This window comes from Corvus hawaiiensis, chromosome 3, assembly GCF_020740725.1.
Source record: "Corvus hawaiiensis isolate bCorHaw1 chromosome 3, bCorHaw1.pri.cur, whole genome shotgun sequence".
In the NCBI taxonomy this organism is placed as follows: Eukaryota; Metazoa; Chordata; class Aves; order Passeriformes; family Corvidae; genus Corvus; species Corvus hawaiiensis.
The window spans coordinates 47,922,666-48,491,168 of record NC_063215.1 but is presented as its reverse complement, the minus strand read 5'-3'; the positions used below and the strand labels follow the sequence as shown (position 1 = coordinate 48,491,168).

Genomic DNA, 568,503 nt, shown 5'->3' with positions numbered 1-568,503 from the left:
AAACTCCAGCCCTGCAGCAGTGGTGGTGGTGCCCTGATAATACTCCTCCTTCACATTTGTCCTTGCTCAGGCACCTCCTGTGAAGCCCAAGAGTTACTAGGGGAGGCTGCCAAAGACCACACTCACACTGCAGCCATGTGTGGACAGAGGCAGTAGTGGGAGTAGGATAACAAATCCAGTCTAAGCGATTCTGTTTGGCTCCCAGACTTGGAGCATCACGTGCCCTCTGCAGTTATAAATGCACCCTGAACTGTCCCTCCAAACTCTTGAGCATTCAGCTGTAAAACACTGAAAATCTGCTCTTCTTTAGCACAATCACTTTCTTACATAACTCAAGATAAAGTCCAGGCAGTACCTGGGTGACAAGTGAATGCTGCAGATCAGTTCATTTCATTATGTTACTCTGGTGTGTGGTAGTGCAGACTCAAGCCATCCTTGTGTTTCCCTTTGAAAGCTTATGAACATAGCACACAGGTTTCTCAAAAGTCTCTTCTGTGTACTATCAAAACATAGCTTCTTTCATAGAATCAGAAGATAGTTGAGGCTGGAAGAGGGCCCAGGGGGTCTCTAGTCCAACCCCTGCTCAAGCAGGGTTCATTCTGAGATCAGACTGGGTTACTCACAGCTCTGCCTATTTGGATCTGGAAAACCTCCAAGGGTGGAGGCTGCTAAACCTCTCCTGGCAGACTTTCAGAGGGATAATAACGAGAAATGCTGGCTGTCTGAGGAGATTCCAGGTACGGTTTTCTCTTGCAGCCCCAAAGACACCCCTTTCACTCTCCAGCCTGTAAGAAGTGAGGACTAGCACATCCATTCTCCTAGAACTCTAAGGGGAGCACACAGCATTCCTTTGAAATGTGTTGTTTCTCTTTGCATTGCAGACATAAAGCATGTGACCAGTGCAGGACCGGGAATGCTCTGTGTGAGCTGGCAAAGACCGGTCTGATGTGAATAATGGTCCCCAGTCTTGGGAAACAGGAGAGAGAGATTTCTGTAGTATTACCCATTGGTTTTATATGGTGTATTTTGCTGGAATCACCTGGAGAATGTGGTATCTGGGTTTTAGAGAGTGAGACTTTGAAACTGTAGTTAGAGTATAATTAAGCTGATTGATAGAAAATGTTGGGTTTGGAAGGAGTGGGAGGAATGCTCCTCCCCGAGGAAGACATTTTGGTGATATAACACATTAAAATGTCATTGTAGGTGGCTGGATGATTGCTCACATGTGTGCAAATCAACCAGCATACCTCTTCAGCCCGAGAAGGGCCTCCTGCTAGGAGCACCACTCCCGCTAGGGAATCCGCTCTCCAAAACAACAACGTGCCTTCACTGCCTTTCCCTAACAAATGCACTTAAATGAGGCTGTCTGGACCTCACAGTACCTGCAGTACTGATCCCTGCATGTATAATAAGTAGCCACAAGACCACAAAGACAGCAGCACTAACCCCTATGCATAAATAGTGCACCAGTGCTTTGACTACTCAGTATTGGAGTCTATGTCTCTGCTAGTATTGTCTCTGATTTAAGTGAATGGAGGCAATCTGCCCTTTTCCTCTCCTGCAGGTCTTTAGTAATCCCCCACAACTCAAAAACTAATGTTTTTAATGCCATGTCCAGACTCAGCAACAGTTTGTCTGTATTCATCCTTCTTGCCAAATCTCCCTTGCAGATTTGATTACATAAAGCATCATTCATTTCCTGAACTAAACCTGCTCTGCTATCTGGTGCCATTCTAATACCACCCTGAACAGAAATGTAATTTAGTTGTATATTCAGTGACCTCTCAATACTGCACACATCTCCTTGGTGCCAAAAAATCATCTTCCTGTCTGTGAAATATGCCATGTAAATCCACTGTCTTAAGAGATAGAAAAGTATGAGTTATAAACCCATAAATTAATATAACCATGCATTCTAACTAGATACAAGGTCTTAGACAAAATGCCAGAGGTATTCATCATTGATACTTGTGGGCCAGGATTTTCAATACTCCCTACTGGGCTTGGTGGAGTTACTGGAATAAAATCCATCAAAGCCAGGGTTGGGTTTGGTCATTCCCAATAACTGGGTGTTAGTTCCAGACACACACCAGAGCTGGGGGTTCACCTTTTGGCCGGAAGGTTTTTTCATGTTGTCCTGTTTTGTTGTTCTTTGGGCATGGATGTTACAGAGACTCCTCTGTTTGAGTCAAACCTACTGTCTGTGTCTCTTCTTTCAAATAAATAAACAGATGGGTAAAAAGGAATAGGAACATTATATGACAACATATTGCCCTTGGCTCACCCTGTCTCACATGCTGTTTGCTCACTTGGGCTTTGGAAGGAAGCTGCCTTCTTCAAAACAACAGTGCTCCAAAATCACTGATGGATTTCACTGAGGTCTGCTTGCTATTGCTGCAACTTGGGCACACCAAGGCACAGACATCTCCCTGCTGGAAGTGCCGGGGTTTGTTGCCAGGCAGCAACAGCTCCTCAGATTAACCATGCTCAAAGATATGGTGAAGTTCCCAGCTGGAAGCCTGAGGCCAGGAGCTTTGACGGTCACTGCAGAGGAATCCCACCCATCACCAATGCACTCTTGTGAGGTTCCTCTCTTCTCTGCTGGTCAGCTGCTCAGCTTTTGTAAATTTGGGCCATTTTTGCTTCTCTTCAAATTGAGTTTCAGACCCAAGTTGCACTCAAAAATGTTCCATAGCTCTCCTCTTGGAGCACCACCAACAACAGCACGTTCTCAATAAGCTGAGTAAGGAACTTCTCCCAAGGTGATGGGGGTACTTCCAATGGGACAGAAACTCATCTTGTCCTGCACACCCACTTCAGCAAGATCATGTGCAACACCCAAGGTCACTGTTGGAGGGGTAGAAATGCTCTGTACAAGGGCAGCTATACTATGTTCCCCACAGTGTGCCACTGTTTCTATTTTAGCTGTGGTCTGCTTTCAAACTAATTCATAAAGCTTCTCTGAGCTATAACAGGCTACCTCATATGAAGATATTTACAATGCAGGTTTAAGACTAGGTCCCATTTTCAAAACTAATTTATGAAGGTATATATACTATTTTCTTCTAACAGGCCTTAAACACAGAAAAGATGCCACAAAGTGCTTGTATTCCTAAGCACACATCTCTGAAATGTTCCATCTTTCTGTGACTACCAACCTTGTGAAACTAGAAATTCTCAGAATTCTTTAAGTTGAATATTTGTCATCAGAGAAAGCCTGAGTCTCTGGTTGACAGATCATTTAAAAATATCTGCACACACACACTGAACGGGTTCAGTCTGTGCTCTGCCTAGCTCTCTGGGGCAGGCTCTGTGCAATCAATCCAGAAAGGCACAGGCTGCAAAAAGCAGGCCAAAGCGGAGGGAGAGACAGGAATAAAAATGAAGACAAATTGGGGACCCACCGAGCAAGGCAAAGAAGCACAACTGTGCTGAGCTAACTTATTACACGCTGGAGTTGGCCAATTCTGCACACAGTGCAGCGGCTCTGCTTTGTTCAGTTTGATGCTGAATTCACTGTGACAGAATAAACTCAGATCAGCCCAAACCGTATTTGCAAATCAGCTTTTCTCCTCATAGTCCATCTCTGTGGGCACCCCAACGCTGGCAGCTCCAGCCTCCCCTACCTTCCTCCCCCACAGCTGGGCTGCTTTGCAGAGCAGGCAGAGAGCTGCTCCTCAGGGAGAAGCACCGTCAGGATAAATATTTGAGCAGGGCAGCTAATCCTGCATGTCAGGAGACATGTGAATGTCCGCCGAGGCTTGTTCGGTTCTCAAAGGGTTTCCATTGTTAGTTATAGGAGGAAATAGTAAAGCAGCTTCCCAAACTCCTGGGCTGTTTACACATGTAGTTTGTGTGCCAGCTAAAAAACATTCCTGATGGAAATGAAAATAAGGTCCCAGCCAATGTCCTACCCAAACCTTCCTTGAGGTTAAGGCATGGGAGAGACACAAAAAAAGAGTTGTATTTTTTCCCAAGCCACCAGTTGGGGATTTATTAAAATTTTATTTCATTCCCAATACATACTTTATTAACCTTTAAAAAAAAGAAATCCACATAAATACTGGGCATTCACATTGCTATCTCCAAATTTATTTTGGCACAAAGTCATCCAAAAGACAAACTCATCTCTTTGGTCTACAGGAAAAGTATATGATGCTCTCTACAGACATAAATTGTACACATAAACTGTAGGGCACTGGCTGGATCTGGTGCCCATTTTTCATGTCAAGTGTCTCAGGAAGTGAAACAGCCCCAGAGAGGGGAAGGAAGGCTGCACCTGCTCCTCTCCTTGTTGGTGGCATCACCTCCACTTCTTTCTCCTCATAAGTGAAGAAGGTCACCACCACATCCCTCCTCCTGCATACAAGGAAGCTGCTCCCAGTTTCAGGGCTGAAAGGATTTATCCCTTCATTGGATAGATAAGTTAAAAATAGCCGAAGCTGGGGAACTGGTGGTGGAAATTCCAAAGAGCAAACGCTGGGCGGGCACAGCAGATCTGGCCAAGGTCCAGGGTTCACAAAGATCGTAATAGCCCATGTTCAGGTTCTTGTAAGGGAAGATTTTGGAAAGGGCATAAGAGAGTTCTTGTCCCAGCCCTCAGGCTATGTCTTTCAGGGTCTACAAAGCAATGAAGTATCCAAGAGAAAAAAAATCCAAACATCATTATGACAAGGGTATGGAGAATAGTGTGAAATTTCTTTATTTTTCTACTTAAGAATCTCACCTCAGTATATTTGTATGAAAGTGCAAAACCTACAGGAAACTCAGTTTAAACATTCATGCTTGGTTTATTTTCATTTTCCTTTAGAGCATCAAAAAAAGCATCAAAACCTACAAAACATCCAATCAAAACCCTACATCAACTCAAACTCTCCAGAGGGCTTGCAAGCTTGCCCTGCTTGCAGGAAAATGTGGCTGAGTTGTGTTGGGTTGACCCCCTCAACAATTCAGTTGTACAGTTACTCTTCTTCTTGCATGCCTACAGCAGAATTCCCTGTAAATCATCAGAGGAAAGGCAAACAAACACTTCTGTTGCACAACTGTGTCCATTTATTTTATCCCAATGCTTTGGTCCAAATAACGTGTTCACCATCACCACCAGGATGAAAGAGAAGAGATGGCAGAAAGGAATCAGCAGGTGAGCTCTCCAAACACTCTGATTTGCCATGTGGGTGGAAGGGAAGGACAGACAGAGAACCAGGAAGGGGTTACGGCAGAAGTCTCCTAGTGAATGATTGCACCTGAATCAGGCATCTCCAATCCAGAAAAGCCCACAGGACAGTTCAAACATAAACAAGTGAATAATGTGTCTGGGATCCAAGGCTTTCAGTACTATTTTGCCTAAAGGATTATTTCATTTGCATTTTCTATAAATGAGTCATGACCTATTGATAGCTACAAAACTCTCCATATTTATTCTGCAAAAGTTGTACCTCAGAGATGTCACCTTATGGTTTTTTGCCTCATTAAAATTCTGGCTCCCCACATGGTGGGAGACATGGTGCTGACTCCAAGTGGGACAATGCAGTGGCAAAAAGCAAAACCAGGGAAATCTAAGCGGGAGAGAGAAACAGAAGGTTTAGTGCTGCTGGAGCCAGATTATTCACGAGACTGCTCTGGTCTTCTGCCTAGGAGACCTCAGCTAGGGCTGAGGGGTGCAGGCACTGCACCTAACACCTCTCCCTCCCTCTCCTGCTGACCAGTTGCCAGAGGGAGAATACCCTGGAGTACCTGGGCAAACCAGGCATGGCCCTGCACTGCAAAGCTAATTAGGAAAAAGGAAGAAAACCTTCCCAATGCAATTTAAAGCAAGAAAGATATTAGGGTTTTCTTTTATGTATTCTCAATAATGCATCTCTTCCTCCAGCCCCTGCCTTTTTAAATCTTTCAAGCCACCTTAAATTCACTGGAGAAATGCTCAGTCTTGCATTAGGTACAGCCCTGCCATCTGTCAGATTTTTTTTTAATTAAACGCTTGTTTAATATCAGGGAGAAAAATTACAGCAGTGGCTTGGTTTTTTATTTCAGTCCAATACATGTTTGCTCTCCTAAATGAGTTCAGAAACAAGCAGCAACCCTGGCATTTCCTGGGGAATCCACTTCATCCAAGACCTCATCCAGACATCCCAAGGTTGGGCTCCTGCCTCAAATCCTGTCTCACCAAAACTGTAAACTAGCTTCAGTGACGGCAACATCCTGCTTCTGTGGGCATCTTTATGCATGAAAAGGAAAAGGTTAATTTTAAGGGAAAAAGGTTGGGTTTTTTCTCATAAGACTAACAGGTCATGTATGTTTATCTACATTCCAGAGAGACTTTATGAGGGAAGACTACCAAGGCACCAAAAGACCCTTCAACCAAAAAAAAAAGAAGACACAGTAATGAGAACCTCAAGCCAGACAAATTCTTCTGTTTAACAGAATGAACTATAACACAAAATGTGGAGGGATGTGGCAGTTCTCTGCCTTTTTTTAGGTGAGATTCCCCTAGGTGTCCTCCAACAGGGACAGGTACGCATCAGCTAGGAACCCTTTCTGTTTCTGGAGAACCACAGGTACTTTCATGGTGCAGTTCACTTCTTCAAATGGACACTTCATCTTCAGGCTGAAATGAATTGCTCTGTTTGAGTACCTCTGTACCTTTTTGTCTCTGGTCACCATGCTGGGATCTTGGGCTGACATCTGATGAGACAAGTGTGTGTTTTCTGTCTAGGCATCTCTCTGGCACAACTACTTGAATGAAACGAGTAATTATTCCCGAAGCTTAGGTGACAAGGTACAGTGTAAAACTTGATGCTTAGACATGCTCAGGTGACCTCACAGTCCCTTCCAGCCTTCTCTCTGAGTTTCTGAGGCTGGCACCAGAGCCATAAGCATGGTGCAGCCTGCTATAGGGTTGGCATAGGCAGTCAGGACCAGCCCATGATCCAGATTACTTGGAAAAGTGGTTTTGGTTCTTTGGCAGTGAGAGGGGATGCCCCTTTGGCAGCGCCCAGGGTGAAGTCACAGGAGAAATCAGCCACAGCTACCCAGCGAGCACTGACTCAGCATCTCAGCCCAGCACAGCACCCTCCACCAGCTTCTTCCTTTCAATATGAAGAGGGCTTCAACAAAAAACTTAAGAGAGATTCACCAGAGAACCTCTGAGCATGGAGGATTCATTCATTGTCACTGTTCTGATTCAAGCCTATGAAGATTTTGAATATGCTCACATTACTCATTCACTCTGAACAGAAGAAATGAGCATTCTGGCTTCCATATACTTAAGCTACATTCAACAGAAAAGAAGCCCCAGGTGGTTTTTTTGAGGGACCCAGGTAAGGTTAGATAAACTGGCGACTGGCTCTTTTTTTCTTACGAAACTATGAAAGGTGGGATTTAGAAACTGCTTATTTGAGATGCTGTTGCAACTGTGGAAAATGGCAGATGCTCCTTGAAGTATGCTGTTTGGAAGTAGGATATTTAGAACAGTTGGTGTATTTGTGGTGGGGAGCTTGCATTGTTCCTCCAATAATCTTGTCTGGTTTCACACTGTAACTCTTACTACTGTGTCAAAACAGGCAAATTTGTTCTCTGAAAGCCAGGAGGCAGATAAAGGAAACAGTTACAAATAATGCTGTAGGGTTTCTATACTGAAACAGAAACAGGAAAAAGCTCATATCTAATCTGCACTTAAGAGGTTTTCCCACCCTCCAGAAGATCTTTCCCACAACGGGCTCAGACTCATTCAAAACCTTTCAGGGGACTTAGTCCTGCCCCGACTGCAGATGGATCCTGACAAAAATAATGGAGAACCGAGACAAAAATGCTTCCCTAAGTCATGTATCCAATTCAAGGCAAGGTCGCGGTGTGCTGGGAGACAGCCTGGGGTGAACACGCATGGATGAGCGACACTGCCTGACACCCAGCCTGTTACGACAGCAGCGAGGAGGTGACATTAAGTGAACCGCAGAACACGCGCTCCAGACCTTTGCCGTGGGCAAATGCACTCCCACAGACATAGCCCAGAGCATGCAACTGCAGTGGTACAGAAGGGTAAAGCTCAGCTGTCAATTAAAATCTCGGCAAAGTCTCACTTAGCATCCACGTTACTCATACACATGTATGGGCAGCCTGAACTTTGCCCAGATGGAGAGGAGGCTGGAGGGGAGGACGAAAAGACACACCAGTTCAGGCAGGGTGGTCGCACCATCTAAATTCAGCAGCTCACGTACGGATTGTAACATCCCAGCTCCATGCACAGCCCACATAGTCTTCAGGCATCTTCAAAGCATTGAACCAAGCTCAACCTTTCCTCAGTGATGCTGGACCTCCAGCTGCTCATACTTTCCCAGACACAGTCAGGGCTCAGCATGGGTCTGGCACCTTTTGCAATAGTTAGGGTGGAAACATTGATCCAGTTTTGGGGGGAAGTGAATTTACTAGTACAGGTATGAGCAGTGCTGTGCCTGCAGCCCTCAGGGCCGGAAAATGGTCTCTGCTCTGTTTTATTATAGTGGAAAGACAGCCTCTGGGTCTAAAATGTACCTGGTCATTTTTCCATGTATATTTTGCTAAGAGGATCCAGAGTGCAGTTGCCTATTATGCATTATATCAGGAAATTACTATCATTAAAAACCATTTTATTCAATCAGTTTTAGAGTCATCTGGCAGCTGCCAACTTTTGTCTTCAACTGTACATTGAGAGAGACTGTGTCTACATGACTGTCAGCCCTATGTAGGTCTCTTGAAAATACCAAGTATACCTTCAAAATGTCTAGCTGGGGTCCTGCAAACAGACTTGCCGTGGCAGCATGGAAATCTGGCCCAGCAGGATATCTTTGCTTGCCTTTCCAAAGGTGACAAACCATTCAGAGCATCCAATGGATACTTCTTTAAAACAAACTGGGCTTAAAGAAAACCTAGTTTGTCCCTCTCTCTTAAAACATCAACCTGAGACCTAAAATCAGTAGTCACATGAGAAAAGGGGGAAGACAGTGGAATGAGAAGCCTGATAGGATCAGAGACCTGTGCAAGCCTGTTGTGAAATCAGAGCAAGTCCCCAGCAATGAGAAGACAGCTGCATCGCTGTTGGTGGCTGGAGCACCCCTCAGCACAGCAGTGCCTCCGTTCTCCCTTTGCCTTCTGCAGATGTTCTGTGATTACTGCTATTGAAAATACCTGCCTTTATTCTCCTTCATTCCTTTCTTTCTGACAGGATAAATTACTGCACTCAGAAAGTAAACAGCTTTTGCCATTCTCCTGAATATCAGTGCTGCTATAAAATGTTGAGAAAAAATGCACACAATGCAGAAAATAATACTGAACACCAGTTGTTAGTATTTTCATTGTGCCATAGGAGTGCCTAATATTTAACTGCTATTACAAGCTGAGAGTGCCTTCCCTCCAGGACCGCAGGCCTCAATTCTTCAAAGACTTCAGGATGTGCTTTCACCTGACCTGTGCAGTTGCACACAGAGACTATTTGATGTGCATAAAGGTTTGTGCCTAAGTATTTGTAGGGCTGGACCCTGACCTGATGAGAACAGAAAATTGGAGAAAACTATGAGGAGTAGCAGAGCAGTTCAATCTTGATTGGGCAAAATCAAAGCTGAGGCACTCAGCAGCACCAGAAGCCCTTTACGACTGGTAGCTTCTGTCCCTTTAAGAGAGAAACCCCAGAGCTCTTCTTAAATCCTCAGACTAACTGAGTCTCGTCAAGGCCTGAGGGATACAAATATCACCAGCTCCATCAAGTTGCTCACATTATGTGTCCAGCTGTACAGTGATGAACACAGGGATGTAACAAAGGGAATCCTTCCTGATTTATGCCCTGTCACTTGACCTATAATTTAAAATCTCTGAGATCCCTACATCTTTATAGTCAACCTCACCCAACACAGAGCTTTATTTTGAGCCAGATAGCTCCAGAACTGAGTGCAGACGCTTCCCATTGACCTACAGCATTTCTGTCTGCAGACTGTCCAGTCTGGATTTGAGGAATCCCCTTCTCCTGCATAAACAAGTCCCCAGCTTGCCTGCATCTGAAGTTCAACCACTTGACTGTCTTGATCCTTTTAAATAATGACACTTTGAGTCTTCTCTGAATGTATCCCAGACATTTATTTGTAGGCTATAAGGAGCTCCTACATTCATCTTCTCTTGTGCAGGCTACGGGACTTGTTGCATCTTCTTCTATACTTGCCTTCTCATTTTCTCCGTCAGCCTTTTTACCTTTTTTTTGTACTTTGGCTCACACCCAATCTCTGGTGGAGTGAGCTCCCGCTAGTGTGAGTTCCAGGGAACAACACTGTGCTGGGTGAGGGCTCCCTTTGGCCCAGGCTCCCTCAGCCACCAATTCCCACAAGTGACTCCTTGTTCCCAGCATGGACCATGCACATCAGCAGCACAATAAAATAAGGGGGCAACTAAGCTGCAGCTTTTTTCCAGGTGCTGTATTTTTTCCTCTGAGAAAAGGGTGGGAGGGAAGGAAGGAGGAATAGAAATGTGTCTGGGTCATATTTTCCTCATTTGTGTTTTTATTACCCCGCCTTTTACTTAGGACATGTCAGTAATTTAGAAGCCCTCTAGTGAAGTGCTCTTGTTGACAGTCAGGGTCAGAGCAACGCACATTGGAAAAACCATAACAGAACAAAAGCTTATACAGGTTTTCTACAAACTCAACTGCCGTGCCCGGCCAAGACTAGCTGCTACCCAGCAGCCCAAAGCAAAAGTACCCCGTGGGATGGCCTGAGTGCCTCTGTCCCCATCGTCAACCACTGCCACCCTCAGCACAGGACAGCCTTGGCCAGAGGCAGCGCTTACAAAGGAGCTTCGTGGGTTGGGGTTTCCAGAATTACTGTTGATTAGGTAAGCCAGTCTTTCTTGAAATTGAGGGAGGAGTGACTGAAATGCAGGGTTAGTAAAAGAAAAGAAGGAGAAGCAACGAACCAGCCCAACATGGGTACTTGCATGCCCAGCAGCCACAAGGGAGGTTATTCAGGGGTGTCTCTCCACTGGCCATGGCCACTTGGAGATCAACGCTTTGACTTCCACTGTCTCCTGGTTTTGTCCAGGCTCTTGTAGACAGCTGTCTTGATGAGGCTGGCAGGAGAATAAAAGCCCATGTTCCTGAGGCTGCCTATTTTGTCTAAGTGTGGGTGGCAACACACACTGGTTCACAATCATTGTTCTCTTTTGCAGAGGGGCAGGAGGGGAGTTCAGGCTGAATTTTGTAGTGGGGAAAGACTGAATGTTTCACAGTCCACTTTGTGCCCTGCCAAGGTCTTATACGTGGAAGAAATCCTTATTTCTGCAGAAAGTAGAATATCTGGTGGGAGATAGGAGAGAGTAATTGCACATCCAGCAGCAAGTCCAGCAGATCCTACATTTCTTGACACTTGGGTTATTAATGCCATTTTGGAAATGTCAAACAGAGCACTGTGGAGGAGATTATATCTTGATAATCAGGAAAAAACCCACAGAACATGTGAAAGTGGCTTTGCTGTGATATTCTTGGACGGCTACAGCTCTAAGAGGCAACCACTGAAGATTTCTTTTTATAGCAACAACAGCTCCAGTGTCACCTAATGGGGACTGAGAATTTGGGTCATAAGCTGGAGCTTTTGCAAAGGGACTTTTCCAAATGTGGCTCTGCTCTGTGCACTGCTGCATGCCGAGCATCGGCAGGTAGGAGAGGAAATGGCAGCGCTGGGGTGTCCGGGTAAACGCCGCCCTCCCCACCTTCCCACTCTGAAGCATTGTGTCTCAGTAGCCAAAACCCCCAGAGGGACAATTTTTCCTCTGCACGGCGAGGCATCACACGGGCAGTGTTAACACCACTCGGCCGGGAAGGCTCGCAGCAGGATTTGCAGGCGGAGCACTGCCCGCCTCGCCTAATGAAGAAGGACAGGACGGCTGACACGGACGGCGCCCTCCTGCGCTCCCTGCGGCGGAGGAAGCCTTTTTCTGAACACTTTCTTCTTAGGGAAAAGCTATTTAGCTGCTGCCTGAGCAACTGCTGGTTCACACCGTGAATCACAGAGGGTGAAAATGCTTTTTACAAGGGTCATGGTGGGAGTGTGCCGGCTCACAGGCTATTACTGCCGGGCAATGGGCCGCCCTTTCTCTGCCCACCTCCGGCCAGCCTATCGCTGTGCTTCTCATGCCTCCCGTCAGGAAAAGGCATCGAGCTGCAGCGCCGGAGGAGAGGGGACACAGCGCTGGGACGGGCAGGCGGGGCTGCAGTGTCCATGCGGAGGGTGCCCGTGGCACAAACCAGGGCTTCAGGCAGCTGCCAGTGCGAAGCAGGGAGCCAGGGCAATTTACAGAAGAGAAGTCCACGCTGCCCTTGATTTAGCAGTTTACTTTGTGCTGTCAGAGGGAAGCAGGGAATTGTTATGGTATTTGCCCCAGAGACATTCTTCCAAAAATTGAGTAAGTAAAGAGGAAGGCGTAAGCAAAATTTGTTGTGAGACAAGAAATATTAATAATGAATGGATGTTTTCCAGAATGGAAATAGGTTAGTAAAACATCTAACCAGTGGCAATTTGGGAAAAGATTTAGACAACCATGTGTTAATTTGGCTAAGAATAGAAATACATTTAATTTAAACACAGCTGTAATGTGCCACAGAAGCTACAGAGGAGTGTCTACAGTGACCGGCGCTGTGGTTTCAAAAGAAAAAATTTTGAGAATTAGGAGATCTTTTGTGATACAACACTCCTGGTTATCCCTGCGGGCTTTTGGAGGAGGGTCCTCTGTCATCCCTATTCCCAACAGCAGGACAGAAAAGGTGGCTGCATTTCGGCAATCACATCAAACAGCACAATGTTGCAGAAAAATACACAGTAAAAAAAGCCCAATTTCTTTTATTTGAAAATTTTCACTCCATGACAGTACTGGGCCAAGGTATGACCTCTGATCAAAATGAAGGGGCAGCAGCCGGGTTAGATACCCCAACCCACCTTTTCATCTGGGGTTGCAGGACACCAGCTCTCTGCCACAAAAGAACAACAAAACTCCACAATTTGCCTGGAAAAACTAAAGATTTGGGCCCAGAGCCGTAATTCCTTTGAGCATCAACTGAATATCCATAACTGTCCCCAGCACAAGGAGCGATGCCATGTTAACATGCAGGGAAGAAAGATCACATCCTCCCAAATGTGAACTGATACTCCTAAATTAACACACTCAACAATCATGCCACAAACCTCAAAACTCATAAAGTTGTTTTGAAAAGCACATGATTTTTAAAAATGAACTTTTTTTATTGTTTTTCTGTTTACTCAGTCTCTAGACTTTTGGTCTCTGAGGTCAGCTCTGCAGCCAAAGGGCTGCAAACTTTTTCCAAAACTGAAAGCCAAGTTTGCCAAGGAATTGTTTAGTCACACAAACTGAGACTGTAAGGAAGAAACACCAAAGATCACAAGACTCCTGATAATTTTCTGGACTTGTCATCCCTCATGATTTGTCATGTAAGCCTGTGAAGAACGACAGTTTCAAAATCCTCTGAAATGCTCTCTGGTTCTATGGAAACTCCTGAAGAACTTAATACTGGATTTCCTTTTTAACTTTTTCTTTTATATTTCCTATTTTCTTTTATGGGTTTTTTTCGGGGGGGGAGAGGGGATGCTTTTTGGTGGTGGTTTTTTTGTTTTTGGGAGGGGCTTTTTTGGTGTGGGTTTTTTTTTTACTAGTGTAGTACCTGAAGTACTTAGAGTGTTTATATACTTAATATTTCAAAATCTATGTAAGGGAACATTCAGAAAGGAGCCGTTTTCTGTCCATCCAGCTGGATTCAGCTGAGAAACTTTCACTCCTGTCTTCAGCATATTCCCTAGTTCAGATTTTCTAATAACAGAAGAGAGAAGTAAATACTAAATTGGCTCCTTTTATTGGGCAACTGGACAGACAGAAAATGGAAATAAATATGTAATACAGGGGAAAAAAGTTTGTAAAATAGGTAAAAAGAATTTTGTCAAATTTTCTAATTATTTATCATAATAGACTAGCTTGACAATCTCTCACTAAAAGAACTTAAAAGCTCCACGACACCTGCCCTCCCAACCTCACGTGCCACTTCCTCAAGGTTAAGCAGCTCACATTGCATTGCTGTCTCCACTACTTGCATGTAATTACATTTTCTGTGTAAGTTTGTATGTGTGTTCGTCATCTCACAGCAAGTCATAGGGACATACTCTGGTGGCATACTCTTGTGCCAGCCTTTGGAAATTGTCTGTTTTCTGTGAGATTAAGTTCTTCCCTCCTAATTAAAAGAATTTCTCAAATTTGGCAAAATTAATTGAATATACTATTAGCTAATTTATTTTTAGTTAGACCTAAGGGAAATTCCAATTATAGATGACAAAGTTCTACAGTGCATCTCCATCTTCTCCCTTCCCCTCAAGAAACTATTTCTGATGAGCCAAATCCTCCTAACACTTCCTACCTCCAGTACACCACTACCACTGCAGGCTGACTGGAGAGCTGCATACGACCAGTCTACAAACTAGGGTGACCCCAAGGACCTGAAGTCTGGGTCCTGGAGGTGTCTCTGGGTGATGGCAGCTCCCTCCACCAGCTCACACTTTGTAGAAAACCAGGCAGTACCCACTTTCCATAGCTGCAGTGTCTGCCCGTGCTGGTGCCCATGTGTGAATTTAAAAGAATTCTCTGGTGGCTTAATTGAATATTTGCTTAGGAGAAATGTCTTTGAAGGTAAACATTTCTTTGGAGACTGAAGGGTATTGCAGTTCTTCGGCCTCATGCTTCATTGTTATCCACCTCAATGGCTTTTAGACACCCTGGTATTTCTTAGTTGAAGCTCTCCTCATGGTGCACTGACAGCTTCCCCAACCAGAGCTTTTGTCTTTGTTTCTCCCATTACAAATGAAATGAAGAGGAAATAAAAAAAGAGTTCTGTGTTAGCACTCACCTGAGAGGCATCTGGCATTCAGGTCCAGGGCAGTACACTTAGACTGGCTTTAGCAGAGTCAGGACTACCTCCTTCCCAAATGCAGGATGTTTTATACGAAAGGGCACTGCTTCCCTCCTGAATGTGAGGGATTTTAGACATTCAGGCATACGGAGATAAGGAATATACTTCAACTTGAGAGACTCCTTCTGCCTGAATTTGCCTTGGATTATCAGCAATGCAGCTTCTTCTGCTGTTTGTCCTCTTGTTGGATTCAGTGTGTGCAGAGGGGAGGAAGGGAGGAAGGGAAGAAGGGAGGAAGGGAGGGAAGGAGGGAAGGAGGGAAGGAGGGAAGGAAGGAAGGAAGGAAGGAAGGAATTCGGAAGGAAGGAAAGAATTCGGAAGGAAGGAATTCGGAAGGAATTCGGAAGGAATTCGGAAGGAAGGAAGGAAGGAAGGAAGGAAGGAAGGAAGGAAGGAAGGAAGGAAGGAAGGAAGGAAGGAAGGAAGGAATTCGGAAGGAAGGAAGGAAGGAAGGAAGGAAGGAAGTTTCAGTGTCACGGTTTCCATGCACAGCTTAAGATGAGCTGTTAGCAGTAAAAGGTGTGTTTCCAAAGGAGTCTAACTAACCACACCAGAAACTGAAAATTTCCATGTGCATACATATACACAACACTACTATGGATGTGTTGCACAGTACAGCTAAACTATTAGTAGCTACTATACAGGTGAACAAAGAGGAGAAAGAAGAAAGGGGGAAAAAAAAGGAGAAGAAAACAGTAAAAAGAAGAAATGAGGTTGCTCTCCCAAATGCACATAATAATTACACTGGCTGGTTGCTGCCTGCCCCTCTACAGCCTCAAGGCCAACTTCACTGTCTGTCCAGAGGCAGAAAAGGCCAATGACTATCAGGAGGGTTGTCATTCTGCTGTGTGAAGTTTCTCTGTCCAGACTGAAAATGTCGTATTCAGTAGCCTTCATGAAAACTGGATGCTGCTGCTTTTATCTGGCCATCCTCAGCTCTAGGTTTTCAGACCACATTTGCATTTCCTTCACTGTAGAGCAAACCAGACCCTCCCACCACTTCAGCACCATAGCAAGTGACCTCAGGACTCTACAAACCCCTCAGGGCTTTGGGTGAGAGCTTTGGGACCTGGGTGAGAGCAACCCAGGTCCCCCGAGGGTGGCACCAGCATCCATCTCCGCCTGCAGTTAGTCCTTCGTGCTGAGGCTGTGCAGTGGGAAGCCAGAGCTTGGCCCCAGGGAATGTCACCATCTGCCCTTGACACCCCTACAAGGAGACTGCCTAGGGTAGCTCTTGACACAGTTCCTTCAACAGGCCAGGCTCCTCTCAGAGAGGCAGCAGTGGTGCTGGGTGTCCATCACCTGGCTGCAGGCACCTGTGGTGTCAGCAGCCAAATCACTCACACCAGGCAGAAAGAGGGCTTGAGGGCTGTGCTTCAGTGGAAACAGACCCCAAAAGCACTGTAGGGTGAAGTTTGTTGCCTTTTGAAGGGTCACCTGCAGACCTGGATCAGCATGGGCTGTTGCAGGCACAGCTTTTGCCAACCAGCTCCCCACAGCCAGCTCACCAGCTCCCAGCTGAGCGTACTGCCCCGAGGCCTGGAAAAAAGTTCCCCAAAGACTTAGTGATGGTCTCAGCAGCATTGCACAGCTGCTGAGTGTCTGGCACTGGGGAGACATGGTTTGCAGCTAAATGCTCTGCTGGTGCCTGCAGGGCAGCGGTGACCCACTGGAGCTGCTGCTGAACCATTTCCTCTGACCCTACTGTGGGGTTTTATCTTCATGTACCACTGCAGTGACCAACAGATCCTGCCTGCTGGGACTTGGCTCCTCCACTGGGAAGGCTTAGGGCTGTAATTTGTCAGGCCAGATGCAGCTGTCTGTAGGAGTTTTTTGGGGTTTTTTGCAGGTCTTCAATTGCAAACAAGGCAGGTGCCTGTTCCAAATACACATCTAGGATACCCACCCTTCTTTTGCCCTCAGCGGATAAAAAATATTCTTTGGGTGCAATTTGCCTTCTCAGAAAGAGGGGTCTAAGTAAGTCAGATGACTCATATGCAAGAAGGATCTGCTCCTGTCCTTCAGCTAGAAGGGGCACATAGGGTGCCCAGGGCAGCAGTGGGCACCAGCCGTGTGTGGTCCCATGCAAGGAGCAGAGATGCTCCCCAATACCCCTCCTGGCTTCCAGGGAACCCCATCTTGGAACTGCAGAGAGATCTGCTTTCAACAGTGTGCAGCTTTTCCTCCTGTGAGTACCCTCACAGAGCACAGAGCACAGAGAATCCTGACTGTACAAACAAAAATGTGTATTTTTTTTATAAGCTCAGTGGCTATAGTAATCATCAGAACACACATCACCTTTTTATGTGTATCTCTCTCCTGGCAGTTCTTTATCAAGTACAATGTCTGCCTGGGTGAGATGCTGTCGCTTCTCTACTGCAGAGGGATGCATCTCTCACCATCTGAGCTCTCGTTTTCCCTGCATGCCCAGAAGATCTCGCCTAGCATGGAGAATAGCCAGACATCTGTGCTGTGTGCAGGGTAACAAGTGTCCTCTGTTTTCTCCCATGAGAATGATAAGGCTTTCACTGGATGTACTCAGAAAGAACAAACCTCTTGCTCTGCTATCAGATGTTCCCCCTTATGGAAAATGCAAGCCCCAGGAAATAGTTATGGCTCTACATAATTTCAGACAGGGCCTGGCCCCAGCCAGATTTTTAAAGCCCTGTTAAAAATAGATTTTCACTCCCCAATTTCATTTTCTATCCAATTTTCTCTCAGTGCTGCGCCACGCCCACGCTATTTCCTCCTTAAACTGAAATGCTTCCCACCACTGCTTCCTTTCAACACCCCTTGCCAGGCTTGTCATTTACTGTACATCTGCATTTTGCAAGCCACAGCCAGCAACCAAAAGGACCGAGCCTTTCATGTTTTGCTTAGCACCGGAGGGGGAGAAAGCAACATGTTGAAAGGTGGCACCAGCAGCTGACAAGGCACCCCAAAATGGGATGGGTGTGAGGCTGAAGGAGTGGTGTGGGAATGCTCTGGTGGCTCTACAGTACTTAAGCACAGAAGGCACTGGGGCAGTCTGACACATGAAGGTTATTTAGGGCTAAGAGCCTTCTTAAAGTAAATGTTCTTCTGCAATCACCAAACTGAGAGAACAAGGTTCATAGTCAAGTCGGTACTGCAATTTGGAGAAGAGCCTTGAAATACAGTGTGAGCTAGATAAGTTGCAGAAATAGAGAGCAACCAAACTGAGATTTAAGAAGACAGATGTGAAATGCTATCCTATCTAAGGGAAACATCAGTTGCATGAACACAGAAAGTAGGAATGTTGCTTTTGTGCAGCACAGCCCAGCCTAAGACGAGAGCCATACAGCAGCACTGCATGTGTATTCCAAGCAGGAACATCACTCATGTGTAAAACTAACAGGGGCTTTTCCTGAGGTAGACTGCCACAGGCATTCATCTGTGGGGCACCCTTCTGTCACAACTGAGAAAAAAATGCAATGTTGGAGGACATTCTGAGAGAGGAATGAAAAAAAAAGTTTGAAATAATCTGACAATTGAAGAAGGTGAAACTAAATGTATTCAAAAGAGGTAGTGAGATATTCAAAGAGATCACTGAGATGTAGAAGATTATTTCTACAATTGCACAGACCACATCCTTATCCATTTATTGGGGACAAAATAACAGGCAGAGGACAAACAGGGAAAACAAGGATGAAATTACATGTACTTTTAAGAAACTGTGCAGAATTTCCACACTTGATGGAAATAAGTGAGACATGCTATGTAGTCCAGGCAGGCATGTGGTCCTGGCTGCAGCTACTGTGGGCACACCACAGTTTCGCGCAGCAGCCCTGATGGCTCTTGCAGCTGCAGAGTGCTGCTGCACCACCTTGTGCTAGCCAGGCTCTCTCCTCCTCCCACCCACAGGAGCCTTGCCCCATTGCCCCTCTGATAACACTTCCCACACTTCATTCAGTGTAATTATCTTAATGAACATTTTCAACACAGATATCCTTAGAAGGATTTACTTGCTCAGAACTATATGCACTTTAAAATGTTACTCATCATGCTTATAGAAGCTTTTTTTTTTTCCTTGGTTTGTATCACAGGTAGTCTGTTGAAAATCATGTAAATTTATTTTGTGTGGATATCCAAAGTAATACATCAGTCAGCACAGAGATGTGCAGAGGGACCTTCCCACAATGTGACACTTCATTGTGACCCTCTGTCCTGTGCTGGAGCTGGACACTGTCTCTTGCAGAAATGGTGAGTTGTTGTTTTGAAATACTGAGGAGAAGTTGGCAACCCTTTTCCTAACTTCAAGGCTTCATTTTTTTTCCCAAATGGTGTACTGTGGGTGTTCTGAAAGATTTATTTTGTTCTTCACAGGGAAGGTTATGCTGTGCAGTAGTCTCCTCCCACAGCTCTCTTCTGCAGAGGCTGGGGAGCAGGAAGCCCCTCGGAACCCCCAGTGCTCCACAGCTCCCCAAAGCTGCTGGGCTTGCATGGCAAAAGCAGATGGGTTCATTCACTGGAGCAAGAGGTCTGCGGGGAAGCTTCTTACGGGCTCAGTGAGCAAGGACACAGGAGGAGTAAATTGTTTATGGCTTCAGCTGCCAAATTTCATGTCTGCTTCTCTGTAGTGAGGGTCACACTGCTCTTGTCTTTCATCAGGCACTTTGCTGTTTAGTTTAGCCAGCACCCTCCATATCAGAAACCACTGTGCACATGTACAGGAGTAGGTTATCTCACTTGGAGGCAGGGAACACTGTGGCAAGGCGTGACAGATGCCCATCCGATTTTATGTGTCTGACTATACCAATGCACAAAAGGCCCTTCTTCTGTACCACGATAATGAGAGGACTGCACATACAGCGTGGCGGCAGGAGGTGTCCCAGAATCCCGATAGATTCCCTCCAACATCTGCTCAAGAATAGCTTTTTCTTTTCCTTTTAATATTTTTTTTTCAGTTTGAAAAGAAGAAAACAAGCAAAACCACAGGGTACAGTAAACTGCTCAGAAGGGCAATGATCTGAAGTTGTAGAAATCACCACAGTGCTGTGTTAGGACTCTGGGAATTCAAAATGTTCAACGATAAAAGGACAGCTCACATTCAAAGGTGACACTCAAAGCAATTCAAACGGCATAATAAAGCAGTATGTAATGAGATACATACAGTATGTAATGAGGTACACAGTTCGTATCAAAGGTCCTCTTATTAAAGAGCTGCTGTGGGCTATGCAAAAGGATTTAAAATAGACATTTCTGGTTAAACAAGGTCTCGTTTCTAACATATCTTCCTTTTTGACTGTTCCTGCAGTCAGGGAGGTCATATCATAAGGCTAAATTTGTGACGACATAGCTGTTTCCATGGTAGCAAACTATTGTCATAAACACTGAGCTTTATGATTTCACAGCTGGATTAAGAAAAAGAGAATCAGGCTGGAAAGGGAGGAAGTTTTTTATTCCAATGACACTTAGGGGAATACAGAAGATTGCAGGCAAAGAAAATTGCTTTTTGCGTAAATGTTCTTTTTTAAGTTTACCCCAGTGTGAAAGTCCTTTTTAAGGGATATAATTTGGGTAACGATCCCTCTCCTATTTAAATGCTCACAAGGCTAATGAGCAAGCTTGTCTATTTTTGGAACACTTCAGCAGAAAGGCTGGATGTTTTGCAGCAGGAAACCAACAGTATCGAAATGTGGTTTTTCCACTTTCCTGAAAGCTCCTGACCCCTTCCTCCATGATTTTCTGTAACTTTGCCATCTAGAAAGCAATGTACAGGTGAGATTAGGTTATTTATGATGATGCATAAACCCCACCAGCCAACCTTCACCTCCTCATTACTTGAATTATGGCTTCTTTTTATCGATTATATTGAAACATCCATGACTACTGAATGGAAACACCTGTCAGGATGGACAGATTGAAGTACTATTGTGTTTTTAGGAAGACTTGTTTTCCTGACATGGTCATTAACGTCCTTAAGTTAAATTAGTATTGATAATTATCAATATCCCTTGAACACGAAAATGCAGTCAAAGAGATTTGGTTGTGGGAGGCCAGAAGTGGCCTGAGCTGCCAGACCACCAGAAGGTGTAATATACCAACACACCTTGGGTGACAGGACTCACTCTGCCAGGGGCAAATCCCAGGACAGCTTTGTGGGCATGAAAGTCCATTCCCAAGTCCCCAGCCCCTCTATGGGTGAGGCCTGAAGAGATCCCTGGTGCCCATCACTTGCCATGGGCAAGCTCCTCTCCAAGCACCATCCAGTTCTGCCTCAAGGGGAAATAAGGATGGGGTGGCTGTAGGTCTCTCCAGGGAGAGGGGTAAAAGATTCAGTTCTCTGACAGCCCTCAGTGGTCCCTAGAGGGATATCTGCCAGGAACTGGCTTGCATGAGAGGGCTCCCTTCATGCAGCTACAGCAGAACAGGGCAGCCTCTATCCTCACTGTCTGGGAAGAAGCAGCATCACACAATGAAACACACAGTATTCCTATAGGAATACAAGTGGTGAAACATCCTGTGTTGGCCTCCATCAAAGACAGAGCTCAAAGCTAGAGGAAGATTATTACTGTGTGTCCTAGTGATTCCCCTGGAATTTCTACAGCAGAAACAAATTAAATGTAACTCATCTTATGAATAATTAGCACATTTCATTTCAAGAAATCCCAGCTGACTTTACCTACTAGGCACTAGATTAGTGTGTCCTGCCCTAAAATGCATCTGACATTTAGCTTTCTAACAAAGAAAATTCATGTGCAGGTAATCTACCTTGTCAAAATACAAAATAACAGCACAGGTAGTGCTACATACTGCAGAATTTCTTCCTGAGCCACTCCAAAATGAAAATGTTTTAGAGAATGAAGGCTGGGCAGCCACGGATCCAGCATGCTAATATAGCCTGACTTTATTGACTACTAAAGTCTCAAATGAGTTTTTTTTATTTTTTTTGAAAGAAATCCAAAATAAACAGAAAGGTCACTTTGCAAGGCTGCTTCCTTCCCATGAGATGGAAAACGGCCTTGCTCTGCAAGCTGGAATTGCTAGGTCTGGATACTGAAAGCTGTACACTAGAGGTCACTGCAATAATAAAGGAAAGAGCTATCTAGCAGCTAAGGCACCCTATGTATTATAAGGTGACTCACAATGAAAAGCAACAGCTAACTGAATTATACTGTATCAAGTGTAAAAGATCACTAAATAGCCATCTCAGCTATAGGTGGAAACTGAGAGATATTGAGATTTTTGGAGAAAGGGGATAAAGGCAGATATGAGGACCCTTTCTTTTGAAACACCAGTTCACTTCTATTGGTTTCTTTTGCTTTACTTGGAACTTGATAATTAAGTCAGCCTGTAGGATTTCTGTCACACTTGCCCTTTTCCTTATATTTTTTTTCTCTAATATGGGCACTACGGGGTTGGCTTATCTTGACCAAAAGCCCAATGCTGCCTTTATCTCCAACATTCAAGTTCTGCTAAACTATACTAGTAATAAATGGACACAAGGAATTTTTTAACATGAATCAGAGATGCAAAGCAGTGGGTAATTAGTTGAGGATTACAGATGGGATGCCAATGAAATAGTTTCCTGCAGAGAGATTGTCACTGCTTACTGTGTGCAAGCCGACTTATCCCTAAGCTTCCCAAGTCTCCAAGCATGCTTGCCTTCTTGTATCTGTTTCTGTATACTCTTAATTAGTGTCTGGGTCTGTTTGTTTAATGAGGCATCCCACACTGTGGCAGTGTAGCTTCTCTCTCGCGTGCATCTTGTTGTAAGCAGAGATGATCAGCCTCAATTTTCAGCCTGTATTTCCCAAGTTTGTGTCATAATGTTGTGGTGCTATTTAAGTCTCTTTTTTTTTCAACCGTGCTGAATTATTAATTTCATTCAGGATCAAGCTATGTAACCTGTCCAGAGCCTGTTTGCTGATGATTCATGACATTTCCTGTTTTGTTTCCTTTATAGGAACCATGGTTCCTGATGATTTTGCACATCTTCATGTGGCACATCCTGTGCAGGGAACTTCTTATCACAGTAGACAGCAACATATTTTGTCAGCTGTTTCTCCTTACTCAGTCTCAGTTCCAGCATTTCACGTCCTTCTGGCATTATTTTATCCCATGCACTTAATTTTCACAATTTTTTTCTTCTCTTGCATCAAATGGCATGTTAAGCAGGAACATGACAGTGAAAGGTGTTTTTGTAGTGGGTAGCTGTGATGCAAGATTGGCTCATCTCACAGTCCTGGCCCATGTCCATGCTCACTTCTTGTAAGATCGCTCATGTTTCATCTTGGTCAGGTGTCATACACTAAGAGACAAACTCATCATGGCTACAGAAGCCACCTAAGGTCTAATCAGTTTCTGCACGGATCAGTCCATCTCTAGAAAGCATTCTACCAAAACATTCTTCATGAAACTCAGCTTTATGTATTTCTGTTGTAGCTGTCGTCTTTCTTATCCCTAACTAGTCTTCATTTTTCTTGCTTGTTTTCCATAGCTAAGGAATAGTGGAAGACTTACTTCTCAGTTCCTCTGACAATACTATTCAAATATCTGCAAATTATTTTTTTCCTTCTGAAATCTGATATGTTGTTACACATTTTAGGCTTCACATCTGCAAGTAAAACTTACAGTCAGCTTTGTAAAAATAGTTTCTATTATAGGTTCAGGTCCAACTCAACCTTTGCCTGTCTGTTATTTCTCCTATGCCTTTTTCAGCAGAATCATTTCTCAGGTTTCCTACGTCTACTTGAGAATCCATTTTTACTTTGTATATAACCAGAAACTGTTTCCAACATTCATCCCATTGCTATGAGTCTCTCCCTGCCCAAGAAAAAAACATTCCAAAAAAATTATTAGGGTTTCTTTTGGTCTAGTAATTTTCATTAAAAGTAGCACGTGTTGTATAAAGTACTCAGTGTGCCAGAACAAATTTTGGGACAAAGCAATCTGGACTTATGAGTACTGTTACTGTTTTATGTGAGTATTAAGGCTGCTTTCTACCAAAATGTCTCTTGGTCATGTCCATTACCTTCCTACACTTCTTTGTAATTGAAAACAACCTTGCTGTGAAGCTTTTGAAATGCGGACAGGCTAGGGAAAAAAAAAAAAAAAAAGACCTTTTCTGGGCCCTGAACAGAATAAGCAAACTGTAATATGTTGGTTGTTTGCAGGAATTCCTGTCATAGCGTAATTCCCCCAGTATTGCTCAATAGTTGTAAAGATCTTCTATAAAATACATAAATGTTTCCTGCCCTGCCATGCATCAGCTGTGAAAGGAAGTCCCCACAACAGCCCCGTGAGCAACCCAGCGTTGCCTTCCCTCCAGCACCCTCTGCCACAGTTCCTGAGCCAACTGGTCCTGCTGCAGCCCCCAGCCGCTTCCTCCCCTCTTTGTCATCGACTGCCAGGCACCCTGCTGGCACCCGGCCCTGCAGCATCTCTCCAGGCCTCCCTGCAGTACAAATAAATAATAAGCAAGGGGGTTGCCCCAGAGCTGCTGGCCAGACGGTGTTTCCAGGTCAACGGCTCCCTCTCTTGGAGCCGTGAGCTTGGAAGCACTCATGCCAGTGACACTGCCACTTGAGGCCACGAAAGAACAAGGTCACAAGAAGAAAAGTTTGAAAATTAGCGCTTCAGACTGTTCATTTTTCTCAAATGGGGCTTTCTTTCAAATGCCTTTATAGATTATTGCTCACACTGACCTTTCCAATGTGTCATAAGACATAGTGGAGACTGCTTTAAGGTTGGTGTATTTTGATACTGTTACATGCTATAAATCCAGAAGCTGACTCCATTTCTAGGCTGGACTGCCATACATGCTCTGAATCTACACACACTCTCCATTCTTTCTCCTGGGGCCTACACATGTGTGCACACATGTTTTATTCAGCTTACACCCCTACTGCTGTTCTTTATTTGAAGGTATTTGGGACCCTGAGATCTCCAGCAGATTTTGCGCGTGAGCATGAGCATTGTCTGGAAAGCTTTCTGGCAACATGCACATGACACAGAGGGAGGGCAGAACATTTGTCAGAAGACCACAACAGGAATGAGTCTGAAATTTAGTCATAAAGCAGAAGTAGGCTATGTAGTTGGCACCTTCAATGATTTTTCTAATTCATGCAAATTCATCCTGCAAAGGAGTGGTTTGGAAGACTCTGGTAAGCCTAGGTTATAACCTAACCTACATTAAATTACAGCTCCACATTTTATATAATGCTTTTTTTCAGCATCTGTTTCCCTTTCACAGTTACAGAAATTTTAAGTTTGTGTATAAAGAGAAGAATAAGTGAGTCATAACTTGTTGCTTCATCACTTATGTACCTGGAATGCATGAAGACACATGGTTGCTAATATAAGAAACAATTTTAATGTCAGATGCAAATGTTTCCAAAACGGGGTGGAGGAAGGACAAACGCCCTAGTTAGCTTGAAGATGGGGCTGGGATGAGATCTGGGACACAACTCCCTGCAAGCACAAGGACCTGACCTTAGTGACCTCCCAAGTCCTTTCCAGGCCAGGATTTCCACATCTGCTTTATCCAAGTTCCCCAGCGGGTCAGTCTGATCACAATGCACTTCTCCCCGAGCGAGTTCATGCTCTCACATGGTATTTGTATGGATGAAGCTTTTCATTGTTTTCAAGTGTTGTCAAGGAGTAAGATTGCAACTGTACACGTGAAATTTCATCCTGTCACTTGGCTGAATGCTCCTTGGGGCTGGGATGGAAGCATATGAGGAACTTTTGGATACTAAACAAATCACTACAAATATTTAGCACGTTGTACTGCTGAGTCGTGGAAATTTGTGTGTAGAACTTCATTGCTTGAATGGTTTTGGCTTTATTTTTTTCCTGGGTAGACTTTTGAAAATGCTTAAGTCCTGGCATCAGCTTCCTTATCCCACTCTTCTTGCTGTTTTCCAAGGATGTTTTTGGAAAGTTCTTGGAGGCTAATACCAGACTGCACAGACAGACTCAGAAACCACAGAGCTCAGTCATTTGAGACCTTCTCAAGCTTTTGGGACAGGAAGCTCTGAAACATTTGATTCCCCCATAATCTAGGTTGTTTAGGGGAATAATGCGTCTCCATGCTATAAAAATAGCCATGTGGCCCCAGAGCGCTGCCCCTTTGAGTAGCACGTGCTGAACACCTCTGTACAAGACATCTTTACTGGGAACAGCAAGCATGGCTAGTGTAGAGCCCTTGGAAAGGTCTGAGATGACTAGAGAGGTCCTCTGAACAGTAAGCTTTCTCAGAGGGACTTTTACAAACCATTTTCAAAACTCTTTATGTTCACAGACTGGCAGCTAACATAGGGTTAAGCTGTGGAGGCTCCCGAGCCTCTGTGACTGCAGAGGGAAGGTTCCCCCTGGTTTGAAAAGGATCAGTGGTAGACAGGCTGCTGTTCAGCCAAGCCATGCAGATGCCCCACGTTATAAAGGAAAGATTATGTCTCCTCATAAAGACTTTTGTTTGGCTCTCACCTGCTATTCCTCCTTCCCCATCCCACTTTCTCCTGACCAACATAAAAATGTATTGATTGTAAGCATATTGCCATCCTTCGTGTGTGGAAAACATGTCAAAACAACAGCAAGCTATCTGCAAAGGGTAATATTAACAATGTCTCTGCCTCAGAGGATCCTGGAGAAATTAATTAATTTATTTGCAAGATGTTCTGACTGGACTAAGGATCCTTTAATTAAATTCCACTTACACATTGTCAATGCCTTTATGTGCTCTTAGTAGAAAACAAAGGAAAGCACAAACATGCAAAGGTACTCAATTTAAAATAAGACACATAAGAGACTCTTGTGCTCACAGAGATGATTTTTTTTTTCCTCAGGCTTTCATTGCCCAGATCACTTTCCACAGACATGTGGCATTTCATAAACTGCAGCTCCATGACTACAGGGATGTGGGATTTCTGGAGACAGCACAAGGTGACATGTGCCATCCTATCCTCCATGCCTGTGTAACTCCTCCTTAATGGATGACTACCTACCACCATGCCACCCTGGCAGGACTTTGCTTCATCCCCCAGCTGCAGCCAGACACCCTCGCTGCAGGAAACTTCCACCGTGCCCTGTCTCCCTTTGGCAGACCCTTAGCTCAGAAGGGCTCTGATAATTAATTACTAGAGTATCACCAAGAAGTTTGCAGAGACAAGGGCAGGGGGAGCATATGCCCCATCTCAAGGCTAGGAACAAGCATTACACAAGAAAAGTCTGAGGGCAGGTCCTGGGACTCCCTGTCTGCAGCAGGGGATGTGCTTCTGGGACCACGAGTATACATGTACAACCAGACCACTGGTTAATCAAGTCATTTAAGAGATGCACAAGATAGAAGATACAACATCTTGGTCTCTAATCTAAAGGATTTTTATTTTAGGAGTGCTATTGAGGCAAAGTCTTAAGAAATCTGTTAATAAAAACCATTACCTACAATTATCATCACCACTGACCCGTGTATGAATCTGCATTTCTGTGAAGTCTGGATCAAAACAATTTTTCTTAGCAGAAGAAAGAAATTTTTACTATTGCATTCACACAGAACAGTGCAAGGTTACCTGCACACTTTAAATGGGAAGCACTGCAGAAAAATTCTCTCAGTGGAAGGTGCTAATGGGGTTGATCTTTATAGCATCTGAAGGAGATACACAGTCTGCAATCTAAAACCAAACTAATTTTTCTTCACGTTTCAGGGAAAAAGGTGAAGGAACATACCACAAAGCACAGCTCTCTCATGGCAACTCCAGAGAAGCACAGAGCTTGAACTTCTTTGATTCATTTGTTTCTAAGAAATACAGGTCTGCACAAAAACTATTTCTTAGCAGCTCTATATTGGGCATTACTGTACCCACTGCTGCCATTCAGACTGGACAAGGAGCTAGCAGATGACCATTTTCCAGTTTGATTTGAAAGAAGTCATCTCGGACGGATACTTTTTGTCCTAACAGCCGTGCAAGAAAAATGTATATGTCAGGATAGAGGAACAGAGGGAGTCAGATCATCAGCCCTGGTAAAATTAGAAAGAAGCACAATGAAAACTACTAATGCTACTCACAAGCAATAGGGACTAACATAAAACTGAAGAAACATAAAAAGCTTGATCATCTACAAAGATTATAACAAGTTAATCAGAAATAACAGCAGCAGGGGACTTACTATGCAAAGAACAGACTTCACTTTATTGAATATCATATTTACAATGAACTATTCTGGACAACAAACTGCAATATAAGCATGAGGAATCTGGAAAGTTAGAGAGCAGCCCCATTTTAGTTTTCGGGTTAGTTTTGGTTCAGAAAGAAAGATAACAGAACGGGATACACCTCTCAGTTTGTGTTCACATGAAGGATACCTGCCTACAAGCAAATCTATAGGTCCTGAGGATTGCTCTTACTAGCACAGAATAACATTGAAGGCACTGCCTGAGATACTGCCATCAAGAAAAGAGACAACTAAATCTTCTAATGGCCCTCACATACATTAAGAAAACCCGACACAGAGCTACAGCCAAAAAGCACAGTCTGCAGGAGGTACTTCTTGCAAAAATGACAGTAGTACTTTGACCAAACAAAAGAAAAGATTTAAGCTCAAGGGCTAAAGGGGTCATCTGGTGGTGCTGCTTGACGAGAATATCAGTGATTGCATCCTGTCTTGGTTTCATCCCAGCCAGCAGCCGAGCCCCACTCAGCCGCTCACTCGCTGCCCCACCAGTAGGACCAGGGAGAGAATCAGATGGGTAAAAGCCAGAAAACCCATGGGTTGAGGTGAAAGCAGTTTAACAGGGAAAGCAAAAGCTGTGCACACCAGCAAAGCAAAACAAGGGATTAATTCACTGTTTCCCATAGTCGGGCAGGTGTTCAAGCCATCTCCAGGAGAGCAAGGCCCCGTCACGTTTACCAGTGACATGGGAAGACAAACATCATCACTTCAAATGTTCCACTCTTCTTCCTTATTCCCTCCACTTTATATAACTATTATGTATATAATGAACATGACAGTTGAGGTCACCTGTCCCAGCTGTGTCTCCTCCCAACTGCCCATGCACTCCCAATTTCTTGCCAGTGTGGCTGTACAAAAAGCAGAAAAGGCCTTGGCTCTGTATAAGCCCTACTCAGCAATAACAAAAACATTTCTATATTATCAACCCTGTGTTCAGCACAAATCCAAAACACAGCCCCATACTAGCCACTGTGAAGAAAGTTAACTCTACCCAGCCAAAATCAGCACACATCCCCCATCTTCTGCTTTGTAAAGTATGAAAGAAGTCATGAGGATTTGGGGGTTTGTTTTTATTTAAAAAATAATAATAATAATTCGGGCATTCTCCCTTCAAAACAGCACAAATTTACAACTTCATGGCTGCTCTGCATATGTGTGTGTGCATGCTGGACCATGGGAAGCATAATGTGTTAGGAAAACAGAATATTAAATTTTAATTTAATTTACCCTACCCGGTGTAGAAAAGGGACCTGGCTGGTTCCTCACTGCTTATGCAATCTTTCCCATTGAACACTACCTCACAGGTCATACACCTCCTTTCCAAACATAACACTGCCTCATAATAAAACTTAGGAAAACATATTGAAAGGTCAAAATAACAGTAACAAGTTATAAAACTATTTTACTTATTCAAGGTTCCTATTTCCAGTATCTTCTCTTTAATCTTCCACTTTCAATATTTACATACACTTTTGCAAACTTTATTAGGGTGATATTTTGAGTTCGGGTGGACAGTGTTAAAGTGTTAATCCCTGCATGCATTTAAACACCCCAACCAGACTGTGTAACTAAAGTATTTAATGTCTCTATGGCTCTCTCTCTCTCCACTTTCTTGTGAGCAGTTTTCCTTAAACTAATCCTGAATGCCCTAGCAAAAGCTCACTTTTCTGTTGAGATGTTCTGCCAGCATCAGTAGGTATTTTAGCCTCATCACAGAGAAGCTAAGATGGAGTTGGTCCAGATAATGGAGAGCTCAGTGGAGCAAGTAGTCTCACCCTCCCAACATGAAGTATTCCTTCTGATGGAAACCAGATCATGGAGAGCAAAACAGGAATTACCTGTGTTCAGGCATTGTCCTCACTAGCTTGAGACATTCTCCAGTGTCCTGCCATCAAACACAAGTTAAAACACCTTCTCATGGTCCAGCTTCTGGGAGGTAATCACAGACACTCATGGAAGTTGCATCAAAGGAAGTTTCCAATTTGTTATTCTGAAAAATGTGCCTTTAAGCAATTTTCCCAAAAGCATAAAAGAGGCCAATACATTGCTAGAAATGGGATTTTGGTCTTCTAAAGACAGGTGTAAAACCCACCCCAGACTTCAGTTCTTCAGCATCACTCACTCTTCTGAGACTCAGAGCATGGGCATATGGTTGAGTGTGAATCCCAAAGCTCTGGCTTTAGGATTTGCTGCTGATCTGTGGGGATGCACTTGTTGTGTGCAATATTCACAGAGCACATGCACTTCTCAAACTGCTTATCATCTCTTTCCACACTGTTTATCACCACCTCTCTGTCCCTGGCTACCTCCTGCCATAACAAAGCAAGCAGAGTAGAACATACAGTCACACATCTTTCAGTCCCCTGCAGCAGTTCTGGATGTTGCATTGAGAGAGGTCAGGATTGTCCCAAAGGTCCCTGACTTGTCCCACCTGTCAGGCAAATTCCTCCCAAAAAACAGGTGATAGAACATGGCTGGGGGAAAAATGTAGGTGGAAAATTGCAGCAGAGTCTTTCACTTCCACATGTTTTTGCTACGATAATATTTGAGGGGAGGGGGCAGATTACAACCTCAGACTTGCCCAAAGGCAGAGTAATCCTGCCTTAGTTTAATCCTCAGTGAAGCTTGGAGCAGTGTTACCTTGTGCTGGGGAAGGTTATGAATGGCACATTGACAGCTTGGCTAACAGGCAGGTGTAAAATTAATTTGTGCTAACATGATTGTGTGCTGTCTGTTCCTTCGCATCGGAACAATATTTCTTGTGGTATCACAGGAAATGATGGTGTCTTAATTGAACCCTAAAAGCTCTGAGTCCTTGATGGATCCTGAAGCTTCTGTGACAACAAAATTGGGTAACGATTCCAATATGAATGAAAAATTTCAAAAACTAAAGCTTCTACTACAATTTCTCTGTTCTTATCTGTTTCTCTTACCCCAGTTTTAAAGCTTTCTCTGACTCTGGCGAGGAATGCAAAGCCCTATGGGATTTTTGCTGCAGTCTCCAAACTGGTGTGGCTATTGTAAATTGGGAGTGCTGGTGGATAAGAAGAATTGTTCATTTTCTGAGCACTACACCAGCTACTGCATAACCTATCCTATATTCTACTGCTCTGCCTGAGCTACAAGCAGAGTTACACATATGCTTTGGCTGTGGCTCCTGCATCTTCAGTGAAATAATTAACACTTTCAGTTGTGCATATTCAGGATGCAAATTGAACTTCAGTAACTTCAGCTTACTCTCTTGGACTACAGGCTTAACCACAGTGATGTTAGTACAGGAAACCTTTGCATACAGGACGTTACTTTAATCTGCAGGAGTAAAGGAAGTCACAGTTTCCCCGGCACATCCGCCGTGCTTCATCTGCTCTCATCAGCACTTCAGTACATGGAACACAACGACTTATTTTCGTCAAAGGGGAGCAGTGAGTCCGGGATGAGGCACTCCTGGAGGCATCCACGTTGTCCCATGGCACTGTCAGGCGATGGCAGCCCAAGGCAGAGGAGGATGAAGGCACCGAGGGTCTGCCCGGGCGCCGGAGGCACCGGCACCATGGGGAAGCTCACACGGCTCGACTGGCTGCTCACCGGCAACGCCTCCAGTCACTCCCTCTGCTCAAAACTTCCCCCCTCCCATGTCTTCCTAGCACGAACAAGGTCCTGTCACCTGTGTTTAGGAAGAAGGAAGAAAGACCGGGAAGAGATGGAGCCTCGCAGACTGCTCCCCGGAGACTCCGCCTCGCCTCGGCTTCCGCTGCACGCTTCGGACGTGATGGATGGAGGGGTCGGTGCTTGGAGACCGGATGAATCATATTTTCCATGTTCAGCTGTTATCTGTGTAATTTCTTTATCACAGGGCAAAATGGATTAAAGCCCAGGCGGCTGCAGCACTCTGTGGGCCACATCCTGGTTTCCTCTGCCGTCAGGACACAGTGCCATCCAGCTGCCCCTCCTTGTGCATCCGTGGCGTTCTTCGGGACACTCACTTCTTGGCAGCTTTCTTCTTTCCCTTTGGTGCAGCAGGGCTTGGGGGTGCTGAGAGATGATAACTCCTGCTCAGTCGCTCACCTTTGTGCCCAGTAACACGAATCGGCTTGGAAAGGAGCACAGAGAGCATTAGCAAAGTGCTTTGCTCATCTGCAGCCCTGAAGCACATTTGGCTTCTCCTCACCGTGCCTTTCCTTTAGGAGGTTTTGGTTCCTCCTGCTGCAAGTTGGTGCAGGAGATGGACCATGCAGGCAGGGAGCTGCAGTTGTGCGGTGTTCCCTGCTCAGATACTCCTGCCTGCTTTGGCTGTGGAGGCAAGAAGTGGCTGTACCTGTGAGCTGAACACTAGGCTTCTGCTCCTGAGCATATTGCCAGGAAACACTGCGTGCGTCTGTCAGCCTCACCAGGGCCCAGAATAGCTGTGCTCTCTGCCTGCCCCAGATCCTCACCACCCGTGTGGATTTGCTTTTTTAATTCTGTCATAGCCCTCACATGAGCTGCCCAACTAAAAGCAAATTTCTTAGTCATCTTTCATCTACCAGACATAATGTCACACTGGCCACTGTGTCTTTCCATGTAATGGGGTCCTGGTTTTGATCCTCTAGCTACACCTCCACTAGTAAGCAATGCTGTGTCATGGCTCCTCTCCTGGGGTTTTTCCACACTGTTAAACTATCACTGTGATTATGTTGCACAATTCAGGCCAACACCCCACAGCGTTGTCTCAGATGGTGCCTGGGACCAGTTTAGGGTCAGCAGGTGCAGGTGCCTTCCTTAACAGGCAGAGTGCATGCAATTAGCCTGATCTGGAGGGTGAAACATACTACTGTAGGAACACAGCCCATGCTGTGCCCCAAGGACAACAAACAGTCCATTTTGTGGATGGGGATAAGAACTAGAATCACTTCTTTCTCTGTAGAGTTACCGCCCTCTGACCATCACCAGATGCACACCTCTAAGTGGGCTTCACCTCATCAGCCTTTGGCTGTTAAAATCTAATCATCCACTAGTTTCCCTCTTAGTAAAGGAACAGAAACAGGAACCTCTAATGGGCAACCTAAAATAGATGGGGTGAATCACCAACAGGAGACATCTGTTACTATCCACTAATTAAAGACGGAGCTTAAAGAGAACTAACTCAGACAACTTTCTTCACCCAGCTAAACTTAGGTGACGTGAATCTTCCTTTATGTGGTTTTGCCTCTACCTAGCCTACTGAGTCCTAGGACAAGGCATTGCCATATGCATGTTAAACAAGTGCACTTGTACAAATGTATCAATGCAGAGTTTCCTATGGCTTTTTGAACTGATCGCTCCTGACTTCTGAATAATTATTTCTGCAGAATTAACATTCTGAACATTTGCTTTCCAGAGAAATATATGTCATGCCATACAATCTGTGATGTGCAAGATTCTAAATTCACATAATAAATTAATTTCAGATATATTTTTAACCAATATGTTTGTTCCCTGAGTTATACCACATGGCTGAAGGAAAATACACACTTCTCCTCAGATCCCACAGCTCAAGCAGCAATGTATCAGTAGTAATGACTCTGACCAGCATATGTAAGAATATGTTAGCAGCAGCACCATCATTTTATACCCACCGAAGGTGGCATTTGTGACAGCATGAATAAATGAGAAGCTAAAAAGTGGTTCTGCCTGAGTCCTGTTCTTTTCCTCTCTTCCATTATTGCAGCACGGATGAGGAAGGAGTATCAAAAGAATGCATGTTCGCTTCTCCAAAGTACTGGTATGACAATTCTCTTTGAAACAGGGAATAAAACTCATTTTCCTCTAGTCTCCATGTGCTCACAAGTGTGTGAATAAATATAAGCTGACACAGGATTTGTATTAGGGCAATACTGTGAAGCACCATTTTATTTTGCACCGCCAAGTTTTTGGCACATCTCATGAGGAAAGGAACAGTTCACAAATCCTGCAAGTCTCCCTAAAACACACATCATAAAACCTGTGGTGTTTTCCAAGCCACTGTACATGCTGTTTGTTCCACTTACTCCCTTCCAGGGTTAGTCTTTGCCTTTCAAAACCCTCTGATTTCCCCCCCCCCCTCATTGAACGACATTAGTTACTATGGAAACTGATCTGTGGGTATGGAACTTGGTGACATCCACATGGAAGGGATGCTTCCTGGGAACCTAAATATCGACTGGATGGTTATATGCCAACACTGCATATGGCTTAGATTTTGTAAAAATCCAGAGAAGGTCACTGAGGGAGAAGAGGTATCAGCTGAGGTTATGATGAAAGAAACCCCAAATCCACCCACTGGTATGTTTGGCAGTCCCATGACCTTCCTGGTGACACAGCCCTGTGACTCAGAGGGAGAAGAACCAGAGACAGGCTGTGCTGAACCACAGGACTGTGGATCCCTCCCAGGAACTGCTCCATACTGAGAGAACCACACAAGGTCACAACAGCTTTTGTGGTGAGCTTTAATGATGCTTACCAGAGAACTGTTAGCTAAAGTTAAAAGTGATTAAAGCAAAAAAATGCCATACGCAGCACAGCAAAAACGTTTGTGACCTAGCTGTTTCAGAGAGGTCCTTTCTCATAACACAGAAATTCACCTATTGCGAAAAACCCTCTGTGAAGATACACTTGGCTGGGTGGTACTTTGCTGTGTCACTACAAGGAGAAAAGATTCTTAGAGGGATTAGGTCCCCCAGAAAACAACTGCAACAAGAAGAGGGCCCTGCTCTCAAGTAGGCAGCATCCAGCAGAGAAGTAGGACCAGGCAGTAGTAGGCATCAGCTCCTTTGTGGGTGTCATCCTGCACTTCACTGGAAATGTGCAGCCCCACCCAGCCACATGAGGATGCCTCTTGGTCTCATTGCTCATTAAATGCTGTTTTCTGTTCTGGTTAATAAACTTACTAGATACCACCTCCCTCAGTGTGGGCTGGAGGCCAGGCAGAGAGGCATGTGGGGAGGACAACCACCTTTCCTTCTGGGCAGAGGGAAACTTGTGGGGCAGGCCAGAGGGAAGTGCCACTGCAGGCAACAGGGCAGAAGATTGGGATGAGGGGACTGGCTGCAGCAGATCTCAGCCTAGATTTATGGATTCACAGACCTTGTTTTTGGTAAAAATATTAATCCTTTTCTAGAATGGGGGCACACAGGCTGAATTGGGGCATCATGCTGCAACCAAAAGTGAGTGTTTTGGAGCAGCAGTTCTTCATATAGATGTTTTTTCTAACTGCATTTCCAGAGGAGTAGGAGACATCTCCAAGCATATCCCAGTGTGTATCAGCACTGCCAGGGCAAATGCTGCCAAATGAGTATTGTAGGGGGATAAAATCCTCAGAACGGATGGATCGTTTGACTTGCTTTGGGTTGTGTCAGTTTTTTATTTAATATGAAATGCCAGCAGGATTTCCATTCACCTACAAACCAGGTCAGCTGGCTAAAGTATTGAAAATCCTATTTGTTTACCTGGATGCATAAGGAGCAGGTCAGGGGTGGAGGCTCCCTCCTCACCCTTTGCTCCTTACCCCACAGCCCTGAGTGTGGATCACTCAGGTTGCCCTCCCTTCCCTTGAATAGCTCAAGAGGAAAAAGGCTACAGTAGATTTAGTGATCAATGGCTGAGAATAAAATCTGACCCAATTTCAAGCTCCTCTTGAAAGATTTAAAAAAAAAAAAAGTTCAGTACTTTTTGAAGGTTGGTGCCATTGCAGCAGTAGCAGACCTAGCATGGGCAGTAAGGCAAAAAAGTACAGATTGCATCTTTTAAGTGGAACTATCCTCAAAAACAACCAGTAATTTAACACCTTGGACTGTGCTGTCACATTTTTGTTTAGCATCTACGTGAAAAGTCATCATGTCCCATTTTTAGATGGCCACCTCCCTGTTCACACTGATCTTTATAACAAGCATACCAATGCCTGTCTATATTTAAAGTGGGATCTTTTCAGAACCCTAGAAATTTCAGTGAGACAGAGATTTTAGACTGAATATGGACAAGTGCATAAAGTGACGAGTTTTGCACAGTTTATCTAAACTTTCCGGACCTGTTCACTCTTGCCAGGCTACCCTCTGGCACTGTCCCCATCCTCCACTTCTCCACTCTCTCAGGGCATTAGCAGAATACAGGCTACCCTAGCAAGGGGAGTGGCTCTAACACACTCCCCTGTCATTTCCCAGTGCATCAATTGTAGGGATTTTCCAGAGGGCTTTTTTAGATCCACCTGTTGTTTGTTCAGCCAGCCCCACAGAAACATATAAACCTGTTTTACTTGAAAAGAGAAAGCAAGCAAACCTCTCTGTGCAATTAGATTGAGCTGTCTGTCTGCTTTCAGCCAAGAAAGAGTTGCCAGCCTTGTTGAAGGAACAATTTACCTGACTGACATCTGAAGAGGAACAGAGTGAGTCCCCCAAATGAAACTGTCTCTTCAGCCTTGGGGAAAGATAATCTATTCTATTCCCACGGTTTTGGCTGATCCCCTCTGAGTCTGTGTGAGGCATGATGGCTCTGAACTGCTCCTACTTGAAATAAACTGGCTGGCCCATCCCTAACCAAAACCAGTACTTAAAATGTGACAAGAAGAGCAGCTGTCCAAAAATTAACAACAAACTGATGACCCAGATGTAGAAATTAACTGCCAAAACCTCAGGTTCTAAAATACAGGTATTCAAAATTAACATTAAATAAATATTGCTAGATACCAATAAATAAGCTACAGAAATAGGCTTAATCTACTTCTGGTATTGTAGGAATCTTGTGTGCTACACATACAACCGAAAAAAAAAAAAAGGAGAAGTGAAGCAATAGTAAAAAAAATAGCAAAAATTGCACTTGATGGGAAACCAACTGGCTGAAATCCATTCTGGTCAGAAAGAGAATGACTGCATTTTATAATAAATTGTGCTGAGGAATAATTGCATGTGGAAATGGAAAGAAAATTGAGCAGCAACCTCTCCCTGTCTTTTCTAACAAGAAGATGTCTCAAAACGTAGCGACACTTTTGAGATGGTAAAAAGTAGCTTCAAAGCAATCAGCAAGAGAGCTGACACCCCAGAGCTGCAGAGTTCCAGACAGAGTGGAAAAAACGATGCTGAATCTGATTGCTAACATACTCTGTCCCTATACAAGCGATGCCACAGGAAAAGGCAGTGGAAATTCCAGAGCCAAGACTTGCAATAAGGTCAAAAATGAAAGCCAAGACCGGAAAAATTGATAGAAGGGCAGCACTATCCTCTGTTCACCTGCATCAACCAGCAAGACCTCTCCCTTATTTGCATTCGTTTTTGCATACTGATGTGAGCTCTAGACTTGGAACCAAGGGACTGAATTTTTATTAGGCACAGGCTGTCAAAGCACAGACAGCGGCAGCGTAGCAAGGCTTGAACAGCCTCAGTTTAGCTGAGCAGGACCGTGGCTGCTCTCTGTAAATACACTGTGTGGGATAAGCGCCGGGGGGAGCGGGGGGAGAGCTATTTCTGATGAGAGAGATTTCCCAAGAAGAACAAATGGCTGTAAAGGGAGGGCAAAAGTCCTGCCTGCAGAGGGGACAGGCTCTGCCACAGTGACTGCCCTGCCGGGCATTGCCTGGACTCAGACCAGTCCATCAGGAGCAGCAGGTGGGCTGGCATGTGCCCTGGTGCAGAGGATGGGCACGAGAAGCAATTCAAAGCCCGTGGGCTTGCCAAGGTGTGCTTGGGCAGCTGTGTGCTCACAGGATTCAGGGCAGCATCCCTCTGCATGCCAGGGACACCAAGGCTCCCAGACATTGGCACACACAGGCACCGTGGTCTCCTGTGCCTCTCCAGCAGCATCAATGCCTCAGGTCCGTGTGGGACAGCCACATGTTCAGTAGAACTTTCCTGAAGACCTTGTCTGGAAAGCTCGGATTCAAAACAAGGGACGGGGTGTCTCTATGCTGCCAGCAGCAGTGACTGTGAAATGAATTATTTAAATAAAAATTTAATAAACACTAAAAAATACTCAGGGAAGTACTGCAGTGTAGTTCTTCACTTCTGGTGTTCAGAAACACTCAGCACGCAGCTGGACAAGCTTTCTGCTTGAACCATTAATTATCAGGCTTGAATAATCTCCATGTTTCTCTTTCCAGGACAGAGACAGAGCAGAAGAACAGGGAAAGAAGGAAAGCTCCACCATATAGGATGGAAAAGAAAGTAACAAACTGTGAGAGGGGAGATCCTAATGTGCCTTTAGCCCAGGGCTCTGGAGAGGCAGAATGGTGCAGGATGGGGCCTTGACAGGGAACCACACATCCCTTCTGCTCCACCAGCTTGTCTCTGGGGTGCAGGGGGTGCTGGGCCCAGGTGCAGCTGGCCTGTCACACTCTCAGCCCCACTGCTGGACCCCAACAGGAGGGCAAATTGGCGGCCACAGACCCACAGTTCTCATGGAGAGCAGTCCCTAAGTATCTGTCTGCAGCACTGTTTTTTCTCTCACCAGTGCTAGGTCATTATCATTATATTTAAAAGGCTGCTCTCAGCTTACAGACAGCCCACTTCTTTTTTTCTCATTTCTTTATTTTTTTCCAGAACTTGTAGTAAATAGAAAAATTTAGAAAGGTTTGCTGGGGAGGGGCCTTCTGTTCCAGTAAAAACAGCTGGTTCAGATAAATAAATATTACATTACTCTGTAGTAGCCACACCACAAGCAAGACAGCACTAGGAATCTAACAGCAAAACTATCCAAATTAAAAACTGCATTTCATTCCCCAAGCTAAGAAACAAACACAGAATGTAAAGGAAGATTTTTTTTTTTTAACTCATCTCAAATTTAATAAGTACAGGTATTTCTGGTAGCACTAGTAAAGAAATACATGTTTAAAATATAAATTTTCAATACTGAAAGCAACATTATAGACTGTAGAGTATAAAAGTTTCCCAAAACAAAATTCTTCCTTTTCAAAAGTGAAAGATATCAGAAGAAATCTGATAAACACTGGACTCTTGATGTTCACACAGGCCTAATCTGAAGTATTTGTGCAGAACAGGGAAACAATTCTGTAAGAAATAGTGATCTCTAGGTTGAATCCTTATGTTGGTTTCCATCCAAATTCACTTCATTCTTAGTTGTCAAGATCACATCAGAAAGCAGGTCTGTGGCTTGCAATCATGGCTCAGCAGCAGAAGGATTGCAAGATGTAAAATAAAGCCGTCACCAGACCTATCCCAACTCCCATTGCAGTAATGGAAGTTCACCTTAATGGTTTATTCTTATTCTGATTGCACAGTTATATCACTGTAGGATTTAGAGCCCCCTCAGAAGGGTGATTTGGAGTCCTCCAGTGCTGGAGGTGTTCAAACAAGCAAAGAAATGGTCCTTGCTTGCTGTGGATTTGTATATATTTAGTATCCATCTGCCTTCCTGACAAGACCATGAGTGGAATAATTTGTAAAAAGCATAGTTATATTATACCTGTCTGGAAATTACCTCGCCTAAAAAGTCTGTTTCAGCTGATTGGTTTGAAGGACAGTACACTGCAAAATACTCTTTTTCAACCATGTAATCTAGAGCAAACCCAGAGTTTATCAGCCTCCTTATCTGACTTCCTACATCCAGTATCAAAGCCCTTCACTTCTCTGGTGATGCTTTCAAATAAACATAAGAGGCTTTTCCTAAACGTGGGACTTATCCAGCAGGTCACACTGGGATCTTATTCATAGGATAAATCATGCTGTAAGAGGGATGGCAAAGAGACAAGAGCTAAACAGCTTTCCAGCTGGGGCTATGAGATGGTACAACTTTAGAAGATGCTGCTGGACTGAAGGAAGGCTTGGTGAACACCTGCCCAGTTCACCCAGGACAACACATCTGTGTAAGTGAGGGCTACAACTGGCTGGGAGGAGTTTTGCTGCAACTCACAGCAGAAACCGGCTGTTCCCCTCAAATTTTGGCAATCTCACCCATTCCTTCTCAACATGCTGCTTTTTGAAGCTCTGTGTACCAGAGTTTTGAGGAAAAGCCTCAGGATGACTGAGCGTTTTTCCCTTTTATCTGGAGCAAGCCCTTTGATGAAGTTCAACCAGAATCAGCCTCGGCCAGGGTAATTTGAAAAGCTGACCTAAGCTGTCAGCTTCCTGTGCCTCCTAACCTACCACCCTCCTCTCTCACCCCTCAGGACAGTGATGTTTATTGTCACAGCTGATTTTGATGGCAGTGTGGGGACTTGTTTTCTTTCCTTTTAGTTGATGTGCTGCAGGGGTCCTGCTGGGAGCAACAAACATCCTCATCCATTCACAGGGACCAAAACCCACCCTGAGGTGATATTTTGGGAGTGCAAACAATGAACTCCAAAGGAAAATTGACCAGAAAAACCATTTCCGAGCAGCATTGCTGATTCCAAGTATCTAGAGAGGAGTTTAGCTGTGTTAATATGATCCCAAGAAAACTGCATAGTAAGTCATTCAGAGGGAAGAGTAGCCCCTATATCCCTCACATCTGCCTTGCACTGGAGAGCTTGGCCTTGATGTACCCCCTGCCCCCATCCGATGTCTTCAAACTGATCCAGAGTTCTCAATGACTGTGAGGGGATTTTTAGATCTGCAACCAGCATGAATTCAAGGGCCACCTTGGCTCCATCACCACCAGGCAGAGACATCATGCATGCTCCATGGGACTGGACCATGTGTGGACTCCTCACCCCCGGCAGCCATCTTGCCCATGCAGCAAGGGCTGCACTGAGCTGTCACATCCACCTGTGCTGAGAAATAAAACACTGCTCTGGCACAGATGTGCCCACCCCTGCACCCACATGGCCCAGTCCAGGGCTGGGGCCACTCAGCACTCTCCCAAGGGAGTGTGGGTGCCAAGGAGCACCTCCCCAATTTACCCACCCCCACCACTCAGCCCCAGCATCAGTGAATGCTGCCTTGTTTTCATGGTTTGCAAGTAAAGCCAAAGAACGACTAGAGGTCAATCCTGCCTTCTAGTCACTTCTTCAAAACTTGCACAAAGAGGTATGGAATTACAGCAGTAAATAATTTTAGAAGTATATTCTGTATATTAATTTTGAGATGCTCTTGTTGCTCTCATAGGAGAGTGGCAGTCCTTCATTTTAGCAGGAGGGAGATATTAACATTCCTGAACATGGACTATTGGATCTCTCCCAGTGACTGTTCCTACCATGTAATATAAAATTCCTGTTTTCCTTTCCCCAAGCTTGCAGCAAACAAAAGCATTTGTTTAGTGGGGAGCTTGTCTAGAATGATGCAGTTCTGAATAGACTCCCATGGAGAGGAGAGAGGAAGAAAACATCGCTTATATAGGAGAGGTGGAAGGCTAGAAGGTTTACTCCAGACTTCTACAAGAGGGTATGAATATGAAAAGATGTTCACAGCCCTGTAAGAAGTTTAGCAGCTCCTGTCAGCTCCATCACAGATGGCCTCCTTCTAGCTCACCTCTCGCCTCATGGGCAACCACCCATCTAAATATAAATCCCAGGTAGGGCTGCATGAGGAATACACTGCCCATTTTTTAGCAACACCAAGCCTGTGTCAGTGTATGCAAACCTAGAGAGGGAGTAAAAGGCAGTGGAAGTCATGCCTGTGTGTGACAGAGTGGAATAGCAAGATGAGCAATGCTGGAAAGAGATGTGACTCCACTGAGGTCACACGGGCTTCTGACTGCCCCCAGTCAGCTCCAGCCTCAGACCTGGGAGGATCTGGGCATACTTAAAAATAGGGTGTGGAAACAACCTTATCTTTTTAGCTGCTTTCCTGTTTTACATTTGCTGCCTGCTTTAAGCCACAACCCAGGGGCTGGGTAGGATTAGTGCAGAGCTATTATGCCAACTCATTCCTGACTCCCTAGTGAGAGAATCCCCTCCCTTGCTTTTTGTAGTGCCCAAGTGCTGCCAAGGGATCATCACAGAGCTTAGCACAGAGCTCATGTTGCTGCCTCACTGTGTATTGTACTGTGCTGTTATTCCTCCACTTTTCTCCCTAAGCAACAACTGCAGTAACTTTCCATCCCCAGACTAATCACCAATTAATCCAAACCGGCATTTCCATGAGGTCACACACACCTGTATCTGGCCGTATTTTCTTTGTTTGCCTCATTTAGTGCAGGCAAGAGATGGGAAAGTCTGACCAGTGAGTAAATCTGCCCCAGCCTTTCGTTATCAGCTGGCAGTTGTCAGACAGACTCTGGGCACAGGGGTAAAGTGTCCAGATGTGTCACTGCCAAACTGCCTGGTGCCAGACAAATATCCCTTGTCACACCAGGCTTTTTTTAACTTCTCTCCACAGACCAAAATCCCTGTAGCCAAAATAATGTTGTTTGCCTCAAAACTGTTTCCGTCAGAGGAAAGAAAAGAGGACCTGCTTGGGGACATCTGCTGTACACAGCCACTTCAGGCAGAACAAAGAGAACTGTGAATAGAGGAGCCTGCATCCCGAGACTGGCTGCCAGAGTAACAAGCCATATCTTTCCTGAGATATTTTCACCTTCCTCTCCTTTCAGGAGGCCTCTTTGGTCTCAAGTGTCTGCATAACCATACAGAGAGGGGAGAGGAGAACTTGGATTTTACACTGTTTGGTACTAACCCCTGGAGAGATCCCCAGACATATCCCTCCTCAGCATCAGCTCAAGAGCCTCATCAGATTTACACTGAGTTTTTATGGAGTCTCACTGCCAGTGCCCCAGCTACAGTGGTCTTTTCTGTTTAAGGGTGCCACAGGATTTACATAAGGCTGATAAAGCCTTGCTACCCACACTGTTAATGGGGAAAAACAACTGAAGCCCACCTGAAGTCACCAGAAGAAGGACACAGGCACTGTGAAGCAGAAGCTAGTGGAAAAAAGCAGGATAGGAACCAGTAGCACTGACTAGTTCTGCTTTATTTTTGTGTGCCATCCAGCTATGGCATGAGCCTGGGATGATTCCCCTGAGGAAGGAGGGATCTCCCTGAGGTAGGGTTTCTAAAAGAAGCTTGGTTTCTGCAGCCAGTTACCACACAAAACTTGGCAACTTGCAGCACAAACCCTTTTGAAGGCTTTTTTTCCCCCTCCTTTCCCTGCCCCTACCACAGAATGTATATCATGCCCAGGACCCCAGAGAGCAATCAGGACAGGAAAACAGTTTGACTAGGAAATCTTTCCAATGTCAACATCCTCTATCCTGGGGCCTTGCTTTCCGTGAAAAAAATGGACTTTGTGTACACATTTGCATGGACTGGGCTTAAAGGCAAAGACCCATCCTGTGGGCTTTCAAAAAAAGATGTTAAAAGATATTGTGCAGCCTAAAGAGATTGTGCTCCCTGAGTACTCCAGTGACCCATTTAGCAACATATTTATTTAGACTGAGCAAAACATTGGGCATTTCAATGCAGAGAAGCCCTGGGGCCACAAGGTTCTATACCAGACCTCATATCCATCAACACTGTAAACTGTTGCTCCGCTCCTCAGCAAAAGTTGTGGAGTGATTTAGGGACTCTCAGGCTATGCAGAATCCCAGGATCTGGACTAGAACACCCATGGCTAAACAGATCCCTAGGGCTTTTATGTCATCACCCTTAATTTCTATCAGAGCAGGAAAACCCTGGCTTGATCAGTGCTGTGACTCCTCCACGTAGCCAGCCCAGCTAGGGCAGACATAAGAAACTGAATGAGTGCACTAAGGCTGAAAGTCAGACTGGTGGTGGCTGGTCCTGAAGAGAGACCAAGCAGGATCTACTGAGCTGCACCAGTCAGTTGAACCACTGATTAGGAGTTGCCACAGCATCACTGTCTCTTTTCCATGCCTCATCCCTCCTCAGTCTCAAGGCTGAGGAAAGGTAATCCTTGATGCAAAGCTACCCAAACTATGCTTCCCTTAGGGGCACATCCTCCTGCCAAGAGAATCCGCTAAACAGGGACATTCGTGACTACCATGCTGAAATATTGCCATTTCAACAGAAATACTATTAATTCTGCAAGGCAGGAAGGCAGGAGCATTTTGAGAATGCACAACACCAAGAAGCAGCTTACTTCACAAGACTGACATGAGTATTATTTTGAAGGAAGTCGTATCCATGACTAAAAATAAACTTATGCCATTTTCTTGCTTGAATTTCCTGTAGATCTTTAAAGAATACAGAGACTTAACCAAGTCATTCTCTTTGAAGGAAACATTTACGATCATTAGCAACTTGCCTGCTGGGAGATTCTCAAATCCAGATGCCTTTGTGGTAAATTTGTAAAGAGCGTTTGATACCTATTTATCCCCTCATTTATAAACCACGTGCAACTCATAAAGTCAGCACTACACTAAGAGAGGCACGACTGGTGATTGCTATGTTTGCAACAGACAGTCCTTGGATTAAAATGAGGTTGCATTGTTAAGTGAAAAGTTAACTTCCAGGCACAGTTCTTAATTTAAAAGATCTGAAAAATTACCGTTCTCATTTGGGCATTTTTCCAGGTCAGAGGGTAGTGCCTAAATATTCTCTGGACAAACTATCTCAGACACAGAAGCATCTAAATATTTACCCTACTTCTCTAATGCATGTAAGTGAAGAATTATGTTGTTTTTATTAATCACCCCAGAGTAAGTTCATCATCCCCCATCACAGGTTTTTGTTCCACTGCTGCATCTAGCTTGCTAAAAGCAGAGAACTCGTGTTACACCCTCTGACAATCCCCACACACTTTGACAGTTTTGTATTTGGATGACCCCAGGTGCTTCCATTTTGGATAATTTCTTTAATCCCTTCAGCACTTGTCAGCTCTAGAACTTAAATGTGATATTGATCTAGGGGTTTTGGTAGGGCTTGTTTTTTGGTTGGTTGGTTTGGGCTTGTGGTGTTTTTATGTTTTTGGGTTGTTTTTTTGTTTCGTTTATGTGTTTTCCTACAAGTTAAAATCTCTTTGATGCCTTTTCCTGGTCTTAAAATCAAGACTCAAACACTGTCAGAAGGGAAAAAGGGATTTTACCTTTGTATTTATTTTAAGGATCCTTAGGTGCACTAAGTCCAGGTTGAATGCTCCCCAATGCACACCCACAACAGATCGAGTATAACATTATAGGTCTTACTAATTAGCATATCTATCAAAGATTCCCCAGTGAGAGGCTCGAGTGAACCCCCCTCCCCAAGGAACCCTCCCCTGGATGGTTCTATCTCAGTTTACAGAATGTGTTCTGGAAAGGACCTTGGTGTCTGGGGCATTCTGATCCCTAACTACAAAGTTTCTAAAATGTTTAGTCTCCTAGCTTGACAAACAAGTCAAAGAATGTAGGCTAAAAAACACTAAGAATACAAAAGCTATAAAAAGGTATAAAAGGGGTATAAAAGAAAAGGCAAAAAACCATCACGGCATCATCTTAACTCATTTACATTCCATGATTCCAAGCAGATTTAAAACACAAAGAGACTGTCCACACAGTGCACTGAGTCCCCGCTCCTGTGACTTGCTTTCCAGGCTCTTCTTATTACATCTTCAAACAGCACCTCTGTTCATGGTCATTGTAAGCTTGAGCAACCCTTTGAAGGAAGTGACTTGCACCTCAGCTTGGTGGAAACTTGGGCTTACAAGACTGAAGAAGGTTACATGGGGTCTAATGTACTCCAGTAAGCCATGCAGAAGAACTTTTATTAAAACATGTAAAATAATCTTAATGTTCTATTTGGTGCTTGCTGCTAATGTCTCTGATGGAGAATATCAACCAGTTTGGGACACCATCCTTCAAAAAAGACAGAAATTAAAAAATGAGGGTGTAGAAAAATGACCTCCTGGGAAGGGTTGAGTTGATAGCTCTAGCAGGAAAAAAAAACCCCTAAGGAGACATATTAAGAGCCTCTAAGGACAAGACAGATGCAAAAAGGGAGGAAAGAAATTATTCATATGTTCTTTGGAGATAGGACAAGTGTAACGTGTTTTGATTGCACCACAAGAGACTGAGGGTTGGTGCTAGAGACAGCTTCCTCTAGTGATAAGGACAGTAAACAGTGGAAAAGATTGCCTAGGGAGGTTGTGGAATATCTATCACTCTTGGTTTCTAAAAGCAAATGTGACAGATGTGAGTTGGAATCATTCTGGTATAGCTGGACCTGCTTTGGGCAAGGACTGTGGACAAGTTTATTCCTCAAGGCAGTCTACCAGAGCTATTTTTTTAATACTTGGTGATAATGTGCCTCATAGGCAGAGAGGATTAAATATTGAATACAACAAAAAAAAAAAAACTGTCTCAAGAAAAAAAGGAAGATAAAAAGGCCTTGGACATCACCAAGTTTTGGTTAGTTAGAGGTGTGCTTTAGGCTTCAAAGAGTCCTCTGATCTGCTTTTGTTTTGCATAAAGTTAATATAAAAGATCACTTTATATGCAGCATTAAGAAGACTGTTGACTTCAGAAAGGTCACTTAAGGGGGATAAGTTGGGTGGGTACTGGAGTAATTTCAGATACCTCATCGAGTTTCTTGTATCCGTTCCAGTGGTGGGCCTCATGAGAGGAAGTGCACGTATTGCCTGGCCAAGCAAAGATTTGTGCTATAAAGTTCAGAATCCTGTTGGAAGAGATTCAAAGCCAAAACTGAAAATTTTTTTAAAAAGGAAAAAATAAAGGGGCACACAAAAATTCCAGTTCCAGGAAACTGAACTGAAGTTTAACGACCACATACAGAAAGAAAGAAAATTAAGCTGCCCATAAATGTTTATGATGAAAATATTAGAGATTTGATCACAGTGCATATCATGGAGTCTCATCTATGTACAAAGATTACAGATATTCAGGTGGGGGAGGAGGTTGCTGGGTTGTCCCCCTTCCCATGGAAGAAATAAGAGGAGTATGTGTTTCGCAAAGCCAACAGGACCATCTTTCAGAATTCCAGTTAACTTCCTCTTCTCCTTAAATCATCCAGTGCTTTTATATAAGCCTCCTAAATCTTCTTCACAGTTACTTCAGTAAAATCCAAAACCACATCCATCATCTTAAGGTGCCTTCCCCAATAGCAACTCATTAACAGATCTTCCAAATTCTGACTTCAGTGACACAGTATTTAATGAACTGTTGAGATTCAAAGCAGGATTCAAATGACAGGGAAATTGAGGTCTCAAACAGCAAAGACATAAGATGACATATTTCCAAGAGCTTCACAGCCTTTATTTCTGTGAATATTCTCATCTGTGCTAGTATAAACTGGGAGCAACTCCACCAAATGTGGCAAAAACCCCCAATAATTGCACATCAGTATAGTCCCACTGTGACATCATGATCAGTCCTGAAAGTGCTCTCATGAATTACCATTTAGATATTACCTTTTTTGAAAGCCTTTAGCAATAACTGAGAAGAAAACAACTTCAATAAAAGCACTTCACAGTTCTTCTCACTGCATAATGACATTTGATAAAAAGAAAATCTATATTTTTTTTTTATGAAGCTGATGTGCTTTCCAAATGCATACAGCAAAGTCAAAATACTTAAAACAATAAACCATTTCCAAGATAAATGTTGCTAGTTTCAGGATATTATATGAAAAGTGGCTGAGTAGATCAAAAAAACAGCATTTGAGAGGTTATGGGTACCTTGGAGACAAAGAAGCAAAAGACTGCTTAAAACGACATACAGGCAGTTTTGATAGTGAAGATTTTCAAGCCATGGGAAATGGATTTGTAACAGCAATTAATGCTTCCTTCTCCTTTCCAAAACACTATGATCTCTGACAAATACTGAAGTTCATTCAGAAGCAAAAAAACCTTGGAGAACCCCCACTCTATCCAGATAGAAGCATAAGCTTTACACTCATGTCTGACTAACTGGAATGGTCTGTACTTCTTTAAATAACTTTAAATTTGGAAACTTTTGATCAGGCTTTATTGACCACTGAAGTCTCAAGCAATATGCAACTTAGTAATTTTTTTTTCAGCTGGAAAGCTAGAGAAGATGGAGCTTCCAACAAGTGTTAATTTCTTAGATTTTTTTCCTTGAAACAGAAAATTGGTTTTTTCCATTCAGCACAAAGCAAAAGCATAATCCTCAAACATACCTAATAGACAGCCTAAATCTGCCAAGTTTGCATAACAAAAAAAACCACGGGGGTGGGGGGGTCAGGGAGAGGGGAAGAAAGAGAATGACTTTGGAGCTAAATGACAGCAGTTGGTGAAGATGGATGAAGAAAATGTAATTCTGTGTGTTCATATTGTGTGGATTAATTTATGGAGCTTGAATGGCTTTGAATGCTCTTACTATGGATATATGAGTAGTTTTGATCAAGAAAAACACCCTTGGTGAAGAATAAAGAAATTGCTAAATTTCAATACTCCTAAACTCCATATGAAAAGCCCATGCTGAATAACAAGAAAAATCACAGATTCTTATAAACAAATACAATTAGTCAGTTATGTTAACATGAGTATACATTCAATTTGCAAGTACATATTAAAAGGAAATATGTTAAAAGAAAACATTTTCAGAATATGGCATAATAAACTGAGCAAAATTATAGCACAAATAGGGAATTTCTTTCCTAGGAGAAAGTCATTACAATAGAGGACCCTGGGGCTGCCAGAATGGAGTGCATTGGGCTGAGGGCTCACTACAGAGCCACATTTCTCTCTCGGCCACCAGTGAGGATACTAACACTGACATCCCCTTCTCTTGCAGCAGTCCAACTTGGGTAGCAGTGTGGATAGCTAATTCCATATATGCTTACTCTTGGGGTTTGGTTTTTTCTTTTCTTCATTTGGCCCTGTGAAGTACAGCTCAGGTGGACAGGGCACCTCACTCATACGAATTTTAACACTGAACAGATGATGTTCAAGTTAAAGAAGAGGTGTCTATAAGGCAAAGGACTCCTTGGTCCCTTACTTCTTTTATTTGCTATCCATCATGTATCCTGGGGTCCTCTAAATTTGTGCCTAAGCCTTTTATTACTGTTCTGTCATGTTCCTCACAGCTACTTTTTCCACTCCCTTTGCTCTTATGTGAATGTTCTGATATAAAATGCAAATGTTGTAGGTTTTAGATATGATACAACCTCAAGTGACACTTATCAGATATTTTTGAGCATCTCACCTAGCTTCTGACTGATCACTCTTGAAAACTGTTTCTAGCATTTCATTGGTAACTTCATGCAGCTACTAATTAAAAAGAAAATCCATACTACAACACTTTCACGTCCTTCCTTGCAAATTTGACACTGTTTTGTAATTGTCCTGACACTGATCACTGTCAATAGCTGATCCTTAGACTGGAAAATGCAACACTAAATGTGCAATCTAATGCCAACCACCACATTTGTTGACTGCAGTTCCAAGACAACTTTGCTCTTTGGTGTGCAAGTTGGTGTGACTGCCAGTAAAGCTAGAGGGGTTTGTAATTCTACAAAGGCTCCTCTGTGTCAGCAGTGTGAGCATGGAGTAAGCCCACTGAGCCTGCTGGAGTGAGGGCTACCACAGGAATACTGACTGGCTCTGGAGGCATGAGAGAGCTGGTAGAGGAATGGTAGGTACCTCTTCTTCTCTGCTTCTCCCCTTTTAGTTTTACCTAGGCCAGCCCTCCAGTCTTAGTGTCTGCCTTCCTTTTTCAAGAGGGTCTTGTTTAGCAGCTCTGCTTGCTTTTTACAGGTGGATCTGCTCTAAAGACCATGCAACTACAATGACTGAACTTACCAGATGCCAAAAGTCTTGCTCAGAATTGCACGAGATGAGGCATACAAAGCACCTAGCAGAAATCTTTGCCTTGATTCCCAAAGCATGCATGAAATTAGCAAATTTCTTGGGAAAACACACAGCACAATGGTAAGTCTTCCCTTTCCAGAAGAGCTCATGTGATGCTAACTGGTAGGGCTCTGCCGTGTGCTGCACTGCACAGTGCTAAGTGATAATACCCTTAGTTTCATAGGGTCATTAATGCTGACTAGATCTTAATTGTCTGCACTTAAACAAGATTTGGGACAGGACAAAAGTACTGTGCCAGCAACAGCTCAAAAAAATAGCCCAGATCAGAACAAGGGGGAGAAGCCATAGATTGCTGATTTTCTGGGCATTTAGGATTGTTCACAGCCCATTTCCCAGCTCTACTTTTTCAGTGATAGTATTTAATAATACCTGTTTTTTCAGAGAACACCATCCACAGCACTTTGGGAGAAGACTGTGAGTAAAGTATACACCATACACGTTGTGATATAAAATACGAGTTTTAGCCGACTGATACTGTTTCTTTACAGCCACGAAAGATGCTCATAGTGAAGTCCATTGCTTTTCTTACTGTGCTGATCTCAGAATTCCCTTAAAATTCTCTGGATAATTAGAATGAGTTTTCATAGGGCCGAGAATCTGGCCCATTGGACTCCAATCATCTGTGAAGTGTGAAGCACAAACCTCTGAAAATTAGATTGCTTTGTCAAAAATATCATCTTTAACTTTATATATTCCAAAAGCAAGAGATGTCAAATTTTGCACGCCTCAAAGCAGAACAAAGTAGCAAGCCCCAAAGCATAAAGGGAGACTCCTGGCTTGTGATTTAAGTGCTAAATCTCTAGATTTAAATAACAAAAATATTTTTCAAAGTATGAATCTCTTGGGCACCATCATGTTATGTCACCAAATAATTCATTAAGGAATGTTAGCTCTACCTCTGCTGTTTGAAGTGCCAGAGGTTTCTTTGCCTGAAATGGCTTGTTATTCTCAAGGACAGAGGGAAGAAGAGGGTTCTTTTTGTATTTTTCATTCAGAGCACAGCAGATTAAAAACAAAACAAAACAATCCTAAATAATGAGATAGTGAAGAAACTCATTCTAAAGGATTCTAGAGTGCTGCAATAGTATGTCATCATCCACAGTAGGACAAGGCTCTGTTCCCTCCCTGTGCACAAATTGCTTGATTGCATTCACTGCCACAGTTTGTTTCCGAATACTCAGCATGACATTTCCTGTTTCCGGCCTTAGGCTTACATGGGCTTGATCCAGCCTGCCCTGAAATTAATGGAAAGACTACTATGTACTTCAGTGTCCCCTTTTCCTCTTGCTGGAGCCCGTTGGCTGCTCCAATGATTTCTCTCGCTTTCATTTTGGCTGCCCTTCAAGTCCTTCCATCATGCCTCTTGTTCTGTACACACACAGACAGAAAGAGAGAGAGACAAGATAAAAATCCCTTTGCCACGTGTGGTGGCCAAGGGGCATGGAATGGCTCACGTGGCAGCAGCATAGGGAACAAACTGGGCCTCCTGTCCCAAGCAGCCCTCAACAGGCACCCACCCCAGCCTTCCACAGCTGCTCCCACTTGTTGCAGTGGGGATCCTGCAACACGCATATATCAAACCAGGAGTCCCGTGGAAAGGAAATATATATGGACAGACAGATTCTTGATAGCTGTTTCAGAGATGTTTATTTCTCCAGCCGCATGGCCGGAGCTCTGCCGAGGAACTGTTCCAGTCACGGGACCAAGGGTCCTTCAGCCCGCGCAGGGAACACAAACCAACCAATGGGAACGAGGCTGAGCAGGGACATGGAAACCCCGTGTCTGTGCCCTCAGGGCCCCTCTCCCAGGACTACACGGCAGGGGAGGGACCCCAACACCTCACCCGTTTTATTTTAATAAAAGGAGAATGAAAACAACTGGATAAACATAACAAGAACAGTTTCAAAACAAAACAAGCCACCCTCCTGAGTCTTTAAATGTCCAAACAGATTCTCTGGAACATCTTAGGGCTGACAGAAGGGAGACAGAATTCTCTGAGCATGCTTTGTGGGGAAACTGAGGCAGGAGAGGGTTTAACTTCTTCCCTCCCCCTTTTCATCCCCCACTCGGCATTGGAAAGGGATTTTTGGGGAAACAATTGGCAAAAGCATGGTTTTGTGAGGGAAACCATGGATGAAAAAACGGATTGGGAATACACTGGGGGTAATAGGACATAGGGTAAAAGGGAAAGGTGGGATTAGGAAAGGGAAACTGTAGGGGGGGCTTACAATGGAGATACTGTCTAACATGACTACGATTTTTTGCATATATACTGCCTTTTACAGGAACACCATCAGGCCCAGTGACCTGCGATGCTTGTAACCCTTTTCTCCCTAGTACAATATTAAATTCCACCACTTCTCCATCTCCCAAGCTTGGGATGCATTTTTCAGGGTTATTCTTTTTAATAGCAGTTCTATGCACGAATATGTCTTGCTGGTTGTCACATCTTGTTATAAAACCATAATTTTGCTTAACATTATACCATTTTACTATCCCTAAGGTCTTAGTTGCTATGATCTTTTCCTTTTTCCGAGTGGCTGCTGTTTTCTGTCTCGCTGCGTCTTTGCTCTCTTCTTCGGTCGCTCCCGTGTTGGAATTGTCGGAGCTGCTGGTGCCTGCGCGCTCTTCCCGGGGTCGCGTTCGGGGCTGCGCGGGCCGGGCCGGGCCACGCCGCTCAGTTCTCCGTGCGTCGCCTCCTCTGGTCGCAGCTTCGCTGCCGCTGCCGGGCGCTGCACCCACGTCTCGGCCGGGCCCCCGAGCGAGGACTCCCCCGCGCCCTGCTCCAGCGCGCGTCTCGGCTGGGCGCGGCTCCGTTCCACCGCCACCGCCTCCAGCCGCCGCCCGCGCGCCGCCCCTCTCAGTCGGGCGTTCATGGGGCTCGCTCCACCACGCGCTGCGCGCGGCCGTGCGGGTCCTGCCGGGTCCCGCCGCTCCCCGCTCCGCCACCGACACTGCGGCTCGCGTGGCTCCGCCCGCGCGCGGGAACTGCCTCGCTGCTGCTCTCAGAGCGCTCGGTGCACGTGGCCTGGGCCGCACGGTCCCTGCGCCACGCTTCCCTTCACCAGGACACAGCTGACATTGCTCAACAGTCTCAGTAACTAAATAATATTCACGAAAATATTCTTCCATCGGCATATATTTTGACTCTAGTATTAACTGTGTCCAAACGGTTTTCCAAAAGCCCTTGGTAATAATTAAATCCCAAGAAACATAGAAAAAGTTCTTAAACAACCATGCCAGGAAGTGTTTCAGTTCTTTTTGAGCTTGAATCAAGCTAAAATTTACAAATCGTTGTTCAAGAATCATTTTAAGTTTAAGGTAAATGTCCATATGCGGCTCTGAGAGCCAAGAGTCTTCCCACGGTTCCTCCATAGTTTAGATACGGAATAGCAAAGCAAAACCAAGAAGAGGAATCCAAAGTTTCCAGGGTTTACTCACACAAATCAGTCGCTTAGGGATCGGGGATCGTTCTGCTCTCAAATCTCCACCATTTGTTGCAGTGGGGATGCTGCAACACGCATATATCAAACCAGGAGTCCCGTGGAAAGGAAATATATATACGGACAGACAGATTCTTGATAGCTGTTTCAGAGAGATGTTTATTTCTCCAGCCGCATGGCCGGAGCTCTGCCCAGGAACTGTCCCAGTCACGGGACCAAGGGTCCTTCTGCCCGCGCAGGGAACACAAACCAACCAATGGGAACGAGGCTGAGCAGGGACAGGGAAGCCCCGTGTCTGTGCCCTCAGGGCCCCTCTCCCAGGGCTACACGGCAGGGGAGGGACCCCAACACCCACTCTACTGCAACTGCCAGTACCAGCACAGCCAAGAGTTACACTGCAAGTCTCCTTTATCAAACATTACATGTTGAGTTTTTGAGGTCCCTAGACACAACCCACACCTAATCCTGGTATAATGCCTCCCACTTGGGTGATTTGTCTTGTAACATTTAATTTTGTCTCAGAAAATGAGTGTGAATACTGCTCCTTGTTTACATGTTATCTACTTACACATAATATACTACTTATACATTTTACTTACTTATACATTCTACCTACTTTTACATACAACTTTACTTACACATTTTACAACTGCTACATAATACAGTACAATACATTTTGCAACTGCTGTGCATGAGATCTCACATTGCTTGATTGGTTTCTCTATTTTGTCCATCAGCTCCACACACACTTTTCTAATAATACAATTAGTTTTAATCTAGTTCAGCACAGTCCTTTTTTATCTAGTTCTTGCTGTCTTGGTATTTAGTTTTTCAGCTTCTTCTCCCAATTCAGGACAGCTTACCTTTCAGTCCTTGATGAATTCCTGAGGGTTCTAACAGGTAGGGCTCCTGATCCAGGCAAGCAGCATCAAGATGATAACAGCAACAAAAACCTCTCCAGTAATCAGCAGCCAAGTTAGTCCAAGAAATCTAAACAAGCCAGCAAAGGACAAGAAGCCTATATAAACCTACCCCACCTCTCCCCTCACACCTTCAGACTGGAACTTAAAAACCCTCTTGGGGCTGATGTGCTGCAGCTGAAGGTGGAAAGGCCAGGTGAAGCCGGTGAGGGTAATTTCAGCCTGGTCCCACTCTGAGGGCTCTGGTAAAAATAACTAAAATTGGTTTGGCTGGGGCACATTATCAAGGTTCAAATACTTTACAACAATAGGGTAAAGTACCAAAGGTATACATTCATCTTGAGAGCAAGAATCTTCACCAGGCTGCTGTTGACACTTTTCCGCAGGGAGTGTTACTCTATTCAGGAATGGTTTGGCATATATTTTCTTTTTAGCAGCTTGCTTTAATAGGTCTGTGGCACTTCTAAGCAGTGATTAAGCTTTGGCATCATAACGTGATGGTGACGTAGGACTCCTCTTCCAAGGTAAATCATCTGAGCAGAGTGGACCAAGTCAGGGCTGTTATCTGAAAGCATGAGGCTGAAGGCACCAGGCCTGCTGAAATGATTCCTGCTGTGGTCAGTGCAGTATCTGACAGTCATCTGCTTCCTGTCAGCCTGAAAGACAGGCCACAGTGTGTGCACAGACAGGGAGGGATGGGCAGCCAAGCCAATTTCAGCATCTCAGGTAGGTCACCTCAGTTAGCCAGTAGCAAGAAATATCTGTGGTGTGGATGGGAGTGCACAAGAAAGATTTAACTTTTTCTGAACCACCTTGTGCCAGTTTGGACAAATTTGGAGGAAAATATCCTCTGATACAAGGCAGGTTACAACCAGCCCTCCCCCACCAGGTTCGGGAAAAAATAAATTTTCCTCGAAGGAAAGTGAAAGAGATAAAAATGATTTATTTAACAAACACACAGAAAAAGGATAATAAAGCTAAATGATAAAACCTCTTGCTGTGGAGAGAAACCTTGGAAAATTTCAGAGTCCCTCCTTGGGTAGCTTCTCCCCTCCTCCTTGGAACTGGGACAGGGTGGGCCCTCCTCTGGGGCCTTAATGAAAAAAAATCCTCCCGATGTGTTCTGATGTTGAAACAGTCCAGAAAAGAAGAAGTGAAAAAAAAAAATCAAAGTCCCAGGAAAATAAAGTTCAACTCTCTCTGTCTCCCTCTGGATAAAAGGAGCTGAGAAACTGTCTGAAAAGCAAACGGTGTTTCCTCCCACTCCTCTCTCCACAGCCGAAGCAGAGCAGTCTGCTATCTCTGTGTCCTTCCACACTGCTTTGAAAGTTCTCTCAGGATTTTTTTCCTCTCCCCCCTCTCAGACTCAGTTTAAAAGCACAGAAAGGCACAAAATTAATTTCTGGGCATAGGGCAGCGATAGGGGATACACATCATAAAGTCACCCCAAGACACACCTGTGACTAACTATGTCTACACCAGTGAGTAAGGGAGGATCAGGGACTGATCCCTGGCCCCCAATTTGCAAATGGAACACACTAGATCATGCCTACCAAGCTGCAGGGTAGTTGCTTGAAGAAACCTAAGTTTGAATCATCCAAGAGAAGCCAGGAATGACAATTAAATGGTGTGGACAGTGTGCTACCAATACTCAAGTTCATTCCCATGCTCTCCCTTTTTAGAGCACAGACAAACCAAATGCTATGTACATTTCACCAGGTTTGGGTTGGTTTTGCACACACCCATATGAACTCCAACTGTTTACCAGGTCTTTGATATCCCTGGCCGTGTCTGCCAAACAATGACATCTCCAGGTTCTTGGAGACACACTTTGGTTTCAGAAGGTGCTCTGAGGAAGCATCTGTGATCTGAATGCTGTGAGCTAACAGCTCTTATCTATGATGCTCCATCTTGCATGCCCAGACTGCCTCAAAAATTGAAGTACTCTGTGCATGTGGGTGGGAGTTCTCCTTTGGCATATGCCCAGTTCCACAAAATTATAGATACGAGCACTTGTTTCATATGGTTTGTTGTCAGCTTCCTTTCAGATGCTTCCTTGACAATGGTAAATAATTGGCTTGATTGCTTTCTGTGCCTTTCTCTTATCCATTTTTCTAGCAATTTGAGGATCTTGTATCTTCATTCATCTGCTGTATTTTCATGACCAGAAAATTAGGCCAGCTATGTATATCTAATTCCCTCTTTTTGTTGTGTACCTCAAAATCGTAGCATTGCAGTTTCAGCATCATGGAGAGTCACAAGCAATAACTCTTTTAAAGTGCTCTCTAGAGATTTAGTGTCATTTTCTACTTCAGTTGCTTTACACCCTCAAACTTAATGATGAAACAACTCACATCAAACATGATTGCTAGACATTTCTTCTTCCTTTGGGTGTCTTTTGATTCTGTGGTGGCAATGAACTCTGTCAAAAAGCTACCAGCTGTCTTCTGCTGTAGGAACTGGTACTCCAAAGTACAACCTAGCACTGCATAGTGTTGTTGCCTTTTCAGTCATACTGCCTTATTTTGGGACAGGATAAGAGATTATCTGTTTTCCGGTGGTATGTGATGGTTATATGTGGTAACCATGTCTATGCTTTTTTTTCCTTTATTTCAGAATTCAGCAACTGTCTGATGGTGAGAAAATAGTAAAAATAATGTCTGCTAGTTTAAAAAGCTACTATTAAAGCCATTTAGAAATTATCTTTAGATGCAGCTTTGTTGCTTTTACCTCTTTGGCACATAATCCCAAGGAAGTCTGCAAACGCATGTGAATGACATGGCAGAAAAGCGCATTTTACTGTGATTACAGTCAAATTTTATTCCACCTACTGAACTCTCTCAAACCAGGTTGTGGCCAGAAAAAGGTTGTGAGATGCATGCTGCTCCCAGGAGATTCAGCTAATCCTATTCCTGTTGTTGACAGGGATTACTCACTTCTTCTGCAGATAGGATCCTAAATGCCATTGCCAACCTTCCTTATCTAGATGAGGTCCATAATCTTGCAGAGGAGCCATTTGACTTACCTGAGTGCTTTCAACATTACCACTGTTTGCCATGAAGCACTAGGAATCATCCTGCTTCTCCAAAGCAAGAAGTCCTCATCCAGGAAGGTATTTAGTCGTGAATTCCAGCTGTCTGCAAATGTGCAAGCTTTTCTGGCTACGGTGCTTGCCGAACTTTTTCTCATTCAGACACATCACGGGGAAAGTGGAAGCACACTTATATACATACTTCAGGGACACCCGAAAGGCACTTTCGGGAAAAGGGAGCCCAGTTACCAGCCAAATCTTTTTAGACCTCAAATGAAATAAACATTGAAGTGCAGTGAAGCATGGGCATCTGAAAAGAAACATCCTGTTGTTCCTGGTAGGAAAGGTGTGTAAGAGAAGGGTGCAGCAAAACACTCACGCACAGAGTCATCGTGATCTGTGTAACAAAAGATGCTTATCCCACCTAAGTTGGTACAGTCGTTCACACGGTGACACCCATGACAGTCCTGCTGACCTCACCTTCAAGGACTCAGAATAATGACGGCAGCTTGGATTTTATACCATCCTACCACCATTACTGTACTTTAGCTGACTGAGTTTTTCTCTCAAACAAGGCTGAAATCTTATCGCTTCACGTATTTCCTACCACCCTATTGCTTCTTTTGCATTTGATTTCCTGAGGGTTTTTTTTAGTTTGCATCATGGGGTTTGATTTCAGGATAGGTTTTTTGATGCCATCTTGTATGCATATCATGAGGTTTTCTGAGCTTTACAGCATAATTTCTGTTTCCATGCCTTTGCACTACATTAATACTATGTGTCTGCAAAATCTGACTCTTGGTCTCGCCTCCTGCCTGCTTGACAATTCTATTTAGCATTATTTCTTTTATCAGTACATTTAATCTCAATGACTTCTCTTTCCATGAACACTGCATACAAAGTCTTTGTGCAGGGAGACCTTTATTAGTCCTCAGAATATTCATTTTTCCCTTTTAATTTTGTTTGTCTAGATTTTACCTCTGCGCATTTGGGTTTTGCATTCATAGGGGTACCTTTCTGTGTTTTCTCTTTTCTATTAGTGGATTAAGAGTTTTGGGTCTGGTTCATCCTAAATCATGCATTTACGTGGGAAACCGCTCCTTACCCTTGCATACAGCTCCAGCTTTTGGAGGCTTGTTGAGGAAACGTCTCATATTTAGGTACTTTAAGATTTGATAATCACAAGAGTTTTGAACAGTTCAGCAAGATGGTCATCTGTTCCAGACTGAGCAGATACTCTTTTGGGGTAGAAACAGTCTTAGAAAGTTTTTGGTTCTTCACTTGGGTACTCACCAGCTTAGTGCTGATGCATCTGTTCAGCATGTGGCTGCGCATCTCAGAGAGCAGTGTGGCCGCATTTATTTTGTTCCTCCTTCTGCCTGGCTTCACAACATCCTGTATCTGTTTTCCAGTGCAGCTAGGGAATGTCCAGATGATGAGCACAGTCATCTGCATACAGGCAGCTACAGCACGGTGCCATGATTATTGGTTTTTCTTTAGCTGAAGGATCCAGAATTCATCCCTAATGACAGATGCAATTCCAATTGCCAAGCAATAAAGGCTCCCAGTTAGAAAATAAGCCGACGAGGGCACAAGTTCACTTTGACATTGTCAACAAAATAGTCAGTTCAAAATACTACAAGAGGTGAGAATGATGCAAAAGGAGGGCAGTGGCACTCAAACCTGAAGCTCCACAACAGCATTCCGTGGTGCTGCCAATGTGCTGACAGCAAGGTGAAGGCTGCTTTGTGGGAGGTTCGCAGTGAATCACATCCATTTGCAGGTGCCAGCAGACACAGTGTGGGTAAAGAGCACAGCGAGCACGCTGCTGGCTTGGATGTGTTTTCCTTGGAGATAACACCAGCGGAAGAGGCTCTGATTAATAAGCTGAAAGCAAATGCAAATCTTATTAATGCTTACTTGGAATCCAGTCCACAAGTCAGCATCTCATTAGAAAGAGGGTTACTATCAGCAAAACACTGCATCAAGGCTGTTGGTGTGTGATAGGGACAAACAGATGGGGCACTAGAGAGAACACAGCCTCCACGAGCATGAGTAGAAAGGGGCAGATTCGGGAAAGAAGGCATTTAAGACAATCTATGAGAAGCTCGGCCCCTACTCCAAATTGTGGGAACACCCACCAGTGCTCCACTGCCAGCAGATAGCTGGAAACTCACTGCTAAGATGTGCACTTTGTACCTTCCTAGTAATTGTCCGAGGCAGACAAGGACAGCCCACGGCCTCTGAGTGGTAACGGCAGCCTCCAGGAGGAGGAGTGCAGGAAACCAAAGGACTCTCCCAACCCTCTAATGAGCTCATTAGCATATGTCTTTGCTAACGATACACATGGAACCAGTCTACTTCCGGCTGACAGATCTCTGGGTTATTTTACCATTACGGAAAAAAAAAAAAATTATCAAGCAAACTGGGAAATCACATCCAAAAATAGATTAAAAGAACATGAGAAGTGGAAGGTCAAGAGTTCAACAGTTGGGTAGTGCCAGAACTGGGACAGTTTACATAACCTTGCTGTAGCCTCTCTGAGTGGATGCAGCAGTTAGTCACAGGAACATGAATCGGTTTTTTTGAGAGGATCCTGACTCATTTGGTGATGTAATGGCCAAAAGAATTAGCGAGAAAAATAGCAATATTCCTCTCCTCGCATTCAGGAGGTGGCACTGTGCAAAAATTCAGTCCCACAATGGAAAGAGTATTACTAATTTTCTTCCTGCTTCTGCAGTACAGCCTGCCCAGAATATTTATAATTCTTCACAAATAGTAATTGATCTTCAGGCTGCACAAGTAAGAAGACATTTTCATCCCATTTTGTATGTTGGGGATGGAAGCACTACAGTCAAAGTATTCCCTCGGATAATCTGGGTATCCTCATGGGGTCAGTTATTTCTTAGCACCTGCTGACATTTTAGACCTGAAGATTGCTATGTTAGTTCTGTTACATTGTGTGTCTTGGAGACAAACAGTGACAGACAAGGAACTGTTTACTTCTATTTTTTTGGAATTTGGAGGTAGTTCTTTGAAAAGTGTATACTTCTGGGAATCACAAAGCCCTATGTGGGCCTATTTCTTGGAAATATATCTGCAGTTTATCAGTGCATGTACTATGGTGTTGGTCCCTACAAGTAAAAAAAGAAAGTGATATTTAGGAATAAACTTGGGCTTTATTCAACTGTAGGAAGCCAGCCTTCCCAGCATTCCTCTGATGCTCAGCAGAGGGCTAATGCTGACAGCAGAAGGAGGACAATGCTGACAGAAGAAGGAGCACATCTTTAAGTATATTATCTGTTCTTCCTCTCTACAAAATTATGTGATGTAATACACACACTGCCTCCTGTATCTTTGAAAATATACTGTCCCAAGAAGAGAATTGCTATTCCTTGGCTGGATTATAAAAGCAACAAATTACCGTTGTCCATAGTGTTCTTATCCCACGGGCTCCTCACTGTCATTTAAAAAATATTTTTACTGAAAGTCAATACCTTTTACCAACTTTCACAGAGAATTTAAAATGTTTATTTGAGTACATAAAATAAGAGTAAGAAAATTTTTTTCTGACGAGTAGGATGTAGCTTCTAATTAATCTGAAAATTATGAAAAATGGCTTGAATATTTTTATGCTGTTTCTGGATTTCCTAAGGTTGTTCCATGTCTGTTTTTTCCCCCGTGTCCATGTGAAGCCACAGAGAGTGCAAATACATCTGGAGCTTATAAACACAGAAATTTAACTTTTAGAAAATGTGTGATGCCATTTAAAGATGCTGTTCTTACAGTTTAACACCTGCTTTGCTGGTTTTGGAAAACTTCTGTGTAGTCTCTGAGGAAATACCTCTTCCAATTTTTGTTTTAGGGATATTCTAAGACAGTAAGAAAAGTAGGCTTGTATGAACATAAATGTTTGAGATTAGGCCCTCTACAGCAATAAGGAAGGCCTCTTCTGTTTATTCCTTAAAGATAGAAGGTGATAATGTTACTTCTGTCTACTTACTCCCACCAATGATCTACCTAGTAAACAAAAGGCAAAGTGCTCTATTCCTATCCCTGCCAATATTCTTCCTTCAGCTTCTGTATATTAGAGTGACTATTGCTGACGAGCAGGATGAAGAGCTCAGTTCAAACCTTCCCTACTGCTTCCAGGCTGCTGTTCACACCTCGAAGATGTTGTCCCCAGGGAGGCAGACCTGCCACCTCAGCATTCCCTGGCAGTAATCACCTGTGAGTCAGCAAGACCCATTTAGCACTCCCCAGTTGAAGCACCTCCTGAAAATATAGTGGGATGTTTTAGGCAAATACTGTCAGCCTCCTAAAATACTGTAGGCAAGTTCAGATCCCTTTTTTCCCCCCCCACTACTCTGTAATTATTTATAATATGCTATACATGACAGGCTGGTAAAATACACCCAGCCAAAACCAAAACGAATTGAAGTGTTGCCAAGTTAGCAATGTAAAAAGGGAGGAAGTGTAAGACAGAAGATAAAATGGTGAAGCAGATTAGTGACCTATCAGTCTGTGACTAGTGTACTGGTTTGAGTGAAGAATTTGAGCATGACATTTGTTTATCCTTATGAAAGGTAATTGCAATCATAACATCTCTTATTAAAAAAAAAAAAAAAGACACCGTAAAATTTAATACTTTGGGGATCTTTTAAAATGCAAGTTCCTTAGCATCTAACTTTTACAAATTATGGCTCAGAAGAACCCAGAAAATAATTCTGATGGTTATTTCTAAGAGTCAGCCTAGTTTTACCAAGAGTGGCTTGACACAACCAAAGAAATTGAGCTGATGTCCTGGCCCGTTCTACAAAAGAGCTGCTTTTACACCTCCTTGCTATTACAGCTGTGAGCATGTTTAGCTTCTCAAAATATCACATTTTATTGAAAACTGTGGATATTATTTATTTAGCATACATTCATGACAGCTGTCACTGATTTCTTGTCCACTGACAAGTCCAAAAGACACTTCTGTGTCATTTTGTGACTGCTACCCTGTATTCCCAGATGCTAAATTATTAATACTAATAAATCCTAATCAGGCTCTGTAATTTTCATATTGTTGTGAGAAGCCATGTACCTCTATAGGAAGACAGGATCAGGGAATAGGAAGGAGAGGAGAAAATCTTGACAACACATCGTTTAGCACATGTGACTGCAGAGTTAAGGTTTTCACAGTATTTCCATGAAAATGGATGATGGAGAAGCAGCATTTCAACGGACATTATTTCAAGATTTTAATGAATAAGTGTTTTAAAGTGAGGTTGGAGAAAGGAGAAAGTAGTATGGCATGAGGAGGAAGGTCACACAGACGAAGGTGAGAGAAACAGTGTCATGGACTTAAGGTCAAGCTATTTAGAAAAGTTGAGAGAATAAGAGGAGAGTATAAAGAACTACTCCTGTGTTATGCAGGTAAATTTAATTATTTCTTCTGTTTAACTGGGAGAATGTCTGTCAGATTTTCTGGGTGATTCCTGAAGGCAAATATCAATACAGTCAAACCATGGTGGTGAGTACTAAAGAACAAGACTTGTGTGAGGAGGAGCTGCTGTAGGGACGTGGGATTGACTCATGCAGAGGGAACACTCCAGCACCTCCCACCTCTGCCACGGGGGCTGCAGGAATTCACAGCAGCTCTGTGATCCTAAGGCAAGTACAGGTACCCTAAAGGGGAAACCCAAGATTCTCCCTATGCTTCCCATGCAACTACCAGCATTTGATTCCTGACTCCACACCTTACTCCTCTTCAGCTATACTAGCTCAGAGTCAGATTTTCTATGACATGCTGCCGAGCCAGTTTATCTGCCCAAGCTTAGAGCAGTGCTGTGGCTGCTGTGTGATAGTTTTTTGGTCTGCTTTCATTGATTAATTGGTTATTTTTTGGTTTGGCTCAAAAAAGAGTGTCAAGTAGTTTTTTGTCTGGGTGTTTGTTTGTTTGTTTGTTGGGTTTTTTTGTGCCATCCAGAGCAAGAGCACTCAAATTTTGGACAAAGATTCTTTATTCCCACTTTTTTGATTATAAAATTACATGCATTTCTTTCCTGTATCTTTTGCAGAAAGAATATCTGGTTGTTTGATTAATTTCCAAGATGCTTAAGGTCCCCAAGAAACCTCTACTGACTTGTGGGGAGGTGAGATTATATATAAGCCCATAAAAAAAGCAAACAAGGCATGCAAAGATGTCCCTTTCCATAGAGCCACGTGCTGGTTTTCTGCTGAGGAGCCTGGAGTACTAAGACACCATTTGCAGTCCTGACAGTCTCCAAGTTGGAAGTCCATAAATCTGCTCTGCCTGCTGCTGGCCCAATGGCTGCAGCCTGAGCTCCTCAAAGTCTACAGGATCAGGATCCCAGTCAGTGTTTCTGGAAAGGCATAATCAGACCTCTCCACAGAGCTGCAGTTTTCACCCAACAGGAGGAAAATCAAAAGTTGTTTTTTCAATTGATCTGTAAATTTCCACTCTTGTGTTGATTATACCTTTTACATGGTAAAATAAATTATTTTAAAAATCAATCTGCATAGAAGGATTAGGATAGGAACTAAAAATGAGCTACCTAGGAGCCTGAAAAACTTGTTTCTTTGTACATCTACAATCAGGTTTAAAATGAGAAGTGACACAAGTGACATTTTATTTTGGAATTCCCCATCTTCTCCAAATTCTTTATGCGAACTTGTGGAAAAAATTGTGTTTGGTCCTGAAATGTAATGATCAAGAGTCACCTACACACAACCTACACAGTCACCCAGACAGAGAAGTGAAACCCTTTTTTGTTCTGAACACGCAGCTGTAGACATCTTGATAAGAAACAAGTTTATATTTGAACTTGTAAAACTGTAATTTCATCAGGAAATCAAATTGTCAAGATGACATAATTCTCTGGTTAAATAGCAGCATACAAAAATGAAATCCAGGGAGAAGTGGGAGAGAAATGTAAACCTCATTTATTGAAAACTTGTGTTATAGTTCTCTTTGCTATTTCAACATATTTAATTAAGTTTCTCGCCCTCTGCATTTGTACTTTGTATGTGTCTCCTGTTCTTGTTGAAGCCTGAACTGCAGTTTCTTCAGTCCTAAGGCAAAAGAGCTTTCCAAGTCTAGGAGACAAGTGACAGTGAGATGTGCCAATCTGTCAGTATGGGAGCACCCAAGGTCACAGACGGGGCGGAGCTGGGGAGAGGACCTGAAGCTGGAGCATGTGGTGCTTTCAACGGGCGTTGGACGTGGATGCAACACCTTGAGAAATGCTGGGAGGATTTATGGCGTTGCTGAGAACCTGAAGGGAACAAAGCGTACAGAGAACTTTTCCAATCACTTGCCTGTGGAGCAGGCTGACCCGTGACTGGAGGACAGTGCAGTCTGCACATCTTTGAACACACTGCAATGCCGAATCCCCAGCAAAGGTGATCAGCTGTGCTGTGGGGACAGCAGGTACACCTCCGAAAGACAAACATCGTGGGGCTGGCGCTCCTCCCAGCACGGCTGGTTGAATACTCCGCGATTAAATGTGGAAAATGGAATAAAACCGTAACTCTGGAAAACCTCCGCGTATTTCATTACCGCCGTTGCCTTATCACCCACTATTGCCAATTTCAAGAATTACGGATAAAAAAATCATAATAGTAAAACAAGCCGTCGTCTTTCACAAAGAAAGCATAATCTGCTTAAGATTGTTCTCCCATTCATCGGGGATGTTGAGACCTTCAGCTCACTCCTCCCACCTCCCGAGGCGCCCCAGCGGGGCGCGGAGCACAGCGAACCGCTCCGGCGCTGGCAGCTGCCGGCCGCGACCCCCGGCACGGAGCGGCCACCCCTCCTCTTCTTCCTTCTCCCTCCTCTTCGCCCCCGGTTCCCTTCCCGGCCAGGCCGGGTCCGCCTCCATCACGGCCCCGCCGAGCGCTCGGAGCGGCGGCCGCTGCCCGGGGGCGTCGGTGGGCGCTGCCCACCCGCGGCCGCGCGCCCCGCCTCCCCCGCCGCCCGCCAATCAGAGTGGCGGCGGCTGCGGGCCGCGCTCCGCCATTGGTCGTCGCCGCTGTCAGTCAGGGCCGCCCCCGCGGAGGGGCGAGGCGGGCGGGGGGGCGCTGCCGGCTCCGGGCGGGGGAGCGGGGCCGGGCGGCGGCGGCGCTGCGGTTGCGCCATCTGTCAGGAGCCGGGTGGGAGGGAGCGCCCGAGCCGCGCTCGCCCGGGTGAAGCGGAGCGGAGGCGAGGCGACAGCGGCAGCGGCAGCGGCAGCAGCACCAGCAGCAGCGCGGAGAGCCCGTGCGAGCTCATCCCTGCCCAGGCTGCGGCTGTGCCGCCGCACGGAGTCGCCGCCTCCGCGCCCGGCCGCGGCTCGGCGCAGCGCGTCTTCCCCGGGGAGAGGCAGCGGCGCCCGGAGCGGCGCCCCTCGCTGCGGGCGGGCGGGCGGGCGGGGGCAGCCAGCGGAGGAGCGGAGCGAGGAGGATGCGAGTGCGGCGGCGCCGCCCCGGCCCCGCGCTGCGCTGAGCTAAGCCGAGCCGAGCCGAACCAACCCAGGTAACGGAGGGGCCGGAGCCCTCCCGGGAGAGCGGGGGCGGGGGGATGCACGGATGGATGGATGGATGCTGCGGCGGGTCTGTTTCCTTTGTGCGCCCGAGCGGTGATGGGGTGCGGGGGCTCCCGGCGAGGGGAGGCGGCCGCGCTGCTGCGGGTCTCCCCCACGCACGCACACGCGGACCCCGCGCCCGCCTCCCCCGCCGGGAGCCGCGGCCGCAGCGCGGGGAGGGCCGGGGGCAGCGCCGATGACCGGCTGTACGGGGCCCCTGCGTGCCCGGGGGTCGCCCGTGTCGGTGTCCCCCGCCCCCGTGGACACCGGCCAGAGAGAGAGGAGGGGGCGCAGCACAGGGACTTATTTGTTGTCGCCGAACTGCGAAAAAGGGGAGGGGGGGGAAATAAATAAAAAGACCTTCTCTCCCTCTGAAATAAATCGTATAGGATTTGCGCGTCTGTGACAAAGGCCTCTTTCAGGGAAGAAAGAAGGGACGCACAAAATGCCCAAGGGTGGTAGGATGTGAAAAGAGGCTTGTTTCTTGTCTCTCCCCTAGAGCCTCTCTGTTCCTTCCCAGATGAGGCCGCTGATCTGGTGCCAGTTCCTTTTCAGCTACATTTTAGATTAGGGAGCGATACCAAACGCCACACCATAGGTGCCAGCGTTTTGCTGCGTCTGCAGAGCCCCAGCGTACGTGTCGCCCGACCTCCTTAATAATGCTCAGTTTGGCCTCTGCTTCCTCGGGGTCTCGCCTGATTTCTGCTCTGTGTGGATTCTGCGTGTGCGTGAGCTCTGGGAGAGGGCTGGCGGGAGAAGGGGGTCACTTTGGGGAAACAAGACCATGATACCTTAGTCCCTTCAGCGGTGACGGGGAGGGCAGGACTGAGTAGGTGCTGGAGGAGAAGGTTTGGGCTGAGTGGAAAGCAACCGTCTGCAGTTGCTCGTCAATCACTCTGATATGCTCTGATTCTTAAAATGCTAAATAACGAGTGACCAGAGCGGACCGGGCTTTTGAAATGCCTGCACAAGACTGGCAACGCCTTTGAGACCTTGTCATTTTCCTCCTTGTATACAACCTCCTTAACTCCCACATCCTTCCTTACACCATCCCTGCAGCTGTAACACTTTCCAGGATCTCCTTCCCACACCCTTTTTTTTTTTTTTTTTTTTTTTTTTTTTTTTTTTTTTTTTGTCTTGATGTCTTTCTAACTAGCATTCTGGAAGCTGAGAACAGTTGCAGGTGAAGATCTGTTTGTTTATATGCTGGTGGAGGAAGTGTTTTCATTAGGGTGCACTCGTCTGGTCTCCCATGAGGAGGAACAGTAAGCTAAAGGGACACTGTCAACTTGAAATCCAGAGAATGTGCATGATGAATGGAGAGCTGTGTCCAATATTACACCCACCGTTGAGCTCCCTGCTGGAGATCTGTGGTTTTTATAAGCCTGTCTTCTGACTGTGTGGGTTTGTCATGCAGTGAAGGAGTAAAAACACACTTCAAACAAAGTTCTGTTAAGTGAACAAAGGAGTGCAGAAGAAAAATACCAGAGTGGGAAGGGAGGGAAGGCAGCATCTCCAGCTTCTCAGTTACAGCCATTGTAGCCACTGCTTGACCCAGTGGGAAACTGGAGGGGCGGTAGTTCATTTTTACGGTTGCACATTTATTTAGTATCAGTAAAGCGGAAAGGTTGTTACCAGTGATACAGGAGTTTTCAGCACCTTGACCTGTGTGCTCAGAAAAACTGGTAGCACTTGATGGATGTCAGGAGGTCAGTGTCTTTTCACAATATAAGAACAATTTAAAAAATTGTATCTCTTGTGAAAAAGACATTAGGTTTCTTCTTAAGCCCTTTTTACCCCATAGAGCTGTAATTTTGATGAAAGAGAGAAAGAAAGATTGCCTAAATAATGCTTTAGAGATTTGTATTTTGTTGATAGTAGGGCTGCAGATTTGTTGAAATGTTCAGATGCTTCTTAGAGGGTGTCTGTAAGCATCCTTCTTCTCTACCTCCAACAAATTACTGCCTCATCTGTGTGGCTTGTCTTTGGCAAAAGAAACAATTTTCAATATGAAGTTGTCTGATGGTAGGCCACTGGCTGTGGTGTTTTGTGGTTTATGCTTCAGGCATGTTGTTTCAGAAATTCTGCGTTGCCTGCTGGTGAAAGACATAGTGGCATGAAATACCTGTTACGTATAAAACCTGAACAGCCTTCACTGGAAATTATTTTGATGTTGAGTTAAATACATGTCTTCAGTGAGGGACAAACAACTTTGGTATATATGCGTAGCAGTCAGTGCAAGCCAGGAGTGAAGAAGGTGGTATAGAGAAGTTGCTTATTAATAATTTTAACAAGTGTCTTTAAAAGTTAGGACCCACTGATAAATTTCTAATTCATATGAGTAAGAAAAAACATTGCTGAGGAACTAGTTATTTTTGACAGACTACGGTAGATTGCACAATACCTTTACGTGAAATACCTAAATGGTGTCATCCGAAATGCATGAGTGGAGTCTGATATGGTGAGGGCCTCTGTGACAACTAGCCCCGTGGCTTAGCTGAATTAAGCTGAATATACTAATCTGGACATGGTATCATCTGCACTGGATTTAGAGTGTAATAGAATTATGGCTAAGGTGAGTGCAAACTGTCTGGCACATTTGTGATGATTTAACACTAATATGGTACATCTACAATATCATATATTTGATTGTGTTAAGGAAAGCTTAGAGCTGTTGGCCACCTTATGACCAATTACTTTTATTTAACCAGCATCTTCACTTTTCTGTCTTGCTGCATTACCGTGCTTTTACTTCAGGGAGAAAGAGAGTTGAGGCATGTGTTTTCCCTTCATCCTTCTCTTTGGGGAGTACATTAATATTTGATTCAAACTTGTTCTGTGAAGTTCTGCTTAATTCAGTTTGGGCACTACTTTGAACATATTATAATGGTGTTTGTGTCATGGACAGCACTTTGTAATTTGTTTTATGGGCAGGTCTGCTGCTGGCAGTGTGTATTGTCAAAGTGACCTTTCTTTCAGAGGGAGAAAACTAATAACTCCTGTCCCTCTCCCACCCCTGCAGCTCCCACAGAAGTGTCTTCACAAGTAGTTTTGACCCATTACTCCAAAAACAGGACTTGAACCAACAAATCTAGTTCACCCGAGCAGTCTTATTGAAATCCAGCAATTAAGGATTCCTGTGGTGACAAAAGGCCTACAGATCTGTATTGTGGAAGTCAGCCATTTACTTGAGGCAGAACCCACAAAAGGGTTTGCGTGCTTTGGTGTGGAGCACCCTGAGTTGTGATCCCTATGGATCTCGCACGCCTGAGCCAGGGTTGCAGCTGCTTGCTGTGCTGTGCTGAATGCATTGTGCGCCTCAGAGCTGCATTCCCAATGGCCGGCGTGGTGGGGGAAATGCTGCCAGGGACACTCAATGCAAAGTGCCACAGAAGGAGGTGAAACTCCAGGGCTGCATCTCCCTGCCTGCCAGCTGTCTTACTTGGTACCATGTTGGCTTGTTTAAAAACCCTAACCTGCATTTGGTAAGGTAGTAATAATTTATACATAAAAAAACCCACAAGAAAACACACCAAAAACCCAACCAACCAAACACACCCCTCCCCCCCCCCCCCAATACCAAAACAAAAAAAACCAAAACAAACCCAACTTGGTGTTTCAGTAGATGACAAACACGCAGGTGTAGAAGAATTGGGATTTCTAGCATTTGCATCCTATAATGGGTTTTGCCCTTAATGCCTGACTTCCAGACAGAGAAATGACAGGTGCAGATGAAACATGAAAGGTTGAAGCTGTTTCGGTACATCCGAGGAGCGTGTGACACTCCCTAAGGAGTGAGCGCATGAGCCCCGTTAGCACTGTGTTCTAGGGCAGTCTCACTTGTTAACTCAAGCAGGGCTTTGGTTTCGGGCAGGTAATCTGCCTCCCGGTTTGAGAGGGGTCAAGTTAAACCTGTCTGTGGGAAGTGTCCTTGAGCCCTGAAACTAGAAACCGGCCTGACCTTACAGGAGTTGCAGCCAAGGAGAAGTACCCTGTTGCTGTGCTTACCACTGGCTGCAGGAAAACAATCACATTTTGTAGAGCTTTTTTGGAACTTTACTTCACTTGGAACAGGAACAAAATTGAACAATATCACTACTTCTACTGGGGGAGGTGAAAAATCTTATTACTTGAAGTCAATCAAAACATGATGCCTCATCTTGCTTCTGACTGTTTTAAATGGTAACTTGCTGTGAAGCAAGGATTTCAGCTCAAAATACTGCCACCTGTTTGGAGCAAAATAGAACCTTTGACACCTTGACTTTTTACTGGAGTATAAAATCAGCAGCAGTTTTGCAGAGCTTTAAGGTGTGGATAGAACTAAATCATCTTGCAGAAAATTACTATCGGATTTTTCCTGACCAGCTCTATTCCTTGTATACCATGAATCTGAATGAATGTTTTTCATCTGAAAAAGCTATCAAAAAAGATAGCCTGGCAGTATCAACTGATTTGAATTAGATGGTCTGAGTTAAACCGTTTTTTCAAGTGGAAAAAAGAGGACAGCAAATTAATTTTAAACTTGCTGCCCTTCCCAAAATGCAGCTCCTTCTTTGTATCAAAAACTTCCCAGTTTGAATGGATCTACTGATGTTGCTTGTGACAAGGTGCTGTGGGGAGAGATTACCCCACATTTTCCAGCCCAGCTTCTCCTGATGCAGAGAAGTCTTGCACCTCTGAAAGCTGCCCCTTCCACTATAATTTTCTAAAGTATCTGTGAGTAGTAAGTCCTTCTTGCTTAAGGCAGAAGCCTAAATTTTTAGAGCAAGTTCATTGATGTTCATCATACTGAGATGTGGTTTAATGTGATGAACTCTGCAAGGCAGCTGCGATGTGAGAACATTTTGATGAGAACAGGGAAGGTCACCCCTCTGTGCTTATTTGGTTGACTCTATTTTGGTGGATTTTTTAGGAGGCAGCAATGACTGGAGGCCTTCTCTAGCCTAGGGGAATTCTTTGTTCCATCCTGCTTTAGGTCCCCTGTGGCTACAAGCAGAAAGGAGGGATGTTGAGAAGTGGCTCTGAGTGATGTGTTCAGTGCTTTCAAGTACAAAGGAGCCCAGTCAGAGCTCCTCAGAGGAGCCAGAAATACTTTTAATAGTATCGAATCCTGTGCTGTGAGAGCAGTTACTCTGCTCTCCCCAAAACAAAGGCACTATCGTCAACCAGCCCTGAACAAAAAGACTCTACCTCACATAGCTCACTTTGCTTCACGGCTCTTGGGGTGGCCTCTGGAAGATCTTCTGCACATCCTCCAAGCTCCCTTGCAGCAGCTCTGGGAGCTCTGAAAGACAGATTGACATCTAAAGCATTGGCTGTGTAAGGACAAATATAACCTGAAATTGAGACCTTACATTTCAGACAAAATGTGCCATCAGTACTGAAGCTTCCAAAAGTGCTTGAAAAATACTGTTTCATTCACCAAAGTGTTGTTGCTCGCAGTGGTGAATTTGGAAAGTGTTTTGAAGCTGGAAGTGATGGTAATGGCACCAGCACAAAGTAAGAAGAAAGTGAGAAGTAGCTGGAGTGGAGGGACATTGAACAGACCAAGGGAAGAGCTGGCTGAAGCAGGCAGAGGAAGCTGCCCTTGTGTGTGTGTGATTGAGGACATTTGCTTTAACAGAATAGAAGTGTTTGGCACCACTTTAACATGAAAATAACTCTTGTTCTAGTGATTTTGGGAGGAGTAAGGAGGAAACCTCAAATGATTGGCTTGGCTTGCATGAAATATCTTCTCTGTTTAAAATTGTCCTTTTCCTCTTGGCTCCAGTTTTCCTCTGTTAACAGATTTGACCAAAATAGTTCTTAAGCCTTTTTGGTGTAGTCCAAGTTGAAAATATTTTTGCCAGATAATCTCAATCATGGCAGGTCTGAGTTTGCTATATGAAGCTATACAGAGAAGTTAAACAGGCTGTGAGAATTAAGATTAATATTAAATGCCCGTCAGGTTTGTGCTTTTTTAAAGAAAAACTTTACCATTCCATGAGAGTTCTCTAATGACCTGTCTGGTGATTCCTAGCATCCTTTTTCTTTACAATTTCTATTATTTTACTTGTTGGGGGTGGGGAGGGGGTGGGGTTAGGTATTTTTGTTTTGCTGATTTTTGACAAATAAACTTTAACATTCATTTGAAGACTTTTTATTGTATGAATAAAGACCTTTCAACCTCCCTTGTTTCTGAGCAACCTGTGTGTGAAAGAGCACTTTGCGTAACGTTGATCTTTGACTTGCAGCTGTACCACTTACAAAAAAGACAGCTCTGAAGGTTTTCCTGGCATGACTTTGGAAGATCATGTATTTCCTATCGTGGCTTCCAATAACGGTGTACAGATAATTCTGTTGGGGCTTTTATTTTTATTTTTTTAACAAGTATGTTGGGTTTTTCCCTCCCCTTTGTGCCTGACCTTTAAACCACAGAACTGCTCTAGGGCTTATAGTTGAAGTTGATGCTCTTGCCCAGAATAATTGAGAAGAATTATTGTTGGTTAGTTCAGAAGTTCTTCAAGCCAGAAGCCACCACAGTGGACGATGAAAGTGCTGGGCACAAAGCTTCATCCCATACCTGGTCATTTCTTGGGACTTAGGAGAGAAGACCAGCTCATAGCCCTGTTTGGAAGATGGTGATGACTGTGTCCTCCAGCCAGCTGCTTTCACCCCAGGGACAGGGGAGGAGAACAAGTGTAAGCAAAAGCAACTTTCACACCCATGAAAGAAAGAGTATTTGTTTGTGCCTGGGACTGTGTTTTTCTTTATGGGCAGCCCCCTCACTAGGCAGCTATGATATGTTTTTTTTAAGAAAAAAGAGCATCTCTAAGACTTGGAACAAAAACCTCTGTTGTCTGAGTGGGCAGTTAGACTGTTTCTTGTCTTAAACTATATGTAAATGCTCAGTGTTTGTTCTTGGTGGTAAGGTTAATGGTGGAGTACGTTCATTATGGTGAAATTAATGACCTCTTGCATGTTTTTAGACCTCCCTGTGAACAGGTCCTCTTGCATGCTGTCACTGTATGCTAATAAAGTTTGAATTACAGAGAGGGAGCCCATATCCAGTAAGATTTTTGTCTAAAGATCAGCAAAAATGCCAGTTCTGTTGCCTGTCTGTCTCCCTGGGAAGTAACTGAAAACTCCCTAAATTTCCTCCTGGTGTTCATCTGTGAGATAGCCAACAGATTATGAAATTTTTGGATGTTATCACTCTGTGCAGCATTTAAATTGGTGATTTCATCAAGAAACACTCTCAGTCCCATTTCCAAATTAATTGAAAATGTTTTGCTCGTTTCTCTCTCTTCAAGAAGGAATAAAACTATTTAAAACTAATCATTTGTATTGCACAGTATCTGAGGTCATTCATAATTTTAACTTACAGTCTTTAGCTGAATATGCAGGCCTTTCTTTCCAAATATTAGATTCTCCGGGTATCTTTGAATGGTCAGTGATTTTTATATTCATAAGACCTCATACTTTGGACTTTTGAAGAGAAACAGCAGTTGGATTTTTATTTTATTTTTTAATATGTCTTCTATTTTATTCAGAAAGGCTGAGGTGAACCACCTCTAAAAGGAGAAAAAAAAGTGTTTAATGCAACCAATTTTATTAGCTGTAATCACTGTTGAAAAACTTTGTAAGCCCATCAGCCTACAACTGGGATAAGATCAGTGTGCAGGAGCTGACAAGCTGAAGAGCCAGATTTAACTCTCAGTATAGCAGGCTGTATGCCCTCTAAAAACCCCACATATAGCATTGGCTTCAATGTCCTTGGAACACCTCTCTAGGAGTTTCCCTTTTGTAGGAAAAGTAGTATGCCCAAAAATTTGACTGAGCAGAGAGCTGCTAAGTGTTATGACCTTGTGGAAGAAACATCCCCTACATTTGAAGGTCGGAAGTGACCTTTTGTGCACTGGGGGAGGTAGAAGACAAGCACTGACCGTCTTTCTTGCTTAGGACAGCATTACTGACATGTCTAAAACCTGCAGAACTCCTTGTCCTAACGCTCGAGTGGGGCTGCCAAAAAGGAACAAATAGGGCTGCAGATAAAAGTGTGCAGGGTAGACTGTGTCCCTTTTCCTCCTCCTCAGTCATCACAGGCCGGGTGGGGAGAGCATCACTTTGCACTGCTTGATGACTTGACATTGACAGCAATTTGCTGCTGGTCCTGTAAAAGGTTAAAAAAACTTCTTTCATTAATAGACTTCTTTTTAAACCACTGACCATCAGTGTGATTCAGTGACTTCTCTAAGGGTGAGGTAACCTCATCTCTGCTCTTGCTTACATTTTCAGCAAATCTTAATTCAAAATCGTGAGGTTACGTTTGGGGTTGGGTTTTTGTTTTCCTCCCCATGCAACAGTTCTGCTTTATGAAGTGTATAAACGTAGGTGTTAAACAAGTCAGCAGAATCCTGCTTTTGTGGTCAGCTCCTCCATGATTTGTGTCTTGCAGAAGATACCTGTCATTCTTTCAGAGCTAGTGTGGCACAGCAGGACTCTCCAGAGAACAATCTGGGCCTGCATGTAGACAGCATTGCTTTGGTTCTATTTCCTTGGATAGAGCAAGTCTCGGACCCAAGATATGCCTACACGGCACTATGGCAGGCAGAGGAGCTCACAGGTGAGATTCAGGAGAGCCCCAGCAGCCTCGAGGAGCATTGTGCTCATGTGCTTGCACTGTTCTCAGGACCACCATGACGTGTTTGTGGTTGCTGTGAGTGTATCTGTGTGGCAGTGTGGGGTGGTGCAGAGGCTGTACTTCACTTCTTGGCGCAAAAAAGAAGAAACAAGAAAGCAATGACCAGAAAGAGTGGATTAACTAGATGAATGTTCATTTTTGTAGCATCAGACTACTCAAACTAGCTTTTTTTAAAAGTTGTTACTAAAGTTAAAAGAAATAATTTTTACTGTTATTGTTACTATTTTCTTTTTTTTTTTTTTTTTTTACATTATCTGCCCCATGGAAGAAGAGTGATTATGTTCCATAGGAGCTTCATCTATAACAGCTACCCATAAACTTAAGGTGGCACGGTGCTATGATGGTATGCAATGTTTATTTTCAATCTGCCTTTTTTAAAAAAAGATGCATTCAAATTGTATCACCATGAGAACTGGAGAGTAATTCTTGATGAGTGAGGTCTTACCAAAGTAAACTGGTACAGAGGGCTTGTGGCTCAAGTTTAATTTTGAAGTTGTAATACATTTCTGTGGATTTCTTAATGCCACTGGACTCTTGTTGACACTCTCTTCCAAAAGTGAAATATCACAGAAATACTAAGAAGATGCAGGTGTGAGCAACTCTGCAAGGGAAATACAATCTGTTTGCCAATCGCGCAGTTACCCCAAACTGCGATAAGAATTTCTTCCATAATCAGCAGTACGTTGCCACTGTGAGGTATAATTTCTGAGAAAATATCTTGAAAATTGCAGTCACACCACTTCATGTAGATTTACTTTATGATTGTTGGTATGGGAGCTTGCTAAACCTTTTTAAATTGTGCAAGTATGTAGCTTTGAATGCTTTCACATCTTACTTTAAGAAAGGGGTGGGGGACAATGGGAAGAAACTCCTAATGTTCTTTAAAGGAAGGATCACCTATGGGTTTTTTACCCAATCATATTGTAAACATTTATTTTCTGTAACTGATCTCTCTCTAGAGCTAACAGATTTCTTTCTAGAAGTACTTTTAAAATATTTCTTCCATTAAACTACTTTTTAATAGTTCTTCTCACATCTCTGAGATGAGCTGTAGGTTTGCAGGAAATAATCTCCCTGAACAGAATAGGGATAACTTCAAAGCCAGGGCCTCATCCAGCCGGGTTTTGAGTATCTCCCAGGACAGACTGAACAAACCCAGCTCTCAATCTCGCCTTCATACGTCAAGTACTGCAGCAGCTTTGTGGACATCCATTGGACTCCCTCCAGTACGTCAGTCTTTCTTTTCCCAGGACTCCCAAACCAGACCGAGTACTCCAGATGTGGTCTCACAAATGCTGCATAGAGAGGAATAATTATTTCGCTCCACCTGTCAGCTAATTAATTGCTTATTTGGTGCCAGATCTTCAGTTGCTGCCAGTTATCTTAATTTCCCCCAAGCTGGAGCTGGTGGAAACTCTCCCTTACAGGGGAGTACTTGAAGGCTCTGTCACCTCAAAAAGAGCTGGAGCAGCGATGGTCCTTTGCTTCAGTTACATGAAGGAGGTGGACCAATCCAATGTTTGCGTACAGAAAACTGCAAAGGTTTTCAATTTCTCTCTAGTGAATTTTTTGCAGCAGCCCCTCACGCTTCATACTGCAATATAACCTGAAGCAGTAAGATTGTATCACGTTTTGGTAAAACAGCAAAGAAATGCATAGTAAACAGCATGTGCGAAGAGATGCATTGTGTGTATCCTGTTTGTTTTCCTGGCAGTACTTTGGCTGTTAGCTAAGTTACCCACTTTAAAGTTAATGTTAGGTAGCAAATGTGGGGATTGAAATAAGAGCCTCATAGGAGCTGAGGGACAAAAACTTGTGCTTAAAATTTTATAACCAGAAGATGTTTTCTTCTCCACTAGATTTCTGAGGCTCTGTCATTGTGAGTGGGCTGTTATGGGTGACTGACGTACTACATGTGATTTGCTGTAGTTTGTGTTTTTTAATGTCTAATCTTCCTACACTATTTGATTATTTTTTTCCAAACACACACAAAGTGAAAATTTCATGATTAGTGGTTTAAGTACTGAAATTAATATTTGCCTGAAAAAACACAGAACAACTGGAGTACAAGATACACCCCCAACCATCAGCAAACCTGTGTACGTGGGGCTTATCCTGCAGTTGTTGCTGCTTCTAAGAGTGTGTGGCTCACATCACACAGCTCAGAGGTCCAGTGTGGGGGATAAGCTGAAGGTGTAAATTTTATATGTGCATGTGCCTGCTTTAATGTGCAATATATTAATGTTTAGTTTAGGAAATTCTGGCTCACAAGTAGCTGTGACAAGGTAAGTGTCTGAGGTGTTGAGTGCATGCTGTCTGCTGCCTGACTGACTGGTGGTCAGGGAGATAGATGGCTGGTCTGAGCGCTTGCCCAGGACCTCCTGGGTATCTATTCCATCAAAGAAAAAGGAAGCCTTAACAGCTCACTGGTGTAAAAGGAAGTGGTAGAGAGGTTTGAGCTGTGGAAGGTGGCCAAGGAGGGGAAATGTCAGGCTGCTTGCCTTTTTTTTTTTTTTTTTTAACCTTTAATATTTGTTCCCACTAGAGAAGTTGTTCAGAGTCTCCCTTCCTACTCTGGCTGTTGCTACCACTGTTTTCCTCCTCTGATTTTTTCTTTGGGTGGTTGTTCTAGGTCTGTGGCACTGGCTGTGGATGCCAGAAACTCTTCTAAGTGGTCCCTCTTTCATTTGTTTTGTTCCCGTAACCCTGCTTACAGCAATCCTGTCTTCATGCTTGCTTACCTCGGTCTTCTCCACTGCTCACCTTCCTTGCCTTGCCTGCAAATACTCTCATCTCCCAACACAAATGAGCTGTTTATCCTTGAGCTAATGGGTGTTCACAATGCTCTGATCATAATGTTGCAGAACTGCTTATACTCACGGTGATTAAAAAATAAAAAGATGGATTACTTTTTTGCCCAGCCCCAGAAAATTAGTTGTATTTTTTCACTCAGTACAGTTATCACTGTAGGTTGGGTTGTTTGCAGCTCAGAGTGAGCAAGAAGGCCCTCCTGGTATGGAAGCAATCTTTGGGTTACACAGCTCATTCAGGTTAGAGGCATGGTTACATAGCAGAATGACTTTGTGCAAGAGATATATCAAAGTGGAGGCTTACTACTAATTTGTTCACTGTTTTGTGTGGACAAATGGGGAGTCTTGCCTGATCACAGTAATTAATGGGCATAGACACACCCTGACCCTTGAGGACAGACCTTCTCCAGGTACTATTGGTGGTGCTGGTGAACAACTCTCACCATGGCCACTCAGGTGAGGTTCACTAGCTCAGGAGGGTGCATGCTTTTATTTATTTGCTTTTATTTCATCAGAAATTAGGGTCACTTTGTCCAGTATTTAAGTTCTCATGGGGGAGAGAGTGAAAGCATTCAGAATTTTTGTTCCAGTTTTGATTTAAGTCATGTGAAAAGCTCACAAGCTTTCTGGTGTTTGGTTGCAGCTTGAGTAAAATAGTTCCAATGGAAAGATGAGGGGAATGTGTTTCAACTTGCACTTATTATTACTTTAAATGAGTTATGCAAGATTTAGGTTATTGTTAACAAGATAGAGAAGTCACAAAAACTCCTTTTCCAAAGAGTGTGATGTGTATTATCTTGGTAGAAACTCTGGGACATGAGGCAACAAACAGCACTGAGTGCAGGAGATCAGTACCTGCTCCAGACAATGCCAGCAGCTTTAGTCTTCTGCATCCTGACCCTGATGACTCATTTGAGTAAAATCTGGATTATGGCAAGACTGGAAGCTAGTGTTACCAATCTCAAATATTTAAATACTTGAGTGGTTTTGGAGGCGAGAAAGAAGGGGTGGGAGTTTTGAGCTAGAGATGTTACATGATCATTTGGCTACCAAGGCCCAAGGTAGTGTGGTGGCAGCTGCTGCTCAAGATCTCAAAGGTGACTATATTTTTCTTATGAAATGAATGTGTGTACTTGTCAACACCTTCTAATTAAATCTAACACATTCAAATTGTGTTGGAGGTCGCTCCACCAGTGTGACTCAGGTATTTTTAATATATATACTTTGATTGCTCTGTCTGGAAGACTAGTTGGTAGAGTTGATTTGTGGCTATCTATGCTGTTTTGAAATTGCTGATGCATAAATGGGCGTAGTAGAGGCTGATCCTAAAAATACTCTCAATTTTCTTATGTTAATGTTGGCAGATGTTTCTAAGCAATACACTGACTTCTTTTTGTTTTTAATCTCTTTGGGAAAAAAAAAGAAATTAAACAAGGGAAGTCCTCTATAAAGGAGTGGTAAGAGCTGGAGCATTGCTCAGTATGAGGCATTTGACACTATTTTCTCTTCTCTGTTTTGCAATAGTTAAAGCATTATCAGTGCTGTCCAAACAGACAAGCCCACTGACTCTCATGCCCTCACCCCTTCCACCACAGCCAAATCTCAAACCTTCCTGAAGATACAGATGCCCTCCAGGATAGCTGACCTTGTCTGTTCAAGCCCACTGGCTGCCTGTGTGCAATATGTGTATGAACCAAAAATGTCAGAAATGGGCCTTTCATGTTATAGAAGTGAGTCAGATTTTTTTCCTCCTTGTGACTTTATTCTCTGACAAGTGTGTGGTGGCTTACCGCTTAAAAAGCAGTGCCTTGGGGTTTCACCCTAAGCATATCACGTATTGAGTGCTGTTTTAAGGTGGCTTCTTATTCCCTCTGGTTCTATGGCGTAGGAATTTCCAATGTCATTTTGACAAGAATTACTTTTTAGCAACTTAAAAGAGCAATTATCACATTTGCTAAAGACGCAAACTAAGGGATACAATGCATTAAAACAAAAGGATAGGGAGGATCTCAAGTAACTTCATCTCTGAATCGTAATTTTGCAGACTACCTTTGCTGATGTGCTTAAATTTGAGTGCATGCCACATGCTTGGACTAGAGGTGTAGTTCATGCCATTCCCTGTCTATATAGATAACTGGTTTTGAACACTTTTTCCTTTGGGTTTTGGTTTTTGGAGGAGTGGGAGAACATGTTAAAGAAGACATCCTACCCCTTTGTGACTCAAAGGGAGAGAGACTTGGAGGATGATTTTTATTAATTAACAGTGGCTGAGCCCTGAAAAAAAGCAGCATAAACCTTCTTGGCAGTAGTTTTGTTGTGTTTTGGGGGCATTTTTTTCCATACCTCATGTTCACAAGAAACTGCTAACCTAATTTTGGTATTCCTTACGAGAGCTCATTTGTGATGAGTTGCCAAAATTCCTCATATAAATTTTAAGTTCCTTGTTGGCACCTGTGGTTTGGGTTCCTTTGCTTCAGTTTTTAATACTGGGGGTTTTTTGGGTTTTTTGGGTTTTTTTGGTTTTGTTTTTGGGTTTTGGGTTTTTTTGCCTGTGTACAAATTTGCATTCTTTAGGAGAAACTTTTATCAAGCAAACTAAGAATAATATGAAGTATAAGAAATTCTTTGGGTTAATATAATGAATATTTGAAGATTTATGCCACTTTTATGGCTTTGTGAAACTGTACCTTTGGTCTCCTGTCCCTGTAGTGTGAGGGACCACACAGTACAGTTGTCTGTGTATTGCAAAATTTAAAAAGTATTAGAGGAGTACAGTGAGGTTTTTAATATAGAAAAGAAATAAATGTTAAAAGCACAGATTTTTGTATATTTTGTTTCTCATAGGCATAAGCTTTAAGCAGTTTGTTCACTTGGCCCTCAAACTCAGAGTCTTTTGATGTCTCAGAGTAAAATTGAAGATGACTGAATGATATTCATGACCGGTGTTTTTTGGAAGAGGCAGGTGTGTAGAGGAGGCACTGTGCTTTTAACCCTCCTGAAGGGACTCCTGAACTCAGTGCTTGTGGGTGTCAAACAACTGGATGCTGCCAAACCAAGTCAGCATGTATGTTCTGCTTGACTAGCCATAGCTCTTCCCCCTTTAGGGTGGCAGGAGACATGAGCAAAAGGGAAGGTGAAAGGGAAGGCTCAATGATGCAACTGACTGGGAAGTAAGGAGGAAAACAGGAGGATGCATTAGTAAGAAACAGAGCTTTGTTGGCCTGGTGAATACAACTTGATATTTAAATTCAGTGACCCTTATTTCTAGGAAGTTCAAAACTGTGGCTGCTTGATAGCCAAAATATGATTTTTTTTTCATTTTTTCAATGCAGAATCTTTATCAGTAGGCTTATTTATCAGGCTTTTATAGAAGAAAAGTAACCCAAGCTGCTTGAACTCGCAATGTTCAGTACAGGACTTGAAAGCCTGATAGCCAGTTTGCCTTCTAGGCATAACCAGCGATCTCCCAGACTTGCTCTACCAGCCAGTCATGGCATTTTAGTGACATGACTTGGCTGCATCTGCATCTCAGTAATGTTCCTCCTCAAGTTTGATGGAAAAATGGTTGACTTCTGTGTAACCAGAAACAATGCCTTACTGTATTTAAATTCACATGGGTAGTACACAGAATGTGTAATTTTCAGTCTTTTTTTCCTAGGACTAGGGATTTTTAATGTCCCAAAAGAGATATTTGTACCCTTTTCATTCTCCAGAAGTCCAGGAACTGTCTGGTTGATCCCTTTAAGGTCTTGATTTCAGTGACAGTTATGGAAACTGCTTGGTATAAGAAAATTTTGGGAATGAATAGAGCAGAAAGGGGAGCAGACAAGACTTCTTGTTCTGTTTGTAGGCTGAGGTTTCTATGCCTGTGCTTTAGTCTAGAAGTTGTGTCTAGGGCCAGCCCTTTCCTCTGGGAGTATCAGGCTCTGACATTTCATATTTGTTCTGCATTTTCAACAGCAGCAAAGGTACCATTCAACATGCTGCTTTTTTTTTTCACCTCTTCTGCTTTTACTGGAATTGAGATAAATTCATCCTCTAGAGAAAAAGAAAGAAGAAAGGAGGGAGGGGAGAGGAAGAAATGTATTGCTGCAATATTGGGTGCTGAGAAACTTGGTATTTCTTGGGACTTCCTGTTAAACATTGAATGGTTTGTCAGTTTTGTTAACCACCTCTTACTATTTTTTTTTCTGTGAGTAAGCATCCTGCATTAGTTCTCAGTGAGTAGAGCTGGAGAAATTGTGCCACCTTGGCTCAAACCAGTATCATCTTTCATTAAACTGATACAGTGAAAAGGATTTATCTGCACATATGTAAGCTCTAATAGATTTATTCAAGGTTTGACAGAGTTTTGGGGTTTTTTTTTTGCTTGGTTTGGGTTTGGTTTGGTTTGGCTTTTTATGTGTTATTGGTCTGGGGCTTGCCCTTCTGCCAGATGCTGCTACTGCATAGGCATGATGAAGTGGCACTCCTCTGTACAGAGCTCTGAGTTGGACCCTTATTAGTTACTCTGGATTACATGGTTTGTGTTGGTTTCACCCTCCTGCAGGCCGCTCACACCTAGGCAGCTTGCTTGGGCTGGGGTGTTGGCCTTGCTCTTGGTGAAAAGGGTAGAGGGGGTGTGGATGCCTGTCCATCTGTCCACACTGCTGTTAGCAGAGTACCTGGGCTGGCAGGTTAGTGTAAAGGCATCCTACAATTGTAGGCTGGCTGAGCTGCAGACACTTAGTGTGGATCTTCACCATGGAGGTGACACCCTGAAACTCCAGAAGGTTTAACTGTGGCTACTCACATCTAGTACAATGCCTTCTTTTTTTCCCAGTGATCTGCCCCTAAATTGCTAAGCAGACATGTCTAGAAGAAAAATATAATGCGCCTAGTAATTTGTTTTTATTGTCTTCTCTGTGTTATGTATTTGAGGCGTCTGCTAATAGATGTCCAGGACAGATCATTTCTCAGCTACTTCAGAGAGTTAGAAGCTTACAGTTGCAGTAGGTCTGTTGCTCTTTGAAAGGGACTTTCTATGGTCCTCATGGAGGAGAGTGGAGTGTTTAGAGATGTGTGGGTCCTAAGGTATTTCCAGTACTTCTATGCTAATAACCTACTGCTTCTCTAAGGGAAATTGCTTTTCTTAAGTACAGAAGAACAGCCTTTAGCTGCCAGCTCTGTTACAAATAATTGCCCAGAGCTTTCCAGCTGCTGTTAGAGCATGTACATCAGCAATGTTCAGTAAGGGGTGCTATATGCCCACCTATAATCTCTACCAAGTATCTCTCAAGACTTTCTGTAGTGTCTGTATCCAGAACTGACATAACACGTATGTATTTACATCAGCATTGACTAAGGCTGTGTCCTAAACCACAAAGCACACAGGCATGTTGAAGTAAGGGTGGGCAGATGCCAGGTGAGGGTTTGTGAATCTTGCTTTTCTGAGAACAGTTTCCAAGAGTGACACAAAACTGTGCATGGTAGAAATTTAGGATATGCAGGTGTCCTTAATCATTCCAGTCCTAATGGCAGAAGTTAGGATACAGTGAACACAGGTCACTACTGACTTCGAGAGAGTTCAAGGGAAGAGCATCTCCAACTGCTCTCTCCACACTTCGGTTATTGGAGAGTTTCTAATATCTAGCTGTCATCAGTATTTGCACAAAGCATCTCTGTTATCTTCGGTGTACTCAGAGAAACAGTGGACTAAAAGGGAACGGGTCCTGGAAGCTTGTCCGTTCCTGCCTGCGTTTCTTGTGCAAGTAAAATGCACTGTCACTTTGTAGAAGCCTTCTTCATCTTTCAAGGCTGCTCATGTACTTCTTTCCCATTTTCTCCTTTTTAATCATCCTGACCAATTCCTCGAGCCTCTCTGCATCTCTTTTCCAGCAGAGAAAAGACTTTAAAGCAAGTTGAGCAAGAAATCATGGATTCTGGAGTCCTCTTTGTCTAATCTGGAGGTAATTGAACTGAAGATTTGAGGGCTTAGGTTCTTCCTTCTGCTGGTAGCAACAACCCATGAAATCCGTTGATAAATGAAGTGGTGTGTACCCCTTGTGCTCCCCCTCGATTATGGTTAGCCCAGCAGTAAAAACAGCATGAAGTTTCCCATTTCTCCCTGAGCTTAAAAGGAGAGACTGTGCATCAGCTTGTTGATTAATCACACACACTCATGTGATGAGAACTTCTCAGGGGATGGGAAATGTTTGCTTTTAACAGTCTTAAAATAGTCTCATTTCAAAGAACATTTCCTTGATTTTTTTTTTCCTGATGTCAGGGATGCTTAAGTGCTTGCAGTATCAGTGTTTGTGTATTACAGTTTGGGTTTTAGTTGCCTGATTCGATCCTGGGCTTTTCAGCTGAGAAGATCCCTGTTTACTTTAGTGCCCCGTGGAGCAGACCAAGACAGTAGCAGGAGAGATTGTCTCCTGCTGAATCACAGCTTCACCTCTTGCAGGAGCTGGGAGGTGCCACGTGAAAGTGGTGGGGAAGTTTGTTGGAAGGAAAAGGCAAGAACCTGCTAGGCATCTGGGAAAGAGACTCCACTTAAGCACACTTTGTTAAGAGAAGTGACTTATTTTGCAGTGTAGCCATCGAATAAACTCTGGGATGACTGGAGAAGTGTCAAGTTAGTACAACTGCAAAGAAAGTCAATGGACTCATTGCTGTGGATGTACTGAATAATCAGTTGGTTCTGTCAAACTGGGCACCTAAATAAAGAACACTTTTGAATTTATCTTCTCTTTGTCATCAAGTACCAATAATACTCCTGGTGTCTTAGGATGCTATAAAAAAAATGTATGCTTTGTGAGGGAAAACTCATGTGCTGAGCAGTGCAGGGACCCGTAAGTGAGCTGGTTGTGTTTCTGGAGCAAGCTGAGAAGAGTGTTGTGTAAAATGAGAGTGAATGTTGAAAAGAAAAAGAAAGTATTAAGCATCCACATTGAATAAGCACCGGCCATTTTACCCACCGAAGGGGAGACTCTGCTCTTACGGGAAGCTTTCCGTGTGACCATGTAATTAAGAGCTGCATCACAGTGAAGTCACGGACAAGCTGGGGGAGGGCAGGCAAATGCAAGTGGCACAACCAGTAACAGCTCTGGGAAATCTGGTGTTTGTGTGCATAACTTCATACATCGCCTTAATATTTTTGTCATGCAGACGTGTGTAATTGGTCTTTTAACACCAGTCCGCAGTGAGATGGGGAGAGCAAAAGCTGAGGCGTGAAGCTTTCTGTTGTTCAGGTATGAAGCAGCACACTCAATAACCAGAGAGGTCTCACTACGAGCTGGTGTTGCAAGTCAGCACATGTGAACCACACTAATTTGCTGTTGCCTGCAGTGCTTGTGGCAAAGATGACAAACCAGCCTTTGTGCGAGCGAGAAACCAGAGAGACACAATGCAGAATGGAAATTTGGTGCTGTTGGGACTGTAGGCGTTCCCAGGCTCCGCATCTCTCCCTTCCTGTGGGTGGGAGGGTGCTGTACACGTGTGGGGGGGGGGGGAATGGTCTGAGCCACAGGCTGACTTTCTGAGCAACCCAGTGGGTTAAGGACAGCGTGGTTTATACTACAAGGAAGCCTGGTACCCTGGAAGAGCTTGCAAATTGGACTTCTGTTTTTTTAATTACTTGGCTCTAGTTTGGGGTGACCAAAGTGGTTTTGTTTCTTCTTTTTTTTTTTTTTTAAACACTAATACTCAGGAGTTCAGTCTGTACCATGCTAACAGCTCTTCAGTTAAAGAATGTGAAGCAGCTCTTTAACGCACATATACGAAATCTTACCATCTTTCACAGGTAATACAAAGCAGAGTCAGAACATAAACAAGCGATCTCGTGTCTGTCAGCACTGTTACTCTTGTTTTATTTTAAACCTAATTATACTTGAAAGGTGTAGGGGAAATTGAGAACTTGACTTTTGGCACTTATCAGCACAATCTTAATTAACCATCAGCACCTCTTTTCATGCATTTCTGCGAAGAGCTCCAGTCCTATGATCTCATTTCCCTCATCTCATTTGACAGTTAATACTCTCAGGTTAATTTCTCTAAACTTTATAACGTAGTTTGTCTTCTTTAAAAATAAGAGGTAAAACACTTCTGAAAGCTGTTTGGGTTCCTTGCATGTCAAAGGACATGCAAGGACACATCATGTCCTTTCCTGACTCTCAGCAAGAGACTTCAAGGATATATATAAATCTCTATAGTGTGGCAGTGGGGTGATAGGATATTATGAAATGCACTTGTGCTGGTGAATGGTCTTATAGGATGAACATAAGACGTTCAAGGATGAAACTGCATACAAATTTTACTTGCTAAATGAGGTGTTTGTAAATGAGCCCTTTGTTAAATGTGAACTGAAATTTTTTGTTGTTTTTACTAACAGAGAGGAAATAGAAGGCATTAAAACAGTCATTCAACAGCTGGCATGTGTCAATCAGAAAAAAAAAATGAGTAGAACCAAAAGGTTATGTTCTTTGCGTTTTTCAAAAATTTCTAGTTTTCAGTTTTATAATGACTTTTACATGACAGGTTTGACAAACTCTCAGAGTTATTGAAAGTTGTTGGGTTTTTCCTCTTTTTTGTCTTGTTTTGTTTTGTTGCTGCTACCTTGGTTTTTAGAAGGAAAAGGGAGAGGATTGTTAGAGGCGGTCACGGGTGAGGAGATCTCGTTTGGTGATTGACTTCTATTTGAAGTAAAGATATTTTTAAAGCCACAAAACAGCATTTGAGTCATATAATCCCTGGTGTGCTCGTATAATCTACTTATGAATTATAATAAAAAAGAAAATCCTGAAAAGCCCATGGTCAGTAGTATTTGGACACGTGATGAAACACTTTAAGGAGTCTAAAGAAAAGATAAAAATGCAATCACATCCTGTGCCCATTAACATTATTGTATGAGTAAAAGCTGGTTCAGTGCCCGTACTGCATGTCCCCAACATGATGTTGATGACATTTTGAGAGAAGTGGGTAAACATTTATACTGCGCTCTGAGGAAAGGTTACCTGAAAGCCTTTTGATGGAACTTGGATTTGCAATTTCAGTTTTGGTTCTTTAAACAGAAAAAAAAACCAAACCCAGACCAACCCCAGGTCAGTTGTGTCTGTGAGAGGTTTTCCTCCTTGGGCTTAATGGAGCAGATCATTAGTTGTATGTATATATATATATATATATATATATATGTTTCAAACAGGTGTTGTACCATTGCTTCTAGACTTAAATATATGAATATTTATTTGAGACTATGTTCATATTCTTCAACATACTAATTGTAAGAGGTTTTGCAAAATGTGATGCTGCTTGTGGTTGTAACTTCAAGAAAAATCCATTTGTGTTTAATGACACAACTTGCCAGAGTGTACACTTACTGAAAGGGACACATCCTGTGACTGGTTTCCTGTGAACTCCAGAGGGCAGAAGTCTTTTCCACTGTCATTTTGTCTGTTGGTGTAAAATAGAGATTATCTGCTGTCTGCCATTTCCTTTTCTCCCTCCATCTCTATTTCTTTCTGGGGAGAGGGGGAAATAAATTCTCTGTCTTGTGCAGATGTTAGCGCTGCAGGGATCCTCTCTCTCTCCAGATGCAGGAAGCATTTCCCAAATGGACTGTACAGTCCTTTGTCTTCTTTTTTTTTTTAATTTTTATTATTTTATTTAAGATTATTAGTGTTTTGTGCTGACAGATTTTACTACAGACCAGTAGTATGTGTTTGTGGAAGAGTAATAATTTTGTGATTCATTTTGGAGGCATTCATCTGTTAAAATAGCATATGAAGGAAAAATTATTCAATAAAAAAAAATTCTGAAATGCAGCTCTAGGCCATTTGCCTCAGAGTCCAGGAAAGGTGATTTAAGCAAGCTTACAGTAGTATATATTGTATTGCTGTGTGACCAAAGCATCTGTGTCACAAAAACACTGTGAAAAGATGCTAGATGCCCATGGTATTGAGGGTTTCACTTCTTCAAGAACTGAAAATTTCTACCATCTATTTATTAAGAGTGCTTTCATTCCACCTCTGGAGTTGGATGAAACCCAGGCGTCAATCTTCTTGTGTCTTGGTACAATGAAGATCTTGCTTGCAAAACTCCCCTGAAGCCTATGAGAAAGAAATGCCATGTCGATATGATTTCCAAACACTTTTAAGGATCAGAAGGATTTATTAAAGGGATTTTAATTTATCTTTAAATGTTTTCCTTGCCCTCTCCCCCTCAGTCCAGTGGCCTGCAATACCACTGTACTGTTTCCACTCCCAGACGGAGCTGCAACCTAGGCTAGTTGGAGAGGTCAGAGAATGAAACAGAGTGAAAACCACATTGACTTGCTTTGTCTTCAGGAAAAAAGTGGTGTCAGTGGAACATTCAGGGGAGACACTGCTTGTGCTGTTTAGTCTTTGAAGAAAAAGTAGTATCTCTACAAAGTGAGGGATCTTGGTGCCAGTCACAAGTCCTGAAATAACCAGTACTTGCGAGTTCTAGTTCCACTTTATTCTTTTGGTGCTTACTGGCAATCAAATTGCATTTTAGTAGTATCTCTCCTGATCTTTAGAGCTCATGGAAAGCTCAAGCAGTAAATGAAAGCCTTCATATATGTTAATAAAGCGGACAATAAAGGGATTGTGAACCCTCCTGTGAACCTGCTGAAGTCAGGAAGTCAGTGGTGACAAAGAACATGCTTTTTCTTGCAAACAAAATAAGGTTTAAATGGATTGGTATTATAGCCTTTGCAAAGAGCAAAGAAATTAAGATCCACTGACAAAGATTTACTAGAAATGGTGTGTTTGCAATATTTGCAATATTTCCTTTTCCGTGCTGCTTTCCTCCCCTCAGTGGAGGCTGTTTGTTTGTATGGAAATAAAACCTGTTTCGCTGTTTGAGGTGGACCAATCTTGTCTGCCAGAGGACAGCTGCAACCAGCCTTTTTTTTTTTTTCTTTTTTTTTTCTTTTTTTTTTTTGAAAGAAACAACTCTAGTGGAGTGCTGCTATTCCAAGGTAAAGGAGAAACAGCAGCGGGGTCCAGGTGGGGCTGGCTTTTTTGTTTGGGTTTTTTTTGATCCTCCAGTGTGTGTTACAGGGAGCTGCTGGGGCAGAGCTGCCTGGAAGGGCTCTAAGGCAGAGCGTGCAGGCAGCAGATCACAAACAAGCGTGGGAGTTTGAGCGGGCATCTCTCGGAACATGGGTGAGGTGAGGAAGAGAATTTGGGTGGGGTTTTGTTGGTCTTTTGATTTTTGGGGTTTTTTTTTTTAATAAAGGTTGAGGAAAGGTTCAAGGGTGGAGGTAGTGAACAGGAACTGCCAGGACAGGAGAGCATCTACAGAAGGCAGAAATGGTAAAGCTAAAGCAAACAACATAGCCTTGGAATGAGCAAAACCCCTGTGTAATAAATAAGAGTGGGTTGAATCCAAGAAGTCAAATGAAGTTTTTTAAAAAAATTAGAGGTGCTTTACATTCATTGGCCAGAAAGCTGCTTGGTTGTGTTATTATAAAATGTAGTAATGTACATTTTGGTATTTCAGAAAGTGCTTTTGCTTGGAATGTGGCAGGCTGGAGCTTTTTTTGTTTAACTTGGGTTATTACTAAAGAGTGGCATAATGGTTTTTGCATTGTCCCAGTCCAAGCATGAGGCTGGTGAGACAGAGATAAAGATGCTGAAATGCAGAAATGCTGAACCAAGCTGAGGGCAGAACAGCAGGCATAGAGGTGGCTGCAGGCAGAAGGAGGATACAAGGCCTTGGAGAAGGATTGAACTCGGGAGAGGGAAGCAAGAGGCAGGTTAAAGCCTTGTTTAATTTGTAAAAGTGTTTGGCAGCTTATTTCTACAATATCTTTGCTTTATCAAGCACATACATTGCACTTGCAAGTTCATTGACAAATACACTTGATAAAGAGAGCTAGGAGAGTTGGCAGCAGAAGTCTCAACTGGTGGGAGAAAAGATGAGAATTTGTATTTGGAAGATGCAAATTGAATGTGGTACTGAGAGGAAAATTTGCTGTACAAGGGATTTTTCTGGTGTCTGCCTGGGAGAGTAAAATCTAAAAACGAAAAGGAAGAAGAAAGAAAGGTGCTTTGTTGAAGTGTGAGCGAAGAGATTTGGACAGTGAACAAATACCAAAGTTCAGACCCACAAGTCAGATGAGACTTGCTCAAGCTGTTACAGTTTTCCAAGACAAGTTATTGAAGAGAATGACAGGCGGGTGAAGTGCTGTCCACTGGAGAGGGATGGGAATCTCTGCATGTGGAGCAGGAGACAGTCGCCCTTCTCCTGCCATCCACAAGACAGCAGCTCTCCAGCGAATGGGAGAGAAGCTGGATTTTCTGGGGTTGTGGTTTGTAGGGGCAGGGAATCTGATTAAACTAACAGGAGACACACTTAGTGTTTCACAAGTTCAGTTTCATAAACCAATGGATGAGCTATTTTTGAAAAATCAGACCCCACTGCAGAAGGCAGGGTCATCTCTCACATCCATCTGAAGTAGAGAGGAGTCTTTGCCTTCCAAGGAAATTTTCTTACCACAGTGATGGTGGAGCTGTAGGGTAAGTCTCCCGTTGTGAGAGGGACAAAGTTACCCAAAGCTATTAAGGTGAAGAGCACGTTAATCTTCCCCGAACCAGAGCTGCGGGCCAGGTGCGGTGGCATTTTACATATCACCCGGGATGGGAAAACACGGCAACCTCCCTGCCTGCTGGTCCATGCGTACACGTGCCAAGATGTCAAAACACTTTAGCATAGTTTTAGCTAGCTTGGAGTGGGGGATGTACTGGTGTAGGGCTCTCATGTTTGTCCTCAATTGCTTCACAGTCTTGTGTTTTCTTGGATTAAGTATGGAGGGAGTAGGGCTTTTTGCATTTTGGTGGGGTTTTTTTGGAAGGCTGTGGTCTGCAGCAGAGGGTAGGGGCAGTGAATAGTGTCAGGGAATGGGAGACAACCAGAGATGGATTTAGCTGTACAAACATCTGTCCTTCTCCAGCAGGAAGGCAGCGTAATGGCAGTAAAACACACTTTCCGTTAATCCCTTTCTCTACGCCTTTATCTCAAGATAAACTGTAAATTCAAAGTATCAAATAAAGGCATTGCATAAAGGGCAGCTATTGCTGCACCCTGGAGCCTGATGTGCAGCACAATAGGAAACTCTTTAGCAAACCTGGAAATCACAGTGAGGAAATAGGACGAGTGTTCAAAAATGCTCTTAGTTAACTTGCATTATCAGTAACTGCACTGAGTTGGTTTCTCATTTAAATTTTCAATCTAGAGGTCCTTCTGACTGGAGTATTTCATCATTATTGCTGCAATTTAGCCTTTGCAATTGGGACACTTCAAAAGTGATGGTCTTTACTATCTGAGAAAAAGCTGCTCCAAGTTCTGGCTTTTAAAGCTTAAAACTTATTCTGATATAAATGAGAAAAGCATAGCTTTGCTATGAATCTTATTTTTTTTTGTTTGAGGAAGTTGGGAGGTTTTTGTATTTATTTAGATACTGATGTTTTAAAATTTGCATACATTTCTTTGAAATTCCACCTTTTGTTGCCACAAATGTCATTTTTGGTTCTAAATGAAGAATGATGAATACTTTTCCAGGAGTCTGGAGCTCAAGGATTAATGTGGTTGAACTAGTTAAATGTTAAATCTATTCAAAGTAAAACTGCACAGAGACTGCAAATGTTCTTCTATGCAAGTAAATCCTTTTTATATTGAGTCTGGTTTGCTAAAGACATAACTGCTCTGCCAGCTTGTTCTGTACAGATAAGTTATGTGTGTTACAGGCACTCTATCTTAGGGTACTATATTTGCTGTTCCTATTAATGCTGAGCTGAGATTGCAGTTAATTCTGCTTTTATAAAATGGGAACCAGCCTTTTCAAATGGAAGTTGCTGTGGCACACAGTAAATTTAATACACAGACTTCATATCTCTGATGGCTAGAAATAAAAGTTTCTCAAGAAAATTACATGGACCATGATAAAAGTTTAAATATTCTCTCATCTCCTGCAAGTAAGTATCTCTTCAGCCTTCATCTGATAATAGTCCTCAACGGGCTTTGCTTGAACTTAGTTACATCTGTGAAATGAAAGTATCAAACATCCCAGCACCATCATTTTGTACAAGTAAGCGCTGCTGAAACTTGTGCTTATCAAATGACTGGGAAGTGTTAAGTCCTTGATTTAGCAGACTGGCTATCCATTCCCTTATATCTAATTTTAAACAGGAAAATTTTGCAAAAGAGTAGTCAGGATGATGTTTTTATTTCACCTGACTTACAGAAACCCGCGGATAAAGCACTGTGGAAGAGCCGCTTTGGAATTCCAAGTTCAAGTACTCACAAGTTGGGGAGTGAAAAGAATTTATGCTGGGACAAGTTTCAATGCCCTGTGTTCTGAGAATAAAAGGTTCCTTTTTTTGCCCAGCTACATTCTTGGAAGTGACTGGGTTGTTTTGGCTGCAGCTCCTCAGAACACTGAGCCTGAACTCAGGGCATACAGCTTCAGCACAAAAGATCCACAGACACAAGGATTTCCTAAGCAATGAAGTACAATGTATTGGGAAGGTACAGGTACCCGCAAAAGTAAATTGCTGCTTTTTTCCATTAAGATTTGAGATTTTAAATTTGCATGTCAGAGTTAAGTTTGATCCATTTCTTCCTTTTCTGCTGGAATCATCACACAGCCGTTTTTGTTTTCTTCCTCTTTATTAAACAAAAGGCAGAGTTGCTACACCTAGGTCATACCTGTGGCACAACAAGTCTAGTAGCTAGTTTTGACTTAACCAGATTATGTTGCTTTGGGAAATGCTTTTAATACCACATGAGACAGAGGGGAGACAATGAATCTTCTCTTACCTCCTTTGTAATTAGACTGTAATAAAATCTTACTCGTGACATTTAATAGCCCTTCTAACACCATTGCCAGCAATGCAGCAAAGCTAGGTGCTGTTCTGCATGTAACAGAGTATGGAGGAATGGACCTACATTCCTGGCCCACTGATTTCTCATAGAACCACAGAACAGTTTGGGTTGGAAGGGTCCTTTAAATGTCACCTAGTCCAACCCCTGCAATGAGTGGGGACATTTTCAACTAGATCAGGTTGCCCAGAGTCCTATCCAGTCTGACTGTGCAGACTACTAATTTACAGTAAAACTTACTCCTTGTATTATGGCTTAATTTCTGTAATGGGCCACCTTCTTGAGTTTGAGTTCCTTAAGGGTCTGCAATATTCAGAGATGCCCAAAAGCAGGAAAGCTGCCCAGATGGTTCTGCAGCTGCCAGATGTTGTCAAGTGCCATGTCTTCACAAACTTTTCTATAGGGGATGTTAACCTGGGCATAAGTGTTTCTTCGGGATTGTTGTGGTCCTGAAGTAATTTTTCCAAAAAAAGCTGCAGGGTATATGTGAAGTTAGTAAAGTCTCTGATGACAAAGATGGGACTGGAGATGTAAGTGTAGTGTTAGTTTTACAGAGTAGGGACTTGAGGGTGATCTTAAAGCTTAAGAGTTTATCTATGACATCAGGAGAAGACAACTCATGTACTTTGAGGCTGTTTCTAATTGCTTCTGCCATGGGATATTGAAAAGAAGAGAATGATTTCTCCCACTCCTGGTTGCAAGATCGCCAAATTGCAGACCACTCATCTATAAATGAAAATATCTGCAATATTCTTTGTTTTCCTGACTAATTCTCAGTATTATGAGAGTTGTAGAATTACTGTGATTGAATCAAATATAAACCCATCCAAGAAGTAAGCAGAGTGTTTCCAAAAATTATCCTGGTTGGGATATAATAAGCTTTAAATCGGTGCTTTTATATATAAAAGCTGTGGCCAAAAACTCAGTAAAACTTTCAAAAACCTTCATTTCCACTTCAAAGAGAAGATTTATTTAGCTTTCAAGTAATCGCAAGGCAAACATGGCTGTGGTCTGAATTTTTCTGGATGTAGTTAAGAAGTATTTTTGGAGGTTTGAGAGTTGTTGATAAAATGACAAACTACTTGCGTTTCATGAGCATTTCCCGCACTTTGGAAACTGCAAATGCTCTAGACCATAGTGGCGATAAGTTATGTATTTAATCCCTAAATAATACATGTTTATGTTAATATATTTAATCATTAGTGTGGTGTATTTGCAGGAGTTATTCTGTCTCCAGCCTAACTACCATTGTTGCTTTCTGTTTGCCACTACTTAAGTGCTCAAGAAGTAACTGTGCTTTGGGGGAGTGGACTGGAAGGTGGTGACAGTCACCTGTCATACTTCTCTCAGCTTTCTTACTGGAAATATAGGCAATTCCTGTAAGAAGTAGTTTTGTCTTCTGAGTGTGCCATGGGGGAAAGAGGACTGTTTGTGGGTTTCCCTTTCAGTGTTTTTTTGCCTGAAATGCCATTTTTTTGCCTGAAATGCCATTGCCTGGCTGCGGCTCTCCAGGACCTGGGTAACAAGGAGTGTGCAGAGGTCTTGGAGCTCACCTCTTTGAGGAGAATTAGGGCGCTGGAGGGGGAAGCAACCTCAGCCTTAATCGAGTGTGTTTGTTATACATGGAATTCAGAAAGGCGCGACAAGAGAGCTGCAGTGGGCTGTGTGATACTTCATTTCCACACCTGTGACTGTTCCCCGACACATCTGTGTGTCTCAGGTTGAGGGCACTTCCTAACCTCCTGCTGGGATGGCTGAGGGGTTAGAGCAGCGATGTACAGGGAGGGAAAGACCTCTCCATCTGAGCCCTCTTTGGCTCTTGTGCAGGGAGTACAGGCGGTTTTAGACTTCCAGGAAGCTACGGCAGCCCCTCCCTCCTACACTGAAGTAATCTGCCTTCCCTTCCTTTTTTTATCTGGTTAGGTTTGCTGCTGCTGTTTTTTAGTTTGGTAGCATTTTCCTTAACATAACTTTGGGAAGCTTCTGAACTGCCACTAATCACAAACGGCTAAAACAGTGGTTGTAAACTTCATCCTGTCAAATATACATCTACTTTCAGGAAAGACACACTTGTTGTTTTAAATTAAATCAGACGTTATCTCTGCCACAATTTTTAAAAAGCATAGGAAGATTTAAAATTCTGGGAGTATATTAAAATGTAGCAAATCTGTAACAAAATGGATAAAGTTAAGCCACATTGCTTTCTTGGCATAAAAGTGCTCTGAGGTAATTCGTCAAATTAGCCCGGTAAAAAAGATAAACATATCACATGGAAAAAGATACACCTTTTAACAGACTTGAATGTGCATGTATTTCTTTGCAAGAGGCATGTGTTGCCTCTTTCACGTTTTTCTTTCTTCCATCCTTCCTTTGTTGTCTCGTGCCTTTAATTATTTCTGAAATCCCAAGAAGCAGCTGCATCTGTACGGTGTCTCGTAGGGTAGAGACACAGTGATGTCTTGGAGCTCTCTGAAGTGCTGCAGAATAACCTCTAAGAAGAAATGAGAGAGTATAGGCTTCAGCAGAGATTCCTTTCATCAGGGTATTCAGTGTTGCAGCCATCACATAAACGGCAAAATCAGGTCAGAACTGCCAGACTTTCCCTTTCTGAAAGAAAATTTTGTGTCAAGCTACCACTTCAAACTTCTGAAACAAGAGACTTTATAAACAAGTATCATTATGGCTTATAATACAGGAAACAGTATTACAATAACTATGTTGCCTCAGGCAGCTTATTTCAGAATTTTTCTTCACTCGGTTTTGTAGTATGTGCGGTGCATAAGTAAAATCTGTGTTCTGACACTTGTGATTGTTAGGGAGATTCTAGTGATGTGCTTGCTAATGCACTCCTCAGTGCTGTAAGGCTTTTGCCTTGGGCTTAGCTCTTTGATTTTCACCCTCTTAAAATGAGGCGAGTGGTTAGGGCTTGGCTCAGCGTGTGCTGAGGTGTGTGGCCAGAGCCACAGAAGAGGTTTCTTCTCATCTTTGTCCTCTGCAGGAGGTTTGAGGAGCTGGAGTGGAGGGGAAAGCCTGCAGTTCTCTGACGTGACAGCCCTGAGTGAAGCTGAGGCAGCCACGTTAAAACAGATGGGGTGAATGAGCCCCTGCTGGTTCTCTTCTGTCAGTAGCCTTAAATCTCATAACTTGCAACACCAGCTGGGCAGAGGAGCCAGCGTTTGTGGAGATATAGTGTAGTGAGCTTGGATTGGCATCTCGGTGCAGAGGGGAAGCTCACCTTGCTATGTGCAAGGTGCAAACTGCTGGTGGAGCTTGGAGTAGCAGGGTGGATTCGGAAATGATACTCCGTAGTTGAGAAGGAGAGCGCTCACGCAGCACTGACAAGTTTGTGAACAAGAGATGTGGCTCTCTAGTGTGGAGCTAGATGTTGGGGAAATTGCTCCCCAGTCCAAGCCCCCAGTTTTCCTGTAAGGCTTTACTCATTATCCTGGTCTCATTAGCCTGCATTTTTTTGAGATTCCTCAGGACTCTCAAGCCCTGGGATACAAAATGAAAAGCTTTACTCCAGCAAGTATTTGCCTCTTTGTCAGAACTGGCTCCTTTTTATCTAATGGTTCACATTAGAACATTGGGCAGCAAGATGGGGAGCTCAGCTTCCAGTATTCCTTCCAGCCAGCACCTCTGTGTCAGCATCAGCTTCTTCCATCCTCCTGTGAATTTCTTCAGACCAAATTTGTGTGGCTCTGATAGAAGGGAAACAGTGTTTTTCCACCAAACTCAAGTATTTGCTGAAGGTCTCTGCTTTCACTGTATCTGTCACTGGCAGCTGTAAGAAAGCCAGAATCATCTTGGCTATGGAAGCAATTTGGCAATTTATTGTGGGTGTTTCAGCAGCACTAATCAGAGCTAGATTTGACCAAACTGAATTTAAATTTTGTTCACTTCTTCACCAGTCAATGGAGGTGTAATAATGTCTTCTGGGGGGTTGATGAGATTTCACTGCACAAGCCAGGTGGGTTTCTCTTAATTGAGTCTGACCTCTAGTAGTTCACTGTTTTGGTTTGCTTTTCTAGTCTTCTCTCTAAGCCTGAGAATGCAACCTTGACCTTCTGCAACCTAAGCTGGGGCTGCTCGCATGTGAAATGCCACAAGTTAAACATGATGATCCTTGTGGGTCCTTTCATACTCAGCATATTCTGTGATTTTGTGCGCTTCAGAGACATTTCCTTTGACAAAATGACTCCTAGATTGCCCCATTTTTGTAGGGCATAAACAATTGTGTTTTTTAAGTACAAAAAAAATGTTGTATATAGCAGGTTTTTAAGTGGATGGATTTGATTTGTTTCTTTTTGGGGGAGAACTGCACTGGAGATTGCCTTTATGTTGTTGACATGTAAATTTTAATTTAACAATATGTTTATTAATGCTTCCAGCTGTTTTTCTATTTTATTCTAGAAACTAGCACTTCAGCCATTTAATTAAAACCTTTGGGATTTTAATTTTTTTTTTACTTTCGGTTTCCCTTTTTAGTTTAAGTATCTTTTGTATGACTCTTAAACCTCATTTTTAAAGTACTTTTAAATGGTTGGTTTGTGATCTGAGTTATAATGAGTCAATACAATTTTCTTTCTAAATTTGACCAGTGAGATGAAGAGCAATTCAAAGTTTTCTGATAAGCATGCGTGGAGCTTTGGATTATTGCTTTCTTTCTGTGTATTCTAATGAGTACAGTTTCATCCTTTCGGTTGCTTCCAGTGGGGAAATTAACTTTGAAGATATTTGCCATCAGTGCATACATGCAAGAAAAAAATTGCTTACAAGAAGTTTTTTAAAGGAAATTTTAGCAAGATCTTTATTTAGTATTGCACCCATTAAATGAGTGTGGGGAGCAGTAGCTACTTAAGAGAAATAAGGCGTTAAGAGCAAACAAGAAGTGTGGAATAAGTTGGGGTGTATACTTGCAGCTTGTGGGTTTCTGAGCAGCAACTGCTGTATAAATTCTCAGCCCTTTGTCTGGAGTAACTCTGGGTTCTCCTGCAGTTATAACACAGGATAAAAGTATGCTTGTGGATAGCTAACACTCAATATACACCTTCTACTAGAAGTTCACAAGCTGCCACAAGTTATTAATATCATTTGGGACCATAACATGGGACTTCTGGCCCAAGGTTCATGAAATTTGGGCTACATAGATTATGTTTCCATCTACAGAGAAGTTTGTATTAAACACTTACCTTGTAATCATGTTAGTGCAATCTGCACTTTAGGACAGGGTTGGTTTGAAGGAGGCCATTGTCTTCCCTCATAGTAAACAATGTTTCCTGTTCAATCTGGGTTAAGATTGTAGTTGTCTTTGTATGTGTGTTCAGTTCCATTCCAAATGGCCATGACATTTGAAGTTCCTAGATAAACCTTCTTCTATAATCATTTACAATATGCAGATTCAGGATTTAATCACTCACTTGAGCTGCCATTGTTGTCTGGTGATGTGTAACTTTGAGACTGAACCTACTTTAAAATAACCCAAAAATAACTAGATGCTTGGCTTGGTTTAGTTTTCACTGTTTCACAGTGTCAGTAATCTAAAATCAAACCCCAATTTTTGAATTGTTTTTTAAATTACTCTTCTCAACATAAACACAAATTTTATTCCTCGGTAATGTGTCAGGCTGACATGTATCTTGGTGAAAGCATAGAAGAGTCCCATCTTTGTTGTGGTAAAGAAGCCAAAAGCTTAACAACACTTAGCTCTGGAGTGATAAAGCAAGGATGGAAGCGAGAATTAACCTCTTCCTTTTTTTTTTTTTTTTTTCTTTCCCCAAAATATTCTGATGCCCTGTCAAATGATTGCTAATGAAAAATAATTTCGCTAGTGTATTTTTAAATTATTTTTCAGTTTCGTAATTTGGTCAAAAATATATCCTTCTGGTGTAATACATGATGCTTTTTCATATGATGAACGTATACTTATATGAACGTATCACAGGAACCAAAAATAAAGGTACTATTAACAACTGCCTCATATGTAATGGCCATAAACTAGAACACAAGAAACTCCACCTCAACCTGAGGAAGAACTTCTTTACACTGAGGGTGGCAGGGCACTGGAACAGGCTGCCCACAGAGGTCATGGAGTCTCCCTCTCTGGAGACATTCAAAACCCTCCTGGACATGTTCCTGTGTCACCTGCGCCAGGTGACCCTGCCTTGGTAAGGGGGGGGAACTAGATAATCTCCAGAGGTCCCTTTCAACTCTTAACTATCCCGTGACTATATCCAGTTCAGAAGCAGTGATACTCCCCTCCTACATGGAGCTTTCTTCGCAGCACTGAGGGCTGTAAACCCTCCTGTGACGATTTGGTGCAGGCAGTACATGGTGCAGCGTGATAAACTGCCAGCCTCAGCTGTAAGCTGAGCCTAGATTGTTTGTCAGCCTATTTTAATAACAAAAATCTGGAGATTGGTAGGGAACTTGCTGAAGTTAATGGAAAGACCCTAATCAGTGGGAATCAAGCGAGTCATTGACAGTGCAGTTCTTTGGCAGAAAGGCCCTTCTGTGGTATTCTTTCAGAGTACTTCTCTAAAGCAGTGTGCCATTGGCTGCACGGAACCATTTTCAGTCCCTTTCATGCGCTAGTTTCTCTTTATCATGACTAGTTAGCAGCTCTTTGTGTTCGCTGGTTGCATGGCTACATGTGCAGTGCTAGTGCTGGCTGTTGAAGAGATTTTGAATGAAGCCTTTGGGTGTGCACCGAGCGCTCAACTGCAGATGGGAAGTGCCTTTCCTGTGGAATTTAGATTAAAATTGCCACATGTAACATATCATTCTGTAGTCAAAAAATGTAGATTAGGCTGTAATTCATGAAACAGATCTTGAAATTTTAGATATATAATCTCAATGGATTATATCTTTCTTCCCCAAGATCAGTGTTGTTTGTTTGTAATAAAGCAACTTCATAAAATCGTACATGAGAGAAAAAAGTAGTGCTCTGACCATTAGATGTGAGCCTAGGGTTGAAATATTACTGCGTATTATTTCCTGTAAATTCTCTATTCATGTATGGGGGTGTAAGTTGTTGTTTTTTTTTTTTTAAGTGCTGATGTATCTGTAGATATCAATCATGCTTAAACTGAATAGGCTTTTCAAATATACCTATCACGCAATGTGGTTTTGTGTTTAATTAAACATATATCTAATCCTACAGTTGTTAATCTGTCAAACTACCCTTGGAAACTATAGCCATCTGATCAAGTAAAAGAGGGCTGGATAAAATCTCATATAAGGTTTTGAGGAAGTGCATGTCTAAGAGACATCTTTAGTCCTAATTTTAAATAGTAGTCTAGTACCATGTAAGCTTTTAGTTATTTAGCATTTAAAGTGTTTCCTCCCATTTTGATGGTGAATTGCTGTATCTGTTTAATTTTTCTTGGATCATTTCCTGTCCACAAAGACTTTATCTTAATACTCAAGCCTTTCTAGTAAACACTCAATAGATAGGAAGTTATAGCTCCATAATAGACCACATCTATGTGGAAATCTGTAAACATCCTTTTACATCCCTTTTTTTGAGATTTATTCATTAATCATTTCTGCTATGCTGCTTGATTCGTGTGGGAGCTTGGCAAGGCAGTGCTTGTCAAATAGGAGCCTTTTCACTTGGTCAATGCACCAAACTAAAGCTGTACAGAGAATGTGTATCAGTTTGAATGTTAAGGTACTTTATGTAGCCTAAAAAGCAAAATTAATAACCCGAGAGGCATCTTTGACAGCCAAAGGAGGAGCATTGCACGAACACAAAAGTTGCCCTGGGAAGATTTTTTTCCCCATTAACACTTTGGAAAAGGTTAGTATCAGGAGGGGGATAAACTGATGACCACAGATTGAGTACTACTAGTAGGCAATCTTAAACAGTAATTTTTGTGCTGAGCTGGTGGTCCTGCCTGTAAGGTGATCAGAGTTTTTGCCTGGTTTACAGCTTGTTCTTTGCACGCTGAAGAATATCAGTGTTAACCAGTTAGGTCTCTGACTCACCAGTTTTCATGCCTGAGGTTCTTTCCCTGTAGGAACCCTGTGCGGCTCCACGTCATGAGCTCCGGGAACTTCAGCACAGCGGGAAGCACGTCTGGGGCTGGGACCCCATGGCTGGCCAGCCTGGCTGCCCGCTGAGCCTGGCACACCTGGTCCTGGTCCAGCAGAAACATGCAGCACCACAAAGAAGCTGCAGGGCTTGTGCTTCCCTTCAGCCACAGCTTCTCTTTGGGTTGCCCCACTATACATCCCAGTGAGGAATTCTGTCAAAAGCATCTGGTCTATTGAACATCTCTTTTTTGCTTATGGATCAAGACAAACAGAAATTATCTCAGTCCAGATCAACTTCTTCTGTACCTTTCAGCATAATTTCTCAAACTTACTTGGTTTAAAATTTGAGATTTATTTCCAAGAAATTCCTCTCTGTGTGCATATATAATACAACATTTCATCATCTGCTTTCCTGTAGTCACTGACTTAATTATAATGGCTCCTAGGAGAGATGCACAAAATATTCTGCCTGAAGTTGTTTGAATTAAGACTTTAAGGCCTGAGACCTGGGCAAGGCTTGATTTCTAATTCCAGAAACTGCACTGCTGATGTTGGTGCTTTTAATTCCTTTTCTGGTTAATTTGGCAAAGTGATGGTGAGGCAGTTTTCACTACGAAACCTCCAAATCATGCCAGTTTTGAGAAGTATCTATTTCCTTTCCCCCATGACTTCTAATCTCACTTAAGAGCCCATAAATTACATCACCTAAGTACCTAAGTTGCATCAGAGGTGGCTGATGTAACTTTTCTGAAGCCCAAAAACATCTCTCTTGAGCCAACCACCTGAGTCCCCTCATCTTGGCTCAGTGAGTGTGACTCTTGCTTCATCTCTCCTTTCTCATGTGAGACAAAGAGCAAAGGGATGTGCTGCCTTCATCCTGACTGAATTAAGGTTGTGAATTCAGCGTGTCTGAGGCCTGGGGAGTACTACTTCCCCTTCACCCGCTGAATTCATCTGATTTTTTAAATTATTATTTTTAATATCTGTGTGTTATCTGGGAATACTGACAAGGACATTGTCTCAGGTCAGGCTTTACTACACTGCTGTAATGCAAACCAAAGGAGGGAGATAACTTCTATATGCAGTAAAAACTAGTTTTACTGGCTCTCTTTGAAGAGCTGTCTCGAATCTCAAATCTGTCTGCTTTCCTCTTCTTACCTTCCTGTTTCTTTCTTGCTCGCACCCTGTACAAAGTATCTATATTTCTGCATGTCTGCTCTGTATTATTGGATGTTTTTGGAAAAAGTGAGTATCCCTTTCACAAAACCTTTTTGACAGCTGGTATAAGGAAGGAAATGGCCCGATTTGTGTATCTGAATTACTGACACAGTCTCCAAATACCTCAGATTGCCAAGTCAGGAAGGTCTTTTCAATGAAGGCAATACTTCAGAGTAAGACCTAATTCTTTCAAACAGATAAACCATGCAGAATCACAGCTGTATACTTCTTTCTGACAGATCTAATGTTATTGATGAATAATGAGCTGTGGTGGGTTGATCCTGTCTGGATGCCAGGTACCCACAAGCTGCTCCATCATTCCTCAGCTGGACAGGGAACAAAGAATTTAAAGAAACATCCATGGGGCAAGATAAGGACAGGGAGAGATCACTTGTGATAGGTAGTATCACAAGCGAAACAGTTAGTTAGGGGAAGTTAGTTTAATGTTACCAATCAAATGAGAGCAGCATTATAAGCAATTAAGTCTAAATCTTAAAATGCCTCCCCCCCACCCCTTCGTTTTTTCCAGGCTTAACTTTACTCCCAATTTCCTCTACCTTCTCTCCCCAGCTGTGCAAGGAGGACAGAGAATGGGGGCTGCAGTCAGTTCATCACACCCTGTTTTTGCCACTCCTTTCTCCTTAGAGGGAGGACTCCTCACACTCTTCACCTGCTCCAGTGTGGGGTCCTCCCCACAGGAGACAGTCCTTCCTCCATGAACTTCTCCAAAGCACATCCTTCCTACGGGCTGCAGTTCTTCATGAACTGCTCCAGTATGGGTCCCTTCCAGTGGGGTGCAGCCCTTCAGGAACAGGATGCTCCAGCATGGGTCTCCCAAAGGGTCACAAGTCCTGCCAGTAAACCTTCCACTGGGTCACAGCCTCCCTTGAGTTTCCACCTGCCCTGGTGCAGGGTCTTCAGGGGCTGCAGGTGGATCTCCACTACACCATCGACCTCCATGGGCTGCAGGGGTAGAGCCTGGCCCACTGTGGTCTGCACCAGGGGCTGCAGGGGATTAAAGTTCTCTGTAATGCTCAGTGTTGCATTGTTTAAGTTGATCAAGAATTAGCATTTTTCTCATGTTTTGTGCCTTCCATAATCCAAAAGAAGTACAGCTGGTCGGGTTTTTTTTTTCCCCAGATAGTGTTCCATTTTTATTCCTGCATGAATTAGCAGCCAAAGAAGATTCTGCAAGTCTCCTGTTTCCTAGCCTCATTTGGAGCTAGCAAAAAGGAAGCAAACATACAGCCGGTCCAGTTTTGCCACTGTTCTTTGCTCTGATATTGACACACTCTAATACATTTTTTCCTTAAAACATGCAGTCATGAATGCCCTTTTCCATTTACTCATCTGCTATTAAGTACAATAAAAGTTTTATAAAGACTCAGAGATTAGTATCTGATAATCAGAGTAAGTTTTTTAAAAAAAAAATCAACACCAAAAAAAACATCAAAAAATTTATTTATGAGAAGATTCCTTGTGTATTTTCCATCTTGAAAATAAATGACTGAAGCTTGTACATGAGTCTCTTAATAATTAGCTAACTTCTCGTGAATGTGTAGTTGATTAGTATCCTGTGGTACTTCCTAAGCAAATGTTGGACACAGAGACATTACAGGAACCAAGCTCTTGTCCCTACCTGAAAATAATAATATGTCATCATATAATTTAGTAAGTGTAATTTAGTATTAGTAATTTAGTATGTTCACTGGTAGTGAACGTGTTTTTTCGTGGGCCTATATTAACTGGTAAGTTGAAGCTGCCACCAGTCTGTTTGGTCCTGTGGAGGCCAACTGGTGTGTTGGGTAATACCACCTCGTGCCTAAAGATGCTCCTTGCTGTGTGGTGGCATTTGCTGTAACTGTCCCATGCTCAAGTGAGAGACTGATTCTGAGGTGTCAGTCTGTCACCCCTTCCGAGCGCTAACCTGTCTCCTTCCCCCACGGTGTTGCTTGTGCAGAATTGCCTCTTGGCTCCCCACTGGCATAACTGTAGCAGTATTTCAGATGTAGACATGTGACTTTCCAGTTGCAGCTTACTTATTTCCTGCAGAAAATGCTAAGGCGGTCTTGTGTTGTAATGTCCACTGTGCAGTCCGCGAGCAATGTTCCGCTGCAATCACTGGTGTTCACTGAAGAAAACGAGAAGCGCATCAGAGCTCGTTTCTTTAGAGCTGCCGTCCCACACATCCTGCACCACTGACTGGTGAGCAAGTCATGGCAGCTGCACGTCATGCTGGACGTGGAAGTGGGTAGAGGTGAAGAGGAAGCACTGGAATAAAAGCTCTGATCTCATGGCACATGGTCAATATGTGAATTAATAATATGTCTGTCTTCTGGAGTGACTGCAGAGCAAGAGATGATGAAAATGAGAGCGGTTTCCTAATTTCCTACTAGAAAATAATTTAATTGCCAAAGAGAATGAGGTGACCGTTTACAGACAGGGCTGTCTGAAGACAGATCTGCAGGTAGGAGTTAATACTGATTTTTCAACTGTAAAAGGAAACTGGTGAATAAATAATAAAGATTATCTGTTTCTGTGGAATGGTTCTCACTAGTAGGCCTGAAGGGAGGTAGCTGCCATTAACCTCCCACGTAGGAGCTTATAACTGCTGGTGCAATAACAGTAGCTATCTTGAGAATCATGTGGCCTTGAGGAAAAAGGGGTAATTGCTTCCTGTCTCTGGCTTTCCTTCTGCACAGTTGTGCTTTTCGCAGTGCCGTTCAAGAATCTCCTGCTCAGGTGTGAAGGAAGAGCATTGTTTGGTGTGAAGTGCCCTGCATCACTTCCTTGTCCCATCCTTGAGATATGTAGGGCAAGGCTTGACAGCTTGGGCGTTGGTAGGGACACATACAGTGTGTGATTAATCTGAGAGCTAATTAGGTTCTTACCCTGACTGTACAAATGTGTGTCTCGTGGGATGTTCAGATAGACGTTTAAGGTTTCATTCTTCTCCAACTACCTCTCCCTGTCCCAGGCTTTCTAAGAAATAAGGATGTGTATGATTTTGATCTCTCAACTGTTTCTGGGGCACCCAAAGGTGGTGTTGTCACAAAGTGACTTGTGCTTTTTGGGACTGTTTGGGGAAACTGCCTGGAAAAATCCAGCCTCATTCAAATGCCAAGTTGTATGCCTGGGATAGCTAATCACTTTTTAAAATGGTAATAATCATTTAGAAAGCCTACTTCTTTTAGTCTTTTGGAACTGTTTTGTATAATGTTCAGCTCCTTATTTGCATAGACCTCGAAGTGCTTTGTAGACTGAGTATACTTTGCTAGCTTGGAGTAGAGTCCCACTTTTTATGTGGGATTTTATTAGGAGATACTAATAATTTTTCCATTTGAGGTTTTGAAGAAGCATTAGACCAGCAATTTTAAATTGTGCAAGTGCTATTTCCCCAGGATATACAGAGTGAATAGTTTTGGGGCTGTTGTATTTTTAATTCTGCACACTGAAGCCTTGAGCTTTTATTATCTCATGTACAGATGAGGAAAGGATGTGTGAAATACTTAATTATTCACCCTTTTCCAGTCTTGCTTTTGAGAGCTGCACCACTAGATTCTTTGGGTACTCAATGGAGTATTTTTCTTTTTGGTACACTATTCTGTTAGGAACAATGAGATGCTTAGGTGCTTCCAGTGGGGTTTTGGTGTCAATACAAATCTGCCATAAAACAGCGCTGCAGTAACGCTTTTGAAACTGGAAGGTCGTTTCTTTCATGAGCTATCTGGCCCAACTTACTGAATTATAGGTAAGAGAGTATTCTGTTGCTGAAGTTGCTAGTGTCCTTGGTGAGGCCTGGGTTATTCTCCCTCTTTCTCCACTATGAACACACTGTTGGGGAAATTGGCAGTAGGCATCTCAGATACCACATGGCTTCTGTGAGGGGAATGGGTTTTGTTCCTCACTGCTTGCTTTTTCTCCTGGAGAAATGTTGGTCCCTAGCAGTTTGTCAAGGTCTTTACACTTGCTGGGAAGGAAACTTACCTTTTTTTTTCTCTCTCAGTGAAAGTTCACTGATAACCTCCAGTTCCTCTGTCTGTGGCACCTAAATTCCCCACCCTAAAATGGGTGGGGGATTGTTTAATGAGTTGCCATCCACACTGGTTGCCGAAGCCTAGTCAAGTACAACCTGACTTAGCTTTGTATGCTCTGCTGAACATGGTGAAGCCAGAGGATGTTCTTTTTGGGTGCATTGTGGAACGTGGGGAGTGACCACAGAAACGAATAAATGCATCCACTGACCCTGCTGCTACACTGCTGTTACCAAGTTATCTTCCTCTCCCAAGTACACAGGACTAATCACAGCTACAGAGAGCTGCAAGGAGATAAGCTTAAATGGAAAGAGAAATCAGATTGGCACAGATGTTTCACAATCTGAGAGTTGTGTGGTCAGCCATGTAAATCAGGTTACAATTAAAGAAAGCTCGTGTTTTACATGCATGCATATATCTAAAGGCTGCTTGCAATTGTGTTTAGCTGTTGGGATGGGTGTTTCTAATGCACACTGCATTTAGAAATATCAGTGCAAAATATTTTAAATCCTACATGCTCAGTGCACACCATGGACTTTCTCTTATTCTATTTAAATAAGAAGCATGTTCTAGTTATTTTGCCACGTTCTTCTTCATGGAAGTAAAAACAAAGTTGAAGGAACAGGTGATTAGCCAAAATGTTGTTGGCTACCTTGTTAAGATTGTAAAGCTGAAGTCAAGGTGATCCTTAAGGATTTTAACTTATATTGAATAGATTTTAAAAGCCAGTTTCCTAAATACCATTTTTGGGATTTTTCCGTTAATCTTTTAACAACAGTCATGACAATCATCTTCACAGTTTGTCACAGCTGAGAAAGCTACTAACCATCTTTCCATGTGAAGGGAGATGAGAGAGAAGAGTGCACAAGTTAAAGGGAAGCCACAAAATTGTTAGACTGCTTTTAACTAGCCTGATGTGAAATTCTCTGTAGCTGTTGCCCAGAAGCCTGGAGAATGGAACAGAAAATGAAACCAGGATCTGCCTCCACAGCAACACAGGCTTCCTCTCAAACCCTCCTGCAGTCTCCTGTCTCTGCAGAGAAATAAGGTGAGAAGCCACTGCTAGCACTGGTCACTTGTGTTTGCACAGGGGACTTGCAGCTGACACAGCCTGCCATCAGCATTTGCCCCTCCAGAAGGATGTAGTCCAGAGGGATTTGCCAGCTGCTTCCTCCTCAGAAATCACTTACTCTTCTGAAGAAGCAAGTAATGGCTTCGTAGCAGGAAGAAAATGGTGGCATAAAGCAGATGATGCTCTAAGTTCATCTTCAGACAATTGCTTGTCACAGCTCTTGTACAAGGCTGTGGAGCTCTGTCTCCCTGTACTGCCTGACCAGAGTCTGGGTGAGGTTCTGCCTTATGGCTGTTCAGATGTGCACACAGATATCCTAAGACACAGCTGTTGGAGTCTTGGCTACGAGGTGTGCAGCAGGGGAGGGGCTCTGTAGAACATCCCCTCCATCTCCCAAAGAAGAGACTTGCTTTGGTGTTTCCAGAACTTGAACCCATGTACAGTTTTATCTTTTGGTTTTCACACCTGCTGCCAGCGGTGCCACCCTGCCCTTCTCCCCACCACGAGGGCATTGTGCAGATTGTAGAGCAGACACTACCAGTGCCAAGCTGCTTGTGTCACTGTGAGGGGGAGGAGCGTTGGCGGGGGATTTTTTTGTGGAGGTAACTTCTTCCCCATACCCACTCCTGACCTTCTTTGCTGTCCTGAAAATTTCCTCCAGTGACTGGGCAGCATCGCCTGGCATTGAGGTACACTGAAATTAAATGTCACCGTCTGTAAAGGACTTCTCTCCACCACTGTAGGCAGAAGGAAGTAAGTTTTTGCTGTGTAGCACTTTCTACACAGTTTAAGATTTCTTCTGAGATTTCTACACAGGGATGAATGATCTGCCTCCCACAGTTTGGGGGGTTTGTAACTAGACAAAGATGATGCTTTGCATGCTTTTTCTGAGCACCCTCCAGCAAAATGAGTCTCTCCCCTCTGAAGGGAGCTGTCAGGTGGGCAGAAGAGGCAGAGACTGGGCTACCTGTCCACAGTCCCTGCTAAAAGCCTTGGGACCTGCCCCGGGGGTGTGCATGGGGCCACAGGTCCTGCTTTCATCTCATCCATCAGCCATGCTCTGAGCAATGGTGCTGATGGGCAAGGGGTATTCCCCAGCTGGGCCTGGACCTGCTAGGGGTGCTCTCTGTCTTCAGAGCTGAAGAGCAGCTCCCTTGCAGGGAGGGAATGAAGGGGGTCATCTGGAGAAGCACCTGGGTTTACTTTTCCAATGTATTCAGGGGTTTGCTTATGTTCAGGCTTTTGGGCTCTTTCTCTTTCAGGTGTTTGCTTTGCCTTAGGATTCAGGCCACTATGGTAGTGTAAAGTTTAAATGAAAGGTTCCAGTTCCTATTTGAGGTTTTTCAAACAAAAAGGTTAAATGGTTTATTTGTCCCTTTTATCTTTCCAAAGTCCTGCATATATTTTCACTAAGGTGCCATACGTTATGTTAGGAGAGAATACTTGTGATTTTGTGAATGCAACATTTGTGGGGGATTCTGCTGCTCCCTGAAAAGGAACTTACATTTTACTGACAGTAGGAAGCAGTCGTACATGCTTTTTGTTTTTTCCCTGTCTGAAGGAGCCTGCTCCTATAGAAATGAGTGGGAGTTTTCCCACTGAAAATTGGAAGGATGAGAAGAACAGTGCAAAGCTTCCACACTAGGAGTTCTTAGTGGTGTTGATCCTTTTGATGTAAAGCATCTCGCTTTGCCCTTGTGAAGATCCTACTCCATAAAATCCTTGTCAATGAGAATGGTGAGTTCTGGATGCAGAATGATGACAAAAAGCACATTTCTTCTCTGTGGCTAAGCCTTTGAAATTGTTGACCCAGAGAAATTATCATTAGAAATTCTACAGGACAGAGGGTGTAAAAACCTGCAAGAGGAGAAAGCCACACATAGCTGATGACTGTTTGCATCATGTAGACACTTAATGGCATGAAGTGGGCTTGGCAGAAGCAAAAAACATCAGGAGCACTGAAGGTTTGGCTGAAAGTGGGCATGGCATTCTGACATTCCAGAGATTTAGTACCTGTGATTTAACTTCCTTAACTCACTCAAGTCTAGAGTTACAGCTTTTGAATGCAACATGGAAGATCAGCTTTCAGGTTTTAAAAAAAAGTATAAAAGCTATCTTTTTTTTTTTTTTTTCTTGCTAGTGTTCCAGTAATGTGTGTTTAATAAAAATTTTGTATCTGCTAGAGGAAAAAACAGAACTTGTCAGAGTTCATTTGTGAAGTCACTTCACTGGCAAAGGGCTAATAAGATAAATTCTGAGTCTGAAGAGGCTAATACGTCAGTTTGCCCAGAAACCTTGGTCTTTTAAATCCAAAGCTTCAAGCAAGGTTTTGCTGCATGTTGTATATAAGTACAGGAGACCTGATAGGAGTGTCTGTGCAAGATGTGTCAGCTGGAGCCTTGCTGTATTCATCTTCACTGCCAAGCAATTCCAATTCCTCTTTGGTCAAACAAACTTTTTATTCATTGAGGTGCAGTTGTTTGCCAGAGCTATTCACAGTCATGTGTCAGAGGGGGTACAATTAATACATTGTAAAAATTATTTTTTTATTTAAATGGTGTATGCTGTGGAGATTTAATAGAGCCCTGCTGGCAGTGCTCTGAGCACCAGTGCAGGGCCAGGGTAAGGATTTGCCAGATCATAGCTGAGCACTTGAAATTCTTCAACCAGCAGGAAGGAAAAAGTGTGCTAGAGAGCTTGTGGGAACTGTATTTTGGTTCAGCAGCGTCCGCTAACATTGTCAAACTGCCTGTCTCAAACCATTAAGGCTGATAAACTGCCAGTAATTATCATTTAGAAAATTAGCAGCTGCCAAAACCATCACACACATCACATGTGTTGGTTGGACTGGTTTTAAATTACTTCAATTAAAAAAAAGAAGAAGAAGAAAGAAAGATTCCCGAGCCTGCATCTGCACCAAGAATAGCGTTGAGTTTTGACATCTGACAGTTGGTGCTGGCAGAAGTTATTTTTGTTGTTCAGAGTAGGCTTGGGGGATACTTTCTTGGAGTGCGTCACTGCTGCTATTTACTGTCCGGGTAACAGGGCAGTTGAGACCTCTGAATATTTGCAGCAAATCTAAATAAATAACTGAAGTATGTAGGATCTCCTTTCCCTTTCCTTCCTTGCCTATGACACTGGACAGAGAGAATTAAAAGTACCGGTCACCAGAAGGAAACCTTTCTTATTTTGCAGTTGATTTCCAGCCACTGCAAAGAAACTGAGTCATCATGGAAGGGCTGAGCAGGGCAGAGCAAAAGCTTAAAAGCAGCTTTGGCTGCACACCATCATCACTTCATCTCCTCACAGTCCTCCCAAACAGCCCATACCTAGAAACCTTGGCTTTCAGAGGCGGAGCAAATTTCATTCATTTCCTCCCAAAGGAAGCTGAGTGCCACCATGACCAAGAGCTAGGGATGATAAGAGCACGACTGTATCACACAGACATGGCTGAAGGAAGATGAGGGTGGTGAGAAGACCATGTAGAAGCTTGCATGATGTTTTTCACGCAGAGGTTTGTGATTTGGTCCGTCATCAATGAATAAGTTGCTGCTAAGTCTCTGAGGCAGTGATCTGTAAGTCTGAAGGACTCCGAGTTGTCAGCGCAAGAAAACATCACTTACATTTTAGTGTGTGTACCTTTCTACTTCTATTGAATGCCAGGGTGTAAAAACTTCATGTGCTCTCTGCTTTTCCCTCCAGGCTGTGGTTCAAGACAGGACTTCTGGGGTGACACAGCCAGCCTCTGAAGTTCCTGCTCACACATGCTCTCCTGTGTCGTTCACCCATCACCGTTTCATAATTTAAACCAAAACATTCTGGAGTGATTGATATTAAACCCCCGTGTCTCAAAGATTCAGTGATCAGTGCAATGCAACCAACAGGAAAATCAGCTGAATGGAGGTAAATGGAGAATTGCAGCAGAACAGCCTCTGCATCTAAGGGATAGGGGCAGCTCAGGGTTTATCTTTGTCAGCACTTCCAGTTTGTTTTGGAAGTACATCTTTACGATAAGTGATGTCATGTATCAGCTTAATCAAACTCTTTGTGAAATACAGAAGGAGAATTTTCTCTTTTTAAACAATATTTCTGGTACTGCGAAGCAAGTACTCAGTACCAAATGGAAATGAAAGGAAAACATACTACATTTCTTTATTTCATCTATGTGAACGCTTTACCGTGTCTAATTCTGTTGATCTAAAATTACAAACAAACTTACCCTGATATAATCTAATTTTCGTTATAGACACCAAATGCTATTATGTTGGGCAACAAATTGGCTTAAGATAATTCTGTCTTTACAAAATAAGATTGTAATCAACAGATTTATAGTTTATTAAAGTCTCATGATATATGTATACCCTATAGCTTTTAGAGCTTTATTTTCAGTTCAGCATTCCCATTAGTCTAATTTAGGATTATTGGTACAATCATTTGATTTAAGATATGCCTTTTTATAAACCAACAGAGTGTCAGTGTGAGATACTGAAAGGAAGCAGTGTGAGGGAACCATCTATGAGACACTTCATTGCAGAGCTGCTGATGGATGAGATTTAGCAACAGAAGTATGCAGTGAGATCCTGTGTTCTGTCTAAAGTTTACAAAGGTGGAGGTCAGTGAGGATATATAGAGTCCCAACTGGGAAAAGTGAGGTTATTTCAGTCTGAAATAATGCTTTTGCCAAAATATAAAAACTTTTTGTAGGTCAAAAAATACTTTTTTCATTATTTTCTTCTTCTCTAAGTCAGTCTAAACTGTAATCTCTGCACACCATGGTATAGCTTATTGGCCAGATAGCACTGATCTTGAGATATAAAAGCCCAAGAACAGAACTTTTACTGATACGGATGTAGAAATCAATTGCATCTTACTTATGTAAGTACTTAAAAGAAATTAGGGATTTGTCTACATGTGCATGTTTTAGTTTCTGATTTATTCATCTACTGGTTTTGTGCTTTGAAACAGCAAATCTGCTCCATTTTGCGCTTTTTTTTCCCAATACTGGTTTTTGTTTTTATAGAATCATAGAATGGTTTGAGTTGGAAGGGACCTCAAATATCATTTAGTTCCAACCACACTATCAAGGGCAGGAACACTTTCCACAAGGCAAGATTGCTCAGAGCCACATCCAACCTGACCTTCAACACTTCATGGGATGTGGTATCCACAACTTCTTTGGGCAACCTGTTCCAGTGCCTCACCACCTCTGAGTAAAGAATTTCTTCTTCATATCTCATTTACACCTACTTACATTTTACAGCCATTCAACCTTGTCCTATCACTACATTCCTTTGTAGAAAGTCCCTCTCCAGCTCTCTTGCAGCCCCTTTTAGGTACTGGAAGGTGCTGTAAGGTCTCCCTGGAGCCTTCTCTTCTCCAGACTGAACAACCCTAGCTCTCTCAGCTTGTCTTCATAGGAGAGGTGCTCCTACCCTGTGATCATCTTCATGGCCTCCTCTGGACTTGCTCAGATATGTCCACATCCTTCCTATGTTGGGGTCCCCAGGGCTGGATGCAGCACTCCAGGTGGGGTCTCACGACAGCAGAGGGGCAGAATCACCTCCCTTAACCTGCTGGTCACGCTGCTTCGATGTAGACAAGGACACAGTTGGCCCTCTGGGCTGCGAGTGCACATTGCTGGGTCATGTTGAGCCTCTCCTCAACCAACACCCCCAGGTCCTTCTCCTCAGGGCTGCTCTCAGTCCATTCTCCACCCAGCCTGTATTTCTGTTTGGGATTTTCCTGACCCAGGTGCAGGACCTTGCACTTGGCCTTGTTGAACTTGACAAGGTTTGCACAGTCCCACCTCTCAAACCTGCCAAGGTCCCTCTGGATGACATCCCTGCCCTCCAGTGTGTCCACTGCACCACACAGCCTGGTGCCAGCAAACTTGCTGAGGCTGCAGTCATGTGCCTGCAGTTTGCTCAGCTTCTTGTCTGAGCAAACTGGCAGAAATAATTAAGCTTGCATAGTAAGCAGACTGTGGATCTGGGTCATTTGTAACAAATAGGTGAGACTTCGTGTAATGATTTTGCTAACTTGATGAGGTGTGTATACAGGAATGTGAGTTTCTAGCTGGCTGGCTGTGTATGATCAGAATTAAAGTATGTACCTTTATTTTAGAAAGTGTATGAAATGTGAGGATATGTACACTTGCTCTGGTTTGGGATCTTCTGAAGGGCTGGCTGGGAGAGACTGGGTTCTCTCCATCCTGGTTTGTCCCTGTGCTCTTTCAAGGAACTTTAATCTTCCTTAAGTATACTTGGATTAATGTTGCCTAAGAGCCTGTAATTAAACATGCGGGGCTTGAGGAACTTGGGAAAGAGCAGTCCTCCTTGATCCTGTGTGTCCATGAGCAGGAACAGGCACAGCTCGGAGCTGTGAGCAGTAGGCCATGGCACAGGCAGCTCTCTCACTGCCACTGGCTGGCTGAGGGGGCTGGGGAAGGGTGCTGGGACTGCGCTGGGCTCAGACCGTGAGTCCCCTTTGTGCCACAGCACAGGAAGACCTTATCTCCAGTATAACTGGAGCCAGCAGGGTGTATGTGGGGGAGCAGCTTCCCTTTCCCCGTGCCCCCCTTCACCAATGCTTTTAGAGTAAAGAGAGAGCTTCTCTGGCTAAAAAGCTGCGTTTCACGAGGACAGGAACCAAGAGACAGTTCATTTCTATGGAGAGTTGCTATAAATAGCTTGCTCTGTTAACATAAATTCTTTCTGTGAGTCCTACAAACAGGGTTTTATTCCAAGCCTACAAAATGCTTTGTATACCCTTGTTACTTTGTACGTGCTGATGCTGGCGCTTTCCCCCACAAAATGAGAGGTAAGCCTGACACTTGCAGGGCAACACTGTTCTGTTGATGGAGTGAAGGAGTCAGCCTTCCTAAGCAGGCCTGCTACAGTGTTAATTTTTTACATCACTGATATCAAAAGGACCACTGGACATTTTTAAGGCAAGTAGGGCAGGACTTGCTGAAGTCCACGCGCATCGGTTTTTAAACCTTCAACTAGGCAGTGTTTTCTACTGCTCTGCTCTCTACTAATGCTTGCAGTAAGTCTGGGTCAGAAGCTGTAGCTATTGTAAGCCTTGAAAGCTTTGCAGGGCTTTTAGGAAGCTTGTAATTGCTCCACTGTGAATCCTAGAGTGAGAAAGAACTCGCCCAGGAGGAAAACGTCTTCTCTTACTGCTCATGCAGTGGAAACTCTATGGACATAAATGGTCCCAGCTGTATCATATGCATCTGTCACTCTGCAGGTTTTTATTTTCTTCCTTTTACACGGTCCTGGTACTGGAAGTCCTCTCTTTGGGAGAAGATTTTCAGTTTCCATTTAAATCCATTTCTGCATTTGACTATCTGATGCTCAGTCCATGTCCCTTCCCCCTCTTCATATGAAATGGAAGCCAATGAGCTGTTGAAATTTTAACAGAGCTGAAAGATGTGACCCAGAGGTGTCTGTCCGGAAAAGGGAAGTGCTTTGGTGTTCAGGCAGTTGATAAAACACATGTGTTTATGAGGAACCATGCTCTCCCTTCCTTTTTGTCCTTTTGTTAAAATGTGTCCATCTGCTTGTGGAGACTGCTGTTTTCACTCCCCATACACGTGTGTGACAAGGTCAAATACAGATCCCTTTCTTGATACCCTTCCATGCATGAGGTGCTTCAAAGTACTTGTAGCTCTGTGCATGGGTGGGTTAGAAGTGGAGCAAGCAGTGGATGGGCACGTGTGTAACGTGGGGAGAGGAAGCAGACCAAATACACTGGTTGTCATCCCGGGTGAAAACTGCAGTGCATGGTGAGCAGGGCAACTTGACATGCCAGGTAGCATTTCTGCACAGTCTGCCCAGCTGCAGTGCCAGTGGCTTTGTGGGACTGTCGTGGTCCCAAATTCTATTGACAATTTGCCATCTGATGTAAAAGTATATGCAAGAGAAAGGCACCTGATGTTTTTATCATGTACGGTTTGGGTTTAAAATATGACTATTGATTAGCTGCTGATGATTGTGTTTACTGTTGAAATCGTCACAACTGGCCTTTGCAGCAGGTCCCAGATGGTGCAAATGGTTTTTGGAGGGGAAATTAATTAGCTGGCTTGCATATTCAAAAGAAAGAGGAAAAAAAAATCTCGTCTCTCTGTGGCTCGAAGGCGTGCATCCCTCTTTTTTCCATAGGATTGTTATGGATATGTACTTCCAGGGATTGTACCGTCAGCCTGTACCATTCATACATTTTGTAGAGTTCATAATCAAGTGTGTTCATGGCTGAAAGTGGCGCACGTGCTGCTCTGAATGATCCTTCTCAGATGTCTCCTGCTTCTGGTAACCCACATTCTGCAGCTGGAGGCTGCGCTCCAGGCATCGCATGAATGGTGCGTCTTGTGTTTCAGTGAGGCGGAGTGAACTTGATTCTAGGTCAAAATCAAATGTGACATTTCCTAAATGCACGAGTCCAGACTAGTTACAGCACTAAAAAGCGGAGCCTGTGAGTGCTTTCTGTGTGTTGTTTCTCAGTGATTTACAGTCTATTTTACTCGAGGTGGAAGGGATGTTGAATGTGGGTTTATTATTCTGGTTACACCTGCAAAACTGAGAGTAGGGAGAAAATAAACCAGTGTCACCTCATCACAAAGGGGTGCAAAAGACCTACCCTTACAGTACCAAAAATCCACTTTTGTTGTTCCATGGTGAGGGTATCCTGTTTACAAACAGTGGCCTAGAGAATACCTGCCAGCACAGCTCCTCAAATCCACAGCCTGCTTCTCCCTGCTCCACTCTTCTTCCTCACAGTCCTCACAGGCACAGCGAGAGAAGGCAGTGACCCAGATGCGCTGCTCTGAAGGTGCCATTTGTTTCCAGCACTCAGCATGCTGGCAGATTTGACACATGGCTACACATGCATCCATCACTGGACCAAAATATGCATCTCCCGTGCTGTTAAGGAGTGTTGTATCAGATGAGCCACTGCTGACAGGGCCAGTAGCTGTTCACACATCCTGTGAGGTGTGTGGCAGTGTGGGTGCATGGGACACCTGCCCTCCGAGTGTGGAAGGATTTGTTGAGCTGCATGATGCAGTCCTGGTGCTAATTTTTTTTTTGACTGCTTAAACTTTCCAGGGGGTTAGCAGGCAAGAATTTTGTCACTAAATGCTTTGTTACCAGTCATGCTACAAAAAAAAAAGGAGGAAGGCCTTTTTCCACTTCTGTTTTTTGTCGGGGAGTACAGGGCTGTGTTCTTTCTCTTCTCCTATTCTGACTACAGCTTTATCTCTGATTCCTTTGCATACAGACAGGGCTGTTATATGTATAGATGCAAATATGTGTTTATACAAATGCGTATTTACACAAATATGTATATGTATAATCATCAGAGTCATAGATATGTAGATATATAAAGTTGTTTAGACTGGAACATAAAACTAGTCCTCTCTCCCCTCACCCAAGCTATAACCTCAATTAATCCTTCTTCACTTCTTTGTGGATACCAAGCCATCAAGTCTCATTCAGCCTGACTAAACAGATATCCATTGATACCTCCCTTCCTCCCTCCACCTGCAGCTCTTCCCATTATCTCACACTGCTGTTGCCATGGACAACATCAGTGTCCCTTAGCCAGGCCAAAATCTGTCCATCTCTCAGTTCCCTCTGTCTTTACTCTGTGATCAGCAGATTCTTCTTGCATACCGTCTCTTAATAAATGCCCTGTGCTATCCACATCACGCAGTTGAAATTCACATCTAAGCACTCATTTGTTGTCTTGAATTACTGCAACATCCTTTTCTCTGGCATCTTCAAATTATAATTCCATCTGTCCAGAATGTCTTTACAAAAGGAATTTGTCCCATTTCCTCATTTTTTAGCAGTATAACCTTCCCTGTGCACTCCTCTACTGATTTCATCATTCAGCACAAGGTGCCTATCTTTATCACCAAAGACCCTCCCTTCCTCTCTACTTCCCATCTGTCAGCCAGCTCTAAGAGGGCATCTTTCTCCTCCAGCCTCCTGTGATGTCTGTCTCTTCCAGTGCACACAAGTTGCTTTCTGACGTGTCGTTACAGATTTTCTGCTGACCTAACCCAGCCGGTTAATATTGGCAGGACTACTTTCTTCTTTTCCTTTAGGTCTCTCCTTTAAAATGTTCTCTTTTTGTCTGGGATGCAGGCAATGTAGAGCAGCTCACCACCCATCTTTGGCTTTCAGAGTGCAGCAGTTGCACAAGTAGTAAGCACTCATTGTAATTTTAAACTTTACTGAGATTAAGGCCCTAACCAGCATCTCCTGTCATTGCAGGCTTTTAAAAATAGGCTCAACATGCACAGTAATAGCAGCGTTGTAACCATGGCAATGCAAGGAAGGCAGGGTTTGCCGGCAGGCATCTTACCAGACCAACTGGCGTGTCTGAGGGCTGGACCAAGGCAACACAGGGGAGAGGTTTCAGGCTCAGGAAGGGACTGTGAGCCCCAAAGCACATCTGTTTTTCCACAGCTGGGTCAGGTGGCCTAATAAAAAGAATAACATAAGTGTAGTTGATCCTGCCTTGAGCAGGGAAGCCACCTGGATGGTCATTTGAGGTCCCTTTTAATCCTGTAGGTCTGTTTTAATAGGAAGAGCTGCCTTTTCCTTGTCTGTGTGCTGTGTGTTCAAGCATATGCCGATCTTCTGGTTGCTGATACCAACAGAAGGTCTCTGAATATCAAGAAACCAGAACATCCTCATTAAGGATCTTCTTGGAGGATAGGAGAGTAATATATCGCTCTTTGAGCAGAGGCTGGCTTTGTGCAGCAATAAAACATGAATATTAAACAGGAAATCAATGACACTTCTGAAACATGTCTGAGACAGAAATCCAGATGCTGTATGGAGATATAGGCCCTTAAGCCTTATGTCTATGCTACTCTTTAATTTTTTTTTTAAAGCTGAATCGGCACAGTCGGTGGTGTAAGAGGGGGGCATAGCAAGAGAAAAACCAGATTTTTTAGCCTAGTTTCCTGAGGAAGTGGGGGTTAGGCTGTTAACTCAGTGTGTTTGCACATCAGTCCTGCTCTTTATAAGTTTGCAGGCTGTCTCCAGCCAGGGAGGGGCCTTCAGGGGCAGCATTTGACTTCCCGGCTCTTTCTCCAGTGCATTCGCTGCTGCAAGGAGATGGGCTGGCTGTGGTGGCAGCAGGAGCAGGGTACTGCAGGCACCCCTGGAGCAGCTGAGCAGTGGCTGCAGCGGGGCTTACACACTAAAAGTGACTGGGTACCAGGCATCTGGGGCTATGGGAGAGCCAGGATGCTGTCTGGGAAGGACTCTCGTTGTAAAGTTAGCATCATGAGTCCAGATGAGTTGGAAATTCAGTTTCATTAGTTCCACTGATCAGGCATTTGCTTAATCTTGAAAAACAAAAGACAAAAAAAAAGTAGGTAGGTTATACTGAATAGTAATGACATTTTAAATCCTTAGAATATTTCAGCAAAATAAATGCTTTTGTGTGGCTTCTGCATTGCAAAGAGGTTTATATTAAAGTAGCACAATCCTGGAATTACATGAGCCTTGTGTTTGTTCTGGTTCACCCTGGAACACTTGCTTTCTGAGGGAAAACCTGATGTCTTTAAGGGCAGTGTGAAAGACTTGAGCTTGAGCTTGAGGCTGAAGCATTACATCAGTGCAAAATCTTTTCATTCATAGTTCTAGTGTGTTGTCCTGAGAATTTAATTTCCTGTTTGCACTATGGGAGAGTCTTTTTTGGAAGCCACTAGAGAGGAGGGTTGGTTGTTTAGGGTGTTTTTTGAAAATAAATTGTCAAAATACAGTAATTTTTTGTGGTGGGTCCTTTTATTTATTTATTTATTTATTTTATTCCCTGGATATAGAACCCAGCAACATGAAGTCTCATCATTAAAGTAAGTAAATAAATAATCAGTGAAGTAATGAGGGACAGCCCTCTTTTTTCCCCCCCCCACTTATCCCCATCCTCAGCCCATTGGTGATTTTTCCTAGGTTTTGCAAAGATACTTCTCAGATTTAAAGCTTATATTCCCTTCCATTTTGTCTTGTGTGACAATGAAGGACCTTATTTATTTTCTTGACTTGTCTCACTATTAAAAAAAATAAACCAGATAGTCAAGATTTTTGTTCTTCTATTTCCAGTACTCTTGTTTATTTTGAAACTTCCAGAAAGAGATAAGAACAGCTTAAGAAAAATGCTCTCCAGAGTAATCCTTTAAAGAGCAGCAAACAAACACTGCAGATTGGTCCTAAAGGCTGTGCTTCCTTTCTGGGGAGGGAAGGGAGGTGGGGAGAGAGGATGTTTTCTTTTTAGCTGTGCTCTAATCATCCGATCTGGGATTTGATAAGATCCACAAGTCTGAAACTGCTGCCTCCTCCTGTCTTCCCCCTTCCTGCCTCTCAGAAGATTAAAGTGAACATGGCAAAAAGGAAGCAGTTTATTTTCAGCTTGTTGTAGTTAATAATTAGTTTACAGTGCAGCATTCCCATTGTTTGTATTCTAATCGTGTTGCTATATTCTTTTCTTACACTGTTTATTTTTCACATCACGGGCCTTCTTTGATACAGAAATAGGTTTACAAATAGTCCCTTCTTGCAATATTTCAGCCTCTTTTCAACGTTTTTGTATTTCACATCAGGAAGTGTGGCACATGAAGTAGGTGGAGTAGTTTCTGCAAAGACTCGCCTTGCCTGCCCCCCCAGCTTGTGGGGTGCAATTGCAGACTGGGCCGTGCTTTCTTTTCACTCCCTGACAATTTGGAATTACACTAGTTAGGAAAACCACAATAGGAAACGATCAAGCCATTAAAGTATTATATATACAAGATAGAAGTATTATTTGGCACACTCAAAATTAGCTAAATCCATGTATTGACTGAACTACAAGAAGTCCTTAGTAAACACCCCGAGTTTGTCCTAAGAGACACTCGTGCTGAATTCTTTTAACCTTTAAAGCCTTGAAGTAAATTTGCCAGGACTTTGAGACTGTGTATTCCCATGTGTGTATTTTCTATGATTTCTTGCACAATGGGAATGGCTGACATTATGGGTACTATAATATTGCAGCACTAGCATATATATTCTATATATATTCTCTATGTATGTGTTCACTGTATGTCAGGGAAATAATGTCCTTAATTGAAACATTGCACACTGATCAAAGCACAAAAATATTTATTGTATAAGTAAGATTCTCTCTTAAGGGGGAAGGGGAAATTTGTTTATAATAACAACTGCTTATAAAAGCAAATTTTTGTATACAAAACAACTACATTTGCATTGCAATGTAATTGCACTTCTAAATGGCCTTTACTGCTTCTCCAGAAGGTTTGTAAATACACTGTTTAGTCAGTTTCTGCTAAAGGTCCTTCCGGGTCAATCCTGTATCTTCAGAAGGAAAGCATTTTCTTCTTTGAGACAAACTGGAAAATCAATTATTAAAACAAAAGCTTCTGAAACCTTACATTATGCATGGGGTTTTTTCCCTTTGCTGTCTTTTTTAACTTTCATAATGACATGAGTGCTTATTTCTGGCCATAGAAGTGTTTCACTAATGCCGCTGGGATGCTGGGCAGGTAAGGATGGGCAGGCTGAGGGAGAGGGATGCAGCACTGGCTCTAGCCACCATGTCCCTGCATTACTGGCTGCCTGTGCCCTCCCTCAGCTCCAGAGATGCCCAGCAGCATTTCTAGGAGCCAGCTGAGAGGGATGAAGAGTTCAGTCTATTTTTAGGACTATGGTTTCCATTCATTTATTTTTTAAAAAATTGTTTGGGGCATAGTACTTCTCATTTTTCTGCAAAGAGAAATGCAAGTACTCTTCCCATAATTAATGAAGTAATTTTTCTACTATTTCAAGAACTAAAGTATGCTGCTACAATCACATGCCCCTCAATGTAGCACTCTCAGTCCAAGTGCTGGCTCCATACTGAGCTTGCTAATAGCTAATAGCTTCCCCTGTGGATTGCTCAGCCCCCATGGCTGCTGACGGCCTCCTGACACAGGCACAGGCAGTTCCAGGGGGAGACTGAGGTGCACACAGCACGTGCTGGCTTTCGGCTTACACAGAGCTGCACACTTGCTTCTCTCCCCAGCAGCGAGGATGACCAGGGGTGCCACAGGTTTGGGGTTCTTCTCAGAAAAATTTCATAAGGCAGGATTTAGGAATGGGCCATGAGTGCCATTGCGATTGCCTTTCTGTCGCCAGTGGCTTCACTGTGTCGTTCTCCACATGCTCACCATAACCACCAGCTGTCCCACTGAGGTTTCTTAATGCTATTGGCATCTTTCGATTCTTTGCATCTGCGTCTGTTGGGTCTCTGTACACATCCACACTCTCTGCCTGTACTGGCGCTTTCCATGCAGAGTTCTTGGTTGGATGCTGCCACGTTTCCAGATCCCAGCTTTATGCTTTCAGCTCTCTCTTACAAAAGCAAGTTGATGCCTGGAAAAGGAGTTGTGAATGAAGATTTTGTTTAGTTTATCCAGCTTGAAAGTACAGAAAAGGGAAAGGTACTAATATCACCGATACTGAGCTGTCAATATCGAGGGGCTTGAACTGCCTGTATGAGGGGCACAGCCCAGGGTGAAGGAAAGCAAGCAGCCTGCTTTGGCAGGGCTAGGAGCCGCAGAACATGGGGGCCAGCTGACAGCAGCATGTCTGCTAAAGATAAGTCAATATACCCAGTGTGTGAGGAGATTGAAGTGTCACATAGAAGAGGCAGTTCAGCTTTTGATCCTTAGAACAGTTTGTGAGTTTCTTTCTCTTTATAGCTCCATTTTATTAAATCAGAAAAAGTTCGAGCAAAGCCTCAGTGTTTTCCTGGTGTTTTCCTCCCACGTTTCCTGTTTCTTAAGACTTGTTGCCACTGCAGTGGTGACTTGGCATCTGAGTTCCTTCTGCTCCAAATGGAAAGGGCAGACGTGTTTTTAGACAGGAACAAATTTGATGGTGCAGACAAACATTCTTGTTTTGAAACTACTAAACTACTTTTGAACTCCTTTAATAGAGGGACCTAGTTATCCTTGTTTACATCCTGGATGTGCAGAAGCTTTACAGTAACTGTTTTAGAAATCCAGTGACTTTCACATGAAAAAATGCAGGGTGCCTGTCCCATAGCCGCTATCGTCTTTCCAAGTTCTGGCACTGTTGCATGGGAGGACGAACCACCAGAATAGTGGTGTCTTAGTATTAAGTCTTCTAATGGTGTTTCGGGTTGGTTTTTTTCCCTTTGCTGTTGTCTGGGGTTGTGTCTGGGCTCATTGCAAGAGCAGATTTTGGTGGGAGTTCCCTCTTTCTGCCCTCAGCTCTCTCCTCCCCTGCCTGTTGATGACCGGGCTTTTTCATATCATGTGCCAGCTATCTGGGACCTTACTTGGAAAAGGGGTAGTTTCAGGCTAACAGGGAGGCTTTTGTCTCTGTGTAAGAACAAGCCTGTAAGCGTCCCTTAAACTTTAAATGTTTTATTGTTGGAAAACTTTCAGATGTTCACAGGATAAGGGCTCTTTATATGTAATCTGGCATTGCACAGAAAAGGATTACTTTATGTAAGTTAAGATGTGCAGTTCCTTTATAAACTGGCTGTGTAAATTCAGCATGTAGGAGATTGTTTTTCTCCTTCTGTTTAATGTTGCCTTTAGAAGGGATTTCTTGTTTTTGGTCAGCTGGAGGTTTTTTTAGTTGGTTGGTTTTTGGTTTTAGTAGGGTTACAAATCTTAGGTGGTGGGAATGGGTAGAAAATGCTGCATGCACCCCATTAAAAACTGAATGTGTATGCTTCCATAGATTTGTTGAAACAGCAGTGTCAGCAGAGTCCTGGGTAACAGAATCCTCAACCGGTCTGAAACGGGTAACTCAAGATTGTTAGAGGGCCCTAGTAACCTACTACTGAAAAGTACTTTCTGGACCAATTCATGGCCCAAAGTCTGTGTGGTATGATGTACTTGTAACGTAAGCATGACTGACATTGGAACAGATGAAAAGGCAGGCTGTTACTCTGAAGACTAACTAACACTTTCTTTACAAAGTGGATCCAGTTCATTTACTGGTTAGACATCCTGATCCAGACACGTTCCTTTGTAAACTGTTCAGCATGAAAAACTTCAACTTCCCAGTTTTTGCCAAGTAAAATAGCAGCCCAAGCACCAGGAATGCCTGCTTCGACTTGAGGTTTGAAAAAACAGCAGCAGAAGCATGTTGCTAATAGAAAACTGACAGATGTTTATAATTATGTAGATTTTCCTCTGTGTTTGAGTACCATAAACTCAATTGCATTTGAAAAGTATGTAAGACCACTTATGACTTCAACCAGCCACTTCCTCCAGCTGTGTGAAACTCATATGAACTGCAACATGTACCAGACCAGGCCCCTCGGTGTGGCTGTTTTTATGCTTTCAGTCGTGTTATTATCTGCTTTCAATGGTGGGTAGATTATCACTGAACAGTTTTTGCTTCAGTGAACAATCAGGAGTTTAGTGTGTTCACATCTAGGGTTATTTGCAACACACTTGATCCAAAGATCCTTGAAGTTGGTGGGTGCTGATGGATTTGGGAGTGCAGGCTTGAGAAAAAAATGACTTACCTTGTCTGTTTTCAGTGATTTCTCTTTTGCCAGTAGTAATAAACTTAACTGTGATCCCAGTGTGAGCTGACAAAATCACATCTGAAAGCTGATGAGGAAAAATAGAGGTTGATGAAGCAGACAATGGCATGAAACCGAACACACAAATGATGTGTAGTTATGCTACTTGCCACATTCTGTTTCACAAAATATTCTTTCTTTCCAAAAGGAAGTAATTTTTACACAAGGCTACATAAATACACTGCTGATATATATGTAACACTAGCAGGGGGATATGGGTTTTTGGTAAAAGGTGGCAGTTTGTTGAAGCTCATGCTGCCTACAGGAAAAGGCTGTTCCTGGCAGATAATAACTGTTTATCCCCCAAAAGTGTTTTGTTTTTCTGTAATGTTTCAAATCATGTCGCTCTGAAATTCAGCCCAACTTTTCGTGTCCATTGGTGTGCTAAGGATTTCCTGTATCTTACCATGTAGGAGGAGATGCTTGGACAGCTTTCATTTGGATACTGGTTGGACAAACCTTTTGTTTCCTCTTCTATTTGTTATACTAATTGTAAAAGAAGCCTATATTGGTGTGCCTTGAGGCCTACATTACTTTATTTTGCATCTCCTATGCTATACTCTCCAAAGTCACCAGAGCTTTTCTGAAAAGGGCTCGTCAAAATTTGGAGATATGTAACATGATCCAAAGCCTTCCAAAAAAAAGGAATATTTCCCCTACATTCTTGGGTAGAATGAAAATCATTAAGACTAAAACAGAGTTCTGTACAGGCCCCCAGACTGAACGCAAAGAAAGAGTGAATAATCTTTGGTTTACTCTGCAAGCCATGTCCAACCCCCGCCCTCAATTATGCAGCAAAATACTTCCCTTCTCCCTCCCTGTTCTACCTCCAAGCCTCTCCTCTCCTTTGTAGCCAAAGAGATAGAGCACATTTTTCACCATCATCTAAAATCAAGCAAAAGGCTTCCCCACGCTTTCTGTCATCCCCACAGTTCTGAAGATCTTGCAAGGCTAGAGATGTGGCAAATTGTGAATCTGCCTCAGATTGAATGAGACATCCCTTTCCCTAGTCCTCTTGCTAGTTTTTGTCATACATGGTCTCAGTGAAAGGCTTGGACTAGACTCCCTTGGCATGTATTAAAGCAGCTGTCTGCATTCCCGTACTGTAACAGTGGAGCTATACTGTTGGTCCATCCTTTCCATCCTTTCCTCCCTTTTACCCTAGAGTCAGCACAGGCTTCTTTTTTATTTCTTCTTTTGTTATTTTATTTTATTTTAGTCACTTTGCAAACTTGGCTGAAGAATTTCCCCAGTTTGGTTTAATCCCTGGTTGCTGCGCAGGCATTTGTGCTGGGGTGAGGGAAGGAGGAAGGGAGCACTGTGGGGGCTGCATCCAGAAGCTCCACACCAGTGCTGGGGGGAGTTCAGCCCCTTTTGGCAGTGGTGCCAGCCCCTGTCTTCCAAGTATTCCTGGGACCGGCAGCATGGAGTACAGAGTTCCCTTATTTGTCGCTCCTCTGAGGAAATTATTAAATCAGTCTCATGATGTAGAAGAAAATAATGAGCTCATCCAGAGTTGAGGTGCCGTTGGATTGTTTTGGACCTGGCTCTTTTCTCAAGCCTCTAACTTTTCTGCATGCAGATTTTATCCAATTAGTTCGGAGGCAGAAGTAGAGTTTCTTGACTTGATTTTTTCTTTCCAGGCCAAATGCCTGCAAGCTAGGGAGGGAAATGGATGGCACTGGAATAATAACCACCTTCCCTGAGTTTGAGCAAAGCAGTTAAGACCCACTTTTTTTTCAGTGTTTTCATAAACTCTGCCAAGCTGTACAAAAGGTGGTGGGAGAGGAGGGGGTGTTCATTTTTTTTTTCTTTATTCCTTGATATGCCCACTCTTCTTCTCAACTGCTAAACAGAGAAAGCAAGCAGAGACGAAGATGCTTACGTTTGTACTTTTTTGTTAAAAAATGTCTGTTCCTAAAATCTCTCACAACAGCCTCCTCTGATTTGCAATGATGCCTTTTTTTTTCTTTTCTCTCCACCATGAACCCTCCACTCAAATGAAGTCTGAGCTTTATAATATCAGATGTCTGCTTGCTAATCAGGACTTAGAGTAATGTGATCCAGTTTCCATGTTTTAGAGGAATATTTATTCAGTTATTCCTTAATAGAAGTTTTAATTTCTTAACTGCTTTTCATGTAATGATGACCAGTAAAAATCATTTGATTTAAGAAGCCATTCCCCTTTTTTTTCCTGTTTATGCCTACAGCATCTTTCAGGAGAGGTGCTGGCACAAGACTTGCTGTTTCTGCAGCTGAGGCAGGTTTTCACGATCAGTAGTGCAGGGTTCCAAGTCATCTCTGTATAGCTGTAAAGTTACTCATCCAGCAGTAATTTCACAGATACCTCTCTGGTGGAAAGTTCAGCCATGTACTTGGGGAGAATGGGACTTAAAAGCAGTTCAAATTTAGTCTGGCTTCACTGGTGTGGACACCTGGGCACTGAAAATTGTGTTCTTCTCCATTTGCTGCACAGTTACCACTCCCAGCCCTGAGCACCAGCAGAATCCTTGCTCCTCCATCTTCTAGGAGTTTACAAACTAAATGTTTTAACGTCATTGTTAGTCTGTGCTCCACAAATTATTCTTTCAAAGATTTTTGCCTCAAGGAAAAATAAGGCGTAGCTGTCATTTGAAATTTACTCAGGGTTGCCAAAATGATGGCATTTGTCACTTTTGCTCTCCATCTTCTTTAAATGGGCCCTAGTGTGTGTCAAGCTGGATATTGTGTTGGCTTCCTTCTTCTCCCTCTTTGTTCTCCTAGAGAATGCTGAGTAATTAATACAGCCTAAAAATGTAGTGTGGCACAAGCCCTTTTTTCCTTTTGTGTAGTTTTCAAACAAGGAGGCTGTCATGAACTACGTGCATCAAATTCCAAAACCAGTTTGTTAAAACAAAATCACTAAGAGTTACTGGGTTGACCAATTTTTTTTAGGGTTGGATCTAAAATAATTGGCATGCTTCCTGTGTGCTTCTGTGCATTTCATGTTGTTGACCTTGTCTCCCTGAAGTCTGAATAGCCATCATGTCAGTGACAGTGATGTCTCTGAGCAGTCTGAGGGAGTCCTGCAATTATTTTAATATTTTGCATAATACCAGTGGAATTCAATAATTAGTTGTGAAGGTTCAAATCAAATTACCCCCTTCCCTAAACCAGGAAAAAGGGTGGAAGTTGGTGATAAATATCAGATAAATGGAGAAAAAAGTGTAACATAATTTGTTGTGTTTCAGCCACTAATTATTTCTTTCCCTTTCTCTCTTATTTTACAGGGTATGTTTTCGAGCCAGTTGTGAGGAAATGTGGTGAATGTAAACTTGCTCTGTTCAGGGGGGAAACTGTGGTAAGTGGTGCTGTCTTGATCAATTCTGGTTTTCAATGAGAATTTCGGAAAGATTGTTTTAGCTTTTTTCAGTCTTAATTTTTTTTTAGCTCTGGAAAATACAGAGATAAGTTGATTATATGTGTTGTTCTTCCTCTGGTATGGAGACTCGCAGTATGAGAAGCACTGACAGAGAACAGCATGCTGGGCCTCAGGGCGAGGAATGTGTTTTCATTTGCTCCAGTGGCATCTGCTTATTGTGTTTGTAGCTGTTCCATTCTGCTGAAGAGTGGTTGAGCTGAAACCTAGAGCAGAAGAAATAAAAAGGCCTAATTTAAAAACAAGGGGTGCAAAAAAAGCGTACTAGCTGTGTAAGAGATCAGGAGCAAAAGTCATGCAGAGGGAGCACATATTTCCCAAAGTGGTGGGGATGTCCAGTCGCTCTACAGTCTTTCCATCTCTTCCCAGAATGTCTGACTGGCACCCTTGTCATGTCATGTGGAACTACGATGGTTTGCTTATGTCTGAGAGATAAGGAGGTAGTTAATGTGTGCTACACCGGTTTCCTTATTCCTCCTTTCCATACCACGTGACAAGCTTTGCTGCTTGTCTGACTGTACTGTATACAACACTTCCAGAGGCATCAGCTTCCAACAGGCTTCTGGTCCTCAGTGCTCTGGGAATATGGCACATCGTGTGTCTGTGCTGCTGAGTTGCACCACTCTGAAGTAGAAGGAGACAGAGAAGAGCAGGAAGGTAATTAGTGACATGTCCCAACTAGAGGGAAGTAATTCAGAGAAAGCTCTTCCAACCTGGAAAAAATAAAGGCAGCAGATCTGGAGCAGTTCGTAGGCTCATCTTGCCTTTCCCTCTAGGAGACTGTCAGTATACACAGTTCTGGATAGTACCAATCAATCATCCTTGGGAAAAGAAACATGTCAGCAGAGGACTTTGTCCATGCTTTCCCTTGGTCAAGCAGGGTTTGGACTGGTGCTTTTTCTTTGGGCAGAATGTGCAGATTGCAGATGAAAACTGGCTTATTCTCCACTGGCAGAAGACTTCAGAGTTAGATAGCCTGCAGGGTAGAAAACTGAAAATCAAAGACTGGCTCTGTGAGAACACTTGTTCTTTTCTACCATTTAAAACTCCCCAGATGTTGTTACATCATACAGAAAGATCTGGATTAGCTAGCAGATGTTTAAATGTAGATTGCTGCCTTCTGCAGAACATATACTCGTAGAGATAGAAAAAGATAAGATAGTCAAGCCCAGAATTGCACAAAGAAGCTGGCCAAATGAGAAGTCCTGCACAATTGTACCTGAGTAAACCCTACTGCAGCTCATTCTTTTAAGTTATTTCCTCTCTTCAGATCAGCTTTTCTGACAATTTTGCGTGTTATAAGTTTGCATCTATATCCCTGTGAGAAATACAAACAACAATTATTTACCTAGAATTTGGTTGTAGGGCCAGAGATGAGCCACAGGCCAGAGCATGTGTTCATTAGTCCATGAGGTTTTGTGGTGACTTCCACAAAATGTTGTGACTTTAACTACCAAAGAGGATAGGATCTGTATCTAGTTTTCTGTTTGGTGGTAGTACTGATACTTTGATCCAAAAAGTTGTCCAGTGTCCTTACAGACTGGCTGAGCTCTGTGTGGGATGTGACAAAGTTCACAGGTGAAAGAGGAGAACTATTTGGAAATAGTGATGCTGTGTAACATCAAGGAAAAAAAAGTTTATCAGCAGACCCAGTAGTCAGATGGTTGTGTTCTAATTTCCCTTCAAAGATGCTTCAGCTGAGACTAGCCTAGTCTCCATGACTGACCCTAATAAGAGAGCATAGTTCAAGACCAGCAAGACAAAAGAGATAGAAGAAGCATGCTTCTTAGAGTCATGGAATAATCCTGGTTGAAAAAAACTGCCAAGAAACTGCCAAGAAGCTTGTATAAACTGTTGTCTTGTCCAAACCCCCACTTGAAACAGGTCCTATTAGGTCAGGTTGCTCAGGGCCTTGATTTTTAAAATCGAGGGCTGGAAACTCTACAGCACTTATGGGCATCTGTTATGTCTGACCATCCTCAGAGTGAAAAAAGTGCTTTTTTGTTGCTTCTTGCTGTTGTTCACTGTCAGTCAGCGCGAACTCTGCATCTTCTCTGCCTGTGAGAGGGAAGTCTTGAAGAAGATCTCAAAATCAGGGAAGTTGCTTTTTGTGGCTCCAAGGAAATGTGGTATCATGCAGATGCAGTAAACTTGCTAGTGAGGGAAAAAAAAAAAACAAACACAGTTTGGTTCACAGAGGTTCTACTTGGGCAATGTTTCTCAACCTGTGGTTGATGTTCAGACTTGAAGAGCATGGCTGCTTGACTTGGTTGAATTTTGACATGTGGAAGAGGATTAGCTGACCAACTGATGCACCTGAAAACTGCCAGCTTTCCTGACTTGCTTAGTGATGTAAGTCAATGAAAAGAGGCACTTGTCAGTGCTGGGTTGTAAACATCCTGGAATTTCTTCAAGTCAGTCTGGAGCTGGGTTTGTGCTCCAGGATTTTGCTCTAGAATTTGTTTTCTTGCAGCCATTAAAATACATAAACAGAGTGCAAATTTTGTTTTCACAGCTGTTCTTTTCACTCTTCCCACTTCACACTTCTTGCAACATCTTATTTTGAGGTAGAATAATCAGGGACCTTGAGTTTCTCATATGTAAGGATCTCTGAAATATCTCTGACCCCACTGTGTGTTTGCCTATGGCATTTCAAATTCCCAGAGAGTTTAAAAACAATTGCAAAAAATATAAGACAAGGAAACAGTTTTGCCCAGCCTCTGTTCCTACCCTACTGAATCCAAGAAGTACTGGACATCAAGAGGACGTTTTGAATTTATCTTGACATAGCTCAGAGGTTCAGCAGTTATTTATTCATCTTGTATCAAAGTCCTCGAAAAGGTCATGCAGCCTCTATATCAAAAATTCATAATGGATTTAAGAGCGGATTAGAGACATATACTTGAATGCTGGGAGGGGAATCTTGGCTGAATTTGAAACTCCCTCAGCTAAGCTGATGACAGTGTGAGAAGACCCTTCATTTGATGAGATTTCTGTAAAGCAGCCTTGTGGGTGTCAGAGCAGATATTCATGTGGCACTGTAGGTTTGCTTTGACCACGGCATGTGGAAGGCGGTCACAGAACGGCCACCCTTCCACATCAGATCCTTACACAGCTGCAGGAGTCACGAGAAGCCTGACTGATGTAGGACAGAAAACCTTGGGGTGATCTCTGTTTATTTCCCACAGTCACACTGCTCTTTGCCAGTCCACACTCCCCTGGAAGCTCTTGCCTTTCGTAACAGTTTTTGTATTTCTAAGTATGACTTGCACTGTACAGTTTGGGGTTCTGTCTGTGTCCATCTAGACCCTGCAGCTGGTTACAGCCATCAGGATCGGGGGAGGATAAAGCTGCGAAGTGAATTGAGGGCCTGCTGTACCATAAACCTGACCTGCATCTTTCTGTGCCGGGTGTGCCACCATGCACTCATCCATTCCCTAGAGATTTCCCAGAAGAGCTGTGAATGCTTCAAGCACAGGCCTTGATGTTGAATGTGTGTCTCAGGGCCTGGGAGTCCATGGCTCTTTTCCCTCTGAATTTAGGCAGGGATACATTCCCAGGTTGAGGGCTTTTTGATGTTTCAGCTGAAATCTGAGATGCTTTGCTTCTATTTGCACACTTCTTTGTAGACTAGAAGCAACTGCACATCTTAAACAATGGTTTCAATTATTTCTAGTAGCTCAGATGTGTCAAGGAAAATTTGGATTTCGGCTGCTAAGACGCTCGTCTGCTATTTTGGTTCCCCCCCCCCCCCCCCCCCCATTAGAACAGTCAATTTTTTCTTCTCTCTTTATTTTAAGGAGAAAAAGAAAAAAAAAAAAGCAGGTAATGACTGCTTTGATTTTAAGAAATTATATAAAAACAAAATTTCAGCATCTTTACACATAGAAAATTTGTTTGCCTTTAGAAAGATTGTGATGCCCTGTTCATTCCTCGGTGTCCAATTTGTATGGTACAATTATTTATATCCCTGATGTCTACCAAAAATGCTATTGCATTTCTCTTGGTAATTCTTCACACTTGTCAGGTTTCTGACAGAAAGTGTTAGAGAGCAACTATGTATTATCTGTGCTCTCACTACAAAAAAAACCCTGACTTTTGCTTTATTACCTGTATTCTGCCATACCCACAAGAGGATTTGCCTGAGTCATTAGCTGTTTTCTGTAATTAGGGCTGACCTGGTGCATTTTGGTCCTATTTCTAGCAGCTTTTAGTTTTCTGAAGTCAGTAATTTGGGCACCGATGTGCCTCACAGTGTCCTCCTGTTACATATCTTCATTATCTGTTCCTATGGGCTGAAGATGATCTTTCTCCTTAGGAAGGAAAGTATGGGAAAGCACTTGAACATTTTTATATATTTGCGGCTTACCAAGCTTTGCTATGCTATGCTTGTAATTCCTTCAATTTTAGTCTGTTTCTTTTCTTCCAGTCTAATCCGTTCAGAAGATGTGCATGTTGATGCTGCTGGGTGTAGTAAATGTTAAATCTGGTCCATATGATTTCTAAGGAATGTGGTTTATCCCCTGCCCAGAACTGCATGTGTCCAGTCCCAACCAGACTGGATTTAGTCTGCTTTCTGTGAAGCATTGTTATACTTGTGTTCAGTTTATTAAATCAGATAACCCTACAGAGCGAGGTTATGTTCCAGTCTCCTGCAGAAGAGATCTTTCTACTGTCTCAGTCTCTGCAATTTTCCTACATTTCACTGGTAATTCATTTAATATAGCTTTTTCTCCCTTCCTCCCTGCCAAGTTTGAGGTGATCCAATTGTTGGAATTACTCAGCAGAAGAGAGTTGATCTGTGGGCCATCTATGTGGATGTCTCTCCTGCTGTAGCCACTAGAGAAGAAATAGGGAAGGACAATTAAAACAGCAGATGGAACAGAGCACTTCACACAGCCGTATTTCCCAGCTCTCTTGGCTGGCTCAATGACAAAGATGTTTGCAGTGGATCATGATGTTACAGCAGCTGGAATATCCATGATAGATTTAGCAAGTAGTAAATCGGCTGTGGGTTTTTTTAAATCTAGACAATAAGCCTTCCAATTGCTCTGTTGAAAGAAAAACATTACATTTTGAAAATTCAGGTGTTGCTTTACGGAGTGTTACATCCATGTTGCTCTCTTCTGTATGTGCACTGGTGCAGTTGATGCAAAAGCTCTTGGTCCATCACACGGATGTGTTTTCACACCTTATGTTCCCCTTCCTTCCCTTCAGAGAACTGGATACAAACACGTACATGATTCAGGGCCATCCAACCCTTTAGGAGCTCAGAATCAGATATGGAACAGCTTGCAGCCCGTTTCATGTCCAGCTGTGATCATTTAAAGTGTACGTGAAGCTTTGAGCAGGCAGGTGCCACCCAACTGGTCGTGGGATCCTGGAGCATTGTAGGTGGGATCTCCAGGGAATTTAGTTGCTAGGAAGCATCACCTCCTTTGTGAGCTCGTGCAAATTAAGGTTTATTTTTTCAGAGGTTAGTAATTTAGTCATGTTTGGGAGTTTACTGCGGAGATCAAAACACAAAAGATTTTGCCTTGACACCTTGCACATTTATGGTCCGAATCACAAAACCTCTTGAGCTGTTCAAGGAGCGACCAGAAGCTTTTCACATGAATAAATCATTCCAGTTTCCCATGCCTTGCTTCAGAATTAGCTTGAAAAATTTTGTCTGACGTCATGCCAAAAATCCAAAACGGCAACAAAACAAGGGGAACAAAAAAGCCTCCCAGCAGACACCCAGCATGGAGAATATTGCCAAACTTGGGTCTGTTTGTGCCAAGTTTATAATCAGGCAGCAACAGGGTCTTAGTAGGTAATGCTCTCAACCCACAGCTAATGAGCCCCGCAGCATAGGGAGTGAGAAACAGTGTAGAGAGAGCGTGATAATGCTGTGTGCGAGACACAGATCATATCTGGGAATAAAAAGAAAGGAGAGCAGGATCTCTGGGCATCAGATAAGGCCATTTCTGTGGGTATTACTCTTACTAAAGGAGTAAGTGTTGTAATGACAAATAGATCTATAGATATAGTGTAAGGCATATGGACAGATGTAGATTTTCCTGACCTAAGTGTGCTGTATTTTGCAGTACAGCCACAGCGCTTCTTTTCTTCTATAGTTTCTTCTATGAAATACAGGAGGAGGGAGATGGTTAAAGTAATTTTCTCAAGATTAATTCTGCCTCATCAATACTTCATGGATTTAATAGATTTTAGAGTTACAGTCATTTGGGAGATTATTTTATCATCCAGGTTCAGTGGAGGTTGCTGAAACTAAGTGCAGGACAGAATGCGTGTGTGATACAGGATGCTGTGGTATCAAGCTTTAATTACTATGGGATTTGTTCAGGAGATTTCTCTGTGCTGTTTGTGAAGCTTTATGTTGGGCACTAAATACATTGCATATAGGCAAGTGATCTCTTCAACAAGAGTTTGGTGTGGATCTCTAGGCACAAGTGTCTGTTTCCGTCTCGTAGCATAAGCACTCTGCTGTAGTTCTTCATCTCTCATTATGTCTCCCTCTTGTTTAAATGCTCATCTGGCACAAACGTAATGAAACTACATATAAAGGATCATGAGGAGGAGGAGAGATCTCATTTCAGATTACCAAAGCTGAGTATTTTGGGACATTGATGTCCATATTTCAGACATTTATATTATCATTTTGCTAAGCTCAAAGATAAAAGAAAGCCTTGGACGCAATCCAGAAAAATCAAGAACAGAAACTAGTGTAAAGATCATGCATTAATGTGTGTCTTGAGAATGCCTGCAGTGCTGTATCAAAATACCCATCCCTAAATAAAAATTAAGATGGGCGGATCCCGGTGCTCAATGATGGGGGAGATTACTGCTTGAGGTGTCACACACCATTAGCTGAGGTGGAAAGCTCTGTTAGGGAGTGCTCTGTGTTGTTCTGCAGCTGCCCTGCTAGCAATGGGAAACAACATTTGTGGGCTCCAAGGGATTCTCTGCAGCCTCCACTGGTCTGGAATAGTCAGCTCTTCCCAAGACATATGATCAGGGAACTCACTGATGGTGAATTTTAGAAAATATCCAGCAAGCTTAAATTCATTACAAGTTTGTGTTTGTGTTAGCTCTGAAAACCTCAGAGCTAACAGAGGGCTTATACAGCCTTCTCATAAATAGCATTTTGTCCTGTTGACCTTTATACCTGTTCAGCACCCACCTATAGGAGTATACCTAATATAGAAAGTCATATTGCTGCTATTGTTTTTAAGAAGAGAAAATAATAAAAGATTCAGCTGTGTAAATGTCATTCCTGCCCAGCCCGTTTAGTATTACAAGACAGGGAGAAGTCTGCTTTGAAATTTTCCCTCTGGCAAAAACCTGAAAAGCCTTGAATATTGTGTGCATCCTTGATCGTGTCATGCAACAGTAGTAGTGAAAAATACAAAATCTACTATCTCATTCTGCTAGGGTTTTGAATGCTGTGCTGAGTGCTGAGCACTAGTCTTCCTAATCTAAAGGTGGTGTTGAATCCTGTAACAACCTTTCAGGAAAGCTATGACATAGCCTCCATCACGGAAACATGGTGGGATGGCTTGCATGACTGGAGTGCTGCAATGGATGGCTACAGGCTCTTCAGAAGGGCCAGGAAAGGAAGGAGAGGAGGCTTTGCGTATTAGGGAGCCTTCAGACTGTACAGAGTTGAGGATAGTGACAATAAGGTGTGGAGCACATGTCATACGAGGAGTGGCTGTGGGAGCTGTGTTGTTCAGCCTGGAGAAAAGGAGCCTCAGAGGGGACCTTATCACTCTCTACAGCCACCTGAAAGGAGGTTATAGCCAGGTGGGGGTCAGCCTCTTCTTCCAGGCAACAAGCAATAGGACAAAAGGACATAGCCTTAAGCTGCGCCAAGGGAGGTTTAGATTGGACTTTAGGAATAATTTCTTCACAGAAAGGGTGATTGGGCATTGGAATGGGCTGCCCAGGGAGGTGGTGGAGTCACCATCCATGGTGGTGTTTAAGGAAAGGCTGGACGTGGCTCTTAGTGGCATGGTCTAGTTGAACATGGTGATGTTCGGTCATAGGTTGGACTCAACAATCTCAGAGGTCTTTTCCAACCTGATTGATTCTGTGGGATTCTGTGATTCTATGATTTCAGACAGCATTGATTTACTGACATAAGTTTTGTGCTGTTATTTAATCGAACTGCATTTCTTACCTTGTATTTTATTTTATGCAAAATCATGATAACTATCCAGGCAGAAGGATAAAAATAGCACGAGACATTTTAGATTCTTTGTAAAATTATTAGTTAAAAATAGACATAGATGTTAAATAGAATCTGAAATGTTAACTACTTTGATCCCTGGCTAACAAACATTCCCATTCATGCAGTTAAGATGCTACATAGAAAGAAGACTCCGTGTGAAAGAAACGTCAATTGTACACGATAGAAACCGGATTTTGGGTCATCTCTTGCCCTCTTTTGCTGCTTATCAAAAGTTAAAAGTGGAACCTTTTCAGTGGGAACCTACAACAAATTAAAGTGCGGTATGCTTTAAGCTACTGGTTGCACTGGTCACCAGTATCTGTTACTGTGAGGGGTGCTGCGTCTGGTTAGCTGTAATTGGACAAAATCATCAGTCTGGGAAAGTCCTCCTTTTCCATGATATTTGTTGCTTGTGCATGACACTTAAGAGTTTTTGTCCATTTTTTCCTCCTCTGCTAATTCCTCAATATTAGGGAATTAGTGTCTGTCTGCATGTCATTTACGATCAAACATAATTCCCTTTCCCCCTATTTCTTTCCATTTACATCCTTTGATGAGAAATATTTAGGCCACTACATGTCTTTATTCTTGTCAGACAGAGGTTGATGAAAGATCTGTTACATGAAATTCTGCGCTATCTCTAGAGCAGGGTATCTCAAAATACATGCTTAGACATATAGAAAGCAGAGACTGACAGCTGGTAGATGGTGCAGACTTCTCACTGTTTTCTACCATGGCCATTATGCCAAATGTTTCAAAACACAGGGAGACAAATTTGTGTACAAGTGAAGGGGCATATTTTTTGGCAGGGAAGACAATGCAATATCCACTGTCCTGTTTCTAAGATACTCTTTATGACCATTTTGGTATCTGCTAAATGCCTTTGTAGAAGCCCAAGATCATTCCATTAGCTTTTTTAAATGATTTTTTTATCTTAAGTTTTGCCCTCTAACTGACTGTAATTACACAGGGAAGCTTAGTTTGAGTCTAACCACTGGCTTTTTGTGTGTCATTAGATGGTGTTGGGGGATTATCGGACACAGTTGTAAACTACAGTATATGTCTTCATTTCTTTTTTGGATTAGACTGTTTATAAGCCAAGTGTTTCAGATGACAGAGAGAGAGCACTAGTCAAAGCTGACAAAGCAGAAGGAAAGCTTGTGTTGAACTATACGAGGTTGTTAGCAGCAGTCTTTTGCTCACCCCAAGGAAGTAGGAGCATGCTGAAGACACAAGCTACATTACTAGTGTAAAACAGAATTCTTACGTGTTGATACTGAAGTATTCATCATTCCTGTGTAGGTGCAGCATGTGCCTTCCATGTGTGTGTCACCCTGAACATGTGGTGTTGGTGTTACCCAGACACAATTACTTGTCTGGTCATGTGTGTGGAATATGCCATTGGTTACCGTCAGCAGTAGCGAATCTTGCACGGAACTGCGGCTCCTGTCGTGCTCTGAGCAGTTTCATGTGGTTTATGCTCAGCAAAAGATGTAGCACCCTTCATCTAATATCTCGTGCAGCAGTGTGCAAAGAGACTATGTATTACATAGCAGGCAAAAAGCAGCCCAGCTTGAAAACACTTCAGAAGGTGGATGGGTGTTGGGAAGAGCTCTGAGGAAGGAGCTCCGTTTCCAGGCAGAGAGAGGAAGCACTTGAGCTGTTGGCTGTGCACAGCCAGTGTCTTTGGGAAGAGTTCATGTTCACATTGGTTTTGTTAGTTTGCTTTTACCATCCAGTTTAGGTCCCCATACCTACATCTGCTTTTATCTATACTTTTCTGCATGTGTGATTTGGGTGAATGGATATGAGGCCTGAATTTTAAATTTTGTGGGAAACACAGACCTGTTACTCTGGTGCTGCAAGACCCCTTCTATAGCACTTCTAAGTTTCCAGAAATCAAAAGAAAATAATGAATCAAATGAAAATTTTGAGGCATATGTTTGAGACAGCATTGAAAGTCATTTGTATTGCAGGGGACTTCTAAGTGCTGTATGAAATATTTCTGTTATTTAACATCAATAGTTTCTATTACTGTATTAAATATTTCCCTGGTTGTGCTTCTGATTAAAGAAATAAAAAATTCCTAAGCTGTCACTTTTAACAACCTCTTCGTCTCTAAGAAAACTCTTGGTCAATACTGTGAGAGTCCAATACCATTCCACGCCACCATCCTGCTTCAGCAGGAGCTGTAAGAGTGCTGCTGTGTGGAGGGGTTTTGTGTCAAGTTATCAACACTGTTCTGCTTCCACTGTAACCAGTAATTCTCATGGTATTTTTTTTGCCCAGAATATTTCTCCTATTTTTGAAGCTACTCATGAATGTAGTCAATGTCTTGCTTGGCTCTTTTGAATCTCTTAAGTCTGGGATAAATTCCAGGAGCTTTGTGGTGTAGCTTTAGGCTCCTCTGGGTTGGAGATGCTTCTACTTGTCTCCCAGACAAGAACTTTCCTTAACTATTTAAAACAAGAGAGGAAAAAAAATAACAACACAAAAACAAAAACAAAAAAACCATACAAACAAAAAACCAAAACAACAAAACCACACCAAGAACAGGTAAAAGCACAACATAAAACCATTTTCCTGTTCCAGGGTGGAGAAAGAAGACACCCCAGGCACATCTGGCAATTAGTTGTATATTTTCTTCAGGTTTTTAACCAGCTCTCATAGAAATCTGGTTTTTGATGGACAGTTCTCTAATGATGATGGACAGTGAGAGCAGCAAATTTAATGTACTCTGCAAGTCAGGGATGGGTGAAGTACCAGAAAACTGTGAAAGTCTGAGAGAAATGCCCTTGGAGCTTGCTTTGTCTGCTCACAACTTCCCTTTCTTGTATTTAACCAGTTTGAGTCCAGGTTGTCTGCCCTAGGCTCCTCTGTGTCAGTGGTGTGGGCGAGTGTGAAGGGAGCAGATTTTTAAAATATTTTTCTTTTTTTTTTTTTATTTTTTTTATTTTTAACCCAGAGCACATGAGCAAAACAACAGGCTGTATGCCAGTTGAAGTCATGGTGGTTCATGCAAAGTGTCAAAGTAGCTGTTGGTGCTGTCAGAAATCCGTTCTTGGTTAGTTTGGCAAGACGTAAACTAGCAAGTGACTTTTCAGAGGTGCTTCTGTGATTGGGTGGCACATAATGACACATTACTGTGTTAACAGGCTTGACTGTAGCTTGCTTGACATGTCCAGCAACCTCCAGTTAATCTTTCTGTAATTTACAGAAGTAATTCCTTCTGATGTTACATGCTAGTATCCTGCAAGAGTCTGGAAATATCTAAGCCATCCTAATCCATTTGTTAAATTTTATAGGTGTTGCTTATCTTATGATTAAACAAAATACTGAGAAATTGGATTCTTCAGTGGAGCCCAGTTAAATCTTTTGCAAGGGCTGCTAAAGCTTGCAAGTAGAAAGAACTGACACTGCAGATGATTTAAATCTGTATTATCTCATCAGTGGGTAATTTACAAACCCCACTTATTATGTAAATGTATTCAGTAACCAGAAGAAGGCTTAAGTATGTGAGAAATCATACTTTTATGTGCTGTAAGTCATCTCACCTGTGTTATGTTTGTTCTGGGTGAAAAACACTGTCTGACTGTGACTGGGAGCCTCTCCAGGGATCTCATCCTCAAATCTGCAATGCTGTGATTTACAGGAACAGCCTTGTGATGCCTCTTGAACCTTTTAGAGCTTCCTGTTTCTTTCTTGGTCTTTCCAGGACTAATATAATTTTAGCTACTTCTTAGCAATTAGATTAGGCACAGGCAATTTCCTTGTAAAATTGCCTGAGTAGGTTCTTCCATAAACTGTAATAAACTTGTTGTGGCTCAGCAATGTTTGGCAGAATAATTAAACTGGACTTCAGCACCACAAATAGGTTTGTAGTTGAAAAACACAGATCTGCTCAGGTGCTTGTTTGAGTTTCTATAAACACAGTCTCTGTCATGGCCATATGTGTCTTCTATTTGTGGTTTCTGCTGCAATCTATGCATCCTTCACTCTGGAGAATCATGTTTTAAGTACATTGGATGATAAAGCCCTTGTGCCTCTTATCCCACAAATGTGCCAAGATTAGATGGTTTCATGTTGATGTGTGCCATGTCTGTCTTTGGTGTTTATTTTAAAATAATATCCGTGATTGTGTTTATTTTAGAATCATTTATTTTAAAACAATACTCTTGAATGTTCAGGGATCTTAAGACAGAGGAAAGAGAGCATTTAAAGATTTCTTAAAAATCAAGAATCACCTTTGTGAGCATCTTTCCAAATAAGCCTGACAACTGTACAAACCTGACAATTTCTTTTTCATGCAAGGGCTGTATTGATTTTGTGCAGCATGACACGTTCTGCTAGGTTTTTGTGCAAAAGAAACTGTGCTAACCTCCTGCCCCTTCCCCTATCAACCTCATCACTTTCTGACTGCATGTGTCTGGTGCCCCTGCAGCTATCCCCATAAACACAAATGCCCCTTTAAACATCATTTCTCAAGCATTTTCCTTGTCGTTTCAGAGAGCACATAGAAAGCAGAGTGTCCCTGTTCACACAGAGACATACCCTTACATTTCCAGCCAGTAGTCTGATTGCTTAAAAAAAAAAATAAAAACCCACCCCTGGGTAATTAGTACTGTGTGTGTAGTTAATCGATTTAAAGTTAAATGCCAATGGTGCTGCTGAAAGGTCGTACTAGGTTTTGTTATTGCTTTGAAAAAAATCTGGTTTAGTGAAGACCTCTGATCTCTGAGAAGGGACATTGGTTCTTTGTGCACTGCCTGCAACAAAAGAAAAGCTGGGGGTGCAGTTTCCACAAGGGATGCTGTAAATTTTATTATCACCTAGATCATGGGGTTTTGTGTTGATTTTAAGGGAGAAGCCCTTCAATGTAAGGAAGCAGCTGTATCTTCTTACTCACAGCAAACGGAGCTGGTGTGCCAGTGGTCTTGTGGGTGAGATAGGAACCTCATCTCCTGCTTCCTAGTCCATCATCCTCATCATTAGATGATTCTGCCTCCCAGGAAGACTGATTACTTCATATTTTCATTCATTAATGATTTATCAGACAGCTCCTCCCCTAAAGGCTCATCTCCTCTCTTATACTCACAGCCCACACGCAACCAGCAACATGTCGCTGCCAGCTGGCACTCTGGCTTTGGGAGAGCAAGATGCTGGTAGCTCTTCCTGCATCTCCTTCTGCCCCCTCCTCCCCTCCCTTCCCAGCTGCTCTGCTCACCTGCCTGCTCCTTGGTGGCTTCTTAGATTGCACCCAAGCCATGAAACCTCCATGTGTCCTGTCCTCCTATGCCCTCTCTCCAATCTGATTGTTTAAGGTGCTTTTCCTAACTTTTTTAAATTAAAAACAGTAGAAAGAGAGATGAGGTGACCCCACTTGTAATGCAGCCGTGCTTGTGTCTCAGTTATGGAAAGAGTGGCCTCTCACTTTGGTGAGAGGGTTTGCTCAGTGGTGACTTAGATTTTAGTAGAGAAGCAGGAGTGCTGGGGGGAGACTGAGCAAGCTGTGTCTGTGAGCAGGAAGGCGTGGGTTGGCAACAGTTTCAGGTTTTGCTATCAGGTGCTTGGCACAACAGCTCTGTTGAAATCCCTCTCCAGTTGTCTGTGTGAGAGAGTGATTTTTATCACATTGCTAAAGATTAACTCTATTCTTGTTCTCTGTTCTGCTCCCAGGAATCAGGCATGCTCTGAGGTCTGGGAAAGAGAGTCCAAATGAATTCTCATGATGAAAGGGGGGAAAATCCAGAATTGTTTGCTACTGTCCAACTTGTCCACTGCAGGCAGGTGGTGACTGAGAGCAGTGGGAAAAAGGGCTGCAGGACAGGAGGAAAAAACTATAAGCTAGGAGAAAAGGAATAAATGAAATTCCCTTGAGTCATTTATACATGAATGTATAACTCTTGAGTGCTTAATCTACTCTTGGCAAGTGGTGACTGATAACTAATTTTCTCTCTTCCCTCTCCCACACCCTCCCAGCATCTTCAGAAAGGACATGTGACAGGACTAATAAATCTCATTATTTTAACAGGCTAAAATGGAAATTATGGATTAGAAGTGCTGTGGATGCCTCGGTAGAGAGAAACTGACTGTTCCTAAGACGCCTAAAGTATATTTTCACTTGCACTGTTTTTGAGATCTTTCTGAATTATTCAGGCCCCTCCACTTACCTCTTTGGCACAACACTTTTAAGTAAACCAGTGTTGAAGGCATCAGTGTCCAGTTGAGCAGCCTTGTTGCTCCTACTGCTTGAGGATAGCTAAAGCCTGACACTGAGTGAGCTCAGGCTTTCGGGGAGGTCTGGGTCTAAATCTAGATTGGATTACCTTTACTCTAGGTCTCTGAGTTGGAGCTTTGTGCTCTGTTTTAAGGAAGGAGATGGAAGGTGAAGGGGAGTTCAAGCTGACACACATAATGGTGCTGCAAGACCGATCAATTTGGATGCCTTTGGCTTTAGAGCAGAGAGAGGTGCGTGAGAACAGTAGATGGTTGTGTTCTTTATGCAGCCAGGTGTCTGAAAAACCGGTGTCAGCTGTGAGGGTGTAGGAACTCTTGCTGCTCTGTGGTCAGAGGAGGCTTCAGGGCTCCCACGGAGGGGGTGGAAGGCCATAGCAGGGCTCTGCTCACACAGGCTGAGGGGAGAGTGCATTGTACGGTGACTCAGGTCAGAACAGGGGGAAAACCAAGAACAACAGCAAGTAACTTATTTCAAGGGGTAGTCTGTGAGCAAAACAGGGACTTGGAACATGGGTCTTGCACGCCTCTAGACCAGTGACACAGCCCATTGCTTGCTGCGAGACTGGTGCATTCTGGAACTGTGGATGAGGATGGCAGCCGAGATGGATAAAGCACTTCATGCTTTAGCAGGTGTGTCAAAACTTCTTCCAGGTCTCTCAGTAAAACCTGTCAAACCTGGCACACGACTGTCATCAGAGCTAAGGGCTTGTTGCCAGAGGAGATTCCCGTCAGTAAAGCCGAGTGTAAACTTACAGCACCTGACTACTTCATTCTCTGTTCTCTGTATGTGGGGTGTGTTACCTTGTGCATAGGGTGCATTAAGTGTGCAAGAAGTTGCTGTAACGCAAAGAGTGTGCTCTGAATTTCCACCTAGTGCTAACTGTCTTGGGTAAAGCACAGTTTACCAAGCAGTTTGGTTTTTCTTGCATCCCATCTCTTAGCTTTACCACTTGGATTGGAGCACAGGACCTAAAAAAGAGGGAATTTGAACCACACCTTTTCCCTGCAAAATGTGGACTCTGCTTTTGTTACCTTACTGAATTGTTGCATTTGTCTCCATCTTGTAGAAGGAGTGAGAGAAGGATTTTTGTAAGTGCAGCAGGTCTTTATATGATCTGGCAGAATCACAAACTGCTGTGGTTAGAAAGGGCATCTGGAAATCATCTGCTCCAACTCTCTGCTCAAACCAGGGCCAACTTAAAGTTGGTGTCTCAGAGTCATATCCAGCTGGGATTTGCATATCTCCAGCAATGGAGACTCTACAGCCTCTCTAGGCAACCTGTGCCAGTGTTCAACACCCTCACAGTACAAAAGCTTTTTTGTCTTGTTTAAACAGCATTTCCTGTGCTTTAATTTGTGCCGATTGCCAGTCGCTGGACACCACTGCAAGGTCTTGCCTCGTCTCATTTACTGCCTCCCATGAGATATTTACACACATTAATAAGATTGTCCTGAGCCTTCTCTTCTCCAGGCTGAAGAGTCCCAGCTCTCACCCTTTCCTTATAGGATGGTGCTCCAAACTCTTAACCATCTTTGTGGCCCTTTTACTGGATCTGCTCAAATAAGTCCATATTTCTTCTGTACAAGGGAGCCCCAAATTTTCAGGAATCCCTGAAGTGAATCCAGCACTCCAGTCATGTCTTACCAGTGCTGAATACAGGGGAAGGGTCATATTTCTGAACCTGCTGGAAGTGCTTTTCCTAATGCAAGCCAGGAGGCTGATGGCCACCTTTGCCATAAGGGAGCATTGCTGGCTCATGTTCAACTTAGTTTCCAGTGGGACACTCAGATTTTCTCCTGCAGTGCTGCTTTCGAGCTGGACAGCCCTGGATTGCCTGAACCCTGCTGATTCAGGTTGGCATTTTCAGCTTTTTCTCGTGTTTAATGTGTCTGTGGTAGCTATTTCTTTGTGCAGACTATTTGGTCATTTTACATAATTAAACTATTGAACTAATTAAACTATCATCCTGAAATCGTGTCCTGTGGAAAGCAGTTCGCAAAAGAAGGCTCGGTGAGGCTTGCACCAAAATGGAACGTGTAACCCACCTAACATATTGGGGTTTATTTCCTCCCTTTTTCTCACGCTTAAATGTAAAATAAGCATTATACTGAAGGAACCAGGCAAAGGCTAATTTGCCTCATTTGAATGTGAAAAGGAGCCCACATCCTTCCTGTGCCCTGCGAAGAATGCAGAAAGACTTCACAGAGAAAACAGATGTACTAATATGTATCACTTGTTGGGGGCAGGGGGAATCCAGGGTGCTGCCATTAAAGCAATGCTGAACTCTTCTCTTTTGCTTACGTTTGTGCTCCTGGCATCTGAAAAACTGCTCTGAAAAAAATACATACAAAAGGAAACATGGAGCCTCATTCTTCATGCTTCAGCTTCAGGGAAGATGGTTAAGTGTCCAAATGCAAACAAAAAGCAGAGGCTGCAGCCCAGGCGTAGGGAAATCTCCTGCATTTCAGAGACAATATTGCCTTGCCAGAAGAATACACTACTGACATCATAAACAAAACAAACATAACTTTTGGAAGTATCCCTTGATTTTATTTGTATTTTATATACCTCTCTTAACACATAAATATGAAAGAGTTAGTCATGTTAGCTCACGAAAAATGCAGGATAGAGTGGGGAGTTTTAATGGTCTGTTGGTTTTTAGCATGGGAGATAGAGAACAAATGAACTTATTTCTACAGCTGTGCAATCCAAGTCAGAGTTCTGTCCTTCCCTGACCCATCTGTTTATCGCTTTCCAAGAACTTTGGCATTGAGCAGTTAGCACTGACTGGTCAGCTTGTGAATCTGCTGGTGCTCATAACTTCCCAAATTCAGCAACTTGCCTGATGCAGATTTGGCCCTGTAGCAGTATAGAGTCTCTTGCCAGCTTTTAGCTTGCAGACAGGAGGCAGTAGCATGTGGCCATTTATAATTTATTACTTACAAGTATTGTCAGTCCCAGTAATAAATAGGATATGTGTAGGAGAATGCTTTAAAGTTTTCTTTTAAAAGGCTATCTCAGACTTCCTAAATTAAAAACTGGTTTTCCAAAAGCAGAGAAGTGAAGTGTAGCAGTTACTCAGATTTTTTTGTTCCGCAGTGGTAGCTGAGTAACATCCATGGGGGGGTGCAGTGCTTACTGAAGATGTTGTGCTCTTTTCCTTAAATGCAGTACAATGGACATTTTCTTACAGTCTGCAATACTGAGGTTCACTTCAAAATTGACATTTCCTTCTTGATCTGCTGTTTGCACCTTTGGAAAGTGTTCATTCAGAGGAGTTTAAATCTATAGCACTGACACACAAATATCCGGCCACGGATGAGACAGGCTCAATAACCTTGAAAAGAGAAATTTTAAGCGCACTTACCTAAATCACTTAGGTGAGCGTGAAAAGGAGCACAACAGCTTGAGGTGTTTGAGTTGCAATTTAAGTGCTGGCTTGTTTTGTACAATCAGGGTAAATAAAATCTTGGCCTTGAACTGATATCTGTGTATTGGAACAAACATCTTAATGCAGCACACTGCAGAAGGAAGGAAGCAGAAGAGAAATTAGATCACTTTCCTGCATTATTTCTTGTAAGTGTAGTCTTCTTACGTATGGAACACACATTTCCTGTTGTAAAAATATTGTAACAGCCTGCAGTAGCCAAGAAACAAATAATCTGCTGTCTCTGAAAGCTGGAGTCAGAGGTGCATGTGTAGAGGGAAGTATTGGAAGACTGCAGATGATCGTATCTCACGCTCTGAGAAGATAGTGAGCTACATAACCACTGCTGTGATTGTCCTAACAACCGTGGCTTTACAATGGGGAAGAAATGATAGACTGACTCTTCATACAAATGACAGTGTAAAGGTATGAGTGCATTTGGTTCTTGCTTTTTGTTTTGCATCATATGTGCATTTAGACAGAACCATGTGGGTATCTTAATCCTCTGTTCTTCATGTGCCTTAATCCTGGAGTGTATGTGCTTTCTTTATCTCTGTCTACAGTGATACGGGTTTGTACCCATATTCCACACGTTCTCTTACAGCACCATTAAGTCCCAGCTGTGCCAGCTGTGTTTTGTGATAGGAACCACAGAGGTGAGAATCCAATTCAATAGGAGAATCACCAATCATAGAACCGTTTGCATTGGGAGAACTTTTAAAGTTCATCTACTCCAACACTCTTGCCCTGGACAGGGACACCTGCCACTAGACCAGGTTAGTCAAAGCCCCATCCAACCTGACATTAAACATTTCCAGCAACAGGACACCTGCAACTTCTCTAGGCAGTCTGTTCCAGTGTCTCACCACCCTCATTGTAAAAAAATTCTTCCCATGTTTAAATCTACCCTTTTTCAGTTGAAAACAGAATTTGAAAAAAAGTCACTGCAGGTCCTGGTAAAGCCTTTCTCTTCATGTTTCTTATAAGCCTCCTTTAAGGCTGCTCTAAAGTCTTCCTGGAGTCTTCTCCATGCTGAACAACCCCAACTCTCTCAGCCTGTCTCCATAGGAGAGGTGTTCCAGCCCTCTGATCATCTTCATGGCCATCCTTTGGACTTGCTCTAACAAGTCCAAGGTCTGGTGCTGGGGATCCCAGAGCTCGATGCTCTGGTGAGGTCTCACACCTCACCTCCTGGTGAGGTCTCACAAGAGCAAAGTAAAGGGACAGAATCACCTCCCTTGACCTGCTGGCCATGCTGCTTTTGATGCAGCCCAGGATTCAGCTGCTTTCTGGACTGGAGTCATGTGTTGCCAGCTCATATCCAATTTTTCATCCACCTGTACCCCCAAAGTACTTCTTCACAGGGCTTCTTTCAGTTCCTTCATCCCCCAGTCTGTACAGATGCTGGTGATTGCCCTGACCCAGGTTCAGGACCTTGCATTTGGCCTTGTTGAACTTCACAAGATTCCCACGGTCCCACCTCTCAAGCCTGTCCAAGTCCCTCTGGATGGCTGGCATCCCTTCCCTCCAGCATATCAATGGCACCACTCAACTTGATGTCATCCACAAGCTTGCTGAGGGTGCACTCGATCTCACTGCCTATGCCACTAATAAAGATCTTGAGCAATGTAGGTTTAGATGAGGTATGAGGAAGAAATTCTTTACTTTGAGGATGGTGAGGCACTGGAACAAGTTGCCCAGAGAAGCTGCCCAATCCCTGGAAGCGTTCAATATTCAACCCCTGCATGGGGTTTTGAGCAACCAGGTTTAGTGGAAGATGTCCCTGCCCTTAGCAGGGGGTTGGAACTGGATGGTCTTTAAGGTCCCTTCCATCCCAAACCATTCTGTGATTTTATGACTAAATCCTGATGATTGGTGGCCTTAAAATCCTTATTGCCTGAACATTGCAACACTTAACGCAGATCCCAACATAGAGGAAAAGATTCTGTGGCTTCTGATGCTCAGCCAAACTGTGGACCACAACTTGTGGCCACATTCTGGGGGCAGGTCATATAAAAGGTGATAGACAGAGGACAAAAGTCTGGTTTTACTTTGTGTAGGGGTGGTTTAATGTTCCACATCAAATAGCTTCAGTGGCTGTTACACATGATCACTCTTCTCTCAGACCACACTTCCTATGGACATTAAAAATGGTAATCTTTATCTGTCTCTCGATCGTGGTCAGATAACAGATGCAGGCTTTTATTGTGGTAGAGTGACCCACACAAGTAGCTGCAGAAGAGCAAAGTGAGAATCCTCGCAAGACTTTCTCTTCCTGGAAACACTCCAGGCACACAGAAAGGGGAAGCCTTAAGTATCTCATCTGGTTTTTGCATTATACCATTGCAGACAGTCCTTCTGTATGGACTGATGGGGGAGGAGCTGGAGGACTGGGAGAAAAGAAAAATTGTAAATAGCAGAGGTGGAAGCCTTTCTTAGGAGAGGAAGTAAAAGAGAGAGGAGGAAATGAGCTTGGGATCTGCTTTTTTGTTCTGTTTTTATTGTATAAAGTTGAGGGGCCAGCCACGTTCAACCCTAGTATTTTCCCTCATGAGTTCTGAAAACTGTACCAGTGATGTGTGGGTTTTTCTCTTTTTTACAGAAGTTATTTCAGGAGCAACATCACCAGCTGGAGAAGAAAATCTTTAGCTTAGTCTTTTATTCTCATGATAGACACTGTGGCATCCTTGATCTGGTTTCCCACCATAATTCATATTTCCCATGGGAAAATATATTCCTAGCTTCTCTTCTTGTTGTCACTGTGCAGAAAAAAGTCAGTGTTGCCTCAATATTCTCTGACTTCAAACTATGCAGCCTCAGAGCATGCTAGAGCTTGGATATTTATATGAGTGGCAAGGCAGGAAGGTTTAGTCCTGACAATTATATTGAAAGCAGGTCCACACAGCCCCCTAAATTTTAGAAGCATGTGAGAATGAAGAATGGTTTACATTAAGTTGAGGAAACTATGCTAGGAACTCTTTTGAATGCGCTGTGGCCATAAAGGACTGCATTAGGTTGTTCCTGGGGTTTTAAATTAGTGTCTCCTATAGAACAGATGTTTCATGCATGTTATGTGCAAAGAGCCAATTATATACACAAGTCGTGTAAATTTAAGCTGTAAATGAAATGCTGTGTATACATATAAATGCTACTTTAGAAACATTTGTCTTGGTTCTCCCTTTCTTAGACAGCATGTATCAGTACTGCTGCTGGGAGGTGGGCATGTGTTTGGGTTTGGGTTGTGCTTTGTTTCCTCTCATTGTTTTCTTCAGCGAGGAAAGGAGATTGGATGAAACTCTTTTCTGGTCTCTGTTGACATCAGCACATTCGATCTGCCTGCGTCCAAAAGAATTATGTCAAAGCAATTGCCTGCATTTGTTTCTTAGTGTGTTCTCCAGCAGCACTGTCGCTTCAGGGTCAGACTGGAATACATTAAACTGGAATTGGGGCAGAAACTGCAGCCAGCCTCAGGTCAATGATGCCTCTTGAGATTTGTGAAAGTGACACTTCTGGGGTTCATTGCATTAAATTCCATAGCATTTCTGTGTCTAGTCTGGGTGAATTACAAAGGCAGATGGGATGATTTTAGTTTCACATTCTCCCATTTAATTCTGTGTCTATGTGTCTAGAATAAAAAGACAAGCTTTGCATCTGATTTATTTTTTAATATTTTAAAAAAAAGGGGGGTTTAAATCCATATATTAAAGCTCTTTGCTTCTATGTAGTTTTTATCATTTCTAGTTAGGAAGTTACTTCATCTGTAAAATTCTATTTCTGGAGTCTAGCCTATGTGATCCTTGGTACATCTTTTGACATAAGCCTTTACAAGGTTTAAAAACACAGTTTGCACATTTGCTTAACAGAACATCCTAATGCTGTAGGATGTAGCTGGGGTTGTGCCAGAGGAAGAGGGAGAAAAATCCATCCAGGAGGACAGAAAGTATAAAGATGCAAAAATGCACAATTCAAACTGTACTTTTGCAGGCTCGGATTCATCTTCTATTAGTAGCTCTGAAACCTTGTCTTCGACCAGCTTTCCCTAAACTTCTGCTTTATTAGTGACTAAAGAGTTGCCAGTCACAGTTTTGAGTCTTGAGAACTGTTGACAGGAATGCCGGGTATAGCAGAGGTGAAGAGGTGGGGGGTGTGTGAATGCATGTACACATACACATACGTACACACCACACTTGGACAGGCCTTCTTCCTCCCTAAAATTTTTACAAACTTTCTTGCTGTAATTCACTCTGCAGAAGCTTTGTATTACATGTTTACTGAAGACAGGATGTTTCTTTAATGTTTCTAACATATGACCAAGATTTTACTATGCTGTGCATGCTGTGTTTTAGCAGGCATCACTTACTGAGCGTAACCAAAAGTTTGAAAAACACTTTTTTTTCCACCTGTTGAACATAAAAATGACTGCAGAACCATAATTAAATTTAATTAGATGTTTTTATGAAATAACGCCTTCTAAATCTCTGGAGTGGCATATGTGAACTAGTCCTGAGCTCAAGTAATTGAGATTATTTTATCTGTTTTATTTGCAGAATTTACACTGCGGCATTCAGTCATAAGTGGGTTCATTCCAGAAGCTTAAAATGAGATGATGCCAGCAACTGGCACAAATCAAACACTTCCAGCCTTCCCACTCCTGCACATTGATTGGATTAATACTTTCTGGCCAAAGGCCCAGGTTAAGAAAGACAGCGCACACAAAAGCTTGCACTGCTTCCTTAAAAAACACCAAATTGAAATATTGGCAGGCTGTGGGATGAAGCAAATTCAGTTACCAGGGCCCTACAGCTGAACACATGGCCCTTAGGAACCCAAATGCCCAACCCCAGCCTTGCGACAGATAGCCAAAAGCTTTCTCGGCAGCACCCAGTTCCCTGACATGGAGAAAGGGAAGGAGAAGACAGGTGGATGTCCTGAGTGACCTGGGAGGTTCCTGCAGGGGTAATGCTCACATCCACTCATTCTGCTTAAAGGATCTAACTTGTTTTCCTGAAGAAGGTAGCTAGTCCACTGGTTCATCCTGAAAGGGTGAATTTGGTAGAGGAAATATCTGTGAGGTCTGGAGGACTCTTTTCCTCAGCATAGTTTTCTGAGGTCACCTTCTGTGGCCGGGGAATGCTGGGATGAGATCCCAGCCAGATCCCTGGGACGAGGTCCCAGTGGCAGGCAGCAGATGAAGTGAATTGCTGAAACAAGGAGTCACCGGTGCTTTCTCAGTGGCAGAGCTGTAGTAACACACATCGATTTCCTAAAAGTAGTTTCCTTGGTGTCTCAGTGTGAGGAACTTTGTACAGTGAGGTTTTGTGTGGAGCCACACAAAACTGTGTGCTGGGAATTGATAGAGGCCACCTGCAGATCCTGCAGAAGATGGACAGTCGGGTGTCATCTGTACTTAGATGGCACCTCATCCCCAAAAGCCTGGGGTTTCCCCAGAGATGGTTTGTAAGCTATGGGCAGGAAGGCTGCCAGGATTACAACCTGGAGAGCAAGGAGAAGGAGAGTTTCTGGGTGGCAACACAAAGTACAGTGTGATTTAGTGACCACTCAGCTCACCTGCAGGAGCTCTTGCTTTGTAACAATTAACCCAAGCCATGTGGGCATGCATCCTTTTTGAATCAAGCACAGTTACTTTCACAGCTTTGCAGAGGTGGGCAGTACATCATAACCTGTGATGCAAAGGGTTAATTACTGGTTAACTGCCTATAACACATCATTGCTGAACAAGCAGAACAAACTTGCCTGTTCACAGTCTGGATTGGAGTAATTTTCAGTCCTGATGCAGTTTCTACCTTTGCTAGATCAGAGCCTGCTGTTACCAAATTTATTCAGTGTAAGAATATTGTTATACCATGTGCAAAATAACAAAATTCCCTCTAAGATTTTTGTCTATAACAAAGCCTTCTGTAGACCAGTGTTTTCAGTTATTTAATTTCTCTTCCCTGAACACTCTTCCGTTTTTTCCAACACTTTTTTTTGTAAAATGGAGCAGCAGAACCTGATATGTTATTCATGGAGCAGAGGAACAAGAACCAAATACAGCGCCACCATAACCTACCTACTCATCTTTTGATTTTCATTTGTTTGTACAGCTGAGGCTTGCATTAGCCCTTTTGGCCACAGCCTTGTGTGGGGAGTTCATGTCGAGCTGATTGCTTCCCAGGACCCCGGGTCTCATATTCAGTCTCTGCTTCGGAGGATAGAGTCCTCTCTCTCCCTCTCATCCTGTAAGTATGGCCTATATTCTTCATTCTAATAAGGTGATTTTTGTACTTGGCCATATTAACACCTAAGCTGGTTTCTCCCATCTGTCTACAGACCCCAGTTGCTCTGTGTCAGGCTTGTTCTTTGTTTTCTGCTATTCCCAGTCTCGTGTCTAGCCACAATGATTTAACTTTAATCCAGGTCACTGATAAGGCTATTGAATAGTAAAGGTATGATCACCAGTGCCTGTGGAACCCAATAGGAACACATCTGTTTGCTAATAAATAGTTTCCCATTTACAGTTACACATTGGTTTCCTTAATTTATCAGCTTTTTAGTACTTCTAATATGATTGTGGACTCAAAAGTGACTTCAGTATAAAATAGGTTTACAGGTTTTAGCCTGATCTTATACAGTGCTCTCCACCAATGGAGTCCTGCTCTCCATGGACAGATGGAGATACTCCATATAGGCTTGAAAGCATTCATAAAGGTATTCTACAGAACAAGTCAAATGACTTAGATTTGTAATACTGTTAACAATGCTGCCTTCATCAAGTGAACTTGTAATTTTTGCAATAAATTACATCAGATTAGCTTCACAGGATCTATTTTCCTTAAAGCCCAGTTAATTGACTTCAATTACAGAGCTTTAAAAAAAAATTACCAATTGAGACCTATGTTGGTTGTTCTATCCTCTGCAAAATACTGGAAACTCATCCAACTGGCCTCTAATTACTTTTTACCCTTCTCAAATAGTAGCCCAGTATGAGCCTTCTTCCTCTCCCTGGTCCTTCCCCAGGGGCCAAGAACTGCTTTAGAGGCAGTAGCAGCTCCAAGGCTGCCTTTGTAAACCTTCTGAGACAAGTCTATTTCTAGCAACTAATCTGAATCACCCAGAATCGTTTATCTTCTGTTTAACGTCCCCTCTCCAGGGGCTGCTGTGGTGGGAAGCTATTTCATTATTATCATCATAAACAGATCACCCAGCCTTTTACCTGTGTGCTAATCAGAAACATTGACTGAATAACTTCTGCTGCTGTCATATCATTATGAACGATTCTACGATTTTTATTCTTCAGGATTCATCTTTCATAATCTGTTTAGAAAAATAAAAAATGTATTTCTGATTTTATGTGCCTTTTTTTTTTTTGTATCTTCTTGATTCCTCTATATAATCTTTATTTTAGCTTTTTTGCTTCTTCTTATCTTTACCTCTTTCCCCTTTCACGTATCAGTTATCTATATAACATTTTATATGTTTTTTTCACTTCCCTGGTGAGCCCAGCTGTTGGGTTTTTTTCGTTGTATGTTATTTTTATCTAGCCCATTTCCATGGTTGTAACACTGTAGGCATTTAGGAAATGTCTTAAACTGTTTGCAGATGTCAGCAGCTTTCTGTATGTGCTGCCTTCAGCCTGATTTGACTTCCATTTGCTCTAGTTTTGTGAAATCGCTTCTCAGAAAGCATGCACTAGGATTTTAATTTATGTATCTATAAAGAGCATATGCTCACATTGTGTAAAATTCTGGTCTGGATTTGATTGCAGACAATGTTAGATATTTGCACAGGAGGCGTTGGTCTTTTTCAGTCTAAACAACCAGTAACCTTCTGGTTTGTGATCGTTTCCTCTCTAGTGAGACAAAAGTCTCGGGCGGGGATGCTCTCGCTCCTGTGCTAAGCCACATATGACTCACGGGCAGCTCAGGTGTAGCTACATCATGGGACCAGCAGTGAGTTGTGCTTGTGCTGGCACCGCAGCTCCTGCCCATTGCAGCCCCTGGCTGGGGCAGGAAGTGAGTGGGTCCTGCTGCGTGTGGGGTGGGTGCCTCTGTGGCCACCATGGGGTTTAGCTTGTGTGTGGTGGAGTTCAGCTCTTCACCTTGTGGTGATTGTGCTGTGAACTGCTCCTGTCTCCTTTGGTGCTGCGAGGCCTATGCTGTAGATGACTCATGCAGCTAGTTGGCAAGAGCCTAATTTCACAGGGTTATCCTTCTCTGAAATTAAGAGTTAGTAACTTGTCATTTGTAGCCCTTTGGAAAGTACAGGCCTGTGTTAGTGCTAGTGACGTAAGGTCTCCAGAGTAATGCAAGAAGGGATTTTTTACTTCTTGTATGTAAGTGTTGAAGAAGCTCATCATCCCTTTACTCTCCAAGATAATTTATTTCCAAGTTGCCAGCCATTCTGATGTCATTGTGACACGTATGGCCTGGTACCGCCCTCTTCCATTTGGATTTTTTAAATCGGCTACAGCTGTTTCTGTTAATAATATAATAATCTAAATATAGCTGTTATTTTTGAAGAGTACTGTTTTGCATTGCTACTTTATAAGCAGAGGGTTATCAATTTTTTTCAGAATCCTGTAATTAGCATATAAGCAACTGAAAAGGGTCATCTTCTCACAGCCTCTGCTTTGGTTGATGTTCTCCTCGATATCATGGTTTCTGCTGAATGTGCTTGTGGTTGCTTATTTGACCTGATTCTCCCAGCCAGCCTGGCTTATAGTGTCAATTTGTTCCCTGTCAAAAGGTCCTTTTCCCTTTATAACACAATCTACAAATCTGACATCTGTCCCCTGCGCTGTGGGGACAGCACAGTTGTTAATTTCAGTGGCCTTCAGTTTTTTGTCTCTTTGTGCTAGGAAACAGGGAGGAACTCCAGACAGGATCTCCAGATCTCCTCAACTGTTGAGAGTTGTGTATTTCACAAGGTGTTTCACAGAGCAGTCATTTTCAGTGAAACCCTCCTTGTCTGCTCCAGATCACCATCCAGTCCTACACTAGCCTTTTTGTTGTAAATACACAGAAATAAAGAAACCTCTGTGGACTCTTCCTCATGCACTGAGGGTGATATGGTGTGGGATATACCTTTGGTCAGTTGGGTTCAGCTTTCCTGGCTCTGTCCCTTCCCAAACCTCCCCCTGCCTACTTGCTACAGTGGCAGAGTAAGAAACTAAGAAGGTCTTGATGCTGTGTGAGAACTGCTCAGCAGTAGCTTAAACATGGGTGAGTTATCAATGTTGTTTTGGTCACAAATCTAAAGCACAGCAGGGTTTGGGATGCTATGGAGAAATTGAACCCTGTCCAAACACAGTAAACTTACCTAAGATGTCATCTAGCAGTAAGCTGTCATATACAGTAACCACAGTGGCAGCAGCTGGGTTTGAGAAAACAGGTCTCACTAGAGAACTTTTCTGTGGGTGTGTGAGCACAGGCAGAGTTTCTGTGTGTCCCCATTACTGGTGTAGTCAGTACCTTAAGCACTCATTGCCTGTATCACAATGTGGTTGCCACCCTGTTTGCCACCTGTCAGCAACTTTGCTGTTGTAGGTGAAGCCAGCTGCAATGATGGTGAGAAAGCTGGGGGTTTCTTTGTGGGAGGACCACAGGCAAATTTTTGCCCATGTTTAGGAAGGAGAGTATTTTTTTCCCCAGTGTAACTGGACAAATAAGGGATTTAAATAACTCTTTTAAAATGTTAGCAATAGCAACCTAGAAGAAATGAGAGCCCCTTCAGGAGGGAATGGTGTCTGGAACGGTCTCGAAGCCATCTCCTGATTTGAGACTCGGCTTGCTCCCTTTTTCTTGCTGTCACATCCTTCAAGTTCTTCCGTCACAAAACAGAAATCAGACAAGGCAGAGAAGAGGTTAGTTTCACTCCTGCATGGGCAAAGGGGGATGGGGAGGAGCAGTGAGAGGTTTTTTTGAGAGAAGATCTTTTTTTATGCCTCTTTCATAGTCCACAGTGGCAAACAGGCAGAACTTCTGTACTGCGTCCTTCCCCTTACCCCCCTTCCTTCCCTGCCCATCCTGGTTCACATTTGGCACTCTGCTCCGTGCCGCTCCCATACTGTGGGTCAGATGAACACTCATTAATCCTGGGTAGATTCTAAAAATAAGAATTGAAAGAAAAAAATCAGAACAGTGTGAATCAACCTGCAATCATCTTTCTGTTCTCTAATGGGAGAAAAGAAGGAGGAAATCAGTGGAGACACTGTTTTACTGCTTCTCTTTCCAAGACAAAATTATTCTGGCATTTGCAGCAGTTGTTCTCTTGCTATAGGTTTTCTAATTTACACACTTGAAAGGCACTTTAAAATTTAGGTGCATTAGCTCAAAATGCTTATGCAGACCATCCACCCACTTCTCTCTGCTCATGAATAGAGCTACCACAAGCAGCCTGATGAAGGAAGAATGTAGCTCAAAATCACACTGTTGAATTTACCTGGTGTTCTCATGTGTTACTCAGAACCAAGGATAGATCCATCCTTTGGGGGGGGGGGGTTAACTATAGAGCAAAGCAGTGTGTTTAGCTGCTACCATTAGTTCTTAATTTCAAATATTCCTTTAACTCATTTTAAGCATGAAAAAAAATCCTATGTGCAGTTTTGAGTCTGACTTGCTCTTCAGTTTATGAGCATAAAACCTGCAAGCCTTCCCTCTCAAGTTAGCTACATGTAAGACTCTTTCTTTTAGATTACAAGTGAAGTTTGGATGCTGGTGGGAAAAGAAAAAAAAACCACAGAAGAACCTTTTCTCAGAACTGCTGCATTTTTCCAGGGCATCTTTTTTTCAAAGTAATGAAAGCCCTGAGACAGTACAAGGCATAACTCAGCTGCTGTAACTTTAAGAGATTGCAGCGTGAGCCTTTAATTGCTTCTTGTGTTTTGTTCTGGTTTGGTTTTGCTGAAAGGGATGTATCAGAGGGAGTGGAAGAGAATTCACTGTTTTTTGAAAAAGATGAGGCCCCGACATTCACAGACTTTGCTGGCAAAGAAGCTGCACAAAACCAAAGGGTGGCGACGTGTCCTTTCACGGGCAGTTCAGAGGGTTTGTCTTCTCTTCTTTCGCTGGGGAGCTTTTGATTACAGCTGCTCAAACAGCATTATGGTAACGCAGCTTCCTGTGGCCTTGCCAGGTGACCTCCCCACCAGACAGCTACCAGCCAGTCCCACCACCACCACTGCCCCTCAAAGAACACATGGATATGGTTATTATTCCTCCTGCCCAGCTGGAACACTGACGTCCTTTTTCCTCTCTAACTGGTAATAAATAGATCATACAGCTATATGGATAATAAACAGATTGTCTGGGTTGTAATAAATCTCTTGCCAGAGAGGGACCAAGACATTTATCACTCTTCCTTCCTGGCCCTGAGTGGCCACTCGCCATGCCCCATGGACATCTGTGCTCACAGCCTCTGGCAGAAGCCAAGGCTCTGGTTGGAGCTCAGTGAAATCCTTCCACATGCACCTTCTCTTCCCTGGTCTGGACCCCCGAGGCTGACTTAAATTAAACAGGCAAGGTGAAGCCCAAACCTTCATTTTTCATAACTGACTTTTAGTTCCAGTCCCAAAGGGGAAAAGAGGGAAGGCAAGCACAGAGCCACACTTTGCAGGCATGTGTTAAAACTTAAACCTTGTTTGTAGTGTCAGGAAGCTGTTGTTTCCAGGGCTGCATCCCCAGTCAGTAATGGAGAGGAACAGCAGGGCAGAATATGGCACTTCAAAGCTCCTTGCAGGGTCTGCTCTTCTCACAGCAGCAGGAGCTGCTCCCTTTCCTGAACCCCTTCTGCCACCATTGTAGAAGACTTCCAAAGCAACTTAAGCTGACAAGAAGCAATAGTAAGAGCACACCAGCACTGTAAAAGGCATTTGCTTTGAACCAGGGCAGTATGGCAGCAGGAGCTCAGCTAAGACTGCTCTTCCTGCTCATCCAGCCATGGATGTCCACGGACACTGGGCAGTAGCCTGGCTTTTGACTGTTGCAGATGAACAACTGAACTGTTGGGGTTTTTTCTGCTCAGCCCACTGAAGCAGAATCTGGGAGTGAAGCATTAAAGGACTCCCTTAAAAAATCAAATTAATGCAGCCGAGGAATTTTTGATTGTTGTTTTGAAACATACTTTAAGTTTTGCCCTGGTGTTTCTGGCTTTTTGTTCAGGAATATAACTTTGTGTATATGAGATCTTCTGCATATCTTTAACAGTCAGAGGGCATCCAGTGGTAGTACTGTGTCTTCTCTGATTTACATTTTTCAATGCAGCATGACAGGTGTGGTGCACATGTACATTTGCAAGAATTCTACACAAATCTCCATCTTCGTTCAAGGCTGAACCAGATCTATCATATTGCAATAAAATTATATTCTTTCTAGATCGGACCTTAGTATAAAAATTATATGTATACATAGTAACCTGCAACCCACAAGCCTGAGAAATAATGAATAACACCCAAGAGTCTGAATTTTAAAGTATTTGTTGTATCTCTCTGACCTAAAAATTGTGGAATTACTGGCTAAGCTGGGATGTAGGCAGTTCTCTAAAATGTCCCAGAGTTAATAGATAAAAACAAAAATAATGCAATAAGTGCGGCTGTTTTATTCCATCTGTTTCATTTGAGTTGGCTTGAAACTGATGCAGTATTAATTCTGGAAATCCAAAATGTTCCCATCAGCATAGATGTGAGTCAAAGAGAGGTCAGCGAGCAGACAGCATGAGAATTACTGACCTACATAGGATTGGTTTTAAGTGCCTGTTTGTTGCCCAACTTGGAATGCCTTCCTAGTGACTTGTAATAGTCAAAGTGGGTGAGTGAGACTTTTCTGAAAATTGGGGAGTTTAATGTGTCTCAGAGTTGTGTTTCAAAATATGTAATCCATCAGTTTCTCTCTAGGGAGCTACTAATAGGACATGGAAAGTAAGACATTTCAACTTCAGGGTAAATTTTTGTGTTGATTATTCCCTCTATACAGCCTGCAGGAGGCATTCCACAGTCATTTTTAAAGTCTCTTTTAAAAATTCTTGGAGTTCTTATTCTTGGAAAGCCTTTTCTGTCCTCCTTGAATCTTCATGGTAACTCAGAATGTGGCACTTTGAATATTAAATCCCACGGTAGCTCATAAAATTTGGTTTATTTGATGTCACAGACTGATAGTTCTGTGATGCTTTCAGCAAAACGTAAAGCACCAAGAAGTCAGCCCTTAGAGATTTTATTTTTCACAGCCATGCTGGATGCAACCCTTAGTTTGATTCATGCCTGTTCACCACAGAGACTGAATAAAAGCCAAGGATTTTGTGCTGCTGATTTCCTTTTAACATAACTATTTCTTAACTCAGCTTCCCTGCTGATGCTTTCCAGACAGGATTTGTAAGACTTGGTCAGAAAAAGGCAGTTGACAGTTACCAGTCATCCAGCCTATCCCTTTCATGTTTTTTACTGAGAGAAGTTATCTTAAAAATATGCCATCAGATTTCATTCCAGAGAAATCCAGGAGGAAGGAGAATGCACCCTGCTGGGTCTGAACCTGCTCCCCATCTCTTCAGCAGGTTGGAGCCTCCTCCTGTGCCAGTTCCCTTTCCTGTGCAAGGGGTTGAAGGACAGAGGCCACAGCATGGATCAAAGGGTGCAGAGTAGACAGGTTTTTCCCTGCATCTCCCGCTACCTTTCTCTCAAACACTCTTAGGAGCTATTTTCTCTTGCAACTCTAAAAAAAGTAGGTTCTGAAGATGTACCATAATTCAGAGTTTCAGCTGTGGGTTGCAAAAGCTTATGAGAAAACTTTTGATACTCTGAAGGAGTGAATTTACACCATTCTTCCCCCCATCCATATGCTTACTACTGCAGAAGCAAAGGTTAATCAGTACTTTTTGCTTTTCAGATATCACATGTTGGAACTTTTACTTCTAAAATAGAAGTATGAAAAAGAGGAATTTTCCTGCTACTCTTGGACTTTTCCTAGGTTTGGATTAGCTAGCAGAGGACGGCTTTTGTTTTTGTTAATGGAGTGGATGTCTGGCTTTGTTGGGTGTTTCAGTTTTGGCTTCCATTTTGAATCAAGAACAAAAAGAAAAACCAAAGTAGGATGATTTACAGTAATAATAATGTTAATACATCTCCTTAGCCTTCATCTGTATCCTACCTGAAAGTAATGAGGTGCTATGACTATATAAATTATTAATAATGACATAATTAATTTTATATCCTTGTCCACAATGTGGGTGGAAACTACTCTTCTGGCTAGACACATGTTGGATTGCTTGCAGTGTAAATGTTGGAGTCCAAGAAATGTAATCAGGACAAGAAAGGAGACAAGTAACATGTTTATTTTCATTTGTCTCTAAGGAAGTCTCAAAACCCATGAAAACGGGGGGGGGTATGTTTTCATGAAAACACATGTTTTACACTGCCCATAAAAACACAGCTTCAAACTAAACAAATTGAACTTGCTTGCATTAGAAAAGTTCATTTTATTTGGGCCAGTTACATACCTTTTAACATGACCAGTGTCAGACTATGATACTGCTGTGTGACCCATAACTCACACATCCGAGAAATGCTGCCTTTCCTAGTGGAAATGGAATAAAAACTTGTTCCCTTACTGTAAGATGCACAGCATGTTGGATGAACAACACTGTGTGCTCATCTCTAGAGAGTTTAGTGTAAAACAACTCCAGATTTTGTTTGGTGATCTCAGAGCTGGCTGAATAATTCCAGCCTTCCACAGTTCCCAATGCTGACATGCAGGGAGATGAAACTTTTGGATATTAAAAGCCTGCTCTGTGATACTGAAGGAGATTAGTTTTTGGATTCCATTCATTGACACAAAGGCGGATGCTGAATGGAGGTGATATTTATTGTCTATGAAACCCCTGAGTAAGCTGAAATCACTTTAGGCATGTACATGCATACATGTATTCTCTCACATTTAGCCAACTCCCCACAATGCTGTTTCTTTGAGCCAAGAACAGACAACTTTCAGGGACTTGGCTTGAAAAGATGTGTGCATGTAACACCCTCTGTCACATTTTACAAGAAGCTGCAATCAAGCAGTCTTTATACTTGGATTGTCTAGACACTGTGACAGTGGGAGGGGACAAGTGAAAGAAAAAGCCTTTTTTGTCAGTCGTTCACTCTGCATCAAATTCTCCTTCCTGGTGTGCTGCCGTTGCCAGCAAAAAGATCAAGCAAGCAAAAACCAAACAAAAATCAAGAAATTCATAATTCACTAGTTCTCCATGCATACCATTCCTAGTAATAAAAACCCAAACCATTTTTTAAACTACTAGTACATATGTATACCATCCCCTTGTTTATTCACTTTTTTCAGAATTAATACTTTTAGCAGTTTTTGCAGCTGATTTGTTATTTTAACGTTTTCCTTATCAATGTGTAAATGAAATATGTAGGGTTGTCTTGTCAGCAGTTGTAAATTTATACGTGAAATATTCCCGGATTTCAGTGGGGATTTTTTTTCCCTGCTCAGCTGAACGTTTGTGAATGAGCAACAAGAAAACCACTTTCCCTCCCACTGGTCTCCCAGATTTCATGTTTCCTATCTCTTTTTTTTCTTTACTTTTCTTCTCTACTTTTTTCATGAAAGCACATGGGGAAAAATAAGAGGAGAAACAGAGCTGGGAGGGAAAAGGGAGGAGGTGATAGCATTTCACAGGGATGTAAGTCTGCAAGCCAGCAAAAAGGCTGTGAAATTCTTCTTTAAACAGTAAATCCTGCATATCACTTCGTTGCTTTGAGGTGAATAAGCCCATGTTGCAGCCTTTAAGCAGGCTGATTTAATGGCTTACTCTTCCCTCTTCAGGTGGTCAGCACCTCTCTGCCCTTCCTGTTGAGCTGGGATTTCTCTCGTGGTAACTCCTACGCATCCTTTGCTCGCTGCCCATGTTTTGTTCTCTGCACATCACAGCCATGCTTTCACAGAGGTGTAGCAGGGTCCAAGTAGTGAGTCCCAGACTCATCCCTCCTGCCCAAAGCCTTCTGTGCTCTGCCCATACTGAGAGCAGGGAGATGAGCCATCACCCCATGGGGCTCTTGCCTTCCACTGCTTCACTCCCTGGCAGTGCCATAGGACTCCTTGGTTCTGAGTGAGGAAAACCTCACTTCTGAATGACATCTCCAAACAAAGGGTCTCCAGAGCCAGACTATCCTGCTGTTGAAATGATAAAAGCAGTAGTCATGTCTCCACAAGCAGTTTTTCACAGCTGATATGAAGCTGGCCAGGGCACCTCTGCACCTCTCATGGTCCCTGTGGGCTCACCTGGTGTCGCTACTGGTCCTGGGGATGCACAATACTCTGCACCTCCAGCTCCAACCCAGCTTGCAGGGCAAGCAGAGGAGGAAGGTTAGCACTGGCTGCTGCAGCAGTAACAGCAGCAGTGTTTTTTGCAGCCTCCAGGCTGCAAATCCCTTTCCCTCGACCAGTTGTTGCTTTAGTTTCTTGAGGGATCCCAGCTCATGCCACACATTGCAACAAGTGCAAAGTCAGGAGTCCATTTTTCTGTTCTCCAAACATTTTGGTGAGGGAACCCCACTGAGTGGGTGTGGTATCTTGAAGGGAATAAAGAAATGCAAAAAGGGCAGTTTTAAGTTAGGTTAAGAGCAAGAGAGGGTAGACCCATGCTAATTACATGCAATGCAGCTCCCGGAAATAAATAAAAATAAAATTACAGCACCACAGAATCATTTAGGTTAGAAAAGACCTCTGAGATCATAGCACCCAGCCTTTGACTGATCACTGCCATGTTAACTAGACCATGGCACTGAGGGCCATGTTCAGTCATTTTTTGAACACTTGATGTTCAGCCTGAATCTCCCCTGGCAGCCTGAGGCCATGGCCTCTCATCCTGTCACCAGCTGGCTGGGAAATAGACTCACCCCCAGCACCTCATATCTTTCTTGTAGTGAAAGGCCCAGAACTGGACACAGGATTCAGGGTGGGGCCTCACCAGTGCTGAAAACGGGGGAAATCACTGCTCTGCTGGCCACTCTGCTGCTGATCCAGGCCAGGATGCCGTTGTCCTTCTTGGCCGCCTGGGCACAGCTGGCTCATGTTCAGCTGCTGTTGACCAGCACCCCCAGGTCCTTTTCCCCTGGGCAGCTTTGGAGCCACTCTGCCCCAGCCTGTGGCACTGCCTGGGGTTGTTGTGACCCAAGGGCAGGACCCGGCGCTTGGCCTTGTTGAACCTCACACAATTGGCCTCAGCCCATTGATCCAGCCTGTCCAGATCCCTCTGCAGAGCCTTCCTGCCCTCCAGCAGAACAACACCCCCACCCAACTTGGTGTCATCCGGAAATTTACTGAGGGCACACTCGATCCCCACGTCCAGATCATCGATAAAGCTATTGAACAGGAGTGGAGACTGGATCCAACACTGAGCCCTGGGGAACACCACTGGTGACCAGAGGCCAAATGGATGCATTCACCTGCACCTCTGGACTTGGCCATCCTGCCAGTTCTTAACCCAGCGAAGAGTCCACCTGTCCAGCTTCTCCAGGAGAATGCTGTGGGAGACAGTATCAAAGGTTTTCCTGAGGTCCAAGTAAACAACATTCACAGCCTTTTCCTCATCCACTAGGCCAATCACCTGGTCATAAAAGGAGATTAGGTTGGTCAGGCAGGACCTGCCTCTCCTAAACCTGTTCTGGCCGGTTCTGATCCCTTGGTTGTCCTGTGTGGGCCTTGTGATTGCACCCAAGATGATCTGTTCCATAACCTTGCTGGGCACCAAGGTCAGACTGGCAGGCTCTTCTTGTCCCTCTTGTGGACCACCAAAATGGTGCTTGTTTTTTCTGAACAGACTTGTAGAATAACTGGAAGTATCTGCAAATCTTCAACAGAAGTGTTTTTCTTGTTAATTAGGCAGGTTAGATGTAGGAAGCAGGTATCCAGACTGTGGACTGTCACAGAAAAACAGGAAGCTGCTGCGTAATTTTTCTAGCATTAGCACTGGTGAAACATTCTTTTTCTGAATCCCGTGAGTTTGTCAAAACCAATTTCCTGTGTTGATGTTGGGGTGAGGAAACAGCCAGCCTGGAAGCTACAGAAAAATTAGGAAATTTTAAAAAGCGTAAACTTTTTATTTACCTGAAGTGACAGATATTGTCTGAAATGTGAAAAGAAATGTGGGGCAAAAAAAAAAAGTACTTCGCTATATTTTTTTTTTCTGTTCTCTGCATTTTCTGTCTATTTATATATTCTGGAAAAAGTATGTCTAGTAAATAATTTTCTAAGATTTTTTTTCTTCTGCTACTTCTCTTCCAGCCCCACTGTTCAGAGCATGTTGTTTGTGTGCCAGGTTGCATCTCAGAGTCACTGTACTGGTTGAGTTCAAGGATGCATCCAGACAAGTATCTGATTCCCTAGGTTCATTACACCCAGCTCCAGAAACTCAGGTTTTGTGTCTAGGTTCAACTTGAGTCAATAGGAAAGAGTTCAGTAACACCACCACATGGATTATAGAAAGTTAGAGCTAGCAGATGAAAGGCAACACCGGGTAACAGGACTAATATTGCAGGACTGCTTCTGAGATGTGGTGAATCACCCTCTGTCTCCCTCCACGCAGAGAGAGGCAGGCACCTAAAATAAAGAGAGATTAACCCAGGCCCTAGTAGTGCCTCATGAGGATGCTGAACAAGAGGTTATAAGAATTAAAAAAACTTGAAGCAACCTCTTTTGAAGCTGTAATTTTTGAAACCCTCTCAGTTTCATCCTGTGCGGAATCTGTACTTGGAGTTGCTCTGCATTTGACATGTTAATTCTTCTGGGACTTTCTCTAGTTTCTTAACGTGTGAACTTTTGGCAGCCCCACCTTCTGCTACCAATGGTTTTAGACCTCAATTTGGTACTACATAAAAAGGAGCTTCCTTTGTTTTTAGTTGTGCCCCCTGATAAGCTCCCTCCTACTTTCCTGCTGTAGTAACTCTTTGCTCACTGTGGCTGCTTTTCTGGTTGCCATGCAGAGCTCCAGCAATGGAAGAAGCTTTTTACTGTCTTTAGGTGAAGTCCACTCTTGTGTAGTTGGCAAGGTCAAATATGAACCACAAGCTAAGTGCCTCATTCTGTGTTCTGAGGGCAGTCTTGAACATCTCCAGCTGCACTTTTTTGGCTGAGTCCTTTGCCTGCCAGTTGTGTTCTCCTGGCAAAGGGTGAGCAAGATGGGTTTCATCCTCTTTGTACCTCCATGCAAAGTATTGGCCTGGCAGAGCTGGGCAAAGATCTGCCACTACTCTAAGAGCAGGCAGGACCCCTTTCCCCAGGCCTCGATGGAAAATTCCCGAGGGGAAGATTTTGTGTGAGCTTTTTTGTGTTGCTGTTTTTATTCAGACCACTGCAGGTTTTTTTTTAAAAGTGCTTAACTTCTGAGCAGTGAACTTTAGCCTCATCATATGTAGGTTTGGAGGAGATCTGGTGAGCATCAACATACGAACACCTGTCCTTTCCTTCCTCTCCTAGGATTTTAGATAATGGGCTGTGTGCAATGTAAGGATAAAGAGGCAACAAAACTGACTGACGAGAGGGATGGCAGTTTAACTCAAAGCTCAGGCTACCGCTATGGGACAGATCCTACTCCGCAGCACTATCCTAGCTTTGGTGTGACTTCAATCCCAAACTACAACAACTTCCATGCCACAGGAGGCCAAGGACTGACCGTGTTTGGTGGAGTCAACTCCTCCTCTCATACAGGGACGCTGCGTACAAGAGGAGGAACAGGTGAGTTTGAAAGTCTTATTTTAGTTCTCGTAGTGTCAATCATGCATCTACAGCAGAGGCCTGACTGTCTCAGCATGTTGCTTTTGGGAAGAGTCGTTTCTTTAAATAGTGCAAAGAATTGAAGTAGGGTGGAGCTGGGTCTTCCCCCCTACCTTTGCTCACTTGCAGGTTCACGTGGGGATGAGAAATTATGTATACATGCCAAATTTGGCTAACTGCCTCTTCCCTCTACCAGGGAATGGAAGGTGTGGGCTGAGCCACCTCAAGTAGTTGAATACTTGGCATGGCTATGTCTAAACTTTCTGTTCAACCCCTTGGCCTGTTTGGGATCCTGTGACTGTACAGAATGAAGGAGGTGGAGTGCCCACTGGCTGCATAAGACCAGAGAGATGAGAATTGTTCAGAAAGTAGGAGTGTTCAGTTTGGTTTGCTCCTCAGCAACTGGAGCAGCTTGCCTGTGGCTTAGCTACATAATCTCTTGAGGTTCCTTTCCCTCCTGTCTTTTGTGATGGAGTATAACCCACCTGTCTTTTTCTTTAGGTGTAACTCTTTTTGTGGCGCTTTATGACTATGAAGCAAGAACAGAAGATGACTTGAGTTTTCACAAAGGAGAAAAATTTCAGATACTTAACAGCTCGTAAGTTTTAGGCTTGGGAATCTGCTTTTTAATAGTTTCAAACTTGTAATGTTTACAATAATGTTTACTTATGTTATTAATGTTTGCTTATGTTATGAGCCAGATCCGATGTTGGATATTGAGGTGTGGAGGGGGTTTACTCTATGCTTACTTGTCCTTGCATTTAGTGCCCTTCTGCAAAGTGCTCTATTGTTGGGGAAAAAATCTTCAACCACATGCAGCTTTACTTAAAAAAATGTGTTAGATTGTGTGATTTACTTACATTTTACAGTAACCCCACATTCATAACTGAGACTACCAGCTCTGTACTTTACCAGTAGCCACAGAGGTTCTGCAAGGCATGTACTAACACTTTTTCCAATCTGCTGCAAGTATTCCTACACAGAAATGAGCTAAAAACTGATTCACAGAAGAGTAGTTATCGAGACTCACATGTCAAGTTTAAAAGCATTTTTGTCCTTTTAAAGGTAGGTGATGCAGTCAGAACATGGTAGGAAGTTCTGTTGCCATTGTACTGTTGCATCTGACATGAAAACCACATTTCCATCCTGGAAATCATCCACTTAAAATTAATTTTATCAACTGCCCATAGAAAAAAAATCCCTTAGCAATTTAAAAATAACTTCTAAAACTCACTGTGCTACTGACCTATATCTGAACATCTTGTAATTCTTGGCTAAGAACATAAAGTGGCAGGCTCTGTGTTATGTTCACTACTGCTATCATGTTGAGGTAAAAATGGGTTAACAACCAAGCGTGTCACTTTCTTAAGGTTTTGTGATACTGGTCTTCTCTTTTTTTCTTACAATATGAGGCAAGTGAGGCAAATTCACCTCTGGTGCAACTCCTGTTAATTTTAATATAGCAACTGCAGGGTTGGAATTGGCTCAACACGCATTGAAGTTTAAAAAAAATCAGGTAATTCTGTGGAATATTTCATGACGCTAAAGAGCTTTGATGTAGATGAAAGCACAGAAACTTCAGTTATGACTTGTGGAGGGAACAGCAGTTTAAAACCTTTCTGCTTCTAAATTAGCAATTGGAAACGAACCCTTTTTTATGATCCATTTTTGTTCACATTGCCTTGATCTTTCCTAACCTTGCACAAACTATGCCATAACTTGGAACAAGAGGTTCCACACATTATAAACACCTTGTACATGCCAGTTGGTGAAATCTGGGGGTGCTCACCAGGACTTGAAGAGCAATCATCCTTCGAGTTGGTGAGACAGAGAGATTCCCCTTCATGTCGGCAGCTGCAGTGCATGCATTTTGATGCAGGTAATTGCTGCCTGGAAGAAAGTTTTCTAAGAAAGGAAAAAAATCCAAGCATCCATTGATTTTCCTGTAGGATTACAGAAGCTCAGTTCCCATCATAGTCAGGTCTATTTGCTTGTAAACATGGACCTAACCACACCCCTGGAGTAGTGACAGCCAGAATGGGAATCTCCAGAAAGCTGCTTTTCTGTGAGAATGCTTCCTCTCTCCACTTACATCAGGAATTATATGAAGTAAGCCCATTTTTAAAGCACCTGCCAGTGCTGCTTGCAAATAGAAAGCATATATGTGGTTTGTCTGGGATTTTTGAATTTTTCTTCAGCTCTCAACAAATGAAATTTGGTTTGTGCTTTGGAGTAAACATTCAGCGCAATACCTGAAATGACATACAGGGGGTATCCCTGTGATTTGGATTCGGAAATTTTACTAAAGGCAGTCTGGGGCAAAGAGGTAGCTGTAGAGTGGAGTGGTTCAGAGCACAGCCTGACTTTGGGGCTTTGAAACACTGGGCCATCCCCAGCATTCCCTCCACCACACCCTGCCTGGCCCCATTGACTAGCTGCCTCCTACCTCAGCTGCAGGTTTAAAATTAAGAGCTGAGAAAAACGCCTGCATTCCTCCTCCTTTCTGGCAGTGCTTTGAGAGATGTAAGCTTCTCTGTCAAAGCAGAGGGGGTTGTTCCTGGTGTTGTGATCATCTACGGGACTGCTTTTTTCCTCCCTAGATACGACAAAATACCTCCATCTAGTGGACTCTCTGCACCGTAAGGAGAATAAATGGAATGGTACAATTTATCAAGCTCAGTATGGCGTAATGCCTCAAATATTCTACAGCAGCATATGGGAGAAGGGTTAGCACTTCAGCCGGTAATATTAGAGACACAAACAAAAAGGGCCATTTGCCTGACGTGCTGATGCACACAGGGTGTATTAAAATAGTGTCAACTGCCAGTCTCTACAAAAACTGTCTGCTCTTCATGTTTCTGGAACTGTAAAATTGGAAGCATCTCCTTTCTGACTAGTCACAGCTGTTTTCTAGTTGTTTTCCATAGAGTTCATGCTCCTTTAAACTGTTAAATAAAGTAAGTTGAAATGTTAAAGTAGGAATTCCCCTTGACACAACCTTTCCTTCCAGTAATAGCTTAGACAGTGTGTTTTCTGTAACTGCTTGCTTCCAGAAGAGGCTGAATTCTCTGGCCACATTTGATAATAGTATTTTATTTAGTGAGCAAGTCTCTGGTTTACAGAGAAGAGAACTGAGAAAGAGTTTCTAAACAGAAAAGAGCATGCTTATTAGTAACGCTAGGAGTTAAACACTGGTGAATCTGGTGCTGAGAATGAAATACAAATTGCTAAATCCCAAATCATTGCATCTTGCAAAAAGCTGAGAAATAAACTTCTCTTAAAGCCACACATCCTGCAGGAATGCACATTCTCTGAAAGGCAGCACCATGTCCCCACTCTGTGCACCAGCGTAAGACAAAAATTCATGCTGAGCCTACAGAATGCTGCCTTAAGATGGTCCTGCATGAGCCTCTTCACATTTAAATGTTGTAGAAGAAGAGGGTTTTTTACATATTTGAAAATGCAGCCTAGTCCTTTGCTACTTCAGCTACCTCCTCCAGGTGGCCAGCAGAGGGAATCTGGACAATGAAGTGTGATCCGTAAGGGCCATCTAAAATGCCATGTTGATAGATGGCTTTTTGATATCTTTGGGTTTCAGATTAATTATGCTCATAGAAGTTTAAAATTAGCAGTGAATGTGACATTGTGTTGTGGTTTAACCTCAGAGAGCAACTCAGCCCCACACAGCCACTCACTCACTTCTCCTGTGGTTGGATCAGGGAGAGAATCAGAAGGGTAAAAGTGAGAAAGCTCATGGGTTGAGATAAAGGCAGTTTAACAGGTAAAGCAGAAGTCATGCACAGAAGCCAAGCAAAACAAGGAATTCATTCACAGCTTCCCATGGGCACACAGGTGTTCAGCCATCCCTGGGAAAGCAGGGTTCCATCATGCCTTACTGTGACTTGGGAAGGCAAACGCCATCACTCCAAACCCCTTTTTATCTTCTTCTTCCCCAGCTTTACATGCTGAGCATGATGCCATATGTTCTGGAATACCCCTGTGGTCAGTTGGAGTCAGCTCTCCCGGCTGTGTCCCCTCACACACATCCGTGCACACCCCACCCCCTCTCTGGTCGGGTGTGAGGCTGAAAAGGCCGTGACACTGTAGGAATGCTGCTCAGCAGTAATGAAAACATCCCTGCCTTATCAACACTGTTTCCAGCACAAATCCAAAACATAGTCCCATACCAGCTACTTTGAGGAAAATTAACTCCATCCCAGCCAAAACCAGCACACAGCATTCATTTTGGCAATTTTCCTATTAGCTCTCTCAAGGGTCTGTATTAGAATAATTGCTATGGATACAGTTTTCAATATCCTAGTCCAAATCCAGCCCTCACCAAACCCGATTACACTGGGCTGTTCTGCCTCTTCGTGCCATTATGCTACGTCTGGAAGGCTACAGTACTAATCACTGCTGCAGTAATTATAGGTGTAAAGATATACGTGTATTATTTGGGTTTAGATGCAGACAGCTCTCTCAGAAGCCCGCCAGTGATAAAGAGATGAGCTGCTGTGGCTTCTTACGGCCGTGCAGTTTTGGGTGCTGTTAATGAAGTCAGATCATTGTCTTTACAGCTGTGTCTTGCTCTCACTTCTCCTCCTCACCTCTGTTTCCCCAGGGAAGGAGACTGGTGGGAGGCCCGTTCCTTGACAACAGGCGAAACTGGTTACATTCCCAGTAATTATGTGGCTCCAGTCGATTCCATCCAAGCAGAGGAGTATGTTTTCTTTTTTTTGTTCTAAAGACCCATTAGTGCTGTATTAGAAGGCGGTGTGAGGAGTTGGTTTTGATTGATTGCAGCGATTTTTCAAATGACTTACATTATATTTATTTCGGTTCTTAACTGCACTGATAAATAATTAGGTAATTAGTAACAAAAGAAGCACAAGCTCAGTGCTTTTTCAATGTCAAAACAAAGGAAGAAAACCTAAAGGAACACAGGTCTGCTTCCTTTTTTCAAGTGTCAGCTAATTTCAAGCTTTAACCAAAAGGTGCCCTTGCTTTTCCTGAACCATCTTGTAAAAATATTTTGAGTCAATTAGTGTGCAAACTGTCCATTAGAGAGGGCACATTGTATCAACAAATACAAGTCCTAGGATAGGTAGGATGTCCACAATGCATACACAAGGCTGCCTGATGAGGACCTGTGTGTGCAAAGAAAAGGAGTGATGTGTGTATTCACATTATTTCCAATATAAAGGATACAGTGGAGGAGTTTATAGAGCTGAGCAGGTACTACTGGAGTCTGTACTTCATGTGGTCCTTGGCTGATTGTGAAACAATACAAAAACGTTGCTGCAGGAAAGAAAAAAGGCTGTAACTCTGAAAGCCTCGTATAGAACCACAGAGAGGTTGAATCTCGTCCTGCTACTGAGGTTTTATAGCTGTGCTGCAACAAAAATACTGAGTACTAGTAAATCACTATGTAAGTCAAATATGTAGTTGATAGCAGCATCTGTAAAAATACTGCTCTTAGGCAGCGACACAGTTCTCTGCTCTCTTCCTTGTGTATACCCTCCACCCACCACGTCTTGGTCTCTGTTTGTCCAAGTCTGGCCTTTATTGTAGGACACCAAACATTCTCAGCACCTACTGATTATGGGCTGAATGCAAAGAGCTACTGCCCGACACAAGGAACATCTACTACATGGTTTGTCACATTGGCTTTGCAGCATGATGAAAGAGACACAGTACGACAAAAATGGTCGACGGTATCTGAGTAACCACAGTTTCCACACGAAATCGTCTCCCTGTCTGGGCTTTGTTACACTACTTAGTAATGCTGTGTAGCATTTGTCTCACTATTTCTGATGTTTCCCTAAGGTGGTACTTTGGCAAGCTTGGCCGAAAAGATGCCGAGAGGCAGCTGCTGTCGTTTGGAAACCCCAGAGGTACCTTCCTGATCCGGGAAAGTGAAACTACCAAAGGTAGGTTGGGCAACGGTATTCTGACTAGGAATGAGAAGATAGTATGGAAAAAATTGTGCTAAGTGTGTGAAATACTGTTTTCAGTGGTATGAAGGTAGAGATAAGTATCATTTTGCATATATTTGTGTTAGGGAATTGGTTGTCTGGATATCCTAGGTCATAGGGTGAGTGTTCCAAGTAGAGAACAACCAAAGTACAACTCATGCTCAACCCATGGTATCTCCAGTGCAAGCTGCACGGTGTGATTCTTTGAAATGCTCAATCCTTGGGGGGAACAAAAAAAAGGAGAAAAAAAAATTATGCAGTAGTTTTAAATTCACATATTAACACGGGAAAGATTTGAATATACTTCTAATTAATATATTCATAAAGTATTAAACTGTATCCATTCTGTTGAAGTCAAGTGGAAGGATGTATTCTCCTCCTTCCCTCTAAAAATATTGGAGGAGTTCCAGTTTTCTTGGCGGGTGCTATTTTTGGTTTTACGTTTTGCTCACAGGGCCTGTCAAAATCTTCTTCAGAAGCTTCACATGTATGAAAAGATCTTTCTAACTCATACAACTGTTGAGCAGAAAACCTGCAACTAAGTAAAAACAAACCTGGCCATTTCTTAATTACCCAACAACCCAAAACAAAAGCTGTGGGAGGCATAAGTCACTAGAATTAATTCCATATACGTTCTGTAGTCTAATGATGGTTCACGTAATTAAAGCACTGACTTGTCAGTGCTTTGATCACAGCACACTATCAGCTAGGCTCAGCATGCAAAATGGCTGGAGTCATGGCTAGTGAAGGGGCTTAAAGAAGAGAAGCAGTACTTCCACTCTTCTCTCCCTGACTTATCTTCAGATGCTGCATTCAATCATCTAAAATTGTAGGTTTTGCATTTTTGCCTCCTGCAGTAGCTGGATTCTCCCTTTGCTGCCTATAACTCTGAAGGCTGTTTTTGATACAAAATCTGAATAGACTTGCTGTTGTTTCAGGCAGACAATTTCTTGTCACCCCACAGCTTCATCGTGCTTCCTGTAGTAGTGAGGCTCTCTCACCAGGAGCAAGACAGGCTCTAACTTGCTCTTTTCTGCAAATAGGCTCCACCTGGTTTTTTTCACCAACAGTTGCTATGATGTGTGTGAGGAGCAGGACTTCATCCCACTCTGTGCCAAGTTTAAAAACTCACTCACATGCAGCCATGGATCCTAAAAACAAGCACAACACTGTTTCTCTAAACCACACTATCAGTTTAGTCTGGTTTCCCCGGTTTTGTACAGTGATAGGGGATCTGTTTTGCAGCACTGTTTACTTAGCTAAGTCAGCTTAAATTAGAAATTTTTCTGATATCTTGTGAGACACAAAAACATTGGGGAAATGTAGTAATCCATCATGGGTGGACTTAGAGCAGCAAGTTTAATTTCTCTGCCTTCGAACTTAAGGCTTTCTACATCTTCAAGCAGAGTTTGCATCAGAGCTACAGGGAAAAAATAAATGTGCATTTTTTTTGTAAAAAATGCCTGTTTCCCTTCTTATCCTTGTGGTGTTTGAGTATGTTGTTAGAGGAAAACAGAGAGCTTGTTCAAGAGAGAAAAAAATCGACTGGGTGGGTTTAAATGGTTTGTTCTGCCATAAGTCTTCTCAAAATGCCTTACCCCAACTAGTCATGGGCTTGAGGCAGGAATTGTTTTGTGACCTAGAATTGTCCCTTCTGCTTTAAATAATAACAATAATAAAATTAATCAGGATCATCTTAGAAGTATCATCATGATTTCAACATGAATTTAACCTCCCTTGATCATGGTTGCCTTCTCTTCTTACTTTCAAAATAAATCATATGGAGCTGGCTTTTCATTTTTTCAATGCCTGACTACCCAAGTACTTCATCAGCTCTTGTCTGTATAATCCTTCACCTGGTTTCAATCTCCACCTTTCAAGACTGTCTGGTTTTAGTTGTTTGGCTTTTTAAAAAAAAATCATTAGTGTGATATATTGTAATGCTGTATTTCTATCCCGAATTTTTATTATTTATATCTCTTATATTTCAATTTATCATCAGATGATAATGAATAGTATAGATAACCAACAGCCTAAATAAATGAATAATGAAATCCATCTTGGTTCTTGTTTATGTCCAGATTTGAACTAAAGCTTCAGTCCTGCAACTTGATCTGAGGTCAGAGGGGGTCCACAGAGGGCCACCCACACAGCTCCAATTGCAGACCTGGAGCCACAGATTGTTTACATTTTCCTAAAGAATCTAAAATAGTGACCAGATAGGCAGGGAGCGTGACTAAAGAAAATACAGCTGCTGCCAGTGGATCAAAACTCAAAAATGCGGAGGTGGAGAAGACTGCCTGGAAAATTCTGAAAGGGGGCTGACAAGTACAGCCCAGAGTGGTGGTACAAAGCATGCACAAGATGTGCTTGCAAATAACCAAAAAGCTTTGAACTCCTAGTTGAGAGAGATGTATTGTACTGACTCAGGGGGAGAACCTCTTCGGAAAACTGTCCTAAACAAATGGTATTTTTCTACACTTAGAAATCATAGATTCACAGCAAGGCTTGAGTTGGAAGGGACCTTAAAGATCATCTAGTTCCAACCCCACCAAAATAAATACATAAAAGTAAAAAAAAAAAAAAATAGGAAAGAGAGAGACATAAAACAACCCTTGACACTCCTTTAAGAGTGTCTCCCATTCAAATAAACCAGAATCATCTGTTTAAGTGCTGGCTCTTTTCCTCCTATATAGGGGACAAACAACGGGGAATTTGAGAAGTCCTTGGAGTCATGGTGGAGACATTTTGCTCACTGCAGCTCCCTCGGGGATGAGCCCCCCACCAGTGCAACCTGTTGCTGGTTAATGTGGTCAGGGAGGCTTCTTCCTGAGGATACATCAAGAAAGACACCTCACACTGGGACCACCTATCATGTGCAAAACTGTGACTGGTGGTTTTCCTTTCCTGCCCTTATAGCTGACATGGTTACCAGTGAAAGCAGCAGAGGCTCCAGAAGGAGGACCTTCCTGAGATCTCTGCAGCTGCCAGTTACCTCTTCTCCTTTTAATGTCTAAATTCCCTTGAGTATACAAAATATTTGTCTGAGCCATGAGTGAAAACTTGTTTTCTTCGCTCTCTTTGAAATGGGCCGTGTTTTTGTTCAGATGCTGCGTTATGCTGTAAAAAAGTGGCTTTGCTTTTGGCACTGTAGAACACCAACACGTGTGCCACTGGATGTAAAATAGGACTGTCCTCCAAAGTAAGACACCTGAACGTGCAGGTCTCCACATAGGTGGCTGAGCTTTTTTCCCCACAGTCAGCAGGAAGCCGGGGCTCTGTTCAGCTGCCTGTGATGCAGACACAAGTGCCCACACTGGTATTACACCACAGTGCCATAACACTCATGGAAACTGGGCTGGGATTCAGCTGCCCTCAGAGCACCAGAGGCTTATGTATGGGCATATAAATCAAGCCCCCAGCCCACCTACAGACTGCCACCACTGCACCTAAAATTGAATTCAGCCTATCAACGGAGGTTCCTTTACCTGGCTGTGAGCATCCAGAGCCATTTGAAATGCCTAAAGGGCATCCACATGGCTGGAAGAATGTGACAGCCTGTGGGAGAACTGCCAAGCAGCATGTCCTGAGGCATCTCACATGGCACTTAATCCATGTGCTTGGGCATCTGAATCCCACTAGTAAGCTCTAAAGCCCCACATGGATTTGGGAAGTTAAACATGAAGTTCTTGTGGATCAGCTGGTGTTCAGTCTTGGTGTAGTATTACCTTCCAAAGACTATGGCATACAAGGTATGCTTATTTGGTTGGTTAATGTTTATAAAGAAGTTTGGCATCCATCTAGGTGACAACACTACCCACATATAAAGCCATTATCTCCAGAGCTTCCTATGAAAATCTTGATATTTACCACCCACTGGCATTTACATGAAGTGTAGTATTTGCAGTGTAACCTGACACTTAGAATAGGAAGTCAGTTAAACAGCCTGGAGCAGTAAATGTTAAAATGTGAGTTTTCATTTACACAGAAGTCCCAGTTTCTTTCTTGAACATTGTGAAAGGGACATGGTGTGAACATCCCAGGATTTCTCTGACACTTATCTCATTGTGTTAGATTAATTTGCTCCTTTGCAGGACACAGTGAGCTTTTTGGAAGGAATTTCTCTTTCACTTTGTAACAACTGACCAGGAAACCAAAGTCTTTGTGACTAAAAGCTAATTACAATTTTATTTCTCCTTTGCTTGGAACAGGTGCCTATTCCCTGTCTATTCGAGACTGGGATGATATGAAAGGAGATCATGTCAAACATTATAAGATTCGTAAACTTGACAATGGTGGATATTATATCACAACTCGGGCACAATTTGAAACTCTTCAGCAGCTGGTTCAGCATTACTCAGGTAATTTTTCAGATAATACATGGCACTCTGAAGTATTTTAAAACAAAAGTGTTTGCTGCTGAGCTGATGTATGTGTAAGATGCCTTAAAGAGTCATTTGATCTATGACTCTTGCTTGTTGTAATGCATCTTCTGTTATCCCTTTCCCATTACAGTTATAAATGTCTTTGAGTGCCGTTCACAGGATACAGCAGCAGAGCTTTTAAAACCTAACACTTTACTGAGCTAAAGGTTTTGTCAGCTCTCCCTCTTCTAAGCAAACAGAATTACTGAATTTGACTTGCACATCTCCAAGCATGAATTCCCTGTGAACAAGCAAGTGCTAAATATGTGCCATTTTGCAGCACACTCTTGCTAATAAGCAAATAGGAATTGTGTTGTGGGATTCAGTCACCTAAAGCAATGGCCAAAAGGTTTGCATATATTACCTGATAAATTGCATATATTCTTCCACTGGATTTTTGTTCTATGTGCAAAGTATTAACATTTAAATTATGTTAAATACATAAGACGGTATGGGTCTTTCTTTATGTACACTATTTGTGTCCACCCACCAAACTTTTTTTTTTTGTTATTCCTGTGAATAAAGTGTGGCATACACTATTCCAAAAGTACATCCTGTTGTCACTGGCAATTGGTGTACAGCAAATGCAACTTTAAAGCCCCCCCAAGCTCTGCATAGGACAACTGGTTCTTACACAGAAGACTGCCATGCTTCTCAGCATGGTCATTTTTTAAGCAGAAATTTCTATTTTTAATTATTTTGCTTATTGGGGTTTTTTTCCCTTTACTTCAGCTTTTCATAATATTAACAGATTTCCCCCAGTGCTTGCTGCTCAAAAACTTTTCATAATTTTTACTTGGGAAATCAACTTCTCTGTGGGGCATTTTTTCTGTGTTCTTTGTATTCTGTCTGCTGTATTCTTATGCTATTCATACTAGACATCTGGCTGTCTTCTCCACCCAATTCCTGATGGGTGTATGCTGCCAAGGAGAATTTCTAGTTGTTTCTGGTGACTCTACTTCAAGCTAAATGAGGTATAAAAACTCACATATCGGGAAGATAATTTCCAACCTCACTGTACCAGTTGATATATGTCAAATTTTAGTTTCCTCTGGTCAGCTTATTTGGGTGACATATTTCCCATGCACCGATGCAGAAACAAATAGATCTGGAAACAGCCATTTCTGTGCAACATGGAGGCATAATCAGCAGGATCCAGGCAGGGTAGCTCTAGAGGTATGGTACAGACCAGCACTCCAGAGGTTTCCCCTGCAGTCTCCAGGACCCAGGTGAACACAGGAGCCCTCATTCCATGCCAGCCCCAGCTGACTCACCCGTAAGGACCCCCTCTAACTGCCTGCTCTGCACTCCGAATTCTGGGAGAGCCACAATGTGCAGTTGTGCTAATGAGGTAGAGCTTGCTGTTGCAAGGAGCTTCAGTGCTTACCCACCTTATGATGCTGACACAAACTGTTCACCTGCATAGCAAGGAATTCTGCACAGAAGAATACAGATTATGTTCGAGTCTGCAGTACAATTGCAGTTCCCCACCTTGTTCTGCTCTGCTGCACCTGCTTTAAGATGCAGGTCACTGTGCAGGCTTTATATTGTAGTCTGCTCTGTGCAGCATGGTATGCTCCTCATCAATATGTGTGTATATGTATTTTATATATATAGATACAATTGCTTTTACTCTTGCCAAAATATCTTGTGTGACTTTTGTCACAGTTCAGTCTTCTGTGAAGCTTTGCAAGAGGTAATATAATGAACCTGCCCCGAACAATGCAGGACTGCCTGCATATGCTAATGAAGATTTGCTCTAGAAAGAATGTCAGAAAAAGTCTTTTGCGTGACACCTACAAAGACACCTTTTCACAGAGCAGAATATAGAAAATGCCTTTTCCCAGGCTACAAAATATCCACCAAATGTTCCTGGCTGTGATTTTTCAGAAAAAACAAATTAATCTTCTCCATGTTGCTTTTACTCAGTACAGAAACAATTTGTCTTGTAATTTACAGATTATTTTTAAAAAGCTATCCTGTACCATAGTAAACCAGTTACTCAAGAGGTTATCTTAATGCAGCATTGTGGGAGGAGGGAAATCCTGAGTCTGCAAGAGAAGCCATTGGCGGTCACCTTCCATTTCAGGCTTTGCAGAGACTAAAATATTTCCTGTTCTGTCTCAAATGAATATGTTTCAATGTTCAATTCCTAATCTTCCAGGATGCTTTGTGGTATGCAACTAACAGCTGTTGTGAGTAGCATTGTTTTTATGCTTACTGTATTTGTTTCATGTCACACTTTTTTTTCTTTCCTCTCCTTTGCTGTTGGCTTCACTTCTGGCTCCATCAGAGAGAGCTGCAGGTCTTTGCTGCCGCTTAGTAGTCCCCTGTCATAAAGGAATGCCAAGGCTTACTGATCTGTCTGTCAAAACCAAAGATGTCTGGGAAATTCCACGAGAGTCCCTACAGTTGATCAAGAGACTGGGAAATGGGCAGTTTGGGGAAGTATGGATGGGTATGGAGCAAAATAATTATTCTAAAATAGCTCTCTGTGTGGGGATTACAAGATGGAAGGTGAAAATGTAAGACACTGTGACCCATAAGAAAAGAAAATAGCAAAGCTCAAACTGTTAGGAAAAATGTCTTTGGAATCATGTCTTTGACTTTGAAATTCTTTAATCTTCAACTTCCACTATAATTGATGGCAAAAGAAAACTGAAATTCTGTGTTTCCTTGGAAGGTCTTGATTTTGACAAATTACCGCTGTCTTAATAATAAATCAAGGCTCACATAGTAATCTCTTGGCTATACCAAGAAGCCTTTTTCTGCAAGCTAACAAAAGAAGTCCTTACCTTCAACATCCAAAAAACAGTGTTTGCAAATGAACTTTAATGCAGCACTGAGAGACTCTCACCTTCCATCTTTCTCAATGCATGCATAATTTTGGATTATAAGTGTGTTTTTTTTATTAATTTCCTCTCCTATAGAGAAAGCTGATGGTTTGTGTTTTAACTTAACTGTGATTGCTACGAATAATACTCCACAAACTGTTGGATTGGCTAAAGATGCATGGGAAGTTGCACGTGATTCATTATTTCTGGAACAGAAGCTTGGTCAGGGGTGTTTCGCTGAAGTGTGGCGTGGTAAGGCAGAGAATATATTTTGCTTTGGATGGATCTTTTAAGGCCCTCTTGGCAGAAATAAAACATTTCAAGTCTAGATCTTAAAGCTAAAAGATCAGAATAGTATGAAATGTTAGTTTATATTGCCTGAAACAGTCAAACCTAAGTACAGTAATCCATGGGGAAGCTTCCTTTCACTCGCGCTCAGTGGTATGAGAGGTCAGGGCATTAAACTTCATTAATTGCATTGGGTTTATTTGGGTGACTACACAATTGCTAGGTATTAAAATAGGAATGATGCTACACCTGTAAGGCAGAATGGCTAACCAGAAATTAATCTGGTAAGTAGACATTTTTCTTTCCTCGTGTGTTGTAGCACTGATGGAATCAGACCCTGAAAATGTTTCCATCCACTCTCCCAGTTTAAAAATAATGGCAAATATTAGCAAGCTGATATTGTCGAGCTAGCTTTCCTATGCATCCACTTCTTCAAGTCTGTTTTGAAATTAGTATCTGGAGCAGAACGTGGTATAGACATCAGGGACAACAGAGGCAAAATTTGCTGGGCCCAGCTGACCCCCCACTTTGAAGTCGAGAAATACTGGCCTTTTCCAAATCCACTGACATTGTTTTCTGCACACCAGCGAGCTTAACTTACCCATCCTGGGCCCCATTCTTTTAATGAGTATAAAACAATAGCAATTTACAATTTACATAAATCTTAGTATGGCCATAGCATTGAAACACAATATAGTGGCCATTTCATGAGATGTGGCTCAATTTCTGTGCCAAATTGCATTCTGTAGAGACTCTACCAATTCAAATTACCAATTCAAATAAAGAATATGTTGTTTCTTCACAAAAATTTGGTGGGGCAGTTTGACCACTCCTTTTGTTGCAGTGACACAAAAATATGTACAGCCAAAACAACCAGTGGGTTCTCCTGGGTTCTTGCTGCTGTTTTCCATTGCAAGACTACAGCAAGGAGCACAGCAGCAAGTCTGTGAGATTTATAGAATTTATAGGCTAGAAATATATAAATTTATAGAATCTCACAGAATTACAGTTGACCTGTTGCAAAGAAAGCTGCCTACATTTTCTCTTGGCGTCTCCAGATAACTGCAGTTTCTCCTTCTTGTTCTCCATCTTGAATGCATGCACAAGTTTCCAGGTGATGTTAATATTTAGTGGTCATCTCTGTGTGCCATAGATCTTAAACCATTACAACAAGTTAAAGGAAAAAATGTAAAAAAAAAAAAATCTGCTATGAGAAATAAAATGCCAAGTACAAGTACCAGGTATCTGTCAGAAATGCAAAAATTATTATTACAAGTATGAAATTAATTTTCTTAATGTACAGTAAAAATATGTTAACAACCCTGAAGCATTACCAAATTGGAGTAGATTAACACAGTAAAAATTAATAAAAAATGCATTAAGTAGTAACTAACTACATATGGGAGGAATTCAGAGGGAAGTCTATGCTAGTTTTTTATTAGAGAAATATACCTAAACACAACAAGAAAATTTAAGAATTTATACTGGAATCGGGGCTGAGAGGATAAGTTAACATTTTTGTTTGATTTTCTTTTTTTAAACTGGAGAAATTCATAGAAGTATTTAAAAACAGACTTGCTGAAAACACTTCATGGTAACAAAATGAGTCCTGGGATTTTTATTAAAACAGATAGTAAACAGCTAATCCTGTTAACGCATGAGATGAAATCCTATTTTCTTAATGCCGTCTGGTGCCCATGAAACTCTGGTTTCATTGCTGGTTCATATAATTTGTGGTACCTCTGCAAAGTGTCCGTGACTGATGGCACACTGCAGTCTGGAGCCTCAGTGACTCCAGACAAAACACGCTCCTGGTCACCCATCAGAAAAGATTTTGGCCACCCTGCTTGAAACTAGAGGCAAAACCACATCCTTCCCAGCTTACACAGGAGTGCCACTAGAGCAAAGTCCTGCTTCAGCTCTGGTTTGAGGGACTGAGAGAAATTAAGGCTTCAGGAGTCCTCCTGAGGAGTGCTGGGGTAGCAGAGGTGGTAACTCAAGGCATTGCTCCACTGACAGTACAGTGATACCTGGCACTGAACTGGCAGAAGGAAATCAAGGTATAATGAAAAACAAACTTGCACTGCATGCTTTTGACTAATATGTGCCTCAAGCCCCCCCAGACATTTGGGATTGCCCTTTAAAAGTGAGGAACAGCACAGGAGCAGCAGCTCCTCCACTGCTCTTCTGCTGTCCTCAGTTAGGCAAGGTGGACCTGGGACCTGAGCATTTGCACAAAAAAGAACCCATGTTATGGCTCATTTTATGCTCTGGCAGGTTGCAAAATCTCATGATAAAATTATTTTGGCTTAACCAGTTCCTTGCAGCAGCTGAGCCCTGTTGTTGTTCATGTACTTTTAACAAAGCCAAACTGGGTTATTTTGCACATTACCTTTTTTCATTACACAGACTTTCTGTAGGCTTTCTGCTATCCTCATGCTTAAGTGCAGAGGGGCAGTTTCTACCCAATGTGATTAATTCCTGAAGTCATTTAGTATTGTTCTGCCTTATCACACAGCAGCTCCTTATCTACAGATCACATTCAGAGCCATTTTAGCCCTGGCTCTGGAGCACGGTTCTGGCTAGTCTGGGCAAAGGACAACCAGAAGGCACTTGGGAAGTGGTATTTCTGCCCATTTTAATTTTCCTTCCTTTTCATTCCCACACAAAAAGCAAATAAAAAACCCCAACACAAAACAATCCCCCATCCCCTCCCGCTGTTAGCATAAATAGGTCTTCTGGGTTTTCTTTCTTTCCAGTCCTCCTCCTCCCCCTTGCAAATACACAAGTGAAGCCCCACCTCTTGCAGGATGCCTTGAGTCAGCCTTCCCCAGCTCTCTCCAGGTTCTGGTTCAGGCTTTTGGGTGTTCCAGAAGGCTTGGTAGGTGATGGCTGAAAAACGATGCAACTTCTCCATTTCAGTGCTGACCACAAGTAAAGAGCAAACTGAAGTGGACAGGAACCACCTCATTTTCTATCAGCAGCTCCTGGGGATAAGGAGGGGAAGGAAAAGGACGCATTTCAGTTTGGAAACACACCCATGTTTTATAAAATTACATCAATTCAGGATTTGTTTCTTGGGAAGTTTTTTTTTAATTTTTTTTTTCATCTGACTCAGAACAGAAACAAAACATTAACATGTCTTGCAAATGAGGAGTTCTGGGTTTAACCAGTTCTGTTGTCCAAATCTGTGAGTGGAGCTGTGTTGCTGCCTGTAGCAATTACTTGTTAGCAAGGGAATACATGAAGATGGGTTTCAGCAGTCCCACGTTTCTTACTCAGAGAAACAGAGAAGGTTTCTGTGGAGATCACTGGAAACATTGTCTGAGCAGGACAACAGCAATATTCCCCAGTGCCAATGGGAATATTATTTTTCAGTGTAACAGAAAAAGACTAAAATATGAAGGAGGCGTGGGAGGAATATAATGATAAGGCAACAAGGGAAACCAAACTTTAAAAAAAAAGTTATATTAAATGTCCTTGCTATTTTTTTTCTTGGTTACATTAGGCGTCAGACAGAAAAAGGAGCAGAAGATATTTAATCTAACTAGTGTCTGTGCTTGTAGGTACGTGGAATGGAAATACTAAAGTGGCTATCAAGACCCTGAAGCCTGGCACCATGTCTCCAGAATCCTTCTTAGAGGAAGCCCAAATCATGAAGAAGCTAAAACATGACAAATTGGTCCAATTGTATGCTGTGGTATCTGAAGAGCCTATCTATATTGTCACGGAGTACATGAGTAAAGGTGAAGCCAGAGCTGCTGTGCTCGATAATATTTATTCTTTACTGCTGCTCCTTGGGGATACAGAGGGAAGTGCAGCGGGGTGCACGCGAGGAAGGAGAGAGGGAACAGGAAACTAGAGTCACTTCTGGCTTCAGAAGAATTATGAATTCCACTATGAACTGGGCCCAAAACCTGATGTACAAAGAAAATCTGTTCTAGGGGAGAGAGAAGTTGGTGCAGCCTAAGTGATTCCAACTGCATCAGCATCTAAACGTTCCTGACAAGTGATTTGCATTTTCTAGGTTTGATGATACTACATGCTGCTTCCCAAGATCCTAGCTTTTCCAGGCATCAGAGAGTTCTTAAGGCATCTTCCTTCAGTGTTTACTTGTTGGCCTAGGATTTCTTTTTCTTCGTTGAGCCAGTCCTCTCACTGCACCTTGTTCTCAGATCACCCTTCACTTTCAGTCCACCCCATTTATCATCTCAATACATGATTTGCACATATTATTCTTTCCCTGCTCTTTTTCCTTCACTTTCCCATTCTCTCTTCTCTTTTCCTTAAGCTACTTAGCTGGTAATGATGCAGTAAAATGAGAAAAAGAAAACTTTTTGCTCCATCAGATCTCCAGCAGGGGTGCTGAGAGCAGAGCAAAAAATCTGCTTGTTTTGGATGAACCAAATAGGAAACGTAAGTTCTCACAGGGAAGTTTCATTGTGCATTGGAGGATACACTGAAATTTTAAGTGCATTCTTTCAGTCTATTTGGAGTTGACTTTTATTTTCCTGGCAGGTGCTTGCCCACCTCCCTCCTCCAAGGCATCCAAGCCCTGACTAACTCATACTTTAATCATATGTCTCAGTGACAAGCATATGCTTTTTCCCTTTAAAAATAAAGACTTTTCAAAACCCTTCTGAAGTATGTGGTTTATTTTGGCTAACTTTACTAGTTTGTACTGTAACATTTTACATCTTTGGATCTGAGTTGAGGCTGACGATTTATCAAGGGAGAAACGCTTAATCATCTGTCTTTTTCCTTTATTAAACCAATCCACTGACCTTATTTAAAGGAGACTCCCACACTTTCAGATACAAGATTAGGACAGAAGCTGTTAACATCCTAGGCTCTTCTTTTAAAGCAACAGGGTACTTTCTTGTTTTCCCTTGCACAGGAAAGTGATGTTCTTATAGCTTTTGCTGAAGTTGCTTTCATTTCATCTCTTCTTTGTCTTCTAAAATTAATGGCTCATGCTGTATTTAGTTCTGGGTTACCTAGAGGAGGAGCACTACGAATTTCTAAGGAAAAATAGCCTTTGCTAATGCTGTCCCCCTTGGGCTCACCAGGCTCCAGGCTGACCTTTCTTTTGGAACAGGTTGAGCTGGGATCTGACTTCTTCCATAACTTGTGTGGCTTGGAACTGAGCTGCTGCTTTGCAGCTAGCTGAGGTCTTTAGAGAGCAGCAGGTATGTAGTTTTAAGGAGCACTGGAAAAGTTAAGAAAGATCAGCTTTCTCAGTAATGGTCAGGAAAATTTAAAACAATGTTGTTTCTTTTCCCTGCAACTCTCGTTGTACTAGTGGCACATTCTTCTGCAAGCCAACCTTAAAGAGTGAAGTGAGTACAATAGGAGAATTTGAAGATATTATGGGGTTTTTCAAAACTGTCCCTTGAACTTGAAACATTGCTGTCTTTAATATTGCACATATTGCTGCACCTCCATTCTGATGAGTTGTTTTACTGACATCTCTCTGTTGTGTCAACTCTGCATTCACAGGGAGTTTGCTAGATTTCTTAAAGGATGGAGAAGGAAGAGCTTTGAAGTTACCGAATTTGGTGGACATGGCAGCCCAGGTCTGTCTTCAGAGTATTGAGCACTGAGGTGTACATGTTTTATAGCCCATGTATGTATGAGTTGGTTTTAAATGCACCACTTGTGTTTCCTGCTGCTCGCAGGTGGCCGCGGGAATGGCGTACATCGAGCGGATGAATTACATACACAGAGATCTGCGGTCTGCAAACATCCTGGTGGGCAACGGCCTAATATGCAAGATTGCCGACTTTGGACTGGCAAGACTGATTGAAGACAATGAATATACAGCCAGACAAGGTAAATGCAGCAGCACATGTAGCACTGAGTGTCATTCTTGTGACAGGGAAAGAGTGGAACATGGTTTTGAAAAGCTCTCTCCTATGCTTTGGGGCTGCTTTCAGTAAATCCTGAACTCATCTTAACTCCTAGTCAGAAGTTCACTGCTGAATGCATGTCCTAAAGAGAATGTCTTATTTCTTTATCTTTTCTTTGAAAACCAAAATGAAACAAAGGTGATGAGTGAGAACACAGCTAGAAGTGACAGCAAAGACAAGATCCTCATGGTGCAATAGCAAAGAGGATATTTTACTTACTGGCTATGAGACTCTGAATGTGGTAATCCAGAAAAGTGTATGTAGGGTATTTCTTTTCTAGTGTGCCTACTAACCACTATTACCACTCCTGTACTATTCTTATTTTCTTTATTTCAAACAGGTCAAAGAGTTGTGCCTCTGTGCAATGGAGCTGTGTCTCTCTGAGTGCTATGTTTTCTTTCTTCCTAAAAAGTTGTTTTAATAGAAATGCCATTTTCCAGTGCCACACAGGATGCTGGGCACCAACAACCACTGATACACTATAGGAGTGTATCAAAGAGTTTCGTAGCTTTTTCTGAAAAGCGTGTGTGTTCAGACTGAGCCATGACACAGACTCTTTGTAGTTATTCTTTACAAGCCATGCTTAGTTGTCAGATGTTGGTCCAAGCTGCAGAGCTACAGTTTTGTTCTCTTTCTGCTAGCAGTACTTTGTTAGTGCTTGCTCAATATGTGTTGGTAAACACCACTCCGTCTTTTCAGTGCCAAAGCCAAGGAGGGTCCTGTTAAACCCTGTTGTACATCATCAAAAAGCACAGGCCAGCTAAGTACTTTATAACCTGCATTTACCCCCTCCTCTTGTGAGTTTCTTCTCTTGAGCAAAGTCCCTGTTTCAGCAAGGACCCTGACATTAATTCTTAGGAAACAGCTAACCTCTTTCTGTAACTTAGTTCTCTAAGTGTTGACAGAAGGAGCCAGAGAGTTTCCAGCATGCCTTGCCCTGGCATGCATGGAAGCATCCTGGGAGCAGCAGCAGCAGCAGCTCTTAAGCTGTTCTCACGCCTCCAAACTGCTGTCAGCAGTACCCATTCACAGGGATGTGGACCACAGGCTACAGCCACCCTAAAAGGTGCCTGCTTCACATTCAGACAGCAAGGCCTGATTATTTTGGTGGAGTCCTTGAAGAACCCGTGATAGATAGTAATGCAGTGCCTTAACCACTATTGATTTCAGCCTGAGGGTGGGAATTGCTTCTTGCTAGAAAAAAATAGGTTTGTGTCATTCTCTCCAGAGCAATAAGAGTGTCTGGAGAGGCTCTGGTAGACAGAAAGCTGCCTGCTTGCTGTTCCTGTGTGTAAAACAAGAAGAGTTTTCCCTGAACAAGGCAGGCAGATCCAGTCTGCAAAATGGCTTTGAAACAATGTCCTATATTATCTCCATTTCTGCCTGGTTTGCTGCCATGTCTTTTGTTTCCTTTGGAAACCACCCAATTTATAGTTTTACATGACTAATTATTTGTTTTCATAGACAAGTATGTGACCTACTTCTGGCCAAATCTCTTCAGGCTCCTGATCCCTAGGAAATCCTATGATGACCTGTTTGCCTCCCAGTTTAAATCTCTCAGAACAGTTTTGCTCTCTTCACATGTTAAAAAAGCTGTGAAAACCTGCCTGACATTGAGGAGAAGTTTTGATTTTTAAATAAAAATCACTAGATTTGGGGTGAGGAAACTCTGAGAAAAGTATAACAGGCCTGGCAGGGAGAAGGAGCATAGCCATGGGTATCTCCTGCCCTTCTTTCATGGCAGAAATCACTTTTATTGAGGTTAAAGTGTCTGGGAGGGGAGAATTCATTTGGCTTTTAGCATACATTGCTGATGATCTGGAGGTCTGAGTAACATTTGCCTGGCTTCATCTCCTGGTGCCAGTATGGAGAAGTCACCCATCCTTCCCATACTTGAGGGTGATGGACAATACTTCCTTCCCCTGACCTCAGAGTCAGGCTGAAGCCCTTCAGAGCTACAGAATTCCTTAAAAGAGAAAACCCAAAGGGCTGTAACCACAGGCATCATGTGGAAAGGTTTTCCTACTTTCACTAATATTTTTTGTCCCTTTCTTAAGGGTAGCTTGTTCTAGGAGGGGGTGCTTTTTTGACCAAGTAGCACACACTCAATTTACACATCATTGCAATTAACCTGGCTTCCAAGCCAGGGTGAGCCTAAGACCTTTAACTTATTGAGGGATAAACATGGTTTCTAATGCACCAATGGATTTTTTTTTTCAACTGGAATTCAGTTCTGGCTTGTTTAGTTAAGCTTCAGTTTGAGCAATGCTTGTTGGAGACCACAGTATCAGGAGGAAATGGTTGCCTCTGCTTGTTTCCCATGACCTATTACTTCAGCCTCCAAGGGGATGCATCTGGGGACTGCTCTGTTTATCTAGCTGACTACTGCTTCAGTGGGAATTTTGACACAGGAGGAAAGCTTGGCCAGCAGAGGGGAGGGGAACGGGGAGCACTCCAGACTGGCAGCTCCTGTGGGAGAAAGGAAATGTTTTTCCTTGCAAAATCTGAAGATTAAAGTCTCTGGTCACTCTCTCCTCAGCAGTCATCCTTCTTTTGGCTTAAGTGTGTTAGTACAGAGCTCATTGTTGGCGTGGGGAGGAGGTGGTTTTCTCCAGCTTTGCTTGATCTCCTACTCCCTTCCCCCACTGTCACTTTTGTCTCTGATTAAATATTTTGAAAGGAAACAGATGGGGATGCTTTGAGCCCCAGCGGGCTAGAGTGCAGGATTCCTGAACCTGTGTGGGTATTACTTAGCCTGGTGGTAATGTTTTACTGACCAGTTTATTTTCTTTTGGGTTTGAACAAAGGAGGCCTGACTGCTCCTGATTTATGAGAGGTAAATAAAAAGCAGTTCGTTGTCTGCACTGCCATTTCTCAGCAATTGTCGGGAAGGAAAGAGATGGTCATGCCACTAATGATTTAAAGTGTGTGACTAGCAGCTATACACTGCCATTAAATAATACAAAAAAACCCAGTTCTTGGCTTGTAATGAGCATTTGGCTCCTCTTGCTCTTAGAGGAAGTGAGTAATCAAAGGGGAAAAACATGCCTGTTCAGAGTAACGCCCATTTCAAAGGCTACACTGGGGGACTGTATTGCAGCCTGCCCCACTGGGGCTTCTTTAGGCTGTTGCTGTTGCAACATCTTCCCCACACACCCAGTGTCAGGCATGGAGTCTCGCTTCCTTCCACTGGTGATGATGCTTGTGTCAGCCTGGGAAGGCAAGATTTAAAACTCCTGGTATCCTACAGGACAAAGAGAAACTTCCCATCACTTCCAGCAAAGAATTTCCCATGCAGTTCTGCTACCCTTACACTGATATGGTTCACACTTAAGTGGAGTTTTGGCCGAGTACATGGCATTTTTGTGCTCCACAGAGTTGCTGGGTTAGAGTTGTTCTATTCTAAGCAGCAGCAGCTGATACAAATTTAAAATTTTCTTAATAAAAAAAAAGTGCAGAGTTATTTTCCAGGCCATGTTTCTACGGCACACACTAGCAGCACTTGCAGTAGTGCCATTCTAAGCGCACATGAAACAATAAAGATCTTTCTGATGCCTTCCAGATGAGTCAGAGCTATTTTGGGAGCTCTAGTACATATTTGTAAACTCTCAAATCATTTTTGCCTCCTTAACACTTAGAAATAACTCCTTCCTGCCCTGCATAAAATCAAGTGATGCTTCTTAGTTTGATTTCCTAGAAATAGGCAGGGATGTTTTCCCCCCTTCCAGGCTCTCTCCAGTCCCTTTGTAGGGACTTGTTCCCCGGCTAATCAGACCTGTTTTGTTTGTGACTGACTGTACTGCAGGCTGTAGCGTCCAGGGCTTTGACCTCACTCTTGACCTGCCGTTCCCTGAGGCAGCCCAGGAGCGGGACAGGAGAAAGGACTCCTGGTTCTCAGCCAGCGAGGTCCCGGGAGGGATCACCGATACATGCCTGCAGAGGTGCCATCTGCCCTGTGAGAAGGAGCACAGCCAGGTCAAGAGGAAGGGTGAGGGGAAGGGGGGCTGCAGGCAGAGAGCCAGAGGGGTGTTCAGGCCCGCGGTCCCGCCCCTCGCCCCCCGCTTCCTGGGGAGGAGTCCGCCTGCAGAGCCTGCTCCTCATCGCTGATGTTTGCCAGGCTTGTAATTTCATGTTCATTCTCACAGCACAAAAAATGTGATTGCACAGTCCCTCCCACACGGCACTCATCATCGCCTGCCGGGGCTGACTCGTTTCCTGTTTCATGCTTGCTTCAGCACTTCGTTTTTACCTTTTGCAGCTTTCCCTTTCCAGCCCCAGAAGCAATTCAATGCCACACTACATTCCCTGATTGCCAACCCAAGAGCTCCCCTAGTTTTTCGGTCTTAGAGCTTGGGGTCCTGCATTGGGTTTGGTTTTAAGGTACAAGAGGTAGCAGCTTTGTAGCATTTCCGGAAACAGGATCGTTATCAAGCTGGCAGTGGCTCTGGGGAATGAATTTCAGAGGTTTCTGCTTCATCAAGATTTAGATCTGAAAAGAAACCAAAGCTCTGAGGGATTTTCACTTGCCTCAGAAGAAACCGTGCTGAGAGTTGTATCTCAAGGTCACTCAATCATCCCAGCCCTCTCTGCTCCTTCTCATCACATGACCTACTTATAGCCAGCAAAGAATTAAAGCAGGGCCATGGATTGATTTTTCCCAAGGAAATCCTCCGGGGAGATAACCTGTGTGAATGCCTGGGCAGAGCCGGGCAGAGGTCCCAAGAACAGGGCTGAGCCTCACGAAAATCCTCACAGGCTCAGGGCTGGCTGCTCTAGCCATAAATTGTATCAGTAGCTTTGGTTTCATGTGGCTACAAGTAGTGTAGAAACCCAAAAAAGGCTTTCTCCAGGCTGAAATGTTTTCAAAAAAAAAGGGGACTGAGATAAAAGCTGCAGATTAGTACCTTGTTTTGGGGCAAAGACAGGCTATCCTGACCTGATGAATGCAGTGTGCTGTTGATGTTTATGTGTGGGGTTACTGATGTGCTAGTTTGTAATAAAATAGGTTCCAGCAAAAAAAAGAGAGAAGTCCCTCCCCCACTGATACAAAATATGCTTTCAAAGTAGGAGATGGGCTGCCTTGTCAGCTGGGGTAATTTGGCTTATCAGATTTATTAACATGCTTGTCGGTAATACACGTTTTATCTGATGCTGTAATTTGTTTGCAGCACAAAGTCAGCTTGTTTAATAAGCTTCTGAGGCCTGGGCAGAGGGAGGTGGTGGGGTTTTTAATCAGTGTGTTGAGAAGAGAATAAGCACAGGAACTGTGTGTTCTTCCATCACGAGCCACGCACAGCGTCAGGCCTGTGTGAACGCTCCGCGTAGCTACAGCAAGCAGGAGGCTTCGGGGCGGTGCTCAACACATTTAGGAATTTTTGTGTTTTCACAGCACTCCACTGTCTCTGTCTCCAGTGCCAGGCATTGAATGAGAGGCAACACCTTGGAGGGATCCCTGTTGGACAAACACACACACCCCCATTCACACAAGCTGTGTGTGATCCCCTTGTGTTCTGGCAGTGCACATGTTGTACCTGCAGGTGACCAGCCTGGTGTGTCCTCACTGGTCTCTGCTCTCCCTTCACTGACAGCTCTGCCATACTGGATTGCAGACTCCCTTGGACTGTCTAGCTTCCAACATGTGTTTCAGGGCCAGAAAACCATGAGGCAGGGCTCTGCTAGCAAGCTCTCTGCCAACCTTGCATTTTTCTCCTCCCCATCTACCACTCCAAATCTGTCATCTATCAGGAAATACTGCACAAACTGCAGAACGTGATTTTTTATGTTAGTTGCTTTAGACAGAGAAACATCCGTAGCAGGGGCAACATGGAGAGGTAATGAATAAGCTGTCCTGTCACTGGAAAATCCACAGCACAGACCATTTGTCTTTCCAGCAGTGCTCATCACACTCCAGTGAGGATTGTACTGCTCTAGTTCTCAGGAAAAGGGATGTCCTGGAATTGATTTCCCTTCTCAGGGACTTACCTTGCTTCTCATCTTCCTGTGGTTTGACAACACACCACATATTCATCTCCCAGTACCACACTGGCTGTAGGTTGAGGAAGATAAAAATACTGGGGGAGTTGGCCACAAAAGAGTCTGAAGAGATTTTCTTCCTCCAAAGATGAGTTGTAGATGGTTGCTACCTTTGGATCTGAGTATGAAGCACAAGGGAATTAGAGCAGATTTGGCCAGGTTTCTCAGAAAAACACAGCTGATTAAAGAAAAAAAATTGTTGAATAAAATGTGTGCAACACATGAACAAGTAAGCCCCCGTGCATGGCCATCTCATACAGCACCAGCAAACCTCCGAGGCTTCAGGTTCCTAGGCAGCCTTCAGCCCTTCCTTCGTTCAGCTGGCACGGGGTGTGTGTACTGTCTCGGCTGCACACAGGACAGAGCCGAGGGACATCGGCCCTCACGTTCAGGGCTGCCTGCACAGGCCCATCTAAAGGCATGCATTGCAGGCCTAGGGAACCTGACCACCAGATACACACAGCTCACAGGTTTTTTTGACATGGGCTGTACAGCCCCAGGTTCTCCCAGCAGCTGGAGCAGCCAGTTGCCAGCCCCACGTGGCTGCTGGTGCTGCTGAAACAGGGCCAGCTTCCAGGACAGAGGCTCAAGTGATGGCAGCTGCTGCTGCAGAGGACTCACACGTCACAGCCAAGGCAATTTTTAAGAGAAGATGAAGCTCTGCAAATTTTGAGTCTTGTAAACTAAGACTGGTCACACAAAGAAGTGTAAGTGAGGGAGATTGAGACCAAAGCCAAGCACCCAAATTTTAGTTCCTGCCTACATATCAACCAATGAAAATACATGAGACAAACTTTAAAAAGTGAATAAGCATCCAAAAATCCTCCAGCACCTTTGCAAATCTAACCAGTGATGTGCTGGTGCTTAACCAGACTTAAGTTCCTGACTTCAGGCATTAGGGATTTGAAACCTTCTCTTGCATCTTTTTCATCCTTCAGCAGAACATTTTCAAGTCATTTAGCAGGACTTACTTGAGCAACTGCAATTTTCCCTAGGAAAAAAAAAGTATTTATTTTTTAGTACTAGTCTCTCTTAGGATGATTTATGTGTAGAGCAGGAAAAATTTTAGCACATCCAAGTTTTACTAAGTAAGGAGATGAGGATTACCATGTTTACTTTGTACTCTAAATCACGTCAGCTTGGGGTGTATGGCAGAAGATGCAGGACATTGAGCACTGGATGTGATGGCAGAACAGTGCCAGCAGGGAACCCTAAACAGTGCCATAAGTTCACTCCCCGAGAGTGATTTGTCCACATTGTTGCACTTTCACACTCTTCGTGAAAGCAAAGGAACTTTTATGAGAGGGTGATGTGAAGTCGAAGTCAGTCTGTTTCCAAATCCAAGAGTGTTTGTCACTGGGGATCAGCAATAAGCAAATGCAACTCTTTTGCCTGTATGTTAATACAAGGCACCAGGGAAATGTCTGCATATTTTTTCGTACATACTATGAGTTAATTATTACCACAAGACTTTTCTTTAAAGTCATACTGAAAATATTTTCCCTAAGAAAACAGTAAATGATTGGAAAAGCAAATAAATCAGTGTTTAAAGGCTTGTTATCTTACTATCCTTACTGCAGCTGGCTCCTGCAAGCTCTGATGATGGATGAGCACATTAGAACTGCACGTATTTAAGGCACTACACGCTTTTCAGTGCCAGGAGCTTAAAGTACACTGTCAAGTTATAAATCACAGGCCAAAGCTGTGCCTTGACATCAGGCACTCCAAACAACTCAAATGGCAGTACTATTTTAAAGTCCTTGCATGCTTCTAATAATGTAGTAGATTTGCTTTTAATTTATGTTTTCACCATGTTTGTTTGCATTTTGCTCAGCTTGAGCAGGCAAAATGGGAGGTACATATCCAGTATATCTCAGTTCTGGTTGTACGTGCTAACTGTGTTCGACTTGCAAATATTGCAGGGAAATGTTAATCTAAAACACTTTGGGAGAAATTATTTCTATTATATTTGGCTTGTTTGTTTTTAAAACCAGGGTTTTTTTTTTTCCTTTTTATAAAACTTGAAACTTGAGTTAAAATGTCTTATCCTTCTCTTGGGATGTGGAACAAACTGACCTCTTCCCTGCTTAGTCTTTCCTGATGCCCTACACATTCTGCCTGCCTGTCCTCTCTGACTGTACTCCATGGAGCTGTTGGTTAACACTCCTCTGCAGCTCCTTCCACCTGCACATGTTGCAGAACACAACAGTCACCCGTGAACTGGTGCTTTGGTTCTGTCTCTGTTCTGGTTAAGACTCATGTATTCTCTCTTTAGGTGCCAAATTTCCCATTAAATGGACTGCACCAGAAGCGGCACTGTATGGAAGGTTCACAATAAAGTCAGATGTGTGGTCTTTTGGGATCCTACTGACAGAGCTGGTAACAAAAGGGAGAGTGCCATACCCAGGTAAGAAAAACGTCCTGCTTCACCTGGAAAAAGGAGTGGGAATGGGCCATATGTTTAAACTGGAATGTTTATTTATATTCACTGAGCTCAAAGGAGAATGGCTATAATGTGTAAGTTTTGTGTATGCTTGAAAACAGTTCTGACTCAAAGCTGCTTTGTGATGGTCATGATAAAAATGACAAGGGGGCAATTCAACATACTCATTTCTAATGTTTTAATTGTGCTCAGTTCAATTAATGTAATTTCTAGACAGCTAATGAAAGCAGTGTAAAATTATTATATTCTGGAGCAAATAGCTCTCCATAGTATTGCATTTACTTTAAGATACCAACAGTTAAACTCCCACAAAGGTCTTACTCCATTTTTTCTGTCAGTCTGGTTCACTGCAAGGTTTGATGGCTGTCTGAACGTCTGGTATTATCAAATCTCTTTTTCATGAACTCTTACATTTCAGTCCTTGCTTTTGAGATGGATGGAAAGGGAAGAAAATAGTTCTGTAATGTGCAGACCAGAGCTCATGGCAGGGTCACAGCAGGGCCAGATTCTCTGCATGGGGGAACTGGAGGCCCCATGGCTCTTTGTTGAAACCCTGCCAAGTGTCCAATGGATTAAGATTTGTAGGAGGGGGTGATTGGATCTGCCTATGCAGAAAGAGCTTTTCATTCTGTTGCCCCCCTGAAGATTGTAGGCATTCAGGTGAAGAGGAAAGGGGTGAGGTGAAAGCCATGCATTACACGGAAAAGAATTTAATCCCTTCTTTTTCTCCTCAGCACACATATTTATAACAGGGCATGCTCTGCATTTAAAGATGCATCTAGCTGCATTTTTATTCTTTTTATTAAAAAATAAAATTCTCTAAATACTCAACAGTCTGTGTGCATTGCAGCTGATTTAATGGAAAGTGCCATACAGCAGTTTCAATTTTCCAGTCTGTGCTGTGATCAAGCAGTCAGATCCATATATCAAACTGAGCAGGAGAAGCATCGAGGTGGAGTTCAGTTTATCCTGTGGTGTCTCACACCACTTCAGAAGCCTGAACTCAGCAAAACTAATCTTCCAGATTTTTACCAGGAATTTCAAGTTTGCCAGCACCTAGCAGCCAGTAGCTGATAATTTGAGAAGAAAATATGGGGACTGGAAGGCATCTCACGATCAGCAGTGAGCTTTGGCATGATTAACAGGGAGCAGCTTAGCAAAGGTGTGGCTGTGACAACTGAATGAGGTAGCAGAAAATATGATGGCACGTTTCTGTGGGATGGATGAGTCCCTCTGCCCAGCACTTCCCCATGTGGGGTGTTCCCTCCAGTCAGAGCAGCTGTGTCACCAGTCAGCACAAAGGTCTTCCTGCCATAATTCCTGATAGTGGTGTGGGAAAGCTATGATTTCTGCGGGCTTATTGAGGGTTAAATTCAGACATGAAATGGTGTGCAAAGGTCAAAGACAGAAAGAAGATGTGTAAGATTTAGTTGCTGCAGTGTTGCTCCCTGTGGGCAATGTTCCTGGCTGGGCTGCAGGAATTCTCTAGTGACTGCTAGCAGAGTGGGTGCACAAGGGCTGTCACCAGCCAGGGCAGACTTAAAGTGAAAATCCCATTCCATGCAAAAACAAGCCTTATGTTTACTCACAAGTCTGTAACTGAACACAGTGGTGGCCATGGCTGCAGAGGATGTCTGCACTTCATAAATGTTTCTTTCCCTCACCAAAGGAGGAGGAGTCCAGAGGATGTGCGGTTAAGTGCTTGCAATATATAACTTCTTCTAGGAGCCATGACAGTAATCTCAGGCATGGGCTGTGTCCTGAAATTCTGGACAGTTTTATTACGTGGCAGCTCGAGCATATCAAAGACAACCAGCGGCATCTCTCCTCTTTCAGCACCATCCTACCCTTCATCCCTCACTACATAAAGCCCTCACATGCCGAAAGTCCTTCCAGCTCACTCTGCTCCACCTGCACTAGGAAGACACCAAGTAGCTGGAAGCAATTCTTTGTGTGTTACATATCACTAAGTCAGTAATTTTCTGGACAGTCATGTACTCCCTTGGCTACACCCTGCCCATGATCTGTGCCAGGGCCATTCCTCCCCAGCAGGACTCCCCCATTGCTCATCCAGAAGGCCTTAACCATTCTCATGGTCACCATCACTCCCCTCTGCCAGTTTTACCTAAGGGCAGCCTGGATCTTACATCTGGATGTCCAAAGTCTTTACAGATTTCAGTCCAGTCTCATTCCACAGACCCTAACTGGGAAAGCCTTTATAGGCTGAGGCAACAGTGGAGAGGAACTGGGGCCTTCTCAGAAGGATCTGTCTGCAAGTGGATTGAAAAGAGAGTTTGGATTTCCCAATGTGACAAAGGCCTTCTGAGCTCCTTAGACAAGACTCTCTTTTCCCCTGACATAGAAAGGACCATCTGTCTCCTGCTTCATGCTGGGAAGAGGAAGGTCCTTGTGAAGGACAAAGTTTTCATGAATACTTATCCCTATCTGAGATAGGGAGTAGGGGCCAGATGCACCCACAGGGCTTTTCCTGCCATCATGGCATGGCTTGCACGAGGAGGAAAAAGGGGATTTCAGTCACCTGACTCAGCCCTCTTCACCCAAGTAGGCAACCCATAGGTGAGAGAATGAGGTCTGTTGGCACTGCCAGCCACTTTGGCACCCAAGATGTGACACTGAAAAGTGTCAGCCTTGAAACAAAGAGGGTCATGGAGCTGTCTGTCTGCTGTAATATCCAGTTTCTGAAATAGTTGTGGGCATGTTGCTCTGATGTTCCTGCTTACAGCTTGTAGCAGGCTGGGGGAAGTGGAGAGAAGCCCTCAGACAAAGGGATTGTTCTCTTGCTTGACAAGCTCTTAGTGCCTGGAGAGATGATTTATAGCACACATCCCAGTCCTGGGGTGGTACCCATGCCTGCAGGACACCATACCTCATGCCTCCCGATGTCTGGAACCAGGCATTGTTTTAAGCTTGTGTAGAAGGAGGGAGAAGCACAATGAGTAGGAGAGAGGGGGAAGGCAGGCAGTTTACAGAAGGGAAACAGACTGGGTGGAACAGAACTTGGCATTCTTTGTCCTACAGATTTCAACCAGTTCCTGTCCTGATGCCCCATTTTGGAAGAGAGGCTGATGCAGTGGTGAGATGTATGAGCAGTAAAGATTTTGATGGTGGAGATGAAGATCAGGCTGGAGTTCATAATCAAGCGTTGCCCCAGACCCTATAGCTCCTACAAGCAAGACCAACTTTTTGGCAGGTGTCCTCATGTTCATACCTCAACCAAGCCTGTTTCTCTGTCAGCGATCATAATGGGCCACTATGATAACTAATTTATGCACTTTTTTAATGCTTTCTTATTCTTCTCACAAGGCAGCAGATCGAAATAAGCAACTTTCACAGTCTTTCTGGGCATTGAGTTTCTTTTTCCATTATTACAGTGGAGAAATAAAAAATAGGTAGGGCAAGAGGAGGAGCCAAGGTTAAGAAATAGTCTGCTTAGTGGATCTTTTTCAGTGTCAGTTTCTTTTCTCTTTGACAAATGCCCTTCCCTAGCAGTAGTTGGAGAATTTGTGGGTTTTTAACATGCTGCCTTTTGGATAGGCAAAAATCTCAGCCACACCAAGCAGGTACCTCTGACCTTGCCCCTTCTGCTTTCTGCTGCACTTGTCACGTCAAGAGCATTTTCATTTTAATTCTAGTGTGACAGCCACCACGATGCTACCCACATTGCTGCCTCTGGGCAGGCTGGTCTTGGAGTCTGGGCTCCAAGCAGCCCTGCAGCCTTCAGGCAGCTGTATGCAGCCTCCTCATCCCTGGGGGATTTTACTTCTCGTTATCCTGCTCTGATTTTGTTAGCAATAAATTCAGGTGATATCTCTAGTTCTAGCCTGTTTTGCCCGTGACACTATTTGGCGTGTGAACTATCCCAGTCCTTATCTCAACTATGAACCCTTCGTTATATTTTCCCTGTCCAGCTGTGGAGTGGAGTGAGAGACAGGCTTTGGTGGGTGCTTGGCGTCTACCATCTAAGAAAGCAAGAACAAAGTATCCTAAAACAATCACTCTCGTCACTGGACTTCACATGTCCCAAAGTAATCTGTACAGCTCATTAGTTTGGATGCAGGGACACTTCCTAGTTACAGTAATGTTTCCTGTCTTCTGGAAGAGCAGCATTGCCCATATCCATGCTGTTTGCACATCTGCTGTGCTCCATCTAACCAAGCTCCTAAGAGCACACCAAAGTACTTTCCAGTGTTTTCTTTAGCCACTGGAATGGAAATGGAAACTCCACTTGCTCTTTTGTGTCACAGTAACTCTTAAAGTAACTCTTAAAGTCATTGTAACTTACAGTTCCTACAGCTTTTCTAGGAAAAGCCAAGCAGTATTGCGTTTCTGTCCCCAGTCTATATGGGCAGTAGATTTTTATTGTACTGAGCATTAGAGTGGCCATATCCTGTGGCATCCTGAGATTATTGAAGGTTTCACTAATAAAGCTGGATGGTGGGAGGTTATTTGATTTTTGGTCTTCTCAGGGAATAAAAAGCTAATGGAAAAGCAATCTTTTGGAAATTTGATGTTTTCTTCTTGGTCCAAATCATAATTCTAGAAACATCGTGAGCACAAGCTGATTTTTCATAGAATTCTAGAATGATAGAATAGTCTGGGTTGGAAGGGACCTCTTAAAGGTCATCTAGTACAATCCTACAATAAGCAGGGATATCTCAGGTTACTCAGAGCCCTGTCCAGCCTGAACTTGAATGTTCCCAGGGATGGGGTGTCCATGACCATGTGGGCAACCTGATCCAGTTTTTTACCACCCTCATTGTAAAAACCTTTTTTTCTTATACCTAATCCAAATTTAGTCTCCTTCAGTTTAAAACCATTACCCCTTGTCCTATTGCAACAGGCCCTGCTAAGAGGCCCTCTTCAAGTACTGAAAGGCCACAATAGGGTTTCCCCAGAGCCTTCTCTTCTCCAGGCTGAACAATCCCGATTTTCTCAGCCATTTCTCATTTCAGAGCCCTTCTCTGGACTTGCTCCAACAGGTCCATGTCCCTTCTGTGCTGGGTACCCCCGAGCTGGATGCAGGACTCTAGGTGGGGTCTCACCAGAGCAGAGCAGAGGGGCAGAATCCCCTCCCTTGCCTTGCTGGCCACACTGCTTTGGATGCAGCCCAGGACACATTTGGCTTTCTGGACTGCAGGTGCCCATTGCCAGCTCATATCCAGCCTCTCATCCACCAGCAGCACTGAGACCTTCTCGACCGGGCTGCTCTCGCTCTGTTCATCCCCCAGCCTGGATTGATAGCAGGCGTTGCCCCAACCCAGGTGGAATAGCTGTACCCAACAAAAGAATATTGCTGAGTATTTTATTTCACAGATTTAAGGATTTTAGGATAAACTTTTAAGGGGTCTGGAAGCATACTGCAAGCAGAATGTCATTTATTATTTACTAAGAGTTGAAACTCTTGGGGATTCATTAGGAGAGAGGAGTTGTACAAACTGCTCAGATATTCTCTCTGTGGTGTTAGACGTGCAGATATGACAGACTCCTGCTATCAAAAGAAAAACACAAAACTTACAGGATAAGATAAGTCTATAGAATAGGTTTGTAAACATAAATTACAAACGTTTAAGAGGTAAAATGTATACCTGAAGCACTGCTATTTTTATAAGTCTGACTAATAATCCAATTGATTTAGAAATAAAAGTCTTTGAAACTCTGTTTTTAAATTAGTAGTTCATGTCAAAACCAACAGAATTTCTTTGGCAAATCCTAGGTGCTTCAGCCCTTGCTGGATGTATGAATTCCAGTGAGGAACATGAGGATTACTTGGTTTAGTTTCGTAGCTGGGGTTTACTGCGAGGGAAGGGAAAGGAGAAAGGAGAAAGAAGGTCATTTTCCTGGATTAAACTATGATGAGAAAACCTGGCTTGACTCACTTTCCAGGGACAAAAAAAGGACTGATTTCAGACAGTAATGTCTCTTTCATGTTCTTTTTTCTACCTTTTTGTTAAACAAAGGGAAGTGAAGAGCTGTTTATGTTTTTCCTCCCCCTTCTGTCTCCTCGGGGTTTTTCTTCCAGCACACAGTTCGTTATCAGGTTTCAGAGTGTGCTTTGCAGCACTGAGTAAACCACTGGATAAAAATACCAAACATTTGATATCTTAGAACAACAAATCAGTTGGGAAGGAGCTTTTCTGCTGCTGTTGCTTCCATCAATGTTGTACTTAAGGGTGTACTGCCAAAATAAAAGCAAGGAATGCAGTTTGTTAATGGTTTAGGTATATACAACAGATGAGTTACCAGTAACAGTTATTTTCATAGCCTTTAATATATAAGGGAAGCAAAGCACAGCAGAAGTTCTCACCCCAAAATACAAGGTAATTCAGCTGATTCCAAGACAAGAATATGAAAATGAAGGTGCATATTTTTGTTCAAAAAACAAATTTACAAAACTAGTATTGAGAACACAATGTGAACAAATGTGCATGTTTTTTTCTCATAGTATCTTGAAAACAGCAAGGCTAGAAAGTTTGGGTTGATGCTGCCTTGGGTTTGTGATGTCTAACAGACCAGTAGTGTTGTTTTGTAATCTAATGGAAAGTAAAATATCTTTGGAAATGTTCTTGCTGGATAGTGAGGAGCACCCAAATGTTTATTCAGTGTGCTCTGGTTTGTTGTGAGCCTCTGTGACCTAACAACATCACTTCGGAGTTGATAATACAGGAGAACCTTAACTCTACGCAGAATCTGATGTCTGCAGAGGATTGTTATTAGTCTATTGTTATTGTAGCTATTGTGGCTATTAAATGTTTTCTTCATTTTGAAGTCCTAACCATGGTCCACTTTAGGTGCCCTACAAAGTGTTTGCTCCTAGTTATAAACCTGTAACACCAAAAATACGGTGGGTGGATGCAGCTGAAAAATGAAACACAAGAAACCAGTGCTGAAGTGTTGGTCTGCAGGTTAGGGAATACCGTAAATCAGTAATCTAGCCTTTCTTTTTGCAATTATCCCTGCTAAAGGGAATGTTAAGGAGAGGCCTGTAGAGTATGAGACTTTTTTGGAGAGGCTCCTCCATGCACAACAGGCAGCAAAAGGAACGGTGCTCTACTTTTCCTTTCTCCTTTCCCTTCCCTCACAGTAAAGCCCCTATATGAAACTAAACCAAGTACTCCTCATGTTTGAAAATGGGAGGTGCTGCAGTAAGCTAAGCAGAACCATGCTGTGACCACGACATGGATAATTGAGAGCCTAAATATAAATATAAGGAGTAAGTGGGGAGACCATGCCAGGGGTGGTCACAGTGACAGGATAGGAATATGATCCTTGCCCAGATGCTGCAAATGGATATCAGTAGGAGAAAATTACCTTGACAAGATAACAGGAGAACAGGTTTTGTAATCCTAACATGAGATGAGAATCTAGATATGGATGGTCAGGAAAGGCTGTATTTTGCAGATGTTTCTTTCAAAGCACCTTTAATAATTAAACACAGCCAGGACATGAGGATACAGACTAAAGACCAAATCCAAGGTTACAGCCAAGTTACCAGTCTAAATGCTATGTATCATAAGGATTTTATTCCCTGTCATGGCTTAACCCCAGCCAGTAATTTAAATACCACACAGACACTTGCTCACTCCCACTGCCCACGCCTGGCCCCTTAAAGGTGGGATGAGGAGGAGAATCAGAAAAAAGGTAAAATCTTTTCTTCTTATCTTGACAGGGTAATATCCTCCTATTGATATCCAAGAGGTTGAGATAATAACAGTTTAATAACTGAAATAAAGTAAAACATAATAATAATTGTAATGGAAATGAAAAAGAGAGGCATATAAGCCAGGAAAAACAAATTATGCACAATACAGCTTCTCCCAGCTTCTTGTGCACCTCCTCACTGGCGCATGAGAAACTGAAAAGTCCTTGACATAGGATAAACTCTACTTATCAACAACTAAAACATCAGTGTGCTACTGACATTATTCTCGTACTAAATCCAAAACACAGCATTGTACCACCTACTAGGAAGAAAGTTAACTCTATCCCAGCTGAAAGAAGACATTTCTACACGTCAAAGTGCAGAGTAGCTAAATTAATCTGTACTGAAGAAGGTGATTGAATTATTCCTCACAAATAAGAATACAAAAAATACGATGTTTTGGGTGCTGGAAGTGGGACAAGAAAACTCTTCAAAAAGGACACCCTGAAAGAAGAAAGTGGAGGATTCCCAGGGAAGGATAGTGTCATGGAAGCCAGGAAGAGGATAAGCTAACAGAAAGTGCAACATCGAGGTGCTGGTTTCTAGATTTGGTCAGGGAGAAACTTAAGGGTCCCTTCAGGTTCTCATGCAGAGCTGCTTGGCAGGACCTCCTAAGTCAGGAGAATGAATCCTGCAAGTATTTTTCAGCAGGGGACGGGCAGGGCAAGCACAAAGCTTGCAGGCTTCCTCTGAAACACCTCTGCATGCCTGCGGTGCCAGTCTTACCTCTGGTACTGTTAAAAGGAGAGTACTGGGTGAGAGATGTAAACTAAAGCTGAGGGTGACTGCAATTAATGGTTGGTGAAAAGCACTTCAGCAGAGGAATTAAGGGGTTACATAGAAAAGAAAAAGTAGCAAAGGGCCTGGCCTGACTGTCAGAGTCAAGCGAGATGAGTCACCATCCCTGGAGGCATTTAAAAGACTGTAGATGTGGTCCTTGGGGACATGGTTTAGTGGTGGACTTGGCAGTGTTAGGTTAACAATTGGACTCAGTGATCTTAAGGATCTTTTCCAACCTCAATGTTTCTATGATTCTGTGAAGGTAATACAGCTTTTTACTTTTTTCTTTTGAGAGAGAGCAACCTATGGTTCTTTCTTTAGTGGAGATGTTTTGCTTGGCATTTGACTTGTCTTGTGAGCACCTTTGTTCTGTTTCGGTTTGGGATGGAACAGTCAAAGATGATAGAAACTGTACTAACCAGCACAGATGGAGGGAGTACAGGTCAGCAGCAATAAGCTTCTGGGCTGACACTGTGGGCAGTGCTGCTGGTAGACAGCCCTGGTAGCCAGGAGTAGCAGAGTTTGTTTTGAAGTCCCTGCAGCATGACCTCATGAATACTTTCAGAAAGGCCCACTCTCAGTGCGAGCTTTTCAAAAATTCATCATAATTTCTAGAATTTTGAATTTTCCATTTTTTGCAATGCATTTGTTTTGCTTAAGCACATCACATATTACATTTCACGGCTCCTGCTGTCAGAGAGGGAAAGCACCAAATCCTGCCCATTGTGAGTAAGCCAAGAGGGTAAGCATGGGAGCTATGTTCTGTTCATCACTGGATCCTAAAACCCTCCACTGAGAAAGAAAATAGTCCAGGTTACCTTGCAACAGATGAGGAGCTGAAACAGGACATCAGTGTGGTTTTGTTTTGCTTGTCTTAACCAAAAGAAATTAGTATGATTGAGCAAACCACATGTATTGTAGATATAGTTATACTTGGTTAATTTTCCTGTAATTTACCGTGGATTTGTGTGCCCTTTTCAGGCATGAATAACCGTGAAGTCTTGGAGCAAGTAGAACGAGGTTATCGGATGCCATGTCCTCAGGACTGTCCCATCTCCTTGCATGAGCTTATGATTCACTGCTGGAAAAAAGACCCAGAGGAGCGTCCAACTTTTGAATATTTACAGGGTTTTCTTGAAGACTACTTCACTGCAACAGAACCCCAGTACCAGCCCGGTGACAACCTGTAAATCCCTGGTTTCCAGACACTGTCATGAATTACCAGGTGTTTCTCAGCCCTGTCCCACCTGCTCTCCACCTTCCAACTCTGTGATCGGCTTCTCCAGAGTGCAACATCTTCCAGCACTGCAGTGCACAGGAGGGGCTGAAGCTGGGAACTTCAACAGCCCTTGCCTATGACCACTTGTCCTAATAATCTGAATGTCCTGGATGAAAAGGAGAAAAACACTTCTTTTTTCTTAATCAAAGACTCCAAAACTGCATTGTATTGATGTTATGTAAACTGCAAAACCTCTGTTCATTGTAAATAGTAACTCAGTGCCAATAACTGATCCTAGTGCTTTCCTTTTTTTAAAATGCAAAACCTATGTGATTTTAACTAGTCTTCTCCTGATTCAACTAAAAGTATTATTTTCCAGAAGTGGCCTCTTTGTCTAAAACATTTTTTTTTCATGTTTTAACAAATAAAAAATCAGGACAGGTGTTTGGGTTTTTGCTTTTTTATATATAAAATATATATAATATATATACATACCTGTACATACAGTATATGGGTGCTATTGCAGAGGAGGCTCATTTGGAATTGAATGAATCCTGCTGCAGCTGTACCCAGAAAGCGATAATTTTACTGCAGACATGAAAACACTGGTGGGATTCTGAAAGCCAGTGATCTAATTTTTGGCTTTTGCCAAGCATGATTTTTTTAAATTGGATTGCACTTTTTGTTTATGATTATGTACCTGTAGATGGTTGTAACTTTGCTCTTTCAGGAATCACGTGCTGTATTTACAGTAATGTTTCCAATGTTTGACAAGTGTGTGATGATTTGTTCTTGAAATTAAAACGAACATATTTAAAGCAAGAAAACTACACCATCACTGTTTGAACTGGAAAATTAAAACTGCAAGGACTTCTTGTATCAAAACATGTATACTGAAATGTTTCAAAAAGATTTATTAAGCAGTGTAATTCACATTCAAACTTAAAATCATAGCATTTTAGCCATGTCCCCCTGCTAAACTGTTGGTCATGCAACTAGGATTTTTCTGTTTTATGTGTAACATTTTTCCATTGTAAAATAAGTGTGTTAAGTGTCCTGTACTGCTAATGAAATTACTTTCTCTGTGTCTGCAAGTTCTCCAGTGGAATTACTATGCACTTCTTTACATTTCATGGGGGATGCACAGAACAAAGTATTACCTTTTCAGTTGTCTGTACCAGCCTTGAATTACTTACGTTTAACCAAAAAACACAAAAAAAATTCCTTTCTATTTCTATTGAGTTTTTAATACTGAGTTGCAAATTTTAAAGTCTTAATTACATTTTGTTATGGTTTATTTGCAAGTTTACATTTTAAAACTGTTTAACTTTCTTAATTTAGTAATTAAAAAAAAGAGCATTTTACATTTGGATAGTTGTTTTTTTGTTTAAACTGTGGAGCTAATGGTGGACATGAGATTAAAACTTTTCAAGAAGGGGTGTCATGCCGCTTGGGGCATCATATTTCATAGGAGCATGCAGACCAGTAACCTATGGGACATCATTTTCCAAATTACGAAGTCAGTATGTTTTTAAACAGCTGGAGTTCAACTGTAAGGAAGATGGCTGAATGCATTGCTAGTCTCATTTCTCTGTTCTACAGCAGTTTGGTTCTTTATTAGTTCTGTTGCATTTAACATGAATACTCTTACAAGTGTTGCAGGAAAAGCTTTTCTATGTCTTGTATTGCTGTTACTGCTTTAAAAGATGGTGGCCAACTAAGACTTCCTGCCAGCCGAAACTTTTTTTTTTAAATTACTTAGTACTTAGATTGTGAATTCATGTCCTGAAGATTCACACATTTTCTAAAGAGAACCTTTCTTCATTTGTGAAAACTAACCCAATCACGAATTGAGATTCAGAGAACAAATTGTCATCGTTGTTTTAATATTTTCTATACAAAACTTTGACTGAAAATCCTCTTGCAAAGGAGGCTTCCACACTTAGCCTTTCTCAAAGTGTGAATTTATATGGCAATGTTGCTTGTTACCAGATTTCCATGATAAATTGGTTAACGTTTTACATGTAGAGTCTATAAGTAATGTTATGTACATTATATATTCAATGTTGCTGTACCTGTAGCTGTGGAGTACTGAAGAGGCCATGATCCTTGTTGGACTTCTAGCTTCCTCTTAGTACTTGCAAAGCAAGTCGTGGCCCTCTTTTTTTTTCCCACAGCTACCCCCCTGCCTTAAAATATCATCCATGGAACTGACGACTCCATAGTAACTCAGTGGGCTGGCGAAGCCAAAATGTCAGCTCCTCAGCCCAGAGCCCGGTGGCGAAGCGTGGCCATTCTGCCAAGTTCCTTAGCAGCCTTTGCTATGCCACAAACTTAAGTGCAGTTTCCATCTGTAATGTGGGATGAGCCTAAAACATTAGTTTGCCTCTGTTTCTTGTTGGAAGTAAGACTCAGATGGGGCGTTGTTGGGGTTTTATGGCCTTTATTTCTGATTCTTGGGTTTGCTGTTTCTTGTATTGCATTCGGTCTCTGAGTACCATGTTGGTCTCTGCCGGATCTCTGCCTGCAGCTGGCTTGTGTGCAGACTGGTGCCACTGTTGAGTGGCAAATCCAGACCATTTCTCATCGGTAGCTCTTCTGCTTCTTTTTCTTAATGTTGGGAGTTTTGTTGTTTGGGTTTTTTAATCTCTCAAATAAAAACATTAGCAAAAAATTGAAACAAGGTTGTTAGGTTTTCTTGCTATAAATTAATAAAAGCCTTTTCTTAAGCACTGTGTATACACCACAAATAGCTGTGTGGTGACTGTAAAAGTAGAATTCATAAGATTAAGAATCTTCTGTTCCTTCCAGTAGTTTTTTAATGTGAGGCTAAATAAATTCCAGATAAACACAATTGGCCAAATGCTCCCCACACCAGCCCACCTGACTCCCAACCAATCCATGGTGTGGTGGCTGAGTTCCAGAAGATTTCTTCTGTCCCAGGAAAAGTGACAGGTGGAAATAGGACACTGTCGTGAAAGGGATGGCTAGTATTGTTATTATATTTCTGTGAGAAGGCAATTATGTGAGACTTGGTGTTTGAAAAAGACAAAAGTTTGTCAAAGGCACTAACATGATATTCTTTGGCTTTTGTAAACAGTGCTCGACTTAGTTCTGGCTGACACTCTGGTTTTGATTTAATTACCACTGTAGAAAAACAAAGTAAATACAAACCAGAAAAGTGATTAACTGCTAAAATTACAATAATAATCACAAACGGAAAATCTGTCTCCAGTGTGAGTGTTTCTCCTGAAGCCTCTAGACTGGAAAGGACTACCTGCAGCCCAAGAAGGCAGATTGCTAAATGTACTTGACCTTGCCACGTAACTTCAAGGTGAGTGGAAAGTTGCTCAAATTTATTTTAACATGCACCATCCTTTTCTCAAGTGCTGCAATAAAAAATGCAGCACGCTAATGAATGCTACCATATTGTACCCAAGGGGTTTAAGGGCCTCACACGAGGCTGAGCCCAAGCATGCAAGAGCTATTAGGAGATATACAGTAGCTCCTCTTCTAAAGTGTAGACAATATTCATTCATCAAAGAAGCCTCTTCCTGTCTAATGGGAAATTACCACCAGCAGTGCAGACAAAAGGATATTTATTTTCTCCAGTTGTGTCAGTTTGAGAGTCTGTCTGTCTTTCAAGAATAATTGAAATCTGTTTGTAACTCAGAAATCTCATTGTGTTCTGCAGTCTTGGAAAGCAGTGATTATAATTTCCTGTGACTCATACACAGGGATATTTTATCACTGAGGGAACTCCTGTCAACTGCAGCAGCATTCCCTGCCATCTTAACTGAAGAGAGGGGCACTTTAGTTTCAGAATTTCCTGCACAGACCAAACCAGAACCCATGTTCTTTTAGCAGAAAAGGAAAAGAGGCCCCTTGCTGGGATTGCCACATGAGTAGGGTGCTAGTGTCGCTCTCTCAGTGTTTCTAAATTTCTCAGGAGAACTTCTGAGGCTAAAACCAGGTTGCTGAGGTTAATTTTGAATGTTAGAGAGGAAATGCTGGCTTCCCTTTAAGTTTGTGAGATATTTTCTGTTGACTTTTAATACAGAGCCTATTCTTACGTGTGTGTGTACATTTATCTGTAACTCAAAAGGAAATTTACACATAAAAACATCTACACAAACATCAGTCCATCTCCTTGTATTCCTCCCCTGTAGCTGAATGCTTTAACAAAAATATAAAACTGGGACATGAATAGATTAGAGGACAAAATGTTAACAACAAAAGAGCTGTTCTTTTTTCTTCTTCTTCGTTTTCCTTTTTTTTTTCCCCTGCTGGTTCCACTACGTGATCTGTTACAATCCCTATTCCCAGACCAGGAGAGGTGGTAGCAGCAAGCACTGCTGCTACAGCCCAGAGATGCCATGGGTCTCTGGCTACTGCAAAGAGCGACCTGCAGTTGATTTTAAAGTCAGGGAGAGAAAACATTTCTCCCAAGGGCATGGCCGCAGTTTGGAGCCTGCAGCGGGAGTGTGCAGGAGTGCTGAGAGAAGTGCCCTCCCAGGAAAGCCAGGTCATCAGCTGGTAGGCACTGCATCGTGTCGTGGAGAGGCAGAGCCAAAGGTTGCAGCAGCAGCTGTGTTTACAGTGCCTGTGCTCCCTTGTGCCCAGGGATTTCGGTTATGAGATTAGAGCAGGCTGAGGAGCATGAGCTGCAGTTTCTGCTCCCAAATGTAAATATCTTCTCTGTTACAGCATAGAGGAAAATAGTGCTTGTTCAAGATGGGGAAACAAACCACAGGATTGGTGCGGCCTGTGGCTGCAGGGCAAGTGTTGGTTCTGCCTGACCAGGCCAGATGGAAGTTTGATTGTTTGGCTCATTGTTGGGAATAACTCAGCATTAAGCTCTGTGAATAGCTAAAAGGGCAAAGAGCAAAGAAATGAGATTATCCTCCTTCCTCTATAGTCAGGCTAGAGCTTGCCAAGGGCTCTGGTTTGCTTTTTTGTACATCAGCATTTGTTGCTGAGCTCCTGCACCCAGAGCCTTGTGAAGTTTGCTCAGCTACCTATTGTCACAGCTTCACACAAGACTCCTGAGCCCTATAATGGATGAATTCTAATCTGGAAAAAGAAAAAAAGAATGCAGGGATGCTTTGTGACTGTTGGGGCTCAGCCTGATGCCAGAGGCCTGTCCGTGAGGCCTGGCATCCCTGGTGCTTTATTCACTGCTGCAGTTCAGGCTCTGGGCTGCCTCTCCATCCTACAGGCTGCTGGATTTCCCCAGCTAGAAGATGCAACTCACATAGGAAGGGTGCCTGGTGTGGTGGTCCCAGCACACCCCTCGTGGCACTACACAGGGCCAGGGCCATCTCTGCTCCTGGGACAGTCTTCCAGGAAAGAGTGGCAATGCAGAAGGGGCCTGCAGCTTCCCTGGAGGCCCCTTGGACACCCAGAGCTGCCGTGCTCTGTTGGCAGCAGCTCAGACACAACTGCGTGGAGCTGCTGACGGGTCTTGGGTTGACTTGGCTGGGGCTGTGTTGGTACAGCCCGTAGTCCCAGTGACAATGGAGAAGCTAATTCCTGCCCTCCTAAAAAAGCAAAGGCAACAAGCCACATGGGGAACAGCTTTGTGTCTTAAAGAGAGAGGACTAGGTACGTTTGATCACACTAGAGCTCAAGTGTTCCCTCAAATTCCCATGCCTCCCAAAAGCAGTGCAGCCGCCAGCTGAGCTTTGTCTATGACCTCATATACATCCAGTGTATAAAACACATACCACGTATTGAACATTTACATATGGTACATGTCTTTTGTTCCACTTGGGTGGCTTTTTCCTCCCCTCTCCCCCACCTCTTGCCCCATTACTCATCCACACAGCTCCCCTCACGTTATTCTGGATGTGTCATTTCTGAAGGACTACACATCCCTGTCCTGCGGAGAATGGGGGCTCTGTTAATTGTCAAATGTTGAGTGGGTAATAATCAATGGGTGACTAATTGGATGCATGAGGGAATAAAATAGGTATTACTTAGCTTCTGCTCTTAATTAAGAGGATGCATGATGCTGTGGGGAAAACCTTAACAAATGGCAGGAGGGGTTTTTGTCATTATGCAGGGTTTAATTAGAAGCATTGCACAAGCTAACATCCAGGTACTGTTTTCTTTCCTTTCAGGTGTCTCTCCAGGGTGTGATTGAAAAATGCCAAAGCAAGAGCCTTAAAATAAAGTACATGGAAAATATTTCTGCAGGCATGTGCCTAGCAATGTAAACAGCAAGACATGGTGGAAAGCCCCAGTTTTCCTCACAGTGCAAAAGCAGCAACGGGCAAGCCACATGCAGAGAACCAGAGTGAGACCATCGTGCATGTTATGCTGAGGCAGAGGGGGTTAAAGGCTCACTGCAATGTCTCTAGGTTAATTCACAGCACCAACGTTAGGAGCAACATGACAGCGCTTTATTTAAACAGTTAATCATTTGGAAGCAAAAACATTCATGATTTATTTCTCCAAATATAGAGACGTGGTAGGAAATGTGAGAAGGGGCACTCAACACCAACACTTTCTTCCTAATGAAAGAAGGTATTACAATTCCTGCAGGATTAGGAACCATTTAAAAAAAAAAAAAAAATTCCATGTTATTTGCCTTGCCAATGAAAACCATCCTGCACTTGAATCTGTACTTTTTATGACAGGCCCAATATGACTCATCACATTCTGCTTGTAAATAATGTACAGATGAGATACTAACTTTAGAGAGTTCAGAGTTTGATCTGGCTTACAGTGAAGCCAGTAGGAAGACTTCAAAAATATAAAAGAGCCCTTCAGAAAGCAATTAGGATGGCTACAGTTTTGGGGATGAGGGAGGTTTCTGAAATGCTGAAATAAACTTGGGTATCTGTTGTCCAAGTTTCCTAATCCAAAAATGAGTTAATTGAAAGCAGTTTCTACAGCTTTGTGGGAGGGTACTTAGTTTTGGGCTGGACCTTTGAAACCCACTCAGCAGATAGTGCTGTTAACAGAGTCAGCAGTGTGACTTTCAAGCTATTTTTCCTCTCTTTGTCAAGCTGTTAATAAAGTACATAAAGCTCAAGTGACAGGAAACTGCTCCAAATATCTGCTGTTTTCTGGGGCTTGGCAAGTTAAAGAAGGGACAGAGACTGCTTCTTTGGCTGCATCTGCAGACACCATTAGGTCTGTACATTTCTGGACCTGAAAGCGCTCTCACAAGGGACAGATCTCACAGCCAGAACCTTCCTCCCCTGGCCAACTGGCAGCTGCCTACAGGGGTGGCAGGTGGACACTGTTGTTTGCTGGATGTTACAGACCAGTGTCCAAGGTTTGACCAGAGGAGAAGAGAGGACTGTCCATAGCCTCACTGTTGGTGAGGGAGGCCATCCACTGTGTGAAGGGAGGTGCTTGATGGCTCCATAGCAGAGCCTTTTACAAAGAAACCCCAAAAGTTCCCATGGGACACTCTGCCTACCAAGTCCCCATGCTGCCTGCATTCCCTGAGGTGCTGATCAACACACAGCAAACACTACATACATCCCTCACATAAGTCCCAGGAAGGTCAGGCACTCGCCAGAGCAACTCTCCCTCCCTGCTCCTATTCTGTGTACCAGGTCCTGATTTTGGCTCCTGTGTCGGCATGGGCCCCTTGCCACCTTCACCCACTGTGGCATGTAGGTGGCAGTGGAGCCATCAGTGCTCCCGAGCTGGAGGCCGGTGGGAAGAGTGGCAGGAGAGGCAGCCACCCAAGCCCAGTGTGGTGCATCTCGGGGCTCAGGCAGCCTCGATGAAAATGCCGGCTGTCAGGGTGTTCATGGTGCAAGACAGCTGGGCAGCAGAGGCCAAGCCAGAGGGATTAAACTTTCAGATGACTCAAACGACTGTGATTATAATGCAGCCACTCCAACTGCAAGCATCCAGTGCTCATCACATCTGGGTCTGGCTGGGACCAGCAGGGGCTGCCCAGGAAGGCTGGCAGCAGTCAAGGACAACTTCAGGATGCTCCAAAAGAGAGCCCTGGTGTCCTGCTGGCCTGTGCCTTGGCACAGGAGGGAGGAAGCGGGGAAAGAGGGGATCAGGATGGCCAGTCGCAGGGCCAGGCTGATGTGGGGTTTCTCAAGGGGGAAGGTAAGCCCAGGCAGCAGGGCATCACTGCACTGCCATCAGTACAATCACATTTAGTGCTCGGTTGGGGGCACATGCTGCTCCCGGCTGCTTGAGTTTTCCCTCCAAAAATTCCCTGGTCATTCCCTGATGAAAAGAAAGCCTGGGTCACCGCTTTGCCTTTGGACGAGAAAGAGGAACTGTCAGAGTGGTGGGCATCCAGAGAAAGCCCTTCCGGGGAGAAGGAATGCCGGGCCTGTGTCTCTTTCCTCCGCCCCCAGTGTCACAGGAAGGGCACAGGAAGGAGCGGCGGTGGCACTGCCAGAGCGAGGAGCTTGGGGGATTGTTCAGATGTCCCCGTGTGCGCATTGAGGCAGCATGTGGCGGCCGCCCATGGCCACTTGGAGGATGAGGAGCCGTGCCCAGGTTGCAGCTAAGTCAACCTCCTTCTAGGGTTAAACTAAGAAAATGAGGCTGGAAATCAGGAAGAGCTTCTCGGCAGGGAGATGCGCTGAGTGGGGGTCAGGACAGTGGTGTGGGCTGGGACATTCTGCTGCCGATGAGGCGGCCAGAGTGGCTTTCCTGGGACAGCTCACCGGGGCTCTTAGGAGCTACTCGGCTTTCAGGAGCTGTGAGAAGCAGTTTCAGCTTGTAGGAAAGGCGAGTTTCTGCTCCTTGAGAGTGTAGAAACTTGGAAATGTCTAGAAGTCTAATCTAAAAGAAAGAACCAGACGTGAAATCCTTTTTATTATTCTTTATATAGTTCTTACACGCATCATGTGATTGTCTTCAGTAGTCTGAATCACAGCTGATTTAACATTTGGCATTGACAGTACGCGACCGAGGGCTGAAAGGAAGGGATGACTTTCCCGACGAGGCACACCGTTTAGGAATCACACCGGGGTTCCCCTACAGGTATTTATCCGCGGCGCTCACGCACAGGCAGCCCGGCTTCCCACGGGAGAGGCAGCGAGCTGCACGCAGGCACTGCCAGGGAGCTGGGAGCTTCGAAGTGTCACTCCCCCACAGAGGCTCTCCCGCCGCCGCGCTGTGCCGTGCATGCTCTTCCACTTCCTGCTGCTGAGCCAGTTCTGCCGCTTACCTGGGAGAGGCAGGGAGGCTGTCGTAAAAGGAGGGAAAACCGCCCGGCCGGCTGAGGAAGGAGCCTCGGGCGCGCAGGGGAGCGCAGGAGGCGCGCAGCCCTCTCGCCTTCCTGGGCAGCCCAGCGCGAACCTCCCTCGCCCGCAAGGTAAGAAGTGTCAGAGGTGCCGCCTGTCTCGGGCCCTGTTTGCCATCAGCTGCTGACCCACGCCTGGCTCTCGCTGGGGCTTCTCCTCCCCACCCCCCCGCCCCAAATTGCTGTCTCGCTCGCTTTCTCCCGCCTCTCTCGTGTCATGAGAGCCCGACTTTCACAGATGGTTACAACATGTTTCAGCCATTTCGCTGCAGTTTGTTTTGTTTGTTGGGTTTTGTTCTTTTTTTTTTTTTTTTTTTTAAATCAGGAGGGGTAAACACTGGGAACGGACACGCCTGGTGTCGAAATGTTGTCCAGCCTATTTACGTAGTTTCCTGGCAATGCTTGGCGGCCAGGCCTGATCCCGCTCCCACCCTGCCTGGCTCTGCAGGCTCAAGGTGGTTTGTTGGCCAATGGCCCTCTCCTCCCTCTCCTTTGCCCTTCCCTTTGCCCTTCCCTTTGCCCTTCCCTTTGCCCTTCCCTTTGCCCTTCCCTTCCCGACCTGGGGCTGCATAGGACAGGTCCATGGACCTGGTGAGGGAGAGGTGGCTGCAAGGAGTGAATAAAACAGGATCATAGACCCTTTTTGCACCATCCTCTCTAGCATTGGTATAGAAACAAGTGGGAGCAAGGTGGTGGTATTTCTTTCCGACTAGGATAAAATCGGCCATATAAAACCTGCTCCCGTTTCACCCAGTTTCAGGATACAGGTTTTCCAGGGTTAGCACTGGCTGGGCACTGAGATTGGCACATCTGGGCTTACTGGTCCTCAGCACCACCAGCAACCCTGAGACCAGAAATTCCCATTTCCTGCAAGCCCTGGCTGGGTTCACAGCCTGGACTGGCCACGCCAGTGGCCCGCCATGACCAGATGTTGCTGTGCCACCCATGGTGGGTGATGCCAGAGACAGGGATGCGAGGGGCACAGGCAGCTGGGGCAGGGTGAGTAGGTGGCTGCTGATGGTGCTGCTGCCTGCAGTGCTGTCAGCCTCTGAAGCAGGGCTTGCCCTTGCAGAGTGCTGGCAGTGTCTGGAAACATGCTGGTTTTTTGTTTTGTTTTTTTTTTTTCCTGTGGAGTTGAGTTTTCTTTCTGTTTTCCTAAGGCAGGAAGCAAGGCATGTGCAATTATGGTGTTCGTGTCTGTCAGTGCCCCCCACCCCCAGCAGTGGCTTTTGAAGTTTGGCAGAGGGTACATGTCTGAAAGATACACACATTTCTGCACGTTTCATGACTGCAAGTGAGGCAGTTCTCACGCCAGCTGAGGGAGACATGTCAGGTCCCGCAGGCTTCCCCACGGCCTCCCACCGCCCACGCACCCCGCAGCCCTCTCGCTGCAGAACAGAACGGGGAGAGTGGTTAGGGATGGGAGAGACAACAGCCCTGTGAAATACCAGGACTTTTTCCTTATTAGGAATCAGAGTCTTCAATGTAAGGCATGAAGCTCTAGGAAAGCAGGCTGAGGAAATTGATGCCCCTCAGGGTGATCCCCCCATCCCACCCCACTGAGCCAGCCCCAGTTTTGTGACAGGAGTTCGGGATGTCCCAGGGCCATGGGATATCCCAAACTGGGAGTTCTTAAGTGCCTGTGAGAGTTGTACCAGCACCAGAAATGGGCGGGAAGTAGCCTCTGGAAAACACATTTTTAAGGATACCAAAGATAACTGTAGACATTTTCATATTTCACAAAGTTTAGAAAACTGGCAGGGAATGCTGCCTGTATCTGAGATGCCTGTTTGGATCCTGCTTGAGGGTGTCACCCTCCTAGTTTCTTACTGCTTATTGCCCAGCATTCCTTTAACATGTATATCAATATCTACACTAAAAAGGAAAAAAATACAGGTCTGCTCTAGCCTTTGCACCATGGATTGTCCAGTGAAGCAGCATTAGTGCTGCAAAAGAGAATGTGATGTTTGCTGTGCAGGGAGGATTTGAAGTATGTTCTCCTGGCACATGTAGCCTTTGCTGCCATGGCTTCAGAAAATACATGAGAGCGACCATATAGTCAGAGGAACATTGTCTTCATATTCCTTTTCTAATTTTTCCAGAAGTCATAAAAATAAACATTACCTGCCCTAGAGAGATAAAAGTCTGGGCTAAGAATGTGACACGTTGCCTTAGTCTTTGCTGTGGAGGGTACCCAAGGGAGAGGGTCAGCATCCGTGATGACAGCAGCCAAAATTGTTCATCGTGAAGTGCGAAACTCTGAAGCTTGGATTTCCTTGGCAGTGCTTATTTAGGTTGTAGACCCAAACCAGTTCCCACATTTACACCCGCTCCTCCTGTAAGGATTTCTCTCTAGTTTTTTTTGAGGAAAGTTGCCTCTAGTGCTTCTGTAGAGAAGGCTGCACTTAGAGCAAGTGCTCTTACACACCTACGCTCATCTCACCCCATGGCAACAGCATCCTTGGGATCTCAACGTGTGCATCCTCACAGCAGCTTGCAAATTCTGCATCCACTTACTCCCATCCTGCAGATGGATATCAGCAGCACCAGGGAGCTTAAGGGATTCAGCCAAAGGACTCAGGAATTAATTGGAAATCAAGAAATTCCTGTCTATCCTCACCCCTTGTGATCTCAGCTTTGCCTTAATCTCTACCTGTGCCATTTCAGAAATGCTGTTACTGGTGAATAAAAAACCCTGTCCTTGTGTGTTGTGCACCAAGGAAGGTGAGGTTTCTTTCTCATCCTAATGTTTTCTGTTTTAACAAGGTAGATAAATAAAACTTTGATCAAAAGACCAAAGATATTTTCCCCCTCTCCAGAAGCAGCAGAGAGCACAACCATGCTCATTGCAGTCTCTCTCTCCTCTGTTCCTTCATGACAGAACGTTTCTAATCAAAAGCAGATAGATGGTTAGTGTGTGTTTTGGGACAGCACATCCTGACAAGTCTTCATGCTGGAAAACAGATGAAATAAATACCTGATGGATTTTGCAATCAGCTGCAAGAAAACAGCACAGATGAGCTAAGCCAAACACTCTTCCCCTTGTCCCCTTGCCTCCATGGGAGGATTTTTAGGGGACTTTTACCATTGCTTCAAACTTGGGTGCTCAGGTCCATCTCTACTGAGCTGCAAAAGAATTTTGCTCCCCTTCATTCATGCTCTCCCTGCAGGTTTCCAGGAGTGGCCATGGCCAGCAGCTGCTGGCTGTGAGCAGGAGGTCTGGGTGGCTTCCCCTGTCTCCCTGACAGAAGCAGAGGAAGAACCTCTCTAGGTGTGGGAAGCCTCACAAGGGAGCTGGGATGGGGTTCTTCTCAGGAGCTCGAATCACTAAGCACCCACCCACAAAGGTTATTTGCTGAATTAATGCACATTGCAGAACTGGGTGCATAAGGAGAGGAAGGAAAAGAAGGAAAAAGAGTGGTTTAAGGAGTTCCTTTGACATTTTTGGGAGCAGTCCAGGCTCTGTCCCTCTAGGAAGGGCCTCTTCACTTTATTACAAGCAGAAGTACATGCAACGGCTCCAGCTGGTTATCAGTAATCTCCTGAATAGTCAGAGGTGCAGGGGGGATATTAAATTCTTGATGTTTTCTGGCAATATCATGATCTGACTTGAAGTTGCAGTGTCTTTCTGAATGAGGTTGGACACGATCTCTGCTCTCCAGCAGCCTCTGTGCTGGAGAAGGGATCAGGCTACAGGTTTCAGAGGGTATTTCAGTATGCTGAGGCATTCCTCTACCCTAGTTCTTCAACATGGGAGACCAAGAGAGTCATTTTTCTGCCCTATGCATAACTGTATTTGCAGGATAAGCTAACTAGAAAAGGGGAAGGAAACAAAATGAAACTCAGCTGCACAAGGCAACATAAAATAGAGGGATAATGGGGTCTTTTGGGTCTTTTTCCAAAAGCCAGGGATCTTCAGCTGAGCAGAAACAACACTCTGAAGTACTGCTGTTGGAGGAGGATGTTTTTGAATCATCTGTTACATTTTCAGCAGTGTGGGGATTTCTCTTGGGAATTCCCATCCACATGCCTTTGCCAGCATTGCTCAAAAAGTGTTCAGCATGTCCTGGGGTTAATGGCCCCGAGGCCATCTTTACAGACAGAGCTCTGCTGTTGTAACAGTTTCTCTCTCCAGCCAGGGCTACTGAGGGAGGAGGAGGATGAAGTCACATTTCCTATTTTTTTAATGCCAAAGCCCTCATCCCATTGGTGCCTCCTACCTCGACCCTGTGGGAGCAGGGGCTGTGCGTGGGTGTCAAAGCAGGGTCTAAGCAAAAACCTATCTAAAAAAATAGAATTTTTTGCAGGTAAAAACATAAGTGATGGAATCAGTTGTCTCTTCTGTCTGACCAAATTATTTCACTCAGGTATTTGGAGTAATTTTTTTAAGCTCATGTTACACAGGAAGGAAATAAGGCTGTCTTTTAAATATTAAGTTGATTTGGGAGATAAAGAGGTGTTTATCCATTCAGAGGTTAAACTAATAGGAAAGACATTTTTAAAATATTCTGAAGTAAGACATTTGAACAGTTTGGTAGCTGATGGTTTGCAATACAGTTTAATAAAGTCTTAATATCCCTTCTCCAAAAGGCAGACTAAATACATTAAATAACAAACTTCAAGAAAGCAAACCTGAATTTTTCTTGCCCATGTTGTCCCTTTCATTAGATTCATACAGTTCGTTTCATAGATAGCCAGATGTTAGCAACAGAACTAAAAAAAAAGACCAAAAACTTTAGAGGTTGTAGCCTCCAAAGGAATTTAGTAACGTTTAAATCCCATCTGACACCCAATCTAAAACCTACAAAAGTCAATAGAGAGATTTCCATTTACTTCATTGAGCTCTAGATTGAGATCTTGGTTTCTTCACAGAAATCTGTTCTTCTTGTCACGGTGCTAAACTAAAGGCTATCGAATACAGAGGATCTGAATTCAAAGTGTTTTCTAGCATTTTCACCCAGCTACTTCAGAGACCATCAAAACAGCATCTTAGTGTATGAGGCATTGCAAATTTGTTTCTGGAAAGCCTAGTTTGCATGTTTGCTGAGGATTGTATCAAATGGGAGGGATGATCAGATAGTGCATGTGGCTACAGAGGTGGAGCTGTACCTCAGTCCACAGCTGAGTTGTGCTTTGTGAACACCAGGGTGAATTTTGCACAAGGAACCAGTTTACTGGAGATGCTCAGAGGGGAAATAGGAGTTTGCAATGTGATTTGTGCTGCAGGCATGCATGTCATTCACTTTACAACCAAACGTACAGAAATATCTGCAAGTTGAAGTATGTCTGAGCAGGTATTTCAAAGCCAGCTGATCCAAGGGTCAGGTTTACAAAGCTGTTGAGATAAGCAGAAAACAGATGCTTTGCTGGGCGTTTGTCACCTCTCCTTCACAGGTGCTTCTCTGTCAGGGGACCACTCAGCAGCTTTACAGCCTGGCTGGTGTAAATCTGACTGTGTTGTAGTGCCCTGGTGAGTCACCATCCCAGGGCAGTCATCATTTAAACTGACATCTGACCAAAGGTCCAAGGCAAAGGACGCTTTGCCACCACAGCACAGCACCAAGTCCCTGTCACAGTCCTGTGCTGGTGCTGAGAGCTTGAGGTTTTCTCTTTTCCATCATGGCTATGCCTGTCGGAAAACTGGGACTCAGCAGCGGGCTTGGCCTGTGTTTGTGACCTGCCGTAGAGGAAAAGGGGAGCATAGCTCAGGGAGGGACGTGATGGTGGTGGGCTGACAGTCAGCCTTCCCAGCCTGGGCGCTGGAATGGGCAGGAGCTGCTCTGGCACCAGACCCAGCACTCTCGTGCAGGGGCTGCAGCTGTCGAAGCAGGAGCGTGTGCGCTGTGCTGGTGCAGCTAATAGCTGCTCTGAGGAGTTGCCTACATGGGAAAATTTACCAGTGTAATTATCCCACTGTAATTATCCCAGGATAACTCTCCCTGTGGATGTGCTTAATATAACATGGGGTATGTATGAATGTATGGCAAATCTTCTGCACAGATGGGGCTTAAGTTACATAGAGGAGGAATGTTTACATTGCAGCCCAGCAGCAAAGCACAGTTTATATCCTACTTCCCAGCGAATGTTACACCCAGAATTTTCTGTGCCAGAGGTACTTTCAGGGGGAAGTACGTGTCATTTGATCTGATCAGCAAGAATGTGAAGCCTCAACCTTGCCCCATAATATGGGGCACAACATTTGCTTTTACAGAATCATTGTGGGAGCCAGCATAAAGGCTGGGACACTTCTTAGTACCTCTGTGATCCTGTTCAACTCTTTTTTTATAGAGTGGTCATTTAAGTTTGTTCTCCATTTGACTTCTTTGTTCAAGATACTGTGACTGAAGTTGGGAGAAACCCTTGGATCACTAAAAGCTCTTCAAACATGTTGTGATTTTGACTTTCTTTACCAGGCTTTCATGTCAGATTCTTTTGCCAAATGCTGTCATTCCCATTGCTGGAGTGCTTAGTCCCCTCTCCTCTGATAACTCTCCTACTTGGGATTTTAGCTTCTTCAGTGTGATAGAAGGTAAATGGCTGGGGAAATGATGAGCACCAAGTGCATCTTTCTGTACTCCATGGTAAGAGAATTTGCTGGGAGGAAGCTGACCTGCACCCTGTAAGAGGATGAAGATGGCTGCACTTCCTGAAGCCTGCTCAGCATTCACCCATCACTGCTGTTATCATCCTGACTGAGGATGAAGCAGAGGCATCCATCATCAGGAGTCACTTGGTCGGACCAAATTTACTCACAGCAGTCCCAAAAGGAAGTGATAGTTTTGTTTTGGGCCCAAGTCAGTTCTGAAGGAAAGAGGGAAAAAAGATCCAACCAATAACTAATCTCTCTAAATTGTCTTTTAATTTTTAGTGATTTAAAATAATGACAGTCATGCGATAATAGACTGGAAGAAATGGTATGATAAAATAAGCAGAAGCACTTGGAAACAAGATTTGGAGTTGAAATTACTCAGCTGGGTGTGTGGTAAAGTTTAGATTCGATGCATCAGCTGTTATTAGAAGGTCAGGAGTAAAATAATTGCAAGTGGTTGTATTCCCTGGATTATGCCTTGTCCTGGGGTGATGTTATGAAGCTGCTTTATCCCTTAACTGTCCACTCAATGCCCAAGGATGCTGTGCCTTTACGATGGACCTGGGGTTTGGGGCCGGAGCCATGGACCTGAGGGGGCAGTTGAACACTTCAGCCCAAGGGCTCAGGGGTCTCGGCAGGGCTCGGGAGGGAGTGCGCCGGGAGCGCTGTGCTGCTTTTTGGTTTCCTTTGTGTTCCAGATAGCTGGGAAATGGTTCTGTTGGGTTTTTTTCTTGTTCTTTTTTCCCTTTCCTTCCCCCTACCTCACTGCCTCCCTTCCCTCCTCACTGGTCTGCGGAGCCTGCAGGGATGGCCTGGGCAGGCCCGCGGGGTGGCCCCAGCTGGTCCAAGCTCACGTATCTGTTCCCACTCTCTTTTGAGGTTTTTTCCCCCCTGTTCTACCCTGTTTTGTTGGTGTGTTAATAAACAGTTTGGTTTCTTTTTCCCACTTTCATTCCTTGTGACCCATTTGCCTCATTGACAGAGGAAAAGGGGAGGAACACTCATTCCTGAGTGTTCCCTCCTGAAGTTTTGTCTCAAAAACCGAGACATGCCTAAACCAAACCAAAGAGCTAAGCAATCTGATCTATTGTCAGGTGCCAGAATTACCTCTGAGAGACAGTTCATCTGCTTTTGCCCCCCTCCAGTCTCACCAGGAACAGTAAGTTTCAGAAATCCCATAAAAAACATTTGGTTTGCGCAACACAATTTCCAAAACTTTAGCTGCTATTTCTTTTCCAGCATCTGAGATAGAGTTATTTTAGGATTCTTGCCTATGTGAAATTGTACCATGTTCACAAGAGTCCTTTTTCTTGTTTTCCAGCTTGCTGAAAAATCCTGGCCTTGCAGTAAGGCAGCTGACTCACTTCCAGTTCAACAAAAAAATTTGGAAATGGCCTCTGTATCAGGTTAGTCCAAACTGTAACTCTCTACTAGCTTCACTCCAGCTAACCCTCTACTTTCTGTTTTGCCAAAAGTCAGCCAGACCTTTCTTGCTGTTTTCTGCCATCTTTTTAAAAAGCATTAAAGTATAAAGAATATAAAGAATACATATTGCTCTTCAGTATTCCAGCTCACAGTCACTGAATGATAACGAATGATAGGCGTTTGACTGTGTGGCTGTCCATCTCCAGTGTTTGTTCTCTCAATTTTTCAGGCACTTTTGTGGGTCGAAGCATACCAGTCGAAGTGGATGAATCCATGCCATGGTCCCAGTTACCTGAACATGTCTTGGAAAAGGCTTTGCAGCCTTCTGGAGAGGATATGAAGGATGAGGAGGGCCAGAGCCCATGTGTTGCTCGAACACCTCAGGCCAGCACATCTTGCCTTTGCAGAGCACCAGCACATCATCATTCAGCATTGTCCATGGAGCCAGACAGCAGCTTGTGGTCAAAATATACTGATCCTGATGGAGATGGATGCTTCTGTTCCCCTGGTGAATCAATAGCAGGAGCATTTCCCTCGAAGACACATCCTATAGCTATGGACAAACCAGGCATGCAGCCAAGATCACAGCTTTCAGCTGACACCAGGCATAACTCCAGTAAATCAGAACAGATCTTGTCTGATGTTCCCGAGGACTCGCTGGAGGAGAGCAGCCAAGGGAGTTCACAGTCACAGCAACCCTCAGGAAACAGACTCCTGGCAGAGCTGGGCACTGTAGATACAGGGTACAATTCCCAGTCACAGGACGTGATGGGCCTCAGGCATCTGGAGCCCCCCTTACCACTGGTGTCTGTGCTGAACCCCCAGGACCTCCCAGGACCACTGATCTCCAGAGAGTTTTTGGGGCCTGAGCATCAGCAGTGCCCTATGTGCCAGCACCTGCCCCATCCCAACAGCCCTTCGCAAGCCCACGGCTGCTTCAGGCACTGCTGCCTGGGACAGCAGCCCCCACAGGGCCCATGTGAGTAGCACCTCTCACCCCACAGGAGGTTCTCAGGGTGTATCTCAGCCATCCTTTGTCAAGGACGTGTTTCTAGCACAGCATGCAATTATTAACCTCTTTAAACATCTAATTGCAGTCCATTTTACAATTTCAGACTTTTGGGTCATGTGGCTGAATTCTCTGCTGCAAAACCTCTAAGTTAAAGAGGTTGTGGTTACTCATCGAATGCAGGCGAATGATTTTGCCTGGAAACCAGCCTTTGTCGGTCACGCTGAGCATGCACAGCCTCTCCCTGCTGTTATTTCTTATTCTAGTCATTTCCTTCCTTCTTGCATCAGTCATTCGGCAGCCTCCTATACCGACTCAATTCCTGTTGTTTTCATAGATTTCCTTGCTCCCCCTTGGATCCCCAAAGTTGAGAATTTCCTGCCAGGATCAGGATGGGAGGTTACCCTTGATCTCCATAAATAGTATCTCCCAGCACTATGACCAGACTCACCCATGTGTTTTATTTCTATGTGAAAAGAGCGTGACATCCATCATCCTCATTTTTTTTCCGTTGTCAGCTGAAATGAAAGCTCATTACTTAAAATGGAGCCCCCTCAGCTGCTGGTGATTGTGTCGCTGAGCACTGATGTGGCTCCCTCAATATGGGCGTTTTGGCTCTGGGAGATCACAGCGCAGTTTACAGTCTGCTATTAATTAGTATTCCTTTTCAGTCTCTGAGATTTTTATCTGTTATGAAGTGAGCTTTGAACATTCAACAGCAATATCATTGTTTTAATATAATTTATATCACATTAGGCTCATGAGACCCTGACCTGTTTTGGGCTGGCTTTGTAATAAAAAGCTGTAGGCCTGTTCTGATAACCTTTTATTATTTTTTTTAACCTTTTTCTGACTCCACAGCATTTATATTGCATCTGTTTAAGGAGTTTTGTCATTCCAGCAATGTGCTATAATTAGGTATATGAAAGAGAAGGGTTTCAGAAACTCAGTTTCAGTTTCCAGCTTTGATTTTGGAACTTTGTAAAGGGGAAGGGGCTACAGATGGACTTTCAACGACGCCTACAGCTTAACATTTGGAAAATGTCCTCTGGCTTTCTTTTCCTACCTTCTCCTTTCAGTTCAACTCTTAAGCAGACAAAGAGCTGGTTGCACAACATCCCTCACTATTTACCTCCATTTACCTCCTCCACAAGCAGGCATCATGAGAAGTAGGATATTTACTGAATGAGGACATTTTGTTTGAAAGCAGGAACTCTGAAAAGCTTTCTTTAGAAAAATCACTACCATTCCAGCCATATCCAGAGGGCAAAAAGAGTAAAATAAACTCAGATGGCTGGAGCAGATTTGGTCAGGACCAAGAAGCCTGGCAACTGTACTCCTGTTTCTCACATGCCTGGTACAGCGTAAATCACCTCCTGACAGGTCCTTGTGTCTCAGATAATTGTTGGGCAGTGGCAACGCACAACAAAGCTCTGCACGCCTCCCCTGGGGAATAGCAACTGTGCCTGAAGGCTCTAAGCTGGCTCCGGGCACCTGCTATTTGAGATACAACAGCAAAACTGCTTCTGAAGTCAAAGAAATGCTCACAACAAACAATGCCATGTGCCCGGGGACCATTATTTCAGATATTTGTCTCTGAGAGATGTGGAGGTGTGTGGGCACACGTGCCTGGCCACACTGTGCTTTGAACAGCAGTGGCTGCATCCAATATACTGTAGCATCAGATAGATCCAAAGGAAGCTGGTGAAACATTGGCCTTAAAACCTCCAAACCAGATCCCTGTCACCTTCCCTAGAGCTGGTCATGAGGAATCCTTGAGGAAACCATATTGACTTGCAATCTCCTAGACCCTTTCATCCTGTCCTGTTGCAAATAGTTAAGAGGGGGAGTGGGAAAATGTCCTAAAAGAATTTCAAGAAATACTATATGTTGCTGACTCACAATTTCATCAGGAATCTGTGTAATTATGGGGTTGATTGGAGGTTTGTTGGGTTATTTTTCTTAAGTGTTGGCTCCTGGAATTGGAGTATTTCATCAAAGCTTTGTTTTCTTTTTCCTCCCATTAAAAAAAAAAAAATAGATAGTCCTCATGGCTGCTACGGAAAGGAAAGCATGACCCAAAAATAGCTAAAAGGATTTAAAGAAACAGTTTCGGGAGAAAAGAGCTTTTGAGTACTGCTGCTTTTAGAGACAGCTCATAACACCATAATCATGCAGTGCTAATAAGCCCTGCCAGGCTGGACTTTGATCTGCACACAGCAGCTTGGAAGTGCACAGAGCTGCTGCCTAATGAAAACTGCAGGCAGAAAGACTGAGGGGAAAAAAATTCCTTTTCCCCATTTGGGAAACAAACAGCTTACATTGCTTTCTCTTTCAGTTTATGCCAACAGTTCCACTGTATGATAGTTATTAATCAGTATTATGTGTGGACAGCAACAGTAAAGGTTTTCAGAATTACTTGCACAAAATTATCACTTTGGGCTTCCCCTGCAGCCTCTTCGATGGCAATGGGAGCAGCAGCAAGGCCTTAAAAGGTCACTTAGACAGAAAATTCACACAGGTGAAGTAACAAACTATGCAATTATTTTTCGTCTTTTAATTTACCATAATCACAGTCTGTTTAGCCTTAGTGTTGCAAACTTATTTTTCCAGGATTTTGCGTCTGCTTTCATGAGAACTTTGGGATGATTCATTTTCACAAGTCATTGCCAAAAAGAAATTTAAAAAAAAAACCCTACCAAAAAACACTGAGGCACATTAAGTGCAGGGACAAGGCAGCCCTGAATGTTTAACTGTCAGCTGTTCCAACAGCCCAACCCCGAGCAGGGATCTGAACCATGCCGTATGTGAATGGGAAATAGGGAGTTTTAGACTCAAAAACATTCCTTCATCTGGCTTCTTTCAGAGTGAGATACCTGCAAATGCCTCCAAACTGCTCAGTTTCCTGAAACATGCCTGGAAAGGAATAAACACAAACTGAAGCAAAAATGTGTTGGCTGAAATGATAGTTGCTGCCTTTATTTTCTCACCCTCGCAGATGGCAGAGCTCCTTACCAACATTTTGCAGAGCCATCACAACCACTTCCTCCTGTTCCTGGACCTTGCATGAGAGTTATCCGCCCGGCCCAGCAAGTGATCCCGAATTACTCAAACCTTCGTGCTCCCAAGGGCACTGGAGTTCGACCACCCCAGAGGACATGCTCCTCCCCTGGTCCTCCTCGATTCCCGTAAGTATGCTGGGGGGGGCTGGGGGTTGTGGGCAGTGGAAGTTCCTCTGATCTGATTTTGTGGGTTTTCAACCAGTAATTCTGTATCCTTGCACTGTGAGTGTGCCCAGGCTGCAGGGGTACATGTGAGATGCTGGGTTGTTCTCTTTATTTGCTGTTTTACACCCAATGGGGGCCTGACCCTTTCCTAAAGAACTTCAAAGCCAGATACCTGATATGTTGTTAGAGCACACCCTGAAGTGCACGAGTTAAGGAAGATGAATGCTTAAAGGTTAAAGGGATGAAAAGTATCTCAGCTGAAACCTTAGAGCTCTCCTGCTCACAGGCAAAGGTCAATTTGGTGGCTTGCTGGGGTCTTCAGCTTTACACTGTACCAGCCTGGGACAACTCAATCACTGGCTTCCAGTGATTTCCTTCTTACCTCTTCTGTGGTGCAGAGCAAAAGGGAGAAAACCCCATCAGTTGCTGATATATCTCTGCATTGCAATTTGCAGCCTTTTCTATGATTTTTCATAGCAAAATGTCTCGCACTTTTCATCCAGGGCTTTTTGACTGATTTTCAAATATTAATTTACCAGGCCATATATTCTTATGTCATTAGCAGATGGGAAGTCCTGTCCATGCAGGGGTTCCTTCAGATTCAGTTATCTAACAACAAATTGAAGCTTCAAGATTTGAGAATATCTGAAATCAGACCATTTTTATTCAAGTACCAGAATACTTTTAGAGGTGTTAACTTACAGGCATCTGTGCTTGAAAATGTCCACTTACGTGATGTGGTCTGGGCAGAAAACTGTGAGAATGGACAGGAAAAAAGAGGGCAGACAACTGAAATATCATTCTGCTCTGGCCCGTGAAAAGTTAAGGGCAGTAACAGAAAAGTGACAGCAAGATAAGGCAGTACCTGCAGCAGAGAGAATTGCACTGAAGAGTTTGTATGAAAGTGTAAAAATATTGGGGAATAGTGGGTATCCTTTTCAGTAGTAAAATTTAAAACCAGACTCCTGATTTTCTGGCACATTTGTTAGATATGGTGAAGTTTCGGGAAGATCTGTAAATTAGCCACTGGGTAGTGTTTTTGTGGCCATTAATGAGGTATGTGTTGCTTTTGTTAGTACTTTCTTCTGCTAAAAGAGATCCAGAATACTCAGGGTCTGTCCTGTGGCTGCGTGGCTGGTGCTTGCAGGCTGACTCCAGGAACAGCAGTTACATGTTGGTAATATTTGCCTATAGAGTATTTTCTAACAGGAAACATCTGCACCGAAATGAATAAACCAAATCTTAATGTGACAACAGAAAACATGCTGCGACCAGCCTGTCATCATTCATTTAAGGAAGGCTAAGAAAAAAAAAAGGAGAGTGGTCTTGATTGACTAAACATCACAGCTCTGTGGGGAAAAGCTCTCAGAGAAACCGAACACTCATCCAACAGATTCAGCAGACTGCAAGCACACCTCAAGTAAAAACCTCTATAGATTCGCCTTCCCATTGACATAAAATGTGAAGCCAAAGTGTAGTAGGACAAGAACTGCTAAGCTTCCTAAAATCATCCCTTTCTGTCTGTTTACTACAATGGAGGAGACATTAGGCAAGGTTATTGCAGGTCTGGAATGCCAGTCCCTGACACGAGAAACCCTCATTTGGGTCTGCCATTGCTGGTCAACAAATTAACTTTTTTCCCTTTGGCAAAACTTTGGGTTTGTCCAAAACTGGATGCCCTCCAGAGCTGGAGCTGGAGTGTCCTTGTAGACCCATTTTTCCCCATTTCCACCTTTCTGTGAGCCTCTTGCGCTGTACAGGACATCATGAGAGTATCTGAGGTGCCATGAAGCATTCTTCACCTTTAGATAATGGGAAGCACTTACCCAAGGGCCACCCTGCTCCTATATGTGCATAACAACATCTACAGCATTATTTCTCACTCAGAAACAGCCTTTGCTTCTGCTAATTGCAAGCTGAACAGCTTTCAGCTATGATGTGACTTACTTCCTGTGATTAATGGTGTTTGCCCAATAAAGTTCTTGTGGTAGCCTGTCACCAAGGTATCCATTCCAATGACACTGTAATAACTAAGCAGATGTGCTGAGCCAAACATTTCTGCAAGAACTTTTTGCAGCTAACACGCAGATAAAGTTCTTAGTGTGTTATTAAAAGAAAAATTCTGAATTTTGCCTGAAAATAAGTATTTTCTAAATCCTCCATTGCTTTTCTTCGTAGAAACCAGCTGTACAACCACCTACCTAATGGTCAGCTGCCCCCCAAGGCATGTGGCCCGGATGAAGCATGTGGTTGTCCTTCTGACAATTTTCCATCTCCAGCTGCTGTCCCGAGACCTCTCAGTAACCCTGCAGCCAAGGGAACTCTGAGAACCAGCAATCTGCCAGAAGAGTTGCGTAAGTGGTTAGCAAATTTGTTCTGTGCAAGATTTTACAGCACAGCCTAACAGCTTTAGGTGGGAAAGCTCGAGAGGGGTGAAGGGGGAGGAGAAGGCAGGGGGAAGTGACATTAAGACACAAAGACAACAAGAAAAGAAAACACCAAGTGTCACCACATCTGTTGGGTGTGAGTATCTGTGTTTGGTGGGATGGAATTATCCTCTTGAATCCTGAAAATACAATTGTCATTAATTGCTTGTTATTTTGTTTACAAAAAGTAAGTACTGTTTAGATTGTTTTCATGACTCTGTGCTAAACAGGATGTCCCTTTGAGGCAGGAGGGGCTGGAGCTTACAGTAAAAGACTAATAAGAAACAAAGCCCTAGGGATAAAGTGTTTCTGCCTGTCCCAAACCAGACAAATATGTTGAGCCTTGACCTCAGTTTCTCCCTGAACTGGTGAATGGAGAGGACTCTGGGACATGCTGAGAACAGCACAGGCTCTGCCTGATGTGCTTCTTATTGCCACCAGCCCCACAAATGCATTCACTCTCCAACTCTTACAGGAAAGTCAAGTTTCAGAAAAATGGCTTCTTTCTGAATGCCAAGCTGACTAGTAGGTGAGATGTACCATTGCTGAGAACCCTCCACAGGTCTCCCGAGGTTTTGAGTTTTCCTTTATTCTTCATTCTGCGCATCACCTTTCGAATCCAGAGAGTCACAACTCTCTGGCCTGTTAGGAGCGAGTTATGATACCAGATGCCACTCTTGGGTAGACCCTATTTTGTCAGTTAGTGTGTCCTAGATGGAGGAATTACTGGGTAAAACAGGGTCATCCGTGGTACAGGCACAGCTGGATTAGATCAGCCAGCTGGTTTACCCTGATGCAAATCCATGAAAACCCCTCCCATAAGGGCAAGGACGTTGCTATCACCAGCCCTGCATCCTGCCTGCACAGGGGGTTAATGCTGCTCCAAGGAGAGGCCGTATGACATGCATAAGGGCCCCTCCAGCTCTGTGTCCGATCAGCGGGTCTGGAGAAAGCTGTGCTGGCTGCAGCCAGTGCAGGTAACACAAGCTCTGGGTGCAAGCCCAGGCTCAGGTATGGCCAAGTGCTGGGAAAAAGCAGCTCTGGCCACAGGGCAGGGGGAGCAGCAGGGGGATTTACCCTCTGCAGCTTGTCAGTAAGGCAGGAGGAGCTCAAATCTAGAGCAAGGGTCTGTACAGGGGATTGGTTTCAACACTGAGCCACGTACTATCCCACATCATTTCGTAAAGAATCCAAGGAGACCTAAGTGGACAGAACCTGCAGTGTGGTGGAAAAGGAGGGCTGTGACAGTCTCACCCTCTGGATGGTGTATTTCAATGCATTATGTATTCATACAGACTCTCTCCTCCAGGCAAGGTCTTTATAACCTACTCAGTGGATACAGCAGTGGAGGTTATGAAATTTGTGAACTTCCTGTCTGTAAACGGATTTCAAACTGCTGTAAGTATTCCTTCCGGGGAAAAAGACTTTCAACCAGGGAAGGGACTATTTTTAAAAAAGCAGAGGCAATACACTGTCCATTTAAATGTTTTTCTGGTTATCACATTTTGTAGGCTAAAGAAGATACAAATAGAATGAACTAGCCTTAGTTGTGCAAGCTGTAACTTAAATCATCCGCCTTTTAGTTTATTCTTCTTTCAAGTGATTTTTAATCACTTTAATCTTTAATAATGACCCTGGAAGATTTCATTTAGTGACACCAGATGGGCAATAGTATGAGGTTTTGTGAGCTATTCCATTAATATTGTCTCATATTTGATCTGTAGTATCAGCATTAAAAAAGGTCACTTTTCTTGTTCATCCCATCCTGCCTTTTTTTTCTGCCATGCTATTGCATCATTGATTCTTCAGATGTGAGTAACTTTCTGCTAAAAAAAGATCTTAAAGTAGATTCTAAAATTCACACAGCTTAATGAAACAGCCCATCTCATTGTTTCATTTGCTTTGTTATCCCTTTAAAAGTGACTTTGCTTTGTTATACTTTTAAATGGGATTCTAAAAATCATTGGCCTGAAAAGGTCTTTGTTGTACTGTCTAATGCCATAAGCCATTCAGATTTTTACTGATTTCTCATGAGTTTGCTTCATCTTAGAGGCCCACAGAGGCTCTAGGATTGAGTGTTCATCAAAATCTTGATTCATATTTTCTTATTTCAAAAGCATGTGCTATCTGACCCCCTCAGCCTTCACTCTTTGACTCCAGGAAAGCATTTAAGCAAGTGGCTATCATTAAACTGAATGAGACTCGGTGGGTGCTTTGCACATGCTTATTTATTTTCATGAATCAAAGATTTTTTTACAGAGACTGCAATTATACTTCTCTCCAGCAGTTCTGTAGTATGACCAATTCATAAGAAAGCTTTTGGGCACCATAGATTTATGGAGTAGAAGGTTCATTAATAGCACTTTTGCTGGACAGGCAACTCTTGGAGCCTGCTGCAGAATAATAAATACAGCAAAATGGCCCCAAAGCAGGGAGACAAACAGGCTCTCTGCATTCAGAAAGGGAAAAAGAAGGACTTGAGAGCAGATCATGACTATTATCTCAAAAACTTGGAGAAGTTAATACTTACTCCATTGGTCACAGTCACTGATTGCTGGTTTCTGGGTTTACTGGGCATGCAGAGAAGCAAGCAGTGTTGGTCATATTCAGTCCTATGAAGTCCTCCACTGCTCTGCTGCTGCTGAAGTCTGGGTTACTGCACCCAGTATCAGTGACCTGGCTGACTTCCCACCACACACCCCGAATATTTAGTTCAATATGAAGCTAAAGCTTCACACTTGGTATACCCTTGCAGCCAGAAAATAGTGGGCATTTGCAGCTGCTGTTCAGGTGGAGAAGGTGGGCAGCACCTTGTTCTGTCGAGTAAAAATACCTGGGAGTTGGGGGCTGGCAGGGCAGCTAGTCAAAGGGCCAGCTGAGTGGGAGCGCAGGAGTGTGCCTGCAGCAGCCCCTCTCTGCTTGCTGCCTGTCCAGCTCGACTCTGCACTGCACTGAAAGGGGAGAAGTGCATGTACATGTTTCTTTCCTAAGGGAATTGGGCATGCTTGTCATAAACAAGGAAAGGAGTAGGTGCTGTATCAGTGCCATAAAATGGGGAGGAAAGGTGAAGGGACGCTCACCGCAGACTTTCATTCTCTTGCAGATTGACATCTTTGAGGACACGGTACGAGGTATTGACATCATTAAGTGGATGGAGCGCTACCTAGGTGATGTATGTAAGGGCAATTTAACCTTGTTCATAGCAGAGGTGACCTGAGGAAAATGGTTGAATTATTCTAATATTCAACAGGGACAGAATGAAAATGCAAGACCCTACTGTTGTCTTCCCTGCCCCTGCAGGAATGGCAAAGGCCTTGCAGAGAGAGAGTAGGCAAATCTCACTCACTTCTGTATCTGATGGTCCCAGAGCTCTTCATTTAACAAATGAAGTGCTAATCCTGGCATTCTTGCCAAATTCTAATGCTGCCTGTTACATCCAGCCTGAAGCTGCCATTGGAAAAGTTGTCCCTCCATCTCCTTTTTAAATAGTTGGGTTTAGCTGTGCTTGGTTACAATGATATCTGTATTTCATCCCAGGCTGCATAGTCAATGGCTAATGTTCATCCTTCTCACCTGTAGCTTTTGCACTGATACCTAAAACACTGAAGGGTTCTTCTGGATAAACCATCCTACATTTAAACTGGAAACTGGTATTCTATTGCTTGATAGATAGGTTTGCTCTCATCACTTTGTATCTATCTAAGCAGTAAAACAGAGATTTATCTTGCTGCCAGTGCAGTCCCCTGCAGCAACAACTTCCTCTGAAGTTCCCCTGAGCAGTAAGTGCACATCTCCTTTAGGATCAAGCCAAGTGGTTGGACTATACCAGCACAACTGGGTGCAAACTGGTGATTCTGTCACTGGACAGGGGCCATCACAGGCTGGCTTCCTTGGATTCTCACCTTGCTGAGTAGCCACTGGGTCTCTGGCTCTGAGCAGATCTCCATGGTTCAGGAACAGGATGACAGAAGTGGTGGACTCTCCCCCACGTGTGCAAGGAAGCTCAATGATCTGAGCCAGCCCTACAGAGGTTTCCTGAAAGTGTCCATGCAGGCATGATACAACTGCATGCAGAGCCAGCCTGGGGCCTCTGCCATGGAAATGCAGTCATGCCTCTTGGGGCTTGCATCAGGACAAATTAGGCTTGGGATCACTGTGTCTGAAACCAGCAGACAGGGTGACTTTGCTTTTGCCAAAAACATCATTATCACTTAAAATACAAGTTGGCAGTTCTCTTTTGGGACTTGTGCACAGTCAGTAGGAGAAACCAGTACATGCAGAGAACAATCTCCTGCCTCCACCTGAGGATATTTTTCTGACTACCCACCCCAGAAATGCTTGGTTTCTCTCACTGACTGTAGAGGCAGTTTCTAACTTCAAAACCCTTACCTGTGTGTGGAGGAAGGGAGTGCTTGGACACAAGCAGGGGAAAGTGTGCAACTGGGCATGTCTCTTGCAAACGCTCAACATCTGTAAATGCTTACACGCATGTCAGGGACAAGCAAAAGTAATTCTGGAGTATGTTGAGCCAGTGTAAGGGAAAATGGCTCTTTACCATATTTGACCCTGTGGTGGGGCAGATTCTCTTGATATAGCACAGAAGGAAGGAGTTAATTACGTGCCAGGCTGACTGTGAGCCACAGACTTGGAAGCCTTACACAGCCTGATGTGGCGGGGATGAAAGGCAGGCCCCAGGTAAACTCAAGCAGGAAGCTTTCATCTGCTGCATTTCAACTGGCCTGCCATATAAGGAGAGATGTTTCCCAGATATAAAGGATGGCCCCTCTCTGGAAACCTGAGCTCAGTGCGGGGCTGGGATTAAACAGGTCAGAGGCAGGATCCGGGCTGTCCTAGCAAGGTGGAGGAGCATTCCCTTCAGCCCATCATGACAGAGCTGCCAGTACCCCTAAACCTGCCCAGGCCATCCACAACAGCCCCCCTCTCTGCACAGCCACCTCACTAAGATCAGCAAGAAAAGATGTCATTTCTGCCACTGAGAGGCTTAGAAGTAGTTTCCATAGACCAGTGTCTTTAGTAGCTTTTTATATAAAATGCCATAGATGACTAAGTAGATGCACTTCTGCATAAGCTGTTGGAAAACATTTGGGTCTGAATTTGAAGATAAAAGTTTTCTGTGTATGCACATAGACACTCCACACTGATAAAAAGTAGCTTTTTATGACAGGGATTCCAAGTGTCAACTGGTAGCTGCTAATACATCTCTTGACATTTAGATTTTCTATATTATGAGATGTCAGAAATAATGAGGAGAACGAGTGTATGAATTCTCCCGTATTTCCTGCCAGAACGAATGAGATCCTCTTGTGTTTGCCAGGAACACAAAGATCACTTAAAACACAAACTGGCAGATTTCCGATCTGCCTCTACCAAACACGCTGCGTTTCTCAATTTCATAAAAGTGCTTTTCTCCCTAACAGAAGACGGTGATGATAATCATAGCAATCAGTCCAAAATACAAACAGGATGTGGAAGGGGCTGAATCCCAGCTGGACAGGGATGAACACGGCTTACATACTAAATACATCCACAGGATGGTAAGCAAGGACATGCATTTGCTGTTTTACAAAGACTGTCTCTTCTTCTCAAAAGGCAAATCTGTCTCCAAATGGCAGGTTCTTTGCTTTGTTTTCCATAATCCCCATAGTTAAACACCCCTCTTTGGAATTCATTAATCCTTCCTCTCATCAGCTCCGTATGCTCATTAACATCTGCTAAGAGGTTCAAGGAAGAAAAATCCTATTAAACATGCTCATCTTATTTCTTCATATTCTTTATTGTTCAATGTTTTTCCCCTCCTTCACCTTCTTGAGTGCTTGTATAGCCCTGAGCACAATCTTATCTAACAGTGCCTGACCTTCCTCCCTCTAAACCAGCCCCAGTTGCTTCAGCCATCCTGGAACTGAGGTCTTTTTTCAGACAGCAGTAGAGCTGACTGAAGAATGGAATTGCAAAGCAAAGGCCAGAGATGTAATGTGGGGCTCCTGAGGAGTGCACAGTGCGGGAAGACCAGACACCCATCTCCACAGCCTGTCACAGGATGGACATTTAGCCCAGAAGAGCCCATAGAACCACAAAACTGATCCTTTCTCCCTTGGTTTGCAGTTTCCTGCCTTTCTCAGCCTGTAAGCCATTGATCCCCCAGCTTGAACCAGTCAAGTTTCTCAGAAGCTGTCACCAGCAGATGAGCTCTCAGCAGTACTTTGCTGTCCTTACCACCCCTGGGATGCCTGTGTCCAGGGCCATGGGGAACAGGCTGGGTCCTAGCTCAGACACAGATCTGGCCTCTGGCTGAAATCTTTCACCCCTTTGTAGGCCAAACAGGGGTGTTAGTCAAGTCAAGCTTCACCAGTTTGAGATGGATTTCATGGGACTGCACCTGCAGCTAAACCCACAATTATTTCACACCATGAAACTTAATGTTCAAGAAATGTTGAGAGATCTTTCCTGTATCCTTTCTGTAGCAATGAAGAATTAGATTGTGACCAAAACAGAGAACGCCGAGTCCACCAGAATAAATCAAATCACTTAACAGAAGAGCAGTTTAAGTAAGCAAGGAATGTTTTTATACGTAGGGTTCAGATGCATGCGAAGATAAATTGTCGTGTCATTACAATAAAACTGGCATTTTGTTCTATCCTAGATGCAGATCGAGTTTATACAGCAAGGAAGTATGAACTTCAGATTCATCCCTGTGCTTTTTCCAAATGCCAAAAAGGTAACATACATGCATGCTTATATACTTGCCGCATGATTAAGTGCATATTATTTTGATCACAGTGCACCAGATGGAATCTTAAAACCCAGACACTCAATTTCTTGGTTCTTAATAGCCCATAAGTAATATTCCAAAGCTCCATTTTACATTAAAAGTTTGTAGGTTTATGTACACACAAATAAAAAACATTTAATCCACAATATAAATCAGCATATAAATGTATTTCTGATGATGAATGTACAACTAAAACTCAAATTGCCTTGAGCACTGAAAGATTTTAAACAGAGAGAGACAATCTATCCAGGAAGCATGCTTTTTATATTAACCCTTTTATAATTTTGTCCAAATGCAATGCTGATAAGTGAGATGGGCAAGATTTATGACTGATGCAAAGTGAGGGTCTGGGAGAGGGTGTGTTAAGGATATAAAAATAAAAGAGTATAATAAATATTAAAGTACTAGGCTGTTGCTTGAACTTTGATGGGCCCATCAAAGGCAAACTAGGATTTTTTAGGACTTGCAATTTAATCTGCCCTCCTTACTTGTTTTGAAGATTCATTTGAGAATAAGAAATAAGTAATGCAACAGAGTCCCATCCCTTCTACCTCACTCTGAGAGAATCTCCTGCAATGTATTCATGTTAACTTTGCATAACTAAATGCTTTGTGCACTGTTGGGTAGCTATCATGTTGCCCCTAGGTACAGTTGCATTGTATAAAAGTATGGAAAAATTCTTTATATTTCTTTGGGTGCCCAAATTTTGGAACAGGAGTCAAAATTTAAACAATGTTATCAATGGCTATAGGGCTGTGCAGTCCCACTGCACTTGCGGATTTTAGTGTAATGAAGTTCTCTAAGCACCGATTTAAGATCAGAAATTTGAAAATATGTCCCTGGGTTTGTAAAATATGTGAGCTCCTGTGGAATGAATGGTGCCTCTGGTATTTCATGTCATTCAGATCCCTTCCTGAATGGTCTCAGTCTGATACTTAAGGTAAGTAAGTACCTGGAAGACAGCACTGGTGGGAACTGGGCAGGCCAAAGGCAGAGAAGCAGTCAGCATTTTCAGTCAGTCTGATGGGGGGAAGCTCCTAACCTTGGGGCTACCTGAGTGCCCACCATGTGAACAAACCTCCCAGTCTGGAGCCACTTGGCACCTCAGGGGTTGCAGAGAGAAGTGTCTCAGGAGGCATTATAGCTGCCTTGGGGCTCTGAGACAGAACAATAAGTTATGTTAATTTGGGCTCAACTTTATTTATCAGAAGACTATTTAGCATATAGCAGTGGTTCTCTCAGACAGTGGTCTGTAAGGAATTTCCAGGGTTGGTTCATCCAGCTGCCACTATCAAAGCATCAGGCTCCAGGCACCCTTGCTGCCCATCCTCTGTAGTCCACATAACCCTTCAGTTTTTCAAAGGTGCCTTTCTCATTAAATTATGCAGATCAGCATTTTCTACTGCTGTTAAGCTTTAGTCTTGCTCTCCACATAATTCTTTGGTACATCACCTACCTTCCTCCAGCTACTTAATGATAATGTAACTGAGGACATCATGGGTGGAAGGAGAGCACCAGAGCCTGAACAAGTTCCAGTAATGAAGTCTGTAGGCAGTCAGAGGAAGTGAGGTGCCTGAAAAACTGCCAAGTATATGTACAATTGGATGATGTTGGCAGGCAAATTACTTCAATTTTGTCTTTTTTATACTGTCCTTTATATGTTCAAGTATTAGCATAGCTGGCAATGGAAAAGAGCAGAAAATGAAGATTTGGAGGTTTCATCTGGGGATGTGGCTATTAGATGAGTTAATCTCATACAAAGCATATCATAAAGCACTGCTGGTATGTGAAAATTAGTCGACCTCCAACAGGAAGAGATCTGTGTGATCCAAGGAGCATTCATTAGGAAACTGAATAATGAGGCGAGGAATGCACGACACACAGTTAAGGTGGAACTGGCATTTCCAGCTTCCCATCGTACATTGCTGAAGGAAACTTGGGTCTTGCTGGTTCAAGGTTTGCATCACAACAATCCACAGAAATGTGTCTTCCTCATCTGGCCACCTGATGACCAAAGCATTAAGCCAAGATTGCCCCATGCTAGAGGCTCCCTCTGGAAGAAGCCAAGGGGTGAGATGAACAGGGTTGGTGCCTAGGTGAATTCATACTAATGGTTCTGCAGGTGCCTGTGTGACTTACCTCTTTCCAGTGTATAAATCCTGCAACTTTAACAGAGTGGTTGCATCAATTAACACAAACTGCTCCCTGAGCAGGGAAACTGATGCAGCCTTGTTCCTACAGCTGTACAGGCCAAGGAAAAGACAGCTGATTTGAGAAGCATGATCATGGGAATGAAAGGTTTGGACTGCAGCTAGGCTGTTTGCAGGCAGCAGGACATCTGCAGCCCATGCCAGGGCATCCCCTGGCGAGGCGCTTTTTGCTCTGTCCTCTTGGAGCTAGCTCCACTAGCTTGACAGGAACTGTGCTGCTCCTAACAGGGGCTATCTTGGGAAAACACTGCTAAACAAGAGGTCCTGGGACCAACTGCTGGATGTCGTGGCTCCTCATGTTGCTTACCTGCTGTCTCACTTTGGCTATGTTCTGGTGTCTCCAATTCCAAAACAAATCTCTATCTCATGGTGACCATGAACCGGTTTTGGTCAAGGATCAGTCCCTCTGTTAATTAGTGGTACTATACTAACCCTTCACCCCTATGCATCCAGGCTGTTCGTCTGGAAACCTCCCAAGGTTGTGGGGAACATGAGGTCTGAGCAGGCTCATTTCCATCAGCCAGCTGTCACTCTCCAGGGCTGTGGTTGGTCCCAGCTTCATTACGTTAATGGACACTGGCCAACCTCTATGAAGAACTGCACCTTTTCCAGGATGCAGGGGTTGGTGGAGGTTTGACCCTGCTAATCTGGAAATGTATTAATCTCTCCTCAAGCTCAGCATCAGCCTCAGTCTTCTGCTCAGGAGGTGGTCAGAGGACACCATGCTTGGTGAAGAAAGGTGCAAGGGGAGGGGAGAGGGCTACCAGGATGTGAAATGTTCCTGTGGACTCCCAGTCTTTCCCTACTGATTCTCATCCCAATGTTGAATGTGCTGCGTGGATCCTTTAGCAGCTACTAAGGTGGCAGCCTTTCCCTGCTAGGGGCACTGAAACGTCTCTCTTCTCTTCTCAATGTTTATTTTCACAAGCCTTTCGATGCCTGTCATTGAGATCAGACTTCCTTTGAAATGTGGTGAAATTAGCCAATGTGATGGCAGAAGAGAAAGAGAGACAGGCAAGCTGTGAGATCACAGAAAGTTCATTTATTTAGCAACCCAAATACAATTCTGAAGCCAAATTAACATTTCTTGTTGTTACAGGAAGTGCCTAGAACAGACAAAATGAAATCTTTCTTGGCAGGATCTGACAGAATCTGAAAGGTTCTGGTAGAGATTCAAGAGGATTTATGGGATTTAGCTTTTATTTTCCTTGTTTTTTTCAGGAACATGTGCCTACCTGGCTGCAGAACACTCACATTTATAACTGGCCAAAGAATAAGAAGAACATCCTTTTGCGGTTACTGAGGGAGGAGGAATATGTTGCTCCTCCAATAGGACCTTTACCAACACTCCAGGTTGTGCCACTATGAACATTTTAACTTAAAGCACATGACGAGTGGTTGTTAAAGGGTTGTTCCTGGCACGGAGCCAACACTCTTCCAGATGGCTCTTTTTGATGACAGAAGACACTCTTTCTGCTAAAGGAATTGGTTGTCTTGGGTTACTCAGGCTCAGCTTGTTCTCTACCATGTTAAACATCTATTTCCAAAGCTGATGGGGCAGAACTCTCTTCTCTAGATTTTTAAATAAGCTACAAATGGAAAGAATGCCCACTTTTATTTTAACATCTGGTTTTAACATATTCCTTTTATTAGTCATTATAGCAAACAAATACCGGAAATAATGTTGCAGTAAGTGTAAAATAAAAATTACACCCTCCTTTTTGCTCAGGGTTTCTTTAAAGGTATTCCTGCCTTTTATAGCATTATCAAACCATTAATTTGTATATGCACTATTAAATATATTTGCCTTTTGTAAGGCAACCTTATATACAGTGTCCACTTTTATTATTGCTAGGAGCAACAGAGAAATGGGTTGGGTGAGGCAGGTTTTCCTTAGCCTGTCTTGCATAAAGACACTTGTCTTCAATTAATGGACTTTTAGATCTGAAACCTCTGGAGTTCCCTTTCCTTACAGCTTGGTCCCTCATACCTCCAGCATGTTGCAGCAATAGTCCCAAAAAGGAGAGCTGAATGCATGACTACATGTGTGCTGTCAGTGCCATGGAGCACTGCAGTATTTTTTATGGCAGGCCCTTGCTTCATTACTGCTCTTCAGCCCTTATTTAAAACAGAGCGTGTCAAAGGACAATTGGCATGTGGAAAGCCAGCGATTGTTATGAGAAAGAACATTGACTCCTACAACTTGCAGTATGCAGTATGGAACAATAAAATAATCAAAGATGGAGAGCCACAGGGTACTGGCAACAAGGATGGCTCAACAACATCACGTCTGCTAAAATTTGAACACTTTTTAACAGAGCACGTAAGCATGACTTTGGTGAGGATTTTTTGGTTTTTAAACAGCCTTAACCTTACTGAGTTAACAGTGGAGCCTATTGGCTTAAAATTCTGCATCCCTTATTCTTTAGAGCAGTCATACCAAGATCCTCCTCAGCTTTAATATTTGTCACAGAATGACCCACATACAGCTTTATAAAAAAGTACATGTGTTTGGTCGCCTGAAAAGAAAAATAGCCCAGAAGTTGATACTTCTCTTACAGTATCCAAATTATTTAATTAGGTTTCCATGGAGGTGGTGCCACCGTGGTGTGTTGATGCAGGACGTGCTTTGTGGTGCTCACGAAGAAAAAATTAAAACTTGGATTTTCCTTTAGCAGGCTCTTGCAAAAAGAATTGCAGCCATTTAAGAGAAGGGTGTATTCAGTGTTGTCAACTCCTATGATTTTGATTGTGGTGTTTGCTGTGCTTCTTTGCACCTCCAGTTTCAAAAGGGAAGCTCAACAACTGAAACAGGCTAATACCTGACATGCCAGCAGCTTCCTGAGAAGGCACAGTAAAACTGTGTTAGGCAGTGGTACTTCTTGGCACCTACTTGCATGTGGGGAGGGGAGGTCTGTTTTTCATGTGATAAATTTTCAATTAAGAAAGTAACTTGTGGTGACAGCCTAAAATCATGACAGAAATCTATCTTAAATGGTCAACAAAGTAAAGACAAAAGGAGTGGGATGTGGGTCGACATTTGGGGTCACCTGGGTGCCCTACAGCATCGAGCTCAGCCTCCTGGTTGAGCCAGTCTCCTGAAATGCTATGGCATTATCTGCCAACTCAGTATGGCTGCCTCTGTTCTTTTAAGGTATCTGAAGTGTTTTAACACTGTGAAATAGTCTGTCTCAAATGGCTTCTGAGCCTCTTAGCCAATTTCTGCCACATTTAATAGGGAGAGCTCAAAGATACTAAGTGCCTGTGACTTCCATAGAAAGAATTACCTGAGCAAAGAGCGAGGCCCAAACCTACGTGCTGAGGAGGGAGGGGTTCCGGTCTCTTTCCCAGAGGTGGACAGCTGGCCACCCTGGCCCTGGCAAGGGCCTGGGAGGCCTTTTGGGGTACACAGCCTGCACAAGTCTGGAGGAGAGAAACGTGTAGGGAATGAGGCTGTGTCCGTTTTGCTGCTTGCAAAGCAGCATATTAGGGAGCGCAGTTAAGCATTCAAAATGATTAGTGAGGCTGGGTAGTAAATTCCTTTCATCATTTTGGCTGTCATCCTAAAATATGTGCTCTAGATTTACCACAGATTTGCTTGGTTTGGGCCAGGGAATTTCATTAAGTAACTCCTGCATCATGTGATGCACAAGGTTGCATTAAATGGTTCTGTGATTATTTCTATTCTTCTGTTTCAACGATCCTGTTCTGCAAAACAATGCTAGCAGAGTGGGGAAGAAAAACTGAGCTGTGCTTTTTAGGAAGTACAAAGAGTCCAATCTATTTAACTGCCGGGCTTTTTTTTTTTTTTTTTTTTTTTTGTTGTTGTTGTTGTTGTTGTTGTTGTTGTTTAATCAAATAAAAATTCCTAGGATTCATTGATCTTTACATTAGTTAGAGCATCCTACAAGGACAGAAACCATGATGGGGAGAGTGTGAGTAATGAGTTAGCAGCCTAGTGAATCATTTCCCCTAAAGCTTTGTAGTTGTAGAGAGACAGATGGTGGGAGCTGTGAAGAGGGAGAGGGAGGAGAAAAGCAAGTTTTTGCAAACAGCAGAAGTACAGAGGACGGTGAGGAAAGAAAAAAGAAAAAGAAATAATCAGCAGGTAAGGGAGAAGAAGAGGCTGAGAATACACCAGCTGTTTCAAAACTAATGCATTAATGTTAGAATGGATTAAGGTTAAGGGAAAATACAGAAAGGAAATTGCAGAAAACAAGAGCTTTGTGGCTGAGAGAGGGAAATTTACCAAGAGCAGCCCTAAATACGTATTTGTAGATGAACTCTTGAGTCAGTTATTAATTTTATGTGCAAATAACGGAGAAGTAGCTGAAAGTATGCAAGACTCCATCCTGCAGGCTGGCAGTGCTGCTGCCCAGCTGGAGCTGCCAAGCTGCAGGTACGCACAGAGGCAAAAGGCATCACTTGGATGGTGACAGCACCAGGGGTTTGTCTCACAGCACCTGTCCATTTGCAAGGGGTGTGTGGGAGAGGAAGTTCATTGTCCCTAATGTGGAAAGTAAGCAAAGCAAGAGAGTTACATACTTAACACTGGGATGAGTGCAGCATTAAGAGGATTTAGTGATGGCCTGCTTTGAAGGCTTGCCAAAACTCAGATGACATTAATGCATGTAAAGATTTTTTTATGCAAGTCACCTGTGTAACAAAAATAGGGCTGCAAAATTTTATCCCACAGTTAAGTTAGATCGGCCTCTCCAGAGAGGGATGTGTAGGGTGATTCTTGTACAAAGTTGATTTAATAAAGTGTTGTACACAGGACAAGAAATGCTGCCCTAAGAGCTCATTTTCTCCTGGTAGGATCTTAACTGCCATAATTTGATGCCGTTTAAGAAAATAAAGCAGCAGACTTCCCTGCAGCCCCGCTGGGACCACCAGCAAGGCAGATAACGAAACTGGCTCATTATAACAGCCCCACCAAAGGGTGCCTTCCTGAGAGCTTTTCCCTCATCTCCAGCCACTGACCAGGCTGCAGGTACCAGAAAGTTGTGCATCTTACTAACAGCATCAGTCCAGGCAGTGTGGTCAGGAAGCTCCCCAATGAGACAAGAAAAAGAGCAACTCCCACCATTTAGGATGCTTCTGGGTTGTCAGATTGGAGGCACTGGTAAAGCTGAGAGGGACCCCTGGTCTTAAAAGGGAAGGGGATGTGGGAGGGGAGAATTGGGAGTTCTGTGGCCTTGCAGTGCAAGAGGTGTACTGTGGTAATGAAGTAAAACACGTCTCAGAGAGTTCCCTCACCTCAGTGTGCAGAACAGGTACACGTTATCTTGCAAAGCAAACATCTCTCTAGTTACACTTTGGCTTTAATTTAACAGGTTCCTCCATGCCCACACCTGTAGCAGTCTGCTGTTGTTTAACCCATGTTTGGGAAATAGATCCTGCCTGGAAGGTCATGGCTTTTGTCAGCCTCCTCCTCCACCATCCTTTATCATGATGTTGCTGCAAGGAAGCACTGCCACAGCACCCAGTTCACAGTACTTATGGGCTGGCACTGCTCCTTCTCCCCAGTCCCCAGCCACGGGTCTTCTGAAGTTCCAGCCTGGTACACAGCACATCAGTATTATTACAAATCTCCAGCTCTCCTTGAGCTGTGCTGATAGATGCTCACATCAGCATGTGGTTCATGCTGGTCCCCTCAGCCAGCATGAACCACACTGGCACAGGAACACAAAAGCCACTTGGAAAACCCTGTCTGAGACATCCGACATCAGACACACCTCTCCCACCCTGCCTATTACAACCAGTGCAGGAAGAGAAATGCCTGTATTTGTGCAGTATTTGTATTACAAGTTACTGCTCACAGCAAGAGGTGTTCTCTGGACTGCAGAAGGACATCTGAGCAAGCAGAGGTTCCACTGCCGTGGCAGATGGGTGCTGGATGCTGCTGCCCGCACAAGCAAAGCCAAACCAGGCCCTGAGATACCAGACCACAGAAAAAGGCAGCAGAGTAGCAGCCTGTCCAATCCACCGCCAAATTAAGCCAAGAATAAGACGGAATTGCTTAGCCCCACTCCAGCCTTCATGGGCTCGGAGCCCAGCCTCAGCCTCATCATGGAACAGTGCACAGACCACCAGCTGTGTGTCCCTCTCTGTGGCCAAGATCACTTGTAAACAAACAAAAAACCATCTAAAGCTAAGTTTCCCAGCCTGACCAGATCTGCCAGCTAGGCTACATTTCAAGGGCTCGCTGATGTAGATGGGACCAAACAAATATGAACACACATACTCCCCGTGGCTCTGAGCACTGCATGCCACTGCACAGATCCATGCAAACTGCAAGAAATGTCACCAAAAGCAGAGTTTTTTAAAACATTTGTTCTTCATTAAAAGGTATCAAGGACTTCTCCAGTTTCCAGAGGGTGACCTACCCTCGGGTCAGGGGAGTTTCACAGCAACCTCTGCAGACACCAAGTCTAATGGACAGATCCAGGGAATCTCAGGTGAAACTTGGATTAACCCAGTGGATGTAAATCCCTGCAGGACTGGCTGTTGTGGAAGGGGGATCTGCCAAGAAGTAGGAAACTTCCCAGGACCTACTTTGATGGCTGGGCAGATTAAGCCCTCTCTGTCTGACTCATACCACTCATCTAAGAATGGGGAAATGCACACTGTTGGAAAGCTCCAGAGAACGTCAAAATTGTGGGTTTCCTGGGGCAGCAGAAGAAGGTACTGTAACGGCAGACACTGGACCCCCCCCCCCCCATTAAAATAGTTAATAACTAAGATTGATTTTTAAAAAATCATACTAGCACCACCTGCAGTGAGCTCATTCTGGCTGAATTTCATTCTTTGGATTTTCCACTTTTTTTCTGAAGAAGTATATTCTGAAAACACTATCTTGGAGGCTTTCTTCAAAGCTACCTTTCTTTACTTGAGCTGACAGTCCTTACAGCATGTCGGTTCTGTTTTTCATCAGCTACGCCCAGTGAAAATCTGGTAAATGTGATGCTTTGTGACTGCCACGTTCAGCACTGCAGTGCTCTCATGTGCCAGCCTCTGGATTTCCAGCAAGCAGCAGGTGCTGCAGTCCACTGTTAAAAACCCTGCAGACTTCAAAGGAAGAAATTCAGTGAGAAAGGCTTCTGAACAGGTAACACTACTGGGGATTGAGTTGAGCATCCCAGAAGCAGCAACTGCATTAAAGAATCTTTCATCCCTAGGCTGGGAGGGAGAATTGAGCCCAGCTTGGCACTGACCAAACCCAGTCCAGTCAGTATCTGGTAGCATCAGTTCTCAGTGGGCATTCTGTGCATCTCAAACATGTGCAAATGCACACAGCCAGATGCACCTGCCACATTCTTTCTCCCAGAACTTGCCTCCAAACAGACTGTACAGAGACACTGAAATCCAGCCTTAGCACTGATACAGCCACTAGTGGTTCCCAAATGCCAAACCAACAGCATGCAGTGGACAACTGACCATCCGTCTCTACAGCAGACTAAAAATATCCCTACCAGCAATGGTTCCAGATGCTTGGTACTGGCTTTCCCCATATACAGGGCAGAAAATCATTTGGAAAACAGAAGTTTTATTCTTCACTTTATTACTGCACTGCTGCGAACAGCAGAAATTTACCCACTCACTCTTCTCCAGCCTCCTTAGCTAAGAAGCTGAGGCAATAGCAAAGTGGCCATTTGGGTTAGGTTGTTGAAGACTTACTGATTAAAGAACTACGTACATACAAAAAATATTGATTTTTATGGGTCCATTCTCCTCACAGCCTTACAAAAGACAGTTTTTTCCTTGACACACCAGCTGTGTAGAAGCTGAAACAGCAGAAAGCCAGCAGTAAGACTGTCCCAAAAGAGAGATGGAGGGGAGCTCTTTAAATAGGCACAATAGCACCTGGAAGACAGAGTACAATAAAGAAGTGAGAAAGAGGAAGGGAACTACACTGTAACAAAATTGAATGCAGTAGCAAAATTGATCAGCTAGCATAGATTCATCTCTTTTGGTAAAATAACATATCATTTACTATTTTTAAAAAGAAGAGGAAAAAGAGAGAAACACAGTATTTTCCTCCAGGCTTTTGTGTCCCATTTTAACTTACTACTTGGAAACCAACCTACTAAAGCAGCACAGTCCCTCCTGAGGACACAGCCATACTGATGACAATTTGATATATCAGTGTATCAGCAGTCAAGAAACTGACAAGACAGACAGGTACACAGTACATGGAAAACACAAAGAATGAAAACTGCACATCTCAGACTCTCACACTGATTGATGGAGTCAAGAGTCCTTGCTCTCTCCAGGCTGGAGTTAATTATCCCCAGGAGTAATTACCAGGTTGAATTTTAAGCTCTGGGCTGGATGGACTTGGCATTGGAGAGACAGGTTTCATCATTCCCTCAAAGCAGTGCCCAGATGATGGTGTGAATTTTGTGACTTGCTTTACTGGAGCTATACTAGGGAAAAAGCACCATCCCCATCAAACCAGGTTATAGTTTTTCTGTTGCCCGTATTTCTCAGTTGTGCACACTCCCCTGGTTTTGATGTCTTACAGAGTAGCTTGTCTCAAACTGCTGGATGTTCCTGGCCCCAACCACAGTTTTTTTCAGGACAAAAAAATGTTCATCCAGAGACCCACATCAGGCTCAGCCTGTGCATCCCTACATGAAATCAACACTGGATCTGGTGTGACCCTGTACTGCCTTCACATGACGTGAAATAAGAGGTGTAGTTGAGCAGTGCTACTGTATGAAGACAGGGTGGTGCTTGGGAAAACTATCCAGAGCATTTCTATATGAAGTATGGTCTAAGCCTACATCTATGGTGATACCCAAACTGGTCTTTTGCAGATAGCAAGAAGACAAGCCTTTATGAGACTGTGAAACAGCATTGGTGAGAAAATCCAGTGAGTGCCAGGAAATCACACTGCTTGTGGCAGAGCTCAGTAAAATGAATGCCTTCAAGGAGACAGAGGAGTCCTTGACCTACCTGCTCCCTACAACCAGAACATTTCTTAGGTACATCACCAGGAAAGGCATTTTCTCCACCAGACGTATGGGGTACAAGCACAGGTTGCAAACAGCGTGTCTGCAAGCTCCAAGCCTGTCAGACAAGTCTCAGTGCCTTGGCCCCGAAGTGCACATGGGGATTTAGCAAAGGCTTTCGAGGCATTTCGCATCAGCCCAGCTATCGGCTCTGACTATTGTGCTGTAGATGTGCTATCATCCAGCTAAAAGCATGCTTTCAGTTCTGATTTCTCTCTCACATACTTCCATTAGGAAACCTCTAATCAAAAGAAGCATTTTTCATAATTCTTCATGCCTGCATTTTACAACATTAGAAGCAGCTATGGAGATAGAGCTGCCTTGTGCCTAACGCTGAATACCAGAAGGCTGTTTGTACGAAGAGCTTCCAGTCTGACTCTATCTGGGATTTGAGAGGCTAACTAAAATCCTTTGCAAATTATCTGTCACTCCTTTGTAAGCCCTGCTTCCTTTCTTTATGTCTGAATTTGGACTGGGGATAATGAACTTCCTGTATCATAGACTGGGATACAAGGAAACTCATTGTACACTCACCAAGGAAGAATATATCAGTAAGTAGCTTATAAGGCAGCTCTGAAGGGTCTTGTTAGAATGACTTATTCTCCGAATTTCAGTGGTTTGATTAAGTGGATCATGTGATAAACACTTATAATGAACTTCTTCAGATGCTGCCAGGGAAAACCCAGCAGATAAAATGCTGAATCCCATGGCATTGCTCTCTGCATAACAAACTGATTACAAAGACAGAAAAATCATGCAATTCACCAGATTCTTCTCCCACTCAGGACAGCACAACAATGTTACACAATTTTCTCTTTGCTGCCCCAAATTAAAGTATTCTTGCTACTCAGTCCAGTTCAAACTAGTGCAATTTTTCTCCTACAATGCACCAGGCAGATTACAGTCATGTTTCTGATTTCTTTCTTATTAAAGAAAACAAAATAATACAAACAAACATGGCAATGGTTACAACTGGATGATCTTTAAGGCTGCTTCTAACCCCAAGCCTTTTATGATTCTATAGGGAAAAAAACCCCAAAGAACTAACTAAAAACTGAGCATAAACTCACAAATAACATGTGCTAATTTGGTTTGTTTAAAAACAGCAGACCATAGTTGAGAGCATTCCTTGCAGTTTTGGCCCAGCCAATACCTGTAGGACCAATGAACCAGGGTAATACATCAGCATCTGCTCTGCTCTCTCCTCACTCCCAGTTCACAGCTTGTTGTTTCTCCTTCTCAGCAGACAGCCTCTCTTCTTTACTCTCCCAAGTTGTCTCTGCCTAACAAGCTACAGTACCTCTGCAAAAGACATCCTGGCTCTGGCACAAAGCATGGGATGTATGCACTTGTTCCTGTCCTGTTAGCGTAAATTACAGCACTGTTTCTTCAAGGCCAGTGCTATATCCCTGACTCAGGTGTCAGCTGCAGCTGTGTGATGGATGGGGTGCCTTTAAGAAAGTCTTCTTCAGGTCCTATGACTGAGATGAAGGAAAGACCCCAACAGCTTCTTCTCCTTGACTAGCAATACCCACCTGCTCCTGCTACCATGGACAACAGCTGCACCAGGACACATCTGCTGGTCTCATCCAATACCCGATTAGAATATTTGTCAGGGCTCTGCTACACAGAAAAGGATTTGGAGCTCTGCTGGCACTTTGAGGTGTCAGGATGGAGAAGGCAACTGTTTCAGCTGGGCATGGTAAAGATGTCAGGGAGCATATGGAGAGATAGACAAGTGCTGGACTCTTAAGTGAGGTAATTGGTGTTACCTGGGACCCTTAATTCAGTAAAGGGTTAGTGAGGGCATCCCCTTCCTTTAAGCTACTTACTGACTGGTTTTCCCTCAGGCCAGATCCCAGACTTTACAGAGCAGTAGCTGAGATGGCAGAAGCTGCAAAGCCAGTCCACAGTAATGCCTGTCCTCAGGCTACCTCGCTCCATATCATCCCACTGAGTAATCAGCTCTTTAGGGTCACTGGGTGAATCGCCTTAAAGGGAATTGCTTTGTGAGTTCAGGTGTCAGTAGAAACAAGAGGGTAAAGGGTGGTAGATGGCAGGTCACCTCAGCAGCTCTGTCCGGCCTGTCACCAGTAGGTCTGATAGCTGAACTGTGCGGAGCACAGTTCAATGCCAGCCATAACCAAGATCATTCTCCCAGGTGCTGTGCCAGAGCAGGCTTTCTGGTGATGGTGCACACGTGATTGTGCACAACTTCTTCTGTGCCAGGCTGGGCACCCTTGCCTTGTGGCAGGCAGGAGGGAAATGCAAGGGCTGTAAGTGTGATGGAGGAATTAGCACTGTCGGTTTGGTTCCACTTGGTGTCATTGGCAGCTATCAGACCTACTGGTGACAGGCCGGACAGAGCTGCTGAGGTGACCTGCCATCTACCACCCTTTACCCTCTTGTTTCTACTGACACCTGAACTCACAAAGCAATTCCCTTTAAGGCGATTCACCCAGTGACCCTAAAGAGCTGATTACTCAGTGGGATGATATGGAGCGAGGTAGCCTGAGGACAGGCATTACTGTGGACTGGCTTTGCAGCTTCTGCCATCTCAGCTACTGCTCTGTAAAGTCTGGGATCTGGCCTGAGGGAAAACCAGTCAGTAAGTAGCTTAAAGGAAGGGGATGCCCTCACTAACCCTTTACTGAATTAAGGGTCCCAGGTAACACCAATTACCTCACTTAAGAGTCCAGCACTTGTCTATCTCTCCATATGCTCCCTGACATCTTTACCATGCCCAGCTGAAACAGTTGCCTTCTCCATCCTGACACCTCAAAGTGCCATCTGCTTCCCCTGCACGGGACCAGTGGCATGTCCCCTGTCTGCTGCACTGAGCAGCCTGCTAAACCACCTCACTACCAGCTACTAAACCCCAGATATGTACAGACACACAGACAGCCTTGCAAGTGAGATCCTGTGCTTGCAGTTTGCACTGACACTAGGAAAGTCTAGGAGCATCCTTAAGTACAATACCAACATGTTAACATGCTACATGAGTTGACAGCCTCACCACACCTAGTGCAGCTGTTATGAAGAGACCTAGGGAGGAAATATTTGCCAGATGAAGAACACAGTCATAAATATCAAACCGGCTTGTCAGATGAATTACAGCATTGGGGGGCGGGGGGGAAGATGTCCTGCTCCTTGGCTTGACCATCAGAATGCTTATCTATCAGTACTGTTTTGAAGAATGGTCCAGCAATTATGGCATCTCACAGAAGTCCTAGAGGATAGTAAAAACTGTTTGTGTTTTTTTCAAGCAGCCAACCTGTAAGCACAACAGCAGTTTAACATGTACATCAAATTTGTATGTCAGCTTTCCTGTGTACCCTTACTAGCCATTAAGTTTCCTCAGGTCATGCTATTATTCAATTAATGGGATTGCAAGCTATAATTGAAGGGATAATACACCTCTCAGATCACATCAGTTGTGATGGCATGTAGAAAGAGGGCCTTATCTTATTTTACAGCCAAAGGGAATTCATGTATCTAATTGCAAGAAAAAAGGTATTTTTAAAACATTGCTCTATGCAATCAGTAAGAATCAATAACAATACTGCTATTAGACTCAGTCATCAGAGAACAATGGAATTTTAAACCTCTAAACCAAGCAAAAATTTGCACATTCAGTCGTTTCCACTTGATAAAGGAGCCTTCCTCCTACAGGTAAAGGTGTTTGGGCTTTAAACCATGGATGCTAACTTATCCACGATCTAGTCTGAAATTGTGAATCATTTGGAGCTGCCTTTTTAGTAGTCTCATGCTTGTATGAATTAAATACTATCCACAGATTTCCTTTGTAGCCCTGTCCCCGGGGACTGAAAACCTGGTGTACACAACTCATAAATAAAGCTAGTGAGACATGAGCAAGAAAAAGCATAGCATACTTCTGGGAATCACTCCAGGAAAATAAATATGCAAGATGGCACATCACCTACACAGAGCTGGCAAAGGTAAAATAACATTTGGGTTCGATCATTATGGAAAAGAAAATAATTCTGTGTTCATATATACACGCTGATCTTCCACTGAGACAAAAGGGCAAAGGTAAGGCTGGAGTTTGACTCACAAGAAAACAAACCTGCTGGCAACAGTTGTGGCTTATTTAACCAAATTGAGGGAGTCAAGTCTGAATCTGATCCCTGGTTTTCAGAAGGCCCATGAATTCTCTAGGAATGACCACAAGCATTATTTCCTATCTCTGTAGTTCATGACTCTTCTTATGGTAAATACTTGCTTTTAAATTCTAGGTATACCTTTCCCTCAACAGTTAAAATGCATGACTTTATACAGTAGTATTAAAACATGGTAAAGAACAAAAGAGGAATAATTGTCCTTCTTTCCTATAATGGGTTTGGATGAACACACCCTCCTGTTTCCATCAGTGCTTCACTCTTTTTTACTTGAATAGAACATTACATTTACTGGCATTGACACTTTTCTCAGAGTTTATTGTTTTGTTCCCCTTCTGCTCTTCTCTCATTTTCAGTCTTTTCTATGTTTTTTTTGTCTAGTCTCCTGAATCCTTATCTTCCTATCAGGCTTTGCACTGTCTAATCCCCAGGTTAGTCTACTGTTGTTATTTATGAGATATTGAGAAGTTTAAGCCATTGTATATAATGTATGACAACAACAGGATTGCACAGAAATACTCATTATTTAAGGGATGAATTGGCAGAAGACACATCCTGCAACTATGCAGATTGCAGACAGATGTCTACCTGTGTTTTGTTTGGCTATGATTTGGAAATGTACTGAATTCTTCGAGAGCAAATGTGATGTGCTCTTGACAATTTTAATTTCATTGTGGATTGGTCCATATTTTTGCTTTTAGGGACGATGGCTTACTGTTGTCTTGTAACTGTTTGCCTGGTGATGTTTGTTGGCAATTTTGCTTGTGTTCTTAAATTTTATACATGACAGTAGAACTGCACACTCGCTGTACAGACAAAGGTTTAAAACAAGCTATTTATTGATGCCACATTCCATTAATAAGTTTCAAAGTCTGGAGTTTAATACCTTAAAAGTTGTAATTCACACAGTTTCAAATATTGTTTGTTCAGGTACTCTTGCTTTATGTGTGCATTTTAAAATTACTTTATCCTTTGTATGATTGAACATGCTTATGCTATCTGGTATTGCTACTTTCATTGCACAAAGAACCTGTAGGAAAGCTTTTCATTCCTGGGATTGAATGATTGATAAGATATGGCACCAGGAGTTCAATGAGAGGTATATATGCATATCTGCTGGAGTTGCATGTTTGTTTATGGGACTGCAAGGGCTGACATAGCACATGTAAGCCTTGAGGCACCTCAAGATTTTAATTTGAACAATAGAACACTAAGCATGCCTTTGTGTGTGAGAATCCCAAGTGGGCAGGAGCACAACAGAAAGAGAATGGGGGCTGTGTGGGATATGTGCGCATCTAACGGTCATCATTACTGATAGGGAACTCATTCTCTGTTTTCCTCCTAGCAGTTAATCGCATGCAGCATATATCCCTGTTTTCACCACAGTGTACTCAATAACAATCATTAGTTCCTTCCCAGCCAGACTCAGATTCTTGAGAGGTTGCAATAGGAGCAGCACTTTATGGTGCAACCCATCAAGAGTTGTTAATATATGTAACATCTGTTGAACTGGGAAGACAGAGCTTCAGGATGATGCTCTGTAGATGTCTAAGATAAATAATTTTCTTGCTGAAATTGTCAGCACAGATGCTGCTCTGACAGAGTATGATCTAATGCTTTACCTGGAATTGCTATAACAATCTTAAAACAGAATGCAGCCTGCAATAACTAGGTAAGAAAAGTCAAGTGAGTATCTTAAAATACTTCACTTTTTGTAGTTAACAGGGCAGTTGTTACATTCCAAGTGTAAAGAGATGACTGACTCCAATAACATGTGGTTTGACAGAAGAATACAGAAAGATGAATCCTCTAGTTCAGGTGGAGCTCCGTAACCATCATCGACAGAAACTGGAGGATTGAATTAAATGCTCTGTATCCATTTACAGAAGAGGGATCATCTTGATTTTTCCATCTCTCTTGTCACTGAAGTGATGGCCAAAAGTCATTAAAGGCATAAAACTTTTGTCAAGGATAGGGACTTCCGTGAGCTGATGGTTCCAGATACAGGTCCCAGTCTGAAGCAGAACTACCATATTTACCTTAGATGTACACTTCAAGAACCTTCAAGAATTCAGTGAGCGGGCAAAGATACTGAATATCGACTGCTGCAAGTTAACTTCTTTCAGCCTTTCAGGACTGGCCACTGCTCCAAAGCCAGAAGAGGGTTTAAAACATCATGTAGCAATTTCTGAAATGTACTCAAGATACTTCACGGGTCTAGGAGGAAAATCTCATTTTCTTTGCCAATTAGAATTGCCTGAATGAGATCTTCTTACGATTGTGCAAGAATGAGTGAAAAGCAGCACTTCCTATTCTTAACCACTATCCAGCATGCAGGCTAAGAGAGGGAATAACTTTAACTACAGATACCAAACTGTTCCTTTCTTTGGTGGGTCCAAATGCTGGAAGTCCATTAGTTCTACAGTTAATCTATTCAGGATATTTGGAAAGCAGGACTCTTTTGGCAAGTAGTTATTTAAAAGGTTAATTTTGCTGAGTCTTACTTGATTTTGCCAAGTAATCTACCAATTAGAAGGACTGACAGGAAAAAATAAAAGGAAACAGCTATCCCTGAAACAAGAAAATCACTGCCTTGTTGGCTTGTGCTTGAAGATGTCCATTCAGGGCAACTCTATTTTGAAAAGACACCTTCAACTGTTTTTGATTTCCTGTCTGTGTTTGGGAGTATCTACTGAAATCTTTTAAGCAGATATTCTGCAGACTAAGCACAACACAAAAAAAGATTTCATGCAAATATCATAATTTAATTTCTTCCTGGCACAGAGAGTAATGCCACATTCTCACACTATTGACATGAAGCCATATAAGATTGCTCACAATCATGATGACCTTTCTGATTCAGATATTTGTCCACTGGAAACTGGTTTAAGGGTCTGACTTAACTGTAAAGAGGCCATCCAAAAACTGTCAGATGACCGTAACTTTCTGTCATGACTTGTGTGGTGTCAAGACCTGACCTATATCCTGTAAGTTACCTATTTCCTACAATTAATTAATTTATACTATCATATAACAATAGCAACCACCTATTCTGCACTGAAATACTTACCTGCTTTCTAGTGTTTCAGTCTAGCAAGCACAATTTCCCCAAACTGACAGAATTTTTAGAGTGAAAAGAGAGGTGAGGGTTCTGTGTTTTGGGCAAGTCAAAGGGAAATTCACTGCCTGGTTCAAAAGCAAATATCCATGTGACCATGTGCAAACTGATGGGTTTCTGTAGCTCACTGTCTTCAACAAGAAGAATTTTTAAAAGGGGAAGGACACATTGATTTGTATATGTGAATTTTCAGCTAATCTTCCCACTTGACTTACAAGAAACTGATACATTTGGGGTTTGTTACTTTAATCCTCACTATTTGAAAGCATCCCTCTGAGGGTAAAAGAGACCCCCACAGCTGCATCCAAACTGTAATTGAACCAAAAGCCCTTTGGCCCATGAGCAAACATGGTATAATCCATAGCCGCTCCTCCCCAAGCCCTATCCACTCCAGATATATTATGGCACAAGGACCACAGCAGACTGCTCATGACCATTAGGATGCTCCTGTACTAACCCACCAAACTCACTCAGGTGCCCAGATGCCAACATACTCTAAGGAAAGGGCAATATGCCCATTTCTGAGGTCAGTCCTGTATCCTCGCAGTACAAAATCCAGTTAAGCATTATTTAGGAAAAGGTTTCAGGTCTGCTTTCATTGGAGCACAGATCTAGGTCTTAAGTGATTATGCAAATGCAGTAATTATGTAAATCTATAAGACTTACGACAATTGGAATTAAGACTGAGGATGTAATGTGGACCTTGCTATCTTGCATTTGGTGGGGGAATTTTTATTTTTCTGAATATTGTGATATATGAAAACCTTAATTCCAACACAAATCATTACTAAAAAATCAGGTTGATGGGCAGAATTAAAAAGGTTAAGCGTCGTTTGTTATTTACAGTTTTCAAAATCATATACAAATCCCTATGTTCTGAGTGCTAAACTCCTGTGACCTATACATATGTTGTTTGTTTTATTAGACTACATGTGAATGAAGAGAACAGCTGTGACCTTCCCTTGTACTTCAAAAGGACTCTGATAAAAAATAAACAAATCCTCTCTAAGAAAAAAATTCTTAATTTGGATTTATTCATTCTGCATGTGTAAGGACTTAAGAAATTATTCCATGTTTTTATTACATTCAGAATTAATAGTGAAGAGGCAGGCAAGGTAGAATCTCACACCTGTTCATATGTAGTTTTGGAGTTACCTGTTAACATTTCAGTTATAATGCTCTGTTCACCACCACTGTTTCCTAATCTAGAACCAGACTCAGTGTAAACTGATATGATGTTCATGTAAACCTCAGGGTGGGCTGAAACTGAGTTCAAGCAATGCCATTTCCTCTTTGTGCAACTTTCAGTTACCTAAAATACGTTATTAAAAGGCTTTCCCTCTTTCTATGTATAATTTAAACAATTCTTTGTTGTATTGGGTGTGACTTTTCAAGAGTAATCACTTAACTGATACTAGTATTTAACTACTTTTAATAAATTCACTAAAATTACTGTGTCTGCAGTTCAGGCTTATATTGCTTTTATTACACCAAATGATTTCTTTCAAATAGCTAACAGTACACAAAAACTAGGTGTGTGTAACCCATTGTTAAACTCATGCAAAACCTTATGTAGTCTTATAAAGATTTCATTTATGTCAAAAATGAGACAATCAGAGTAAGTTTTGAATGACTAAAATGCAATGATACACATATTTCACTGTAAAGCACTTACAGCAGTGATCACCCAATGTCCCTTCTCTATGCCTCCTGGACTGCACACACTCCTTTTTTTTCCCCCTAGAAAACATAGATCTTCAAATATAAGCACAAATAATGAGAATACAAAAACAAAACAAGGAAAAAGGCCTCTGAACTCAGCTGGAGAATGAGGCTGCTGCCTCCCCAGCTACAAGATGGTGTTGATCAGCTTGGCTTTCTGCAAGGCAGCTGCTCGCAGCTTCTGCTAAGCTGTGCACTCAGTATGGGGCGCGGAAGAGAGGAGATAGGGGTGCTGGGATAGGAGTCTGGAAACAGAGAATGTTGTAGTTCATGTTATGGTGTGGAGGGAACTGAATGAGGAAAATGCAGCCAAGCCATTGATTTGTGACTCACTGACACAGAGTATTTTATTTGTCTTGCTCTTGGCCTGTGCAAGTTTGATGACCTCTGTCCTTGGTCTTATTCCACTTACTCCCACTGCTATGTGAGCTTTTGCATGTGTCAAATGACCCAGATGTTTCTCCTCCACTCACTGTCTTCCAATTTGACTGAGCAACACCTGTGATTAACAGGCAAAAAATGCACAAACAGGGTGTATTTTCAGTAAAAATTCTGCAGCTAATTGAAAACTAAAAATTAATTAAAATATTTTTAAACATTTAGTTAGTAGATGAGTGATTTGGTGTCTTCTACTATTTAAAATTTTCATATGTAATCATATTTAGAATAATTGGAATTTTATGATGAATTACTAGAGTCTGTTACAGATTCTCTGCCTTTTAAGACTGAAGTAACAGAAAATTTGTTCATGCTTGCCATATTACTGCCTGGAGAGATGCAGGAACAGGCAAAGAAAGCAAGCAGAACATAGCTGTAGCTGGCTGTGTTCATTGAATCCAAATATTTAATAACCAAATGTTCCTAACAACAAATAAGAAATAGCAATCTATTCTGTATCAAAGGATATATTTGAACTCCCTGGGCAAGTTTGGCTTAAGCTTATGAGGTATGTGTTAGTGGGAAGTGAAAATACACAAATAAAAGATGAGTATGTTCTGAACTATTTTACCAACAAAGAGGGGAGGGGGCAGGAACGAACTATACAGTTCTGTACTTTGTTCTTGAAATAGGCAGAATAACTGCCCTCAAAGCACGCACTGTGAACTGCACAGACTGTGACAAGAGCCCAGGCCTGGCCAGATACCCAGATCAGCTCACTGTGCCCAGCTGGAGTCGCGTCATGGCAGCGGACACGTTAGCTTAAGGCACAAAGCAGTGATAAGAACGTATTTACCCAGCTGAGAGGAAAAGTGCAGTAAATCTCTCTCTGTGTCTTTTTCCACCACGTTCCTCAAACAGTTACATAAACCCAACCCACATTTCTCTCTTACTATGTCACAAATATAATCTTCTCTCTAATAAAATAATAATAGTAAGAGATCTACATTTGAAAAAACATGTTAAATAATTTGCAGGCATGATTAATAGTTCTGCTGACTGGTAAAAATCTGGTTAGAGCAGCTAGGGTATGATGGTTTTTTAGGGGCAGGATAAAGTTTATTTGATTCTCTGTAACTGAGTGTCCTCAGCTGAACCTACCAGCCCTTTGCTATGTGAGGATTATAACTCACGCTGCAGTTGGATCAGCCTCTGTTTCTATTTTTAGTGCAGATCTTGCTCCTTATTTAGTCCTGATTGCATAGCCAGAACTGCATTCTCAGCAGCTCAGTGAAAAGCTTGCCTGTTCCATTTTATAACCTTTCCAGACAAAAAGATGGGAAGCCTGTAGCTGTCCAAACAGTCCTATTTTAGGAGCTTGCAACACGATGCAGTCCAAAAACGCAAGGGCCACATGAATCCCTGCTGAAATACTATAGACTTTCCTGGAGTTTTACACAGCAAGAATTTGGCTGCTTCAAAGTTAACGAGGATATTTAAAAAAAACCCAAAAAACCAAAATATCCCAACAAACCCAAACAACCTCCCCAATTTCCAAAAACCCTTCTTCACCCTAAATATCTTAAAATACATTTCTTGAAACAGTAATATACATCTGGATCAAATTCTTCAGAAAACATTTTATCCTCCTTAGATGCATAGTTTATAAATCCAATTCAGGGAGGCAACTACTAGCCAAAAAAGAAATAAACAAGGAAAAATGGAAAATGTTGGTTTTAAAGAAACTCTTAGCAGGGACGACCACACAGAAGTAATTTTCTGCCACTCAATTAAAACCATAAGAATATTTTTGGTTTTGAACAAAGCTTTCCCACTACAGCAAGGAGTTTCTGCAATTATGTCAGCATCAGCTAAAATGCTTCATCTTCACTTCTAGGATTTGCTCCTGGAATATCCCCTCAGTCATATTCACTTAGTAAGCTATATTTCCACGTGTTGCACGTAAGTGCATAACTAAAACCCAAGATTAAGATGATCAAGACCACTGTGAGGCTACAAACACACAAAATGCAAAGAATCTACACAGAAAATACATGTAAAATACATTTTTATCTACATGTACTGAAATATAATGTCAATAATGGATCTTATTTTCATGTGTGAAGACATTGCATCTTACCATACACTGAAATTACACATAACTCCAAACAGGTCTCGTATTTCTAACCGAAGAAAGTCAAAGCCTTGCATGCACAAACCTCTTGAATGTAATCCTAAATCCTTGTTCTCCAAACCTGCCATAAATTGCTAAGGAATTGTTATGCTGGTCAGGCAGTGGTCACTGAATTCAGCCAGTTTTATTGTACATGTAAGGATATCCAGCACCCCTCCTGTAGTGGGGAGATTGATTGCAGACAGAAGTTTCCCTCAACTGCCCCTGTATTCAGGCTGTTGACTAGTCTTTTCATGGCACACTGAGAATACAAAGGCAGATTTAAAAGAAAATTAACTGGAGGAGTAAAGAACTAAAATCAGTGAAGAGAAGGAGGGACCAATATATTCTCATTGTAAATTTAATTACCTCTTAGTCAAACACTGGACACATTACAAAGCCAATACAAAACAGAAGGGCCATAAAAATTATGTATTAAGCAGGTCTGCATTTGCATATTCTGTGTTCCCCAAATATCCTACTGATTCTGTGAAAATGGAGAATATTCTAAACACATGAAGTCAAGTTCCATATCTTGATTTAAATGATAGGCATGGGATGGCACAAGAAGTAGTCAAGATCACTGTCTGGAAGGCAAGGGGCTAGAAATTGAAAGAACTGAAAATCATTAACTGGAAAGACCCAAGTACTTGAAAGCCTGTTCATTCTAGCAGCTGTCAGAAACATTGCACCCTTGTACCCTGAGTGGAGACTACTGAAATTTGGGTATTTGGGATATGGAGTGTCTTGGCTGAGCTTCTCAGAGTGACATAAGAAATTGAGACTCTAGCACATTTGGAAAAATATAATAAAAAATACTGGTACCAAGGCACCAATGTGCAAATCAGGGCAATGAAATTGTGACTTGTGTGCCTACAAATTAGGAACAAAAATTTAAGCATGACTATTCTGAGAGAAAGGTATTTAAGAACAGAGCTTTATTCTCAAAAAGCCACTCAGATTTTTTTCAAGATTACACTGAAAGAGGCTGAACTGCACACAAAATCCTTCAGAAAATGCCTAAAAACATAACACAGCCAGAGACTAAGAAAACTTCCTTTAAGCCCTTTTCAAGAAGGGGCTTTTGAACTGATGCATGACAGAGGAGCCCAAGAAGCTGATACTGAGTTGCAAGGGTCCAAGAGATAGTCCAAAGTCTGTAGACCTTTATACTCCAGGTAGGCGTGGAGAAGATTTTCACAGGGAGACCCTATATGGAATCATGACAAGATTTTCTCTAGCAAGCCTCTGGCATGGATTTTCTTATGAAACACCATAGCATAGTGCAAAAAGTATCAAATTACCACTATTCTGGACATATTTTTTAATAAAAAACGTGACTGCTGAATCCATTTGGAAGAAAACCTAAGTGTATATAGCTTTGTTTGTAATTCAATACTATAAAGAGTATCCTAACAAATTATGAGTATTTTGCAACTGATGTAATAACTATTTCTGTATTTTCAGTTGAGTGACCACTTCTGTGTTTTGAATTATGAAATCTGCATAACATTAAAATAAATTACTCAAGTGCCATTTTAAATCAAAATTAAGTAGGTCACTTTGAAGTCAGCTTTGATGGGCAGTTTTGTTGTTGGTTTTGGTTTTTCTTTTCAAATGAGAGCATGAGTCTGTTCCCTCAGCAGCACTTAATCACTGGTAACTTTCATGAAGAGCAAACAAAAGGCCTCTTCTATTTATCCATTATGTTCCTAAGAGGTGAGAACAGCTTGATGCAAATGAAAATCGTTAAAGCATTCTGCACTACCATTAACTGTCTGAATATGTGTATATGCAAATGCAGCACATTACCCAGTGAAACTGCAGCCTCATGACCTTTTGCATTGAAAATCTATGCCTTATGACTCTCTTAACAGCTGAAATGCTCCCTATGATGTGTCTTCCTGGAAGTGCTTGGTTTGGACAGGTACAGTAATGGAGTGCAAGCCATTTCACAGAAACATATTCAGTTTCAGCTACCCCTTCACCCTGTCTGGGCAAGGTGTAACATCAGAGATACCTGATTTGCAACAGTGCTACGGTAGGAATAATAAGCCAAAATGTTACTGCCCAGATCTGATCCTGTGTGCAATTACACACATAACTTCACTCAAATGAGTAGTTCCATTTAAGACACAATGAACATAAAATAATGCAAAACTGTAAGTGATTTGTAGGATTAGAGGCCTAATTAGATGTAAAACCTCCTGACCTAATTCTTCAGAACTTGGTCCTTTGTGTAGGCATTCATGCCCAACTTGAATGGTGTGCAGAACCCGGCTATTGCCCACCCAACGAGATGGGTGAATGTATAGAACTGAGAGAGTTTAGTCCTCCAACACCAGCACCTGGTGACAGTATTGCACCACAACTCCTGCCTTCTTAAAAGCTTGAACCAGAGACACATTTACGGTAGCCCAGACAACAGGTTACAGGACATTTATTGTTGTTCAGTCTGTCTCTCTCCTTGGCAAAATTTAGATCAGTCATCAGGCACAAATTTGCATCTGCTGCGTAAGCTTTTCTAGAACTAAGTAAGTCTTGGCAGTGGTTATCTCCCCCTCCTTTGGGACATACACCTTTGTTGCATACTTTTATGTAGCAGCAGAGTGGTTAGGATGGTGCATTATTCAACAGCAGCTGAAGAGGCAACAGCAGACTGGATTCTAGACTTTCCATTTGAAGGACACCAAGCCAACCTCTCCTGTCTCACAGTCCTGGCACACTCCGAGGAGAATGCTTCCATCAGCAGGTAGTTGCATGTAAAGCATCTCTTACCTCCAGTTTGGGAATTTGCCAATCATTGCTGATGACTGGAAGACTTGGAGGACAGAAAGAATAAGGAAGCTTCGATTTCCTAGGCCTTCTTATGCTTTTTTCATTGAACAATAATTAGATAGCTTACATACATAGTACTGAGTGCAGGGACAAAGGACCTTTAGGCAGGGGCCCTTATTACTCATTTATTTGGATGTTATGAAAAGTAATTAATGCATTTCAAGGCCAGGCTGGATGGGAGTTTGAGCAAGCTGGTCTAGTGCAAGGTGTCCCTGCCCTTGGCAGAGGGTTTGGAACTAGATGATCTTAGAGGTCCCTTCCAAGCCAAACCATTCTGTGGTTCTATTTGAAGCACATAGAAAAGAAATCAGTCAATGGAACGGAATAACCCTAAAGGTCTTGTTCTGAATTTGGCAAATTGGCACGTTTTAAAAACCTGATCTGAGACACTGCTGCTCTGCCTATACCATTTAGTAAAATGGTCCTAAGGAACAAACCTGAACACCAGGCTGCTCGTCACCTGGGCCAGCATGCCAGGGGGCAGTTTAGGACCATAAGAGCAAGAGCCATCCAAAGCAGCATTCCCACGCTGCTCAGGGATAGCACTGGAAGGCAGAGGAATGCAGTGGTCTCAGCAGTCCTTTTTCATTTCACAGTATAGTTGCAATATACGGTAAGGAACATTAAAAAGGAACCAAAGGAGGAAATTATGAATTCTACTCTAATGCTACAGTTCATACCAAATAATTTGGAATTTTTAAACCTTGGAAGTAGCAGTGTTATAATTTTATAAATGATTAAATTAAAATAAGCTTACAAAGTTTTTGGTTTCTTAGGAACATAGATATATATTATGCTAACAACAATACAGTATTTACTGAAAAGTTGTGCCCATAACATGCTCATTCAGCTCCTTTTCTGTCACAACATAAGAAATAAAGCATGTTACCAGTAATGCACTTTATCCCTTTGGCAACTACTGCTGTATTTTCTCTTTATCTGAGTGAAATTTACTCCTAAACAGAACTATTTAATTTTAAAAATATTATTACTTCCAAATTGTGATAAAAGATTAAAGCTACTCAGGATAAGCTTGAAAAGCATGGATGCTGTGGATTTCTTTTGTTTAAAAGAAGTAATTTCTGAAGTACTTAAAAAAAAAAAAAAAAAAAAGCAATCTGTGCCAGTAAGAAAAAGAGGAAATGAGGGAACTGACTAGTAACCTTGGCTGGAGCAAGAGAGGGGAAACTCAGATTACTGGTATTGAAAGTTTGATCACAAAAAACAGTGGCAGCTAAAACATGTATTTAAACTTGCTTTTTTTTTTCTCCAACCGCAACTAAGAAAAGGTGGAGATTTTTCATAAGAAATCCAATTTCCTCTTCAAACAAATAGATGTTAAAAAAACTTAAGCTTTTAAAAGCTTATTCATTACAGCACAAAAATATAGTCTGATTTTAATGTGTAGCTAAAGATTTACCCAGAATAGCCACCATAGCTGCTATCTTTAGACAATGATCAAGATTAAAAAAATCAGGGTATGGAGAAAAGGTATTGTTTAATGAAAGACATACCCATTTTTCTCAAGGCACAAGAGACCTAGGCACTGACAATTCTTATGTCAAATGCCTAGTCCTAATGCCTTATTTCAGAATGCTACAGCTTTGCAGACAAGCCCACAACTACACTTGATTTACTGACTGATTATCTTCTGTTTCCTTTTAAAGATAAAGAACGCATTTAAAGCTGAGTTTGAGAATGTGATCACTTCTTGGAAGGTTCTCTTCCCTCTCTGAACAATGTGACACTCTCTCAAAGTTATTTTTATGGCATAATAATTTCCTATTTCCCCCTGTGCATTAGTACTTTCACTCACCTTTTTTTTTTTTTCAAAGAAACACTGTCCTAATGCAAACACACCAGTTAATTATTAGAGATTAAAAATTAAATAGGTCAAAAGCCTTAGTCCTGTCGTCAGAAAAACAGGACAAAATACTGTCTCCACAAAATAGCTTAAAAAGTAGCACAGGGAAAGGAAGGTGGAGGTGCAGTGTCTGAAGAGGCTGGAAATAGTACTTAATACTTCACAGATTTTGGGGACAGCGTTGTTTCATCTTATTAGCCAAGTCATCAAGGTCCCGCTTTTGGACAAAAACAAGTGTCACTGATTTTCTAAGCAGAAGAGCTGCAAGATTACTCAAGACACAGCAGGAAACATGCACCATATCTTAACAGAATCCAGTCCCAGTCACTTAACTGCACAGCTTCCAGAGAGAACATAGCCAATTTCTGTATCGACTACGTGTTTATAAACAGCACACATGATTTTCCTCCCCAAAATCTGGGAACAGAATCACAGTGTCTTGCCTTTCAATCTGTCCTAACTTCAGTTAACATATAACATTAGATTAGCAGATCTACTCTATAAATTTGGTTTTTTCCCCAGTTAGCATCTCCAGTGGTACCTATCTCATGCTTTGAGATGTAAAAAGATGAGTATATATTGGTATGAAATTTAATTTTATTTGCAAGACTCAAATTGTTGAGGTAGATCTGTGTGCTGATGGGGTCTGCATTTCCAGGGTCATCCTTCAGCAGATACTACTAGAATTGGTAGACTGTAGTAATAATAATAATAATAATAATAATAATACCATCTCAATATTAAAATAACGTAATAATATCATCCCTTCAGTGCAAGTACTGAGAAAAAAAAGAACACTAGCAAAAAGTATTCAGTAAGTGAACACTTTTGAAACTAGGTTTCAGTAGCCACAAAATTAGTTTTTTAAACATCTAGATAAGAGCATTACCTCTGAAATTACGTTAATTTCAGACCAAGCAAGTCTGAAAATGTTAGCCTTAAAGGACAGCGAATACTAGGCAATACTTAGCTTACAATAAAACAAACACCACCACTTCCCTCAAAATCCAGAACAAAATACAGCGTCCAAAGGAGCCCTTTAGATATATATATAACTCAATAACTCAATTTTTGAAAAGCATATGGTACTCTAATGAAACCTCAAAAATCACTTAGGATGTGCTGGATAGATTACAGTGCAGAGCAGGAGGTCGAAAGACACAAGGACTGTGTAAAAATTCTGTAGCTTAAAGAAAACAGTGAATATTATAGGGCTCAAGATAAAACTGGAATAAAGGAAAAGCAGTAATTTATCTATACCTGTAGTGCCACAGGAACCATTGCGAGACCTTGTTTTATTTGACAGCTTCATTACTCCCCGAGAGGCTGCAATGTGGGCAACTTTGAGGACACTGAGATACTTCAACATAAATTAGTGAGGCTAAAATGCAGCCAGAAAACTGTAAAATCAAACTCAATACAAGAAAAAGCAAGCTACTGCTATGGAAAAGACTGAGAGAAATATTCTGGAACAGATTCTGGAATATATTCAGTGGGATGGAAATACCCCAAAGGCATCATATTTGTAAAGGATCTAAGAATAACAAGCAAGCAGAAACTATAAATAGATTTGTAAGAGTACCAACAAAAAGACTAATTTAGATTTGAGTTGCATACTTGGAAGCACTGTATCCTGGAGCAGGAAGGTAATGGTTTGTCTGTACACAGCTGTAGGCAGACTGTGCAACACTTCATTTGTGGACAGCCAACAGAGTCCTTGCAAGTGTCTTGGTGGACCAAACATCAATACTCCCAAGTAATTAGTTCTGCCCTACAAATGGAGGTCATATGGTTGCCTGGACATAAAACATAAATTCTCCATCCACACTCTTTACAACTCTGGAAATCACCAATGAGTTCTAGGCATATGACAAGAAAGATCTATGCAAATTGGATGGAATTCACGTAAAAATAACAGAAATTCTTTGGGAGCTAGAAAATCAAAAGGAAATGTTACAAGCCTAAACAAGTGTTGCTTTACTTAGCTTAAGCTAAGCAAGTAAAAAGTTCAAAATGCTTTTTTCTTAACATTCAGTTTGATCAGGAAAATCATTTCAAAGGAACAAATCCCAAGAAGGAAAAATAATTATTTTGAAGTGATAAAACATTCTATATACATACTTATTTAGGAACTTAGAGAAAGCCTATACTGAGTTCTAAACTAGAGGTAATTGTCCTAATAGAAAAAAATATAGCAGGCATCTGAAATAATATATATTGTAGAATGTATACATTCATATATGACAGGGACCAATACCAACAGAGATGGACAAAATATTTAATGGAGCTCTGTCATCTCTAAGCTAATTTTAAAACATTTTAAGTTTACTCTTATAGCAACACTCCTCTTTCCTTTCGGATAACAGATGGCTGTTTGTGATCTACATATTGCGCTGAAGCTTTTCACTTTGTCTGATGCATGAATGAGGAATGCCTCCCATAAGTCAGACTACATGGCAGAAAAAAACTTAGCATCTAAAATTAAATGGCTTTCACTCCTTACCATCCAGCCCCATTTCTGTGATTCATTCACAGAAACACATTTCCCATTTTAGAACAACAAAAAATTCAAATAATAATCACATACCCATGTGTATTTGGCTACACAAGTTATAGAAGAATGATAGGGCTTTTGGCAGTTACAGTACTTGAAAATTTTCCATTATGACATCTTTCTAATTACTTATTATTTGAACCATTTGGGCTAACTCTCTTCACACCAGACATATTTCTCAATGGAGACTTTCAACTGAATGCTTCAGCTATTCATCAGAACTAGAATATGAAAAATTATGTTTCACTTGCCTGTTTAAAAGCAGTTCTTACAATCATCTACCTGAGCTGCATTGTGTGGAATAGAAATTTCAGAGTATGGAGGGATTGGCAGCTCTCTTCTAAAACTAAACCTATTACTTTGATTTTTTTAAAAAAAAGCTATTCAAATGCTCAACCACTTTTCTTTGTATACTCCACTACTTGCCAATAACTCTGTTGAACATACCATTTCCCAAAATAGTATTAATGTTCAAATGTTATATATCATTAAACACTGTTTTCTCTTTTGAGTCCATTCCCAAATTTTAGTCATTTAGTACAAAGCAATAGACAGCAGGTTTTTAAATTACGCTGGTTCAGCAATGCCAACAACTCTAGCACCATTCCTCAATTATCTAAGACTTAATCAGTTCATTTTAATCAAATTTCATCTATGAAATTCTCACTGTCATACATACAGTCTCTAAATGTCACTTACTGCTATACTGTTAACTGCTCCCCAGCAATGTGTTTTTGTTACACTAAACTGAATTCCTTATGCAATCATATAATTATTTTACTCTTGACAATAGGTCACTTTCCAAGCATGGAAGGGAACCTCAATCACTTCTTGACATGTAGAATTCTGTCAGCAAAGAGCAGATCAGGAGTCTCATCTTTACAATTAAGTGTTTACTGGCCCTTTTCTTACATGATGCATGTGTTGCACTTTCTCAAATTTTTAAATTCTACAATGTAGTTCTACATTGTTACACATGTAATTCTTTATTAATTTTTACATTTCAATTTATATAATTTTCTTGAATACTTATGCTTTTTCCTGCAGGCACATTCAGTGGCAGGTTTTTTCTGATACAAGGCAACAGCAAGACCTGAAAATGTTGGAAAAAACCCCATTATATTCAAAAAAAACAACAACAAAGGGTAACTTCCAGTCAAAACTGTTAGAAACATAAGTTGCTAAATGCAAATACAACTCAGGAAACAAAAATGGTCAAAGGTAGTTTGCATTTTCGTATAAAGATTATGTATGTGAGTTTGTACACACAACTCATTTACAGAAAGGAACATATACATAATGCCATGATGCATGTTGTAAAAGGGTTGCCTTTTATACTACTAGTACACTACTGTCAAGATTTTCTGAAACAGAAAGATGTACCACCTCCATGGTATACAATGTATTTTGTACAATGATGATGCAAACTCATTTCTCCTAATGGCTAAATTGTTTGCATTGATTAGAGGAACCACTATTGAAATGTTCAGGGATCTGCATACAATCCTTCTAGAATTCTGATAATCAGGTGCAGTCATGTGCAATAACCAGCAAACATCATATAACCCTTTCCATAATCTCATTAATCTCTGTATTAAAATTTGTTAAAATGCTCTGCCCTGTTGCTTTCACTGAGAGAAGAAATCCATTCTTCCACTGGGTTGAAACCTTCTGTCATGGGAAGTTAATTTCCAGTTTATGTCTAATCATTCTACATTGACAGTGTTCTTTGGCTTAAATATTTTTTCTTCTTCCTTAACTCCAAAGTTATGGATCTTATTTGATATGCTGCTCTCCTTCAAACTTAAGGTTATTAGCAACTTTTATTTATATGCTAACTAGGACTGCACTAAAGACATTAAATGGGCAGACTCTACCGGGAGCCAACTTCCGGTTTTATAGTGCTTCTCTCAAAACAATCCATCAGAACTTCCCATCAGCAATTCTTTACATTATGCATCCTCCTTCATTTCTCATATGACACTATACTGAATCTTTATAGGAAGCACAGATTAAATCTGATTATGGTGGTGCTTGGATGACAGTTGGACTAGCTGATCTTGAAGGTCTCTTCCAGCCTTGATGATTTTGTGAAATTTACTTAATTTTGTCAAAAAAATTGTTTTTTTTAAAAAAATACAGTTACTCCAATAAAATCTAATGTTACTACACCAGAGATATATCTCTTTTTTTTTACTTCTACACCTTTGCATACCCTATGTTATAATTTGTCTCCTATGTCCCATACAATACCCATGGGCTCTCCTTCAAGCACACTTGCTACTTTCCAATCACATGGCACTGTTCTTGCCCTGATAGGTTTATTAAGAGCCTTTGCTAAAAGACTGCTTTGATACTTCTAATGTTTTCATAATTGAGACCTAGTTTAGTTTTCCCATCAGGTTTCTAGTGACAAGACACTGCTGGTGTAATGCCATTGACTAAATGTGTGACTGCACTACACTTCAGAGCCTACTGCCTAGCCTGTAGCTAGTAATTGAGAATTAAAACAAACAAACAAACAAACAAACAAATACACCTCATTAATTAGGATCTTAAGCATTATTTCCAAAACACTGTTACCCCTACAAATTAATTCAGCCGCCCAAGAGCCACTCTGAGGCAGTTTGGATGTTATCAGATAAAAATCTAAGGACAGCGTGTGAACAACAAGGAATTGAGCAACTCGTGGATACCAGAGAGTAATTGACTTTCAGCTGGTCTGATGGGCATGCATGTTATTGCTTCACATTCTGGCTTTAGTGGGCTTAACTTCCTGGAGTATAAGCAAGGCTTGTCAGAACTCTCATGTGGACTTCTTGCACTGGGTGTGTATGGAGCCTTACAGTCTAACACAGGACTATGGATTCTCATAAATGACAAAGCAAGTACAGGTTTGGCAGTCCAGAACTATACAGTACCAAGTACTTCAGTGTGAAGATTCAGACCTTCTTCATTTCACTTAGTCTGTGGGGCACACTGGGAAATAAATTTCCTGTGTAATGCAGACAGTCTGACTGTCTAGGTTGGGATACCAACTGGATGGACCACATATCACTCCTTGTCCATGTATCCAGGTTTTCTCCCTGCAGACACTGTGTTTGTGTCATCTGAAAAAACAGCACCTGAGAATATGTGAGCCACACTCAGCTGTCATTCTGAAATAATAGTTTGGATAAATCCACAGCATCCTCAGACTGAGGGAGCACTCCAAGATTTCAGATCATAGGCATCAGCAATACGGAACATCCTTGAAATCAATAGGAACTCAAACATGGACAACTAAGTGGGTTTTGAAGGTAAGATGTACTGCTGGAAATTTTACCTTTGTGTCATAGTCTAAACTTTCATCATCAAATTTTGTTGCACTCTGCTACTATAATTAGATATTTGAAAAATGTGGCTTTTCCCTTGGCCTCCATGATGTTCAGTCACTAGATGATTCTGTGTCTGCTTATATTTGCATTTATAGTTTTTTGTGAACTGCAGATATCATTTTGTGACCAGGATTTTTAAGTAGCTACATAGTAAGCATTAAAGAATAATAAAAACTGACATGCATTTTGTTTAAAAAAAAGGGCAAACCTTTATTGACTTTACTCTATGGAGTAATTCTAACTTAAAAGACAGTCATCAGTTATGCAGATAAGTAATACTATTAATACTCAAATTTTGATTGTACAGCTGTTTAGCTGTGCATGATTAGGACCAGTTATATATTCAAGAGTGATTATTTTCATGCAAATACTTGGCTGGCTAATGGGGAGAACAGCTGCTGCTTAGCAACTGGAAGAACAGAGAAAGGGGGTGACTTGCTTTATAACAGAAAACTGGATGAAACCTTATAGAGAGAGAACATAGAGTGTTTGGAGGTACCAGGGAAAATGGGCGGTAGTGCTCTCTAACCAGGAGGTTTCTTCTTACAATTACTGACACCCTAGGACAGCAGCATTTTCAGGTAGTAAAGTGTAAACTAGAAGAAAATGTATTTACCGTACATGCATCCACTCATGTGCATGAACAACAAATAGAACAAATGCTAAAGACAAACACTGACACACAAACTGAAATGTAGGAAATTCAGAAACACGCTTTGTGTCTGTCATCTACTGAAACGGTTAAACTGAATTTCAGGCTTCAGCAACTTAAACTACCACAAGCCAAGCTTTCTGGAAGAAGTACTCTTTTCCTGCTGCTCAATCTCAGCCCCTGCACTGCCTCCTCCGCTGTGCAAGCACAGGCTTTCACACCCTACATAATGAGGCAGATCACGGACCTGATCTAGGTTAAAACTAACCCATCTTTTTTAGTAGGATTGCTTTTACCTGGCTCCGTTTCTGAGTCAGGTTCCTTGTGCAGCTATTCAAATGCTTGCACTGACATGAGGAGGAGGGCAGGGGACCTCCTGTGACAGTGCTGACTCAAACCTTTACTGAAAATACAGTCTTACCTTGGTGCGACCCTGCAGACAAACCTACTGACTTGACTGCAAGACAAAACTGAAAGCAGAAGTGAGCTGTAGGAAATTACGGAAAACTGAAAAGGCACAGCTCAGAAAGCATGCAAGTTCCACAAAAGTGTCTGCGTGGCTTTAAGACCACCACTTGGATTAAGCTATTTACATCAAAAAGGAAAGTCACTTTAATTTTTTTTTCTGAGAGTAACATTCAACACTTTCAGAAATCAAATTAGCACCTCATATGAACAAGAAACTGGCTGTAGGTTAGGTATCAACTGTTCTTGGTTTTTTTGATTCAAAGTATGGGACTCCCTGATTTAATAAACAGCATAAAAAATTTGTCATTTTAAATAGAAGACTCTGAATTACATGCTTTAGCAAATCCTGCTTTATGCTTCTAAGAAGTTAGTTATTTCAGCTTTCTACACTATTCTACTGTGGGCAACTGCTTTCTCTTCAGCAGGACTCCCACATATGAACTTGTGCTACATCTCACACACCACACTCATTTAGGAGAAACCAGAATCCACCAGTGGCTCAAATGTCTTGGTTTATTCACCAACCTAGCTGATGTTCTCCTGCCTATGCAGATGACAACAGAATACAGCAGTGGACTGGTATCCCCTAGCACAGAATAGCACTGCTGACGTATCTTCAGCTCATGCAGGCAACAGACCACATCTGCCAGTGTTCAAAGACATTAAACTGTCAGTGAAATACACGGTGGGAAGACACAATGCTCAGCAAGTTAAGAAGATCATGTGAACAGAAAGAAAACAGAGCACGGAATAGAGTAACACAAGAACTGTTATTGTCCCTACCAAAGTTCTATGGAAAATTAAGGAAATGGATTAGTAAAGGAGCAGTACAAAATGTATTCAAATAACAATAGTTAAGAGATGCTGTTTGTTAATAAGCCCCACCAGTAAACTCCTAGTGATTTATTAGCCTTTGTGAAATCTAAGTATTCATGAGAGTATTTTTGCAGTTCCAAAGGTTTTCCAAATATTAGCTTTGCAAATGTAAACAACTGTCAAAAATTAAAGTTTTAGCTCAGTTATTCTTTAGATACAATGAAAATAAGTTTGGAATTCAAACCTATTTTGACCACTTTTGTGACGTAAGATTTCTTGATGACAAGGTAGTTGGATTTTTTTTTTCTGTTCTCATAAAAATGAGTTTAAGGAGGAAAACAGATGTGAGTTAGAGAAAATAAACAGCCTACAAAGAAAGAGTAGGAAACCAGTTACCCTTGAGTAGACAGGCAAGCTTCCTGTTCATTACAATGAAAAAATGAAGGGTAGCAACTGCCTGACCTGTCTTTTGTTCAAATCTAAACCCGAAACACATGTAACCAAAATGCGAAACATGTGTTCTACATATTGGACGTTTGTCAGGTTTTATGGATTCGTACATTTGTCTCGTATCATCCAGTCCTGCACGCACATGTATCAGCATCGCTCGCAGTGCGTGTGAGTATTTGGCCTTTTAACCGGCTCCTCTCCCACACTGCCAGCTCTTTGGATATTTGCTGTTTTGGGGTCTTTCCTCCCGAATCCGCAGCTCTCAGACAAAGAGACTGCAACACGAATCTTAAACCTAAACTCAAGGTTTTTTCAGCACCTCAACCTAAAGTCAAGCCTGTTTTACGGTTTTCAATAAAAGCCTGCATGAGAGCGCTGCAAACCGCAAACTAAGCTCTCCTAAAGGGCGGAAGAGGAGGCAGACAAGCAGGGGTAGCAGGGGGCCGCGGCCGCGGTGCCGAGCCGCCCGCAGGGGCGCTGGGACGCGACCCCGCCCCCGCCGCTCCGCCGCAGCGCGCGCGGCCCCGCCCCGCCCCGCCCCTCCCGCGCGCTCGGCCCCGCCGCCAATCCCCGCCGTCCCTCCGCAGCCCCGGCCCCGCCCCCCGGCCGCGCGCGCGGACCGTCACAGCCCGAGGGCGCGCGGGCGCTGGTGGGAACGCGGCCGATCCACCCTCTCCTCCGTGTCCCGTCTCCTTCCTCGCCCCCATCTTCTTAGGGTTTTTCTTTTTTGGCTGGCCCCTGCGGCGTGCGGAGACTCACCTCCCCGCCATCCAAAATGGCGGTCGACCCAGCTTAACCCCGTCGTGTCCCGGCAGCGCTGCTTCTCCCGCCTCATCCGCGGCTCGGGATTCCGCAGCCTCACCCTCAGCCCGCGCGGCCGATCGCCGAATCACCGAGGCCGTCCTTCTCTCCTTCCCTACCTCCTCCCTCGCCACCAGGGGAAGCGATAGAAAGATTTCCCCTCACCCTCCCACGCGGGCTCGCGCCCCGCCTGCCGAGCCCACCCGAAAGATTGGGTGGGGGGGAGCGCGTATGAGTGTCAGGGAGTGAGGGATACCTCCTCTGCGCATTGTGCCCCCTTCCCCCAACGCATGGCCCATCCACCCCCCCCCCCCCCCCGCCGTTCCCCCAATGGTTGCATCCGTGACGACATCATCATGGCAACAGCAGCTGCAGCCCGGGGCCGGGGTGCCCCCGTCGCCGCCGGGGCGTCCGCGGGGGACGAGCCCTCGCTGTCCCTCAGGGGCGCGCGGCCGCACCGGCTGTAGGAGCGCGCGCGGGGCGCGCCGCCGCGCACGCGCCCAGAGCGGCAGCATCAGGCGGCGGCGGCGGCGGCGGGGGGGGGGGAGCGGAGACACAGACAAGGCGCGTGCCGGGCTGTTCGCGCTCCTGCGGAGCGTGCGCGCGCTCCGGCGGGCGGGCGAGGAGCGGTAGGCGCTGGCAGTGTTGCGCGCGCGCGCGCTCGCTGCGGCGGCAGCGGCGGGCGGGGGGAGCCGTGCGGGCTCCGCGCTCGCTCCGCGCTCGCTCGGTGCTGTGCTGGTGCCTCGGCGGCGGCGAACAAACATGTTCTCAGTGCGGATCGTGACTGCCGACTACTACATGGGCAGCCCGCTGCCCGGCCTGGACCCCTGCCAGTCCCGCTTCCGAGAGGCCCCGGCCAAGCGGGTGCCCGTCGTGAGAGTCTTCGGCGCCACCCCTGCAGGTAAGGGATGACCCCCGCCGCCGCCACCGACGGACGGGTGGGGACGTCCCCTCGCTGCGACGCCGCGGGTCGTGCTGGCGCCAGCCCCGCCGTCGCCCACCCCGCGGCGGAGGCAGCGGCAGCTCCCGCTCTTTGTGGCTGGGTCGCGCCCCCCCCCTCCGCGCCCGGCGCCGCCGCTGCGGCGCGTCTCACCTGCCAGCGGCGGCCGCGGGGACGGCAGGGCAGCGGCGAGGAGCGGGGATCTGCCCCGGGTGTCGCGCCGCGCCCGCGCGGGGGCTGCGGGGCCGCCGGGGCTTTGTGCGGGGCTGCCCCGGGAGAGCGGCGCAGCTGTGCAAACACCGGGGCCGGCCCGTGCCACCCTCGCTCCCGGTGCCCACCGCCGCTCTCCTGCCCTTCCCGGGAGGTGTTGCTGCGGGAGGGCGAGCGGACAAGGGGGAAGCCGCTGAGCGCGGGCACAAGTGAGACTTGTGCGGCACTTCGGAAGTGGGGGCTCGTGTCGCGGTGCGGATCGCGCACGGCCGGAGGCACCGGTGCTGCACTGCAGAGAGGAGCGTCCTGAGCGCCGGCCACATGTTGCCCCCCGAGACTCCCGAATGTCACATGCTACTTCTACACTGCCTCTTCGCTGTGTGGCCTTGTGCTTACAGCCGTCCCACGTCTCAAATGTGTTTCTGACCAATACAAACAAATATACTCTCAGAACAAATTTCTAACAAATATAATATTTAAGAAAATTAATTTAATATGTATTGTAGTTTGCTCATATGTTAAATATTAAGTTGGAAGAAACCCCTGTTTTTTGAGATATTAGACGTACTAAGCATCATTGCTTGTGATTTCTTTACACTTATGCTGTGTAATGCTGACCTTGGGAATTAAGGTATTTCTGCATGTTTTATTGACTGGCATATTGAAAATTATATATTGATACATACATTAAATCTTAGGAAAGACAAAAAACACGTAATAAAAGAGCACAGCAGAGGTGTCTTTCCCTTCAACCAGTTATTATAGTAGAGCAGATATTTTTGCTGTATTTTTTGTTGGCTTGTTTTTTGTTTTTTTTTTAAATTCAGAATCAACTGTCTTCTCTGTTTAAGCACAGAGGAGCGTGACATATTAAAGCTGTTGTGCTCTGATGCAGCTACAGCTCCAAATTATTAAGTGAATGAGTGGGATTAATAGATACAATATTGAAATAGTGGGACCTATTTTAATGTAGCTCTAATTCTGCATACAAAGGAGATATTATGTAATAATATTTATGTAATGGCACGAGTAACTATTTCATTATTAAAAAATGTAGAGCCTGAGGTTGTTGGCAAGTAGCAGGATTTTTGTGCATATGTGTGGTTAACTCATTAAGGCTTATTTTCTTTTAAGAAAAATGTTTAGGCTATGCCATATCGTGAATGTGGCATCATAAAGTAAACAGTAAAGTAGTTTAGTTGTCCAGCTATTAGGAATACAGTAGGAAATCCCTGGCTTCCCCAACCATAAACTAATGTCAGTTTGCATAATAGAAGTGTTTCTAATTTGTATTCGTTAGAGAAGACAATTCACTAGAGTCTGCAAAGGCAGTGTGACTTGTCTATCCTATTTATTTCCTTTTTAAACTTTTAAATCTTTTTTAAACGTTCTGTACCTTTAGTAATGTTTGCTGATAAGCTTCATGAGCTTCTTACTGCATCTCTGCATTTTTTTTCTTTTAGAAAAGGCAGACAGATGTAATTCTCTCTCTTCAGAGGTGTTGGACCTAAGCAGTCATTGTTAGAAGTACTCTGACTGTGATTCTCAGGTTATTTCTTGAGAGCTGAAGTTTAAAATTAAGTATAATCACTTATATCTACACTGACATTTTCTTTGAGGAAAAAGGAATAGTAAAAACAACTTCTAGCATACTGTCTAAGACAATGGGATGTCCTTACTGTTTGGCTTACAGGCAGCGTGATGCTTATCTTCACTTGAGTTGGTCTGGGTGGGAATAACCCTTTCTTACTGGGTTTAATGTGTGTGCCTTGCCTCCAGGAAAGGTGCTCAGTTGCCTTGTTGCCTCCTTGGTAGCAACCCATTATGGCTGTATAGGCTGCTCCACCTCCGGCATGATTAACTTTGCAGAATCTTACTGTGTTTATAGCTGTGTGCCCAAGCTGTGCAGCTAATTGGGAGTCAGGTTCAGAACAGACTTCACATTTCACCTGCTGAGTGAAGGGAGTTTGATTGGTATGTGGTAGTGGCTTATGCAGATGTTCAGAAAGTCAAACGTCTGGCAGTGCTGTATCCTTGTGTCCACCAGCAGCTATGGACAGTGGTCCTGAAGGCACCCACCTGGTGCTTTCTGCCCCATCTTGTGGAGGTACTGCATTCAGTGAGGTGTGTGAATGACAGGGATTGCCAGTGTTCTTACCTTTGAAGGCTTTTATGTAATCCAGTACCCAGCAATTAATTTGTAAAGGTTTACTGCTACAATCTATAAAATGAAAGCAGCTTGTGGTTGGGGGAGATAAAACCCAGACCTTTAATTACAAGTAATGGAAGGATCATGTCCTAGAACGGACTGTGTTGGCAGTAACATTTGACAACTTCTTTATGTCTTTTGAGGAAGAAATCTTGTTGTATTTGGCAAGGCTATGCAAATTCTGTCTTGATGTCCTACATCTTTGCATAAGAGCTTGAAAGACAAGGAATCAAAATTCTGTTTAAGCCCAAAGACCTGCCTACTATATTCTGTTATTTTGTGAAATGAAGAGTAAAGTTCTGATTACAGTAGCAAAAGGTGAAGTGAGCTGGTTGAGCCATTTCATTCAATTTTAGCTGTTTGCTGCTTTAAGCAGACTGGCATGTCTGTTGACATAGTGATGTGGACAAAAGTATAATTTCAGAAATGCTGCAACATTGCCATGGTGGTAATAGAATGAAAGCAGTGTTGAATTAATGCTTTATTGTATAAGAGCATAGATACTATCTGATGCACCAGTATTTGTATTTGTAAGGGAGTCTCATAATATTGCTGCTTATGCTTAAGAACAATAGGTTTTAATTCATTAGGTAATGCTCAAGTATGAAACCAAGTCACATTCTATTCTTAGGCAGTATTGTCTGCTAACTACTACTTTTGTAAATGCTTTTTGTAAAAACAGAAAAAAACTTTGAAAAATTGAAAGGCCTGTTGTTCAGAGTGAAATCATAATGAAAATTTATTTTTCTGTTAATGTATTGTTGTTAGTTGAATTGTCAATTCTTGAATTGTTGCTCCTGTTGCTAAATCTGAATCTTGTTAAGATTTTTGCAACCACATAAGTACTTGAATTTATGGCTTCAAAACAGATATATTTAAGGTAAGAGATATCTATAATCATAAAAGTCGTGTATGTTAATAGTTTTGTTTGGGAAAAGGTTGTTCCACAGGTCTTAATCATGGAATATGCTGGGTTGGAAGGGACCCATCAGGATCATCGAGTCCAACTCCTGGTCCTGCACAGGACACTCCAAGAGTCATATGAGGTGCCTGAGAGCATTGTCCAAATTCTTCTTGAACTCTCTCAGGCTTGGTGCTGTAACCACTTCCCTGGGGAGCCTGTGCCAGTGCCAGGTAAACCTTTTTCCTGATACCAAACCTAGACCTCCCCCAATGCAACTTCGTGCCATTTCCTCAAGTCCTGTCACTGGTCACAAGAGTGAAGAGATCTGTACCTGCACCTCCTTCATGAGGAAGTTTTAAGACTACAATGAGGTCTCCCCTCAGTCTCCTCCAGGCTGAACAGACCAAGTGACCTCAGCTGTTCTTCATGTGGCTTCCCCTCAGGGCCCTTCACCATCCCTGTGGTGCTCCTTTGGATGCTCTCTAATAGCTTAATGACTCTTGTTCAAGCTGCCATTGACCTGGACCCCCAGGTCCCTTTCTGGAATGCTGCTCCCCAGCCTCTTGTTCCCTGATCTATACACAAAACCAGGGCTCCCCCATCCCTGGTGCAGAATCCAGCACTTGACCTTGTTAAACCTCATATGGTTGGTGGTTGCCCGTCTCACTGATTTGTCAAGGTGTCTCTGCAGAGCCTCTCTGCCCTTGAGGGAGTCAGCAGCTCCTCCCAATTAAATGTGGCTGCAAACGTACTTAATATTCCTTTGAGTCCTGTGTCCAAGTCATTACTGAAGGTGTTGAAGAGAACTGGGCTGAGGATGGAGCCCTATGGAACCCCACTAGTGATCGGATGCCATGTCCATATTATTTTTATTCCTCTGAAAAAGTATGTGGAATTTAATTCTCTGTTTGCTAATTAAGCTTTGTAAGTCACCCTAAGCCTCATTCCAAACTTCTTTTAAATTTAGGTGACCTCAGAAGGCGATTGCTATCCCATGTTGCTTCCATTTATCTGGTATTGTGAAGATTTGTCTGCTATGAGATCTCTTATGGTGTATGGGGTGTATTGGTTCCTACTAGCTCTTGGCCATTTCAAGCTCTTGTAGTCTGTCCTCAAGATTTCACTGACCATTTCAGAACATCTGCGTGAATGCTCAGTTGAGTGTTTCTGTCAGGTGCTTATTCAGCTGCAGAAAGACAGACTCAAGCTGTAACTCCCTTCATAAAGAAATCAGGGAGACTAGATGTCATTTTAGGAGAGACATTAATTAGCAAGCTGAGGTTGCTAAATTATCACTTCACTTAACAAGACTTGAGCACAAGTAGCTGAGGACACTACTCATAAACCACGTAGGAGATATCTGTTGGTGTGTAATAATGAGTATTGTCAAACAGATAGTTGAAATATTAGCAAAAAAAAAAATTTTGATGTGGATGTGATTTGAGGCTGATGTGTGATAAATTTCACAAAAATAGGTGCACATTTTAAAATTGCTTTTAAAGGGTGTTAGGTTGAAAAATGTGCGTTCAATTGACAGGATGGCCTTTGGAGAAGGCAGATTAGGAATTTACCTAGGAAAAAGTGATGTGTAATTTGAGAGGTAATATAACTGCTGTCCTCAACTGCCACTTTATGTATTTGTCTTGTTTGGAGGGGTTTTGTATTTTACGTTATGCAATCGCAGATCCAAGAAGGAATCTTACTCAGGGCAGCACAAAAACTCAGCCAAAGGAAAGTATGTTTTTAAGTTATTCTTGCATGCTTTTGATTGCAAGTTTTTCTGAGGCTAAATGTAATACAGAGTAAGGGCTTGCAGTCAGCAAAATCTGAATGTATTTCAGGTAGGCATCTCAGTTTGGTGCCTTCACTTCTTGGTTTTCTGAGACCAGAAGAGAGGGGGGAAGAAAAGCAGAGGCAAAAGCTCCAGCTAAAATCTGGCTCCCTTCCAGCAGCAGTAGCTCTGGTATGACTCAGTGAAGGGGCCTGCTTATCTTCTTTCTTCTGTTCTTCCCCCTCCCCTTTCCCCCTTCACTGACCAGGCTAGGCTGTATATCTGATCCTATCCAGTGTCTGTCTTTCTGTCCTCTGTTATTGTTCATTTGAGAAGGACTGAACTCATTGCAGGATCTTGCTGCTTTCTGCACTCAGCTCATGGTGAACTTTTCCTCTCCCCGATTTCCCTACCATTTCAGATACTGTCCCCCACAGTGGTCATTTCCCTGTAGCTTCCTTAGTTCAGTGTTCACAGCTGAGCATTGTTCCGGTTGCTGCTACTTCCCATATTCCATTTCTCAGAAGTGGGTACTACTTCTTGGTTACACTCTTCCAGTTTCTTCTGTGGATTCCCAGTGAGAGGACGCAGAAGAGGATACAGCCATTGTGGTGAGGCTTGTGCCTTTGCTTTACCTTTTCACACCCTTTCCCAAAATATACCAGTGTACAACTCTTGATAAGGGGTTATTCTGTGAGCTACAGCATGGCCTAAAAGATTTTTGTGTCGTACAATGTAGCTTCACTTCCATCATAACATTTCTGCATCTTGCACTGACAGCCTTCTTCTCATACTTCTGAAGAATTGCCTCATGTATTAAAAGGACATGTTTTCCAAATTGTCAGGTTTTGGTGGGGGTTTAGTGGTGGTGGTGTGTTCGGTTGGGTTTTTTTAAGAACCTTCTGGATTTTTGTTGTTGTTCTCTTCAGGGGTTTGTTTTGGTTTTTTGGGGTTTTTTTAGAGGCATTTGTTACATACTTTGTGTAGATTGCCTGCTGAGTTGTTTGAGCAATGAGAGGCTGCCTGAATAAACAGAGATTCTGCTCCACTGGCATGAAACTTGTTAAGTAGCCAATTTCATACTTGTATATATGCAACTTGCTAAAATTCTGTTTCTTAAATAAACTTTAAAATACTGTGACAAAATTGATGTTCTAAATAGAATCCGGTTACTAGATTCATAACCAATATTGTGTTTGCTGTTGTAGAGTACCTCCTGGTCAAGTCACTGAATATATTTGTGCTGTTGTAATTCAGTCAAAAAAACACATGCATATGTGACCCTACATGCTTTAAAATGTGTCCCTGGAAGTAGACCAGGAGCTTATCTATCTCAACTACAATTTCCAGTTCTGTTACATACTTCTTAAGGGTGCTTTTTGGCTGCTTGTTGAAATATATTCTTTTGCAGTGTGTAAAATGAACCTCCTCAAAATAGCACACTGGTCTGAAAATAGTTGTCTCTCTTATTTTTACCAGAGAAGCACATGCATATCACAACAGAGGTTGGCAGGATGAGATGATGTGTAAACACTCAGTGAGAAACAGCTCCTGATTAGTAATTTTTGCAGTCTGAGTAGACAAGATAAATCTCTGAAAGAAGGAAACAGGTGTGGTAATACCATGCTATCAATTTCTTCTCAGTCTCTCATATTCAGAGTTCCAGTATTGATCATTTAATAATACTGTCTTCTACTAACTGTTGCCATTACCTTGGTTTTGTCCTTCACCCTTAGTTGACTTGCTTGACCTCTGTGTGCAGTGGACCTCTGAGAAGCATGATGATGACAGTGAACATATAACCATTTGGAAAGAGGCAGTATGAACACTCATACTGAAAGATTTATAGTCAATGCTCTGTCTCACAAATGAAGTGGGTGAAATTTTTTATAATGATCAGACAGAGTCACTGAGGATTCATTCTCATGTTACCGGAGACCTGCTCATTAAAATCTCAGGACAATTGGCAGTCGAAAATTTTTTTCTTCTTTAATTACACTTTGAAGAGACTCTCTATCTCCAGCTATTGCAAAGCCAGTACCTCAGCCTCCTGACCTGTCATCACTGGATGTTGAGGTGACAACTGATGAACTTGCTTCTTCGCCTTTTCCTCTCTGTCTGCCATGTCATAGATACTGTCCCTGTATGTTACAATTGTGTGCATTTTTTGTGTGTATGTCTCCTCTATATCACATTTATTCTGTGGGGAAAATTGTATCACTATATTGAATTATCTCACATTTCAGGAACGTGTTCTTGACAGACAGCAAGGTGTACCTATGTAAAGAAAAGGATGAGTTTACTTAGGGTCCCACATCAAATAAGTAGCAGAACTGATAATACAGTGAAGAAGCTGCTGTCTACAAGCAGTGTTATTTCTGGGCTACTACACTGCCCAGTAATAAAATAATGTGAACAGTAAAATAACGTTCTTTCAATGTTAACCAAAGTTATAGTTGTGGTAACAATTATAATGTTAAGCCATAGGCTTGATTAGCAGGGTCCAGGGATTGATTGCAAAGATCTGCTGTGAAATCTATATAGTTACACTTAATTGCACTGTTATTCATAATACCTATATGTATTCCAGTGAAACCAACAATTATGAAGAATGCAGTGGAATAATCAAGTATGTGAGCTTGCAGACAGGCAGCATTTTTCTGCCAGTGATACAGTTAAGACTGAGAATAGAGCCCAAAATATACAAGAATCTAAACAAATATCAGAAAAGTTTATACCACATATAGGGGCTGTCCAAAATGTCACTTCTTGCATAGTCTTCATTCATGCATGTTTGTTAAGGCTCTTTTCTTTCAAGAGCTGCTTTTTATTACAGAGAAGTTATAAGGTGTGCACAAGTTTGTGTGGTTTTTGGCAGGGCATTTAAATAAAACTTCACACTTGCTGGCTGGGCTGAGCCATATGGCTTATTAGGGAACCATTTGATGTCTGTATGTTCCAGCTTTCCTGTGATCAGTATGCAGACAGCCATTTCAGATAACTTCTTCCCTGACTCATATATTTGCAGTCTGTCATGTTTACTGCATGTTTATGAGTTCATGTTGTGTTACCTTGGTGTATATGTGCATGCCTTCTCTGGTTTCACACTGGGGAGTCATCATCCTTGGAGGCACTTAAAGTTCTGGGGATGTGGTCCTGGGCAGCCAGCTGTCAGTGGCCCTGTTTGGGCAGGGAGTTTGGTCCAGGTGACCTCCAGAGGCCACTTCTAATCTCAGCATTCTGTGATGACTGAGATTACTCTTGTCAGCAGTGAGTATCCAGGTGCTCTGCACAGCCTTTGTGTCCAGGTAAGCACAGTTGCATCCAAATGATGTGGAAAGGTTGCCAGGTAGCTGTCTTGAAGTTGATTACCCTACAGCTGTGAAAGTTACTGGAAGGTTTTGGTGTTGTTAGTGAAAACTGATTTAGATTTGGAAAGAAGAAGAAAAAAGAGAATATTCAGTACAGAGATCATTGCTTAGCTGTGTTTGTCCCTTAGTGACATGTTCTTTTCCTAAAAGAGAAAAAGTAAGAGCAGCCCTGCTTATTTACACTCAGGTTGTGCCTCTGTGCTGTTTGCTGACTAAACTAGTGTTTACTACAGAAAAGCTGTATGTCCTATTTTAGGTGCAATATCAACATGTGGTACTCAGTGTGAATATTGAAAGGACTGTGGAATGTTGCACCTAATCCATAATACCTGACCTCAGCGGAGGTTTACAATAAAAGTTTTCCAAGTTTCGTATAATGAGATGTATAATGAGTCTTTCGTTTTGTGTTTGAAACTACTTAGGTGGGTTTCTGCATAGTACAGATCTTATTAAGCAGTAAGAATTGGAAACTGATTCAGCCCTCTTATTGACAGGTACTGCCTTCAGATCAATAGTGAACAAATTCTTATTGCTGCCACCCCTATTACACATAATGTCCAGATGAAGAGGCTATTTTCTGGAGTTCTTGATATAGAAACTTTTGTATTTTCTTCTGAAAAGTTACATATTTAAGCCAGCTAAAATATTACAAAATACTTTTGTTGCAGATGAATCATTCTTTATGTTCTCATATGTCTTTGTCCATTGACCATTAAGCAAATGGATTTGTGGCATTCACATTTTTAAGCAGTGAAACCTATTCTGCTGCCTGTAGGAAATCAGAAGAGATTACAGGCAGATTCTTATGCTGAGGTAAAATGAATCTATGGTATCAAATATTTTAATTTTTGAGCTGTTTGAATTAGCTTTGTGGAACTGATACTTAGCCATCTTTACTGTTAGACCTAAAATAGTAGCAGTAAAAAGAACCCAGTTCTGCTGTGGGTTATCTGTTTATCTGTTTCCTACAGTAGAAGTGTGTTTTCACCCTCAGATTAGTGTTCATGTCAGAAGGGACATCCCTAGAGATTGTCTAGTTAGTCCAAGTACCATGCACAGAGCAGGGCTATCTAGACAAGCTCCAAGGATGAAAACGCCACAATCTGTCTATGTAACTTCCAGTGTTTGACCACACACAACAAACCAAACCAAAGAAAGAAAGAAAACCACCAGACTTTTAAGTTTCTTGTGTTTCAGTTTGTGCTCATTGCCTCTTGTCCATTCATTGGGCACTGCTGAGGAGTCAGACTCACTCTTCTTTAGTACTTCCTATCCGGTATTTATACACATCGATAAGATCCTTCCCCCCTTCTCTTCCTGAGGCTACAAAATGCTGGCTTACTCAGCCTTCCTTTGCATGTCCAGTGTTCCCAGCCCTTAATTATCTTTATGGCCCAACTCCAGTATCCATGTTTAGTGCTGGAAAACCCAGACCTGAAGCTAGCATCCAGGATGCATCTCACCAGTGCTGAGTAGAGAAGCATCATGCCCCTCGATCTGCTGGTGTTATTCTTCCTAATGGTGCTCAGGAGACTCTTGGCCTTCTTTGTGGCTGCTCGTTTATGTTCAGGACCCCTGGGTCTTTTCCATCAGAGCTGCTTTCCAGTCAGTCTGCCTCCAGCCCCTAGTGATGTATGGAGTTACTTCTCCCCAGGTTAAGACTTTTCATTTCTCCTTGTGGGGCTCCATGAAGTTCTTCTACCCATTTCTTCTGCCTGTTACGAATGTCTGCACAACCCTCTGTTGTAGAAGGCACTCCTCCAGATTTTATCATCTGCAAACTTGCTGAGGTGCACCTGTTCAATGTCCAGCTCCTTAATGAAGATGTTAAACAATCTTGGTCTGAGTTTTGACTTCTAAAGTACACTGCAAATGACTGGCCTCTGTGATCCATTATTACGAGACTGCTTCTCCACACCTAAGTTTTGTTTCTTTCCTTGCTGCATAACAGCCAAATCTGTTTTAGAGATGTCCAGTGTGTGTCTTGTTGCCCCTTCCTTTTTTTTTAACTTGCCATCCTCTGAGGTGAAAGTATAAACACTTCATCTCAATTCTGATTACAGCAAGGTTTGGTTTGTAACATTTACAAAGCTTCTATGTAGATATTTTGGGTATGTTATGACTGTGTAAAAGTAATAAATCTTGAATCTTGGATTTTCTGGGTTTTGATGGTATGTTTTAGCTGATAGAAAACATGAGAACTGTGTAAAATAACTGAATGTAAGTCATCATGTGACTAAAAAGGTGTTCTGTATTGGAAATACAGTTTTAAATTGTCCCATGTTTTTCTTACTTCAGAAGAATGGCGTATGTTGTACATTTATGCCATGGTAATTCAGGTCGTTCTTTGTTCCAGTTTTTTATGGTTTTTTGGTGGTGGTGGTTTTTTTGATGTACAGTTCTTGAGGAATTGTGAATTGACATGGGCATTTGTAAACCTGCAATTCCCATGCAGAGATTAATTTATTATCTTTACAGTATAGATTCCTGGTTTGGGTCTGATGCATGAAAAACTCCCAAAAAACCCCCAACAAGAAAAGCTAAAAAAAAAAAAAAACCCACAAAAAACCCCATCAGCAGCCCCCCCACTTTCAGATAGATGAGAAGAACAGAATAAAGTACTGCTAAGCATTTACAGATTGTGCCAGCATGTCAGGTTTTGGTGAATTTGTGTTCTTCTGCCAGCGGCTGGAAACCTAATCAAGGAAATAAATAGTCATTTTAACCACTGTATATTAAAGATGAAAGATTTAGGAATCAAAACCAGTTGTTTTAGGCAGTGTGCAGATAATAGTAGGGTAGTCCTCACTCCAAAAAAGTTATGTTCTATATAAATGGAGCGTTAAAAGGTGTAGAAAGAGGGATATGTTATGAAAACAGATGGCATGGCAATATTGTTAGTCATTATTTTGAAGTGGAATTTTGTAGGAGGGATTTCCTGAATGGAAAAACAGGGGAAGGGTAGGATGTGTTGAAAGGAAGACTGGGATCAGAAAGGAGTATGTAGAGCATGTGAGGTGAGCCTGGGGGGTGGGGGAGGTTGGAGGAAGGAGAGTGATGAGAGCCAGGACTGTGAAAATATTGATGTTGGAGTTGAAATAACAGGGACCAGTTATCTAAGGCTGCTCCCTTTTGATTTTGCTTGCTGTGGCTCATGGGGCTGACTCATCCCCTGAAATTTCTTATCTCTGGGCTTGTGGCTGGAAGTGAGGTTGTTGCATGAGGTTTATTGCTCTGTGCAGTGGGAGAGGAGAGGAGAGAAAAACAAGGTCCCCCTGACCAAGAACTGTCCGAGAGGTGTAGAACATGGTGAAGAACTACAATATTCTCATCAATGCTGTACAGTTTGTGAACACCTTTTGTATTGGCTACTTTCATGACAATTTGTATTATTTTTAGGTTAAGGGATGTGAAAATGTAAATAAAACAAATAAATATCTGGTGTTCATCTTCCCAGTGTATCAGTAGAAATAAATTAAAACCAGCCAGACTTCAAGCCAGACTCAGCCATGATGGGTGCACAAGAAAATGCATCTCTTGCTGGCAAAGAAAGACAAGTGGGCCTGCATAATGTTAGGTGCATATGTGGCAGGTTTCAAAAACAGAGCAAAACCCAAATGCTGTGAAAAACAACACACTTCTTCAACCTGATCATATCTTCTTTAGTGCCAGTGGGCTTCTTGTAGCCTGTTTGTTTGTTACATTACTCAGTTACTTCCATAAAAATCTTAAATATGTTGTGTAAGCTTGATTTATTGTAAGAAAACCATAGCGATACCTTGTTCTTTCCAGGTTAGTCTTTGGCTTTTTCAGAATATTGTTCTCTTACGGAAATCACTAGAAATGCAGTGTTTTGAGTTTATTAATAATTTGGCTTCTGTACCCATCTGACTCAGAGTAAGCCATTTAATTACAGCTAATGTTTCAATTCTAGTTTTTAAAGGATGAGTGACTACATTTTTTGCTTGTAGAACCCTAATGACCAGGGATTTGGTATTTTGACAGCAGAACATGTAATGGTGAGAGGCTGAAGCTTATGCAGTTGGCAATAAAGTTGTGGAGATAAAATGGTGGTGGAAAAATAACAGTAGATCAGAGTGGAGTTGGCCAGAGAAAGTTGAGTAAGAAACTGATTTAGGAGAAAACCTGGTGGCTTAAGATTGCATTGTAGTGCTTTTATTGTCAGAAGATACATAATTTGGTATACAAGGGTCAGGAGAAGCACATGCATTATTTGTAACAGAGTAGTACAAAACTTGTCTGTTTTTACAGCTGCTTTGCAGAACAGAAGCCTTCAGTTGAAACTTAAAACCTGATCATACAGTTGAGTCTCTACATCAGATAAGTTGATGAGTTTCCAATCCAGTGGTTTGCATTTTCTTTTTTCTATATTTAGTTAATGATTTAAAATGTTTTATGGTGTGCAGTATTGAACAAGAGTTTCTTGGTCCAAGAATTTGATACAGTAACCATCACATTGCATAAATGTTGCTTTCTGAAGCCTTCAGATTTTATTTGGCTTGTGTTGCGACAAATAAATGATCAGGTGTGATTAATTGTTAGTGCTTTTACACTAGGACATCACTTAGAATTGCAGGGAAGAGGCAAGAGAGGGGGAAGGACTCACTCAATATGTTTGCTGAGCTGAGGAGGCTTTTGGGGGGGTGTTTGTGGTATTCTGTTTTTTTTTTTTTAATGGAGGTAGACTCAGTTTGTTGTCCTCAAGTAATTGGGTTCATTGTTAGCACAGCGTAATTGAGGTTTCAACTGTTCTAGAGCTGAAAATAACTTACAGCTTCAGACTGTTTTGTGAGCTGCATATTGATACTGTAATGAGTAACTGAGAAAGGCAGATGATTTTCTACTGGCTGTGTTCTAAATTACTGCACACACTGCAGCTTTGCAAAAATGTGGTGTTTGAATTCATCAGAACAGTAAAACAAGATGCTTCTAGTACTAGAGGTTGCATATTCCTGTGAGGATTACAGGAGGAGAAACATAAAAAGAAAAAAGAGGAAAAAATAAAGCTTGGGGAATTAGAAGTCCATTCCATCTGCATTCATGAAGGAATCTCAACTTTCTTCTATCTAAACATGCTAAAACAGTTTCTTAATTTCTTCAAATGTGAAATGATCTGTTACAGATACCAGCCATTTCTTAATGTAACCAGATGTAACAGAATTAGATACATTCTGCTACTCTGAATATAATCCTAGCTCTTCAATATCTCTAAATTGTCTTTAAGTGCATACCCAGAACCCCAGTTGTTTTGACTGAGTAGAACCTGGTATAGCAGTTACAAATGTTATGATACAGTTTTGAACAAAATTTTGGATGTTTAAATTAGATAGGAATAGTTTTTCTCTTTTTTCTTTTTTTGCATTTAAGTAATATTTGGAAAACTCTCCAACTGTTGTATTGATGCCCTTCATTTTGTTACAGTTTTCAGAAGAGAAGGAATATGTGATAGAGAAATCGGTCCACTAAATCCTTGTGTAAATACCAGAGTAATTGGATATGAGAGCAGTCCAATGTCGTTATACTTCAAATTGTATGTTTCATTTGTTAGTATGGGTATTTTTTAGGGAAAATTTAAATGATTGGGAAAACATTGTTTAAAAATCAGTTTAAGGATGAAGTTTGTAATTAAGGATGATAGTGTCATCGATACAAAAGAAATGACTTCTAGTAAACTTCTATGGAGGTGATGGCAGTTCTTTTTTTTTTTGTGTTGGTTTTCAAAATATTCTTTAGTATTATTATTGTCACTAGTGCCACCCAAAATCTCTCAGTGTCACTTTGTTACTTCTTTCTATGAAACTTACAGTACTGGTGAAAGAGAAGGCATGTTCTGCTTTTTGTAGGTAGTGAACTGAACCTTAATTGCAACTCCAGAAATTCTTTCCAGTGTTCCAGCCAAGGAATAAAGAATCAAGTCCTAGTTGTTACTACTATTTGAATACTAATCAGTTACTTTTTAAAGTATAGTTTTTTTTCCTTGTAGCTCTTGTATCCTCTCAATTCTTTGTAATGTCTTTTAAAAAGTACTGTATGAAAGAAAATACTACAGCAGGGTTTTTTTAACCTGTTGGGTTGGGATTCTTTTATTATTTTTTTATTAGTTTTCAGTTGACTGATAGGACTCATGATCATGATACATTACATATTTTACAAGGAGTAAAGTGGATTTTTAAAAATCAACCTATGTTCTAGTAGCTGCTAGCATTTAGAACAAGGAAATCTCCAAGTTGACACTGGAGGCTAGCCATGTGAAAGGACAAGGTGCCAACTGCATGAATTATTTGTTTTTCTGGCACATAGCTTCTGTGTACACTCATCCCTAACTCAGAAGTAAACCTGGCCTGAGGTAGTTTCTGCTTTTATGAGTTAGTTCAAGTTTAGTTCTGAAGTCATGAAGCAAAGGTCACATCTGTAGTGAAAATTGTTGTTCTTTGACCATTTTTGTAGTTGCACAGTGGGGTCAAAAGCTCTTTTGCTATTCAGGAATTTCAGTCACATTTTAAAATAAGCTCAGTTGCAACTGGACATCATTGTCTCTCATTGCCAAGCTGTATGTTGAAATATTTAGCTTTAAAAAGGCTTCTAAAGATCACCTCTCATGAGGCTTAGTGGTATTTCCTCATAGGCCCATTCATAGACAAAAGGCTTTACTCCAAAGAGGGATAGTGATGGTTGGAATTGTTATAGTTTTGTATTAGAATTTGCTCAAGCAGTTAAAAAATGTGTGAGAAAAAAAAAAAAAGAAAGGCAAACAGATGTTTTCTACTGTTAGTAAAGAATGTGATGAAAATGGAGTGATCTTTTCCAAAGAAATAAAGTGAAACAAAAGAAATTTTGGACTGAATTAAGACTCATAATTTCCATTAAGTGAAAGAAAAAAAAAAAAGAAATGCAGACTATTGTGATTATCATTAATATCTATTTAGAAATGGCTTACACCTTTTTCAGTGGGGAGACAAATATTTATGTTCTGTAATTGTCTGTTAATGGAGTTCTTGATCCTCAGTTATTGAACAGTGGCAGCCACAATAACAGAATCAATGCATCCAAAATGTCGCATTTGAAGACTTTTTTTGTTAACACACCATTGTTGTAAGAAACCATGTGTTAGATCTTTCTTTGCTTTAGGACAGTTTCTTAATACATGAGACATCAAAATTTCAATGGACAATTCATCAGTTGGATACAAGGAAATTTGTCAGTAGATGATCTGGCTGATATGGTTATATAACATCAAGACTTAATTTTTTGGTAGTATGTAAGAATCACAGTTCCTATAAAACCAATATATTTCTGGCTGGCTCTAGGAATTCCATTCTTACAGGTTTTTTGTTGGTTTGGGGTTTTTTTCTCATAGAAATGTGCTACAGATGTTTTTGTTTAGAACCAGTAACTGGAGTCCTGTGGGGTTTTTAAATGCATAATTGTCAAGGGTAGTTACTTACTTGTAGGACAGAATAAGGAGAACCCACAGTCTCATTTGTGATTTGTGTATGAGGTTAAGTTTTTAGTTCTTTTTGGCCATAATTTTGATTGCTGTTTTTCATGCAGTCATAACTTAAGGTTTTTGTCTCCCCCACACCTCCTCAGTTCATATCCTGAACAGAATTTTATACATCAAGACTTGAAAACCTGGTAATAGCAACATAAATCAAAATACTTGCCATATCAAACCACTGCCCATTTAAGTAATATCTCTGCTTTGGTCATTATATTAGAGTTATTTTCAATTGGATTAAACTCTTGCAAGATAATATTTCCTTCAAGTTGGCCTTTCAGGATTATGTTCAGATGGAAAGCTGAGAGTAATGTGCAGAATCTTTGCGAAGACATTTGACTTTTCTTTCTTTTAATTCCAGTCCTGCAAAGAGTAGGTTTTGAGTGTTTAACACATATATAAATTGTGTGACTGCTTTTTTCTCAGAATGCCATCTATGTGGTTAGTGAATGACTTTGTGCTTTAAAATATTTAATCAATTATTAATTTGGTTATTACAGATGTAGAATCAAGATCGAGGGATTGAATGACTTTTGTACAAGGTCATGGTGGATTTGAAGTGGGATTCATCCTCCTTTTCATGCCACTAGGTATTTTAATCGCAAGACCATCATTTAAGATAATGATGTGCACTAGTGCTTCTAAGAGTTCCTCATAAGATGTGTGCCTTTATGCCATAATATTGTGTGGAGATTTGTACAGCAAACTAATGAGCAATAGACTGGACACAAGACATTGTAGAATATATGTATTGAAAAGTCACTAGACAGAAGGTTTTATTAAAAGATTTTGAGGGGAATTAAAGATGGCTCATTTCATTAAAGTTTATGCTTTTTTTATCATGTGCTAAGAAAGACTTTGAGTATTCTGTATTGATAAGTGATTTTCAAGACTCACAGCATAGCATTTTGTGCTCTGAAGATTGAAGTTTTGACTGTGCTATGTCTTCTAATGTTTTTGAACCATATTCAAATGCAAGTCTGTATATATGATAGTGCACTTCCACTTTCTGAAAGAGCTGCTTGAAGGATAGTCCCTGACATAGTTTGGCTCACATAGTTCCTTTCTTTAAAAAAAAAATCCTGGACAGGGAAACTTGGCAGGCATTCATATTAGAAAATAATAAACACGCCTCTGCCAGAAGTGTTTGAATTTGTTACAGTCATCTGGTCAGGACTAGTAGCTGCTTAGAGAACTATGAATAGCAAGAGTAAAGGCAGAGGAACAATTTTTCTACAGGCATAGGGTTTAAGTGGTGCTTATTTGGAAGACTGCCTTTGTCATCAAAGAGTTGGAAACATAGGGGTTTTTTCTCGTAATGTTTTTTTCCTGAATAAATTAAAATCTGTTTATACTACATATAATTAAAAGGTTTTGAACACTGATTTTAGAACAGGACAGTGCAGAAACGCCCTAGAGACAGCAATGAATTATTTTTCTGGCCAAAGCCAAGAGAGAAAATAAATAGCTTTACCTGTGTTTTTGTATTTCAAGGTCTTCTTCTGCTTTTTCAAGAGAAAATTTTTTGGCTCTGAAAGGGCTAGAGCCCTGGAAGTTTTAATAGTCAGCTTCTTTTTAAGCTTGCACAAGACTTATTATTATTTTCTCTCAACAAGAGGGTTTCAGGTTGTTTTCCCAGTCCACAGCCATCACTGTTAATACCATGATGTGGCGGTCACCTGTGTGAGAAGTTCTGCTGGGTCTGTGCTTCGCTGTTGATGCACTTTGTATCAAAAGTAAAATAAGTACATCCAAGTTAATTGACTTGGATTTCAAATAATCAGCAAAGTGTTGGTCCCAACTATGTAAAATATTTTTTAAGCACAGATTTTTCGTTCTGATTATGGTCTGTTGGGGTCCCTCCCCTGCCATGGAGCCCTGGGAGATGGGCCCTGGGGGGGAGGCACGGGGTCTCCCTGCCCCTGGTCAGTCTCATTCCCCATTGGTTGGTTTGTGTTCCCCAGGGTGGCCAAGGACCCTCAGGTCCCGTGACTGCGGAGTTCCTGAGCAGAGCCCCGGCCATGCGGCTGGAGAAATAAACATCTCTGAAACATCTACCACGAATCTGTCCATATATACTTCCTTTCCACAGGGCTCCTGGTTTGATATATGCTTGTTACAGTAATCCCTGCTGTAACAATGGTCCATTTTCTCCAGTTGTCCGATTGTTTGAATGCCCACTGGAAAAGTAAGAGCAGCCTCATGGTTAGGATGGTAGAGGTCAGATACTGTTTTTTCTGTCTGTTTCCTGTGAGACTTTGGAAAACACTTCTCATACCTATAAAAATATAAGTAAAGTCCTAATTTATAAACTGGCACAGTGCTGCACTGGTAATCTCACTTGAATAATTTGAATCTACATTGTCCTGTTTCCACCTTTTGGTCTAATTGCAGATAAGAAAATGTGTTCTTTTCTTCATTGTCCTGAACTTCTCTATCATTTCAGTTTGCTAACAGAAACTTCTACGTTCTTCTGTTTTGTATGCTTGAGCAAGTTCAAGTGTGCCAATGATTTCTTAAACTCATTATTAATAATTTCATCATTATGTTCAAAGGATTGAATTAAACCTTTCTCTCAAAAGGACCACGAGTAGGGACAGCAAAATAAATATCATTGTCCAGAATAGAAGTGAAACCATTAGTACTGGAAATGCAAGTATTTCCCAATGTGAAACATGAGAATGGGAATATTTCTGTTCCATGATACTGGTATTCTCAAGAGATTTTTCTAGACTTGAGCTGGGGCCCCTAATTAAGTGGTGCTCTCATTGCTTTACAAAACTGTACATCCTGAGAAATGTTTTACTTCTTTTTTAAAGGACAAGAGATGATGGCGACTTTATACTTCAACAGTCTAAAACCATTTACTAATCAGTAATCTTTATAGAATGTGAGTTAACTGCAGCAATAACCATCCAACAGATCTCAGGGACAAAAAAACCTGGAGCTGTGATTTCTCGGTCTTGATTTCTGAACTTGTATAAACTTCTTCATCTGTCTCCTGATGCAATATCATTAGTGTGAAGCTGTTGCATGGCTTCAGGAACATGGTCTTTCTTTTCAAATCTTGGAAACATAAATAGTTGCTTCTGAGGAGGACTCTTAAGTGCTCATTTAAAGTGTCTTCACTAAGCAATTAGCAGTAGTGCTTCTTTGGTTCTTCTCCAAAAGTGTGCATATAGTTTACTGTAACAACCTGCCTGTACTTTCAGATTTGGTCAAGCTTACCAATTCAGGAAAAATCACAGATTGGAAATCAAGCACATTTCTTACTCAAGCTTATTGTGACTATGCAGCTAAAATTATTTTTGGGGCTTGTAGTCCTCCAGTCCTCTGGCTGCAGTTGTTCTCAGGGGGCATGTAAGCTGACAGTGTGTGCTGGTAAATGCTCTTAGAGGATCTCAGCATGAAAAGTAGAACAGACCACTAAAGGTACATGGATGAACAGAGTACTGAAGATGCAGAGTCACTGAATGGTGTTTTACAAAGGTTAACCTGGGTTTTCAGATTTGGTTGCTAATCTTTTTGTTCTCCATGGGATAAGCAGCTGCTAGGGCATCTAAACACATGTGAATAAAGCAAAAGCTATTTTCAAAGAGATGAAGACTATTGCTTCTCTGACAATGAAAACAAAAATACATTCAGTATCTTCTAGTTCTCTTTGTTTTCTTTTATGGCTAACTTCTACTATTCCAGTAGTTGTAGCATGGAAAAACAATGGTTCAAGAAGGTTACCATACGTGTATTCTGCCACCAGGTGAAACAAACAGCAGTGCTTGTTTCTGTGAGCTCTTGGGTAAAAAGCAATGAATCCACTACAGACAACCAACTACTATGGAATAAGCTGGTTTCAAAGGTTTAATAGTTTAATCAAAAATTATACTAAAAACACATAAAATTACCTTTCGTAGCTAATCTGTAGTGTTATTTGCAAGTTCTACCTGTTAGTGCGCTAAGGAGACTTCATGCCATTTCCTTACTAAACATACAATGTCCTGAGAGTTCTGTCCCATCCACATTGCTCCCCCTTTTAGCTAACATTTAGTCCATTTAGCATGCTTTTTGTTGTTTTGGTTTTGTCATATGTGTACTAGCCCTGCTTCTGTATGAAAACCCTTAGTCCATGTGGACCTTCAGTTAATTAAAGGACCATTCAGTGAGGTGTCTGTACTGGGTTTGGATGTTGGTATTCCAGTTACCAGGTTCTACTGAGTAGCTTCATTAAGTCCTCTGAATGTCTTAAATGTAGATGGCCTCCATCCTATTACTAAAATATGCATCTTTTAAACAGATTACAGATCAAAACTGAGGATTTACTTCGATGCAACTGGACAGTGATTTTCTCAGTGCATTGGAAATGCAAGTTCTTTGTGTTCTTTAAGAATTCCTGTTGCTTTTGATGATCCATTCAACTCAAAGGCTTAGTATAGTAAGATGTGAAATTTTTATATTAAGCTTGTATAGGTATTTGATACCTTTCTCTAAACATGGTAATTAGTAGACATAAATTCTCAAAACCTGAATCAACAAAGTTCTGTTAGTGGAACTTTGTATACAGTTTTGTGTAATATGTGCTATTCCTTGCCATCTTCAATTTAAGCAAATTTTTTTTTGCAAAATCAGACTTCTAAGAATAATAGCAGTGATTCCGGGGGATTCATCTTGGGAACCCTTGTTTTTTGATTTGTCATTTTGACTTTGTTTTCAAATGAGAACCAGTTCTGTAGATGTAGTTACAAGGAAACATTCAACACCAAACTAAGTCAACATAATGTGTGCTTGAGCTGTCAGAGAGCCTGACCCAATAGCTGTGCCAATCTGTGTGCCTAGTGCTGGTCCAGAAAGTCAGAGTACTTTACTGTTAGACTGTTCATTGAGCTCGAGAAAGTAATACCATAATTATGTGCATGCTACTTGCATTCTGAAAAATGTAGAGCTTGTATCAGACAAGCTGATAGTCAATAAAATGATAAAAGAGTGTACATACATGGATATTAAACTGAACAGCAGCAAACTTTCAGATTTAGAATCTCTTTACTGAAACAAGTTCTGTAAAACTTTAGACTTGCCACTGTAATTGATGTCAAATCAGGATACTTCATATACATGATAATCAATTATGTTTATTTTCTTGAAGAAAAATTACCCCACTGCTTTTTCTTTTGTTTCAGTTTTTCTTGGGCTTAAGGCTAACTGTGGTTGTGATCGGATGGTTTAAGCATTTGTTAAAATACATTTGTGTATAAAATGAAGAAAAAAAAAACCCCTTAACTGAAGTACTAGACAATGTCATAGACCACCTTGACTCTGCTTTGAGCAGGGAAGTTGGATTAGATGGTGTCTAGAGGTGCCTTCCAACCTCAGCTGTTCTGCCAATCTGTTATTTGACAGAAGAATTGCATTTAATATACCAGTGTTAAAAGTGGGTTTATACAACTAGCTTGTTTTTTCACATTTTCTTCTATGTTTTGTTGAAATATTTTATCTCTATTGTCTTCAATTAAAGGAAAGACTACTTAAGTAATTTCTATGTGGTATTTATTAATGGAACTTTATCTCAGTTCTGAAGGAATATCATATATATATATATATCAATTTGACCAAACCTAAGATATTTGTTCTGCACCTACTTGAGAAAGATGGTCTCTGTCACAAGATGTTTTTAGAAAAACTTTGTAATTCTAGGTCACTTACTTCTCCATTTCAATAGTTTGGTTTTCTTCTAATACCTTCCTTTTGGACATGGTTTCCTTAACATTTAAAAGCTTTTGAGTGAAATAATGTTAGAGGCTTGCAGCAAACATAAACCTCAGAATAAGTTCTTTTTCCTCATTATCCTACTGTGATCTGATTGATAATAAATTCAATTAATTTCACCAAATTGAGTCTGTTTTGCCTGTGATGGGAATTGTTGAGTGATCTCTCCTTGTCCTTGACTCATGTGTCTTCTGTTAAGTTCTCTCTCCCCTGTCCAGTTGAGGATGGGATTGACAGAGTGGCTTTGGTGGGCAGCTGGCACCCAGGCAGGATCAAACCACCACACACTGACATACAATTTGTGATTCCCTAAAAATGGAAATGTAATAGCTAACTATTTGGATGAAGGAGCATGATTTCATCCAGGTAATATAAGGGAGAAGCTCAGTACAGCTAACAGAGATGCGCGCTAGTTGCTCACGATGAAGCATTACAGACTTCTAAGAATTGAGTTTCAGGAGAGACACGATATTAAGTGAGTAAGTGATTAGATCTTCAATCATGGAACAAAGGCAAACAGCCAACACTTAGTAAAATTTGCATAGTTTAGATTAGGTTGCATTTGATTGTTGGCATTTTAACAGCTCACTTAGCATTCGGAGTATCCCTTCAGAAGATTTAAATTGTCAGCTTTGGTGGTCAAAATGAGTACCAAAGAGTTTTAAACTAGGAATACTGCAACACAAGTGAAAAGGAAACAAAAAAAGCAAGTAAATAAATAAATCTGAGTTTGACAGAGCTTTTTTAGTCCCACAAGTAAAATTTTAGAATATAGACATTTCAACCAGAGTGCTGCTTATTTGAACAAACACACCCACATGCTCTGACTACTGTATATATAGATAAAATGTATGTAGTTAGAAATGTTACTATGGTTTTAATGTACAATGTATCTTGTTTTCAGTTGGACTGGTTTTAAGCTTTATGGTAAAAATACTCTTGCATATTTTTGCACAGGTTTTTGGTATGCATGTTGATGCATTTTTATGTTTATATTCTTGTACTGCTTGTTTAATTTATTGCTCCTTAGTTGTATGCCATGAAGTACAAGCATACTGGCTCTTTCTGGCCTGTTGAACAACAACATCCCTTCTAACTGTAGTAAAACTAATTAAAGTAATTTATTGAGAGTAGAGGACACAAGAGAGCTGCTTGAGAATTTTTTGTTTTAGTACTCACTGCGGTGTAAAATTCAAGGTAAAAGTTTTCTGATAACTGTATCACCTGATACCGTATGCTCTCATTCTGAGTTATATGTGGTTGCAGAGTAAGAGCTGGAGCTTCATCTTTAGAGGAGTTTAATAGCTTTGGGAGCTTCATCCCTTTAAGGAGCATAAATATTTCACAAAAAGCTACTGATTATAATACTTATTTATAATAAACTATTTTAGTGCTAGTTGACCATGCAATTAGCTTGTATAAGTAACATTTAATGTTCATAGAACTCAAGAAAGACAAAGAATAGTAGCAGTCATACATAGTTATGCAGATCACTTGGTAGAAGTGAATGTTGAAGTGAGAAACCTGGTAGAGTTTGAGTGTTCAGGCAAAGTGCAGTGTTGTATGTAAGAACAAAGAATGTAAACAAAGTCCATGGTATAGAAAACAGGGACTGTGAAAAGAATTCAAGTCATTGCAGACAAGTGGCTGAATGCATATTGGTATGATGCTGAAAGGGCTAACGTTGTTTTGGTTACAGCAGAATGCCAAAGATGTTGAAGGTAGCATTTGTGAAACAGATGTTAACTGTGCTAAGCAGTGTGACTCTGTGCCCATGTATTTTAAATTATGTAGGAAAAATATAGGAGGCTTAGAGGAATGCTCAAACACTTTTTTTCCTCCTCTAGAGGATATTTAGATACACTTTTATTAGATGGTATCAGGAGCTTGTGAAGAAGTGATGAGAAGTTCTAGTTTAGTAAGAAAACCACAGAAAAAAACAAATACCTGAAATGTAGGTTAGTCAAATTCAAACAAATACATAAGCAATGAAGAATTCTAGAGAGAGGAATTTAACAACTTTTGAGCTGCCTGTTTGAAGAAAGTGGTAGCCATCTCTTCTCCTAAAGCTAGATACAGATCTTTCTAGAATGGCTGCTTTTGTCATGTAAGCCACTGGACTGTAATGTCCTGGAATACAGACAAATTGAAGAAGTCTTCTCCCATAACTAGGGGGAGAAAAAAAAAAAAAGTACATTAAGTATCAGTCCACTGCATCAATATGAGTCAGTGCTGTATCAGTGCAGGGCTGCTTCTGGTTGGAAGGTACTGCTTGTACTTCAGTCTCAGCAATGTGGAGTACTAACTACAGGTGTGTGAAGTAGAAAGATTTCAGTTCCAGCTCCCCCTTAGGCTCCTCGTATTACTTCAGAGCTTACTGGCCTGTGCAGATCTGAGCTGTATGTAAACAGCTGGCCCCAAATACTGGGGGTTTAGATAAAATCTGTGGGTAGGATTGTGCTTTCTCTATCTTGGAGCTCATGAGAGAGCTCACTAGCTTTGCAGCACCATTTTAATGGTGTTACCCTCTAGTAACAGCTATGCAAACTGTCATAGCAAGAGCAGCTGATAGGCTGTAAATTTATGTGCTGGTTCAACCTGCTGTAACTTGTGCGTGTGCTCATACTTCCAGGGATGACAGGCAAAACATCTTGCCTGTGCTTTCAAAGCATTTGAGCAATCCATTACAGTGTCTTCAGCTGGTGTCACTGCCGCAACAGAATCAGAATTTGAAACTAAATGTAACTTTTCCATTAAATGTGTCTGTGGATAATCAGGGTCTCTCTCTGCCATTTTCTTTCTATGGCAGAGGGAGATTAGTATCATAGAGCAGGGGCCTTTGTTGTCTTCCAAAAGTAGCTGTTAAATGCATATTGGAGTAAATTTTAGTTTGATAAACCAGTTTTTGAGATGTGCTTGTCGTTAGAAATGTATCTGATTAATAATTCAGCATGTGCAGGGTTGGATTCTTCTGACTGCTTGTGACCTAAGAGAGGATACCAATACTGAGTGCTCTCACACATGGTAGCTCAGGGCGTAAAGGGCAAGTGGCTTCTACCTCCTGTCTGCTCTTTCTGGTTCTAAGAGAGAATCCTGTAGTGAATACATACCTTACAAAATAAATGTGATATGTCTAGAATTTATTTGCTCCTTGATTCTTTCTCCCTTTCAAACAGGATAAGCCATGTATAGTAGCATTTTGGCCAGTTGCAAAGGCAATGTGTTTGAGTTCATAGGATCATTGGCCTTTACTTTTTTATCTATTATTGTTAAACATTTCTGATGCTTACTGCATTTTGGCAGATGCTATTTCCTTGTTTCATTTGTGTGAGGGAACTCTTCTCCAGAAGGATGTAAATGACACACAAGACACCTTTTCAGGTAGTGCTTGATCTGGTTAGATCTACTGAAAGATCAGGCAAGTGCATCAGCCTAATAAAGCCACTATTTTAGTAAACACAAGTGTAGTTTGGCAAGCCCAGTCTATTTTTGTTCAAACCTCTTTCTAGCATATAAAAAGTAACGCTGTAAAAAGCAGCTTCAGGAGAGCATAGCATTAAGCCAGATGTGGTTTGCTTCTGTACTGTGTGAAATAGAAAGCTTCTGCTGTTCTTTTCTAAAGCAATTGTATTTTTGCTCCTGTTAGTTTTAAGCACTTAAACATCAAGTGTACTGATCATTACAATATTCTTTGAAACAGTTATCTTTATTTTTAGACAGACTGATTTATTTATGGCAATACAAGTATTTCACTGGTATTGATTTGATTGATGGCATTGGGAGATCTTCTGGCATTGCCATTGCTCTTGTCTCTTTCATTGCAAAATGTGGGTCAGTATTGCTTTGGACATGTTTCCAAATAGTCAGACCCATCCACTTAAAGCAGCTCATCCTATGCCCGCAGAGATTTCTTACGCAGTTGTACTTTGCACAACCCATGTTGATGAAGTACAAGTCAGAATGAATCAATGGAGAATTTTCAAGTGGAATGGAGAGATAATTTTTGTTGTACAAGAAGCAGCTGACATCACCACATTTAATGCAGTAGCCTCACCAGTCACAGAAGGATTGGGTCTCTTCATTTATTGAAAGTAGATGGGCTTCATTTGTTGGAAGTAGATGTCCTTCACTGAATAGTCACCGAATTCAGTATTATTCATTTATGTCCATCACAGAGTATACACTCCAGTTGGAATGAATATTGTCCTGGTTGAAACCCAGTTTTTAAAAGGAGAACTAAGACAGGAAGAAAGTATTTTTCAGAAGATCACTGCTTTCTGGCAAGTGCAGTTATGGGCTTAGTTGAGAGGACTTTATACCCTTTAGTGGCAAACTGTCAAGCACTCTGCACTGTATTTCTCATAAAGCTTAGTAGCACAGAATCAGTATTATTTACTTGGCAACGTAAGTTGCATTTGATGTTTCTGATTTAACGTCACTATGGCTTTGATTCTTTAAGCAGAACATGCTTCTAATAAGACTTTAAGGAGGTGATGTCTGTTGACCATTCCTCTGCTTAAGAAAGGCAGTGGCATGTATAATTTAATTTAAAATTTCACAAATACCACAAAGATGTGATTCTCGGTGTGCTTTTATGGGGTTTTTGTGCTATTCTGTTTTGTGATACACATTGCTGTGAAGTTTCAGCTTGGATGGTAATAGGAAGAAACCTAATTTATCTGGTAACTACAATGCAGAGGTAAAAAGTAAGGAAACTTTTAGAACATGGTAGAAAATACTGGAAGTTTGTTAGAAAATGCATCTTGTGGTGACAGCTTGGAATTTCCATAAACTCTTCCAAATTTGAGTGCATGTAACATGCCCCTGTAAAATGTAGTTTTAAATTTACATGGCAGGGAATAGCTTTTTTGCTTTCTTGCTGTTTCTGGAAGTAGGTGTTTATGCCCCTGAAACACTGGAGAGGTGTTGTCTATAAAACTGCTGTCTTAAAGTAGGATGAAGGGGTCCAATCTGCCACTAGTCCCCTTTGAAGCAGTATGATGCTTAACTCATTAGACTGCATGAATCTCATGCTTAAAAAAAAAAAGGTAGGTCTCTGGACCAAGAAAAAAGATCCATCTGATTCATAGTAGGTCTGTTTTTCTAACAATTAGACACATGAAAATAAATTACTTTTTTTTTCCCCTCCCTCCCTTCAGGGAACAGCAGTACAGAAGCATCATTATGGAGTCAGTGATACCACAAAGTATGTGACACAAGTTTTGGATTGAAGTACCCATGGTGAAATGAGTCAGGATAGGGAACTGCAAATAGAGAGCCTCACACACATAGGCAGGATTCATGGGCCCTAAAATACAGGCAAGTAACAAGACAAATCATGTTGTTTTAACATGGTGTGATAACTACATGAAGGAAGAGTAGTAATTTTATCCATGTATTGTCTTGAGTCTACTTATTTTTGCAGTGGTTCTACTTTTGCTGAAATAATTTACTTGGCACTAAGAAAGTTTTAAAAATAATCTTGTCTGTATTAGCTCCATTTGAAGTTAGACAGTCCCTTATTATATGTGTTTCCATTACAAAAAGGAAAGTTACTTTATGCATGTTTATAGTGTACACAGGGGGCTTGTCTGCACAATTTTTTTATAAGCAATGAGCTACAAATTGGACTTTTAAGCACTTTTTAAAACTAGAATAAAGGTACTTTAGAAAATAGCCTGTTTTGTAATATACATCCCTAGAGCTATATATCTTCCAGTTGAGTGCAGATGTTAATTATTAGTTGGTTAACCTCAAACTTCTCTGGAGCAAAAATGTAAACCTGGTCACATGGCAAGCCACAGTGTTGATTTCTATCATCAGGACTTCTTAAAAGTTTTCTTAACAATAGTCATACTTCTTTTTGAATGTTTAAGTAAATTTGCATTCTTTTGAAAGCCTAACTACAGATTGTGGTGGGTGTGTCTTGAATCCTGTATTGGGTGTATTCCAGTTAGATTGCTTTTGTTCCACTTTTTTTAAGGGATTTGATAAATCATAATTCTGACACAGCAACTTTGTGCAGATTTGTTTGAATCTCCAATGCTGAGCCAATTTCTTTTGCTATGATTTCTTTGTGAACTTTCATGCATTTTTTTTTCCTTACATAGATCTTTATTTATAAGCAGTATTATCAAAACTGGCGTAGGTTCACTTGTGGTGGAAAGACAATGTATTGGTGTATGACACTGTCATATTTTCATTCTCTGTAATTGTTTTAATCAGTTTGGGAATGACAGCTGTATTCTGACCAGTAGCTATGTCTTAAAACAGTGCACTTCTTACTGTACTGATCCTGTTCATTTCTTGTGTATTGTGATCCCATAGCCTTACAGTGTGAACACATGATTTCACATTGGTCTCTCATTCTGCCCATTTATGTTGTGCAGCAAACAACTGCAAAGTATATAAAGCTTTACTGGTACATCTGGTACATTTCTTGATTGTGAACACCACCACTGCCCCCTTATTTTTTTTTTAATGTGAAAAAGGGAAGAAATGTGACTTTCACCATTCAATAGCCACTGTCCTAACTTTGATCCAATTGTAGTAACAGTAATATAATTGCTCTAATTTTAGAAATACTTAATTTGCTTTACAGTCTGGATTAATTAGTTCCTTTTCTCTACATGAAACTCAAGTCATCTTATGTGGTTTACAAGTGATAAGAATAATAGGATTTTTGTCTTGAAAATGTAGAACAAATCCTTTTCTGTTTTATTAATCTTTGGAAGTTACAGTCTAGTAACTAGAAACTACAGTCTAGTTTGCCAAAAATACTGTAAAGTACTGTTTGTCCAGCTTGCTTTAGAAGTAAGAAACATTTAGAGATGCTGTTTGCTTAAATACATTAGAACAGTTAGTTAACTGGTATTCTTATATTTGCAGAAAATAACTGCTTTTTATCTCCATGTGAAAGGGGCACAACATAAAAGCTATATGTGTGTACCAAACATTCCTTCCCTTGTAAGAATGTGGCAGAATCCCTTCACTTGTAAGAATGTGGCAGTACAGGATTTTTTTCCCTTTTCTTTGAAAGTAGCTAACAATTAGATTATAGTTTAGAATACTGCATATGCTGTCTATTAGCTGACACTGATACTGTGTGAAGCAAGAGCTGTGCACAGCTGCCCTGCGTGATTTTGTGTCTTTGTGTGTAGTTATGGTGAACATGGGGAACTGATACGTGTTGAAAGGGTAATCGTTTTGCAGGGTGAGTTTTTAGCCAGATTCCTGCTCAGTTCCTAGTTTCCAGTCTTGTTCAGTCTCAAAAGAGAATTGGAGAGCAGGAGCAAGACCAGATGACTTAGACAGCTTCGTTTCCATCTGATTTTGTCTCTACTGTAGAACCAAATTGCTTTTTCTAAAGAATGATCTGTTAATGTTATTTCTTTCTGTATAAACACCTGGAGGATGTTTTTGTATTGAAACGCTTGGAGTACAAAGGAGATTTTGAGATTGGGGTTTTTTTGTTTGTTTCCTTATGCTGCATTTTGGATTTTTTTCTTTTCCTTACCTTTCTTAGAGAAATAAAAGGACAAAAATTAAAAACTGAGGAACATGTATAGCAAGTTTCCAGGGTGTAGTGGTTTGGTCCAAAATACTCATTACTGTTTATCTGCTGTGAGATAAGAATTAGGAGAAATGCAAAGCAGGCACCAAACTTGAAAGAATATAAAGAAGTTTATTAACAGACCTAAAAGAGGGAAAAAAAATTATACCACCTTCAGAACTCTCCTCCTCCCCCCACCTTCGTCCCTTCTCCCACTGACAATGTAAAAAGACAACCCTTAAGATGTTCAGTCTGTTACCACTTCCATAATAACCTTGTCCAGTCCATTTAGAAAGAGAAGTCTCTTCTTGCTCATGCTATGAAAACATTATCACAACGAGACAGCCGCCCACTTCCAAATATTGTTCAGTCCATTCAGGAAGAGGAGTCTCTCTGCTCGCATGTGAGTCCCTTCCCCCAACTTGCAGCTTTTCCCGCAACTGCTTTCGAGGATCCACTCTTGAAGTTTTTTGGGGTACAGTTTTAAGGTTGAGCCGTTCAGAAACAAAAACAGAGGCCCTTCTCCTTCCCTGGGAGCAAAGGGGCTTCATCATCTTCATCTTTAGGACTATCTCTGGGAGCATCTCTAGGAACTGAGGTTTTCTCCTTTCCCATTTGGAGCAAAAGTCCTCATCTGGTTCATCTCTAGGGACTGAGGTTTTCTCCTTTCCCATTTGGAGCAAAAGTCCTCATGTGGTTCATCTCTCCCTGTCCAAACTTCTCATGAAATTACAGCTGCGTCAGCATCTGCCTATCTCAGCGCAGGTGCTTTTGCTCACGAGTTGAACACTCCACCCCCCATATCTTCATGAAATTACAACAGGATACTCTGATATATCATAGCTTCACAACAGAATTTCAGCTTTAAGCATCTCCTCTCTCTCTTCCCTCAGGTTTTCAGCTCTTCACAGCAGTAAAAGGGTTAATCTCACCTCGGCCTTGCAGCTTTGCAGCTGGAATGTTGAATTTTTCTTATCACAGTGGAGAGGGGGGAGAGCCGAGCCGCTCCGGCTGCCCACGGCAAGGCAGTGGGGGGGGTTCCACGGCTGGAACAGGTCCATCGGCTCCAGGATGGCCGTGGCCCGGCCCGGCCCGGCCCAAGCAGGGCCTGGCCGGGCCCGCTGGCCCCCACACGGGGCCCGCAGCCACCTGTCCCAGCGGCGGAAAAGAGAGAGAGCTTGGAGGGGGAGTTTGCCTATTCTTAAATGTGGATCACAGAGGTGATCACAACTTTAAGTGGCTTAGAGAATTGTCCATATTCAAACTGGCCAGCTGATAGGTTCTTTCAGTTCCCAGAGGAAACTGTAAGCACCCCTTAGCAAGGACATCCCTTCCGGGACTATGCTTGCTAACCTATGACACAGGGTTGTAAAATTGTGTGTTATTTCACTTCTTCCTAAGTATTGTTGAGGTTAAAATGGGTGGGGGGAAAGAAGATGGTATCTAAACATTGAGATGTTTTCCATTCAGTTCACTGTAATCTGAAAACTCAAAGATCTAAATGGACAGTTACATATGCTTTAATATATATATTTTAAAAATTTACTTTAAAATGTAGTAACTTAAAACATGCTTATATTTCAACAGTAATTCATAGGTAGTATTTAAATAAATTTGACATTTAAATTTAGGGGGAAAAAAAGACCAGTGAGCAAGTACTTTACCTCTAACTCAAATGAATCCATGTACCTTTGTAATGTAGTTTCTCATGTGCTGGTATGAGAAGTAAATCTTTAGTACTTCAGCTGTACTATTTGCAACCAAACTCTACTCATAATTTCACTTTTTGATACACTTGCTGAAGTTGATGTGTGCAGATGCTGAACATGCAGTACTGTCAAAAAACTGGTTTTAGATTAAAGTTCGTGAGGAATCTAGTACATTGTTCATTCCAGCCATGAGGTCACCCATGCAGTTGTTGCTCTTACAGAGATGGAATTAAATGAGAAAGTATATATTCATTACAAAGGACAGCATACAGGAGCAGCTGAACCAAAGGTGGTTTGTTTACCAGGTTTGCTCTCTTTGGCCTGGACTGATCTTGATTGGGAAGATTAAATAGTGTGATAGATGTCACTTGTGCTGAGGTCAAATGTCAGTCAGTTTGTGTTTGGTAGACAGTTGTTCTCAGAATTAATATGTAGGAGCTGATGTTATTCTTACAGCAAAACCTATGTGTCATTATACCATTCATGGTTTTTTAGTTCTATATGTTCTGGTAATGTATTGCAGTTTTCTGTAGGAATTTTGTGACTTCACAGCAACCTTGAACTTCAATAAATTGACACTTTCATCTTCAACACATTTACCTTTTATGTATCTCAAACTTTTTCATTATTCAGTGTCTTACTGTTAATTGGCTTGCTTCCTTATATTGTTTATCAAAGTGTAGTAAATCATTGGAGGTTTAACCTGAAATATGAGCTGCACCTAAGCAACAGACAAGAAATATGGCCTTATAGAGCCTAGGAAACACCAACATAAATTTTGATACAGACTTTAGCTCCTTCTGTGTCCTGAGACAAGGAACAAATGATTTTAGATCTTGATCTAGATCAGCAAAGTCTGTCAAGTTGCATCTACTGGTCAATTCAAATTGATTTTTCACCTTCAGAGAACCATAGAATGGTTTGGTTTGGAAGGGACTTTTGAAGGTAGTTTAGTCTAACCCTCTTGCAATGAACACGGACATCTTCAACCTTCAGAGTTGCCAAATTTTAAGTAGTTCCTGTTACGATCCAGTTTAAACCCAGAAAAGCAAAGAAAGCTAAGTCTCTGTGCATAAACTGGAAAGAACTTAGAAGGTTCAAAATATTCCCAGAAACGAGATTAAAACCAAATGAGGTTAGATGTTGATGCCAAAAAATGGATGTATTTTATTTAATAGTAGAGAGACGAAGAGAAGGGAAGAGAAAAGAAAGAGAAAGAAATGGCAAAAAGAAGTGGGGGGGGGGGGGAACAGGGAGAGGTGACAGGGGTTAGGTGGAAGCAGATCACCCATCCGAGGGTCCCAATGACGTCTTGTTGCTCCCCTCCATCCAGTCTGCTGGTGGTGAGGGTCCCCCATCGCCGCCGTGGCCACACCGCTACACGCTGCCACACCACACACCAAAGAGTGCAGAATCCCGTGGATTAATGTACGCTGTGGGCCAGGTGGGAACGCCCACGTGCCTCCTCTTGCTGGGGCTGGCTTGACACTGTCCCCTGCAACACTGAGGGTCTGTTGCACCATCTCTGGTGCAGGGTCTGGTGCCCCCTTTGAGGGGGGCTCTTGTGATGGGCCATGTCACCCCCTTCTGCTGTGGATAAGCTTCTCCCCCCAGTGAGGACCCCTCAGCTGGGCTCCTCTGCACAGTGGAGGATGGGCAGTCACTGCACCTCTGACCAGAGGCTTTTCCAAGATACCCAAAGCTTCTCCACCCTTTGGTGCAGGAGGTCTGTTCGAGCCTGGCAGCTGATAGCCCTGGGGCTGTGGTCTCCACCTTGGAGGTGTTAAGCTTGTGCTTTGTGAATGTCCCCAGCCCTAAATCGTTACTTTATCTTATCTTCACTTATCTTCGTCAGTGAGCAGTGTAAGGCCTCACTCAAGGCCCCATCCAGGGTGCAGTAGTCTTCTCTGCAGCTTTTGTAATACAATTTTAAAAGTCCTTTAAGAAAATGTTTAAGTCATAAACTATAATATTTCAGTCTCTGACAGTTCCCCTTCAGTCTCATCTTTTCCTCATCTGCTATAGGAGTTCTGGAGTTCCTGTTTATCAGTATTGCATATAAACTCTTTGTTAAAAGAGCACCAGGGTTGCAGTCACCATAAAGAGTGAAAATGTGCCAGAAGTATTTTCCCTTGTGTGAAATCTTAGGATGATTTTCAATACCGTGATAAACCACTATATTTTCTCATTTTCCCTAGCAATTAGCACAAGGTGCTTAGTGACTCTAACCAATTTTTCAGTGAGTAGGTATGATCTTTTTTATCATCCACAGTCAAAAACTTAATCCAAATAAAACATTCACTCAGGGTTTTTTTTGTTGTAATATTGATGTATTTATAATCTTTTTGTGAAGTTTTCTGCAAGTCAGAGCTGTGGTAATGATAGTAACTTGCATATGAAGAACTGAGATTACAAAATAAAAATACTGAATTTTTTAAGCTTTTGTGGGGTTTCAACAGAAAGTATTATGGTTTTAAGTTTCTGTAACATTACAGTGCTTAATGATTTAATTAAGCATGGAACTACTTTGCCATTTTCTAAACCATTTTAACTGTCTCAATATAATAAATCCCTCTGCCTTTTTAACATATGACTTACTCAGCATCACAATAAAAATTCTGAGGGAAAGGTGGGAATGCTGTTTACTACAGTGATACTCATCTGCCTCGATGATGAATCGTTCTGTATGCATTGGTGTCTGCTTCATTGGCATAAATTTCTAACTACTATGACAAATGAGATATGCATTATGCAAGTAAATCATTCAGCATGTTGTTCTGACTTGCAGATTCCAGGTCTTTCCTCTGTATCCTGTGTAGCTAAGGTTTTGTGAGAGAGTCACTATCAGTTGTACAAATACACTAATATATGTGAGGAGTCAAGGGCTTAACTAGTGTAGCACTTTGTTCTCACACATACTAAGATTTCTGTCAATAGATTGGCCTCGTTCTCCCCCCACACCAGCACCTCCCACTCTGTGTTTTTTTAATCTCTCTATCTTTTTGCTCCCCCTCTTCATGCACAGTGTAATTTTTTTTGTTTTGTTTGGATTATGTTGTGGTGGTGGTTTTTAAGGGGTTTTATCTGGTTCTTTGTTTTCTGTGCTCTCCGGATACTAGCAGTAGGGCTACTGAGAACATAGGGAGGGGGAATGTTTGTATTTTAATGCCGTTCTTTTGCTATTGGGGCATACTTTATTAATGCTGTTAGACAAAACCATACCAAAAAATCCCATTATTGCTCAGGTATTATTTTTATTGAAAACTTGTAGTGTGTAGTACATAAGTCACAAAGGACATAGTCTTAAGCTGCACTACAGGAGGTTTAGGTTGGACATTAGGAGGAAATTTCTTCACAGACGGGTGGTGTTTGGGCATTGGAATGGGCTGCCCAGGGCGGTGGTGGAGTCACCATCTCTGGTGGTGTTTATGGAAAGACTGGATGTGGCAGTCAGTGCTGTGGTTTAGTTGACACAGTGGTGTGTTTGGTCATAGGTTGGACTTGATCTAGGAGGTCTTTTCCAACCTAATTAATTCTGTGATTCTGTGACACTGCTGGCAGAGATTTGGGGAAAGGGATAAATCGTGGTAAGAGAGAATTCAGATCTGAACAGAGCAATGGAGAGATTGGTATTAAGTAGTCCTTTAGCACATTTGTAACATTGGCTTAAAACGTGAAACTAGACTGCTGGCTGATTTTTTGAGGGAGACCCTTTGTTTTCAGTGCAGAAAGGTAGTCACTAGTTAGTTGTGCTGTGCACAGAATTTCAGCAATTTAACATATAATAGCCAGTGAGATGACCTTGTAAAACAGGAATATTTGGACTGGATGACACTGCATCTGCGACAGATACTTCTGAGTAACACTTCGAAACATTTCTTAAAGAATGCATTGCTATAAATAGGTTGCCTTGGCAAGTGAAGTATCCAGTTTACACAGTCTTTACAGCCACTCTGAAGGTTATTGAGTAAATACAAGACAACCACATGAAATCTGTACAAGGCAAGCAATCTTTGGATATATACTTTCTGTAAAGGGCTCGGATGTTTAAATTTTTTTGCTGTAGCGCAGAAACAGAAAAATATTTTGTAGTTCTAATCATGTGAAGAAGTGGAACAGTGTGTTATGTTCTCAATTAATGATGGTAACAAGCCTACGATAAGAATACTACAAAGTCTGGGCATTCTTTGCAAAAAGAAACAAAGGCCTAGGGCAGGCAAATAGCCATGCAACACCCTTCAAATGCTGCCAAAGACATTAGGCTTTGCAGAAGATGAAAAGAGGGGGATGGATGCCTAATTCAGGATGAGGAAGGAAAGTAGTATGTCACCAAAAAAAAAACTAAAATAGGAAGTAAGATAATAGTATTGCAAAATGTGTAGAATAAAATAGTAACACCAGCTGTATTACTGAAAGAGCATTCATTTATGTATTTTGTAAAATATAAAAGAAGAAGGCATAAAAAGGTCACATTTAAAGAATAACATGCTGTGCCTTCATTTAGCATCTATTGACTTCAGTCGTGCTTTAGTGGATGCTAAGGTCTTTGTTCACCTTGAAACGAGTCAGTAAAGACCCTGCTTGTTAGTACCCACAGCTGAGGGTGTGGCAGACACCTGAGGACTATATCTGCAGTAGAAGGCAAAAAGCTAAAATATAGATTCTTTTGAAGTACCGTAGATAAAGTCTAAAAAGAGCTGGTTTCATTTACTTTTGTTTTTAAGGGCTTTTTTTCTTACCCTCCCGTGTCTTTTGAAAATCAGTGAGGCTATCTAATATACTGACAAGCAAAATAAAACATTACTGTAGTGTGATTTCCATATACCATACTCTTTAGTGTGAAGGAAAACAATTTTTAAAAATACTGAAAAATGCTGTAATCTGATTTTTTTCTAATGCTGCTGCTGTTTCCACTGTTTAAAACTGTTGGTTTTGCACTTGCACAGTACCTCTCAAGTTAATCCTGAGTAACTGTTGACTGCAATTATTGAACAACTGCTGAATTGGAGTGAATGTTAAAAATTATGTGAAGGAAAAGGGGGTGGTAAGATTTTTGTGTGATACAAACTACAGAATTGCTCAGGATTCACAATTCTGTTAGATAAATCAGGATTCAGGCCACCAGTTTTCAAGAATATGGTTTCTCTGAGTCATGCATGTAGCTGCTTCCTCTCTGTGTTATAGAATTGAGTTTGGCTGAGGATGTATTCATGGCACACCAAATGCTGCTGTTATCAGATGAAAATTGTTTCGCTTGTGTACCTGCTTGAAAGATTCTGTCATGAGGATCTTTAGGAATTACTTGGAATAAGGGTTTGAGGTATGTGCAATCTCAATTTTAAAAGCTTCAATGGATTAGAGCATTTTATCATGCTGTCTGCTTGCTGTAGTTTTTCTCCCCCACATGGAAATGTCTTGAATGTTCTGCACCTTCATGCACAACCTTTTTTGGAAGACTCGTGAACAAGCATATCTTTCACTAATATGTTTTTAAGTAGGTTTGTTGTGAAGGATAATACTGTCTCCTACATTGTTTAGTTATGTATTAACACAACAAACGGACAATGTTTATGCCATTACATCATTTAATGTAAGCTATGGTAGTAGCTTTATTTTAGGCAAGTTTGTGGTTAAATATATTAACGTTGCATTGAAAGGTTTTGTTACTTCAGTGGTTGAGGCTGTATATTGTTTTTATTAAGTTAAATTAGGAAGGCTGAACCTTCTATTCTGAGTAAAGGTTCAAAGCAGAGATTTGCAGCTGTAACACCCTCTGAAGTTTCCTGGTGCAGTTAGAGATCACAAGGTAGCAGGTAGGAGTCTACCAACACTAAGACTTGCTTTACTTTGTTACCTTTACTGTCTGACATAATTAGTATGTTTCAGAGGTTGACATCCAGAGGATCATTTCTGTTAAGTGATCTGTGCTGGGGCAGCCTTGGCCAACATCAAAATTCCCACCCTGCTGCTTGCTTGTTCAACCCAGCACCTCCAGTCTGGTAATGCAGAGGGGTAAAATAGGAAAAACAGAAACACTAAAATAATAGGTTGAGATAACAACAGGGAAATTGCTTACCAATTACCATTGCAGGCAAAATGAGCTCTTTTGGGGAAAAAATAGCTAATTTATTGCCAACTAAAATCAATTCAGGTAGTGAGAAACAAAACAGCACAGCTTTCCTCCCCCTTCCGCCAGGCTCAGCTCTTTCTCACATACCCTACCCCTGCCATGCAAGCTCACATGGAGAATGGCAGGGCGGTTGCAGCCATTATGTAATGATGCTTCTCTGCCTTCTTCCTCATCACATCTTTCCCCTGCTATGATGTGGACTCTCCACAGGCGTCAGTTCCTTCAGGAATATCCTTGTGCTCCACTCTGGCATCCTCCGTGGGCTGCGGGGGATATCTGCTGTTCCATGGAGATGTTCCTCCTCCACTTTCCTCTGCTTTGGTGTTCCCTTTCTTAAACATGTTTTCCCAGAAGTGTCCCCGGCTTGCCTGAGGGACTCAGCTGTGCTCTGCAGTATGTCTGTTGGATCTGGCTGTGTCCCACATGGGACAGCATCTGCTTCTTCCCACAGCAGCCTCTCCTCTGCTAACCACTTGCCACATAAACCTGGAACACAGAGTTTAGTAAGATATTAAGAACCTATTTTGTTTCCTGGGTCATGAGATTCTGTCCTCTACTATTACTGTCAAACACCATGTAGTCATTTCAAAGCTTACACAGAAATTTGGAAGGTGTCTGTAGTAGGGAAGTATTTCCTAGTAAGTTGCTGCTTGTCCAAAAATTATAAGCCTAGAACATAGAAAAGATGTTAAGAATTTCTTTAATGAAATAAAAGGGTATGTGTGATAAGGAGTACCAAGTGTTGCAAATTTGCTTGTGGGTGCAAAAAAAAAAAAAAAGAGCAGTGTATTTGTGGAGCACATCCTCTGGCTTTCATCAGCTCGAGGAACAGGCTGAAATGACAATTACCTGCAAGTGAGAGATCCTAATGCAAATACAAACCCAAAAATTTCAAGAAATATTTATAGAATTATTTAGTGCTGTTTAAAGAATAGAGGAAGAGAAAACAAACAGAATGTGATGTCATTTGCTTGTTAACATAACCTAATCTGACTCATGAGAGTGTTTATACTCTGCAGTGTGTAATTTGGGGGGTATTACAGAAGCTTGGTGTTGTTCAGGAATTTATAGTCAACATTTCTGAAAAGTGTCTATGAAAGATAATATTGATGAAAACACTGTTAACCTTACCGCAAGGCTAGGGGGTTTTTTGCCTGCAGTTTAGAGTGACAAATAATTTTTGGCAATAGTTTACAGTGCTTTTTCTCTAACTAGCTCTGTAGCTGACAGGAAAATACCTGTTGAACAAAAATGTTTCAGTTGATTTTGTCTGACACAGGGAAAAAAGATGAGTTGAGGCTGGAGTGCTGCATACACATCACAGTATTTAAATAGGCAGATGAGCCTCATACAGAAGTGAAAGTTCAGTTACCAACCAGGAAAACTTTTTCTTTGGGTATCTACCTGTGCAGCATTCTCCATTTACATGTGACTTGTGTTACTTGCACCAAGAAAGACCAGTAAGATAGCTACCAGAACTTGTGTGGCAGTGTCAGTCTTTAATGAATGGTCATTGAGGGAAATGGAAACCAAAGGCTGTGTGACTACTCTGCTCCCCCTTTTCACTACTGACTTGTTGTTTCATCTTTTACAGGATGTGGTGAAGTAGACCTCATCCATTTACTTGGGACTAGTAAATACACACTTTTCTACTCAGCTATGCTTTGGTCTGTGTGGTCTAACATAGTCTGCCTGTGTTGCTCTCATGTGGTTGCGTTTCTTACTGGAATAGCAGCTTGGACTGTGCTACCAGCCTGTGAATGCCAAGAGCCTGGTATGATCTCTGGAATTTGTAGCTGGGGCCAGCTGCATTTGCCTCCTTTATGTGTTTTAGTTCATTTTAGCTGGCTTTGTAGTGTTTCTTACTGGAATAGCAGCTTGGACTGTGCTACCAGCCTGTGAATGCCAAGAGCCTGGTATGATCACTAGAATTTGTAGCTGAGGCCAGCTGCATTTGCCTCCTTTATGTGTTTTAGTTCATTTTAGCTGGCTTTGTAGTGATTTTTGACACTCATTCTAGAAACAGTTGCTGATATTGATCAGCTGCTTATATGAGTAATCTGTCAATAGAGGAAGCAAGAATAATATTTTGTATGTGGTTCATTTTATAGATGGGTGCTTAATAAGTGAATACCTGACCTCATGTTGTGTCTTAAGAAAAGAAGAAAATACTATGGCTATTTCTGTAACTCACAGTTAGCAGCTTGAAGATGGTTTGTACATAGCTTATATTTGCTTTTTGAGATGCTTACCTTCTTTGGTCTTCATTATTTCTGGAGATTTGTTCTTTTAAATTATCTTCTGCTTCTCTGGACTTTATTGGTTTTAGTTGGCCCACATAACAGTAAATTTCTTCAGTTGTGTTTCAGTTATTTTTGCTTGGTGATAACAGTAGGGAACAGATGTTCCTTTCTGATGTTGTTCTTTGCATCCTATAAATGGTTAGACTTATCAGTAGTGTTTCTGAGATAGTTTTCTAATGTCACAGCAGGAATTCAAAAAAGATCCATCCTAATCAATTCCAGTCAGGAGGAGGTAGTTTTATGGAGATGATCAGAATATCTTCACTGAGTGGATGTATTAAATAAACTGTTTCAACTTTTGTGCTTTTTCTTGGGGTTTGCTCATTGTTTATGTGTAAAAAAAAAAATCAATGCCTCTTTAAAATTCTCAGTAAGACAAAGATAGTAGCCTTGCTTTTGGAACTTAAAATTGATATTTGCCATCAGCAGTAATTTCCAAGGTAAATTCTAGCCTGAGAGGTCTCAAAGGTTATTTCTTCTTTGGATACTTCACGGTTCAAAGTATCTAATAGTCCTCAGTTTTGTGTGACTATTACATTGCTTGCTAGACTGGAGAAGACAAGACTTGGTGAACCACATGGTCTTAATAGGCCTAATATTTCAAATTATTAAGAAAACTTAGATTTGATGTAAAAAGCTATCAGTGAGCAAATTAATTGTATGGATATCAGTTGCAGATGTCAGTTAAAATCAGTGTTTCAAATGTAATTTTATTTGGTGTTACCTAAACTTGAGAAGAATTTGTCCTTTGGAAGATACCAAATTCAAGGAAGCTCGTGGACTTCTTGTTTGAATCTCCATACTGCCCAGAGATCTGCTTTTCTCTGATCTTTGTTTCCCCCCATAGCTCAGGGTATCACACCAATATGCATCTAGTTATACAGAGGTTTCTAATTTTAAATTACAGACAGAAAACCCATCTCTTCTCCTTTACTAAGGATCCCTGCATCAAGGCTCAGGAACAATCTAATTGCAATGAGTCAAAGGCCTCATTTTCCTCGTGGTGTTTTTGGGGTTTTTTTGTCTTCATAAGAGTAAAGGTATTACATGTTGCAAGGAACAGTTACTGACTAAAGAATTATAAATAACCAAGCACTCCATTTGGATTCCAACAAATGTAAGAAAAAAAATTTTGGTCCCATTTACAGGTGTTACTGAAATAAGTGTTTTCTCACTTCCTTGGGAAAAACTGAAAACCTTGACACAAATATCTAATAATATATGTGAAATAAGGTCTTGTAAGGTCTTGTGCTCTGTTCTCAATTGTTTTGAGGATATCTTGCTGCTGCAAGGCCTAATTTCACTATTCTTGTTTCTCTGACGTTGAGTATTCTCTAATATCCAAGACTGCAGTGTGTGTAGTTGTTCCTTTCTTCTCAGTCCTTGTGGAAAAGCTGACTTGTTTCATGACTCAGGGAGAAGATTGAAAGTTTCATGTAATCACTGAAGGAGTTACATTAATGTAATATACTGTTGAAGAACTCTTTGAGATTAAAAGTATGTACTCTTAAGTTTCTGAATGTCTTAGCAAGAGTTTTAAGGCATAAAGATCTTCCCAAGTTTTGTTAGGAAAGGAATTTGTCTTCGTCAAAGCATTACCTTACTTCACCAGTCCATGTGTGTTATTCGTTTGCTTTGTGTCAGAGGATGGAATGGTGACTATAGTTTCACAGGCTGTGTTAGCACTAGAAAATAATGGAGTCCTGCCCCTTTTCAGTAGCTCAGTTCTGATAGTATTCAGTGATACAGGCTTGACAAGCCCACCCCAGTGAGCAATGTAGCTTAGACTTAAAGCACCATCCAAACTGTGCACAAGATGTCCATGTTGCTCCTACCATGCAGGGTAGATTAAGTACTCCTGTTACCACTTGATGTTGCTTTCTGAAGCCTGTTCCTGGAGAAAAGGTGAGATTGCCTTTGACACAGGAACTTTTATTACATGGAGAAATTACTTTGAAATGGAATTCTAATATTATTCCACTTATAAATTTTCATTTTTAGAATTGTTTTTACAACAGGACTGTTAGTTTTCTAATTCTCTGTAGGCGTCACTATTCACAGTTCATTTTTCAAGTGTTTTTGAATGTTAGTGGTTCGACAGTTAGTTGAAAATACCAATTTTCTTTTTATGATGGTAGTGTCATGTCTTTTGATTTCTAATGATTTTGCTTTACTGTTGCTGTTAAAGGAAAGAAATCCCTTATGATTGTCTTTTTTTTCTGCATCCTGTAGTGACGGTTGATGTGTTTGTGTGCATTCTTCTTCTAATACTTGTCCATGATTAATTAGTTCTTCCACTTTACAAAACTGCACCTAAAGTGCTTCTAATAGATTACAAGTGTATAAAAAGCCATTTGTCTTCCATCTTCTGCATCTCTTTATTAATTCCCAGCCTGAATTTCCTAAAATCTCAGGGTTTTTCCATGCTTTTAAATGCTGCTAAGTCTCCATTTTACTCCCACACCATTGTTCCCCATGGCTTTGCTTAGCTTCTTATAATGGGATTAGCTTGTTCTGTAGCAGAAATATCACAGCAAAATATGTCTGCATGTAGACCAACATTGAACTGTTTTCTGAAGTCGTATTTATCTGGATTTAGATTTAGTTTTTGTTTTCTAAATACTAAAGAAAATGTCTATTCAGAATGTTTCCAGTATTGAGTTCAGTTTGTGAGGGTTCTGTAGTCGGTTCCTAAATTAAGAATTCCAGGATAGGAGCTACACAGTTTTGAGTATCATTTATGAAAAGTTAGTCCAACTGTATCACAACTGTAGAACATGTTCTGATTCATTATTAGAAATTAGAGCAGTCAGAATGGATTCACTCAAGGTAAATTATGCTTGGCCAACCTGATTGCCTTCTGTGATCATCTGCATGCTTTGTTCAGGCAGTTCTCCCATGAGATTGTAAGTCTTCTGGAGGAAATAAATGGAGACAGTATCTGCAGAAGCTCTCCTCTTGATGGAATATGAGCCAGCAGGTAATCATGTATGTGTGGAATTCCATCTAGAACAGAGGGACTTCTGTTTTCTCTTGGAATATATACACAGATGTTCATGTGCTCCTTGTCTATCTTGTTTGCAAACTTTATTCCTGAACTGGACAATAAAATAAGTTCCCTTATTTATAATTTTCACATTTTTCTTTTGTACAGAAAGTTTTCCAATTTGATCTCGGTGGAAAGTTTTTAGAAGTTTAAAACAAAGTCAGTCTTACCAGATGATGAAAAAGCACTTCTCTGAGGGCACATGAATAATAATCCTCAGGTTCTCTAATTTGTACTGTGAAATTACGTGTTCATAAGCTTGGGAAAGGGGCTGGACAAGATGACTTTCAGAGGTCCCTTCCAACTTCAGACATTCTGTGTAGATTGCATCTCAGTTTTTTACCTACCAGATCATCCTGCATGGCTGAGCATTCTGGTGGTCAGAAGACATCAATTCTTGTATCTTGCTAAGTAGTTGTTGAGCATCTTTGCATTGCATTATCATACTGGTTTCAGTTCTCTTCTGATAATATTGAAGTTTTCTATCTTAGGGTTGCTGCAGATTTTTCTTGTAATCATAAAAATTGTAGAGTAACTCAAGGATTATGCTTGGTATATGCTCCTGATAGTAATATATATGGCAACCATCTTCCAGAAAAAATACCAGATTTCTTAATCTCGCTCTCATGGGTTTCAAGTATGCAAAAATGCTATATTTTAATACTTCAGTAACATTTATGCCACTTGCTTTTATAAGTATGGGTTTGGGAGGTGGGCTTTCTTTCTGTATTGTATGAAAATACTGCATTTATATTATTTTTGAAGTATTGATTTATTAGAAGTATTATGGCTATTCATCTATATTGGCATTTAGTTGGCAGTGTCTTCTTTTAAGAGAAAATAGCCAGTTCGCTAGTTAATATCTCAAGGTTTTGTGGATCTGCCTTTCTTCTATGTTACAGCAGCAATTTTTGTGTTCCTTCATTTACCACTTCATTCAGTGCCTTACAAAGACTCATGATTAAGCCTCAGCTTTACTTGTAGGTGTCTGTATGTTTACTTACCAGTCTCCTTGAGTCATACTGGGATGCTTGATCAGCAAAGTCAGTCAGTGCAGACCTCATTCTTTTAGGTCCATGAAGAGACCATGGAATGAAACATTTCAGTGGCCTGTCCCATCAGGGGCCAGTTTTGTATCCAGAAATTCTGAGGAGAGCAGTCATATGCAGAATCTGCTGTTGAGCACCACTTCCATTGATTCTACAGATGTGAAGAAAGTGATGAATAGATACAAAAATAACATCATCTGGTCACTGTAAGTGGGCTGCTGTAGCAGTCAGTGCTGTTCTAGTGGTACAAATTCATTTCTCTGTACCTCCAAAAAGAAACAGGAACATGAGATTAGCATATATAAACCATAAAACTCATTAACCTTTTCCCAAGCCAAGTTTTTAATTTATGTAAATTGGCAGGTCTGTGTAGCCTGAAATCCTCAGTGGGTAGATCTTTTTTCTCCTTGTGGCTCCATTGGAAAGAACCCACTAGAATTTGTAATGGCATAGGGCAAACCATGGTTGCTATTACTGGAGTCTGGGCTTCAAACTCAATACTGTGATATTTGGTGCACTTTGATGATTTTAACTAAATGATGGAAATAAATGACTGTTCTTAACAGTAGCAGGGTCAGACTTGTAATAATGTCGATTTTAAGTACAAATAGCAGTATAACCAAATATCATGATAAATAAATCAATACCATCAAGGATCAAAGTAAGTAGCTGTGTAAACCCATGTAACTTGACAGCTGCTAGCCTAATAGGAGTCTTAGATCAGCAGTAACTTGTTTGCTTTTTTGGCAGAATCAAAAATGAAAAGCAGCTCAGGGTATGAGTTCTATAAGATTTCCCTGGAATTAAGTAAGTTGAGTAATTTGACTCTGCTCAGTTGAAAGCCATAGTGTTTTTCATGGGTTTTTTTGCAGATAAAGGGGAGTACAGGGGAAGGGAACAGAAGGAAATAGAAGGAAACTTCCTTTGTATGTGTTCTCTTTTTTATTCAACAATAAAATTACATTTTCAGTTCAGCAAGAACAGTTAAATAGCTGTTGAACTTGAAAGGAACATGAATTTAAGTACAGTAGGTTTAGACTGTGCAACTGTTCTGTTTATTCTGGTGCTCTGCAATTTTGCATTCTAAGGGGACATAAATTAACTCAGAATACTTGGACAACTATTAAAAGTATTTTTTAAAACGTGAAAAAATTCACACTTTTGAAAGGAGTTCATAGCTAGTAGTGCAAATAAAAAGTGTAAGTGCAGAACTGATTCTGACTGACAAGCTGTAGGAAGCAAACACCTGAATTTATAAAATTCACGAGGGATAGACATGTATATTTGTATGTACAGAAATTCCGTCTGTATTCCAATATCAAATTTAGCTTGCGGTGAGTTGGTTTATTCACTTGTTTCTTTAAGCTGCAGTGGGCATTCAGACAAATTATTCTATGAACTAGTTTGAATTTCCCCCTCAACATGATTCTGGGATACATTTAAAAAAAAACCAACAACAACAACCCACCCTTTCCAACTTAGCAACAAAAAAAGTAAAAAACCCCAAACTCAAACCCTTCCCAAAACCAACCAACAAAATTTGAATAGAGAACCTGTAAAACTTTAAACAACTATTAATTAGTTGTTAGTTATATTTGGATGGGGGACTCCTTTATTTCAAAATCAGTTTTAAGTACAGCCATCAGTATACACTCAGATTTGTTGGTGACTTGGTACAGAAAATAAATGGTTTGCTACCACTGCACAAATCAATCCTCTCTCAGTTCACATGCTACTAATATATGACTTTTTCCACCTTAGGAGTGAAGAAGTTTCCTGCTGTATAAAGCTGTTACTGTCCTTTATTGTGCCATTAAAAAAAAAAACCCCAAACAAACCCGTAGTTCTTATTTTCTTTAGTTTCCCCTTTCTCTTAGTGTGTTGTTATTTGAAAAACTTGATACATAAATAAAACTTTTGTTCTCCTGAAATATTTTAAAGACATGGGCAGAATTCATAGATGATGACTTCACCATTATGAATGCATATATAGATTGTATTTCACCATTGAGGAGACTTGACAGAGTTGACTTGCAAGAAGAATAAAATTCACCTTGTAAAATGGACTTGTAGCACCATGTTTTTTAGCAATTATTTTACTTCTAAACATAATTTGAAGAACAGTACATCTGACCCCAGTTTTAAAAAAGAGACGAAAAAAGCTCTGCTGCTGCTGGGATTTTTGGGGGTGCTTTTCACAGGTGTAAAAGATTTGCAGGCAGTCCTCAGCCTGAAGGTCTTGTTATTGCTGCGCTTTAATGGACTTAAACTGTCTTCACTGGGTGGCCACTGGTATATGATTGAGTGTAAATACTTCAGGCAAGCTCCACCAACTGAGAAATAACCTCAGTTTGAAAGAGCGGACTTTTGGAAGTCTTTTCATTGGTCTTGTGAACCAGTGAAGTTCCCTCTTTGTAACATTCATCTCCTGGGTGATGAAAGCACGGCCAGTTTTGGTGTCCTCATGCAGGGAGTTCATCCAAACAAAATGCAAAGGGATATGTGCTGCCTGTCATTGTGGTGGTGGTTGTTAATCAGCAACACATGCTTACAGTATTTTTCTGTGAAAACTTTTCAGTGGCAGTGAGTAGTCATGAATGATTTTGGGGACTCAAAAGGTGGCAAATGAATGCCAGTGAATGCATGCTTTGTTGTATTGTGGTGAGAAAAGAACAGATAACATGCATTGTAGTTGAGACTAGCCCCCCCAAAATTATGGTGGGTTTGGGAGGTCCTAGTCCATATCCCTGTACTGCCTTGTCTGAATGAGAAGCTCAGACTGTGGTCTAGCACAAAGGTTTTCATGGTGTGTCCTTTCACTCTGCTCTTACTGCAGACTCACGGAAGCTGAGAAGTAAGAGTGTTGTTAGAAGTCTAGAGATTTGCATATACAGTAGAAATCTCTCAGGGATCCACAGATTTTAAAAGTTGAAAATCACCTGGGTTTTTTTCCACATCCCAACTTATGCCTTAATAACTAGAATATTGAATGGCCTCATAGGTGCTCTGAATGTTCTTTTTAATTTCTGAGAGGTTGTGTGATTGATACTTAAAAATTTTCACAAAGGCTGAGAAACTGTTAAGCATCCAACACTTACTCAGTATGCAAAGTTATTCTTAGAGAGATGCTGTGTTATTACTATAAAGAACATAATTAGTAGTGAATTCTGTTGTTGCACAGCTATAATCGTGTGCGTGTCGCATAACCACATCTGTTCTGTATTGGTTTTGTCAATTAATCAAGTGTGAGAACTGCTCTACATTAGTACCGTTTGTTTGAAACACACCTGCACTTGTGTCATAAATTTATCCTGTCTGCAGAAACTGAAAATAATACGAAAAAATTCAGATGTAGCAACTACTTAGAAGAAGAAAAAGTAGTCATTAGGAAATAAATGTTTACCTTTTTTTTTAGGTCAGAAGACTTGTCTCCACTTACATGGTATCTTTCCTTACCTCTATGTACCATATGATGGTTTTGGACAGCATCCAGAATGCTACCTTCGTCAAGTGGCATTCAGCATTGACAGAGCACTCAATGTGGCTTTAGGCAATCCATCTTCTACTGTTCAACATGTTTTCAAAGTATCATTAGTATCTGGAATGTAAGTATGACCTGTCAGGAGTTTTGGTTGTCTGTTTTGAAATGTTTTTTGCAGTTGTACTACATCGAAGCACTTTGGACTTGGGTGATTGCAGTGCTAATCCTTTTTCGTTCCCCACCCATGTATGTCTTCATACAGGGCTGTACAACTTCTAAATAACTCTTCTCACTTGCTTTGACTTAAACATAGTTAACAGGTTTTCCCAAGAAACTTTCTTGACACAATGATTTTTTCCTAAATTGTATCCTAGTGTGTGTAATTTTGCAAAATCTGTTCTTACTAGCTTTTTCTGTCTCCGCTGTTAGACCAGTACTTTCCATGCAGCATTTTCTACCACTCTGGATTATTCTAGGTTCCCTGAGACCAGACATGTCTTGCAGGAGCCTGATTCTAGGTGGTCTTTATTTTTTTGTTCATCTAAAATGGCCCCCACAGAGACTGTCAGGTCATTTTTATCTGTCTGATTCTTCCAGCAGCACAGGCCAGGAAGTGGAGGCTTTTAAACATACATTTACTAATCTATCAAGATGACCATTGTGTTTTATTTGGTGTAGCTTTCTCTTGCTGCTGAACTATATGTTATTATTGAATGTTAACATGAATGAATGAACATTCTAAGGATTCTATTACTTAATTTTTATTTAACTTGCATATCCAAGGTCTGAAAAACAAGTCAAATCATAATGAATAATAGGAAAATACCCTGGAGGAACACAGGTAGTCTAGATGCATGTATTCAATTTTTCATCTTCAAAACAATGTAAATGCTAATTTTCAGTGTTGTGCAGTGCTATGTTTTATTTGCTTTTTTCGTGCATTTCTGGAATATATTCTTTCTTAATTGTTAAGTGTAGGAAGATATTTCTGTTCCCAGCCAGTTTTGGTGGCTTCTAGATATTGTGAGTAAAGTGGCTGCAATAATTGGTTTTTATTTTCAATCAGAACTTTCTGATGTTTTTGCAGTAACAAAGAAGGTCACCTACCAAATTTCTTGATGTTGTTCTTTTTGTGAGAACTTTGTGAATTGTCGTAGCTGTTCCTCTCATCTTGAAAACTGGGCAAACTGTTGCTAACAATCTTTACTTGAATCAGTGAGAAAAGAACAGGTAGAAATTAGGAGAACCTGCCTCTTTTTCACCTGTCTTGCCTTAGAACTTCAGAATAGTCATTACTGACAGTCAGCTGCTCGTTGCCTCAAAGCAGCATAAGGGAGTGTTTCAGGTATTTTGTTTGTTTGCGTAAGAGGCTAATGGGGAAGACCTAAATGAAATGCATCTTCATCTTTACCTGGGTAGATAGACATGCTTATTTCATGCTCCTTATAATAAAATGTCATTGAATAAATGCCACAGCATAACTGGCTAGCTCTTCTTGCTTTTATTTCTTTCTCTCCAGGCCTTTTTATGGTTACCATGAAAAGGAGAGACAGTTTATGAAGATTTATCTTTACAATCCTGCAATGGTAAAAAGGTAAGGATGTGGAAATACAAAATTCTGTCTGATTTCCTTGTATCTTGAATTAAAAAGTCATGTTTGAAACAAGATTCACCAATAACTTAACAAAATAAAAGCTCCAAAATTATTGTCCCACAGTTTCCAAAACACTTTAAAAATTGCTAATTTTAAACACACCAATAATCTTTTAAAGCAGTAGCATGTTAGGAAAACAATACCAAAAAACACTTGCCTTTAGTTGTTTTGTGTTTACTGTAATTCTTGAACACTTAAACAAATTTGCATCAGGTTACTTTTCCTGTAACTCTTAAGTAAAAAAATGTAGATGTCTTTCATATGGCTTCATTTCATCTATTATGAAGTAAATTTTGGTAGGTTTTATTTCCAGCAACAATTACTAAATTAAAGATTTACTTGGAAAACTGAATAGCTTTTGTTATTAGACAGGTTTTCTATTTCTCAATAGGATAATGTTCTGTTATATGAAAGTGCTGTTGATTTCGATCTTACTGTCAAAGTAGTTGCAGTAAATTCAGGAATAAATAAGGAAGAATTATTTCCCAAGCTTAAACTGAAATCCCTTGAGTGTGTGCTATTACATACTGTAACCTTTTTTAAAAGGTCTGATACATGATCATAAGACAGGATTGTCTTGATTTTTCTTCTAGGTAAGTGAAATTTTGCGCAATTTAACCTTCTGTCAATGTATGACATGGCGGTTGTTTCAAAATTTGGAGCTTCTCATGTTTGAATTGCTCCTATCCAAATAAAGACTGACACTTCACTTAAATTATTCCTTTCTTTTTTCTGTATATAACTTTATTTTTAATCCCATTTTGTTGCGTTTACAAATGCTTTGTGCTTTTTTTTTGTTGTATAAATATATGTTAATTTGAGATAATCATATTGTACCAATTTATAATTAATCAGATACTTGCAGTTATTTTTTAATGTGTATCTGTTTAAAAGAGAGGATTTGTCCTTCTACAGAGTTTTAAAATACTGCTTCTGAGTACGCTTTATGTAGCTTTAAAGCCATGAAGGACGTATATATGTCAAGGAGAACTAGAGAGACTTTCAGACTTTTTACTGGTGTGTAGGCATACAGCTGCCACAGTTGTTCTGTTGAAAGATTTCCATGGCCTGTAGTGGCTTTTGGATCACTTGCAGGAATAGAATATTGTAGGATTTTTTTTTCAGAGAGTTTCATGTTTTTTAAGCTGAAGGATTCAAGGCTCCTTTATAACTAACACCCAAATATTGTATAATTATTAGCAGAGATCATTTTTGTTCGTGTGTTATTGTGAAAACTCAGTTCTTAAGTTAAAAATACAACTAAGGCAAAAATTAAAGTGTCTAAGTATTTAATATTTTGATAAAGTCAAATATCAATATTATTGTACTGAAATAATTTTTTATTTATGTCCTAATTTGTCTTTTAGAGTTTGTGAGCTTCTGCAAGGTGGAGCCATAATGAACAAATCTTACCAGCCTCATGAAGCCCATATTCCCTACCTCCTCCAACTCTTTATAGACTACAATTTATATGGAATGAATTTAATAAACCTGGCTGCTGTCAAATTCAGAAAGGCAAGGAGAAAAAGTAAGGTGTTTATTTCTTAAGACCAAATAATTGCTTTGAAGGCTAAAAAACTACCATTTTGAACAAGATGTCACTAGCTGTCAGGCGTTTGCTGTAGTTTGCCTGAATGGGTATTGTGTTGTTTCCATGAAGTTTGCGTTCTGTGTCAAAACAAAGTCCATATGTAGCTTTTTTCCTTTTTATACCTCTGTATGAGGATTGAGGAAGAGCCTGCTTCCTGAAATGAGATGCTGTATATCAAGAAACAAGTGTTCTATCAGCAGCGCAGCTGTGACCATTTCACAAGATGACCACGTGGACCTCTTTTCTAGATGAAAAATTGTTGATACTCAGTTGAAGAATTGACATGAAAGATAGCATAATAATACTGTCGCTTTCTTTTTTAATGGTTTTGATTCTTATATCAATTCAAATTCTTTTTTTGTTGTTGTTGCAGTAGTGTCTTTACAAAATTTGGCTAATGATTTTGCTCCGATGACAATTAGTGTTCTTAATTAAAATGCTTGTGTTTGTGCTAAAGTCATTTGCTTTAAGGTAAAGTTTGAATTCTTAGTGTGTGAGTAAAGGAGGTATTTTAAAAAATTAGTTTGTCCTTTTGGATGTACACACTGACATAAAAATTAAGTTTGGTGAGAACATCCCTAATTCTTCTAAATTCTTCGTTATAAAGGAGAGATAACAGTAGGAAAAGCATAATGCCATTGGTACTTAATGTTTAATGAAATAAGTATTGTTTACTTAAAACATAATTGTTCCTACAGCTAAAACAAAGTTGAAAGGAATGGTGAAGTATTTTTCTGTAAAAATGACAAGCAAGAATCATGCTTCATTTCCTCCTTATTTTTATTGCCTGTATATTCAGACAGCAATAGAGTAGCCCCTGGAGTTTTATAACTAATTATTGTTTAAAGGAAGATACTCTTTTCGTGCTCAACAATAGGCCACACTTTTTGCTGGTGTCAAAGTGTAGGAAGGCAGAAGCTCAGCCATGGACAGAGCATCTTGAGGAGGTATAGTCAGGTACCTTTAGTCTTCCAAATATTCAAATCAGCCTTCTGGAAACATGCAATGTGATTGTATCAAATAGTTGCTTCCATTCTTTTTCCATAGCTCTTTTTTTCCCTCTCTTTCAGATGATAGATGAAAAACATATGCTGTTTATATTCTCCTTCATCATTTATTTAAGGATGAGAGACCTAAGTCTTGAATGGAAACAAGGGGGTGAAAGAGGAGCATGGGCTGAGACCAGTGGATTTTAACTGTTCTTATAGGGAAGAATCCAATAAAATAAAAGGAAAAAAAGGACACTGCCTTGTCTGGCTTGTTCAGATACTGGTTGCAGTGCTCCTAGGAAGATTTATTCTGTTTTGCATGGCTCCATATCACACATGCATCAGTAGCTTGCCTCACTCTATTGTTGATCCCCAGGTGCAGGATCGCTGTCTCTTGCTCCTGGCACAGCAGCTGAATCCCTGGTGCAACCTTACAGAGGCACTGATGTCAAGAGGCCTGTCCTTGTACAGTAGCTCTCTCTGAGCTCAGGCTGTTGGAGTGGTGTAGAAGGCACAGCCTCTGCTTGCAGCTGACACCCTGCCTGTTCCTTAGCATCTGTGGTGGTGTGCATTCCTTTCAGTCAAGTATAGCTGTGTCACACAGGCCGGGTCAAACATTGTTTCTTAGACAGCAGTAAAAGCCTTTGTCAAAAGATGTGCAGCAAACACTTACCTTACTTGCCTTGCAGATGATGATACAAAGATGAGTCTGGCAATTAATATGTTCATTTGTCAATGTAAGCAAGCGACCTCAGGAGCCTGTTCATAGTGGTATTTTTCTCACTGAGATAAGTAGACCTTTTTAAAGGCTGAGAGAGGTCAGCATGCAAATTTGTATTAGCAGGAACGTTCTGCCTTCATCAGCCTGTATCCAGAAGGTGCAGCCGTTCATTTTCTCAAGTCCTTGTCTTTATGGGCTGTGAAGAAGGCTGCCTATTCATTTATGCACCACGTACTACTGTAACTGTTGCAAAACTTTTATTTTCAGTAGCTGAGTCTCCTTCTGTAGTATGATTCTGAAAGACCTTGATGTGTCATTGTCTTTAAAGATCTTTATATCAAGAAAAGGGGAATATTAGGTGTCCTTAAATCCCTATCCCTATGATTAACTTTACTGAAGAAACAAACTGATACAGGAATTTGAGCCTCAATATTTAGAAGTATATGAAAACAGGGCTCATAGGGAATAAGAAAGGGAATAATGCACTGAACCTGCTGTGGTGTGGTATTTGAAATGCATATAAATTTAAAAAATAATAGTATCTATTTTTCCAGTTGGCCTGTAATCTTGCATAGCTGCTGTGAGATTTATTTTCCTTTAAAATATACAACTATTCAGTCCCATTTCATCAACTTAAAATAATCAAGTTGCAGATGAAAAATAACAAGAGATATTTCCATGCATAGTCAGCTTACATTTTAATGTGGAGAATTAGCTGATGTGCCACGCAGTAAAAACATGGCTGTGTTTCTTCCTGGACTAGCTGCCCAATGCACAGACAGTAAGGTGTGCTAGATTTGAGCTGGATCTGTGCAAATGGGATCAGATATTTTGTGTTGTCTTTCTGGAAACGTCTGCTTGGGCATCGAAGTGTATAGACTGTGACAGCACTGGTGTGACTGAAATATGAGCTGGCTTTGCATAAGCAAAAGAGTGTCTTTTCACCCCACTTGAATGCCGCATCTTTGTGCCATGTCAGTACACTTAAGAGTCTGATGTAAGGGCAGGGTTTGCAGGAACTAGTCTGGGTGCAGAAAGCTTGGTCTGCAACATAGGGAATTAAGCCTGCTTGCTTCTGTTTGTAGCTTCTGAGGTTCTTTGTCATGGTGTCTGCCAGTTGCTTCTGTAGTAACTTAGGGCTTTTTCTACATGACGTATCCCTAAACCAAATATTCCAAGTAGTGGAATTCACATTGGCAAAACTATTACAAAATTTATAGGATAAAAAAATACATGTTCTAATAAATATTTAATTACTGAAGACCTCTGACAATTGAGTTGTTTAATTGGTGTATTTTTAACAATTGCGGAAGTGTTTGCTATGGCTGAAATACCAGAAAACTGCTAGTGCATGACACCAACATAGCTGAGAAAATTCAAGGTTCAAGCTGGTCTTTCAGGTAGAAGTGGGAGACTTGAGTAATTTTCAAAGTCTTCTCCCATTCTACCTCCCTACAACTCTATTCCTGGGCCTTTTTCTTTCTTGGGCCATATCCTGTGTATATTGTCTTTCCTTTCTCTGAAGACTGAGGGTTCAGGTGGAGACATCAAGGGAGGTAGGAATTCTTCAGAGAGGACTTCACCAGCATGACTTTGGAGCACACTTCCTTACATGGAGACCTCCGAGCAAACTTAGAATGTTTTCTTTATTTGTAGGTCAGACAGCATCTGCCTTCATTGCAGGTTTCCACTTACTGCTACTACCATTGTATCTGGAATGTATTGTATATTCCCTTTCAGCTCACAAATAAGAAAAGTAGAAGTAGAATTTCATGTTTTCTTTGGTTTCTAATTTTCATTGGAATTTGAACTGTAGACCCAGGAAATTCTGAAGTTTACGTCAGACTCTGTATGATTTATTTTGAAATTTTCACAAATAGGAGAAGATTGAGTTTAGGTTAAGATATAAATAGAATGCAACAAATGTAATTCTAATAATGTCAGTGTGTTGGCAATACATTTTTCTTTTTGTATGTGTCTACGTGTTAGAAAACCAGGTCATTTATACAATAGCATAGTTATTGGATGAAGATGATATGCAATGCTATTTATTCTTTAGGAGCAGGTGGACTGGTAATACTAAATAATAAGTGCAGTATATAATGATATTTGTAAAAAATACTGCCACATAAATGAATTAATTTCTCATTCTATTTTTTTCCCTAGGTGATACATCAGGTGTAAGTAAACATCATAGAACTCATTTACCAGAAAATTCAAGCAACGTATCTTTCATTGAATGGGAAGAGGATGAAATACCAAGGTCAGCATCCCAGGTTTTTCTGTTGTATGCCTTATTTTCTTATATACATCATCTTGCATGTAAAACAGAGTTCCAGTCTCTTATTTAAAAGACCTTTACATGTTTTACGTGTTAAAAAAAAAAAAAACAAAACAAAGGTGATAAGGTAACACAAATCATCATTATTTAGTTTCTTTGTATAGATTTGGTCACCCGATGCTTTCTGGTATATGGTTATAAAAATCCAACTAGGAGATAATGGGCAAAATTTGACTTTCTAGGGTTTGGAATTATGACTTTGATGAAGAACTAAGCAAGCTTAATAGTTACAGAGAATATTTCCACATCAGTTCACAGATTGTGTTTTTGTAATCATCCTTAACTAACATGACCTCACTGGTGAGGCCACATCTCAAGCCCTCTGTTTGGTTTTGGGCCCCTCAAGTACAAGAAGGACATTGAGGGGCTGGAGCGAGTCCAGAGAAGAGCAATGAAGCTGGTGAAGGGTCTGGAGCACAAGTCCTGTGAGCCACAGCTGAGGGAGCTGGGGGTGTTTAGCCTGGAGAAAAGGAGGCTCAGGGGTCCTTATTGCTTTCTACAACCACCTGAAAGGAGGGCGTAGCCAGGTGAGGGTTAGTCTTTTCTCTCAGGTAGCAAGTGGGAGTGGGAGGACAAAATGAAATGGCCTGAAGTTGTGCCAGGGGAGGCTGAATATTAGTTTCTTCACCGAAAGGATGGTCAGGCATTGGAATAGGCTACCCAGAAAGTGGTGGAATCTCCTGGAGTGTTCAAAAAATACATGAATGTGGTGCTTGGGGGACATGGTTTAGCGCTGCTAGATTAACAGTTGGACTTGATGATCTTAGAGGACTTCTCCAACCTTAATGACTCTATGATCCTATGAATAGTGTGTTATCAGAGAATTTCAGTTTGTCCATTTCAAATGGTAGCTACATAAGAACCTCAGCTTAGAATTTTCATGTCTGTCTCCCATGCTTTTCCATTTTCTTAAGCATTTCCTACTTTACAGTTTGTAATTGTTTCACTTCTATAAGAAAATTGAATGTTTCTGCAATTTTGGGGGTTTTGTGGCCAGAGTTGGGGAGGGGAGAGAAAGTTACAGTATCTGAAGCTACTTTGATTTGTATAGTTTATCTACAGCAAGTTCCTTCTTTAAGCTATTTGCTAATGTTTGGCAGGTCCTTTTGTCATCTAGTAGTCTTCTCATTCTTTGGGTGGTTCCTGTCATTCTTCTCTGAAGAGCTTATTGGGCTCAGTAAGCCACGCTTCCTGCTAATATTATGTACTGGGAGAATGTGCTTCCCCAGTAGAAAGTGTGTGCCTTAAACCATACTTCAGGTTTTTCTAGTGTGCAAAAACATGAGCCTGTGTTGGTTACGTCTGGTTTTCTGATTCTATTGCTACTTTAGGGGATTTTGCAACAACATTCGTGATCATCTTACTTCTGGTCCCTTTATGTGCAGTTGTTCTTGGGCTGTTTCTTCTCCTTTTTGGCTGCATATTTCATTCACAGTCCATTTCAACTTTTATTTGGCTTGGTTCTGCAAGCCAGCTTACTTAAACATTAAAGGTGTGATCATAAGTTAGCCCAGGATTATCTGATGTTACTTTACACAGATCTGGGATTGGCAAGTAAAAAGAAAGCAAAGTAGTACTTCTTGGCTGTCAAAACCAGAGAGGGATGAGCTCAGCAGAGCAGGAGCCAAGGATGCAGCCTCATGGCTGTAACTACAGGTCTTCTTTCCTCCTCCTTCCACACTTCCATGTATACAGCCAGGGGTGCAACACCTCACTCGTGCCAGTCCTTCTCCAGCGCTCACAGATGTTCCAGAAGTGGGATGTTAACAGTAATGGGGAAAATACCAAGACTGTGCATTTCCCTGGCATTCGTTTGCTGAAGTTCTGGCAGCAGGAATTTATTTCTTGAACGTAAAGCCTGAATACTGCATAATATACTACACAAATTTCTCTCTATGCCATATGCAATGATAATGGTAGTTCCTGATACATTTTACAGTTTCATTTATCATGCCAATTTGTCTTGTGAGCATTTTAGGATTTATTAGTACAAGATGTTTCTCTTCTTAATTTTTTCCAATTGAGAATCTTCTGTTTGGAAGCCACTGTAAGTTCCTATAGAATCTTACATCCCATTTTTAAATTTCATTCTGTTTCTATTATTCTACTTCTGAGTTATCCTGCTTTTGTTTTCTGTTAGTATGATCTGGTTATGTATCCAGCATGTCTACTGGCTTGCCTTATCAGCATATTTCATTACTACACTGCTGCATTTTCTGCCAAAAGTATTAATGAGATGTGAAGTAAACTCAGTCACAGAAACTGGTCTGTATTCAGTTCTACACATTTTGTGTTGACGCTCTGTCCTTTTTGTATAACCAAGAGGAATTTCACATTTAATTAGCTCTTAAAATGCTTTAATAAATTAAGAACTCATTTATGGTTTCTTCAGCTGAAATTGTTTCCTATTTGATACTGTGTTAAACATTCTTTTGTCTAGAAAATCAATTTTTTTATTTAGGGTGTTCTAGCATGACTGTTCCCCATGCTGTAGGACATGAATGCCACAGCAAAGCAACAAACCTAAACTTTTCCATCCTAATTTTACTCTGTTCTGTATCTACACAAAATTATTTGCCTGTTAAAATTTCTCCTGGATTATTTATGGGAGTCATCAACTTAAAACAGTGCTCTTGTAACCAGACATACTGCAGTGCCAATTCCAGATTGCCTTCCTACTTAATTTCCTTTCAAATTCTGAAAATTTGCTTCTAGTTTGGTTTAATGGATTTATAATTTTCATTATCAACCTTACTGCGGGTAAATCTGACTGAGATAGTATGAGATATCTATCCAAGGAAACCCTTGTAATTGTGTCCTAAAATGATTGTGACTCAACTGTTTCTATTTTTGCAGTCTACAGCATTACTCAGTAGTTGGAAAGCTGCCTTTCTTCCTTGATTTCTGTTTCTTTAACAAAGTATGTTCTGTATTCCCAACATACTTCCATATCAACAGCTGTATTCATTTCTGGTTTCATGTGCAATACCAGCACAGTCCCCTCACTTTATTGTCCAGTCCTCTTCAAGTTCTATCCAGTTCAAATTGAGATATTTAACTGTTTTGTGAATTGTTTAGCAAAGTTTTTTTACTTACTGTATTTCACCACTTGGCTGCTGTTTTCAGTAGCATTTGGAGTTTCTTCTAAATACCACTGAACTCTTAAGTTCTTTGCTTGTCCTTTATATCAAAGATCACATAAATCTTTCCGTACCTTTCAGCTATATGCTGAAGTTATTGGTTGTTCTGTCAAGAAAAAGCAAGAAGGGAAAAGACAGTCAAATGTTGTTTGAGACCACAAAATTTCTAGGCCTGTCTTGTATTCACAGTGACTGGGATGTCTGTTCAGACTCATTATCCTTCGTGTACATTAAGAATACATTTTAGAGATAGTTGAACGTGTATCTACCAAGTGCTTGCTGTAAGTGGCAGTTAACAAGTTCTCTTGTTTAAGCAAGCAGTGCCAGCGATTGGGCATCTCTTGACTTTGGAACACAGTATATCACTTGGCTGAAATACAATTCTGGATACCTGGAAGGTAATTGCAAAATTTAAAAGTCACATATATTACATGAGCAGCATGGGTAAATGCTAGTGATGGTTCCTTATTTCAAAAAATGTTTGAGAACTATGTCAAAGTGTCTTGGTGACTGAACTCCCTCTTCCATGCTAGAGAGCACCGTGCTACTCGGCCACTTACCAAGAACAGCATTTAACCCAGCCATGTCCTGTCCTGCTCCTGGCAAATCTCCAGATTATTTACTTGCTGCTTTGATTAGTGCACTGTATTAAGCCAGAGACACTTCTTTTAATGTAATTCTAGAATGATTCTGTTATCAAATAGATAAATGTCCAAAATCTCTAGTGCCCAGGAATCCCATATGTTGTAAGGCTTTTAGGTATAATACTTGCCAGTGTTGTCGCACTGAAACCTACAAAGCCTGCCCTAAAATGGGTGGCAGTCACCTGAACCTGGTAGTGCTATCCAACAGTTTTTGACATGAGGAGTTCTGGACATGAGACACATTTTTTATCCCGCTCAGGCAGCTGATAATAAATGATGAAACACTTCCATGAGTTCCATTGAGAAAACTTTCTGGTAAACATCAGACTTAATCTTAACATCAGAGTAATCTGCTAGTCAAGTCTGCCACTTGGACATGATGTGTTAAAAGCAGAATGATTGGTAGAATGCTTTTGAGAAACACTTTCTTTTTTTAAATCCTAGATTTGCTATTAGACTTTAGTTTATATGGAAGTGGAAAGATCTGACAAGTAACACTTTTGCACAAAAATATCTAGCAGATATGTAATATTGCAGATTTTTGCTAGGTTTGTGGCTGTCATAATTGCTTTTCTCGCTTGTCAGCCTGTGCATGTTTTTATTTAGCTATTTGATTTTTTAATATAATGTGCACATTATTTAAGTCACTTGAACATCCTGAAAACAAGGACACATTTTCTGCCGTGAACAGAGTATCGAAAATTATAATGTCGAATTTTAGAGTCTTTATCAGCACAGTTGAGTAACACCTTTCAGATTCTCCATGGAGTTAGTTTTTGTCTCTTGTGCTCAGTTTAACATTACAAATACCTCAGATGTGGTCATTACAGAGCTTGTTTCCTTAGGCTGTCTTTAGTATTGGTGAATTAAGATACTGACCTTGTTCATTATTTATTCTTCAAGGTTTTTCAGGACTTTGATCTACCTAGCTGTATGTAGTGGGCACTTTTTAAAATATGTGTTGACTGTAGGTTTAATTCATTGCCTCAATGTCTGAGAAACCAGATGTTGGTAGTTTCTTTGGGTACAAGTTTCATCCTAAACTATAGTTTTTGTCTCAGTGGATAGTGTGATCAAACTATTACTTTCTTCAAAAATAAGGACCGTTTTCTCTGTTCTCAAAATAACGTATTTGGAGCTTTTTATACAAAAGTAAAATGGATTTGTATTGCAGTTTTTCACCTGGTATGTAGGTTTAAAAGGCAATTTTAAATTAACTGGTATGAGTATCCCAAGTAGCCTAGCCATGGCAGGTCAGTGTTGTGCAACCCTGATTTATCTTGCTTCTTTGGAGAGTAAATTTCCATTCTCATGCAGTTGGGTTGCTTCTACACCACTTCACTTAACCCTGTCTTTCATATATCTGTATTACAAGTTTTATCTTGTGAACAGTTCTCTCTACATTCCTTCTTAAAAAATGAAACATAGGTGCTGTGAAAAGCTTTGCCTGGGACTTGCTAAGTCACTTTTCTAACCTTGTTCTAATACAGATATTCTCAAATCATGGTTTTGGCATTATCTAAACTACAATTTTTCTTTGCAGAACTGATGCGTGCAGTGTGAGGCAGGTGATTAGTCTGTTGTATAAGGCACTCTGTGTCAAACAGGCCACTTCTGAGTATCTTCCAAGGCATTACAACTGCTTATGACATGAAGTAGTTCATATTTTCAACTAACTACAGCTGGGAGACTAGACATGTTCTGACTTCTTCATGCTGTCTTCTCACCTGCTAAAAACAGCACTGTACCTGCTGAGGAAGTGTGTCTTGATCAGGGAGAATGGGAAATATGGTTACTTTGTGTATATGTTGCACACATTTGTTTTAGGTGAGCAAGAGCACCAAACCTAGCAGCTGACCAAGCTATTGCTGATACTCAGATAAAGCAGTTCCCAAAGCAGCATGTAACCATGTTAAATAACTAGTTCAGGACAGTTTGTACTCCCCCCTCTCCACCTCATGTTTTTGTTTTAGTCAACATAAATTCAAGTGTTAGAAGGACCAGTTAAAGCTGCTCTGCTCTCATATGCCCTTCAAGGTGTTTTTCCTGAAGTGGGAACAAATGACTTCTTGGCCTTTGTGGCTTACCTGAACGTTGCAGAAACTTGTAGTGCTACTGCTATGACTTCAGCTAGTGCAAGTGTCTAGCAGCTCGCCTTGACAAGTATGTTACATGCCAGGCCAATGTACCTGTTGTATTGGGAAGACATTTTTCAAGTGTAATGAAGAACTTACTGTGTGTGTCAGGTGCCTTTATTAGCTTCCATGTAAGTCTTTGGAATGTGTGGTTTTGACTGCCAGCCCTGCCTTCATTATGAAAGTGTTAATGGCAATTATGATGGTAAATCCTAGATTTGTTTCAGAAAAGGTCTGTTATTAGCTCAGTGTTTTTAATTTGAATAATGTGCCATGTAAATTGAAATACTGTAGTTTTTGACAGAAAGATTCCTCATATCTATTTGATTTAGAGCTTGGGCAAAATGAGCTAACTCTTTTCCTTCTAGTTGCTCAAATTGTTTGAATGAATTGCAGACAAAGAGCATGCTTCAAATTGATATTACTATGGAAAAAGACTTAAGTTACATTAATGTCTACCAGTTTGTTTTAAATTCAGCAATGTTGAATTTAGTGTTCTTCTTATATGAGAAATCCGTGTGAGAGTCTCTTGTAAGTAAGAAATCTGATTACTTGGAAAGCTCTTGGCCAGTTTTATCTTTGGTCTTGATCAGTTCTCAAATCACTGGCCATACTCTTGATGGGGATGTTGGAAAACCAAGACATAGGTTTGGTTTTTTTTACAAAACATCCTAGCTAAATGAAGGGAAAACAATAGAAAGCTGTCTTTGTCAGAGGAAAAGCAAATACTTCAGTTAATGGTTTTAAGTCATCAAACAAACTCCTCAGAAACAGGTCACTAAAACACATTTTTTCTTAAATTTTTCAAGAACTTTGATTCTTTCTCACTTTCTCCCTAACCCCCACTAGTTTTTGGTTTTTTAATTGTATTTTAAAAGAGAAAATTAGTGGAAGTGGGAAGCTCAGGTCTTTGATTTTGTGTCCTCCAGACAAGTCAAAGGCAGGTCTTTACCACATTTCTGGTATCAGTGACCGTTCTGTATTGTGGTCCCTTTTTGCTTGTTCCCAGAAGTGTTTTGATTTTGTAAAGGGAGCTAACAATTCTTGCAGCCTCTTCCCTCAGTCTTGTTTTCCAGTGATCCTGCAGCTGTTTCTTACTGTAGGATCAAAATACAAGTTTCAGCTTGCCTGCAGTTCCTGTTGCCCACTGTGCAGGCAAAGCTCTGTTTGAATCTTTTGATGAATGTGAGGTGTGTGACATGAAAATTATGCATTTTGAGCATATTATGGACTTGTTTCTCAGCTGATGGTGTGACTGGGAACAGAGGGATGTGATGGCAATGGATTGTCTTTAAAAGTGTGCATAGAATCATAAAACAGTTTGGGTTTGAAGAGCTCTTTAAATGTCATCTAGTCCAGCCCCCCTGCAATGAACAGGACCGCCTTCAACTAGATTATGTTGCTCAGAGCCCTGTAACCTGGCATTGAATGTTTCCAGACATGGGACTTCTCCCTCTTTTGACAGGCTGTTCCAGCATTTCATCACCCTCATCATAAAAAAAATCTTCCTTATGTCTTGTCTAAATTTACCCTCTTTTAGTTTAAAACCATTACTCCTTGTCCTATTGCTACAGGCCTTACTAGAAAGTTGAAGAGCTTGGAGTGGATTTTCAGTGTTGCCCTAAAAAATTTTAAAGGGTAAACAGACTTTTTCAACAAACCTGGGAGATGATTTCTGTTTGTTAGCTTCCTCCATGGACTCCGTAAAATTTGTGCACTGACAGCAGCAGGTGGAAGGTTACTGACATTTGCAGATCTGAAAAGGCACAGCAGGAAGGTGATCAGTCATTGAATCTGTTTCTAGTATTTTAAGTCTTCATCAAGCCAGTTATCCTTAGTTCAGTATGTGTTTGGGTTGTTTATTGTCTCTTTCTTATTCACCAGGCTAAATAAAGAAAAAACCCCAGAAAAAATAGTTGTAAATGTTGAAAGTGTTATGCATTGCTCTGAGCTGTGAATGAGAGAAAAATTCTTGCCTTTCTGGGTGCATGATCCTACCTACACACTTGGTCCTATTGGCTGAGTTCTACAGAACATTTCATCTTATATTTGAGGAGGAGAACATTATTGTAATTGCTTTAGTACTTGGAGTTATTTACCAGCTCTTTCTCTTCTCCTCACAAAAGAAAAATCTAAAGCCTTTAAGTTGAAGATATAGATTTCTTATCTAATTCGATTTGAATATGATCATTAGTTTAAGGACTTGGAGGTGAGGATGGGAACTGATAATTCTGCATTCAGTTAGTCACTCCTGCTCCCTCTGAAAAATTTTGGATATTAGTCCAGTTAAAAAACAGTGATGATGCATGTTTCAAACTGAGTGTATTGATGAAATTAACCTGTGGTATTTATGTTGTCACAGCTCTTTAATGTTGAAAGGTGTTGAGCCACAAAGTACCTGTGAATTGGAGGTGGATGCAGTAGCTGCTGACATTTTGAATCAACTGGATATTGAAGGTGAAGTGTTAATAACTTTCCATGTAAAATGGTTTTAGAACAGAAGCTATGATGTCATAGTTCACTCTTCTTTTAAAGCTCAGCTTAGTTAAATCACAGTCCGGATTTCAGTGTTAGTGAATTGTTAATCTCCAGATTTATAAAGTTGAAAAAAAATTAATTAACTCTGAAAGAAAAGAGGTTAGAAAAATAGAGCAATATGAAGAGATTTTTGTTAATGCATAACAGAAGGTTTCAGACTTACAGAAAGAATAGTAATGGAAATACCAACATGAAATGTGTGCATGTATGCATATGTATGTACTTACACCTGTATATACATATATACACATACTTGGTGGGAAGACCAGAAAAAAGCTGAAGGTCTAGATTACAAATAGGAGATCTAGAAAAGAAATGAAGTTATGCCTTAACTTTTACATAATACCAAGTCTTAGAGTAAGGCCAGAATGGCACTTAAAAAATAACAGGCTAGAATGACAAAGAGTTGAAGAAGAGTGTCAGAATCCAATTTGGGGAAAGAATGCTTTGTCACTTGGGCAGACTTCCCTTCATGTATGATTGCATATTTCAGCCCAGATTGGCAGGAACCCTGGTTTGCAAGCTATATGGGAGGATGAAAAGCAGCGACGGAGACAGAAATGTGAATCTTCTCAGATTAAGCCACCTGAGTCACAAGGTAAAAAAAAACATAAAAATTTGTGCAGCTGTTAATCCAAAACATTGAATGAGAAGCAAGCAAGAGGACAGAATTTAAATTGGTGTATCAAGTTTGAGGGTTTTTTAGATGTACTGTTTTTTTTGCTTCCAGGCTTACTGATGGTCCAGTATGTGTTTGCCAATTTTGAAAGCAGGACACTTAACCTTGCCTAACAACATCGTGATTTAGCTATCTGCAGAACATTCTAGACAGAATGAATGATAATGGCAGTTAAGATTGCATGCTTTGTGATGGAAAACATTTAAATACCAACAAAACGAAATCTCTTTTATCTTGAAGCTTTCCATTGTGGTTTATGCACAAGGGCAGTCCCATTTAATTTCTGCGGAATTATCACTAAGGTGATATTAGATTAGAATTCTAATAGGATAGACAAATCCCTGTATTTTTATGTAAAATTCATTACACAGTGAAGACTGTGCTCTGCAACGTAATTGCATAATGAACAGGCTATTCTCTGCGGAGCCTAGGCCATATTTCTTTTAAAGTATGAATGATATTTGGCAAGTAAGACAGAGGCTTGCAAGAAGGAAAGAGGCAGGTTCCTGGCTAAGACAGACTACTTTCTGATTGACTTTTTTGCTGTGTTTCTGTGTAATGTTAGGCTGCATAAGCCAGACTTCTCAAAATTGTTCACTGATTTTTCTTGGATGCTCACCTTGGTGTAATTGCATCGTGATTTGTAAATGCTGTTGATACTCTTGATACTCACAGTTGCAAATGAGATCAGTGGGAGTATGTGAAGTATTTTAAAGTTTTTTAATGCACTTTGAAAGTCAGCCCTCAGATTTGGCACTAAAAATTAGCAGGCACTTCGACTTCGAGCCTTTTCCTAATAAAATCAGTAATTTTAGCTGCTCTCTGTGTTGAGAGGTCAAAGTAAAACTGAATAACAAATATTTTTCAAATTTTAAAGACCGTGGATTTGTGCCAGCAACAGAGAGTGAAAAATTTTTTCAGAAGAGACTTAAAGAAATTCTCAAGCAAAATGACTTCTCTGTGTAAGTGTTTAGCCATTTGTCATAAAATATAGTATTCTATGCAAACCTTAAATATGCATTTAAAACTTGCTTTTCAATTAACTAGAACGTTGTCAGGATCATTGGACTACAGTAATGGATCAGAGGAGTTCTCTGCTGAGCTAACACTACATTCTGAGGTACTTTCTCCTGAAGCCTTTCCATGTACACCAGCTAATACGGTAGAAGTGCATGACGATAAAAAGATGAGCAAAGGTGAGTTTTTTTAATATCCTAATTGTTTAGGCATAAATCTGTGTCATGGTTTGACTGTTTATACTAAAAGCAGAAGTAAGCCAAGGAAGTTGTGATCGTTAGTTATGAAAAACCAAAGAGTAGTTTTGCTTTTATTTTTATTATTTTAGAGTAAGCCTTTCTAAAATTGCCACAGCAAATAATGGAAATATACTTGGATAGTAAAATCCAATCTAAAGTGGTTTGCTTTCATAATGTATCGGTCTTGACTCTGAATTTTTATGCTTTCTCTTTTTTTCTTTTTTCTTTTAAAGACTCCAATAGGATGCATACTGATAAAGAAGAGGAAGCACTTATTAATGAAGAAGCAATTTTAAACATTGTGGAGAATAGTCAGAGCTTTCAGCCTTTGTCTCAAAGGCTGAATCAGACTACAGTTTTTAGTGAGTATGACCAGAATGTGTTTTCCTCCAGACTATTATTGTTCCACAGTCTTTGTGTTCCCTTAGGCTACCTATCATGAAAGAAAGTAGTTGATCTCAAGGAGTTTTTCGAACAGATTAAGACTTCGCGCACACACATACCCTACCACCACCAAAACACACCCTGTGTTTTCTAAGAAATGTCACCAGGACTGTATTTGTAGAGGCTGCCTGTGTTTGACTGGTTCAGTAAGCCCTGTCCTCTTGCCAGGTCAGCTCAATGCAGTCTCTTGTGGGTGTTGCTCTTCCTTATGCTCCTAGGTCTAAAAGGCTAAAACTATCTGAATGAAGATGATTTTGACTGTCTACCCATGATACTCTTGCAGTTACTGACTGCATCTTTCATACAGTTAAGGTAGAAAACATGCATATCATCTGTCTTCAGACGTTCAGCTGTCTGGAGATACTGCGCAATAGTAGGTTGATAATGAGAGGCAAGTTGCAGCAGAGCATTTCCCAAAATTTGTAGATACAAAGAATGGCTGGAGGCAAAGAAGCAGGAAGCAAAATGTTTAAGAGGAGGAGAAAAACCATGGAAGTAAAATTGTGAGTGGCACAAGGGGGAAACAACAATAAAAGAACTTGTATTAAAAGCTACGTGAGGTAGAAATAGTTCAAATACTCTAGAGAAGATGAAAAGCACATAGCTCATGGTATGTCTCTGTCTGTGTTCTTTGGTAAACATAATGTATAATGTTAATATGAACCACGTGGTGTGGGGCAGGGAGAAGTATCTAAAACCCATAGTAGCCTCCATTTCTTTGATACCTATAGGGTGTGGATGTATGCTTGGACAACAGTATATGTCTGCGGGTAGTACAATATTCATCCAAAATGCAATTGAAATCTTTTCTTGCTAAGAAAGCAGGAGTGGATGAAGTTAGATTAAGACTGTAGTGCTGTTTTATTTTGTAGAGAATAGGCAAGATTTTGATTATAGGAGTTTAATAGGCAAGGATTTGGATTTACTGAAAGAACTATAAGAAATTCTGTGGGAGCTGGGAAACATGAGCAAACCTGAGAGGATAAAAAGTGACTAAAATAATATGTAGGGTATGCCTTATGCCTGTACATTTGAATTGCTCAACCAAATTGAAGTGTTGAAATGGTCTGGTTTTTTCCATTGACTAAAGAATCAAATAGAGATTATATGCTCTTTTTTTTGCCTTTTTTTCCTGTCCTCCCTTCTTGTAATACAGCTACTAATTTCTGGTGTCTTGTGTGACTATGAGTGACATGCTGCATATTTGGGTCTCTTATGCTTCTTCATAGCCTGCACTAGTCTTTATTATTCCTCTGTTGAGTTGTAGTGCCACAGGGACTGTGAACCACATGAATTCTGCTATTCACTGTGAATTATACCCCAAGGTTCATATTAACATTAAGTAGAGGTTGGAGTTTAATGATGGGCCTCACAAAGGGCAAAGGAGCCAAGAACAGAAAGTGTAATTGAAAATGGGTTAATTCAGAACTCTGTAAAAGGGGATGGTTTCTATTGTAAAGGGTTGCATGGGGTCTTGTGAAGCCTTTGCAAAATATAAAAAATGCCTTTCTCACCAATGTTGAGATCTATTTTATATAATTCTCAAGATCATTTTAATTATATCATGCTTTCCGAGGAAAGGAAGTAGAGATTGTAGTTCTTCAGCCAGAGAAGGAGAGAGAAGTAACAAAGATGCCTGGTAGACTGGAGGTCATAAATTGGTTATGAGGTCAGATGATAGGTAAGTAGGAAGAGAGTGAGAAAAATCTGTGACTTGGAAGAATTTTTAAGAAACAAAAGTAAAAAATGAGACGGGAAGTGCATTAATTACTGTAAGCTTGTAAGCTTGTGTCACATAAAAGAAAATAAAATTAAGGAGAGGACTGAAATCAGGTAAACTTTCAATGTTTAGAGAAACCTTGGAATAGAACAGCTTATAGTGACATGAAAAGGGAACCAAAGTTGAGCATTATAGTAAAGAACAGAAGGAGGAATAGTTGGTCAAAATCAGCATCCCTTTTGACAAGATGCAGTGATTGAAAGTCCTCAGGTGATAGAGAGAGAAGTGCCTAACAAAGCTAATGCAGCTGTTGAGCAAGAGAAGACAGTGATGCTTCAGAAGCTGGCACTCATGCTTGAATTAAAGGGGAGAGTGAAGCTTTACTGAACGTGAGGAGAGGTAATAGGAGAGTGGAGAGAGAATTGCGTCCACTAAATCTGGTACAATCAAAAGAGTAGGGCAGAAATCCAGAAAGTTGTCAAAGTTTTAAATACAGAGCTAGAAAAGATAAATCATAAAATTTGAAAACATAAGATACAAAAAGGCTCTGTTTCTGTAGCATGCCTTGCCTTAGACAGTAACAAACTAGTAGATTTTTAAATGGTATGGGGCTTTTTTTGTTTGGTTTGGTTGGTTTTGTTTTTTACTGGTAGACTGTAACTAGTCATTTACAAGTAGAACAAAATATAGATTCTACTTGTATGGGCTTTTTCTGCAGTGGGCAGTAGTGCTGATGAGGCCATGATTGATCTGTTGGCTGGATTGGAGAATGATGGATATCAGATGGGACATCAAAAAACACTCTCTCACCATCGTTCTCTTGGAAGCTGGCGAAATTCTCAGAACAGTGATGATGAAGAAAATGAGCCACAGTGTGAGAAAGAAGAAATGGAACTTAGCTTGCTAATGTCCCAGAGGTGGGACAGTAGCATGGAAGAGCCTGGGCCAAAAAGAAGGTATATATTTTCTTTTCTTAAGACGGTTTTGGTTTTTTTTTTTTTCTGACAGATCTTTCCTTCCTCCCACCTTGTTTTCAAGTATGCTATGAACCCAATGGGATGTAGAGAGGTCTCTGTTGACAACATGGAAAAATCTGTGCAGATCTTGGAATGCAAGCTGCTTAGATGATGATGTGAATCATGAGTGTTATCTGGAAATAAAGATTGAGTGTTTAGGTTTAGCCAAACACAAGCTTCTAGTTTTCTCTTTGAGGAAAAATTAAGTAGGCTTTTTGTTCAACAAGTCCAAATACAAGAAAATCTTTAGTGGTAGTTTGCTTATAAGGTCACACCTTGGATGTAGTACAAATGTTAAGGTGTATCTTGTACATCTTTTACTAAAGTCAATATTTAAGAAATATTCATATAAAGACTAACCAAGCAACCTGAGGAAAAAACACCCATTTGTTTCCATGCTCAAAGTTAAAATCAAAACATGAATGTTGCTAACTCTGCTCAACTGCTAAAGGTCAGCAACTTCAATATTTTTAAGGCCAAGATTCTTGGAACACCGTCTCAGGTTGTAATGACCTTTTGTACAGTCTGCACTGACAGGCATTGAAAGCAGCTATATCCAGTTTCTCTTGACCCCTGCTTATGGCACACCTTCTGATATTTATAATTCTGTTTGAAATATGAGAAACTTCACAGACATAACATTTTTATATTTGGGTTTTTTTCCTACATCAGAAATTGTCATGATACTGTGTTTCAGAGGACCAGAGAGGTATAGAAATACTTATTTTTTTTTCCCCAAAGACACATAAAAGTTGTAACAGAACCAGAAGTTAGTTCATTAGTCTCCTGGTTCTAGAGATAATTGATCTCTAAAGCTAATTTTCCTATCTGACCTTTGATTTTCTATGTTTTTTTCCTTCACAGTAGTCTGAAAAGTTGAAATTTCCATCCAAAACACATAACATCAAACTTCAGTTTAGTGGTAGTTTCTGTGAAAACCTGTATCTTGCAGAGTTCATTAGCTCAGGCACAGCTCTGTATGAGCTTGACTGTACAACTTCAGGAGTCAGGTAGGATCCTGAAGCAATTAACTGCTTTCATGCAGTACAGAATCCTATTTAAAAACTCAAGTGACTTGATGAGCTGTCTCACTAATATCTTGCTCACATATGCCTACACCTTAACCCCAGACAGAAAGCACAAGGGAAAATGTGCATACCATGTGCTTCCACAGGGAGTGAGCTTGTGTTCAGAGGGAATTGCAAGTTCTGTTTCACTGAGCTCTCTACAGAATTTGGACTGATTTCAGACACAAGCATGGGTATCTTTGCCCCCTGCATGATTCTGCTCCTGCGTAAAGAACCAGTTTGAGTCTGATGATAGATCTCTCATGATTTACTCTGCTCAGGCTCATTCCATCTGTATGGCTTCCTAATGCATCCTACCATATCCATACTATGGTTTTTCTGTTAGTGAGTATTCACCAATCTTCGTTATCTCAGAAAATCTATTGAGCTAATGAGGAGTAACCACACCCTATTGAGTGAATTAAATGGCTTGGGTTAGATTTGTATTGAACTGAAGAAAAAAGCCCATCAGAAATAAAAAAGCCCACCAAGACCTAGACCAGTTCATGTATGGTGGTCTCATGTGTGTTAGACAAATTTTCCTGGAATCCAAACTGATGGGCCTGAATGAGGAGAAATCCAAGCTACCTGCAGAAGTCATCTCCAGTCTGATCTGGTTTACTGAAGTTGACAAAGATTTACCTGGGATTACAGCATAATTCAGGTTGGAAGAAATATCCCCAGTTTGATACTAATTTGCATATAGAGCTGATTGCTTTATGCTGTACTTTTCCATGTTTTGGAAACATAGAAGAGGGACAACTAAGCTCACTTAGATCATGGAGAGTGTACCTAGTTGTGTTTGTTACTTGATTTTCCAAGTCGTGCTTCCAGACCTGAGTGGAAATTGTGGTTACATTTGAGCCTACTGTTTTTGAACTAACAAATCTGTCCCGATCTAAATTAGCTCAGTGCTGACATTCAGATGTCTGGAGTGGTACCATACATGTAATTCATGCTGGTCTAACTCCAGTCATAAAAGAGTTCTGCAGAAGTAAACTGTATTTAGGTTATTGTGGATTTTCCTTGTATTTATGCCTTTTAAGGTATTACACAAACTTAAACAAACAACAGACAAATTAAAAAACCCCAAAGCTCAGTTCCTTAATATGTATCTGGATTTCTTTCTTGTAGCCACAGAATACCTTATTTCTGTTAAAATTTTTGTCCATCTCACACTTTATTTTAAAAAAGAAGAAATCAAATTCCTAAGTGCTTGTACAGTTATAATCTACTGAAGGATTTGGGTTTTTTGTGGTTTTCTATTACATTCTTCCTTCCCCCATGCCCATATAAAGCATGCCACCTTAAAAACATGAAGAAGTCATAGAAGCTTTTCTTTGTAGATTCACTTCTTTTTTTTTCCCAGTGAATTTATGACTGTAAACATGGCAGTGTAGAACAGTTAACTTAGTTAAAGCAGCTTAAGTATTAACAACAGCTGCTTCAGAATATTCAGTGAGAGGTAAAATGAAACATAGTTTGGTCGTGATTTAGTTAAGCCTGCCAAGAGAGATAATTCTTATAATACAATAAAGATTTCTTAACAAAACCCACAAAAACTTCAGTTTAGCTGTTTGCTAACAGCTAAACTGAAGTAATTTTGCACAGTTGGTTTAGTCTTCAAATTTCAAGCACTTTGAAGCAATGAAAAATCTCAGTAAAATTGAACTAAAATTAAGCATCTAAATGCCTTCTCTGTATCTTCTTAAGTTAGTGAATGCTGCTGTTTAAAATGGTTGGCTACAACTGTTGCCTCTTAAAATAGTAACATTGAATAATATTTTGAATTTCTCAGAAATGTGACAAAACTTTTGTTTGTTTCCTTTTGCTCCCCCAAATTATACAACTACGTAGCACCATATCCCATTGATTTTCATGTTCCTTGTGGCTCATGGTGTTTTCTAATAGAAGTATTGTGCATCAATTAGTTCCTTCACTTTCCTCCAGGTCAGCTGGCAAAAATATGCATCGAAGTTCAACAGAAGAGGATTCATCTTCAGAGGAAGAAATGGAGTGGAGTGGTAACAATATGCTCCTAACTAATCTTTCAATACCTCAGTTAGATGGAACTGCAGATGAAAATGGTGGTAAGTAAATAGAAAATCAGCTTTAGAAGTTGAGTCATAGTTCATTTTCACATGAAATTGCTAATTCTCAAAAGTGCTGGCCATTTTCAGTCCTTGTTTCAATTGGAAGGAAAAGTTCTCAACAGATTTCAGAAGCAGATCCTTAACATCTTCCTTAAAAAACGACTGTATTTTAATCTCAATGCCCTATGGATGGCCAGAATCTGTTTTTCTTATTGTATCAATGATCCAAAATAGGACATAGTTTAATTAGTTTTATGGAAAAAAACAAATATGGTATTTAAAGTAATGATTCTGTAGGATCATTTATACTCCTAGGATAATTGTAAATAATAAAGATATTACTGTGTAAATTTAGGTGATTTTTTGCAAGTATTTGCCACGCATGCTAAAATATAGTGAGGCTTTGTTTGGGCCTGTGTTTCATTCTGCAGATTGCATGTTCACATTTGGGATTGCAATAGTTAAAACTATGCAGCAGCAAAGCTGATGCAGAAGGAACTGCCTTTCAAAATCTGTAAAAAATAAATTAATCTGTAGAGATCTTTTGCCATCTTTATATTATGCTGTCTTTGGTCAAATAGCATTAGTCAACAGAATGCACACTTTGAGGTTAGGCAAATATATAAATAATATTATTTGTTTCATTAGAAAATTTGCATGTCATATTATAATGTTCAGTTGAGAAAGTGAGCTATATGATCTTATTATATAGACAACCACAGCTATTCTTTTGTATTCAGTGTTTAAAACATAGTTTGCTTTTTCCTTTGCTTTTATAGGTATAATGGTAGGATTAATACATGGTTTGATGTACTGCTAATATGATTTGCTTTTGTCAAATATACGATTGGGATTTCTTTATTTGCCATACTTTCTAATTTGTTGTAATAAGAGATGTTGCTGGATAATGAGACTGTATCTTAAATAATTGTTTAAATTTTAGCATATTTTAAGTATGTGAAATGTCACATGCAGAACGTCAGCTTAGAAAGTTTATTACTGTGAACTTTTACACTGATTTCTTATAATAGTAAGTATAACAGTACTCTTTATAACAGTAAATTCTAAACAGATCTCAGTCCAGGTCCTCTAAATTAGAAAATGCCTATCCACACACGAATCTGTGTTCGTATGATCTGACTGACAAGTATTTTTGCAGTTTTTATATCTGAATAGCCAGGTATTTTCCAGGTGTTTGTTGACACTGCCAAACTTGCATTTTCTGAGTTTTCAGTTAATCATCTTCATTCTTTCTGTGGACTCTACCCTCAAAGAATAATAGGCAGCATCTCCCAGCTGTGTTTCACAGATCAGGGACTCTGTGTATGCATTAGAAAATGTTATTAGAAACAGATTGGGACTTCCTTTATTTTTCTCAATGACCAGCAAATAAATTGCTAAGATGAAGCAGGATGAATCTAAGGTAATCCCCAAATTGGTTGAGATTTACAGTAAAGGCCCAAAGGATCCCCAGTCTAGTACATCAGTGTGTAGCACATGCTTCCAGATCATACAGCATATTTCATAACTCCTATCCCCCTTCAACATTTCAGCTAAAGAGGTAGACACATGAACAAATTCTGTGTGCCAGGTGCTCTGTGGTAGCTGCCTCTTTGCAGTGGTATAACCTCTCTCAAGTTGCTTGTGGTTCAGCGAGGTTATGAGCGAGCACACACTTGTTAATTTGTTACCACTTCCCTGTCCATACTTATCCTGCAACGAATGTGGTGAAAGTATCACTGAGAGAGATGAAAATCATCACATACCATGTGATGAGTCTGCACAGGACAAGTTACCACGGCCCCTGCTGGTCTCAGATTTATGTGGGAACATTAATACATGGATATGAATCCAGGATCTAACTAACTGGTGCAAGCTTCTTGCATGAACACCTGGGTGGGTGCTGTATTGCTCTGCTTTATAAAAGTGCCAGAAACTACCCATGTTTAGTGCCCAGCACAGTTCATACAAAGCCCTTGCCATGTTGTAAGATATACTACTTTAGCTTTCTGTGCAATGACTTTTCTGCAGGAGGAAGGTTATTTAGATAAGTTTTTTGTTTTTCAGAGCCAAGGAGTACACATACTTCTCAGGGACAAAGCAGGGTACAACCTTTTCTAGAAATCAATCTGTTTGTATTTAGTCATCTGAAAGTGATTGTGAAGCCTTCTTTCAGAAAGTCAGCATGAAATCTTTGACAATTGTATGCAAGTCTGCCATTGAGGAATTACCAGCAAAATGCCTGAGACAAATGTACTGATGATGTGATTTTGATAAAGCGACTCATGTAGTCAGGGTCTTTAGTTGTCATGATTATAAATGTAATGTGATTTGCAAGAGTTTTGTTTCTTGTTTGGATGGGAAGGCTTTCAGAAAAATACTATTAAAATTTTTAATGGCTTAGGTTATTTTCTTACAGGGAAACTAGAATAAAATTGCTTGTCTTCCATTTCAGACAATCCTTTGAATAATGAAAGTTCTCGAACTCACTCCTCCGTCATTGCAACAAGCAAAATGTCTGTTAAGACCTCAATCTTTCACAAAGATGCTGCTACACTAGAACCCCCATCTTCTGCTAAAATTACTTTTCAGTGTAAACACACAAGTGCCCTTTCTAACCATGTTTTGAATAATGAAGATTTTGTAGAAGACCTCTCACAACCAAACACAGAAACAAGACCTGAACTTTCAGTCCATTCTCTTACAAAAGAAAGCACTTACTCAGCAAAGTACCCAACTCCATTCAGCAATAGTACCCATGCAGAAAACTCTCACAAAGAGAGTAACAAGAAAGATACTCTCCAAGTTCCTTCATGTGGAAATAATATTTTTGACTATGAAGATGATATTTCATCAGTGAACAGACCAATACCTAGTAGGAAGTACATTAGCATTAGAAAGGCTGAAAAGGATGTCTCTTTTATGCATGTGGGCCGCCATATTGGTGACAACATGTTGAATAAAAACTTATATAACTTTTCTGATATGAGCCACTCCAAAGGTAAAATGTCCTCTGAAGTAAATGAAAAATCCAGCAGTGCAAGTATAAATAGTTATTTTCCAGCAACAGCTACAGAAAATGGTGAATTGGTATCTTGTTCAGGAGGCAGTCGAACTGTGGTACATTCACTTGAAAATAACACTGATGAAGGTGGCCTTAATAAGCTTAAAATTAGGTATGAAGAATTTCAGGAGCACAAGGCAGAAAAGCCAAGCCTCAGTCAACAAGCAGCACATTATATGTTCTTTCCTAGTGTTGTTCTTTCTAATTGTCTCAGTCGGCCACAGAAGTTAGCTCCTGTGACATATAAATTACAGCAAGGCAACAAACAGTCCAGGTTGAAACTGAATAAAAAGAAGCATAGTTTTATCAATCGTCAGGAGCCTGCTAGTGTAAATGATGTTGCATCCATGAAGGAAAGCTGCTATACACAAGGTAATGCTTGTAGTAACATTCCTGATAAGGATAGTGCTTTACCTAGTGACTTAGTTCAAGTTCCTCTTGAGGCTTTTGAAAACAAAATGCCTACAAGTACTGCTAATTACACTGACTGCCAGTTTGCAGATGGATCTCTTGAAACTGAGCAGTCATTTGGACTGTGTGGGAATAAGTACACGCTCCGAACAAAACGGAAGGTAAATTATGAGACTGAAGACAGTGAATCGAGCTTTGTCGCACACAACTCAAAAATTAATCTACCTCAACCGATAGAAAGTGTTGAAAGTTTGGATGGGTCTCAGAAGTCTAGAAAGCGTAGAAAACTTTCTAAAAAATTGCCACCTGTTATTATTAAATATATTATCATCAATAGATTTAGAGGGAGAAAAAATATGCTTGTTAAATTGGGGAAAGTAGATTCTAGTGAGGAAAGAGTAGTACTCACAGAGGAAAAGATGAATTTATATAAAAAGCTTGCACCTTTAAAGGACTTTTGGCCAAAAGTTCCTGACTCTCCTGCAACCAAATATCCTATTTATCCACTAACACCAAAGAAAAGTCACAAAAGGAAAGCAAAACATAAGTCAACCAAGAAAAAAGCTGGAAAACCACAAAAAACAGGTAGTACAAATATTAAAAGAACTTTATCTTTCAGAAAAAGGACTCATACAATTCTTTCTCCTCCTTCGCCCTCCTACAGCGCTGAAGCTGAAGACTGTGACTATAACTATAGTGATGTTATGTCTAAGTTAGGTTTTCTTTCTGAGAGAAGCACAAGCCCAGTAAACACATCTCCACCTCGCTGCTGGTCTCCCACTGATCCAAAAGCAGAAGAAATTTTGACCAACCTGGACAGAGAAGCTTTATTTAGTAGGGGGCCCAATATCTACAACAGCAAGACTGTTAATACTAGTGTAGGAAAAACTAGTCGAGCAAAAACTCAGGTTAAGAAATGTAAAAAGAAATTTGCCAGCCCCACTGTATCTACCAAGAAAAAGAAAAAGATTAATCAGGCCAATAAAACACCAGATGATGGAAAGAAGAAACCTAGAACAAAACAAAAAACGGCTGAAAAAGCGTCCTCAAGAAAACGCATTGTATTTAAAGATGAAAAAGGAAATGGTCGCTCTACTGCAGAAGTCAAGTTTGTGCTGAAACATCAAGATCTGCCTGAGATTTCTTACAACTCTCTCTGTTCTCAGCCACTTCACAACCACAAAGACAGTCCTCTTCCTGGCTATTCAGCTGGATATCTGCCATCAGCACAGCTCCCTTCAGCTGATGCACAAGGTAATTCATCGGGCTGTTTTCACTCATTGATGGAAATTGATAAGCCTGTAGATGCACAGTGTTTGTCTGCTCCACGGGAAGACCCTCATTCGTCTTTCGCATCTACTCCTGTGGCATCTGGAAGGGAAGTACCAAAAATGAGCTCTCAAAGGTCCAGGACTCAGAGTGCTGTATTTAGAATGAAGGATTCTGCTCTCATTCAAAACATATTTGATCCATCTAATCACTCAACTCACGTAATACAGAATGCGCACATGTCTAAAGATAAGACTTCCCCAAAAGCGGAAGAGATAAAAAATTTGCAAGTCAGATATTTGCCACCAGCTGGGAAATTAAATGAAACTCGTGACTCTCTGGACACAGCAAAGATGGATCAATTACATGCCACTAACTATTTGCATTGTAAAGACAATAATCAACAGCAGATTTTTTGTTTACCAGAGGCATCATCCAAGCATTCTGATCCTTGTTCTTCTATTCTTAAGCCATCTGAGGAAAACCCTGGGCCACTTCAGTTGCCTAAAAACTGCTTTGTAACGTCTTTGAAGAGTCCAGTGAAACAGTTAAATTGCGATCAAAACCAGAGAGGATTTCTTTTGGATATGTCACATTTTAAACCTGAAACCACAAAACAAAGGCCTCCATCAGAAGCAACAGTGCAACCAAAACCCATCTCCCAGTATAAAAACAGGAATATAGTGGCCCCATCAGCGTTTGGTGAAGGACAGTCTGGCCTTGCTGTTTTGAAAGAGTTGCTCCAAAAGAGACAGCAGAAAGCTCAGAATGCCAGTATTGCGCAGGAGCCGTTGCCCGACAAACCACAGCTGAGCAAGGGCATACCATGCCCTCTTGAGCAGAATAAAGCCATCAAAAGGTCACGGTCAGTTACATCATCAAGAAAATCTCGTGCTCCCAGGAGCACAAAACCTAAAGAAAAAACAGCAAAATTTTCAAAAATGGCGTCTGCAAGCCAGCCGATTACCAGTCGCATTGATCACTCTGTATCTGATGACAGCCCCATTTTTTTTTCAGACCCTGGTTTTGAAAGCTGTTACTCACTTGAAGACAGCTTATCTCCAGACCACAGTTACAACTTTGATATTAATACTATAGGGCAAAGTGGATTTTGCAGTTTTTATTCTGCAAGCCAGTTTGTCCCAGCAGATCAAAATTTGCCCCAGAAATTCTTGAGTGATGCAGTTCAGGATCTTGGTTCTGGACAAACAACAGAAAATGACTTTCTGTGTCATAATGACCAAAAATCTGAGGAAGAAAAGCAACATTCTTCAAGCACAAATAAATGGATACAGTCTGGTTCCCTGAGCCCTGAGCTTTTTGAGAAGACCTCACTAGATAATAGTGAGAACCACTGCCATAGTCAATGGAGGAAAACCATTCATTCTTCTACTTCTAGATCTAGTTTTATCGATACCTCTTGTACTCAAGAGACTGAAGTCTGTTTAAATGAAAAATTCAAATTGAATAGAAATACAGTTAATAAAGAGAGATTTCTTAACCTTTCTCAGCCAACCTGCTCAGACTGGATTCAAAGCCACATTAGAAAAGAAACCACTTTTGAGCCCTGTCAACCACTTGATTCAGTTAATACCTCTTTTACATCTTTATTGTCATCGCCTGATGGTGAGCTTATAGATGCAGCTTCTGAGGATTTAGAATTACATGTTTCAAGAAACAATGAAGCATTAACTCCAACTCCAGATAGTTCGCCAAGATCAACCAGTTCTCCCTCACAATCAAAGAATGGAAGCTTTACACCTCGTACTGCTCACATTCTTAAGCCTCTCATGTCCCCACCCAGTCGTGAAGAAATCATGGCAACTTTGCTGGATCATGATCTTGCAGAAACAGTTTATCAGGAACCATTTTGCAGCAATCCTGCAGATGCCCCAGAAAAGCCAAGGTACTGTGTTGAATGCATTTCTGTCTACATATGATTGTGATTATATTCAATTTTAATTTTTTCCTGTAAACAATTTTATGGTGTTATGTGGCATGGATGCATGAAAGATCCCATCTGATATACATACATTTGAAGTTGAAAATTACTGTGCTTCCAGTCCAAATACCCATTTTCTTTCATGGAACTTTGAAGGTTTTTTTGTATATTGTTGTTGTAAGTAGGAATGTGCCTTCATGGTTTGTAAAATAAAAATACTGCCTATGGGAATTGCACAGTGAGAAAACTAGTTAGTAGTACTCTGGTTTTCCACCATCTGGAGGACTGCCTGCAGTGAAGTTTAGAGTAAAACAGTAATTCAGACTACTTTTTTTCACAGGGAGATTGGAGGGCGGCTTCTCACAGTGGAAACCAGACTTCCAAATGACCTTCTTGAGTTTGAGGGGGACTTCTCATTAGAAGGTCTACGACTCTGGAAGACTGCATTTTCAGCAATGACAGAAAGTCCTAGACCGGGATCTCCTCCTCATTATGGTCACTCTACTGTTAATAAAAGAGAAAGTAATAGCCATAAAACTAGTGAAGACAAAAAAATAGTCATAATGCCGTGCAAGTGTGCTCCAAGCCAACAGCAAGTTCAGATATGGCTTCATGCCAAAGAAGAGTATGAACATTTCAAGAAATTGCCTAAGAATCATCCTGCTGAGCTGGCAAAGGCAGATGAAAATTTTAGCTCTGCAGTATTGTCTGAAGAGAAATCTATAGAAGTAATAAAAGTAGCTAAAGATTTAAATTTGTCTAGCCTGGAAGATGAAAGACCTATTGTGCCTACAAAGAACTCTCCTGCCTCTGTGGCAGAAAATACAAAAACACAAACCAAGGAAACCTGTGATAAGTCTATAAGCACTATAGGAACTTCTGTAAATACTAAAAATGACATAGACTCTAATAAAACTTCATGTGAAAGCAAGACACACACTACTTCAGCTCCAGAACATGATAAAGAGGAGGAGGAGGAGGAAGATTATTATGTCAATTACAGTTCACCAGATTCTCCAGTGCTTCCTCCTTGGCAGCAGGTGGCATCTCCAGATCCCAAGCAGTGCAGTTTAGAAGACACAGAGTGGAAAAATCCGGATATTATTTTGTCTTCCATGGAAGGAAGTGATGTAGTACCTGTTGGGAGTGCACAAAATTCTCCATGCACCCAAGAGGACATTAGGACATCCTTTGACACATCTCCATTTCCAGTTAATGAAGATCCGGGAAATTCTGAACCCATTTGCCTACATAGTACACCCATTGTGCAGAGAAAAAAGCAAGATGGAATGCCTGAAGTTCTTGGTTTTACTCCTTTATCTGCAGGTAAATCCATTAAGTGATTCTAATAACACACACACAAATCTGAATATATTTCTTTTGACATAATAAGAAAAAAATTATATCTCTGCAGAAATATATTTAAAACTAGTTTTTGAAAGAAAAAGTTCTGTGCATTGTTGTTAAAGTTACTACTGAATTATTGAAAAAGTCTAGAAGTAGAACATCCATTTGCTTCCTAACAGTCTCTAGTATCTGAACTCTGAAGTGCTGGTTAAAAGCTTAATTTAAAAGTGATATTTATTTGGGGGATTTTTTGATCTTGTTGACTATATTGCTTGTATTTTTCCAAAAATAATCTCAATGTATAGTGTGAATAACATTGCAGTGTTCAAGATGATAATGATGTGAGGCTTTGTAACTTACTGGCCTTGTACTATATGTTCCTAAATGTCCGTAAATACCAAATTGCAGTAGTTGTGCTTTGGCTTTGATGAAGGATAAAGCTGTATTTGCTTATATATGCAATATTTGTTTGTAATGTTAAGGAAATGCCTCTGTTGTTTCTTGCATGTTGTTTAATGCCTAGACAATACTACTGAGGCTAAGGAGTCTTTCACTCATACGTTTACAGAACCAAAAGCTCAGAAATTGAGCCACAAGAGAGGAAGTAATACTGATGGTCTTCGAAGAGTACTTCTAACCACACAAATGAAGGTAAATTAACATTTTCTGTACAGATGTATTTTTATTACGCCACGTATACACATTTCCAATCTTTCTTCTTTGTTGTTTTTGTCTTTAGCTGTTAAGATCTTGAAAATACATTTTAAATGATAGGGTACAATTGTTGTAGAATCAGAGCACACTCAAAGTTAGGAATAAATTTATGAGTTTAATTTTGGGGGAGCGTAAGTTGGAAATTGAGGGTGCTGTTCTAGGGTAGTGAGACACTAATGAAACACTAAAGAGGCACTGTGTAAAGATGTTGTTTTGCTCTTTGAGTTACAACATCCTTTTTAAGTTCTAGTGTGATTTCCCATTTTTATATATGTATACCCAGACCTGTGTATATTTATGTGTCTCAATGTGTATTAGTTTTCAGACAATGTTCTAAACATTTTTGGAAAACAAGGAGGTCAGTTTGTGGTGTGCTGACAGAGGAGAAAGGGATTGGACTTGTTTTCCCTAAACAGTGTTTCTGCTCCCCATGTTGGAAACAGAATGGCAGGCTAGGTGTATTACTGGAGTGACCCAGTAGTTTTTTCTTCTCAGTATACTGGTATTCACCTATTTCAAAGGGGTACTTAATGTACCTTTAATTCAGTGCCTTAAAAAGTGATGACTGAAACAGGAGTTTTTGACAAGTTGTTGCTCAAGAGAGAATAGAGAATTGCTGGTTTCCATATCCTCAGAATTGCAAGAAAGCCAGTATGTGTAGGACTGGCAGGGCTTTTTGGTAGGGTTCTGGAAGTTTTTGGTTGTTTGGGAGGTTTTCTAAGTGTTTCAAACTGCCTCTTGCTTTGCTATGAACTAAAATTATTTCTAGAAGGCAGAAAGATACAACTGTTGTTTGCATGTTGAAAAATGAAACGAGGACATAGTAAAAAGTTGGGGACTTCTTAGTAGTTTGTAGTGTAGCATTTGCATTTTCATTGATAATTTTGTATTTAATACTTCATATTATTTTGTGTTACATATGAGTTTAGCAACCTGTGTTTTCTCATTATCCTGTGCTTTTTTCTTCCCTTGTCCGATAAGAATCAATTTGCTGCCCTCGGTGCTCCGAAGAAAGAGACTTCCCAGATTGAAGGACCATCTTTAAATAATACTTATGGTTTTAAAGTCAGTGTGGAAAACCTGCAGGAAGCAAAATCTTTACATGAGGTAACTTTAATGTTTCATGTCACTTCATAAAATTGTAGTTTATCAGGCCGATTTTATACTGGCAGAAATCAAAAATCTTTTTCTCCTGGGTTCCTACATGACTTAAAAATTAATCAGTGTGTGATGTCTGCAACTTTTAAGTAGTTGATCTATCAGTTTCAGCTTGATGTCCAGGTAACAGTATTGAACTAAACTTCACAGTATTTTGGTTGAGAAGATGGTAATCCTCCCTTTAAAAATAAAAATAAGGGAAAAATCAGAAGAAATAAATAGTAAGTTTTGCATAAAAACATCACTTGAAAAATTAGTTGACCATAATTTTAATGGATTGTTTCCTTAAGAAATAAGGCATCTGGCAGCAGTCCGTCAGACCCTCCTGGTATTTCTACTTGTTACCTTCTGAACCTGTTGGGCAGTTTCTACTACATTTAGCAAAATGGTGCCTATCTCAAAGAAGGTCTCTGTATATTTAATGCAGATGAGTGTTTGGTGTGGGGAGAGGAATCAAAGTGCTGGAGAAAGGGAAGCAATGTAAATACAGTACTGCTGTGTTTGGCTGCTGACTGGGCAAGCAGTGTGTGTATATGTGCTCCTAGATGGTCTCCACATCTGTGCCTTGCATTTAGCTGTTGGCCAGTTTATACAGGAGATAGGGAGATAGCACTGAGTAGAGGACATAGGAGAAGCCACAAGAAACCAGGGGGAAATTGAGATAGAGCTTTGATAGTAAAATTTCACTTCAGTGATGTTTGTAGCGATTTAGCATGCAAATCTAGAGGAAATCAGGCTGCCCCAGGGCAGCTTACATACACAGAAATACTTCTAACTTTTCCTTCATCATCTGTCCAACCTCTCCATTAGTCCACATTATGAGCAATATTAGGCAAGACAACAGAGCAGCAACATAGCATTGAAACAGTATAAAATAATACTGTCTTTATTGCAGAGTTAAAACTTGACAGTATATAGGGATTAGCATTTTCTTAATGTAAACCATTCTGGAAAAAGCTCTTGGTAATATGATGTGGAAGTTCCTTAATGCAAGCGAAGGCAAAGTTAGGTATTCTCTCTACCTTCCTGTAAGAGTCTTCATGCTTGTCTTGGGTGAGAGGGGGAAGGGAGAAGAAAAACCAAGAGTGTTTCTTTGTTCTTCATCAGTTCAGAAATGTGATTCAGCTCAATATACAAAGCTGTTTGAAAACACTGCAGGAATTTACAATTGTTGAAGTTGAACATTATCTGGTTTTTGTCTTACTTTCTGCTTTTGGTAGAAGAATATGGTACTCAGAAACACATGCTGAATTTTCATAACTGAGTATAAAAATGTGTTAAATGATTAATAATATTTTTTCCTAAGGTGGTGTTTTTTGCAAAAAAGTGAGATCCAGAGATGCGTGTTTAATCACTTCTGTTAATTTTCAGGTGGGACCTTGTAGTTACAATGTAATACCACCATATAAATGTCTGCACTATCCTAATTTGCACTGATAGTCTTCTCTTAATTTTTTTTTTAAGAAACCTGCAGAACAAACTAACATACTGTGTTTATTTTTTGCTAGGTCCAACACCTTACCCTCATCAGTATGGAGTTACATGCTCGAACAAGACGAGATTTGGAACCAGACCCAGAGTTTGATCCGATCTGTGCTTTATTCTATTGCATCTCATCAGACTCAGCACTGCCAAATACTGATAAAAAAGAAATCACTGGTGCTATAGTGATTGATAGAGACAGGACACTCTCAAGCCAAGGTTCCTATTTCTTTTTTCTTAATATATTTTACAAAAATGCTATTTCATAGTAATCAAACAGTAGCAAGCCAAATGTAATAGAGTATCTATATTACTGTGTATCTCATTAAATTTTGTCTTGTTGAATGGCCATATTAAATATGGAGTTTTCCTGCTTATATCTTCCAAAGAACTATTGCATGGGCTGTAAACCACAGATAACATACACGTGTGCAAAATATCCACGTTTGCGTACTTGTGGACAAGCTCCTGCAGTGTTCTAAAAGTGTAAAGAGGAAAACCTGCCTTTAGTTTCCTACTCAAGTTGCTGGATAGCTACAAGTAGAAAATGTTAAAAGCAAGACAGTATGTTTTATATTTTACTTAAGGGTTATTTTTGTGGTTTTATCTGATCCTTTTAGGATCCAAACAGGGGCCCTTATTCTATTGTACCTTTTTGGCTTTGTTTAGACCAGTGATACTCAACCTGTGGCTCTAGAGCCGGATGTGGCTCTTCATGGCCCTACAGGCGGCTCTCGCAATGTAGGCATCTGATCGGCGCTCCACTCTATCAGGCAGCGCGGGGAGCACTGAGCAAATGGACCAGCAGTGTGGGAGTCGCTGAAGTTCCCCCTCCCATAGGGGGAAAGAAAAGGAGCTGCTGGGATCCCCCCACAGGTAAGAGTAGAGATCACCTCCCACCCAGCAGCTGTGGGGCAGAATGGGGAAAACTTGCCCTTTTGCCCCTTCCACCCCTCCACCCCACTCCTTCCTAGCAGCCAGAAGGGATCGAAGACAGAGTGCTGCTGGGAGAGAGGATGCTGATGTGTCATGTCGTGATGTATCAATGTGTGGTGGCATTAAGGCAGCATCATGACACGTTGAAGTGTCATGATGGAAAAAAATCACACTGTTGATACTTGATTTTTATGGTGCTCTACAACTCCATTTTATTAAGAAGTGGCTCTCCAGCTGTTAAAGGTTGAGTACCACTGGTTTAGGCTAGTAAAAAAAAAACCAACCAAAAAAAAAACCTCAAACAAAAAACCATCCCCAAAGTAGTCCTCTTTTCTTTCAGGGTTTCTTTGGCATTGTGAATGTGTATCAAACCACAAAATACTGTCTAAAATTTTAAGCGTGGACAAAAAACCTACCAAAAATAAATTTAGCAATAAGGCAACAGCTTCTTCTTTTACCAGTTTATTTTTCAAAGTATTGTAGATATTATATCATGTTAAGCTAAGTTCTTATTATTCTCAGTGAATTTTATTCTGGTATTATATGCTTGTTACTATCTTTAGAAAATTTATTTCCATTACCTTACTAAGTGAGATTTTTCCACAGTATAGCCACTATGGCTCCCTAGGTGTGTGCCACTGATAATTTATCAAGAAAAAGCTTTCTGTGAAAGGTCCAGTGATACTTTGAAAAAACAAAGGTTCTGATCTGGTTTTGTTAGTGAAATAAAATGATGTGTTTAAATGTTATTGTGACATTCGTTGCTTTAATTGATGTGTGCTGTCAATACTTTCTTGGTTAGAACTTTTTGAGTTTCCTGTGGAGTGACTTGACATTGAGATACATTTTTTTTCCCCTTTTGTGTTATTATTGCTTTGTAAGTCACAGTACTCGTTTTAACATTTGTTTCTGAAAGCACACTTTTCTTAATTCTCAAGATCTTAAAAATGTGTCAAAGTAGAATACCTTTTAAAAACTCCAGTTCTTAATATCTACAAGGTCATCTTAACAGAGATCATACTATCTGTTGTATAGAGAAAACAGAGTATGTGTTGTGCATTATTCATAAAAAGAGGGGTTTTTTAATAGGGGAGGCAAATGCTGAGTTTCTGCATGTATACAAATTTAGATGTTACTCAGACATTATCAATGTGGACACTCCTAATGTGCACTAAGTGAGCAGTTGCTCATGTTTTTCCATTTCTATCAGTAACTTAGCAGTGTGCTGAAAAAAAGAACTATACTGTCATATAGCATTTTCATTCTGTAAGGCATTTTGCAAAGCACTACTCTAAGATAGCAATTAAAACTATATTTTGCACAAAAACAGTGTGTGAGCTGTCATATAGTCATTTAATATTTCTTACTAAAAGTCATTTTGTAGTAGCTGGACTCTTGTACATGTAAAATAGTGAAATTTCTCTTGAATCAAATTTGTTTATATCTGAGAATTTGTGCAAGATTACCACTATGGCAGAATTCTACAAAGTGACAAGAAAAAATTATTCCACCCCAGAGGAACAAAATAAGTCCATGGAATTAATTGTGGTAATTATTAAAGATAAAAATAAGCTGTGTTCCATACATCTTTTCAGTTACATGTTTAATTCTAAAGCAGTATTGTTGACTGAAGTAATGAAATTCCTTCTAAATTGTAACAGATTTTTTCACTTCTATTTTCTAGGGAGCAGAGGCCAAGCCCCCTTGCTTACAAGATCTGGAGTTACAGGACTAGAAGTCAGTTACGCTACTGATGAAAGAACTCTTTTCCAGGAAGTAGTGAATATTGTAAAAAGGTAGCATATCTGTACGTTCTGCTTTTATTTTTCAGGCTTGGAACAGCAGATTTAGTTCCTTCAACCCTTGTCAGTCTTTCAAATACTGATTTTGTTGTTGTTGTTGTTTTTCTCAAAGGCTTATTTCTAGAGTGGACAAGCATGGTGGTCTTTCAAATAAAGATACTTTTTGCTTTTCCTTTTCTCTGACAGCAAGAACATTCAGATCCTCTTAAGCAGCTGAGTTACAGTCTTGAAACTAATCAGCCATATTAGTAATCTTTTTTAACATACAACTTTTCCTCTTAACCCCAGAATTCATTACACATCTCTCTCTGAAACTCTCAGAATAGTAGATATTAACAGTGCTGAGAGCTATAGAAAACCCCTCAGACAGGAAGAGTTTTCTAGGAACTCTGAGGCAGGACAGAAAAAAACCTGCATGGTACTGAAACTGCTGCAGTTTAAAGTAAGGGTTTGTTGAAAAATCAGTTTCCTTCATTAGTTTTGTCTTCTCTGAATGGAAATCCCCTGCTCCATCCGACTTGGAAAACTGCTGGTTTTCCCCATCTCCACTAAGGCTGAGAAGCCTGTTTGGGAACCCTCTTGCCTGGTGCGTAGGTGGAACCACAGACGTCTCTCCAGACCCTACTGACAGGTGCAAAGCTGTAAAACTGCAAGGAAAATAAACAGATTTAAACTCTGAGTCACCCTGCTGGAATAGAGGCACAAGACAAAAAAAGCTAGGCAGAGTACATTTGCAATTCTTTCTCTCTCCAACCAGAAAACCTCTGATGAGAAAGACTTTGACCAACCCCATGAAGCCAGAATACAAAAAGAGTTGCTGAATGCAACCAGCACAGGGTGGGTCCTGGCAGAGCAGCAGATTCCTGTTCAGAGAAGACAAAATTCAGGTAAGGAACATAATACTATTTTTCTCTTTCTTGGAAATCTAGTGCTCCATCAAACTTGGGAAAATTACTCAGAATGAGAAACTGCCAATAAATGAAGAAGTTTAAAAAGTGACAGTACAGAAAGACTATGGTAGAGAGAACTCAGCAGTTAAAATGTACATCCACATTAATCGCTGAAGAACAGAAATTGTCTGTATCTGTACATACTGAAAGCATTACAGAACGAAAAAAGTCATGCAGTTTTGGTGTACTCCAAGATGGAATGTACCAGGTTGCTGACTGAGAAATCTCTGCTTACAGGATCTTCTCTACCATGTGCTAGCATACCTTTTTGATGCAACAACTTCATCCACAAAGATTGAGTTAGTTGACTTGTATTCCTGGAAGATAAAAGGTTTGATCTATTAATGGAGAGGCAGACTGCTGTCATCATCTTCGTTTACTTCCCTCCCAACTCTAGAATAACACCTCAGGTATCAGACTTCTGATGGACTCTCAGAAAAGATGTTTTTTGAATCTTGGACCACATCTACAGTTTGCTGCTCTTTTTCCCCCTTTATTTTCTGTAGCCTGGGCAAAAAAAGAAGAAGTTTTGTTGGAGTAAATGTTTTGTATTTAAGCACAAAACAAGTGTCTAGGCCCAGAGTAGCTTTAACTGAAGGAGGAAGTATGGTAAAACTGTGTGATTAAGAAGTAGTGGACTGCAAAAACTTCCTCAGTGAGACATGAACAAGCAAGCAGCTTTAATGAAAATTAGTAATTATTTTTTAAACAATCTTCTGTTGATCTTTTTAGTGTTATTTTTTTTCCAGCACAAGCTAGGAGCTTCGGCTGTTCTGGTAGATGCACTTAATAGTAGATCTGATAGATTAGAGAAAGAAAACTATCAGGCCATATTTAAGAAATACTACCACTTGAACTTCATGGAGCAACACTCAAAATCACCTTAATTTTCCAGCTGAGAATTGTATCAGTATCTTACATTCTGATACATGCTTTAGGCTGGGCAGTAATAGGCTCTTGTGACTGAACAGCATGCCCAGCATGACTGCAGCCTGCTTTTGGTTCATGTTCTAGGCCTCTTGGGCTGTGGAAGACTGAAATTCCAGATTCCTGGCATAATGAATGACAGACTGTCTGCTCACTCTTGATTGTCAATATCAGGAACAGATTTTATCAACTTGTTGGAGCACTGAACAGAGAGGATCTTGGCTGCAGGAGGAATTATCTTATGCAGTCCAGTTTAAGAATTCTTGTTCCTATTTCTAGTCATTCTCTTAGTAGTTGGCCTAATTCTTCCTCTTATTGCATATCTGTGAAATTGTGGAGTTGTTTCAAGTTCCAGCCTTCTACTTCTTTGTTTAGGCCTTTTGTTTTCTTTCTATCCTGGCTATTGAAAATAAATAGTGGTTGATTCTGTAACTTCTCGTCAATACATATAAACTTTGGAAGAGCCCAATAGAGAATTCTTGGTCAGTCTTTCACACAGATGAGGCAAAGGTGATTCCTGGAAAATTTGTAACTTCTGCAGTACTCTTAGCTCATCAGCCTCTTTGACTAAGTTTTTGTCAGTGAAGAGTGTTTCCCAAATCTAACTTTTTATAGCAGAGCTAAAGTTATTCTGTTTTCATTGAAGATGAGTACTGCTCCATAAAGTTGACTGGAATTGATGAACTGAAGTTGGATTCAGTTAATACCTTCACTGTGAGGTTGTTTAGGGTCTGCTAGATCTGAATGACCATGGTAAGGTTAATACCTAGGCATCTGTGAAGTACCAGGTTAAATGTTCTTCTGTGGATTAGTAGATGTTGTCTCTGATTAACTCAGAGCAATTGGCAAACAGAAATAAGTCATCTTGAGTTCTAGTAGACCAGAAGAAGACCTGATTGTTTCTCTTGAATTGTGATCTATGATTTCATCTATACTGAAAATTCGCAGATTTATCCAAATATTGAGGAGAATAAGCACCTCTGTTTCTAGGAGGTCATTACTGAGAGTGACTAACCTGTGAAATGGGAGTACTTACAAGTGTGAATACCAAAGTCTATGTAGTGACAAGTTTAATTTTAAAAGGTATTGTAATACTGAAGTTGAGGGTTGAGAGTCAGGAAACAGACAGAAAGGAAGAGCCACAAAGGTGAGTTTGGAGGAGGGAGGGAAGAACAAACAACACGGATTTGTAACAAAGAAAACCATCGTTAAATTTGTTTTTGGTACCCTGACAACTGTCTTAGACCTTGAGAGGGAGCTGCACCTGCATAGGTCCAAGTTTCCCTTCTTTGGTAAGCTGTCCTCTGACTGTAAACCAAAAAAAGAAAAAGGGGTTCAGCTCAAAACTGACATAAAGCAGCTGAGAGACAACCTCCTTCTAATCCTGTGCAGTCACTGGGGATGTCCTAGAAGCAGAGAGATCCAAGTTGTAGGCTCTCTGGAGTTGTCAGAGAGCTTTTTTTTTTTTTTTTTCTTGAAATGGAGCCTTGACATATATTGCTGTCCTAAAGCATTCTGTTGTGCTGCCTGAAGTGCTTTCTTGAATAGACCCTCTTTTGATCATAAGGTGGCAGCTGCACTCAGATGGGAGAAAAAATTGAAGAATCTTTCTGCTTGAGAAAGTAAGAGAACCATCCCTCTGAACGTAAAAGCAGGAAAGAGTAAACACATTGACATAGCTCCCTAACACAGGAAAGCTGACTGTTTGAGGAGGAGGAGAAGGTGGAAGGGAATGTTACAAGAATGTTTGCATGGAGATTTAAAACATAGCAAAACTAGCAATGTCCAAGCCTGATGGAGCAGTGGATTCCCATGAAAGAGAAATTAAATGTCTGGGCCTCCCCTTCACTTTTAAGACAAATTGTTCCGTTTCTCTTGAAGTGCAGATGCTAACAGATAGCAGAAAAGGGCAGGTCCTGCAGGTGTGAGAGGAGCAGAATTTGGGGAATTCATGTGGGAATGCACAGTCCCCATCTCTCTGACACAGGAGAATGTGAAAACAGGATGGGCTTGAAAAAAATAGTACATTCATTGCTACTTGAGACTTACCAGATGCCCACCAGCTCCTTGTCTCCATTGAAGTAGTTTTTGATAGAATTACATGAACAGAGTATAATGTAAGATTTTACATAAATATTTTGGGGATAACATTTGCATATTAATTAACTGTTAATGCTTAAATATTTTTAATAGTATTTTTCTTATAAGGCATAATGCTAATAATTTTTTTTGTTTGGATACAGTGCATTATATTTTTTCTTCTGTAAATGCTCTAGCAACATTTTCTTCTTAAAATAGAGATGTGCTAATCTAACCTTCTTTTTCCAGGCCAGTATCATCTTCATCAGAGGCATTTTCCTGTAGAAATCTGTATTTAATGTCCTGTATCAACTTTATGGATTTTTATTGTCTAAGGCAAACTGGAAAAATGTTTTCAGGGATTTCAGTTATATGTTTGAGTCACCATGCCTTGTGTTGCTATGCACAGTTACTGCTTTTGTCTATATCATAGGTCTAGCATAATTTCCCCCCTACCCTCCCCCCCTTTTTCTCTTAATCATAGCTGGAAGAAAAATAGCAGTCAGGAAAACCAGACACATAATAGAAGGGAAGGTATAACTGGGAAGCTTTGGTGTTCATTCACGAAATTGTCAAATGAGAAAGAGAAAGAGATGTCATAGTAGCATATACGACTTAGCTGGAAAGGAAAATAATCGCATTTCTTCTCTCTGCAGCATATATGAGTTGAATGTTAATGCTGTTGTGTTTAAATCCTGCCAGCATAAATGCTGCTTTTCATCTTTGCAGAAAGATTGGCAACAGCATGCAAAGCAGTATCAGGGCCCATCCTTTTAACAAAAGAGCATATGTTGGCAAGCACACCTCTTACTCCTGTCGTGTTATTCCTAGCCAGCAGCTTTCAGATATCAGTATTAAAATTTACTAGTTTCTTGCAGGTGTAACACCTGGTCTCATTACAATTTCTTCTAATAAAATAGCTTGAACTGATGATGAAGACCAGCTTCGTAGTATACTGTAAAAATTGTGAGACGGGAGGATGAAACATATAAAACTTGTCCTCTTAGCTCCCAGCCTGTTTCTTTGTGGCACCACATGAAAAGGGGAGAGGGAAAGTGAGAGGGAGTTGCACTTCAGCTAAGCTCACATCAGCTAAACTTCGGGTTTGCCTGTTCATTTCCCCATGTGGAATAATGTACTCTTTTAGGTCCAGCCACATCTTCTGCTCTAATAGCAAATAGAATACCAGAGGAGATCTCGGCAAGTGTCACACTGGTTCATTGGTACAGCTGGTACATGAGATTGGGCCGCAGGAGAGGGCATTTCTGCTGCATAAATTAGGATTTCGTTTATCAGCAAACAAATTAGAAGTAAGAAACAACAGTGTCTCTTTCTAGGTGCAAGAAATTTGATAGGTCTGTTAAACCTGTTGCATGAGGTCGATCTTATGCATAGGTAGTGCAGGAGTTCAGGGTTCTAAGTGTAATACAGTAGAAAGGAGTTCTTCAATTTAATGTTATTTTGGTTTTTCCTTCAGAGATAATTCAGAGATACACTTGTGAATGCTTACAGATATACATACAAAATACATATATGTGTAACTTCCTGTGGTATCTGAGCAACGCAGCTGCCAGTAGTACATTTATTGGTTTTCATGCTTTTAGAAGGATGCCACTTGGATCCAAGTTGGACAAACTGACATTAAAGGACTGTGATTATAGGGAATTTACAGTAAGATTTGATCTCACCATTTACTAGCTACTCTACCTTGATTTTCCATTTAGATAGCTTTGTATAAATCAGCTGACTGAAACTTAAACATCTGTACTTCACTGTCATTGTCTAACTAGCCATCCTCATCACCAGGAAAGTTAAACAGAGAGAACAGGATCTTGGTCTGCAAGAGGTGGCTAAAATATAAAAAATGGTTCACCCAAAGAGGCTTTTTATTCAATGACAATAGAGACCAGTTTAGAAAACTTGAGATGCCAAAAATTAGCTGAAATTAGACGCTCCCCTTAATGCATGTGTGGGGTCTAGCTGGGATGGAAAAGCAGAGTAAGTAATGGCGCCGTAAAGTGATAGCCTGTAACTCAGTAATGTGCAATTAGAGGCAATCCCTAATGGCCTGGACAGGCAAGACTGAGTTCCAAACTAGCACACTGCTTTTTTAAAAAATCTTTTGATTAATAAGCTTTCCAATCTACATGTGGATTTACATAAAATTGCGTTAAAATATGTGATACTTAAGTTAGATACAATTAATTTATATAAGAAAAAGCATGTATCTGAAAACACCATAAACTAAAGGGCTTTTATGTCTTGTCCTATAAAAACATCTTTGCATCTGAAGGATACTAGAGAAACAGTTGTTGAGATTATATGCAGATGGATTACAGAGGTCATTTTGTTCATTAGGTTAAAAGATAATGGGAAGATTACCTCCAGAACTGATGAAATGTATTCAGTTGCAGTAGTAATATAATAGCCCACTAAATTTTTTTTAAGTAGGAAGTGAGAAAAGTAATGCTCTGCTTGGGCAAGTTAAAACCCAAAGCAAGTGTCCTTCATCACAGGTGGTAGCTGCTAATATGATTATGGCAACTTGCTGCTTCCAAACAGGATGCTTGTTTCTGTTCAGAACAGGCTTAAAAGGGAAAGCAGATTTCTGGCATAATGAATATTGTTTTATGTACCACTTAAGCAGTTCTTCACAAGTTTCAGATTCACATTTGCATCTATCACGGAACCAATCTGCATAATGCCTTGTCCTGTGCAAAATCTACAAGTATTTTCCATTTTGAATTACGTGACACCAGTTTTCAAATATGAACATGACTGACTACTTCCCTCATTTTAATTAATCAGTAGCGTTTTGCAATATGCTAGGACCGAGATAGTTTAGTTACAAGAATTAATTTGAAAATATGTTAATTTTTGTCATGTTTATTCTATGCCTGTATAAAACATGGCATAATTCCTTTTTATTTCAAAGCTTAAATGGAGCTATTAATAATTTTGGAACGTCATTTGGCAGTCATTGTATGTTGTGCAGAGCAGCAAGCAGTCATAACTCTTGCTGATTCCACTGCTGGAATGAACTGCAGACTAGCTTCAGTCATTTGTCCATAAATTGTTCCAAGTAGCTTTGGGTTTGTACTGTTGGTAGAATAGGTTTCCAAATTGAGTAAATTTACCACTTCCACTCCTGATGATCATTTCCTATCTTCAAAACCAAAGAATTATTCTTTCGACATGAAGAGCAGATAGCAGAATATCCCCCAAAGGCAAAGTACTAGTTCTTTTACTTTCTGTAGAATGCTAGAAATGAAAAACTTCAGAATCCTCTGCTTTAGGCAAAAATTGTATCAAATCCATTCCCTCACAAGTAGAAGTAGGTGATAAAGGGTATTTTTGCGACTTCTGGCAGGTGCAAAAGCCCAAACTGTAATAAAGAGAGAGCCATGCTGAGTAACAAGGTTCAGATATTTTTCACAGAAAGTTAGTGTCCCATGGCAGAAGTGTGGAGAAGCTCTTTTTTGGAGCTATTCTCAGAGTAATTAGTATCTTCAAAGTGAGTTGTCATTGCCTTTGGCTGGGTGGCATAAGCAAGGAAGACACTTTCCTGATAAAGTCTGAAGCTTCATTTGTAATGTCTGTGATACAACTAACTCGGTATTTGGGGAAAGGGTGTTCTGTATTCAGCAGTCAGGAAATACTTGCATTTTTTGGATGTGTTTATGGATGCAAGGAGTACAGAGATCCTGTTCATAAACCAAGGCCCCTGCCTCCTTCTCCGATAAACTGAGGTCTACAAGCCTGCATCGTGTTGTAGGGTTGGGCATAGACTGTGGTACAGGACCCTCAGCCTGTCATCTGTCCTTTACCTCCTGACAGCTGCCCTTATGTCATTCAGTTGTATTGAATGCTGCCTGTTGGAACTCAAAACCCCTTAGCTGCATTGAAAGAATCAATCAAGGTTGGAAAATACACTAAAGATCATTTAGTCTAACCAAGAAGCAGCTGTTCTTCCCAAGGAAGCTTCCTTTCTTTTTTTGCTAAAAATCACAGATACCTCGTTACTTTGGCTAGTCTCTGTCTGCCCAGCCCAAGAAAATCATTCGTAGGCTATTGAGCAAGTGACCAGATCATGACTTCTGGTTTTAATAGTGCCTGCTCAAAAGTTAGGTGATACTGGCTCCTCTGAGCTAACTCCTGCCTCTGCTTTGTCTTTAAAGCCACATTGTTTGTCCTTCTGTCTAGTGAGCTCTGCTCTGAGCCTGATTGGAAGTGACTGTGTCAGAAGTCAATTCTGACTTTTCTTTTTGTCATACTTGAGCCAGTCAGATTTTCCAGCTGGAAAGAGGTACAGCATAAAAGGAATTTTTCTTGTATCTTTTAGGAAGAAGGTAGTCGTAAGAAAGAGGTATTTAAAGAAAACTGGTAGATATGGTTGCTTTTCAGTTTAGACAGCTCTCACTCAACTACAAATTGTAACTCCCTATAAAGGGTCATCATTTAGGACCTGAACTTCCCTCTTATTATTCAAAGCTACACTTCAGTATGCATAACACATTATTATTTGTAAAACATTCCAGTTAACCTACTGGCAAATTCTGTTCCATAGGCATGACTATATTTCACTGCACATCTGTCTCATGCCAGTAGCTAGGTTTCAGTTTATGCTTGATACCTCCTGATTCCATCAATAAAACCTGATGAGACCTCAATTTTGTTCTTTATTTGTAAAGACGGAAATAATAGAAGTATGTAAAAAAAAAATTCCAGTGAAAGTATTCTTTCTAAATATTTTTGCTGTTGAATGCTACTAAAAATCCTAAGAGATTGCCTGTTTTAAATATTGTCTCCTAGTCCAGATGCTGCTTTTATAGAAACCGATTGTGACTGCGTCTTTTTTAAACTCAACATGATTTGAATGCAATCCTGTTTATATTCTGTTCATGGAAAATATTTTCTTAAATGATATGAAGCTCATTTTTTCTTTTCCTCCCACCTCTCTAGATATGACCCAGACATTTTGTTAGGCTATGAAGTCCAGATGCATTCCTGGGGTTATCTCTTACAGAGGGCTGCTGCACTGAATGTTGATTTATGCCAGATGATTTCTCGTGTGCCAGGTAAGTTATTGTATAGGGCTTCAGTTCAGTTCTAGTAGAAGCAAACTGAAATCTATGAACAAATTAAAAAAATAAATACAGAGTATTTCTTGAGATAGGCCTCATTTTTTTTTGTTCTTGCTCCTGTGTTGTTACAGTATAATCACACCCACACACCAAAAAAAAATTAGGAATACCAATGAGATTCTGGTGTTTTCTGAATTTACAAATTCCTGGAGTATTCCACTTCTGTGTGTGTCCTGTATTCATGAACCTGGACTTATATTCTGTAGTTGTGTGTTAAGTTTTCAGCTCTTTGAGGTGTTTCTGCTACCAAACCTTCTCTTGCTTTCCTTGGCTTAAGTCATTCAGAGTACCTACCATAATCATCATTTTTGGTTTCTCTGGCTGGGATACAAGGACATAAAAATGCTCCTGAGTAGCAACTGTTCTGGAGAGCAGCTTTGTAATAAAATCCTCACTTTCAATACCCATTCTTGTATTTTGGGCAAATTTTATTGTCCCCAAGTGCTGATGCTTTCCTCCAACATTTGGAAAAAAGTCTGTTTAGACTGGCAAGAAAACTTGGATGAGAATGGTAAGCCTAGTGTCTGTACTTAGCCAATCAATAGAAGCCACCATTCTGAAGAATGGAGTTAGTGAACAGCTAAATAAATGTGCTGTCGCACCCGAGAAGAGTCAGGATGACTTTGCAAAATTAAAAACTGTCTCAAAAATATGTTGTAGCTCTTTACAGTCATCAAGGTGATGTGGATGAGGGATATTTTAAAAATGAAAATAGTTGAAAAAACTGCTTTTGTCAGGACTCTTGCCAAAGATCTGTACAGAAGTTAAATAGCCATGAAATAAGAAGTGCTTTACTGTGATTGTTCTATTAAAAACTTCAGCCTGTTGCTTTGTAATGGTTGCAAAAGCAAATGTTAGGAATTATGGAGCAAGGAAAATATAAAGCAATGAATGTAAATGTAAAAAATGTAAAAATCTGTAGTGTGCTTGTACCTCAAATACTGATGTTGTAGCCTCCTCATAACCTTCCCCCCATCAAAGTGGATATAGGAGAACTGGTAAAGATGAGAAGGATAATCCAAAGGTGTCTAGTAATTTAGTATTTTGGGATTCCAGAAGAGACAAAACAGTGTAGGAAAGGTAAAAGCCTATGAAATCTTGAGGAATGTAAAGGGAAATAGAGATTGGGTTTTCATGGTCTTTTCCAATGCAAGAACCAGAAATCAAGTGAAGCTTGCAAGTGGCAGATACAGAATAGAAGTTGATTTTTAATCTCTTCATTGTTGAACTCTTGAGTTCCTTGTCACGAGATAGTACAAATGCTTAAAGTGTACATTGCTTCAAAAGGAGATAAATTCTTGCAAAAAAAAATCCATTGGGATCTATGATATATGTGAAAACAAGGTCTGGACCAGAAAGCTGCAAGTGGTTAGAAGCTGGAAGAGTTGTAGAGAGAGTATCAATAACTGCTTCCCCTATCTTGAAGCATCTGCCTTTGAGTCCATGACAGAACCTGACACTGGGCTACTTGAATGTTTGGGCATACCCAGCACAGGAGTCATCTTTTGTGTAGTTTTCCTGTGTGCCTGGCCAGGAAAATACGATGTTTTAGAAGCACTATGTTCACACGCTCCTTCCTTGAGGTTTAAATGATTGTATACTCTTTTGATGCTTTCAATACCTGTAACATGTTTAGAAAAGAACTGAGTTATAGAGTCCTCCCAGAGACAAGAAAATACAAGAAAAAAATTGTATCTTCAGCTGAAATTTATTGGCAATTGGACTTTGGTGAATTTTAAAATACTTTATGTATGAAAACAGGAGCACATGATAGTTTAAATATGAATAGACCATCAAAGCTCACAAGTTTCCTTCTTCAGCACAAAGCTCTCAAATTTGTTCTTCAGGAATAATAACTGATTGCATGAACCTTGTTATGCAATTCCTTTGATGGCTTAAATTGAGATGATATACTAGTTGCAGAATAATGCCTCTAGGTACAGTCTTCAGAGGTACTGAATCATGTTCAGAAAAATTTTTGACCCATTACATCTTACGATTTGCAATGTCTTTGGTAAGAGGAATAGTTAAGTGTTGTAGTCAGAGGTTTCTTAAAACCTCCAAAGATCACGAAGATGTACTGCTCTATTGTAGAAGAATGGCTGAACAATCGCTTCAGTTTGGGACATGTGCCTCTGCTGTTATTCTTAAAGGCTGTTGCAGCTCTTATCTTGCAGGACAGCTCTGTCTGTACTTTAGTTGATGCAGAACCAAACAGATCAGCAAAGCTGTTAATAGTACCCATCTTCCTGACATAAGCTCTTCCTCAAGTTACTGATTTTGGGATACACATGAATGGGTCCTCAAAGAAGAAAGGGAACTTTATGGTTCCTAATGGTAATATCCTCATGTATTTCACAGTCAGGCTTCCTTCCCTACAACTATGAAGTCCCACACAACATGGGTCAGTTCTAGTGAAGGAAACCAGGATTGTAGCCCTTAACATTTTTGGACAGGAAGTTCGAGTTCCCTGACCATCTTGTCACACATCCCAAGATCCCAATTTATCCACATCCACATCCCAGTTTATCACTGGACACCAATTAGTGTGCAAGTAGTGCAAGGCAACAGTGGCAGTTTATGCTGCTCCCTAACTACACCTCAAACCCCAACCTGTGCATGCAGAGCATAGACACAGTCTGCACAGCACTGGTATTTGTAGTGCAGATGTTCCTGTGCCAACTGGTAGATGCACACTCAGAAGTGGAATACATAACACTTAAAAATGCTTCTAAGAATTGGTGTTATTTTAAGGTAAGTAATTATTTTTTGACAGAATTGCAGGAGAAAAATGAGAAAATGTTTACACTGATGAGCTCTTCCCAAAAATGTCATACTGTAAGTGTGGGCTTGCATGCATGACCATATACATGCAAGTTGTGTTCTCTGTTGCTTTGTGGCCTCCTTGTCCATGGTTTTGACCCCATCTGTGTTCCTTTTGCATTTCCAACCCCTGTGCTTCATATTTCTCTCCTTTCTTCATATGCTGTATTTTCAGAACAGGAAGTGCTCCTTTAAGCAGTATGCTCCTCATTCTTCCTGTCGAAATAAAGATGGAAGGGACTTCTCCTTCCCTTTCCTGTGATTTCACTTAACAAAAAGAAATCTGGACTTCTCTCTGGTTTTGCTTTATTGGTTGAGTCTGGTGCTGCCTCTGCCATTTACAAGTGAACTATTCATAAGTCGTTAGGACACATCACAAGAACAGTGAGTGCTGTGCCTGTGCATAGTGGCATTTTCTCTGTGCGCACTGTGGCCTCCTGTTTCCTCCTTTGCATCACAGTTCAAAGGGAGTGGGTAAGAGAGGGTAAGAGGAGACTTCTTTTTATTTCATCTCATGCACTTGAAAGATAGGAGGGATGTCCAGTTCTGCTTCTTAACAACATAGTTTCCAAAGAGGCTTACATGGTTCTGGTGATATAGTTCCCATCCCAGTTGTGGAGTAGTGCAGGTTTTTGTAATATAGTGGTGCTCATCGCAGGCAGTCTGGTTCATCAGGCGGTGGGTGGGTCTCTCTGGTGACCACATTATACTTTGCTGCCTGTTTTTACCAGCAACACGTGAAGCAAACTTACTATGGGAAATCTCCCCTAACAAGTCAGAAGAGAACTGGGATGACACTGCAGAAAGTAAAACTAACCAATACTTTCTGCTTCCAATAAAAAAAAAATATGGAGGGAAAGGAAATACAAGTTCCTCACTTTCACAGGAGATCCAGCATGTGAAAGTGAAGAAAAGCAGAAGAAAAAATGTTGCTACTTGGTGGGCCTTTTTTTCCATCCAGACATGGAAAAAGAAGTTGCGGTTTTCCTCCTTAAAAATCTGAAACAATAAGGAGGTTAAAAAGATGCTATGCATTTTGGTGAAGTGTACAAAAGGTCTGCTCAATTTTGTCAAGGATCTGTGATTTATTGATAAGGTTAGTAAATGACAAATAGGTTTTCTTAATCATATTTTAATTAATATGGTACACATTTGAAGAACAACATACAAAATTAGTCTGTATTATGTTGTTTCACAGCAGTTCTGCAGCATTTCAGGCAGTTTTTGCTTCTGTCATCAAGCGTAAATGTGCTTCATGGCTGTCTGAGGATCTAATTGTTTAGCTCTGATCATTATTGCAAAACAGTTTGTATCCACACTTCTACACACTCTGTCCAAAATGTTCTGCTTTTTGTTAGCAGGGTACTGTACAGGCTGTGCTGTACCTGATAAATGAGTGGTGGCAGAATACAAAGCAACCAGTAGTTAAAAAATGGGTGGATTTAGAATTGTGGGGAAATTGCCTTGAAGTGATTTCTCTTCCATTAAACTAGTAAGAAATAAGACTGAGGATCGGTGTGTTTTCGTAATGGATTTTAGTCTGTGTGGTACATTTTAAAAAACATCTATGTAAACTCTGGAAGGAACACCAAAACTGTAGACTTACAATGACTGAAAAAAGAGATAGTTTAAAGAAATGTATACCAAAAAGACTGTCTTCTCTTGTGCTGTAGTATTCCAAAGCATGACAAAAATCAAGGATGACAAAAGAGGATATATTTCTGTACTTTAGTCACCTCTGTCTCACAGAAAGATGTAGAGTGCTGCATCTGCATCAGTTCCTTCCTATTTCCTTCTCCCTCTGCTATCCAGAACTCATGTCTACCTGCACTCACTGCAGTGGGGTTGCTTTTACTGTATGAAAGACACTGCATTTTCTCTTCCATGACCTGGTTTGGAGTAAGATCATTGCAAGTAAAGCCCTGAGTTATAAACACCTTAGGGCAGAAATCACTTTTGCTTATTGTAATTTTTTTATGTTGTGCACTACTGTATGTGCAGCTAACTCTCAAGTAACATTCAGCATTGCATAACCAATATATCCACTACGGAGAATATATTGCCTTGGACATTATTTCAATGAAACTGAAGTAAGGGTTCTCTGCAAAGGGCAAGAGCAGAAAAACCTGGAGGACTTCCATTTAGAGATTGAGTGGATGATTGGTAAATAAATATTCTTGTGGAATCAGTAGTAATCTTTATGAATTCTTATTTTTCTAGAGAGCACAAATTGAAAGAGGAATGGCTTGATCTGGTCTTGACTGTCCTATAACCTGTGTAAATATATTCTCTTTTAATGTCTTTAGATGAAAAGAAAGAGAACAGATTTGCCACTGAGCTGGATGAATATGGAGCAGATACAATGAGTGAAATAAATATTGTTGGGCGAATTGTCTTGAATATTTGGAGAATGATGAGACATGAGGTAAATTTTTTAAAAGATTAATGTTTTGACTTACTGGGTTTTCTAATTATTGCAGACTTTGTTGAAAGTTTCATGTAAATTGTGTAACTTCTAGATTTTTTTTTCTTTATACACCTCTTCAAATAGAGTAGTTTGCCAGTTTGTGAGAATGGGTTTTGCATATCGCTAAACTGTAAAGTACTGAAGCCCTTACTTTTCAGTAGTGTTTCTTAATTATACTCCTTTTCACTGATTTGTGGGTTTTGAGAACAACTCGTTTTAGGAATTTGTCTAATATGGTGGTTTTACTACATTAAGTACTTGAACGTATTTTAAGATGTCAGATTTACTCTTCTTTTTTTTCTTTTCTTTTTTGTTCCATTTATAACTTTACATTTAATATTCAAACAGCCCAGTCTTTACAAATCTTCTTCTGACCAAGTTCAGACCTGATCTTTATGAACTACGTAGCTCTGCATAGTCTTTTCAACTGATAAGGGATACTTTTTCCAGACTTGTAAATAGTTAGTGACTTCTAAGAAGAAATATTAGCTTTTTTAACAAAATACTAATAAAAGTTAATAAATGCAGTTGTTGCAGTTTTTGAAAAGTAGAGATTTTTTGATTATGACAGCCATCATGCATCTTGACATGTCTGCTGTGTTTTTCTAGGTGAATCTAACGAATTACACTTTTGAGAACGTGGGCTTCCATGTTCTCCATCATCGTTTTCCTTTATTTACATTCCGAGTTTTGTCTGATTGGTTTGACAATAAGGCAGATGTCTACAGGTAATGATCTATTAATCCATTTTGTTAACTGTTTTTAAGGCCAGATTCTTAACAATGGATAGGTGGAAGGTAAAATCAGCATAGGAAGAAATAATCAATTTAGCTCAGGCACTAGTGCAGTGTATATGCAGCAACATGAACTTGTTTACTTGGATGTTCTGTTACATAGTTATACCCTCAATATTACAATAAGATATTTCAGTTACATTTTGAACATATCTGAATAGATGTACTATTTTGAAGTTCTGTAATGTCTTTATTTTATTTTAAATATAATGTTCATCAGAAAGACTTTTAATGAACTGTCAGGCTTTTGTTTCACTTCAGAGTGCATGTCAAGCAAGCTAGGCTTAAAAGTAGTACAAAACAGCACACAAGATGTTAAGACAGGAGCTATAGCTGCTTAAAAATACCTTCATATGACATGTATCACATTCAGCTTCACTCTTCTTGAAGCAATTTGATATTGTGTGATATGAACAATTCATGAAACTGAGTATTGATCTGAACATTGTTCGTGACATACACAAATTTTTTGTAAAAGTTGAACCTTGTAACTAAGTGGAAATGTCGTTTATGCTCAAATTATGAATTCATGTTCAGCTGTGATAGGCATTCTTAATACAGAAAGATGTTTCCACAAAGGTCCACTCAGTTAAAAAGCATGTAAACAGATGAGGAGATAGTTGTTTCTGTTTTGGTAATCCTTTGGGGCAGTGAGGAGAACAGGATGTAATATATCATTGCGAGATGCCTTAACTGTAGTTTGCTGTAACACATTCTGTGTACATCTTTAGGATACATAAATGTATATTTATATACACCACACTTTTGAAAGAGCTGTATGAAAATGTTCTAGAGGAAATTTTTATTTGCTGGTTTTTAACAAGTTACCATAAAAATACATTTGGCTTAGTAGAAAGAGCAGCGCTCTTCTGATTGTTTATAATGAGGTGTTCACTCTCACAGATGGAAAGTGGTTGATCATTACGTTAGCCGGGTTCGTGGGAATCTTCTGTTGTTAGACAAACTGGATTTGATTGACAGAACAAGTGAAATGGCGAGACTTTTTGGCATTCAGTTCTTACATGTATTAACAAGAGGCTCCCAGGTAAGACTTTGTTCTCCTTATACTTCACAAAACCAAAATAGTTTTTACAAAATGTTCGAGTTCTTCGGCATCTTCTCAGTCCATATGTGTATTTTCATAGGGTCACAGAAGACTGTTAACATGAATTAACACGAAACTGAAAGATAAAGAATACTATTCAATCTATTATTGCTGCTTTTGAATTGCCTAGTCTCAGAGTTTAAAAATAACTTAAAAATGGAGTTCCCCAAATGTAATCATACGTGTGAATCTCTTCTACTGACTTCAGGAGCACTAAGCTTTCCCTGTGAGTTGGTATTGTTCACACTTAAATGAGTCTGAAAATGAGTGCTTTCTAAAACACTAAGAAATATAATTAAGCATGTTTTAGAAAGATGAGATTAGTTTCTTCCAGGGCAGACAAAACAGCATTGAATATGTTCTAAGGGACAATTCTGGTGCAGCAGACCTCTAGGTGAGATTTTACAGTAAGACAAGAAGGGCTCTGGCTTTATTAAATACGTGTCATGCAAGATGTTTGTGGTTCTATTATTTTGATACCAACATCAGAGGGAAAAGGAAGCAAGATGTGTGCTTTGTTTGAGAGCCCAGCAGTCTCCAGTAATACCAAAGGCTTTCCTTGCCAAGATTCTGAGTGATTAGGCTACCTCTACTGCTTTCATGGCTACATGTGAGAGCTGAACAGCACCTGAAATGAGAGTCAGCTACTCGGTCAAGTGTTAGCTCTTCTCTTACCATAAGCCAGCCAAATACGGGTGTCTGAAGCTGCAGTTTCCTGAACAATTCAATCCTATTAAAAAACTTTTGCCGCCTTTTTTCCTTTGACTGCAGTTGCCTGTGTCATCTCTTGACTCAGAGCAGATTCTTCTTGGTCTTGCTGGTAATGACCCTATATTTGGGGGAAAAGGGGAGCAGGCTGGCAGGCACCATCAGCAGAGCCATGGCAGTGTTCAGTAGGTATTTGCCAGTTTAGCTCCCCGATCTGGTTTACCATATTATCAGAAAATACCACTGTTGGAGCAAGGGAAGAGAAATGCACAGTTAGGGACAGGGAGTGTGGGACCGGCATACTGCCAAGATAGATATGCTTAAACTGTCATGATTGCAGCCCACAAAGACTGTTCTGCCTGTCATTTTCTCAGATGTCTGTGAGTGGGAGTGAGCAACAGAAGCATGCTGCATTTTCTATCCTGACTGTTCTTTTCTCTTCCCTTCTGTGCACGTATGTTCTGTTTCCATTGAAACTTTCTAGATCACAAAAACGGCACTTGCAACAATTCCCAGTCACCTCAAATAATTTTTTTCACACAGAAGAATCACTACCTTTTATGAAGATACTGCTCCTTAGCTAAAAAACACATTAAAATGGAATAGTAAGAACAGATTTCCAATATTTTCTTTTTCCACATTTGTATCTCTCATTGAGTTTTACAATAACTTTTAAAAATCATTTTATTTTATTGTATTAAGCCATCTCAAATTTTTCATAGTAGACTAAACAAATCTAACAAGAAATGGTCATAGGCATACAGATAATTAGTCAAATGTTGGAAGAACTTGCTGATTTTTGCACAGGAGTCAGCAGGGCTGATTGAGAGAACTTTAAACTGAATTTCAAGGGAGAAAGGAATAAGACCAGGCTCACTGGAGGTAAAGCTGGGAGCATCATACCAGTGGTTGAGAAACAGTGTCCTAGCAAAGTCTTTTGGTCTGTTGTCTCAGTGGAGGTAGAGGGTGGAGATCCATGTGGCAGCAAAGACAAAAGGATTATTGATGTGTTAGAAACCACAGATGGACCTGAAAATAGTCATGTAGGGATTAGGGTTCCCCCCCCCTCAAAAAGGTGTTAGGATCAATAGCCCAACTGAGGTGCACCTGCACCAGTGCACTCAGTGTGGGCAGCAAACAAGAGGCGCCAGTCCTGTTTTATATCTTTACTGATGATCTGGACAATGGGATCGAGTGCTCCCTTAGTCACTTAGCAGACAACTCCCAAGTTGGGAGGGAGTGTTGATCTGCTGGAGGTTAATAAGGCTCTAAAGAGGGATCTGGACAGGCTGGTTCAATGGGCTGAGGCCAGCTCTATGAGGGTTCTCCCCTTGGCTCCCAACAACCCCATGCAGGGCTACAGGCTACAGGAAGAGTGGCTGGAAAACTGCCTGGAGGAAAAGGACCTGGGGGTGCTGGTCAACTGCAGTTGAACATGAGCCAGCTGTGCCCAGGTGGCCAAGAAAGCCAGTGACATCCTGGCCTCTGTCAGAAACAGTGTGGCCAGCAGCACCAGGTTGTCGCTCTGTACCCAGCACTAGTGAGGCCACAACTCAAACCCTGTGTTCAGTTCTGGGCTGCTCACTACAAGAAGGACATGGAGGTGCTAGAGCAAGTGCAGAGAAGGGCAGTGAAGCTGGTGAAGGGTCTGGAGCACAAGTCCTGTGAGCAGCATCTGAGGGAGCTGGGGTTGTTTAGTCTGGAATAAAGGAGGCTCGTGGTGGACCTTCCCACTCTCTACAACTCCCTGAAAGGAGGCTGTAGTGAGGTGGAGGTCAGTCTCTTTTCCCAAAAAAGAAACAATAGGACAAGAGGAAATAGCCTCAGTTTGTGCCAGGGGTGGTTTAGATTGGATATTAAAAAAATTTCTTCTCCAAGAGGATGGTCAGTCATTGGAACAGGCTGTCCAGGGTCACCACCCCTGGAGTTAAGAAATGTGTAGATGTGGTCCTTGGCAGTGCTGGGTTAACATTGGATTTGGTGATCTTAAAGGTCTTTTCCAACCTAAATTCTATGATGCTATGAAAACTCGGGGAAAAAACCCCACAATCTATCTCTTGCCAGAGCCAGTCCCTGACCATCTTGTCACACATCCCAATTTATCACTGGACACCAATTAGTGTGCAAGTAGTGCAAGGCAACAGTGGCAGTTTATGCTGCTCCCTAACTACACCTCAAACCCCAACCTGTTTTTAAGGTGCAGGGTCTTGTTAAAACTGTTGGTTCTGTAAGTTCATTTATAACTTCAAGGTTAAAGAAATTATATCTAACCCATTCAGTACAGTGAATGAATACATAGTATGTCAGGCAGATGGCCTTTAATAGTGATTTAGTTTCTTAAAAAGCACAAGATTTTAGGATTATGTAGGTTTGTTCTTCGATATTTGTGATTTTCAGTCCCTTGCCACCCATGTATATAGTTTTCAGCTGTTTTGGTTTTTATTGTTAATGGACACAGTGAAGCCCACTCGGGCTTGTAAAGCCTTTACTAAAGCATTGAGTAATACATAAATAAATAGGGCTGGGGTTTTTTTCACTTGTTTACAGCTACATTTTGTCATGTCTTGAACAAGGTGTTTGCTGTTTTATGCTTCCTGTTCTACTTGTGGTATCAGGAAGAAAGCATGATACCCAGTGCATTTACTGCATATTATACTTTGTTTTCTTCAGTGATCTGCAAATCTAAGAGTACTACAGTTGAGCAAATGCTCATTCACTGACTGTAGCATGGCCATCCACATGTATTATTGAAGCCTGTTGGATGTTTATTTTTTCCATAGATAAAAATTAAAAGTACTCAATTTTCTAGGATTAGGGCGGAATGAAGAGGAAGCACATGGAAAAATCCACTATATGTGATACAGGATCATAGAATGGTTAGGGTTGGAAGGGACCTGAAGATGATCTAGTGATATAAAATACAATTAAAATATACATTAAGAACATGGCTATTTATTTTGGAAAAGTAGTTAGTTATCTGTACTTCAATCAGGAAGTGTAAGCTTGTATTTGCACCGGTTAATACACACGTTTGTTCTGCATTTTTAAATGATAATGGTTTTATCTGAACTGTTTTGCAGTACCGTGTGGAGTCTGTGATGCTGCGCATTGCAAAGCCAATGAACTACATTGCTGTGACTCCCAGTGTCCAGCAGCGAGCTCAGATGAAAGCCCCACAATGTGTTCCCTTGATAATGGAGCCAGAATCTCGCTTCTACAGCAACGCTGTTCTTGTCTTGGATTTCCAGTCCTTATATCCTTCCATTGTCATAGCATACAACTACTGTTTTTCAACCTGCCTGGGACACGTTGAAAACTTAGGAAAGTAAGTTGTTAGTGTTTTCTCACAAGCTTTGATTCCATAGAGACTTGAGTGTTGAGTGTCTTTTCTGAGGTACCGAGAACCCCTGGTTGCCATTGGAAATAGTGGGCACGTATGAATAGCACCATTTTCTGTTACACAATACCAGTGATAAAAATCTACCATGTGGGTGTGTGCATATGTGTATACACACACATACATATACACATCAATATGTATTTTTAATTAAATATAGAATTAGACTCTGTTCTCATAAAACCCCCCCAAAACAGCTCTGTGCATGTGTGTATGTACACCTCTTTGATTATTGTCATGGTGCTGGTTTTTATTATTGCTTCAGAATAAGTTAAAATTAATATAAATCCACCATCTGTCTTCAAGACTGGACTGGGGTTATTCCTTAATGAGTTAGGATAGTTCCTGTATCAGTTGTAGTTCACTCTGGTTCTAACTACTAAAAATTAAAAGGTACAATTTAGTTATTCTTTGTAGCATCTTTTATTGAGCTTAACAGTTATTCTGTTAATTGGAAAAAGATCTCACTGCTCTTCGTAATTACTCTATAATATAAACAGTATTTTGAAGAATGGAAAGATACCTGCAATAATTGCTGGGTGTCACCATCAGGTTTTCAAGTTTCTGATTTGAAATTCTGAATTTGTAGGAAGAAAGTGCAGTGTGGTACTTGGTAAACATGCACAGTTTCCATAGGGGATTACAGTATTTAGTATGTGCCTCCACTAACTCAGTATTTGGTAATAATTCATAACACAGAGCAGAATTGATAAATTTTGCATGCATTGGAATTTAGCTATTTATTACTGCTTTGTTCCTAGAACCTTTTGTATGTAGCTAAGAAATTTGAAAGGATGTTAGGTTCATTTATACCTGAGATTACTCTGTCCTTGCTGGCATTATCAGCATTTTAATGTGAGCTGGTGCTTTTGCTTGATTAGGCTGTAAATGAATGAATTGTCTTCATATATGAATTTTCTCTTTATTAGGTATGATGCATTCAAATTTGGCTGTGCATCTCTGAGAGTACCTCCTGACTTACTTTACCAGATTAGGCACGATATCACAGTGTCACCCAGTGGAGTAGCTTTTGTCAAGGTAATGATATTAGTGCTCTGTGACAGGATTTTCACTGCCTGTTGGCTGACTAGCTTAAGATCAAACTGATATTGTAGTTTATATTTTGCTGCATTAAGAGCAGACAAAAAGGGGAGGTTCAATCTCTCATTTCACAATGTTTTGGTATTTGTCGAAGTGTTGAACTTCTGGCAGTTCAGGAAGTAAAACTTCTTTATGCTTTCCTTTATACTGAAGGCTTATTTAATCTATAATTAAACTATTTTACTTGTGCAGTTTGGGGATCAAACAGTAATTATCTGTGTGCAGCAATTCATTCTTGTCCTGCCTGTAGAGCAGAATGCTGTCTTAGAAAAAGTAGTGATTTGGGACATGAAACTCCCCGACTTGCTTTCTATTGTTCTCATTCTGTTATGTGTCCTCCTGGCTGGTATGTAATGAATATGGCCTGGAGCTGTTGCAAATAGTTAGCCAGTCACCAGCATACATGTATTTAATGTAAAACAAAAACTTTTTAGTAAAGAATATTTGCAGAATTTTTAAAATATAATGTTCCTTCAGCATTTAATACTTTGAGAATTAACAGCTAAATATTGAAGTCCCATTTTAGTTGATAAGGTTATCTGAACTTTGCATTAGCGGGGCTGATGAATACAAAGAACAAAAAGCTGCTTGTTCTGTCCTTAAGCACTTTGCCTGTATTCTAGGTTCCTTGTAATATTTGTGGGAAAAGCCAAACTGTTGGTGGCAAGGGCATCTTGCTAATTTGTCTTCCTGTCAGTGGTTAACTAACATTTCTTGGGTTTGATTTTAGTCTTAACTATTTATGTTGGGCTCTTTAACACCATGTTTTCCTTTGTTCCCTTTCCGGCAGCCTTCGGTAAGAAAGGGTGTGCTGCCAAGGATGCTAGAAGAAATTTTGAAGACCAGGATAATGGTGAAACAGTCAATGAAGGCTTATAAGCATGACAAGGCTGTGACTCGAATGCTTGAAGCTCGTCAGTTGGGTCTTAAATATATAGCCAATTTTACTTTTGGCTATACTGCTGCTAATTTTTCTGGAAGAATGCCATGCACTGAGGTAAGGATTGCAGATAAAAATGTTGGAAAGATGCTAGTCAGATAACATAATATTATTATTTGAAACAAATTAAATACTTTCAGAAAAGCTGTTTTCATTTGTAGTACTGAAAATCAGCAATTTAGGATTTATTTATGATCATCTAGAAAAATATAAAGGTCTTCTTTTTCTTCTTCCCATAGAGGAGCATTTGGAGTTGGCATTTCTGTAGAACTGTTTCCAAAGGTAGATTGGATTATACTTCTAATAGTGGAAATAAAACATTGTAGCTTTTTCACAGTTTTCATAGGAATCACCAGAATCCAAAAACTAGAGAAAATGATCCTGAGCAGTCTTGTCTTGCCCCTTAGATTTTTAATACTTCTAAAGAAGTTTAAAACAATATTTTCTTTATTTTAATACTTAATAATTTTTTATCATTTTCCTTTTAGTCCTTTTTTTCAGGTAAGTTAAGCAACCTTTTTATTTATTATATGTATTTAAACCATGAAATAAAATATATTGTCTCAATACAGTAATTTTCATAAAAAGATCAAGCACTGTTAGACTGTGTTTACCAAAACCTAGTATATGGTTTAGCAGCAGAATAAAGATTTTCCATCTATCTTTAACTTTGCAGATTGGAGACAGCATTGTCCACAAAGCCAGAGAAACGTTGGAGCGTGCCATTAAACTGGTGAATGATACCAAAAAATGGGGTGCTCGTGTTGTATATGGTGATACAGACAGGTAATTCATGGTCTGCTTCCTATAATGTTTTAAAATCATAGTAGTTCTTCATAGATAGATTTTGCTTTTGTCTCAACAAGGCAGATTTGTGATCCTGAAAAGTGCATGTGGATCTTCTTTGGATGTTGCTTACTGTCTTTGCTGAATATGCAAAGTGACTAATACCGAGTTTGCTTGGATTTCTTTTAGCACTTTGAAGGTTTCCTTTCTTTTGAAAATTATGTGGAACAGAAAGGGGGGAGGGGAAATATTTTTTCAGTTGTGAATTAATATAAATCTAATTGACCAAATTATTCTTTTTGTGCCTGTTTCTGATGCCATTTTTATTTTGGAAAATAGAGTACTTACAACACAGTAGGCATTGCACCTCGAGGAAGGCACTGTTTTAAGCTTCAGAAGTGGATACAATGCAAAAGCAGCCACCAGAGCATACAAAGATATTATTAAGCTGCCTGACATACATTTTCTCAGTCAGTCTTTCATCTAAATAATAGCCATGCTCTAGACATATTCATCTCTGTTCCACACTTGGATAATTTTTCAGCCATTGGGAAACAAAGCTTGTCTGGCTGTCCTTTCTTAATAACCTGTGAATCTAGTGACTGACTTCAGCCAGATCTGATAAAAGACTTGACATTTCAAAGCTACTGAATTCATAGTGGCTTCATTTTAAAAAAAATTGTTGGAGGAAGGAAGTAAAATCCTGTTGCTGCCCATAGTGGGGGAAAAATGGCGTACCAGAGCTCTTTACAATTCTTTCCTGGGAACTCCAGTTTTGCACTGCCTGGGAACAGTCACATTCCCTGCCTCACCAGATAGTCACAGCATTCATCAGCCCTTTGGCACTCCTCATCTCATGCTGAACACCAAAGTTTCTCAGATTTTTGGCTTTTCTAGCTGAAGGAAGGGAGTACAACTGATAGCAGCATCCCTGCCTCTCTACCAGGAAACTATAGCTTGTAATTTTCAGGAGCTATGTTGAACAGATCTGTGCTGACTTCCTGTGTCTGATTTCTTGTAGCATGTTTGTACTCTTGAAAGGAGCCACAAAGGAGCAGTCTTTTAAGATCGGTCAAGAAATTGCTGAAGCTGTAACAGCAACAAACCCCAAACCTGTCAAACTGAAGTTTGAAAAGGTAAAAGGAAAATATTTTGCTTCAAATGTGTAGGGTGCCATACAAAAAAAAAAAAACCAGCAACAACAACAAAACACACAAAACCAACCAAACAAAAAAAAGCCACCAGAAAAAAAGTTGAAAAGATTTTTCTGAACCCTAATGTACATAAGGATAAACAAGTCATGTGCTGTGCTGTTTCTGTGGGTATATTGCAAGCTGCTTAATGCCTCAGGGACCTTCTCAGAGGAGCACTACAGTATGAACAATAAAAAAAAAATTCCCTACTTTCACATCAGTGGTTTGTTGTGCTGGCAGCATCAGGCAGTTTGAATTCCTGTCTCATCAGTTTTTGGAAATGTCTCCCTCAGTTTGGTATTGTATACCTACAATTAAATCAATGTGTGCAACTTAGTAGAGGAAATGTTCACCATCCCCAATTCCAGCACATTAATTACAAGCCTGCTATGTATTTGTTAGGCAGACTTAGGACACTTCAGCATATGTCCCTGTGATACTCACACCTGTAAAATGAAAAATCATAGAAATCCATTCAGTAGGCTTCTGGAAGAAATATTAACCACAACAAATCTTTTATAGAAGAGTAAGGCAATGTGTTACTGATTTTGCTGGAATTTTGTCACTGTAGAGTCATTAGCAAGGTGTTCAGGCCTGTTAGCTTTACTTCAAGTGGTCTGGATATTTTCAAAATACATTCCTGACCCAACAAGTTCATTCAGAATTTGTAAGCCTGAGGCAACCTAAACTCACTGTTCCCTCTTCCATGAGAGTCAGGAAGATGTGGTGTTACCCTAGTAACACTACAAAGAGGAAATTGTTTTCCATTCTTTTATTTAAAAGTGTTCAAGGAATACTTAAACAATCAAGAATGAAATAAGAGGTTGGAGAAAACAAGCCAAAGAGACCATGATCCTAAAAATCCATTCCTGAGAAGACTGTTCTCCAAGCACCAGCATTTAAAAAGCATACTTTTCCCAGATGGAGATACTAGCTGATTTTTGGCACCTCCTTATTAGATAAAGTTTGAAAACAGGAAGTTCTAAGCCACTACTTTTGCTAGGAACATTTTCTTCTCTAATGTTTAAAATGAAGTTGTCTTTATAAGAAAGAAAGATAATAGAGTTACATTAGAAATGGTGACAGATGCAATCCAGAAAAGTAAGGGAGTATACTTGCAACAGTTTATATGGTGTGTCGCTTTCCATCTGAGCTTCAGCTAAATGAAATATAAAGTGATTTAAGAATGGAACACCACAGAATCCCAGCTTCCTCAGCCATCCTTTAAGAGTCCTTTGATCTGTTTTATCAGCTGTAATGATTTAACAAAAAAAAAAAGCAAGCAAACAGAAAAACCCAACAAACAAATCAATGAAGCACAGTATTCCTTAGGAAACCCTCTATGTTCAAAGTCACCTTATATTCCCAACATATTCCAGATTGGGCTATCTTCTTTCTAAACATTCCAGGTCTACTTGCCATGTGTCCTGCAAACTAAAAAGAGGTATGTGGGTTACATGTATGAAACACTGGACCAGAAGGACCCAGTATTTGATGCAAAAGGCATAGAGACAGTCCGAAGGGACTCCTGTCCTGCTGTTTCCAAGGTAAAGTATTCACAGATTTCTTCCTGAATGAAATTACAATCTTCTTCTTTCATTTTATCTTTGTCCTTTCTCAGAGTTTCTAGTCCTTTTGAGTTGTCTGAGTCTTCATCTGTTTTTCTAGTATGAGCCATTTGAAAGATAAACTGAAGATCTTTTACAGCATTACAAGGACTTGCATTTTACACCTTATCTTTCATCCCCTAAAAACCCCATTAAAAGCCCTTGGCCCATGTAAGTTCTCTCAAAGACCATTCTTAATCCAGTTCACTTTACCTGGAAGTATTACTGCCAGATGAGTGAGACATGCTGATCAGTCTGCCAATAGCTCACATAAATCTGGTTCAGCTAAGAATTCCTTTAAAATATGCTTTCTGGCCTCTTTATTTTAAGCTGTGTATTGAGAGGTTAAAAAGAAGTTAGGAAATCTTATTTTTAGCCAAATTAAAATAAATTTATGCCAGTAAAAAAGGTAACCACATAGAAGGGTTTACTAAAGTCATGGCAAAATATTTTAGATGGCAGGGAAAGACATCTTCTCTCCTACTCTGGAAATTTCTATAATTGTTGAAAAAATCTTACTGCTGGAGTATGGATGATGTCATGAAGGATGGGGCAAACCAAGGAAAAAGTTGTCCAGTAATGTGTTTGTCTTTGAGTAGAAGAGATTGCAGCCTGTTGTCATAGTAATATCCTAGTTCACCACTGGTACTTCTTCTAAGCAGTGTATTTGTATTTCCATGTAATTTACTCGATTAATTGGAATTAATTCTTTTCTAGTTAAACATACATGTTTTTCTCACCTTTCTCCTTTGGTTGTAAAGATACTTGAGTGTTCTATCAAGCTGCTATTTGAAACACGGGACATTAGTCAGATCAAGCAGTATGTTCAGAATCAATGCATGAAGTTACTGGAAGGAAAAGCCAGCATGCAAGACTTCATCTTTGCAAAAGAGTACAGAGGGAGCTCAGCATACAAACCTGGAGCCTGTGTACCTGCTCTGGAAATCACCAGGTAATGAGATCAAGAAGTGCTAATCATACATACTTCTTATCCTGACCTTTGTGCTGACAAGTTATGGGTAGGAGCTCATAGGTATTTTTTTCTTGATCTTTGTACTGACACATTATGAGTAGAAGATTGTGGATATTTTTTCTCTTGACTGTCATACTGTCAAGTTATGGATGGCAGTGAGATGTCACCTTCAAATACTGTTGAGGCAGTTGTCACTGACTTTCTTCTGTGTGTGAAAAGAGATGGTCCTAGAAAGCCATTTTGTAGTCCTGGAAAGAGCCACATGTTCAAGAGGAAAGTCTTGGCAAGACGCTGTAACAGTGTGTTCACTTCTGTTACTTACAGTGTGGGTTTTGTACAAGGGCTGGACTTTCCGAGTTTACTTATCATTCATGGTTGTTAGATATGTTACAAATTGTGATAGTGGTATCTCTTAGTGCTGTGAAATACATTACCAGGCATAGTTTTTCAATTTTAATAAAGTACCTTACTTAAAGTTAATATTTCATCCTGTTGATATCATTTATCAGTAATAGATGAACAGATAATGTAAGCTGGAACATTTTGTCACCTTGCTTAATACAAAAGGTCTTCCAATTAAGCTATGCTTTTTTAATAAAATAACATCCAAGTCCAAAACTGATACCTACTTCAAATGGAATTGTCATTTGCTTTCTGAGCAAAGGATAATTCAATTTGAAGCATGTATCATTCTACTGAGCAAGCAGTCTCAGAAAGCAAAGGACAATTTGACCAGAAAGCAAATTGTACTGGAGCTCTTTTTAGTACCTTGGCTGCTCCTTATTAAAATATTTCCTTAAGGAAGGGGTAGCTAGAAAACAGCCTGCATGTAAATCCAAGTGACCTGAAACAGAACATGTCTGTAGGGCTTGTGTCTCAAGTTCTAAAATTTAGGTCTGATCATGAGACAAAAATGAAACAATTTGGTCCTAACTCCAGTCACCTGGAGAGCAACTAATATAATCAGATGGGGAAGCTTCCAGGCCAATGAAATAGCTATGAATTTGCCTCTGGATGCATTCTCAAGGCTGTGTTTTGGCAGGAGAATGCTTGCCTACGACCGTCGCTCTGAGCCGCGCGTCGGGGAGCGAGTGCCCTACGTCATTGTGTATGGCATGCCTGGCCTGCCCCTGATCCAGCTCGTCAGGCGGCCCATCGAGGTGCTGCAGGACCCCAGCCTGAGGCTCAATGCCACCTACTACATCACCAAGCAGATCCTGCCCCCCCTGGCCAGGGTGTTCTCGCTCATTGGCATAGACGTCTTCAGCTGGTACCACGAGCTGCCCCGGGTGAGTGGTTTCAAACAAGAGTTAGCAAGTGCAGTGCATCTGTGTGCAGTGTTTGGCCTTGTTGTGACTTCCAGTGGAATGAGGTTGATAGGAGGCAACAGCAAAGGTTATTTTGTGAAGCAGTGTTTGATGCTCAAGTACACAGTCCTGATTCTTAGATCTTCTGTGTGGGGTTTTTGTCCACATAGCAAATCTATTTTTTCAGCCAGCCCTTCTGTGCAGGGTCGATCACACAGTCATCTTCCGTTTTCTGATCCCTTCTGTAGTTGTAGAGAATATTTTTCTATAACAGTGTATTTTTAACAGTAACAGTGCATGTTTGGCCATATCACCTTTTAAATCTCTCTGTAAAAAGTTGTTGGAACTCCTGTTTTTCCAAAACGTTCTGAAGATCTTTCCTCTGTATAGAAAAGGTGGCATGCCCCAGGAGCAGGAACACTTTCAAAATTTGTATCACCAGAAATTTAAAACCAATAATACCCGAGCATGATTTCCCTAAAAGTTAAAGAAGTCATTGAGGTGCAGGAAAAGAAGAATTAGGTAGCTGGATTTTAGTTTGTGATTCCCCAGACAAAAAGGGATGGTGAAAGACAGTGTATCTGTGTCGTTTGGTTACTCTGCTCAGAGTAGACTTCACAGCATAGTGATACATGGTGTTTCACACTGCAATATAGCATTATAGCTGTATTTCCCAGTATAGCCTTGATTGAATTCAGTTCTTCTTCTTTTCTCTACCTTTCCAATGGCACCGTGGCAGTCACCTTAAGTGTCTCCAACAAGCTGTTGTAAAAAGGTAAAAAGAGCCTTGGCTTTCTGCTAGGCCAAGGAGCAGCGAGGAAGTCACAGGGAGCAGAGCAGCAGGAAAGTGAAGGATAGTACAAAGCAAAAGTCATGCAGCAGCAAGAGCAAGTGCAGAGAACGAACTTCCCAGGGTGATGGGCCAGTGGTGGAGCCTTGTCCAAGGAAATCAGAGCATGAGCTAGTGCCGTGGACCAAAGCACTATGGCAGAGCTGTGCCCAGGACTGCCCAGCACAGACACTCGAGGGCAGGCAGGATCCAGACAGCAGCCACTGGGGCTGCAGCCAGGGCACGTTTAGATGCGAATCAGATCAGCACCTAAGAAAGGAACAACTGCAGGAGGCAGAGTTTGAGGTGAGATCAGGAGTTAAGCATGTGACCAAGGATTTTTTGGTTACAGATTCCCTGTGAAATAGGTGTGAGGGAGGGCTCTGATCAGCGTATCACTTCAGGGCGAGTGCTGCACTCCTCAGAGTGCTGTGATTCATGTTCATAATTTGTGTATGAACCCATGCCCCGCAGCCATCTTGCACTTTCTTACTCGAGAAAAAAGTACGTAATCTAGGAATAAGGCAAGCCGCTGTCTTGGAAGTTCATTACCTCTTAATTATTTTTCTTAACAGATTCAGAAGGCTGCCTCAGCTGCCTGCACTGAGCTAGAAGGACGCAAAGGCACCATCTCACAGTATTTCACGACCTTACACTGTCCCGTGTGTGATGAACTGACCCAGTATGGGATCTGTAATAAATGCAGAAGTCAGCCGCAGCATGTGGCAGTGATTCTCAACCAAGAAATCCGAGAGTTGGAGCGTAAGCAAGAACAGCTGGTCCAGGTACAATTAAAGCATTGTCAGATGTCTGTCAGCAAGAGACAGGGGCTGAAATTTCAAAGCAGTGTGTTACTGAATGCTCCCAACAGAAATTGGAAGTATGGTCCGTGTGTTAAATGTGCTGCAGCTTGTTTGCTTTTTCCTTTGCTGTCGAAGGTAGGACAGCAGCTGTTACTCTCCTAGGCTTTGTGGAAAGCTAAGGCAAAGGAAGAGATCAGAACAGAAGATACTTTTCTCATTTTCTTCTGATTTTTAAGAGTATTCTATATGTTTTGTAGGTCCCTTTTTATCATGACAGACAGCTGTGAGAGTGTAAAAGATTCACCCTTTTTTGCATTAAAATAACAGATGATGTTCTAGAAACAAAAATGTTTGGGCCAGAAAATTTATTTATTTAAATGTATAACATGGATGTTGTTTAGTTGGAGGATTTTCTTGTTACCTTTCCTCTCAATAGGAATTTTCCAAGCTGTTTTTTCCCCTTGAGCTAGAAGTCAATTAAGAGGGTAGCTGACTGTGCTCATGAATATATTACAGCAAAGCACAATGCCTCCCCTTGTGGAAACATATGCATACGCTCACCTGATTTTCATACTGTCATATTTTATAATTAATAAATATTTTAGTTTAAATTTATTTTTAGCACTAGCACATGAACCATTTTAAAGACTTGTCTGAATGTCAGGGATATAAATGTTCCTAAATCTAAGCATTGATTTGATAGGTTCTCCTAGGGTTGCTAAAAACCCACTGTAATTCACTTCTAAAATATGTCATTTCTAAGCTGTGGACTTCTTGCTGTATTTTGTAATATTTGCTCTTATCTGTGTTGGAAGTGGCAGTAAGGGAGGAGATGCGTGTTCTGCAGTTTGCTTGTGGTACTCTAAACCCTTTGCATTGCTCTTGTTCTGGAATAAATCAGAATTTAGCAGACTGGATCAGCTCCACAGAAGGATCAGTGAGTTTGATTAGAACATTCTCTTGTCCCTCCAACAATGCAACAACTCAGCAAGGCCTGGGATCCTCTTGGGACAGTGTCAATGTTTGATGCAGCTGTAAGAGCATCTTCTTATTTTAATATGAAGGCATATATATCCTTCACAGCTTAAATTTTTAGCTCTGTGAGATTACAAACATGCTGGAGCCAGCGGAAAACTGATATAACACTGAGCTGTACATTTTTTTAAACTGCACTCAAAAATTACGTGGTCTAGGTTAAAACCATAGACTTTTCCCCTCAACACAAACTGAACGTAGGACATGTCTCAAGTACCATTTAGTTTGGTCCCTAGCATTTAAACCAGCCACAGCCTCTTTCAGAAGAAGGTTGGGTAGATGTAGTTCTGAGATTACAAACCTGGAACCAGCTGTTTAAATCCTGTTCCTTCTGGTCACAGTTTCAGGCCAGAGGACTCGGGTATTCTCTGAGGTGCCACATGTGGGACTTGGCCAGGAGGGGCTGCACCTCTCCAGCTATTGTCTGTCTGAGTTTCTGGTCTGCAGGGATTTGGTGCTGATGCAGGCCTGGCATCAGCACGGAACGTGGAAAGAAGGAAAAGTAGTTGTAAAAGCAAAGGGATATAATGTGGGTTTGTTGATCAGGCTATGCAAATGATAGGATAAACTGTGTAACTTTTTAATGTTACAAAACACAGGTGTGGCTGGAAGCAAATTTCTAAGGTTTTGGAAAAACTGTTGGAGGTGGTAAATGCTGCAAAGGATAAAAATAAAATAGCAAAGCAGGAGCTGTTCCTTTTCTAAAGGTATCTGCCTTTGGAAAAACTGTGCCTGCTGCTGTTTTGTTCCATCAGGTATCTCACATTAAAGGTATTTTCAACCAGCATTAACAAGTAGTTCCTTGAACAAGGAGAGCAGTGCTACTTATGTGGCCTGTTCTTTGTTGAGATTGATTGATTAGGTGAAACTAATTAAAGCTTATCGTGAAACGAGTTATTTATTTAAAGTCCCTTTTCTCTGCAGAGAATAACTGCAGGATAGGAGTTTTGTCTTTTTTCACTAGGAAACTTTTATAGGGAGTAAGTTTATCACAAATAGAACACACTGCCCTGCTTAAATCCAGTCAATTTATTTACCTTATTTTTCAAGTTCAAGTAGGACTTAATTAGCAGGATTGAAACTCGAGCTGTAGTGTCCTGCTGTTGCTCTCTGTCCAGTTCAGTGGGCGATGCTGGCAGCCACCCACCAGCAGCCAAATGAGCTGTCTGGCAGCAGCCAAAGAGGCTGAAGCAGAGAAGGGAGCTGCTGTGGATCCCTCCATGTTGGGGAAAAGCTCTGTGCAGAAGGGCTGTGCCTGTTCTGCTGATACAATCTTGAGGATTTAGCAGTCCTTAGTGGTTTATGCCTCCCTTGTGTCATTTAAAATAATTGGTTTGTTTTTTCTCGTGTAATCCAGATATGCAAGAACTGCACAGGCTGCTTTGATCGGCAGATCCAGTGTGTCTCCCTCAACTGCCCAGTACTTTTCAAGCTCTCCAGAGTAAGCAGAGAACTGTCAAAGGCACCCTATCTCCGCCAGCTGCTTGACCAGTTTTAAATGATCTGTGTTACAGGATTCCAGGTGCTATTTTTTTTTTCTTCAGTGTTTACCACACTAAGACTATTGTGCATGGTGCTTTTTCAATTCTCACATAGGCCAGGATTTCCATTTTAGCTGTTGGGTTTATTATCTGAAGAACAAAGAACACTTATCATAACTAAATTTAAAAAAAAAAACCCACCCCATTTGTTGATCTATGAATAGCTCACTTTTTAAGATGTACAAATTTCTTCTTCCTTTCATGTTTCTAACATACTGTTTTATAATGCTGATGTTGAAATAGCTCTGTGTAACATCTTGTAAATCCATTTCAAAGTAGAAGTCAAGTTTACTTCCTGGAGGAAGGAGCACTGAAAACCTCTTGAAATGATAAAACCATTCGTGTGTGTTCTTGAACTGTCAGTATCAAGACGTGTTACTTATATATTATCCATTCACTTTATAATTTTGTCTGCGAAATATTTTGTAAATACACTTTTTTACTTTTCAAACAACTGAGTAAAATAATGTGCAATGACTTTTATACAGATAATTTTAAAGTTGGTTGGTATATCTCCTCCTAAGTTTTGCTTGATTCCAAGTAGATTGTTATTTTGATCAGACTGTGCAAGCAGTAGTACCATGTGTAGCATTTTGAAACATTATTTTCTAAAAATTGCTGTCTTGCTTTAGCTATTAATGGGGCATTGTGAGGAACTGTGCAAAGACATTTTTGTTACAAACCTGTGGGACTGTTGCAATACTTTAAATATAAAATTTTATTCCATTTTTGCTTGTTTTGTATAGACATTTCTATTGCTTCTAAATATGCTTAAAATATTTTCTTTCCTTATGTACTGTACAGTTAAATCTTATTTGCCACCATCTTGACAAAATGTGTATTTAGAATATTTGTATAACTGTATAAAATGGAAAAGGAATTATGTGGTCAGTGCATTGTTTTCTAAACTGGAAATCATTTTGTTTTAGAAGTTAATAATGGAAACCATATTAAAGTTGAATAAAATGATATGGTAAAAAAATTTATGGGGTCTTTTTTTAATATTTACCCTCAATTTGTTTCCCTTCTCTGGCACACACAGTAATGTAAAAACAAGACTGCTCAAATCAAAGTTAAGAATCCAGCTTAAACTTCTGGATCTAAAACATCAGTAGCAATTCTTGGAGGCCTTCCCCATACCAGAAGAGAAACATTTCCAGTTTTCCATTAGTCAAAACACGACTGAGTTTTAAATTTAAAAGTCCAGAGGAGTTTTGAAAAATAGAACAAAACTTTATTTACATCAAGGAACCTGAGTGCCTTCTCCAGATAAGAATTTATTACAGTCAAGACTCAAGTCAGTCTATTAAATGTCACATTATACAGTACAAGGTAAAATCCACACCAAGCAGAATAAAAATTATTAAATATATAAGAGAACATCCACAGATTGCGATACACTTGTATGCAAAGTAACTTAAAAGAAACAAACATCAAGGCATAAAACTTTGCCTGGTCTTGCATTCAAGCATTGGTCAGGTACAGAATAAAAGTGCAAATGCCGGGAGTGTGAGTGCTTGCAGTAGAGTCCAGCACTTGGCAGTGCCTCAGCATAAATGAAGTATTAAATGACAGCTGCAAGAGGTTACCTTTCACACTGAAGCAGAGTGCTCATCTTCAACCCATTCCTAGGTGGACAAAAAGAGGATTATCAAAGTCAGGTATCTAATCTATGGATTAAAGCTCTTGTCCTCAACAGAGAGATGGCTTTTCTAGCATAAGCAGGGCAAAACATTTAGTCCAAGTAATTTCAGTTAGGGGGTAAGGAACTTAAGCCTTCTCGGGATCTGTAACCTAAAATAGATCTGCACTGTAAACAGATCCTCGTTTCAGCTGTATTTGCCAAGAAGCAATTTACTTGGGAAGGAAATTTAAACTTGTGAAAACTAACATTCATTGTCTAAACCCAAGCCTTGAGGAACACCAAAAAAGCCTCGACCAGCAAGGGTGCCTAAAATTGCTGTGAGCTGGACTCATCATTGGAAATGTCCTAGATCTTGTTCTAAACTTTAATTGCTTCAGGCATTTCATTTTCAGTCAAGGGCAGCCCCTGGTATTAAAAGCAGGCTGGTTAGGGGATAAGGAGAACACTTTCTGTCAGTCTATCCCAGTTCAAGTTTAAGACCAGAACTAAGACACTGAAGGCTCCAAGGTCCTGTAAGATGAGTCTAAATTTAGATGTCATCCAGGCAAAGGTCTCCACCCATCAGTAGAAAGTGATTCTACACAGATAATGCTTCAACTTCCACTGTCTTACAGCCGCTGTTTTTTGGATCCTTTATTTGTGGGAAAAGGCTGCTCTTACCTTGGCATTCCAGCCTGCTGCTCCATTCCCACTACACAAGCCTCCTGCTTTTTAAGGAGGGGATGGGGATGAATTGAAGTTACACAGGAGTTAATCCAGGCAGTAAAAAAAAAAAAACAAAAAACTTTGTTTTGCGCAATATTCTTACATTTGCTGGAAAGACACTGGTCAGAAACACAAATAAGTGTGTGTATCTATGCAGTAGATAAGCGTCTAAGAGATTACAGCATATTTCCCAATGCAGCTTTGATTTCATTTTCTGGGGTTTTTTAGTATTTGATTATGCAAATGATGTAAACTAAACTGTCCATGTAAACTATCCCTGAGAACAGTCGTACTTGTAGGACATTCTGATCTGGAATTTCATCAAAAACTAGCATATGAACTGGGGGAGTTTAGAATCTTCTTGGTTGCCCAGTATCTTTCTTTAAATAATTTTCTTCTGGCAACATTATCTCAGGTATGGGGAAGCTTTCTTATAGCAATGTCAGCGCAGGTGAAGCTGGGGGGATTGCAGTTCCAGCAGTTTCCATATCTTTCATTGTGTGTCCTGCACCTTCTCCATCCCCCTCCACCAGTGGGATTTGTCCTCACCATCAGCTGACACCCCCTTATTTTGCAGCGTGCAGGAGGAAAAATGGGAAGAGGAAAAATGATGAAATGCAGGCTCCAGCTGCCTGCATTCCAGCCACTCCCTCTGCCTACCACACTGTTTGCTTCCATGTCAAATCAACTAAGCACACAGGGCCACACGGACTCACTCCTGTCACCTGTGCCTAGGCCAGGACTGGGCCTGGCATTTACAAGCCTTTACCATTTCCTGTAAGCAGAGAGAACCCTCGTGCCACAAGTGAAACAAGGCTTCATTTTAAAGTGCAGGTTCATGCATTGCACTGGAAAAAGATGCCACAGAAGAAATGTGGCAATAACACAGTGGCATTTAAGTGCCAGCAGCAGAGGGAGAGGGAGGCCCTGCAACATGGCAAGGTGCTAACAAAAAAATACACATTTTTCACCACAAGTTGATTCTGGCTTCTTACTAACTCCTCAGAAAGGAAAAAGCCATGCAAGCCTAGGTTGCACACTTGGAGGACAAGAGAGGGAACAGAAGCAGACCTGGAAATGCAGGGAACATCTAAGATTCTGTGCTATGTTACACCTAGAGCTCTTTTGTTACTAAATGAAACCTCTTAGTGAGAAAAATACTAATAAAAGTGCAAAGTTAAAAACCCCAAACAAGAGTAGATTCTGATCACACAGACTTAAAAAAATACTTAATAAATATGGAGTTCCAAGTTGACAAATGACAAGATTACTGTTCAGAGACGGATTTTGCCATTTGCTGCTGGTTTAGGTTTTGGTTTGGTTTTTTTTTTTTTTTTTTTTTTTTTGCTCTTACTAGGAGGGCTCCCTGGCATGGCTGTGCCTGCCCAGGGCTTCCTACTTAGCAGCAATAAACCTACACCTATAATCCATGGCTTCTCCGCTAGGAAGAGTCAGGCTCTATGCCATTCCCCAAAGAAATAAATAAAACCCAAATGTCACCAATCCAACTGACCAGTAGTCATACTGGAAAGGATTGTCTCACTGGTAATTCCCTCTCCTTCTCAGATCTTCATTGTAACACACTACCCTGTTAAATTCTTGGCACAAGAAGCCAGAGAATTTGCTACAACCTGAATTTAAACAACTGGCATAAAAATACCATATATTAAGCCATCTCTTTTACCTGTAGGGAGCCAGCAAGAAGGATGGAGAGGGACTTTTCACAAGAGCATGTAGTGATAGGAGAAGGGGGAATGGATTCAAACTGGAAGAGAGTAGGTTTAGATTAGATATCAAAAAAAAATTCTTTGCTCTGAGGGTGGTGAGGCACTGGAATAGGCTGCCCAGAGAAGCTGTGGATGCCCCATCCCTGGAAGTTTTCAGGGTCAGTCTGGATGGAGCTCTGAGCAACCTGGTCTAGTGGAAGGTATCCCTGCCATGCAGGGGGTTGGAACTGGATGATCTTTAAAAGTCCCTTCCAACCCAAACCATTCTAAGATTACATGGCAATTTATCATCTTCTGCATACATTTGTTGATTTCAGTGGTAGTGCCATAATTAAAATCACAAATACTTTATCTAGATTTGTTGCCACTGTTCAGTAGGTTGGAATTATGCATTTGAGCAGATAAACAATGACCCATTTTGTCCCCTTTCTCATAAACTGCTTTTAAATGACCCAAAGGCATGGTTTCACTCCTAAGAAGTAATTTCCAGTTTTTTCTTGTCTTTGTCTCAGAACCAGAAATTCATATAGTTTGCCAAAAGGTTATTCAATTTACAGCTGCTGGGCATCACCAGAAATTTTAACTGATCTCCTGATCACACACAATTTTCAAACACAGTAGAAACACTCCTCCTTTACAAGGTAAGAAAGTTCAGCATCACAGATAACAGATCTCTCTCCTCTCTCATGCAACCGTTTTGTGACAAAGGACCTCAGACCCGCACATTTCACCCACCCCCAAAAAAACTGAGTAGTCTGAGCAGTCCCCTTCTTTCCCAGTTACTACAGCAGCATCTCTTCCTTGGATGCATGCCTCATATTTAGAAAACATCTCTTACATTTTAACAGTTTTGGCATAGCCTATATATTTATCATGTTGCCTCATTCACATCACTGAGGACCTTCCCACTCCAAGACACATCCTTGCAGGCTGAAAATGAAAGAGGAGAGAAAGGGCTGGGCAAATGAACACGCTGAGCTCTGCACCACTTTGAAAGGATTCCTGAACCACTTGACAACAGCTACAATTCAATTGCATTTCCATTAAAAAAAAAAAAAAAGCTTTGACTCTATTCACTCTTCTCCCAGTCAACATTCCCATTTTGTCTTCCAGGGGAGCCACCAGCAACCACTGGAGAGTTGCCCAATACATCATCCAGATGGGGCTGGAGAGAGACTTCAGCTGGAGGGTCCCCTGGTATCTTATGGGAGGTGTCCATCAGAGAGTTTTTCAGTTTGTCATTCATTTCTATTACCTCAAAGTCTGCATTGTTCCACTCTCTTACATCCTCCTCATCCTCCTCATCCTCAGTAAGCCTCGAGTCTGACAACAAAGCTGCCCGGGTCTCGCTGTCACTCACTTCTTTCAAGTCATTCTCCTGGGGAACGTTGGCCAGTTTGTACATGATGGGGAAGAGCAGGACTGTCATTGCAGAAGTGACAAAGGCAGCGTACGTGACGACAGGAACGTGGTGGAACCTGCCTTGGAGATAGCCCACGGTGGCAGGAATGCACATCTCGCCCAGCGCCGCGCCCACCACGAACAGAGAGGCTGATTTCCCCTCAACGACCGTGTACTGCTCGATCCAGGCAATGCCGCTGGGGAAGACGGTGGCCATGGATGCTCCGTACATGGCAGTTCCCACCCACAGCAAGGCTCGGTAATGTGCAAAGAAGGCCAGGGCTGAAGAGGAGGCAGCAGAGCTTAAGAGACTAATCAGGATCATGGTGCCAGGATATAGGAAAGCAGCACCGAATATCGCCGCTCCTCTGCACACGGCAAATGCACCCCAGAAGACAGAATTCAAAGCAGCTGCTTCACTTTCTTTCATCTCAGCAAAGACCATTGCATAAGTAAATACATAAGAGCCATAAGTGACCTCTGCTCCCACATAGAACAAGAAGAATAAGAACAGGAGACCAACTAGAAGCCAGTGGTATTTGGCAAGCACTCTCTTCTGCGCAGAAGCCTTCAATTTGTCTTGAGCCGAGCTGCCCTTTGAATACAAAACAAAAAAGAAGATGGAAACGAAAAGAATGTATGTCCCTATGATAATATAGGACCACAAAAAATCTCCATCATGATGGTCTTTCAGTGCTGATGTAGTTGATGCAGCTGATGCTGTCACAGACTTCAGGACAGACTGGTTTGTCTTTTCGGCCCCTGGAAGTTTTTCAGATTCAGAGCCCCCCAAGGCCATTTTAGCCAGGATTGGAGCAGCAAATGCACCAGCAGCAAAACTGAAGTGCAAAGCCTGCAAGTGTGGCCCAGCCTCTGATCCCCAGGTATTCAGTGCCACTACATTGCCACCTGCAGATCAGAGAGAGAAAGATTCATTTTAGTCCAAGACCAGATATTGTTTAAAAGAAAAAAAAAAAACCAAAACAACAAACCAAACCATAACATATATTACTAATTCAATGTACAATAATGCCAGGTTTAGCAAATACAATGTGCAAAACAGCAGTTAACTGAAATTCTGCCTTAAATCCATGTGATTACTTGAGCTTCAGGAGGGTATTCACAGCAGTCAAAACAGAGTCACGCAGCAGCTTAATCCAGCAGCAATGGCCACACATAACTGTGCCAGGGGAGGTTTAGATGGGGTATTAGGAAAAATTTCTTCATGGAAGAGGGTTGTCAAGCATTAGAACAGGCTGCCCGAGGAAGTGGGTATGCTACCATCCCTACAGGTATTTAAAACGCACGTGGATGTGGCATTAGGGATGTGGTTTAGGGGTGGCCTCAGCAGTGCTGGGTTAAGGGCTAGACTCCGTGACCGTAAGAGTCTTTTCCATCCTAGTTGACCCTATGATTCTATGGTTCTAATTACCATATTTGACAGGTTTGCAGCATTTATCAGCATTTTTTAAAGGGAAGTTTAACTGTTTCTCATTTTTCTAAGTATCAAAAGCAACAACACCCAGTGCTAAGAATCAGAAGCCTCATTAAACAACGTCCCAGGAAAAATAACAAAGCACTTGCTTCTGATGGGCTGGGCCCACCCCAACTGCATTCAAATGACTTTCCAGAAGCAGAAGGGTTTACATCAATACCGCTGCAAACACCAAACTACACCACCATTAGATCAACGATAATGATAGGAGTAAAATCTCAGGGAGGTGCTGTGGTAGTTCAACAGTTTGGAAAAACTTCTGTGACCGGCACAGAGCCTGTGGTTGATGGACAGGTCGTCACATCAGTTAAATAAGCTGGTAACACCTCCGTGATGTGAGGGGTTTTGCAGCAGCAGGGAGCTGGCAGAAGGGGTTTTACCCCTCACATGCCGACACAAAGAAGCCCGGAGGTCAATGCTGAAACCCCTCTGGAAGGCGGCACTCAGAGCCCAGCACACAATGAAAAAGGGGCAGAGCTCCTCACCCAAAGGGGCTGCATCCTTCTGTCGCTGTTCTGCAGGCACGCAGGGAAGGCAAAGAAGTAAAGAGAGGGGACTCTCCGTATGTGTTCCACACAGGTTTATTCCCGTGGAACGACAGGGAGGAAGAGGCCGATTGGTGGGAGGGTCCAGGGATCTTAAACTGGGTACAGAATAGGCAGGGAAAGGGATCTCAGCCAATGGGATAGAGACAAGCAGGTGGGGTTGACAGGAAGGGAACCAATGGGAACAACACAAAGGAGGGACTCAGGGAAGGATCCAATGGGGCGTCGAGGAACAAAGAACTTTCTAGAGCTAATACATATTAAAGAAGATCAATTAATATACATAACTTCATACATAAAAGAGGGAGGGGAAAGCATTAACCAATCAGGGGAAAACATGCAAAAGGAAGAACAAGGGATTCATGGATTCTCACCATGAGGGAAAGTTACATGCTAAATTTGCATTGCTGACCACCACAGCTGGTTGTGAGTTCTCCTCAGGAGACGGAGTGGCTGGAGCCACTTGCACTGCCACAGTGATACACACATTTAAAGAAGGAGGAAATGCGAGAAGTGCCTTTCGTTTCTGCTCCTCTGCCGAGGGGTGGCGAGGCGGGGAGCCCCGGGGCCCGTCCTGGCATGGCAGCGTGGGGCCAAGCCGCCAGGAGAAACCACCCGGAGCTGCAAAGCAGCTGTGAGCAATCCAGAGCAGCCGAGAGCAGCCCGAACAAGATCAACTTCTCAGCTGCAGCTTAACAGATACACCAACTTCCTTCCAAGTCAGAGAGAAGGGAAAAGTGAGATCACGTTGAGAAGAGGCCAACACGGCGGTGCCACGCTCAGTGGGGGAAGGGAGAGGGGGCGCTCCCAGCGCTGGAGCTGAAGTTCTCCTTGCAAGCCGTGGTGAGGACTATAATAGAGCAATTTGTTTTATCCCTGTAGTTCATGAGATGAGGTACATGGGGGGATGCAGAAATCCACGCGCAGCTCGTGAAAAAAGTGCTCATGCCAGAGCTCACAGACGTTGTGAAAGGCTTTTAGAGATTGAAGAAGAAAGCCTTTGCTTTCAGGCTGGAGCTCATCCTTAAAAGACCAAACCCCCACGACTCCTATGACCCATGAGGGCGGTGTGGGAAGACTGCAGGATTCATGGGAGAGAGATTTTTCACTGCAGCAGATTCGGGCGGACTGTTGTCGTGAGGTTTTGAAACCACGCTAGAGAAGTTTACAGGGAACTATATTCTGTGGGAAGAATCCCACAGCACAGCAGGAGAAACTCTTTTCCTTAAACATAAAAAAAGACTCTTAAGAAGTGAAACACTGACCAAAACCCCATGTTTGTTTCCCTTGCATGGTTTAGTGGAAAGAGGGAGGTATTGGAAGAGAAAGGTGTTCTGAAAGTTTGCTTTGGTTTCTCATTATTCTTTTTACTTTTAATTCTGCTAGTAATAAATCTTCTTTATACTGTTAAGTCTGAGCCTGTTTTGCCTTGAAGTTTTTTCCATTTTCCTCAATAATCCTCATAAAAATGAAGTTCCGATTTCCCCTTCTCTGCTTAACTATAGCAGAGGCAAATAGATTTTGTGGTGCTGGTGCCTAACCAGTGTCAAACCACCACAGGTGTTTTGAAGTAGTCCCTCAGAAGAACGCAGGAAAACAAAACAGCAGTGACATTCCTGTGCTGCAGTACAGCAGCCCTTGTCACTCAGCACTCTTCCAAATCAATTCAGCTTTGGTTTACTGTCTTGCTCAGAGTTTCTTCTGCTGCTCCTGCTCGGGCTGGGAAGTCTCCCTGCCTCTGAGGTCTGATCCAAGCAGTACACCCACTGAAGGTATTTTTACCATTAGCTGACAAGATTTTCCCATACAAAGAATTTTTAAACCAAGTGCCATGCAAAACCATCTCTTCACTACTGGATCCTGTGCCATGCTCTTTTACATCTTAGCAGAGCTCCCTCAAACCCCACAGAATTAAGGCAGACAATTCACATATGCAGCCAACATTCCTCTGTGTTGCCAACCAGCCAAGCCACCACAGCCAGGCCTTGGCTGGGATGCTTCCAGAGCTGTTTGGGTGGCTAAGCTAACACATGAGTCAGCTCTTTCTCAGAAATAACCCTGCCCTGAAGGTGATCAACCAGCTCCAGTAGTATCTTGCTGGTTAGTAAGCAACCACAGGCTCCTGCAGTAGGGCAGCAGTCAGCACACACTGCTGGGATCTCGAGAGAGAGGCGCCAGGAGTGGCTGCCTGGGATTGCTTCACCATCACGTGCTACAGCAACGCCAGAACACTCTGCTCACTGATGTACTTTTGGGCATTTCCTAATCTCCGTGTGCAAGTATGCCAGCGTTTCCCAGGTGTCTTAAGCGTGCCCAAATCCCTTGCTGTGGCCTTGCTTCCCGATGCAAAGTGCCTGCTAAAGGCAGCCATCCGTAAACCACCTTTTCTAAGCTGTGCCCAGGGGACTCATTTCTGTGGGAGTTCATTTTTCATACCCCCAGTGTAACTGACCTTTACCTTTCTGACCACACCTGTAGACATTTTCTCTGCAACTTCACCAACACATCTCAGGATCATAGAATCATTTAGGTTGGAAAAGACCTCTGAGATCATCTTCCTCCAATAATAAGCCTCTGCTAAGAAACTGGGTTTGAACAGCTTTCCAGCAAAAGTGCTGGGTTTGGGGGGTTTTTTTGCCCAGGCCATTTGCAGTATGCACATGCCACAGAACTACAATCTGGGGGACAGAATGGATTTGTATTCCCAGCCACCTAAGCATGGCTGGCCAAAGGTGGAAAACATCCCTTAATTCAGGGAGATGGGTGCCATGGTGCTGTGAATCCCCAGCTGCTGCTGAGCCAGCTGTAGGTGGACAATTCTTCCAACAGCAGCTCTAAGAATCCCTCTCTCAAACACCAGGGCTTTGCTCAGGACTTAGGCCCAGCTAATGCTAATGAATATCCTGACCAGCTTCCTGTAGATGAGTAATTTAAAGAAAACACTGCTTAAAGAGAATAGGGCACTTCCTCTCTGCTTGTAATGACCCACTGAAATGCAAATTGATCTTGTGAAGCAAGACATACCCACTCCCCAATCCCTTAAAGGGAGGCCTGTCATACCCACACAAACACTGGAAGCCTCAGGACCAGATTAATCCAAGAATCACAGCCAGGTGAAACAGCTCCCCTCTTTTAATTCAGGATGTATCACAAGAAAAACCAGCAACTGTTTTGGTATGCTTGAAGTTTCCAATTATTTTAGTGAAAGAACAGTCAGACCACAGGGTCCCTTACCTGTGTCCAGAATTCCCATGGAACCTCCAATAACTGACATCAAGATTGTTAATAGCAGGGATTCCTTACACCAGGGTATCCCATAAAGACCAACTGTTGTTGCAAGCATGGATAATGCTGGAAAGGTTAAAAAACAAAACAAATAACTCACATACTACAGTTTCCAGAAGACCAAGAAATACAAATAAATTCATGATTATTGAAGTTACAAATAATCCTAATAAGTGATGCAATTTAAGTATCTCAATCCATGGTTAGCAGTAGCAGCTAGAAAGTTCAACAGATCATTTTTCATTTGGAAAAAAAAGGAATTTCATCAAGATATAAGCCCTGCATGACAAACCTGTTTGGCTAAAGCAAAGGGAGCAGCAGCTCCTGCTAGGACATTAAGAAGTCTTCTGGAAATTTCTGCTTTAGAAATGTGACTTCACTACAAAACCAGTAAAACATGGGTTGAAACAGTATCAAGTCTGTCCTCTGAGAACTGCACAACATTTAATTTGGCTCTATTTTTAAAAGAACCCAAATCATTAAGCTCTTAAAATATTATAAAGTAAATGTACCTTGTCCACAAGTGACCTCCATATAAAGATGCTGACTTTCATTTATAGTCTGTTCTCACATGAGGGGTGTATTCCAATGGATCTCTGGAGTTCTAGACAGAACTACAAAATTTCTCATAATAAATTTAGCAGCAATTCATTAACTGTATTAGTTAGCTACACTGACAACAGGGCATTTCAAAAAATATTTTTTAGCAGATGGAAATTGCTTCTATTACCATTTGGGAGGAAATTCAGCAGTTCAATTCTGTGCTTATAATTACCTCCATTTAAAAATTACCTGCAATTAATATCTTGAACAGACAGTATTAGGTTATTAGAAAGCTTGTTCAGCTGTCTGTATTATTTTTCAAATTAATGCATGATCACAGATGCAGCAGACCCATAAAAGCTCAATAGGGGCTGATGTAATTAAGAATTTAGGTTAATTCCAAACAAAACCAGCAATGTCCAGAACCCAAAAGTCCTAGCAAGATACTTGGCATACAAGCCTCAAAACATTTCTGAAGGTGTGTGTGCTGAGCTGTGTGAAGAAAACGCTAGAGATGGGGTGTATTAAGTACAGCTCCTCAAGTGCCCCATTGAGACCTAGAAAGTAACTTCTCAGCAAATGCTCAGTTGTCCACTTCAGCTCCACACCTGAAGATTGGCACTTAAAAGTTTCCTTGACAAAGACAGATGATGTTTTTCAATTTTTCCTCAGTATAGAGTTTTTCTTTGTAGCAGAGTTCCAGCAGTTGAGACATGGGAGGTAAAACTATACAAGCCAAAATCTCGTACAGGCAGCACCCAGATGATAAAAATGAGAACAGGTTCAGTGGTTCAAACTGTGGTCTTGCCATAAGCACTACCAAATTGGAAAGAATTAGGAGATCCATCATTTCCCTAGCATTGTTCACAGCTATCCTCAGGGAAAGAAGGAAATACTAAACTATTTCAAGTTAACGTGCACTTCCACAGGTGTGTACTGATTCCTTTACAGAAGGTAAAGTCTCAAATGTGAGACACAGGCAACTCTGACCTTGTCAGTTGCACAAGGAGGAGGCTAAAGGAAACCCACTCTGCAGGTGTTCTGGAGCAAATTACAGAGGGGAGACTGGGTACAGGTATCTTAGAACAGTGGAAAATGGGAACTTCTCATCTTCTCTGGACTGACCATGTGATTATAGCACGGTCCTTAAGGGAGGCACAGTTCCCTGAACAAAGGAGGAAAAAAAGAGCAAGCCCTGGTATATGTTTTAATCCCTAATTTAGAGCACAAAGGCACTTGAAAGGGCTTCTGCTGTTTTAGGTGTGTTCTGAGAATCTCTGCGGGAATGAGACACTAACACAACTCTAAAAGGAGCCCCTCCTTTCTGGATGTTGAGTTTGGCTTCTGGCACCCTGGTGGCTGAGCAGCCCCGCTCTGCCTGGACAAAGCTGGTCCTGTGCTCCTACAGGAGCAAGTTTCCATAAGTCCAGAAAACTGTAAAGATCATCAACTGTGGTTCCTACAGTTTAAATGTTCTCACCATTACAGACAGTAATTAATGTTTCCCACTTTAAATAAGTTAAAATTTGGCTAAGACTCTCCAGTCAAAATCCACAGACTTTTGTCCAGTACACGAAGATGATCGTGACTGATGAGTGTTAAGTAAGGGAAGGGTTTGAGAAAGCTCCCCCCATAGAAATGCGGCTCAGCGTGGCTGCTGGAAGTTTCTGCTGCACACACGACAGCCCAAACACATCTTCCTGTTTCACGTTTTGTAGAGTGTCACTACAGAAGCCTGTATGTTCCAAGAGTGCCTACACTATGCACATTACTCAATACAAACGAAAAAGAGTCCAGTTGTCCAGTGCAAGGCAAAGGCAGCCGTAGGTCAATCCATGCAGATTTTGTCAGTTCAATCCCGTTCCCGCTGCTGGTGTGCCCGGCGGGCCCGGGCTCTTGGCAGCGGTGCCGCGCAGCAGCAGCGCCCGGCGCCCGCGGTGTCGGGAATCGGACCGGGCGGAACATGGCGGCAGCGAGCGGCACCGCATCCGCGGGGATCTGGGGGGAGCAGCACCACAGCCCACGGGCCCTCCCGTTCCCAGGGCTCGGCACCGCTCCGTAAAGGTGACACATCTCGCTCTGGGGCTGCTATCCCTGGGGAGAAGCCCAAGTTGCCCCGGACAGTGTCCGGCGGGGCAGCACTCACCGAGCAGCAGAGTGGCGTTCATGCAGTCGAAGAGCACCCCGCCGAGCACCGACCCACCCAGGTAGCCCAGGGACCGGCCCACGAAGATGTAGTAGATGTCGCTGACGTTCTTGCGGACATTGGCGGCCAGGTTGGGGAAGGTGGGACCCAGCACCGCGATGCTCATCCCCTGCAGGGCAGAGTGCGGAGTCACCTCGCCCGTCCCAGGGAAGGGTCCGCACCGCCCCCCGCAGCCCCCGGACCGCCCTCGCTCATTCACTCACCAGCCCCAGGAAGGAGGCGCAGAGCACCCCGGTGATGCACCAGCGCAGCGCGGCCCCGTCCGCGCCTCGCCCGCAGCGCCAGCCGCCGCCCCCGGCCGCCCCCTCGGCCTCGGCCTCATCCGGCTCGATGAAGCGGACATGCAGCTCCCGCTCGGCCTCGGCCATGGCTCCCGCCGCCGGGGAGCGCGGCCCCGCCCCGCGCACGGCGCTGGGAGGAGCGGGCGGAGGATCGGGAAGAGGAGCGGGAGGAGCGCCGGGCTCGGCCCCGGGGGACGACACCGCCTCCCCCTCCGCCGAGGGCTCCTCTTGGGAACGGGGCTCGGCGCTGGGGAGCGACATGCCCAGGGCCGCTGGCACTCCACACCGCTGCAAGCCTGTGCCACAGTGCCTGGAGAAGTGCCTTTATAAACCAGCATTTATTACTTTATTTTTAATCTGTGTTATCATTCAAACTGCACTCGACCTTTCAGACAACCGATCATAAAAAATCTTTGTGTTCTACAAAGACTGTTATGTCACACTAATAAAGCTTTTCAAGAGAGAGAAAGCTGCTGGCTCTCCTAAGGACAGGTATGAAAACATGCCCGGTACTAAAAGTACTAAGTATTAAAACTACATAAATTCCCACCACTCACGTGGAGCAGCTCACAGGCTATGCAGAAAGTCTCCATTCATGCTCCCTGTCTGGCACTGAGGTGCTGCTCCCTGTAAGAAAGGCTCTGAGTTTCACCATACCTGGTAAGTTTAAGCATCACAAACAACTCAAAAGATAATTCCAAACTGCACTGCTTTGTTTTGTGAGTTGTTCATAACAAATAGATACTGGGATATAACAGAGCATGGACAGGGAGCAACCCATTGCCGTTTCTCCTGGCACTGGCAAGCATGTTGCAAGTACCTTCCTGTTCAGGAGAGCCTGGGCGCATTCAGGCATAAAAAAAAAAAAAAAAAAAAAAGTAGCTGCTTGCTACAAATAACACTGCCAGATAACATTTAAACCTGATCGATCCCACATTCGTACCTTTGCAAGAGTGCAGAGTCTGAACCGTGACATATCTGCAGAACACTGCTGAGCTTCTGGTCATAGGTCCAGTGGTAGAGACAATTCCAGATAAAATAATGTCAACTATAAAATAATAGTAGTCATACACAAGTCAAACCACATTTCTAGATGTTAGTATTTTGCCATGTTATAAAAACAGCTTCCTGAAAAAGGTACAGCAGTATTTCAAATGTCTTCCCCAGGCTTCTCCTCATTGTTGTCTTACACACCTACAAAGAAGCTTTGTACATTGAGAGTATACAAATGGCAACAGCACCCAGGCACTTATAAAGGTTTTGGGCATCTTTTTCAAATTTTAATTTGAACTATAAGCAGCCTAGAGAATAACCCCAGGTGAAAAGGAAATATTTCACCCATATCATCAGATATATTTATTAAAGAACTTAAATATTTGGCCCTAGTACAAAGGAAAGGTGAATGAATTCCTGGGACTTACTGAAGCTGTCAATGAGGAAACACTTCATGTTTCATACCGCCAAGGTAAGTCAAAGGGAAATTGGCAGCAGCCCAGTAAATGATTAAAGGTCCCACTGAATTACACCAGCAGTTCATGAAGCAAAATCAGAATTCTTTTGAAACACCACTCAAGCTTATTTTACCACAGTTTCCCTCCCTCCCTCAATTTGCCTTCTGCCTTTTGTGAATGGAGGTGTTTCTGCAAGTTTGATATTAAGCTCCAGAATGGAAAATAGAGAAGATAAATTTTTCAGAAACAAGCAACTCAGTAGTTTAGGTTTATAAATCATTAGTCTTAAAAAGGATTGTCAGTGCAATCAGAATGGAATGGGTTGCACCATATATTAATTTAGGAGCAAATGTAAAGGGGACATTTCAGTCAGACCTCAGTGGCAATAAAAGCTGTAAAGACTTTTATACAAAAGTCTGCACACTAGATTAAAAAATAATCAGAATACAAGATAGAATTATTTTTCAAAATGATAAATTTTACACAAGACTAAAAATGATGCATGCAGTAACAAATGGAGCACTTAAGAACTACCATATTTATTCTGAATAATTTGAGACTAACCACAGTTACTTTAGCACCATGAAAAACATTAAACATTCATTTTTTACCTTCTAACAAAGCAGAACTTGAAAAACTGGAGTTAAGGCTAGCAAAACATGTATCCTTTAATATCAAAAACAACATACAAAATATGATGTCTATAAAGATGCTTAAAGATGTTGTCAATATTAGCAAACACTTTGGTATAAAATCACTCTAATCTTAGCATACGCACTTCCAAAACATTACAACTGTTGACACCACATATACAGACTAGAAGGCATACTGCACATATGCCAAAGTTTACATGACTAGAAACTCACTGGCTGGCTGGAACTCTAATGGTGCTGGGCTTGTCAACAGGGAGACACACAAAGAAAGGGTTCATTTCTCCTCAGCCATCTCTCACATTCCAGTACTACACCTCCCCTGGGGAAATGCAGAACATTTGTGCACACCCTGGCCAAAACACACTGTATTTATAGATACATTCACACACATTCTTAATAGCAGAGGGTCCTTTCTGACTTCTGTAACACTTCCAGCTCTCCAAAGGGGAATCCAGACCCCAGATCAGGCATTACCTCTGCTCCCTGCTCAGAGGGCCCAGCTGAGCCCCTCTGCAAGCAGTGAGGTAGGAAACTGCTCCCCATGCCAGCACAGGGAGAACCCAGCTGCTTAAGTCAACCCATATGGATGACCTGAAGGATTGTAGCACTGATTCCCAACGTGACATACTCCCTTTGGAGCTGCAAGGAAGCACCTCCTGTCCCTTTGGCATGTACTACCTGAGGCAAGGCACTCAGCAGGGCACTTCTGCTTTTCAATGGCAGCGTCCCTTTTTTTACACCACGAGCCTTCGATCAAAGCGTCCATCCGGTACCTGCGAGAGCTGCCTCCAGCAAGGGTGACCCAACCTCACACCTCCCACGGCTCCAAAACCTGCCTGCTCTGCCGGGCTGTGGCTGCTCAAGGGTTTCATCCAGGGAAGGCTGGAAAGTACCACCCATATCCAATGTGGTGGGCATCAGTTTGACAATCCAGTGTCTCTGCAGGGAGGAGGGAATGTATATGCCCAGATATTATGCATGAAGTGCCAAAGGAGAACAGTGTCAGTTTGTCTGCCTCATCTGATGCCAAATACACCCTGAAGAAAGGCCACAGAACAGCTGTAGCATCTTTGACTTGTGGGAGCAATTTTCAGGGACAATAAATGGTCACTGGAAATAAAATTAGAAAAATAATTTAAATGCTAATGCTGAACAGAAAAAGACCTGGATGCAAGAAATTCTAACTACGTTATAATTTGAAGTCTGGGTTTGAGACTTGTACAGGTCTTCAAAAACAGCCAGGACAAATCCAACAGTACTTTTTTAGTTACACATTGGATACTGTTGCATAGCTGAGATGTAAATAAGAACCCAAAGGGTTTCCATTATTTCAGACTCTTTGCTGAACAGTTTTCTTAAGATCAAAAGGATCTCATACCTACTGAAAAGGTATTAAACCAATCAAACCTTGCTCAAAATTAGTATTGGTTTCAAGATCTGGTGTATTAAATGACAGCATCAGGTAGGACTGGAAATGTCACGCTGCCATTTTAAGTAAACCTCTTTCTACTCATCTTCTTCCAAAGATTTACTCTGAGAACATTCAATGAAAAGATAATTATTATGTTTATAGGATAGGAGAATAATGTCTATGGAAGGTACTCTATGAACTGTTCCCAAGAGAGAGATATATCAGAATGATTTAAGGGTCTTCTTGAATTAAGCTACTCTTTTAATGTTAGAATCTACCCCCAACAAGATTAAATCTGGCATGATTTGAGTCATCAAAATAGGATTTCAGCAGGTTTCCCATGAACAGGTTTTCACACCTAAAAATAAATCGTTACAAAATCTTATTTACATTTATTCCATTAAAATAAAATTGAATATTCAGGCCTTTTCTCCACTTTTGCAATATTCAATATTTTTAAAAATAAATTTACTAAATAGTTGCTATTTGTGTAGGGTTTCTCATGTTTTAGTTAGTTTGGGGATTTATTTGCGTTTTTTTAAAGAGTGTCATCTAACCTCATTTTTAAAACCCTCAAGGCATACAGAATCTAGTATCTCTCAATAAGATTCTCAGTGGTTGGTCAGCCTCAGCACAAACAATTTGAGCTTGTTTTTCATCTTACCTAGCCTTAGGACACAAACACCTTATGCTTTTGTCCAGAAAAGAGCATTTGCTACTGGACATTTCCCCCCCAGATACAAGCCAACAGAAAGGATGCTACCAGAGTTCTTATGCAGTAATTTGCTTTATCTCCTCTGAAAAGCCTTTCCAATTTTAGCATTGTTGCAAAACAAGCACTGGCATCAGAAATGGGTTTGTTATTCCGACACCATCACACCAGCAGAGCTTCCTTACCCCTAACTCTGCTTCCCTCTCATCCAACATCCCACTCAGTAGCTGGTTTTACCATAGGAATCACTCCTAAACAATTAGTCATTGTACCCTCCTCATGAAGTCATGGTTTTTGTGGTTTTTTGGTTTGTTGTTTTCGGGATTTTATAAATTTTATGCAATTTTAGTTACTCAAATATGAGAGTTTGGATTTTTATTTTTTTTAAACAGCATGGCAATAATTAATCCACACTATTGTTATACCATTTCTGTGTCATTTGTAAAACTTAACAACAATTATTTTCTATACTCTCCCAGATAATTCACAGAGATACAGAGTAGCACGTTGGGAAGATGCCATAATACACACCAAGAAACCTGGTCACAATCATTTCAAATTGCACCAGTGATAAAAAAAAGCAGCAGCTTTGTTTTTGGTATAAAAATCAGGACTAAAAACACATGAAATGCAAGATCTGTGATTAACACTAATTTTCCATTACAGAACAACAAGAAACAGGAGTCTTTTACCACACTTAGCCGACACCTTCTGCATTGCCCAAATGGAAAATAATACTGAATATCACGTTCTACAGAAACACTCCAGACAAGAGCAGCATTGGCTGTCAGCATCACTTTTGTAATGAAGGCAGTAATTTTAATTAACACTACTATGCATATTTTAATGCCTATTTTAGAAGTACTTACAATGTGCCAAAGCACAAGTTCCAATGAACCTGAAGGGACCTCGGTTTTACAGACTGGCTTTATTCACATTCCCCCCACCCCCCCCACCTCCAAGTCCCTCCACATGTGTCTTTCTAACATTTTAAGATTCAATTCTTTTAGACCTCATTCACGCAAAGTAGGGATTGAAATTCTGCTATATAAATAAGTCTGAGCTTTGGTCTACAATAATTAGGATGCTTTGCTTGATTATATTTAAAGAACTTCTGTCAGTTGCTAGATGTAAACATTAAATGCAATAGTATTGCTGTTTTGGATGGGTTTTCTGAGCAATCTACTACAACACTGGAAAAAGAAGAATGAAAATAGAAAAAACAATAAAGGTTATAATTTAAAAAAAGCAAAACAGTATGCCTCCATGGTTTATGTAAAGAACAAGAACAGTTACTTATTAAAAAAAGCACTTAAATATGCATTTTGTCCAGATCACATTTAGTTTACTCTTTACTATGACACTTTTAAATGAGGCAACAAAAATTATTGAATGGATATTAAATGGTATTAAATGGACCTGAAATAAAGAACGACTAAGTATTCCAGTGATTGCTGAACCATTTCCATGGATAAGCAATGTGATTAGAAGTGTTTTATGATAAACTGAAAAGCAGTGTTTTCATCTCAAAGTATTATGCTTTTAAACATTTTTCAGAAAAAGAAGTTACTTGTTTGACAAACAGTGCATAATACCTAAGAATACATAAGCAATGGGGACATTTAAGATGTTAAGCAAGAAATAGGACATGCAAAGACATTTATTTATATTTGAATAAAATATGGAGCCATATAACCTACAGGCAAATGAGCACAGCTATAAAGACCTGTAATAAACCTGCATGTTCACTTAGTGCAAAAATCTTTAATTGCTGAATGTTGTTTTAATAGCTCATGTATATTTCCACTTTAAAAACAACTTGGTATTGCACTTAAAATGTATCCTTTAAAGCTGTCTTGGTTTTAAGAACAAAAAAAAGAAATCCTAACAAGTACAACAGAATAATTTGAAATTTAGTCTAATTCACAATACTGCTCCAAAGAATTAATCAGTACAGTTTCAAAACTATCTACTACTCTGAGTTTTGGCTGAAAAAAGATTTATACACATATACCTTAAAGGTATTGCCTTCACCAAATAATAATAATAATAATTAAAAAAAACTATTATTCAGCAGCTTTACTTCTGAATGTGTTTGCACTTGGAGCTTGGTTTGCCCATATTCAAAACCTGAGCCCATCAGAAATGCCATTCTTAATGTTCTTTGTCTGGGTTACTGTGAAAGGTGAATGCAAACAAGTGAGTGTTTCAACAGTTGTTTAATAATTTAGCTTTCTAAAGAAAAAATCATTTTGGCAAAAAGATGCATATTTGTGTTCATGATAGAGAATTATAAAAGACTGTAAACAGCATGAGAAACTTCAAAAAACAGATCAGTCATAAGAGCTACTACATTATCCAATATGAACACCCAGGGGTGTGCCTGCAGTGGATGGATCATAGGTACCATTGAAGAATCCCGGGTCAGTGAGGAAAAACAGCTTTCACATTTCCAGAAATCAGTTCTGATGGATTAGAAAAATATTCTCTTCACACACAGAATCACTACACTCGTACACACTAAAGCTACAAAACTTCAAATATCTTGAAAATGTGGCTTGAAATCAAATTTAAAGACTTGACCAAAAAGTTCAATGGTATAAAAGATTCTTGTAGCAGTTTTGCAATTTGAGCAATAGTTCAAGACTTCTTCAGTATCATATAATATCTTCAGCCAAAAAGTAGAAATCTATCTTCAGTAGGAGGAGGTCAGATGGTACAGGGAAAAAAAAAAGAGGCATCAAAGGCCAGAATCCAGTTCTTTGACTGGCTTTTCTGTCGTGTCTGACACCAAAGTGCTTTCATTTTCCAGCATTTTCTCAGTAGTTTCTCCATCAACAGGTTTTGCTCTCTCTTTCAACTTCTGCCGTTCATGGACCCAGGGGATGAAACACAAAATAGCTCCTCCAACGAGGGGAGGGACTCCAGCCAGGTAAAATGCTACATCATAGGTGCCAAGCTTATCCCGCAGCAAACCTGGAAAGGCACGAAGTTACCACTCATAAATAAAGGGGCCTCAGGAACCTACAAAAACCAGGTCGTGGCTTCAGATGCAGAAACCCAAGAGCTGGCACAGATTATAAACCACTAGAGCCTGACAACCTGATGGCCAAACAGAGGTGTACATGTAGGTAGAAAGGTATTCCAGAGTTGATCTGGAGCAGTAATGAAGAGCTCAGTATGTCACCTCTCAACCAACTAAAAATTGCTTAATTACCATCCACTAAAAACATGCACCATCTTTCCTATTTGAAAGTTGCTCATCTGAGCTTCTCCAGCACTTGTATCTTGCCATGACTTACAGAAACTCTCCCTCTTTTGGTAACAGTTACCTTTGATCAATATGCCCATTCCTCTAATTCTAGATATGCTCCATTTATTGCATCCCTAATAGCCTCTTATTAAAAAATGTGTTTTCCAATAATTCACTCTAATTGCTCTCTCCAAATTCCTCCCATTAGTCAAATTCTATTTAAGTATTAATAGCTGTAACAGTATATCCAGATCAGGAAGCACCTACTCTGTGCTGTTCCAGTTTTAAAATTTTGTCCTTTATAACGCTGCATAGTTCAATTACATCTTATGAAGTACCTTTCAGTAGCACTCACCAGACTTCAGGGTAAATTACCACTGAAAATCATCAGCGGTGAGGAATACAGCTTTAGCTATTTCTACCTCCCAAGAACTTCCAAGTTTTCATCTTCAAAACCTGTACTTTGTCAGTCTCCCACCAAAGAATGAATAAAGCCAGCGTTCCTACGCATGAGGAGCAATTAAATAGACCAGAGTCTTTATCCTCACAATGGTTTTAACATGAGCAAATTTTGGAATCCAGTTAAATTTTAGATTTTCATTTGGAGCCCCTCTGTAACACAAGCAACCAATAGGCCATCACTTACACAGCATGAAAAATGTCAGGTCCTAAATCCAACTGGAAACCTATCTATTTTTATTTTGAGGAATGTTTCATATCTGCATAACAATTAAAAAGACTGAGCAAACTTTGAAGAGCGAAGTAAATTAATAACCCATGAGCAGCAGTTAAATTCACTGTATCTTCTCAAGCACACACCGAGAAAACTTCAACATCAGTGCTCTGCACATGATGCAGGAATGGGAAACACGGCCGTGCAAACATGGTAACATTTACACCTACAAACCCTGTCTACACTCACCTGCAATGGGTGGACCAACTGTCATAGGCACTGACATGAGTCCAAGCAGAAATCCAATGGCCTGGGAGACATCCTGGGCCCCAACGAGCTCGAAGGCAATCGGTGCCATAATGCAAATGAAGCACCCATCAAACAGACCCATGAAGAGACAGACAGCAACAAGAGCTCCAAAGACATTGCACAGAGGAATCATCATAGACATCAGCCCAATAAAAAAGAATGAGGCCACCTAAATATGAACAAGGAAAAAAATACAAAAACACATTGCACCAAATTTGCAAATCGTAAGGGACCAGATGAACTTCCTTACATTAGCAGTGAATTAAACTGTCTGCCTGTATTTACTTTAAAATAATCAGTCTCCATGGATTACCACCATCAGAAGTTACATAACAAGATAAAACAAACACATGTAACTCATGACAGGCAAAGAAATCCCACTACCCATTTTGGAAGCTTTGAAAATGCACTTGTAATCCATCATCCTACAGTGATTGTGTAAGGTCATTCTCTCTCATTTGTGTAAGGTCACTGTTTTAAGTAAAAATATCAGTATTATGAGCGGTTTTTTCAAGGTGCTTGTATTCAACAGAAGAGAAAACATTACAATTTTTCTATTAAAAAAATATCCTGATACATTGGTGTAGTCATTGCATACTTACAGAGATTTTCTAATATAACCTGAGATTATTTATTTGTTTTAGATAAAGGAATAAAACTGTCTTTCAGCAAAATTAAAAAGAAAACAAAAGAGTTTTGCCTGTGCACCATCCATGTTTCAGCATTGGAAATCAATGTCCCACCTAACCACAATAAAACACCAGGCAATCTAAATTTCTTCATGGTAACAAATACTCCAGCAGAAAGGTAGTTCTTTCCTAAGAATTTTTTATTTCCATAATGCAGTGCAGACAATCCCCACAAGATGTCTCCCTTGCTATTCATTTTAAGAGACCACATGGAGACCACCTCGTGGTTGCCAACATGAAAGTGAGCTCTAAGCTTTTCCAAAATCCCACACTAACACTGCTAGTTTCCCAAAAAATATCATTTATAAGCGTGGAGAGAAAGAAATGTATATCCCCCTTCATCTCCAAGCTTCAGCATTTCCAGAAGCCGGGACTCCTTCTGCAAAATCTCCTCAACTAAGCGCCTCTTAAATTCCCATGGCCATACCCCTGGCGTACTACGCGCAGAACACATTTGACACCAAATTAGTGCCTGTCAAAGATCAAGATATCCAAAATCCTTAACAGAGAAACATGGGTTAATTTTGTCCCCTTTCTACAACCATTATGAAATCAGGCAATAAAGCAGAGAAAGCAGAATCTAGAGAATCCCCAAAGGTTCTCACTCACATGCTAATGATCAGTAATTTCTTTCATTTCCAGCTGAAAACAGCCAGCAGGAAACAGACATTCTCTTAGCACTAAAAACAAAAATCACAGATTCATGAACTTTGCACCAAAGGCTCCTAGTATCAAAAACCATACACTGAGTTTCCTAGAGTTTTGAAACTTCCCAAATTTGAATCTCCAGTCGGTTAATTCTGCTTACTTATTAACAGTACCCAAAACCAAATCCTTCAGAATACACAGTTCTGAAGGAATATAGAAACAATAAAGACATACCTGTAAATAAATTTTTTTTGCACCAGGAATATAATCTGCAACTCTGCCAAAGACCAATCTGCCAACACCTGAAGTAATGCCCAGACATAGCAGAAGCACTTCTTCTGGCACGCTGTCACCAAATCTGTCTTTTACATGATTCATCTGTTTTAAAAGAGAAAATAAATTTGCTTTAGAGTTAAAAGATAGACCTTGGAAAACTTGAGTCAAATAGAAGTAATCTGTCAATCTCAGACTTACAAACTCAGCTACAAATGGGCATCTGACTTACTCTGCTTTTACAGATTTTAAAATGCAGTATTTAGTGCAGTACAATAAAAACAATCTGAAATGTGTTGTTGCTTTAACCACAATTAATGAACTTAATTCAGGAAAACAAGAAGGCTCTAATACAAAAAAAAGCAAAAACAACCAAAGTGTTCTCTCCAACCACTCTTAATTTACTAGTCATAGATTCAAAGTAACACAGAAGCCCCAGGGGCTGTTGCTTCCCTGACTGGGGCTCTCTCAGGTGTGCAGGAGTGAGTGATTAATGGGAATCACTGCAATGCTGCTCTGTGCATTAAGACAGACACACAGGCTACCACACTTGCAACATAGCTCAGGGCAGGAGCAAGCAGCAGAGAGCTGGAGACCAGACAGTGCAAGCAGAAGAGGCCCTCCAGAATGTCTCATCCCAACATCCATAATGTCCAGGGGCAAGGAGGAAGAGAGGCAGAAACCAGCTGCAGTTCCAAACACAACAGCAAGCACTCACTCCCACGAGAGGGTGCAGCTACAGCAGCAACGAACACAGAAGAATGATTTACCAGCCACTTCGGCCTGAAGATCTAAAGCAATTGATCGATGCTCCTGGCAGCAGGCCATCAACCACAACAGGATGAACTACCAGTGTCAGTAGTTTCAACTTTTCAAGTCACGTTAAAAAAAAAATATATATATCACCAGACTGGCTTGATGGATTTGGATTTTTTTTATATTCTCTCTACTTCCACAGTGGTTTTTGTTTGTGGGTTTTTTTGGTTTTGTTATTGTCTTTTTGGTGGGTTGTTGTTGTTGGGGTTTTTTTTTGGGGGGGGGGGGGGGAGGGGGGTGGTTTTTTAATCAACCCCAAACACCAGAAAATTATCCACAAGAGATTTTTTACACTATTGCTTTTTGGAACATGCTTGGCAATACCAAATATGACAAAGTGGGCACTAGAAGATCATTTGCACAGTCCTGCAATCTCTGTGCTCGTAAGTAGTTCTGAACAAGAAAAGTAAAACAAGTAAAAACAAGTAAAAGCTCAGAGGTGTGAAAGAGCAAACAGAAGAAACTGATTTTAAGTAAAGATGTAGTAAGAACACTTGAGAGACAAGGTAACCTGACAGGCTGATATCACTGAAAACCAGAGAACCCTTAATTTCCTATCTATAAAATGAAAAAGTTCCATTTTTAGTAAATACTTACAGAGCAAAATAGTCTAGATTCTTTCCTGGCCAGAATGTTAATATACAAGCTAAACCCGTTTTTCCAGCAAGAAAACAGGATTTGCTGAGTAAGAACAATTTTCTTAAGTATAAAATCTATTGGGTTTTTTTTTAATGTCACAGAATGCCTATTGAATCTAATATTAATTTGTCCAATATAACTGATTTTGTAAGAAAAAAAAAAAAGAGGTGGTTTATTCTAAAGAAAAACTTCTAACTTAAATTGAAGACAGGTGCTTGCTCTGTTTTTTTCTTTGCTTTGTAAGACACATTTGGGAACAGAATCTGATGCAATTTTTTCATTTGAAATGACATTTAAACATAAAAGATAAGCTATTCTACTTATTCCCTTTCTGCCAAAGGTGAGAAAAGAAAAAGCTGACAGTTTTCCCACCCCTACCTTTACGTGCCTGTCAACACCTGCTGGCCCTGCTGGTGAGATAAGCCAAGGTGTTCTTTACAATTTTTGTCACCTGTTCCACTTCCAGGTTTCTGCAGCCTCTAGACTGTTTAATTAGCAGGCCTGATCCATCCACTCCCTGGAGGCTTTTCAAGGGGCAAGATAAAGCTCTACATCTAGATAACTATTAACCCTGCACCTGCAACTGAGTAACTGGATTTCTCAAAGTAGCACAGGGGGTGAAACGCTGCCACTCTTAGATCAAGGAGGGAAAATACTGAATCAATTAACTCCTTAAGCAAGAAAATAACCACTACTCATCCCAAACTTCAAATATCTAAATTAGTATTTATTTTTGTAGCCTTCACTGTTCTTAAGCACACCTATAACCTTAAAGAAAGCTTCCAACTAGACATAAGGAGAAACATTTTCCTCAGGAAGGCAGCGGCACAGGCTGTCCAGAGAGCTTGGTTCACTCTTTCCTTGGAGGTTTTTCAGGACCAAGCGCACAAAGCCCTGAGCAACCTGGCCTGATCTCTCAAAGCTGATCCTCAGATCCTTAACAGCATAGTCAATCTTCAGTGACACAGTCACCAAGTAAGCTGTAAGCAACAGCAGTATTAACTGTCTGAAAATACAGGGATTCAGGACTAATTCAGTACTGCAATTATAACTCTACGTTAAATATATTTATGAAGTAGCTCAAGCAAGATTCAGATTTCCACAGCCTTTTATCTGTTAGAACTACTCAAAAATCCCACAACGAGCAATTGCTTGTGAACCCTCTCGGGCATTAATGCTCTCATCCTTGCAGAACTATACAGGTTGTAATTATACAGCTCTTCAGACATTGTCTACAGCAGCCAAATGGGGACCCAGGCATGCAAAGGCCAAAGCATTTCACTGTCTGCTGTGCCTGTTCTCAGTAATGTAGCTGCCTCTTCACTCAGGGCTGTGTGCATGCCGAGTTGCAGGTCTGATGTTTCTGAATGTAGAAAAGACCTGGTTGGTTCATGCAAAATTACAGTCCAGAGTAGCATGGCGGCTTCATTATTTAAAAATGTAATTTATCTTTGTACAACCCAGTTTTCCAAATCCAGATATAGGCAATGGAGACTAGAACTGAATGCATCCTTGGCACCAGCATTCTGCTTTATACCTGTGCTCTCTACTTATCAGGGTAACACACACAGATCTTGTTGTCCAAATTCTCATTACTGTTAGAGTGAGACTAGAAGAAATATCAGCCACTTGGTAGTGGCTGGAATGCAGTCTTGGTTGACCTCTCTGCAACCAACCAAGACGCAGCTTTTCCTAAGACCTTCCCTTCACTGCACACACATTTCAGCTACATTCACGCAGTGAATCAAAGACATCAATCTAAGCAAAGCTGTAGCTCCTTTTTTTCCAAACACAACCCGAATCTGAAAGAAGTAGTTATGAACTAGTAAGAAATAATTCTGTCAACCACTTTCTTCACATGAATATTCCACTTCAGGGATTCCCAACCAAGCAAAGCTTCAGTAGGCTAAATCCAATAGTCTCTCTGACCAACAGAGATGGCCAACAGCAATATGTAACCTAGGAAACTCAAAGCACATTAAACCCACAATTTTCTTCAATTACTGATGCAAGTCCTGATGTCTGACACTTTCACTGAAAACAAGTGTAAGGCTAAAAGGAAATGCTTACAGAGTACTGCTGGTACCATTCGTATACTGGAGATATTTTTCTAACTGCTCCAAATTAAGTTTCTTGAAAGAGCTGAGGGGGTTTGGAAGCCTAGAAGATAAGGGGCTCATGTGCATGTCTCAAACACTGATAGCCAGATAGCTGTGGAGCCAACCAAGGATTGCTGGTAATAACATACTGTGAAAAAGAACAGGATGTGGCTGGAGAAGGGGGCCATACAGAGGCAGGGCAGCACTCTTCCAGGACAAATGTCCTTGTTCTGGCTCCTGGAGATAAGCACAACACAATGGTGCAAGGACAGGAATGAGGATAAGAAGCCAGCATGGATTGTAGGGGGGGAATCAAGACCAAAGAGCCCTGAAACCCCCAACCAGTTTCCAAGAGGGTCTGCAAGAACAGACCGTGCATAAGTTTCTCACTTTCTATGCAACCTAGTTATCTCCAGGGCAGAGAGAAGTGGCCCCACCAAGTCCAGGTGGCACCCTGGCCATCCCATCAGCTGGATCAACACTGTAGCCAGGACCGGTGATCTGTTTCTTTGCAGTGAACAGTGCTGGATGATTGGAAGTTTCAGAAAGCGCTAAAAAGCGGAGCATAAGGTAACTCTGGATAAGTCACAGTTTATTCTCCAACATATGGACTCACCACAAAAATGGGGGGTAAGGATGGCGAGAAACAGAAAAAGAAACTTGGTTGCCAGCAAGCTTTATGATACTGGGCACCAGGAAGAGCATTTAATGCAAATACATTTCTGGTCCAGACTCCACCAAAGAAACTTTTACTGATGAGCAAAAAACCAGCAAAACAAGCCAGCAACTCCTGAACTTCTACAGAAAAGATGATCTTCATGTTAAGAGACAGAAATAGAAATAGCATTACTAATACTTAACAGGGATCCATTTTTAAGGGAGTGCCAATATCCCAAGTTAATTTCTATGAAATGTGACTGTAGCTGCCTTCACATGACAAATATGCATATACACATCTTCAAAAAATTCCTGCTGACACACTTGCCCCAACAGTGGTAATAGCTCTTTTTATCTCTTGTCAATTTAAACTATGTAAAGAACAAGGAGAAAATTAAATAAGGTGATTTATTATGTGTCAATAGGGAAATTTTCTCTTATTCCACTGAGTAAAGCAGATGAAACATAATAATTCATACATCATGAAGATTCAGAACAAGCATCATCTGAATTTCTTAAGTAAAACTGAACACAACAGTTAACAGGTTAACTGTTAAGCCTATTTAACATAAAAACCCCAAGCATTTAAAATTCAAAAAGACTCAAGGCTGACAGTTACACAGTTAAAATGGTTTTGCAGGTTTTTTTTTTCCAAAAACAGCAAGTCCTGAAGCCATATGCCCTAAATAAAAAAAAAATTTACAAATTTCGTAACTGTTAGTGTTATCCTAAAGAGTATATGAAGGAAACCAATGGCTTGGTGTGGCTTGAGCAGCAGCAGCAAGAGATAAGGCATACACACATCTTTGGAAGCTCACAGTGACTGAGCACAAGGATGCAGAATAAAGCCAGGGATCCACAAGAACTGAAGTGTTATGTACACAAGGGACAAGAGTTAAATTGTTGGATAAAACTTATCCTTTTAAAACATTTTTTAAATTACTCCTATTTGTGACTACAATCCATAATTTACAGTCTCTGTTTCTTGTGGCCTACAGCAGTGTTTCCAGGGCCTATTTTACTCTCGAAACTCAACTATGTCCAAAATCAGCTACTATCAGCACATCCTAGAGACTTACAGGTCAATCACATTAATTTGAATTTCCAGAATAACAGCAGAAAAGGAAACAAAACCAGAACGATTTATAAACATCTAACAGGTAACATCACAAACTAAGGATCAACACAGATTTGCGGGGGGAAAAAAGAAAACAAACAAACAACCCTAATTTCTCTAAATTCTCTCTGCTACATGGTAGGTAGCAAACCTGGCCTACACAGGGAAGGGCAGATGTAACAAATCTTGACTTTGGCCAGCATTTAGGAATTCTCTCAAACATAATTCTTATGAGCTAGTTTAGAATACATGTCTAATACAAGAATAATAATAAAATACATCAATTCAGGACATGACATGACCTTTATGTACTGCTCAGTAACAGTAAGGCCTCAGCTGATTTTTTTATGTCCTGTTTTGTTCATTACTCGTTATTACATGGACCATGTGTACAGAATACAGAAGAAAGACCTGGCAACAAACAAATTTTATAAGCATGGCTTGTGGAAAAATATTTTTAAAAAGAAATATTTTAAAAGGTCCTACACCAAAGTAAGCTGGTACTGAAAAAAAACTTGGTAAATTGGATACCTCCAAGTCCTATTTTCTATGATTCCCAAAGTGTTTTCTTGGATGTCTTAGAATAGTCACAGATACATACTTACTGAGTGTTACAACTTAAAAATGCTTCACTTAGTTCTAGCTTGGTAAAACTCTGCTGCACATTTGATTAAAAGGAATCCTATGACTGAAGGAAGCAATTTTCTAACATTACCACTTACATTACACTAGTAAAAGCTTAAGTCATTCTTTTCAAATCCTTGTGGCTAATGTAATAACATGTTATCAGTTTACAACTTCTGTAATTAAAACTGAGTACATTATATGATATGCTATGATTAAGAAATTATGGAATATCAAAACAATGGATTAGGACAGCCTGTACAAATACTGTACAATGCTACTGTCATGTCCTAAGAGAGGCTGACCTCCTTGCTCAACAACAGCATCTGTGCTACTTATATTACATCTCTTAGGACCAGACTCCTTAAACCATATGACCTAGGCAAGTAAAACCTAAACAGATTCTCTATTCAACCACCACAGAATTCCCAGGGCATCCGTAGCACTTCACTATTAGAGATGTACTTGTGGACATGGTCGCAATCCCCTCAGCTTTCACAAACCTGGGTGAAGCACCTGACTCATTCTACTGGGGAACAGCAGAAAGCTCTCAAGTGTCTCAATTCTTCAAGAAAGTCCCAAATACACTGCCAAGTACCTACACCAGGTCAGGGCCTTGAGAAATTGAATCAAGTAGCCAAATTTTCATTTAAATCCCAACAAAAAGATAACAATGATAGTCTCTCCTCCTCATACAGAGTTACAGTCTTTACTCAGGATACAGACATTTATGTTCCTTTTTTTTTTTTCTGCCTGGAGCAATCCAAAACCACCTCTCCTTTTTCTAGGAAATATTCTGCTCAGCAGTAATGACAAATTTAACTCAATCATCAGAAAAGAACCTGAAAAATAGCTCAGAGCTTGACAATTACTGCAATCAAATAGAAAGCTAGGTTCTGAGATCTCCTCAATGGAAGATTCAAAACACATGGTAAGAAACTCACAAGTCTGATTAGGACTTAAAAAGCAAAGAGATTTTCCATACAGCTCCTCTTGGAGCAGGAACTGGACACAAAAGGTGGTGTGTATATAAGTGAAGGAATTTGGCAATGAGTTTTTGCTACTTTGTATGAAGACAGCAGGGCAAAACCAGCTGGGATCTCAGGGTTCTGGGCACGTGAAGAGTTTGAAGAGCTCAGTTCAAGTCAAGATGTTTCAAGCATCCAAAGACAGGATTTTGAGTTTACCATTAAAATAGCATTAAAACAGCATTAAAACAAACTAAAAAAAAAAAAAAAAAAGGTTAACTCACTTTGCAATTTACTCTGACTTTGAACTGTATGCTCCATCTGCTATCAGAATAGTTTGTATTGTGCCAGAGTACATGAAGTAGTGTACTGTTAGAGACTGATACAAAGGAAATCACAGTGAAACTCAGACCTTTCAACCTGCCAGTATTGCACAGACCTGAGGAAGACTGCTTTGCTCTTAACCTTCAGGGTCACTACGTAGTTTGTGCCTGAGCATACCTGCTACCTAATTTATTTTTAAAACTTTTGTTTACTTTTACTTATTAAAAAAAAAAAAAAAAACAGAAAACCTTTGCTTTATTCTTTTTTGTTTCTGTTCTTTCTGTACCTATATTATCTATTTATCTTCAGTACTTATTTGAAAAACACATCTAAAATATGCTTTCAATAGCAATTACAAGTATAAAGTAGGAAATAATTTCTTTCTTTTCCCACCACCACCCCCAACATCCAAAGTGGATGATCTAACCAAGAATAAATACTGCCAGGTCAACATTAAGGAATACTGGAAAAGAAATGGGTGCACAGGATAATGACAGAAGTGGGAAAATAGAAGTGGAATAAAGGGGGAAAATTTCACTAACCTGGGCAGTCAAACTGCAGCAGATGTTGAGATCTGAAGGGAGATAAATGCAAAGATTAGAAAAGCAAGTAAAGCATGGGGAGCCACTGAAGACTTTGGGTCTCAGAGATATCTGCTTAATAATTACATCAGACCTTTAGAAAACCAGTGTCTTGTTAGTCTTCCATTGGAGAAAGAAATCTGACAGATTAAGTGGATGAGAAAAGTAAGGATGCTAAAATCAACAGCTATACCTAGTTTTAGCTTTTTTAGATTACCTACAGTATAGAGAAACCTGTTTGACACACAATTACTGTTAGTACAGGACATAATTTAAAAGATACTTTCCTACCATTACAAGACTAACAGCAGATTCTGGGAAATAAAAGACATTTTAGACTTCAGACAAATGATTGATGTAGATCTGAAGAAATGAAGAGGTTTCTTGAACAGCAATCCACAAAAGCAAGTGAATGGAGTGATGGAGGCTGTTTTTTCCAGTTTGAGTAAAAAAAATATCCAGACACACCCATTAGATATTAAGCATTATTTTACACAACATTCTAAAAGGAGCAAATTTATGACCTAATACAGGTGGTTCACAAAACACAGACAGTACTTACCTTATGAGAACTGATGTGTTATTGCCTCACAAGATGTGTTATGTGTATGCATTTACTGTGGATATGCAAATTCTGTATGTTAAAGTTTAGAGAATTTTGGTTCCTAGAAGCCTTACGGTATACATCAGACTCTTCACCATGCTCTGCACTCAGACATAAAGGAAAAGATTTAGCTCTGTGCTTCCATTTGTCTCCACTGTGGAATCCAGGAGCATAAGAATTAAAGGGAGGAGAGAGGTGTAGGATTAGGACTTTACGTACAGTGCAAAACCTGAACAGCTTCGCATATTGCAAGGTAAATCCTTTCTACTATGGCTCCTTGGGCAAGTCTCCCACTGCAGAGAACACAGAGCCACTGCCACTGTCTGTGGACAAGGGCAGAAATTAAAACATTCATTTCTCAAATGAAGATATGTAATTTAGAGATGTCACATCTGACAACATTTAGGGAACACAACATCAGTGTGTTCTCCCCTCAGGAGAGGCTTGAAGAGTTACAGAAATATTTGTAAGCAATGGTATGGATGATGATTAGGGTCTTGTTGGGCAGAACATCGAACACTGCAGTGAGATTCATCCTGACTATCATAGCTTATCCCAATATGGCAGCTCAGATCTGCCTGAACAATCTTAGGTGGTTTCTATACCCCCTTCATATTTTTCCAGTATAATTCTTCCTAACAACCCAAAGTTTTCACCTGAGGAGAGTGCAGTTTACAAGTGGAAAATGTCAATTTTTCTTAATAGGCAGAATAGATATTTTGTCCTGAAAAAGTTTCAGAAACTTGCAGAGTACATGGAAGTAAATACAGCTTTCCAACTACATAGCAAGAATTTCAGACAAGTTCCTAGGCAAACTGTGACTACAGAGGATCTCACAAGAACTTGGCTCTTCATTTCTCCAAGCTGATTGCACAAGACAGCAGTTTTTATTGGCACATATTCTAGGGGGCAAAGGTTCAAACACACTGAATTTGCACAGCAGAATCTGATCTCTTATTAACTAAAACAAGGCACATCACTGATACAGAGTGAGAAATAGGCAGAGACAAGCCAAAATAGGTGGCTCATAAAGAACAGAGCTGAAGGCCAAGTCATCCTCAAGGCTCAATTTAAAAAGGTACTGCAAGGTGATAAAATAGCTGTAGAACAGTTAAATCACACAAAAGACACAGAACTTACACTACAGAACAGAAGGTGGGGGGGAGGAATCAAATCTGGCAAAAAAAGTCTGTGTCATCTACAATCCGTATCAGCAAGTCCTCCTTGTTAATTACGGTATTTCTAAAGCAAAAAAGACTACTTTTCTTATCTAAAGAGCAGGAACAAAATGGATGTTCCAGCAAAAGATAGGAAGCATGGACCAATAGATAGCACTACCTTTTTGTCCAAGGACAGACTATGTGGGCATAGCACTAGACTCAGCAACTTCAAAGTGACACAAGATCTGGAGACAGACACAGCCACCCAGAGGACAGACTAATATTTATCCAAGTTGTCTGATTTTGCAATGCAGCCAAGAAAATAAGTTTGTTTATACACATGAAAAAGTTCTTATGACTAACGTGTACTCAACAGCGACTCTAACCAGCTTCATGACTCTCCCATGAATAAAATTGCTTGGAAGCATCTTTACTTTTCATTCTGAGACACATTTTCTTTTCCAAGAATCTTAGAGCAGAGTCCAAGGCGATGCTTTGTTTCTCAGCAGCAGTGTCTATCTTTTCTTTCCCTAAGCATTAGGTCTGCAATCTGCACTTCCCTGTTCCCTGGAGGTCCAGATGAACCTATTCCTGGCACATGCAGATTACAGAGAAGCAATGAGGCATTGAATCTTCAGCATCTATCTATGGAGAACATTAAATCCAGTACTTATTTGCCTACCAAGACAGACTCTAAGAAAGCTGTTGGAAAAAATGGCCGCACACAAACCATTTTTTCATCTCTTAAACATGAAGCCACCAGACAGAGAACACGTGCACTCCACATAGCTACTGCTAACCAAAAATCTCTACATATGCAAGTATGTACCCACTGTGGAATAGGAGCATGGATAAGCATCAAAAGGAAAAGTCAGATTTACACAGTAAATTAAGAAATAGGCAGCAAAGCAAGGTGAGAAATACTGAAATCTTTTTCCTGAGCTATTCTGAAGTTTTAAGACTACAGTCAGTGTCATGGTAACTTTCACACTGCATATCAATTAATGGGTAGCTTTGTATACAAGCCTGCAGCCTTAAACCATAAGCCTAATTTTCAAATATATCTAGTCATTCTCTAGGAGTATTTTCTTCATAACAAAAACTTAGAAAGAAACTTTATCAAGACACATTTTTATTGCATTATCTACCATCCAGTTGTTTTGGTTTTTTTAAAGTAGAACACATAATAAGTATGTGCACTATTTTGTTCAACTACTTGGTTGTTAAATTCAGTTTTTCATCCTGCAAGTTGTCAAATACTATAAATAAGGCAAGACCTATCATTAGCAAGAGGCATTTAATAAAAGTAACTGCTAAATCAAACCATACTTGTGAACACCCCAAGACAAATTCCTACAGGACTGAAACACTGCACTGAAAGTATTAAGATGGTATTCTCAGTCCTAGCAGTATTCTTCATAGTGGCTGAATATTGCTACATCAAAACAACACAATACTGGCTCCCTTTTTGTAAGTGTGTCATAATTAATATTTTCCTAAATTCATACTGAAACCTGGTAACGACTTTAGTCACTGCTTAGAGAAGATTAGGCAGTGACAACATCCATTTTAAACAGTATTTTTTTCACCCTGCTAAATAAAGCACAAAAAGCAACCACATCTTGTAAGCTACCGAGCACGTGACTTTGTATCAAATTTTAACAGAAATGACCCAACAAGCTCCTAAGAATTAAGGATGCATGATCCAGATTAAGTATGTTTTAAGGGTAAGAGAACAACACTAAACCCTTAACATCAGACTGCTGAAAACCAGAAGTTCTCTATTTATTATCGAAACAAGCACAGGACAAGTGGCACAGAGACTATGTATACTTTCTTTCAAATAACTTCATCATTTACTTGTGAGACAGTCTTTACTAAAAAACACTTGGAAAGAGCTTTTTCCACTAATTCCACAGATTGCTGTTGTAAATTCACAATTTAAACCAAAATAGACTAAACAAGGATTTTATTTGTCTGTCTGCCTACTTTAGAGAGGCATAAAAAAAAAAAATTTCAATCACTAGTTTGGATTGGTTTTAAAATTGAGAGGAATAACAACCATTTGATTTAGTAATCTTATGACTTATCAGTTCGTTCTTCAACAATCTCAATTCATGCTGAAAGTATATAATAAACAAGTCAAAACTTATTTATAGTCTTTATAACCCAATTCTCAAGTCACATGTAACGGAACACTTATTAACAGAATTTGACACCAAGTAAACTGGGATAAGGAAAGCTCCCCCCTTTTGGTTCTCCCTTGCAAGAGCCAAAAGGAATCTGATGCCTGATATCTACCAGTCAGGATTCACGTCAAGGAGCTGGCAAGAGTTACCAGTTCCTATCTAGCATGCCATATAATCAATTTGTTAATGCATTTAATTTTAATTAGAGCCTACTTAATGAGCAGGTTGTTTCTTCGGTTTTAACAGCTTTTACTCCACATAGCAAATCCAGTGCAGAGAGTTAAACTGCAAAGACTTGGCTAATTCTGTTATTCCAATACCCAAAAATGTTTTTACTTCTTTCTTACTACAGGTTTCACAGCATGTATTCTCCTTTCTAACAGGCTGCAGAAAATGCAAGAGGCACGAACAGAGACCGGGGCTGGCCCAGAAGCACACAGAGACCCTGGCTGGGACCCCAGGAGCTCCTGTGCAGTGCCAGGCTGGCAGACAATGACTCCAGACAGTGACCACAGCACACCCAGCCTGCAGCCCCCAGCCACCACGGGCCGAGCGGTGACACACAAGGACCCCAACCCGCAGGATCTGTGCCACCTGTGTGTCATCACATGGTCAAGAGCAGCCATTCTGGCAGAAGCTGTCTTTCCAGGTGGGAAAAATGGGACTTGGTGAGTACAGGTACCAGGTCAGAGGGCTAAGAGATTCAGAGGGCATGACACTCACTGTATAAGTATTTTTTTCTTATGGCACTTGCAACCAGCATCCCTGTCTAGCAGTCTGGCTGCTCTCAGCCCCCCCAAACACTGGGAAAAATTCAAGAATTTTAGCATAAAGAAAGCTGTCACTTGTCTAAGGATCATATTTCCAGTATTACTAGAGTTTTAAAAATACAATAAACAACTAAACAATTGTAGCTTTCATTTTCAAAAGCTGAGGAAAGTAGTCTTTGGTTTGGTAAATGAACCTTATTTTTTCTTATAGCCTTTGACTTATTCGTAAGTACATACTTCTGTGTACTTCTGGAAGTACATAAAGTGTGGCTTTTTTATCAAAAGCAGAAAAAACTAGGATAAAAAACATCCAGAGCTATCCACTTGAGCTGAGGTATCTGTGTTGAAGGGCACAATCCATGCTGTGCCTTCACAAGCACTGATCTATTCACTTTCTCAAATACTGATCCAAAGGGACTTGAAGAAAAATTAAGTATTTAGATACAAGTAAATTAAAATGAAAACTTGTGGGTTTCAGGGAGAGGTTTTGACAAGAGTTATTCAGTCTAAATTTTACTAAGAGCTGGTGAAGCTTCCCCTCTCAAAGGGGCCATACAAAGCACGCATCTGTCTACCGTTGAAGATTTTATGTTATAAACATTTAAGCATCATGATTTCTCTGAAACTCTGAGCAAAAAGAGTATCTTCATATAATTTTGAGGTAATCTTTAAAATATTAGATTCTAGCAGTACACTGGAATAAGTTTTATAGTCTTACCAAACACTATAACAGAAACACTCTCAATCAAATTGTTTTCCTATACTGGAGTTTTATTTCATAAACAGAATTTGTGCCGATCTGATATGGAGGAAGGAAAAGCACTCACAGGAGTGAGAGCACCCTATAAAAATTATATTATTATAATAAGTTTTGTTCTCTACAAGTCAACTAGCTGCTTTAGTCTGATTTATAAACAGGAAGCAGTAATACAAGCACCTTCATAAAAGAAATCACAAGCTTTTTGCTCAACAAGTATATTTTAGAAGTTCTTTCTGCCTGCTTGTATAGCCTTATTCTTCAGTTCTCTGCAAGCATTAAGAATCATTTATTACCTATCCAATAGCTTACTCCACAACACTTGACTTCTACTCCTCTAAAGATCATTTTATTTCGAAACATCTCTACAAAGCTTATGGGGAAATAGCACAAGACGTCATCTGGATTGTATAGTCCTTCAAAATAGTCTAATTTGAAGAGTTATACAGTAAGATCTACATTATTAAAAACTAAGTTACAAGAACTAACCATTCATAAAAGTCAGTTTACAGCTGCTCAAAAACACACTAGCCCCCACCATAAGGTAATTTTAAAAATAAATAAATGATGCAGAGTCAGTAATCTAACCAATTACCAGAAAGCTGTGACAACCACTTGTTATATTGCATTGATGCCATGAAGATTTTTTGCCTTTTCTTTTATACCCCTGTTATACCTTTTTACAACTTCTGTATTCCTAGTGCTTTTTGCCTACATTCTTGGACTTGTTTGTCAAGCTAAGAGACTAAACATTTTAGAAGCTTCGTAGCTAGGGATCAGTGTGCCCCAGACCCCAAGGTCCTCTCCAGAACACATTCTGTAAACCGAGATAGAACCATCCAGGGGAAGGTTCCTTGGGGAGGGGGGCTCACTTGAGCCTCTCATTGGAGAATCTTTGATAGATATGCTAATTAGTAAAACCTATAATGTTATACCCAATCTTTGAGGAGGGACTCGGGGGAGTGCATTTTGGTGCATATGACCTGGACGTGTGCACCTAAGGATCCTTAAAATAAATAGCAAGGTAAAATCCCTTTTCCCCTTCTAACTGTGTGTGACTCTTGATTTTAAGACCAGGAAAAGGCATCGCATAAAGAATGGCTTTTAAGGCACGGAAGATTTTTTGACAGAAGACATTTATTATCATTAATCCCACTGTTCTATCATGGGTGAATAATGAATACTAACATGACCCTTCTGTTTTCATACTGAGTTCTACTAGCCCATACTCTACCAAAAACTCTGACTATGAGGATGTGTAATGGTCTTAAAAGGAGTGTCTCATTGGGGTCTGTGGGCTTTTTCCCCACCTTTCCCTTTTAATCCTTATGGTTTACACCACTTCAGTTTAGAGAGTGCCACCAGCAAGCTGCTCAAGAATAATTCACCGTTTAAGCAGTGCAATGTGTGTCAGCCAGCCTGATACAATACATGTATCTCCCCGTTGCACCTAAATGTCTTAGTTTAGGAGTGTACTACAGAAAAAAAAATGCAAGGGAAACAAGTTAACTCCAGTAGATGTACAAGAAATGGCTAATTGACACCTTCCCCGTCACCAGAAGCCAAAGTTCCATCAGCTGCTGTAGACAGCAGTAAAACACAGCTCACCTGGCAGCTGGGACAGGGTAAGAGGAGCAGTCATATTAATGCTGTAGTAGTAAACTACAAGGCTAGAGTTTGAGAGACAGAAAAATCCAGGTATTTTGCTTTTAATAAATCTGAAAAATGGTGAATACAATCGATCCTAAAACCTGATATTTGAACATACCTCAATACAAACAAAAATTACACTACTAACCTGTTCCCTGTTATTTACTCCTTTCCCCCTTCCTCTAAAACACACAAGTGTCATTGGCAATGTATGCAGCTGAGTACCAAAATAAAGAATTCTCTTTGGAATAGTAAAGAATATTTTTCAAATCTCTCTTTTCATGGTTAAAGTATTTTAAACCTTACATTGAGAACAAAGAACAAAGATTTTAACTGGCTTAACTAATACTTCTGATTAAAACACTCTTTTAATAAGACAATATCCAAATTAATTTTATGTTTCTCTCCAACACAACTTGCAGTTTAAATCTGGCTTCTTATCACCAATTGACTTCTAAATCAATAACACAAAGGCAAATATTTTCAAACACATCACGTGTAGGAAGAAACGTGCACTTACCAAGTGAACATAAGGCACAAAGTATCCAAAAAGTGCAGCGGGGATCCCAAAAGCCCAGATTCGGTAACTAAGAACTTTGAAAACGGAGAAATTGCAAATCTTTTTCGCAGGAGGAAATTTGGACTTTCCCTTCTTTCCTCCCTCCTTGTCTTTGGTGTTGGGAACAAGGGGTTTGTATGTAAATCCAGCCAGGAAGAGAACAAACATAAGGATGCAGAGGACCCGCAAGGTGTTGTACAGGTCAACAGAGTCGATGAGAACCCTCAGGAGGAAAGGCAGTGACACTGTGAACAAGCTGCTGCCCGCGGTGACAATGCCATTCACGAGCCCAAGGCGCTTCTTGAAATAGTGCCCGAGAATGACCAGGGACGGCTGGTAGGCAAACGAGCAGCCACAGGCAAACAGGATCCCGTAGGTGAAATACAGAGGTTCAATGGTGCTGTACCAAAAGAAAAGAACAAATCATTAGTGTTTTGTAAGGCAGTGGATGCTCATATTCACCTCCCATATGCAAGACAGTTTCCCAATCAATCAACAAGTGAGTTACGAGTTTGTATATCCTTTAGTTAGACAGCACCGTATCAGCTTAATTCAGCAATTATTCCATCTCCTTCCACTGAAAATTTTATAGAATTCACTCAACAGGTAAAAAGAGAAAAATGACATTCAATTATAATTACATCAAATAGCATGTGAGGCAGCTGGTGGGGGGTCTGTAGCTTAGACCCCGGAAGCTGTGATTGGGCATACTCCACAAGTGTGGCTAAAAAAAGTCGGCCATACCATTGTTTTCTAGTTGTTCAGTAACTAAGACCTGGTATTTCAAAAGTGGCTTTCATTTCGATGTTGCCTGTAGTTTTCATATTCCCAAAATCTTTTGTCAGGCAATCATATTTCCAAGGCTTTCCTGTTTCATCTTCCCCAACATCTCCCCCTTTTCGACGGACAATTAAGATATTAGACATAGTCTTACTCGTCATTTTTTGCACACACTGAAGTATACAAGGTACTGCTACTAAAACTATAATTATTACTACTAGAATAATCAAGCCTATTTTACAGAGTTCCCTTAGCCAAGGTGCAAAGCTCCAACCATCAAACAAACTGTCTAGCCAAGACGAGTTATCTGTTGTAATTTGGTTAGCTAGGTCCCTTAGGTTTTGTAACTGTTTGTGAATGGAAACAGAATGATCGGATAAGTTCATACAGCATAATCCTTCAAAATCTTCACAGCCATGCCCATGTGCTAATAAAAGATAATCAATGTAAGTTTGGTGTCTATGGCTGGAAGTCGGAGAAATGTGATGATTATCACATGGCTAATATTTATCAAAAGTAACATTATCAAAACCTTCTGGTAAAGGTATTCCAACTAAACAGGTTAAAAAAGGTTTGTCAGGGCTTGTGTCAGATAGACAGATGGTATCGGAGCCTGCAGATTTGGCTAAAGCAACCCAGACATTTGTCTTTGGTTGATTTATAGGTAAAGTTTCGCTACAAAAACAAAAACAAAAGGTTAAAAGCAACATGCATCTACATAAATAATGCTAAAACTCCATTCTTTTCTTGAGCTGTTTCTGGCAGACAATCTTCTCTCAGTGGTTCTGCCGAGTTCACATTTCAGTGCCGGCTTCTCGGCTTCTACTCGCGGGGTCACTGCCTGAAGTGGAACAGACAGTGGGCTTTGATGTGTGGTATGGCTTCACGTTTTTTGCTGGAATCCACTTGGTTCCTTCACCTGTGGAGAGACATGCAAATCCCTTTCCCCACATTATAAGATCATAAGGTCTTTCTATTTTTCCTGATGCTAAATTCTTAATTAAAACTGGAGGGTGCTCTTTCAGTTTTGCTTTTTTGTTGTTTAGGAAATGTCTATAGATGGGGGGTTCAGGCTCTTCTGCAGAGCTGTTCAAGAAATTAAAAACATACAAGGCTTTATTCAACCTTCTTTGAGGTGTAGCCTGGGCTTTTCCCCTTTTCTGTTGATTTAAAATGCGTTTTAAAGTTTGATGTGTTCCTTTTAGGGTACTTTTTGGCAGTTGTTTAAGATACGGTGAGCAAATGCCACTGTACCTTACAGCACTTTTTAGTTCTTTAATTTGGAGAGTGGAGATGGGAGCCCACATTTTAGGACTGTCAGGCTGTTGGCTAGCTATCACAGGCTTAGTTAATAGACTAAGACTTTCATCTTTATAGGTTTGGGGTCTTATTTCATGGCAATCTGTTAATTTAGAATAATCTGAGCACTTTGGAGGATTTTTTGATTCAGAAGGTAGCGCTGACAAACTTTCAGAACTCGTTTTCTCTTTCTGGGTTGCAAGATCCCCACCGCTTGCCGGCGGGACTCTGGGGCTTATTGCAAACAAATCTGGCTGCTTTTCAGAGTTTACTTGTGTTAGATTTAAAGCATCAGCTCTGGCAGAGGGGCTCTCCGTCTCCCCTGCCACTGGAGCTGCATTATTGCTCTCCATTCCCCCCCTGCTCGCAGCTTCTGAGGCGAGGCTGCGCTGCGTGGAGGGATACGGCTGCGCGGTGTCGGGGGACCCCGGCGGGGGCGGCTGCGGCGCGGGGATGGGACCCGGCAGGGGCAGCGATGGAACGGCAGAGTTCGGGAGTGGTGCAGCCGATCTCGGTGGCGGCGGGCGAGGAGGCGGGGTGGAGCTGCGCGGCGGAGTCGCGGGAGGATGCGCAGCTAGTCCCGGGAGCGGTGCTGAGGTTGGAGAAGTCTGAGCGGACTGATACCACTGGTCCGGGAGTTGCAGCAATGGCGCATGCGCGTGTTGCGTCATCAGGTCCGCGCGGTAGGCTGTAAGGGCAGCAGTCTGTGTGGCGGGCGGTTCGGGCAAAGCGGGAGATGGCAGGACTGCAGAACCAGGGGCTGGGGCTGCGGTCGCGGGAGGCAGGAGGGCTGGTGGCTGGATCGCGGCGTGCTGCTGCTGGAAGCTTGTAGGCTGGGCTGAGGTGGGTGGTGGTGCCGCGGGAGACGGGGCTGCAGTGCCGGGAGACGTAGCTGGAGCAGGGGCAGGAACGGGGGAGACTGCAGACCTCCGTGCAGGCAGCGCGGCACCGGCATCAAGTGGCTCGCGGAGCTGGGGCGCTCCCAGCGCAAGCGATGGTGTGCGGGGATTGGGGAACCGCACAGAAACGGCAGGAGGAGCGGGAGTAGACACAGGCGGCTGCTGTGCCGCCACGGGGCCGGGGGACCGCTCGGGGCGTGCTGTGCGCGCTTGAACGGCAAGGTGGGGGGGTAGGGTTCCTGCGGTAACGTGCACAGGGGGTGCCGGAGACAGCAGGACAGCCGTGGCCGGCGCTCTGGGCACCAGTTTTTCGGGAGCGGCAGGGGACTATGAAGACGCAGCAGCGGCGGACGCGGATGGAACAATGGCTATCATCGGCGCCGTGTGGGGGGGGGGGACCTGGGGGGCTGGAAGAAGGGTCGCCGCTTGGCTTTGGGGGGGGCCGGCTATAATGGCAGCCATGGCCATAACCGGCGCGGCTGGGGGAGGGGTAACACCCGTAGGTAGCAGGGGGGTAGGCGCTGGCCCCACCGGGGGTACCGCCGGGGGGCGGGGCCATCATGATGTCAGCAGCGGGGGGTGGGGTAGCAATGACGGCAGCGGGGGGGGGTGGAGCCGCGGTGACGGAACTGGGGGGGGGCACAGGGGGGCAGGGGCAAGGGGCGGGGCCGCGGAGACGCTGGCACTGAGGGCGGGGGCCGCGGGGGATGGGGCAGCGGGGAGGAACGGGATGGCGGGAGGGGCGGGAGGGGCCGTAGGGTCCGGTGGGGTGGCTGGGGCCAGGGTAACGGGCGCGGGGGCCGCGAGCGCGGGGGGCGGGGCGGCGCGCGTCAGCCGGACCGCGGGTATCGGAGCCACGGGGTCCGGCGGAGGGGCGGGGGCCATGCTCCACTGCGGGCTCGCGACGGCAAGGGGCGGACTAGCAGCCGGAGCTGGGCTCGGCGGGGTGACTGCTGCGGGCGGCGCCACCGCGGCAAACAGCTCTACCAGCGCTCTGCAAGCTGGGAGCAGCTGTGCAGCTGCCATATCTCGGTAGGAGATATTATTAAAGAGCTTAACTCCAACTGTGTCCCAAAAGTCTCTTGTAAAGACGGCTGAACGGTCAGCATTTGGGAAATTAAGTCGGGTCCATTCTAAAAGATTTTTTAGCTCGTGTTTAGGCAACTGACTTGGACCAGAGCTTATAAGTAAATGCTTAAGTTGCTTATAGAGATCTCTGTCATGGGCAGAGTGGGTTTGTCCCTTTTTTTAGACCAGTATGATACTCACTTAGGTGATGTCGCAGGAGCAGCGTCCTTACTCAGATGTCTGTCGTGGGGGGCTGGCCAGGCACTCCACTCAGCACTCAGGACGCCGCTTTTCGGTCCTTTCCCAGAGCTCCGGTTTCAGGCGTCGCTTGGCAACGGCTTTCCGTGCTCAGGACCTCACGGGTGGGTCCGCACTGAGCTCCAGCGCGGGCGGTGCTCAGCACTACTCGCCTGTGCTCGGCGCGTGCGGCAGATTTCCCTCCGCAGAGCTCCGGTCAGCACTGCTTAGCAGCGTGTCCGTGCTCGAGGGGTGATACGGCAGACCTCCTCAAAGAGCTCCAGGGGGCCGCTGCGCAGCAGTGGCGGCCCGTGCTCGAGGACTGCCAGGCAATTGCCTCCAAGAGCTCCAGGTAAACCCCGTGCTCGGAGGCTGCCTCAGCAGAATTACAGAGCTCCAGCTATTACGATGCGCAGCATCGGTATGCCGTGCTCACGACAAGTTCTAGGTGGCTATAACTGGTCTTTTAGTTACCGTCCATGGAGAAAAGTCCTACAGATGGAGAAAGCTGAACCGGGCGTTCAATCACGTTGTGCGCCAGGCTGCAGGTGCTGGGTGTGGGCTCGTCAATCACGTTGGGCGCCAGACTGTAGGTTACGGGTGTGGGTTCGGCAATCACGGTGGGAGCCAGACTGTAGGTTACAGGGGTTCTGGGGTCCAGTCGGGACGGCCGGACGTAGACGGTGACGGATGGAGACGAGAGATCTCTATAGGCAGGTCTTGGGACACAGCCGGTTTATTGTAAAGGGCGTGGGTATTGGGGCACTGCTCAGAGCTGGTAGACTCAGCTCTGAGCAGGCCCAAGAGAGCAAGAGAGTGAACGGGTGAGAGAGAGAGTGTAAGAGCAAGAGTGGAAGAGAGAGCAGGAGAATAGAATGGAAGAGAGAATGAGAATGTCTGAAGTCCTGGTTACAATACAATAAATCATCTTCTGCACTGAATATTCTAATTGTCACTAACCAATCTAATACAAGATACAAATCCTATAGCATTTACATACAGCCTATAAGAGTTCTTATATTACCATAGAGTGTTACATCTTAACTTCTAAAAACTACTCTTTGGACCCCTTCTGCTGAGCTAGTAGGGTCTGCTCTGACCCTTGGACCTGTTTGCAAGCAGAGGGTATTGTTCCATCAAGAGGGGATTACTTCAGTCGGCCATACCATTGTTTTCTAGTTGTTCAGTAACTAAGACCTGGTATTTCAAAAGTGGCTTTCATTTCGATGTTGCCTGTAGTTTTCATATTCCCAAAATCTTTTGTCAGGCAATCATATTTCCAAGGCTTTCCTGTTTCATCTTCCCCAACAATCAAGTAAACAGTTTATTATGAAAATAAAGTAACAAACATGGAAAACATCATTAATAATGAAAAAAAAAATACTGACAAAATTTTGTAATATAATACATTATTAAATTATAGACATTTTAGGTATTAATTTTTTTAGACAAATAGCCCATTTTTGAATAAATATTTTAAATTCAGTGTTTTGAGACATATATTGAATATTCTAAGAAAGAACTAAAAAAATTGTTAATAAGGAATGAAAAATTTCATCTCATAGTAAGGTGGCTCTTCATCATAAAGTTCACCATCATTACCATTTACTCTACACCTGAAATAAAGCAAAGCCATTGTAATTGATCCCAGACAGACTTGTGACATCAGTAAAAAGTACTTGTGCAAGAAATGTTAAAAGTATGAAGTAACAGTATCAGTATAATTAATTAAATTAGTACTGTAGTATTATTAGTAGTATTAGCGAAAGAAAACATTTTTTAACATTTAGATGGAGGCAGTATGCAAGAAAATTTTTACAAGATTTCTGAGGTGGCACATGACAGTTTATGTAATTTTTTTTAAATGCTATGTTTTCAGTGAACCCCACCCCACCTTTTTTATTAGTTAACACCTGCTTTTAAAGCAGTTCTGGAAAACAGTCAATACATAATAACAGCCCATACATTCATTTTTTTTTAAGGAGCATGAATGCTTTATGTAGTGCTTTTCATCACAGGATGCAACCTGCCAGCACCCCTCTATACAAAAATAGACTTCACAAGCTTCCTATGCAATTAAAGAACTTCTTTGAAAATACTATTTGACCTAACAAAGGTCTGACTCCAGAAACTCTGGTTTTGTGTATTATTGTGAAAAATAATTATTTCTGTAACATAGTATTGTCACTTTCTATACTAAGCTATCAATTTCTGAAACTGATACACAACATAAGCCAGCAGAAACAACATATGGGGAAAAGAATTACTACATTTACTAATGGAAAATAACCAGGAAAAATAAAACCAGCAATTATAAAATGAGAGGAGCAACATAGTACAGTAAGGACAGTGAACTTTTGCTTCCATATGTAAATTCATTCCAAGAATCTGCAGCACAACATGCATATTAAAATATTGTCCTGCATCATAAACACTCTTACGTCTCAATTTCCTAAGACATAAAATTTATACTAAGAAATTAGTGCAATGCAAAAGCAGTAGATCATAGGAACATTTGTCAGCTTTACAATATTTTACTTCTAGAACACTGACTTCTATATCTGAACTATACTCCTTTAATGAACTGATAACATCATGAGCATAAATCATTTTAGTGTAAGTAACATAATGAAACGCCAAGTATGCACATCAACCTGGAGTGTACTCTTACAAGAATTCACCTCTCAAAGTGCTCTTCAAAGTTTAGTTAAGCTGAAATATTTTTAAAGCCTTTACAAAATAACTTGCTCTAGCATGTCTCTTCCGTGCCCTTGTTCCATTGGGTATCAGACAAACACAAGAATGATCTTTATCTAATGACAAGGGTGGTTTAGTATTCATCACTCAACATACTACTAGGAAGCAAGGAGGAAGAAAGACTTTTCCAAGGCACATCTTTTAGTTTTTACCTCACATTTAGTAAGAAGCTTCTTAAAACATATCAAGAAGTGGGGGTTTTGTTTGTTTGTTTAATAAAACGAATTAAGCCAAATATTTGCACCAGGATTAACCATTCAGATCACAGCAGCTCACAATCATCTGGTTCAGAGTACAAGCACAGAAAAGACATTTTCACAAGCTTTTTGTCTGTATAAATACATTTGCACCTAAGTAGAAAGATCTTCTGAATGTAGCCTGATTGATCCTATACTTATTCTGCTAAGGGTGGGGGAAAAAAAAAAAGTCTGAGAACTAGAGGTAACCGGCTTATTTTCCTGCTACTTCTTATACCCTACCTTCACTAACCAATTTCTGATGATGACTAGACTAAGTAAATTTCCTGTTTCCTCATCTTCTACAGGGTACATCCAACAAATCAGTCACTCTTGAATTTCTTAAGATTTATTCTGCAAAAGTTACAGAAACATACAAATGAATTGTAAACCAGAAGAAAAAACAAAACAAAACAAATAAGCCTTAAGTATAGTCAATATACCAAGGTCTTCTCTATCTCCATGTTCAGCAATTGGACCAGTGAGAAGAGAAGAAAACATCCAATTTTACTAGAATTTTAACAGCTTCCTGGAGGTCCTACTGTGTTTTTATGAGCATTAAAGCCATTTCAAAAGAAAATTAAGGGGACAGGACAGGAAGGGAAGACAGCAACAATGTTTATGTACCTGTTATAATACAATCTGCATCAAACAAACATAAGTTTATCCTGGACAATGCTGTTGATCTTACAGCACTAGTCTTGCTGTTGATATATTTATACATAGTGGTTCCTGTTAAATAGGGAGTCTTGTTATGACATTATATTTTTAAAAATACTTTTTAAGTTGAAAGTTCACAAGTCATAGTTTGAAAGATAAAACCAAACCCAAATAAAACAAGTTTTCTACACATAATATAAAGTAGCACTGTTTACCCCTTCATATTCTGCTGATTGGATCAACATTACCTCTACATCACTAAAAAATGGATGAAATTAAAATACTTTGAAAGTTATTAATTTAAGCTTTTTACCTTACAAAAGAACTTGAAAGGAGTCCAACAAGCCCTACTGCAGCTCCAATAACAGCTACTTTTCGACAGCCAAACAGGTCTGTGAATATGCTAACTATTGGGGAACAGAAGAAGACCATCCCCATAGAAAGAGAGCTCACCCATGCTGCAAAACAGAAAAAAAAAAAAAAAAAGACAACATGTTAGAAGACCAAGTGATTTCAGCTTTCAGTTAATACTTGTTTTCACCTAGGATTTTATGCTGCTGAACTAAAGTTGGGTAGCAATTGGGTAATTATTTTAAAAATATTTAAATACATCTTAAAATATATTTACCTAACAGTAAAATAAGCATAATAATTTACATAATGAGCTAATTTAGATTTTATCAGCTCGAAGAACGCAATTAACCTTTTTGTAGCTATTACTTCTACTTTTTTTTTATAAACACACAGACATTTCTCTAGTAGCTAACTTAATATTCAAGGTGATGCCTAGGTCATTAAAGATACCTTTGAGGATCCGTATCAATTCTGACTTCAGTTAGTACATTTCTCTTGACTTTATGCTACACCTTAATGACTTTAAACAGGTACATTTGCTGAAAGAAATTAATAACTTTTTAACTTCATTACTAGATGTAGATCATACTGAACATCAATAATGAGTAAACAACAATAGGCTTTTATACTGTAATATACACATTAGGAATGAAATTTTACTTTATACTAAACAGACTTGAGTTAGTAAAACCACTTCCATCTATAATGGGAAATTTTCACTACTTTTGATACTGCTCCAGCTTTACAGACATTGTGAAAACTCTATTTGGTTTATCAGACCATTAAGACTCAATTCAGGTGAGTCCACTATAGTTTCAGCCACAAGTGAGTTTTATTAGCACAGCTAATAGTTACAACTAATATATTTGGCATATATAGTAACTTATATATATTGCAAATGTCCCCACCTACATGGGGGGAAAAAGTGGTCTAAACAGGAAGTGGAAAAAGCTGCTAATGCAAAATGAATTGGAAAAAATATTTTAGCTTCATTTTGAATTGTACAGAAGACAACTCTTTCAATCTGAAATAGTTTTAAATCTGTGTAACTGGAATTTTGTTTAGAATATGTTTCCTAAAGACATAGTTAGATAAACAATTGTGATTCAGCGATGAAGGCAAATAAAATTATCTGGAAAAGTATATAACCACAAGACTAAATGAAGTATATTTGCAAGTAGATCTACCACTACCAAGGCTTAGGATATGTGTTGTTAAAGAGCCAGTAAGCCCTACACATTGACTAAGACATCATTGTGCACTAAAGACAGGAAAAGAAACCAACAAGCAAAAACTTGTTTCTTCCAAGAGTTCACAATGTAAATGAAAGACAAGAGAGAACAGATGGCTAGAGAAAACCAGAAAGGAGTACAAGAAACAAAACCTTTATTTTAGGGCAAACTATGCTCTCAATGAACCACAGCCTAACTGTTTGGGGAAGGGAGGAGGGGAAGGATGTGTGTTGCTGGGATTTTTTGATCATGTGATAAAATAAGAGAGTTTCAAGGCACAATCTAAAGAGTGAGGTACTCTTATGGCCATTTCCTGTGTAGGACTACCCCATATATGATAGCCCTGCCAGCCTTGCACCTCCGCAGCAAAAACTCAAGCTGTATGAAGAGAGCACAAGAGACTAGGAAGAACAAGGACCCTGTGACACTGCCTGAATGGCAAAGTCCAAGTTTATGGAAAGTCTAGTCTTTCTCTTTCTCTGCAGTTGAGGAATGCTCAAGAGGACCTTGGACGTGGCAGAACATGACTTCTGTGAGATCTGTCCCCTATTACAGCCCAGATAGCTACTGAAGGTACAAGACATTATAAACCACAGTTTATAAGCAGGAGTTTGAGGGAGGAGATGCTCTCATCCAGCCTGGAGACCACCCAGTTAAAAACCTTCTAAGAAGTCCAACTTCTACAAGACTCATCATCCTTATCTCTCTGTAGCGGGTTGGGTTTGTAACCAGGCAGAAACAACAATTTAGTGTAGTGGTTTGGTCCAAGATACTCATTACTGTTTATCTTCTGTGAGATAAGAATTAGGAGAAATGCAAAGCAGGCACCAAACTTGAAAGAATATAAAGAAGTTTATTAACAGACCTAAAAGAAGAAAAAAAATTATACCACACCCTCAGAACCCTTCTCCTCTCCCCACCTTCCTCCCTTCTCCCACTGACAATGTAAAAAAACAACCCTTAAGATGTTCAGTCTGCTTACCACTTCCATAACCTTGTTCAGTCCATTTAGGAAGAGGAGTCTCTCTTGCTCTGCTATGAAAACATTATCACGAGACAGCCGCCCACTTCCAAATAACCCTGTTCAGTCCATTTAGGAAGAGGTCTCTCTGCTCACATGTGAGTCCCTTCCATGACTTCCAGTTTTTCCCGCAACTGCTTTCGAGGGTCCACTCTTGAAGTTTTTTGGGGTACAATTTTAAGGTTGAGCCATTCAGAAACAGAAGTTCTCTTCACCCATCTCTGGGAGTATTTCATCTCTAAGAACAGAGGCCCTTCTCCTTCCCTGGGAGCAAAGGGTCTCCCTCATCTTCATCTTTAGGACTATCTCTGGGAGCATCTCTAGGAACTGAGGTTTTCTCCTTTCCCATTTGGAGCAAAAGTCCTCATCACTTCCATCTCTTCCTGTCCAAACTTCTCATGAAATTACAGCTGCGTCAGCATCTGCCTATCTCAGCACAGGTGCTTTTGCTCACAAGCACGAGTTGAACGCTCCACCCCCCATATCTTCATGGAATTACAATGGGTACTCTGACATATCATAGCTTCACAACAGAATTTCAGCTTTATGCATCTCCTCTTTCTCTTCCCTCATGTTTTCAGCTCTTCACAGCACTAAAAGGGTTAATCTCACCTAGGCCTTGCAGCTGGAATGTGGCTTATCGAAGTGGAGAGGGGGCAGGGCCGAGCCGATCCGGCTGCCCACAGCAGGGCTGTGGGGGGTTCCATGGGTGGAACAGGGCCCATCGGCTCCAGGATGGCCGTGGCCTGGCCCGGCCTGGCCCAAGCAGGGCCTGGGCTGGGCCCACTGGCCCCCACACGGGGCCTGCAGCCACCTGTCCCAGCACCGAAAATGAGAGAGAGAAAGTCCGCCTCAGGGTTTCTATTCTTAAGTGTGCATCACAGAGGCGGTCACAACTTTAAATGGCTTAAAGAATTGTCCATATTCAAACTGGCCAGCTGATAGGTTCTGTCAGGTCCCAGAGGAAGCTGTAAGCACCCCTTGGCAAGGACATCCCTTCCGGGACTATGCTTGCTAACCCATGACAGTCTCCCAGAGTGAGCCTGCTGCTTTTCTGTCCAAAGGAAACTACAAACACCAGGGGATAGAATGTCCATGTCGGCCTGTCACCCTCCTAAATAAATGATGGCTACATTACCATGAAAAGTCCTCAGCACCTCTGTGTGATTTGCAGGGCAGCACTAAGAGTCCCTGTGACTCCTGGGGGTACCTGCAAGGCCAAGAGGCAGCTAAATCTTGAGAGGCAGCCATCACAAGTTTCACATGGTATGAAGATACGAAGGAACAGCTGAACCTCCTGTCACCCTTCCTGCCCAGGCACAAAAAGACACAAAGGCAACAGACACTAGACAAGCTCACCAGAGATGACTGGTTTTGAGATCCAATCTCACATGGATCATATTCATGCAGACAAACAGGCAAAGAAAGTGAGCATCTGAAACTGAGCTTAAGTAGCTTGCATGAAGTAACAGACTAAATTACTTCAGAGCTACGGGCTGTGATTTAGTTACCATTCTCTTTAGTGAAGTCAAGGTTTACAGTGTTTTTTTACAGCCTATACAGCTAATAAAATAATTGGAATATGAAAGGCTAAAGTGAAGACATTCAGCTAAAACTAAATTAACAACATGCTTAGTCTCTTTGTACTTCCAGGTACTCATGAAAAAACTATGCCTTTCTTATCATTTGATTCTCTCTTCTTGTTATTACAATAATTACAGGGCAGAGCCTAAAAGAGAAGGTTTCCATTGGTTTTCAATACAACAGACAGTTAAGACAAATTATGATGCCTTATCTGAAGCATTTCAGAATGGAATGGTGATGTGAGAGTAAGTCCCACTACAAAAGTGGGAGCCCATGCTGTACCACTTACCTACCTAAGGAAAACTGGAGCCCTTTAAATTACTACTTCGAGTCAGTAAGTTGCTCTCATTAGCCTACAGAAATGCAATTTAAAGACATTGTTGGCATGTCTTGTATGAACAGCTTTACTATTTATTGAAAAGAATGTTCTTGAAGTTAAACTTCACATGAATGCATAGTTTGACAAAATGTACTGTCTTCATCCTTTGTGAAGGCACCTAGCACCAAAAATAATCACGATAAACAGAACAACAGCACATGAGTAAATCTTTAAATGCCCTAAGGCAAATAATTCTTGCTGCAACATATCCATTCTATGAAGAAATTTGTAGCTTTAAAATATATTCAGTAGATCAAAGTAATTTTCGATCTCACTTTTAAGTAAGTTTTCAAGCACCCTTACGCTTTTTCCTGCAGTATGAAAAATGTACATTGAGTTGTCTTCCACATTTTTTCAAACAGAAATTACAACTGTCCTAAGTAATACAAAAAATTACAAATGCAGCTTGCCAGAATACTGAGAGTTCTCTAGTGCAGTTATTACATCTTAATTAAAGTATTTCTCCTCCAGGCTACTGGCTGCTTTCCTGGCAGAAGCTGGCCATATTCCAGAGCTGCTAATTCAGATACTAATACAGCACCTAATTGCTACATATAATTGCATTCATATTCATACACAGAACATTTTGATTGCCATAGAAAAAAAAAACTATTCCTACTTTAAGGACTTAAACATTCCTTAAGGCACTGGAAGCTAAGAATTAACTCCTCAAAACACGCAATTTTTTGTAGAATTAACAATTCCCAGGCTTCCCTAGAAGATGGAAAAGTCATTCTTAAGATAAAAGTATCAGACCAGAGAGCAGCTGTATTGAAAAGTCTGTTTGTTTGTTCTGTGCCACTGAAACACATAATGGATTACAAAAACTCAAAACTTTATTATAGCTAAAATTAATCAAACATGAAAGTCACAGGTATGTGTTCTTTCCTGATCAGTTCACTGAAAATCTGAACATATATTCTGATATTTCTTTATTTCCTCTGTTCAAAAGTCTACAGCAATGCAACTATACCACATATGCCAAAAATATGCTGCTGTTCCACCGTAAGTCTTTAAAAATTAAAAAAATATTATTTAAAGTGTCTTTACTATAAATATATTATCTAATATCTGAGCACTCTCAGAATTATTCCCATTGTCACAGTTAGATTACATAATACATATTTATCAGCCAAATTATAAACCATGCTACTAAATATTTTAGATCATTCTTTGGAGTAAAGCACTAAGATTTACAGGACAACAAAAAAGAAAACACTAATATCATGTTCCATTGAAATGTTTTACCATGCACAAATTTAAATAAAGGCTACTTGGCCAAAGCATTCTTTAAAATCAATTTTTTTTAAGCATTACAACAAGGAACTTGGCAGTTTTATCCTCAAGTGTCTATCAAGTGGTTGGCTCAACACAGTAGTAGCACCCTTAATTTTTTAACAAGCTTCACGATTTTTTTTTTTTATATTTTCCCTTGAGATTGTTCTGGTTGAGAAAGGGAACAAAATGCTACTGTCTAGAAGACAAGCTATACGAGCAAGCAAAATAAAGGCACTTAGTAACTTCTAAAACCTCAATAAGCTTGAATAATATTTAGCTTTCATTAAGTTATTAGTTACAATTTATGCAAGAATAAGGAAGTCTGTATGTATTCTCCCAGCCTCAAACCATTAACAGCTGAGAGACTGAGCATATTTTTACTTGTTTTTCTTTATAAAAAAAAATTGGACATTATTTTTTTTTCCACTGTATTTTTCAATATTCTGGCAATTTCTCCTCCATGAACTGCCAAGCTTCCCTGGAACACTGCTGTATTTTCAGCATCCACAACATCTTACAACAAACAACTCCATAATTTAACTATGGAATGGGTAGAGGACCTATACTTCTATTATGGACAGTTACACACACAGATATTCTCTTCAGCAAAGCAGAAGACTGGCTTCCATAAAAAGATTTGTTACGAGAATAGTTTGGGAATTTGAGAGATCCTCTTCTGGAGGAGACAAAAGTGGTTGTTGAAGGTTATTTCTGGAAATAATTTGCTTGTCTCCAGCTAGTATTAATAATTCTTTGCCTGTATAATCACATTTACATGGCATTTAATTTTTAAAACAACAAAATAATTGCAATGCTGTGTAGATCAAAGATTGATTTAGCCCAGCATCCTGTTTCTGACCACCACAAACTACTTAAACAAAGAACTCTGTAAAAAGGGCTAGCATCCTGCAATACTTTTTCCCTGGCTACATCTTCCCAACATCCAGCAATAAGCAGCTTAGAAACCACCTAAGCATAATGCTGCATCTAACCATTCAACAAGAACATTTAGTTCCATCAATACTACTTTGGCTTCTCTGCATTTGTTGTAATCAGTTACAGAACATGCTCAGGCATCAGCACCACATTAAAAATAACTCCCCTTGGCTTTGAACTTACTCTCATTTAATTCCACCACTGTAAGAAATATGAATTAATCATCCCTGCCGAGGCTCCTCTTGAAACCCATGATTGTATATGCCTTAATCAGATCTGTTCATACTAATTTCTTCTCCAAAATAAAGCAACTCTGACTCTGTCTTTGAATAGAAGACTTACTTTGCCCCTTTCTCTTGAGCCTCAGTACATCACACTGTTTCTGAGACAGGGTAGCCAGAACTGCATAAAGCATTTAATAACAAATTTCTGTGCTGACAATTATTTTTTCTAGTCTCTATGTTCTAATTATACTTCCTTTTTTTCCCCTCTTTTTGTTTTTAATGTATTGCAGCTGCCTCAGAGTAAATATGTTTAGAAAACTATCCATGACACTTTTTTCCTACAAATGCTAATGATGTCTAAAGGTGTAGATGGCTTTTTTTGCAGCACTTATTTGGATTACACTTCTCCCCATGACAGACATACATAAACCCAATTTAATATGCCATTTTAATCCCTCAGCAATAACAGAAGAACACAGCAAGTCTAGTGGTCAGCCACCAACACACTCACATCTGAGGACAGGCTACAGAATTTGAATTTGTTCAGCACGCAGAAGACAAGCAGCTCAAAATAATCTAATCAGTGCCTCCAAGTATCTAACAGGTGATTATTACAGATATAAAGCCAGCTCCTTTTCAGTGGTGCACAGTGATGGGACAAAAATACAACTGAAACTGCAACAAAGGAAATTCCAATTAGATGTCATGAAAATTTTTCACCATAAAGGTAGCCAAACTTCAGAAAGTTATCCAAAAAAAGCTGTGGAAATTCCTCCCTTGGGTATGTTTAAAACTTGACTGGACAACACTGAACAACCTGATCTAACTCAGAGGTTCAATGTATTTTAACTTGGCTGGCTTTGAGTGAAGGGTGTCAGACCAGAAAACCAGAAAGTCTCTCCTTGAGTAACTCAAGTTACTCCATATAATTTATGGAACAGTACTGTTCTAAACCCCTTCTTCTTTTTGAAAAATTGCATTCTGAAGATCACGTTAAACATAAGCAGTTCTTCAGAATAAAAAAATTTAGGTTGGTAATATTAACTCCTTCAGGTAAGAAAAAAAGAAATAAACCTGAGCCAAGAGATTGAAACCTTTTTCCCCCCTTTTTCCCCCCTTAAGAATGGGAAGGAGTTGAGGGTATCCTCAAATTCTAAACCAAATAGATCCTAAAATGTAGATGAGACTTATTATTAGCATTAAAGGTGTGAAATTCATTGCTTAGGATTTCTGTATTTCTCTCCTGCTGGTGCAATTTTTCATCAGTATTGTTTTATTCTTGTTGCCTATGCCCAGAAGCCCTGGGTTATCCCTTGCCTAAGGCACTCCAGGTACAGCCTCTTTTATCCACTATCTATTATTTTTTCCTCCAGGAAAAGCCAGTAATTTCCAAAAGAGGGAATTGCTCAGCGGATGTTACTTACCTATCAGATGAACACAACCATTAGACCCAACAAATATTCCAGTATCCATGTCCTCTGAGAGCCTCTGTAGGTCAGCCTCCTGGAAACTGTCATCTCATTTTTATCTAACCAATCACTACCCAAAGACAACATCAAATACCTTATGCTACATGCTTTGCTTACACCTGCCTGTGAAAATTGTTTCAGAATCTACTTAGTAACTTCTCATGAATTGTGAGGAATTTCATTAGTCGTGGGTGCAAAAGGGAGAGCAACTGATTTCCACACTGCCACTCCTATTACTGAGTGATTCATAGATCCCAGAACAGCATGGCGGTGGAAAAGAAAAACAGATGTTAAAATGCATGTACTGACACACTTAGAACCCCTACTGTCAAAGAAGTGCTCTGCTTGTTCTATCCAAAAGAGAACTGCTGATCCCATTAGAGAAAGTATGTGTTTAAGGACTAAAAATAAATTTATGACATAATGCTGCCACAGGAAGTATCCTATACTCTGAACTCAGGTTACATGACTACAGCTTTCAGTTTGCTTACTTTACAGTGTTTAGTTTGCAGATGTCTGAGCTAGGCTCTCCCTTAAAGCAATACTAACAAAAAAAATTGAATTCTAATTTAAATGAAAATTCTGAAATATTTTGGGCAAAGATAATTTAACACAAGGAAGTACCATCTCTTTTGGACACCAAGGCTATCTTGAGCATGCTTTGGAAATCAGAACTATCTGTAGAGGATCTAATCAGATTTCCATAACACATTCAGAGATCATGGTCAACACATAAAGAATTATGAACCAGGAACTGGTGGAAGTATCCAAAAGGAATACAAGGCACTGGGGGATTCCCCCCAAACACTCTTTTTTTTCTTGTCCCTGCGGAACAAACCTTTCATTGAATAACTTTATAAAAATACTGCTTTTTATGATGCATCCGAATCCAAGAACTAAATATGAGTCACTGAATCCCTGTAAAGAGACTTCTGAACAGACACCTGTTTCCATATCACAGAGCATGAAAGCACAATCTCTGCTTTCAGCAAACATGAGGTCATTATCAGGCAGTTTAAATTAGTTTCTCCTGAATGAAAGATTGAGCTCCCAGATTTTGCCAACAGCTGTAAGCTTTCCTGTGTTTATGCATAGCATCTCTTCAGTGTATTGCCTCATGACTGTCCAAAACACTACTTCAGGTTCATATATGCCATGTTGAACTTAATGCAAGGAGGTAGAAAGAAGCATAAACTTGTCAATATGTTGGAAAACTGTTGTACAAGCAAAGCAAGCTTGTAAGAGTGAAAAACAAAACCAAATAATCTATCAAGTCAAAACATAGGCTTATTTCTTCCAAGGCTTTATTCTCTCATGTGCTGTGTGACAGATGAAAAACCAAGTGCCAGAAGAGATTTCACATATATCCCTAATACAGGGAGCCTCCCCAAGCTTGCCATTTACCAGAATTGGACTAGACTAATTTCACCCTCTGCCTTTATAAGTAATGACAACACAAGATCAGAATTTCTCCTGAGATAAGTTCTTGTGTGCATAAGCAGCAGGAAAGCAGGAGAAAAAAAAAAAAAAGTATTCATATACTAACAAAACATCCCACACCACTGCAACTAGCCAATTATTTAACTAATATAATAAATCAGAATAAATCTGATTTACACTTGCTATATTAACACAAGATTAGGCAGAGTGTTGTAGCCTTTTATTTTTTTTTGCTTGTTGGTTCCCCTTTTAACAAAACAGATTGCAATGGTGAACCTAAAGCAAGTACCATGGGAAGCTATCACAAAATTTTCTTCAGACAATAGGGGACAATTTATAAACCTGCAACAGTTAAAGACGTACTTTTAGGCCAACAACTTTTACTACTAGAGAGACTACAACTCTTCTATGTATTTTAAGAAGTTACAGGAAAATAAACACTTAAGTTAGTAGAAGCTAAAACAATAGCTCAAAAGTGCAGTGTTAGATAAAATATTGCTGCTAGAGATTTTAAGTGTTACGCCTTCAGAAACCTTTAAAGGAAGGCTGAAGTAAATCATTAACAGAAAAACACGTGCATTTGGGTTTCATAGCAAACTGAGCTTGACCTTTGACACTTAATAAAGTCTGAAAATGCTGTGGTAGGAAGAATAAACAAGGAATAAATCGATAAGAAATGGCTGTAACCACTTGTTTTTCCTTTTAGGAGTCATACAAGAATGTTTTCAGCTGACTGTCTGAGACTCTTTTCAAAGCACAATGTAATCACATTTTTAACTACTAGCCAAAAAGATTGAGCTTCAGAACTGATTCCCAGGCACATTTTTATCTTTCCTTTCCTCCCCTCAAATTAGCACTGGTTTGTTTATTTATTTTTTTTTTAATTCCAAAGAGTTGAATGCCAAGAATCATGTTCTGTTTTGATTTAGAATCAGTAATGCTCTGCATAAGGAAGTACTAGCTATTAACTTCAAAGACTACATTCTGATTTTCCAGAAAGGTTTAATCCTAACTGCTCTCCCAAACAACAGCTGCACAAATTCCAAACATATCTGCAACCAGACATTATACATTGGCCTCATGTTTTTGAGCTATAGCATAGATTAGACCTCAAGATCCAAATTCCTAAACTCTTAATGGAGCTATTAGTCTTCTTTCTTTCCCTCACCTCACTTGCACTGGGGCAAGACTTGCAAATCAAGGTTGCCTTTTAATTGACACAGGCATTCATTTCACTTCTACAGTATCAGAAGTCCTTGTGAGACCATGAAAAGCAGCACGATAAAGAAATCTTACTTCACAAGTACATTTGGAACACTATTTAAAGTTCAGGAGCACAGACTGCCACCAAGCACCTCCCAAACTAACCCTAACTCTTCACATTAAAAGATCCTTCTGAATCTACCAGGATTGGCTAAAAGACCCCATCATATGTCAGTAACTTCATGCAGATCCTCAAGACAGATTCTAACAGCATTTATTCTCTGATTATATCAACATATTCCCCTTATGCTCTGTAGGACCCTGCAAAATAATCAAACTTTAGGATTTCAATCCCTACCCTTGAGGCTCCAACTGTTATGGAAAAGATCTTCCCATGTTACAAACCACCCTTTCCCACTATCTACCCCAAAGCAGTCATCAGCCAATAAGCATTTTAAGCATAGGTCAGACTAGTTACCACAAAGAAAAAGGTAGACTAACCAAACTCAAAGTACTATTATGCTGTCCAAATAAAACAGAAGAACAAGTGATTTTAGGGCAAATCATTTAGATGCTGCAACAAGTAATTATTTTTCAAGGTAAGATCTGATTATTTAACTTGCGTCTGCTTCAGAGGGGAATCTGTATTTATACAGAAATAAAAGAGTCTGTTTTGCAACATGACTTTACCATGCAAAAGCCAGACAAATGTTCAGGGCCACATGCCTGCACTTAATAATACAAGTACAAACACTGAACTATCCAGCAAATTTCTGTCTTTGGAATTGTAACACTATTTTGTGCTATAGTTATGTGGAAAGCTACATTTGACTTTAAAGCAAGGAACCTTCAGGTAAAGTGAGCTGACAATTAACAGCTTCAATATGTGTCCTTCATAAAGAATGCTTTCTTGGTTTTCCACATAATTTTATCAGACCCATCACAAATACAATGCCAAGTGGATATAGAAGTCCAAAACTGGATTATTTTTAAGCAACACTAAGAGTTAGATGGTATTTTCACAGGCTGAAGAAAAGGGAACTTCCATGCATTTCATTTTCTTTTACCCGTATCTCCTACTCTCTTCCCTCCAAGTACAGAAAACAATTGGGGCATTTTAAGTTTTTGCACAGCAAACAAATGAATTCAAGTGTCCTCCCTTTCAGAGGATTAATAGTGAGAGGAAATCATTTGCATGGAAAGCTTGATAAGAGCAGACAGAAAGCACGTGTGATGGAATAAATCTTTATGTCACCATGTGCCCTTTATATCAGTTACACTCATGTACCCTCTAACCCTTGCAACCAAGTGAACCAGCCACTGTAACTCTTGACCTTGTTCTTCTCTCTCATCCTCATACAAAATTTTCAAGTCTGCCAATGTGACTCATTGGGACTATAAACTATTTCTCATTAACTTAATGCCCAGCTACCCCCGCAGTTATCTATCTGATTTCCAGCAATCCAAATGCCCAGGCTGCCATTCATCTAGAAAACGTGAACAAATTGCTACACTGCACACACAGTAATTTTATCTTAGCTGAGCAGCTGGATGTGACTTGATGCAAACGTCAGCCTGACAGATACAGGATACGTGAAATACAGCTTGTTGAGGTACTCAGCAGATTTGGAGTTCATATCTGCATATTTTTAGTTATTATGAACAACAAAGGATTTTGAGTGGAGTCTCAACACTGCAAATATCACTGGTTGCAGTTATAATTTGGATGATATTTACAGTTAGTAAAGTATAAAAGTTTTTTAAACAAAATGCTTCCTGATAAGCTGTTGAAACAGGACACGCTCTCCCAAGATAGAATGTACTGTCCAAACCCTATTTTCTGCAAGATCAGGAACTTAGGAAAGTCACTTTTTATCAAAGTTTTTCTTTCCAAGGAAGATGGAGGAGAAAGGAAAGGAGAGTTTGAATACCCACTGCTGAGAAAGATGGCATGGATTGAGCACCTACCACAGAGGGACTTACTCTTATAATGCCAGCATGCCTTGGGGCTGTAAGTTATTTGTGTTTCTAAACATGCCACTTTCCCCTAGTTAAAAACAAGCCACAAACCAGAAGTGGTTTCCTGGAACAGTCGTTCCCAAACTTGCTTCCCAGGAGGCAGCAGGAGCTGCCGCAGTAGATGCACCCCACACTCCCAGAGCTGGTAATGCTTTCCTGGTATCCAAAATGATTATTTCTGGCTTAAAGAACTGACCCTCTAAAATGCCATGGGGTTCCCTGGGCATCCAGGCATGCCATTAGGGGGACTGGAACTACATGATGTTTAAACTCCCTTCCAATCCAAACTATTCTATGGTTCTTTGATTAAAATGTTTTGGGTTTGGTTTTTTCCCTTAGGAAACACTACTGAGAAACATAAAAGCAAACACTCGCTCAAAACTATTTTAAAGGAGCACCACATTACTTCAAGTTAATAATCTAGAGCTGAGAATTTGAATTTACGGTGGATTAATCTTGGGTAGAAGACACCAGGTACCTACCAAGCCCCTCTATGATTCCCCTCCTCAGCTCAGGACAGGGGAGACAAAATAACTAAAGGCTCATGGGTTGAGATCAAGGACAGGGAGATCATTCAGCAATTACAAACAGACTCAACTTAGGGAAATTAGTTTAATTTATTACCTATTAAATCAGATTAGAGTAATGAGAAAAAAACCCCTAATCTTAAAATAGACATTCCCCTTCTTCCTGGGCTCAATTTCATTCCCAAATTCTCTACCTCCTGCCCTCAGTGGTGCAGGGGTACAGGGAATGGGGGTTGCAGAGTTCATCATATGTTTTCTCTGCTGCTCCTTCCTCCTCACACTCTTCCCCTGCTCCAGCATGGGGTCCCTTCCACAGGGGACAGTCGTCCACTAACTTCTCCAGCACGAGCTCTTCCCATGGGCAGCAGTTCTTCATGAACTGCAGTGCAGATCCCTTCCATGGGGTTGAGACTTTCAGGGACAGGTTGCTCCAGTGTGGGTCCTCCATGGGGTCACAGCAAACCTGCTACAGCATGGGCTCCCTCTCTCCAGGGGTCTGCAGGTTTATCCAGGTCACCGAGTTTATCCAAAAACTAATTTAAACTCAGTTTTTCACAGCCATTTTCACACAACTTCCTTATTTCACACATAGCACCAGGTACTTCCATAGCAAAACACAGCAATTTAAAATACAAATAAATGGGCAAGTAATTGAGCTACTTGAGCAGTCTTTACATTTTTAAATGACAATATTTCTTTTGAGCTAAAACTCTTTCCTTGAGATGAGGTACAAACCCTATTCTACAAGATTTTTGACATATGTAAGTCCTCTTTAGCGTTACAGGTTCTCTCCTTTATTGTACAGTATTACTTTCCAAAAAATTATACAGTTATGCTTAAGATATCACATCAGTTCTTAAAATACTGAGAATCCTTACAAACAAAATACTTTAAGTTTTTATATAGATAAAATCCAGTCAAAGATAAGGGAGTAATAATGCCTATATATCCCATATAAAAATAAAAAGTGCGTATAAATAATCATATCTGGAATAAATTTGTTGTTTTAGTCAAGAAACATCTTTCTATTCCAATAATACTAATACTACATTACTTAGTCTTTGACTTCACATCCACCTACTAGCAATTCTTTACCAAAACTATGGTTAAAAATAACCCCACCACAAGACACACGAATCAATCAAATTTTGGTTAGGGTTACAACTTTCTGAAGATTCTTTTAAATAAAAAAAATGTTTTGCTCAATAAAAAAAAAAACCCACACTATCTTAGTAGTAAAACCAATGTTTTTACTGACTATTTTGCTGTATTCTGGAAAAATATCAGAAGTCCAAAGCTCTTATTTATAAAATAAGTAGGTAAAACAGCACAAAACTGAGCCAATCATACTGCTGGTTCTTTTCCTCCCCTTTTTTCACCAATGCCTTCAGCTCTTCAAGCTTCTGGATGCCTGTATTAGAAAGACTCTTTGTACCTACCATGAGCAAACAAACAGGCACACAGTGGGCGGAAAAAAGTTTTTTTTTGAAGCCCTGGATTAAAACATTGTTTATTACTTCCTTAATGTAAGGTGGTTTTGCATTTGGGTTTTTTTTAAGAGAAACTATAAAATTTAGTCAAGGAATCAGTCATCTCCTTCAAATATCTGATGGAATATGGAAGATCTTAAGAAGTTTTAATGCCTTACTCCTTAACTGTTCACTAGGGAAACTTTCTATTTGTTGAAAGGAAGCCTAAAACCACCACTCCTCCTAGTAACTGTAGCAGTCTTGCTTAAAAAGGGCAAATACGAAACACTTTCTTGCAGTAACACAGCCATTTTTGTTCTGTCAATAGCAAGAACTAGTATATAAATAGTACAGATTTTTTTCCAGTTATAATGCATAATAGTACATTACAGAATAATATAACAGTTATCACCAAAGACAAGCACCCAATTATTTCTGCAGAAGGCTCAATCTCCATCCAGTAACATTTCACTCCGATTTTTTAGAACCTCCGCATTTCACATATGTTCTATTTTATCAGCTTGCTATCTAAGCACTAAGTAGCTCAGCTACTACCCACCATTTCTACAACCACATTTACTTTAGTGCTATTTTCCAGAACTCTATCAATTAAGGAATTACACCAACGATTTGCCATCTATGCAGTTTAACTCCATACAAGTAACTATTATTCTCTATTTCTAATTTTAAGGGAAGGGTAGTAGTAAAAATAATATTAAACGTAACAAAAGTTCTGTTACAACAGGAACTGTCACTAGATAATGTGCAAACAGTTAGATTAACATTAACAAGGTGTAGACAGTATATATATCTCCACATTTCATACAATACGCCCAATATTAAATATACAGGGATTTTTGGGCCTCTGGAGTATAAAAGAAAAATTCTCTCACTCTTACAATGATCTAAGAAGCTCAAGACATAGGCTTGCTTTCACCAACCAATAAATTATTGCTTCTGAAAGAAGAAAAGGGCAGAAAAAGCAACAGAACAAGAAAAAGGGCTGTTAAGTGTCTTACATGCAAGATCCCGAATAAAGCTTTAGATTTCTGCTGCTCATGGAGTACAACTCTACTGAGCTTGGCCAAAGGCCTGCTGCCAGCACCACGAGTGACCTTATCAGGTTGTGTCTTCCACCGAGCTCCTGCTGCTCAGAGCTGGCTTATGCAATAGAAGGTCAGCTGCAGGCACACACAGGGGCACAGAGAGGCTGTGGCAGGAGGGGGAGCTCAAAGAGAATCCTGCCCTGTCTGTCCTCAGGCCCACACCAGGAGCCTTCACCCCTGACAGCTCCAGCCTGTCTCTCTATACCCCAAGGAGCACTGGGGTGAAGGCAGGTAGGAACCCAAGCCTCAGGCCCAGAAGAGGAGACACCCTGTTCTGTTCTCTCTGGCCTGTCCCAGGCAAGCCTGAGTCCCCACATCCAGGTGTGACACCCACCAGGATGAGTCAATGCCAGGGCACTTTCAGAACCAAGGGAGAATACTGATCTGGGTCATGGGATGCATTGGGGGAAAAGCATTTCAGGATCACGCAACTAACTCAGGGGACAAATATTTATGCAAGGAACCAGGGTGACGTTTAGGGGTTTTGGGGAGGAACAAGTGTGGAAAAGTAAGAATCATGAGAGGGTAAAATGCATTGCCCACATGTCAGCAGATTGCAGGCCAGTATGGTTGTTTCACCAGGCACTGCCCCCTGATGAGCACAGCCTGTCCTGTCTGCTTGCTAAATTCCCTTTTAAACTTCTCCTGGTCAAGGCACCTGTGTTCATATCTGAGTGTCTGAAACCAACACCTGGAGGGATCCACATCACAAACATTGTATTATAAATACAGATGCATACACACACACAACTACCAGAACTCCATTCTGTTCAGCTAGAGAGGGAAGTAGGATGGCACCACTGGTGCTGTGTTCATCTGAATGTTATTTGAGTGCCTGTCAGTTAGTTTGTGTGGCCAGCTGTGCACACATGTGTACATGTGGTGTGCATGTGCACTCTGTGTGAGGTGCCTACTGGAAACATTTTCAGCCTCAGTACTGGCTAGACCAGGGACAAAAAGCTGCAGCAGCTTCACTGCTCTCAGGCTGTCAAATCTGGCCTGAGATTTTCCCAAACACTTAGCACCAAAGGAAAAAAAATTATAGCCCTACTTAAAATACATTAGTCGTCCCCTTCTGGTCCAAGCTTGTACTTTCAGCAAGTTGCACTTGCCACACAAGACCCATTAGCTCTTTCTTACACCAGCCAATGAAAAACTAGCAACACAGCACAGCTCAGTAGAGCTGGCTAAACAAGACATTTCCAATTCTGAGAGTTCAGTTTTAATTTCACCATCTTCACAAAGGAGTTTTCATGTACAGTGTCCAGTTGGCAACAGGTTTGTCCTCCTGAAGAGCTACTGCAGCATTTACTCCCAGCTACTACAGAGTTAACTGAGGTGGCACCAGGAGCACTAAATTGTATCAAGGGGTAGAAGGTATCAAAGTTGCACTAAAAAAATGCCCTCTCCCTTGAGATCTCCCTGTCAGGTAAATTCACAAGTAGCTTTTGTACAGATAAAAAGAGCACTATTCTAGCATAAAGAAAACCTCTGGGAAGCTCTGCACTTCCTCCCAAGGACTTGCACAGCATAAGAGTTGCTACGACAGAACACTTTCCTTGCAGCAACTGGAATACAAGTTAGGGAGCTCAGGAGCTGTTCTAAATTTCCTCAAAGTCCAAATGTCTTCATGGAAAAAAAAAACAAAACAAACAAACAACAACAAAAAACCCAACACAACCAAAAAAACCCCAGACTTCCATGACTGATCCCTAAACAGAAATATGGAAATCTGGTATGCATAGCTTGACCTTGATAGCATAATATAATGTAAACTAGCACTAGGTAAAGTAATCAAACAACATGAATTATTAGCATGCCTCCTCACGAGCAGTGTGGGAGAATTTTCAAGTAAGACTGCAAACAAAAGTATCAGTCCAACAGACTGCACAAGTAATTAACTATTGGGAGTGCAGACAGCAAAAGAACAGTGCCTATTTTTTAATTAGGCTGAAATTATTAAAAGCTAAATTATAGCACGCACGTTTCTTTAGCTAAAGCGTTTCAAAGAAAAGCTGTTGACACTCAGTATCCCCCAGACTGCCCAAAGAAAACAAAGAAACAACAACTTTCGCTTTCAATTCAGCGTGCAGATGAGTGCAGAGAGACCTGTGGCTTGTGCTTTATTGAGTAAAAAGCACTGGGTGCCAAAGAAGGATGAAATCAGCAGTAATGTGAGGAGTCCTTGGCAGTTCAAACCTGGTAACAACCACCACACCAGTTCTCTAGGAATCCATCTCCAGAAGAAGGTGGCTGCTCTTCAGAGTTTCTTGGAGGAAAACAAGAGAAGCTTTACTGTACAGGGAATGCAAACTCAGCCCACGAGAGGAAGTGAATCGGAAGCCTGAAACTGAGGAACTGCCATGTGTTTAGCAGGTTTGTAAGATCTGAGGATGGGTAAATCTGCAGGTATGAACAAGGCAGGAGCTGCAATACCAAAACCAAGCAAAAGCATTAAGCTGATAAGCTCCAACACTAAAGCTAGTGTGGCACTAGAGTCTTGTGTTTCCTTTGGCACCAGCAAGGTAGAAAAAGCAAGAAAAGGGGGAGAAGGAAAACTAGGCAGATTTCTTGGATGACAATATAGGAACAAAAAGATTCTAACAAACTGGAGCCCCATACACAAATATGCAGCTGAAGTAGCTAGCCAAACAAAAAGGGAGTAATTTTAATAACAATTCAGCCAATAGGTCTAAAAAGCGTATTTTAATAGTTTAAGAGGTAGTAACGGATGAGGAAACTGGTATCGTAAAACAGAGGCATGTATTCTTTCCCTTTTTGTACAAATGCACAGATATTAATACAGACACATGGAAACATTAAGACTGATGTGATTGGACAATGAGTAGGAATGCCTGGGTGTGGAAACACCAGAAGGAATAGCAGGAGAAAAGCCTTTAACAACAGCACACCTAGATAAGCAGATCAAAGACCACAGTACATCTACATATCTACTCCTCAAAATACCTAAGTCAGTAAAACAAGGACAACACTTACAGTAAAGCAGGGGACAAACTATAGGTTAGGTCATTAAGAGATAATCGTGGGAAGATAAACAATAGGATTGAAGATATAAGGCAGCCAAGAAATGGAGTCAAGAGTAAATTCTAATCTAAGTAATGACTCAGAGGTGGAACAGGATTATCTCCTATAGGGTACAAACAAAAGTCACATCCAAATTCAGCACATAAATACTGACCTAAGAAAAATCCAGCAGACATGAGGGTTTTGATAGCAGGAATCTTCCATCATTCATTTCATTGGGAGGATTTCTAGCAAGACCACTTTGACACATTTATCTATGTGGTCTGGTTGCTCGACAGCAGGTACTGAGTACGTGGGTAGGACTGTGTGCATGCGCAGGGGTGAGGGCTGGTTAGGTTTTGTGTGAGTTTTTGAGTTGGTTTGTTTTAATGAAAAAAAATCACCTCCCCATCTTCAAAGGGCTCACAGTGAACATCATTCATATGGAAGGAGATGAACGGGACAGGTAAGAGAGGGAAAAAACCCTATACCATATTAACAAGGGAAACAGTCCATAACTTCCATCACCATATTATTCAGGCATTAAGGAATCACAGAAACTAGCTTTAGTACAGACTATTTTATGACTGATTCAACATTTCCCACTATTTGACGGAGGAAAAGATTTTGTTGCAGGAGAAATTCCTGATTTCCTAAATAGCATATAACACTAGCTTATTGTGAAACAAAACCTGATGCAGCAATTTAAATGCCAAACCACTCCAAATTCAATCTTCTTTTAAAGCTCCAATTTAATTAATTCTCTCCCTGGGTATTTCTGGCTTATGAACATGACAATTTAAAGACCAATTCAGATAATTCCACATACCAATAAAATTAAGTTGCATTTTAATACATTCTTAGACAGTAAGTTACATGTGGTATCTGACACTTAAACTAAACAATGCAATGTCACATGTCACTTGAATCCTTCAGTCATTTCTTAGAATTTCTTACTCAACTCAATGACATGGGCAAAAAGTAAGAGCTGTTAAGAAGGCAGTGAAAACAATAAAGTAAAGCTTGTTAAAAAAACAAAGGGAAACTAATTAGGAACAAAAATTTGCTCTAATAAATTATTCTGCATGAATAATGATCAGCTTGTCAAAATTCATACTGTTTGTTCATGAAGCTCACAGCTGGAAACAGGAGGGATATTTCAGGTCAAGAACGAGGTTCTTTGGCAAAAACTACACAAAGAAGTTTGCACAACTGCCAACATCATGCTTAGCTTGAGGCAATGCTTTTACTTTCAGGAGCTCTGAAGTGAACCAATTTAGGGGGGAAAAAAATTTACTAACATACTTACTGAAGGATTCTGGTAGTTCTACAACCAGTTTACTACTCTTAAGAATATTACAGACTTCATATGAGAAATTACAAAAATTTGAAAATAAAAAGATCCAAACCAACAATTTTTAAGTGTGTCTCTTCCATTGGAAAATGCAACTAGGGACAGCTCCTTAGAGGACAAATTCACTCACATTGCTCATATTCAGGATGGCTACTGTCAAACTGGTCATTCCTGCTCTTCAAAAGCCTGCAAGAAACGAGGCATGAAAGTATCAATCTATCTTTCTCCCTTCCCCCTCACTCCCAGGGGAAAAAAAAAATCTTCACATAATCTTGCCAAGGGAAACAGATGATGCCATACACTTCAGAATTGGTGAACATAAATAGGAGGTTTCATGACAATCAGAATGAAATATTCTCTATGTGCAAGTTGGTAGAAGCTTCAAGAACACTATCCTCTTCATGGCTTTAATACAGCCAGATAAAATAAAAATTATCTTTAAAAAGTGATGGGGATAGGAAAGAACCTTTTTCTTCTTGTGTGAGGAGAAAAGACCCCCACATTTCCACTGCCAAAGATACAACTAGGAATTGTTTTTAAAACTACTCCTCAAGAAAAACAAAGGCTCTTCAGCACATAATTAGGGAATTTCTATTTTTAGTATGTTTTCTGCATTTTGCTAAGAAACTAGAATAAAACTTAAAAGAATTGAGAGTTACCTTATCCTTTTACAAGGTTTCTTTTTTTTTTAAGGAGTACTCTTCTCCCTCATCTAATTTTTATTCTAGTTTCAAAGCACTAAAACAAAACAGAGGTAGTTGTTCACCACAATGAGGTCACCACACCTCTGATACAAAACCTCTTCAAAGAGGCTGAATATCATGATCTTTTGCACATCTAAAAGCTTTAAATACTTACCATTCATCAAGCAATCATGAATCATGCGATTAAACTTCTTTTGAATAAAAAGATTTAAGAAAAACAGCGTTTAGATATAATCACTTATCAAGAATTATCTGGATATGCTAAAGTAACAGGCCATTCAAAGTATGTTTAACGATGGAACTTATAGCAGCTTTCAACAAAGGGCTCATCCATCACAAAAGATTCTTAGAAAAACAAAGTTTCCATTTGATAAGAGAAAAGCCCTCGGAGGTATGAATAAAGTAGGTTAAAGAAACAAGGAGAGGTCAAATTAGCATAGAGAGACAGCAGTTACCAGAAACATCCAGAAGGAACCCATTTTGAGTCCCTTGCTGTTTGGCAATATTAACTAATCACCTGAGAAAGAGAAGGGGTGAAGAGACAAAATTCCTCATCTTAAAACACAACTCAGGTGACTGCAGCTAAAAGTTATTTATATTTATTGTTATTTATATAAAAATATATATTTTTTTATATGTTATTTATATTTATATTATATTTATTGTGTGTCTTGGGTTGGTTTTTTTTAGAGAGAGAATATATGTGGATGATCCAATACAGTAATTTATTTTTTAATTTCTTATTAAACAAAAATGGGATGGGACTCCCAAAATTATCAGAAAGCACATTTAGAACACAAAGAAGCACGGATTATGTTATCACAGACACAAGCTGAATGTGAGCCAGCAGTGTGCCCTTCAGCAATCAAAACTAACTGCACTCCAAATTGCATTAGCAGGAGTATTACCAGCAGGCTGAGGGATATGGGCATTCAATTTTCATGAGGCTGTATCTGGAACTGCTCTGAGTTTTCTGCTCCCCGGAGCAAGAGACAGACACAAATACTGGAGTGAGAGCAGGAGAAGGCACCAAGGTAACTGAAGGTTGGAGCACCTAATATAGGAGGGAAGGCTGGCAGATCTGGGGTTTTTCAGCCTTATGAAAAGTTTTCGGAAGCACAAGGAGTGCAGATCTTATTGACATCTACAGTTACCTTGTAGGAACCCAGAGTGCAGAGAATATTTCTCTGCCTGTTTTGAAGGGTTCTACCCCTCTGGACAACACTGTTTTTGACCTTCGTCCTTGGAGAAAATTGCCTACCCTCTGGGAAGAATTAGAATCTACACTGGTGTGAACTAGGTGATAGAATATTACGTAAGATTGTCACAGGGTGAAAAATTTAGAGGGTTTGGGTTTGCTAATATAGTAAATAGATAAAAGCAAAAAACTTCAAAATGGAGGATTGTTGTTGTTCTCCAGACTTTCTTCTTCTTCTACTCCTCCATATTATGCAGTAGAAGTAGTTTGGAATGATTGGACAAAGAATTCTGCAGTTCCTGTCTACGTGACTAGATGATTTCTTATACATTGGTGGAAAAGTAAAAATAAAGTAAGCTTTTAGTGACCATTGGTTAATTTACCTTTAAAAGACTGTGCAAATCTTGATAACAGGGCATTCTCCTGCATTCTCAGCTCTGTGCTATGTCTGGGTCACGTTAAGTGGCTCTATTTCTCTGATAAGACTTAATAAACAACTATCTGAAAGCAGAGAAGAGTCCATTCATCTCCCGAACTCCTGGCAAAGACTCTAAATTTCTCCCTCATCAGGGCAGGTGTAATTACAGCATGGTTAGTGTCATACCTAAAAGGCAGTGAAAATGTAACTACACTGCTCAAAGGTGCACAGCTATAACACAAGAGGCAGAAGATGGAATATGGGATCTCTACTCAAACTCAACTGGACAAAGGCCCAAAGCAATCTGATCCAGAGATCATACCCAGCTTATCATTAATAGAGACACCAAAGCTAGGAGAGTTTTCACAAGCAGAGCTATTTCCTCTAAAATCCACTGCCAGTGCACTTGAAAGGAAAGGTCATGAATCTTCCCTGCAAATTAACAGGAGGATCCATGCAAAGCACAGCATTACAAATTGAGGTCTCTGAATGTTTTTATGCAATGAGTTTCTTTTCTCCATAGCTACCAAACACAAGGAAGAAGGTACAACAGAAATAACAAATAACCACATTTTTTGTTAAATTAAACATTCCTTAGTTTACCCCAGAGGTTTGTTCCCAAGTAGCTCAAGTTTATAACAGTAAATAAATATCAACTTTAATAATGAAATTGCTGCCAGAAAATTACAGAATCTATTACATATTTCTGTCAGCAGCTCCTGATTCTTGTTGGGAGGGTTCTCATACCACTGAAGACATTACTTTAAAAGACAAAAGCCAAATTCAATTATTCAAAAATCTTTATAATCAGGTTTAGCACCAAGTTAGTCTCTCTTCTCAACCACAGTCATGCCAGTGAGCATACTGACAACATGACCACTCAGTCACAGCAACTCAAATCCCATTTTAAAAAACCAGTAAATCACACAGCCAAGGATGTATGCAATACTTTGTGTGCAAAATAAAACCCACCACTGCTTATTATGGCATGTTCTTGGTTTGCATTCAAAGGTTAGGGTCTGGAAGTTGTATCGAGGCAGGGGTTGGTCTCTTCTCCCAGGTAGGAAGTTACAGGACAAGAGGAAATGGCCTCAAGTTGTACCAGGAGAGGACATTGTGAACTGCATATTAGGAAAAATTTCTTCCCTGGAAGGGTGGTCAGGCATTAGGAACAGGCTGCCCAGGAAAGTAGCAGAATCCCCATGCCTGTAAGTGTTCAAAAAACATGTAGATGTGGCACTTGGGGACACAGTTTAATGGTGGACTTAACAGTGCTGGGTTAATGGTTGGGCTCAATCTTAGAGGTCTTCTCCAACCGTAATGGTTCTGTGATTGCACAATGTGTGTGCCGATGCTTTTGCATATGCTAACCTCTTCATAAAATTCAGAATTTGAACCATCTGAGTTTAAAACCAACTTTCAACTGCTTAAGACAGGTATAAAGCAATTCTAATTAACTCAAAATTAGAAATAAAAAGGCATTGGGAAATACCAAATCAAGGAAGTCTCTACAAGCAATAGTCCAGGAAACTCAAGGACAACAATGGGGAAAAAAGAAACATTCCTTTCACTTTATTCTGCTTTTGATAAGCTGTGCACAGTGCAATACCCCTAACCACCAAAAAATGCCAAGAACAAGCCATTTTCTTGTTTGCACAACTGCATTTGCAAGGTACAGAAGACCCATAAGTTTGAAATCACATACTTCTGCATTTTGTATCAATCTATTCAAAGAATTTTTAAATAAATCTATTTTTAATTACTCTAATATTTTAACTATCAAAATTCAATGCTGCAATGACAAATATATACAATATTTACTTTTTTCCCATAATGGATTCATTTCCAGTGTGTGCAGCTGTTATTAGAATTTAAAAAAAAAAGCACTGGGGCTATGCTGTGGCAGAAACAAATCTGCAAAGAGTAGACTGGGTTTGATTCTGCTTTTGTACTTTCCTAAAAGTGTGTCTGCATTCAGAAACAGAAGTCCCTGAGTGTAAAAGGAAATGCTGTTTCCTTCTTGTGTGTTGAGAATAAAACATCATGTATTTGCAGCAAGTACCTGTGACAGTACATAGCTTTTACACTTCCACTGCTACCAACCTGTGGATGATACCTAGACATTGACTGGAGGAGGGCTCTGAAGACTCCATGCCTACTCTGAATACAAGTCAAACACAACTTACAGTGATCACAGTTTGTCCTTAAAAAATATCAATAGTAGTGTCCTTACATGACAAGTCTGCTATATCCTGATATTTTGACAGTAGTTAAAATAAATGGAAGGAGAATAAATAAAGCCTATTTCTTTAAACTGAGGAAGTTTCAAGCAGAGATTCCACAATAAAGACTGTCAACAAGACAGAAGTGCAGTTCTCACTGACAGGCAGAAACATATTGCATGAAACACTTACTTCCAATCAGAGTACTTAATCCAAGTTAACCCAGGGTATTGTTATCACTTTGCCAGAATCCCTGTGGAGTTCTGATCAAACATGTAATGTATTAAACATTATAATAAACAGTGTAAGAAAATCTGAATGAATATATACTGTTATTTGTAAAGACCAGATACAGAATAGGAATTTGGCAGACAAATACAGATTTTTATAGCCTCGAAAAAATCCATTGACTGCCCATAGCAACAACCTACAGAGACAGAAAATACCCATCAGGACAGAAAGATCCAGGAACCACTTAATTACTCCTTAGTTATCCTGCAAATAAAAGGTGTAGAAAATTAGTTAACAGGTGTTTTATTCTACAGGGGGGAAATTTTAGGTGTATTTGAGGCTTGCTTATCTAGTTATTTTTGGGCTCTGAATGCTTCCAGATGTGTGGGGGAGGAAGTCTGCTCCCAGACCCAGAAGAAGACTCCGGTGAGGTCAGTGCTACTGAGCAAGAGCTACGAATGATGACTCCTAACAACTCCTTCACACTGCTCTCCAAAGGCAAAGGAGTAGGACCACCAGTGACAAGCAACATGACTTTCAATACCAACACCCTAAAGACATAAATCACAAGGCCACACAGTTATGAAGAACTCAAAAAGAATTTTGGACACTAACCTGCCTAAGTCACATCAAATAAGGGAGAATAAGGAAAACTGGTGTAATGTCACAGGGTAGATTGTCTAGACCTAAAAAACACACACCTTCCTCTATGTCCAAATCAGAGGACCTACCCAAAATAACAGTTACTTCAAACCATTTTGGGTTTGGTCATTCAAAACAGCAGTACATACCATATCTTATTGCACATACATCATACCTCTGTACTGCCAGAAACATTAACAAATTTCAGTCTCCAGCTTAAACTTCAGTTGATAAATTATAGCAAAACTCATAAGGATGTCCAAGTTTTGGCTGGGATTAAACTACAACAAAGGGGAAGAAAAAATATTTCTCTCCACTGCATATATTTCTATACTGCAAAGTTCAACTGCAATAGTTGAGAATAAAAGACTGAAAGCTCAGCTGCTGTTCATTTGTGGTTAACCTTTTTTTAATAGTTCACTAATTCTGACAGCTCCATAAACTTACAAAACTAATTTCTTTAAGAGCTAAGATCTCCCACTCAGCAAGCAATTATCCAAAGATTAGTGTCTGGTAATTCATTTATTCCCTTCAATGAGCAGAAATAATGGGAATTGGGTTTCTGTGACTTTAAGCAGCTCATGCTCAGTTACCACCAGGTGCTCAAAGTCATCACAATGAATCAGAGCAGGAAAATACATTAATTGGATTAAGTGTTACTTCTACATTTCCCTCTTTCCAGTCAAAAGTGGAGAGCATCTTACCTCATTTAATGTAAGGAATGTAAAAGTAAGTGTAGTAAGAGTACTAAAACTATTAAAATAACAGAAGAGCATTTCCATTTTCCTGCATTTGTCCTCTGGTTTGAGAGCTCAGAAAAGCAGACAGCTGCAAACAAACTGTAGAAACCAGTGCTTCACCTTGGAAATTCAAATCAGTAAAGTATCAAGAGCTGATATGCACAGGAACTCAGAGACCTGACAATTTGCTGCTGAAGATCAACAGCACAGCAAAATCTTGAGATTAATTGTCTACATAACATTAAGGGGAAAAGGGATCCATTTCAGAAAGGAAAAAACTAAAATATTCTTCAAGCCATTTTCTAACAGAGCAGCACTGACCTTTCCAGATACTGCCCATATACAGACAATAACTGTTAGGAAAAGAAGGAAGTGGCTCTTCATTTCCATGCAGCTTCCCAGCAGTGCCACTGGTTACCTACACCTGTTTAAGCCAAAACCAGGCAGCATGCTATTCTCAACTATTTTCATAGCAACTGGTCTATTTCCAGAGACACTAAAAGCATTACAGAACAAACCAAACAAAACCCCAAAAACCAACCAAGCCAAACAAAACCCCCCAAAACACTCAAGAGAATATTCAAGTTAAATAAATGATAAAAACAAAATAGAAACATTTTCATATATAATATATATTGAGCATATATATGTGAGTACCAATGTGATCATTACCAGGGCTTTTTACACCAAGAGATGAGCATACATAATTGTCTAGGCTTTCAGACTCAGTTTTTCTATTGTTCTATATAACCTCTAATACCAACATAAAGTAAAAGTAACTACAAATTTCTTGTTATAGCTAAATACTTCCAAGTTTTAACTGCTGCAAGGTGGTCTTAAGCAGTTTCCTTAGAATAAGAAAACATTACCAGAGCAATTCCACTTGTACTTGGATATATCCAGCTAAGTCCTAGTTAGATAATCTACCTATTAGACAGCTTCCTCCTAAAAAACACTCCAAATTTAATTTGCAAGTATTTGGTTATCCTCCTGAGATGTAATTAATGCAAGAACAAAAGTCTCAAATAGCATATTAGCCCAGCCAACATTTAAAAAAAAAAAAAAAAAAAAATTGAATGGCAGGTACCAACTGGCATCTCTCAGATACTTTGGCAAAGCATTAGTTCCTGCCGTGACAAATTTCAGAGAAGCAATGCACTGCTTCAGAGAGGAAGCAATTTGCAGTTTCCAACATCCACCAAATGTGGGACTCAGCATGAATTCCCTCTCCCAGAGACAGGACATAACTGGCTGGCATCTATGTATGCCAGCAGCTCTATAACCCTGCCAAGATCAAAACTGGAAACAAAAAGGTTAAAAGGCAGCTGGGGGGGACACATCAAGCAGCTCTATCTTGCCTCCAAGAACAAGCTTTACAAGTCTACCAATGCTGGTTGGTAAAATACTTCAACTTTTTTGATGTTTACACACTGATTTTTTTTTTTCTTCTTTGTAGCATAACTTTGCTCATCAACAAACCACTAGCCTCAATCATACCTGGAAAAGCTGCCTATAACTGCCTCATATTTGGAAACAGCTGAAACAAATCCAGCACCTATAATTACAGTCTAACTGGTGGGAATTATATAAATGAATTTAAGCGTTCCAAATACAAGATGAATTTACCTTTCAGAATCATTCAAAAGTGTTGGCCATGAAGTCAGCATCAGCCTGTTTTCCATATGCCATGAAGTAAATTCTAGAGCAATTAGAAGCTGAAGCTCATACACAGTCACATGGAAGACTCTTCAGCAAATAGAGCTAAATTACTGACTACATGCAAGATCAGAGCATCAAAGAGTTCCACAGGGCATAGCTTTCTGTATCGATCCTATCAGGCTCTGATAAACCTTCAAAAGAAAGATAACTTTGGCAATAACCCCTCTAAATATCCAACTAACCAGGTTTGTAAATGTGACCTCTAACTAGCATGGACTGGTGTGTATGTCATTGTGGATACTGTTAGAGCAAAGACCAAGAAGATGTATCACATATTCATAAGGGTATGACAGTACTTTCTGGTGTTCTACAGGACTCAACTTCCATGTGAAAGCACCCGAGCGTAGATGCCTGTGTTAGTGAGGAGTCAAAGCTCCCACTAGAGGCAGTGGAGACCTAGTCAGCACAGCTTGGGTTAACTGCAGACTTTCAGCCCACCCTAAAGTTAAAGTCTGCATCTGCCCAGCTGAGTAACTCTCCACAAACCACTAAATGTACTCAACAGACCTCTATCTACTATAATTTGCCACTTGAATTCCATACCTTGCTAGTTTTCTCCAGGTGTAACACCACTCTCACATATTTTGCATCACTGTCTGAAAATGTCACCCAACGTACCAGTGCAGCAAAACAGACACGCAGAACAAAGCTAAAGAAAAAAAACCCCAATGAAAGCAAAATGCACATTACTGGTACAGTGTGATGTTAACCATGACTGAATGACTGGGACCAGTGCCATTTAGGAAGGCTGCATCTCACCTCAGTCCATATCACGCCTTTCAGAACATAAAAAAGCCCTCCAACTATCACATCTGCTTCAGCATTCCCATAGTGACCCAGATAAAAACAGGAAAAAAGGTAAGGGAGGGGAACAACTATATATAGTTTACCCATTTATTATTTTAACACATGCCAGATATAACTACTGAGGGTAAAAACGTAACTATAATACTTGAAACTCTTCTTAAATTGGAGACAAGCATATGAACAGACTGGCTCTAAAAGCCTATGATACTGTCTTCCCTCACAAAACATTTGTGATATCCTTGTCTTACACTAAACTGAAATTCATTACTTACAGAATTTCACAGAAGCTATGCCCATCTAAGCTAAAACAATCACACACAGGAAAATGCCTTACGATAATGAAATTACTTCATAAAAATGGAGAGGCAGCTAAAGACAAAAAGTAACTGCTAAAGCAAACAATGCCAACAGCAAAGCATAGCTGTAACCAGAAGCAGCTTGGAACACAAGCACTTATATGAACAAACAAGTCTGTGGATGCAGCATTCTCACTGGAGTGTGGCTTAACAAGATGTCCCACTTTTAAAAGAAGCAGATACCTTTGATCTCTTCTTCACCAGCCCTAACAATAAGTGGAGGCTCCTTTTTCCTTCCTCTGCATTTACACTAGTCCTGAACTCCACTCATTTCACTATCTTTGTGTAAACACTGCTAAGCCATTCTTTAACCACCTCTTAGTCTATGACTCAACTGATGTCTGTTTTACACAAAGCTACGCTCAACACTTCACTAAAAGGTTGGCCACTACAGGCACTTATTCAAGAGAAAAGGACTTTATTCATTATATAATTCCACAGTTGGTGGCAAGATCACCTTAAAATTAATTCACCACTCCCAAGCTATGAGTTTTGCACAAAAGATAGGTGGTAGTACTGGCAATAAGGATATAGGGAGCCTGAGAGAAAAAGTTAATTCATAGCCCTTGTGATTTTTCTGTCATGAAATTTAAAGTTCATAAAAAGCACAGCTTATAAACTGAAAGGCAAATCATATCCTGGGGTGCATCAGGAACAGCATCACCAGCCAGCCAAGAGAAGTGATTTTCCCATTTTGCTCTGCACTGGGGCAGCCTCACCCCAAGTTCTGAGTGCAGCTTTGAGTGATACAATATAAGAAGGGTATAAAGTGTTAGAGAGCATCCAAAGGAGGGACACAAAGATGGTGGAGAGTCTAGAGGGGAAGCCATATGAGGAGGGACTGAGGTCACTTTGTTCATCCTGAAGGAGACTGAGGGGAGACCTCATGGCAGTCTACAACTTCCTCATGAGGGGAAGAGGAAAGGCAGACACTGATCTCTTCTGTGGTGACCAGTGACAGGAGCCAAGGGAATGGCCTGAAGTTGTGTCAGGGGAAGATTAGGTTGAATATTAGGAAAAGGTTCTTCACCCACAGGGTGGCTGGGCACTGGCACAGGCTCCCCATGGAAGTGGTCACAGCACCAGCCTGACAGAGTTCAAGAAGCGTTTGGATAATGCTCTCAGGTACATGGTGTGATTCTTGGGGTCACCTTGTCCACCTTACTGTTACCCACTTCTAAGTATGACCACTCCTAGTTATCTTTTAGAGTCCACTGAGCCTCCTCTACTTCAGATTTTAGTTTAACACACAAATGAAAGGTAGTAAGCAGGTTTTAAGCCATCGGGACCAAGTTGTGGTATCTTAATCACAGAAATTACTCTCTTCCAAAAAAACAAATAGTGTGTTGAAGAGGAATTCCAGAACAGTTCATGGAGCACTCTATAGAGCGCTGCAAAAGATCAAGAAAAGCAGAGCCCTAGCCCTCTTTTTTAAAGCAATGTCTTGATAAAAACAATGACCATCTTTTCTTTTTAAGAATATTGTTCATATTATCCCCATCTTCTGCACAGTAAACACTGTTTCCAGAGAATTTACACTGCTTATAAACAGGAAGCTATGAGAAATGCTAAGATTTATCACCTTCAGAAAACAACATAATTTCAATATGAAAATTTGCTACAAGTTTTAAGTTTCTATGTTTTCCATCCTGATCCTTAATTTGAAACCTAGAGGAATGCTGTCACATTAAGAACCCACATCCTTTTTGTTTGAAACTCCAGAACAACCACTTAGGTCCAGATGGAGGCAGTTTTAAAGACATGATAAAATTTTTTACCTGGCTTTGAAGTTTACTGTTTATAGCACTTCTCTTACCTACTCTGATCAGGAAAATATGCACCTGGAATACTGGTAAGTGGGATACCACATAAAACAGAAAAGAAATCTCAATTTCTCAGACAGTATCCCAAAAAACAAGCAGCAGAGTAGTTTGTAGGATGTCTTTCTCTACCTGTATTTTCCCAATACAATTATCCTTAATAAATACAGTTAAATTATCTACAAAATATTTAAAAATATTTTTACTAACTGCTGAAATACGATATTTTCAGCCAAAAAAGTTAATACAGTATATAATTCTTGGCACAACCTCAGTGCAGAGACTGAACCTGTATCACATAACATACATTAAGTTAAATGCCTTAAACCACATATACAGAAGATCAATACTGCTGCATGAGGTAGTGTAAATTGCATGCAACATACTATTTTCCTTGCCTAATATCAGAAAAAGTAAAAAAAAGTCAGAACACCAGAGCTGGGTCACGCTGACTAAACTTCTGACTGCATACAAAGACTAACATTGTCCATACCAATTTTGTGCAGTTCTACTCCAGCCTTTCCAGTAATTTACCCAATTCTGTCCCAGTTTCCCCCCCCACACCTTCAAGGGTCAATGATTTCACTGCATGAAACTAAGTATCCATTAAACTGCTGCACTATGAACAAAATACCTTGATGCATACAGAGGTGTAAAAATGCTTCATGCTCCAATTTATAAAAAAATGGGGTTACTCTGATAGGATTAGAAAATACATCCCAGGCTTGCACATTTAACTTCCAGAAAACTTCCTAGTGTTGATTTAATTTTCTAGATCACTGCCAGTAGCCAGCTGTGGCAGAAATTATAAACTGAGAGTTCCAATTTCTTTCAAGTCTGGAATGCAATGATGGGTTTTGAAGAGCCTAAGCTACATAAATATTTCAAAGGTAGGAAATTACTTGAAGTTATAAAAGAACAAAGGGCAACTTCAAATTCCCTTTTGTGTGCCAAGATCATTAAGGCTTTCTTTAAAGTACACACCTTCAGTTTTGTCACACACACAACAACTTAATCCAGTAAACTCAAGTGGCCACAGGCAGTATTTCCACAGACAAATTGAAGAAGAATCCAAAAGTCATCATGAAAATAGTACATTCAAGATTTGAAAAAAATATTATCTAGCAATACTAAATGAACTTTTTGATAAGGCCGTTACTCTGAACCATGACAGATATCAGCGTCATGTCCAAATATGCACCACAGTTCAGGCCCTCAGTTTCAATCTCGCGTGCTTTGAGTTTAACAGCATCTTTAGGTAAAGCAGCACTACCACACCTTACTTCCTCTCAAAAACAAGCAGCATTGTATAGAAGCAGATGTCATCAGCCAGTTCCAACCACTTTGGAACTACTACAGTACTACAATACACACCAAACTGGAGCACACTAACAACAAACAGGCTCAGTCTGACCTGTGGATCCCACTGAGATTGGAACAATCCCAGCATGTTCAGTTACAACACAGGATCAAGTTACTGTCCTAGAAAGGGGCTGTGTACCCCAAGCACACACAGTGCTTCCAACTCTTTGGACAAGAGCTACGAGCCTCCTTGGACAAACCAAATCTTGTTTTTACACTAATATTCTTGTTGTTCAAGTGTTCACTCTGTATGTGGCTTAGCTGCTATCCAGACTCTAACCTAGAGCAGCCTAAGTAGCTCCTTAAGAGACACATGGCTAGTACATGCCTGGGTACAGAAAACAAACAAGGCAAAGTCACAGAAGTCAGTCCAAGGACAACAGGCAGGTTTAGAGTGCTGATACCAGAGACAGCACAGACAAAAGTCTCCAAAGATTCAGCCCATCTCAACACTCACTCAAGATCACTTGGAAATGAACACTAACCTTCTCTTGAATTCTTTGATTCTTAAGCTTTCAATGCAATATAGAAAGTGCTAAAACTAGGACATCTTGAATTAGAACAACCTCTTTTGATGTTGTAAAGTAAAGCAGGGGTTTTGGGGTTTTTCTTTCTGCAGAACAGAAACTTCCCTATCTGGTACACAAGAACACTGTTCCTGGTCTATTATAATGAACTTGCCACTATGAAAGTTATGTTTTGGTCCAAGAGAAAGGATTGTTCATTCATTCTAGACTGCAAAACCTTAGAAGATCACAGTTTATTTACAACATTATATCTTAGTGTTTTATCCTTGTTCAGTTACAGCACTGATAAAATACAGCTAAAATTATATGATGGTACCAATATATATCAACATACATCTTTATTGTAAACTAGAAGACTTCTTTATTTACCCAATGCATTTTCTATCTGTAATATTTTTACTGAAGCATCTTGAAAAATGGCTAAATCCAGATCAGGAGCCAGAAGACAATCTTTACTGCACGTTTTACAAATAATTTCCAAGAGGACAACAGCTAGAGACTACGAGAAATTAATAGTTAGTATGTTTTAAATTAGTTATTATTCCCCCAATATATGTTCTTAAAAATGCAAAAGAAAAAACCCTGTTGTGGTACTTGGAAGGTATACATAAAGCACAGCTCTACTGGACAAAGCACACTGCAGAAGATAAACAGCCAAAGATTTCACTACTTCTGCTTACTCAGCAAAAACACAGCAAGAAAATTGCTTTACAACTTCCAGTCTAAGTACAAGTCCCTACCACCTAAGTGAGACCATGTTCCATGGGATTACAGACCTGCTGCTGATAACAAAGAGGCTGGGCTCAACATCCCAGTAATCCCTTCCTGTGTGTGGGAACAAACCAGCACTGATCATTTTTAAATTGGTCCCATCCGCACTAAAGGGCTGGTATTAACTTAGCTATTAGAACCAGTCATTCCTATCCAGTTCCCATGAAAATTAAAGGCAAGATCTAAAACAGAGCTGCTGTTATTGTAATGAATTAGATTTCTGGAACTAAAACAGATAGTGTAAGATCACAAGGGAATGTTTTCTCATAGAATTATCCTTTCTGTACATATTTGCTGAAGCTTGAATATGTGCCATATTTACAGTGGACTGAGGCTGCATGGTTTGTTCACAAAATGAAAGAATAAAAAAAAAGTCTTTGGAAGATATAAGAAAGAACCTATATCATTCCTTCACACAAGGACTATGCTAAAATCAAGCAGTTATACTACGAGTGCTACATTAGCTTGGATGCAAGTAATCAGTGCCTCTCCTTCCCTGGAGTTCACAGAGCAAAAGCAATTTCAAACTGGGTAATTACTTGCTGAGCATTATAGATCAATGTTTATTGAAAATCCTTACTTGCCTTAGCAATACACAGCAATGTAAGTCAGAATTTTCTGAATATTTCTCTCATTTCAAAGCGTGATCTTTGATGTGTAGAACTCTATTAAAACAGTGTGGCAGGCAGCAGGCACTCAGATGCCTGCGGAGGTGTGTGCTGGTGCAGTATTTGTGTTACCAGGTGAGGGAAATGTGGGAGGGGGTCAGCACAATGCACAACACTGGAGGCGACAAAGGATTGACTTCACCTTCTCTGAGACCTTCAGGCATCAAAAGCCTGACACACCAAAGATGCCAAAGGTGGAGCAGGCAGCCTGATTACTACTGTGAATCCAGCAAAGGGCAGCAAATAGAAAGGAACTGGAGCATCTGACACACAATAACAGGCTGAGAGAGGTGGTGTTGGTTAGGTTCAAGCAGGAAAGGCTGGAGGGGGCAATCTTCACATGCACAAATACCCAATGAAAGGATGTGAAAAGACACTGAGCCAAACTCTTCTCAGTGATATTCTGATGAGAAGCAAGAGGCAATGGACAAATTCAAATAGGGAAAATTCCATTTAAAGGTAAGAAAAATCTTCTTTGCTCAGAGTAGTCAAACATTGGCACTCCAGAGGCTCTGGAGTGTCCATCCTTGCAGACAGTCAAAACTCAACTGGGCAAGGTCCTCAGAAGCCCACTCTAGTAGATATTGCTCCAAGTAAAGGCTACATTAACCAGTTTGTTATTATCCCTAATTAACTCAGACTGGCTAAAAGAGTAAACAGACATATTATGCTATAATAGTTTAAGAACAGTCTACTACATTGCTTCATACAAGACTAGTAACTCAATAATGGAAAGAGAGATCAATAACACTTCAAGATGGCCTTTAATAATGCTCCTTTCACAAGGCTAAAGAAATCATGATAAAAGAGACTGAACATTATGAGGAAACTGGAAGTATCTGGAGGCAAGCAGACTGTTGAAAAATGAAATCATGTTTATGGATAGGCAAACACTAAGCATATGTACACCTTGCTAAGCCTAAGAAAAAGGTTTATTAATAAACATACACATTTTGCTAACTTCCCCTTTAGACAGCAGTTATTTAGAGCAACTCAAAAATGAGGAGGGGATCTGAGAAACCTCAAAGAATGGTAGCCAAAAAATGGATGAGTAAGATGACATTGAACAGACTACAGGGACCAATTAAACAAAAAGTTGAAGAACAAGGAGTAATGCACACTGGAAAACTTCAAAGTCAACTAAGCTTCACTGACTGCAGGTACTAATAATAAGCAGCAAGAAAAATATTATGTTATGTAAATAATGAAAAATAGCACAATATCAGAGTGCATCATTCATTCCAGAAAACAGCAAAGCCTCATTTTGCAACATGACACAGTACCTTTCTTCTCTACATTACAGACAGTTAGAGCAACAGAGACCTTGGCAAAGAAATAACATTAGGAGTATGAAAGGTATTTCACATGCAACAAAATTATCATGAATAAAGTACAGTAAAACTTAGTATTTCAATGGATTTGTATGAAGGAGATTTTAGAGGATATGGTTTTGTCTGGCATGCAGCACACCAGAGCTCACAACTTGAGGCATGTGAATTTAATGCAGAGTGGTGACAACTGCCAATCATCTTTATAGGGATGTTTCATCCCTATGAGATTCAAGTACTGCCTCCAAAGAAACCCACAAAAATTAACTGGTAACTAACTAGCTTTCAGACACATTAGGAAAATTATTCTCCCTAACAAAGCTGATTTTTTCAGGTTAATCTAATTCAGGAAGAATCTAACCAATGTGAAATCCAACATAAGAAAAAACAAAGACAACCCAAATAATCACTCTGCAAACTAGTTATCAACACTACAAGATAAACGCTCCAGAGCTGGATGCATGAAGACATGTGCATGCGTGTATGCATAAACAGTAGTGGTATTAATCATTCTGCTCTAAACAAAGACAGCATACCACAGAAATTGCCTTCAACTTTCCAGTTTGACCCAGTCATATCATGATATCAGCTACTACAGAATCTTCATTTGCATACGTATTTATAATCACAAAGCCAGGTCAAAGGGGTACAAAAATGACTGCAGCTGAATAAAATGAATCATTGCTTACACATCAGGTTAGAACTCACTGCTGGTTCCCGCTCTGATTTCAATAGCCACACAAACATGGGAAGGAAAGCAGACTACAGCAGCACTGATAATAATGTAGTGCACTATATAAGCAGTTCCATTGTTTCCTTGTGTAGCCATTTTTTTTGTTCAAAACTGAAGTCCAGCTTTTTATAGAACTACATCTTCCATTGCAATGCAATCCTCACTGACCGAGGTGTTATACAGTATAATTCCTTGTATCTCACACAAATTATACTTGTGTACTCTGGTAACTTCTGTGTTCCAAATTCGACTTGCTACTTCTTAGAAAGAAAAGTCAGTTGCTCTCTCATAAGCCATGAGACACAGTTCCAGCTTGCCAAGGTTCCCAATTTACTGGATACAGCAGCCCACAGACTTCGAAACATAAGTGTGGTTCTGAAGGACAGCTGCACAACAAGGACTTGAATTATATCAAAATTGCTGATGGTCTTTATCCCTGAAGGAAAACTTGGGAAGATATCACAAGATTCAAAAGAGTAAAGGAAAATGTCAAACTGTCCTGTGAAATTAAAAAGCCAGCCCTGCTCAGAAAAATTTAGATACCATACAAGGCAGCAGTTCATGTGTTCTCAAACCTTGTAGATCTTTGTAGTCATTCAACATTATCTTCTCAGTATCTGAATTACAGCCTGAATATGAAAGTAAAATCGGAATTCCCCTCCCTGCCTTATCAGACCCTCAGCAATCCAGGTCCAAGAGTCCCGATGCTGCCAACAGTGCTCAGCCAGTCAATCAATCATCCTGATATCCACATATGTCACCAAAGGCTGCACCTTAGAGAGCCAAACCCAGGGAGAGGCATACAAGCACACAGATGACCAGTCCAGGCAAGGTGAGGTGGTGTCTTCTAGGAACACTGGCTAACAAAGCAAACACGTGGATGCAGAACTCTAACAGCAGTACACACTCCCTGTGCAGGTGATACTTGTACACGAGAGAGTAATCCAGTGGAGTTACAGAGTCAGCATTGCAAATCAAAGAACAAGGAGCAATTAAAGTAGTGGAACTAGTAATTTTATCTTTTTTTTTTTTTTAATGAAAGCTACCATTTTTACCTCTGTTTCCACTAGTATCACAGTATTCATTTTCCTTTTGAAAACAAGCACGGATATATATGCACATAAAATATATAGTAGAGGCACCTATCAAGACAGCACAACATGGGATTAGATGGGGCTCACACACAAATCTCTGAGATAACAACAGGACTGGCTCAGTGCTCCTTCCAACAACAACTCCAATAGGGAAAGGAACCAAGTGCTCTTCCTGCCAGACTCTGGACTGGTCTGAGGATCAAATCCTTTCCCTTCAATGGTGATCAGACTACAATTGCATTTGAACACTGGAGGCCAGCTAGGTCTGCCCTATTTCCAAGGACCACGAGCCTCCTGTATTTCATTGCCATTGTTTTTTTCCACCCAACTTGTTCCTCAAACACAATGAACTATAAACAATGAACAGTGTTTCCTGAGACTTCAGGCACACCTTTCTAGAAGTTTTATACTTATACTACGGAGTTTTCCTCTTCTGCAGTTGTGCATCCATTAGTTTTTGAACAAAAAATGGCTACACAAGGAAACAATGGAATTGCTTATATAGTGCACTACATAAGCAAAGAAATTCAATTTTTGCTAATATAAATACCAAAATACTGTGTACTAGTTATGTTCAAATTTTTTTCATAAAAAGGTGTCCCTTGAAGGCATTTTTGAACCCTCTATGACCCACAAGTTTTGCAATTAATACTCCTAAATCCTGCAACAATGTTAATTATAGTCCTTTATCTTACTTATCAGGTCCTGATGCTGCATGCTGGAAACAGCCTTGCTACCTCGCCTGTACTTTTGCTCCCTTCCACTCCTCATCTGCAAGGTAGAGTCACTTCTTCACTACAGCTTCCTCCATTCTGCTTCCTCCCTTTTTGCCTTTCACATTGATAAATACCCACCCATCTACTAACACTAACAAAAATAGCACAGACTATGATACTTAGGGCCCTCCCATTTTGCCTTGCATTGACTTTTAAGATACTACAAGATGTTATTAAGAGATACCAAAATCAGCATGTATTATAACCTACTTAATTCCTCTTTTTGGGAAGAACACCAGGCAAGAGACAACTATTGACTGGTCCCAAAAGAGCAGGCACACAAAATCTTCCAGCAACATATATGCTTTAGCCAACAGCTAAGTAATCCCGTAGTAAAAAAAAAAAAAACAACAAACTAAAGAACCACAAACAGACCTGAATTCTTTGGTACTGTGGATCAACTGCAAAATTCCACAGACACCTGGGGTCCTTAAAGAAATTACCCAGAATGCTCATGCCTCTCAAAAAAATCAGCATTTCAGATATTAAAGAAATCTTTTTTTCCAGAAGGATTAGACTATTCAACTTTGCTTTCCAAAGCAAAGCCACACAGCAAGAAAACTTTCGTTACAAATTCCAGTTTTTCAATTCATTAAACTTAACTCAGTTACCACTGCCAGGTTTGAGTTGCAATCAGTCCAAACACAAGAGACTCAGCAGATTAAGTATTTGAATCAATACCATGAGAATGATCAGGTTAGTTTTTTCTAACACTAAAGTCATAGTGACTTTTCCCTTCAGTCATTCTGTTTCTTCCTACAGCAATGCCAGCTAATCCATCAGTGTTCAATAAGAGCTATTTTAAGTGCAATTTGCCATTCCTGATCATAGCTCTCCTTTATGGCAACATAAGTATTGTACAATTTGTTTAGTTCAGCTCACATTTGGTCTTATCTCCACAAGTTTCTGGGCAAATGAGGCTCAACACTAAGAAGCAAAAAGTTGTGCTTGAGACCTGTTGCTTAGCCCTTACAGTACCCCAAACTCATCAAGGCACTTTCAGGTATTAAAAGGAAAGGTACATTTTTATCTGCTGTGCTTTTGTTTACAGGCGACTTTCTGTATTTGCAGTCCTCCTTCACATGCACATAAGTAATCTAGTCAAGGCAGCTATCTTGCGGTATTTCCCCTAATTTGAACCCATTTGGATTTAAAAAAAAAAGCAAAATTAGCGCTTTCTGCATTACCCAAACCAGAGTACATCTGATAAAGCAAAACAAAGTGAAACAAAGTGAAGCTGTAGCTTTTTTTTTCCCCTCAAATGACTTAAAAAGCAATACGGGAGGTGCTGGCTGCATCCAGCACTCAGAACCCTTCCTGCTCTTCTAAGCAGGATGCAAAACAACTGGGCTCTATAGCCAGGTTCCATTTTTTTCCCCCCTCCCCATTCTTTCCTGCAGTTAGGCAAATTTTTAAAAACATGGGTGGAGCACACCCACAATCTCACCTCACTCAAACACCAGTGGTGCAACTACCCTTCTGGAAGGTAGGAGATAATTTCAATTTTTCTCTTGTTGATTATTTTGACTACTGCACTAGTACCTAAAGACTTTTCTTTTTAAGTACAAGACAATAATTTTTAAGAGATTATTACTACAGAACCACATCCTCAGAAAAAGCAATTACACCTCTGTACAATGAAGAGGCAGAGCCACCCACTTGCTTCTCCATTTCTGACTGGCCAGGTGCTCCCAGGTCAGTATGTAGATGTTCACAGCACCTTCTCTGAATCTCGTTCTTCTCCTGTGCAGGCTAATGAGCCTAGGCACCTACTTCTGGTGCATTTCCCTTCTGAGAAACAGGCACTGCCCAACCTGATGCGCAGATGCGGCTTCCCATCTTCCTAGTTCAAGAACACTGGGGAATACACCTTGTATATTACTGCAAACTGTTCAAATGCCAGAGAGAACATCACTTAATGCTCCACCACAGCTTTTCAGCTTTCCTACTTCAGTCTAAACACCTGCCCTGGTTTTCTACTTCAGACAAAAATAGTTATTAGGCTGCAGGAGGAAAATTAACTTCTTTGTCTTAGCATCTCAACTTTAGGTGCTCTTATGCAAGTATTAAGGAAGCCATGAATTTCAAAAGGTCTGTAACGCCCACTGGGTACTGAGAAAGTTTTCTAGAAGGCTTACACCTCTGCAAGGCTACATAGCTGGAACACGCTTTTTTGAGAAAGGAAAAAAGACATTAAAAGACAGTGTTTATTTTTCAATATTTCATTTTAAAGGATAGCTTCGTGTTAAATTATTATGTAAGTCAACTTTATTATTTACTATAATAAATTATAATTTTAATTTACTATAATAAATTATAATTCTGTTAACTTTGTTATTACTCCAAGAGCCAAAAACTGCATTTCCTCAACGTAGAAAGTCAGAACACAAGACACTTTCCACAGAAAACATACATAAAATAAAACAGAATGTATGCTTACCTTTTAACTACTTGAATCTTATGTGTCTAAAGTGCTTTAGATCAGTAACGTGTGAGAGTACTGTCAATGTCTTTAAAGTGTAATAAATATCATTAACCTCACTGGTGAGTTTTGTGACACTGGTTGCAGCAGTAAATCTGCACATCAAAATGCAATATATCAAGCCCATTCTTGATATATTTTAAGTGTCACTATACCCCCTTTAGGCTAACGGGGGGAGGGGAAATGAAGGTTTCTGCGACCAGGAGTGTGCATTATAACCCATAATGCAGGACGGCAGATGCCTAAAGATCCATCTGTGGCAGAAGCGAGAGCACACCTGCTCCTCTCCCCGTACCCTAGGAGGTCGCTGCCCCGGGGGCTAGGGAGGCGAGGGGAGCTCCCCTTGCCATCGGGGGTTATTCCCGAGCGCCCCAGCACAGCCCCACGTGCAGCGGAGGGGCAGGCTCTGACCCGGCCCTCCAGAGGGGTCTCGCTCCTGCGGCCCCCCGAGGCTCGGGGGCTGACGGAGAGGCACCGCCGGCAGCGAGAGGCCCCGGCCGGGACACCTTCGGCGCCCGGGCTACTTCCCCGGCCGCCCCTCACCTGTTTTGAAGACCAGCTGCTTGTCCTCGCTGCTGCCGAAGAGCCGGAGCATGGAGACGAAGAGGACCCCGCATGAGTTCTGAATGCCGAAGACGGCGCCGTTGCACCACATGGCGGCCAGCATCACCACCCAGCCCCAGCCGCCCTCGGGGGGCTCCGGCGCCGCAGCGCTCCCGGAGCAGCCCGCGCTCCCGGGGGCCTCCGCCGCCGCCCGGGGCTGGGCCCCGCTCTCGCCGCTCCCGGGACACCACTCGCCGCCGTTCGCCCGCCGCGGCTCCTCGACCGCCGGCGGGCCGGGCAGGGGGGTCGTGGCGGCGGGGTCTCCCCCCGCGTCCTGCGGCTCCAGCTGCTCGCTCACCGGCGCCATCCTCGGAGCGGGCGCGAGACCCTCCAGGCGCGCCGCTCCCGCCTTCCTCCTCGCCACCTCTCGTCCCCTACCCCCTTCAGTCCCTGGCTGCGGAGGCTACGGGCATCCTGCGGCGCCCTGCCCTCTGTCCGCCCACCGACGTGCGAGACCCAACAAGGCCAGCACACACCCACCTCGTCCCGCCACACCACCGCCGCTTTATTTTAAAAGGGGGGCTCCCTCGGGGGCGTCAGCGGCACGAGCGCTTCCCTCCGCGCCGATTGGCCGCGGGAGGGGAGGCGGGAGGGGCGGGAAGGGAGGGGGGGGGCCAAGGCAAGGCAGGAGAAGCCACGCTCCTCTTCGGCCCCCCCACCCCGCCCGCCGCGCCGGCTCTCCGGCGGAGGGGGTGGAGCGGGGCGGGACGGCGCCGTGTCAGCGGCAGCAACGGCACCGAGCGCACCGTGCCGCGGCCGCCCGGGGAAGGGGAGCGGGGCCCGGGGAAGCGGAGGGCGAGGCTGGAAGTCAGCGGTTAACGGCCGCCGGGAAGGGGGCGGGCGAGCGCCCCGAGCCAGCACACAGGTACCGCGCACTGCCCTCGGCGAGCAGAGCGGTAAACAAGCCCCTGGCCCCGCTCCCGGGCTCTGCCCGCTCCCCACGAGGCAGGGCAGCTGCGCCCAGCGGTGTCCCGCCCGAGCTGGGCGAGGGGGAAAAGTCTGAAACTCCCGCCCCGGCTGTTTGCAAACAACAGCGAAATAAAGAGAAGCCGCCCCAAAACGCGCACTCCCTGCCGCACGCCCACGGGTGACAGCCGGCTCTCGGCCCTGCCTGGCGCTCTCTGGCTTCCGCGGAGCTCCAACGCCCACCCTCCCCCCCGAGGGAAGGGCTGCCAGCCCCGGCACGGAGGCGCCCAGCTCCAGGGCCCTCGGGGCATCCGCTGTCCTCCGGGACAGCTGTCCACCTCCCCTTGGGACACCCTGTGCCAGGGGAGACCGTGGGGGAACTGCTTCTGCCCAGTTGTCTTCCCTGCTCTTTAACAAAGGAGGAGAAAGTACTTGCTCTTGCACACCTCTTCACATGTTTCCCGTTTGCACAGAGGCATCAGCTCTTGACCTTTCCTCCCCGAAGCCAGGGAAGTGAGAGTGTAGGGAAAGCGCAGGTCAAATGACAAGTTTTTGATTCATGATCCTGCTTCCAAGCTTGCAGACGCACATCTGTTCCGCTGTTTGGCAGCTACTTACGTTTTTAGCAGTTTGGGCTTGATGAGGAGGAGCTTCTTGAAAGAAAATCAGCAGATTAAATCTGGATGCTTCGTCCTTCCCTGTGAGACCTGGAGGGCTCAAAGCATCCTCTTGCATTCATACACCATCCCCGTTTCTTCCCTCAGAACTTGGGCTGCTACTGCTAAGCCCACTGTGCCATCCAACTCCTCAGCCTGCCTGCCAAAGCCTCTTCCTCCTTTTTTGAACCTGAATCACCTTCTCCGTCCTACCTACCAGTGGCCACACGGGAAAACAAAGCTTAGTCCAAAACAAAGCACAGGTTCTTAAGACTGTGTCTCCTGGTTCAGCACACATTGCTCTCCACATGAAAAGTAGTAACTAAAGAAAGAAAACCATATGACAACGTAAAATACATTTGTGATTATAATGAAGTGCATTTATAGATGCACTAATCTTCCTGCACACTCACTTTGTCTTGTTGCCCATGCCCTTCTAAGTTAAACATAAAAACATTACACATACACATCCAGCAGTAGAATTCAGAAAAAAATAAAAGCCCAGCAATGAAACACAATATAGTTGTATGAAATACATAGTGATTGTCAACACAAAGAGAGAATATTTGGCCGACCACTGAAAAACACATCTGTTCCCCCCAAGGAACAAGTGTTGATGCTTATTAAAACTGCAAGCCTATCATAAGCTTAACTATGCTCAAAATATTTCATAAGCAATTTAACATGCAAAAGTTAACAGTTCACATTCTCCACCAAGTCTTTGTCCAGAAGCTGTTTTCTAAATCTGCTGAGCTTTCTTACAATAATTAAAGCTTTCCCCACCACAATATAACATTTTTTGAACAGTTATGACAGAGCAAACAAACCTTTTTTGGAATCAGATTGAATCTTCATTACATTTGTCAGCAATGATTAACTTAATTAAACTTTCAGTTGCACAGGAATAAACAAGGGCAAAATCCAAAATCCAAGACTGGATCTTAATATTACTGATTCAAAGAGTCACGGTTCCACAAAGTCTTAGGTATGTTTCTAACTCTTAGTGAGACTCCTGAGATGGGAATTCTGAATGGGAGCCTGTGAACTGCATGATAGAAACTCAAATCAGCTTGAGTGAAGTGCCACATATTTTTTCAGTTTTGGACAGTGTTCAGTTAAGCTCAAGACTAATTCCCTCTCTGCATGTTTTCCAAGGTAATATTTATGTACTGCAGTTTCATTTGCCTGTTTCCTATAAACACTACTATGACTCACCTGCTTTTTAAGATAAAGGATGTGTCTTTAAGAAAACCCTTTGTGAACATATTGTGTGCAGCTTCCACTTTTGTGCATTTTTAAGAAAATATTCAAATTTCCAGTCATTAAGTGTTTTTTTAATACCCTGATTAGTATGAACTAATTCTTTTCCCTTTCTCCTCACATTTGGGAATGCATAGTCAAAAAATCAGATTCTCCAGTACATACAGTTTTTGTAAATGTGATGTTTATAACTATTCTGAATGCTTCTTCAGTATTCTGCACCTTGTTGTCCTATTGCTATTTAGCTAAATTAAAAGAATATGTAATGTTTACATTTCAAAAAAATTTAGGCACATAGGGGTCTTCCTTTCCAGGCCTTAAGTTAGGTATCTAGGGAAACTTTGTAGCTCTTTGGTACACTCTGCTCCTCTCAAGAGCTCAGCCTCTTCCCTTTTGAGAGAGGTCTCTTGAGATCTCAGCTATTTCCCTAGTAGTTCCCAAGAACAAGAACAATAAAATCTCACTCTTCATAGTCAGATAATTACCATAGAAAATGTACTTTGCAAACAGAATATGGGCAGGTTTGACTGCAGTTTGATTTCTGAAGTTTTTGTAACCCCAAAGATTCACAATAAAATCACTGGTGTTTAAATTATTGCTACCAAAGAATTTTAAAAGTATTACTTGAAAAAAATAATACTAAGTCTGGAAAGGTATGCGAAAGGAAAGCCACCTTTGTGGCTCTGCTATTTGAGCCCTGTATGTTCACAAGAAAAACAGCTGAAAAGGAAAAAGAAGGAAGATGGACATGAGATAATCACCATAAAACAATAAAAATAAAGAGGTTACAGAGATACAGAAGATATACCTCATATATAGATAACTGGATATGTTCCAGCTAAATTGGTGTTATAAACAAAAAGAAAAAATCATAAAACCAACAGCAAAACAGAGAGAAAAGTGCAAAAAACCAAGAGAGGTTGGATAAGCTGAGAAATGTGATGTGAGGAAAGCCTTGGGTTTGTCTAAGCTTCCTTCCTGTTTATGGTGATGTGCTTACTGTACATGTTTTATTAATACCCTACAGCTGATAACAAACAGCAATTGTGCACGCAAAAGACATAATGCTCTGTGAGAGACATCTGCTACGGTGGTACTTAGGCTGTGCCTATTTTAGGATCAATACATGAAAGACCAGTGCCAAAGGAGGAATTTGCCCTATCATTTGTGGACTTTCAAAAGCCCCAGGGGCCAGGAAATGGCATGTTCTGCAACCGTATCTGAAATTCTAGCCAGCTCCCCATTAAACATTGACTCACTTTCTCACAAGGTATTGAAAATAGACCAAGACTTCAGTAGATCTCACATGCAGCATTTTCTTTGACCATAAGGAATATTACAATTGCCAATGACTTTAAAAAAAATTACCTGTATTGTTGAAGTATGCTGTTAGTGACACACCAAGACAGCTTTTCCATAAACCATTTTATTTGTAAAGCTTTTCAAAGTTGTGCAGTATTCCGTAAAGGTAAGGTGCACAGAATTCCAAGCCTGAAGAGTATGTGTTCAGAGAGTTTAATTCTTCCTTCTTCTGTCAATCTGATTAGAATTTGTACTGTAGTCAATGAAAAGGGTATGCCTATATCATCCAGAAAAAACCAAAGCTCTTCAGTAAAATGCCTAACTTTACCACAAATTTTCAACAAGAAGTCCAGTAGAAGCAAATCCAAGAAAGCAAGGAACTATACAGAGAGGACATGAGGCTAACATAAAATTTTGTGTCCCATTAGACTAATACATGATATTAATGATTAAGCCTTTTTGTTCTTTAATTTTCAACTAGTATTATTAAGACAGTTATTCAGCGGAAGGATTTGGCCTTAGGTCAGAAAGATGAGATAAACAGGATAACCATTAAAACACAAAAACATATGGTATCGCCAACTGCGTGAAGATCAACATTAGATTAAATCCCATTCAGTAAGCAGTGTTTATGCATCTCTCAGCCAGACAGGATGTTCTACTGATGTTTCAGACTGGGCTCCAGCTGAGTCGTATGAACTGCAAGGGCTGCATCTGACTGCTGAGCAGATGAGTCACATTTTCAAAGGTGAAAAACACAGATTTTACTTGTTTACCGTGAGGAGTGTTGAGAGCATCTAACCTGAATTTGGTAATGCCTACAGTAGAAGTTTTCTAGACTGCTATTAGTTGTCAATATATAGGTTCCCTCCTAATTCCAAGCAGTATGAGAGAGGGAAAGAAAGTAGACTAAATGTCTAACTAGTGAAGCTAGGGAAAAGCAACACATCCAATTCTCACTTCCACGTTTATTTAAAACGCCAGTTCCAGACTTAACATCTTCCTTTTTTACATTCACCTTATGGCTGAGGACTGGCTCTTTCACAAATTAAATTCAAGTTTGGTTTATCATTCAATGAAGAGTGGATGGGACCTGACTGGCTGTTGTCTGGAACATGGTTGACACATAACCGCTACTCTTAAAGGTAGACAAGTGAAAGAAAGTGGCAGTCACTACCTGTCAAAGCCCTCTGCCCCTGCCAATCCCCAACTGCACAAAGCTAAATTTTTGATGGCAGACTTTTAGTGTAGGATTTCTCTAGCCTACCTTGTCACTGTCTCCACTGTGAACATCTGACCAGGGATATCTGTAGTGTTGGTAGGTGGGAACAGCGGCACAAATTACTTTAAACATTAACATTTATGATGAGATAAATTATACTGAAGGAGCCCACATGACTAGCTTAGATGTACAATTGAAAACTCTAGACACTTAAAATTTGGTGAAATTAGTCCCACCCTTGGATATTAAGTTGAACATCTTAAGATAATTTTTAATCTGACGTCAAACCTGGAATTTGTTTTGATCCTATTGCTAAATGAGGAAGCATGAAGAATACATTGTCCTAGCATGATCATTCATCTCTCTTGGCAGTGAAATAACTAACAGTGCTGGCAACATTCTCATTCAGCTTCAAAGTCAACATCTCTTTCAAATGAGCAGGAACTGCTTCGAGCCATTCTTTTAGGCTGTCTTCAGGCGTGGTTTTATACCACTACGCAGGTCAAGTATTTCATATTGCATGCATTATCATAGGATCTAAGCACCTCAGAGTTCCTTCCTTTGTTTATGTAAATTTAATATCTTCCAGACCACCTTTGCAATCTCAAGAACTCAATTTTGTTTTCAACAAAAGTTTGGATCACCAGAGAAGCAAATGTTTTACCAAATAAACCTCATCAGGTAGTTGTCTAGAAGCAGATTTTGGTTGTTTGCTCAGTGGCCACTCACTTGACTTTTCAGGCTGCAAAAAGTTGAAAAAGGAAAAAACTACTACCTCTGACAATACTACCTGGAGTGAAAAACCACCAGGAATAGAAATTACACTAATCTTGCTCACTTGATTTTTAAGAATTCTAATTTCTATGGAAGTTAAATTAACTTTGTTGATCACTGTTGTCCATTTGTCCCTTTGAAAGTGTTTCTGTATTAAGGACTATAGCAAGGGCTAGCAGGTGGTAGTGGCCCCATTTCAAGGTATGATTTACAACACTCAGCATTTTACTTACTAGGTAAGCAAAACTGTGTATCTAAGGGAGTCACTTCAAATATTAAGGCATATGAAAACTGTTAACAAAGTCTTCCATGTAGAAAGTCTACTTGCCTTTGCAAATTGTACAGATTTGTGTTGAGAAATACAACATTAAAAATCTGACATTTTAAGACTGGTATGGGGGTACTAAATACAGCAAAGAATAGTTTCGGGCTGTACATATTTGCATGGAAGTATATAAATGATACAGGACATTAAGTATATGATAAATAATTTCATGCATCTACCTTGCAGCTGTCACAAAAGGACCTAATTTCATTCTACTTTTCTGCTCACAGAACTGCTTTAATATATGGAAGATTAACAAATGTGATCGTTTTTCTTTTTTTTTAAATTCTAAATTATTGTTCTCAGCCTACATCTACATTTTAAATATCATCTGAAATCCTGAATTTGAAGTTGGGTATCCCACAAGAAAAAATCCAGTCTGTTGCAGGTCACTAAAGAAAAAACAATTACATAGTCTCTCTGGTTCACTTTTCTCCAATTGATAGGTTATTTAACACACAATTCATCCCATGTATGGTAATATGGGTTAAATAGACTTCAGCAACATTTAGTTTGCAATGACTATATTTTGTGAAATAAACATAATGATTCTTGTTAGCACCACTGAACATCTCCTCTCTTTCAAAAGCAGAATTAAATTAATCCTTGTGTTGACAGAGATTTTTTTAAAGTTAAATAAATCCTGTATCAATGGCCTTCCTCTAAATATGTATTTACTTTGTGGTTAAATAAAAATATACCACTTGCTCAGAAGTAAGCACACACATAGGCCTTGCACTCTCTATTTATACTCTGATAAAATCCATCCCTACCAGACTAAGGGGATAACCATTACTTTACGTATAAAAATGAAATAAACTGGTACAGAAAGAAGGATTTATAGTACAGCATATATCCACACAAATCAATTTAATTAAGGAATCCTAAATTGCCCTCCCTATTACTTAGGCTGAGCAAGACAAGGTGCTACCCCTGGCCAGCCTCACCCGTGAGGAGTACGAGGTTACCTTATAGCTGGTCATTCATAGTGCAGCATTTACTTGAACGCCAAATGTGAATCGTCCAGATTCGGTGGCTCCCAAGTGCTCTTTGTCCTTCCTCTGGCACAGCATCTTTCATAACTCAAGAGATGCACATAGACTAAGATTCTTCCCTGGGATTCCTAGATGCATTCCCTAAGACAGATAAAATTAATAATCAATTTTCTTTATCATCATAATGATCTTCCCAATTATTTAAAATAAAAACTATGTAAAGGTTTTTCATTACAGAAGCTTCTGATCACAGCACTGTGACATAACAGATGCAGTATCAGTTTTCAGGCAGAATTATTCAGTATATAAAAGGTCTAACTGTTTAGGTGTCTGTCTGTGTCTTACATTTTAGTTAGAAACACTTTAAAGGAAACACTTCCCTCCTTCTCTCATCAGGGTGAAATCAAGGTCATCTTATTTAAACTCCCTGGGATAGTAATATTTAAAATTAAATGACACTCCACCTAATTATTTTACTAAAAGCCTTCAATTCCTCTAAGCTCTTCAAGTAACATCTAAACCTTTAAGAAGTTGCAACTGTTTGAATAATAAACTACACAGAGTACCACCCTTTGAGGGAAAGCTTGCATGTTCAAATTGGGCCAAATAAGCAGTAAGACAATATAAACCCAAGCCACTTAAACCACATGAATAATTCCCAGACACTTAGAAATCTGATTTATAACCATGCACAGGCAGTGCTATCGTCATTTCAGAATTCACTTTGCTGGAATTTACTGAAGGATACTGCTGTGTACTAACAGGGTTTTACAATTAATAAGACCTATAATGCTACTGACTGGGCACGATAACAGTGTACTAAATTATGTACAATTGTATTTGAGGTAAATTTGCTATGGAGAATAACACTATTAATCATTAAGTCATCTCAGGTTTCTGTATTATCCGAACATGCTTAATATTCCCACTAAGAAAGCCACCCCTGACATAAGGAAGTGATCTTAAAAATAACCTGGGACCCTTAGTTTTACAGAAAGAATGTTTGCTGACCTTTAACGACCCACTTTGTTCCCAGATTTTGTAGCTTTGTAGTTCCTTTGATCTTAAGGCATTTTTCTAATTGTATTTCTGCAGGACATTTGATGTGCTGCCACCAGTCAGTAGAAAAGCAGGAGCTAAAGGACTACCAACCCTTTCTTATACCTACCGTTGTATTTCCACATATACGAGAGGACCTTTTGTTTTTTCATGAGTTAGCTTAATATTCCAAAGGCATGTGGAAAAAGTTGAACAAGAAGAAAAGTAATTATTTTCACATAAGGCTGTTTACATGTGAATGGTTGTGGAGTAAATACGGACCTGTAAGTTGTGCTTGCACATGAATTATTGCGCAGGTAAAGGAGATTTAACTTCAGACCATCTTTTACTTTATTCAATGTAATAACTTGCACCCACATAGCAAATGGGAATAGTTAACCTGGTGTCGAATCTTATTGCAGAAACACTTGTTAAAACCCTGCTCACCTGTATACATCCAGCCTCCTATCTGCTTTTCTCCTTGGAAAAATAAAGTTGTTCTTTATTCAGTGTTAGAAGGGTTGATCCACTCCAATTTAAGTACAATTAGCAAGATTGTTACACAAGTTGCAGTTGCCAGATCTTTATAGCTGGTAATACCTCTGCCAAAGTACACACTACTTTTTGGTTTCAGTATGACTTTGCAAGGGTATTGGTTGGAAAAAGCAGATTTTTGGTTGTGCAATTAATCCAAGCATAGCCAGGAGTTACAGACACTTACAAAAAACTCCAACCTTGTGTTTGACTTCAGCTTTCACAGTAGGACTGATGCTCTCAGGGTAACCTCCAAAAGGATTTGAGAGGAACTTTTTCCCATTTTGCTTTTCCTGATGTGCAGGGTCAGTGTGAGAGAGCTAGACTTCCGATTTTTTCTAGTCAAGATGTGTGCTTCTTGTAAAGATGAGATGTCACTCTCCTTTTGGAGAGCAATATATGTATGAAATATTAACTGGAAGCACTTATTGTCACAGGAGGCTTGATGTCTGTTCTCTGGTTAGACATCAACTTACTCTGGTTGTATCCAAACTCAATCTCCCACATTTCAAAGCTTTGCTGATGCAGAGAGACCCAGTGTTCCTAACTCTGGATTTCTCAAGCAAATTGCCAGGTGCGGATCCAATGTTTAACTCCATTCTCACTACCTCTTCTCTCTCCTACCCTGAAACCAATCCTCCTAATTACCTGGATGAATTCCTCCTGACTCTGCTCTTTCCTAAAAATGTGGTTACACAACAACAGTTTTCAGAAACAGGTTTGATGTTAAAGTAAGAAGCACAGGCTTAGAGCAAAAATTTCTTACCCATTAGCATGTAAGAGTTACAGGTTTGTTTGTTTTTTAAACAAGCTTTTGAACACAGTCCCTGTGATCTGCCAAAATTATTCACCAGCAGCAAATCCTGGCCTTACTTTGAAGCCTGAGGCCAGACAACCCCTCCAGACTTCTGCTTCAACTGGCTTGTTTCTGGTGGTCTAGACTCTCCCTCACTCGAGGAAGCACTTTCTTTTCTGACAGTGAGAAGACTTGTAACTCAGGGTGTCCCAGAGCACAGGCCACTGATGACAGAAACACAAGGGCAGACTTTGCACACGTCTGGTCTGCGTACAATAGCTTGGGAAAGGACCTTGAGTTAAAAACTGTTACACTCTCAGTCTAGGAAGAAATTCTTTCATCATATTTTGATGCTATCAGTACAACTGGAAAGTAAAACACAGTATTTCGATCAGTTTCAAATATTGAGTGCTTAAAAGTAAACCTGGCTTTTTGGCAGGACCCTGAGTACCTCTTCCAATAATTTTTTTTTTTTTCTCCCTTCAGCCCTCAGTCTCACATCAGGACAACTAAACTTCAAGCCACACAAAGCTAGATAATCTTGCTTCATATCCTATTCATGCTTCTCCAGGCAAAAAGGTCACCAAAAATTATTTAAGGAATGTTTTCCTCCTGCACTTACTGAGAACTTCCGTACCCCCTTCTGGCCCAGTCATTTCTGTAGCGTCAGCTTGGACCCCCTTGTTAACCCTTCCTCCTCCCTACATTGGGTGTTACCAATCCCGAGACGTAAAACTCACAACATTACCTAAATAACACATTGTAGTGAGCCCTACAGAGCCATTTCAATGTGAAAATGAAAGGGAAATTCAGGCAACGAAAAGGAAAGTATCAATGTATTTGTCCATTAGCCATTGCTCTGTCTTGCTGGCTTTTACATCATTCCTGAAACTTTTCCCTTTCACAGCAAAGAACCTAACTCAAGCTTACATTGATTTCTCAGTAGCAGTCTTCTCTGCTAACCTCCTCCAGAAGTCTGTAATTTAATACATATATTATCTATATCTGCATGCTCTGCTTTTTTTTTTTTCCTTCTGAAATTAAACAGGTCATTTCCCATAGATTTGTAACAGCAGGAAACACCCTCTTATATTGACTTTAATTTCAGCTTTCCATGTCAATGCATGTCAGGAACATTTGATGTGACAAGAAACAACCCCAAAACAATGTAGATTCTGCAATACCATTAAAACAGGACCAAAAGTTCCTGTGCTTCTTGTTACAGCAGCGAAACTGCAGAGTGAACAGAACAGTGTTAAGTTCTTTTCTCCTTAATGTATGACAACACTGATTTCACACACCGAGTAGCTCTGGCATCTGATCTGTTAGTAGCTGACAGGAAACCTGAACACAATTTCCAGAGGTGTTTTTATGCTCACTATCTTTTTATGGAGACTCAGCAACTGCAAACTCCGCTTTCTGTACGCCTTAAAGGCCGCCTTACAATGCAGGAATTGCCATCTGCTGGCCAAGCCGGGAATGGGCTTCGTCCGCAATTTATTACTACATCTCCCTGACTAAATTTGGAAATGGATTTGAGCAAAGGAGACGGTGCCACTGCCAGCTGAGCCTGCCCGCAGGACAGAAGTATGTACATACTTTTCCAACTCACGCTGGAAAAGGAGGGGAAAAACTGTAGAGCAGATGAGTTCGGGGATCCACGATGTTGAAGCACAGATTTTAAAATAGACAGTAAAATAGTTATCGTCCCTCCTGGAAATTACACTTTAATTTTTATACTTTCGAGTGACAAAAAGAGAATGTAGGGGTGACAAAACCCTTGCTGCTGGGAGAGGCAGGCCAAGTGTCTGCAAATTTCTGTGTCCAGATAAGAGCTGGCTAGAGGCAGCAGGGAGGCACAACAGTAATCCCTGCCCATTCTCAACCAAAATCCTGTGTAGCACAGCCCAGACATCCCCTGACTCTCTTCTCTCATCTGCTTTTTCACAGCTGTGACTTTTCATGTCCCAAGCCCTTCTGTCTCCAAACTCCTTTCACAAACCACCTCCTAGCTCTCAGTGTCAAAACATTTCTCCTCATTCTTTCAATCCAGAACCCTCATATTTTTCATCTTCTTTCCCATCCTTCCTTAAATTTTCTTTTCTACCAAGTCTTCCTCCTTTTCCCCTAACTCTTCATGCAGGCACATGAGGCACAGACCATCTCACTGCACAGCTGGTTTGTAAAGAAGTAAGCAATAACTTTCTCTTAGTATTCCCCAGCCTTAGCGGAATTATGATAAATGGAGTTCTTTCTATCAATTATATTTTCTAGCAGCAGTTCCATAGCTTAAGTCCCTGTGTTAAAAAATTGCATCCTTCTATGTGCCACCTATTTTCTTCATTGCACAGTCCCAAGTTAATTGATTATGTCTTTTCCTATACAAGAACAAAAGGGGCAAGAAAAATGGCCTCAAGTTGTGCCAGGGGAGGTTTAAATTGGGTATTATGAAGAGTTTCTTCACAAAAAGGGCTGTCCAGCATTGGAACAGGCTGCCCAGGGAAGTCATTGAACCACCATCACTGGAGGTATTTAAAAGACATGTGGATGTGGCACTTGGGACATGGTTTAGTGCTGGGTTAACAAATGGTTGGACTCAATGCTCCTCAAGGTATCTTCCAGCCTAAATGATTCTGTGATCTCCATGTCATCCATGAATTCTTATATTTTTGCAATATTTATTTTCAGTTATATCCTTTCCAAGCAGGAGAGCTAATTGATTTATTCTTCCTGTAGAATCCATTTCATATCTTCAGGTCATCTTTGGCTTTCTCTAAACTATTCCTGTTATAGCTCTTTTCAAGGTGGAGGACAGGGATAGCTGAACTGCACAGAGCAGGCAGGGTATGGGCACACTTTGGATTTATATAGCACCAAATTTTTATACTCTATTTCATTTTCCTTCTACTCATTCTGATTTCCCCATACTAATTCTTAACATTTGATTTCCTTTTTTGACTGTGAGTATCAGGATGACTTTTTCCCTCTCTACTACAATTGCAAGGTCTCATTTCCCCCATTTTGTTTTAAATTAACGTCAGTTTTGTTCATTTTTTGTATGTAACAACAATGCATTTAATTTGTGTGGCATTAAAATGCACATTCCAAACAGTCTTCTGGATGTCTTTGCAGGTGCCAGTCATCTTTATGACATCAGTCAAACTTCATCATAACAGATTATCAAACTACAAGTTATGGAAGAACTTAGCCATAGCTCCCTAAACCATGTTTAACTGACACATGGTATCATAGGATCATCGAGGCTGGAAAAGACCTTTGAGATCATTGTGTGCAACTGTAAAAATTTTACTGCCCTGTCCACCACTAAGCCATGTCCCTAAACACTGCATTTACAAGTCAGAAGCTGAGCAAACGCCCCAGCTGCAGATTTCTTGGAAGGGTCCTCCTGTTTCTGGAGCTCTTTCATCTGCTGGCATTGGCGTTGCCAAGACAGTGCTGCACATAAATATTCAGCCTCCACCTGAACAATAATCTAAGAAGAGAAAATCAAAAAGAAAGTGTTGCACAAGTCAGAATTAGTCATGTAAAAATACCTTTGATATTACACACAATTCTCAGAAAGAACATAACCAGAAAGAGTACAAAAAGGACAAATAAGCAGTATTTGTCCTGTTTTACAGTTTCTGTGTGAAAAACATTTAAATTGACCAAGGCACTTCAGCTTGGGAAAGAAATCAGTAAGGAAACTGAAGCCTGTAAAGTCATGAAAGGCGTGAAACAGGTGAAGGGAAATGTTTATCTGAGAACGCTCAAATAAAAGACCTAAGGAAGATCAGAGAATATGATCAGACCTCAAGTTTAACCCAATAATTCCTATGCCACTCAACAAAACTAAATTATTAAACTAACCAATACAGAGTGTTTAAGATGCCAATATTACATACTTAACCAAACAATAGGAAGCCTCATAAAAGAAAGATGCAGTCACAACAGAACACAATAAAAAGATTACTTCCAGCTCAGGAACTTTTCAAACTGTGGATTTGTCTATACTAGGAAATAACAGAAGAGGTACTGAAATAAAGCTCCTTTGAGTTTCTCCCTGTTCTCATACTCTTTCCCAAAGTACCAGGAACTGAAGGCTCATGATAAACTTCCAGGGTGAAGCACAAATGCAGTTCCCTGCTACCACAGACACTGAAGTGTATTTTCCCATATTTGAGGAAATCACAGGGACAACCCATCCAGCATGTAAGAGGTAAGTCTCACCTCTGGGAAAGGAAGTGTCTAAATCATGTCCCCTCATATGAAAAGGACTCTTGATGATCGTTGAGTATAGTTGTTTTTTGTCTTGTGACATGGGTGGAAATTCAAAATGTGTAGAAGTACAAACGTCAAAATAAAGCATTGTGCTTTTACTAAACTGAATTTCTTTTTCTTCAACTTACGAAAGAGTAAGATTGATATTTGCATTATTGGCAATATTATACTGAATATAAAGGTATGAATGTTTCCATGGTAACAAATCAACTTTCTCCTTTCCTCAGAGTTTTCATACAATGGGAAGTTTGGCCTTTTAATTGTGACTTGGAACAACACAAAGTTTGCAAATGTTGTGATTCTGAGAAATTCCGTTTTTCTAACAGCTTATTCTTTATCATAGACTGACTATGAAACACCAATGTGTTTGTTTGGAAAAGGAAGGTTCCTGTCACTTGAAAACATTCATCTTGGAGATACCTTTATTCACACAACTTCTAAACCTTAGTGATCCCATTGAGATCTCTCCCTCAGCAGGAAGTGAGTGGCAGTGAGCTCACTGAGACTTTCTGGTCCATGGAAGCTGGGTGTATCCCACACCTAAACTATCGATCTAAAACAACAAACCACCTTAATCATGCAAGTGCTTCTTGGCAAGTACAAAACACAAAGGAGGAGTAACAATTCCCAAACAGAGAAATGTTTGTTCTCGTTAAGGGTTTCCCTCAATGTGGGGAAAACAAGGAGCAGGGTTCTCCAGAACACACTGTGTTCAACTCTCTTCTGCAATGCATGGTTGCAAGTAAACAGGAGAGCTTGAAGGACAAGGTCTTAAAGCTTGATTGTTTTATAAGTAGAAGCTACCACCATTCAGGAAAGCCACGTTCAGTCTCTGAGTAAGTCTCCAAGTCAAATGCCTGGTTCAGTGTCCAAGAGGAGACACAGAAGACCAGAAAGTTTCTGATTTCAGTCACCTGGCTTTCATTGTGAGAAAAACACCTCTGCTATTGCCTTGTCTTAATAATATGGCTGTTCTTTCTTAACACTCACTTGTTTTGCTGACAGAGTTGGGCCCATGGAAACTAGCTCTTTACCTACTAGGTTTAAAAGTTCATCCTGTTCTACCTTTTAAGAGAAAAGCAAAACTTCCCTGTAAACTCAGCTCCCAGAATTGATTACAAAAGCTGGCTCTGACCAAATGCTGGCACCATTTTCATAAACCACAAGTTTTGACAAGCTTTTTCCTTCTTCTCTGCTAGCATTTAATACATCTTTTTCTCCAGGCATACTAGTCGGGTGGCATAAATCTCCTGCCACAAGCACGAGTTCCTAAAGGAACATGAATTACCTTTGACAGAATGTCATGCATGAGATCATCTTTAGGGTAGGTTTATTGTGTCCTATGCAGCTCACATGCTGAAAAAGAAATTCACCTTTCATTTTTTCGTAATTGTCTTTTAACTCTACTTTTTCCTTAACATGGACAGCTTTGTCTACACATGCTTAAACTTTTCAGTCACTTAACCACAGAATAGATTTCCTTCCAGGAACCGAAAGAAAAGTAACTAAGAACCTAATCAGCTATTTCATCCTGAAAACAGCAACATGGATCTAATGAAATTTAAATGAAATTTAAAATATTTTTCATAGCTGGAGAAAATAACTAAATCTGTCTTCAAAAGATTTGAGGCTCATGCTAAGACGTAGTGTTAGCTTTCCAAGCAAAACATACATGAAGTATTTCTAATCATGCTCAGACTAGAACAAGCCCAACTTAATCTTTTATTCAAATTCATTAAGCAATATCACTTAATGCAGTTCAAAAAGTCTTGTTCATGGCATGGCTCCATAGCATCAGAGGGAAAAGAAGTATGTTGAAAAATCTTCATAATGGAGAAAATCCTTCCAGATAAACCAGAAGCCACTTAGAGAGTTTTGTCAGGAGATTACTCCTGATTAGCAGGAGAAGTTTCCTGAATATAATTTAGAAGGTTGTCTTAAAACCAATCTGGACAGATTTCTTAATGTTTTGCTAAAAAAGGCACAGAAATGACCTAGCATCTTTCTTACAAGAATGATGACCAGGGTTGAGTGGTGTTGGTGTTTGTTGAAAAAGCTCAGCATTTCTGAGAGGTTTTCTTTGCAAAGAAAATGAAAAATAATAAGTGGTTCCACTTAGGTCAACTTTTTCCTGACCGAGGGATGCTGGCAGCTGTGCCAGCTCCACCACAGCATAAACAGCAGAGGCTTCAGCCACAGGAAGGTACATGGAAACCACCAACAGAGACCACACTAACAAGGAATTAATGACTTCCATGTTTTATCTTTGTTCCCAAAGCAAATCCATTTGGTAAAAGTCAGCTAACCTTTGCTATCACATCCGTAAAATGGCGTTAAAAGAGATCATCACAGGGAAAGCTGTTATGAAGCTTACTGGCAAGTATAGGTCTCAAACCCCATCCACTTCCTTAAGAACAAACTCAGAGCCATAGTAATTCTCAAACTTGGGCACTGTCTTACAGATATTGCTGTCAGCAGCAATACAAGTGGCAGGAGTTCCCTTACATCTCCCATCCCACCCCAGCCTTTTGTTTCCTCCCCAGCACAGCAGTGCACATCCAGTTGTGCTGCGAGCCAGATCAGGGAGCTGATCCAGGCTTCACAACAAAGTAAAACCCCTTCCCTCTCCCCCACCCTGCCTTTTCCAGTGAATTCAATTCCCTGACCTGATTGCCAGTCCCACAAACAGCTGCACCTTCCTAACTCCTTATGTCAGCTCTGCTGCTGCACTCCTCCCATGTTGTTATCTATAAAGCATTTGGTTTGTTGGTTTATTTGATTTTTTTAAGAAATGTCATTATGTATGACCTACTGCCTCCGAGAAACTGGAGAAGGCTAATGGCAGGAAGGGTGGGTATCCCCCTCTCTCTCTCTGGAAGGAAAGCGAGAAGGAAGTGCCCAGTAGTTACCACGTCTCTGAATCTTTCTTCAAGGGAGCCTTTCTGCATGGCCCTGAAGAGGTGATCATCTGAAACACAAAGAGAATCCCCTCATTCATCAACTACAGAACTCACTTGAGTTGTACTACTGTTTTCCCTACAATATCCCAGAAGCCCTTAGGTACTTCAAGTATGTTCATAGAAGAAAGGAAAAAAAGAAACAAGAAAGAAAGAAGGAAACCATCTACAAACTTATTTTCACAACATAACATATAAACTCTAACATTTCTTTCAAATAACCCTGTTGAGCAAGGAATTATTCCTGTGTGCAAAATAAGCCAACAGGAGCTGAAATCTATTGCCTCTTGTGAATTAAAAGCTCATTACTGTTTATTGGCATGCTGCATGTGCACTTTGGAGAGCCTCACTGATTCTTCATAATAATCTGTTTTCAACTGAAAAAAAAATTAAATGGCAGCAATGGGAGGTGAATGCAAGTTCTGCATCACACTCTTGGCAGCAATCTGTCCCAAGACAGACTCCCTGATACAGCAGCTGTGACTGCCCATCTTCAGCAGTGACTCACACCAAACAAGTGAGAGGCTCGTGAGAACTTTGCTTAGAAATGTTTGGGGTGAATTTATACTACCAAATATCTCACATTTCTTTGTTGCATTGGGAAACTAGTTTCTGTCACATGCAAGAACATGACACACCAGGGGAGAGAGGAGACATTTTGCCTGAATTTTTTCTTCCTCCTCCTCACTTCTGTTGTCCCTTCCTCACCTTCCTCCAGAGGAGAGAGCAACTTTGAGGCCAAGGAGCTCAGTTGCCACTGGAATGAAACATTAGGAACTTGCAAAGCTGAAAAGATGCAACTACTCATGGACTTCTTTGGATTAGAAAAACAGAGACCCTGACTTAATAAAAGGAATATGCCTTCATCTGAAAAACAAGTGGAGAGGGAAAAGGGTTTTAGACTATCTTTTGGCAACACATGACCTTGGGCCCCAGCATGCCTATCTACAGCTAACACACATAGTCACTGTTGCAGCAATAATTCCAGGGCATACAGCAGCAGCAGCAGTAATTCTCCTGCCTAGAGGCTAGCAGCAGAGACCAGTGGTTTAATTTTGCAGATTTAAAAGGGGGAGAAATAACGCCAGTACCTAAAGCAGCCTTAGAATTGATCAAAGAGCTCTGCCTTCAGTGACAGCCTTTTCACTGCATGCCTGCTGAGCACTGCCTTCTCCAGGGAGTACATCTAAATGTCAGGAAACAGGCAGAGAAACTTAGATTCTGAAGTTCACCTTACTTTGCATTGCAGCACTGTATATGTGAAAAATGCAGTTTATTGTGCATAAACAATAAAAGACAAGAAACTCAGCTTCTTGACAGCACAAAGAGATGTTCTGGACAAACAGTGAGAAAGGGGTCACTGCAGCTCTGTCATGTTTGCTTTGGAGGCTGTGAGGGGGAAGGGAGTCAAGAGGAGGAAACTGCAACAATCAAAACAGAAGACAGGGCCCATACTTCAGGATCATGGATGGAGTGAGAAATCCAGATTTCATAGGTGATGTGTTGCAACACAGAAAGAATTGTGGGATTATCAAGAGGGAAAGTTGGTACAAAACAAGATTTTGTCATAAAGCATGCATACTCCCTGTTAACTTCTACTAAAAACTTTATGTCTACTTCCCCTTAATTACTTTGTGCTTATCTTGGGGGGGGTGGGGGGGGAGGGGAAGATCCAGTAAATGGGGTATGACTGAAAGTCAAACAAAACAAGAAATGAAGAAGAGATGCCTTAGAAATTTCTTGATCAGAGAACATCTGCTCTGTTCACTGATTGCTCTGAGTAGATGATGCCCATGTTATTTAGGACAAATCTTAATCCCAGATTACCTATAAATTGTTCCTCTCCCAATATCCACCTTCATTTCTTTGCCCACACAGAACTTAGATTCCTCCTGCCTGCCATGATCTCCAATATAATCAATTTCCAACCTCATCAGGTAGGTCTCTAAGAAACCCTATGTGCTCCCAAAATTTTGGAGTTTTTGACAGATTCTTCTCACTATGTTCTGTATAGATGTGTGAGAGCAAAGCTGTTCTTGCTATATAGTGTTAGTCATATTGCTAACTTGGAACATTCATCCTTTTAGAAAGGCAATCCTACAGAGACTTCACATTCAGAAGCCTCATGTCTCTTTTCCGTGTACATTTTTAGGAAACCTGACTTCTGATGCAACTGACCTATTTCTCAGCCATGTCTTTGGATTGCATCTGGGATGTGTCAGCACTGCTAGAGGCACTTTAGGAGGAGGAGATAAATTGCACTGGGGGACACGGGAGAACTCTCTGCACCATGTGTAATACACATGTTAACATATATTATGTATGGCTCTGTTATATATATAATGCACAGCTAACATTTTCCACTTTCTTCTCTTTAATAATGAAAACATCTCTAACAGAGTTCTGCTCTAGTCTCCTTACCCTGCTCCCCTGCTCCTTCATGTTTGATAGCATCTAGAATAAGCCTTTTTTCTGCTGGCTGGAGGATGCAGCAGTCAGTGTGATACCCAATGTGTCTGCCGTGTCCTCTTTTCATGCTCTTTTCTAACCCTCCCCAGCTGCAACTAAAACAGTGGTGGAGGGAAACCCTCACAATCAAACCCAGAAAGCACTTACTGAAAACAAATAAGGTTGCTAAGGAACTGTGAAGATAAGCTCAAACCTACCAAATCCAGGAAGTTCATATGCTCTTTTCAAACGCACACCACTCATTGCTCTCTTTGCTCTCAGTGCTCAGTCTGTCATGCTATACTAGCACAGAGCTAAGGCTGTGAGTGTGTGCATGCAGGACAGATACCCAAAAATGTGGGAATCCCAAGAACCTAGCAGGTTTCAGCACTCAGTATCTACCTCTCTTCCTGCTTTTTATAATTACACCACACCTAAAAAGAGCCAAGAAGACTTAAAGTGCAGGTAGGCGATATGTTATATGTGTACCAGCAGTTATCTATAATGACAGGAGCCTGGCTAGCAGCAGCAGCCAAAGACACCAGCTGCACAGCTGGGCAACGTCAGCATAGAGACCAAGGGTCCACAGAAGGCACAAATTGTACCCTCCTTGCCCTTGCCATCCTGCCAGCTAGACTAAAGAGAGCATGGGCTTGACTGCTGATTTCCAACTTCACCTCTGTTTTTCTGCACAGGCACAGCCTCAGCAGCCATGCCTTGCCCACAGGGATTTTCTTCAAACCGAAGTTATTACTAAGCTCAACCCATAAATAAAGCTAACTCCTGTGTGTTGGGAGGTAGGAAGATGAAAGCCAGAGGAAAGGGATGAACACGCCAGTTATGCCTTGTCTATCCCAGGCAACCCCTGGGGCCATGTTTATGTGTTTTCAGAGCCCGGTAAACTCTGGAAGCAAGGAGCAATTGAGGTAAAGCAAGCCCCTTTCATCAGCTGCCCTTTGAGTACTACACGTTCTGTTCCTCATGCACACAGCTACAGACAAATTTCCCTACACTTTGAAAGACTCTGGGAAATAAGAACATTCCACTAGAAAGATTATATTTAGCCCTCCTATCACCATTCACCTTGAGTTAAATCAGATATTTGGAATGCAGCCATTGCCTACGGAGCAGATGGGAGGCTATACCTGCTGTACCCTGAAATGACACCAGCCACCAGCCTTGTGGCTTTATCAGTGCTTCACAGCAAGGCTGAAACTTCTCCAAAGGGCATGAGGTGATCTCGTTTGTTAACTTGGCCTCATCCTATCTCATCATACAGAGCAGAGCAGTTCATTTCTGCTGTGAAAAACAAGAGAGCATTTCCACTTCCCACTCAAGAATTTGCACCAAAATGGCACTACTTTGAGTACTACAAAGTATTTATCATAAATACAGCAAGTTTTAATCCTTGCTAACAACATAACCTGAAAGTGATTGGCATGAAAAAGCATAACCTAAATATTCTTATGCTATATCCAGAAGAATTTCTCCTTGTCTCACACATCTGGTACATTTTGTCCGCCACATAGCTGTATTTCACCCGTACAAAAAGCTACATATAAAAGGGTATTCACACCAACAGCCACAGGTGATGGACATCAGGAACTTTAAGTTCCACCTGCAAAGGGCGAATAAACGCTCCCCACTGACTGATTTCCCATGCTCAAGGACTCCTCACCTCTCTGAAGCTTTAAGTAACCACTCTCAGGTGTTGGAAGGTGTAGTAGCCCCCACCTGTCCAAGACTCCTTGTCATACAAGGAGCAAACCAGCATCAGCATTAAAAAAAACCCACACCAGGATGCAACAGCTTCTCTCTGAGAGCTCTACTGAACAACAGTTTCACTTTTTACATTAAGAGGCTACAGGATTTTATATGGTCTACAGTACTGCTAAGAAGTTAAGTTTTAAAACCCAAATTAAGCACCAAAATTAGCTTCCAAATTAGGAAAATTTTGAAAATTACAGTCTTTTAAACTATGGGCACACTGTCTTTTATGAATTTACAGTATTTTACTATTACTTTTATGACTTAAAGCTTGTAAAAGACAGCATTGCCTGCTAGTATGGTTCTTCTCCAGCTTTCAGACAAAAGCCTACTGATTTGTACTTCAGAAAGATACAGTAGGAAATACAAATCTGAAGAAATTTATGGAATCATCAATTTCTCAAGCATGTGGTTATAGATTGGAGAAAAGGGTTTGGAGAGAGCCATGCAAATACATCAGTGATGAATATGTTTGTGCCCCCAAAATGAACCCAAACATTTAAAGCCCTCCCTTTTTCACACCACAGATTTTATCAAATGAGTACTGCAAGAATGTCATGGGTGGCATTTGCACAGCCACAGTTACAGCTCAGCCCAACCGTAAGGAAAGCGAAGCTGCCCAACAGCTTCCATCCAGGATGCAGAAGACAATTGAAAATAACAAACCACCTATTTCTGATGTGACATTTCAGCTGATTAGAAAACGAGCAAGAAAAGATCAAGTATTAAAAACATAAGTAGGATGAGCAAGCTTGCTGTATTCATGATAACGTGTGTATACTTCTATAATAATTATGCTTTTAAAGGGCAGAGTAACAACTTCCAAAGAGACAAGCAGAATTAAAAAAGCCAGGTTTTTCAATATGTTCCAAAGCAGAACACCACACCTAAGTCTCACTAAACTCTTAAATTCTCATCCCCTTTAAACAAGTCTTTAGCTGAATCTGCACTAACTCATGAGCACAAACTTGGGAGGAAATCAGGGTAAGAAAAAAAAATATCTGTAAAAATGTACCTTTCATGGTTGCTTCACAATTTCCATTCTAGGCACAAATCAAGCAGCAAAGATTGAAATTCAACCTGTGCAGGTTTCATTTATGCCTAAAGTAAATATCAGGTACTTTGCTACCATGGTGATGAACACAATAAAAACACCTTAAGCACTCCCAATTCTGCCAGTGCCAAGCGGGGCCTGGTGCAATAGTCAAAAGCAAAGCCTGGCCATCACACATGTATTGAGTTCACACCTTAGAAAATGGTTTAAAGTTTATTGAGTGTTGCAGTTGTGCAAAATCTGAAATACATAAACAATAAATGAACAGAGAAGTTGTGCATATTATGTGCATTCACTGCTCTGGTCCTGCACAGAATTTGTAAGAACTGACTGATCAAGGGCTCAAACATAACAGCAATAAAACTAAAGTTTCTGGGGGAAGGGAAGCTCAATCCATCCCACTCCGACCAGTTTGATGACAGCAAGAGATGCCCAAAGCCTGGACAGGGATTGTAGGTCAACAGGAGAGCACCTGAAGGGCAGCACAGAGGAATTTCAGCCTCTCCCACCAGCAAGCCACTTCATTGGAGATGCAATTTAAATGCCTCTATGTTAAAAGCACAAAGCATGGGGGATATTAGGAAGAAATTGTTCCCTGTGTGGGTGGTGAGGCACTGGAACGGGTTGCCCAGAGAAGCTGGGGATGCCCCATCCCTGGAAGTGTTCAAGCTCAGGTTGGATGGGGCCTTGAGCAGCCTGGTCTAGTACAAGGTGTCCCTCCTCCTGGCAAGGGGGTTGGAACCAGACAAAGTCTCTTCCAATCCACTCTCTGAAACTGTCCAGGAAATGAGTCACCTATTTGACTCCCCTATATTGCTTATACCAAGAAACAAATACTCAGCTTTGGAGTATTGGTTATAGCATATATTTTATTTTAAATAACCAAGTTCCATGTTAAAGCTCAATACCCCAATGTTCCCTTTAAAATGACAAATGATTAAAAAGATTTTTGTTACAAAACTAAAGCTAACAGCAGTTCAATCTTTTATGTCTGACAATTTATGTTACAACATATATTCTAAATTTGAAAGTACAAAGAGTTTTCAAAGCTGTCCCAGACTATCAAGCTGACTTTGACTTTTTGGGAGTAGGCCCACCATCTTCAGCTGACTTCTCTGCTGGCCTCTTTTTTAAGCCTTTCATTTTCCGTGTCTGCAGTTTACTAAGATCTTGCTTCTGCATGTGGATTCGACCATAAGTTGTACCAAACACATCGTGGGAGATATTCTTTTTCTTCTTAGGCTGCAAGGAAAGAACAATGTCAGTATTTCTGAGTACAGTCCCAGGAGCTCTGGTGAGAATCAAGCACCCAAAAGCAAGGCCTCATACACTGGCTGGAGTTTAGAGACTAAGATTTGTGCTGGGTGTTTTATGTGCTTCCAGGGGAGAGTCTGGATGCCAGCTGACCACCACAGAAGTGCTGTGGCCCCAGGAATGTCAGTTGGCCTCGATGAAAGTAAGCTCTGGTCAAATATACAACAAGTAACACTTCAGTCTTTGCTCCTCTTCACAGATAGATCTGAAAGCAATGCCCTTTCCAAGCTACATACCTTCAGGCCTTTCGGCTGTTTCAAAGACAGCTTATAAAGGTCATCTGAAGCTAAATGTGTCCTCCTCATAACCAGATCTAATGAAGGTCCCATCTCTTCCAGTTCAATTCTGGGTATTTTACAGCCAGATTTCTTCAGAAGCACTCTAGGAGGAGAAAACCAACCAAAATCAACATTGTCCCCTGTGCTAAAGATGTATCCATCTTCCTTAAGGATAGGTTTAATCCTGCAGCTCAAAATACTATTAAATCAACTGCTATCACTAACTCTATTACTGGGAAAGGCATCTATCAATAACAATTTATAATAAATCAGTCCCATTACAATTTGAACACATCCAAAATATGACCTGGCAAAAGTACTTTATTATTTTTTTAAAATGAGACCAGTATAATCAGTATCACTTTTAAAACTCAGCCTCAGTACCCTGAAAGCCATATCACTTCTCAAATTCAAAATAGCACTCTGGGTATTATTAGGCATGAAAAATACTCACTTTAATTTACAGCAAAATAACCAGAGCACTATCTGAGAAAGCATTTTGGTTTTTTGTTTTTAAGAGTGAGGCTGATTTAAATGATTTTGTATTAAGAGAAATCAAAATCACATGGAACACTATGTGTGCTACGAATGTTCACAGCCTCCTAAGTCAGGGAGTGAACTGTAAGGGTAAACACCAATGCAACAAGAAAGATTGCCTTATCCTGCCTTTTCCTGGTTTTCCTTGTGCGTCTGCAGCCTACCCCCTGTTATTCCCTGACAAACACCTAAGTGAGGAGAGTCCTAGAAATCAGCCTGAGAACAGACTAAGTCCATGAAGTCTATGACGGTACCCAGAATTCACTAAGTTAATTCACACCACCTTACTAATCTAGCCATATGGAAGAGCAATCCTGAGCCAGGAGGAGCTCAACAAGGAAGGAGGCAGCAGACTTAGGGCTCAAGTGTTCTCCTGCTGTACAAGTTATGCTGGAGCACCTCTACACATTGCATGTTCTAAATGCAGCTCAAGCCAGTGCAATTTCACAATTACAGATTGAAGTTGACGAGTGTACCAAAACCCAAACAAATAGATAAAACACATACTCACTTGTAGCTTCTCATGTAAATTTTCCCATCTACAGCTGTGAAATGCAGAACATACTCTAAACCAGCCAGACGAATATTGGGCACAGTGGGACCTCTGAAGAAATCTGAGAGAGTATTACAATGAATAAATGCCAGGTTTTTTGGCTGAAAATAAAACCAACAGATGCCTATAACAAACTGGTGATGTGATGTGGGCCCATTTTGATATACGAATCTCACAAAATAGCCACTACTTAAAACTGCAGCCTGGCCAAAACACAGGACAGAAATTTAATATTGCACGTGTTAGCATGCACTGATGAATCCAAATGTGTGTGGAAATCCTGACAAGAACACAGTGACTTTCCAGAGATAATTTGGTGGCAATATACAAGCTACCTATATATATACACTTCCTATCTGTAAGTGCATGAAAAAGAGCAAATACACCTTCAGAGCAGTAACTTAACATTATTAAGCTAATTGGAATAATTGCATTGTCTATGCTTTTAAATATTCATCTCTAAAATCAGGGGAAAAAAATTATCTTATTTGGTGTTTAGACCAGCCAATGCTCAGCTAAACACAGATCAGTACAGAGAAGCCATTTGCTCAGGTATCTGTTTAAAGACATAATTCAAACCTGATACTTAAATCTTAATCATAGCCAGATTTGGAAGACTAGAAAGAGGGATCAAAACCAGTACACAGCAGATCAAAACTGCACCTTGTCTACTCTTATCTACATTTCTCTCTCTGGGAAAAAGTTTCGATATATCATTTCTTTCATATCTCCCTCACAACAAGGCACCTCTGTCCTCTAGGTAAAGCAATATTTGTCATTATGTCTAATGTTTTCTCTATTAATAAGCAACACATCTGTGAAAATAAGATACTTGCTCAGTTTGCAAAGAGAACACTGAAATACAGGTTAAATACAAAATGAGCTGCCTCTCGCAAGGTTCTTATATCAGGCTATGAAAATATACTGTGCAATCAGAGAGCCTGCAATGAGCACAGCAATCTGTCCAACACACGCAGAGGGTGGAGAAAGAATGTGACCTTGACCAAGAGAACAAGGTGTGCTAATAAACATGACAGGGCAATGCTGAAATATAGGAGAACTGTTAACAGATGCAAAACACATCACTCTTTCCCGCTCTGTCGTGTTTTCAGATCCCTTGGCTACTTGTCTTTTCCTTCGCTACCTTTTTGCAAGAGAATCAGCACTGGAGTAACACCCAAAACACAGTTTTGCTGGCAAATACCAGCTGGAGTCAGCCCAGGAAACTTCCTTGGTCAATTAAACACTCTCTTCTCCTTTCGAGTCTAACTTGCAGTTAGCGGAAAAGTTGCAAATATAACATTTTGTTTGCCTGTGGCATATTTTTCCCTTCAATTAGCTCTCTGCAGGTACACAAGCTTACATTCATAGTGGTTTTATTGGCAACACTTCCCTTTCATATTTTCCTGTGGCATCATACATCTTTTTACCCACAGGATGATCTCTTCCAATAAACGCAGGTGGTCAGGAATTTGTTTCCTGGCAACACTGAACAGCTGCAGAAACCTTACACTTCAGTATACCCAGAGTTGAAATTTTTTTAACATAGTCTTAATTTACAACTCTTGCTTTGGTTGGACTAGAGACTTGCTTTCTCCTTTCTTTCCATCCCTAGTTCTCTCTCCCCCTTGTCCTCAAACATGTTTCCAGAACGTCTAATTTACTCTTTCCTACAGAGAGCTTTTCAGGACCTTTCTATTTCCAGATTAAATTGCTAATTGATGGTGGAATGTAAGTCTTTCTGTATCAATTCGTAACCAAAAGCTGGTAACGCTGTAATCTATGCAGCTACGGTTAGATGAGTGCAGTTCAAACTGTATCCCAGACATTTCCCAGCCATCCCCTTTTCCTGACCAGAAAAAGCCCTCAAATCTTTTCAAACACTCAAAAGCAGTCTGTGTGAGGAAGGCTGTTTGAAGACCAAGGTGACAGCCAATCTAAAATTGCAGAGATGTCCTGCAAACCAACGTTTTAGAAAGTGTATAAGCAAGCCCTATAGTGCCTGGCCATTTTTAGGCTAAAATAGATGTTCAGTAACTGAACTAATAACAAGCAGGCAGTGTTGTAAGCATTGAAACATCTTATAGATACAGGCATTAAATGTTATTAGCATTTCATTAACTGCATTCCAAGACTTACATCATCAATGAACTCCTACACTGCCACATCAGAGGGCAATGAAAACCAAAAGAGAAAAAATGGGATGTCTTTGTCTTTCAGGTCTCCAAAGAAAATGCATCTGTCATTTATTCCTCCTAAACAGCATCCTTTCACTTCACAGTTTAACCAGACTATAGCATTTGGTTACCATGAAGACAATAATTCACCTTTGCTCTTAGTTTTACAAAGAAACTGCTGTAAGATGATTGTACAAACATGCATAAGCCCTTTTGATATCACAAAAGACAATGAAAGCTTGGTTGTTCCTCGGCATCACTGGCATCACACTACTTTGGCAACAAGAAGCTGTCAGCTATCTAATATTCCCTCTGGGATCCCAACAACACTGGTACAGCAACAAAATATTTGCAGCTGTTGTTATAAAGACATTCTCCTATCTTTCTTAGCAAGAGTAGCAGCTTAAAGGTACCACCTTTTGCAGAAATGGAACAAATCACTTCTTCCTTATCAGTTAAGTGCAGTTTTGAAGCAGGTCAGATTAATACCCAAAATATTTTAATTGGTTAGTGATACCTTCAAGCTTTTATTCTCCTTAACCTTTTTCTTTGTCTATTGTTTTGCATCTAGGTATTTCACAGAAGTCGGCAGAACAATTAAGACCTGGAGTACTTGGCATATGTTCAAGAAGGAAGACTGGGTGTGGAGTACATTCGACTGCCAAGTCATTAATGGCTAATAAATAGGAGAGGAGAAAGGACAGACAAACATCAAGAGAAATAGGAAGGACTATTCAGTTATTTGGCAACTATCTTACTACGCCTGTCTCCCATTTCAGCTGTTTGACCATGGAGTGCAAAGCACATCTGGATTCCCATCACTGTGCACATGCCTGAACAAGATACACCCCAGAAAAGGCATCTGCTTCCTGCAGCGTAAATACTCATTGACAGTGACACAAACATGCAGCAGTAAAACTCACTTATCTTCGTATTCAATCATCCTCAAAGATGTATAAACTCTGTTACCACCCTTTCATCCATCCCCAAGAATCAGTCAGCTGCACTGAGAGGATGAAAATTTACTCCTCTCCTGCTCCCTTTCAGTCTCATTCCAGATGAAACATCTTGCTTTAAGGAATAATACTAAGGAAAACAATTCTCATTTTTAGGGTCTGTTTCTAAAGAGCAGTCATTTACCCGTTTGCCTAGAAACCTAGAAAACCAAGAATGGAACCAAAAGAACAAGACTGTTCTTATTGGGCCAGGTTCAGTATTTCACTAGTTTAGGAAAAAAAAAAAAAGAAAAAAAGGGAGTAATCTACTTTTACGACAACTATTAAAAAGAAAAAACACACCACCCTACTTTCTATATCTAATTCTACCAAGCAAGATGCAATTCTTAAGTGTCAAGAGACACAGTATTCAGACTTCTGTGTCTGAAAAAGCTACAATGTGCTTTATCTTCCAGAGCCTCCAACCTTAGGATAGTAAAAAATTTCATGCCAGTTTGTTTCCTAAGCTCCAAGCCTGCCTTAAAGTTAGGGCACAACTATTATCTACAGCTGATTTTTACTGCACCTGTTCTTTCTAAGTATCCTAAGCAATGGCACACTTGTTAGAATTGGTGGAATTTCCAACAGAAAAAGCTTTCATTACAAAAACAGAAGCTGAATTATACTGATTTGACTTTTCTGTAAGCAAAAATATCCCACTTTCTGAACTTAGTCCACTGATTTTAATTTAGATACTTTAAAACATTATTTGGTTAGAAAAGTGATGAGCCACTACAATTATAAGGCCAAGACTTTTCGGAAAATGACAGTTTTCCCACAATCAAAGTAATGAATTCTAGTGAACATGAAGTTTCATCTTCAGAGTCTTTTAGGACAGTTTTTTTTCCTCCCTTTAATAGTCCTCATGATTAGTTAACTTTAATTTAATGTGACATGAAACCTACAAGTGCTAATTCTTGTTTTCTTTCTGTGCTGAACACAAGCAAACATTTATTGACAAACTAGCTTTTCCCAAAAGATCATATTACTACAGATCTATGCAATCCTACTGCCCAAATCATCAAAATACTGACCAATAAGAAGGCTCTTCAGTCTTCTGTATTCTTCATTCACGTCAAACACATCACCAGCAAATATCAACATAGGTTTTGTCCCTTCAGGACATTTACTGTTCTGTGGAATAAGAATTTTAAAATAACAAAAATTCAGACAGTGTTAGGGAACATATTTTTGATTTGATAGGTGGCCAGCCATTCAACACTGAATGAAAAACTTCTGTGACCTGTGATCAATAGGGACAGAATAGACCAACGAAATTAAATTAAAAAGCAGAGCATAAAATTAACATTCTGGAGAACAGAAACTACCATCCTCATATACTGCATGAAACACTTTTTTAAAAAACAACTGGATTCACTTCAGGGCACATAAAAAATTGCAACCAAAAAATCCACCACTAGGTGTCGCTGAAATACTGAATTAGCAATTCCTTACCTTAATATCTTTTAGGGAAACAAACTTCTCAACGCCCAGCTCAATCATGTCTAGCACGTGGTAGTCAAACATGCGACCTGTGAGAGCAAAAAAAGAAAAACCAGCTACTTAAATATTCACTGAACACCCCATCATCCCAATAAAAACCCAAGTGAGAGTTATTACCTATTATCAGGTTGTTAGGTCGCTTCTTGTTATGAGAGCCAAAGAGAAACAGAGAACAATCTGATTTCTTGGAAAAGAATTCCTGCAATTGAGGAAAAGAATAAAACTTATGAGTTTCAGTTCACAGGATTTAAAATATTCTGCAAAGGTATATGGCACAAACACATGAGTTTAGGAGCTGCTTAATGAGAAGAGCAACTGCACTTACCAGAAGAGTTTTGAGCATGTCATGGGTGTTTTTCAGCACTTAACGCTAAAACTGACAGCTGGATTCAAGACTCAAATAATTTCTTTTTTTATTTCCTATTGCATCTTAAAAGTCAAGTCAGGCAATTTTTTCTTGCCATTTTATCTATAACACTCTTTTTTATAATTCCTCATTATTTGCTTTTACACAAGATACTTCCAACCACTTCTCCTTGCCTGACAAGTAAGTATTTGCAAGCTGGCTGCTGCTGTAATGCCTCATTGTAGTTTCCCAAATAAGCTTCATGCAGCATATTAGCTTTGCCTGACAGCTTCTGAACAACCAGTTAATTCCCTCAACAGCAAGTCTAACAACATCTGCACTTGGCACAGGAGTCCCACTACACAGCAACTTCATGTCAATTTATTATTTAAGACTAAGATGCTACTTAAAACCAAGCCAGTGGTGACTATCACAGAGATCTTTTCTCCAGGAGGAATAGATTAGAGAACCTATTGTATCCAGAGTCAACATGACAGCAGTTCTTTCTAAAGATGTCCAGCTCTAAAGTCCTTTTATGCACTTCTGCCTCCCAGGGCAGCTCCTCATCTTGTGTATCAACAGTGGTTCAGTGATATACACACACACACAACTTATCCAGTGCTTCCCACAAGTACGTACCTTGTACCAAGTATGAACTTGGCAGCTGTGAAGCACAGAAGGATACTTCACCTCCCACCCCTGCAACAGCAGCAGCTCAGAGAGGACATTGCAGCTCTGCCCCTCTGGGAGGTCAGAGACACCTGGAGGCTGGGTTAATTGCACGTACAAATCACACAGCTCAGCACCAAGTTCTGCCACCAGATCGCTGAGAAATGCTGACTCTAGACAGGCCAAAAACAGGCCAGAGGGGACTCCCCTTGAACCATGTGCTCACACAGCTGTTAATCACTGTGTGTTGATATCTGTATACTCTCCAATAGCTGTGTATTTTATTAAAAAGATGCAAAAAACTCAAATGCCTCAAATCTGCCCTGCATGTACTGCAACAACACATACATTGCAAAACTGCCCTTTTAAAAAATGCCTCTAGCCAGTTAACCAGGACTGCTAAATGACTGAAAGGGGCTTGGTGAGCTTTTCCACTCGGTCCCTAAGCACCCTTGATGGATCCCATGCAGCCCCATAGACATGTGTGTCTAAGTGGTGTAGCAGGTCACCAACCATTTCTTCTTGGATTATGGAGGCTTCATTCTGCTCCCTGTCCCTCTTTTCCACCTCAGGGGTCTGGGTACCCAGAGAGCAACTGGTGTTGCTATTGCAGACTGAGGCAAAGAAGGCATTAAGTACCTCAGCCTTTTCCTCATCCTTTGTCCCTGTGTTTCCCTCCGCATTCAGTCAAGGATGGAGATTCTCCTTAGCCCTCATTTTGTTGGTGATGTAATTGTTAGAACATTTTGTATTGTCTTTTATGGAAGTAACCAGATTAAATTCTAGTTGGGCTCAGGCCCTTCTAATTTTCTCCCTGCATACCCTCACAATATCTTTGTGGTCCTTCTGAGTAGCCTGGCACTTCCAAGGGCAATATACTCTCTTTTTATCCCTGAGTTCCAGCCAAAGCTCTGATCAGACAGGCTATTCTTCTTCCCTGATGGTTCATCTTTTGGCACACAAGGCTAGCCTGCTCAAAATTGTCATAAGAGAAAACACTGTTTATACTTACCAATGATGTTTGGTCCTCAAAAGGCCTGGTAATATTTTTCCTGAGAGGAGGGGAAAAAAACAAGTTAAAATAAAAAAAACCAAAACAGGCCCAAGATAGCCACTTCTAATTAGTTCTCTGATAATAAAAAGTTCTGCATTCTACCAGAAACTCCAGCAGTAGAAGCTCAGTTTGAGTTCAAACCACAAGGCATATTAATACTGCCAGGAATGCCTTAGTGTCACCATTGCCATTTTAAGTACTTTCCTCCATATTTCCTGTCTCCTGGGGCCTGACTTCCAGAACACCAGTACTGGTGACACACCATGAACAACTGCCTTTGCCTGTTCATTCAGTGTTAAATTTAGCTATTACAACTGTCTCTGCACTACATTCATACAGACACTGGGTTCCCATTTTGAGCAAGACTTAGACCTGAAGCCTGCTCTGTACCACCTGCCACAGAACAGGGCTCAGCACTGATGCTGATCACACATAGCTTGTTTCCAGCCTATTGGAAATTATAATCAATCAGTCATCTTCTGCACCCTGGTCATTGTTCAAGCCCCCATGGTAGCCAGCATCTCTATTCATGCTCTGAAATTACCAAAAGCTGTCTGTCTGTCAGAAGAGTCAAAGATGTCAAAGTGAGACCACTTACCTTTTATACAGTACAGCAAAAGGCTTCTTCACAGCATACTGCAAAACACAAAGTTTAACACATGTCATCTCTAAAACATGCACAGCACTGTTGTTTCTATAACCCAATAGTTTACAGGATCACATGAAACAGTAACTGTGCAGATCAGGCTAGAAGAAGGTACCTCAAAAGGCCTGCTCACAGTAATACCCTTCCAGCAGGCGACAATCTTGTTTCCAAATTAATTGCACAAGGAATTATTTGTAGAAACTAAGAAATAACAAAATAACTGAGAAATAGCTGAAATCAAAGCCATGTAATGCAATCCCTCTGCTTCTAAGGGGCATAAGGAAAAACAGGGAGAGAACAACAATTTGATCATAAGAGGCATAAAGTAATAGGAAAACAACAAAGCAAAGAGAAAAAGGAGTGTAGGAACAGCTATAATATTTTAAGCTATGGAGTTAGGAGACATGATTGGTAGTTTAACTTTTTAGGAGAGGCTGAAGCCTCCCTATCAATACAGTCAGTTAACAGGATTCTGGGATATGACTTAGCTGTGTGATACAGTCCCAGTTCTGTACCTAATCCTCTTGTTTTCAAATGGACTTAGCAACACTTCACCTTACATACTGGACAATTGTGGAAAAAATAAAGAGAGGAAGCTCAAAACTTCTGGCAAAGAAGAAACTGGAAGAAAATAATCTCCATTAAGAAGTAGGTAATGACACCTTTGGAGTACTGGTCAGTCTGAGATTTGAGGTACAGGGAGAGTATGAAAATACAGATAGTGCAGCAGAGACAGCAAACTGTAAGAAAGAGAGAGGAAGGTTGCATGCTATGTCCAACAACTTACAATGTCTTTAAGCACTTCGGTCACTGTTAAGTTTGCATTTCCTCCTTTTATGAGCATAGCATTTTTTGTATTTTCATTTAGCTTGGGTTCTCTCTTCTCAAGAAATCTTTTTGCTCTCTTAGTTTTAGGCTTTCTGTAACAATAAATTAATAGTTAAAAACTTAATATACGTAACAAAACCTGACACTGCAGGAAACAGTGAAACCAAACAAGAATTGGAACAAACAGTGTTCAAGTAATTTATTTCAATGACTTAATCCCAACCTGCAGAATTACAACCAATGCCTCAGGTGAATGTGTTTTACTGCCACTCCTCTTCCTCTCTGTCCCCCCAAATTAACAAAGGTGATTTTACAGTCTTGTGCTTTTCAGTTTCTGCTAATTTAGAGCTCAAGCTACACTAGAATTCCCAGCCTACTGACAGGCTGAAGGCTTCGCCTCACACCAGCTCCCTCCACAAGCCAGAAACTTACTTTTGAGAAGAAAACAAAGTTACTCAAAGACCATCAATGGCACCCAAAATAAAAGCACAAGTATGGCACATCTGTTATCAGGAACCAGCAAGCAGCACTGGGCACTATCCAGGTGAAATACCCCAGCCTTCACAGGGGCACACACCTTATACACATCGGTGGCTACATGGCTTAAGAATCACACTTCTCCACTAGATTACCTTCTGAATAAAGCATTAATTTTAATTTCTTCTTTAAAACAAACAACCACACCCGCTCCCCCCCAACAGAATTGTCACGGTTGGAAGAGACCTCTGGAGATCACCGAGCCCAATCCCCCTGCCAAGGCAGGGTCACCTGGAGCAGGTGACACAGGAACGTGTCCAGGTGAGTTTAGATTGTCTCCAGTGAGGGAGACTCCACGGTCTCCCTGGGCAGCCTGTACCAGTGCCCTGCCACCCTCCATGTAAAGAAGTTCTTCCTCAGGTTGAGGTGGGACTTCTTCTGTTTCAGTTCATGGCAATTGCTCCCCATGCAGATGTGCATGTGATGGGCATCACTGAAACTTCAGAGATGAAAAGAATTCTCTCAGGTGTACGGAAACAAACAAATTCAACACCAGCTTGTCACCGCGGTTCTTTTAAGCTACCAATTGAGTAAAGGCTGTTTGGCCACCACTAAAAAGACGGCAGCGCTCGGTTTCCTCTGTCCAGCGCGTTTTCCATAAGGCTTTTCTCTCTGCTGGCTCCCCCCACCGCAGCCCCACGCGGGCCGCCGCCCGCTCCCGTTTCCCAGTGCGGGGGTCCCCCCGGTTCACTCACACGACCCGGTCCAGCGCATCCATCGCTGCCCTCACGTGCGGCAGGATGTGCGGGAGCCGCCGTGCGGCGTCACATCCGCCGGGAGAGCGGGGCGGGGGCACGGCGCATGCGCGCGGCGCTCTGCCGGCTCCGCACACCCGTCCCACGTGGCGAAGGGTCTGGAGGGGAATCTGTACGGGGAGCGGCTGAGGGCACTTGGTCTGTTCAGCCTGGAGCAGAGGAGACTGAGGGGAGACCTCACTGCAGTCTGCAATATCCTCGTGAGGAGAAGAGGAGGGGCAGACACGGATCTCTTCTCTGTGATGACCAGTGACAGGACCCGAGGGAATGCCCTGAAATTGTTGTCAGGGGAGGGTTAGGTTGGATATTAGAAAAAGGCTTTTCACACAGAGGTTGTATGGTTGCAAAAGTTAGGATAATAATAATAATAGAAACAAAAGCTCGACCATTAGAAATAACATTTAAAATATTAAAACCCCCCAACATTATTATGAATGCACTCATAGTTTATGATACACATAAAACGTTTTCAAAAAATAATACTGATTACCAGATAAACTAGAACAAAGAAACAGCTTCAGTGTAGCTCTGAAAGAAAAGGCTGAGAAGGCCAGAAACCAATTCCACTGGAATACTCCTTGTACGTAAGGAAAAAAACTCACATACGTAGTGACAGGCTAAGCAAACAGTTAAGGAAACACGAGAGAGTTGCTGTGTTTGCATTCTGACAGAGAACAAACTCTTGGAGCACCTCTCTGTTCTCAGTGGCTGAAGCAGCCGTAGCAAGAGCGCTCGACCTCCCGCCCCCCAGCCCTCTCTGCAGGAGGCTCAGCTGCCACTAAGTGCACCGCAAACACTCCCTCCGGCACACAAGAGCATGCGTATTCCCAGGATCGTTATTCCACTTATAATTGTCCTCTATCTCTCAGCACCACACAAATCAAGTGTGACTGATGATGTTTTCAAACTTTCATGGTTGCAGTTAAATCCAGAGGGATGGCTGAGCGATCTCCCTGAAACCTCAAATGCAACACTACCGTGTAAAAGATCCCCACCCAGGCTGGAGGCACACAGGACGCGTTCCCTCTTCTTCCTCTCCCTGCCTCCCTTTCCTCTAGGATTCAAGTTGCTTCTACACAGAAAAAAAAGGAGAATAATGGGATTGATGGTTTGAAACTATTGCAGTTTTAATGACTTCTCTTTACTGATCCTGTGCTGTGAACAATGCTGGGGGTGAGCTTCTCCTCTGATCATTACTAATTAAAGTATTACATAATTATGCTGGGACTAATTAGGTGTTCCTCACAGCATTGTTGCAGTTACACTGTTTTGAGGGAGGCAGAGAAAGGTACGAAAGAAGAAGGGTCTGGAAGAAAATGTTTAATGTTTAAAAACTGTTATTCTTTTAAAAATGTTATCCCAAGTGCACCACACACTCAACTGTGATATAGAACAGTGTGTGGCAGTATAAATGATGTAGCAGAATCAACCCACAGACTAGCTAGGCACCACTATGTGGTCACATGGACTAATCTGGGAACCACTGATGCATAGGTACAGGATCTTAAGTAAAAAACCCTTCAGAAAAATGCCACAGAGGAAGATTAGAGCCAAAAAGTTACTGTGAGGAAAAAGAAAAAGGGGTTGATCACACTTCCTTTTGTATAACACACATTATATTATACAGAAAATGGGGGAAGGAGAGTGACAGATGCCTCTTCAAGACTGCGATTTCACTTGCTGACAAGTTTGCAGGGGTTTTCAAGACTTGAGTGGACAAAGCTCTGAGCAACTTGCCCTGAATTCAGTGTTGACCCTATTTTATAGAGAAAGCTAGATGAGAGACCACCTAAAGTCCCTTCCCACATGAAAGATTTCTAAACTCCATCAAGGAGAAAAAGGACACTAGAGAGAATCTAAACTAAGCAATCTGATGACTATTCAGTCAATAAAAGCCACACTTACTTGATTTATTTTGTTTCAATAACTGCAGTACCAGAGCAGCTCAATATGACACACAAGTGAAGCTATACTTGAAAAGTTTAGGACTTTATTTTAAACAATGATGTTTCTTTCTTTTTACAAAATGTTCCAGACTGTACAATACATCAACATTTTTCTAATGTAGGAGTTTCTTTTAATAATGTAACCATTTCCACTTGTTCAGTTTTGAGGTAGGAATACATACATTTCCAGTCAGTAATTTTAAAAAACACTTAAGCCCTTCCCACTATAATTCAAACACAAAAGCAATGCACAAGAACACAATGTGTTTTTCCACTATTCATTTTTCAGATAAAGTGGAAATAATGTAATGGCCTATAAAAGTTGGCCCATTAATTCTGTGAAGAAATCATGGAAAGATCAGAGTTAATATCATGGAGGTACATCCTCTAAGGCAGCACTTCCAGAAGGAGATTCCTCTGCCCCAGAAGCAGAGCTGTCAGGCAGAGGAATAGAGGCATCTATTTCCAAGGTGTCCTGCTTCTCCAGGTCACATTTCATGTCAGAATTTTCTTTGCCACTCACCTCTCCCTCTGACTCTTCAGCCAATTTATCTTGGGCCTGACCTGACTCCTCAGAATCATCCTTTTCATGCAGAAAACTGCAAATCATATTAGGCCTGCTGTAGGAAAAATCTCTGTCCTTGATCTGTAACCACTCTACTCCACCTGATTCAAAAGAGGAAAATTCTATTAGTGACAAAAGGAGTTAACAGCAGTTTTTTCTTAGTTTAAGTTCACTGCTATTTAGGCTGAGCCTGACCAAGATCTAAGTAAAAGAACTACTTACTATAGAAAGACGTGTTTGTCCCTCTCCTATTACTTTTCACATACTCATTTACTACTGTCAGAAATACAATGCAGGACTAAAAAGAGCTTTGCTCTGATCCAGTATGGCAGTTCCTGTTGTATTTAGGTGTCTGATGTCACCCTTAGACTCTTAAAATAACTTAAGCATAGATCAAAATGCAGAGAAAATATTTCACGAATGCAATGAAGAGAATAGAATGTTTGTTCACCTAAATATTAGACCTTCTGGCAATAGGTAATGACAACAGAGAGAGGACACAAGTTCTTGCACTCTCTAACACAAATGTAACAACAAGTTTCAATCTGTTGTTCCAACACAAGTTGGAACAACAGATTGAAACCACCCCAGACAGAAACAGGATTCCACTCCCGTTTTGATTTTTACTCAGTACATGTTGCCAATTCACAAGGTGTTGTAGTTACTTTGTATGCACAAGTTAAATTTCTGTCATCCCATAGAAACAAAGTGGTTTTCAGTAATTATCATCAGTATTGCTGCCCCAGAATAAAAAGGCCTTGATATTAAGCAAAATACTCTGTAGTATCAATTTAATATTACCTATACTATCACAATAATAGTTTCAATTTAATATTACATAATTATTTCTATGGAGAGAAGTGGTACATGGTATTGATAAGAATGCTGATGTTTAGTTAGATTCCAGATGACATTTCATTTTATGCCTCCTATGGCCCGTGTCCAGCTGACTACTCATATTTAAGGTAAATTGGCTATATATTCTTAAAATATGAAGCAGTAACACTGACTTGAGTGAAAAAAACCAGCAAAAAGCAGTAGAATAGTTCTAATGAATACTGCTATATATAGTAGGATACTCAGTGTTATGTAAAAGTACTGACTTTTGTACAAAAAAATGGATAAAGCAAACATAGGAGCCCTGAGTTCTGCCTACAGAATTAAAATCAATAGGAGTGGTCTTCTGGGTATGTCTTTGCAAGTAATTTAAATTCATTTCCATCTAAGTGTAAATTCAGTAAGTACAGTTCAGTTGTAATACAGACATGGAACATCTTCCTAAGGATATTATAGCTTTCCAATAATTACAGAGACTCAGAAAGTCATTAGAAAAAGTGATGGAAGTAGGAAAAAACAAAATCAACAAAGAACTACTAAACACCGCCTCTGATTTCAAAACTTCTAGATGACAGAAGAACATACCAGGGAGCACCAGTATGTTTGCCTTGCTCTTACACTTCTTTGTAGAAATCTCCTACTAGACATTTCTGGAGGCAGCATTGGTCAGAAATGTATTTAATTTTTGAAATTTAAATATACATATTTGATGCCTAAAGAAGAAAGTTCCTTGAACTTCCTGCATGCTCTTGAATCAAACACTCAGTAAAGGCTGACAGTCCCAAGCATAATCCACCCATGTCCACATGCATAAGAGCAGAAGCACTCACCAACGTTCTCTTCTCCTTCCTTCTTTTCTGTCAGAAGGGTCCGTGTCATGTTCAACTTCTTCACTGTGTGGCACTTGTATTTCAGTTGCACTTTTTGGTTGCCTTCTGCATCTACTAAGAAAAGAGGAGAAAAAACAATGCCCAAACCCCAATTGTTAGAGTGAATTCCACTAGCAACTGAAATAAAATAAATATTTTTAACCTCCCCAGCTACTGAAACGAAGAGAACATCAAATCATAACAATTACCTTGCTCTGTGTTTTCTTCAAAAACCACACAGGTTCCCAAGGTATCTATGAAAAACAAAGTGAGAAAGTTTTAGAGACTAATTTATATCAGCTGCAGGTACTGTGCCCACTGGCCCAGCTGTGAGAATGTTCTAACTTCCAGCCCCTCACAGAGCCCAGCACTGTTAAGGAACTCAGGAACAGACAGGAGTATCACAGTCATTGGAAGTCACTACAAGGGAGGACCCCAGACCATTTTCTTCCAGATCAGTGTTGTCACCACAGGGCAAATGAGAGAACTACAGATTGCACAACAGGTCAGTCCTGCTTACACAGGGGACAACAAGCACTTTATAGCATTTTATATCCCACATTTTTGTCTGCAGTAATACTAGCTGTTGCACCCCACAGTCAGCTTCCACTCAGACTTTCCTGGAAGTACCATGGATGCATGGTTAATTTAGCAGTAAACTCAGACTGCTGCTGCTCTACATGGTGTTATACAACTACCCACAATTTCAGCATCTCACAGGACCAATTGCAGTAAAACTACCTGATGTTAAGAAAGTTCTTTTGGTTACTTGAAAAAGGAGAGATTGTATTCACGCAGTTTTTCCTACCTTCATATTCTCCTGCAAATACATATCTGTCCACTTGTAAAATGGGCCTCTCTGTCTCTATTCCCTATAAAAAGAAGGACAAAATTGCACAGATGTCAGGTCTGTATTAGCCCAGGTGAATTTCTCACTGTAAGACCAGCAAAGACAGACATAGCAGAATCCAGATTACATCAGTTCCTCATCATACCTGTTCCTTTAAGCATATTAAATACAAAAATAAACCAGATAATACTCTTTTAGTAATCACAGTAAAAGCTAGTATAGAACTGTATAGAAAATGCTCTAGTATATTAAAATAAATCTAGATCAAACTGCAGCCAATGGTCTATCTAAGTTAAAGTGTTGTTATTTCCTCTAGGAAATTAATGTAACCTCCATTTCAAATTAATAAAAATGTAAGTGTTTGCATGAAGATGATGTTATTTTCTAAGCTTCAATTAATGTAAGTTCTGGAAAGCAGAATAACTTTCAAAACCCTTTGGAAAACACACAGGGTGAGGAAGTCCAGCATAAGGCATTACATCAGCACCAGGAATGCCACTGCAGGGTCACAGAAGCTTCTGTGATTACTGTGTATCTATATAGTGAAGGAGTTGGAAATTGTTGCTATTTTATTTTTTTAAACAAGGAGTGAAACAGCAGGGAAGCATTTCTGTCAGCTCATTCCCTTCCTCTACAGCACAGGTTTTCCAAATATACAGGCCAGGATCCCATTTTTCTTATGTAAGATATACCTATGTAGTGTATTTTGATAAAAATCAGTGTCTGAACAGAATACACTAATTAAGGCAAAATGACTTTGGATAGTACCTTGTGAACATCAGAACTATTCAGGACATGAAGACAAGCACATGCTAAAAGTTTTGAAGATAAGGCATTATGTGGTAAATTGCATAAAATCCAGAATATTACACAAGTTAATATGAATTTGTGCAATTTTCCTCTTAGATATTTCTGTGTTTCAAAGTACAAGATCAACAAGATTTAAGTTCTGGGATTCTCTTCTACATAAATTGAGAACACCAATAACATTAAGCTAATATAAAGAACATTGGGGGGGGAGGTTGTGGGGTTTTTTGGTTTTGTTTTGGTTTTTTTACAAGAAATAAATAAAAATAATAACACATCAGTACTAAGCAATAGCATTATGGGGGGTTTATATTCAAAATTTTATTTCTTTGGCTGATTTGCATTCCTTTGTGGACTATGCAGAATTGTCTTCCCCTTATGTGACCAGCACCACAGAAAACTTGCTAAACAGAGTAACACACAGCAGCACCTTTAATTAAGGATTTAACAACAGTTGTCCCTTACAAAGAGTCTCAAGGAGTGCTTACTCAGTGTGGAGTGAGTGACTGCAAGTAGACTTGGATACAAGTAGGACACAGTATGGATACTTTATAACCTTTTACTAGTAACGTTTCAAGGGAATCTCAAAGCAGAACATTGAAAAGAATCCCACCAGCAGTATTGAAGCATCTGTAGCCATTCAGCCACCAGTAGTGAATCATACACCTAACAAGAGATCAAGGAAGGAAACCTGCTTATAAAAGCATATCCATCCGAAGATGAATATTTTATGACTCTTGATTGTATTTCTACTTTTGAGACATTCAGAATTGACTTTACCACTCACATATATTCTGATCAGTGGCAAACTCAGATGTTCTCTTCCATCTTTTCAGTCTGTAATAAAGGTCTGCTTTCAGAAAGTGTTTACAACTCAATGGTACTTGTACTATCTATACAGCTCTCATAGTCCACACAGGTTTTGAAGGGCAAATAAAATCTGTCCTATAAAGTTATTAAAAAACTCAAAAGGAATAGGACAGGGAAACCAGATTCCTACAATAACCTCACAGTGAAGCAAACAACATCCAAAACTGTTTACCAGATGGTTAATACCCAGTTATCCTTTACAAGACTTGAACTTGCCAGGACACATCTGCAAAAAACCCCATTGTAAATACAGTGAAAATCTTAAATATTTTGCTTTACCTGTCAGCTGTATTCCATTTATTTGATGAAGTGTGATTAAATTTTTTTTAATGTGCAAATTACATAATTAAAAAAAATTAACTTAGAATGCAAAATCAGAGCAGTTACTGGTCCAAGCTTATATATACTTCTGAAAATGTTTCCTTATATTTACATAATAATATATTCAAAGACTTTATGCTGTTTCTGAAAGAGAACCAACAACATGCAGCCACATACAGCACACATAATTCTCTATCAAAGATTTGATCTAAATGTTATCAACATCAAGAAATTTAGAAGCAGCCTCAGTCCCTTGTTCACATCCATAATAACTTACCCCTTTCCTATTGTGCTGTAATCACTCACCAAAATCTTGCATTTGTTTTCACATTTTTCTAAGAAGTCTGAATCAATAATTCCTGATAGCTCAACCATGACCAGTTGCTCCTACAAGAAAAGTTGATAATGTACAGCTCAGGAAAGATAGAACAGAACTCAGGAAAGAAAAAAGAACCCCCGAAAGCAATCTACACCGATAAGAACAGCATACAAAGACCCAGACTTTAAGGATAAACAGACCCCAAATTGGAGTTGTGCTCCATTTTGTCAAGAGACAGAACTCTTGTAATACACACGGAAATGTAGTGACCCACTACTCCATACGACATCTGTTTCACACCTGAATTTCCTGGCCTTTTCTTCCTAGCTAGGAATGGGGGAGCACTTTTTTCACCCTTGAAAAATGAGCACCAATATGGCTCTGGGGAGACCCTACAGCATCTTCCAGTACCTAAGGGGGTCTATAAGAGAACTGGAGAGGGACTTTTTACAAGGGCATGTAGTGACAGGACAAGGGGCAACAGATTTAAATCGAGAGCAGGTTTAAATTAGATATTGAAATTTTCATTAATGAAAATGAATTTTTTTACTGGGGGGGGGGGGGGGGGTGTGTGGCACTGGAACACGTTTCCCAGAGAAGCTGTGGATGCCCCATGCCTGGAAGCGTTCAAGACCAGGTTGGATGGGGCTTTAAGCAACCTGGTCTAGTGAAAGGTATCCCTGCCCATAGCAGGGGGTTAGAACCAGATGATTTTTAAAGGCCCTTCCAAACCCAAACCTTTCTCTGCTTCTGTGATTTTATGGCGACAGGAAGCAACAGAACGTGGAAGATCGCTTTCTGACCACACCGTTTTCCGGGAAGCCCGAAGCAGAACAGCCAGACCCACACAGCTCTGGGGACGGGACCCCTGTGGGGCCCGAGAAACCCGCCAGCCCCAGGGAAACGCGCTCGGTCCGTGCCCGGCCACTCTCCCAGCCTGCCCCGCCGGCCGGGAGGAGCGGGGGCGGGCCACGCCCCGCGGGGGGCCGGACCCTTCCCCGAGGGCTGGGGAGCGACCCGGTGTCGGCACCCACCAACCTCCACCTCGTCCTCCTCCGCTCCATCGCTCCTCCCGCCCTCGCTGCCCGCCGCCGCCGCCATGTCGCCAGCGCCCGCCCCGCGCCCGCCTCAGCGCGCACCACGTGGGGCCCGCGCCGCCATCTTAGAGCGGAGCGGCCCCGCCCCGCCGCCGCAGCCCCGCTCCTCCCTCAGCGCCGCGCGGGGTGACCGAGCGGCCCTGGCCTCCGCTCGGTGCTGAAAAACAAAAATATTAGCTGCTTTTTGGCACTCCCGAAAGCTCTTCTAGTTTTTCTTGAATCTCAGATATGGTACCGGAAAATGGGGATCCCTAAAATATCGTCTTCCCCCCCGCCTTATTTTTAAAGAAAAGGGCTACCGGACACATCTTATTATTAACACAAATAATGACCTCCTTCTGGTACAGACCATTAGTTTAGAAAGCTTTTATTAAATAAGAAAATATACAGTTAGTTTCTACCCCTCGTGTCCTTTGCATGATGCTTTCTAGTTATCTTGACACGTTCAAACACCCCCCATCAAATACATCCCTCTGACCAGGGTTTCTGAGATGTCTTAATCTATAAGTGCAGGATGTTGTTTTCCACAAAAATCAGATTTGTTTCTCAGTTTGCAACAATAATTGCAATATAAGCCAATAGTTACACACTCGAGAGAGGCATTGATTATTTTTTTTCCAGAGTTCTGCAAGCCTGGGTGCCCAGTGGAATTCCACAAATCAAGCACAACAACTATCAAAACCTTTTACTATTTATACATTTCAGCAAACAGGAAGTAGTATTCATTTGCTACAAGTTTAATAGTTCTCTTATTAATTAGTGTTTTATCTTCTCTTGGTTAATGATTCTCTCGCTTCTCATGCTAATCAGTCCCATGGTGTTTCTCTTCTTTTGGGCCGATGGGTTTTTGGGTCGATGAGTCGGTGGTTGGGATCTCCCCCTGCAGAATTACCTTTTACCTGGTCAGAGCTGATTCAGCACAGTTGCTGGGTAGGGTTTATTAGTTTGTTCCTCATCTTGGGGATTCTGTCAAATGTCCTTGTGGCCCATAAATTCTGCATTCTTTGTGTCTGCTGTCAATGGTACATCCTTCTTCCCAACTTTGTTAACCTCCCTCTAGGTGTGAGATGGCTGAAACCTGTCAGGCCCTAAAGCTTAACAAGGCATTTCTACCAACAAGTAATTTGTCTTTGTAACATCTGGACATCACTTAGAGCTTGTTGTCTGCTCTCTGTTTCACAGATTAAATCTCCCTTCTTGTTGATTAGATTTGAAAGTATACAAAGATCAAACATTAAAGAACATCCTTTCTTAAGAAAATTTTACATATTCCACATTTTGCTACAATGCTGCACTCCATAATTCTAAGTCTTATACTGGTTTTGTAAATTTCCCATTTTCTTTCAGTATGCTGTATTTCTTATTTTGTATCAAAGGTGTCTCCCTACTCATTGTGTTAAAATCATTAATTAAAATGTTAAATAAAAACTGATTGCAAGTGAAATCACTGAAAATTTTCTTCCAGCCTCTCCTTAACTTCCATAAGATAAACATAAATGTCAGCATTGCACCATACCAAGTGTTTAACTATGTCAGCATAGGTGTAATCTAATGCACTTCTCCTTTTCCTAGAAAAATCACAGATCTTAATAATATCAAATAAGTTTAGCAGGGTTTTAATTTGGCTTCAGGCTTTGTCTCATTTTCTGTTAAGCTTCATATTTTTAATTATTTTTTTTAAGAGCTTGTTTTAGAATATTGCATACTGCTGTGGTAAAAACAGCCTATAAATCTGGAATTGTTCTAAATACAGAAAAAGATGCTGGATTGTGTTACCTTTTCACCAGGCAAATTGCAGAGGCTTGAATTTTGACTGCAGGGAATAAAAGCTGTGGAACAGATGTTTGGTATACTACAAGTGTTAATTATCAGATATTTTAAAATAACATTTTGTATCATTGTCTGTATTTAGGAGTTTCAGAAGACGACAAAAATAAATTTTTGGGTATTTGATATCTGCCACTGGAACAAGATAGACAAATAACATTATTAATAGCTTGTTGAGCATTTCTGACAGAGGTTTTTAATGAGCTTCTAACTTTTAAGGATGTAAGGTAACTTTAGCTAGCTGATCTCATGCTGTATAATATGAGTACATGTGTAGTAAACCAAATCTTTTAATAATTCTTAACTACTGGTTTCTCTTTATTAATCATTATACTCAGCAGTTTTTGCACCAGGTCTGCCTCACTTTAGATAAAATTTTTGTTGTTTTAAAAAAAACATTCTACCTCAATAAAGCAGAATCAACGCTCTATTTGGAATATATATATATATATATATATATATATATATATAAATCAATTGTCATAACAGTCAGTGCTTCTGTAATGTTACATTAATACAATCATTCTCTTTTTACAGCTGGGAGGAGGTGAAGTGATATAGTTAAAAACTACAGAAAGCCCTTACAGGAATGTAAATGTGTGCCAGATCAGCCTGTGTAAATCATAGGCTGGCATGAACTGCTGTGAAGGAGCAAGTACATTTATTTGCTTTTATATCAGCCTAAGTGGCGTGTGGTATCCAGGGTCATCTCAGTCTCCCAGTTTTCGTGATTCAGGGCATGCAGTCGGATGCCAGGAAATTTTTGGTGCATTAGTGCCAAAGGTATTTTAGAAGAGATTACTGCATTGTCAGGCTAAATTTGCCATAGGTATTGGTGGTTTACCTTGGTCTTTCCTATCCTGGCAGGAGTATTTCAACAACTTATCTCTTAAAAGAGACTGTCCTCAGAGTCTGCCAGCAAGATTGAACTGCTTGATGAGATAAATATGGAAATACACATCTTGAGGATCCATGTTTTGGGTTTCTGAGGCGTCAGATAACAGTCCTGTCAGTGCTTGAACAGATTTATGTGTGCATGCTGCCAGAGGCCAATACCTCGGTGGCACTTAGGTAATTCTGAGTCAGTGAGAATTAAATGGTCAATTTAAAATAAATGATCGTGTTTGAGATCTACGTACGGAGTATGGATGCACTGGTTTCTGTGGGTTCATCTGCAATTCAAGCATGTTAATATGTATTTTATTGGGCCACGTAGTTTGCAAATTTTAGTTGTGGAAGTTCATAGATTAGAGGCTTGGACTATCTGTTTAGCAATAAACATTGTTGCAGTTAAGGTACATTACAGGAAATTAGAGAAAGTTCACTGAAACACATAATGAATAAATTCTGGCTTACTACTTTGTCTCATTTTTCCATTTTATTTTGATTTTTATTTCATGTTTGGAATTCCTTCTCAGTCATTTTGCAGAAGGGAAGTGCCCTTTCTCCATTCCCTCCTGAACACATTACTTTCTTTGTGAGGCCCTGGCACTAGTCTATCTAAGTAAAAGGTTAAATGTTTTGTAAAAGCACAGAGTAAGATAGGAGTCTTTGTTTGAGCTCTTGTGTTTTTTTCTGCCTGTTTAGATTCTGAGTGTCTCTGGTTGAAAGCCTTTTGTATTATGTAGTGAGAAACTACAGAATTTAGCATTTAAAAAATGATAATAGGTCATATGTGTGCATATATACACACACAACTTATATTTAATCTTTGTGTCTGTGCTATTTGCTGAATTGACAGCCTCAGGAGAAGGGCATTGTAGTTCCTAGGCTTATTTTCAGTTGGAAATATAACTAAAAGCAGTGATATGACAAAAGGTGATTGCCTGTGGATATCAGAAGAGACTCAGTAAAATGCTACCATGTGAAACATCTAAATGTCATAACACAGCTTCATAAGGTGCAGAGAGATGCAGGAGAAAGCTTTTAAGAGACTAGTGTGTGTTTCTGGCTGCAGCTGGAGTTACAAAAGGTAAATTGGCCCCAAAGACAAAGTTAATTTGCTGATAGTACTACAGAAGATGATTTCCATTTCTCTGCAGCTACATTGCTGAGCCTCTTCAGTTAGGAATTTGCAAGCCAAACCAGCTCACAGGTACTGACCAAAAAAAAAAAAAAACCAACCCCCACGAAAATCCCACGTGCTTGTTTCCTTTGCATATGTGCCTTTGTCTTTTCTAGAATTCCTTAGGCATTATGTAAGGAAATCCTAGGAACTCTATTAGACAAAGCAGTGAAGGGTAGGTACAGTAAGGGGTACAGAGCTGGTTCTGTTTACTGTGTCTAGTCTAAAACAATGGAGTGAGGGGGTACAGTAGGAAGGGAAGGGGGAGCAGTGGGCTCACATTTTTCTCAGTATTTCATTTGTCCCCTACAGAAGCACTTCTTGTTGTCTTTGACATCCCTCAAAGGCTTCAGTTCCAGCTGGGCTTTAGCTTTTGGGACCTCATCCCTGCATACCTGAACAATGTCTCTGTATCCCTCATAGGTTACCTGCCCTTGATTCCACCTTCTCTATGCTTCCTTCTTGTGTTTGAGTTTGGAGGTGCTCCTTGTTCACCCACAGAGGTCTCCTGGCATTACCCCCAGAGGTCTCCTGGCATTTTTGCCTGACTTCCTAGTCATTGGGGTGGACGACTCTTGAGCTTGGAGGAGGTGCTCCTTGAATATTAACCAGGTTTATTGGGCTCCCTCTTCCCTCCAGGGCCTTATTCTATGGGGCTCCTGCAAAAGTCCTTGAAGAGACTCATTTCGTCTTGTCTTCCTTAGGAAAAAAGAGCTTAGCTGTTAAAAGTAATGGATGCTGCCTCCTGCACGCAGCAAGCTCAGAGCTTCAAATGCTCCTTCCTTGGGAACACCCTGAAGAAACTTGGTGCTGTATTCACATGGGGAAGGAATGCATCTTCATGTATTTAAGTGATAGATCAGGAGGAGAGTGGCGTGGCAAAGCTGAGAACTGCTGCAGTGTCCTGCATGGAGTTCTAAAACAGGGATCCCTCCCAGTAAAACGTGGCAGGTGACAATCTTCTGAAGCAGGTGGTAACAGATAGGGAGTAAATTAAATTAGTTGTTATCCAGCTGGATCAGAATGGGATGTCTATCTACAGAGCTGACTTGCTAATTTATGAAATGTCAAAGTTTGGGATCTTTTACAGGACCTCAGATAATTTGGCATCAGTTATTTGGGATACCAGGATGGAAATTCTTGTTCCTGTTGGGTTGAAAGGAGCTGAAAGCCCTTGACTTCAAAGTTCACCAGGAATAATTATTTTTCAGGGCCAAGCTCTTGTTAAATCCCAGCTGGCCTGTCTGTATTTCATAGAATCAGAGAATGTCTTGGGTTGGAAGGGACCGTAAAGATCCCTGGGTTCCAACCCCCTTGCCATGGGCAGGGACACCTTGCAGTAGACTGACTTGCTGAGAGCTCCATCCAACCTGGCCTTGAATGCTCCCAGGGATTATGCATCCACAACTTCTCTGAGCAGCCTGTTTCAGTGCCTAGCCGCCCTCACAAGAAAGAATTTCTTCCTAATATCTAATCTGAACTTGCCCTCTTTCAATTTAAATCCATTCCCCCTTGTCTTGTCTTCATGCTCTTGTAAAATGTCTCTCTCCAGCTCTCTTGCTGGAGAGAGTTGCTTTAGGTATTGGAATGCTGCTCAAAGGTACCTCTGGAACTTTCTCTTTTCCAGGCTGGACAGTCCCAAATCTCTCAGTTTTTCCTCATAGGAGAGTATTTGTTTAAAATGTATTTTAAACAAACTGATATGAATGACCCTTGGAATTTTTTTTGCATACAATTATGTAAAATCAGAAGGTTATTTCTCTTTCATATTTATTCACTGATTTTGATCAATGTTCCCATGGCTTACTTTTTCTTTAAGTGAAATATTTTTACTGAATTGTGTTTTGTTTTCCATCTACATGAACACTGTTTTGCTTGTTAGTGAAGTGCTGTTAAAAGCAATTTTTACGCACCTCAAGAACTGCCAGAGTGGTTTGCAGTGCAGGAAATAAATATTAGTTATTAATCAATCTGCATCAGAAACATCAGAGTCTTGACTCAGTAGGTTTTTATTGAGGTGTAACTTGGCAGCAATTTGGAATTCCTGGTAGTTTAGTGCTTGTGTAGTTATGCCCACTGACCTGCAGAAAATGTTTCTAACACAGTATAAAAAATAAGAATCATATTGCTGAAACCTGAGGGTCAATACTATATGCATTTTTTTTTTTTTCTTACTGTGATATCACTACAAGGTGTAAGAGTGTTGCTTTTTCAGTGTTAGTTCATACTGTGTGGGTGAAATCATAAATGCATTCTGTGTCTCCAAAGAACAGGACAGAACTGCCAAAAGTGAGGCAGGATAGAGTGGAGTAGCCCAATAAATAAGTCCAGTTGTACAACCAAGAGAAGGATGCACTGACTCAGTTATCCATCTGTGTTTATCTCTAGAATTACTAAAAATCTATTGCTCCATGAACACCAAAACCCCCAAATCCAGTATAGGAGACTAAGAAAAGCTAGTTTAATTTGGGATAGCGTGATACTGTGTATATGAGACACTTGAGGGAAGGAGAGTAAACACCAGATATAAATTATATAGAGAACGTGAAAACAGCCCTTTGTACTACTGAAGGATATTGAGACAAATCAGAGTTAAACTGAATTCCAAATAAGAAATGCATCTTGTTAGGACTGTAGTATGTAGATGGTGGCAAACACTTCCTGATAAGGAAAATCAGGCACTGTAAAAGCAGAAAACAAAAGAGAAAAGATTGTCTGTGTACTCTTGAGTGTTGTAGGTAAACATTACATTGATCAGAGTCATGAGACTAAAATTTTTGGTGCCATAAAATTTAGGCTTCTTGGCCTGGACTTGATTTTTGATCACCATCATGCATGATCTGCTTCAAACTATTTTTATAGAAGAACCATTCTGAAATAATGATCTTGCTGTACTTGCAGCTGATGCGCTTGCATCAAAAAAAGATCTGTTTGCATAACAGACTACAGTGGACTGTGGCTCTTAAAAGAAACTAAGCTGCCAAAGAAAAAATTGTTGATACAGGTTAGGAGAAAATGGTCTGTTTTCAAAATGAAGGGTGATTATTCGTGTATTTTCATGGAAATTTGAAGTGTGAAACATACTTCTAAATTATTTGTTGGAAAAAACCTTAAAAAAACAAAGACAGAAAGTGAGGCACTGAAGTTAGATGATGGTACTGTATTTTTGGGGTTCTAAAAATGAAAGCCTACTGTGAGATTTAACACAACTGGATGGTAAAACTGCAGGTGAATGGCAACCATTTTCTGTCTCAGGAACTCCTGAGATAAAGATTGGTGAAGAATGAGGACATAGCTTTGCATGCTAGTCCTGCATGTTCTGCTGCTTTTGCCGGGCATTCACTATGGGCTGATTTAGGTGACAAGGGTACTGGCTAGGTGGATCTTTGATCTGTCTCACTGTATGGCTGGTCTAGGCTCTTGAATTCAGTTCGGAATGACAAGCTGAAAAGCTGGCAAACTTGTTACATTCCTTTCCAAAATTTGTAAAGGCAAAAATTTATATGAACTCAATGGGAGATTGGACGAATACTTGAAGGAGGGATCCACTGGGAATAACAACATGGGCAAATCCTGTCAAACCAAGGACATAACTGACCTGACAGATGGGAGCACACCATATGTACTTGTGTTGTTCACTCAATGGCCACTGCTGCAGACGGTGTAGTGAGTGAGCTAGACCCAAAAGGTGAAACCTTTTATGAGCAATAAATTGTGTTTAGCAGCTTCATTTTTAATTCTAGATATTTATTTCCACTGTCTCTTGTACGGAGAAGCACAGGAATACAACATAGTAGATAAATGACAGCAGATAAAAACCCAAGAGATGGAAATCCCTGTGAAGTTCCCATTGTCACTTAACATATCATCGCACTTGGTATGCTTACAATTACTGCTTTTACTCATGAAGGTATCAGTTCTTGGGAAAGGCTATTATTGGGCTCTTCAGGAATTCTATGTAGGAAGACTGTGAAAAGTATTGTGAATGACTTTTAAGACTTTAAAGCTATTGGAAAAGTAATTCTGAGGAGTTGTGTGTAAAACCAGTGCACTGACCCACTACAGCATGTCTTGCCTTTATTTTCAAGAGGAAGGAAGAGTAATGAATGGTGAAGAAGGACCTGAATCTATACCAAAGTACATTTACCATTTACACTGACTAGGGAATACTGTTCAGCAACACCAAGCAAAAAGTGGAAAGAAGGACATTGTCACAGTTGACCACATTCTTTCAGTAGTTCTTCCTTCCTGACTCACCTTGTGTGATAGATAATGTGTTTGGAAAGCAAGGACAGAAATGCAACATGATAATCTCTCCCATGACAGTTAGATCTCTTAAAATATTTTATATTTGTATGAATCTGTTGGTTTTTGTTCTGCTTTGTTTTGTTTTTTAAATTGGTTCATAGACCAGCTTAGGCACCACACCGTTGTGATGTTAACACAAACTCACATTACCATATCCTGTAAGATTTTGTTACTCCATTTCCAGTATAGTTTGTATTATGCAATTAAAATGCAATTAATTGGAGAACCAAATCCTAAAACTAGCTTTTGTTACAGGACACAGTGCCTAGGGTCATCTGAGGGTATATCTACATGGATGGGTGCAGACAGTGACAGGTTCACTCTGCCTGTGCCCTGAACCAGCCAGAGTAGCAGCTGCATAGCTGCAATTTGTGTGTGGCTGAACTTGAGTTAATAAGGCTGGCTGTGAAGCAGGATACATTAGCTTGGGCTCAGAACTGTGCTAATGTGGCCACATGATTTCTGGAAAGAAGCCGGTCTTACATCCAGCTGGCTCAAAGCATGAAGAGAGCAAAGAAATGACTGTCTCTGTAAGCTAGTCGGAAATGCAGGTCAGGAGATGAAGTGTGAAAGAGTTTATCTATATTTTTATAGCTGCTGTGAATGAAATTTTCACTTTTTTTTTAAGAAAATAAACCTACTAATGACAATTGTCTGATTTAGTTTGCAGTAAGCTTATGATATTTTCAGTATATATGAGTGTACACGGTTGACTTCTAATGTATATCAGGATAGATTACTTTTTAAAAATAATAATTTTAATTTGTTGGGGGTTTTTTCCCCTAGAAAAGCAGGTGGGCAATTTTTTTAAAAAACCAAAGATCTGTTACCCTCAAGGCTTGAAGACCTTACTATCCCTTACTACTTACATTTGCAGTGAAACATAGCAAGCAATCGAGAGAGGGAGATACAATTGTCAGCTCAAATTCCAAATTGGACCTAGGCAGCTCTGGAGGGAGTTACTAGCTGTCTGAAAATGCCCCAGCAGCACTTATTGATGATGTGATTTTTTTTTTCTTTTTTTTTTTTTTCCCCATAGAGATTTGCTCTTAGAGGAGAATAATTTATACTTTCTCATATGTATTTCCAAATGGTGGATAGACTCAAGGCACTTTATACAAGTCTATAATGAAAATGGAAAATAGTGAATTCTAATGGCATTGACTTTTTTAGCTCTCTTTATTTGCACTCTTGGAGATTCTGAAGGCAAGTTGTTTACACTAAGGATCATCTTTTACAGTCAGTAGCAACACATAAATATGCTCTACACATAATTAATTCAGGACTTTCTGTTCCTATTTCTGCTCTTACAAGCATGTGTTGTATTTGTGCTAGTTCCCCAGTGCACCACCTTCTAACATCTTCTTTTGTAACTAATTTCATAACTTTTTATTGCAGTTCTTGCATTCTGAGTAGGTTATACTGGATAACATGTTACTGACTGAATGGTGACTGATGCTAAAGTACATTCATCTGAACATGTGCTAAATGAGTTTTTTTAAAAGAAGATTGCTATTAAGTACTGCTTTATCTGCCAGGGTCGTCATACTGTAATTAAGCATCAAAATTACAGGAGCTGAGAGAAGATGCCCATAAGTTTATGCTGTCATATCTTTATTTTAAGCCAGTATTTTTGCTTTATCCTCCTTAAAGGATTGAACATGACATCCAAATGTCAGACTTGAACATCTTAGCCATAAGGTCAATCATTAATACCTATCATGGGTTCAGAATCCCCTGCAACGAAGTAAGAGACTTCTGTTTTAACAAATAGAAGTTTATGTTGCCATTTAGATACGTATGTTCTTATGAAAAAAACACCAGGCACCAATTTTAAGATACAAAATTACTTTATTTTTGAAGAGGATCATTTTTTAGAAGATACTATGGTAAAACCCCAAACTTTCTGTCTTTACGTAAGAGTTATATAATATTGTACACTTCCACCGTGCATGAAAGCATGCCCAGTCCCTTGGAAGGAGGAGAGTTTTTCCTCATGTAGAAGCTACAGAGTAACACCTAAGACTTGCTCTCCCTTATATTCAGTGTGTTAAAACACATAATGATGTGTAACTGGCACCATTTCAGTTCCTTTAAGCTTATCCTGCCAGCACTGCTCTGGAAACCAGAAAAGGCAAGGCAAAGCATTACATGGATTACAAACACCCTTCTGTCATCTTCATGTTGGGAGCAATCCAGATGGAAAGATTCTACTGGAAAGAACAGCTTTGGACCAGTCTGGGCAAGGGATTGTGTGTTTGGCAACAGCTACAAAATGGCCAGATCTGGCACTGCTGACAGGAGAAGTGGTCACTGCCAACATCTCTCTTTTACTTCAGTTTCTCGAATCAGCTCAGAATTAACAGGCAGTAGTTCTGAATTTGTGAATAGAAGCGAAAAAAAATTTTCTCTTTCCTTCTTCTCTGCTATCCCAAGCAACTCTTCCCCCCATATTAGCAGATACACAAAGTGACCAGCAGTAAATGATTCATTTATTTGGCTTTGCTGCTTCTCTGGAATTCCCGAACTGCATCCTTTTTTTTTTTTTTTTTTTTGAGGAAGCATGCTCAAGAATTTTAGGAACTATAAAACTAATCCTAATCTAGCACTGAAGCAAGAGATACTATGATGAGTATTTTCACTGCTGGACACAGCAAAAACGTAAAAAATTATTCAACTTCTACACTATTCAATCTTTACGCTGGTGTCTTTAATCAATGTCATTTTGGTTACTCAGAAGAGCGTGAGTAGTTCAAATTTCTTGGTCTGATTTAGAATATATATATTTATTCTTATGTAGCCTTAAGATTGTCTTATCAAAAGAATCCTCATAATATTGTGGAATCAGGGTGATTACCAATGAAGGATCATTCCACTCAGCCTTTCCATGTTACCATCTTTTCTAACTTTCTAGTTGCCAGTGGTGCTTCTGTGACATGAAGTAAATGCCATTCTTTCTATACTGTATAACTGGTTTACAGGATTGTGAAAAGAGTAAGCACTTCCGTTCCTGCATGCAGTCCCCATGACTCACTAGAAGTCCAAGTCTCAAGATGAAGACTTACAGGTCATGTCTCCTTCCCACTTGGTCCTTAAAAGTACTTAAAGAGACAGCTGTCTGTCTTCCTGTGTGGTTTCAGTTTACATCAGATTTAGTTGTATTCCGGGTTGCTTATCAGTACAGTAAAATCCCGAATGGCTTTTTTTTTTATGGCAACGTCCTTTTAAGGATGGAACATCCTTTTAAGGGGGAGACACAGGTGACATTTCTATTCTCCTCAGCATACAAGCAACCATTCCTCTGATTCCAGTAGGGTCCCTGAGGCAGTGGAAGGAATGATTGAGCATCTGCAAAAAGGCCTGACTTCAAATCTTCCCATTTCACCCCAGAATGCATAAAAAATGTATTTTTCTGCAGATGGCTAGAGGTCCATTAAGAAATTGTATGGGATGTATGGTTCCTGGAAAAACAGAAACTTCCCATCACACTGTCTCAGAGCTCAGGCTCCACTGCTAGAGTGCAATTTGGTTAGATTTGCAGATAGAGCAATCAAAATAATTCCAAGTCCCTTCAGAGTCTTAAACAATCTTGAAAATTAAGGATCCCAAAATAATAAAACTTGAGGAATTGTTACAAAAATGGTAGTCTAGAACTGCTTATTTTTAAGGTGTCCTTCATAGTTTTCCATATTTATAGATATAAATATATACCAGTGTGTATTTACTTTATATGTAAAATGTGTATTACACATGGAATACAGAGATTGTAAAAATTTCTTGAGTCACCATCACATAAACTGAAAAAAAATGACTATTTTGAAATATTCAGTATAAGCTGAACATCTGTTTCTGTAACCATCTATTTTTTGTCTATTAATTCGCCTTTATTACAAGAAATTGAGCAGTGGCTCAATGAGGTGGCAGTCATCCAAATTTAGTAAGAATAACTTGGATTACAATTCTTTAAAAAGGAGTTAAGACAGTTTTGTTAAAGCTAATTTAAATGTGGTTTCTGTGTGTCTCTGGACTATTTTCTTTGTGAAAAATCAAACTGGATAGCTTTTTTGAGTAGTTGGTTAATTTCTTACCTACTGCTTGACATAGTAACATGAGCAGTTGAAGAGAAATTTATAGGTTTGAAACTTCTTGTCTGCTGAGCCCTTCTGGGTGGTCTGCATAGTTTAAATATTTCAGGAATGACGTATTTAAGAGATTACAATGTTAAGAAAGCAGGTAATCAGAAAACGTATTCTTCTGTTATGTAGCAGCACACTAAATGGAAGAACTGAAGGGCACAAAAATAAATTGTTCAGCTTTTTCATGTCATGGCACTTAACAACAGAGTATAACTACAAATAAACTGTTTACCATGCTTAAAACTAGAATATTAAAACCTATGAATTTACAGTTGATTATCTGCCTAAAACCAGTGCAAGCACAGCTGAACAAATGAAATACTAACATTAAAACCAATATTAATCAAGAGCACAGACAATTACAACACTGGCTGTTTGTTTGTCTGTTTGCTTTACTGCTTTTACTAGCCCCATCAGCTGTGTGCTTAGTATCCTTCAGTTGTAGGTACTGTAGCCTCACCAATTACACCCTGAAGCCTTTGCAGCTTTACCTTGTTGTTATAAATGCCAGCACTCTAGGGAAAATACACCTTCTGTAGGGGGAATGGGTAATTTTCTTAATTTTCTGTCCTCTTCCTCTAAGCCCCCCCACACTTCACAACAGTTTAGGGGAATAAATAAATCAGGCCTTTATTTAAATCAGCAACTTCATCTACACTTTCAGTTTTATATCAGATTTTCACTCTACATAAGATTTTAAGATTTGAGAATTAGAAACTATGAAATATTAGATCATCAAATCAGAAGAAAAAATTCTGCACAATCTGAACATGTCTGTAAAATATATGTAAAAACCTTTAAAACTGGCAAATTTGGGCTGAGAGATGGTTTGGGCAGAGTGTCCTACCTATAATGTAGCTAATAATGTAGCTTTAGGAAAGACGCAGCCTAGAAAGAGCCCAAGTCTCCAAGTCTAATTAAGTGAACACACAATGAGTAGACCTAATGATATGTGCCTGGCAGGATATTGTAACAGTATTGAGGATGCTTTAAAAATTAAATAAAAACATATTCTTCCCTCTCCGCTCAGATAATGCAACAGCACTATCTTGGCTTTAGAACAGCACCACGAAATAATAATAGGAGAGAGCACCTTTAATAAAGAGAAGTGAGTTTGGAGAGGGCTACCATTAGAGAATAGCCCTAAGGGCTTAGGCCCTCTGGTTAGTTTTAAGTTTCATCCTAAAATAGCATGGAGCACGTATGTTACTGCTGCCTAGGCTGTTAGGGGTTCTGGCTACAAAATATCACAGCAGCTAAGAAGGAATCTTTTAGTTAAGTACAGTATTTTATCTACCTTTTTATAGCCTGGGTTCTAACTTTGTATTTAAAATCTGACCTTGTATTTGGCTAAATATGTCCTTACTCTTAAGGTCAGTGCTGTTAAAGATGAATCTAGTGAAGCTGACTGATACTTAGCAAGTTCCTCTTCGAAAGAAACAAGTCCAAATTTAGGGAGTGGAAGTGGCTGTAAAGCTACAGTGGCTGGTGTGTTGATGGAGCTGTCATATGGTGTGTTTCAATAAATAATCTCTGGCAGGCACAGAGGCCAGTGCCTCTTCTGGAAGAAGCAGATGATGAAGAGGCACTAAATTGCTCCAAGTTTCTGAGCAATAACGATGGCTTTGGAACATTTTGTCTTGTTCTGTTACATCTGTGTTAACTCCTGTCCACACAAAGAAGAAGCTGAACCTTAGTCCTGTAACTGCGACTTACAACTCTGTTCAGTCCTACGCTGGTTTTTCCTTGTCTCTCTACAGCTTTGTTGGTGCAGCAGTTTTAATAGTGTAAAACAAGTACCAAATACTTACTTTGGCCCACAAAGTAAGACAATGAAATTTAATAGATGGAAATTAGACAGTGGAGCCAGACATCCATTTCTAATGGAAATAAAGAGTCAGAAGTTTTATTTCTATGGCTACCTTGCAAACTCAAACCAGAACCTTGCACCTTTCTAATGCAGAGGGCAATACTGGGACCAGTGTTAATTAATATCTTCTTTAATGACATAGATGAAAGGATCAAGTGCACCCTCTGCGAATCTGCAGATGACATAAAACTGAGCAGTATGGTTGACACACCTGAAGGATGAGATGCCATCCAGAGGGACCTGGACAAGCTTGAGAAGTGGGCCTGTGGGAATCCTATGAGGTTTAACGAGACCAAGTGTAAGGTGCTGCACCTGTGTCATGGCAACTCTCGCATCAATCCAGGCTGGCGGATGAACAGATCAGGAGCAGTCCTCCCAAAAAGACTTGGGGGTGCTGGTGGATGAGAGGCTGGACATGACCCAGCAATGAGCACTCACAACCCAGAAAGCCAGTCCTGTCCTGGGCTGTGCCCAAAGCAGTGCGGTCAGCAGGGCGAGGAATTCTGCCCCTCTGCTCTGCTGAGATGCCACCTGGAGTCCTGCAAATTGCTCTGGGGACCTCAGCACAGGAAGGACACGGACCTGTTAGAGCAAGTCCAGAGGAGGGACACCAAGCTGATTAGAGTGATGTGTCACCTCTCCTATGAAGAAAGACTCAGAAAATTTGGATTTTCCTCCTGGAAAAGAGGCGGCTTTGAGTTACCTAATTGCAGTCTTCCAGTACCTGAAGGGAGCCTGCTAGAAAGATAGGGGGGGACTTTTTACAAGAGCATGTAGTTACAGGACAAAGGGGAATGGCTTTAAACTGAATGAGTGAAGGTGCAGATTAGGTATTAGGAAGAAACTCCTTACTGTGAGGACAGTGAGGCACTGGAACAGGTTGCCCAGAGAAGTTGTGGATGCCCCATCCCTGGAAGTGTTCAAGGCCAGGCTGGAATGGGCTTTGAGCAACCTGGTCTAGTGGAAGGTGTCCCTGCCCATAGCAGGGGTGCTGGAATCAGATACCTTTAAGGTCCCTTCCAACCCAACCAATTCTGTGATTCCATGTCTTCAGATAGGCAGATGCCATACATGCCATTTTGAAATCTTAGTATTTAAGAAAAATTTAGAGCGATGGACTGAGAGGATCAATATAATCTAGAAAAAGACATGGGGAAAATAACAGGAAGACTGTAAATGACATAATTTAGAGTTAGGGATGAGGTAAAGTACCCACATTAGGAATTACATGATACAAAAAAGTGTGCTCATGTTTTGGCTAATCCAGGAATGAAAAATGCTGAGATAATGGTATTCATGTGTCTGGTCTTGCTCTGAAATGTGACTGTACATATTTCACTTGTGTACATATATTTAAAATTAACAGCAGTTGCTAAACGCAGAACTAAGCATGTTATAGAGAATGTAAAATTCATATAAAGATATGGCTTTCAGACATCTGCTAAAGATATGGCTTTCAGACATCTGCAGAAGCAAGACTCTCTAGGGCCTGCTTAATTTTTTAAAATATAACAGCAGCTCGAGTATTGTTAGTAGAGTGTATAACAAGCAATAGAAGAAAATGGAACAGTTAACTTGAAATATGGTTTAAAATTATTTCAAAGTGCTTCCTTGTAGGCAGGAAGTACGGTAATACCAAACATTGTAAGCAATTTTTACCCTAATCCGATCTCCCCAAACAGCAGAGGCCTGGCTGAACTGTAAGCAATATGCAGAATACCCCATGGACCACACCACTGGTAATCCCACAGTATGATATTAAATGGGATGAAAAATTGCAAGTGATACTTAACCTGAAGTTAAACACATAATTGAAAGTCAATGGAACTGTCAGGCAATGCCTGTCTCAGTAGTTTCCTAATGACAGTGCCCTGTTCGAAAGGCTTGTCTGTAGGTACATGCATACTGTGTCTCTACTAGCATTTGAAATTAGAACAGTTTTTGAGTATGTTTGAGAACATGCAGGTGATTCTCTGCATTCCTTTCACACAGGAATCCCATTTGCTTAGCTCCATGTAGCTGCGAGAGCAGCTCCTCAGCTGTTCATTTACCTTTCTACTGAATTGTCATTACTGTGGTTCCATGGGAACATAACAGATCAGCACTGAACTATCCTGTTCTTTCTAGGCTTTGGCCACAGGCTCAGCTTTAACACCTCAACAGGCTTCAGGTTATACAAAAATCTATCTGGAAGCTACTTTTTCCACTTCTAATACAGTTTTGCTATATAGCTTGGGAGAACTCCATACCTCAGGAGCATATCCTCACCCTTGTTCCCAAGCCTTGTGCATTTAGATATTGGTGGCATTGCTTTTGGGATTATCACTAGGGAAACCTGAGTTTACACCACCCCAGTTGGCAAGGTTCAACACTTCTGCCAACACATAATGCTGCACCACCAAAGCAGCAGCACTACTGACAGCCAGTACCTGTTTCTAGAGTCATCCCACCCAGATAAAAGTACCAGAGCAGTCATCTCTTTGGCATCAACACACCACAGTAAAGGTCTAGGATTGAAAACCACTGCCTTTTAATGCCTATTCAAGTGGCTTGGTACCAGCTCTGGTGTCAGCATCTCCCTTTCTGCCCCATGTTGAAAGGAGATATCAGAATGCTCAGGCACAGAACTGCCTTATCCTCTTTCCTGCCCCAATCATGCTACCTGCCCTCTGCACATTCCCTCCATCCCCACACAGTCTAATAACAAAATCATAGAATGGTTTGGGTTGGAAGGGACCTTAATCACCCCTGCCACTGGATGAGACACCCCCAGGCTTTGCAACCCCAATACTGAGCCCTGGGGAACAACACTAGTGACCAGCCACCAACTGGATGTGGCACCACTCACCCCCCCCTTCTCTGGATCTGATGACCCAGCCCGTTTTTTAACCCAGCAAATAGTGCACCCAATTTCTCCAGAATGTTGTGACACAGCATCTAAGGCTTTACTGAAGTCTAGATGGACACCATCCACCTTTCCCTCATCCACTGAGGGGGTCAGCATGCCCAAGATTGAGATCAGGTTGGTCAATCAAGTCCTGTCTTTCACAAACACATATTGTGCTGTGTGACAGTGCTCAATATCATCTGCTCCATGACCTTTCCCTGGCAACAAGGACAGGCTGCCAGATCCTCCTTGTGGCCCTTTTTGTAGGTGGGCATCACATTTGCTACCCTCCAGCCAACTCAGACCTTTCCAGTTAACCAGGACAGCTGCTAAATAATTAAAAGTGGTTTGACAAGATCTTTCACCAGCTCCATCAGTACCACTCAGAGGTAGATTACTGCTAACTTGTCAGCTGAGACTAAGACAGGATCTCTTGATGCTGCAAATTGGAATTTTTTATTTTCATAGAAGTTTGTGGGGCATTTTAAAAGGTCTTAAGTACTTGAAATAACTACAAGTTACTATTTACTATCCAGAACACTAGAGATATGTAACACATCACAGGTTAAGTCTGGTGACTAATGAAACCTGTACCCAGAACTAAACAATTTAAAGGTTTTAGACCTCCAATACTAACGCAATACTTAGGAGACTTTGGGGGATTATCAGCACTGCTAGAGCTTTGCAAGTATGATTAAACTGCAACTGCTCTTCCTGTAGGACTTACCACATGAACTCAAGGAATTTTCAGTTGTGTTAGTTTCATCTGCTTAGCACTGACATTCCTAGCTACTACCTTCTGGTCTAGGTTACTATGCAGATTAGGTACATGCCTACTTTACCTTAAGAGACAAATCTCACCTTGACCTCTCAAAGTCAGTCTAAGCTTAAGTACCATAAATGTATGCCAGTTTGTTACTTAGAAGCAGTTGTCTGAATTCAGAGGACTATTTAGAATATTTAATGTTCAAGAAAAAGATACAGGTTAGATGTAGACAATGAATTTTTGTGTTCATTTAGAGAAACTGTTTTAGCTTCAAGAATAGCGTAACATTTTAACTTAGCTTCATTTCACATGCTTCCTCATTTTAAACTGCCAGCATGTTGAGATGCATCCCCTACAAGGCAGAGCAAATTAGGACAGTAAGGACAGAAATCTATTTCAGAATTAAACCATTTGGTACCAGAATGCATGAAGAGAGTGAAGGGTAGGATTGCTGGATCATCACTACAAACAATTTAAGCGAACTTTTATTGAAGCATTAAGTTGTGGTACAGATATTTTTAAATGATCAAAGTCTAACACCACAGAAATTATAAACACCATACTCCCCCCATCCTGATCACCCAGATAGTTCAATAACCCATTCAACAGCTTTCATTTTCATAGACGAGGCTTATGCTTCTTTTTATAAGATGCATTCTTTCAGTATTACTTGAAAAGGGATCTTCAGTCTACTTAAAGGACCTCAAGCCAAAAAATGTCAGAACAATTTGGATAATGCAAGAACAAAAAAAACCCCATTGAAATATTGGTCCTCAATTTTAACACCAAAAAGCATTAGTGCCATTTACAGCATGTAATTGATAACATTGGTAAAGAACATCAATAATATGCTTTAAAAAAATCAAAATGTTCCAACCACTTGATTTCTAACCAAGCAGACTTTAGTTTAGAAGCACTGAAAAAGTGCTTCATTTATAAATATGGAAGGAACAAAAGAACCATTGCATCAAACCAGAAAGAGTCAAAACATTGCAAGGACAAGAGGGGAAAAATAATCTCAATTTTGTTGTTAACATGCTGGTCTCACAGCTGTTAAAATCCCAGTATTTGCAAACAAACAGCTGAAAGTGTGCCAGCTTTTCAAAGCCTGCATTTTAGTCAATACTCATTAAAGTGACTTTGAATTACACACTTATTCATGCTCCATGAATAGCATTCTACTTCACTTCTGTCCAGGTGTCCCAGACAGTTCTTGTTCTATGCCTTCACTTAATGCCCTCAAGTCACAGTAAGAGGAACCACCTTAGCAATTAGGAGGAAAAAAACAGATGAAGTCACAACACTCAAGTACAACATAAGTCACATGCACAATGTCACAGGACTGTCACAAGACAGAGGCACTAGCTTTGCTTGGAACAACAAAATGAAGTGACACTGGACCAGTTTAGAAGCACTCTTTACAGTCCAAAGTGGCAGGTCACAAGTTTTACTGAGAATAATCCAAACCAATCAACACACCCAGACTGGCAAATTCCACTCTTCCACTTGCCCTACCTGCCAGTGCTCAGGAGCACCAGCTTCCTGTTCTGACATAACAGGTGATTAGGACAGAAATGCCTGGTGCCAATATGAACTTGCACTTTTGCAAAGCTGTCACACAATTATGCCAAAGCACTTGAAGCCCGGCTCAGCTCTTCCCCTATCAAGTCTTGGACCTTCATCAAATTCTGCCGTTGCGTAGCGGTGTGACAGCTTGGGGATGCGGACAGACAAACAAGCATTAAGGTGAGACAAAATTTAGCCTGCACTAGTATCGATACCCAAGTTACTAAAGGTGAAAGACCAATGCATTAGCCCAGTGCTACAGGAGAGCTGAGCAAATTCCTAGAAGCTTTATTAGAGCATGAAAAGTCAGCCTGATTTAAAAATAAATCAACCACCACCTGTAGTAGCAAAACAATTTGTAACTGTTTTAAGAACTGTCTCCAAACATGAAAGTGTTAATTAGGAATCAGTTTCATTAGAAATCATAGAAGTTCATCAAAAACTGTTTTAGACTTAAATCACAACTTAGATTAAAAATAAAAGAGTGACAATTTAACAGAACTGTCCCCAGTGAGTAGGTTGAGGCTGAAGTCTAATGAGGACGAAAGCCTTGTCTGTGGGGAATTTTTGGTGATACTTGGAGAAAAACTATAGTGTGTGTAATTCTACCTGAATCATTTTTACAAGTGTTGTAAAGTTTCATACAGTAAGATTTTTCTACATGCACTTCAATTTCACAGCAAGAGTGGCATAGAGTACCTAAACACAGAAGAGAGCATTCATGCAAGATATCTAACTCCTTGATATAATAATGCATACAATTCAAAATGGTTATACTATGATTACACCTAGGGCTTTCCACAACTACAAGGTGGTGGGAGTGGAAAGCATGGCCCCCTGAATCATTAACTAGAAAGCAACCACCACCTTCTATATGGGATTTCTTTTTGCGCTTTTTCTTCATTCTTAATCAACTGTGCTGCTGCTGACGATTTTTTGTAAAACTGGTAAAAACAAAATTATAATCACTGAATTGGGCAATCTGGTGATCAAGACGTTTAAATCCCTCAATCTTCTGGGCAGAGGAAAACACTGTGCGACATTTAGAGCTCTAGAAAACAAAAAAAAGTGGAAGTTACTTTTTAAACTGTCATTTAGAGATGCATTTCATATATGGTTCTTAGTGTTAACGACATGTTTTAAAACTCTTCCTGACAGTGGTGCAGAAAGTTTAATTCCCAAGCAGTGATTCTGCTCCCTACACATAGTACTGCTGTTCTCTGAACCACTGTGAGGGGTGGAGCACCTCTCCTATGGACACAGGCTGAGAGAATTGGGGCTGTTCAGCCTGGAGAAGAGAAGGCTCTGGGGAGACCTTACAGCACCTTCCAGTGCCTAAAGCAGGCTGCAAGAGAGCTGGATAGGGACTTTTTACAAGAGCATGTAGTGGTAGAACAAGGGGTGACAGATTTAAACTGAAAGAGGGTGGATTTAGATTAGATACTAGGAAAAAAAAAAAATCTTCACTATGAGGGTGGTGAGACACTGGAACAGGTTGCCCAGAGAAAAGTTGTGGATGCCCCATCCCTGGCAGTGTTCAAGGCCAGGTAGGATGGGGCTTTGAGCAAGTCAGTCTAGTGCAAGGTGCCCCTGCCCACGGCAGGGGGTTGGAACCAGATGATCTTTAAGGTCCCCTCCAACCCAAGTAATTTTGTGGTTCTATGATTAGCTGAGAGCAACACCATTAACAGCAGCTGTTCTACAACTGAGTTGCAGGCAAATCCAGAAAAATGCCAAAGCAAGAAATTATGCCTACACAGAACTACACAGGAAGTCATTAGAATACTGAGACTGGGATGCCTCATCTTACTGTTTTTGAAGTTTTCTGAAGATCAGATTTAGTACATGCCAAAGCAAGACTGAAGAGTATTTTCACTTTCCAAAGAAACTACCACCTAAACATAGAGGCAAACTGCAAACTGTTAATCTCCAGTAAAAACCTCTAGCCTTGCTTCATTTGTGTCTATGTGTATTTCATCAGCTGATAAGCAAATGCAAGAAAACTCACCTGATTAACAAAGAGAGTTGTCACAAATTTTCCTGGCTTGAAAACCTCTACAACTTTTCTAATCAGGTCATCATAAGAGGTCTGACTTATGTTTGTTTCAAAACTAACATAAGAAAACTCTGGTTCTGGAGTGATGTGAATAGTCCAGTAAGTTCCCTGAAAAAAAATTAAAGTATTATTACCACCAAATACTTATTTCTTTTAATTACCAATGCTAATTAATAATGAGTGTAAAACTTACATCCGATTTCATCCCATTCATTGAATACCCACAAGGATTGAACATTGTAGCATCAATAACAGAACCTGGTATCAGGTCACGAATTCCACTCATCTGAAACAAAGTTAAACAACTCTCTTTATCATGCATCCTTACACTTGTTTAGATTTAACTCAAAGGCAGAATGAACATCTATTCAGCAAACACGACACCAGAATTCTCCAAATAACAAGTCACCCTGATTACTTGTACCACTGTAGATGACTTTGCTTTGCATCCTGTCACTACATAAATGGCAGTGACAAGCTGCATGCAAACTATCCCACTGCCTCTTACAGAGCCCAGCTGCATCCATCCAAGACAAGGAAACAGCTTAGAATTCCAAAATGTACTTGCTTTTGCTGCTGAAATGAAAAACTGAGCTTCTCTTCAACCACTATCCACAAAGTGAAGGCTGTTTACATTTACTTCAGAGTAAGGATACACTACTTTATACCCCAGAAAGAAGTGCAATCCCAAGTGTTTTGATTTACCACACAGTACCTGAGCTACAGCCAAATATCAATAGCAAATACAGTATGAGAATCAAAGCCTAAGATGGAAAACAAGATGAAGTCAGGGTACTTGTCAGGAAAATCTGCTCATGTCACATGACTTTCCCATCTGGGAAAAGGGGAAGAGCAGGCAAACTCATCACGTTATGCTTAGACCCCAAACCTGCCCTTCCCCTCATCCAAATGGCTCCATGATTTAACCCTGATTTTGATACCTACTTAACCTTTGCATTCCTTATCTCCAGTCTAAGCCTTACTCCTTGTAATGTACATCCTTCGAAGCTACTCAAATTGTGGTTTTATTCCTACTCCTACATTCTTCAGAGTAAAAGCTTCCAATCACCCAAAGCACTGCATATTGCTCCTTTCACTAAAGGAAGGGCATTGAAAACATGAAGTTATATTCCCCAAAAACATTCTAGAGTTAAATCCATTTTCCTCCCAAAGTATTAAACCAACACTTTCTACATCATCTCTCCTACCACAAAATAAACCTTGTATTAAAAGGTAAGTGAAAGAAGCATTTTGTTGCCCTGTTTCCACCATTCCCCAAAAACCCCTTAGTTTTCAAGCAAACATACACGAGTGACATCATTTGCAGTAACACCATCTTTCATGTAGAACTGGTCCATAACTACTGGGTCAAGCTCACTCATCAGAATTTCCAGTGTCTGATCAGGCTGACTGGATATCCGACTCTCTGGGAAATCCAGGGTGTACAGGTACCTACATATAGCACAAATCAATTATGTAACACATATTAACAGCACCAAGTTAAGTTCTACTGTAAGCCCCAAAGACTTCCAACACTTCACATACATACCAGCAATCAGAGTTCATACGCCCCATGCAATAAGCTGCTCCATCTAGACAAGACAAAAAGCCTCCAGTTAATGTACCACAGCTGAACATTTATGTAAAAGATTATAGTCATTTCTTATTTAAAGACAGAGGCCTTTCACAGAACCCCACAAGGTTCACTGATGCAGTCAGCAGCTGTATCAAATAACCAGGTATTTAACTTCAGGAATGCAAAGTTAATAATAAGAAAAGCAAGTTCCCTCTGAAGTGGGTCTGGCCACCCCAGCTGAGAGGCTACTATCAGGAAATTGATACTACAGTTTTGCTATGCACAGAGAGAAACCCTGGTACTCTTAAAGCCTCTATTAAATGCATTTATGATTATCATTTATTTTCAAAAAATTCAGATTGAGTACCACAGCTTCCATGTTCCTTCAAAAACCTGTCACTATTTAAACTTTAAGATTCTTCTTGTAAGTCTTAAACTGCATTAAATGTTTAAATTCAGTTTTTAGCATAGTAACTTCTCTGAGAAAAGCCCACATTTTTCTTCAGTGTATTACTTACTTTGAATTACTATCCTAGCTTTTCAATAGGGCTTTCAGAATTCCACAGAGTGATTCTGAAGAGTGATTGGAAGTCTGAAGCTGACACAAGGTGTTAAATGTCAAGCTTAGTACGATTTAAATTTTGATCTTGGCAAGCTAGTATCAGGAATTCAGAAAATAAGTATTTATAACTTTGGACTTTTATGCAAGGACTGCTGAATGCTTGGTCTGGCAGCCTGTACATATTGTACTGCTCATCACATCTCATGTAACATCAACTCTTCACCCAACTTCGCTGAAGTTTCATCAACTTACTTGGGAAAATTTCATTAAGAAACTCTACTTCTTCCTGGAAATTCCTATGTGGGTACTCCTGGTGGGAAGGCTTCATGAAATTCTTACGTGAATAAAAGAAGCTCTGAAAAAATAAAGGTGCATCTTAGATATTGAATATATCCATCCATCTTGAATCTAAGAATTTAGAAAAATGCAAGCATTTATGATGAACCTTCACAGGACCTAAGGTTTCATTGTCAAAACACTGCTGCCTGTATTCCTGTTTCAGAAGCACACGGTTATCCCTATCTTAATTTCTAAGCTTCAGGAGACAGCTTAGTTCTGAACTTGTCTTCCACTAGACAGCATGGTCACAGTTACTCTTAAGTAACTCAGCACAATAGCATTTGTTAGGTAGCACCCACTAAGAGAGAAATAAAAGGGCAAATGCTACAGCAGAGCAATCTTACTTACAATCTGCCCATTATGGGAAGCATACATTAATGTCGAAGTTTCAGAATATTTAATAAAAAGAGTGGATTTGAATAGTAGTAAAAAGCTTTTTGTACACTGCAAGGAAGATTTGACACCTTACCTGAATTGAGTCAAACCCACTGTATTCCCTAGCAAGCTCCAACAGGGGAACCAGTGCTTGCAGTAAGAGGGTGGTACCACACGTCTTCAAAATGAAACGTCTCTTGGAGACAAACATGCTACTCTCACTGTAAAAGAGGTGTTAAGAATATATTAAGTGCTCTACATGAAACAATCCAGGAGGGAGTTGTTTGGTCTTGGTTCTTATCCCAACCAAATACATTCAGCATTTGGCAAATAAACATAGTCAGCAAATAAATTAATAGAATGCAGCTAACATTTAAGAGCTGTTATGATTTCCCAGAACAAATACCTGCTCCAAGCATGATATTGCAAAGCTGTCACACTACAGGAAAAGGCACACACATTAGACACCCTCAAACCATCCCAGAAACACAAACATGCTGTGATTTGGGTACACAGGCACAGCTATACGATATGCCTTACCAATAAGATACTGAAATTAACTATACATTAACTAAGTCAGATACTTCACTACAGCCCAACTGAACTGGAGATAGGCATTGATACTGCATCCAGAACATTTAAACATGCTTAACAAGTATCTTTTCACCAGGTAACTGAACAATGGGAGTAAAAATTAGCTTAAATAACTCAATTTGGAATGCTGTTTACAAATCGAAGTCAAGGTTAAATTTCATCCAGGATGCAGTCCAACTAGTTACTCTTTTCAAGATTTTATTTTAAATATGAGTCTTGAAGGAACAAGACTTGAGCAGTTTCTTTGACTAGCTTGCTTTTAGCACAACCTTGCCCTCAAGGCAGTCTTTCAGAGTACAAAAGCTTCAGTATTTGTAATCTGAAGTAAATCAGAGAATGTCAAATGTGTCTGTAAAGTTCATGCAGAAAAAGCAACAAAGCATTTTGCAAGATGAAAAACACGTGGCAAAAGTAGTGTCCTTACAACTAACTGCAGCATAACACAAAAATTCCAGGGTTTCAGGAAAGCTACAGTTTTACAGATATCCTTAGGTCAGCTGCAAGAGTTGTTCCACTTGATTGTAGTATCTGCAGTTAAAGCTGATCTACAGATAAGGTTTTTTTGCTGATCTATAAGTGACACCTATAGCCTATTCTGCTGAAGTAACACTAAAATTCTGTATTGGGGACACTTATTTACCCATGGACAAAATTCAGTCATGAGGTGCAAAGCCACCACAGCTCTGTCAATCCTTTTGGTTAAAGGAAAAAAGAAACAACTATGAAGAAATCTGCACCTCTGAACAGAAGACCCCTGCAAATTGTAGCCATCAATTACAGGACATTAACCCGACAATGGATTCTCAGCCAAGTGGATCACATATGACGGCTTTCACTTTTTTCCCCTCCTAGGGACTAAAAGAATGAGCCAGGGCCTTACCTGAGTACATAAGCTTCCTGCTTGTCAGTTTTTGTCACACTTATGATCAAACAATGCACATTCTCCAGAAGTTTGTCCCACTCAATCCTGTGAAGAAATTATAGGAGAGCACAAACAACAGGTTAAACAAATCAAAGCTTGGGGGAGCCCTGAATAAAAAGCCCAAACAAGACTAGAGTCTTGAGTTACTGGGTCTGAAAGCACAAAATGGGAAGACTTCATATAGGGACTGTCTCTCACAATACAGTAATACTGAATTCTTTGCTCTTGATGGCTCAGTATTCCTCAAAGTCTGACACTGTGATCTCCTGCATGCAGACAACTGCCAAACATCAACCTCAAGCTTCTAACTAGGAGAGTCAGGATGACCTTAAATCCTGCATCCCACATGTACTAAGATAAAATTAATTGTTTAGTAACTTAAGGTATGCTTTAGGTTGAATCTCTATGCACTTCAACCACAGCAGTCATTGGCAACTACTAGAGTAATAAACCAGCAAGTTATCATTAAGATGTTTTAATTGACCAGTTTAGAGTCAAGTTCATAATTTAACTGAAAACCTACAAACTAATAGATTTCAATGGCCTGAATTCCTCTGTGACCAACCAGGATCACAGAATTCCTTCATACAGTGCAAATTGTAGCTATGGTGCTAGAATTCAGTATGGGGGTAGAAGTTTAACATTTCAATTCTTTACTAATATTACTCATTCTACAAGGAATCTGAAAAAAAATAAACATAAACCAAGGGCTCAAATTAAACCAAAAGACTTTCAAGTACTCAAGAGGAATGAGACTTGCAAAAAAACTACTTTGGTTGTCAGTTCACTCTTGTATCTAGACCCGATCAGCAGAATCCAATATAGTCAATTTTCCTATAAATAAGACAGGAACAGATACAGCTTCCTGACGTCACAAAATTACAAGACTGCCAGCTGTCCTACTTCTCCCTTCCCACAGCATATTCCACCTGCAGGTTTGTGCTGGCTCTTGTCCTCAGGGATGTCATGAGCCAAGAGATTTACTAACCCAGCACAAAACTAAGCTGCCCATCAGCAGAGCTAGAATAACTGCAGGAGCTGGGAGCATGAAAGAATTGCCAATTTTTTGTCACCAAGCAAGCTCAGCTTGCCCATATAAAACTGTCAGCCTAATCCTTCTTCAGGAGTCAGACCTCTCACCCTTTACTGGCACTGCAAAAGCCTCATGGCTGTGATCCATGACAGAGCACTCACTGTTAATTCCATCAACAGGCTTCCTCCTGCAGCCACCAGTCTCTCCTCTTAGAAAACTGGTCAGTTCATGAAGTTTTAGATTCTGTTGTAAGCATAATTAAAACATCCAGATATTCTTTAGCCTCTCTAAACACTCCAGCAAATAAATGCCTTAACTTCTCCCTAAATGAATTTACTTATTCAGGAGAATGCCTCCTGAAACTGAATTCTGTATCTTTACTAATACTTGAGGATTTCCCATTTAAAGTATATATTACACCAGAATAGTAGTATTTATATAGATTTGATTCAACCAGAACATACTTAACTTACAGACTCATATTATACTCTCCTTTTAAATGACACTGAAGGTATTAAAAATGAGTTTAGGAAAATCCTATGCATTTTAAAAAAACCTCATAATTAAGTGCACATCTGAACAAATTTTTTCCTCTGGCTACAGCACACCAGCATAAGTCTGCCAGTCACCCTTCCTGTAAACTGAACTAGGTAATGTATGAGATTGTTCAGATCATTCCAGCAACCCTATTGACATTTTATCTGCCATTAAACACCCAGCATCTGACACTGCATTTGTGAAAGGTGAGGAAGAATTCCCTGATACTGAGCTGTACTAACCCCATTTGTACATTACTACAAATCTGATTTTGTACTTGTCTAAGTATTAATGGGCACATAACTATCTTAGGCTTTGCAAGAGCATATGTCTCAGCCTTCACAAGCTTCTTATCTGGTCAGACAGTAAAAACCTCAGCCTTATGCAGGCAAGTGACACTTTATCCCTGTAGCGCAGTTCTGTCCACCCTTTTCAGGGAAGTGGCTCCTCTAAGCATCACACATATTAGCAGAGGAAGATGTAACAAGTTTGGCAGTCCAGGGAGGGGTCAGTACAGCACCAACAATACACTACTGCATGTTAAGTCCAAAGCCCACGAAGCAAAGGAAGTCCCATTATGCTTGCTGGTGCTACAGCTGGTATTTAGGTACTATGGCTGAAATCCGCAGCTGCACAGGACCTTTGCACATCATAGTCCTCACTACTGTACTACAGAAGCCACAGATAAGTGTACACTAAATGTTGTGTTCAGCCTTTATAGAAATCAAGGGCAAGGTCATAATTTGATCTGTTTAGAGCAGCATTAAGGGAAAACCCCACAACTTTATAAACAGACAAGATGCCAGGCTTGCTCTAGAAGAATATATAGACTAACAAAGGATTGCAGCACCCAGGATGAGACTTGGCCACATTAGGGAGAAGTTCTGCAGGGATACTGGCCTGTATCTATTTGCATTTTAAAGTTAAGTACAGAAAACTAAAGAAAGGCTGGATTTGATCCCGTATAATCTATTTAAACAAGATGACCTTAGTGTTTGGCATGTTCTATTGTTTAAAGCACACAAGGAAGAATATCTGTGACTACTTTGTACCAAGCAGATTAAGTTCACTACAAGTCTAACTCCTGTATTTCTTCCTTTTTTTCTTTTGATCCTCAATTTATGTCACTAGTTGAGACAAGGAGTATCTACCCACACTTAAACAAAGAAACAAAATCAACCTTAAAAGTAGTATTTCAATGGTTATCACTACACATATTGCAGCTATTCAGTAATAAGTAAAAATTGTCTAAGTTAGTAACTCAAGTTTTTGAGAACACTACTTATTTCACAACTGAGTTAAGTTTTAACTTGGAAGGAAAGCCTCCAACTGAAAGAGGGTAACCGAGTAAGGCTAATTCTCAAAGTGCCACCACGGACTTCTGCTCATCAAAATTCCCCATTCAATGATCAATGTGCAAGGCATTACTATTTGCTAACTTATTTCCCATAACCAGACATCAGGACAATGCCAGTTTGGAAAATGCTTTCCTATACTCAAGCACAGTAGAATGTGATCCATGAGAATCATTGGCAGCTCTCACTGGAAGCAAGTTCTGCAGCAGACCTGCAGACACACACTTGATACGGACTCCCCACTTATGTGGGCTTATTGACCACTTCACTCCAAAACTGTAAGATTCCATTTCTGATTTTTCAAATAACTGCTACTTATCCAGAGTCAAATTAGTTTCTTGAATGGGCAAGCATGATTCATCTGAAATGACTGCACCTTCTCAGAGAATAGCAAATTAAAATGAAATACATCTACTCAAGTGTGAAGAACTGTCCTTGCTTGAACGGTAAAAAGCTATTTGTCCTACACTTGACTAGCAGAACATCCCAAAAGGGAAAAAAAAACCCAACCAAGTTTAACAATCTACTCCTATCCTACTATCTACTGTGTTGCAATATTTAGTGCCTTATCAACAGACTTGTTACCAGAGTACAAATAACTTCCATTCAAACTGCCAACCAGGTATGTCAGTAGGGGAAAGCTATTATTAACTAAGAAGTAGCTTAACTCTAGGAAGTGTGCTTCATGTTGCTAATGAATAGTGAACAGTGCCTCTCAACCAAGCTCCAAAGCATCATATTTGCGCCTTTATTCAGAAGGAAGTTTTCCTTGACAGATAAAACCATGCTTTTGAATGCAAGTTATTGGCCTCTTCTGAGCCTTTACCTTCGGGGTAAAACACATTCTTTAACAAGAGTCAAGCATACCAGGCACAATACTGCTGTTTCAGGCCAACTGGGAGAGTTGCCTGAACAGCAATTTGAAGAGATTAAGAACTACATCAAGAATTCATTCCTATCAGCAACAACAGCCTCCTCAAGCACACCATCCCAGTAGAAGTACCTTGCTAAGGCAGCTAGACAGCACTGGAAAGAAAAGCTGTTTTGCAGCAGGGTGGGAATTTTTAGCAAATAAATCATATGCAGCTCCTAAATACAGCTTAAGCCACATACATACTTTTGCATAGCTTTTCATTAAAATAGAACAGCTGACAATTCTGTAGTACCAAAAGTAATAAGCCTTTTAATCTTGACTGTAAGACCTTGTTTTAATGTCAAGCATTCAACTGCAGAGCAATCTTTTATCCCTTCACCTGTTACCTACTAAGTACTTTCAGAAGCCACATAGGTATCAGTTACCTCATTAGCAGGCTACAGTTAAATAGGCAAATTCCTACCAATACCATGATCCAGACAGCCAAATTTAAAACTCTGTCTAAACTGCCTACACAGAGGAGATGCAGCCAAGACACACGAAAGCTGGCTAAGTATCAGTGTCAGCAGAGTTGGAACATTGGTTTCAAGTGTCCTGAAACAGGTAGGAAACACACAAAAGTCACAAGCATTTTAAATCACCTCCTAGCCATTAGTGTATTTCTTTGCAGACAGCTGCATGTGAATTACTTCCTACTAGAAAAATAATTCATGAATTGCTGTTTAAGATAGATTACCTTGAACCACTTACATAGCCTGAGTTTAGGCTCAGGGCATTTGCAACTCGATAAGTTTACTTAGGCAGTATCTGTGGGGTGCACAAGTGTCACACCCTCTATATATTCTGAGCACATATATTAGAGAGACTGTCCACATCTCCCTTATCTTAAACTTAAGGAGCTCTCCAGGGACATACACTTAATCTAGAGAGACAGACACCTGAATGGAAAATTGCATCCACATCGAAAGTGATTCTATGCAGTACTCCTCACAAAATCCTTCTTACCTAGAAAGTCCCAAGCCAACTACTTTAGAGCATCACTACCGAATGAAACCAAAATACTTCAGCAATGGCACAAAGATGGCCACAGATAGTGCTCTGAAGGCTGCATATTTCTCCTGCTGCAGGCCTTACACCACTATTGCAGTTACATGAAATGGGGACTCCATCCTTTACATCTAAAGATACTCAAAGGGTATTCCCAAATCTCTCATATCCAAGGACATCCAAAGGGTTTAAGGAACCATGAGGCACAGCAAGACCTACAAGCAACATTCAGGGCAAATCAGTGTAATTTTCTCCAGAAGGAACATACTGTAAAGCAGCAAGTATCACCAAAAGCCCCAAGTCTTCCTGTTCTCCTGGCTGAGCAAACAACCATTAGGAAAGCCCTTTAAGGAATACACCAATAGCTGCTTATTTATTTGCTACAGGGTCTCACTAATAGCCCAGACCTTTGACAGAAAGTGACTAACCAAATGCTTCAGCGGTAAGGTAGGAAAATGTCAGAAAGCCTTCAACCTAAGTCTTCACTTCCTGCAAGCAGTATCAGAATCAGCAGTAGTGAGAATAAAAGGGCTTGTTTCCTTTGTGTAAAACCATTCTTTAATTATAATTTTGAGTTACAAGAAAACATTTTACCTGTAGTTTTGAACCCGATCTAAAATCTAGTTGATTAATATCCATTCTGATGAGGGGAAGACTGCACTCTTGCTTAAAGTTCTCCAGATAACCTTGCATTGCCCATAAAAAAAGCTCAGCAAGTACACAGGGACAGAAGCCCTTATCTTAGCACAGCCCTGCCTTATTTCCAGAGTCACTTCAGTTTTGTTCCAAAGCACTGCAAGAGTAAGAGCAGAGCAGGGTTCATGGCCCAGCTTCCTTGTACCATCAGTCAGTGTTTGAGGAAACAGGCAGGTAACACTGCCCAGGACTGGAGGAAGGGCAGAGGTGCAGCAGCACTGCAGCAGTGAGCTCACTCAGGCTACAGGGTGCAGTACAAAGCAAGGATTTACAGGACTCCTATCAAATCCTTGACTGGATAGTGCTTGGGAGCTTTCTTGTAGCACAGGATCAGAATGTTTTATCAATGTCACCCCATGCTGCTCATTGATGCAGTTTTCTCCACCCTGTGTCTCCACATAATACAGACAAATAGGAAGCAGATTAAAAGTCCATAAATAAGCTTAATTTCAGTGTATTCCTCAGGGCTGAATGCTTGAGATATGAACTTTTAACACTGGCATCATTTATTTATGGTTTCAAACTTCTGTACATTCAAGATCCTGATAACCCTTGAGATGGAAAATGCATAGCTACACATCATCTGAAGGAATAAACAGCTTATTTTACTGTGGGGATAGTGAATGCACCACACAGTCACCATGGAAATCCAGGGCTTGCAGCAAGTTTATCATGTTTTCAGCAAACCCTCTGTTTTCTATACATAGTTTAAGGCTATTTTTTTAGAAAAAAACATGCTTTACAAAGCATAGTGAGAACAAGCAATAAATTAAAGCAAATTATTTTGAGACCACAAAAACATTAACTTCATGCCACTGCTGAATATAAGCAGGGTAGGCATATTTAGATGCTTGCCAGTAACTATTTCAACCACGAGACCTTTCTGCCTAACTCATTAACAAGTGAGCAAAAACACCCCAAAACTTAACAACAAAGTAGAGCTCAAGTTCAATACTTTTTAGTTGGGATCTTTATTGAATGTATTTAAATGACAGTCAGATCTTTTCTGAAATACATTACACCCAATCCAAACTTTGATCCAGAAAGCAGGTTTGCCCACAGGAGGAAAAAATGCGGAAAAAAAAAAAGTCTTAACTGCATCAGCTCAAGAGCTTTTTTTTTTTTTTTTTTTGCTGATGATATCCAGCAAGGACTTGAAAATATCTAGTCCCTAACAAGCACACACAACATGGAAATTTTTAGCTTTGAACACCAGCTTAGTCATTCAGTAGATGAATGGTTCACATTTCACTACTAAGCAGGTATTACAATACAAAAGGCAAGCTCAACTGGTTTGCAATTTGATTCTAATTTAGCTATTGTTCTACACTTTCAGCTTTGATTTCAGATTCTGTTCAACATAAACTAGCTTATTCAATCACCTTTATAGAATTAGCATAGCAGGATATATTGTATTCAGGACTTTCATTTGCATCTATCAGCTGTAATAGGTAACTTAATTCTGATGGTTTTCCAAAAAAGAATGTTTGTAGAAGTTCATTTCATGCTAGAAACACAGTATCACTGATAATTACAAGCAAACTCAGGTTAATAGCACTTTCAGACATATCACAGCTTCCTGCCAAAAAAAGTAAGCAACTTCGATTAACATGCTGTATTAAGAGCCAATTAACACAAAAGTCTTCAAAGCCTGCTCACAGCTCTGACAGTGTTAAAGACCACACGTTCAACAGTTAACAGTTTTTATCCACTCTATTAAAACTTTACGGCCATATCTAAACCACACAAAGGAACTGCGCTGGTACCTACACTGCAATTACCTTAAATGCTCTTGAGCAGTTTAAAAGTTAAGTTTGCAGGTTTGCAAACACGAGTCTGAGCTGACAAATGGAAGACCAGAGAGCATGAATGTGTCAGCGAGGAAAGCATTTGCAGAATGCCACCTCTAAACTACATCTGCATATTAACACAAAAATACTTTGGGAATCTTTCACATTTTAAGTCAAACACTACAGGACTCCTCAAGCACCTGCATAGCTCACATCATCTGCAAGTATTTCAGCTAGGATTTTCCTTCCAGGATTACCTGGACATTAACTGTACAGGCTGTTACCCTGTATCTGCTACACCACTAAGCCTCAGAGCTATAAAAGCACATTTGATGACTTCCATGTTAAGTACATTATTCAGAAAGATCTAAATAGTTTCACAAGTCAAAGTCAGATGAGCATATTACCTCATTACACCAACAGGACAGAAGTAAAAATGTATTCTTCAGTGCTTCTGGTACAGCAGAAACGAAGCTTCTACTAACCATGAGCATTCAGATGCACACACAACATGGGCTATTCACTATTTTTAAAAAAAGGCAGTTATCTGCTCACTGCCAATTCAGATCTGTGAATAGCTAAGTCTACCAATATATACACGAGAAATTTGCTGAGAAATACCAAAACAAAGGAAAAGAAACAGGATACATCTCTGAATGGAGCTGCTACCATCATCAACATATTCCAAACATTAAATACACTATTACAAGCTCCCTGACCAGAGATCGTTGGGTAACAGTGATATGCACAAGCAGATCTGGATGCACAGACAGCCAGATCCTCCAGCTACCACCCGAACCTAAAAAGCTGAACAGTTGGCCACACTGAAGGTGAACTACTGACATGAGTAAAACGTGCAGATTTGCCCTGTTTGCTTAAGACAAGCCTGCCTTTTCCAGCTGTGTCAGCTGATCCCACCTACATACCATTTTTGTTGTCACTGCAAGCTCATCCACAGTTCTGCAGATTTTGTTTTGTACTTCAAGCTTGCAGCTACCATTTTCTGACACTTCCAGAACACATTTTTTTGTGGATGTATAGCTAGACCCTCCAAGTTAGAAGTCTAAGTATTCCACGAATGGTCTGGGTTGGAAGGGGCCCTAAAGACTATCTAGCGCCAGCGTTTCTACACTGTCCCTCTCCAAAATACAGCCCTGCCAATCTGCAGTACAGACGCCTCATGCCCGCCTTGTCCAGCACGGCTCCAGAGCCGCCCCGTGTGCCGGCAGGTGGCCATCGGCTCCTGCGCTAACAAAGGCGGCGCAGGCACATTCCTGGGCGGCGGGTGGGGAGCGGCGGGAGCCGGTGCCGAACACGTGCGCTGGGAGCGGTGCGGAGCGGGCCCCGGGCCTTCCTTCCCCCGCCCCGGGCGGCGCCGAGCGCGGCGCCAGCGCATTCCCCACATGCCCATTGGGTGACGGGCGCGGCCCGGCCCTCCGCGGCGTCCCGCTCCCATTGGCCTCGGCTCCTCAATGGGGGAGAGCGACGGAGCGGCGGCGCGGCCCGGGAGCGCGGCCAGGACACTCACGTGTAAACCGCGGCTCCGGCCACACTTCTAGGGGAGGAGGGGGCACCCCTTTTCCCGGTGCCTACCGCACCGCAGGGAGACACGGGAAGGGTCCCCGGGTACCGCCCGCTTCCCTCGGCGAGAGCCGCTCGAGGGACCCGTCCGGCTACGCAGTGCCGGAGGTCGCCGCCACACCGGCCATGTGAGGGAACCATCAACCCTCGCCACGACAGCCAGAGGAATCTCCCTTTCCAGCTTGCATTAACTGGGAGGGAGATTCCTGAGCCCCCACTCTCCGCAGTACGGCACGGGCAGGGATTTCCCGAGCCTTTTCGTCCCGAAACTGGCCGTAGGAGCGGGACGTGCCGCCGCAGAGGGGTGGGCGCCGCTGCCGTGCTCCGACCGCCAGCAGCACTGCGACACCGCGCCCGCTCCCCCCGCGGCGCTCCCGGCCGGCGCGGCACACGCCCGGCTCCGCGCTCCGCTTCGCCGCCGCCACATGTTGCCAGCGGGAACCGCGCGGGGCTGCACGAGGCGGCGGCGCGGAATGGCTTCCGTCCCCGGCACCACCACCTCCCGCCGGCCGGGACGAGGGGAGCCGCCCTGCCCGGGGGTCTCTGGAGGGGGGCGAAAAGTCACCCCAGCGGGGAGATGCTGTCACCGCGGGAGCGGGAAGGCGGCCGGCAGCGCGGGAGCCCAGCCCCCACCGACAGCCACCCCGGAACCTGCCTTCCCCCGGCGCGGCCGCCATCGCCCCCCAAAGCGCCGCCACACCCGGGCCTTCAGGGACCCTCCCGCCCGCCGGCCGTCCCCCGAGAGGAGCGCTGCCCCCGCCGCCGCCTCTCCCCGCTCCGACCCCACCCCGCCCCGGCCGTTCGCAGACCTGGGTATGGTGCGGAGGTCGCCGGACCCCTTGCTCTGGTGCGGCTCCTGCTGCGCGGGCTGCTGCCGGGCGAACCACACCTCCAACAGCTTCTCGGTCCCTTCGAAGAAGTGTGCACCGCTCTCCTTCATGGTGAGACAACTCGGCAACCAACAACCACAGAAATTAAACGACAACCAAACTGCCGCCCCCGGCCGCCACCGTTCGCTGCTGCTGCACGGGCCGCGCTGCTGCCGCCGCCGGGTCTCAGTCCGTCCCGGGCGGGTTTCACCTTCTGAGGGATTTGCTTAATATTAATTTAAAAAAAAAAAATAGAGGAATAAGTAGAAGAAGGAAGGTTTTGGTTTTTTTTTAAACGGGCGAAAACCACCCGGAGTGCGCGGCGGCGGATGCGGCGTGAGCGTGTGTGAGCGGGTTACAGTCCGAGCGGGGGTGCGGGCGGGCGATGCGGTTCGGTTCCTTGTAGTCCGTGTGTTCCCCTGTTACAGAGAAGAGCGTTGAGCGAGCGCTAGCTAATGTCGCCGGCCATACTGTGTAAGCGAGGGGCCAGTGCGCACGCAGCCGCCTTTATATCCCGCAGGTATCCGCATCACGCCGGGTCGCGCTGCACATTGGGCGGCCGCCGCTCCGGCCCGCCCTTCTCAGCTTCCCATAGGGCGGCGGCGACGCCCGTCGAGACATATGCCGGTTCCTCGGGCCCCTCCCGCTGCGGCCCGCCCGCCTACCCGCAGGGAGCGGGAGATGGAGCGCGGGCGGCGGCGGGGCAGGGACAGGGACAGGGACAGGGACAGCGACAGCTCAGCGGCAGCGCAGCGGCAGCGCAGCGCTCGGGGCCGCGTTGTGGCGGCCGCACTGGGATCGGACCGCGCCGATCCGAGCATGGGTGGGAAGCACGGCCTGTGGCAGCAGTGAGCCGTGCCAGGGGGAGCGGGGCTGGACACGGCCTAAAGACGGCGGGCGAGCCCGAGAATGCCGGCTCTTCCCGGGCCGCGGCGGCAGCGCTGCGCCCGCACCCGGCGCTCCTTCCCTCTGCGCCCGCCGTAAGGCGCTTCCCTCGCTCGTAAGAGGAGCTCAGCTGAGCGTTCAGGCGCAGTTCCCATTCCTTTCGCCCCTGCCAGGAGACCAGCGTGTGTGACCGAGAAGTGGGGAGTCACTGGTACGCGGGTGTGTGGCACAAGGAGCGAGCGACCGGGCAGGGCATGTGCGTTTGTGGGCGCACACGGGGGGGGACCGCGGATCTGTGTGCGCGGGTCATTACTTGATAACCTGCGACTCTTTTTTTTTTTCTAATATCTAGAAGAAATTGTTGAAAACCACATAGATCTATGGTCGCCTAAAGCATTTTTTAGCGACACTATAATACATTATAAGCTCCGTGTTGCAATGCTTCGTAGTCCGAGGAAAGGCTCGCTACTGATCAAATGAAGAACAGAAAATCCCGTCTTCCCTGATGAGCCTACGGTACTTGCACTACATGGGACAGGCAGCAGCAGATGGCTGGGGACAGATGAATGAGTCCCTACTAGGAGACAGTGAGATAGTATCGGACAGCATAATAGGCAGTGGGCTCTGTCCACCAGCGGAGGAGTGAGTCACTGAGCCAGTGAGTCATTCCCAAGGCAGCTGGCCGTGAATCATTCCCTAGGTGGTTAGTTGCCGCTGTACGCTCCCGTGGCACAGCCTTACTAGCTGGCAGAGAACCATGTTCTCCAGTGCTGGGGCTTCACTGGTTTTTATTAACTTTGTATGAGTTGTGACATCAAAAAGTTGTGACCTAAAAAGAAGGTTTTCCTTTCTCACCCGTTTTTCTGTACCTCCATGCTGTCTCCTTCCTTTTGTCAGTGCAAGCACTTGCATGGCTGTGTAGTGAACTGCATCAGGTTTAATGCTAACTACTTAGTTTTAATGATGGTTAATCGTTTTTAATTGCGATCAGCTTTAATTTGCATCAGTTTCCCAAAGCAGTTCATGACCCAGCTACATAGATGCTTCTATTGGTATAAATAAACTGTGCTTGGGCATGCACATGAAATTATGGATGGGGAGTGCAGGACCACTAGTTTCAGTAGCCACAATGGATTAAATCTGCTTAAAGTGCTAACAGAACTACAACTGAGTGTTTGTGGACTTTGTCCAACCATATTCCACATTTACTTTTAATACCAGTCTACCCGTCCTTCTTTCTAAATGTGCAGTACTAGTTCCTAGTTCTGTCTTCTGTTGATTTAATGTTTTGTCTGGTTTTCAGTCAGGTATTTCATCCTACTTGCTGTTTGCTAGTGATCTATGTGACTTTGCTCCAGCCAGATATATCTTTTTCTTGTCATGGATCCTGTCTTTATATGGACTTTCTGACTTTCTGATCTTGACTATGGTGTGGTCTGACAGTGTGTCTTGGACCATGTGCTCACAAACTTCATCATTTCCTGAAGTCTTGACTGGTCTTTTGTCTGCCCCCTTCAATTCGTTCTTTTTCTGACTTTTTCAATTCAGGACTTTGCACTTGCTACCAGACAGAGTTCACTATAGTCAGAGTGGCCCTACCACTATCACTACCTGTGACTGTTGTCCCTTGGTTTTAAGGCACACCAATTGCCTGTAGAAATGTTTCTGAGACATTTCAGAGGACGACACGATTCAAAAAAATGAAGTACATTCTTTTTTTATTTCTGGGAAGCTTCTCAGTGGGATGGATAACCTATGAAACCACATTAAGTATTTGTTTGGAAGTTCAACAAGGGACAATACAGCTCAGTATCACCAGCTGACATGAGGAGCGAAATGATCTCAATGCTGAGTAAGATGAAATAGTATTTTTTCTGATGTGTTAGGAAAGTAGCAGGGCGATATTATATATTTGAAGCCAGAGAGTATGGGTATGATCACCTAAAAAGAGAGTTGTATTAATGCTGAAGGCTGCAGGCCTTCTTCACAGGAGTCTGGATTGCTGAGAGATACACAAAAAACAGGTGGAGGAGGGAAAGGAGGGAAACAGTGAAAGCTCTTTTTTGAATTTGACTGACAGCTAGACATGAACAAAGTATTGTCTGAGAGACAGGCTGAGGTTTCAGGAAGGACAGAAGGAGATTGTTTTGGATTAGAGGGAGGTTCTGTGAGTCACTGTTGGAAACATGGTTGCTGAATTCGTGTTTACAACTGAGATTACCCAGAGATAAAGGACAGGAGCTGAAGGACCAGCAGGTTTTAAAATGTCCATTCAAAGGGGTTGCGCTAATGTTTTAATAACAATAATCAGGCATTTGAATCTGGAGGAAGAATGGCTTGGGAAGACAGGAAGGCTCAGATATCATCATATGATTGTGAGACACGGGGCCAAAAATTGTTTATGATCTTCTTCCTTTGTAGTTATCTGCTGTCACAACAGGCTGTAACTGGCCAGGTGCATTCCCCTGTGTGCAGGAGGAAATTCTATGTTGTAAAAAACTGTTGTGACAATTGTTGTAACCTCTTTTTTTTTTTTAAATGTTAGGTGTGTAACCAAGCCCAACAGTCAGAGTGGTTCAGAGTTTCTGCATACCAAAACAGAGCTTTGGGGCAGTCAGAAACAGAATGCAAGCCTGTATGGTGCTGAAGCTTCTGCCCATTTTCATTGTTAAACTAGCTGCAGAGCACAGAGCTCACAGAGTTAGTGTGAAGCAATCTTTGCTCTTACCCATATTCTTGAATAGGGTAAGCTTGGTGTCAACAAATAATCAAGTCCAGAAAGAAAGATGAGAAATTATGAATGTTTTATTGTATGGAAAGGACAATGATGAATTCTGTATTCTTAGCCAGTCTCTTTACACTTTCCCAGTAGCACAGAGGGGCTGTAGAGTTCTTGAAATTTCTCCCTAGGGAATACTCCTTGTGTAGAGGTTTCCTCACTTTGAACAGCTATTTTGAGCAGCTGGAATGATCCATAAGGGGCTGTGGCAGCGAAGTAATTTAGAGCAGCCAACTTACACGAGAGGCAGTGCCAAGAAAAATTGAGATTCAAGTATGGAATTAAAGCTGCCTTTACCAGCCCTGCACCCACCGGGCAGTAAGGGATCGTGCTCGCTCTTTGTGAAGGAGAACATTCCTTGTTAATACTTATGTAAAAGTTATATTAATGCTAATTCTATGCACCTCTGCTATGGCACCAAGAAAAGCAAAAACTTATGTGCAAAAACTAATGCACTCTTAGTGTCTTCCCCAATTGTTTCAATGGTTGTTACAAAAGGAATGGGAAAGCAAGTTGCTGCAGAGCCAGTGTAGGCCTAGAAAATGTGTGACTTTCAAGGCATTTCCCCCCTTCTTTTAGAAACAAAAGCACTCATCTCTACTGTTGCCAACCTGGCCCTGCTCCTCCATTCCCATTTTGATGTACTTGCGCCGCTTCTCAGGTTTCTACTTACAGAAAAGACAGCAACCACAGCCAACTTCACAGTTCAGAGAGTCAGAGGTCTCAGAACAGAATTTCTCAGCAAATCTGGGCTGTTCTGCCACATGGTAGAAATTGTAAATTGTCATAGTAAAAAGCAGAAATGATCTTTCAGTAATGGGAGCTATTTTTAGCTCAAAATACTGATTTCAGCACCTAATGCTGTTATTCCCCACTGAATAAATGGATTTATTACCTACAACCAGGAAATAGCCTTCTAAGTTAAATGAGGAAAGTAAATAGGAAGAATTGTTCTGTGAAATAATTTTCAGGGTGCCATTATGGTTTTCTCTGCATTTAGTTCAGATTTTACTGATAGATGTAAATGTAGTGCTGCCATATGATTTATCTCATGCTAAATGATACTTGCTGACCAAAAAAAAAAAAAAAAAAAAGGAAGCAATGACAAGTAACTCTTGTAAAATTCTGTATGTGTGAAATTGTAAAGCAGAAGTAGCATAACTTTAATATTTGGACAGTGTATGTCTTACTAAAAACATTAAATTACTGAAGCTTTTTAAAGTTTAGTTTGCAGATCCAGTTGCAAATATTTGGCTAATGGAATAATCAATCATTTACATTTGGGAAAGATGAATTAAATGAAAAAGTTAGGAATTTCAATTTTGACCTAAGTTATACTTGCTGCTAGTTTATGTGTGTTCTACAGGCCTTGATGTCATGGTGATGGGCCATGAAAACCTCCACTGCTGAAATTAACCAGCATTTTAGTGATGGATGTGAAATTTCCTCCTCTCAGGTCACCTGGCAGTGGACCCATGAGCTCACGTGCCAGTTCCTTTCAGAAATGGGGTGGAGAAGATGCAGGGTCTTGCATTCATTTTCTTGAGTTCTGTTCTGTCCTTGTTCTGAATGATGCTTTGCCCCACCCTCCTGCTGTTATCTAAACTAACCTTGCTCCCATGATCAGTCAATGCACTCATTAAAATCTGAGGCAAAGTATTCATTCCAGATCAGTAGCAAAGGGCAATTTATATTTTGCCAAGATTATCTTCCATTTCTCTGCACTTTTTATTCCATAGCACTACAGTCCTTTTCTTTGTTGTCTTTTGTTTATGAGGATGAAGAATCTTTTTTGTTGTTTGCTTTTCATATCTTTTTGAAAGTCTAATTCAGCTTGACTTTTGGCAATTCTCACTTTGTCCTTCCTTTTCTTTATCCCTCAGATAACATTTCCTTTGTGCTTAAGCCTCTTTGCCATTTTGCAAATGTTTTGGGTCTTGCTTGTGGTTATTTATTCAACTCGCTCTCTTCAGTAAAACTTCTGCTTTCTTGAGAGAAAGTCCAAATACTTTTATCCTTTTCACTTCAAATAATTGTATTATCCTCAATATTTGAATTCCTTAGTCCCTGACTTCATAATTAAGTTCTCTGGTTTCTCAAAGCTTGTCTTTTTGAAATTGAGCATATTGTTTACTTTTGGATCTTTTGCCGAATCCATTTTTACCTTACCAAATTGTTGTACATCTGTCAAAGCCCTCTTCTGTCATTGGTCATTGGTCAATGGCAATGCAATTAGTATCATGCCTATATAGGTTTTCATATGCATTTGATTAATGAATGTAATGCACTGAATGCAATAATGAATTTAATTCACAATTACAACATAAATGTTTTATCTATGAAGTTTGCTTTTATAGCAATTAAATAATTTTAGCTCAGTTGTAGTTACCTTCAAATTTTATTTGTACCTTATTTACTAAATATGTGATATTACTCAAACAAAATCTAAACCAGTTACATTTGATCTTCAAAGAGGGACTGAAGAAAGAGAATTGGGTAATCCTGCTTTTTTCTTATTAATTTTTCAATGTTCTAAAAATCTGTGTCAATCCTTACATTTGAGTAATTAAAAAGTGCATGGAGACTGTTGCTTGAGAGATCTTGTAGTTGTGTTCCTGAAAATGAAAAGGCTTGCTTAAACCTCCCTGAGAAGATTGCGTTACTGAACAAGACAATACACACATATGAGCAAAACTCAGACTTTCTCCCCTTCCACAATCTCCAAAGGCCCCTGGTCATATCGGTCATTGTAGTCCAGTCTAAAGAAGTCAGTATGCAAACTAAGGCCTTGTTCCTGCAAATATTTACACATTTAACTTTTAAACTAAATTTGACGTCAACAAAAGTACACAAATCTAGGAAGCAATTAATGTACAGAAGTATTAGCAGGCATGACAGAATGAGAGAGGCAGACTCCTCTTAGCTCCTCTGAAAGGAAGGAAAGGTAATTTACAGTCTTATCTACTGTCTTCTGTCACCAGGGTGCAGAATAACCAGAACTGACCTTCAGAGAGAGGGGTTTCAGGGAGGAAAATGAACTGCGCCCTTTCTTCTCATCTATGACTTTTTTTGTCAAACCAAAATTTTTTTTCTGCTTATTTTTACAATAGGAATTCTGGCTGCCATGTGCTCTACCTTCTTCTCTCCATCTGCCCGTGGTCAGAGACCAATAGAGACATCACAAAGAATAAGATATAATAGTTTAATTAATTACATTGGCACATACTGTAGTTAAATACTGAATGAACATATAAGAGATCTTTATTAAAAGATTTTGTGTCTTGTTTCCTTGATGTAGATTGCTAACAGTTCATATCTGAGACCTTTACATTATCTTCTGATAAGCAGCTGAACTAAGAAAGGTGCAGTAGGCAAAGGGAAAACAAATAATTTGTTAAAAAAAACCCCAAACCCCAAAAGGTTTTTATATTTTAAAGAAGAAACAAAGCTCCCACTTTTCAAATATCCAACCTGGACTGTATAGAAAACTTTGTTTGAAGAAACCAGCCTGGGAAGGGTGGGATGTCAACCATGTGGAGGAGTTTTGTTTACACAGAGCTAACAAAGATGCATCTCTTTTTTTATGATCCCATACACAAGGCCTATGGTCGAAGCTAAAAGGGTTCTTGGGGAGACAACACTGAAACCCATGTTTCTCTCAAGAGTACCTAGGTATATGCAAAGTTCAGTTTAAAGTTATGTTCCTTTTGTTTTCACTTAGTGTGTCTTCAAGGTAAAGCAAGTCCTTTTTGTCTTGATTGAGGAAAGCCAGGCTGTCTCCTCTTTATGCTGGTTGTTTCTGCAGAGACATTTGATTGTGATTGATTTATAATCAGCTTTCCACAGGGAAAATTTCATCTATTTATCAGAAAAGTAATGAAAAAATATTTATATAGCTTGTAATTGCTTACATTGTTTCTAATTGCTCATTTATATAAAGAAGGGGATTTACATTGGTTATACTATCATCAATTTTAATAAGCCTAAGCATAGAAAATCACCAGTTAGGTCTTAAACTAATGAGATTTATTAAAAAATAATGAGATTTCAGACATTAATAAATTAGGATTTGACCTCTGGGGTATTTGTCAATGGGTACATTGAAAATTTCAAAACTCTGAAAATGAGGTGAAAAGAAAACTTGAGGCTATCATATGACTAGAAATACAAACCTTAAATTGAGACACTGAGTGATACTGATAGGATAAAACAAAATGGCTCTTTATATGGCTTTGGGCACACTGCTGTATTTCATCCAGAGCAAGAAGAAAGCTTCCTTATATCAAAGAGGAGTAGGTACCAGATTTAATGTATAATTAGCTGATTTACAATTGAAATAATTTATTCTACTCTACATGACAGCATCATTTAATTATCTCTGTAGTGTTCTCTGTAGACAATGCTAGAGCTAAGATGCTGTCAGGATTTCAAAAATAAAACCTTTAAACAAAGGCTGTGACTAATTTCTGAAAGTTTCTCTAAGATAAATTGTTGCAGAGAGCATATTTCTGGGTGATATAAAAAAGTGATCTGACTGTTTTGGAGACTGGAAGGCAAAGCTATTACACAGTGTTGTGCATAAATGGAACTCATCATAAAACCCAACAAGGTGCTGTCCAACAATATCAGTTTTTCATAACTGCAGTCTTTTTTTTTTTTTTTTTTTGGCTAGGGATCAGTAGTCCTTGATTAAATTGGAACCTACTTTGTGCCCTTACTTTTCATAAATATTTCTTCAGTAGTTTAATACTGCCCCTCCCTCTGTGTTTTCAAAATACTAGCTAAGGTCTAAATTGCACAACTGTCTTTGATTGCCGCTTTGAATTTGTGCTCCAGCTATGCCAACTCTGGTGAAAGATGTGCACTGAACTTTTATACTTACTGCTAACTGCAGGTGCAGGAGCCTTTCTGTCATTTGGTCAACGGAGTATCTCTCACTAGTGATTTCAGTCGGTGTCCAGTTATGGAATATATGCTGCCTGGTTATGAAAAGACACATCTTAAGCAATATGGTCAGTTTCATTATAATAACTTGATTTTTTTTTAAACTTAGTATTTGCAACATATAACAAAGACTGATGGAATCATGGCATGGTTTGGGTTGGAAGGGATCTTAAAGATGATCTAGTTCCAACCCCCAACACATACCATTAGATCTGGTTGCTCAAAGCCCCATCCACCCTTTAAATGTTGCCAGGCATGGGGCATCCACAACTTCTCTGAGCAACGTGTTCCAGTGCCTAACCACCCTCATAGTAGAGTTTCTTCCTGATATCTAATCTAAACCCACCCTCTCTCAGTTTAAAGCCATTCCCCCTTGTCCTGTCACTACATGCCCTTGTAAAAAATCCCTCTCCAGCTCTCTTACAGCCCCCTTTAGGTATTGGAAGGTGCTGCAAGGTGTCCTTGGAACCTTCTCTTCTCCAGGCTGAACAACCCCAGCTCTCTCAGCTTGTCTTCATAGGAGAGGTGCTCCAGCCTTCTCTGATCATCTTTCTGGCCTCCTCTGGACTCACTCCTGAAGGTGCACATCCCTCTCATGTTGGGGGTCCCAGAGCTGGATACAGTGCTCCAGGTGGGTCTCAGGAGGGCAGAGTAGAGGGGCAGAATCACCTCCCTTGACCTGCTGGCCATGCTGCTTTAGATAAGCCCAGGACACAGTTATTGTTCTGGGCTGCGAGTGCACATTGCTGGGTCATGTTGAGCTTCTCATCCACCAACACCCCCAAGTCCTTCTCCTCAGGGCTGCTCTCAATCCATTCTCCACCCAGCCTGTATTTCTGTTTGGGATTGTCCTGACCCAGGTGCAGGACCTTGCACTTGGCCTTGTTGAACTTGACAAGGTTTGCACAGTCCCACCTCTCAAACCTGCCAAGGTCCCTCTGGATGACATCCCTGCCCTCCAGCGTGTCCACTGCACCCCTCAGCTTGGTGTCATTGGCAAACTTGCTGAGGGTGTCCTTGGTCCCACTGTCCGTGTCACCAACAAAGATATTGAACAGCGCTGGTCCCAGTACCGAGCCCTGAGGTCACCACTCGTCACTGGTCTCCCCTTGGATGTTGAGCCATTGACTGCAACTCTGAGTGTGGCCATCCAGCCACTTCCTTATCCACCAACTGGTCTGTCTGTCAAATCCATGTCTTTCCAGTTCAGAGACAAGGATGTCATGTGGAACAGTGTCAAAACATAACCTGATTGTACATATTAAGGAAAAATATTTTTTTTCTTCTCCTACCTATCATTTCTTTGGTCTCTTCAATTCATATGTCAACAAGGAGTTCAAGGCTTTTCATCTGAAGAACTGTGCTGATTTAGATACTCTATAACCAAATTGTAATTCACATAAACTATGGTAGGATATTGTACCAATTTTCTTAATCATAGTTACCTGACATAGTTGGGGTACAAGAGGTTGATAACTTCAAATTAGTTCTTCAAATTGTAAACATCATATATGAAAATACATATACTTCAGATTTCTGTGATCTAAAACAAGACATTAATTCAGACATTCTCTATAATCTCTAGTTTTGTAAGGGAAATGCCAAGATTTAGACAGGTAATCTACAGATTTATTTATCTTTCTTTGTATTCATGTCTGTTTATGTCAAGAAAAGAATGTAATTCAGTGTGCTAACACCATACATTTGACAGGATCACTAAAGTGATGAATTTTTTCTGTTTCTCAGTTTAATTTTCTAGCCTAGTCAGGATACTGAACTTTTCATATTGGATTTTAGATGGGAAACTAGAAAATATTATTTATATAGAACATGAGTAAGTTCTGTCCAGGTTCTGTCTATTTCCTCTGGCTCAGTTTATTGGATCCAGATTTCTGCATGTTCCCCTGTTGGTGCATTCTTCTCTCCTGTGTTTGTGTGCATTTACTTTGTGGACAGTTTTAAGACATTAATCAGTTTGTGGCAAAAGGATTTGTGGAAAGGCTGATCAGTATTTTCCTTCAGTCCAGTGCTTTCTTGGCTTTCAAAAAAACATGTATTTGAGCTCTTTCCAAAATGTCCGTTTTGCTAGGAAATGTCTGAAGCAATTGCAGACACCACCAGAAAAACGAATCTCATTTAACTTTTACATATGCAGTGCAGATGTTGATAACTAAGATGTGTCACCTAGGGCTTCCCTTGATGGTCAGTGTAGCAGAACAGGTAGGTTTAGGGCATGAATCACCCAACATATTTTAGACAAAGATTAATTAAATTTTCTAGGTACACCAAAGGATATACTTGTTCTACTGGAAGAGTAAGTGGAATTGTAGCAGTGAAACTGTATGTCCAGTCTGGGCAGAGGGAGCAGAGAACTGAACCACCTGTGCAGCAATAGCAACAGTTCTATTACTCATTTTCAGGAACACTATAAACTGTGTTATAATAAATCATAGTCTATGGAATAATTTATTTTAGTAATATAATTTATTTAAACTGCTAAGAATTTTGCACATAGACTGCATGAAAAAATGGCTCCCTAAAAAGCATGCCTTGCTGTTTCAGGGATTGAAAGACTGATGCATCTTTACTGGAGAGAAAGTATTAATAAATTCCTTAGAAAATTTTTAAAGACTGGTAAGAAAGATGCCTGCTGAACATTGACCTGAGACCACTTGTCTTCCATCTTTGCAGCATCAGCACTGGAATTTGCATTATCTACCTTAAGATGTCTGCAGTACTGATGTCTGCATCTGACTTGGATTCAAAGCAGAGTTGGTAACTGACAACCCCAGGGTTTATAGATGTGGCTCCATGAAAAACTCCGTTGTCAGCCTGCAACAGCTGACACTGCAACACCACAGTACACTCATGCAGGGCTGCTCAGTCTGACAACCCAGCTTCACCAAGTGTGATTGTACAGGGTGGAGCCACACCAACATGTGATGTCACCCTGAGCTAACTTGCACTGCATTCCTCTGTGCAGAATTTTTCCATTTGAGACATTAGGATCAGTTTCACACATTTCTCTGTTGCACAGTTTTTATTTTCTTTTTCCATGTAACAAAAATCCATACTTTGCAACTTTCTGTCATCAGCACAAGATCTGTAAAAGATAATGTACCTTGCATTTGTCATTTACATATCTTTCATATACATGGAACTTAAGCAAGTCCTTCTAAAATGATGACTCATGATAGGAAAAGAATGATTTAATTTTTGAGGAGCAGGAAAAAATAACACTATGGAATAATGCTTCTGGGCCTAAAAACCACTGCACGAGGAGGTGAAACTGTTTTGCAGGTTTTGTGTGACTAGCACTGGATGAAGAAATTCAGAGTGAAGAAAGCCACATAAATGAAATTGCATGCTGAAGAGGCCCTGGTCTTCATCAAAGAGACACCAAAGTGGGAGCCACTCTGATGATAGATAAGCAAATAGCATTCATGCTCTAGAAGTTAGCAAGCAAAGCCAGCTTACCAGACAGTGGGCAATCAATTGGGCTGGAAAATCCACAGTGAACACAGTTGTTGTGCAGGTCTGCAAGATCATCAAGCATTTCCTACTTTATTGAGATTATGAATCAGGGTGGTGCCTGGGGAACAGAGGAATACGAAGCGGGGGATGATGGGGTTGTGGTAGGGAAATAGGTTGGGCGCATCATGAGTCTGCATCCTCTGAATACAAATGGGCATATTTGTCCATGATATAAACATTGGCTGATCAAGGAAGATACACAATACTCACAGGAAACATTTTTCTTTGACAGCTTTTTGTTGGAGAGTGAATAATGAAACTTGGCCTTTTCTTCCTGAACGCAGAAACCAAAAAGAAGAGGTTTAACTTTTGTTTCAGCAAATGCAAGATGAATGTGGTTGATTTACTTAAAATTCAGAAGCAACACACCCTATTAAGCCTGCTCTGAGTGAAATAAGCATGCCATTGTGCCTGCTGCGTACTTTTAGTTCAGGTTTTGTGAGGCCTGCTTTAAGCAACAGGAAAAGCAGTAGGTTGGTAAGTTAAGTAGGCAAACATCTGGTTAGTTTCTATGGCATTGTTTGGCTAAGGGAAATATAGGATCCCTTCAGAATTGTGTTCTCAGGATGGCTGTGCTGATAGTCAGTTTTCCCATTACTGACCTGGGAAACAGTAATTGGTTTCAAGTTAACTACATTCATTACTGAATTCTCCTTGGTTTGAAGTCAGAGTCCAGAGGCTGCAAGAGGGTTTGGAAATATCCAAGAGCACAAGAACACACTTTGGAAACAAAGAGAACATGCAGCACTGATGCAGGGTTCTTCTGGATAGTCCTCCTCCTGCTGCCACATACAAGATCTCAATGCACGCCTCTAGGAAGGGATCTGCAGAACAAAGGACCC

The 568,503-nt window shown here is 41.2% G+C and overlaps 8 protein-coding genes and 3 long non-coding RNA genes across 19 annotated transcripts; 3 read left to right on the top strand and 8 right to left on the bottom strand.

The window, feature by feature from the left end:
• Nucleotides 1–65,610: 65,610 nt before the first annotated feature.
• FYN (FYN proto-oncogene, Src family tyrosine kinase) lies at nt 65,611–203,674 on the top strand. 5 transcript variants are annotated; one of them, XM_048298295.1, is made up of 14 exons: nt 65,611–65,721; nt 126,397–126,467; nt 150,551–150,685; nt 163,910–164,167; nt 164,708–164,804; nt 168,828–168,926; nt 170,033–170,136; nt 174,393–174,542; nt 177,536–177,691; nt 181,294–181,473; nt 183,227–183,303; nt 183,406–183,559; nt 191,945–192,076; nt 201,594–203,674. In XM_048298295.1, exons 4-14 carry the CDS (start codon nt 163,921–163,923, stop codon nt 201,800–201,802), a joined length of 1,605 nt encoding a protein of 534 aa, XP_048154252.1. In that variant the 5' UTR covers nt 65,611–65,721; nt 126,397–126,467; nt 150,551–150,685; nt 163,910–163,920; the 3' UTR covers nt 201,803–203,674. The 5 variants fall into 5 exon arrangements, with proteins under 5 accessions (XP_048154252.1, XP_048154250.1, XP_048154249.1 ...); XM_048298292.1 differs by lacking the exon at nt 177,536–177,691 and adding an exon at nt 176,899–177,063 and having other exon boundaries at nt 65,612–65,721; XM_048298293.1 differs by lacking the exons at nt 150,551–150,685; nt 177,536–177,691 and adding an exon at nt 176,899–177,063.
• Nucleotides 203,675–210,631: 6,957 nt separating this feature from the next.
• LOC125323382 lies at nt 210,632–269,384 on the bottom strand. The gene is made up of 2 exons (XR_007202509.1): nt 269,071–269,384; nt 210,632–210,994 (listed from the first exon to the last, which is right to left on the bottom strand). It is a non-coding gene; the product is annotated as an uncharacterized LOC125323382 (long non-coding RNA).
• LOC125323383 lies at nt 218,937–225,608 on the bottom strand. The gene is made up of 2 exons (XR_007202510.1): nt 225,521–225,608; nt 218,937–219,813 (listed from the first exon to the last, which is right to left on the bottom strand). It is a non-coding gene; the product is annotated as an uncharacterized LOC125323383 (long non-coding RNA).
• TRAF3IP2 (TRAF3 interacting protein 2) lies at nt 218,947–236,571 on the top strand. 3 transcript variants are annotated; one of them, XM_048298288.1, is made up of 9 exons: nt 218,947–219,064; nt 219,313–220,062; nt 223,091–223,280; nt 225,498–225,673; nt 227,055–227,143; nt 228,849–228,917; nt 231,184–231,300; nt 232,407–232,481; nt 235,967–236,571. In XM_048298288.1, the coding sequence occupies exons 1-9, from the start codon at nt 218,947–218,949 to the stop codon at nt 236,111–236,113; spliced, it is 1,731 nt and encodes a 576-aa protein (XP_048154245.1). In that variant the 3' UTR covers nt 236,114–236,571. The 3 variants fall into 3 exon arrangements, with proteins under 3 accessions (XP_048154245.1, XP_048154247.1, XP_048154248.1); XM_048298290.1 differs by lacking the exons at nt 232,407–232,481; nt 235,967–236,571 and adding an exon at nt 232,228–232,248 and having other exon boundaries at nt 218,986–219,064; XM_048298291.1 differs by lacking the exons at nt 218,947–219,064; nt 219,313–220,062; nt 223,091–223,280; nt 225,498–225,673 and having other exon boundaries at nt 227,116–227,143; nt 228,849–228,912.
• A 407-nt stretch (nt 269,385–269,791) lies between the features above and the next one.
• Nucleotides 269,792–387,876, top strand: REV3L (REV3 like, DNA directed polymerase zeta catalytic subunit). Its single transcript, XM_048295958.1, has 32 exons — nt 269,792–270,013; nt 316,998–317,187; nt 318,583–318,657; nt 320,085–320,245; nt 324,185–324,281; nt 332,641–332,735; nt 333,310–333,414; nt 334,373–334,457; nt 334,543–334,691; nt 334,985–335,113; nt 337,634–337,871; nt 340,949–341,088; nt 343,547–347,741; nt 348,118–349,103; nt 349,693–349,775; nt 350,820–350,945; nt 352,505–352,697; nt 355,099–355,210; nt 364,135–364,250; nt 369,446–369,564; nt 370,216–370,334; nt 371,304–371,445; nt 375,294–375,538; nt 376,540–376,648; nt 377,502–377,708; nt 378,328–378,437; nt 379,459–379,573; nt 381,040–381,177; nt 381,999–382,189; nt 383,253–383,499; nt 384,922–385,131; nt 387,542–387,876. The coding sequence occupies exons 1-32, from the start codon at nt 269,875–269,877 to the stop codon at nt 387,680–387,682; spliced, it is 9,507 nt and encodes a 3,168-aa protein (XP_048151915.1). The 5' UTR covers nt 269,792–269,874; the 3' UTR covers nt 387,683–387,876.
• A 1,058-nt stretch (nt 387,877–388,934) lies between these two features.
• Nucleotides 388,935–401,819, bottom strand: MFSD4B (major facilitator superfamily domain containing 4B). Its single transcript, XM_048295959.1, has 4 exons — nt 401,481–401,819; nt 401,218–401,386; nt 398,478–398,594; nt 388,935–394,112 (listed from the first exon to the last, which is right to left on the bottom strand). The coding sequence occupies exons 1-4, from the start codon at nt 401,817–401,819 to the stop codon at nt 392,872–392,874; spliced, it is 1,866 nt and encodes a 621-aa protein (XP_048151916.1). The 3' UTR covers nt 388,935–392,871.
• Nucleotides 401,820–403,528: 1,709 nt separating this feature from the next.
• Nucleotides 403,529–477,484, bottom strand: SLC16A10 (solute carrier family 16 member 10). The gene is made up of 6 exons (XM_048299330.1): nt 476,841–477,484; nt 435,394–435,538; nt 427,106–427,544; nt 411,592–411,735; nt 409,961–410,189; nt 403,529–408,761 (listed from the first exon to the last, which is right to left on the bottom strand). The coding sequence occupies exons 1-6, from the start codon at nt 477,205–477,207 to the stop codon at nt 408,526–408,528; spliced, it is 1,560 nt and encodes a 519-aa protein (XP_048155287.1). The 5' UTR covers nt 477,208–477,484; the 3' UTR covers nt 403,529–408,525.
• A 3,667-nt stretch (nt 477,485–481,151) lies between these two features.
• On the bottom strand, nt 481,152–499,234 carry LOC125323573. Of its 2 annotated transcripts, none has more exons than XR_007202564.1 (4): nt 499,177–499,234; nt 493,802–493,957; nt 484,314–484,481; nt 481,152–482,988 (listed from the first exon to the last, which is right to left on the bottom strand). It is a non-coding gene; the product is annotated as an uncharacterized LOC125323573 (long non-coding RNA). The 2 variants fall into 2 exon arrangements; XR_007202563.1 differs by having other exon boundaries at nt 481,152–481,301.
• An 830-nt stretch (nt 499,235–500,064) lies between these two features.
• On the bottom strand, nt 500,065–511,453 carry RPF2 (ribosome production factor 2 homolog). The gene is made up of 10 exons (XM_048298434.1): nt 511,348–511,453; nt 510,075–510,207; nt 509,240–509,277; nt 508,600–508,639; nt 506,690–506,771; nt 506,525–506,601; nt 506,104–506,203; nt 501,856–501,958; nt 500,766–500,910; nt 500,065–500,457 (listed from the first exon to the last, which is right to left on the bottom strand). The coding sequence occupies exons 1-10, from the start codon at nt 511,368–511,370 to the stop codon at nt 500,278–500,280; spliced, it is 921 nt and encodes a 306-aa protein (XP_048154391.1). The 5' UTR covers nt 511,371–511,453; the 3' UTR covers nt 500,065–500,277.
• Nucleotides 511,454–513,375: 1,922 nt separating this feature from the next.
• GTF3C6 (general transcription factor IIIC subunit 6) lies at nt 513,376–519,892 on the bottom strand. Of its 2 annotated transcripts, none has more exons than XM_048298435.1 (6): nt 519,830–519,892; nt 518,779–518,859; nt 516,433–516,496; nt 515,834–515,878; nt 515,586–515,699; nt 513,376–514,019 (listed from the first exon to the last, which is right to left on the bottom strand). In XM_048298435.1, the coding sequence occupies exons 1-6, from the start codon at nt 519,890–519,892 to the stop codon at nt 513,724–513,726; spliced, it is 663 nt and encodes a 220-aa protein (XP_048154392.1). In that variant the 3' UTR covers nt 513,376–513,723. The 2 variants fall into 2 exon arrangements, with proteins under 2 accessions (XP_048154392.1, XP_048154393.1); XM_048298436.1 differs by having other exon boundaries at nt 515,586–515,696.
• Nucleotides 519,893–538,214: 18,322 nt separating this feature from the next.
• On the bottom strand, nt 538,215–556,009 carry AMD1 (adenosylmethionine decarboxylase 1). The gene is made up of 9 exons (XM_048297476.1): nt 555,460–556,009; nt 545,696–545,782; nt 544,316–544,442; nt 543,760–543,862; nt 542,919–542,961; nt 542,677–542,821; nt 541,563–541,655; nt 541,322–541,477; nt 538,215–540,364 (listed from the first exon to the last, which is right to left on the bottom strand). The coding sequence occupies exons 1-9, from the start codon at nt 555,588–555,590 to the stop codon at nt 540,224–540,226; spliced, it is 1,026 nt and encodes a 341-aa protein (XP_048153433.1). The 5' UTR covers nt 555,591–556,009; the 3' UTR covers nt 538,215–540,223.
• Nucleotides 556,010–568,503: the final 12,494 nt, after the last annotated feature.

What these genes read in the sequence shown, in the direction of transcription:
- RPF2 (XM_048298434.1), bottom strand. Translation starts at nt 511,370, where the DNA reads ATGGATGCGCTGGACCGGGTCGT. An exon ending in ACTGAAGAGCCTTCTTATTG is followed by an intron (nt 501,959 to 506,103) that starts GTCAGTATTTTG and finishes ATACTCTCTCAG; the next exon opens with ATTTCTTCAGAGGTCCCACT. An exon ending in ATTTACATGAGAAGCTACAA is followed by an intron (nt 500,911 to 501,855) that starts GTGAGTATGTGT and finishes TTCTCCTCCTAG; the next exon opens with AGTGCTTCTGAAGAAATCTG.
- SLC16A10 (XM_048299330.1), bottom strand. Translation starts at nt 477,207, where the DNA reads ATGGCGCCGGTGAGCGAGCAGCTGGAGCCGCAGGACGCGGGGGGAGAC. An exon ending in GCAGCTGGTCTTCAAAACAG is followed by an intron (nt 435,539 to 476,840) that starts GTGAGGGGCGGC and finishes TCTGTTTTGCAG; the next exon opens with CATGGGTGAGCTCTCTTTCT. An exon ending in CTTTCAAGTTCTTTTGTAAG is followed by an intron (nt 427,545 to 435,393) that starts GTAAAAAGCTTA and finishes CTTTTGGTACAG; the next exon opens with CACCATTGAACCTCTGTATT.
- REV3L (XM_048295958.1), top strand. Translation starts at nt 269,875, where the DNA reads ATGTTCTCAGTGCGGATCGTGACTGCCGACTACTACATGGGCAGCCCG. An exon ending in GTATCATTAGTATCTGGAAT is followed by an intron (nt 317,188 to 318,582) that starts GTAAGTATGACC and finishes CTTTCTCTCCAG; the next exon opens with GCCTTTTTATGGTTACCATG. An exon ending in GATGATTTCTCGTGTGCCAG is followed by an intron (nt 364,251 to 369,445) that starts GTAAGTTATTGT and finishes TAATGTCTTTAG; the next exon opens with ATGAAAAGAAAGAGAACAGA.
- FYN (XM_048298293.1), top strand. Translation starts at nt 163,921, where the DNA reads ATGGGCTGTGTGCAATGTAAGGATAAAGAGGCAACAAAACTGACTGAC. An exon ending in GGAAAGTGAAACTACCAAAG is followed by an intron (nt 170,137 to 174,392) that starts GTAGGTTGGGCA and finishes TGCTTGGAACAG; the next exon opens with GTGCCTATTCCCTGTCTATT. An exon ending in TGGTGGACATGGCAGCCCAG is followed by an intron (nt 183,304 to 183,405) that starts GTCTGTCTTCAG and finishes TGCTGCTCGCAG; the next exon opens with GTGGCCGCGGGAATGGCGTA.
- TRAF3IP2 (XM_048298288.1), top strand. Translation starts at nt 218,947, where the DNA reads ATGTTCACAAGAGTCCTTTTTCTTGTTTTCCAGCTTGCTGAAAAATCC. An exon ending in CTAAATACATCCACAGGATG is followed by an intron (nt 231,301 to 232,406) that starts GTAAGCAAGGAC and finishes GTTCTATCCTAG; the next exon opens with ATGCAGATCGAGTTTATACA. An exon ending in TTTTTCCAAATGCCAAAAAG is followed by an intron (nt 232,482 to 235,966) that starts GTAACATACATG and finishes TGTTTTTTTCAG; the next exon opens with GAACATGTGCCTACCTGGCT.
- MFSD4B (XM_048295959.1), bottom strand. Translation starts at nt 401,819, where the DNA reads ATGTCGCTCCCCAGCGCCGAGCCCCGTTCCCAAGAGGAGCCCTCGGCG. An exon ending in GCGCCTCCTTCCTGGGGCTG is followed by an intron (nt 401,387 to 401,480) that starts GTGAGTGAATGA and finishes TCTGCCCTGCAG; the next exon opens with GGGATGAGCATCGCGGTGCT. An exon ending in GAACGCCACTCTGCTGCTCG is followed by an intron (nt 398,595 to 401,217) that starts GTGAGTGCTGCC and finishes TAACCTTTCCAG; the next exon opens with CATTATCCATGCTTGCAACA.
- GTF3C6 (XM_048298435.1), bottom strand. Translation starts at nt 519,892, where the DNA reads ATGGCGGCGGCGGCGGGCAGCGAGGGCGGGAGGAGCGATGGAGCGGAG. An exon ending in CGGAGGAGGACGAGGTGGAG is followed by an intron (nt 518,860 to 519,829) that starts GTTGGTGGGTGC and finishes CTTTTCTTGTAG; the next exon opens with GAGCAACTGGTCATGGTTGA. An exon ending in TGAAGAAAACACAGAGCAAG is followed by an intron (nt 515,700 to 515,833) that starts GTAATTGTTATG and finishes CTCTTTTCTTAG; the next exon opens with TAGATGCAGAAGGCAACCAA.
- AMD1 (XM_048297476.1), bottom strand. Translation starts at nt 555,590, where the DNA reads ATGAAGGAGAGCGGTGCACACTTCTTCGAAGGGACCGAGAAGCTGTTG. An exon ending in CGTATGAACTCTGATTGCTG is followed by an intron (nt 542,822 to 542,918) that starts GTATGTATGTGA and finishes TGCTATATGTAG; the next exon opens with GTACCTGTACACCCTGGATT. An exon ending in CAACTCTCTTTGTTAATCAG is followed by an intron (nt 540,365 to 541,321) that starts GTGAGTTTTCTT and finishes TTTGTTTTCTAG; the next exon opens with AGCTCTAAATGTCGCACAGT.